This window comes from Bufo bufo, chromosome 4 (genome assembly GCF_905171765.1).
Source record: "Bufo bufo chromosome 4, aBufBuf1.1, whole genome shotgun sequence".
In the NCBI taxonomy this organism is placed as follows: domain Eukaryota; kingdom Metazoa; phylum Chordata; class Amphibia; order Anura; family Bufonidae; genus Bufo; species Bufo bufo.
The window spans coordinates 438309625-438886340 of record NC_053392.1 but is presented as its reverse complement, the minus strand read 5'-3'; positions in this window follow the sequence as shown (position 1 = coordinate 438886340).

The window sequence follows — 576716 nt, the reverse complement described above, 5'->3', positions numbered from 1 at the left end:
TGGCCAGGTAATGGCAATGCCACCTCCGCATTGTAATTGTGGGATTTATACGCCAATGTCCTCCTCTGCCTCCTCATTCTTCACCTTGTCCACAGCCTCCATTGTAGGAACAGTTCAGAATGGTCCTCCAGCATACCAAATATGCAGAGCACAGATGTTTCATGCTATTATCCACCTGGTAAGCCTGGGCACACCGGGGAGGAACTGGTCTGCGTCCTTCACCTAAAATCGAATCCTGGCTGTCTCCTCACCAACTGAAGATCAGAACCATAGTCACCGATAATGGGAAGAACATTCTGTCAGCACTGCATCAAGAAGTGTTGACCCATACACCCTGCATGGTGCATGTCTTTAATCTGGTTATAACACGGTTCCTGAAGTCTTCCACCAAACTGCAAGACATCTTGAAAATGGCCAGGAAATTGTGCATTCACTTTAGCCACTCTTACCATGCACAACATGCAATCCTAGACCTGCAATGGCAGAATGGTATTCCCCAATATTGCCTCGATTTCAACTAATATAAGACGAATATTCAATCGAATATTCGTGAAATATCGCGAAATAGAATATGGCACCTCCCGCTCATCACTACTCAGCTGCAGAAAATTTTTATCATTTAGTAATCAAACATTTTTTAATAGTTTTAGATATTCACAGAAATTGAAACAAATACCCGTTTAAAGATATTTTTGCATAGAAAATCAAGAGCATTTAATACTGTATAAATAAATAATATTTAACAAAACAGCAAAAGCAAATACTAGATGAATGGAATGATAGATAGATAGATAGATAGACAGCCAGACAGTTGGAAACAGTAGTTAGACAAATGTAATAAATGTATCCATGTTTTTCTTTTGTATATATTTATTTATTACTGTTTCTTGTAGCATTGAATTGTTGAGTAGGAGAAATAAAAATTAGTGTTGCATGGTCATGATACTTTACATAATCTGGAAGAAATATGCTATGAATATTTTTGTTGCTTTGGATAGGTATGCTATGTATAATCACAATTTATTAAACATAGTGTTCCTGACTAACTATGATGTACTGTACAAGCATTGTCTATATTACCAAGGGAAATTAGATGGGTAAATTATGAATAAGTTAAGTTTACTTGTGTCTCACATACACTGACTAATGAATATTGAAGACATACTGGAATTCTAGAGCCTTCCCTAGATTAATAAGAACCGATTCTGTGACTAAAATGTTAGATCAATGATTATTTTCAGTGTCTAACACTGGCAGCAGTGAGTGTAGTTCATCATTTTAGAGCATACAGATTAGGCAATGAATAATTGGAAGACTTACTTGTTATTGAAAAAGAACCCGCCTGCACTTTTATCATTCTTCTGAAATACAAAAAGCATTTGACCATAGTCTGTATGTTATGTGAGACAGTGACAGGCAGAGTGATTGATGGCAGATATTTTTCCCCCAGAAACCTGTCATATGCAGCTTTAGCTCCAGGGAATGCCTAGTATGTAGTAGAAAGCCCAAGCTTTCCTGTGGAGGCTTTGTAGAAAAGCCGGTATAGGGCTTGGAGTTTGGATTGGGGAAGAGTTGGGCGGGTTTCCAAGTCCGCAGTCGACTTCTGGTAAGGCCTCATGCACACGACCATATTTTGTTTCCGTGTCCGTTCCGTTTTTTTTGCGGATAGGATGCGGATCCATTCATTTCAATGGGTCCACAAAAAACGTGGACAGCACACCGTGTGCTGTCCGCATCAGTATGTCCCTTCCGTTGCTCCGCAAAAAAAAATAGTGCATGTCCTATTTTTTTCTAGTTTGCGGACAAGGATAGGCATTATTACAATGGATCCACAAAAAAAACGGATGCCATACGGAAAGTCATCAGTTTTTTTTGCGGATCTGCAATTTGCAGACCGCAAAACACATACGGTCGTGTGCATGTAGTCTAAGGGCTGTTTCACACGAGCGGATGCCGTGCATGACATCCGCTCCGTGAATGACAGCCAAGACCCGATGCGGACAGCAGAAGCACGGAGCATTAACATGATTGATAATGCTCCGTGCTTCTCTGTGATCTCTTTACTACAAAATCACAGTGACAACTTTATCTCACTGTGATTTCGTAGTAAAGAGATCACAGAGAGGCACGGAGCATTATCAATCATGTTAATGCTCCGTGCTTCTGCAGTCTGCATCGGGTCTTGGCTGTCATTCACGGAGCGGATGTCACGCACGGCATCCGCTCGTGTGAAACAGCCCTAAGTGTGCTAGCCTGCTGTCTCTGATTAGCTGCACCTGCAACACTTGCATAAAGAAAACCCGGGCAGAGAGTCTGGGCCCTGAGAGCTGGATTATATTGAAACTGATATGCTGGAACATGTGAGTAGCTTGCTGTGGTGAACTTCAGTGCTGACAGTACCGTATTTAGAACAGTTAGTAAAACACTGTCTAGGTAGTGCTCAGACGAGCAGGATTTGTTTTGTGTTTTTTCCTGAATTATAAAGGACCTTTGTTTTGCCGCTGAAACCACAATAAAGTGGAACTTTTGTTTGGACTTACTGTGTCTCTGTCACTGACTGTCAGCCAGCCGGCCAATCCTGCCTCTATCAGAGCTAATTCCCACATATGGTGGAGGCTGTGGGCACAGTCTTAAAGAGATATACACTGATTAAATGGTCTTTAACAGCTCCAAGCTGAAAACAGTTGCTAGGGGCAACCACACTATTAAAACTTCCTGCAGAGTGCTGCAAAGTGGATGTCCTGGGTAAAGGCCGCAACAGGACTACCAAAAGAGACTGTTAACATGGAGGAATTACTGAAATATTTGCTTCAGGCGAATGCCAGCCCCCAGCAGGCCGCTGACAACCAAATAATGGTCAGCACATCCCTGCAAGAAGCCAGTGCCACCCAGCGACAAGTACATGAGGAAGCCATGCGTGCCCAGGCAGAAACAAATGCCTTGCTAGTGGAATCCAAACGACTGGCCTTAGGCTGGTTTCACACGGGCATTGCGGGAAAAGGTGCGGGTGCATTGCAGTAACATGCACGATTTTTCTGCACGAGTGCAAAACATTGTAATGCGTTTTTCACTCGCGTGAGAAAAATCGCGCTCGTTTGGTACCCAAACCCGAACTTCTTCACAGAAGTTCGGGCTTGGGATCGGTGTTCTGTAGATTGTATTATTTTCCCTTATTACACGGTTATAAGTGAAAATAATAGCATTCTGAATACAAAATGCTAAGTAAAATAGGGCTGGAGGGGATAAAAATAAAATAAAAAAATTTAACTCACTTTAAACTGATAGGAATAGTACTACTTAACATACCACTCATATCGGGTAGCACAGTACACTGCACGGCGCACGCGCAGTGCCCCAAATTGGAAGTAAGAGGACCGACCAAGCATCTTTTTTCATCTCCCGGGTACGAAAATCTATTCCATACACGTCCCCTGATAGGGGACGTAACAGGGATTAAACTGATAGGAATAGGACTACTTAACATACCACTCATATCGGGAAGCACAGTACATTGCACGGCGCACGCGCCGTGCCCCAAATTGGAAGTAAGGCTACTTTCACACTAGCGTTCGGGGCTCCGCTTGTGAGTTCCGTTTGAAGGCTCTCACAAGCGGCCCCGAACGGATCCGTACTGCCCCAATGCATTCTGAGTGGATGCGGATCCGCTCAGAATGCATCAGTTTGGCACCGTTTGGCCTCCGCTCCGCTCAGCAGGCGGACACCCGAATGCAGCTTGCAGCGTTTTCGTGTTCGCCTGGCCGTGCGGAACCAAACGGATCCGTCCAGACTTACAATGCAAGTCAATGGGGACGGATCCGTTTGACGTTGACACAATATGGTGCAATTTCAAACGGATCCGTCCCCCATTGACTTTCAATGTAAAGTCAGGAGTCCCTATTAATATACCATCAGATCGGAGTTTTCTCCAATCCGATGGTATATTTTAACTTGAAGCGTCCCCATCACCATGGGAACGCCTCTATGTTAGAATATACCATCGGATTTGAGTTACATCGTGAAACTCAGATCCGACAGTATATTCTAAACACAGAAGCGTTCCCATGGTGATGGGGACGCTTCAAGTTAGAATATACTGAGAACTGTGTACATGACTGCCCCCTGCTGCCTGGCAGATGCTGCCAGGCAGCAGGGGGCAGACCCCCCCTCCTGTATTTAACTTATTGGTGGCCAGTGCGGGCCCCCCCTCCCTCCCCAGTATTAATTGTAACCAGTGCGGCCCCTCTCCCTCTATATTCATGGGTGGCAAGTACGGATTCCCAGTATTAAATATGACCAGTGCGGCCCCCCCCTTCCTCCCTCCCCAGTATTAAATATGACCAGTGCGGCCTCCCCCTCTCTCCCTCCCTCCCCAGTATTAAATATGACCAGTGCGGCCTCCCCCTCCCTCTATATTCATTGGTGGCCCGGCCAGTGCGGATTCCAAGTATTGTGACCAGTGCGGCCTCCCCTCTTCCCCCCCCCTAATTAAAATCACCCCCCCCCCCATCATTGGTGGCAGCGGAGAGTACCGATCGGAGTCCCAGTTTAAATCACTGGGGCTCCGATCGGTTACCATGGCAGCCAAGACGCTATTGCAGTCCTGGCTGCCGTGGTTACTTAGCAACAAATAGAAGCATTATACTTACCTGAAGAGCTGCGATCTCTGTGTCCGGCCGGGAGCTCCTGCCACTGGTAAGTGAAAGGTCGCAATGCGCCGCACAGACCTTTCACTTACCAGTAGGAGGAGCTCCCGGCCGGACACAGAGATAGCAGCTCTTCAGGTAAGTATAATGCTTCTATTTGTTGCTAAGTAACCATGGCAGCCAAGACTGCAATAGTGTCTTGGCTGCCATGGTAACCGATCAGAGCCCCAGCGATTTAAACTGGGACTCCGATCGGTACTCTCCGCTGCCACCAATGATGGGGGGGGTGATTTTAATTAGGGGGGGGGAGGGGAGGCCGCACTGGTCACAATACTTGGAATCCGCACTGGCCGGGCCACCAATGAATATAGAGGGAGGGGGAGGCCGCACTGGTCATATTTAATACTGGGGAGGGAGGGAGGGAGGGGGAGGCCGCACTGGTCATATTAAATACTGGGGAGGGAGGGAGGGGGAGGCCGCACTGGTCATATTTAATACTGGGGAGGGAGGGAGGGAGGGGGAGGCCAGTCTTGGCTGCCATGGTTACTTAGCAACAAATAGAAGTATTGTGACCAGTGCGGCCTCCCCTCTTCCCCCCCCCTAATTAAAATCACCCCCCCCCCATCATTGGTGGCAGCGGAGAGTACCGATCGGAGTCCCAGTTTAAATCACTGGGGCTCCGATCGGTTACCATGGCAGCCAAGACGCTATTGCAGTCCTGGCTGCCGTGGTTACTTAGCAACAAATAGAAGCATTATACTTACCTGAAGAGCTGCTATCTCTGTGTCCGGCCGGGAGCTCCTCCTACTGGTAAGTGAAAGGTCTGTGCGGCGCATTGCGACCTTTCACTTACCAGTGGCAGGAGCTCCCGGCCGGACACAGAGATCGCAGCTCTTCAGGTAAGTATAATGCTTCTATTTGTTGCTAAGTAACCACGGCAGCCAGGACTGCAATAGCGTCTTGGCTGCCATGGTAACCGATCGGAGCCCCAGTGATTTAAACTGGGACTCCGATCGGTACTCTCCGCTGCCACCAATGATGGGGGGGTGATTTTAATTAGGGGGGGGGAAGAAGGGAGGCCGCACTGGTCACAATACTTGGAATCCGCACTGGCCGGGCCACCAATGAATATAGAGGGAGGGGGAGGCCGCACTGGTCATATTTAATACTGGGGAGGGAGGGAGAGAGGGGGAGGCCGCACTGGTCATATTTAATACTGGGGAGGGAGGAAGGGGGAGGCCGCACTGGTCATATTTAATACTGGGAATCCGCACTTGCCACCCATGAATATAGAGGGAGAGGGGCCGCACTGGTTACAATTAATACTGGGGAGGGAGGGGGGGCCCGCACTGGCCACCAATAAGTTAAATACAGGAGGGGGGGTCTGCCCCCTGCTGCCTGGCAGCATCTGCCAGGCAGCAGGGGGCAGTCATGTACACAGTTCTCAGTATATTCTAACTTGAAGCGTCCCCATCACCATGGGAACGCTTCTGTGTTTAGAATATACTGTCGGATCTGAGTTTTCCAAAGTGAAAAATCAGATCTGAAATAAACAGTTATGCAAACGGATCCGTTCTGAACGGATGCAAGCGTTTGCATTATAGGAGCGGATCCGTCTGTGCAGACACCAGAAGGATCCGCTCCTAACGCAAGTGTTAAAGTAGCCTAAGAGGACCGACCAAGCATCTTTTTCGATCTCCCTGTTCCTAAAATCTATTCCATACACTGGAGTGTGCCCTGCGAAGAGTGCTGGATCAGGCCGTAGAAGAGCATGATGAGGAAGAGTTGTGGTCACAATCACCAACAGAAGCAGCCTTGTCGTCGTCGATTGCTGGACCTGCGGCAACGCAGAGAGAGGAGTCTGAAGAAGAGGAGTCAGAAGAGGAAGGTGGCTTTGAGGAGGTGGAAGACCAACCACAGCAGGCGTCCCAGGGGGCTTGTCACCTTTCGGGGACCCTTGGTGTTGTACGTGGCTGGGTGGAGAAAGAGACCTTCAATGACGTCAGTGAGGACAAGGAACGGGACATGGCTAGCTTGGTATCCAACCTTGCGCAAATGGGGAGTTTGCGGTTGTGCAAATGGACTGTTTAAAGTTGTTTGCGGTGCGTTAAACGGGGAGTTTGGTCTGTAAGAGTTTGGTCTGTCACAGTGAAGTGGGCGTAACCCTTACACTACCTGATTGATACAACATCATGCCTGATGTTTTAAAGCACGTTATTCCAAACAACTTAGGAATGTTAGGTGATTTATGCCCTTTATGGATTAAAACCCGACTCTGCGTCAACTATGTAATTTTCCATGGGAGTTTTGTCATGGATCCTCCTCCGGCATGCCACAGTCCAGGTGTTAGTCCCCTTGAAACAACTTTTCCATCACTATTGTGGCCAGAAAGAGTCCCTGTGGGATTTAAAATTCACCTGCCTATTGAAGTCTATGGCGGTTCGCCCGGTTCGCCCGTTCGCCAACATTTGCGGAAATTCACGTTTGCCGTTCACGAACGGAAAATTTTATGTTTGCGACATCTCTAGACATCACCCTTATACGCTGTGTAAAGCATACTTTTTAACTTGTTTTGGAACTTCTGCATCCTTTCCGACTTCCGGTAATTCGGTAACATTTCAGCCACTTTCTGCTTATACCGGGGGTCTAGAAGCGTGGCCACCCAGTACAGGTCGTTCTCATTCAGCCTTTTTATACGAGGGACCCTCAACGGGCATGACAGCATGAAAGACCCCATTTACACAAGGTTGGATGCCGAGCTACTCATGTCCCTTTCCTCGTCCTTACTGATCTCATTGAAGATCTGTTCTTCCTCCCAGCCACGTACAACACCACGGGTACCAGATAGGTGACAATGAGCACCCTGGGATGCCTGCTGTGGTTGGTCTTCCTCCTCCTCAAAGCCACATTACTCCTCTGACTCCTCTTCCTCAGACTCCTCTTCCAGCGTTGCCGCAGGTCCAGCAAGCGATGATGACAAGGCTGTTTCTGGTGGTGATGGTGACCACAACTCTTCCTCTTCCTCTTCACGCTCATCTACGGCCTGATCCAGCACTCTTCGCAGGGCACGCTCCAGGAAGAAAACAAATGGGATGATGTCGCTGATGGTGCCTTCGATGCGACTGACTAGGTTTGTCACCTCCTCAAAAGGACGCATGAGCCTACAGGCATTGCGAATGAGCGTCCAGTAATGTGGCAAAAAAATACCCAGCTCCGCAGAGGCTGTCCTAGCACCCCGGTCATACAAATACTCGTTGATGGCTTTTTCTTGTTGGAGAAGGCGGTCAAACATTAGGAGTGTTGTATTCCAACAAGTCGGGCTGTCGCAAATCAAGCGCCTCACTGGCATGTTGTTTCGCCGCTGAATATCGGAAAAGTGCGCCATGGCCGTGTAGGAACGCCTGAAATGGCCACACACCTTCCTGGCCTGCTTGAGGATGTCCTGTAAGCCTGGGTACTTATGCACAAAGCGTTGTACGATCAGATTCAACACATATGTCAACTTGCCCAAATTCAATGCCGCCAACAAATTGCTTCCGTTGTCACACACCACTTTGCCGATCTCTTGGTGCGGGGTCAGTCACTGATCCACCTGTGCGTTCAGGGCGGACAGGAGTGCTGGTCCGGTGTGACTCTCTGCTTTCAGGCAAGTCAACACCAAGACGGCGTGACACTGTCCTATCCGGGATGTGGAATAGCCCCTGGGGAGCTGGGGGGGTGCAGTTGATGTGGAGCAAGACGCAGCAGGAGAAGAGGACTCAGCCGAGGAGGTTAGTGAAGAGGATGGAGTAGGAGGAGTAGAGGAGGTCGCAGCAGGCCTGCTTGCAAGTCGTGGCGGTGTCACCAATTCCTCTTCAGAGCCACGCATTCCATGCTTGGCAGCCGTCAGCAGGTTTACCCAATGCGCAGTGTACGTGATATACCTGCCCTGACCGTGCTTTGCAGACCAGGTATCAGTGGTCAGATGGACCCTTGCCCCAACACTGTGTGCCAGACATGCCATGACTTACTTTTCCACAATAGAGTACAGATTGGGGTTTGCCTTTTGTGAAAAAAAAAAATTCGGCCGGGTACCTTCCACTGCGGTGTCCCAATAACTACGAATTTTTTGAAGGCCTCAGACTCCACCAGCTTGTATGGTAAAAGCTGGCGGGCTAAGAGTTCCGACAAGCCAGCTGTCAGACGCCGGGCAAGGAGGTGACTCTGTGACATTGGCTTCTTACGCTCAAACATTTCCTTGACAGACACCTGACTGTGGGCAGATGAGCAGGAACTGCTGAAGGTGAGAGGCGGAGTGGCGGGTGGTTGAGAGGGGGCAAGGAGGACAGCAGTGGTTGACGTGGCTGAAGATGCTGGATCAGGAGGAGGATGGTGGCTTTGAGTTTGTGTGCTGCTTGTACTCATCATGTGTTGATCCCATAGGCGTTTGTGATGTGAGATCATGTGCCTTCGCAAAGCAGTTGTACCTAGGTGGGTGTTGGACTTCCCACGACTCAGTTTCTTTTGGCACAGGTTGCAAATGGCATTGCTGGTATCAGAGGCAGACACACAAAAAAAAATGCCACACTGCTGAGCTTTGCAATGACGGCATTCTGGTGGTGGCAACAGCATGCGTTGATTGGCGTGCTGTCTGGCTGACCCTGGGTGCCAATACATGCTGTCTGACTGTGCCACTAGCTCCTTGCGACGACCTCCCCCTGCTTCCAACTCGTCCCCTCCTCCTCTCTGTCTCCCCATCTGAACTTTCCCCCTGTTCTTCTTCTCTTCGAGCGGGCACCCACGTGACATCCACGGACACATCATCATTATCAACCGCTTCACTTGTATCTTACAACTCAGCAAAGGAAGCAGCAGCGGGTACAACATCATCATCATCACACCGTACGTCCATGTGTGTAATGCTGCCTGAATGAGACATATCTCTGTTATCTATATCCTCTGGCAATAATGGTTGCGCATCACTCATTTATTTCAACTGATGTGTAAATAACTCCTCTGACAGATCAAGTGAAGCGGCTGTGGTGCTAGTGTTGGTGGTGGTGGCGGGCGGGCGAGTGGTAACTTGAGACGTGCCCGAAGCTGAGCTGGAGGAGGATGGTGCGTCAAGGTTTCGAGTGGAAGCTGTAGAAGATTGGGTGTCCTGTGTAAGCCAGTCAACTATGTCCTCTATGGCCTGTACGTGGCCTCTGAACACTGGCCATTATTCTAGGGCCAAAGGAAATCAGAGCACCACGACCACGATGGCCCCTTTGGGGTGGCCTGCCTCTGCCTGTAATTTTTTTTTTAGATTGGTGGTACTATGCGTGCAAGGTACTGTGACACCCTATATGAGTGGTGGGAAGTGGGCACAGTACAGTCTGTGGGCCTGACACTCACTGGCAGGCAACTGCAATTATAATACAGAGGAAAAATTAAATGACTTTTTTATGTGCAAGGTTCTGTGCCACCCTATATGAGTGGTGGGCAGTGGGCACAGTACAGTCTGTGGGCCTTACACTCACTGGCAGGCAACTGCAATTATATTACAGAGGAAAAATGTAATGACTTTTTTATCTGCAAGGTGCTGTGCCACCCTATATGAGTAGTAAGCAGTGGGCACAGTACACTCTGTGGGCCTGACACTCACTGGAAGGCAACTGCAATTATATTACAGAGGTCAAATTTAATGACTTTTTTATCTGCAAGGTGCTGTGCCACCCTATATGAGTGGCGGGCAGCGGGCACAGTACAGTCTGTGCGCCTGACACTCACTGGCAGGCAACTGCAATTATATTACAGAGGAAAAATTAAATGACTTTTTTATCTGCAAGGTGCTGTGCCACCCTATATGAGTGGTGGGCAGTGGGCACAGTACAGTCTGTGGGCCTGACACTCACTGGCAGGCAACTGCAATTATATTACAGAGGAAAATTTTTTATGACTTTTCTATCTGCAAGGTGCTGTGCCACCCTATATGAGTGGTGGGCAGTGGGCACAGTATAGTCAGTGGGCCTGACACTCACTGGCAGGCAACTGCAATTATATTACAGAGGAAAAATGAAATGACTTTTTTATCTGCAAGGTGCTGTGCCACCCTATATGAGTGGTGGGCAGTGGGCACAGTACAGTCTGTGGGCATGACACTCACTGGCAGGCAACTGCAATTATATTACAGAGAAAAAATGTAATGACTTTTTTATCTGCCAGGTACTGTGCCACCCGATATGAGTGGTGGGCACTGACAGTGGGCACAGTACAGTCAGTGGGCCTGACACACACTGGCAGGCAACTGCAATTATATTAAAGGGTAAACATTAAATTACTTTTTTATCTGCAAGGTACTGTGCCACCCGATATGAGTGGTGGGCACTGGCAGTGGGCACAGTACAGTCTGTGGGCCTTACACTCACTGGCAGGCAACTGCAATTATATTACAGAGGAAAAATGTAATGACTTTTTTATCTGCAAGGTGCTGTGCCACCCTATATGAGTAGTAAGCAGTGGGCACAGTACACTCTGTGGGCCTGACACTCACTGGAAGGCAACTGCAATTATATTACAGAGTCAAATTTAATGACTTTTTTATCTGCAAGGTGCTGTGCCACCCTATATGAGTGGCGGGCAGCGGGCACAGTACAGTCTGTGCGCCTGACACTCACTGGCAGGCAACTGCAATTATATTACAGAGGAAAAATTTAATGACTTTTTTATCTGCATGGTGCTGTGCCACCCTATATGAGTGGTGGGTAGTGGGCACAGTACAGTCTGTGGGTCTGACACTCACTGGCAGGCAGCTGCAATTATATTACAGAGGAAAAATTTTATGACTTTTTTATCTGCAAGGTGCTGTGCCACCCTATATGAGTGGTGGGCAGTGGGCACAGTATAGTCAGTGGGCCTGACACTCACTGGCAGGCAACTGCAATTATATTACAGAGGAAAAATGAAATGACTTTTTTATCTGCAAGGTGCTGTGCCACCCTATATGAGTGGTGGGCAGTGGGCACAGTACAGTCTGTGGGCATGACACTCACTGGCAGGCAACTGCAATTATATTACAGAGAAAAAATGTAATGACTTTTTTATCTGCCAGGTACTGTGCCACCCGATATGAGTGGTGGGCACTGACAGTGGGCACAGTACAGTCAGTGGGCCTGACACACACTGGCAGGCAACTGCAATTATATTAAAGGGTAAACATTAAATTACTTTTTTATCTGCAAGGTACTGTGCCACCCGATATGAGTGGTGGGCACTGGCAGTGTGCACAGTACAGTCTGTGGGCCTTACACTCACTGGCAGGCAACTGCAATTATATTACAGAGGAAAAATGTAATGACTTTTTTATCTGCAAGGTGCTGTGCCACCCTATATGAGTAGTGGGCAGTGGGCACAGTACACTCTGTGGGCCTGACACTCACTGGAAGGCAACTGCAATTATATTACAGAGTCAAATTTAATGACTTTTTTATCTGCAAGGTGCTGTGCCACCCTATATGAGTGGTGGGCAGTGGGCACAGTACAGTCTGTGGGCCTGACACTCACTGGCAGGCAACTGAAATTATATTACAGAGGAAAAATTAAATGACTTTTTTATCTGCAAGGTGCTGTGCCACCCTATATGAGTGGTGGGCAGTGGGCACAGTATAGTCTGTGGGCATGACACTTACTGGCAGGCAACTGCAATTATATTACAGAGAAAAAATTTAATGACTTTTTTATCTGCCAGGTACTGTGCCACCCGATATGAGTGGTGGGCACTGGCAGTGGGCACAGTACAGTCTGTGGGCCTGACACACACTGGCAGGCAACTGCAATTATATTAAAGGGTAAAAATTGAATGACTTTTTTATCTGCAAGATACTGTACCACCCCCTATGAGTGGTGTGCACACAGTACAGTCTGTGGGCCTGTGGCCTCTCACACACGGGCAGGCAACTGCAATATATATATATAGAAAAAAATATATAAAAGCAGACTGATGTACCAGCCCTAAAAAGGGATTTTTGGGATGCTGTCAGGACGCTGTCCTTACAGCAGATGAGTATTTGAGGACTGGAGTGGACACAGAACACTGGCCTAGCTAACGATTTCCTTATTAATTCAGCAGCAGCAGCAGCACTCTCCCTGCTCTAACTAACACTGCAGCTTCAGAATGAATCTAAGATGGATGCTGTCCTTGCTTTTTGATAGAAGGTGGGAGGGTATGCTGATTGGCTGGAATGTGTCGGCTGACTGTGAGGTACAGGGTCAAAGTTTACTCAATCATGATGTATAGGGGGCAGACCGAACCTCGCATATGTTCGCCCGCCGCGGCGAACGCGAACAAGCGATGTTCGCCGGGAACTGTTCACCGGCGAATAGTTCGGGACATCTCTAGTAATAGGGTGAATTGCTCCTTCCCACCAATGCCGCCATTCCTCGAACGCCAACTTAATGGCCAGCAATTCCCTATTTCCCACATCATAAATCCTTTCAGCAGTAGAGAGTTTTTTAGAGAAAAATGCACATGGGCGCCATTTACTAGGTGAAGGACCTTGCGACAAGATTGCTCCTACCCCTACCTCGGACGCGTCAACCTCAACAATAAATGTCTGAATCACGTCCGGTTGCATCAGAATAGGGGCCGAAGCAAAACATTCTTTCACAGCAGAAAAGGCCTGTATTGCTGCATCAGACCAGACAGAGATATATGCTCCCTTCCGAGTCATGTCTGTTAAAGGTTTAACCACCGATGAATAGTTCAAGATAAATTTACGGTAGTAGTTGGTAAACCCCAAAAACCGCATAAGCGCTTTCAGATTTTCGGGTCGATCCCAGTCCAACACAGCACGGACCTTCTCAGGATCTATACGAAAACCTGAGGATGAGAGCAGGTAACCCAGAAATTGCACTTCCTGTACAGCAAATACACACTTTTCCATCTTAGCATACAACTTATTCTCTCTTAGGATCTTTAACACCTGTCTCACATGATCCTGATGAGTCTCTATATCAGGCGAATAAATTAGTATGTCATCAAGGTATACAACGACAAACCTCTCCACCAGATGATGAAAGATATAATAAATGGACCGGCACTCCACAGTTGCTTTGCAAGTGATTCCTTTATTCGTCACCCATGTGACGCTCGTTTCGGCACAAGCATGTGCCTTTGTCAAACAACAGGTGATAATAGCTCATTCCCACAAGCAAGACAAACTATTTAAATAGGACAAACTTTTTAAATATCCCGCCCCCTAGTCACATGATCAGTCATGGAATGGAGGTTAAAGGCATCCTGCCCCCCACTCACACGACTGGTCACGTGATTATGACATCATATTACTACGTGACACAGTTACAATTCAAATTGGATACAAATGGAATACAAATCAAATGGAATACAAATCAAAATAGAGCAAGGCAGAGTATGTATCAAAACTTATACATTATTATAGAGCCGAATAATTAAGTCAGCAATCTATTATGAGAGCCAAAAAACACAACATATTACAATATATATATATTCAGTCACCATCCGTTCCGCAGATTAATTTTCAAATGAAGCTGTTCAATGTGTACTCTTTATTTAAACCCTTGGGGGCAAGTGTCTCGAGTCGGTGGATCCAATATGCTTCACGTTGGTGGAGCATCTGGATCCGATTCCCTCCACGTCGGGGTAAGGTCAATTCCTCTATAATTTGGAAACGCAATTGTGAGATGCAGTGATTTTTCTCAATAAAATGTTGGGGAACAGGCAACAAGGTATTTTCTTTCCTGATTGTTGATTTGTGTTTCCCCACTCGGTCTTTTAAGCGCATTGTGGTCTCTCCAACATAACACAACCCACATGGATATTTTAGTAGATAAATAACAAAGCTACTGTCACATGTGAAGTGACCCCGAACTGGAATTTGTTGTCCTGTATGTGGGTGTGATATGTTGGAGCCCTTAATAACGCTCGAACAGTGGACGCAGTTCAGACAGGGAAATGTTCCCTTCCTGACTGCAGAAAGAGTGAGCTGTCGTGAAGATGTCCTGTCACTGCCTATGTCGGCCCGGATAATCCTGTCTCTAATATTCTTGTTACGTTTGTAACATACCATTGGTAGTTCCCTAAATTCCTGGATCGTGGGGTATGCTCTCTGCAGGATGTTCCAGTGTTTATTAACCACTGCTTTTACTCTATCTATCCAGGGATGATATTTTACCACCAATGGTACTCTCTGTCCTTTCTCTCTCTCTTTTTTGTTGTTCTACAGGATTTTCCACCTTATTTCTTTGTTCCCATAACAGCTGGGAGGGATAGCCTCTATCTGTAAATTTTTGCGACATTTCCTGCATCCTAAGATTACGTGTGTCTGGATCCATTACAATTTTAGCCACTCTTTTAAATTGCGAATATGGTAGTGATTTTTTAACGGCTGGAGGGTGATTACTGTGGAATGATAGCAGGCTGTTTCTATCTGTTTCTTTGACATATAAGTCAGTTGTGATCCTGTTATTTGCTCCCCTGATCACCCATGTATCTAGAAAAGACACACGTTGTGAATCTTGGTGCAGGGTAAATTTTAATTCAGATCTTATGCTATTGATGTAGTCCATAAAGGACATAAGGGTCTCAGTGCCGCACCGCCATCCGCAAAAAATATCATCGATAAAACGTTTCCAAAATACACAATGATTTTGGTATAGTGTATTTGGGTAGATAAACTCTCTCTCAAAGTGTGCCATATAGCAATTTGCGTATGGCGGTGCGGCATTGGACCCCATCACGGTTCCGCACCGCTGCTGGAAAAATGTATCTTGAAATAAAAAGTAGTTACGTCGCAAAACTATAGAAAGCAGGGACAGAAAAAAATCCTTCTCAACCTCTGTATGTGTGCTTTCATCCAGTAATGCTTGAATGGCCTCTAGGCCTTTTTCATGAGTTATGCTAGTATATAAGCTGCACACATCCAGGGTGACCAGGATACAATCTTGTGACAGCTCAATCTCCCTAATTGTCTCTAAAAAATGTTGTGTGTCCCTAAGATATGACGGGGCCTTTTTTGTGAGTGGGGTCAACAATTTGTCAAGAAATATTGCAGGGGGAGAAAGTATTGAGTCCGTGGCTGCAACAATGGGGCGTCCAGGTGCTGCTCCAAGGATTTGTGCACCTTGGGTAGTGTATAAAATACGGGTGTCACAGGATGTTGGTTGATCAGAAATTCAGCTAACTTTTTATCAATGACATGCTTTTTTAAATTATTATCAACCAAATCCTGTAGCTCCCGTTTAATTGCCCAGACCGGATCCCCCTGCAATATTTCATAGACATTGTGGTCAGACAATTGTCCCAATATTTCCCTGACATAGTATTGTTTGTCTAATATGACAAGATGTCATTGACAAAGTGTTGAAAAAACGCAGAAGCATTGGTTAATCCGAAGGGCATGACCAGGTTTTCAAAATGACCCTCAGGGGTATTAAATGTGGTCTTCCACTCATCCCCCAACTTGATCCTTACCAGATTATATGCCCCCATCAGATCCAATTTAGAGAACACCTTGGCACCCACAATCTGACTAAACAAATCCAGAATCAAAGGAAGGGGGTAAGGATCATGGACGGTAATACGATTGAGCTCACGGAAGTCCAGGCATGGTCTCAGGGTACCATCTTTTTTCTTTACAAAGAAAAACCCAGCAGCCACTGGGCACTTGGATGGTCTAATATGTCCCTTTGCCAAACTCTCGCTAATATACTCTCGCATGGCCTCTCTTTCGGGTTACGAAAGATTATACAACCGAGATTTGGGCAATTTAGCTCCGGGAATAAGATTGACGGGACAGTCATACTCCCGGTGCGGAGGCAACTCCTGATTACCACTCTCAGAGAAAACATCAGAAAATTCTGAAATGAACGAGGGTACAGTTTTAGTGGTCACCATAGAGAATAAAGCATTAAGACAGTTGTCCATGCAAAAATCACTCCAATCGAGAATCTGTCTTCCTTGCCAGTCGTTGTTAGGGTTATGTTTGCTTAACCATGGTAAGCCCAACACCAACTGAGCAGGCAGACCCTCCAATACATAACAGGAGATAGATTCCTGATGCAAATCACCCACTCTTAAATGAATGTCATTCACTACCTGCGACAGACATTTTTGGGTGAGAGGTGCTGAGTCAATTGCAAAGACAGAAATACTTTTCTCTAATGCCTTAGTAGTCAACACATGAATGCGTACAAACTCTCCATCAATCAAGTTAACTCCTGCCCCACTGTCGATAAATGCTTTGATTTTCACAGTTTTGGACTCTAGAGCCACCTCGGCAGTCAGGAGAAAATGGGTACTACCAGTAAAAGACAAATGTAGGTTTTCTTGCTCCCCATCCACGCCACCAATAGTAATTTGAGGATTAAAAGTTTTTTTTCTTTTTGTTTACACCTTGATGCTGCAAGTACGGGCAAATGTTCATAAAATGTCCCTTCTTGCCACAATAAATGCAGACTCCTTTCACATGACCCAAGCTTTTTCCAGGAGTAGCTCCTCCTAACTGCATAGGCTCATCACAAGGCACAACTTCCAGTGTCTCTCCACCATAAGTGTCAAAGTAAGCAGTACCCTTATTGGACAGTACGTCCTGAAGGTGAGGACCCCTAGATCTCTCCCTCAGGCTTCTATCTAGACGTACAGCAAGGGACATAGCTGCCTCCAATGACACAGGATTTTCATGAAAGGCCAACGCGTCCTGCAGTCTCTCAGAGAGACCCTGACAGAATTGGCTGCGGAGAGCAGGATCGTTCCACTCAGTATCGGTAGCCCATCTCCTAAATTCAGAGCAATAGGTCTCCGCGGAACGATCTCCCTGCCGCAAACTCCGTAACTTGGTCTTGGCCTGAGAGATCCGATTCGGGTCATCGTAGATGAGAGCCAAGGCTCTGAAGAATTCATCTACCGACCGGAGGGACAGTAATCCGGTTGGCAGAGAAAAAGCCCAAGATTGGGCATCCTCTTTAAGCAATGAAATAATTATACCCACACGTTGACACTCATCCCCAGAAGAGTATGGACGCAGCTTAAAGTATAATTTACATGACTCCCTGAACCGGATGAAATTGTCACTACCCCCGGAAAACCTGTTCGGGAGAGCCACCTTCGGTTCAGGACAGGCCTGGGACCCACCACCGGAACCAGCAGCCTGTGGACTCTGAATCTGCAAGACTTGCGACAAGACAAGTTGCGCGGAGGTCTGCTACCTCCAAAGTCAGATTCTGCATCTGTTCGACCAGTGCAGACATAGTATCCATAGCAGATCAGAACAAAAATGGCGGTATGGGCTTGGGATAATGTCACGGATGTAGTAGGGGAGAACACCAAAAGCAATCAGGAAGGAAGGGGAAAGACACTAGGCCTCACCGCTAGGGAAGGAAAAGGGTCACCACCTATAAAACCCTGCTCCTGGTCCTAACTCCTATCCGTATGGGCACCTCTCGATGGTAGAGATACCCAGGAACCTAGAAAACCCTGGTGACCCTCAGATGCCCTAAAGATAATGACAGGGCAGAGACCACCTGTTCCTTCCCTGGTGAAGGAACCAGCATCTCACTGAGGCCTAGTAAACAACCCGGGGGGGGGGGGATACAAAACACGACAAGCGGAACACTTAACTTCAGAGGATGAAGGATGAACAGGACTTCAACACGAACCACACTCCAGCTCTTCCAAGACCAAATGAAGCTATCCCAAGCAAGGAGTGATGGGAAAAGTCAGACTAAATAGGGCGTGCTAGAGGTCACATGATCCACACCTGAACAGGAGGTGTGGACATACCAGCAAAACACAGACAAAGTGAAACCAAAAGAGGCTGTCAGATCACTAATGCATAGATAATCTTTCAGACCTTCTGGGACATGCCACAGCTGTGACAGACCCCTTCTTCCTCCCTAGTACTTTTTTCCCAACCACATGTGCACTAAAACTTTAGTAGATTAGTCCAATACTAACCTGAAAATTAGAGTTGAGCGAATCAACTTTGGATGAAACATCCGAAGTCGATTTGCATAATACTTTGTTTGAATACTGTACAGAGCGAACGCTCCGTACATTATTAGAATGTATTGGTTGGAACCGAACCCGAGTTCGGGAAATGTTTTTTTACTAATAGTTATTAATTTATGATAATTTATGAAATTATTATGCAAAGTCTCACGAGACTTCGCAAAGTAATAACCGGCTCATCTGAGCAATACATTCTAATACTGTATGGCGCGCTCGCTCTGTACAGTATTCAAATGAAGTATTATGCGAAACTTACATGGTGAGTGACACTTGCGCTGCCATGCTATTCTCTCTGCAGCTGATGTTTCCACCAGTATTGCCGCTGCCTGGTATTGTGGGTGAGTGTCCAGCCTGATCTCACCAATTGTGGATATCTACATGCTACACATTCCAATTGAATACCAGCGCTGGCACAGAGGGGGATAAGGAGTCCTACATATATACAGGACACTTGTTAACAAACCCCCAAATATATAATATCACTCTCTCTACCTGTATATGTGGACGATCATTAAGTAGTTTAGTCCTGATGTTCCAAGTAGCGCCAACAGTTCGTCCGGAGCGCTTCTGGCTCTACTCACACTTCGCGCGCAGCTCTGGCCGGCAGCTAGCGCACGTGTGGAGAAGCCTGCAGGGATGAGTCCAGGAGCGTCTTCGTGTGACGTCACAGCTTCGCTCTGGGTGCCTCCAAAGGACAATTTTTTCCAACGCGTTTCTGAACCTATGGGTTCCTTCGTCAGGGATGATTCATGTTTCAAATCCTATGGATTAAATAGGCTTCATGTTCCCAAGGTAACCCCTGCAGAGTTTACTCGGATTCTTAAGGACATTCTACTACTTAGTCTAGATCATCCTAACAGATTATTGTATGGGAGAGGTCTGTTAATTGTAGCTGGGTTATTTTACGTCATCCAAATGCAAATAGTTCAATTTCCTGGTTTAAGCCCTTTGGTGCTAGGCTATTTAGTCTGAAGATCCACTTGCTTTCACAGCGTGACATCTGTTTTATATAGTTCCCACCCCTCACATCCATTTTAACCAATTCAATGCCGCCAAAATGTGAGCCTGCAAAAGAACTGCCATGATATTCTGTATAGTGCTTGGACAGTGGGTGTCCATCAAATTTTTTGTTTATGTTGTTGATATGTTCGTTAATTCTAATCCTCATCTGGCGTTTGGTCCAACCCACATAAATTTTCTGTCAGGGGCATTTGATAAAATATATTACCCCCTTTGTATCACAGGTGATGTAATTTCTAATTGTATAAGTGGTTAGATCATCTCCTATCTGCAGAACAGGATTTTTCATGTACTGTTTGGCCACCCTGCAGTTTTTGAACATTTTACAGGGGAAGAAACCTGTCTTCATTCAGTTTTTATTTTTATTACCCGTTCCCTTGTTCTGAGAGGTTTTAACAGATGGAGCAACCAGATTAGCAAAATTTGGTGCTTTTCTGAAGATGAAGGTTGGTGCCCTCTGGATTTTTTCACCTATCAGTTTATCCTGTTTTGGGATATCATAGTGTTTTCTAATAATCCTTTTGAGGGCTCTATCTCCTTCTCTATATCTAGTTATAATCGGAACTTTGATCAATGTATTTTTATTGTTTACTTCCTCTCTCATTTATTTGTTGATGGGAAATCCTTTTCTTTATTTATTAGTTTATTTTTTAGTAATTCATTGCGATCTATCTTTTTTACTTCCTTCACAGTAGATTCTAGGTCAATCAATTTATAGCCTTTTTCAATTAAAATTCTAGTTAGCTCCGCTGCTTCTTCCTCAAAATGTGCCATGTTGCTCCAGTTTCTGTGGGTCCTGATATACTGGCTCCTGGGAATATTCGTTAGCCAGGTTGATAAATGGCAGCTTTCCAAGGGTATAAAACTATTACAATCTGTGGGTTTATGGAAGGTTTTTGTTTGTATTTGGCCATTCTCTAGGAAGATTGTTAGGTCTAAAAAGTTAATCTGTTGTTGGCTCCAGTTTTATGTAAAATGCAGATAAAAGTCTTTTTTTTTTAATTTATCTAAAAATTGTTTCATCCGGGATTCCCCTCCCTTCTAAATAAAACCCACATTGTCGATAAATATTTTCCAGAGGACTAGATCCTCACCGAGTTTGCCTGCAGGGTAGATGGTAGACTCCTCTCATCTCCCTACATACAGATTTGCGAAACTCGGTGCGAATTGAGTCCCCATTGTGGTCCCCCACATCTGGAGGTAAAACTCATTTTCGTACTTAAAATTATTGTGCGTTAAAATGAAAGTAATACATTGTCCTATGAAGTCCACCTGTTCGTCAGGTATGCTTCCATCCTTTCTTAAGAAGTATTCTGTTGCTTCCCTGCCTCTAGTGTATTCTATAATGGTATATAACGAGGTGACGTCCAAGGTGCCCGAGACGTAATTATCTTGCCATTCAATTTAATTTACTAATTGTAGAATATGCTTAGTATCCTTTATATATGCTGGTAATTCCTGTACATGTTTCTGCAGTAGAGTGTCAATATATTTAGATAGATTTGAGGTCAAGCCATCAATCATTGAAACTATAGGTCTTTCTTATAAAATTTATGTGGGTAGGACCAAACGCCAGATGAGGATTAGAATTAACGAACATGTCAACAACATAAACAAAAATTTGATGGACACTCACTGTCCAAGCACTATACAGAATATCATGGCAGTTCTTTTGCAGGCTCACAGTTTGGTGACATTGAAAGGGTTAAAATGGATGTGAGGGGTGGGAACTTTATAAAACAAAAGCTAGTGGATCTTCAGACTAAATAGCCTAGCACCAAAGGGCTTAAACCAGGAGATTGAACTATTTGCATTTGGATGACGTAAAATAACCCAGCTTCAATTAACAGACCTCTCCCATACAATAATCTGTTAGGATGATCTAGATTAAGTAGTAGAATGTCCTTAAGAATCCGAGTAAACTCTGCAGGGGTTACCATGGGAACAGAAAACCTATTTAATCCATAGGACTTGAAACATGAATCATCCCTGACGAAGGAACCAGTAGGTTCAGAAACGCGTTGGTTGGAAAATTGTCCTTTGGAGGCACCCAGAGCGAAGCTGTGATGTCACACGAAGACAATCCTGGACTCATCCCTGCAGGCTCCTCCACACGTGCGCTAGCTGCCGGCCGGAGCTGCGTGCGAAGTGTGAGTAGAGCCAGAAGCGCTCCTTAAGAACTGTTAGCGCTACTTGGAACATCAGGACTAAACTACTTAATGATAGTCCACATATACAGGTAGAGAGAGTGATACTATATATTTGGGGGTTTGTTAACAAGTGTCCTGTATATATGTAGGACTCCTTATCCCCCCCTGTGCCAGCGCCGGTATTCAATTAGAATGTGTAGCATGAAGTATTAAGCGAATCGACTTCAAATGTTTCATCTGAAGTCGATTCGCTCACCCCTACTGAAAATCTTTGGGTTCGTCTGATATCAAAAAAATTTAAAAGTTTGGACCGAACCTGGTTCAGTCCAAACTGGTTCACTCATACTTAATCTATATATAATCATGTACAGTAAGGCTACTTTCACACTGGCGTTTTGTCTTTCAGTTTGTGAGATCCGTTCAGGGCTCTCACAAGCGGTCCAAAACAGATCAGTTTGGCCCTAATGCATTTTGAATGGAAAATGATCCACTCAGAATGCATCAGTTTGCCTCAGTTTGCCTCTGTTCCGTCTCCATTCCGCTTTGGAGGCGGACACCAAAACAGTGCTTGCAGCGTTTTGGTGTCCGTCTGACGAAACTGAGCCAAACTGATCCGTTCTGACACACATTGTAAATCAATGGGGATTGATCCGTTTTCTATGACACAATAGAAAACGGATCCGTCCTTTATTGACTTTCAATGGTGTTAAAGACTGATCCGCCTTGGCTATGTTAAAGATAATACAAACGGATCTATTCTGAATGGATGCAGACGTTTGTATTATCTGAAACGGATCCGCACCAAACGCGAGTGTGAAAGTAGCCTTATCTGTGTATTTTAGTATTCTGCCTTTTGTGACTAATGCTGCAAAAATATTAAATTGCCTTATATTGACTAAATTCTAAAATGATGTAGCCATGTTTATCCCATTTCTTTTGTGCATTTAGCTAATAACATAGTAGAATAATTTAGCTAAATTTTCTCAAAGCCTTTTTAAAGCTATAAATATTTCACTAACATATTCCGTTTGTTTTCCCCCAATGCACGCAATTCTTAGATACTGGAGGCAGAAAATGCATTTTTAAATAGTCTGTTATCCAAGTTTTAGTACCAAAAGACTGCTCTGACAGTTGACAGTTTTGTAAGCAACTGATGGTATTAAAAAATAAACACATGGATTCATAACCATACTTTTGAAAAATAGAGCTGCTTTTGCACTTGAATTCTAATTGGAAGACAGAAATGTAATGAAAATAAAAAGATAACTGAAGTTGTCACTCATCAAGATTAGCTTGAGTTTTGTATACTGAAGTCTGAGCCTTATCATATAAAAATAAAGTTATTTCCACAGTAATTATGTTTATATTTTCAGCTTTTTTTTCTTTTTTTCCCAAAGGGCTGTGCAATGAAAATGACTGTTTTACACATTGAATAAAATACTGAGACAAAAGTGCATGCATCCAGAATTAATACAACCCTGAAATTATTCAGTTAAATAATTTTTAACTTTAATAAATTAAAGGCAATATCTTCTAAATTTGCACAAATACAAAGCAAAAGTGTTAACCCCTTCAGGACCATGCCATTTTTAACCTTGAGGAGGAGGCCATTTTTTGCAAATCTGACATATGTCACTTTATGTGGTGATAACTTTAGAACACTTTTACTTATCCAAGCCAATCTGAGATTGTTTTCTCGTCACATATTGTACTTCATGACAGTGGTAAATTTAAGTCAAAATATTTCATTTTTGTTTATAAAAAAAATACTAAATTTACCAAGAACTTTTGTAAATTACATTTTCTTTTTTGGGACATTAGAAGGCTTAGAAGTTTAGAAGCAAATCTTAAAATTTTATTAAAAATTTCCAAAGCCCAATATCTAAGGACCATTTCAGGTGTGAAGTCACTTTGTGGGGCTTACATAATAGAAACCACCCATAAATGGCCACATTTTAGAAACTACACCCCTCAAGGTATTCAAAACTGATTTTACAAACTTTGTTAACCCTTTAGGTGTTCCACAAGAATTAAAGGAAAATGCAGATGAAATTTCAGAATTTCACTTTTTTGGCAGATTTTCCATTTCAATCCATTTTTTCCCGCTAACAAAACTCAATATTTATCACCCTGATTCCGTAGTTTACAGAAACACCCCATTTGTGATAGTAAACTGCTGTACGGGCACACGGCAGGGTGCAGAAGGAAAGGAGTGCCATGTGGTTTTTGGAAGGCAGATTTCACTGGGATAATTTTAAGTTACCATGTCACATTTGAAGACCCCCTGATGCACCCCTAGAGTAGTAACTCCAAAAAAGTGACCCCATTTTGGAAACTACTAGATAAGGTGGCAGTTTTGTTGGTACTGTTTTAGGATACATATGATTTTTGGTTTCTCTATATTACACTTTTTGTGAGGTAAGGTAACAAAAAATAGCTGATTTGGCACCATTTTTTTTTTTTTTTTTTTACAATGTTCATCTGAAAGGTTAGATCATGTGCTATTTTTATACAGCGGAATGTTATGGACGCGACAATACCAAATATGACAAAATGATTTTTTTGTCTCTATATACTGAAATCCATAGTTTTTATTTATTTTTTGAGCGACTGTCTTATATAGGGTCTAATTTTTTGTGGGATGAGATGATGGTTTGATTGGTACTATCTTAGAGTGCATATGACTTTTTGATCGCTTGGTATTACACTTTTTGTTATGTAAGGTGACCAAAAATTGCTTTTTTGACACTTTTTTTTTACTGTGTTCACCTGAGGGGTTAGGTCATGTGATATTTTTATACAGCAGGTCGTTACAGATGTGGAAATACCTAATATGTAAACTTTTTTTATTTATTTAAGTTTTACACAATAAAATACATTTTGAAACAAAAAAATTATAATTTGTGTCTTCATATTCTGAGAGCAATAGTTTTTATTTATTTTTTGTGACATTGTCTTAGATAGGGTCTCATTTTTTGCATGATGAGATGACGGTTTAATAAGTACTATTTTAGGGTGCACATGACTTTTTGATCGCTTGGTATTCCACTTTTTGTGATGTAATGTGACAAAAAATTTATTTTTTGACATAATTTTTATTTAGCTTTTTTATGGTTTTTACCTGAGGGGTTAGGTCATGTGATATTTTAATGGACCTCATTGTTACAGACACAGCGATACCTAATATGTCTACTTTTTTTTTTTTTTTTCACTTTTAACACAATAAAAGTATTTTGTAAACAAATAAAATCACGTTTTAGTGTCTCCATATTCTGAGAGCCATAGTTTTTTTTATTGTTTGCCCGATTGTTTTATGTAGGGGGCTTATTTTTTGCGGGATAAGGTGATGGTTTGATTGGTACTATTTTGGGGGGCATATGTCTTTTTGATCGCTTAGTGTTGCACTTTTTGTGATGTAAGGTGACAAAAAAATGAATGTTTTAGCACAGTTTTTATTTTATTTTTTCAGGTAAGGGGGTGGATCATGTGATATTTTTATAGAGCTGGTTGGTACGGATATATGGCAATACCAAATATGTCTGGTTTTTATTTTTTTTCCTTTTTTTTTTACAATTTTATGTCCTTTATTTGGGGATTTTTTTATTATTTTTTATTATGAAAAACACTTAACTTTTTTAATTTTTATTTTTGTCCCACTATGGGGCTTCAACTTTTGGGGTCTGATCCCCTCTGCAATGTGTTACAATACAGGGCTGGATCTCACAGGCTTCCGTAGAAGGCAAGCCCCAATGCCTATGGAAGGCATCTGGCTGCCTTCTTTGCCATCGGGTCCCTGTCACTGCAGTGTGGGGACCCGATGGAGATGGAGAGGGCACCCGTACCCACCGCAAACCCTCTGCATGCAGCGGTCAGCTTTGACCACGACATACAAGGGGTTATTACATTGACATCGGTGTTTTCACCGATGGCGGTATATGCAGCACGGGCGCAGCTGTCAGTGACTGCCGGGTCCGTGCCACTGATCATGCAGGCGTAGCTCCTGCACCCACCCGATCAGCCCGCCATGCATGTACGGCGTTGGTCCTTAAGTCACGTCCACCAGCGTCCTTAAGGGGTTAAACAAAAGTATGGGCAAAACAAGATGCATCAAATTAATCAACTATGATGCAAAAGCTGTAACAGACAAACCCATAGGGTTTAACATGTTTTAATGCACGCTGACATTTCTTCAGAACTGCAAAAATTTTTTAGATGTTTGAATAAACTCTATTTAGAACAATTAGTTCTGCTATTCAAATTTATTGGTGTCAGACATTGCATATTTGATTCTTATTTTTCTCCTATAATTAGTAGAAGCGTTTTATGGAAGGAGATCATATAGTGAAGCAATTCTACAGATTTGGAATTGATACTGAATTTATTTTATTTAAATCTGATTCTGACAAACCTGAATTTCTTGAGATTGATTTTTGGTGAATCACAGAGAGAGGCCAGCTAAAATGAATAAAATCTCTCATGCCACTAGATGTAACTTCTGGACTTTGTAGACTAACCTCTAAACTATTATGATTTAACAGCAATATTACTTTCAGTGCAAATAAACATGTCCCAAAAGCTCTTTGTGTGGTTTCTGGAAAATTCATCTTTTAATTTGGTTCTTCTTCTGCTGTATTTGGTTCTTCTTTAAGCCTGTAAAACAAACCTAGAAAGCATGTGAGGCAATGCTCTCATTCATCAATTCAGTTTTTCTTTGAATGCCTTTATCAGACATACTTGACTCCATTTGAGGCATTGTTACGCAAATCTACCAGGTGCACAGAAGGTCCAATTTTGTCTATGAAGACATTATGACCCTTTCACTTTACTTCTGGAAATGGCTAAAACACAGAAACAGAAAATTCCTGCAAGAATTACTGAGTTTAGTAAAGAGTTGGGGTAAGAGGTCAGATGCTGCGTTCAATAGCATCTGTGGAGGTAGGCAGAGGTGGCTCCCTCTGCCTTCAGCTCGAGGCCCCCACAGTGAAATTGCTGTCTCTGATCAGTTACCATGACAGCCAGGGGCCTGCTGAAGTTTCCCAGGCCTGCAAACCTGGCAAAGTGGCAAAATCCAATTTGGTTAAATAGTTCTTTATTATGGTGTATGAGACAAGGAATCAAAATATCCTAGGTACTAGCCTCCTAAAAGGGCTAAAAGTTATGATGGGCATAGGTTCCAGAAATTACTACCAAAATCAGTCAACTTCTAAATAACATTTATTAAGGAAATTATATATCAGTATATATGTGGAGGTAAAGGCTGTGATGTTAATTCTTTAAATAACTAATAAACCGTTTAAATAGAGATAATAATAAACAATACGTCCACTCATTAAAGAGCGACTTCACCCAATGAATCTAACGTCGTGACAATATAGGGGTGGGGGTGGGAACTGTTTGATGTCCAGTGCCGTGAATGCGCATTGACCATTATCCCCTTCTTTTACAGGTACATGTGACGTCCGTTGAAGAGAAGGACCAATCACCTTTCTCCAAGGGCAACCTGCAACTTTTCCCAGATGTCATTCACCGATGACTTCACCAATCAAATCCTGTTGCCAGGTAAGAAATCAATAACTTTATTATACACCACATACACCTATACAATGAACGGAACCATGCCATCATGAGTTTCCTTCATTGTATACACACTTTCGGGCCCATACGTGATAGGCATAGGTTTCAGAAATTACTACCAAGACCAGTCAAATTCTGAATGACATTTATTAAGGATATTATATATCAGTATATACAGTCCTGATCAAAAGTTTAAGACCACTTGAAAAATGGCAAAAAATCATATTTTACATTGTTGGATCTTAACAAGGTTCGAAGTAGAGCTTCAACATGCAATAAGAAGTAATGAGAGTGAGACAAATAAATTTTTGAGCATTCAATTAATTGAAAATAACAATTAAACTGAAACAGGGTGTTTTTCAGCTGATCCAAATTTTAGGACCACATGCCTTTAAAAGGCCAAATCTGTGCAAAGATGTGGATTCATTGTCAATTTCTGTCAGGTAGTCACACGTTGTGATGGCAAAGGCAAAAAAACTCTCCCTTTTTGAACGTGGTTGGGTTGTTGAACTGCATAAGCAGGGTCTCTCACAGTGCGCCATCGCTGCTGAGGTGGGACGCAGTAAGACAGTCATTTGGAATTTCTTAAATGATCCTGAGGGTTATGGAACAAAAAAGTCAAGTGGAAGACCCAACAAAATTTCATCAGCACTGAGGCAGAGGATCCAATTGGCTGTCCGTCAAGACACTGGACGATCCTCGACCCAAATTAAGGCCCTCACTGGTGCTGAATGCAGCCCCATAACCATCAGACAGCATCTGAGACTGAAGGGCTTCAAAAACAAAAAAACGTCTTCAAAGACCTTGTCTCCTTGAACGCCACAGAACTGCTTGTTTGGATTTTGCAAGAGAGCACCAAACATAGGACATTCAAAGGTGGAAGAAAGTTTTATTCTCTGATGAGAAAAAATTTAACCTTGCTGGTCCTGATGGTTTCCAACGTACTGCCATGACAAGCAATCCAACCTAAGATGTTTTCTATGCGCCACAGTGGAGGGGGCACCATAATGCTCTCGGGTGCTCTTTCCTTCAGTGGAAACAATGGAGCTTCAGGAAGTGCAGTGGGCGTCAAACGGCTGCTGGCTATGTCCAGATGTTGCAGAGAGCATTCCTCATGACTGAGGGCCCTCGTCTGTGTGGTAACGACTGGGTTTTTCAACAGGACAATGCTACAGTGCACAATGCCCGCAGGACAAGGGACTTCTTCCAGGAGAATAACATCACTCTTTTGGCCCATCCTGCGTATTCCCCTGATCTAAATCCAATTGAGAACCTTTGGGGATGGATGGCGAAGGGAAGTTTACAAAAAGGACAACAGTTCCAGACAGTAGATGGCCTTCGTGCGGCCATCTTCACCACTTGAGAAATGTTCCCACTCACCTCATAGAAATGCTTGCATCAAGCATGCCGAAACAAATTTTTGAGGTGGATAAACAATAACGGCAGAGCTACTCATTACTGAGTTCATGTTTGGAAGTTGGATTTCTGTTTTGGGGGGATTTTTTTTTTGGAGGTGTGGTCCTAAACTTTTGATCAGCTGAAAAACAGACTGTTTCAGTTTATTCATTGTTTTCACTAAATTGAATGCTCAAAAAAATGTTTTGTCCCACTCCCATTTCTTCTTGTTGCATGTTGAAGCTCTACTTGGAACCTTGTTAAGATCCAGCCATGCTAAATATGATTTTTTGCCATTTTTCAAGTGGTCTAAAACTTTTTATCAGGACTGTAGTACATAGTGAACCACAACAACCAGGGGCAGAGTTGATACAGGACTGTATGTGGAGGTAAAGGTAAATTCTTTAAATAACTAATAAACCGTTTAGAGATAATAAATGAACAACATGTCAATCATATTTTGAAAACCACATTAAGAATATTGTTGCCTATGTCAGATGTATAACTGCCTCTAGTAAAACCTTCTAATTCCATGTGCCTGTTATGAAAAACCATTTAAATTGGCAAAACTTTTTTCATCTGACGATTTACTTTTTTCCTGATTTTATCCAAGAAGCGGAGATCATTGTAAGACCAGTTGAGTTTCGAATCATTCCGAGTATGTAATGACAGTATTAGGTAATAACGAGCGAATATTCCTAAAAGTATCTTTATAGTTATTAATCAACTCTCTGAGAATTGATACGTTCTAAGTCATTTTCACCAAAATGTAGAATAATGAGATTAGGTAAAGGTAAGTAGAAGCTAGGGAGTTACACAAATCCAAACATCTCTCAATTTTAAATCATTTTGTGAAGACCAATGAATATTATATTCATTTTAGACCAAGTCAATATAAATACTTGAGAGCTCATTTTATTTATTTATTTTTTTAAATAATCTTTATTGAGCAAGTCAATATCATACAAAAGAAAAAAGAAAGTGGAGAAAATGGACAAGTCTCCTCTACTCTAGGACATTTCAAAACATATTCCAGGTCTGTCAGATACATATTATAGAACATACTGTTATCCAAGAGGTTGTTCAACAGGAAGACAACAATTCAGAGAAAGCGGGTATATGTCATCACTTTTGGGTACATATCCAAGCCATAGCTCTTATTTGAGAGTCATAACTAAGCAAAACATTCGAAAATTACATCTGAGAATCATATCTGAAAATCGCATCTGAGAGCTACATCGGAGAGACACATCCGAGACGGGTCTTAGAAGAAGGAGCAGTTTTTTCTGTAGATTGGTATATGATAAGAAAATAGAAATAGTAGCAATGGAGGGGGAAATTTATAAGAAACATCCGCGTAGAAGCGAACTTTGGAAGATCCCTCCTCACCGGGTGGTCCGTCTAATAACCCCTAAAAGAGATCCATCGACTCCAGATTTTCAGAAATTTGAGGTGTGATCTCATTTCCCATGAGGATAACTCCTCTAGGCGGTATATTTGGTCGATTTTTTGGAACCATTGTTCCGTATTGGGGACATCCGCTGATAACCATAATAGGGGGACTAGTAATTTAGCAGCATTCACTAATTGTTTAAAGAGTGCCAGATTAGGTGGGGGGGGGGGATCTTGAGGAAAAAGATTCAGGAGGGCAACCTCTGGAGTTGGGACAATGTTAGAACTACAAATTTTATTGCAAGTTTGAAAAATCTTAACCCACAACTTAATAAAATCGGGCACGACCACCATATGTGAAGAAATGTACCTCTATGCTTTGAGCATCTCCAACATATGTCAGACGCTGAGGCTGAGTACAAACAAGTCTTGTCAGGGGTTTTATACCATCGTGTGATAATTTTGTAGTTATTCTCCTGAATTTTGACACATCTTGAGGCTTTATGAGGGGAGTTGTAGATGTTGATGGTGTCCTCGGGGGAGAAATTTACCTAGGTCTTTTTCCCACAGTCTAATAAAAGCTGGCGTTAGGGCAGTAGGAGGAGTCCTCAACCTATTGTACCACTGTGATATCGGTTTCTGTGGGGTATAATCTTGAGAAATCAAGTGCTCGAACCATGTACAGGGAGTAACAAATTTTGTATGTGGATGTTTTGAGACAAATAGCCCTCAGAAATGAAGTCCATTGAAGCTAGAACAGGTTATCTTCAGAAGATCGCTCATTGCTTTATAGAAATCAGTTGGCCCTCGTCGTAGAGATCTATCAATCTCCCTTAGCCTGACTAATCTCTGTAGGTAGGCTGTTTTGTAAGGCCTGGGGGGCAAAGTGAAATATGTCACTAATTCTAAGAATAGGAGATGGGAGTGGAGAACTTAGAGGCGAGGTCTGCAGGGCATTCCATGCCTGAAGGGTAGCCTTCATAATTGGGGTAATATTCGGATGGAGAGGAAGTGGAAACATTCGTCCTAGTAGCGCTGCTCTAAAAGGAAGCCCAAGTAAGGATTCTTCCATCGGGACCCACGATTTCTGTTTGGGGCAATCATCCAGTCCACCACTCTAGTGAGTAATACCGCTTTGCCATATAATTCGGGATCTAGTAATGATATACCTCCTCTCTCTCTTGGATATGACAAAAATTTATAGGATAACCTGGGCTTTTTTCCTTGTTCCATATGAAGGCTCGAAACATGTCCTAAGTTTAGAGTAGAATGTGGAGGGAACTGGGATAGGTAAGGTCTGTTGGAGGTAAGTAAGTTTAGGAATAATAAGGGAAAGCAGGATGTTTTTCCTCCCAGAACCATGAGAGTATAGGGACATCCAGGGAATTCAAATCCTCAGACAGTTTATTTTGGAGAGGAAATAGTTTAAGTTGAAAAGTTGGTTTGGATCAGTATTCATTTTTACCCCTAGAATGTTAGGAAAGGGGACGACCAATAAAAGGAGAACGTGCTTCTAGATGGTCCTTTAATGATTTTTTAAGGCCAGTGGAGATTATTAGTGATTTATTGTGATTCACCTTAAAATTGGAAAACGATCTATATGTTCCAAATGGCCATAGATCTTAGGGAGAGCTGTTTCAGGATTGCTTACAATTAAAAGCAAGTCATCCGCAAAGGCGGCAATTTTATGATGCTGGTCTCCTAGAGTTATTCCCTGGATGTCACCATCTAATCTAATGGTCCTGTAATAGAGGTTCTAAGGCGAGGACAAATGTCACAACCAGACAGTTGAGAAGCTCTGACAGGAGCTTTCCAGATCTCCTCCTTGAGTTTCTTTGTTTTGGTTAAGTTCCTCATCTCGTTAGTCTATCTCAGCTGTCATGCAGTTGGACTGATTGCTGCCCTTTAAGTTCCTCCCCAGAATGCAGTAGTGTGCGGCTTATACAACTTCCTGGAGTGTGTGTGCATGCATGCTGTTCCTAGTTCCCGTTCCCAGTCCACAGTCCCCAATCGTCTGCAAGATAAGTTCTGTTTATGTATTTATGATTTTCTGTTTTCTGGATCCAGGTGACTCTGACTCCCTCCGTGTCTGTGTAGGGAGCTGGTGGTCGTGTCCCCTCACTATTGTAAGGGTCGTCAGGTGTAAGATAGTCGAGGTTACGTGGATATGCGCCCATCCACCTTTGGGGTGGTCCGCATAGGGCTGAGCAAGAAGAGAGAGCAGCAGGTCTCTTGCAGGGGTCTCCCTTTTGTTCCTTAGTTGTGGATCCAGTGAGTCATTGTTTATATTGTATTGTCTTGTTTCCTGTACACCATCCGTGACATATAAGCCGCCAAAACCGTCTCAAGCATGGATCCGGTTTCACTTTTGGCTGAGCGCTCCAAGGGTCTTTCATTGGAGTAGCTGATCTCCGTAAGACTTTTTTCTCAGTTCAAGTGACCGGTTCAGCTTGCGTTCATGGAGTTTGTGCTGAGCCTAAGATCTCGCTCCCGGATACGTTCTCCGGGGTAGTGAGTATTTTGTGCTTTTTAGAGAGGCTTGCAAACTCCATTTTCGCCTTCTTTCCCCATTCCTCTGGTGATGAAGAACGAGGGTGGGATCATTATATCGCTGCTCAGGGGTAACGCTCAATCCTGGGCCTTTTCGCTGCCGGAGGGGGCACGGCCCCTCCGTTCAGTGGATGAATTCTTTTTAGCCCTGGGTCAGATATATGATGATCCGGATCATATTGCTCTGGCTGAGTCTAGACTACGTCTGTTATGCCAGGGTAAACAATCGCAGAGATATACTGTACAGAATTTCGGAGATGGGCAGCTGATACTGGTTGGAATGATGCTGCACTCCGAAATCAATTTTGCCATGGTCTTTCAGAGAGATTAAAAGATGCATTGCCTTTCATGAGAGACCTACCTCCTTGGATTCTGCTATGTCTCAGGCCGTTCGTATTGACAGGCGTCTTAGAGAGAGAGGAGAGATCTCTCCTTCCTGTCATACTCAGTCCGGGACAGTGCAGCGGTCTCTTTCTGTGCGCAGGGGTCTCAGTCGCTGTCAGCCCCTTCTGAGCAGGAGCCCATGCAGCTGGGGTTGATTGCCTCTGACCATAGAAGATTCAGCCCGCATGGGAGGGTTTGTTTTTGTGTGGAAGTATAAATCATTGGCAAATGTTTGTCCTCTAGGAGATTCAGGCAGTTTTCTGGGAGTAATAAAGAAAACAAAAAGGAAAAAATCTTTTAAAAATGTTCCGTCTGTTACTATTGGCAGGGTGAGGCGGAAATTGAAGGTTTTCCGTTTGCTTGTAGTTCCCGTTTTGTCCTCCTGCTAGGGTGGCGCTAGAGAGCAAAAGCATTTTTTGTGAGATTTTGTGGATAGTGGAGCAGCTGTCAATCTCATTGATAATCAATTTGCAATAACTCATGGTTTCCAGGTATGCACTTTGGGGAAAGGATATTCCTGTTTTTGCTATTGATTCCGCTCCACTTTCTCAGAAATCATTAAAGGGCATAGTTCACAATATCCGTTTAATTGTGAGTGATGCTCATGTTGAGGATGTGTCATGTTTCGTCCTTAGCGGTTTGCCTACTCCTCTAGTGTTGGGGCTACCCTGGCTCACTAAACATAACCCCACCATTGATTGGCAAGCGAGGCAAATAAATTGGTTGGAGTGACTTTTGCAGAGAGAATTGCCTCATGAAATCTGTTTCTGAGGTTTCTACTAAGACTGTACCACCTTTCCTCTCTGAATTTTCGGATGTCTTCTCTGAGAATGGAGTTCAGGATTTGCCCCCGCACAGGGAGTATGATTGCCCTATTAATCTCATCCCAGGCGCCAAGCTGCCTAAATCTCGTTTATACAATCTTTCCCAACCTGAGAGGGTCGCTATGCGTGCTTATATCTCAGAGAGTCTGAGAAGAGGACACATACGACCCTCGAAGTCACCTGTTGCCGCTGGTTTTTTCTTGTTAAGAAAAAAGATGGTTCTTTAAGACCTTGTCTGGATTTCAGGGAGCTGAACAGTATCACTATCGTGACCCTTATCCGCTTCCTCTGATCCCGGACCTGTTTAACCAGGTTGTTGGGGCTAAAGTATTTTCCAAATTAGACCTAAGAGGGGCATACAACCTGGTTCAGGGTCAGAGAAGGAGACGAATGGAAGACGGCTTTCAATACCCCTGAGGCCATTTTGAGAATTTGGTTATGCCTTTTGGTTTGATGAATGCCCAGCCGTTTTTCAGCATTTCGTGAACAGCATTTTTTATCATTAATGGGAAAATTTGTATTAGTGTATTTGGATGACATTTTGATTTTTTCTCCTGATTTCAAGACTCATAAGGAACATTTACGTCAGGTCTTGCTCATCCTGCGGGAGAATAAATTATACGCGAAACTGGAAAAATGTGTGTTTGCGGTTCCAGAAATTCAATTTCTGGGGTTTCTTCTCTCCGCTTCTGGTTTTTCGCATGGACCCCGAGAAGGTCCGCTCTGTGCTTGAGTGGGAGCTTCCTGAGAATCAGAAGCGCTGATGCGTTTTTTTGGGCTTTGCCAATTATTACAGGAAATTTATTTTGAATTATTCCTCTGTTGTTAAACCACTCACTGATATGACCAGAAAGGGGTAGATTTTTCTTCCTGGTCGGTAGAGGCCGCGTAAGGCCTTTTCTAATATCAAGGATAGTTTTGCTTCCGCTCCATCCTGGTACAACCTGATATTTCGTTACCCTTCATAGTTGAGGTTGATGCTTCTGAGGTAGGGTGGGTGCGGGTCTTGTCTCAGGGTTCCTCTCCTACCAAATGGCAACCGTGTGCCTTTTTCTCAAAGAAACTCTCCTCCGCAGAGAGAAATTATGATGTGGAGATAGGGAATTGTTGGCCATCAAGTTGGCTTTTGAAGAATGGCGCCATTGGCTAGAGGGAGCCAGACACCCTATTACTGTGTTTACTGACCATAAAAATCTGGCCTACTTGGAGTCAGCCAAGCGTCTGAACCCGAGAGACAGGCCAGATGGTCTTTGTTCTTTTCAAGGTTTTAATTTTGTTGTCACGTTCCGCCCTGGGGTTAAGAATGTGAAGGCAGATGCCCTGTCACGTTGTTTTCCGGGAGTGGGAATTTTGAAGACCCGGGTCCCATTTTGGCTGAAGGTGTGGTGGTCTCTGCTCTTTTTCCTGAATTGGAAGGCTGAGGTGCAGGCAGCCCAGTCAGAGGCTCCTGATCTTTGTCCTCCTGGGAGGTTGTTTGTGCCTCTCGCTTTGAGACACAAGATTTTTAAGGAACACACGAAACGGTCCCTTGCTGGGCACCCGGGGGTAAGAGCACACTGGATCTCATCGCTCGGAGATTCTGGTGGCCTGCGCTTCGTAGTCGTTGAGGGTTTTGTGGCAGCTTGCGAGACTTGCGCTCGTGCCAAAGTCCCTCATTCACGGCCATCAGGTCCTCTCCTCCCCTTACCCATTCCTTCCCGTCCTTGGACACAATCTGTCCAGGACTTCATAACGGACTTGCCTCGTTCTCTGGGAAGACTGTGATTCTGGTGGTGGGGGACCGTTTTAGCAAAATGGTGCATTTCATCCCTTTCCTGGTTTGCCCAATGCTAAGACGCTGGCGCAGGCATTTATTGACCACATTGTCAAATTGCATGGTATTCCTTCAGACATAGTCTCTGATAGGGGCACGCAGTTTGTTTCCAGATTCTGGAAGGCTTTCTGTTCTCGCTTGGGGGTTCGGTTGTCATTCTCTTCTGCTTTCCACCCGCAGTCGAATGGCCAGACAGAGCGCGTCAAATCAGAATCTGGAGACATATCTGTGCTGTTTTGTGGCGGAGAATCAGGAGGATTGGTGTTCTTTTTTGTCCCTTGCTGAGTTTGCTTTAAATAACCGTCGTCAGGAGTCCTCTGATAAGTCACCATTTTTTGGTGCATATGGGGTTTCATCCGCAGTTTGGGACTTTCTCAGGAGAGGGTCTTCTGGTTTACCTGATGAGGACAGATTCTCCTCGTCTTTGTCATCATCTATTTGGCAAAAGATTCAGATACTCTAAAGAGCAAGAGTGAGAGATATAAAGCGTGTGGCAGATAAGAGACGTGTGCCTGGTCCGGACTGAATGTTGGTGATCTGGTGTGGTTGTCTACCAGAATATCAAATGAAGGTTCCCTCTGGAAGTTGGGTCTAGGTTTATTGGGCCTTACAAGATCCTATCTGTCATCAATCCTGTTGCCTACCGTCTGGATCTTCCTCAGACTTGGAAGATCCATAATGTTTTTCATAAGTCCTTATTGAAACCTTATGTTCAACCTATTGTACCCTCGCCTTTGCCTCCTCCTCCGATTATGGTTGATGGAAATCTTGAATTTCAGATCTCTAGGATTGTGGATTCTCGTCTTGTCCGTTTTCCCTCCAGTACCTTGTTCATGGGAGGGTTATGGTCCTGAGTAGAGGATGTGGGTCCCAGTGACGGACATTAAGTGCCACTCGTCTCATCAGGGCTTTTCCATAGGTCCCAGCTTGAGAAGGTGGGCCCTGAGTGTCATCTCAGCTGTCATGCAGTTGGACTGATTGCTGCCCTTTAATTTCCTCCCCAGAATGCAGTAGTGTGCGGCTTATACAACTTCCTGGAGTGTGTGTGCATGCATGCTGTTCCTATGTTCCCAGTTCCCAGTCCACAGTCCCCAGTCGTCTGCAAGATAAGTTCTGTTTATGTATTTATGATTTTCTGTTTCTGGATCCAGGTGACCATGACTCCCTCCGTGTCTGTGTAGGGAGCCGGTGGTCGTCGCCCTCACTATTGTAGGGTCTCAGGTGTAAGATAGTCGAGGTACGTGGATATGCTCCCATCCACCTTTGGGGTAGTCGCATAGGCTGAGCATAAGGAGAGCGGCAGGGTCTCTTGCAGGGGTCTCCCTTTTGTTCCTTAGTTGTGGATCCAGTGAGTCGTTGTTTTTATTGTATTGTCTTGTTTCCTGTACCACCATCCGTGACAACAAATAGGAGCGGGGGATAAGGGACAACCTTGGCGGGTGCCATTGAGTATCTTAAAGGGGTCAGATAGGGTGTAATTTACCCGAACTGATGCTGAGGCATGATGATACATAGCTTCTATTGCATGTATAAAGGGGGAAGGGAAATTGCGAGACCGCAACACTGAATACATAAAGGACCAGTTGACCCTATCAAAAGCCTTCTCAGCGTCTGTGCTGAGAAGGACTAGGGGAGGCTTTTTTTCTGACAAAATGGATGATATTGAGATCCGGGCCGTATTAAGCTTTTCCATTCTCTTGTTTTACAAAACCCACACTGATCTCTGTGGATTAATGACGGGAAGAAGTCCTGCCAGTCTATTTGCAAGCATCTTGGCTAGAAGTTTTAAGTCTATATTAAGAAGGGAAATGGGTCTATAATTGGGGCATAATGAATGGTCTTTACCTTCTTTTGGGGGATTAGAGTAATGTGGGCTCTAGTCATATCAGCTGATAGGGGCATACCTAGTAATGAGGCATTGTAAACAGGTAGAAGTGTGGGATCAATATCTCATGAAAAGTCAAGTAGTAGGGAGTCCATCAGGACCTGGGCATTTCCCTCCTGGGGGAGTTTTTGATAGCTTCCAATAGTTCCTCCGAGAGAATGGGGATGCCAGAGAGTAACTTGCTTTGTTCTGAAAGAGAGGGAAGGGCTAATTTATCTAAAATACAAAGACAGGGGCGATGACGAATTTGTGTCACTCGAGGGGGAATTGTTGTGAGTTAAGGTTATAGAGGGATTCATAGTAATCTCTGAATAAGGAAGCTATTTTATTAGATTCAAAGGTTAATGCACCATCTGGGGTTTTTAATTTATGTACGTAGTTGTACATTTTTCTGCACTTGAGTCTGGACATCATAAAGCGGGAGGCCTTGTTTCCATGAGCAAATATTTTGTATTGAGAGTGTAGGTAAAACTTAGCAGAATTTATATTTAAAAGGTTCTTGAGAGAGGCCCTACATGAGGAAAGCTCCTGCAGTTGTGTCTCCAGCAAGGAGATTTTATGAGTAGAGTTGAGCGAACACCTGGATGTTCGGGTTCGAGAAGTTCGGCCGAACTTCCTGGAAATGTTCGGGTTCGGGATCCGAACCCGACCCGAACTTCGTCCCGAACCCCATTGAAGTCAATGGGGACCCGAACTTTTGGGCACTAAAAAGGCTGTAAAACAGCCCAGGAAAGAGCTAGAGGGCTGCAAAAGGCAGCAACATGTAGGTAAATCCCCTGCAAACAAATGTGGATAGGGAAATGAATTAAAATAAAAATAAAAAAAATAAGAATTAACCAATATCAATTGGACAGAGGTCCCATAGCAGAGAATCTAACTTCACGTCAGCAGAGAATCAGTCTCTTCATGCCATAGCAGAGAATCTGGCTTCATGTCAGCGCAGAATCAGTCTCATGTCATAGCAGAGAATCAGGCTTCACGTCACCCACCACTGGAACAGGCCACTGTCACACATTTAGGCCCCAGGCACCCAGACAGAGGAGAGAGGTCCCGTAACAGAGAATTCTGGCCTTATGTCAGCGCAGAATCAGTCTTCATGTCATAGCAGAGAATCAGGCATCACGTCACCCACCACTGGAAATGGCCACTGTCACACATTTAGGCCCAGGCACCCAGGCAGAGGAGAGAGGTCCCGTAACAGAGAATCTGGCCTTATGTCAGGACAGAATCTGTCTTCATGTCATAGCAGAGAATCAGGCTTCACGTTACCCACCCACTGTACAGGCCACTGTCACATATTTAGGCCCCGGCACCCAGGACAGAGGAGAGAGGTCCCGTAACAGAGAATCTGGCCTTATCTCAGCACAGAATCAGTCTTCATGTCATAGCAGAGAATCAGCATCACGTCACCCACCACTGGAACAGGCCACTGGTCACACTTTTAGGCCCAGGCACCCAGGCAGAGGAGAGAGAGGTCCCGTAACAGAGAATCTGGCCTTATGTCAGCACAGAATCTGGTCTTCTTGTCATAGCAGAGAATCAGGCTTCACGTCACCCACCACTGGAACAGGCCAACTGTCACATATTTAGGCCCCGGCACCCAGGACAGAGGAGAGAGGTCCCGTAACAGAGAATCTGGCCTTATGTCAGCACAGAATCAGTCTTCATGTCATAGCAGAGAATTAGGCATCACGTCACCCACCACTGGAACAGGTCACTGTCACCAAATTTAGGCCAGGCACCCAGGCAGAGGAGAGAGGTCCCGTAACAGAGAATCTGCCTTATGTCAGGCACAGAATCAGTCTTCATGTCATAGCAGAGAATCAGGCATCACGTCACCCACCACTGGAACAGGCCACTGTCACACATTTAGGCCCAGGCACCCAGGCAGAGGAGAGAGGTCCCGTAACAGAGAATCTGGCCTTATGTCAGCACAGAATCTGTCTTCATGTCATAGCAGAGAATCAGGCTTCACGTCACCCACCACTGGAACAGGCCACTGTCACACATTTAGGCCCCGGCACCCAGGCAAGGAGAGAGGTCCCGTAACAGAGAATCTGGCCTTATGTCAGCACAGAATCTGTCTTCATGTCATAGCAGAGAATCAGGCTTCACGTCACCCACCACTGGAACAGGCCACTGTCACATATTTAGTCCCCGGCACCCAGACAGAGGAGAGAGGTCGCGTAACAAGAGAATCTGGCCTTATGTCAGCACAGAATCTGTCTTCATGTCATAGCAGAGAATCAGGCTTCACGTCACCCACCACTGGAACAGGCCCTGTCACACATTTAGGCCCGGCACCAGGCAGAGGAGAGAGGTCCCGTAACAGAGAATCAGGCCTTATGCTCAGCACAGAATCTGTCTTCATGTCATAGCAGAGGAATCAGGCTTCACGTCACCCACCACTGGAACAGGCCACTGTCACATATTTAGTCCCGGCACCCAGACAGAGGAGAGAGGTCGCGTAACAGAGAATCTGGCCTTATGTCAGCACAGAATCTGTCTTATGTCATAGCAGAGATTCAGGCTTCACGTCACCCACCACTGAACAGGCCACTGTCACACATTTAGGCCCCGGCAACCAGGCAGAGGAGAGAGGTCCCGTAACAGAGAATCTGGCCTTATGTCAGCACAGATCTGTCTTCATGTCATAGCAGAGAATCAGGCTTCACGTCACCCACCACTGGAACAGGCCACTGTCACATATTTAGTCCCCGGCACCCAGACAGAGGGAGAGAGGTCGCGTAACAGAGAATCTGGCCTTATGTCAGCACAGAATCAGTCTTCATGTCATAGCAGAGAATCAGGCTTCACGTCACCCACCACTGGAACAGCCACTGTCACACATTTAGGCCCCGGCACCCAGGCAGAGGAGAGGTTCATTCAACTTTGGGTTGCCCCGCAATATAATGGTAAAATGAAAATAAAAATAGTATTGAATGAGGAAGTGCCCTGGAGTAGAATAAAATATTGTTAAGGGGAGGTAGTTAATATCTAATGTGCACAAGGGATGGACAGGTCCTGTGGGATCCAATCCTGGTTCATTTTTATGAACGTCAGCTTGTCCACATTGGCTGTAGACGGCGGGCTGCGATTGTCTGTAATGACGCCCCCTGCCGTGCTGAATACACGTTCAGACAAAACGCTGGCCGCCGGGCAGGCCAGCACCTCCAAGGCATAAAAGGCTAGCTCTGGCCACTGTGGACAATTTGGGAACCAGAAGTTGAATGTGGCCGTACCATCAGTCAGTACGTGGCAGGGTTGTGCACAGGTACTGTTCCACCATGTTAGTGAAATATTGCCTCCTGCTAACACGTTCCGTATCAGGTGGTGGTGCAGTTAGCTGTGGCGTTGTGACAAAACTTTTCCACATCTCTGCCATGCTAACCCTGCCCTCAGAGGAGCTGGCCGTGACACAGCTGCGTTGGCGACCTCTTGCTACTCCTCTGCCTTCGCCTTGGGCTTCCACTGGTTCCCCTGTGACATTTGGGAATGCTCTCAGTAGCGCGTCTACCAACGTGCGCTTGTACTCGCGCATCTTCCTATCACGCTCCAGTGTAGGAAGTAAGGTGGGCACATTGTCTTTGTACCGGGGATCCAGCAGGGTGGCAACCCAGTAGTCCGCACACGTTAAAATGTGGGCAACTCTGCTGTTGTTGCGCAGGCACTGCAGCATGTAGTCGCTCATGTGTGCCAGGCTGCCCAGAGGTAAGGACAAGCTGTCCTCTGTGGGAGGCGTATCGTCATCGTCCTGTGTTTCCCCCCCAGCCACGCACCAGTGATGGGCCGAGCTGCTTTGGGTGCCACCCCGCTGTGACATGCTTCATCCTCATCCTCCTCCACCTCCTCCTCATCCTCGTCCTCCTCATCTCCCAGTAGTGGGCCCTGTCCTGGCCAATTTGTACCTGGCCTCTGCTGTTGCAAAAAACCTCCCTCTGAGGTCACTTCAAAGAGACTGGCCTGAAAGTGCTCAAAATTACCCCTCTTCCTCCTCTTCCTCCTGGGCCACCTCCTCTTCCATCATCGCCCTAAGTGTTTTCTCAAGGAGACATAGAATTGGTATTGTAACGCTGATACGGCGTCATCGCCCACTGGCCATGTTGGTGGAGTACTCGAAACAGCGCAACAGGGCACACAGGTCTCGCATGGAGGCCCCAGTCATTGGTGGTAAAGTGGGTCTGATCCGCAGTGCGACTGACCCGTGCGTGCTGCAGCTGAAACTCCACTAAGGCCTGCTGCTAGCTCGCAGAGTCTGTCCAGCATATGCAAAGTGGTGTTCCACCTGGTGGGCACGTCTGCATATGAGGCGAGTGAGCGGGAAGGCCGAAGTTACGCTGTAGCGCAGACAGGCGAGCAGCGGCAGGGTGTGAAACGCTGGAAGCGCGAACCAGACGGCCCGCACTTTATGCAGCAGCTCTGACATGTCGGGGTAGTTGCGAATGAACTTCTGCACCACCAAATTCAGCACATGCGCCAGGCAAGGGATGTGCGTCAAACCGGCTAGTCCCAGTGCTGCAACGAGATTTCGCCCATTATCGCACACCACCAGCCGGGCTTGAGGCTCACCGGCAGCAACCACTCGTCGGTCTGTTGTTCTATACCCCCCCACAACTCCTGTGCGGTGTGGGGCCTGTCCCCCAAACATAAGAGTTCAGAACGGCCTGCTGACGTTTGCCCCGGGCTGTGCTGAAGTTGTGGTGGTGGAGGTGTGTGGCTGACTGGATGAGCAGGTGGAAGAAAGGAGGAGGAAAGCTGAGTAGGAGGAGGAGGAGACAGGAGGCAAAAGAATGTTGCCCTGCGATCCTTGGCGGCGAAGGACGTGCGCCAAACCAGCTCTCCGCCTGGGGCCCAGCCGCCACTACATTTACCCAGTGTGCAGTTAGGGAGATATAGCGTCCCTTGGCCGTGCTTACTGGTCTACGTATCTGTGGTTAGGTGGACCTTGCCACAGATGGCTTGCACAGTGCACACTTGATTTATCGGACACTTGGTTGTGCAGGGAAGGCACGGCTCTCTTGGAGAAGTTAGTGCGGCTGGGAACAACATACTGTGGACAGCAAACGCGACATGAGCTGTTTGAAGCTGTCTGTGTCCACCAGCCTAAATGACAGCATTTCATAGGCCAGTAGTTTAGAAATGCTGGCATTCAGGGCCAGGATCGAGGGTGGCTAGGTGGGAATTTACGCTTTCTCTCAAATGTTTGTGAGATGGAGAGCTGAACGCTGCCGTGTGACTCGGTTTGAGATGCTTGGTGACGCAGGTGGTGGTGTTGGTGGTACATCCCATGTTTGCTGGGCGGCAGGTGCCAACGTTCCTCCAGAGGCGGAGGAAGAGGCTGAGGCGGCGGCAGCAGCAGAAGAGGCCGAGGCGGCAGCAGCAGAAGAGGTAGCAGGGGGAGCCTGAGTGACTTCTTTGTTTTTAAGGTGTTTACTCCACTGCAGTTCATGCTTTGCATGCAGGTGCCTGGTCATGCAGGTTGTGCTAAGGTTCAGAATGTTAATGCCTCGCTTCAGGCTCTGATGGCACAGCGTGCAAACACTCGGTGTCTTGTCGTCAGCACATTGTTTGAAGAAGTGCCATGCCAGGGAACTCCTTGAAGCTGCCTTTGGGGTGCTCGTCCCAGATGGCGGCGGTCAGTAGCAGGCGGAGTCTCTTGGCGGTGGGTGTTCTGATTTCGCCCACTGCTCCCTCTTTTGCTACGCTGTTGGCTCGGTCTCACCACTGCCTCTTCCTCCGAACTCTGAAAGTCAGTGGCACGACCTTCATTCCATGTGGGGTCTAGGACCTCATCGTCCCCTGCATCGTCTTCCACCCAGTCTTGATCCCTGACCTCCTGTTCAGTCTGCACACTGCAGAAAGACGCAGCAGTTGGCACCTGTGTTTCGTCATCATCAGAGACGTGCTGAGGTTGTATTCCCATGTCCTTATCGTCAGGAAACATAAGTGGTTGTGCGTTAGTGCATTCTATCTCTTCCACCCCTGGGGAAGGGCTAGGTGGATGCCCTTGGGAAACCCTGGCAGCAGAGTCTTCAAACAGCATAAGAGACTGCTGCATAACTTGAGGCTCAGACAGTTTCCTGATATGCATGGGGGTGATGTGACAGACCGATGGGCTTGGTTTTCATGCGCCATCTGTGCGCTTTCTGCAGAAGACTGGGTGGGAGATAATGTGAACGTGCTGGATCCACTGTCGGCCACCCAATTGACTAATGCCTGTACCTGCTCAGGCCTTACCATCCTTAGAACGGCATTGGGCCCCACCAAATATCGCTGTAAATTCTGCTGGCAACTGGGACCTGAGGTAATTGGTTCACTAGGACGTGTGGCTGTGGCAGAACGGCCACGTCCTCTCCCAGCACCAGAGGGTCCACTAACACCACCACGACCATGTCCACATCCGCGTCCCTTATTAGATGTTTTCCTCATTGTTTCCGTTCACCACAATTTTTGAAAATGGCAAATTTGGGAATACTTTTTCAACCCAGAACAAAAACTGTGCTTTTAACGGTCACTACAAATAACTTGACCAGCTAAAACAGTACAGATTTGGTTGAATAGAAATGTGAGGCCTATTTTTTTTTGCCCTGTGTGACAGGTATACGTTTAATCACAGAATTAGACTTGTATCTGCACGGTAGCGTGTGTGTTAAGTTTTTCTGAATGACACTATCAGCACCTTGAATCTAAGATATCCTTTTTGGGATAGATTTCAAGTAGGCCTGATATATATAGCATAAACTACTTATTTTGAGAATTGCAAATTTTGGAATAGTTTTTCAACCCAGGACAAAAACTGTGCTTTTACGGTCACTACAAATAGATTGACCAGCTAAAACAGTACAGATTTGGTTGAATAGAAATGTGAGGCCTATTTTTTTTTGCCCTGTGTGACAGGTATACGTTTAATCACAGAATTAGACTTGTATCTGCACGGTAGCGTGTGTGTTAAGTTTTTCTGAATGACACTATCAGCACCTTGAATCTAAGATATCCTTTTTGGGATAGATTATAAGTAGGCCTGATATATAGCATAAACTACTATTTTGAGAATTGCAAATTTTGGAATAGTTTTTTAACCCAGGACAAAAAACTGTGTTTTTACGGCCACTACAAATAATTTGACCAGCTAAAACAGTACAGATTTGGTTGAATAGAAATGTCAGGTCTATTTTTTAGGCGCTGGGTGACAGGCTCAACTTGCCCCTGATGTAGTATATGGCCAAAAAAATAACCACACTATTGATGGTAAATACACTTGGGTAACACAGGCTCAGCTGCAACCAGATGTAGTATATGGCCAAAAAATAACCAGACTGTTGATGGTTAAATGCACTTCGGTGACACAGGCTCAGCCTGCAGCTGATGTAGGATATAGCACAAAATAACCACACTATAGATCGTTACATACACTTGGTGATAGCTAGTGCTGGCCACACCCACAAGCCACAAAATGGCCGGCGATCACCCCAGAAAAAAGTGATATAAAAACGCTCTGGGCAGCCTAAAAAAAGTGAGCAAATCGATATTAGCACTTCAATGATCCACAGCTGGAGATCGATCACAGAATGAAGTCTTTTGGAGGAGTTAATCTGCCTAATCTCGCCCTAAACGTCGCAGCTGCAACCTCTCCCTATGCTTGAATCAGCAGAGTGACGTGCAGCGCTACGTGACCCAAGCTTATATAGAGGCGGGGTCACATGCTGCACTGGCCAATCACAGCCATGCCAATAGTAGGCAAGACTGTGATGGCCTCTTGGGGCAAGTAGTATGACGCTTGTTGATTGGCTGCTTTGCAGCCTTTCAAAAAGCGCCAAGAAAGCGCCGAACACCGAACCCGAACCCGGACTTTTGCGAAAATGTTCGGGTTCGGGTCCGTGTCACGGACACCCCAAAATTCGGTACGAACCCGAAACTATACAGTTCGGGTTCGCTCATCCCTATTATGAGCCCTTTCTAAGAAGCTGCTGATTTTTTCATGAAGGGAATCTATCTGCTTTTGTCTTTCTTTTTTAAGATGAGTTCCTAGGCTGATACAATGGCCCCTTATGTATGCTTTGTGAGCATCCAAACTGTTTGTGGTGAGACCTCAGGGGTGCAGTTATTAATAAAATATTCTCCTAACAGGTGTTTCAGTTTAGATATGTTATCAGACGAGTTTGATAAGTTGTTCGTTAAACCTCCAATGGCAATTATGTCTATGATTAGGGGAGGCTTCATATGGAGATATATAGGGGCATGGTCAGATAGGATTATGGATCCTATTTCAGCCCTGGAACATAGCTGGAGATGTTCTTTGAAACAAATAAATAGTCTAATCGCTGATATGACTTGTGCATTGAAGAGTAAAAGGTATAATCTCTGGAATCAGGATGCATGGTGCGCCAGACATCAATCAGGTGGGCTTTGGTGAAAGAACGTAATAAAGAGCGAATGCCTTTTTGGGATTGAGCAGATTTTTGGGAGGAGGAGTCGATGAGGGGGTTTAGGACCAAATTTAAGTCCCCTCCTACCACCGTAACGCCACTTCTAAAAGTTTCTAATTTTAGTAGAGTTGATTTTAACCAAGTAATTTGGTGATCATTTGGGGCATATATATTCACAAAGGTGTAAAGATGTTGACCTATTTTGCCTTTAATCATTAAAAAACGACCCTCAGGATCACATAGTTGATCATCTAGGATAAAGGGAACCTTATTCTGGAAGCCTATACTAACTCCTCTAGAGTTTGAAGTAGGGGAACCACAGTGATGCCAAGTGGGATAGAATGAAAAGGATAGATTAGGAAAATGTTGTATCTTAAAATGTGTTTCCTGTAGGAAAACTATGTTTGCTCTATCTCTCCTCAACAGCCCAAAAACCTGGCTCCACTTAGAAGGTGAATTGCATCCCTTAACATTATAAGAGGCAATACTAATAGCCATCTTGGGGATAAAGAGGAGAGACAAAGTGCTGAATCAGATTAACATAGGAGTGTGTTACATTAATGATTTGATCCTTTGAGAGTCATAACTAAGCAAAACATCCGAAAATTACATCTGAGAATCATATCTGAAAATCGCATCTGAGAGCTATATTTAACCGTCTTAGTCCTGGTGATGAAATTACCCGTCTCGGATGGACATTCCCCTGAATATGTAGAGACCTGGAGATAAAACAATAAAATAAACAAAAAGTGAACAAAAGTAAAACAAGAGCAACCATAACAAAAGGGTCCTGTGGGACCTGACCAAATGGGGGGAAAAGACATTCGCCAATTATGGCCCCGGCCGTCTATTTTGGTTGTCATAGACGCCACAAGGTTAATATATGAAGTAATAAGGGTAAGTGGAATTGGGCAAGTTATACCCTGGACTCCCCTAGTATCGTAAATTGTCTGACGGTATTAGGAAAAAAGAGAGGAGAACATATATAAAAGAATGGCATGAGAGTCTAAGGAAATATTTGAATGGTGGGGGGGTGGAAGAATGAGGAATAGGATTAAAAGGCAGTAAAAGGAAACCTTGATCTGATGAGAATTTATAAAACTTGTGAATTCCTGGGAAAAGATAAATGGGATTTGAGTTGGGATCCCAAGGGGAATTTCTACGCAGGTGCTTTGTGATAAGCCAGAGGCCGCTGAATACATAATATAGCCCAAAGGCGCTGAATACATAATATAGCCCAAAGGCGCTGAGTACATAATATAGCCCAAAGGCGCTGAATACATATTATAGCCCAAAGGCGCTGAATACATAATATGGCTTACATGATGCCGGCTACTCAGTGACCCACCACGACAAAATATGAGTACTGAGACAATGTGCAGCCGGGACCATCACCAGGGACTGCTGAGTACCTCTCATAAATCATTGGATCCGAAAATATTTCATAGAAGGACAACAGCTTCTATAACATGGGCAAGAACCACATGGGCTACTGGGTATTTATGATGATTGGGCACTTATGAAGCCCATGAGGCATTACCCTGTCAGGTGTTTTAATGGATAAGAAGAGCCGTAATGAGCCTTGTTATAGGGAATGACCGACCTCCGCGGTCGTGGAGAGCTGGGTATTTAGTAAGACATACTGTAGCTTCAAGGTATAACTAACTTCCTGTCGCTGTGTAGTGTCAAGCATATTACATCGTCAGCGATACCTTGCGAAAATACACTTACGAAAAAATCGTGAGGCCAGATTTCAACAGACATTTCGCATCACAGCGACTAGGTATAGTTAGGTGACTAGTACAATCGAGTGGCCTCATGAGTTCCATCAGGCTGTACACTAACGGGCGGGAGGAGAATAAAACATGCCAACAGACACTTTCCTATCAAGCAACGGCTCACCACAACTCACGGGAAGACCATCACCCCCCACAACCTGATGTCACTTATGGTATAACGATCTATACAATTCCACCAATAACAGTTGCTGTAACATGGGACCGATAGTATGGCATTACGTAGCTAAGAATTACAATTGGTAATAGTCCCGTCATCAATAGCTGGTTATTAGGAAAAAAATTAGAGAGGGAGAGAGAAAAAGAACACGATTACAGACATACAAAAGGGAGTGAAAGGAGGGTATGATAAGGAGAGGATGGGAGAATTATACTCATCATATATGACATTAGATGAAGAGAAAGAGCAATTTTACTCCTCAGAAGACGTCTGTGGCTATGCGTCTTGGGGTGAGAGGCTGGCTCTTCTTCTTATCTCTTTGTCTCTGTGCCTTAGGGGTGTTCTTCATTTCAAATGGCACTATTCTGGGAAGGCCCGGCAACGATGATATATCTTGGATCGCCAAGGGGGAAATGTCCAGAAGTTTGAATGCAGAGCCTAAGTCCAGGTAAGACTTGATGTTAATCCTCTTGCCCTGATAAGAAAAAGATAATCCGAACGGAAATTGCCAACGATAGAGGATTTTATGGCTTCTGAGCCAATCTGTGAGGGGCTTGAGGGTTCTTCTTTTCTGGAGAGTCATAGGAGCCAAATCTTGATAGATGCTGATCGGGACTCCACTGTACATTGCTCCATTCGGCAAGCGCGCTTTAGCTAATATAGCTTCCTTATCTTGACAGTGAAGAAAACGACAGATAATGTCTCTAGGGGGTTCATTGCCTTTTGGTCTTGGACGTAAAGCCCGGTGAGCTCTCTCTAATACAATCGTAGCTGCGCGTTCTGGGCCCAGTAACCCCTCACAAATCTCCTTAACCACATCTGAAGGATCTTGGGGGGAGTCAATCTCTGGGACCCCTCTAAATCGTGAGTTATTTCTTCTCCCCCGATTTTCCTGATCTTCCAGCGCATTAAATGCTTCGTTAAGACGCGATTGGCATTTTTGCAGACTGATGGCAGTTGCTTCTTGGAAGTCTAGGATCACGGCCTGGTTGTTCTCTAGGATTTCAACCCTACCTCCCACATGTCTGATGTCTTGTCTGAGGAACGACATTTCACACACGAGCGGCTCCATTGCTCTTTGTAGTGCAGAGTCCAGGTATTTTCTGGATATCGGGAGATGCTTGCGGTGTTTAAGGTCTTCAACATCGCTGCTTTCTGCCTGGAGATCTGGTTCACTGTCCTCAGTCTCCTTGTTAGGCTCCGGCGCCATCTTAGCTTCCCGGGCTGCACAGATTGCCGCGGCTTTTTTAATGAACTTGTCCATGTCCCCACAGTTTGACGACTGTTTGTGGGAGAGGGATGGGTCCCCTGTTCTTTGCTGACCGATTTTGCCCATAATTTATGCCAAGCAGCTATCGTTAGCTCTTAAAAGGCCGGGTCTGAGCAGCAGAGCTCAAGCGCACACGTCCATTCAGGTCTGGCACTAGCTCCGCGCCCCCTGAGAAGCTCAATTTAATGTTCCATTAACAATGTGATTTCCTGCATCCAAATCTTGTGAATACCTGTAAGACAAATGAAACTATTCTAATAGCAATTCTGGTCTGATGTAGATCTTTATTGTGCCTTTTCATAGGTAAATACATTGATATCCAATTATTCTAGTCAAGATGGATGTTCATTGCCTTTAACCCCTTAAGGACACGGCCATTTTTTGCAAATCTGACCAGTGTCATTTTAAGTGGTGATAACTTTAAAACGCTTTGATTTATCAAGGCCATTCTAAGATAGTTTTTTCATCACATATTGTACTTCATGACACTGGTAAAATGAAGTAAAAAAAACAATCATTTTTATTTATAAAAAAATACCAAATTTACCAAAAATTTGTAAAAAATTGCAAATTTCCAAGTTTCAATTTCTCTACTTCTATAATACATAGTAATACCTCCAAAAATTATTACTTTACATTCCCTATATGTCTACTTCATGTTTGGATCATTTTGGGAATGATATTTTATTTTTTGGGGATATTACAAGGCTTAGAAGTTTAGAAGCAAATCTTGAAATTTTACAGAAATTTTCAAAAACCCAATTTTTAGGGACCAGTTCAGGTCTGAAGTCACTTTGCGAGGCTTACATAATAAAAACCACCTAAAAATGACCCCATTCTATAAACTACACCCCTTAAGGTATTCAAAACGGATTTTACAAACTTTGTTAACCCTTTAGGTGTTCCACAAGAATTAATGGAAAATAGACATACAATTTCAAAATGTAACTTTTTTGGCAGATTTTCCATTTTAATATTTTTTTTCCAGTTACAAAGCAAGGGTTAACAGCCAAACCAAACTCAATATTTATGGCCCTGATTCTGTAGTTTACAGAAACACCCTATATGTGGTCGTAAACCGCTGTACGGGCACACAGCAGGGCGCAGAAGGAAAGGAATGCCATACGGTTTTTGGAAGGCAGGTTTTGCTGGACTGTTTTTTTTTACACCATGTCCCATTTGAAGCCCCCCTGATACACCCCTAGAGTAGAAACTCCATAAAAGTGACCCCATCTAAGAAATTACACCACTCAAGGTATTCAAAACTGATTTTACAAACGTCGTTTACTCTTTAGGTGTTCCACAAGAGTTATTGGCAAATGGAGATGAAATTTTTGGGCAAATTTTCCATTTTATTTTTTATTTTTTTATATCACACTGCTTGAAGAACGTATTTAAAATAAAATAATAAAGTATTTATTAATATCTATTTAAAACGAGAAAAATCTGTACACCACTTTCATGAATTTCAGGCTCCAGACTGGAGTGATGTAGTCCAGGATGATAATAGACCCGCTACATAACACACAGTCTGGACTAAATCCTAATCCTGCTGGCACGTTTATGCCAATATCTGCTGGAGAAGGAATCAGGACACGGTTCTTGTATTTGAACCAGGCACAGGTGCGTTCGTCAGCAGTCCTACCTAGCATTTAACAGCAGAGCAGCTGATAGTGAATAGAGGCTGGAGGCCCTGTTGAGAATGGAGTCTGTATTATCTTCCAATCTCATGAACTATTGGTATGTGAAATGAATCACACGCCCTACCAGGGCATCCAACACAGCATCCACACAATGTTAAGTGTTTCTATAAATGCTCACTCAGCTGCCTAAGTCTGCCTACCCACTCATGCAATGTCGCACTGGGTCTAAGTATCACACATTCACACTATCAGGTCAGCTGGTGCGCTGCCTGACACTCAATAAGCACCCTGCCTACAGAGCCGTGTCCTGGATAGAGATCACCGGTGAAGTTGAAAAAATAAAGTTTTCCCCCCAAAAAAGTTTCAAGTAAAAATAAACCAAAACGTCATTTTCCCCAAATAATTTAAAAAAAATACATATTAGGTATCGCCGCGTCCGTAACGACCGGCTCTATAAACATATCACATGACCTCACCCCTCAGATGAACACCATAAAAAATAAAAACTGTGCTAAATAAACAATTTTTTTGTCACCTTACATCAAAAAAAGTACAACAGCAAGCGATCAAAAAGGCGTTTGCCCACAAAAATAGTACCAATCTAACCGTCACCTCATCCCGCAAAAAATGAGCCCCTACCTGAGACAATCGCCCAAAAAATAAAAAAAACTATGGCTCAGAATATGGAGACACTAAAACATCATTATTTTTTTTTTAAAAGCTGTTATTGTGTAAAACTTACATAAATAAAAAAAAAGTATACATATTTGGTATTGCCGCGTTCGTATCGACCGACTCTTTTAAAATATCACATGATCTAACCTCTCAGATTAACAACGTAAAAAATAAATAATAAAAACTGTGCTAAATAAACCATTTTTTGTCACCTTACATCACAAAAAATGTAATAGCAAGCGATAAAAAAGTCATATGCACCCCAAAATAGTGCTAATAAAACCATCATCTCATCCCGCAAAAAATGAGACCCTACCTAAGTTAATCGCCCAAAAACTGAAAAAACTATGGCTCTCAGAATATGGAGACACTAAAACATGATTTATTATATATTTCTTTTTAAATTTTCGTGTAAAACTTACATAAATAAAAAAAGTATACATATTAGGTATCACCGCATCCGTATCGACCAGCTCTATAAAAATATCACATGACCTAACCCCTCAGATGAACACCGTAAAAAAATTTAAATAAAAACTGTGCTAAATGAACCATTTTTTGTCACCTTACATCACAAAAAGTGTAATAGCAAGCGATCAAAAAGTCACACGCACCCCAAAATAGTGCCAATAAAACTGTCGTCTCATCCTGCAAAAATCATACCCTACCCAAGGTAATCGCCCAAAAACTGAAAAAATTATGGCTCTCAGACTATGTAAACACTAAAACATGATTTTTTTTGCTTCAAAAATGAAATCATTGTGTAAAACTTAGTAACATAGTAACTTAGTAACATAGTACATGAGGCTGAAAAAGACATTTGTCCATAAAAAAAGTATACATATTAGGTATTGCCGCATCCGTGACAACCTGGTCTATAAAAATATCACATGATCTAACCTGTCAGATGAATGTTGTAAATAACAAAAAATATAAATGGTGCCAAAACAGCTATTTCTTGTTTTCTTGCCTCACAAAAAGTGTAATATAGAGCAACCAAAAATCGTATGCACCCTAAACTAGTACCAACAATACTGCCACCCTATCCCGCAGTTTCTAAAATGGGGCCACTTTTTTGGAGTTTCTACTCTAGGGGTGCATCACGGGGGCTTCAAATGGGACATGGTGTCAAAAAAAACAGTCCAGCAAAATCTACCTTCCAAAAACCGCATGTCATTCCCTTCCTTCTGCGCCCTACCGTGTACCCGAACAGAGGTTTACGACCACATATGGGGTGTTTCTGTAAACTACAGAATCAGGGCCATAAATATAGAGTTTTGTTTGGCTGTTAACCCTTGCTTTGTTACTGGTAAAAATGGATTAAAATGGAAAATTTGCCCAAAAATTGAAATTCTGAAATTTCAGCTCCATTTGCCAATAACTCTTGTGGAACACCTAAAGGGTTAACGACGTTTGTAAAATGTATTTTGAATACAGTACCTTGACGGGTGTAGTTTCTTAGATGGGGTCACTTTTATGGAGTTTCTACTCTAGGGTTGCATCAGGGGGGCTTCAAATGGGACATGGTATCAAAAAAAAAACAGTCCAGCAAAACCTGCCTTCCAAAAACCGCATGGCATTCCTTCCCTTCTGCACCCTGCCGTGTGCCCGTACAGCGGTTTACGACCACATATGGGGTGTTTCTGTAAACTACAGAATCAGGGCCATAAATATTGAGTTTGGTTTGGCTGTTAACCCTTGCTTTTTAACATAAAAAAAAATAAATTAAAAGGAAAATCTGCCAAAAAAGTTACATTTTTAAAATGTATCTCTATTTTCCATTAATTCTTGTGGAACACCTAAAGGGTTAACAAAGTTTGTAAAATCAGTTTTGAATACCTTGAAGGGTGTAGTTTCTTAGATGGGGTCACTTTTATGGAGTTTCTACTCTAGGGGTGCATCAGGGGGCTTCAAATGGGACATGGTGTCAAAAAAAACAGTCAAGCAAAACCTGCCTTCCAAAAACCGTATGGCATTCCTTTTCATCTGCGCCCTGCCGTGAGCCCGTACAGCGGTTTACGACCACATATGGGGTGTTTCTGTAAACGGCAGAATCAGGGCCTTAAATATTGAGTTTGGTTTGGCTGTTAACACTTGCTTTGTAACTGGAAAAAAATTATTAAAATGGAAAATCTGCCTAAAAAGTTACATTTATAAATTGTATCTCTATTCCTATTTTCCATTAATTCTTGTGGAACACCTAAAGGGTTAACAAAGTTTGTAAAATTAGTTTTGAATACCTTGAGGGGTGTAGTTTATAGAATGGGTCATTTTGGGTGGTTTCTATTATGTAAGCCTCGCAAAGTGACTTCAGACCTTAACTGGTCCCTAAAAATTGGGTTTTTGAAAATTTCTTAAAAATTTCAAGATTTGCTTCTAAACTTCTAAGCCTTGTAACATCCCCAAAAAATTAAATATCATTCCCAAAATGATCCAAACATGAAATAGACATATGGGGAATTTAAAGTAATAACAATTTTTGGAGGTATTACTATGTATTATAGAAGTAGAGAAATTGAAACTTGAAAATTTGCAATTTTTAAAACAATTTGGGTAAATTTTATATTTTTTTATAAATAAAAATGATTTTTTTTTACTTCATTTTACCAGTGTCATGAAGTACAATATGTGATGAAAAATCAATCTCAGAATGGCCTGGATAAGTCAAAGCGTTTTAAAGTTATCAGCACTTAAAGTGACACTGGTCAGATTTGCAAAAAGTCCTTAAGGTGAAATAGGGCTGAGTCCTTAAGGGGTTAAGTACCAGTACATCAGGGCATACCGGTACGCCCTGTGTCCTGAACAGGTTAAGAGTAGAGTTGAGCGAACACCTGGATGTTCAGGTTCGAGAAGTTCGGCCGAACTTCCCGGAAATGTTCGGGTTCGGGATCCGAACCCGATCCGAACTTCGTCCCGAACGCCATTGAAGTCAATGGGGACCCGAACTTTTGGGCACTAAAAAGGCTGTAAAACAGCCCAGGAAAGAGCTAGAGGGCTGCAAAAGGCAGCAACATGTAGGTAAATCCCCTGCAAACAAATGTGGATAGGGAAATGAATTAAAATAAAAATTAAAAAAATAAAAATGAACCAATATCAATTGGACAGAGGTCCCATAGCAGAGAATCTAACTTCACGTCAGCAGAGAATCAGTCTCTTCATGCCATAGCAAAGAATCTGGCTTCATGTCAGCAGAGAATCAGTCTCTTCATGTCATAGCAGAGAATCAGGCTTCACGTCACCCACCACTGGAACAGGCCACTGTCACACATTTAGGCACCGGCACCCAGACAGAGGAGAGAGGTCCCGTAACAGAGAATCTGGCCTTATGTCAGCGCAGAATCTGTATTCATGTCATAGCAGAGAATCAGGCTTCACGTCACCCACCACTGGAACAGGCCACTGTCACACATTTAGGCCCCGGCACCCAGACAGAGGAGAGCGGTCCCGTAACAGAGAATCTGGCCTTATGTCAGCGCAGAATCTGTCTTCATGTCATAGCAGAGAATCAGGCTTCACGTCACCCACCACTGGAACAGGCCACTGTCACACATTTAGGCCCAGGCACCCAGGCAGAGGAGAGAGGTCCCGTAACAGAGAATCTGGCCTTATGTCAGCGCAGAATCTGTATTCATGTCATAGCAGAGAATCAGGCTTCACGTCACCCACCACTGGAACAGGCCACTGTCACACATTTAGACCCCGGCACCCAGACAGAGGAGAGGTTCATTCAACTTTGGGTTGACCCGCAATATAATGGTAAAATGAAATTAAAAATAGTATTGAATGAGGAAGTGCCCTGGAGTAGAATAATATATTGTTAAGGGGAGGTAGTTAATATCTAATGTGCACAAGGGATGGACAGGTCCTGTGGGATCCATGCCTGGTTCATTTTTATGAACGTCAGCTTGTCCACATTGGCTGTAGACAGGCGGCTGCGTTTGTCTGTAATGACGCCCCCTGCCATGCTGAATACACGTTCAGACAAAACGCTGGCCGCCGGGCAGGCCATCACCTCCAAGGCATAAAAGGCTAGCTCTGGCCACGTGGACAATTTGGAGACCCAGAAGTTGAATGGGGCCGAACCATCAGTCAGTACGTGGAGGGGTGTGCACAGGTACTGTTCCATCGTTAGTGAAATGTTGCCTCCTGCTAACACGTTCCGTATCAGGTGGTGGTGCACTTAGCTGTGGCGTGTTGACAAAACTTTTCCACATCTCTGCCATGCTAACCCTGCCCTCAGAGGAGCTGGGCGTGACACAGCTGCGTTGGCGACCTCTTGCTTCTCCTCTGCCTTCGCCTTGGGCTTCCACTGGTTCCCCTGTGACATTTGTGAATGCTCTCAGTAGCGCGTCTACCAACGTGCGCTTGTACTCGCACATCTTCCTATCACGCTCCAGTGCAGGAAGTAAGGTGGGCACATTGTCTTTGTACCGGGGATCCAGCAGGGTGGCAACCCAGTAGTCCGCACACGTTAAAATGTGGGCAACTCTGCTGTCGTTGCGCAGGCACTGCAGCATGTAGTCGCTCATGTGTGCCAGGCTGCCCAGAGTTAAGGACAAGCTGTCCTCTGTGGAAGGCGTATCGTCATCGTCCTGTGTTTCCCCCCAGCCACGCACCAGTGATGGGCCCGAGCTGCTTTGGGTGCCACCCCGCTGTGAACATGCTTCATCCTCATCCTCCTCCACCTCCTCCTGATCCTCGTTCTCCTCGTCCTCCAGTAGTGGGCCCTGTCTGGCCACATTTGTACCTGGCCTCTGGTGTTAAAAAAAACCTCCCTCTGAGTCACTTTGAAGAGACTGGCCTGAAAGTGCTAAAAATGACCCCTCTTCCTCCTCTTCCTCCTGGGCCACCCCCTCTTCCATCATCGCCCTAAGTGTTTTCTCAAGGAGACATAGAAGTGGTATTGTAACGCTGATAACGGCGTCATCGCCACTGGCCATGTTGGTGGAGTACTCGAAACAGCACAACAGGGCACACAGGTCTCGCATGGAGGCCCAGTCATTGGTGGTGAAGTGTGTCTGATCCGCAGTGCGACTGACCCGTGCGTGCTGCAGCTGAAACTCCACTATGGCCTGCTGCTGCTCGCACAGTCTGTCCAACATATGCAAGGTGGAGTTCCACCTGGTGGGTACGTCGCATATGAGGCGGTGAGCGGGAAGGCCGAAGTTACGCTGTGGCGCAGACAGGCGAGCAGCGGCAGGGTGTGAATGCCGGAAGAGCGAACAGACGGCCCGCACTTTATGCAGCAGCTCTGACATGTCGGGGTAGTTGCGAATGAACTTCTGCACCACCAAATTCAGCACATGCGCCAGGCAAGGGATGTGCGTCAAACCGGCTAGTCCCAGAGATGCAACGAGATTTCGCCCATTATCGCACACCACCAGGCCGGGCTTGAGGCTCACCGGCAGCAACCACTCGTCGGTCTGTTGTTCTATACCCCCCCACAACTCCTGTACGGTGTGGGGCCTGTCCCCCAAACATATGAGTTTCAGAACGGCCTGCTGACGTTTACCCCGGGCTGTGCTGAAGTTGGTGGTGAAGGTGTGTGGCTGACTGGATGAGCAGGTGGAAGAAGAGGAGGAGGAAGCTGAGTAGGAGGAGGAGGAGACAGGAGGCAAAGAATGTTGCCCTGCGATCCTTGGCGGCGGAAGGACTTGCGCCAAACAGCTCTCCGCCTGGGGCCCAGCCGCCACTACATTTACCCAGTGTGCAGTTAGGGAGATATAGCGTCCCTGGCCGTGCTTACTGGTCCACGTATCTGTGGTTAGGTGGACCTTGCCACAGATGGCGTTGCGCAGTGCACACTTGATTTTATCGGACACTTGTTTGTGCAGGGAAGGCACGGCTCTCTTGGAGAAGTAGTGGCGGCTGGGAACAACATACTGTGGGACAGCAAGCGACATGAGCTGTTTGAAGCTGTGTGTGTCCACCAGCCTAAATGACAGCATTTCATAGGCCAGTAGTTTAGAAATGCTGGCATTCAGGGCCAGGGATCGAGGGTGGCTAGGTGGGAATTTACGCTTTCTCTCAAATGTTTGTGAGATGGAGAGCTGAACGCTGCCGTGTGACATGGTTGAGATGCTTGGTGACGCAGGTGGTGGTGTTGGTGGTACATCCCATGTTTGCTGGGCGGCAGGTGCCAACGTTCCTCCAGAGGCAGAGGAAGAGGCCGAGGCAGCGGCAGCAGCAGCAGAAGAGGCCGAGGCGGCGGCAGCAGCAGAAGAGGCCGAGGCGGCAGCAGCAGAAGAGGCAGCAGGGGGAGCCTGAGTGACTTCCTTGTTTTTAAGGTATTTACTCCACTGCAGTTCATGCTTTGCATGCAGGTGCCTGGTCATGCAGGTTGTGCTAAGTTTCAGAACGTTAATGCCTCGCTTCAGGCTCTGATGGCACAGCGTGCAAACCACTCGGGTCTTGTCGTCAGCACATTGTTTGAAGAAGTGCCATGCCAGGGAACTCCTTGAAGCTGCCTTTGGGGTGCTCGGTCCCAGATGGCGGCGGTCAGTAGCAGGCGGAGTCTCTTGGCGGCGGGTGTTCTGATTTTGCCCACTGCTCCCTCTTTTGCTACGCTGTTGGCTCGGTCTCACCACTGCCTCTTCCTCCGAACTGTGAAAGTCAGTGGCACGACCTTCATTCCATGTGGGGTCTAGGACCTCATTGTCCCCTGAATCGTCTTCCACCCAGTCTTGACTCCTGACCTCCTGTTCAGTCTGCACATTGCAGAAAGACGCAGCAGTTGGCACCTGTGTTTCGTCATCATCAGAGACGTGCTGAGGTGGTATTCCCATGTCCTCATCATCAGGAAACATAAGTGGTTGTGCATTAGTGCATTCTATCTCTTCCACCCCTGGTGAAGAGCTATGTGGAAGCCCTTGGTAAACCCTGGCAGCAGAGTCTTCAAACAGCATAAGAGACTGCTGCATAACTTGAGGCTCAGACAGTTTCCCTGATATGCATGGGGGTGATGCGACAGACTGATGGGCTTGGTTTTCATGCGCCATCTGTGCGCTTTCTGCAGAAGACTGGGTGGGAGATAATGTGAACGTGCTGGATGCACTGTCGTCCACCCAATTGACTGATGCCTGTACCTGCTCAGGCCCTACCATCCTTAGAACGGCATTGGGCCCCACCAAATATGGCTGTAAATTCTGTCGGCTACTGGGACCTGAGATAGTTGGTACACTAGGACGTGTGGCTGTGGCAGAACGGCCACCTCCTCTCCCAGCACCAGAGGGTCCACTAACACCACCACGACCATGTCCACGTCCGCGTCCGCGTCCCTTATTAGATGTTTTTCTCATTGTTCCCGTTCACCACAATTTTGAGAATGGCAAATTTGGGAATAGTTTTTCAACCCAGAAAAAAAATAGGGCTTTTACGGTCGCTACAAATAACTTGACCAGCTAAAACAGTACAGATTTGCTTGAATAGAAATGTGAGACCTGTTTTTTTTTTTGCACTGTGTGACAGGTTAAGGTTTAATCTCAGAATCAGACTTCTATCTGCACGGTAGCGTGTGTCTTAGGTTTTTCTGAATGACACCATCAGTACCTTCAATGTAAGATATCCTTTTTGGGATAGATTTCAAGTAAATCGCATATTAATCGCGATAACAAGAATAATGACGAATATTCGATTTCGACGAATATAAAACGAATATTCTATCGAATATTCGCGAATTTCGTCGAAATCGAATATGGCACCTGCCGCTCATCACTGTTTTTTAATGAAGCAAAATATATATTATTTATGTATTCATTTAACGAGCTTTAGTTATTCCTTAGTGTAAGACAATCAGTAGGACATATATATATATATATATATATATATTACTTTATATTATATTGTTGTATGTTATAAAGGCAAAATGCATCCAGTATATTATATATATTTCTGATTAGGAGAATATTCGTCTCTAAAAGAGTGTCTGTAAAGATGTGTGTTTTGTAACAATTAATCACATTTTTGGTATGACAGAGGAGGTAGTGATATCTCTGTGAGAAAACAAGGCCCATTCATATCATTACGGTCCATAGATCAACAGTGTGAGAAACATTCAGAGCGATGCCTAGAGGTCTGTCTCTAATTCCTACAAGTGTCAGAATTAATCCCTATAGCTTTGAATTAAAGCTTCTAAAGTCAAATGTAAAGAATATGTTTTATTCACACTTACATAAGTTAACCCTTTATACTATGATGCAAATAGCTTATACAGCAGTGCCACCTAGGTATGAGTAGGTGACATTACAACAGTATCAAAAGTGCATTCTGGGTAAGGTTATGATGTCATATTTCTTATCAATAGTCACACCCATCCGTCAATGATTGGAAAGTTCCAAACTAGGAAGGTGTGTCTAACTGATAAGTTTGTGGTCATAAACCACACAAAGATAGAGATAAGGGGAGCTCTCTAGATGGGTCTGTCAAGATGAAAGCCATGGTGAGATGCGCTATGATGGACCACCCAGCTTTCCTGGGAGCAGAAGTGAGATTCCTACTAGGACTTGGTAAGAGACACAGAGAATGATATTTCATTTTATTAAGACTAATTTGATAGTGTGGGTGAAATGATACCATCTAGATTGGCAAATAAATAAATCAATTAATTAACTGATCATCTCCATATTGAGATGTAGTCTTAGGATATTGTGAGACTTCATTCTACCTGCAGAAGAATCAAGACTAATAATCTAGCAATCTAGCAAATCTATATGCATTAAATGATTGCTTTTATATATATATATATATATATATATATATATATATATATATGTACAGGGTGGGCCATTTATATGGATACAACTTAATAAAATGGGAATGGTTGGTGATATTAACTTCCTGTTTGTGGCACATTAGTATATGTGAGGGGGGAAACTTTTCAAGATGGGTGGTGACCATGGTGGCCATTTTGAAGTCAGCCATTTTGAATCCAACTTTTGTTTTTTCAATAGGAAGAGGGTCATTTGACACATTAAACTTATTGGGAATTTCACAAGCAAAACAATGGTGTGCTTGGTTTTAACGTAACTTTATTCTTTCATGAGTTATTTACAAGTTTCTGACCACTTACAAAATGTGTTCAATGTGCTGCCCATTGTGTTGGATTGTCAATGCAACCCTCTTCTCCCACTCTTCACACACTGATAGCAACACCGCAGGAGAAATGCTAGCACAGGCTTCCAGTATCAGTAGTTTCAGGTGCTGCACATCTCGTATAATCTGAAGGCAATCGTCTATGCTGTGAAGATACGAGATGTGCAGCACCTGAAACTACAGATACTGGAAGCCTGTGCTAGCATTTCTCCTGCGGTGTTGCTATCAGTGTGTGAAGAGTGGGAGAAGAGGGTTGCATTGAAAATCCAACACAATGGGCAGCACATTGAACACATTTTATAAGTGGTCAGAAACTTGTAAATAACTCATGAAAGAATAAAGTTACGTAAAAAAAACCAAGCACACCAATGTTTTTCTTGTGAAATTCTCAATAAGTTTGTCACATGACCCTCTTCCTATTGAAAAAACAAAAGTTGGATTCAAAATGCCCAACTTCAAAATGGCCGCCATGGTCACCACCCATCTTGAAAAGTTTCCCCCCTCACATATACTAATGTGCCACAAACAGGAAGTTAATATCACCAACCATTCCCATTTTATTAAGGTGTATCCATATAAATGGCCCACCCTGTATATTGATAGAACATTCTTCGCCAAGCTACAGTAAGTGATGGATTCCCACAGGAAAGACTTGTTTCAAGTCCTTCCCATTTAAGATATGATCTAGCAAAGATCCTAGATCCCTGTTATTTGTCTTAATAGTCTTACCAAAGTCATATATGTGAAAATAGTCTTCTAAGTTATATCCTTGAATGGATTTGCCCATTTTGGAAGTCATGTGATGAGTAGTTGGTTAGAAAGGGGCAGAATGTATTTAGCATTCCATATTGATATCTAGGATTAGACATGTCCATCCTGATATCATGAATTTTCTCTGAACAGAAGTAATACATATAACTTATGTTCCTATATTGATATCCTAACCTAATAATAGCTTGGTTATAATGTGACAAGTTATTTCCACTCAGATGTGTTGTTAAGCTTGTAATGCTTTATATTAACACTATATATATTCATTTGCATGTATCATTGTGTTTATTTACTTATTTAGGTTTATAATCTTTTAACCAATAAACCTGCATATTTTATAATACCTGTGTATTATTGTATAATGCAGAACTACATTTTATCATTAACATCATCTCACGTCAAAAGAACTTATTTATCTGAGGAAATAGTCGGACTCAGATGTGAATTGTATCGATTAGGTTGTCTACAATTCATCAGGTCATGATTTTAAGAATTTATAACAAATTTTATATTTTTCATGGTTAATTCTTTTATGACCATAATTAATCATTTTGAATTGAATTATTACCGCCCGACATCTTGAACCTATCCGGCTGCTCCTATTCTGAATGAATGGGCAGAAATATTATAGTCTTGATATCCTAACATATAGAGACTTTTCTTTAAAATTGCATTAAATTGAAATGTTATAAGAGGAGAATGGTCCCAGTGTAGGAATAAAGGACCATCCACCTTTGTCCTAATATACAACCAATTTTGCATTGCCACTATAGGGCATAAACAAGAGATATGGATTGGGTGTAAAGTTATCCAATGACCTTTTTGTAGTTGTTCAGTTTTGGACTTTCGTATGTAAAGATTCAAAACTTTATCATTGCAAACCAAATCGGAATTAATAATTGGTGATGTACTGTGCTTGTTCACAGCCGTGAATTCGCTGATCCGGAGAGCAGCGAAGAAGGCCAAAAGAAAAACAGACAGAAAAAGCTTAGTTTCTAGATCTGAAGAACATTTTAAAGGTAAAAGTCATATACCCGTATATACTCGAGTATAAGCCGACCCGAATATAAGCCGAGGCCCCTAATTTTACCCCCAAAAAATGGGAAAAATTATTGACTCGAGTATAAGACTAGGGTGGGAAATGCAGCTATAATGCAGAGTGTATGTGTATACACACTCTACATTATATACACACATCTGCAAGAGGGTGACTCAGATTGATGGGAGTCTGACTCTGACTCCCTGTATTTAATGCAGAGTGTGTGCATTATATACACACACACTCTGCATTAAATACAGGGAGTCAGACTCCCATCAACTGGGCATTTATTTCTTTATTTTTTTTTTTTTTATATTTATAAGGTTGTTTATTTTATTTTTTTTGTTCCCTCCTCCCTACTTCATACTTGGCCAGGGAGGGGGGCTGTCCAGGGGGAGGGGGGATGTCCAGGGGGAGAAGGGGCTGTCCAGGGGGAGGGGAGGCTGTGCAGGGGCCGGTACTTACTGCCGGTGTAAATCTCGCGGTCAGCTCCCAGTGTAAATCTCGCGGCCCCCGTGTCTCGCGAGATTTACACTGGGAGCTTAACAGAGGTGCCGCGCGGACGTGCTTGGAGCTGACCGGAGCAGCTGTAAAGGTAAGTAACAGCTTCTCCGGCCCCCAACATGTCATGGTCTGTATTATAACCCATCAGATGAACACCGTAATTTAAAAAAAAATGAAAACAGTGTAAAAAAAGCTATTTTTCGTCATCTTACATCACAAAAAGTGTAATAGCAAGCGATCAAAAAGTCATATGCACCCCAAAATAGTGCCAATCAAACCGTCATCTCATCCCGCAAAAAATAAGACCCTACCTAAGATAATCGCCCAAAAACTGAAAAAAACTATGTCTCTCAGACTATGGAGACACTAAGGCTATGTAATAACCTGCTCTATAAAAATATCACATGACCTAACCCCTCAGGTGAACACCGTAAATTTTTTTAAATAAAAACGGTGAAAAGAAAGGAATTTTTTGTCACCTTACATCACAAAAAGTGTAATAGCAAGCGATCAAAAAGTCATATGCACCCCAAAAGAGTGCCAATGAAACCGTCATCTCATCGCGCAAAAAATGAGACCCTACCTAAGATAATCGCCCAAAAAATAAAAAACTATAGCTCTCAGACTATGGAGACACTAAAACATGATAAGTGACTCCTTATTTGTGTTAGATATGAATTGATGTGATTGATTATAAATATTGTGCAGCGTCTGGGTGCCATGTTGACTATTATGACCGTTAATCTCACCCTTGTTACCAGGTCCAAATGTCGGTTGCTCGAGGGAAGGTAACGGCAGCTCTGGATCGCCTACTTCTTTAACCGGAGGTGAGTATCTTCTTTTCTTTTCTTGTTTTTTTCCTTTTTTTTCCGGAGGAGCAGGAGGAGAAAAGGTCCTTGGCTCCCAGCGATTCTGTTTTGAAAGTATGTTGCCCTTTGGGCTGTCACTGCACGTGCGCATGCCAGTGACGACGGTGAGATTGATCCTCTCTGGGCTCGCGCACGGGGCTGCACAGAAGACATGAGAAGACACTATGCAGGAAAAATATTTTTTATATTTTAATAGTTCTGGCGTGTTGATGCCTGTTATGTTTATTTGGTACCATTTTTGGGCAATGTACAACTTTTTGATCACTGTTATTAAAATCTTTGTTGGGTGGGACAAGGTGACTAAAAATGGCAAATTGTGTGTTTTTATAGCTTTTTTCCATTACGACGGTTAGTGTACTTTCACACTAGTGTTATTCTTTTCCAGTATTGAGTTCCATCACAGAGGCTCAATACCATTATTATTTTTTTTCCATTATGGCATACACTATGCCATAATGGAAAAAAAATTATAATAAAAACACTTGATTCGACATTTTTAAATCAACTTATTCCCACCCAAAAATTGAATAACAGTGATCAAAAAGTTGTATGTACCCCAAAAATGGTAACAATAAAAACTACAGTTCGTAGTACAAAAATAAGCCCTCATATAGCTCTGTAGACGGAAATATAAAAAAGTTATGGCTGTCAGAAAATAGCAATGCAAAGAAAATTTTGATTTTTTTCAAAGGTTTTTATTTTTTAAAAGCTAAAACAAAATAAAAACTATACAAATTTGGTATCACCATAATCATATTTACCCATGGAATAAGGATGTCATGTCATTTTTACCACACAGTGAACGTTATAATTAGTGATGAGCGGCAGGGGCAATATTCGAATTTGTGATATTTCGCTAATATTTTGGCGAATATTCGCCATATATTCCCGAATTCGAGAATTTGTTATCTCCAGTAGTTGATTTCTTGATTGCGGAAATTGGCAATTGAAAAATTTGCGATAAAAATTGGCTCTACAAAAATTTGCATTATGAAAATTCACACTATGAAAATTCGCAATCAACACTACTCCTAAAGTCAAAGATATTGCAGCCTTCTCATTGGCCCACAAGCTAGAAACAGGGAGGGATCATGTGTACTGATTTAAAAAAAAAATCGATTATTCAAAATTACGAATATATTCTAAATAAGTGCCGATATTCACGATAAAAATTTGCAATTCGAATTTTCGTGATCAACACTAGTTATAATATTCAAACTATTATTAAATATTTAGAAAGGCTCCACCAGCAAACTACTGGAGCTCAGCCTTTCAGTTACCAGCTGAAAGAAATGAATAAATCAATAATAAAATAGGCTGGCACACAGTATTTTTGCATATAAATTTATTAATGCACTAAATAAAACAAAATAAAACAAAACTAACTTGGTGTCGACATATCAGCATAAATACATAAATGTGTAAGATAGGTATATAAAGTGCGGAGCTCACGCACAAACCTAAACAGCTGGAGTACTCCAAAAACATAAGACCTTATGGCTAAAGCGTGGCTGCAAGAGTTGTTCAATTAGACCACTCAAATGTCTGTAACATTATATGCCGGTTTACCGGTTAGTTGGAACCGGAGAGGTTCAGAAAGCGTCCTTGCTGCAATCTCCTACAAAGGAAACTCTGTACTCAGGTGTCGTTTAGCAATAATAATTGCACCGCTTCCGATCAATGATGCTCCACTTACTTTTTCTTGCAGAGCAAACGTCCGACCCGTTCTCACAGCGACCCACGTGACCAGCTAGATAGTGGATTGCTGGTTAGTGACGTAGGCGCTTGGAGCCGTCGGGTTGACGGAAGTTGATGCAGCTGAGTTGGTAGTTGCTTGAACCTGTCGGATTAGCGGAAGTAGATACAGCAGAGTTTACTTGGTAATATTCGGCAAAGTTGAATATATCAACATAGGTTTAGTCCACCTTGTCAATAGTTAGCAGATGGAATCTTTTGAAGTGGTATAGGACTTCTTCCAATAATTGAAGAAAATTAAAAAGTTGAATTACCAAAAAGTCCTCTTCTTGCGCATTTATAAAAACCGCACCAAAAGCCAGGTCTTCGTTCACACTAGACGCGTTTCGGAACCAAGTTCCTTCCTCAGAAGATAATTGTAGAATGCTGAATGAGGACATAAGTCATGTCTTTTGGGTTTGATGTAAGATATGGATCGGATTGCGGACCATGCTATCTTCACAATCTCAATCTTCCCCCTATATGCTTTAGCTTAAAATACATGAATAATCAATATTAAACACCAGTACATTGTGACATACATCTTACAATGTCACATTATACAAATACATGTTAAAAATGAAAAACAAATTAAAATTAAAATGTATCACATGCTTTGCGGCTGCTGGAATGTCTGGAGTGTGGCAAAAGGGGGGAGAAGGGAAGGGATGCAGGAGGAGTCAATGCGCTGAAAAACGGCCCGGCATCGACTCCCCGTGTAAACCGACCCATCTCACCTATAGGAACCCAAAGATTTCAATCTCCGAATTGAGACCTAGAGGCATCAATGACCCAAACTCGAATATTTTCTTGGACTCCTGTCTGGACATTTTGGCCACAAAATCTCCTCCTCTCCAATCTTGTTTGACCGATTGTATGGCCACAAAACTCATTTTACTGGGGTTACCTGCATGGTGTAGTTTAAAATGTTTGGATAAAGGATGCGTTTCAGATTGTTTCTTGATATTGTTGATGTGTTCTGCTATTCTGGTCTTGAATGCCCTTTTTGTGCGGCCAATGTACTGCTTTGGGCATGGGCATTGAATAATGTAAATGACCTCTTTGCTATTGCATGACAAGATTTCTTTGATTTCCCATTTGAAATTGTTGGACGTTGATGTTATCTGTTTTATGTTTCTATCAAAGTGTGTCTGTCTACAATTTTGACAGCAACCACACCTGAAGAAACCTTTTAAATTAGACCATGGGGTTATCAATGATTTTGTTTGATTCTTCCTTATAGTAGGAGCCACTTGGAGTCCCAAATTAGGGGCCCGGGTGTAGACTATTGGAGGATGTGCCGGAAGTATAGAACCCAACATTTTATCATCCTTCAATAGATGCCAATGTTTATGAACGATAGTACTCACCATCTTGTAATCTTTGTTGTATGGTAAAATTATTTTGGCTGTAATATCTTGTTCTTGTGTAATAGTGGGTACTTCTTTAGGTTTAAAAAACGAGGCTCTATCCAATTGTCTCACCCTTTGAATTGAGTTCTCTAGTAACCTATTGGGATACTCTTTTAGCAAAAATTGTGCTTTCATATTTCGTGCCTCTGCCTCAAATTGCTCATTTGCTGTGCAGTTTCTTCTTAGGCGCCTAAATTGACTAAAAGGAACATTCAAGAGCCACCTTGGAAGGTGATAGCTTGTGTTCAGAATGAAGCTGTTTTTGGCCACATCTTTTTGATATGCACTACAGGCAAAAGTTTCCTGTTTCTTTTCAATATGCAAGTCCAGAAAATTTACTGTGTGTGGATCAATATTGGCTGTAAATTTCAAATTCAGCTTGTTGATGTTAATATTATTTATAAATATTATTTATATTATTATTATTATTATTATTATTATTAATATTAATATATATAATATTAAATCCTTGGCAGAATGTTTTTTTTTTTTTTTCAATTTTACCCCACAAATAATTTTTTCCTGCTTTCCAATGCAAAACACAGTAAATTTAATTGAGCCATCAAGAATTCTTGTCCCACAAAAGAAAGCCCTCATATGGCTGTGTTAATGGAAAATTTTAAAAGTTATGGCTATTGGCACGTGGGGTGGAAGAATCAAAAATGCAAAAACAAAAATAAGCCCAGTCCATAAGAGGTTATGAATGTCTTTTATGTTTTATAGCTGTTCACAGTTTTCTATGACTCTTATCCACAATCCATTTCCTAACACTTTGCAAATCTCTATCCTTATACAGTACTCCACATTCAAGTTATAAGTCTCTTTGCAATTCACAAAACTATTTCATGAACCTGTTCATATCATGATGCTCAATTTCTCTAACAATAACATTTGTGGTCACAGCTACGGAAGAGAGCTAGTGCCCTGAAGAACCGGGACCTAACTGAATGATGGTTTGCTACCATAACTAAATGGCTGGAGGGGTGCCCTTAGCCATGCCGTGGGTAGCCCTATAAGGGGGCATACCCTGAGGAATATGGAAAGAAAAGGGGAGGGAGGGTGGGGCACCAGAAACGCACGCAAGTAAGATGAGGGCGTGCCTCTGTTTTATAGGTGCCTGCGCCCCTACCACAAATGCAGGCTGACTTGTCAGCCTTATCTATTTGTGGTCACGGCTACGAAAGAGAGCTAGTACCCTGAAGAACCGGGACCTAACTGAATGATGGTTTGCTACCCTAACTAAATGGCTGGAGGGGTGCCCTTAGCCATGCCGTGGGTAGCCCTATAAGGGGGCATACCCTGAGGAATATGGAAAGAAAAGGGGAGGGAGGGTGGGGCACCGGAAACGCACGCAAGTAAGATGAGGGAGTGCCTCTGTTTTATAGGTGCCTGCGCCCCTCCCACAAATGCAGGCTGACTTGTCAGCCTTATCTATTTGTGGTCACGGCTACGAAAGAGAGCTAGTACCCTGAAGAACCGGGACCTAACTGAATGATGGTTTGCTACCCTAACTAAATGGCTGGAGGGGTGCCCTTAGCCATGCCGTGGGTAGGCCTATAAGGGGGCAAAAACAACCAAGTAGAGTAGAGAGTACCTTTATTGAAGCTGAACAACTCACAACGCCAAACTGCGAAAAGCCTTGGATATCTCGGCCTGGGGGTTCGGGATATAACGCGCAAAGCATGAGGAGCGCCAGCGGCCCATTTTACGAATATAACATGGCCGGGGACGTTATGCTTTGAAGCAGCGGATGCCGCCCCAATGCGGAAGGAGTGCCCTGAAATTGCCTTGGGGTCGAAGCCCAAACCAGAAGCCAGTATATGAATGTGTGAAATGAACTGGGAAGCCGTGATGGCCCTGACTTTAAACAGGAGCAAAGGACTGTCCGGGGCGGAGTCTCCCAAAACTGCCAGCAAACTCCTGAGGACTTGAACTGTGCACCATGCATTGAAAGCCTGAAAGTACTTCACCTCCACTGGTGGACCCACCTGAGAAGTTTTGGAAGTGAGGAGGGATAGGGAGAAATGGTAGCCGCGCCATACCAGCTGACCCCTGGTTAAACCTTTGGTCCTGGCCGAAACGCTGGTAAATTCACCGGGTCTTAAGAACCCGTATAAACTAAGGTACATGGCCGCCTTGATGACTGTGCTGGAATAGAGCCCAAAAGGAAGACCATCTAGGGAGGTGGAAAGCTTCCTAAAAAATTCCCCTGACACCGGCTGTCTGCTCGGGATGGCCCCTTCTCTACTCTTCTGAATGTCTCTGAGTGTCGCCCTAACTGCCTGGGACAAGAAAAACAACCGACAGAGACTTCTGCATCAGAGACTTTGCTGAAGAAATGAATGATTTTAATCCATTATTAGAGTTTGATAAATCGGAGGGGGTAGCCCCACTCGGTCTGCCTCTGGCAAGATCTGGAAAAAAGTATTGAAATTAAAACGAGACAAAGCATCTGCGGCGACATTACGTATGCCCTGAATGTGCCTGCATGACACATGGAAATTAAATTGCAGCGAGAGCCAAACCAGCCTGCGGACAAAAGACATGATCTGGGGTGACTGTGATCTGCCCTTAGCGATGATATCTACCACTGTCTGGTTGTCGGTGATGAACGCCACAGAAGAATTGGCCCATTGCCTGCCCCAGACTTGGGCCGCCGCCACAATTGGGTAAAACTCCAACAAGTGAGAAGATTTCAATGCGGCTCTGGCTGATGAAATCTCTGATGGCCAAGCGCCCGCAAACCACTGATTTCCACAGATTGCCGCGAAACCCCCGGAGGCGGCGGCGTCCGAGAAAATAAAGGTGGATGCTGGCCCCAGTTGCGGAACGAACATGGAGACTCCATTCCATTCGGCCAGAAAGTCCCTCCACATGGCCAGGTAGGGCATCTAAGGTAATGAGGCTGTCTTGCTCGGGAGCTGAGGGAAGTAGCTGCAGGAGCCTGGACATGAAGGCTCTACCTTGGGGCATGACTCTAGTGGCAAAATTTAGCATTCCTAGTAGGGACTGCAACTCTACCTTGACAGACGTCCTACTGCCCACCACCTTTGAGATAGCATCCTTGATCTTTGTGAGCTTCTCAGCTGGTAACCTGGCCTCCATTTTCTCTGTGTCCAAGATTATGCCCAGAAAGGTGATTACCGTCGTGGGGCCTTCTATTTTTGAGGGTGCCACCGGTACATTGAGTTTTGAAAAATGCTGGAGAAGAGCCTGGAGCTTGCTTGGCTTGCAATCTGGCCTTTCTATTAAAAGAAAATCATCCAGGTAATGGATGACCAGCGGACAGTCGCAGTGGTTGACCAAGATCCAGTGCAAAGCCTGCGCAAACTGGTCGAACAGCCAGGGGCTGCTTTTGGACCCGAAAGTCAGGCGATTTGCAAAGTAGTACTGGTCTTGCCACTTGATCCCATAGAACTTCCAAAGCTGCAGCTGAATGGGCAGCAACTTGAAAGCGTCAGCGATGTCCGCCTTGCCCAACCATGCCCCCCTGCCTACCTGAAGGATGAGTTGAATGGCCTCGTCTATGGAAGAATAGCACATGGAAAACTCCTCAGAGGGGACTAAGGAATTTAAGCTGGGTATGCTGGAGCCATGAGGTGCAGACAGGTCATAGATCAAACGTTTTTTATTGGCGAATTGTTTTGACACAATGCCTATAGGGTTGATTCTCCAGAGGTTAAACGGAACAACGGAAAATGGACCGATGAGGAACCCCTTCTCTAATTCAGACTTTATTAGAGTCTCCACCGGCTCAGGATCCCTGGTAGCTGACAGGAGGTTGGGACCCTCCCAAGTGGACTGTGGAAGAGCTATTAGACCTGTGTGAAAGCCTATAGCGAACCCAGAGACCAGAAATTAAAAAAACTGCGGGTTGTGGTGGCCCTGCAGAAGGGCTGCAGTAAATCCACGTTGACCGCGGTTAGTCAGGATGGCCTGGAGGACCTTTGAGGACAAGCCATTTGAGGGTGAGCCCTGAAACATACGGCACATACGTGAAGGGCCCTACATTTATTATAGTAACAGGCGTTCTGGTTGAAATTGTTACAGACCTGGCTGCTACCCAGGAAAACTATGGGACGCCCCAGCTTATCCGTGGTTGGGTCAGACCGTTGTTGAGACCCGGAGCTACTGGGAAGGGATCTGCCCTGGGACGTGGAGGGTCCTGCATTGGGGCATCAATCCGCGGAGTGGGCAATAGACTGGCAAGAGGCACACGCCGGGGCCTTGAGCCCTGCGAAGTGCCGGCAAAAAAGCTCCATGTCCATGGCAGCCCAGTTTGTGATGTGTTGGAATCGGACCAGAGCGGCGGCAGCTTTGGCCGAAAATGAGCGGTGGTAGTCGTAGAACGCCTGCCCACTGTACTTATGGCCCAAGTCTGTGACTCGGTAAAGGTAAGTGTCCAACTCCTCCCGCCTCTCAGGATGGACAGAGCAAAGGACATCCCTGAATAAACTGAATACCTGGACGAACTCAGTGATGGACAGCTTTTTGTTTAGATGGGGATCCCTGGCCTTAAGGACGATGGACACGTCGCCGCATGCGATTGTTTTGCTTTCTATTGTGTCATGAGTAGCTATTAGAATGGATGCTAGGTTGACGCCTTTACCCTCTAGGATATCTTTTTTGATGTTGCTGGGGATGAAATGCGAGGGAGCTACTTCAGGCGCGCTTAGGACCCTACCTGGGGGAACGGGCCCTGAAGTGGAGGCTACTGGCAAGGGTGAAGCGGACCGGCAAGATGCCAACCCCTGGTAGGATTCGACTGCCAGGAGCCTAGACTGCACGTCCGAGACTGAGGAGGCAATGTTGTTCATCATAGAATGCAGCTGAGTCAGAGATAGCTGGGGAGTAGACATGGAGACTTGCTCCAAGTCTGGGGCTGCCAGTTCAGCCATCAGCAGTCTATATAATTCTGCCTTTCGGGGGGAAGCAGGGTGTTGGATCCCTCTCCTGTTAAGTTCTGCAATTAACTTAGGAATTGTCCAACTCCTTAGAGATGAGGAGCTGGGCTGCTCGGATGCGGGGGTTTCTGGAATCGATAGGGCCTCATCGATGTTGGAAGTGTGCGACATACTGCAGCTGCGAGGTGAAAAACAGAAAATTTATAGCTGAGCTGGAGGTCCTGTATTTCGAAAGAGACACCCGAGCCGTGAATGGTGGTTGAAGAAGAACTAGTGAGTGGGCGAGTGCCTAGTGCTCTGAAAAACGGGCGCTACTGTGGAGGACCTGGCCAGACTAAAGCGTGAAATGGCGTAAGGAAGCTAAAAAGACGTGGCCGCAGACAGGGAGTTTAGAAAACAGAAGAAAATGAACATTAAACCTGAAATTGTACCGGAGAAAGAGAATATGGATTTGAGACTGAAAACATGATAGGCGACAGATATGGTAATCAACAACGTGAACCTGACACGTAACATGCAACAGAGATGGAAGATAATAAAAACGTGAAACCTTAAGTGTAACAGGCAACAGCAAAGAACGTAAGCCTGAAGCGTAATGGGCCACCAATAAGGTAAATAAAATGTGAGCCTGAAGCGTAATAGGCCTCAGATATGATGAATGATAAACGTAAGCCCGAACGTAACAGGCAATAGACATGGTTTTTTATAAACGTAAGCCCGAAGCGTAACTGGCAACAGATGGTAATTAAAAATGTAAGCCTGAAATGTATCAGGCAACAGACAAGGTATTTTATAAACGTAAGCCCGAAGCGTAACAGGCAACAGATGGTAATTAAAACGTAAGCCTGAAACGTAACAGGCAACAGACATGGTATTTTATAAACGTAAGCCCGAAGCGTAAAGGGCAACAGATGGTAATTAAAAACGTAAGCCTGAAATGTAACAGGCAACAGACATGGTATGTTATAAACGTAAGCCCGAACCGTACCAGGCAACAGATGGCAATTAAAACGTGAGCCTGAAACGTAACAGGCAACAGACATGGTATTTTATAAACGTAAGCCCGAAACGTAACAGGCAACAGATGGTAATTAACGTAAGCCTGAAACGTAACAGGCAACAACATGGTATTTACAGACGTGAGCGTGAACCGAAATAGGCAACAAACATGGTGATGCGAAACAAAGTGAGCCTGCAACGTGACAGGTAACAGACATGGTGACTGCAAAGGAAGCCTAAAGCGGCCGGCAATAGAAATGGTAGTTACCAACCCTGGGGAGGCCAACCGTGACTGGCAGCGACATTCTGACGTGGGACTGAGTGACGGGAATGAGTGTGTGGTGGGAAAAGAAATGTATTTACCGAATCGTCCGCAGATGTAGCAGAGTAGAATAGGCGGCGGTCGGCTCAGACGTAACTGTTTGAGAGAACCTCGGCTGACGGTATGTAGCTAGAACAGTAGAGCACCCAGGGTCTGCAAAATAATCAGTATCGTGAGGGGGGCACGTTAATGTCCAGAGACCGCGCCATTTATTTACCACCAATGACATAGGGATCCTGCTGTGTCCCTGCACTCTTATGGAATTGTCCTGTTATGCTATCAGGAACCCGTGTCTACAAACTAAAGCCCTGATGTATATGCCAAGCGCCAGCGGGACGTGGTGTGATAACTAGAGAGTTATTACAATTCAGACACCCGGCTGAAACCAGCAAGGGGCAGCTGATGGGACACGGTGCGCAGTGGTGCCATGTAACTGCTGCAGTGTGCTGATGTTTGTAATGGTGTCAGTAAAAATGCATTACAGTTTTATTTGAAAGTGGCACCCTTCCACGCTGCCAAGCCCGGCCGGCCCCGTGAAAGCAGCCCCCCGTCGCATCACTGGCTCCGCCCCCCCCCCGGAAGTGTTCAGGGCAAGAGATGGACCAGCATCGCAACGGGAGCTGGAAGGAAGCGCAGATCGGAGCTGAGAGAGGGAGCCGGGCCACGTGACAGCAGGCCGGGACGCCAACCCCGTTGCCGAGGAAACTAGGACGCCGCGCGGCAATCCTCCGGCTTGGCGCCCCACGTGACCCCTCTGCGCCGGAAGCAAAATCAACGGTGGAGCCCGGCCGGGAGTAGGTGGGTGACCGAGGGTACACTGAGGCCGTGGTAGGGGAACGAGGAGTTTGAGGTGGCGCGTACTTACCCGGCAGGTCAGATGAGGACGACGGTGGACGGGAGGGACCCCGACGGGCCCTACTTACCTGAGGAGTTGCACTGTTGCAAAGGGCGTGACGTTCGTGGCGGGAAACAGGCACCGGAAAACGCACGCAAGTAAGATGAGGGCGTGCCTCTGTTTTATAGGTGCCTGCGCCCCTCCCACAAATGCAGGCTGACTTGTCAGCCTTATCTATTTTATCCATCTCTAACTGATGGATAAAATGTCCAAAGTGAGTTCGAATCTATGATCTGAAGCGCTCTTTGCTCAACCCTAAGGTGGCGCTCCATGATGTGAGCGCAACTTCCACTTCATTACACTGTCTGCTGCATCGGAAGTACTCGCTCCATTCACTTGAAAGGAGCGAGTACTTGTAATTACAATTACAATTGCAATTACAATTACAAGGCAGATGTCGGACCCCTCGTATGAGAGAAACGAGGAAGGGAGGCGCCTCTTCCCTACCCCGCCGCAGCATCCATCTGTATTGCTGTCCTGAAGACGGCGATACAGATGAATATAGAGATGAGCGCTTCCACAATAAAAGTGCTCATCTCCTACTGCCCTACAGTTGGTGCACCCCTTGCGGTTTTCTTACAGGTGTGAATTGTGTTTGAGCAAGCCATGGATGTTTTAGCCACTATCACAATTTGGGGAAACATGAGTATATATTACATGAAGCACTATGAAATTGAAGATAATCACGGAAATGTGATGCACTATATCTGAGGGTATTGGATGGCTGCTACACTATGAATTGTCACAAGAGAATGAATTGTTTTTTATGGAGTTTTTATATGCACCAGTATGTAATTAACCGCTTGCCGTCGCGGTAACGCCGATAGGCGTCCGGACGGCAGCGCTCTCAGGTCTCAGTGACGCCTATTGGTGTCATCTCGTGAGACCTGAGATTTCCTGTGAACACGCGCTCACAGGAGTGTGCGTTCACAGGATTGCGCAGTTCACAAGTTGAACTACAGCCTGCCAGCGTTGATCATTGGCTGGCAGCCTGTAGATTTTTAAAATAACCAATCAAATAGGTATTTTGTAAATAGCGTCTGATATACCTGCTACCTGCTCCTCTGGTGGTCCCTTTTGCTTGGATCGACCACCAGAGGACACAGGCAGCTCTGTAAGTAGCACCAAAGACCACACACACATTACACCCCCCCTGTCACTTATTAACCCATTATTAACCCCTGATCACCCCATTTAGACTCCCTGATCACCCCCCTGTCACCCCCTGTCATTGATCACCCCCTTGTAAGGGTCCCTTATCACCGCCAGTTACTTAGCTACTTGTTAGGTAGTTAGCGCCCAGCCCACCGCACCGCAGTCACTGATTAGTCGCTGATTAGCATCATCGCTGTCGCTAATCAGCACTAGTACTATATACACTGCGTGCAGAATTATTAGGCAAATGAGTATTTTGACCACATCATCCTCTTTATGCATGTTGTCTTACTCCAAGCTGTATAGGCTCGAAAGCCTACTACCAATTAAGCATATTAGGTGATGTGCATCTCTGTAATGAGAAGGTGTGTGGTCTAATGACATCAACACCCTATATTAGGTGTGCATAATTATTAGGCAACTTCCTTTCCTTTGGCAAAAAGGGTCAAAAGAAGGACTTGACAGGCTCAGAAAAGTCAAAAATAGTGAGATATCTTGCAGAGGGATGCAGCACTCTTAAAATTGCAAAGCTTCTGAAGCGTGATCATCGAACAATCAAGCGTTTCATTCAAAATAGTCAACAGGGTCGCAAGAAGCGTGTGGAAAAACCAAGGCGCAAAATAACTGCCCATGAACTGAGAAAAGTCAAGCGTGCAGCTGCCAAGATGCCACTTGCCACCAGTTTGGCCATATTTCAGAGCTGCAACATCACTGGAGTGCCCAAAAGCACAAGGTGTGCAATACTCAGAGACATGGCCAAGGTAAGAAAGGCTGAAAGACGACCACCACTGAACAAGACACACAAGCTGAAACGTCAAGACTGGGCCAAGAAATATCTCAAGACTGATTTTTCTAAGGTTTTATGGACTGATGAAATGAGAGTGAGTCTTGATGGGCCAGATGGATGGGCCCGTGGCTGGATTGGTAAAGGGCAGAGAGCTCCAGTCCGACTCAGACGCCAGCAAGGTGGAGGTGGAGTACTGGTTTGGGCTGGTATCATCAAAGATGAGCTTGTGGGGCCTTTTCGGGTTGAGGATGGAGTCAAGCTCAACTCCCAGTCCTACTGCCAGTTTCTGGAAGACACCTTCTTCAAGCAGTTGTACAGGAAGAAGTCTGCATCCTTCAAGAAAAACATGATTTTCATGCAGGACAATGCTCCATCACACGCGCCCAAGTACTCCACAGCGTGGATGGCAAGAAAGGGTATAAAAGAAGAAAATCTAATGACATGGCCTCCTTGTTCACCTGATCTGAACCCCATTGAGAACCTGTGGTCCATCATCAAATGTGAGATTTACAAGGAGGGAAAACAGTACACCTCTCTGAACAGTGTCTGGGAGGCTGTGGTTGCTGCTGCACGCAATGTTGATGGTGAACAGATCAAAACACTGACAGAATCCATGGATGGCAGGCTTTTGAGTGTCCTTGCAAAGAAAGGTGGCTATATTGGTCACTGATTTGTTTTTGTTTTGTTTTTGAATGTCAGAAATGTATATTTGTGAATGTTGAGATGTTATATTGGTTTCACTGGTAAAAATAAATTATTGAAATGGGTATATATTTGTTTTTTGTTAAGTTGCGTAATAATTATGCACAGTAATAGTCACCTGTACACACAGATATCCCCCTAAAATAGCTAAAACTAAAAACAAACTAAAGACTACTTCCAAAAATATTCAGCTTTGATATTAATGAGTTTTTTGGGTTCATTGAGAACATGGTTGTTGTTCAATAATAAAATGAATCCTCAAAAATACAACTTGCCTAATTATTCTGCACTCCCTGTAGTATCTGTATGTGATCAAGACTGATCGCAATCAGATCTATATCAGTACATTAGGGTCACCTTAGGCTCTACAAGAAACGCAGTGTTCGCCCGATCGGGCCTGATCTTGTGCCCACACTTGCGTTCAGTCCGCCCCACCGCAGTGACAGAATTTTTTTTTTCTGATCACTGCAAAAACACCGTACGGCGCTATAAAGATCACTTTTGAGCTTTCTGGATCTTTATTAGTGATCGCTGCTTTACTTCGCAAGCACTCCTTTTTACTAGGCAGGTGTGCTCTTTTTCCTGGGTAGTCTCAGAGGAATATTCCCTAAATTTAGTTAGCCCAAAATGTCAAAAAAGGGGTATTCCGCTGAAGAGGCCTAAAGGATTCTAGCCCTGATGGATGAAAGCGATGGGGACGCCTCACCCGCTGAATCCAGTGGTTCAGAATATGAACCTGTAGACAGCAGTGGCACTCTAACCGCTAGTGAAGATGACGAGGTTGAGGTCCCTGCTATGGTCAGGCATACCCGACCCCATGTCAGTGTTCTGCATACCCCGCGTGATGAGCCTCATTTGCAGCAGAGTGGTGCTAGCGCTGATCTTTTTTATGGTGCGGCATACACCAACAGCACAGCACATCCTGAACCTTATACCAGCACTGCCGTATTCCCTGGTGAAGTGGCGAGCAACAGAAGGGCAGTTCAAGCTGGTACGGTGGCACGTGCAGTAACTCCCCCGTCGCAGCCACAACGTTCACAGGCCCTTAGTTTCCCAGAGGAGCTGTCAAACCCAAGTTGGCAATCCCCTGCTTCCGCCGCACCCGTATTGCCCCCTTTCACCACCCAGTCTGGAGTTCGCATGGAGACAGCTCATTTAGGATCAGCCCTTGAGTTTCTGAGCTGTTCTTCACCGCAGATCTCTATGACTTTGTTGTGGCAGAAACCAACCGCTACGCCACACGGTATATAACTGCCAATCCGGAAAGCTTCTATGCCTAGCCTTTCCGGTGGAAACCAGTCACAGTTTCCGAATTTAAAATATTTTTGGGCCTTATCCTCAGAATGGGTCTAACTAAAAAAAAATTATTGCGGTCCTATTGGTCTAAAGACCCAATACATTACATGCCCATGTTCTCTGCTGCTATGTCCAGGGCACGTTCCATCATGCGCTTTATTCATTTCACTGACAATAAAACCAAGTCCAAATCCAAGAGGCCACCCTGCTTATGACCGGCTCCACAAAATTCGGCCCCTCATAGACCGTTTGTCATCCAAGTTTGCAGATGTGTATACCCCCAATCAGAACTTCTGCATAGACGAGTCCCTTGTACATTTTACCGGGCGCCTTGGCATCAAGCAGTACATCCCCAGCATGGGGTCAAACTGTATAAGCTCTGTGAAAGGGCCACAGGCTATACATATCGTTTTAGGGTCTATGAGGGAAAAGACTCAAAACTGGAGCCGGTCGGATGCCCTAACTACCTGGGGAGCAGTGGCAAGATTGTCTGGGACTTACTCCACAAGGGGTACCACTTATACGTGGACAATTTTTACACAAGCGTGGCCCTCTTTCGGAACTTACATATAGTCGGAATTCAATGCTGTGGCACCGCGCGACCTAGTCGCCGGGGCTTCCCCCAACGGCTCGTTAATACCCGACTTGCATGAGGGGAGAGGGCTGCCTTGTGTGACCAAGAACTGCTCGCGGTGAAGTGGAGGGACAAGAGGGACGTTTACCTTCTGTCCACCATTCACGCAGACACGACAGTACAAATTGAAAGGGCAACTGGAGTCATTGAGAAACCCCTCTCTGTCCATGACTATAACCTTCACATGGGAGGGGTGGACTTCAATGACCAGATGTTGGCTCCCTATTTAGTGTCCCGTTGCACCAGACGCTGGTATAAGAAGGTGTCTGTTTATTTAATTCAATTGGCTGTCTATAATAGTTTTGTTCTCTACAGTAAGGCTGGGAGAACGGGATCCTTCCTAAAATTCCAGGAAGAGATCATTTCGGAACTCCTGTATTTAGGAGGGTCCTTGCCCCAAGTCCCTGATGTAGTTAGCCGGCTACATGACAGACACTTCCCGAGTGTCTATCCTGGTACCCCAACTCAGCGTTCCCCAAGAAAAAGATGTCGTGTCTGTAGCAGGGCTGGAATAAGGACACCACCTTTTTTTGTCCTGACTGTCCTGACCAGCCTGCCCTATGTATAGGGGAGTGTTTCCGCAAGTACCACACACAGGTACACTATTAGTGTAGGGATCGCGTGACACAGGACAGGCACACCGGGGTCTTAGGGCCCTTTTACACAGAGCTGCTAAAAAACTCTCCTTTCACCTAGGACAAAGTGCATAAAGTACTTCGCCACATCTCTGGGCGATTTGCGCTTTGCACATTGACCCATGGGGAAGGAGAGGTTTGTCCTCTAAAGGTAAAAAAAAAAAAAAAAAAATCACAGGTAAGCAAAAAAGTTAACGTTCTGTTTCAAATGTTATATAATTATGATGTTAATAAATTTATTGCGTTGCTGCCTGGTTTTTTTTTTTTGTTTTGTTTTTTTAGCTTCTAGGTGGACCAAGCGATCAACCAGCTGCAGCAATGATGTGCATTCTGACAGAAGCATTGCGCTTCTGTCAGATTACACAAAGTCGGTGTATGCGGCGCTGCAAGACGAGATTTCTCCTCTGCAATAAAAAAGATACGTTTGCCGAGGCTTATGAGCTGAGGGGCGGTGTTCATATGCTTTGGCAAACACTTTGTATAAAAAAAATAAAAAATTCTGGCAATGATTTATTCATCCACATCGATTGATGTGAATGGAGAAATCGGCTTTGCCAGGGCATGCGAGCTGAAGTGGGTTTGGATGTTGGGCGGAGCTCCTATGTCCTGGCAGACGCCTTTTCCCTCTTTTCTTTTTTTTTTTGCACATTTTTTGGCACAGATTTTTTCATCCACATTGATCGATGCGAATGAAGAAATCTGTGCCGTTCATTTTTTCTTTCAGCCCAGAGGCTAAACGGGAAAAAAAATCTCATTATCCGTATGCTCAATATAAGGAGAATAGCAGAAACTCCTAATGCTGGCCATACATATAATGATTGTGGAGACCCTCAAATGCCAGGGCAGTACAAACACTCCACAAATGACCCCATGTCATGCCCCACCCTGACTATGTGCGGAGGTCGGCCAGAATAGCAGCACGAGTTTAGTGTTTTGTTTTGGAGCCGTGCTGGATCCGCCTCCCATCAGGTGCACTGGGTGGTGTCATTAGTTTAAATAGCACTCCAGCCCAGTGCTCTGAGCAGATTATAGGAATCACTTTGGTCTTGGAAGCTAGGAAGGAAGGTTGGCTGTTCCAGCTCAGAAAGATAAGTGTGGTTTCTAGTTTGATTGTTTTGTGTCATCTCTCCCATCCAGGTTCTGTGCGAGCAGGCTGCTCCTATTTCCCCTCTTCACCATCTCAGGGAATTTAGGATGTTTCAGCCCAGGCACAGGGACAAATCATAGCACCCACCAAGGTCTGCATGTGGGCTGAGCAGTGCAGGGAGAGAGGTCAGGGATTAGCTAGGAGGTGACCCTTCCCCTGCCTCTCGCCTAGAGCCTGGTTGGTGGTTTATCTGTTAGTCTGAGTGCACGTCCGCCGTGACACCCAATTTTGGAAAGAAGACACCCCAAGGTATTCACTGAGGGGCATATTGAGTCCATGAAAGATTGAACTTTTTGTCACAAGTTAGCGGAAGGGAGACTTTGTGAGAAAAATAAATAAATAATCAATTTCCGCTAACTTGTGCCAAAAAAAAAATCTTCTATGAACTCGCCATGCCCCTCACGGAATACCTTGGGGTGTCTTCTTTCCAAAATGGGGTTACTTGTGGGGTATTTATACTGCCCTGGCATTTTAGGGGCCCTAAAGTGTGAGAAGAAGTTTGGAATCCAAATGTCTAAAAATGCCCTCCTAAAAGGTACTCATTGGAATTTGGGCCCCTTTGCGCACCTAGACTGCAAAACAGTGTCACACATGTGGTATCGCCGTACTCAGGAGAAGTAGGGCAATGTGTTTTGGGGTGTCTTTTCACACATACCCATCCTGTGTGTAAGAAATATATCTGTAAATGACAACTTTTTCAATTTTTTTATACAAAGTTGTCAATTTACAGAGATATTTCTCTCACCCAGCATGGGTATATGTAAAAATACACCCCAAAACACATTGCCCTACTTCTCCTGAGTACAGCGATACCACATGAGTGACAATTTTTTGCAGCCAAGATGCGCAAAGGGGCCCAAATTCCAATGAGTACTTTTAGGATTTCACAGGGCATTTTTACGCATTTGGATTCCAAACTACTTCTCACGCTTTAGGGGCCCTAAAATGCCAGGGCAGTATAAATACCCCACAAGTGACCCCATTTTAGCAAGAAGACACCCCAAGGTATTCCGTGAGGGGTATGGTGAGTTCATGTAAAATTTTATTTTTTGTCACAAGTTAGTGGAATATGAGACTTTGTAAGAAAAAAAATATATATCAATTTCTGCTAACTTGTGCCAAAAAAAAAAATCTTCTATGAACTGGCCATGCCTCTCACGGAATACCTTGGGGTGTCTTCTTTTCAAAAGGGGGTCACTTGTGGGGTATTTATACTGCCCTGGCATTTTAGGGGCCCTAAAGCGTGAGAAGAAGTCTGGAATCCAAATGCCTAAAAATGCCCTGTGAAATCCTAAAGGTACTCATTGGAATTTGGGCCCCTTTGCGCATCTTGGCTGCAAAAAAGTGTCACAATCACCGTACTCAGGAGAAGTAGGGCAATGTGTTTTGGGGTGTATTTTTACATATACCCATTTTGGGTGAGAGAAATATCTTTGTAAATTGACAACTTTGTATAAAATTTTTTAAAAAGTTGCAATTTACAGAGATATTTCTTACACACAGTATGGCTATATGTAAAAATACACCCCAAAACACATTGCCCTACTTCTTCTAAGTACGGCGATACTACATGTGTGACACTTGTTTGCAGCCTAGGTGCGCAAAGGGGCCCAAATTTCAATGAGTACCTTTAGGCTTTACAGGGTTGCTCACAATTTAGCCCCGCCCAAAATGGCAGAACAGTAAACACACCCCACAAATGACCCCATTTCGGAAAGTAGACACCCCAAGGTATTCACTGAGGGGCATAGTGAGTCCGTGGGAGATTTTTTATTTTTTTTGCCAGAAGTTAGCAGAAATGGAAACTTTATTATTATTTTTTTTCCTCAGAAAGTGTCATTTTCCGCTAACTTGTGAAAAAAAATTAAATCATATATGACATCACCATGCCCCTCCGCGAATACTTTGGGGTGTCTTCTTTCTAAAATGGGGTCATTTGGGGGGTATTTATACTATCCTGGCATTCTAGCACCTCAAGAAACATGACAGGTGCTCAGAAAGTCAGAGCTGCTTCAAAATGCGGAAATTCACATTTTTGTACCATAGTTTGTAAACGCTATAACTTTTGCGCAAACCGATAAATATACACTTATTGGATTTTTTTTTTTATCAAAGACATGTAGCACAATAAATTCTGACACAAACTTGTATAGAAATGTAATTATATTTGAACAATTTTACCAGAAAAAGTTACAAATACACTTTTTTTGAGAGAATTGCGGTCTACTTTGATTAATATAATAAAAACAAAAAATCGCAGCAGCAATCAAATACCACCAAAAGAAAGCTGTATTTGTGAGAAGAAAAACAGGTAAAATTTATTTGGGTGCCAAGTTGCATGACCAAGCAATAAACCGTTAAAGTTGTGAAGTGCCGATTTGTAAAAAAGGGCCTGGTCACTAGGGGGGTATAAACCTGTGGTCCTTAAGTGGTTAAACAGGAAATTAGCACAGATTACTTCCTGAAATGTTTCTATATATGCACAGTCACTTTATTGTGTGTTTCACTTGGCTTGATAATGGCTCTGTGAGAGAGCTGAAACGTTGCCTGTATCAACATGTGTTGAATAAATATTGTATTTTTTCACTTTTTATCCAAGGAGTGCTGCGTTACATTTATTTGGATTATATATATATATATATATATATATATATATATATATATATATATATATATATAATATATATATATATATATATATATATATAATTCATTTACACTGAGCAAAAATATAAATGCAACACTTTTGGTTTTGCCCCCATTTTGCATGAGCTGAACTCAAAGATCTGAAACATTTTCTACATACACAAAAGACCCATTACTTTTAAATATTAGTGAGCACTTATCCTTTGCCGAGATAATCCATTCAATCTCACAGGTGTGGCAAATCAAGGTGCTGATTAGACAGCATGAATATTGCACAGGTGTGTCTTAGACTGCTCACAATAAAAGGCCACTCTGAAATGTGCAGTTTGATCACACAGCACAATGCCACAGATGTCGCAACGTTTGAGGGAGAGTGCAATTGGCATGCTGACTGCAGGAATGTCTACCAGAGCTGTTGCCCATGCAATGAATGTTTATTTCTCTACCATAAGCCGTCTCCAAAGGAGTTTCAGAGAATTTGGCAGTACATCCAACCGGCCTCACAACCACAGACCACGTGTAACCACACCAGCCCCGGACCTCCACATCCAGCATGTTCACCTCCATGATTGTCTGAGACCAGCCACCTGGAGAGCTGCAGCAACAATCGGTTTGCATAACCAAATAATTTCTGCACAAACTGTCAGAAACCCTCTCAGGGAAGGTCATCTGCATGCTTGTTGTCCTCATCGGGGTCTGGACCTGATTGCAGTTCGTAGTCGTAACCAATTTGAGTCGGTAAATGCTCACATTCAATGGCATCTGGCACGTTGGAGAGGCGTTCTGTTCACGGATGAGTCCCGGTTTTCACTGTTCAGGGCAGATGGCAGACAGCGTGTGTGGCATCGTGTGGGTGAGCGGTTTGCTGACATCAACGTTGTGAATCGAGTGGCCCATGGTGGCGGTGGGGTTATGGTATGGGCAGGTATATGTTATGGACAACGAACACAGGTGCATTTTATTGAGGGCCTTTTGAATGCACAGAGATACCGTGACGAGATCCTGATGCTCATTGTTGTGCCATTCATCCACGACCATCTCCTCATGTTGTAGCATGATAATGCACGGCCCCATATTGCAAGGATCTGTACACAATTCCTGGAAACTGAAAACTTCCCAGTTCTTGCATGGCCAGCATACTCACCGGACATGTCACCCATTGAGCATGTTTGGGATGCTATGGATCGGCGTATACGACAGCGTGTTCCAGTTCCTGTGTGTTCTCCCCCCCAGTAAGGCAAAACTGTGCACATTTCAGAGTGTTCTTTAATTGTGGGCAGTCTAAGGCACACCTATGCAATATTCATGCTGTCTAATCAGCACCTTGATATGCCACACCTGTGAGGTGGGATGGATTATCTCGGCAAAGGATGAGTGCTCACTAACACAGATTTAGACAGATTTGAGAACAATATTTGAGAGTAATGGGTCTTTTGTGTATGTAGAAAATGTTTCAGATCTTTGAGTTCAGCTCATGCAAAATGGGAGCAAAAAGTGTTGCGTTTATATTTTTGCTCAGTGAACCATATATAAAAGTAGAGAACTTAAATGTGTTCATTTTTAATTGGGATGAGCAATGTTCGGGTTCGGACGAAGGTTCAAAGTTCAATTCGGGTACCCGAACTTGAGGCAAACTTGACCCTGAACCAGAACCCCATAGAAGTCAATGGGGACCCGAACTTTGGTGCTGTAAAATAGTCTTAGTAAGGGCTAGACGGCTTTAAAAGGAACCAAAATAAAGGTAAGGGCAGAACAATTGCCCTGCAAACAAATGTGGACAGGGAAATGACTAAAAATAACATAGAATACAAAAAAATAAAAAAGAATAATCTTGAACCAGGAGGAGGAGATCCAAGTGGAGTAGGAGGTTGAGGAGGCGGTGTAAGTGAAAAAGGTGGAGTAGGCAGAGGAGGTAGCCAACACTGTTTTTGTGTTTTTTTTATATTTTAATTTTATTTTTTTATATTTCATTTGGGAAGACCGCAAAACATTGTGGAATTTTAAACAGAATGAACAAACGGCGCTGGAGTATAACAATGGCTGGGTGTGGACGGTATACTTGTCTACTCAGCCCAAGGTAAGGACAAGTCCTGTGGGATCCATGTCTAATTTATTTTAATGAATGTAAGCGCGAATGCGCCTGTCCCTGATCACACCCCCTGCCATGCTAAACACATGTTCAGACAATACATTTGCCACAGGCCAGCACCTTCAAGGCGTAAAGTGCAAGCTCAGGCCATATGTCCAATTTAGAGACCAAGAAATTAATTGGGGAAGACCCATCAGTCAGTACGTGCAGATGTGTGGAAATGTACTTTTCCATCATGTTGCTGAAACGCTGTCTCCTGCTAAGACGGTCCGTATCAGATGGTGGTGCTGGATGTTGTGGTGTGCTGATGAAGGTTTTCCACATTTCAGCCATGTTAACCCTCTCTTCTGAGGTGCTGCTGGGCCCCCTTCTGCATCAGCGACTTACTCCTCCTCCTCCACCTTGTGTTTCCACTGAGCCCCTGCTGTCAGGTGACAGAAGTGAGGATGGCACCTTGTCCTTATAACAGGGATCCAGCAGGGTGGCCACCAAGTAATCAGCACTGGTAACAATCAGGGCAACTTGGTGGTCATTGCGCAGGCACTGTAGCATGTACTTGCTCATGCGTGCCACGCTGCCAAGAGGCAACGACAAGCTGTCCTCGGTGGGAGGTGTATGGTCTGTGTCCTCGGTATTCACCCATCCAAGCTCCAGTGATGCCCATGGTCTGATTTGGGTGCCACCCTGCTGTGAAAGCGGATCCTTCTCCTCATCATCATCATCATCCTCCAAAATTGTGCCCTGGCTGGACAGTTGTGGACCTGGCCGCTGTTGGTGCAGGAACCCACCCTCCGAGCCACCTGTGAACGACTAGCCTGATAACTGTGTGAATAATCTCTCTTCCACCTCCTCTTCCTCCTGTGCCACATCCTCATCCATCATCGCCCTAACTGTTTTTTCAAGGAGACGTGGAAGTGGGATACTAACACTGAGGAGGGCGTTATTGGCACTGGCCATGTTGGTAGAGTACTCAAAACAGTGCAATATGGCACACACGTCCCGCATGGAGGCCCACTCATTGGTGGTGAAGTGGTGCTGTTCACAGAGCAACTCACCCATGCGTGTAGCAAACTCTATTATCACCTGCTAATGCTCACACAGTCCCTCCAGCATGCACAAGCTGGAGTTCCACCTTGTGGGTATGTTGCATATGATGCGCCGAGCGGCAAGACAGAAGTTGCGCTGCAGCGCAGACAGGTGAGCAGCAGAAAGGTGAGAATGCCGAAAGTGTGCACAGACACCCTGCACTTTCTGCAGCAGCTCTAACATCTTGGGGTCATTTTTCAGGAACCTCTGCACCACCAAATTCAGCATATGCACCAGGCAAGAGATGTGTGTCAAACCGGCTAGGCCCATGCCCAGAGCTGCTATGAGATTTTGCCCGTTGTCGCACACTACCAGGCAGGGCTGCCGTTAGGGGGGGCAAACAGGGCAATTGCCCAGGGTCCCCTTTCCGAAAGGGGGCCCCTGCTGTTAGATACTTAAGTGGGCCGAGTGTGGGACTATTTTTTTGTATTTAATTCCTTTATTTTCCTCTTCCACATGCTCCCCAGTGTCTCTTTACCATGCTGCGTCGGTCCCTGTAAGAAGAGTCACCACTGCTGTTCCCCTCCCGCTCAGTCTCTCCGTCTCACCAGACGTCAGTGACAGCCCAGCATGCTGCATTATCCACAATCCTGAGTGATGCCACAGACCAGCATCAGGACGTTATGTGTGGGTGGAGATAACATAGCGCTGTCCCCATCCTTTGCCTGCACTTGCTCCAGGCTGGAGGCCTAAACTTCCTACCGGGATGACTGGGCCTTCTTCTGCATCTGACCCCCAGACTCTGACCTCAGCTCTTGGACTGCAGGGGGCTCCCAGGACCCACTTATCAAAGCACACGGCCTGTTCCTTCTCCATCTGGTAAGTCCATCGTGTAAAAGGCATGCAGCAGTAGGGGGGTGCAGGGCTGCTGGGGTCACACTCTCATTGTAACAACCCTGCACTGCCCTCAAGTACTGATGGTCACTGACCTGTGAGTTCCCACTGTCAGCAATTTGTTTCCCCTGTGGCTCTCCTGTGTGCTCCCTGTGCCACCTCCTGTGTTGCTCCCTGTGCCTGCTGTGTGCGCTCCCTGTGCCCCATGTGTGCGCTTCCTATGTCCGCTGTGAGCTCCCTTTGCCCCCTCTGTATGCTCCCTATGTGTGTGCCCGCTGTGTGTGCTTCCTGTGCCACGTGTGAGCTCCCTGTACCCCCTCTGTGTGCTCCCTGTGCCTGCTGTATGAGCTCCCTGTGCCCGCTGTGTGTGCTCTCTGTGTTTCTGCGTTCAATTACCGCATGGCTGTCTGGGCCATAGAGGGCTCTAGTTAAATGAAGACAGCATTGTTTAGGTGAAGAAAAAGGAGATAAGAGCAGCAGACAGAAGCAGGTTTACCGGACTTTTAGATTGTAGGAATGCAGCAGCCAAGCCAAAAGACCCCAGATCCAAGGCGGTCAAGATGAAGGCAATAGAAAATGTGAGCTACAGCAGCATCTCCAAACACAGAGCTTCTTTATTCAAACTTCCATGGTACGATGTACAAAAGTGGCAACGTTTCGGCTACATGTAGCCTTTGTCAAGCATAAAATACAAGTGGTGATTCCAACATATAAATAGTATAAAATATGCACACCCACAAAAGTTATTCCCCCAAACAACAGGCAAGAGTGATGTAACATACATAGTTGTGGCCAATCAGGAAAGAATCGCAATTCAATACCTATTTGACATAATGTGAATCCGCCCCTCTAGCTCACCTCTCCATAATCGCTACCACGTGAGCCTCGGCGTACCCACCAACTGACTGCGCATGTCCATAGACGTCATAGGTAGGCGACTGATCAAATCTCGCGACCTTAGCATTGATCCCGCCTTTGCCTAGAGGTAACGATGGAGATGAACAGGTGGCGCCAACAACCAATGGGAGACGCCCGCACAGACAACGTCATAGTCGACGTGCACGTCACGTGACCGAAGATGTGGGTCACATGACTACTGTTTGTATGTACATGGTTACCAATCAGGCTATGAAGTGCTGACAAACTATCACAGTCTAGGACATGCGCATCCATATGAGAGGGACAGTGAGGTATACAAAATGCTGGCCCAATAACATGGGGAGAGGAACGTACCACATTATAAAGAACAGTAATACTCGTCACCTAGATCGTATATTAAAGATGCTTCAATAGGAAATGGCTTAACAACAATTGTATAAAGATACAACAATCCTTATTGTAATAGCTCCGAGGGTGCATATAAACATGTGGATAAAAACACATCAAGACTAGTATCGGGTGGGTACCTAACTGATCCCAGCCACATTGAACTCCAAGTTGAGTCCATGTGGTTGCAGGGACCTAAGGGTATATATCCATTTAAGTTCTTTTTTCCTAAGAACAGCATCTCTGTCTCCACCTCTACGTAAAACAAACACCCACACTGTCTATCACTCTAAAGCGCAATTGGTTGACAGAGTGTCCCGCCTCCACAAAATGTTTGGCTACCGGTTTATCCAAGTTGGCTTTACAAATTGTGCTTTTGTGTTTATTGATACTGTGGCGAAACCAACCTCGCCACTGGGTTTTGGAGAGGCCTGTTTACCAGCCTCTTGCCTCAGGATTATGGCCCATACTAACTTTTAAACCCCTGAACCTATTCAAGTGAATTTTGGATAGGTTTGTCCCCAAGTTATACTGTTTAAATTGATGTAAGTTATATGTATGGCCAATGTAAACTCACAAAGTTGTAACAATTTATAATAAGTGTAACTTGTCAGCTTGGGAGGAATATGCTGGGTGTGTTTCTATTGTGCCATTGTCCCATTGTGTGTTTAAATGGTGATGTCTGTCCTGTTGTCTGCACATGTGTATTGGTGATTTCTCTTTGTCTTGAGAGATAATTGGATTACGCCTCGGGTGTCTCCAGGGCAGAGAGGAGGAAACCATGATGCATTGTGGGGATGTATTGTCTCTGTGTATCCTACAGTGCTGCATATCTGTACTATGTCACAAGTCTTCATTCTGGTCCCCTAGGGGCGTGTACACCAGATGGGCTTGGTTGTTTTATACCTCCCTGTGGGCGGACCTGTATTTGAAAAGACTGTAATAAAAACCAGGCTGGGTGTACCAGCACATCAGACCACTGCTTGACCCTCACACGGAGCCTTGTCTCGTTATTGGGGGGATCCGCTGTATGCTGTTAGAGACTGATTGCCAGGAGTGTTAGCTGATTCCTGTTCGTCTGCTAGCAGCTATTCGTGAGGTTCCAGTTTGGAGTGCTACTTTGTATCCAGTTCGGGAGGTTGGTGTTCTGCAGTAGCTGTGCCTGTCTCTCAGAAAGGGGCATATCGCCTAAACGGATTTTAACCCCTTGTCTGCTGACACGGTCCGTTACATTGGTGGCAAGCAGCGGGATCGTTCCTACAGCCAGAAGGACAGCTACAGGAGACACCATTTCTTTGGATTTTACAACTTAAGGGCAACGCATGTCTCAGTACAGCGACCCCAAAAGCACCAGGATGGAACCAGCAGTGGAGTACAGATACTCTGTGGAATAATTTGACCGTATGATGTGGTTGCGGCTGAACTTCTTCGGACCCAATCCAGCTGAGAAATACGTGAAGTTCGTGAGGAGTCTAGTGTTCAAGACCCTACTATACCGGGCAGAAGGTGACGGTCAGCTGCCACGTTGGGTGGACCTCCACCGGAAGTTACAGTTGCAGGACAGAGAGAGCTCAGTCTCCTCTCCCCAGCGGCAGAGTGTCCAGCAGGAAATTGGGAGCCCAGTCTCCATTCCCCAGCGGCAGTGTGAATTGCAGGGAATTGGGAGCCCAGTCTCCATTCCCCAGCGGCAGTGTGAAGTGCAGGGAGAGGAGAGCAGCATCCTCCCTCCCCAGCGGCAGGCTGAGTTACAGGGGGCAGAGGTAGTTGTTCCTGCCCCCCAGCAGCAGAGTGATATGCCGGGAAGGCAGTGTGAAGTGCAGGGAGAGGAGATCAGCGTCCTCCCTCCCCAGCGGCAGGCTGAGTTACAGGGGGCAGAGGTAGTTGTTCCTGCCCCCCAGCAGCAGAGTGATATGCCGGGAAGGCAGTGTGAAATGCAGGGAGAGGAGAGCAGCGTCCTCCCTCCCCAGCGGCAGGCTGAGTTACAGGGGGCAGAGGTAGTTGTTCCTGCCCCCCAGCAGCAGAGTGATTTTTTGGGAATTGGGAGCCCAGTCTCCATTCCCAGCGGCAGGCGGAGTTACAGGGGGCAGATACAGTCGGTCCTGTCCCCCAGCGGCAGAGTGTCCAGCAGGGAATAGAGAGCCCAGTCTCCTTTCCCCAGCAGCAGGACACTGTATTGGGAGCGGAGACGGTCGGTCGCCCTCCCCAGCGGCTGGAAGTATGTATGGGAGAGGAGCTCGTTACCCCCTCTCCCCAGCGGCAGCTTAACGCACCAGGGGGAGACAGTAAGCCCCACAACAGTGCAGATGGGACCGTGGTCTCTGCACTTACAGCACAGGGGGTAGAGACAGTCGGTCTCCCCCTCCAACAACCAGACTCTAAGCCAGGGAGCAACACAGAGACTGGGAGTACCAGCTTCCAACATAACCTTGGTGGACTCACTGGACAGAGACAGGCTACCAAATGCAACAGGTCCAGTATTGGGTTGTGGGTGGGCTGCCAGACTAACTCAGGTACCGACCGGCGTGAGGTCAGGTATCTGGTTAGTCTTCCCTGGGGGGGGGAGATGTGTGGCGAAACCAACCTCGCCACTGGGTTTTGGAGAGGCCTGTTTATCAGCCTCTTGCCTCAGGATTATGGCCCATACTAACTTTTAAACCCCTGAACCTATTCAAGTGAATTTTAAATAGGTTTGTCGCCAAGTTATACTGTTTAAATTGATGTAAGTTATATGTATGGCCAATGTAAACTCACAAAGTTGTAACAATTTATAATAAGTGTAACTTGTCAGCTTGGGAGGAATATGCTGGGTGTGTTTCTATTGTGCCATTGTCCCATTGTGTGTTTAAATGGTGATGTCTGTCCTGTTGTCTGCACATGTGTATTGGTGATTTCTCTTTGTCTTGAGAGATAATTGGATTACGCCTTGGGTGTCTCCAGGGCAGAGAGGAGGAAACCATGATGCATTGTGGGGATGTATTGTCTCTGTGTATCCTACAGTGCTGCATATCTGTCCTATGTCACAAGTCTTCATTCTGGTCCCCTAGGGGCATGTACACCAGATGGGCTTGGTTGTTTTATACCTCCCTGTGGGCGGACCTGTATTTGCAACAACTGTAATAAAAAACAGGCTGGGTGTGCCAGCACCTCAGACCACTGCTTGACCCTCAACACGGAGCCTTGTCTCGTTATTGGGGGGATCCGCTGTATGCTGTTAGAGACTGATTGCCAGGAGTGTAAGCTGATTCCTGTTCGTCTGCTAGCAGCTATTCGTGAGGTTCCAGTTTGGAGTGCTACTTTGTATCCGGTTCGGGAGTTGGTGTTCTGCAGTAGCTGTGCCGGTCTCTCAGAAAGGGGCTTATCGTCTGAACGGATTTTAACCCCTTGTCTGCTGAAACGGGCCGTTACAGATACTCTCACGAATCTCCATTGTAGTCTCACCCACATAGATGAGACTACAAGGGCATTATATAACATATACAACATCTCGGGATCTACAGGTGTAATAGCCATTAATCTTGTATTTCTTGCCGCTGTATGGGTGAAAGAAATGATCACCTTTAAGGATGTTACTACAGTTGCAACAAGACAAGGAAGGAAAGGTTCCATTCCTACGCGGGGCCAAAAATTTCTGTGCACCCAAACCGGAGCCTCCAACATCTGTTTTTCCCAACCTGTCACGCAAATTAGAGTTCCTCTTATACGCCATTAATGGAGGGGCACTAAATTCATCTATATCAGGCAAACCTCGTTGCAGTATATGCCACTCTTTTCTGAGAATGTGTGCAATGTCTCCACTATCCCGACCATACACAGACACAAAAGGAACTCTACTTGTGACCTTGGTTCTTGTTGATTTGAGGAGGGCAGAATCCCTGTCAACCAATGTGACTCTCTTTCTGGTCCTATCGAGGAGCTTCCTGGGATAGCCCCGTTCAGTGAATTTGTCACACATGGCGTCCACCCTTTGAGTAAAATTATCATCGTCGGATACAATTCTTCTGACTCTTAATAGTTGGCTCTAAGGCAAGGAGTCCAACATCCGACGTGGATGGTAACTGTCATGTGTGAGAAGGGTGTTCCTATCTGTAGACTTTTGAAAAAGGTCTGTTTTAATTTCACCCCCCACTACATAGACGCGCACATCCAAGAAGCTAAGTTCACTTTCAGAGGATGTGACAGTGAACTGTAACCCAGGGACACCTGAGTTCAGGTGTAGATGGAACTCATCAAGCTCGTTAGTTGTACCAGTCCAGATCATGAAGATGTCGTCGATGTAGCGCCACCAACATAGGACCTTCCCAAAAAATTGGGATTGGTATACCAACCTGTCCTCCACATCGGCCATGAAGATGTTGGCATAGGTGGGGGCTACATTGGACCCCATGGCCACACCCTGTACCACGTTGCTACTTTTGTACATCGTACCATGGAAGTTTGAATAAAGAAGCTCTGTGTTTGGAGATGCTGCTGTAGCTCACATTTTCTATAGCATTGTTTAGGTGGTCTGCCTTGATAATGGGGTGGGGGGGAGAGAGTGTTGGAGTATAGATTAAGAACCTGAGTCCAAATTAGCAGTGTTTTTTTGTTTGTTTTTTAGTACTTGGGGGGAGCAGACCAGGACTGCTAATAAAGGAATCTGTAAAGCTGTCACACATTGAGGAAGTATCACAGCCAGATGCCCCATAACAGTGTCATTCACAGATCCCCCATAAGTGTGTCCTCCACAGATCCCCATAACAGTGTGTCATCAACAGGTCCCCCATAACAGTGTGTCATCCACAGGTCCCCCATAACAGCGTGTCATCCACAGATCCCCCATAACAGTGTTATCCACAGGTCCCCCAAAACTGTGTGTCATTCACAGATCCTCCATAACAGTGTGCATGTGCAGCATTATCTCTATTAACTGCTATGGAATTGCCAGTGATCATCTATTTTCAGAACACTCATAACATAATGGAGGATGACCCTGCATGCACATTGTGCTCTCCCTTCACTTCAGAGGACTGGATGGGACAGCCTCTTTTTTCAGATTGTGGTTTTAGAAACTGCACCATGGAAAAATAGAAGTGCCCTGGCCATTCATTATGCGGGGTCCATGTCCAGAATTCTCATTGAAAATGGGAAGGAATGAAAATCCACGCCAAAACTGCATGTTTTATAAATTGTGTCAGAAAAAAAAAAACACATCCAAAAATAACCTGATGCAGATTCTGTATTAGGTTTTTTAAGCACAGAAAATACTCTCTGTGAACATGCCCAAAGAGGCTGCAGGATCAGTTATTTCCATTAGTGATTGTGAGCCAAAACCAGGACTGGAGGCTACACAAACATAAGGTATAATGCAGGGATGCTCAACCTGTGGCCCTCCAGCTGTTTTAAAACTACAACTCCCATCATGCCTGGTTGAAGGATGATAGCTGTAGTCTGTCCGGGCATTCTGGGAGTTGTAGTTTTGCAACATCTGGAGGGCCGCATGTTGGGCATCCCTGATAAAGATCTGTACCTGTTCTGTGTTTTTGACTCACACCTGGTTTTGGCTTACAATAACTGATGGAAATAACTGACCAGATAACTGAGGTGTGAACAAGACCTTACAGTGGAAAGGCTAAAGAGAGATGATGTGACATTCTACAATCAGCTGCTGTGGTTGCAACCGGTGTCTGTGCCTACAAGGTTCTGTCAGACTGCTAGTCCAATATTTCAGGAATTGGGACCCCACTTTAAATTCTGACCAGGGCCATACTTTGTCTAAAATCGGTCCTGCCACGAGGACAGGCTTGAGACTCATCGGTCTTTTCTTTGATGCCCGTCCACCGCTCCTGCGCAGTGTGGGTTTTTTCTCCCAAACACATGAGTTTCAGAACAGCCTGCTGTCATTTCCTCCTGGTTGTGCGGAAGTTAGTGGTGCAGGTGTTACGCTAACCAAATAAGGAGGTTGTAGAGGAGGATGAGGAGGTGGTAGAGGAGGAAGCAGAGTAGGAGGTAACAGGAGACACAGAGAAACATCCAGCAATAATTGGTGGCGGTAGGACATGCGCCAAACTAGTGTCTGCCTCAGGCCCAGCTGCCACTACATTAAACCAGTGGGCATTTAGGGAGATATAACATCCATGCCCATGCTTACTGGTCCACATATCAGTGGTTATGTGGACTATGCCACTGAAGGTGTTGCACAATGAAAAACATTTTTTTTTTCCACCACTTGTTCATGCAGGGCAGCGATGGCCTCCCTGTAAAAGTAGTGGCGGCTGGTAACCACATACTGTGGGACAACCACCGTTATTACGTTTTTGAAACTGTCTGTCTCTACCAGACAGAATGGCAGGAATTTGGAAATGCTGGCATTCAGGACCAGGGCTTGCGGCTGGGTGGGGGCGTACTTCCTCTTTCTCTCCAGGGTTTGGGGGATGGACAGCTGAACACTTCAATGGGACAGTGTGGAGATGCTTGGTGACACTGCTGGTGGTGTTGCTGTCACATCCTCTGTTTTCAGGGTGGCAGGTGCCACTGTTGCTCCAGAGGGGGAGGGGAAGAGACTGCAGCATAAGACGGAGTAAGAGGAGCCTCAGATCATAGTTTTTCAGGTGTCTAGTCTACTGCAGGCTCTTGCTTTGTATTTATATGCCTGGTCATGCAGGTAGTGCTCCGATTTAGAACATTTATGCTTCACTTCAGGCTCTGACTGCACAGGGTGCAAACCAAACATGTCTTATTGACAGTAGATTGATTGAAGAACTCCCACACCAGGGAACTCCTTTGAGATGGCTTTGGTATGCTCTGTCCCTCGTGGGCAGTAGCAGGTGTACTGGCTAGGGGCCAGCCGCTGTGATTTTGCACCCTGCTCCCTCTTTTGCTGTGCATCTGGCTGCACAGACAAGGCAGAATTGTGATGGCTTCCAAGTGACCACAGCTTAAAACCTTGTTGATTGTAGCCTTCCAACAAACTTTATTTAGCATCCAAACATGGACATCCACAGCAAATCCGTGTTTGGGTTTAGGTGCCCAGACCCCACGATCTTTGGTACTAATCCGAACATTCCAGTTCAGGTACGCCTATCCCTAATTGAACTTGAACTCGTGAGTTTTGTGTAGAAGACTGCTGCCTTACCAGGTGTGCTACAGAGCACACCATGACCAGCTGATGGAATTTTTGTAACTAAAATGTAGTATATACTGGGCTTTTTTTCTTGCGGAACGCACCGAGACGGCGTCCCGCCACCTTTTGACATCGCAGCCTGCGAAGTATCAGCGGGGAGGGACTGGGAGGAGGAGCTGGGGGCCGGTCCGTTCACTGTGCTCTGGCCCCGCAGCTCCAGTAGAGACTTATAAAATGTGTAATTAAATGAATAATGATTCATGCTGCCCCTCAGTAGTATAACTTTCAATATATTGTACTCACAGCCAGCTACTGTTATCGTAATGCAGGCCGGCCGGGCAGACGAGCGGCAGCGTCACTGACTGACGTCACGTGCCTGGGCCGCCTGCTTCATTCATAAAGTAGGCGGCACACGCACGTGACGTCAGTCAGTGACGCTGCCGCTCGTCTGCCCGGCCTGCCTGCATTACGATAACAGTAGCCGGCTGTGAGTACAATATATTGAAAGTTATACTACTGTGGGGCAGCATGAATCATTATTCATTTAATTACACATTTTATAACTGTACTGGAGCGGCAATGGGGGGTCTGTGGATGACACTGTTATGGGGTGGGGGGGTCTGTGGATGACACTGTTATGGGGTGGGGGGGTCTGTGGATGACACTGTTATGGGGTGGGGGGGGTCTGTGGATGGCACTGTTAAGGGGTGGGGGGGTCTGTGGATGGCACTGTTATGGGGTGGGGGGTCTATGGATGGCACTGTTATGGGGTGGGGGGGGTCTGTGGATGGCACTGTTATGGGGTGGGGGGATCTATGGATGGCACTGTTATGGGGTGGGGGGGTCTGTGGATGGCACTGTTATGGGGTGGGGGGTCTGTGGATGGCACTGTTATGGGGTGGGGGGTCTGTGGATGGCACTGTTATGGAGTGGGGGGGTCTGTGGATGGCACTGTTATGGGGTGGGGGGGTCTGTGGATGGCACTGTTATGGGGTGGGGGGGTCTGTGGATGGCACTGTTATGGGGTGGGGGGGTCTGTGGATGGCACTGTTATGGGGTGGGGGGTCTATGGATGGCACTGTTATGGGGTGGGGGGGGTCTGTGGATGGCACTGTTATGGGGTGGGTGGTTCTATGGATGGCACTGTTATGGGGTGGGGGGTCTGTGGATGGCACTGTTATGGGGTGGGGGGGTCTGTGGATGGCACTGTTATGGGGTGGGGGGTCTGTGGATGGCACTGTTATGGGGTGGGGGGGTCTGTGGATGGCACTGTTATGGGGTGGGGGGGTCTGTGGATGGCACTGTTATGGGGTGGGGGGGTCTGTGGATGGCACTGTTATGGGGTGGGGGGGTCTGTGGATGGCACTGTTATGGGGTGGGGGGGGGTCTGTGGATGGCACTGTTTTAGGATGGGGGGGTCTGTGGATGGCACTGTTATGGGGTGGAGGGGGGTCTGTGGATGGCACTGTTATGGGGTGGGGGGGTTTGTGGATGGCACTGTTATGGGGTGGTGGGGGTCTGTGGATGGCACTGTTATGGGGTGGGGGGGGTCTGTGGATGGCACTGTTTTAGGATGGGGGGGTCTGTGGATGGCACTGTTATGGGGTGGAGGGGGGTCTGTGGATGGCACTGTTATGGGGTGGGGGGGTTTGTGGATGGCACTGTTATGGGGTGGTGGGGGTCTGTGGATGGCACTGTTATGGGGTGGGGGGGTCTGTGGATGGCACTGTTATAGGATGGGGGGGTCTGTGGATGGCACTGGTTTAGGATGGGGTATCTGTGGATGCCATTCCCAGATCCTCCACCCCATAACAGTGCCATCCTCAGATCCCCCCATAACAGTGCCATCCCCAGATCCTCCATTAACAGTGCCATCCCCAGATCCCCCATTAACAGTGCCATCCCCATCTGGGGGGTTTCTTTGCTGGGCTGGACTTTTATAGCCCCCCCAAATTTTACTTGCGGTCCTAGGGTTGGGTAGAGGGGGCGGTCCTAGGGGTGGGTAGGGGGCAGTATTAGGGGTGGGTAGGGGGCGGTCCTAGGGGTGGGTAGGGGCGTGGCCAGGGGAGGGGGTGAGTTCCACCACCTTTTCTCTGAGAAAAAAAGCCCTGAGTATATATATATATATATAGATCCATAGAAAAGGTCAGGCAGCACTCCTAAATGAACAGCTGTAGCTGTGCAGGTGCCCGCGGTGGTCCCCCGATACAGGACAGGATAAACAACACAAAAAATCCGCAGCACTCCTTGAAGTAAAAAATGTGCAGTTTATTCACACATGTCAAAAAAGACAACGTTTCGGTTCTCTCACAGAACCTTTCTCAAGTCAAGTGAACATAAAGTGCATCTGTGCATATATAAATACATCTTCACATCGTGACCAATTAGTTCATCAACCAATGCAGTCATAGTGCACTCCCCTGCCAGGGTAAGCTACAATTCATATAATTAGCTCCATATAATTAACTCCACATGTTAACATACGCACCAGTTACTCTCAGTGCATATCAGTGATATTCTCAATAGTGATTGATCATCGTAAGTGTGCAAAGGTGCATACAAAAACAAACAGTGCAATTAAAAACCTGACTGTAATACCTTGCCGGGAATTTGTGCATTCCTCCTCACAAATTCCCGGCAAGGTATTACAGTCAGGTTTTTAATTGCACTGTTTGTTTTTGTATGCACCTTTGCACACTTACGATGATCAATCACTATTGAGAATATCACTGATATGCACTGAGAGTAACTGGTGCGTATGTTAACATGTGGAGTTAATTATATGGAGCTAATTATATGAATTGTAGCTTACCCTGGCAGGGGAGTGCACTATGACTGCATTGGTTGATGAACTAATTGGTCACGATGTGAAGATGTATTTATATATGCACAGATGCACTTTATGTTCACTTGACTTGAGAAAGGTTCTGTGAGAGAACCGAAACGTTGTCTTTTTTGACATGTGTGAATAAACTGCACATTTTTTACTTCAAGGAGTGCTGCAGATTTTTTGTGTTTTATATATATATATATAGAGTCTTTTTTAAGTTAGAATTTTTTTTTTTTTAAACAGCAGTGTACCCTGTTGTACATTGGTAAGGTGCTGGTTTTCCATACTCAAGAATTTGTGGGTTTGAATCCTGACACATTCCCAGAAGTCTACTCTATTTTGTAATATGATATAATGGAGCAAAATAATTATTGTTTTTTTTTTTTAAGAGAGATAGCTAAAATGTGTTTATTTTGACTTATTTTGCTTTGTTACATTTTTGTGATTATTAAATAAATTAGGCTTAGGCCGAATGCACACATAGATCATACGAGTGTATTAGTGTAGTGCAGCGGCGGCATGAAGCGCACGGCGTCATAGCAACCAATGACGCCGTGCGCTCCTGCTCTCAGCCAGATGCCAGGCTAGGATACCACGGACCGCTTACGGCCGTGTGCATTCGGCCTTATATTGTTATCCCAATGTCGTGCTATACAGAGATGTATTTGTAGGTACCAGTACATCGTACATTCATACTAATGAAGGTTTTTAGCTAGAGAAATTCTTCCATAGACAGCAGTGCACAATGTATTTTGTAGCACAACTGGTAAGTCTTCTGTCTCTCAAGCAGGAGGTTGGGAGTTTGAAATTCTTTGGTTACCATTTAAAAGTAGAGACAGGAAATATTTTAGATATACAGGGATATCCTCAAGCACAATAAGAATGCTAACAGTGTTTGGGGATACCCCCAAAGATGACTCTATATATGGAAATAGCCATATGTGGCGTCAGGCAGGGGACACCTAAGCAGAGCAGGAATGGATACCATGTTCTCAGTAAAAGAGAACATCCGCCTACCAGGAAAATTCCAGGTAAGGTACATTGGCAATCCACCCCTGAGTGTGTTTGTAGAAGGGAAGGGACATTCAATTGTGTCTTTGTCTTTAAGTTACAGAAAAAATACTTGCAATTTTGCTAGTACCGTTTAATAATCTGTGTACTAAGCCTGTGACTTTTTATTTAAAGGCCTTATAATAAAATGTCTGGTAAACAGAAGAGTGTAAACGAAAGATTCATGTCCGAGATTCAGAGTCTGGATAGTAGTGCAAACAGCTGTTGCAGCAGTCGGTAGTAATAGTAGGTCACAATTCTTCCTGGCCTCTGATTGTTGCCACATTATTATTGAGGAAAAAAGAGAATGAGATTGTGGACTGGATGGCACACTCAGTCACAGCAGGATGACACTTCTGAGTCAGACACCAGGGAGGAATGCTGGAGCTAGGGGTCAAAGCATTCCTCCTGCTCTTCATCCTTGCAACCCTGGAGAAGCCATTCAGTTCCATCATCACTGGCTTCACTGCCCCTTCCTTGTTTGGTGCCTTCTTATTGCCTAGGAAGATGCAACAAATCCACATATCCTCCCACTTCTCTGCTCTAATATTCATACCTTAGTTTTTATATACCCTGTTTCTTAAATATAGGCCTCCTAAGGGTCTCCTATGTATCTGTAAAGAGATTAGGGTGGGGGGCACACTGCAATGAAGGAGGAGTACAATGGCTGTTTGAACAACTATACTAACAAACACTGGCCACATGGCCCAAGAAAACCCCAATAAAATGGACATCCACTGAATATAAAAACAATACAAACATTTGTATTAGGCTATAAAAGACACAATGTGTATATAACAAAATAGATGACAAATTTAGACCACCTGAGTCATACAGAAAATTGAGATAAGTGATCATTTTAAAACGTAACTTTTATTAATCTATTCATTGAAAATTGGCCCCAAGATAAATAGATAACAACATAAAAGATACAACAAAAAAGAAGCAATACGGAAGGTCACCACACAAATAGTTGTGGCACTCGGTGACCAGAAGACACTGAGGTAACAAGAGGTGCTCAGCGGCACCAAAAAAGGTAACCAGGTGAAACCTGCAGACCTTAAAAAAGTGTCACCATCCCCCCAGTCTAATAACTGTACTAAGGAGGAATGGGAGGCCATTACTGCCCTTAAAAATGACCCTTCAATCACTGTGAAACCCTCCGATAAAGGGGGTAACACAGTGATCATGGATTCTGTTGACTATAGAGCTATGTGTGAGCAGATTCTACAGGATAAAAATAGTTATGAAATATTACTATCAAATCCGACCAAATCGTACCTGTTAGAACTCAGGGACATCCTTCAGGATGCGAGAATTAAAAAGCTAATATCCGCGGAGGAATTAGACTTTCTGTACCCTAAATACCCAGTAAATGCTACATTCTATAGCCTGCCGAAGGTCCACAAGGGGACGACCCCCCCTAAAAGGGAGGCCAATTGTCTCTGGGGTTGGATGTATCAGCTAGAATCTTGGGGTATACATACACAAAATCCTTATGCCCTTCGTAGTGTCCCTGCCATCATATGTCAGGGACACTATGGACCTGCTTAAGAGACTAGGCGGTGTAACCATCGAGGCTCAGGCCATCTTAGGAAGCATCGATGTTGAGGCTTTGTATTCGTCTATTCCACATGCAGCTGGACTTAAAGCAGTACGTCATTTCCTCAGCATGAGGGGATGTCAGTACTCTTTACATAACGATTTTGTTTTGAGACTTCTTGAGTACCTGCTCACGCATAACTTCATTCTTTTTGGTACAAAGCTTTACCACCAGCTCAGGGGCACGGCGATGGGTTGTTCTTGCGCACCGGCCTACGCTAATTTGCTCCTGGGCTGGTGGGAAGCAACCAGTGTTTTCTCTGATGAAATGTCGTCGATATAACGGGCCCACAAAGCTATATGCCCGGTACTCGACATTTTTGTCATCTGGAACGACACCAAATCATCTTTTTCAGGCTTTGTGGATGAGTTAAATAGCAGCAATATAGGACTGATATTTACACATGAGTCCGATCCAAATACTCTCCCCTTCCTTGACATCTCTATCTCCAGAAAGGGTACTGACGAATTGTCATTACCATTTTCAGGAAACCCACTTCCACCAACTCGGTCCTACATTGGAGCAGCAGTCACCCTACCCCACTATATAGGGGTATTCCATGCGGTCAGTACTTGCGCCTTAGGCGCAACTGCTCCGAGGTTCCGGAGTTCAGGAGGAAGGCGAATGATCTCAGGCCAAGGTTTCATAACAGGGGGTACCCAGACGATATACTTAAGCAAGCCTATCATAGGGCGGCCGATACAGCCCGCTCAGATCTTTTGATACCCAAAGTGAAAACAGTGGATGACCAAAAGATCCGGTTGTTAGCCACTTTTGATGGTAGTGCTGATCGCACGCGGGGGATCCTTAAGAAACATTGGCCTATTCTTCTAATGGATCCGGATATCAGGGATATAATACATGATTATCCCCAGATAACCTTCAGAAGAGGTAACAATCTCAAGGACCTCCTCGTACACAGCCATTTTTCCCCTGCTACCCGACAGGGCACTTGGCTTGACCGTAGGCCTACAGGCTGCTTTAGGTGCAGTGGTTGCATAGCTTGCAGTATCGTCCAAACAGGCAAAACCTTTTATAGTTCCAACCTGAAAAGAACATTCCCTATTAGGGACTTCATTAATTGTAGAACCCAGGGTGTAATTTACAAAATCACCTGTGACTGCAACATGGAGTATGTGGGCAAGACCAGACGCGAAATGCGCAGGCGACTGGGTGAACACCTGAGTGACATCACCAACAGAAGGGACACAGTTGTGTCCAGACATGTTCACGATTGTCACCAGGGAAATCCTAGATGCCTAAAGGCCATGGGAATAGAAAAAGTTGGGCGCCCAATCCACGGTGGGGACTGGGACCGTACTCTACTCCAGCGTGAATCCCGCTGGATTTATACATTGCGTACGGTCTCACCCATGGGCCTGAATGAGCAGCTTAACTTCTGCTGCTTCATCTAGATTGCCCATACTCGCGGGCATACTATAATAACTTGCCTGCTTGTGTATCTGTGTTTCTATCACCTTATTAATATATACATCAAATTATACCAGTTCTTTATTTTATCCCCTTTCCCCTCCCTTCCCCTTCACCTGTCCAGGTTTGGAATCAGCTACCATCTGTTATGTTCCACCTTTTCCATCCCTCTCCCTTCGTACAGGTGTCTCTGGATGGCCAGCATATTCATTCTACCTTGATTATCTTTTATGCCAGGACCCAGGGGTAGCGTCCCGATCGCCTAGCAACTGTCATGTCATCTCGCGATAATGGACGAGATCGGACGCGGTGACGTCACCATACTCATGAGCGTCCGCCCAGCGACCTCCCCTTCTTGCAATGCGATATACTTCCCCGTGCATGCGCGGATGTGACCCGCACCATCAGGTGATGTAGGAGTGTCTTAGCCAAGCCTCACTCTGAGGCCGGCGTTTCAAAAGGTGGCGGTACCCGCCGCTGCCTCAGGCTACATCAGTCCATGCGCCAGTATTTTGGTAGGAGGAGAGGGGTCCAGTATCAGGGGTCCTCTTCCTTTTCTACTGCTAGTCTGTCCACTTGAATCCATATCAGGATCGTGGACATACTACTTTGCTGTTTAGGGGACACGGCTGACACCGTTGCCAGTGTACCCGGCTCAGCTAAATAGCCCAAGCTCCCTTGTTTCCCCTGATGGGCTTTACACTCATCTTTGTAGCGAAACATGCGTGTAGGGACTAGGCAGGAGAGGGCTTTATAGTGCGCATCAATTCCAGGGTTAGGTTCCTGACTGTGCCTGGTCTCGGGTATCCATGATCAGGTCACCTAGGCCAGTGTAGGTCCCCTAGGGTATCACTAGGGCTAGATAGCCTAGCATCCCTAACCCTGTGTTTGGCAACTGCCTCTAGCAACGGTGTACGTTCATCATCTAACACCGGTGAGGCATTCACTGTACCAAGGAGCATCTCATCATAGCGGTAGGACCACCTGGTTACCTTTTTTGGTGGCGCTGAGCACCTCTTGTTACCTCAGTGTGTTCTGGTCACCGAGTGCCACAACTATTTGTGGGGTGACCTTCCATATTGCTTCTTTTTTGTTGTATCTTCTATGTTGTTATCTATTTATCTTTATTTTCAATTTTCTATGAATAGATTATTAAAAGTTAAGTTTTAAATTGATCACTTATCTAAATTTTCTACAAAAGACACAAACATTATTAAAAATTGTATGCAATATGATATAACAAGTGCTGGTACAAAATGAGACCAGGCATCTACCCAGCTTCCACCAAAAAAACACAAGTATAGACAAAATGTATGTAGTCCAAAAAAACAGCATAGTATGGTATACAGCAAACAGATGCTAACAATTGCACAATAAATACATGATCAATAATGATGTGGCATCTGCAGTGGCCCACTGACAGCGTCTGAGGGATCCCTTGCCCCTTAAGAGATTTCTACGAAATATGTCCCTCTTATAGAGCAAGTAAACGTGACGCCAGTTGTGGTTAAGCGATGAGGACACGTAGTCCCCTTTGTAGATGGTAAAGTTGGTACACAGGGTAGGATTGCCAGAGTGTTGTAGAGTGGCCTACAATCTCTGTAGATGTTGTATACACGTGTCACGGTGTTCCTACCTGGATATCCTTGGATCCCAGATGTGGTGTAGTCCAAAGCAAGTGCAAAAAGGGGTACAGATGTATCAGGGTTAACACACAAATTCAACTCAAATTTCTTAACTCATCGCGTTATCTTGAAACAAAAGCCACTAAAAAGCAATTAAAGGTGTTTGCTTAACACATTTAGTTTAGATAACACGTCTCATAAAGCATGTGTATAAGCCTACTACATCTGTAGCTGAACTTGGAGGATGAATAACTAGAATAAATGGAGTCCAGACTTGTAGTAACGTCGAACACAGCTTTACTTGGCATAAACGTTAATCCAAAAAGTTTCCAAACGGTATCTTGGTCATCAGTAGTGTTGAGTGTGAATATTCGAAAAGCAAATATTTATAGTGAATATCAGCATTTCGAGAATTCGCGAATATTTCAAATATAGTGCTATATATTCGTAATGATGAATATTCATTTTATTTTTTTAACACAGTACACATCAGGTGATCATCCCTCCCTTCTTCTAGCTTGTGGGCCAATGAGAAGGCTTTGTCACAGCTTAGCAACATCCCTAGCAACCAATAGAAAAGTTGCCTACCCCTTACTACACTGCTCAAAAAAATAAAGGGAACACAAAAATAACACATCCTAGATCTGAATTAATTAAATATTCTTCTGAAATACTTTGTTCTTTACATAGTTGAATGTGCTGACAACAAAATCACACAAAAAAAAAAAAATGGAAATCAAATTTTTTAACCCATGGAGGTCTGGATTTGGAGTCACACTAAAAATTTAAGTGGAAAAACACACTACAGGCTGATCCAACTTTGATGTAATGTCCTTAAAACAAGTCAAAATGAGGCTCAGTAGTGTGTGTGGCCTCCACGTGCCTGTATGACCTCCCTACAACGCCGGTGCATGCTCCTGATGAGGTGGCGGACGGTCTCCTGAGGGATCTCCTCCCAGACCTGGACTAAAGCATCTGCCAACTCCTGAACAGTCTGTGGTGCAACGTGACGTTGGTGGATAGAGCGAGACATGATGTCCCAGATGTGCTCAATTGGATTCAGGTCTGGGGAACGGGCGCGCCAGTCCATAGCATCAATGCCTTCATCTTGCAGGAACTGCTGACACACTCCAGCCACATGAGGTCTAGCATTGTCTTGCATTAGGAGGAACCCAGGGCCAACCGCACCAGCATAGGGTCTCACAAGGGGTCTGAGGATCTCATCTCGGTACCTAATGGCAGTCAGGCTACCTCTGGCGAGCACATGGAGGGCTGTGCGGCCCTCCAAAGAAATGCCACCCCACACCATTACTGACCCAATGTAACAGTACAGCCTGGATCGCAGCGGCTCCCTGTGACTCCGCCCACTTACCTCCGGGCCTTAAATAGAAGACAGGTGCTAAGCAGGGTGTTCCACTAATGGAGTGCGCACCCTGCTAGCTCCATTGCATCTGAGGACTCTGTCCACATATCCAGACCTGGATCCCTAACAACATTGTGAAGGACTGCCTACCTTCTTGCCACTGGCTTCCCCACTGCTGGCTTCCTAGCCAGGACCAACTAACCGCAAGTATATGCCTGTTACCTGCTCTGATTAAGGTCCTGGAACTCAGAGTGGGGTGGTTCCTGCTGGTGTGAGGCGATATTCCCAAACCAACTCTGAACTCAGGACATGCTATACAAACTCTGAACCTACTGCATATTATATACTAAACTGAGGACATGCTATACTAACTCTGAACCTGCTGCATATTATATACTAAACTGAGGACATGCTATACTAACTCTGAACCTGCTGCATATTATATACTAAACTGAGGACATGCTATACTAACTCTGAACCTGCTGCATATTATATACTAAACTGAGGACATGCTATACTAACTCTGAACTTGCTGCATTTTATATACTAAACTGAGGACATGCTATACTAACTCTGAACCTACTGCATATTATATACTAAAACTGAGGACATGCTATACTAACTCTGAACCTACTGCATATTATATACTAAAACTGAGGACATGCTATATACTAACCCTGAACCTATGGCATACTATAGACTAAACTGAGGGCATATTATATACTAACTCTGAACTGTGCACAAGCTTATACTAACTTGTGACTCCTGTAATACTGGGGGACCTTCCTTTCCAGCAGTAACTAATTAGATGGATAGCGGTAAATTATTTTGTTACCCCAAACTCTCCGCCCAAGACTGAGAGAGACGCCTGGGGTACATACTGAGTAACCGCGAATCCCACAGCCAAAAACAAGGGCGGTGGGATAATAGTGGATGTCTATTGCTTCCGCAGTTGAGATCCTAACTGATCAACTAGGTGCGTTACATATTAGTGGAACCTCACATGGATCCAGCGGAGGTTGCAGGTCACCTCGTCACCCTCACTAAGAGGGTGGAGACCCTCAACGTGACTGTACAACATCTCCAGCTAGAAAACCAGGCACTACGGCAACTTGTCACTCAGGGGCCAGGACACCCCCGTGATGGACCAGAACCCAAGGTCAGCCCACCTGAGATATTCTCGGGTGACCGAAGGCAGTTCAGGGATTTCCTGAACGCGTGCAAACTAATGTTTGAGCTGCAACTCCGTTACATCCTATCGGGTTCTACTCCCGGACGCTAAATACCGCCGAATTCAATTACCCCATAGGCGAAAAGGAACTCCTCGCCATAAAATGCTCCCTGGAAAATTGGAGGCATTTACTTGAAGGATCAATACACCCCATCACAATTTATACGGATCACCGTAATCTACAATACCTGAAAACCAATAAAACACTATCAGGCCGCCAAGTACGGTGGAGTTTTTTTTCCGACAGGTTTAACTTCCAAATTACATACCGACCAGGCTCAAAAAATAGGAAGGCCGACGCCTTGTCACGACTGGCTGAAATTCGCACCTCAGACACGGCCCCTACATGGATCATTCCACCGAAGAAACTCGTCCTTGCCACCATAACGTTGGAAACCCAGCTCAAGGATGCTCTAATTAATGACCATGCTAATATCCCCCCTGGTCTTTCGCAGAACCAACAGGGTCTCCTTTACAAGGACAGCCAACTGTATATACCACCCTCCCTCACCAATCAGGTGATCAAACTTTGCCATGATTTACCCCTCGCGGGACATCCCGGCATTGCTAAAACCACAACCCTGATACGCAGGAACTTCTGGTGGCCAAAGATGACCAAACAAATTGAGGAATACGTTTCCACGTGCGAGACCTGTGCCTCATGTAAAACTGACAGGAACCGACCTTATGGTCTCCTAATGAGTCTTCCCATCGCCAACAGACCCTGGGAATGGGTCTCGATGGATTTCATAGTTGAACTTCCCCTTTCCAGAGGAAACAACACCATCATGGTGGTAGTGGATTTGCTAACTAAGATGGCACACTTCGTACCCCTCAAGAAGTTACCCTCCTCCAAGGAAACGGCCGTGGTATTCCTGTCTAATATTATTAAGTTACATGGAATTCCTAGCCAGGTCATATCAGACAGGGGTTCGCAATTCGTATCCAAATTCTGGAGAGCACTTTGTTCCAGACTTCAAATCGACCACAGAATGTCTACCGCCTATCACCCCCAAACTAATGGGCAGACTGAAAGGGTGAATCAGTGTCTGGAACAGTTTCTCAGATGTCACTGCTCATTTCTCCAGGATGACTGGGAGGGCCTACTTCCTCTCGCTGAATTCGCCTATAATAATTCTACGAATTCCTCCACATTACATACTCCATTATTTGCTAATTACGGATTTCACCCTAGGTCTCTTCCTCAAACCAGCCTTCCCACAAACGTTCCAGCCACAGATGATTATCTGACCACTTTGCAAACTACCCTTAAGACGCTAAAAGACAACCTTCAACGGGCAAAGGAAAGACAGAAGTTTTACTACGACCGTCGTAGGAGAGAAAATCCTCCCTACCAGGTTGGAGACTCGGTTTGGTTATCAACAAGAAACCTTCGGTTGGGGGTACCTTCCAAGAAATTGGGAAGACAATTCCTGGGTCCTTTTCCGATAGATAGGATTATTAACCCCAACACGGTGAGACTCACCCTTCCTCCTCGATTACAGGTACATCCCACATTCCACGTGTCACTACTGAAGCCGTTTAGACCTAGGCCGTTTCCATCAAATGATCCTCGACCCTTGCCGCCGATAGAGGTCCAAGGAGAAGAAGAATTTGAAGTTGAGCAGCTCATTGATTCCAGAAGAAGACGGGGGAAGATCCAGTATCTCGTTAGATGGAAGGGGTATGGTCCCCAGGATGACTCTTGGGAAGATGTGCAAAACGTTCATGCTCCCAGACTCCAAAGATTGTTCCATAGAATATTTCCCAACCGACCCTCTCCAAGTGGGGTACCCCGGAGGGGTCTCTTAAGGGGGGGGTACTGTAACAGTACAGCCTGGATCGCAGCGGCTCCCTGTGACTCCGCCCACTTACCTCCGGGCCTTAAATAGAAGACAGGTGCTAAGCAGGGTGTTCCACTAATGGAGTGCGCACCCTGCTAGCTCCATTGCATCTGAGGACTATGTCCACATATCCAGACCTGGATCCCTAACAACATTGTGAAGGACTGCCTACCTTCTTGCCACTGGCTTCCCCACTGCTGGCTTCCTAGCCAGGACCAACTAACCGCAAGTATATGCCTGTTACCTTCTCTGATTAAGGTCCTGGAACTCAGAGTGGGGTGGTTCCTGCTGGTGTGAAGTGATATTCCCAAACCAACTCTGAACGCAGGACATGCTATACAAACTCTGAACCTACTGCATATTATATACTAAACTGAGGACATGCTATACTAACTCTGAACCTGCTGCATATTATATACTAAACTGAGGACATGCTATACTAACTCTGAACCTGCTGCATATTATATACTAAACTGAGGACATGCTATACTAACTCTGAACCTGCTGCATATTATATACTAAACTGAGGACATGCTATACTAACTCTGAACCTGCTGCATATTATATACTAAACTGAGGACATGCTATACTAACTCTGAACCTACTGCATATTATATACTAAAACTGAGGACATGCTATACTAACTCTGAACCTACTGCATATTATATACTAAAACTGAGGACATGCTATATACTAACCCTGAACCTATGGCATACTATAGACTAAACTGAGGGCATGCTATATACTAACTCTGAACTGTGCACAAGGTTATACTAACTTGTGACTCCTGTAATACTGGGGGACCTTCCTTTCCAGCAGTAACTAATTAGATGGATAGCGGTAAATGATTTTGTTACCCCAAACTCTCCGCCCAAGACTGAGAGAGACGCCTGGGGTACATACTGAGTAACCGCGAATCCCACAGCCAAAAACAAGGGCGGTGGGATAATAGTGGATGTCCATTGCTTCCGCAGTTGAGATCCTAACTGATCAACTAGGTGCGTTACACCCAATGCCAAACCGGTCATGCTGGAGGATGTTGCAGGCAGCAGAACGTTCTCCACGGCGTCTCCAGACTCTGTCACGTCTGTCACATGTGCTCAGTGTGAACCTGCTTTCATCTGTGAAGAGCACAGGGCGCCAGTGGCGAATTTGCCAATCTTGGTGTTCTCTGGCAAATGCCAAACGTCCTGCACGGTGTTGGGCTGTAAGCACAACCCCCACCTGTGGACGTCGGGCCCTCATATCACCCTCATGGAGTCTGTTTCTGAAGGTTTGAGCAGACACATGCCCATTTGTGGCCTCCTGGAGGTCATTTTACAGGTCTCTGGCATTGCTCTTCCTGTTCCTCCTTGCACAAAGGTGGAGGTAGCGGTCCTGCTGCTGGGTTGTTGCCCTCCTACGGCCTCCTCCACGTCTCCTGATGTACTGGCCTGTCTCCTGGTAGCGCCTCCATGCTCTGGACACTACGCTGACAGACACAGCAAACCTTCTTGCCACAGCTCGCATTGATGTGCCATTCTGGATAAGCTGCACTACCTGAGCCACTTGTGTGGGTTGTAGACTCAGTCTCATGCTACCACTAGAGTGAAAGCACCGCCAGCATTCAAAAGTGACCAAAACATCAGCCAGGAAGCATAGGAACTTAGAAGTGTCTGTGGTCACCACCTGCAGAACCACTCCTTTATTGGGGGTGTCTTGCTAATTGCCTATAATTTCCACCTGTTGTCTATCCCATTTGCACAACAGCATGTGAAATTGATTGTCACTCAGTGATGCTTCCTAAGTGGACAGTTTGATTTCACAGAAGTGTGATTGACTTGGAGTTACATTGTGTTGTTTAAGTGTTCCCTTTATTTTTTTGAGCATTGTATATAAGAACCTCCCCAGCAGCTATTTTCTAAACTTTATTGCAGTTATGAAAGATACAGCAGTGTCATTGCTGTGCTCTGTGCTTTGTTGTATTACATTAGACAGTTAACTTATATATATAATTCAGATAGTTAGGGGGAGATAGTCAGTGTAGGTTAGATTGATCTATAGTGTAGCTGATAGGTTCCAGTGCACGGTGTTAGGCAGTGTAATAGGTTCTGCTGTCCATACATACATGCTACAGACATAGTGCTGTGATGTCACAAGATGCACGTATTGTGAAAAAATATGCACATCATTGATTGCCGAAAAATGCCAAATATATTGGAGCACTCTATCTGCATATAAAGCTACCGTATTCTAATGTTCTGCCATGCCAACCATTTTCTCCAGTCTCAGGAAACTTATACCAGCTTGAAAAATGTAGCATAAGTGACCCACGCCGGTATTTTGCGCGCATTACACTTATAATACATTGCCGATTTTTGCAATACAAAATTTTATCTCAAATTCGCGAATATATGACGAATATTCTACAATATATTTGCAAAATATCGCTAGTCATTAGCAAGCATTGGCTTAACTTTGGCAGGCAAATACTTCTCTGCAACAATCTCAGCTCTTCTGCTGGAACTTGCTTAGCTGTAGTCTCTTACTTGATCTTTAGGCTGGGTTCAGACCTGAGCGTCTTTGATATGCGCGTATAACGCGCGTTTTTGACGCGCGTTTTTTGCAATAGTAAACGCGCGTTTGACGCGCGTTTGTGTGATTGACTGCAATGTCCTATGGCCACAAACGCGCGTCAAAACGCCCCAAAGAAGCTCAAGTACTTGTTTGAGCGTAGGGCGTTTTACAGCGCGTTTTTCAGCGCTGTAAAACGCTCAAGTGAGAACCAGGGCCACAGGGAAGCATTGGTTTTCATGTGTTGAGCGTTTTACAGCGCGTTTGAACGCGCTGTAAAACGCTCAAGTGTGAACCCAGCCTTAGGCTGGGTTCAGACCTGAGCGTATTTGATATGCGCGTTTAACGCGCGTTTTTGTTGCGCATTTTTATGCACGTTTTTTGCAATAGTAAACGCGCGTTTGACGCGCGTTTGTGTGATTGACTGCAGTGTCCTATGACCACAAACGCGCGTCAAAACGCCCCAAAGCAGCTCAAGAACTTGTTTGAGCGTAGGGCGTTTTTCAGCGCGTTCAAACGCGCTGTAAAACGCTCAAGTGAGAACCAGGGCCATAGGGAAGCATTGGTTTTCATGTGTTGAGCGTTTTACAGCGCGTTTGAACGCGCTGTAAAACGCTCAAGTGTGAACCCAGCCTTAGTCCTAGGAACTTTTTCCTGGCTTCAAGCTCTCTGAGGCTGGGTTCACACTTGAGCGTTTTACAGCGCGTTTTTCTGCGCTGTAAAACGCTCAACACATGAAAACCAATGCTTCCCTATGGCCCTGGTTCTCACTTGAGCGTTTTACAGCGCTGAAAAACGCGCTGTAAAACGCCCTACGCTCAAACAAGTACTTGAGCTTCTTTGGGGCGTTTTACAGCGCGTTTGTGGCCATAGGACATTGCAGTCAATCACACAAACGCGCGTCAAACGCGCGTTTACTATTCCAAAAAACGCGCATAAAAAACTCGCGTCAAACGCGCATATCAAAGACGCTCAGGTCTGAACCCAGCCTGAGGCTGGTTTCACACGGGCATTGCGGAAAAATGTGCGGGTGCGTTGCGGGAACACCCGCGATTTTTCCGCACGAGTGCAAAACATTGTAATGCGTTTTGCACTCGCGTGAGAAAAATCGTGCGTGTTTGGTACCCAAACCCGAACTTCTTCACAGAAGTTCGGGCTTGGGATCGGTGTTCTGTGGATTGTATTATTTTCCCTTGTAACATGGTTATAAGGGAAAATAATAGCATTCTGAATACAGAATGCAAAGTAAAATAGCACTGGAGGGGTTAAAAAAAATAATAATCATTTAACTCACCTTAATCAACTTGCTCGCGTAGCCCGGCATCTCCTTGTGTCTCCTTTGATGAAGGACCTGTGATGACGTCACTCCGGTCATCACAAGGTACGTCACATGATCTTTTACCATGGTGAATCACCATGGTAAAAGATCATGTGACGTACCATGTGATGACCGGAGTGACGTCATCACAGGTCCTTCATCAAAGGAGACACAAGGAGATGCCGGGCTACGCGAGCAAGTTGATTAAGGTGAGTTAAATGATTTTATTTATTTTTTTTAACCCCTCCAGTGCTATTTTACTTTGCATTCTGTATTCAGAATGCTATTATTTTCCCTTATAACCATGTTATAAGGGAAAATAATAATGATCGGGTCTCCATCCCGATCGTCTCCTAGCAACCGTGCGTGAAAATCGCACCGCATCCGCACTTGCTTGCGGATGCTTGCGATTTTCACGCAACCCCATTCACTTCTATGGGGCCTGCATTGCGTGAAAAACGCAGAATATAGAACATGCTGTGATTTTCACGCAACGCATAAGTGATGCGTGAAAATCACCGCTCATCTGAACAGCCCCATAGAAATGAATGGGTCCGGATTCAGTGCGGGTGCAATGCGTTCACCTCCCGCATTGCACCCGCGCGGAAAACTCGCCTGTGTGAACGCAGCCTTAGCTTGGGTTTAAGGCAATGCGAGCCCAGGAAGGGACAAGCAACCATGTAGAACTTGCAGGCCCATCAGAGCAGGCAGTGCTCTGCTGGCTGACACACAACCTTCCCTTTGGAAGGGTGGACTAGACACACCACCTCTCCCCAGAAGGGGTAGGCAGGAACTCAACTTTACTAGCTAAACTACTCCCTTTCTAGAAAAGGGCTGGAATGGAACTAGGAGGTTCCTCTAGAGGGAAACTAACATTGCCAATATTGCCGGCGTCTGCTGGTAGACCAGGCAATTACATGAACAAGACCAGTTTCATAAACATAAATATGCACAATATTCCGGGGTGACTCAAAATACATTCTGATGACATAAATTAGCACATAGAAGGCAGCAAGGTGCCAAAAGGAGTGGTAATGTCACTCCGGGACATTACACATCAAAAAATCTTATATCTGGACAAAGTTAAGCATACAAGGACTATCAAGGTATGCCTGGGTAAAGAGAACAATGCCCCATGCGTATCGCCGGTAGAGTCTCTCTTCCTCAGGGGTAAGTATCAGATGTGTCCCAAAAGGCTCTATATATACTTAGGTAATAAGTAGTAATTAGTAATACACAAGAGTCACCTATGTGCAATTTAAAGAGAATAAGAAGAGAGGTCTGTTGTGCCACTGGCGTCATAGATGGCTCACCTCGCTTGCGCCAGTGGTGAAACTAGAAGAATATGAAATAATGATGTGATTTAAAGATCACATGCCACACAGATGCGGTCCACAAACCAGAAAGTAGGTGCGCTTGTTCACAGACAAAAATCCTGCAATGCTTGTGGTGTGGAGTCAAACGCTTCACTGTCTGTGAAAGCGCATTGCTATCCACTACTCAGGCAATGGAATATATCAGCATAAGCGAAGATTTAAATAATGAAAGAGCGAATAACATGATTAAACATAAAGAAACAGTAAATTATTTAAATAAATAATAAATAATATTATTAATAATAAGTTAATAATAAAAAATTCTTATAGTCAAAATGAGAAAGTGATTAGTGATAGAAGTGAGAAAAAGAGTAAAGCTGCGTTATGATTGTGAACATGCTCAACACAAAAGGTTACAAATCAAAGTGGAAGAGTGTATTATGAAAAAGAGAAATAAAAATTAGTAACATAGTAACATAGTACATAAGGGCAAAAAAAGACATTTGTCCATCCAGTTCGGCCTGTCATCCTGCAAGTTGATCCAGAGGAAGGCAAAAAAAAAACCTGTGAGGTAGAAGCAAATTTTCCTCACTTTAGGGAAATAAAAAATTCCTTCCCGACTCCAATCAGGCAATCAGAATAACTCCCTGGATCAACGACCCCTCTCTAGTAGCTATATCCTGTAATATTATTACACTCCAGAAATACATCTAGGCCCCTCTTGAATTCCTTTATTGTACTCACCATCACCACCTCCTCAGGCAGAGAGTTCCATAGTCTCACTGCTCTTACCGTAAAGAATCCTTTTCTATGTTTGTGTACAAACCTTCTTTCCTCCAGACGCAGAGGATGTCCCCTCGTCACAGTCACAGTCCTGGGGATAAATAGATGATGGGATAGATCTCTGTACTGACCCCTGATATATTTATACATAGTAATTAGATCTCCCCTCAGTCGTCTTTTTTCTAACATGAATAACCCTAATTTTGATAATCTTTCAGGGTACTGTAGTTGCCCCATTCCAGTTATTACTTTAGTTGCCCTCCTCTGGACCCTCTCCAGCTCTGCTATGTCTGCCTTGTTCACTGGAGCCCAGAACTGTACACAGTACTCCATGTGTGGTCTGACTAATGATTTGTAAAGTAGTAGGAATATGTTCTCATCACGGGCATCTATGCCCCTTTTGATGCAACCTATTATCTTATTGGCCTTGGCAGCAGATGCCTGACACTGTTTTTTGCAGCTTAGTTTGCTGTTTCTTAAAATTCCTAGATCCTTTTCCATGTCAGTGTTACCGAGTGTTTTACCATTTAGTATGTACGGGTGACTTGCATTATTCCTTCCCATGTGCATAACTTTACATTTGTCAGTGTTAAACCTCATCTGCCACTTATCTGCCCAAGCCTGCAATCTATCCAGATCCCTCTGTAGTAGTATACTGTCCTCTTCAGTGTAAATTACTTTACACAGTTTAGTGTCATCTGCGAAAATTGATATTTTACTATGCAAGCCTTCTACAAGATCATTAATAAATATATTGAAGAGAATAGGGCCCAATACTGACCCCTGAGGTACTCCACTAGTGACAGTGACCCAATCTGAGTATGTACCGTTAATAACCACCCTCTGTTTTCTATCATTGAGCCAGTTACTTACCCACTTACAGACGTTTTCTCCCAGTCCGAGCATTCTCATTTTATATACTAACCTTTTATGTGGTACAGTGTCAAATGCTTTGGAGAAGTCCAGATACACGACATCCATTGATTCGCCACTGTCAAATCTAGAACTTACCTCCTCATAGAAACTGATTAAATTAGTTTGACATGACTGATCCCTCACGAAGCCATGCTGATATGGCGTTATTTGCTTATTTCCGTTAAGATGCTCTAACATAGCATCTCTCAGAAAACCTTCAAACAGTTTACCCACAACAGATGTTAAACTTACCAGCCTATAGTTTCCAGGCTCTGTTTTTGGACCCTTTTTGAATATTGGCACCACATTTGCCATGCGCCAATCCTGTGGGACATTCCCTGTCAGTATAGAATCTGCAAATATCAGAAATAAGGGTCTGGCTATGACATTACTTAATTCCCTTAGGATACGGGGGTGTATGCCATCCGGTCCTGGTGATTTGTCTATTTTAATCTTTTTAAGTCGCTGTTGTACTTCTTCCTGGGTCAGACAGGACACTTTTAATGGGGAATTTATTTCAACATTCAGCATTTCATCTGACAGTTTATTTTCCTCAGTGAATACATTGGAGAAAAAAATATTTAACAGCTTTGCTTTCTCCTCGTCGCTCTCTGCGACTTCCCCCTCATTACTCTTTAAAGGGCCGACACCTTCAGGTTTATACTTTTTAACATTTATATAATTGAAGAACATTTTAGGGTTAGTTTTACTCTCTTTGGCAATTAATCTTTCAGTCTCTAATTTGGCCGTTTTTATTTGTTTTTTACATGTTCTATTTTTTTCCTTATAGTTTTTCAGTGCTTCCGTGCTACCCTCCTGTTTTAGTGATTTATATGCTTTCTTTTTGTCATTTATTGCTTTCTTTACAGTTCTGTTTATCCACATTGGTTTCTTTTTGTTCCTTAACCTTTTATTCCCATACGGTATGTACCTCTCACAGTGTGATTTTAGGATGCTTTTAAAGATATCCCATTTTGTGGCTGTATTTCTATTTGTGAGGACTTTATCCCATTTAGTTAGGCCTATGGCCTCTCTTAGTTGGCTAAATTTTGCTTTTTAGAAGTTTGGTATTTTTGTTCCTCCCTGTAGAAACGCTCTTTTGAATGATAATTGGAAGGTTATTACTTTATGGTCACTATTTCCCAAGTGTCCCCCAACCTGCACGTCTGTTGTTCTGTCAGGTCTATTGGTTAATACTAAGTCCAGTATGGCCGTCCCTCTAGTCGGGTCCTGAATGAGTTGGGGGAGGTAATTGTCTTTGGTTATTCCCAAGAACCTGTTTCCTTTATGAGATATACAAGTTTCAGTTTCCCAGTCTATATCTGGGTAGTTGAAGTCCCCCATAATAACCACCTCATTATGATTTGCCGCCTTGTCTATCTCATTTAGTAGTAGATTTTCTGTGGACTCTGGTATATTAGGTGGTTTATAGTAAACTCCTATTAGTAATTTATTATTTTTTTTAGCTCCATGTATCTCTACCCACAGTGACTCCACATGTTCATGTCCCTCACTTATATCTTCACGGAGTGTGGGCTTTAGACAGGACTTTACATAAAGGCAGACCCCTCCCCCTCTCCGGTTTTGACGATCCTTTCTAAACAGACTGTAACCTTGTACATTAACTGTCCAGTCATAGCTATCATCCAACCATGTCTCAGTTATTCCCACTATGTCATAGTCCTCCTCACACATCACTAATTCCAGTTCACCAGTTTTATTAGTCAGGCTTCTGGCATTAGTATACATACATTTGAGAGGTTTATGTACATTTTTTACCCTACACCTTTCCTTCTGAACTGTTCTAGTCCCTCCTTCCATTCCTCCCCCAGTCCCACTACCTTGCCCCCGGTCTCTATCTGCACTATCTATAACGTAGTTACCCTCCCCCCAAGTCCCTAGTTTAAACACTCCTCCAACCTTCTAGCCATCTTCTTCCCCAACACAGCTGCCCCTTCCCCATTGAGGTGCAGCCCGTCCCTACGATAGAGCCTGTAGCCGATAGAGAAGTCGGCCCAGTTCTCCAGGAACCCAAACCCCTCCTTCCTACACCAGTTCTTGAGCCACTTGTTAATTTCCCTAATCTCCCGCTGCCTTTCTTGTGTGGCCCGTGGTACAGGTAGTATTTCGGAAAATACTACCATTGAGGTCCTTGCCCTAAGCTTTTGACCTAAATCCCTGAAATCATTTTTAAGGACTCTCCACCTACCCCTAACTTTGTCATTGGTTCCGATATGGACCATGACTGCTGGATCTTCTCCAGCCCCTCCCAGTAATCTGTCAACCCGATCCGCGATGTGTCGAACTCTAGCGCCAGGAAGACAGCACACTGTTCGGCGATCACAGTCTTTGTGTCACAATCACAATCTGTGTCACAATCTGTCAGATTTCCCTATCTGTTCCCCTAATAATTGAGGCTCCCACTACCAGCACCTGTCTGGCCTGCCCTGCTCTCCTGGTCCCCTGCTTACCGGAGCTGACATTCCCTTGACTGGCAGAGGAAGTGTCCGGCTGCGGCAGTGCCGTCCCTGGACTGATATCCCCCTCATCTGCCAAACGTGCAAACTTGTTGGGGTGTGTCAGATCAGGGCTAGCCTCCCTGGCACTCTTCCCTCTACCCCGCTTTCTAACTGTTACCCAGTTAGCTACCTCACTTTCCTCAGCCTCCTCTCTGTCACCCTCCCCCTCATCTACCCCAAAGAGTGCTTGCTCGGTGAGAAGCAAACTCTTTTGCAAATTGTCAATGCCTCTCAGTGTTGCAACTTGCCCATTTAGAGACTCGATTTGCGATTCCAAATGGGTAATTTGCTCACATCTTGAACAAAGATATACACCCTTGAACGGCTGTTCCAGGACTGCATACATCATGCAAGATGTGCACTGGACTGCGTTGTCAATTGTGCAACACATACTAAATGGGGATTACACCACAAAAGCAAAAAATACAATACAATGTAGTACTAAGAAACTGGCTAATTGCAGTCCCCCACTGAAGTCCCTGAATCTAAAGTCACTTAATCTTAAGTCACACACTTACGCAACCACACTTAATCAACCACGCGTTGCAGTCAAACTCGCATTATATATCTCCTTATATAAATATAAATGCAGCTCATTACACCAGCCTGGTTTGTTTTCCCACTGGATTCAAAAAGGCTGTGCTGCTCTCACTGCTGAGTTTTTATAGTCTCCTAATTAGACAGCCACACCCTAATTAGACAGCCACACCCTAATTGCTCACCTGTGCAACCCCTGGAGAAGGAAAAAAAAGTGTTATCACAGCACACAATACAGTCAAACACAGCCACTCATCAATGTCCACAAATAATTTAGCTCTCATATACTCCCTCACTTAATCTTAAGTCACACACTTACGCAACCACACTTAATCAACCACGCGTCGCGGTCAAACTCGCGTTATATATCTCCTTATATAAATATAAATGCAGCTCACTACACCAGCCTGGTTTGTTTTCCCTCTGGATTCAAAAAGTACTATCTCCTATGTATCGTTACCAGGAAAAGACGCTTACTTGTATACTAATGCAGGGCACATCGGGACTCTGAGAGCTTGGGACCCCTTGTGGACACGCCTCCCCTCTTCAATTGGCCCTGCATGACAGCACCTACTTCCCACCTCTGGCTCATCCCGATTTAATGAGCTGGAATGTGCGGTTGTGAAGCTGGTACCGCTCGTTCTGGCATTGAGTTAGATTAGTGAATTGTAGGGCCATCTCCTAGCTCCTGATGAGGTGTCTACAAAAGGGACACATGAAATGCATAGAGCAGGATAGGATACTATATCTTATAAGCGGTTATTCCTTGTCAATTTCTCCCATGCACTCAGGGCTGTGAGCACATATATGGCTTCCAGACCCTTTGAAACTACACATTGCTACAGGGTGCTGGGGATACTGACTTTGTAATGTATCTTAGAGTATTCAGGGATGACAGTGTATCCCTGATATACAGCTCCTGAGACTTTAAACTTTGAAAAGTTGTCACATTTTTATGCTTTAATAATTTCTCCCATATTTCAACTCTAATTTGACATTTTTAAAAATGAATCCTCCCTTGGATGTGGTCTCTCTTTCTCACGCTCCCTCTCTGGCCTGGAACCCTGATTCCCCGCCACCCGTGATCACCATGGTAGGCGCATAAAAGAACATTGAAAGTTGATAGAGCAGATATCAAATTTGATCGTAAACATCACGGGGACGTGCGACATGGTGGGGCAGTAAGTGTGCGCACACCTACACGAACTGACTGACAGGGGTCAGCCCCTGCAACTTTTGGGTCTCCAAATTGGGCACATGGCCTGAGCTTGCCCTTTACTCCTTGGAGGTGCTGGCCTGCCCTGCAGCCAGTGTATTGTCTGAACGTGTGTTTAGCATAACTGGAGGGGGTTATCACAGGTTATATTTCCCAATGTTTTGGGGTGTACCTTAATTTAAAAAAAAAACTTTAAAACCAAAAACCAGTGTAGGCTACCTCCTCCTCCACCGCAGCTTCCACCTACACCGCCACATCCACCACCTCCTCAACCTCCTACTCCATATGGACCTAGTCCTCCTAGATCAAGATTTTATTTATTTTTTTTACGTATTTTATGTTATTTAAGCACATTTTGACGCCATTTGCAGCCCTCTAGCCCTTTCCATGACATTTTTACAGCCATTTTAGTGCTCAAAAGTTTGGGTTTCCATTGACTTCAATAGGGTTCGGGTTCGGGTTCGGGGTCAAGTTCGGGTCAAGTTCGGGTCCCGAACTCAAACTTTTTTCCGAAGTTCGGCCGAACCCGTCGAACCCGAACATCCAGGTGTCCGCTCAACTCTAGTAAATGACAAGCTCAGGCCATGTGCCCAATTTGGAGACCCAGAAGTTGCAGGGGCTGACCCCTGTTAGTCAGTTCGTGTAGGCGTGTGCACACATCTTAAGATGCCCTGTTATTGGAATGATTAATAAAAAATTATAGGGAATGTCACTGTGGTATTTTTGATTTGTAAACTTTAGCCAGGAGAGGCCCTGCTGCCGCTTTGTTGACTCTAGCTAACTTCTGCCTGATCGCATGTCCCTGTGACGTCCACCATCCATTTGGATATCTTCTCTATCAACTTTCAATGTTCTTTTCTGAGCCTACCATGTTGATCACGGTTATCGGCGAATCAGGGTTCCGCGCCGGAGAGGGAGCATGAGAAAATTAGACCACATGCAAGGAAGGATTAATTGTTTCAAATTAAAAATGATAGAGCGGAAATATGGGACAAAGTATTAAAGCGTAAATGTGAGACAACTTTTTAAAGTTTAAGCATTGAATGAAAGGATGTGGCGCGCATCAATTTATGAAGAATTTCTTAAATTGTATTCCCTGTCAACTATGCAGAGCAGGGATTTCTATCCGGCAAAATTAAAAAAATGTCACCTGACAATGTAACAGACGATTTTTTTAAATTTATGTTCCTGTCACCTATGCAGAGGTTCCCCAGTGACATCCACCATCCATTTGGATATCTTCTCTATCAACTTTCAAAGTTCTTTTCTGAGCCTACCATGTTGATCACGGTTATCGGCGAATCAGGGTTCCATGCCAGAAAGGGAGCGTGAGAAAGAGAGACCACATACAAGGGAGATAAATGTATTAAAAAAAATTTGGATCGAAATATCAGAAATATGAGAAAAGTTATTGAGGCACAAATGTGGGACAAATTACTGAAGCGCAAATGTTTGAAAGGTTATTGAGGCGCAAATGTGGGACAAATTACTGAAGCGCAAATGTGGGAAAAGTTATTGAGGCGCAAATGTGGGACAAATTACTGAAGCTCAAGTGTTGGAAAAGTTATTGAGGCGCAAATGTGGGACAAATTCCTGAAGCGCAAATGTGGGAAAAGTTATTGAGGCACAAATGGGGGAAAAATTACTGAAGTGCAAATGTGGGACAAATTATTGAAGCGCAAATGTGGGACAACTTGTTAAAGTTTAAGCATTGAATGAAAGGAGGTGGCGCGCATCAATTAAAGAAGAATTTCTGAAATTTTATTCCTTGTCACCTATGCAGAGCAGGGGTTTATTCACATCCAAAATTGAAAAATGTTAACCCAAGAATGTAACAGAAAAATTACAGAAATTTATTAACCTGTCTCCTTGGTAGAGCAGGGGTCTATGAAAGAAAAAAATTGTTTATTGTCACCCAAAAATGTAAAAGAAACATTATTGAAATTTATTAAGCTGTCAACTAGGTAACGGAGGGTTATATTACACCCAAAAATTTGTGAACAGACAATTATTTTTATTTTTTTACCTGTCTACTAGGTATAGCAGTGGTACATCACACCCAAAAATTGGTGAAATTCACCCGAAAATGTAACTGACAAATTATATATATATATTTTTTACCTGTCTACTAGGTATAGCAGTGTTACATCACACCCAAAAATTGGTGAATTTCACCCAAAAATGTAACTGACAAATTACTATTTTTTTTTTTAACTGTCTACTAGGTATAGCAGTGGTACATCACACCCAAAAATTGGTGGATTTCACCCAAAAATGTAACTGACAATGTAGTGAAATGACATAAAATAAAATACGTCCAAATAAAAAAAAAAAAATTATTTATGAGGTGGAGTTCCATATGGAGTAGGAGTTTGAGGAGGCGGTGGACGTAGCGGTGTAGGTGGAAGCAGCGGTGGAGGAGGACAAGGTAGCCAACACTGGTTTTTGGTTTTAATTTAAAAAATCTTTTTTTATTAGTGTACACTCCAAAAGAGTGTGAAATATCCAAAATACAAGAATAAGCAATTGCGCTGCAGTATAACAATGGCTGGTTAGTGCCGGTATACATGTCTATTCTGCACAAGGTAAGGACAAGTCCTGTGGGATCCATGCCTGGTTCATTTTAATGAACGAGAGCTTGTCCACATTGGCTGTGGACAAGCGGCTGCGCTTGTCTGTGATGACGCCCCCTGCCGTGCTAAACACACGTTCAGATAATACACTGGCTGCAGGGAAGGCCAGCACCTTCAAGGCGTAAAGGGCAAGCTCAGGCCATGTGCCCAATTTGGAGACCCAGAAGTTGAAGGGGGCAGACCCGTCATTCAGTAAGTGTAGGCGTGTGCACACATACTGCTCCACCATGTTGGTGAAATGCTGCCTCCTGCTAAGATGTCAGAAAAAACAGAAGAAAGGAGCCAAAGCGCCAGGTACTAAATGTAATAAATCCTTTATTGGAATAAGACAAGTATAAAATACATATAAAAATGCGGGGGAACAAAAAGAGGGGGAAGCAGGGAGGAGAAAAAGAGCGTCACCCTGGGAGGACCACTCCGGTCTGGATAGTAAAGTATATGAGAGGTCAGCGGGATAACAATGTGAAGTAAATGAGTAAACTGCCCGCAGACAACTCTAATGTATAATAAATAGGTGGGTCAGAAAAAATGATGACAGAGTCCAACAACAAGCTGGATCTAGACGCCCGGCCATACAAAAATCAAATATACAAATGAATGAGTAAATGGATAAAGACCGGGAGAAGCAATAAAACAAGACCTCACCTCAGACAGACCAGGAGTGGACCGACCAGGATGGCGCTACCCCAACGCGCGTTTCGGCGTGCCTTCATCAGGGGGTAACGGCATCACTGCAGATCGGATGTTTTAAAATCTGTACCAGCCAATCCAAAATCAGCAGTTGCTGATCCCCAGGTGCATCTGATTATCGGCGCGCGATCATTCCGGTGTAACCACGTCCGGCCACCCCGCAGCCGGCGTCAGGTCAAAGACACGCCCACATCACGTGACTACATGACCGGGCGGAAATGACGTATGACGCACGGGCATGGGGCGCCGGAGGCGGCTCCAGATGATGCTCGCACACATCACACCGGGGGAGGAGCAATGGATGTCCGTCCACCAGAATCAAAATATCGGAACACCACAATTCATAGAGTATACGAAATGATAATGATAAAGAGGAGCATATGCATAATAGGCAATTGGATAAACACAACAGCAAAAAGACTAGACACAACAAGATATTGATGTAAACACAAACACATGTGTCTTATGTACATATTATCTAGTCCGTTGAGAGTACAATAATCATGATGATACAATGAAAAAATGATGAAAATAAAATAATATAAAATTAAATTAAATTAAACAAGAAAAATCAATAATGCCACAGACCAAACATAAATATATATAAATATCGGTAAATATGTGAATACATATATATACAAGAAATATATAAATATAATAATAATAAAACATATAGAAATATATACATAAATCAGCCCAAATTATGTGCATACATATGTAATAATATGGAGAAATACAAAAATAATAATAATGAACGGTCAGGGATGGTGAGCAGAAGATAATGGGAGTGAATGTGAGATGAAAGATGCATATTGAATATACCAATGCATAAAAATATACATAAAGGGGTATTGACATGATTGCAGGTGACACAAGTGAATCAATGACTACATGATAAATACAATATGAACAAAGAAAAATAAATCATAATCGCAAGGGTAAAGGGAACAAAACAAAAATATGTATATACATATGTGCACAAAATATGTGACAGATATCACCTAGCGTGTGAAAAAACAGACAAATTTATGTAGTAAATGTACATTTTGCATAAAGTGCTATGTGCAGAATGAAGTATCCAAAATGAAAGATGAATGATAATAAAGAATAAATGTGAAGCTAAATAAGTCGATGGTGAAATGCCATCGATTTAAAAAGGGGGGAGTGTAAAAAATGGGGGGAGTGTAAAAAATGTGAAAAATCTTCCTCCGAGAAATGTAATGATAATAATAATCATAATAATAATAAAAAGGAGAGGAAAACTAGTGCTGGGGAAAAGACACAATGGAAAGGGAAGGAGGGGGAAGGGAGGAGGGTGAGGGGGGGGGAGGGAAAGAAAGGGAAGTGGAGGGAGGGAAAAAAGGGGAGGGGGAAGGTAAAGAGGGGGAGGAGAGAAAGGAACCAGAAAAAAGGAAAAGGGGAGAATAGGGACAAAAAAGGAAAAAACACACATGTACAAAAAATAAATAAAAAAATTATAATAATAATATATAACAAAGTAGAATTAATTTACAATGAGCAAGATAGAACAAATGCACATTGTAAAAGGTCCCAATATATTGCCAAAGCATTGAGAGAGGAGCAGCATGAAGAAATCAGATGAATGAATCGAGAACAAAAAACAGTAAAATCGGCGTCCTATAAAATACTGGTGGAGTGCTGAAAAAGAATGAACAAAATAACAAAGGTCAGTACAAATTATGGTAATTACATATAAACTGTTAAAAGAAAAGATGGAAAAATGGAATCCACAGTTGTGGACCCAGCGACTACAAAAATGCAGAGAAACCCAGGTTATCATTGAAACCCCTGGGACGGAGTGTCCCCAGGGTCCATATCCAATGGCTCTCCCCTTGGGCCAGCCTCTTGGATGTGTTACCAGCACGCAAATTCCCCCGAACACAGTCAATACCCCTCACTTTAAGGAGCCTCGGATTGCATGAGTGAAAAGCCTTAAAATGTCTGGCAATGGGTTTTGTGGCTTCAACTTCCTCCAAATCCTGCGCCTTCAGAATGTCCCTCACATGCTCCCGCACACGGACCCTAAGCTCGCGTGTAGTCAATCCCACATAAATCATTGGGCATGGGCATAAGGCATAATATACCACCTGAGTGCTGGAGCACATGAGGGACTGGTTAATTCTGAAAGTCCTGGTGCCGGATGAATTAACAAAATCAAAAGAACGTTCCATGTTTGGACACGCGGCACATTTACCGCATGGTCTGAAGCCATTCCTGGGACCCCCCTGTCCAGGAAAAAGTTGGGGAGGAGCCGGCTGTAAATATCCTCTTACCAAATTATCACGCAGGGTATTAGCCCTGTGTGCCGTGACAAGGGGTCGTACAGGCAACAATTTCTCCAGGACTGGGTCCGTACGCAGAATGGGCCAATGCGTGGCCAAGCAATTCCTCATCACATCCCAATACGAATGATAAGTACTGATGAATCTTATTTTTCCGTCCGATTCTATCTCTTTTTTATCTTTTTTAGGGACCAACAATTGAGATTGGCACTTTTTTTTTGCCCGCCAATAAGCTTTTTTGATTGACCGGTGACTATATCCTCGCCTGAGGAACCGATCCTTCAAGTCACTTGCCTGTCTCTCAAACATCGCATCGTCGGAACATATCCGGCGAATGCGTAGAAATTGGCCCACCGGAATTGCAGAGATGGTGCTCTTGGGATGTAAAGAAGTTGCGTGTAGATACGCATTGACAGCTGTCTCTTTGCGAAAGACATCTGTCCTGAGTCGACCACCGGTATCTCTGAAAACTGATACATCCAGAAAGTCGACCCTATGTGTATGGTATGTATAGGTCAACTTAATATTTCTGGAATTAGTGTTCAGACGCCGGCTGCGGGGTGGCCGGACGTGGTTACACCGGAATGATCGCCCGCCGATAATCAGATGCACCTGGGGATCAGCAACTGCTGATTTTGGATTGGCTGGTACAGATTTTAAAACATCCGATCTGCAGTGATGGCGTTACCCCCTGACGAAGGCACGCCGATAAGCGCGTTGGGGTAGCGCCATCCTGGTCGGTCCACTCCTGGTCTGTCTGAGGTGAGGTCTTGTTTTATTGCTTCTCCCGGTCTTTATCCATTTACTCATTCATTTGTATATTTGATTTTTGTATGGCCAAGCATCTAGATCCAGCTTGTTGTTGGACTCTGTCATCATTTTTTCTGACCCACCTATTTATTATACATTAGAGTTGTCTGCGGGCAGTTTACTCATTTACTTCACATTGTTATCCCGCTGACCTCTCATATACTTTACTATCCAGACCGGAGTGGTCCTCCCAGGGTGACGCTCTATTTCTCCTCCCTGCTTCCCCCTCTTTTTGTTCCCCCGCATTTTTATATGTATTTTATACTTGTCTTATTCCAATAAAGGATTTATTACATTTAGTACCTGGCGCTTTGGCTTCTTTCTTCTGTTTTTTTCTGATATATGCACTCGGGAGCTGTTGCCGAGTTACTCTACAGGGGTGTGTTTGTGGGTATATCAGGCTGGGCATGGTCCCTTGCCTCTTCCCCTTTCTTCCTTGAGGCACCCCTCGGGTCGCCCCTTTGTTTTCTGTTCTCCTGCTAAGATGTTCCATATCAGCTGGTGGTGCTGGTTGTTGTGGCGTGCTGACAAAGCTTTTCCACATTTTGGCCATGCTAACCCTGCCTTTTGAGGTGCTGGCGGTGCCCCAGCTGCGTTGGCGACCTCTTCCTCTGCCTTCGCCTTGTGCTTCCACTGTGCACCGGCTGTTAGGTGGGAATGCCACCAGCAGCGCGTCTACCAGTGTGCACTTGTACTCGCGCATATTACGATCACACTCCAGTGACGGAATTAAGGACGGTACGTTGTCCTTGTAACGGGAATCCAGCAGCGTGGCCACCCAGTAATCAGCACAAGTTAGAATCTGGCCAACTCGGCGGTCATTGCAGAGAAATTGCAGTATGTAATCGCTCATGTGTACCAGGCTGGCCAGAAGCAACGAAAAGCTGTCCTCTGTGGGAGGTGTATCGTATGTGTTCTCTGTATCCCCCCAGCCACGCACCAGTGATGGCCATGAGCTGGTCTGGGTGCCATTCTGCTGTGAACATGGTTCCTTCTCCTCCATCTCCTCCTCCTCATCCTCCACCTCGTCATCCTCCAGAACTGTGCCCTGGCTGGACAATAGTGTACCTGGCGTTTGTGGGTGCAGGAACCCACCCTCGGAGCCACTTGTGAATGACTGTCCGGAAACCCTACGAAATGATCCCTCTTCCTCCTCCTCCTCCTGTGCACATCTTCTTCCATCATCGCCAGCAGCATTTTTTCAAGGAGGCATAGAAGTGGGATAGTTACGCTGATAACAGCGTTATCAGCACTGGCCATCTTGGTGGAGAACTCGAAACAGCGCAACAAGAAACACAAGTCTCGCATGGAGGCCCAGTCATTGTTGGTGAAGTGGTGCTGTTCCGCAGAGCGACTCACCTGTGCATGCTGCAGCTGAAACTCCACTATCGCCTGCTGCTGCTCGCACAGTTTGGCCAGCATGTGCAAGGTGGAGTTCCACCTTGTGGGCACGTCGCATATGAGGCGGTGAGCGGGAAGGCCGAAGTTACGCTGCAGCGCTGACAGGCGAGCAGCAGCAGTGTAAGAATGCCGAAAGCGTGCAACGACGGCCAGCACTTTATGCAGCAGCTCTCACACATCAGGGTAATTTTTAAGGAATCTCTGCACCACCAAATTCAGCACATGCGCCAGGCAAGGGATGTGCGTCAAACCGGCTAGTCCCACAGCTGTTACAAGATTTCACCCATTATCGCACACCACCATGCCGAGCTTGAGGCTCACTGGCACCAACCACTCATCGGTCTGTTGTTCAAGGCCTGTCCACAGCTCCTGCGCGGTGTGGGGTTTGTCCCCCAAAAAGATAAGTTTTAAAACTGCCTGCTGTCGTTTACCCCTGGCTGTGCTGAATTTGGTGGTGAAGGTGTTACGCTGACCGGATAAGGAGCCGGTAGAGGATGAGGAAGTGGAGTAGGAGGGGGAAGCAACAGGAGGCAAACTGAAGCGCCCTGCAATCCTCGGTGGTGGAAAGACATGCGCCAAACTGCTATTGGCCTCAGGCCCAACCGCCACTGCATTTATCCAGTGTGCTGTTATGGAGATATAACGTCCCTGACCATGCTTACTGGTCCACCTATCCGTAGTGAGGTGCACCTTGCCACAGATGGCGTTGCGTAGTGCACACCTGATTTTGTCCCCTACTTGGTTGTGCAGGGAAGGGATATCTCACCTGGAAAAGTAGTGGCGGCTGGGCACGACGTACTGTTGGACAGCCACTGCCATAAGGCCTTTGAAATGCTGTCATTCCGTCTGGTGGAGACGGATAGTTTTAAAGGTCAGTAATTTAGAAATGCTGGCATTCAGGGCTAGGGATCGCAGGTGCATTGGGGGGTACTTCCTCTTCCTTGCCAGTGTTTGGGAGATGGAGAGCTGAATGCTTCCGTGGGACATTGTGGAGATGCTTGGTGACCCAGGTGGTGGTGTTGCTGGCAGATCCTCTGTTTGCGGGGTGGCAGGTGGCACTGTCACTCCAGAGGTGGATGAAGAGGCCGAGACTGCAGTAAAAGAGGAAGCAGGAGGAGCCAGTGACCTTTCTTGGTTTTTGAGGTGTCTACTCCACTGCAGCTCGTGCTTAGCACTTAAATGCCTGGTTATGCAGGTTGTGCTCAGGTTAAGAACATTTATGCCTCGCTTCAGGCTCTGATTGCACAGCGTGCAAACTACTCGTGTCTTGTTGTCAGCACATAGTCTGAAGAATTGCCACGCCAGGGAACTCCTTGGAGCTGGCTTTGGTGTGCTCGGTCCCTTGCTGCGGTGGGCAGTAGCTACTGTCTAGAGGACTGCAGCTTTGCTTTTGCACCCTGCTCCCTCTCTTGCTGTGCTGGTGGCTCTGTGCGACCACCACCTCCACCTCCGAACTACATAGGTCACTCGCATGACCTTGATTCCATGTGGGGTCGAGGACCTTATCGTCCTCCATATCATCTTCCAACCAGTCTTCACCCCTGCCCTCCTTGTCGGTCGGCACACTTTCCAAAGCCCCAGCAGTTGGCACCTGTGTTTCGTCATCATCCGAGACGTGCTGCGATGGTCCTCCCATGTACCCATATTGAAACATAACTGGTTGGGCATCGGTGCACTCAATCTCTTCCACTTCTCGGGCAGGGATAGGTGGATGGCCCTGGGAAACCCTGCTAACAGAGTCATCAAAAAGCAGAAGAGACTGCTGCATGACTTGGGGCTCAGACTGCTTGGCTGATTTACAAGGGGGTGAGGTGAAAGACTGATGGACATGGGCTGCAGGTGCCAACTCTGATCTTTCAGCAGGAGATTGGGTGGGAGACAATGTGAAGGAACTGTAGGCACTGTCAGCAACCCAATCTACTATCGCCTGTACTTGTTCAGGCCTCACCATTCATAGTGCCGCATTAGGCCGGACCAAATACCGCTGCAGGTTCTGTCGCCTACTCGCACCTGTGGAACGGGTTTCAATTGTGCGTGTAGCTGGCACAGATCGACCAAGTCCTCTCCCTGCACCAGGAGCTTCACCAGCAGCACCACGACCTGGGTCACGACACTTATTTGACGCTCTCCTCATATTTCTCAAAGTTAGGATCTTGCCCTAAATAGGTGTTTAATTAATAGCATAATATAACCACAGTATATAAAGGGTGTATCTCACACTCCCTGATCCAGACTAGGCCGCAATTAAATATTTGTGGCCAAAATGGGTGTTTGTTTAATAACTGAATAGAACTATGTAACAGCTGTATCTCACAATGACATTTGCAGCAAAGGCTGCAAGATAAACTTTTTTGCACAAAACGGGTGTTTGTTTAATAACTGAATATGACAGCAGTATATAACCTTTGAATTTCACACGTGCTAATGGTGCAAGGCCAGAAAAATTGTGTATTTTGCCCAAAAAAGGGTGTTTTATTAATAGAAGAATATAACCAAAGTATATAAAGGGTGTATTTCAAATAACTGAATAGAACCACAGTATGTAAAGGCTGTATCTCACACGTACTGATCCAGACTAGGCCGCAATTAAAGATTTGTGCCCAAAATGTTTGTTTAATAACTGAATATGACAGCAGTATATAACACTTGAATTTCACACTGACAGATGCAGCAAAGGCTGTAAAATTGGGTATTTTGGCAAAAAAGTGTGTTTTTAGAAACCCAGAAAATTATGGCTGTATTTCTAGCTTAAATTGCACACTGACTAATCCAGATGTTGTATATTGCCAAAACATTTTTTTATTTTCTTGTAACAGAATATGAAAGCTGTATATAATAAACTTGAATTTCACACGTGCAGATCTGTAAAATAGTGGATTTTGCCACATGCACACGACAGTATTTTTTCACGGTCTGCAAAACGGGGTTCCGTTGGTCCGTGATCCGTGACCGTTTTTTCGTCCGTGGGTCTTCCTAGATTTTTGGAGGATCCACGGACATGAAAAAAAAGTCGTTTTGGTGTCCGCCTGGCCGTGCGGAGCCAAACGGATCCATCCTGACTTACAATGCAAGTCAATGTGGACGGATCCGTTTGACGTTGACACAATATGGTGCAATTGCAAACGGATCCGTCCCCCATTGACTTTCAATGTAAAGTCAGGAGTTAATATACCATAGGATCAGAGTTTTCTCCAATCCGATGGTATATTTTAACTTGAAGCGTCCCCATCACCATGGGAACGCCTCTATGTTAGAATATACCATCGGATTTGAGTTAGATCGTGAAACTCATAGCCGACAGTATATTCTAACACAGAGGCGTTCCCATAGTGATGGGGACGCTTCAAGTTAGAATATCCTACGAACTGTGTGCATGACTGCCCCCTGCTGCCTGGCAGCACCCGATCTTTTACAGGGGGCTGTGATCCACACAATTAACCCCTCAGGTGCCGCACCTAAAGGGTTAATTGTGCGTATCATAGCCCCCTGTAAGAGATCAGGTGCTGCCAGGCAGGAGGGGGCAGACCCCCTCCCTCCCCAATATTATATTCATTGGTGGCCAGTGCGGCCTCCCCTCCCCCCCCCCCCCCAGTTAAAATCACGTTCCGAATCCCCCATCATTGGTGGCCAGTGCGGCCTCACATCTCCCCCCCCTTGTTAAAATCACGTTCCGAATCCCCCATCATTGGTGGCCAGTGCGGCCTCACATCTCCCCCCCCTAGTTAAAATCACGTTCCGAATCCCCCATCATTGGTGGCCAGTGCGGCCTCACATCTCCCCTCCCCCCCTAGTTAAAATCACGTTCCCCCATCATTGGTGGCAGTGGAGAGTTCCGATCGGAGTCCCAGTTTAATCGCTGTGCACCACAGGATGTCCTGCTTCCCATCCATGATGACTGGGAACTCGTCATGTTTTCCCCGACGAAGAGACCAGGGGCTGGTAGTTATGGTTTGAATCTTGATGAACTTTGCGACTCTACCGGGCTTCAAGCAATCTTAAAGCTTTGTCTTCTCATTTTCTGTAGCTTCTAGAGTCAAAAAACAGTTGTCCACTGCCCCCATGCCCCCATAAAGGCCTTTCCGGTGCAAGTTAACCACAGATAAGTCATTACAAGGACTGCCGCCAATTATCAGATCGAATTGTCCTCATTCTTCAATCTGTTTCCTGGTTATATTCTGTATGTCGTCCACATATACAATCTGCCCTGGATGGCGTACCCGTCCTATCATGATGGCGTCCTCCCACACCTCTGGTGCCATATATTTTTTTAACGTTGATTCTAAGCTTTTTGAGAACCAGTAATCCTGTCTGTCCTTTACAATACAACCGGCACACTCCTGAACAGGGGAGGGCTGGCAGCCTTAGTCCTGGGAGGCAAATCCAGTCAAGTGGCCCATTTTAGCCCTGCCCATTATTAAAAGCCCCCCCTACATATAATAGGCCACTCCCAACAAACACTGTACAGCTGAAATTCTATTGTTGAGGCCTGTCTCTACACATCATACGAAGATGGGAGACCTGTCCTGGCTGCACTGCCTGCTTCACATTATACAATAAACAGCAGGCTACAGCCAGGAAGCTCCTCCCTCCCCAGATCCTGTTCAAGGCTTTTGGTTCCCCCCACCATCTGCCACCCACCCGTGGCCTGCTGCCCCCTTTCGCCGCCCTCACCCAGCTCTGAATCCTCCTTCTGCAAATGGCAGGAAGAGGGGCCGGAGCATCTCCTCTCCTACATAGCAACACATACCTCTTACATCCAGTGATGTCACCTTTGTTTTAGGCGTTCTCTTTCTTTATCTTCTCCATTCAGACCAGACCGCCATGATGTTTTTTCTGCCATCTCCCGTCTCTGTAGAGATTGAGAAACAGACATTAGTGTCCCACATTTCCATCATCTTCACATTTTCTGAACACCCTTTCCTGCCACCCCCAATACTATACTGCAGAAACAGTCCCCCTGGAAATACTACTACCACACAGATAGTGCCCCCAATACTGTGCCCGCTGTGCCCCCAATACTTTACTGCAGAAACAGTCCCCCTGGAAATACTGCTACCACACATTGATAGTGCCCCAATACTGTGCCCGCTATGCCCCCAATACTATACTGCAGAAACAGTCCCCCTGGAAATACTACTACCACACAGATAGTGCCCCCTTAAACAATTATTGGCACACAGTGCTCTAAAAAATAACTGCGCCCAGACACTAATAGTATAAAGATAATGTCCCCCAAAAATAATTGTGCTAAGCTGATACTATGCCCCCAAAGTAACAGTGCTCCCCAAAATCCCACCAATAGAAATAATTCTCTGCCAGAGCACACTTAGTAGTAATAATGCCCCTATAGTGCCCTAGTAATCATTTTCCTCATAGCCCACCAGTAGTAGTAAAGCTCCCCATAATACCCCTTAGTAGTACTGATTCTCCCTATAATATGACAGTACATGAAATACCCCCGCTTAGTGCTCGCAGTTGAGCTATTGTCCCCATAATGTATGCCAGTATAAAATACCCCTATATAGTGCCCCAGTAAATGCCCTCATAGTGCTCCTCTCCCCCTTCCCCATAGTGTCCCGCATAATATGCCAGGAAAAAAATGCCCCTTCTTAGTGCCCCCAGCAGATGCCCCTATAGTGCTCCTCCCCCCCACAATGTGCCAGTAAAAAATGCCCCTTCTTAGTGCCACCATATGCCCCAATAGTTCTCCACTCCCCCATAGTGCCCCCAAATATGCCCCATAGTGCCGCTCTCCCCTATAGTGACTCCCATAATGTGCCAGTAAAAAATGCCCCCTTAGTGCCACCAAATGCCATAGTGCCCTCCATAATGTGCCAATACAAAAGGCCCCTTTAGAGCCCCCACTTCCCCATAGTGCCCCCAAATAATGCCCCTATAGTAACACCAGATGCCCCATAGTGCCGCTCTCCCCTATAGTGCCCCCCATAATGTGCCAATAATAAAAAAAAAGCCCCTTTAGAGCCCCCAGGTACCCCCATAGTGCTCCTCTCCCCCATGGTGCCCCCCATAATGTGCCAATAAGAAATGCCCCCATAGTGCCCCCCCTATAGTGCCAGCTCCTCCCATAGTGCCAACCCCCCCATAGTGTCAGCCCCCCGTAGTGCCAGCTCCCCCATAGTGCCAGCTCCCCCATAGTGCCAGCTCCCCCCATAGTGCCATCTCCCCCCATAGTGCCAGCCCCCCCCAAAGTGCTAGCCCCCCATAGTGCCAGCTCCCCTATAGTGCCAGCCCCCCCATAGTGTCAGCCCCCCCATAGTGCAAGCCCCCTTATAGTGCCATCCCCCCCATAGTGCCAGCTCCCCCATAGCCATAGTGCCAGCTCCCTCATAGCCATAGTGCCAGCGGCCCCCCATAGTGCCAGCTCCCCCCATAGTGCCAGCTCCCCCATAGCCATAGTGCCAGCTCCCTCATAGCCATAGTGACAGCTCCCCCCGCAAAGAAAAAAAAACAAAACACTAATACTTACCTCCATCAGCAGCGATGCAGGCCTCTTCCGGCCTGTGTCCCTGCTGTGTGCTGCCCGGCTCAGGCGGCGCGATGATAATGACGTCATCGCGCTGCCTGAGCCGGCCTCTGATAGGCTGCAGGCATTAGTGCCTGCAGCCTATCAGAAGAACAGGGGAGGGACACGCCTCTCCCTCCCCTTCCCCACAGCACAGCCATCTGTATCGCTGTCCTGAGGACGGCGATACAGATAAATATGGAGATGAGCGCTTCCACAATGGAAGTGCTCATCTCCTACTGCCCGCCGCCACTGCTGCCCGCCGCCTGTGGTGATCAGCGGTGCGGCCCTGAGGAATAAAAAATAAATAAAAATCTTTGTTAAAGACGGGTGGCCCAGCGGCCATTTTTTAGGGCGGCCTGGGGGGCAAATTGCCTCCCTGCCCCCGGCCCAGCCCGCCCCTGCTCCTGAAATACTCTGTGCTGCTGGGGACCCTGCTCTTTCTACCTTGTAACTCTTATCTTCAGCAAGATCAGCACACTCCTCTCCTGAAATACTCTGCACTGCTAAGGAATTGCCCCCCAATATTGTTTCAACTCTATACATGACCAAAACATACGCAAGTGATCCGCCCCAGATAAATCACACCGTGGACAATTAGAAGTATCCCTTAAACCACATTTATTAAGCCATAAACGTGTGATAAAAACACAGAAATATAGTGGCAATACTGGAGGAGCTGCTCAACCCCTAACACTGTAGCGTGTTTTTCATTGGGGGAGCAGCCCCACCGCATGTGGACCGCAGCAAACGACTATCCCCAGCAAAAAATGCATACGGTGGAGGATGTCGGCGCGGTCCACATGCACCACAAGGACATCCTACACAAAACGGAGCATTGTGCGGATGTAAATACAGTATTGCCACTATATTTCTGTGTTTTTGTCTTGTTTTATATGTAGTGTATGTGCCTTTACCTGGCACTCAAACACTCTTTTGCACCTGGTGACCTCCATCACAGGGTCTGATATGGGTGTGGCTTGAGGCCTGGCTTTGTTCACATTGCACTAGTTGTCCTGCTAGGCGTTTGTGTGGAAGCCTGGCTGTGAGCTGGATTACATCACCTTCAGACCCTGTTCACACCATAGTTAGCGTAGTGGTAGGACCCTTTGCCATGCTGAGTGACCGTGACGTGGTGCATGAAGGGCTCCGATATTTTCCTGACAGGAATATATTGGCAAAAGTCTCAGCTTTTAATATCTGCATTTATGACTAGCCAGTATAGTCAGTGGCATATCCGTGTGGTGCATTTTTTTCTGCCATAAACGTGTGATATACTGTAGATTCGGTGCAAAATATTAAATTGAACCAAAACGTGATTAAAATTATAAGAAACTAAACTTAAATTCACCAATATATTATCCCAATCTTCAAGGAAAATTCCTAAACAATCAATTTGCCAAGCCTTTTGTCCCGGAGAACGTGTATTATTAAAAAGTGTTTTAAGCAACACTTTATAAAGTTGAGAAATTTTTACATTCTGTCCCATATTCCCTATAAATGAATAGACGAAGCGGGGAGATCAAGAAAATGATTACACGGGGCATGGGGGAGGAGGGGTCAAACATGGAGGCAGAGAAGGACACGAAGCAACATACACTGCTCAAAAAAATAAAGGGAACACTTAAACAACACAATGTAACTCCAAGTCAATCACACTTCTGTGAAATCAAACTGTCCACAGGAAGCAACACTGAGTGACAATCAATTTCACATGCTGTTGTGCAAATGGAATAGACAACAGGTGGAAATTATAGGCAATTAGCAAGACACCCCCAATAAAGAAGTGGTTCTGCAGGTGGTAATCACAGACCACTTTTCAGTTCCTATGCTTCCTGGCTGATGTTTTGGTCACTTTTGAATGCTGGCGGTGCTTTCACTCTAGTGGTAGCATGAGACGGAGTCTACAACCCACACAAGTGGCTCAGGTAGTGCAGCTTATCCAGGATGGCACATCAATGCGAGCTGTGGCAAGAAGGTTTGCTGTGTCTGTCAGCGTAGTTTCCAGAGCATGGAGGCGCTACCAGGAGACAGGCCAGTACATCAGGAGACGTGGAGGAGGCCGTAGGAGGGCAACAACCCAGCAGCAGGACCGCTACCTCCGCCTTTGTGCAAGGAGGAACAGGAGGAGCACTGCCAGAGCCCTGCAAAATGACCTCCAGACGGCCACAAATGTGCATGTGTCTGCTCAAACGGTCAGAAACAGACTCCATGAGGGTGAAATGAGGGCCCGACGTCCACAGGTGGGGGTTGTGCTTACAGCCCAACACCGTGCAGGACGTTTGGCATTTGCCAGAGAACACCAAGATTGGCAAATTCGCCACTGGCGCCCTGTGCTCTTCACAGATGAAAGCAGGTTCACACTGAGCACGTGACAGATGTGACAGAGTCTGGAGACGCCGTGGAGAACGTTCTGCTGCCTGCAACATCCTCCAGCATGACCGGTTTGGCATTGGGTCAGTAATGGTGTGGGGTGGCATTTCTTTGGAGGGCCGCACAGCCCTCCATGTGCTCGCCAGAGGTAGCCTCACTGCCATTAGGTACCGAGATGAGATCCTCAGACCCCTTGTGAGACCATATGCTGGTGCGGTTGGCCCTGGGTTCCTCCTAATGCAAGACAATGCTAGACATTATGTGGCTGGAGTGTGTCAGCAGTTCCTGCAAGACGAAGGGATTGATGCTATGGACTGGCCCGCCCGTTTCCCAGACCTGAATCCAATTGAGCACATCTGGGACATTATGTCTCGCTCTATCCACCAACGTCACGTTGCACCACAGACTGTCCAGGAGTTGGCAGATGCTTTAGTCCAGGTCTGGGAGGAGATCCCTCAGGAGACCGTCCACCACCTCATCAAGAGCATGCACAGGCGTTGTAGGGAGGTCATACAGGCACGTGGAGGCCACACACACTACTGAGCCTCATTTTGTAAGGACATTACATCAAAGTTGGATCAGCCTGTAGTGTGTTTTTCCACTTTAATTTTGAGTGGGACTCCAAATCCAGACCTCCATGGGTTAAAAAATTTGATTTCCATTTTTTATTTTTGTGTGATTTTGTTGTCAGCACATTCAACTATGTAAAGAACAAAGTATTTCAGAAGAATATTTAATTAATTCAGATCTAGGATGTGTTATTTTTGTGTTCCCTTTATTTTTTTGAGCAGTGTATATTCAATACTTCAAACTTCAGGTCCCAACCAACAGCGAAGATCCAAGGAGGGGTGCGGCAGGAAGCAGCGGAGACCGAAAAATCAGAAGGAGGGTGACCTCCCCATCTGCGAGTGAGGCAGCAAGCAGACACCGCCAGACAAGGCGGACAAACACAGGGGATCCGCCGAGAGTCCGGTCTAGCAGAACGCAAAGGGCCCAGAGGTGGGGGCGTCCCGCGTTTCAGATAGAGAGGCTCGTGTTTTGCATAGTGCGGCGGGATAGAACGGTTGGAGGAAGGAGCGACATAGCAAACCTACGTTATCACGTCTTTACTCCCTCTGACGAAAGGGCTTCATCATCGAGAGAATAGGTTGGCAGCTTGCCCGTGAGGCAGCCCGGGGTAGACCACCTACTTCGGAGGAGCCTACCTGCCCGGAAAGTAGCGGTGCACGGGTTCAAGGAGGCAGTGGCGGTAGCAGTCAGTCAGTGCGTAGTGTTGGGGGTAAAATCACCTACATGGCATTGTGGCAGTTTTTTGTTAAGCCGCCGGAGGAAGTGAACATGGCCATATGTAGAATCTGTGGGCAGAAGGTGAAGCGTGGCCAGGGTGCCAATGTTGGCACCACTGCCTAGCGTCAACATATGCAGCATCACCATAAAGTGGCCTGGGAGTACCGTGGCTCCGATGTGGTAGTTCAGCTTGCAGCAGCAACCGCTGCATCACCCAGCGGCACGCAGGCGATTTTAGGCAGTCAAGGCTCCACCACCTCAGCCGAAGGGAGCTGTCTGTCCTTCCCATCATCTGCTGGTCCTGATGCTCCTGCTCCTCGTCCTCCTACTCCTTGTCACTCATTCCGTCAGCAATCGATCACCAAAGTGATTGCCAAGAGACAACAGTAGGCAGTCCCTCCCTTTCCAAGTGGTGGACTCTGCACCTTTCAGAGAACCGATAGCTTGTGCCGAGCCGAGGTGGAGAGTCCCAAGCCATCATTTATTTGCCAAACAGGCAGTACAAGCCCTGCACACGCATGTAGAACAGAAGGTGGGCCAGTCCTTGAGCCTGTCGGTGTCTGCTAAAGTGCACGGCCAGGGGCAATATATTTCCTTTACAGCCCACTGGGTGAATGTGGTTCCTGCACAGCCACACCAGCAACTTGGCCAGGTGATGCCGCTTCTGCCTCCACGTTGTCACGCCGTTGGTCCTGCCTCCTCATCCTCCGCCGTGTTCTCAGCCTCCACTGCAGGGACAATTCACAGTGCCCCTCTAGCAGGGGTGTAACTAGAAGTGACTGGGCCCCACAGCAAATATTTGTAAGGGCCCCCCAGCGCGCTTCGCACCTCCCTCCTCCTGTGTAAACCCCACTCCTTTGGCACAGTGTAGCGGTATACTGTATATTGTGTGGCACAGTGGATGCTATATGTGTATAACATAAACATATTTCATATGAAAACTTACAGTTACTTGACCCTTGGGGATCTCGGACACCACTTCAACACTTGGCCAGGGGCTCGGCGGAGCTGATGTTGTGCTTTATCCTAATGAGAAAGATTTCATAATAAGGATTTGGAGAAGGGGCAGAGGGATAGCAGAGCAGGGAGAGGCTGGTGCTGCTACTAGGGGGTCATACCATGGGGGAGTAATAAAGCCCACTATAATGCCCCCCCCCCCCAGTAGTAATAATTCTCCTTATAATGTGACAGTGTAAAAATACCCCCTTGTAATGCCCCCAGTTGAGCTAATGTCCCCATAGTGCCCCCATAATGTCCCAGTATATAATACCCCTATATAGTGCCCCCAGTAAATTCCCCCATAGTGCTCCTCTCCCCCCTTCCTGCTAGTGCCCCCCATAATGTACCAGTATAAAATGCCCCATATATAGTGCCCCAGTAGATGCCCCTTAGTGTCCGGCCTCTGATAGGCTGCCGACCTAGTGTCCCCCATAATGCCCCCCAATAATGTGCCAGTAAGTGTCCCCATAGATGCCCCCCCATAATGTGCCAGTATCAAGTGCCTCTCTCCTCCCCCCCACATGTCCCAGTATCATAGTACCATCTCCCCTCCAATGTACCAGTATCAAGTGCCTCTCTCCTTCTCACCCCCCATGTGCCAGTATCATAGTGCCAAACCCCCCCCATGTGCCAGTATCAAGTGCCTCTCTCTCCCCCCCCCCATGTCACAGTATCATAGTGCCATCTCCCCCCCAAAAAAGTGGCAGTATCAAGTGCCTCCCCCCCATGTGCCAGTATCATAGTGCCAAACCCACCCATGTGCCAGTATCAAGTGCCAACCCCCCCACATGCCAGTATCAAGTGCCTCTCTCCTCCCCCCATGTCCCAGTATCATAGTGCCATCCCCCCACCCCTATGTGCCAGTATCAAGTGCCTCTCTTCTTCCCACCCCCCATGTGCCTGTATCATAGTGCCAAACCCAACCATGTGCCAGTATCAAGTGCCTCTCTCTTCCCCCCCACGTCCCAGTATCATAGTGCCAACCCCCCCCCCCAAAAAAAGTGCCAGTATCAAGTGCCTCTCTCCCCCCATGTGCCAGTATCATAGTGCCAAACCCACCCATGTGCCAGTATCAAGTGCCAACCCCCCCACATGCGAGTATCAAGTGCCTCTCTCCTCCCCCCCATATCCCAGTATCATAGTGCCATCTCCCCCCCCACAAAAAAAGTGCCAGTATCAAGTGCCTCTCTCCCTCCCCCCCATGTGCCAGTATCAGGTGCCAACCCCTCTCCCCCCTCCATGTGCCAGTATCAGGTGCCTCTCTCCCCCCCATGTGCAAGTATCAGGTGCCAACCCCCCTCCCCCAGGTGCCAGTATCAGGTGCCTCTCCCCCCCATGTGCCAGTATCAGGTGCCAACCCCCCCTCCCCCCCAGGTGTCAGTATCAAGTGCCTCTCTCTTCCCCCCATGTCCCAGTATCATAGTGCCATCTCCCCCACAAAAAAGTGCCAGTATCAAGTGCCTCTCTCCCTCCCCTTCATGTGCCAGTATCAGGTGCCTCTCCCTTCCCCCATATGCCAGTATCAGGTGCCAACCCCCCCCCAGGTGCCAGTATCAGGTGCCACTATCAGGTGCCAACCCCCCTCCCCCATGTGCCAGTATCAAGTGCCTCCCGCTCCCACCATGGCAGTAACAGTCGGGTATTAAAAAAAAATTATAAACACTTCTACTTACCTCCATGTCAGCGATGCAGCCTCTTCCTGTGTCCCGCCCTGTATGTCCATATATGGAGTCAGTGCTTGTATTTCAGAAAAGTTTCTGCTGGGATTCAAACCCGCGACCTTCTGAATCAGCACTTAACCACAAGACCATAAAAGCTGCCTTGCTGCTGACTGAAAAAATATGAGACTTCTACTGTTATAGCTGGCTAAGTGTACATCTATACACATGACAGCTGCTCATATATAGAGATATAGCAGAGCTGAGTGTGCTGGGACAGCTGTCATATAGAGATATAGCAGTGATGGGTGTGTTGGGGCAGCTGTCATGTGTATAGATGTACACTTAGCCAGCTATAACAGTAGAAGTCTCATATTTTTTTCAATCAGTTCTAATGCAGCCTTTATGGCTGTGTGGGTAAAAGCTTTGCCACTGATACATTGGAGGTTGTGGGTTCGAATCCCAGACACATCAGGAGACTTTAGGAGACAGTAAGATTAGATCACATTAGCGAGGGGGCATGGTCAGCCGCTGCTGCTGTGAAGGGGCCCTGAACATTAAGACATCAATATTTAACTAACTTGAAAATAAACTGTCACACACGCTGCTGGGGCACCGGGCCCCCTTGGCAGCCCGGGCCCCGAAGCAGCTGCTTCCCTGGTAGTTACGCCACTGCCCTTTAGCATACCACATGTGCAGGGCACAGCAGTGTCACTCTGTTCTGCACCTCGTTTGCTCCACAGACAGGATCCATTTTTTTATGCTGCTGCCACCTTCAGACTCTGTCATTGGGCCACTCTGTGGTCTCCTCATGCTGCCACCACCTTCACACTCTATCATTGTGCCCCTCTGTGGCCTCCTGATGCTGCCGCCACCTACAGACTTTGTAATCGGGTCACTCTGTGGTCTCCTCGTGCTGCTTCCACCTCACCACTATTTCATAGGGCCACTCTGTGGACTTCTTATGCTGTTCCCACCCTCCCCACTTCATGACTGGGCCACTATTTAACCTTTTTGGCTTGGCTGACATCATAATTTATTTTACCCTTCTTCTGATTTGTAAGGCCTGTATGGTCCCATAAGAATTGGCTTATGATTTGGTAGCCAAAAGCAGCCATTTTTTAATCTGATTCGTCGGAAATAAATTCAGATCGAACCACTTTTTTTTTTTTAATTCGGTGAACCAGCTGAATCGAATTTTTTCTTAAATTCGCTCATCTCATGTTATTGCTACATCCAGTAATGCCAGAACTATTAAAATATAAAAGTATTTAACCTGCATGGTGAGCACTGTAATGAAAAAAAATCAAAACAACTGAATTGACATATATTGGTCACATCAACCCCCCCCCCAAAAAAAATGAAAAATGTGATTGAATAGTTTTACATACCCCAAAATTGTACATTTATAAACATTTTAAGGTCGTAATATGGCAAAACAAAGCAATTTCTTTGTTTCAAAGATTTATTTTAGGTAGTAAAACAAAGAAAAAATATACAATTTGGTAGTGTTGTAATCATACTGACCTGTAAAACAAAAGTGGCACGTTAGTGTTGCTGACAAAGGTATCATGTCAGTTTTGGTGCAATTGTATTTTTTTCAGTTTCACACCACACTAATGAATTTTCCCACACAATGATACGATAGTGTCATTAAAAAATGCAATTTGTCCTGCAAAAAACATGTATGTATAATTACGTGAAAGCAGATATAAAAAGTAAAAAAGCAACAAAAAAAATGTGACATAATAATAATTATTAATAAAATGTGACATGGCAATAAAAGATATATAAAAATCGATGTTACCAAAAGATGAATACATGTAATTTGTCATGTTAATAAATTAAGGAAATCCTTTATTAAGACCAGCATTTTAGATGGCGATCTTATTAAAACCCCTGCGCTGGCGGTGCATCACCGAAGATATGCGGAGGCACCGGCCTCTACATAACTTCGGCGCATCTAGCGCCGCTTCTAGACATAGGCCAGCTTCCGAGATGTCTTACATTTAGATAAATTTCTATGCCTATACCAGGCATAGGAAATGATGAATGAGATGGGCCTACCTGCCAGTCCCCTTCCCCACCAACGCCATGCCCACTTTTTTAGACCTGGCTTGAGTGGAAAAAGTTGCAGATTGCACCTGAAAATTGCCTGATATAGGCATATTTCAGGTTAATAAATGACCCCCTAATAGCCTATATATTTATACTACTGTGAATATATAGAATAAACATTTTTGTATGAAATTGAATAGAATCAGTCCACCTTAGGTGTACAAAAGATTATGCAGACTATTGTATGAAAACTGTATTGAAGTGTGAGGAATTTCTTTGCTGACCCAAAGAATGGAGTGTGGCGGTGCAGCCATTTAACTGAATGACCCCCAAATCACAAAAAAGTCTAACACAGTCATTACTATCAGACTTAGGCCCCCTGCACATGAACGTGTGCACAATGCACAAACACAGTCCGTGGGACAGCCACAGCGGATCGCTGACCCATTCACTTGAATGGGTCCGCGATCCGGCCATTCCGCAAAAAGATAGGACATGTTCTATCTTTTTTGCGGAACGGAAGTACGAGCCGAAACCCCACGGAAGCATTCCATAGTGCTTCCGTAGGGTTCCGTCCTGTGCTTCCGTTCCGTACCATTCCGCATCTCCGGATTTGCGGACCCATTCAAGTGAATGGGTCCGCATCCGTGATGCGGAATGCTCACGGAACGGCACCTGTGTATTGTGGATCCGCAAATGCGGTCCGCAATACGGCAACGGGAAGCACACGTTCGTGTGCAGGGGGCCTTACCAAAATAGTCAAGAGCTGGCTCAGTTATTTTCAGATTTCTCATAGTGGTGAATGGAGGGGTGGTCACATATGCACAGTGTGCTCTCCGTTTGCTGTGGGTCCCCGTTTTTTATATATGTCATAAATATATATTTTTATATATGTCATAAATGTCCAGATGAGCAACCCCTTTAATAATATACCCAGGAATCATTTCAGCAAATGAAGGGTTAAGAGTTCATGAAGAAGACAGACAGATAGACAGACAGATAGTTTAATGAGATATTTAAAATATACTGTATGATAAAATCTGACTCTATGACCAAAAAACTGTCACACTCAATCTTTTATATTGTCCTCGTTATCTGCAGCTAATCAGTGCAAATGCAAGTCATAAAACATGAGGTACATTTATAGTTCTACTTAAATTAGCATCTGACATTTGGCACAATCCAAATATAAAATGAGTTATAGCTGACATATTATCTAATAATTACTTTTTGCACTCTACCTCTTTTAGTTATTTTCCATTTGTAAAATTTACTGCAGAGAAAACTCATATTGACCTGTGATACCAAATGAAAAAATTATTTCTTTCAATTACACATTACAGAGATGGGAGTATGTGACTGTCTTTTCATAGCCAAATTTTGCCCTTAATAGACAGAGCTTTTTTATGGAGACCATATAATTTCTGGGCCACACGAGGTTTTGAAAGTGATTAATACACAGATGTATTATATATTTATGCCCATGGGCTTAGTGTAGCCATAACAGCTGTTACAGGGTCCAGAGACTGAGTGAACGTAGTGTGGTACGAGAATCTTGTTCTGTTTTGAGGGAAAAACAAGCTGGTGAATTCCTGCTATCTAATTCTACTATATACTGTGTGTTCGCTTTTGAGTTAAAGATTGTATATATGACTCTATTATACATGCTAACTGCTGAAAAAGTACAAATGTATGTGCTAGGGTTTCCATTACTGCAGTTTCTTTTATGAACCATTAGTGGAAACACTCTCATTCATTATGCACCATTTCTTCACTGTAGTACACTCACAGGGAGATCCGAAGTTTGGTGAGTCTGTTAATCCTTTAATTGGCTATTGTTATTTACACTTATACACAGGATTGTGGACAACTGTATAAAACAATATATTGGTGGTATAATCAGTTTCACTATGTCTCAATTGTGTTGATTGTTTATTGTTTAATATTCTGTATCTACACTGCAACACTTTGTTTTATTATTTTTCTATGCCTGTTAATCCCTTCAGTACCGAGTACCTTTTTATCTTAAATCCCTTTTGCAAATCTGACATGTGTCACTTTATATGGTAATAACTTTGGAATGCTTTCATCATCCAAGCCATTCTGAGAATGTTTTCTCCTAATTTGCAATTTTCAAAATTTTAATGGCTATGTCTTTAACCTCTTAGTGACCACCCATACGCCTTTTTACGGCGGTCACTAAGGGGCCTTAGGCTGGGCCGCCGCATTTTTACGGCGACCCAGTCTAAGCGCTGCACGGCTCCCCCATGCAGCGGGGAGCGCGGACCCGGCTCTCACATGAGAGCCAGGGCCCTGCTCTAACAGCCCGGACCGGCAGGAGTGCCGATCCGGGCTGTTTAACCCTTTACATGCCGGGCTCAATGGTGCCCGCTGCATGTAAAGTGGTGACAGAGGAAGCGGACTCCCTCTGTCTCCCATCAGCACCCCGAAAATGCGATCGCGGGGTGCTGATGTGTTCGGAAGCTTACCTTGCTTCCGATCAGGGCCCCGAGCCTGTCTTCTGTTACCTCCAGCAGGCTGTGCCTCTCTGGCGCAGCCTGCTGGTCTATGTTTGAATAGCATTGCTATTGAAATGTAATGTATTATAGAGATAATGCATTACATTTTAAAAGCAATCAAAATACTGTATATTATAGTTCCCTTGTGGGACTATTAAGTAGTAAAAAAAAATAGAAAAAAAATACACATTTATTAAATAAAGAAAATTCCATAAAATAATAAATATATGCTTTTTTTTTCATTGAAAATACGCTTTTCAATGAAAAAAATTGCAAAAAGAAAATATACCCCATATGTTTGGTATTGCCGCGTCCGTAACGACCCAGACTACATAAATATTACATAAATTATCCCCTATGGTGAACGCCGTAAAAAATTCAATAAAAAAAAGACAGAATTTCTAATTTATACTTAGTTTCCACCGAAAAAAACGTAATAACAAGTGATCAAAAAGCGGCATTTACTCCAAAATGATACCAATGAAAAATACAAGTCGTCCCTCAAAAATAAAGCCCTCACACAAAAATAAAAAAGTTATGGGTCTTGTGAAGTGGCAATGCAAAATTATTATTTTGGTTAATAAAAGTAGAACGTCAAAAAAATTATAAGTATTTATTATCACTGTAATCGTACTGACCCAGAGAATAAAGATATTATGTTATTTGTACCGAAAAATGGACGCCGTAAAATTTATAATGTAAAAACGCAGTGGCAGTATTGTTTTTTTTTCCCATTTCCCTCCCAGAAAGAGTTAATAAAAGTTAATCAGAAAGTTGTGTGTACCACAAAATGGCGCCATTAAAAACTACAACTTGTCCCGTAAAAAACAACCCCTCATAAAGCTATATAGACGAAAAAATAAAAAAGTTATAGCTCTTGGAACGAGACCATGAAAAAAGGAAGAAAAACGCTTGGTCATAAAGGCCCAAACAGTCTTGGTTACGAAGGGGTTAAGAAGGCTAGTGATACCTCATAAAAAAGTTACTTATTAATATTCCCCATATACCTACTGTATGTTGGCATAGTTTCATAAATGTAATTTTATTTTTTCAAGACATTACAAAGCTTAGAATTTTAGAAGCAATATTTAAAATTTTCAGGAAAATGTCCAAAAAAAAACAACACTTTTTAAAGAACCAGTTCAGTTGTGAAGTGACCTTGTGGGGATTATATAATTGAAACCACCCATAAATGACCCCACTTTAGAAACGACACCCCTCAATTTATTCAAAACAGACTTTACAAACTTTGTTAACCCTTTAGATGTTCCGCAAGAATTAAAGAAAAAAGAAATTGAAATTTCCAAATTTTACTTTTTTTTTGCAGATTTTACATTTTAATCCACTAATCCACCCTGATTCTGCAGTTTAGAGAAGCACCACATTTGTGGTTGTAAGAGCACCATATGGTTTTTGGAGGACACATTTTGCTGGAATAGTTTTTGGGTGCTATGCTGCATTTGAAGACACCATCAGGTACTCTTACAATTGAAGCCCCCAAAATATGACCCCATTTTAGGACTTACACACCCCAAGGAATTTTTCAAGAGGTGCACTGAGTATTTTGGCCCAAGAGGCATTTCATAGAACTTAGAAACACTTGGTCATAACAAAGAAATATTACATATTCCAAGAAAATGTCACTTTAGCTCCACATTTTTCATTTTAACAAGGGGTAACAGAGGAAAATACACCACACAATTTATTACTCATTTTGTCTTGTATGCATCAACACCACATATGTGGTCATCAACTGCTGTGTGGGTACACAGCAAAACTCAGAAGGGAAGGCACACCATATAGCTTTTGGAGAACAGATTTCACTAGAATAATTTTCAGGTGCCATGTCGCATTTGAAGACATTCTTAGGTAGAAGTGACCACATTTTGAAAACGACACCCCCAAGGAATTTTTCAAGAGTTGTAGTGAGCATCTTGGCCAAACAGATATTTCATTGAATTTGGAAACACTTGGCTGTAAAAATGAAAAACATTTTCAAGAAAATTTCGCTTTAGGCACAAATTTTTCATTTTCACAAGGGGTAACAGGAGGAAAGGCACCCTAGAATTTGTTATCCATTTTTTCCTGAATACGGAAACACCCCATATGTGGTCATAAACTGATGTATGGTCAAACAGCAAGGATTGGAAGGGAAGGAGCACCATATGACTTTTGGAGGGCAGATTTCACTGGAATCATTTTCAGGTGTCATGTCACATTTGAAGACACCCTGAATTATCCCTACAGTGGAATACCCCAAGAAGTGACCCCATTTTGAAAACTACATCCCCCAAGTGATTTTTTTTTTTTTCAAGTGTTGCAGTGAGCATCTTGGCCAAACAGGTGTTTCACAGAATTTGGAAACACTTGGCTGTAAAAATAAATAAATCTATATATAATCCCAAATTTTTCATTTTCAGAAGAAGTATCAAGATGTAATGTACCCAATAATTTGTTACCTATTTTCTCCTGAATATGACAACACCCCATGTGGTCGTAAAGTGCAGTATGGGCTCACCACAGGGCCCAGAGGAGAAATAGCACCATGTGCATTTGAGGTCTAGATTGGTGATTTATACAGCACTGGACAACAGCTGCAGAGGCTCTGAGGTGAAATATAAAGACTACACCCCCAAGATGTGATCCCATTTTAGAAACCATATCAAGTCAGAGAATTTACTAAGGGGGCATTTTGACCCCACATTTTTTTATATTTTTTTTTTAAATCAATTCACAGCAGATGCTGCAAAGTGAAAATGGCAATTTCTAAACAGATATGCCATTTCAGTGCGCAATATGTTGTGCACATTATGTGCCAGTGTGAAAAATGAGCCCTCTTATTATTATTCTGGCCTTCCTGTTCATATAAACACCCTACATGTGGCCCTGATCTTTTGCCTGGACATACCACAGGGCTCAGGAGTAAAAGAGCACCATGTGTTAGGAGGCGCATTCTGGTGATTTACGCATCTTGTGCTGACAACTGTAGAGTATCTGGAGTAAAATAAATGGAAACCCTAGAAGTGATAAAGTGGAAACTGCACCCCTCAAGGTATTTATTAAGGCGTGGATTGAGCATTTTGACCCCACAGGTGTTTTGTAGAAATGAATGAGCAGGGGACTGTTTAACCACCTCAGCCCCTATAGCTTAAACACCCTTAATGACCAGGCCACTTTTTACACTTCTGACCTACACTACTTTGACCGTTTATTGCTCGGTCATGCAACTTACTACCCAAATTAATTTTACCTCCTTTTCTTCTCACTAATAGAGCTTTCATTTGGTGGTATTTCATTGCTGCTGACATTTTTACTTTTTTTGTTATTAATCGAAATTTAAAGATTTTTTTGCAAAAAATTTCCGCTTTTTGAAGCAGCTCTGACTTTCTGAGCACCTGTCATGTTTCCTGAGGTTCTACAATGCCCAGACAGTACAAACACCCCACAAATGACCCCATTTCGGAAAGTAGACACCCTAAGGTATTCGCTGATGGGCATAGTGAGTTCATAGAACTTTTTATTTTTTGTCACAAGTTAGTGGAAAATTATGATTTTTTTTTTTTCTTACAAAGTCTCATATTCCACTAACTTGTGACAAAAAATAAAAACTTCTATGAACTCACTATGCCCATCAGCAAATACCTTGGGGTGTCTTCTTTCCAAAATGGGGTCACTTGTGGGGTAGTTATACTGCCCTGGCATTCTAGGGGCCCAAATGTGTGGTAAGTAGTTTGAAACCAAAATCTGTAAAAAATGGCCGGTGAAATCCGAACGGTGCTCTTTGGAATATGGGCCCCTTTGCCCACCTAGGCTGAAAAAAAGTGTCACACATCTGGTATCTCCGTACTCAGGAGAAGTTGGGCAATGTGTTTTGGGGTGTCATTTTACATATACCCATGCTGGGTGAGATAAATATCTTGGTCAAATGCCAACTTTGTATAAAAAAATGGGAAAAGTTGTCTTTTGCCAAGATATTTCTCTCACCCAGCATGGGTATATGTAAAATGACACCCCAAAACACATTGCCCAACTTCTCCTGAGTACGGAGATACCAGATGTGCGACACTTTTTTGCAGCCTAGGTGGGCAAAGGGGCCCACATTCCAAAGAGCACCTTGCGGATTTCACCGGTCATTTTTTACACATTTTAATTTCAAACTTCTTACCACACATTTGGGCCCCTAGAATGCCAGGGCAGTATAACTACCCCACAAGTGACCCCATTTTGGAAAGAAGACACCCCAAGGTATTCCGTGAGGGGCATGGCGAGTTCCTAGAATTTTTTATTTTTTGTCACAAGTTAGCGGAAAATGATGATTTATTTTTTTTTCTTACAAAGTCTCATATTCCACTAACTTGTGACAAAAAATAAAAACTTCCATGAACTCACTATGCCCATCAGCGAATACCTTGGGGTGTCTTCTTTCCAAAATGGGGTCACTTGTGGGGTAGTTATACTGCCCTGGCATTCTAGGGGCCCAAATGTGTGGTAAGTAGTTTGAAATCAAAATGTGTCAAAAATGGCCGGAGAAATCCGAAAGGTGCTCTTTGGAATGTGGGCCCCTTTGCCCACCAAGGCCACACATGTCACACATGTGGTATCTCCATACTCAGGAGAAGTTGGGCAATGTGTTTTGGGGTGTCATTCTACATATACCCATGCTGGGTGAGAGAAATATCTTGGTCAAATGCCAACTTTGTATAAAAAAATGGGAAAAGTTGTCTTTTGCCAAGATATTTCTCTCACCCAGCATGGGTATATGTAAAATGACACCCCAAAACACATTGCCCAACTTCTCCTGAGTACGGAGATACCAGATGTGTGACACTTTTTTGCAGCCTAGGTGGGCAAAGGGGTCCACATTCCAAAGAGAAGTATAACTACCCCACAAGTGACCCCATTTTGGAAAGAAGACACCCTAAGGTATTTTTTGATGGGCATAGTGAGTTCATGGAATTTTTTATTTTTTGTCACAAGTTAGTGGAATATGAGACTTTGTAAGAAAAAAAAAATAAATCATCATTTTACACTAACTTGTGACAAAAAATAAAAAATTCTAGGAAATCGCCATGCCCCTCACGGAATACCTTGGGTGTCTTCTTTCCAAAATGGGGTCACTTGTGGGGTAGTTATACTGCCCTGGCATTCTAGGGGTCCAAATGTGTGGTAAGTAGTTTGAAATCAAAATCTGTAAAAAATGGCCGGTGAAATCCGAAAGGTGCTCTTTGGAATGTGGCCCCCTTTGCCCACCTAGGCTGCAATAAAAGTGTCACACATGTGGTATCTCCGTACTCAGGAGATGTTGGGCAATGTGTTTTGGGGTGTCATTTTACATATACCCATGCTGGGTGAGAGAAATATCTCGGCAAAAGACAACTTTTCCCATTTTTTTTATACAAAGTTGGCATTTGACCAAGATATTTCTCTCACCCAGCATGGGTATATGTAAAATGACACCTCAAAACACATTCCCCAACTTCTCCTGAGTACGGCAATACCACATGTGTGACACTTTTTTGCAGCCTAGATGCGCAAAGGTGCCCAAATTCCTTTTAGGAGGGCATTTTTAGACATTTTGATACCAGACTTCTTCTCACGCTTTGGGGCCCCTAAAATGCCAGGGTAGTATAAATACCCCACATGTGACCCCATTTTGGAAAGAAGACACCCCAAGGTATTCAATGAGGGGCATGGCGAGTTCATAGAAGAAAAAAAAAATTTGGCACAAGTTAGCGGAAATAGATTTTTTGGGTTTTTTTCTCACAAAGTCTCCCTTTCCGCTAACTTGAGACAAAAATTTCAATCTTTCATGGACTCAATATGCCCCTCAGCAAATACCTTGGGGTGTCTTCTTTCCAAAATGTTGTTATTTGTGGGGTGTTTGTACTGCCCTGGCATTTGATGGTCTCCGCAATCATTACATGTATGGCCAGCATTAGGAGTTTCTGCTATTCTCCTTATATTGAGCATACGGGTAATGAGATTTTTTTTTTTCGTTCAGCCTCTGGGCTGAAAGAAAAAAATGAACGGCACAGATTTCTTCATTCGCATCGATCAATGTGGATGAAAAAATCTCTGCCAAAAAAAGAAAAAGGAGGGGAAAGGCGTCTGCCAGGACATAGGAGCTCCGCCCAACATCCATGCCCACTTAGCTCGTATGCCCTGGCAAACCAGATTTATCCATTCACATCAATCGATGTGGATGAATAAATCATTGCCGGGATTTTTTATTTTTTTTATATATACAAAGTGTTTGCCAAAGCATATGAACACCGCCACCTTCTCAGCTCATATGCGTCAGCAAACGTATCTTTTACTGCAGAGGAGAAATCTCGTCTTGCAGCGCCGCATACACCGACTTGTGTGTAATCTGACAGCAGCGCAATGCTTCTGTCAGAATGCACATCAGTGCTGCAGCTGGTTCATCGGTTGGTCCACCTGGAAGGTAAAGAAAACAAAAGAAAAAAGAAAAAAACAGGCCACAACACAGTACATTTTATTAACTTTATAATAACTTTTGAACAGAACATATAAACTTTTTTTTAACTTTTTGAACTGAAGTTAACTTTTTTGCTTACCTTTTTTTTTTTTTCTAACCTTTTATAGGACAAACCTCTCCTTCCCCATGGGACAATGTGCAAAGCGCAAATCGCCCAAAGATGTGGCGAAGTACATTATGCACTTTATCCCAGGTGAAAGGAGAGGTTTGCAGTAGCTGTGAGTGTAAGGGCCCTAATAGCCCTGTGTGCCTGTCCTGTGAGATGCAATCCCTATGCTAAGTGTACCTGTGTGTGGTACTTCCGGAAACACTCTCCAAAGCATAGGGCAGGGTGGTCAGGACAGTCAGAACAGAAATAGCGGGTGTCACGCCTTATTCCACTCCTGCTACAGACACAACATCTTTTTCGGGGTGACGGTTGGGTTGAGGTACCAGGAACGACACTGGGGAAATGTCGCTCGTGTAAACGGCTAAATACACTGGTGGATGGGGCCACGGAACCTTCTGGATACAGGAGGTTCTCGATGATCTCTTCCTGAAATTTGAGGAAGGATCGTGTTCTCCCAGCCTTACTGTAGAGAACAAAACTATTGTACAGAGCCAATTGAATTAAATATACAGACACCTTCTTATACCAGCGTCTGGTGCGTCGGGAAACTAAATACGGAGACAACATCTGGTCATTGAAGTCCACCCCTCCCATGAGCAAATTATAGTCGTGGACACAGAGGGGCTTTTCAATGACACGGGTTGCCCGCTCAATTTGGATTGTCGTGTCTGCGTGAATGGAGGAGAGCATGTAAACGTCACGCTTGTCTCTCCATTTCACCACGAGCAGTTCTTCGTTACACAAGGCAGCCCTCTCCCCCCTTGCAAGACGGGTGGTAACAAGCCGTTGGGGGAAGCCCACGTGACTAGTTCACGCGGTGCCACAGGCGCCAATCTGTTCTAGAAACAAATGCCTAAAGAGGTCCACACTTGTGTAGAAATTGTCCACGTAAAGATGGTACCCCTTGTCAAATAAGGGTGACACCAAGTCCCAGACTGTCTTCCCACTGCTCCCCAGGTAGTCAGGGCAACCGACCGGCTCCAGGGTCTGATCTTTTCCCTCATAGATCCAAAATTTGTGGGTATAGCTTGTGGCCCTTTCACAGAGCTTATACAATTTGACCCCATACCGGGCACGCTTGCTTGGGATGTATTGTTTGAAGCCAAGGCGCCCGGTAAAATGTATTAGGGACTCGTCTACGCAGATGTTTTGCTCTGGGGTATACAAATCTGCAAATTTCTGGTTGAAGTGGTCTATGAGGGGCCGAATTTTGTGGAGCCGGTCAAAAGCTGGGTGGCCTCTGGGACGGGAGGTGGTGTTGTCGCTAAAATGCAGGAAACGCAGGATGGCCTCAAATCGTGCCCTGGACATAGCAGCAGAGAACATGGGCATGTGATGAATCGGGTTCGTGGACCAATATGACCGCAATTCATGCTTTTTAGTTAGACCCATGTTGAGGAGAAGGCCCAGAAAAATTTTAATTTCGGAAACTTGGACTGGTTTCCACCGGAAAGGCTGGGCATAATAGCTTCCCGGGTTGGCGGATATAAATTGTGTGGCATACCGGTTTGTCTCTGCCACGACTAAGTCCAAGAGCTCCGCAGTCAAGAACAGCTCAAAAAATCCCAGGGCCGAACCGATCTGAGCTGTCTCAACCCGAACTCCAGACTGGGCGGTGAAAGGGGGAACTACAGGTGCGGCTGAAGTTGGTGACTGCCAATCAGGATTTGCCAGCACCTCAGGGACTCTAGGGGCTCTACGGGCCTGCCTGTGCGGTGGCTGCGACGGGGTAACTACTGCACGTGCCACCGTACCAGCTTCAACTGCCCTTCTGGTGCTCTCCACTTCACCATGTTGTACGGCAGTGCTGGTACTAGGTCCAGGATGGGCTGCGCTGCTGGTGTATGCCTCACCACGTGATCCGACAGCGCCAGCCCCACTCTGCTGCTCTTGAAGCGGATCCTACGTAACCTGTGGTCTAGCGACACGGGGCCGGGTACGCCTGGTGCTATCAGGGACCTCCACCTCCTCGTCCGAACTTTGGGTCAGAGTGCCACTGCTTTCTACAGGTTCATATTCTGACCCGCTAGATTCGTCAGATAAGGGTTCCCATTCCTCATCCGACTGGGTCAGAATCCTGTAGGCCTCTTCAGAAGAATACCCCCTGTTTGACATTTGGACTACTAAATTTAGCGGTATTCCCTGAGACTACCCAAGAAAAAAAGCAAGCCTGTCTTACAAAGGGGAGGCTAGCGAAGTACCGGAGGCCGCTGCGGTTGATAAAAAATATCAAAACTGATTTTTTTTTATCGCCACAGCGCTTGGAAAGTGATTGTGCAGTGATCAAAAAAATAAATATTTTTTGTCACTGCGGCGGGGCGGGTGTGGGTGAACGCACGTGTGGGCGACTGATCAGGCCTGATCGGGCAAACACTGCGTTTTGGGTGGAGGGCGAACTAAGGTGACACTAATACAATTATAGATCTGACTGTGATCAGTTTTGATCACTTACAGATACTATAAAAGTACAAATGCTGATTAGCGATACGCTAAACAGCGAATAAGTGACTGCGGTGCGGTGGGCTGGGCGCTAAACAATCGCTAAACTACCTAACCAAGGGGCCTAAACTATCCTAAAACCTAACAGTCAATACCAGTGAAAAAAAAAAGTGACAGTTTACACTGATCTCTTTTTTCCTTTCACTAGGTGATTGACAGGGGCGATCAAGGGGTGATCAAGGGGTTAATTCGGGTGATGGGGGTGATCTGGGGCTAAGGTGTAGTGTTGGTGGGTACTCACAGTGATCTCTGCTCCTCTGCTGGAACCAACTGACGAAAAGGACCAGCAGAGGAGCAGACAAGCCATTTAACACATCATATTTACTAATATGATGTGTTATCTGGCTTGTGATTTGTTTTTTTGAAAATCGCCAACCTGCCAGCCAATGATCGTGGCTGGCAGGCTGGTGACGAACTTGTCCTCTAACTTTTGCCGGCCCGCGATGCGCATGCGCGGGACGGCTTTGAGCGAAATCTCGCGTCTCGCGAGATGACGCGTATATGCGTGACTCTGCGCAGCACTGCCGCCTCCGGAACGCGATCCTGCGTTAGGCGGTCCGGAGGCGGTTAAAATTAAAATTGCAGGTTTTCTACAGATATGGCATTTCAGTGCTCAATATATTGTGCTTAGCACATGCCATCTGAGACACAACATGCCCTTTAAATTGTTAGACGAGTTCCACTAGATGCTGAAATGCCAAAAAATGTGGATGTAAATTGCTGTTTACGCTGAAGGGTTCAGAAGGGAACGACCGCCATTTGGCTTTTATAGCCCAGATTGTGATGGATTCATTTATGGGTGCCATGTTGCTACTAAACAGCCTCTAGGGGTAACAGTACAGCCATTTTATGATAATCATATGTTTATAAGAAGGGTTGAGCGAACCCGAACTGTAAAGTTCGGGTTTGTACTGAACTTTAGGATTTTTGGACCCCGGACCCGAACACGAACATTTCCGTAAAAGTTCAGGTTCGGGTTCGGTGTTCGGCGCTTTCTTGGCGCTTTTTGAAAGGCTGCAGAGCAGCCAATCAACAAGCGGTTAACTGTCTGACCTTAGAAGCCATCACAGCCATGCCTACTAATGGCATGACTGTGATTGGCCAGAGCAGCATGTGACCCAGGCTCTATATAAGCTTGAATCACGTAGCGCTGCACGTCACTCTGCTGTTACAAGTGTAGGGAGAGGATGCTGCTGGACTTGTGATTTCAGGGAGAGAATAGGAGAGAATCTAACTCAGTGATCTACAGAGAAATAGTTGTGTGGGTGCAGGGAACAATCGTTTTACCCTGCCCTGAGCCCATTAACCATTTTATGCAAGCTCAATTAAGAAAGACTCCCAGCAGCTGTGTCTTGATGCAGATAAACTGTTTATTCCATAAATAGAAATGGTCCTACAACCAGGACGCGTTTCGGCAATGTGCTTTCATCAACAGGTATATCCAAGTGTGATAAGAGCAAGATATATATACAAAAGGTACTGCTCACAGGGACGGAAGGCCCATCTCACAAGGGGAGTGGCCACAAAGGGATGCAAAACATCAATATGAATCAGCATACTACAATAGCAAACAAACAAAAAGCACTATGATGGAAAAACTATCTTACATGTTGTAGTCTAATCCCATGGTAGATAATTAAATAGTTGACGCCTGAAAAAAAAAGAAACAATAAATCAAATAAAAAAATGCTGCAGGTCCGTGGAGTGTTGTGGGGTAGATTACACTTTCAAAGAATGTACATAAAGATTCGGACCGCGTATCATAAATAAACGGTATAAAACAGATTATTTTTTCTTCCTCCCTTCACAAAGTTACCAAGGTCTGCAGATCTCCTAGTGATGGATATCCTGCAACTTACAAAGAAAAGCAATAGGGTAGATCCGTAGGTTTAAACTGCCCTGTGGTGCACAGATTGTACTTACACGGCACTCCACCAATATCGAGCGTATCACAGATTTCCTCTGTAAACTGGTTGGTTCTCCGCAGGGAAGATGCACGCTCACATGCTGTTACACAGGGCTCAACCACGGACTTGATTACAGCATACACCTGGTGAGTCTGCTGGGATTCCCAAATTCTTTTGGTTCAAAGTTTTAAACATGCACTTTAAAATCGCATTAAATTCCCAGCGTCTTTTTCCTTGCCCGACCCAGGGGCACATGTTAAAAATGCATAACCTCATATTCCCTATTCAGGCCTCTTGGGTGCAATGTATCCAAGATATGGATCCAGAAGGCCTCTCTCCGTAGGAGGATTTTCTTGATATCAACCTCCCTACGTGGTCTAATCCCCTGTTATGGAATGTCTACATTTATCAAAGTTACTTGCTATAGGTAACAACAAGTTTTTTGTCCTGATGGTTGACTTATGTTTATTAATTCTATCGCTTACTGCCTGCATTGTCTCTCCAATGTATAGCAGACCACAAGGGCATTTAATGAGATAGATAACATTGGAAGATTCGCATGTAAAGAAACCCTTTACTTCAAATGAACGTCCAGTATGTGGATGATAGAATGTAGAGCCCTTTATGATGTGCAAACATTGGAGACAATGCAGGCAGGGAAACGTGCCTTTACGTGGTGTTGACAGTACAATCTGGCGTTATATACATTTGGTGCCTCCTATATATGCATTGACCAGCATGTCCCTATAACTAGGGTTCTTTCTATTGCAGATCAAAGGTGGACTTTTAAACTCCATAACCTCTGGATAGGCCTTACCCAGCAGGTGCCAATGTTTCCTGACAATATTGTCAATCTGTCTGTTAAAAGGATGAAATTTGTGTATAAACGCTACCCTTTTATTAGGGTTGATTGTCACAACAGATTGGTCAACACCACTACTAGCTAGTATGTTTAAGGGATATTGTTCCTTAAATCTAGTAGTTATTTCCTCAAGCCTCTGGTTCTGTATAGATGGATCCGAAACAATCAGTTTCACCCGCTGATATTGAGATTTAGGTATAGATTTCTTTAAAGAGGGGGGATGTGCACTCGTATAGTGTAGAATGCTATTTCTATCTGTCTCCTTCCTGTAAAGGTCAGTGGATAGCTGACCCTCTTGGTTTTTTATAACCATCGTATCCAAATGACATGGTGAACTGTAGACGCCACTTGAAAAAATACAAAGTCGTTCTTATTGGACACACCCCATTTTCTGAGGATGATTAATGATTTGGGTCATGTTCCTGGAGATAGCCTCCTAGTGACTATCGACGTTGTTAGTTTATACACGTCGATTGGCCACAGGGAGGGCATTCAGTCAGTCTCCATGATCTTAGAAACCAGTGAATACTCACCATCCATACGTGATTTCTTTGTACAGCTGTTCTCCAGAAACGTGGGACCGCGATGGGGTCGAACGTGGCCCCGCCCTATGCAAATATATTCATGGCTGCATTTGAAGAAACATGTGTTTGCACAAATGATTAATACAGAAACAATGTCCTCATTTGGAAAAGATTTATCGATGATATTTTTTGCATATGGGCGAGGCCACGTGAGTAGAGATGTCCTGAACTATTCGCCGGCGAACAGTTCCCGGCGAACATCGCTTGTTTGCGTTCGCTACGGCGGGCGAACATATGCGATGTTCGGTCCGCCCCCTATACGTCATCATTGAGCAAACTATGACCCTGTACCTCACAGTCAGCAGACACATTCCAGCCAATCAGCAGCATACTGCAAGTAACTTAGAAAGGAGAGGTCTCGGAAGCAATGGAGATCCTTTTAAAAGCTTCTTCTTTATTTGTCATACAAACAGCAGACACAGCCACTTGGTACACGGAATGCAAAACGTTGACGCGTTTCGGGTACTAGACCCTTAGTCGTAACGGTGCTTCATAGTGTGACCCCACAATTTATAGGAGTATAGTGTCCAACCCTCCAAATTTTGAGAGGCAGGGCACCAACTCCATTGGATGTCCCACTATGCGTCACACCCTTCTTACAACCTGCTAATCACATATTGAATGAGTTGCACACTGTGTGGGAACGTTCACTCCAGATTAACCCTTAGGGAACCAAATCCCATATTCCAAACACATACAAGGAAAGGACAGAAACCGCACAGTGTGAACAGCATACTCCATATAACAACTTGTAAAAACATACATTACAAAAATTACAAAACCAATATGGCCCTATACATTGCCGTGGGTTGCAGATCTGGAAGATTACATATATATTCAATTTTTGATTATTATATATTGATATATGCGCAAGAAATGAAAACAGTCGTTTTTGGTGATTTGATTCACATTGTTAGTGAATAGACATCAGTTGATTATATGCATGGTGTGTGATACACGGCGTGCGGGAACCCCACCAGAATTTCACCCTTGGGAACCGTGGTCACGGCAGGTGACCACGGTGGAGGCAGGAAAAGGGAAGTAACCGCACGATGTGAACCATGCACTGCATATAGACAATCAAAACATAAATATAAATATATAAATTAGCATAAAACATATAGATAACAAAAAACCGGCGTGACCACATAGCTCTCCAGTGAAAACATGTTGGAGGAATTACATAAATTGCATAGCAGAAAATTACTGCAATGATGACAATGGTCATCCTTTTGGGCCTGGATTGGTCTGGTACGGCAGATACATCGATGACCTGCTCATGGTATGGGCGGGCGATGTGTCTGCCGTCCCGGACCTCCAGGTCTATCTTAATGGTAATGATTACAACTTGCGCTTCACGTGTACTGTGGATGAGTCCCATATCAATTTTCTGGATTTGACACTCCACGGTAGTCCAGGGGAGGTGGTGCACACCCGAACTTATAGAAAAGATATAGCTGGAAACTCGATCCTGAATGCTAGGAGTCATCATCCCTTGCATACCATCAGGGCGATTCCCGTGGGGGAATATATACGGACTGCAAGAATTTGCAGTTCACCAGAGTTACTAGAAGAGGAATTCAGCAGGGTAGATAAAAGGCTAAAGGCCCGAAATTATCCTGACTGGATGATTCAAAGAGGCAGAGGTATTGCACTGCATAAAAATAGACGGGAAATGCTTTTTGGAAAAGCGAAGGACTGCAGGGAATCCAACACATCTGCGGGGAGTGGGAGGGCACATGGAGACAGGGACCAGGACAACACCCCTACTTTATCTCTAACATACAGTAGGGAATTTAATAAAATCAGCGCTACAATCAAGCGATGCCTCCCCATCTTATATGACGATGAGATCCTATATAATGCTCTGAAATCAGGCTGTAGAATTGTTCCTAGGAGGGCTACTACGTTGTCCTGCTCACTGTCTCCATCCCTCTTCACTTCCAACAGTAAGGGAGCCAACATTAAATCCAGCTGGCTCAAGTACAGGGGTTTCTCCAGATGTGGGGGCAACCCATGTAAAAGCTGTAACTATGTGATTCCCTTGCAGTCCTTTGACAAATCTGACCATTCCTTCAGTTTTCCCATCCAAAGTTACATTAACTGTAACACTGATGGGGTGGTCTATATTATACGGTGCACTGACTGTGATCTGATGTATGTCGGGGGTACGATTCGCAAATTTAAGAACCGACTCCTGGAGCATCTGAATTACATCCACAACCCGAATGACCTGAACATCTCCAATGCAGCGAGACATTTTATACAAATGCATGCTCGCCAGGTCAAAACATTGAAAGCTTTTGCAATAGAGAGGGTCTTTGCACCTAGGAGGGGAGGAGACCACCGTAAAAAACTTCACCTACGAGAAGCTTTCTGGATTTTCAGACTCAATACCAGTGTTCCAAATGGTTTGAATCTGAAAAAAGAACTAATGTATGTGTATCAGTAAGTGGAGCAGATATCAAGATCAGAATGACCATTGTCATCATTGCAGTAATTTTCTGCTATGCAATTTATGTAATTCCTCCAACATGTTTTCACTGGAGAGCTATGTGGTCACGCCGGTTTTTTGTTATCTATATGTTTTATGCTCATTTTTATATTTATATTTATGTTTTGATTGTCTATATGCAGTGCATGGTTCACATCGTGCGGTTACTTCCCTTTTCCTGCCTCCACCTGGGAGGCCGTGACCACGGTTCCCAAGGGTGAAATTCAGGTGGGGTTCCCGCACGCCGTGTATCACACACCATGCATATAATCAACTGATGTCTATTCACTAACAATGTGAATCAAATCACCAAAAACGACTGTTTTCATTTCTTGCGCATATATCAATATATAATAATCAAAAATAGAATATATATGTAATTTTCCAGATCTGCAACCCACGGCAATGTATAGGGCCATATTGGTTTTGTAATTTTTGTAATGTATGTTTTTACAAGTTGTTATATGGAGTATGCTGTTCACACTGTGCGGTTTCTGTCCTTTCCTTGTATGTGTTTGGAATATGGGATTTGGTTCCCTAAGGGTCAATCTGGAGTGAACGTTCCCACACAGTGTGCAACTCATTCAATATGTGATTAGCAGGTTGTAAGAAGGGTGTGACGCATAGTGGGACATCCAATGGAGTTGGTGCCCTGCCTCTCAAAATTTGGAGGGTTGGACACTATACTCCTATAAATTGTGGGATCACACTATGAAGCACCGTTACGACTAAGGGTCTAGTACCCGAAACGCGTCAACGTTTTGCATTCCGTGTACCAAGTGGCTGTGTCTGCTGTTTGTATGACAAATAAAGAAGAAGCTTTTAAAAGGATCTCCATTGCTTCCGAGACCTCTCCTTTCTAAGTTACTTGCAGCCTGCAGTGGGGACACACCCCTAAGGTTTCTGGAGTCGGGACTATTCTATGACCGGGAAGGTGAGCTGGATAAAGTCTTTTTTGCATTTTACCAAGTGGTGTTTCCGTGCGGTACCCCCGGTTCCCGATGAGATAATATTACCTTTGGCTCTTCACCTGAATATTTATTCTGCGGACTGCCACTGAGTGGTACACGGACACACCTGTCCAATTATGGCCTTTCTTACCTTGCCGGATCGTCAGTCAAAAGCAGACTCAGTTTTCTCAGCTGAAGATTTGGCTGGTTCCAGTGATTTGGATTTAAAAAGCAAAATGAATAATCTGGAACGGCTTTTGGGCCAGGAAACTCGCGTTTGGTGGGATTGCACCACACTTACCAAATACATGGAAAAGAGTATGATCCCACGTGGACTGCGGATCAAGAAGATACCTACTACAGTCTTTTCGGAGGACTTTGTATGTGAATGGAATAATATCCTGTCTGACTTGTCACTGAAATTAATGAAGCTCATTATTGATTCTGAGAATGATAAATTGATTGGTCTACAGCGGGACATTCAACTTTGCAGAGAATCGTTGGCAAAGTTTAGCACAAATACAGATTACATATCCATGGAGGAACAAATGAAGGTTTCCATTAATAAGTTAGAGGACACTATCATGGAGTACAAACATGTAAAATACCAGCGTGACCTGCATGATTATACAAGTAACCAGGTTTATGAATGGGGGAGACGGGATAACATTTATTCCACGCCGAAGTCAATCCTTAAAAGTCGCAAGAAAGCGAAATTGCATAAAAGAGTATCTAGAGTTAGCTTTTCCTCCGACACAGAGATGTCTGATTATTCTCATACAGCCGGGATGTTGGAGCTGGGGTCTGGTGCTTCCGCCCTGCCTCTCTCACCTGAAGAGGGGGGAAATAAAGCCTCCTATTATAAAAAATCTAAATCATAGAAGGACAGGAGAGATGCGTCCAATATCTCAAAAAACGCAGAACCAGGGCCGGACGGAGGCACCAGACAGCAGTATCCAAGATCCACCCGGCTTCAGACAAAACAGAAGTAAGTAGTGATCAGTTAAATGTTGTGAATTTATCTAGCATTATGTTGAGTAAAGATCAAGAATATGTACTGTCCCTTGGCCTAAATTTTGTGCCTTCTGCACACTTTGATATGTTTTCTACCCTGTTGGACATCAATAAATTTGTGCGCAATATCACGGTATCTCAGCATTTCCATGATATCCCGGCTCCCCCTGACCCCCCGCCGAATCAGCCACAGACCCATTATGAAAATGTCTATAAAGATTTACTGTTCAAGGAACAAGTGTCTCTGTGCTGCTTGGCGGGGCTTCAGGAGGAGCAGGGAATCGTGGAGGTAGCCCAATCTGGGACAAAATTTCATACCCGTAATGCCAGATTTTACCCTGTGATGTCGCGCACTGGTAGCATGGATGTATTCCAGGAGGTGCTGGAGAAGGAGCTGGGCAGAATTCAAAAAGAGAGCAAGGACGCCAGAAGTCCTGAAAATCTTACCCACTCCCAAATTCAGGCCCTCCAGGAATTACATCAGTGCGACAAAATCATCATCAAAATGGCGGACAAGGGGGGGGGGGGCGGTGGTCATCATGGATAAGGAGGTATATGGCAGCCAAATGCGGGATATGCTGGCTGACGCATCCACGTACAGGAGACTAGAGAGAGACCCATTGAAGGAATATAAAGATGGCTACATGTCACTAATACAGAAAGGTAGAGATATGGGTATTTTCAATGAAACGGAATATAGATACCTGTGCGTGGATGCGCCTGTCACCCCTATTATGCATGCTCTGCCCAAAATCCATAAGGGTGTCCACCTCCGCCCCATAGTCTCTGGTATGGGATCCCTCACCGAGCGCCTGGGTAGTTGGCTGGACAACATTCTCCAGCCACTAGTCAGGCGCACACCGGGGTTCCTAAAGGATACGGCGGACGTCTTGCGAGCCATGTTTAGTTTCAAATGGGAAAGTAATTTCAAATGGATTGCGGCAGACATTATTGCACTGTATCCCTCTATCCCCCACGGGGTCGCCCTGCTGACCATGGAATATCACCTCCATAGGCACACGGGATTTAGTTCCAGCTATATAGATTATGCTTGTGAGGTCACTGCTTATTTATTGACCCACAATTATTTTATGTTTGATGGTGTGCATTACTTGCAGACCCGTGGAGTGTCAATGGGGGCCAAGTTCTCGCCGTCATTGGCGAATTTGACTATGGCCTACTGGGAAGAAAAATTCATTTACATCCTGGATAATCCTTTTGGGCCTGGATTGGTCTGGTACGGCAGATACATCGATGACCTGCTTATGGTATGGGCGGGCGATGCGTCTGCCGTCCCGGACCTCCAGGTCTATCTTAATGGTAATGATTACAACTTGCGCTTCACGTGTACTGTTGATGAGTCCCATATAAATTTTCTGGATTTGACACTCCACGGTAGTCCAGGGGAGGTGGTGCACACCCGAACTTATAGAAAAGATATAGCTGGAAACTCGATCCTGAATGCTAGGAGTCATCATCCCTTGCATACCATCAGGGCGATTCCCGTGGGGGAATATATACTGACTGCAAGAAATTGCAGTTCACCAGAGTTACTAGAAGAGGAATTCAGCAGGGTAGATAAAAGGCTAAAGGCCCGAAATTATCCTGACTGGATGATTCAAAGAGGCAGAGGTATTGCACTGCATAAAAATAGACAGGAAATGCTTTTTGGAAAAGCGAAGGACAGCAGGGAATCCAACACATCTGCGGGGAGTGGGAGGGCACATGGAGACAGGGACCAGGACAACACCCCTACTTTATCTCTAACATACAGTAGGGAATTTAATAAAATCAGCGCTACAATCAAGCGATGCCTCCCCATCTTATATGACGATGAGATCCTATATAATGCTCTGAAATCAGGCTGTAGAATTGTTCCTAGGATGGCTACTACGTTGTCCTGCTCACTGTCTCCATCCCTCTTCACTTCCAACAGTAAGGGAGCCAACATTAAATCCAGCTGGCTCAAGTACAGGGGTTTCTCCAGATGTGGGGGCAACCCATGTAAAAGCTGTAACTATGTGATTCCCTTGCAGTCCTTTGACAAATCTGACCATTCCTTCAGTTTTCCCATCCAAAGTTACATTAACTGTAACACTGATGGGGTGGTCTATATTATACGGTGCACTGACTGTGATCTGATGTATGTCGGGGGTACGATTCGCAAATTTAAGAACCGACTCCTGGAGCATCTGAATTACATCCACAACCCGAATGCCCTGAACATCTCCAATGCAGCGAGACATTTTATACAAATGCATGCTCGCCAGGTCAAAACATTGAAAGCTTTTGCAATAGAGAGGGTCTTTGCACCTAGGAGGGGAGGAGACCACCGTAAAAAACTTCGCCTACGAGAAGCTTTCTGGATTTTCAGACTCAATACCAGAGTTCCAAATGGTTTGAATCTGAAAAAAGAACTAATGTATGTGTATCAGTGAGTGGAGCAGATATCAAGATCAGAATGACCATTGTCATCATTGCAGTAATTTTCTGCTATGCAATTTATGTAATTCCTCCAACATGTTTTCACTGGAGAGCTATGTGGTCACGCCGGTTTTTTGTTATCTATATGTTTTATGCTCATTTTTATATTTATATTTATGTTTTGATTGTCTATATGCAGTGCATGGTTCACATCGTGCGGTTACTTCCCTTTTCCTGCCTCCACCTGGGAGGCCGTGACCACGGTTCCCAAGGGTGAAATTCAGGTGGGGTTCCCGCACGCCGTGTATCACACACCATGCATATAATCAACTGATGTCTATTCACTAACAATGTGAATCAAATCACCAAAAACGACTGTTTTCATTTCTTGCGCATATATCAATATATAATAATCAAAAATTGAATATATATGTAATCTTCCAGATCTGCAACCCACGGCAATGTATAGGGCCATATTGGTTTTGTAATTTTTGTAATGTATGTTTTTACAAGTTGTTATATGGAGTATGCTGTTCACACTGTGTGGTTTCTGTCCTTTCCTTGTATGTGTTTGGAATATGGGATTTGGTTCCCTAAGGGTTAATCTGGAGTGAACGTTCCCACACAGTGTGCAACTCATTCAATATGTGATTAGCAGGTTGTAAGAAGGGTGTGACGCATAGTGGGACATCCAATGGAGTTGGTGCCCTGCCTCTCAAAATTTGGAGGGTTGGACACTATACTCCTATAAATTGTGGGGTCACACTATGAAGCACCGTTACGACTAAGGGTCTAGTACTCGAAACGCGTCAACGGTTTGCATTCCATGTACCAAGTGGCTGTGTCTGCTGTTTGTATGACAAATAAAGAAGAAGCTTTTAAAAGGATCTCTATTGCTTCCAAGTCCTCTCCTTTCTAGGTTACTTGCAGCCTGCAGTGGGGACACACCCCTAAGGTTTCTGGAGTCGGGACTATTCTATGACCGGGAAGGTGAGCTGGATAAAGTCTTTTTTGCAATCAGCAGCATACCCTCCCTCCCAGACCCTCCCACCTCCTATCAAAAAGCAAGGACAGCATCTATCTTAGATTCATTCGGAAGCTGCAGTGTTAGTGAGAGGAGGGACAGTGCAGCTGCTGCTGATTTAATAGGGAAACGATAGCTAGGCCAAAGTATTCAGTGTCCACTCCAGTCCTCAAAGACTCATTTGATCTGCTGTAAGGACAGCCTCCTGACAGCACCCCAAAAAGCCCTTTTTAGGGCTAGTACATCAGTCAGCTTTTTTTTTTTCTCTGTAATCTAATTGCAGTTGCCTGCCAGCATGTGTGTCAGGCCCACAGCGTGTATTGTGCCCACTACTGCCAGTGCCCAGTGCCACCACTCATATCTGGTGTCACAGTAGCTTGCATTTAAAAAAAATATATATAATTTCCACTGTAATCGAATCGCAGTTGCCTGCAAGCGTGTGTGTCAGGCCTACAGCGTGTACTGTGCCCACTACTGCCAGTGCCCAGTGCCACCACTCATATCTGGTGTCACAGTAGCTTGCATTTAAAAAAAATATATATATAAATTTTCACTGTAATCTAATCGCAGTTGCCTGCAAGCGTGTGTGTCAGGCCTACAGCGTGTACTGTACCCACTACTGCCAGTGCCACCACTAATATCTGGTGTCACAGTAGCTTGCATTTAAAAAAATATATATATATATAAATTTTCACTGTTCTCTAATCGCAGTTGCCTGCAAGCGTGTGTGTCAGGCCTACAGCGTGTACTATACCCACTACTGCCAGTGCCCAGTGCCACAACTCATATCTGGTGTCACAGTAGCTTGCATTTAAAAAATAAAAATAACATTTTCACTGTAATCTAATCACAGTTGCCTGCAAGCGTGTGTGTCAGGTCTACAGCGTGTACTATGCCCACTATTGCCAGTGCCCAGTGCCACCACTCATATCTGGCGTCACAGTAGCTTGCATTTAAAAGAAAGTGCAGCTGCTGCTGATGATTTAATAGGGAAATCGATAGCTAGGCCAGTGTATTTAGTGTCCACTCCAGTCCTCAAAGACTCATCTGATCTGCTGTAAGGACAGCATCCTGACCGCACCCCAAAAAGCCCTTTTTAGGGCTTGTACATCAGTCAGCTTTTTTTTTTTCTCCGTAATCTAATTGCAGTTGCCTGCAAGCGTGTGTGTCAGGTCTACAGCGTGTACTATGCCCACTATTGCCAGTGCCCAGTGCCACCATTCATATCTGGTGTCACAGTAGCTTGCATTAAAAAAAATAATAATAATAATTTTCACTGTAATCTAATTGCAGTTGCCTGCAAGCGTGTGTGTCAGGCCTACAGCGTGTACTGTGCCCACTACTGCTAGTGCCCAGTGCCACCACTCATATCTGGTGTCACAATAGCTTGCATTTTAAAAAAATCAAATTGTTTTTCACTGTAATATAATTGCAGTTGCCTACAGGCGTGTGTGTCAGGCCTACAGCGTGTACTGTGCCCACTACTGCCAGTGCCCAGTGCTACCACCCATATCTGGTGTCACAGTAGCTTGCATTTAAAAAATATATATTTTTTTTCACTGTAATCTAATTGCAGTTGCCTGCAAGTGTGTGTGTCAGGCCTACAGCGTGTACTGTGCCCACTATTGCCAGTGCCACCACTCATATCTGGTGTCACAGTAGCTTGCATTTAAAAAACAACAACAATTTTTTCACTGTTCTCTAATCGCAGTTGCCTACAAGCGTGTGTGTAAGGCCTACAGCGTTGTCACGGCCATGGCTATTGCCGTGACTCCTTACCGCATGCGGTTGCCTGCGGTTTAGTTTGTGTGTTCAACCACAGGTGAGGGTCGCTGTGTGTGGCCTCACTTGTGGTTGCCGCGGGCAACTAGTTGTGTTCTGTAATTGTCAGCAGAGCAGCCTGAGCGGTGCTAGGCAGCTTGCTGCTTTGGCATGCGGTCTCACCTGACTTCCTTTCTGTTAGGTGTGTGTGTGTATGTATACACTTTGTATGTCTGGTGTGCACTAGGTTATGTTAGGTGTGCACTCTGACACTTCCCTTCACTGTGACTGCCCGTGGCAACGTTGGGTTGTATTATGTACATGTGGTGGCAGTGTCCCGGCCTTCGGGCTGACTCCCAGGACACGCTTGCCACCCATGTCGTTGCCTGCGGCAACAGCCACAGTGTGTTTGTTGTTTAGACACTTCCCCTTTAAGTTATGTTTTCCCTTCTGTGGTTTTGGAAGGGTTAACTCCCTTTCTGTGTGTGTGAGTCACGGGGTGTGTCTGATTGTTGGGTGTGGCCTCTTGGCCCTATAAAGCCTCAGTTGTAGGCAGTAGCCTCCTGGTTGCTTACCAACTACCAGTGGGGGCCAACCGTCTGGTCATAAGCTAAATATATGTCCTTTGGTGTCTGGAAGATGTGTTTGGTTTTATGTTTCTTTATTGCACCTGTGGTCCTGGGTTCCCGTGTGTTGTGTGTTTGTGTGCTGAGTCCTGCTGTCTGTGGGCAGTACATCCACATGGGTTCCAGGCTTGGTTGTCTGTGGTAGGTCTCTGCTATGTTTGTGGCAAGTACCTGCCATTGCCATTGGTTGCATTTGTTTCCCCTTGCTTGCAGCTTGGCCAGTGAGACTCCTGTTCCTCCGTATCCAGAAGGAACAGGATGTCTTACTCAGACTCCTAGCCCAGGGACCGGGCTCCGAGGTTCCTGCGCATGGGTCCTCCTACCTTCAAGGTCGGCCCATGCAGGTAGGAGTTAGGGTCAGGTTAGGGACGCTGTAGGAGGTGAACTGCTCCCTAATCCTGTTTGTCCTGGTCAAGCAGCGACCACCATCCTTCGGCACACGGCTGAGGGTTTCCCCCATCCTCAGCCGTGACTAGCGTGTACTGTGCCCACTACTGAAAACGCCCAGTTGCACCACTCATATCTGGTGTCACAGTAGCTTGCATTTAAAAAAATAAAACAAATTTTTCACAGTAATATAATTGCAGATGCCTGCAAGCGTGTGTGTCAGGCCTACAGCGTGTACTGTGCCCACTACTGCCAGTGCCCAGTGTCACCACTAATATCTGGTGTCACAGTAGCTTGCATTTAACCCCTTAAGGACTTAGGACGTACCGGTACGGCATGTTTGTCGAGTCCTTAAGGACCCATGACGTACCGGTACGTCATAAGTTTAAAAGGAGATTGCGGCGCTGCTGGGGTTAATCCGCACAGGATGCCGGCTGAAATCATTCAGCCGGCATCCTGTCACAACACCCCCCCCCGTATCGGCGATCGCAGCAAACCGCAGGTCAATTTAGACCTGTGGTTTGCTGCGCTTTTGGCTGATTCTGATCCCCGCGGTCCCTGACCGCGGGGATCAAACTTCAAAATGCCGTATATACATTTTTTTCCACCCCTGAATGGTTTTATGGCGGCGGATGGTGCAGGGGGGGCGGTGCGGCAGGCGGGATTGCGATCCCCCGCCCGCCTCCCCTTAAATAATCGTTGGTGTACAGTGGTATACCAGAGTGTCAGCACATTGCTGACACCCTGGTATAAACGGCTGACATCGGTGATGCGATGTCAGCCGTTTAACCCTTTCCAAACAGCGGTCCGTACGGACCGCTGTATGGAAAAAGTTAACAGTAAGAGGGAGCTCCCTCCCTCTCCCATCGGGGGGCTGCTGTGCCTTTGCAGTCCCCCGATGGAGAGGGAGAGAGCCCCCAGACAGCCCCCCGACAGCCCCGTCCTTACCCTTCCCCTTCCCCGTCTGCGAAGTTCTGCAAACTACTGAGCAGACGGGGAAGGTTCCCATGGCAACAGGATGCCGTCTCAGGCGTCCTGCTGTCCATGGTGCTGAACAGATCTGTGCTAAAGGCAGAGATCTGTTCAGAAAAAGTGTAAGTCTGTATTATACAGACATCAGACCCCCTGGATCTTCAAGAACCAAGTGGGTCTGGGTCAAAAAAAAAGTGAAAAAAAAGTAAAAATCAAAAAACACATTTATCACTGATTAAAAATGAAAAAAAGAAAATTCCCTACACATGTTTGGTATCGCCGCGTCCATAACGACCTGATCTATAAAACGGTCATGTTACTTTACCCGAACGGTGAACGCCATAAAAAAAAAAAACTATGATGAAATTTAAATTTTGCCCACCTTACTTCCCAAAAAAGGTAATAAAAGTGATCAAAAAAGTTGCATATACGCCAAAATTGTAACAATCAAACCGTCATCTCATCCCGCAAAAATCATACCCTACCCAAGATAATCGCCAAAAAACTATGGCTCGCAGACTATGGAGACACTAAAACATGATTTTTTTTGTTTAAAACTTTCATTGTGTAAAACTTACATAATCAAAAAAAAGTATACATATTAGGTATCGCCCCGTCCGTATCGACCGGCTCTATAAAAATATCACATGATTTAACCCCTCAGGTGACCACCGTAAAAAAAAAAAAAGTGTAAAAAAAAGACATTTTTTGTCATCTTACGTCACAAAAAGTGTAATAGCAAGCGATCAAAAAGTCATATGCACCCCAAAATAGTGCCAATAAAACAGCCATCTCATCCCGCAAAAAATGAGACCCTACGTAAGATAATCGCCCAACAACTGAAAAAACTATGGCTCTTAGGCCTCTTTCACACTACAGTATGTCCATTTCAGTGTTTTGCGTTCCGTTTTTCACGGATCCGTTGTCCCGTTTTTGGGTTCCGTTGTGTCTCCGTTTCTGTTCCGTTTTTCCGTTCCGTTTTTCCGTATGCCATATACAGTATACAGTAATTACATAGAGAAAATTGGGCGGGGCATAACATTTTCAATAGATGGTTCAGCAAAAAACGGAACGGAAACGGAAGACATACGGATGCATTTCTGTATGTGTTCAGTTTTTTTTGCGGACCCATTGACTTGCATTGAGCCACGGACCGTGATTTGCGGACAAACATAGGACATGTTCTATCTTTTCACGGCACGGAAAAACGGAAATACGGAAACGGAATGCATACGGAACACATTCCGTTTTTTTGCGGACCCATTGAAATGAATGGTTCCGTATACGGACCGTATACGGACCGCAAAAAACGGACCGCAAAACGGAAAAAAAAAACGGTAGTGTGAAAGAGGCCTTAGGCTATGGAGACACTAAAACTTTTTTTGTTTTAAAAATGAAATCATTGTGTAAAACTTACATAAATAAAAAAAATTGTATACATATTAGGTATCGCTGCGTCCGTGACAACCTGCTCTATAAAATTACCACATGATCTAACCTTTCAGATGAATGTTGTAAATAGCAAAAAAAAAACGGTGCCAAAAAAGCTATTTCTTGATACCTTGCCGCACAAAAAGTGTAATATAGAGCAACCAAAAATCATATGTACCTGTCACGGCCATGGCTATGACCGTGACTCCTGAACCGCATGCGGTTGTCAGCGGTTTTCTTTGGTGTTCAATCACAGGTGAGGGCTGTGGTATTTGACTCACCTGTGGTTGCCGCTGGCAACAGTGTGCATGTGGCAGCGTAGCAGGCTGAGCTGTGCCATTGCAGCTCGCTACGTTGTGCATGCGGTTTTGTGTTATGTGTGTATGTGTGCACTTCCTTTTTATGTTATTGTGTGCACATCTCCTTTAAGTGGTGTTTTCCCTTCCCTGGTGTTGGAAGGGTTAATCTCCTTCCTAGTGTGTGTGTGCACTGGGTGTGTCCGACTGTGGGGTGTGGCTTCTTGGCCTATAAAGCCTCACTGCTTTTGCAGGCCTGCAGGTTGCTTCAGCCATGCTTAGCTGAGAGCAGCCTCATGTCTTTATTACCTGCCAGTAAGAGCCACCCCTGTGGTCATAACCATAATGTCGCTTTAAGTTATTTCTAGTTATGTGTGATGTCCGTGTGATGTTTTATATGTGATTCTGTGCAGCTATGGATCTGGGTCCCTGTGTGGGGATGCGTTTGTGATCTGCACCCTGCTAACACAGGGATCCAGTCAGCAAGGCTGTGGCAGGTAGGTGGAACTCTTTGTTCACCTGCCATATCCATAGAGCTGTTTATGTCTCCCCTTTTCCTGCAGCTTGGCCGTTGAGACTCCTGCTCCTCCGTGTCTAGGAGGAGTGGGCTTGTCTTACTCAGCTCCTAGGTGAGGGTCATCTTGAGGGCTAGCAGGGACTTTTAGGTTCCGGAGCATGGGCCCTCCTACCATCAAGGTTGGCTCATGTAGCTAGGAGCCAGGGTCAGGTTAGGGATGCGTTTAGGAGGTGACCTGCTCCCTAATCCTGTCTTCATGGCCAAGCAGCCGTAATATCACCGGGCTCCACACGGCTGAGGATTTCCCCCATCCTCAGCCGTGACAGTACCCTAAACTAGTACCAACAAAACTGCCACCCTATCCCGTAGTTTCTAAAATGGGATCACTTTTTTGGAGTTTCTACTCTAGGGGTGCATCAGGGGGGGCTTCAAATGGGACATGGTGTCAAAAAAACCAGTCCAGCAAAATCTGCCTTCCAAAAACCATATGGCATTCCTTTCCTTCTGCGCCCCGCCGTGTGCCCGTACAGCAGTTTACGACCACATATGGGGTGTTTCTGTAAACTACAGAATCCGGGCAATAAATATTGAGTTTTGTTTGGCTGTTAACCCTTGCTTTGTTACTTGAAAAAAAATATTAAAATGGAAAATCTGCCAAAAAAGTGAAATTTTGAAATTGTATCTCTATTTCCATTAAATCTTGTGCAACACCTAAAGGGTTAACAAAGTTTGTAAAATCAGTTTTGAATACCTTGAGGGGTGTGGTTTCTTAGATGGGGTCACTTTCATGGAGTTTCTACTCTAGGGGTGCATCAGGGGGGCTTCAAATGGGACATGGTTTAAATAAACCAGTCCAGCAAAATCTGCCTTCCAAAAACCAAACGGCACACCTTTCACTCTGCGCCCCGTTGTGTGGCCGTACAGCAGTTTACGGCCACATATGGGGTGTTTCTGTAAATGGCAGAGTCAGGGCAATAAAGATACAGTCTTGTTTGGCTGTTAACCCTTGCTTTGTTAGTGGAAAAAATGGGTTAAAATGGAAAATTAGGCAAAAAAATGAAATTCTCAAATTTCATACCCATTTGCCAATAACTCTTGTGCAACACCTAAAGGGTGAACGAAGTTTGTAAAATCAGTTTTGAATACCTTGAGGGGTGTAGTTTCTAGAATGGGGTCATTTTTGGGTGGTTTCTATTATGTAAGCCTCGCAAAGTGACTTCAGAGCTGTAGATTTGCTTCTATACTTCTAAGCCTTGTAACATCCCCAAAAAATAAAATATCATTCCCAAAATAATTCAAACATGAAGTAGACATATGGGGAATGTAAAGTCATCACAATTTTGGGGGGTATTACTATGTATTACAGGAGTAGAGAAACTGAAACTTTGAAATTTGCAAATTTTTCCAAATTTTTGGTAAATAATTTTTTTTTACTTCATTTTACCAGTGTCATGAAGTACAATATGTGACGAAAAAACAAACTCAGAATGGCCTGGATAAGTCAAAGCGTTTTAAAGTTATTACCACTTAAAGTGACACTGGTCAGATTTGCAAAAAATGGCCAAGTCCTTAAGGTGAAATAGGGCTGAGTCGTTAAGGGGTTAAAATAAAATAAATGTTTTCACATTAATCTAATTGCAGTTGCCTGCAAGCGTGTGTGTCAGGCCTACAGCGTGTACTGTGCCCACTACTGCCAGTGCCCAGTGACACCACTCATATCTGGTGTCACAGTAGCTTGTATTTAAGAAAATAAAACAAATTTTTCATTGTAATATAATTGCAGTTGCCTGCAAGAGTGTGTGTCAGGCCTAAAGCGTGTACTGTGCCCACTACTGCTAGTGCCCAGTTGCACCACTCATATCTGGTGTCACAGTAGCTTGCATTTAAAAAAAATATATATATATTTTTCACTGTAATATAATTGCAGTTGCCTGCAAGCGTGTGTGTCAGGCCTACAGCGTGTACTGTGCCCACTACTGCCAGTGCCCAGTTGCACCACTCTTATCTGGTGTCACAGTAGCTTGCACGCATAGTACAACTAATCGGGAAAAAAATGACAGGCAGAGGCAGGCCACCCCGCAGGGGCCATCGTGGTTGTGGTTCTGTGATTTCCTTTGGCCCTAGAATAATGCCCAGTGTTTAGAGGCCACGTACCCTGAACTCGAAAAGTTCTGAGGACATAGTTGACTGGCTTACACAGGACACCCAATCTTCTACAGCTTCCACTCGGAACCTTGACGCACCATCCTCCTCCAGCTCAGCTTCAGGCACCTCTCAAGTTACCACTCGCCCGCCTGCCGCCACCACCAACACTAGCACCACAGCTGCTTCACTTGATCTGTCAGAGGAGTTATTTACACATCAGTTGGAAGAAATGAGTGATGCGCAACCATTATTGCCAGAGGATGTAGATAACAGGGATATGTCTCACTCAGGCAGCATTACACACATGGACGTACAGTATGATGATGATGATGTTGTACCCGATGCTTCTTCCTTTGCTGAGTTGTCAGATACAAGTGAAGCGTTCGATGATGACGATGTGTCCGTGGATGTCACGTGGGTGCCCGCTCCAAGAGAAGAAGAACAGAGGGAAAGTTCAGATGGGGAGAAAGAGAGGAGTAGGAGATGAGTTGGAAGCAGGGGGAGGTCATCGCAAGGAGCTAGTGGCACAGTCAGACAGCATGTATCGGCACCCGGGGTCAGCCAGACAGCACGCCAATCAACGCATTCTGTTGCCACCACCAGAAATCCGTCATTGCAAAGCTCAGCAGTGTGGCATTTTTTGTGTGTGTCTGCCTCTGATAACAGCGATGCCATTTGCAACCTGTGCCAAAAGAAACTGAGTCGTGGGAAGTCCAACACCCACAACACAGCACCTAACTGGTTTGTGAAGGCACATGATCTCAAATCACAAACGCCTATGGGATCAACACATGATGAGTACAAGCAGCACACAAACTCAAAGCCGCCATCCTCCTCCTGGTCCAGCATCTGAAGCCACGTCAACCACTGCTGTCCTCCTTGCCCCCTCTCAACCATCCGCCACTCAGCCTCTCACCTTCAGCAGTTCCTGCTCATCTGCCCACAGTCAGGTGTCTGTTAGTGATGTCGCGAACATAAAATTTTCCGTTCGCGAACGCCAAACGTGAATTTCTGCAAATGTTCGCGAACGGGCGAACCGCCATAGACTTCAATAGGCAGGCAAATTTTAAAACCCACAGTGACTCTTTCTAGCCACAGTAGTGATGGAAAAGTTGTTTCAAGGGGACTAACACCTGGACTGTGGCATGCCGGAGGGGGATCCATGGTAAAACTCCCATGGAAAATTACATAGTTGACGCAGAGTTAGATTTTAATCCATAAAGTGCATAAATCACCTAACAATCCAATTTTTTTTTGAACAACGTGGTTTAAAACATCCAGTGTGTGTATACGATCAGGTATGATGTTGTATCGATCAGGTAGTGTAAGGGTTACGCCCGCTTCACAGACATTGACAGACCAAACTCCCCTTTTAATGCACCGCAAACAGTCCATTTGCCCAACCGCAAACTCCCCATTTGTTCAAGGTTGGATACCAAGCTAGCCATGTCCCGTTGATGTCATTGAAGGTTTCTTCCTCCACCCAGTCACGTACAACACCAAGGGTCCCCGTAAGGTGAATTTAATTGATTTTTCGAACGGGGAGATGGTTAAAAAAAACGCTGGCTCTCTCCCCTTTGTTTGAATCCACGGTCACTGCGTCTGCACCGTGCAATTTACTGCCCCACCGGATATGAGTGGTATTTTCTGTAGTACTATTCTCATCACTTTAATCCCTGTTACATCCTATATCAGGGTGGGATTGCCTTCTGTGAAAAAAATTTAGGCCGGGTACCTTTGACTGCCTTCACAGTGACAGACCAAACTCTGATACACCAAAATGAATTGATTTTAGGAACCGGGAGATGGAAAAAGCAGCTTGGTCGGTCCTCTTACTCAGTCCCAAGTTGGGGCACTGCGCGTTCACGGAGCAATGTGCTGTGACACCCTATATGAGTGGTGTCTTAACTAGTACTATTCCTATCAGTTTAATCCCTGTTACGTCCCCTATCCGGGGACGTGTGTCAAATTGATTAACCATTGTCGAATTAACGAACCATTAGGACATCCTGGAATAATTTAGTTCTGAGCTTTGTACTTGCTTTGTATTGGAATTGATGGGGATTTTTTTAATTAACTGCATTATTTCTAATAAACTATTAAGAGACTTTATTATGATTTTTTTATTTTATGTATTAAAAACCCACCCATACAACTTAAAAAAAATATATAAAAAAATGTTTTTTCTATGAAAAATTATCCAGCCGATCGCTTTTGGTCTGATCATAATGAAGCAACGGCCTTATCATCTGGGGTGTGGCAACATTGCCAACACACTCATAGAGGTGATGATCGCTTCATTGTGATATGCAAGCCCCTTCACCACAACAAGGTAACGATCACGAAGGGGAATAGACACTTGTATGTGCCTTTTTTTTTTGTATTTGCAGCCACAGTGCAGTACCAGAGGCCAGAAAAATTTGGCATGTACACATGCCTGAAAAATAATGTTATTGTTGCAGCCGCTGTTGTAGCAGCGGCCGGAAAAATTTATGTTTTCAAGGCAGAAAGGTGACTAAAACATTGCGGCTTGAACCCTAGTTGGTGGCGAAGAATTCACGAAAGTCATCCGGTATGCAGACATTAAATACAGCAGCGTGGGGACCATTTTGAGGCCAAGGCATGTCTTCAGGCCCTTTGTTAGTCAAACGTATCCCCCACTGTCAGTCCCTTCGGGATCCATGCCTCATTCATCTTAATGAAGGTGAGGTAATCAACACTTTTTTGACCGAGGTAAATTCTTTTGTCAGTGACAATGCCTCCTGCTGCACTGAAGGTCCTTTCTGACAGGACACTTGAAGCGGGGCAGGCCAGAAATTCTATCGCAAACTGGGATAGCTCAGGCCACAGGTCAAGCCTGCACACCCAGTAGTCAAGGGGTTCATCACTCTTCAGAGTGTCGATATCTGCAGTTAAGGCGAGGTAGTCTTCTACCTGTCGAGTCATTCTCTAAGGCTAGATCCTGAAGGGCTGTGGCGATGTGTAGGACTGAAAAAGCTATGCATGTCCTACATCAACAACACATCTGTAAAGCGTCGTGGTAGGAGGAGGATTACTTTCACCTCTTCCCCTGTTAGATTCCTGTTGTGCTGTGACATCCCCCTTATAAGCTGTGTAAAGCATATTTTTTAGTTTTTTTTTGAACTGCTGCATCCTTTCTGACTTTCGGTAAGTTGGTAACATTTCCGCCACTTTCTGCTTATACCGAGGGTCTAGTAGCGGGCCACCCAGTACAGGTCGTTCTCCTTCATCCTTTTTATACGAGGGTCCCTCAACAGACATGACAGCATGAAAGACCCCATTTGCACAAGGTTGGATGCCGAGCTACTCATTTCCCGTTCCTCGTCCTCACTGATGTCATTGACGGTCTGTTATTCACCCCAGCCACGTACAACACTACGGGTCCCAGATGACAACAACGAGCACCCTGGGATGGCTGCTGTGGTTGGTCTTCCTCCTCCTCGTCAAAGCCACATTCCTCCTCTGACTCCTCTTCCTCACACTCCTCTTCCAGCGTTGCCGCAGGTCCAGCAAGCGATGATGACAAGGCTGTTTCTGGTGGTGATGGTGACCACAACTCTTCCACATCTACAGCCTGATCCAGCACTCTTCGCAGGGCACGCTCCAGGAAGAAAACAAATGGGATGAGGTCGCTGATGGTGCCTTCGGTGCGACTGACTAGGTTTGTCACCTCCTCAAAAGGACGCATGAGCCTACAGGCATTGCGCATGAGCGTCCAGTAACGTGGCAAAAAAATTCCCAGCTCCGCAGAGGCTGTCCTAGCACCCCGGTCATACAAATACTCGTTGACGGCTTTTTCTTGTTGGAGCAGGCGGTCGAACATTAGGAGTGTTGAATTCCAACGTGTCGGGCTGTCGCAAATCAAGCGCCTCACTGGCATGTTGTTTCGGCGCTGAATGTCTGAAAAGTGTGCCATGGCCGTGTAGGAACGCCTGAAATGGCCACACACCTTCCTGGCCTGCTTGAGGACGTCCTGTAAGCCTGGGTACTTAGACACAAAGCGTTGTACGATGAGATTCAACACGTGTGCCATGCACGGCACATGTGACAACTTGCCCAAATTCAATGCCGCCAACAAATTGCTTCCATTGTCACACACCACTTTGCCGATCTCCAGTTGGTGCGGGGTCAGCCACTGATCCACCTGTACGTTCAGGGCGGACAGGAGTGCTGGTCCGGTGTGGCTCTCTGCTTTCAGGCAAGTCAACCCCAAGACAGCGTGACACTGTCGTATCCGGCATGTGGAATAGCCCCTGGGGAGCTGGGGGGATTCAGTTGATGTGCAGCCAGACGCCGCAGCAGAAGAGGACTCAGTCGAGGAGGTTATGGAAGAGGAGGGAGTAGGAGGAGTAGAGGAGGTGGCAGTAGGCCTGCCTGCAAGTCGTGGCGGTGTCACCAACTCCGCTGCAGAGCCACGCATTCCATGCTTGTCAGCCGTCAGCAGGTTGACCCAATGCGCAGTGTAGGTGATATACCTGCCCTGACCGTGCTTTGAAGACCAGGTATCAGTGGTCAGATGGATCCTTGCCCCAACACTGTATGCCAGAGATGCCATGACTTCCTTTTCAATCACTGAGTAGAGGTTTGGGATTGCCTTTTTTTTTTTTTTAATTCGTCCGGGTACCTTCCACTGCGGTGTCCCAATAGCGACAAATTTTTTGAAGGCCTCAGACTCCACCAGCTGATATGGTAAAAGCTGGCGGGCTAAGAGTTCCGTCAAGCCTGCTGTCAGACGCCGGGCAAGGGGGTGACTCTGGGACATTGGCTTCCTGCGCTCAAACATTTCCTTTACAGACACTCGACTGTGGGCAGATGAGATGGAACTGCTGAAGGTAAGAGGCGGAGTGGCGGGTGGTTGAGAGGGGGCAAGGAGGACAGCAGTGGTTGACGTGGCTGAAGATGCTGGACCAGGAGGAGGATGGTGGCTTTGAGGTTGTGTGCTGCTTCTACTCGTCATCATGTGTTGATCCCATAGACGTTTGTAATGTGCGATCAAGTGCCTTTGCAAAGCAGTTGTACCTAGGTGGGTGTTGGATTTCCCACGACTCAGTTTCTTTTGGCACAGGTTGCAAATGGCATCGCTGTTGTCAGAGGCAGACACACAAAAAAATGCCACACTGCTGAGCTTTGCAATGACGGCATTCTGGTGGTGGCAGCAGCATGTGTTGATTGGCGTGCTGTCTGGCTGACCCCGGGTGCCGATACATGCTGTCTGACTGTGCCACTAGCTCCTTGCGACGACCTCCCCCTGCTTCCAACTCGTCTCCTCCTTCTCTCTGTCTCCCCTTCTGAACTTTCCCCCTCTTCTTCTTCTCTTCGAGCAGGCACCCACGTGGCATCCACGGACACATCGTCATCATCAACCGCTTCACTTGTATCTGACACCTCAGCAAAGGAAGCAGCAGCGGGTACAACATCATCATCATCATCATCATCATCATCATCACACTGTACGTCCATGTGTGTAATGCTGCCTGACTGAGACATATCCCTGTTATCTACATCCCCTGGCAATAATGGTTGCGCATCACTAATTTCATCCAACTGATGTGTAAATAACTCCTCTGAGGGATCAAGTGAAGCCGCTGTGGTGGCTGTGGTGGTAGTGGTGGTGGCGGGCGGGAGAGTGGTGACCAAAGCTGAGCTGGAGGAGGATGGTGCGTCAAGGTTCTTAGCGGAAGCTGTTGAAGATTGGGTGTCCTGTGTAAGCCAGTCAACTATTTTCTCAGAATTGTTTGGGCTCAGGGTACGTGGCCTCTGAACACTGGGCATTATTCCAGGGCCAATGGAAATCACAGCACCACGAACACGACGGCCCCTGCGGCGTGGCCTGCCTCTGCCTGTCATTTTTTATTAGATAAGTGTTACTATGCGTGCAAGGTACTGTGCCACTCTATATAAGTGGTGGGCAGTGGGCACAGTACAGTCTGTGTGGGCCTGGCTGACACACACGGGCTTGCTGATGTGATTAGATCACAGTTAAATTTTAAATAGAATTTTTTTTTCTGAAAGGTATTAGGGCGAATGACACCCTGTAACGGTATGAGTGCAGGCAGAACCAGCCACTAGCCAGTGGACACAATACAGTATGTGTGGGGGCCTGGCACACACGTGCTTGCTGATGTGATTAGATCACAGTTAAATTTTAAATAGAATTTTTTTTTCTGAAAGGTATTTGGGTGAATGACACCCTGTAACGTTATGAGTGCAGGCAGAACCAGCCACTAACCAGTGGACACAATACAGTATGTGTGGGGGCCTGACACACAAGGGCTTGCAAATGTGATTAGATCACAGAAAAATATTAAATATAATTTTTTTTTTATCTGCAATGGATTTTCTGTCACACCCTGTATGAATGGTGTGCACTGTGCACACAGTGCTGTCTATGACTGAGCCTGCAGCCTCTCACACGGACAGCCAGGCAACTGCAATATATATATATATATATATATAAAAATAAAAAAAAAGCACACTGATGTACCGGCCCTGAAAAGGGCTTTTTGGGGTGCTGTCAAGACGCTGTCCTTACAGCAGATGAGTCTGTGGACACAGAACAATGCCCTAGCTAACGCTTTCCCTATTGAATCAGCAGCAGCTACACTCTCCCTCCTCTCTCTGTGAAAGCAAATTCCGAATGAATCTAAAATGGATGCTGTCCTGGAGGTGGGAGGGTCTGGGAGGAAGGGTCTGCTGCTGATTGGCTGGAATGTGTCTGCTGACTGTGAGGTATAGGGTCAAAGTTTACTCAATGATGATGTATAGGGGGCGGACCGAACATCGCATATGTTCGCCCGCAGCGGCGAACGCGAACAAGCTATGTTCGCCGGGAACTATTCGCCGGCGAACTATTCGGGCCATCTCTAGTGTCTGTCAAGGAAATGTTTGAGCGTAAGATGCCAATGTCACAGAGTCACCCCCTTGCCCGGCGTCTGACAGCTGGCTTGTAGGAACTCATAGCCCTCCAGCTTTTACCATACAAGCTGGTGGAGTCTGAGACCTTTCAAAAATTTGTAGTTATTGGGACACCGCAGTGGAAGGTACCCGGCCGAAATTTCTTTTCACAAAAGGCAATCCCCAACCTGTATTCTATTGTGGAAAAGGAAGTCATGGCATGTCTGGCACACAGTGTTGGGGCAAGGGTCCATCTGACCACTGATACCTGGTCTTCAAAGCACGGTCAGGGCAGTTATATCACGTACACTACGCATTGGGTACACCTGCTGACGGCTGCCAAGCATGGAATGCGTGGCTCTGCAGAGGAGTTGGTGACACCGCCACGACTGCCGCCACCTCCTCTACTCCTACTCCATCCTCTTCGCTAACCTCCTCGGCTGAGTCCTCTTCTGCTGCTGCATCTTGCTCCACATCAACTGCACCCCCTTCCCCAGCTCACCAGGGGCTATTCCACATCCCGGATACGACAGTGTCACGCCGTCTTGGGGTTGACTTACCTGAAAGCAGAGAGTCACACCGGACCAGCACTCCTGTCCGCCCTGAACGCACAGGTGGATCAGTGGTTGACTCCGCACCAACTGGAGATCGGCAAAGTGGTGTGTGACAACGGAAGCAATTTGTTGGCGGCATTGAATTTGGCAAGTTGACACATGTGCCGTGAATGGCACATATGTTGAATCTGATCGTACAACGCTTTGTGCATAAGTACCCAGGCTTACAGGACGTCCTCAAGCAGGCCAGGAAGGTGTGTGGCCATTTCAGGCTTTCCTACACGGCCATGGCACACTTTTCAGATATTCAGCGGCGAAACAACATGCCAGTGAGGCGCTTGATTTACGATAGCCCAACATGTTGGAATTCAACACTCCTAATGTTCGACCGCCTGCTCCAACAAGAAAAAGCCGTCAACGAGTATTTGTATGACCGGGGTGCTAGGACAGCCTCTGCAGAGCTGGGTATTTTTTTCCATGTTACTGGACGATCATGCGCAATGCTTGTAGGCTCATGCGTCCTTTTGAGGAGGTGACAAAGCTAGTCAGTCGCACCAAAGGCACCATCAGCGACATCATCTTATTTGTTTTCTTCCTGGAGCGTGCCCTGCGAAGAGTGCTGGATCAGGCTGTAGATGAGCGTGAAGAGGAAGAGGAAGAGTTGTGGTCACCATCACCACCAGAAACAGCCTTATCAGCATCGCTTGCTGGACCTGCGGCAACGCTGGAAGAGGAGTCTGAGGAAGAGGAGTCAGAGGAGCAATGTGATTTTGAGGAGGAGGAAGACCAACCACAGCAGGCATCCCAGGGTTCTCGTTGTCACCTATCTGGTACCCGTGGTGTTGTACGTGGCTGGGGGGAAGAACAGACCTTCAATGACATCAGTGAGAACGAGGAACGGGACATGAGTAGCTCGGCATCCAACCTTGTGCAAATGGGGTCTTTCATGCTGTCATGCCTGTTGAGGGACCCTCGTATAAAAAGGCTGAAGGAGAACGGCCTGTACTGGGTGGCCACGCTACTAGACCCCCGGTATAAGCAGAAAGTGGCTGAAATGTTACCGAATTTCCGGAAATCAGAAAGGATGCAGCAGTTCCAAAACAAGTTAAAAAGTATGCGTTACTCAGCGTATAAGGGTGATGTCACAGCACAACGGGAATCTAACAGGGGAAGAGATGAAAGTAATCCACCTCCTACCATGACCACGCCGACAAGGACAGGACGCTTTACAGACGTGTTGTTGATGGAGGACATGCAGAGCTTTTTAAGTCCTACGCATCGCCACAGCCCTTCGGGGTCCACCCTCAGAGAACGACTCGACCGACAGGTAGCAGACTACCTCGCCTTAACTGCAGATATCGACACTCTGAGGAGCGATGAACCCCTTGACTACTGGGTGTGCAGGCTTGACCTGTGGCCTGAGCTATCCCAATTTGCGATAGAACTTCTGCCCTGCCCCGCTTCAAGTGTCCTGTCAGAAAGGACCTTCAGCGCAGCAGGAGGTATTGTCACTGAGAAGTGAAGTCGCCTAGGTCAAAAAAGTCTAGATTACCTCACCTTTATTAAGATGAGTGAGGCATGGATCCCGAAGGGACTGACAGTGGGGGATGCATTTGACTAAAAAAGGCCTGATGAGATGCCTTGGGCTATAAAATGGTCCACACGCTGCTGTATTTAATCTCTGCATGCCGGATGACTTGCGTGACTTCTCCGCCACCAACTAGGGTTCAAGCCGCAATGTTTTAGTGCACTTTCTGCCTGGAAAACATAAATTTTTCCGGCCACTGCTACAGCAGCGGCTGCAACAATACCTAATTTTTCAGGCATGTGTACATGCCTAATTTTTCTGGCCTCTGGTGCTGCACTGTGGCTGCAAAAACAAAACAACAAAAAAAGGCACATACATGTGTCAATTCCCCTTCGTGATCGTTACCCTGTTGTGGTGAAGGGGCTTGCGTATCACAATGAATCGATCAACTCTATGAGAGTGTTGGCAATGGCAATGTTGGCACACCCCAAATGAGATAAGGTCTTGCTTCATTGTGAACAGACCAAAAGCGATCGGCTGGATAATTTTGCATAGAAAAAACATTAATTTTCTTTGTGATCATCTAAGGTGATCATTAAAGTCTACTAGGCCAACAATGGGCCCACACTGCAGAATCATTGTTTTCTGGGTCACTTAACTGTCGCTGAACTACCTCAGCACAACCATAGGCTTTGAAAAACCGCCATCGACTGCAATCTCCCAAACGTGCGCACGAGCACAGTCATCACTACACCAAGATTGACGCATAGAGGAATAAAATTTATGTCATGAGTGTGTCAACTATTGACAACTCTTTGCGGTTGTCTAAACTCTATTCCATACACGTCCCCTGATAGGGGGCGTAACAGGGATTAAACTGATAGGAACAGTACTACCTAACATACCACTCATATCTGGTAGCACAGTAAATTGCACGGCGCACGCGCCGTGCCCAAAGTTGGAAGAGGACCAACCAAGCATCTTTTTCCATCTCCCGGTTTCTAAATTCTATTCCATACACGTCCCCTGATAGGGGACGTAGCAGAGATTAAACTGATAGGAATAGTACTACTTAACATACCACTCATATCTGGTAGCACAGTAAAATGCACGGCGCACGCGCAGTGCCCCAAATTGGAAGTAAGAGGACCGACCAAGCATCTTTTTCCATCTCCCGGTTCCTAAAATCTATTCCTAACACCGGCCCCTGATAGGGGACGTAACAGGGATTAATCTGATAGGAATAGTACTACTTAACATACCACTCATATCGGGTAGCACAGTACATTACACGGCGCACGTGCAGTGCCCCAAATTGGAAGTAGGAGGAACGACCAAGCATCTTTTTCCATCTCCCGGTTCCTAAAATCTATTCCATACACCACACCGGCTCCTGATAGGGAACAAAACAGAGATTAAACTGGTAAGAACAGATTTTTTTAATTAAAAAAAAAAAAAGACAGCCTCTGCGGAGCTGGGTATTTTTTGGCTGCGTTACTGAACGCTCATGCACAATGGCTGTAGGCTCATGCCTCCTTTTGCGGAGGTGACAAACCTGGTCGGTCAAACCCAAGGCAAAATCATCGACCTCATCCCATATGCGTTTTTTCTGGAGCGTGCCCTGCGAAGAGTGCTGAATCAGGTCGTAGATGAGCATGAAGAGGAAGAGTTGTGGTCACCATCACCACCAGAAGCAGCCTTGTAGTCGTCGATTGCTGGACCTGCGGCAACGCAGAGAGAGGAGTCTGAAGAAGAGGAGTCAGAGGAGGAAGGTGGCTTTGAGGAGGTGGAAGACCAACCACAGCAGGCGTCCCAGGGTGCTTGTTGTCACCTTTCGGGGACCCTTGGTGTTGTACATGGCTGTTTGGAGGAAGAGACCTTCAATGATGTCAGTGAGGACAAGGAACGGGACATGGCTAGCTTGATATCCTACCTTGTGCAAATGGGGAGTTTGCGGTTGTGCAAATGGACTGTTTGCGCTTGTTTGCGGTGCGTTAAACGGGGAGTTTGGTCTGTCATAGTTTGGTCTGTCACTGTGAAGCGGGTGTAACCCTTACACTACCTGATCGATACAACATCATATCTGATCGTATACACACACTGGATGTTTTAATGCACGTTATTCCAAACAATTTAGGAATGTTAGGTGATTTATGCCCTTTATGGATTAAAACCCGACTCTGCGTCAACTACGTAATTTTCCATGGGAGTTTTGCCATGGATCCCCCTCCGGCATGCCACAGTCCAGGTTTTAGTCCCCTTGAAACAATTTTTCCATCACTATTGTGGCCAGAAAGAGTCCCTGTGGGTTTTAAAATTCGCCTGCCTATTGAAGTCTATGGCGGTTCGCCCGGTTCGCCCGTTCGCAAACATTTGCAGAAATTCACGTTCGCCATTCGCGAATGGAAAATTTTATGTTCGCGACATCTCTCCATTTGTTTTCTTCCTGGAGCGTGCCCTGCGAAGAGTGCTGGATCAGGCCGTAGATGAGCATGAAGATGAAGTTTGATCTGTCACTGTGAAGCGGGCGTAACCCTTACACTACCTGATCGATACAACATCATACCTGATGTTTTAAAGCACGTTATTCCAAACAATTTAGGAATGTTAGGTGATTTATGCCCTTTATGGATTAAAACCCGAATCTGCGTCAACTACGTAATTTTCCATGGGAGTTTTGCCATAGATCCCCCTCCGTCATGCCACAGTCAGGTGTTAGTACCCTTAAAACAACTTTTCCATCACTATTGTGGGTCACTGTGGGTTTTAAAATTCGCCTGCCTATTGAAGTCTATGGCGGTTCACCCGTTCCCGAACATTTGCGGAAATTCGCGTTCGCCGTTCGCGAACGGAAAATTTTATGTTCGCGACATCTCTACACGTGAGACCCTGCTGATGTTCATTGATAATTTAAACACAGGTTGTGACGGTCTACAGTTCACCATGTCATGTGACAGGGACATGGTCAGCTTTTTGGATACGATGGTTATAAAAAACCAAGAGGGTCAGCTATCCACTGACCTTTACAGGAAGGAGACAGATAGAAATAGCATTCTACACTATAGGAGTGCACATCCCCCCTCTTTAAAGAAATCTATACCTAAATCTCAATATCAGCGGGTGAAACGGATTGTTTCGGATCCACCTATGCAGAACCAGAGGCTTGAGGAAATAACTACTAGATTTAAGGAACAAGGATATCCCTTAAACATACTAGCTAGTAGTGGTGTTGACCAATCTGTTGTGACAATCAACCCTAATAAAAGGGACACCGCCAGGGTAGCGTTTATACACAAATTTCATCCTTTTAACAGACAGATTGACAATATTGTCAGGAAACATTGGCACCTGTTGGGTAAGGCCTATCCAGAGGTTATGGAGTTTAAAAGTCCACCTTTGATCTGCAATAGAAAGAAACCTAGTTATAGGGACATGCTGGTCAATGCATATATAGGAGGCACCAAATGTATATAACGCCAGATTGTACTGTCAACACCACGTAAAGGCACGTTTCCCTGCCTGCATTGTCTCCAATGTTTGCACATCATAAAGGGCTCTACATTCTATCATCCACATACTGGACGTTCATTTGAAGTAAAGGGTTTCTTTACATGCGAATCTTCCAATGTTATCTATCTCATTAAATGCCTTTGTGGTCTGCTATACATTGGAGAGACAATGCAGGCAGTAAGAGATAGAATTAATAAACGTAAGTCAACCATCAGGACCAAAAACTTGTTGTTACCTATAGCAAGTAACTTTGATAAATGTAGACATTCCATAGCCCAGCTGAAGTTCCAGGTTTTGGAACAGGTGATTAGACCACGTAGGGGATGTGATATCAAGAAAATCCTCCTACGGAGAGAAGCCTTCTGGATCCATACGTTGGATACATTGCACCCAAGAGGCCTGAATAGGGAACATAAGGTTATGCATTTGTAACATGTATTATTTTTTATTGATTATAATTGATTTATTGTTTCTTTTTTTTTCAGGCGTCAACTATTTAATTATCTACCATGGGATTAGACTACAACATGTATAATAGTTTTTCCATCATATTGCTTTTTGTTTGTTTGCTATTGTAGTTTGCTGATTCATATTGATGTTTTGCATCCCTTTGTGGCCACTCCCCTTGTGGGATGGGCCTTCCGTCCCTGTGGGCGGTACCTTTTGTATATATATCTTGCTCTTATCACACTTGGATATACCTGTTAATGAAGGCACATTGCCAAAACGTGTCCTCGCTGTAGGACCATTTCAATTTATGGAATAAACTGTTTATCTGCATCAAGACACAGCTGCTGGGAGTCTTCTTAATTGATTATTGTGGAGTGGGCTCTTCTCCCGGGCAGCGTGCACCTGAGCGAGTGCTGGCTTCTTCATACTTATCATTTTATGCAAGCATTTTATGCAAGCTGGCGGCCATTTTATGCAAGCTCAGTGCACCAGCACTGCATCTGAGCTTTTGGGACATTGCAAATCACAATTTTTTTGGCAAACTACAACATCTGGATTAGTCAGTGTGCAATTTCAGGTAGAAATACACCCATCATTTTCTGGGCTTTGAAAAACACACAATTTCTTTCAAAAAACTGTATTTTCCACATCTGCAAGTGTTAAATTCAAGTTTAATATATACAACTTTCATATTCTGTTAGCAAAAAAACACCTTTTTGGCAATCTACAACATCTTGATTAGTCAGTGTGCAATTTAAGATAGAAATACACCCATCATTTTCTGGGTTTTGAAAAACACACTTTTTTTTTTCAAAAAACAGTATTTTCCAGATCTGCAGGTGTTAAATTCAAGTTTAATATATACAGCTTTCATATTATGTTACCAAAAAAACACTTTTTTGGCAATCTACAACATCTGGATTAGTCAGTGTGCAATTTCAGGTAGAAATACACCCATCATTTTCTGGGTTTTGAAAAACACACTTTTTCTTTCAAAAAACAGTATTTTCCAGATCTGCAGGTGTTAAATTCAAGTTTAATATATACAGCTTTCATATTCTGTTACCAAAAAAACACTTTTTTGGCAATCTACAACATCTGGATTAGTCAGTGTGCAATTTAAGCTAGAAGTACACCCATCATTTTCTGGGCTTTGAAAAACACACTTTCTTTATCAAAAAACAGTATTTTCCAGATCTGCAAGTGTTAAATTCAAGTTTAATAATATATACAGCTTTCAGAATTTCTGTTACCAAAAAAAACACCTTTTTGGCAATCTACAACATCTTGATTAGTCAGTGTGCAATTTAAGATAGAAATACACCCATAATTTTCTGGGCTTTGAAAAACACACTTTTTTTTCAAAAAACTGTATTTTCCAGATCTGCAAGTGTTAAATTCAAGTTTACTATATACAGCTTTCAGAATTTCTGTTACCAAAAAAAACACCTTTTTGGCAATTTACAACATCTTGATTAGTCAGTGTGCAATTTAAGCTAGAAATACACCCATCATTTTCTGGACTTTGAAAAACACACTTTTTTTTTCTCAAAAAACAATATTTTCCAGATCTGCAAGTGTTAAATTCAAGTTTAATATATACAGCTTTCAGAATTTCTGTTAACAAAAAAAAACCTTTTTTTGCAATCTACAACATTGTCAGTGTGCAATTTAAGCTAGAAATACACCTATCATTTTCTGGGGTTTGAAAAACACACTTGTTTGACAAAAAACTATTTTCATGCCTTGCAGCATCAGCACGTGTGAAATTACAGGCTTATATACTGCTGTCAAATTCAGTTTGGGCACAAAAAATTTAGTTGGCAGCCTTTGATGCAGATGTTATTGTGAGATACACCCTTAATACATTTGGATTACATTGAGAGATTTTAAATACCGCCATTTGGTGCACCAATATTGAATTCAGGCCTACACTGGTTCAGGCCCTGTAAGATACTCCCTCTACATACAGGGGTTTGATTCAGGGATTTGAAATACAGCCATTTGAAATACAGCCATTTTGGGCAAAGAAATATTTACTTCAGGCCTACACTGGTTCAGACCGTGTGAGATACCCCCTCTACATACAGGGGTTTAATACAGGGATTTAAATTACAGCCATTTTGGGCAAAAAAATATTTACTTCAGGCCTACACTGGTTCAGACCGTTTGAGATACCCTCTCTACATATAGGGGTTTGATGCAGGCATTTGAAATGCAGCCATTTGAAATACAGCCATTTTGTTCAAAGAAATATTTAATTTAGGCCTACACTGGTTCAGGCCCTGTGAGATACTCCCTCTACATACAGGGGTTTGATTCGGGGATTTGAAATACAGCCATTTTGTGCAAAGAAAATAATAATTTAGGCCTACACTGGTTCAGACCGTGTGAGATACCCCCTCTACATACAGGGGTTTGATTCAGGGATTTGAAATACAGCCATTTGAAATACAGCCATTTAGTGCAAAGAAAATAATAATTTAGGCCTACACTGGTTCAGGCCCTGTGAGATACTCCCTCTACATATAGGGGTTTGATTCAGGGATTTGAAATACAGCCATTTTGTGCAAATTGATATTTACTTCAGGCCTATACTGGTTCAGACTGTGTGAGATACCCCCTCTACATACAGGGGTTTGAGTCAGGGATTTGAAATGCAGCATTTTGAAATACAGCCATTTTAGGCAAAGAAATATTTACTTCAGGCCTACACTGGTTCAGACCGAGTGAGATTCCCCCTCTACATACAGGGGTTTGATTTAGGGATTTGAAATACAGCCATTTGAATTACAGCCATTTTGGGCAAAGAAATATTTAATTCAGGCCTACACTGGTTCAGACCGTGTGAGATACACCCTTTACATACTGTCGTTCTATTCTACTATTAATTAAACACCCATTTAGGGCAAGATCCTAAATTCGAAAAAGTGCGTCAAATAAGGGACGTGGCCCAAGTCGTGGTGCTGCTGGTGGAGCTCCTGTTGCAGGGAGAGGATGTGGTCAATATGTGCTAGCTACACGCACAAGTGAAACCCCTTCCTCAGGTGCAAGTAGGCGACAAAACCTGCAGCCGTTTTTGGTCGGGCCTAATACTGCTCTACGAATGGTGAGGCCTGAACAAGTACAGGCGTTAGTATATTGGGTTGCTGACAGTGGATCCAGTTCCTTCACATTGCGAGTGAACGATGTAGTTCGGAGGAAGAGGCGGAGGTCGCACAGAGCCACCAGCACAGCAGAAGAGGGAGCAGGGTGCAAAAGCGGAGCGGCCGTTTTTATAGACAGTACGCCTCCTACTGCCCACTGCAGCAAGAGACCGAGCACACCAAAGCCAGCTCCAAGGAGTTCCCTGGCGTGGCAGTTCTTCAGACAATGTGCTGACGACAAGACACGAGTGGTTTGCACGCTGTGCAATCAGAGCCTGAAGTGAGGCATAAACGTTCTCAACCTGAGCACAACCTGCATGATCAGGCATTTAAGTGCAAAGCACGAGCTGCAGTGGAGTAGACACCTCAAAAACCAAGAAAGGTCTCTGGCTCCTCCTGCTTCCTCTTCTGCTGCAGTCTCGGCCTCTTCATCCACCTCTGGAGTGACAGTGCCACCTGCCACCCCGCAAACAGAGGATCTGCCAGCAACACCAACACCTGTGTCACCAAGCATCTCCACAATGTCCCACGGAAGCGTTCAGCTCTCCATCTCCCAAACGCTGGAGAGAAAGAGGAAGTACCCCCCTTTGAAATGCTTTCATTCCGTCTGGTGGAGACGGATAGTTTTAAAGGCCTTATGGTGGTGGCTGTCCCACAGTACGTCGTGCCCAGCCGCCACTACTTTTCAAGGCGAGCCATCCCTTCCCTTCACAACCAAGTAGGGGACAAAATCAGGTGTGCACTGCGCAACGCCATCTGTGGCAAGGTGCACCTGACTACGGATACGTGGACCAGTAAACACGGTCAGGGCCGTTATAACTCCATAACAGCACACTGGGTAAATGCAGTGGTGGTGGCAGAGCCTGAGGCGGATAGCAGTTTGGCGCATGTCCTTCCACCACCGAGGATTGCAGGGCGCTTCACTTTTACCTCCTGTTGCTTCCTACTCTGCTTCCTCATCCTCTACCAGTACCTCATCTGGTCAGCGTAACACCTTCACCACCAACTTCAGCACAGCCAGGGGTAACGACAACAGGCAGTTTTAAAACGTATCTGTTTGGGGGACAAACTCCACACCACGCAGGAGCTGTGGACGGGCCTTGAACAACAGACCGATGAGTGGTTTGTGGCAGTCAGCCTCAAGCCCGGCCTGGTGGTGCGTGATAATGGGCGAAATCTCGTAGCAGCTCTGGGACTAGCCGGTTTGACGCACATCCCTTGCCTGGCGCATGTGCTGAATTTGGTGGTGCAGAGATCCCTTAAAAATTACCCCGATATGTCAGAGCTGCTGCATAAAGTGTGGGCCGTCTGTGCGTCTTTCGGCGTTCTAACCCTGCTGCTGTTCGCCTGTCAGCACTGCAGCGTAACTCCGGCCTTCCCGCTCACCGCCTCATATGCGACGTGCCCACAAGTTGGAACTCCACCTTGCACATGCTGGCCAGACTGTGCGAGCAGCAGCAGGCGATAGTGGAGTTTCAGCTGCAACACGCATGGGTGAGTCGCTCCGCGGAACAGCACCACTTCACCACCAATGACTGGGACTCCATGCGAGACCTGTGTTTCTTGTTGCGCTGTTTCGAGTACTCCACCAACATGGCTAGTGCCGATAACGCCGTGCTCAGCGTTACTATCCCACTTCTATGCCTCCTTGAAAAAATGCTCCTGGCGATGATGGAAGAGGATGTGGCATAGGAGGAGGAAGAGGAAAAGGGATAATTTCTTAGGGTTTCCGGCCAGTCATTCCAAAAGTGGCTCCGAGGGTGGGTTCCTGCACCCACAAACCCAAGGTACACAATTGTCCTGCCAGGGCACAGTTCTGGAGGATGAGAAGGTGGAGGATGAGGAGGAGGAGATGGAGGAGGAAGAACCTTGTTCACAGCAGGGTGGCACCCAGACCAGCTCATGGCCATCACTGGTGCGTGGATGGGGGGATACAGAGGACACAGACGATGCACCTCCCACAGAGTCCAGCTTTTCATTGTCTCTGGACAGCCTGGCACACATGAGCGATTACATGCTGCAGTGTCTCCGCAACGACCGCCGAGTTGCCCACATTCTAACTTGTGCTGGTTACTGGGTGGCCACGCTGCTGCATGTGGAAAAGCTTTGTCAGCATGCCACAACAACAAGCACCACCAGCTGATATGGAACGTCTTAGCGGGAGGCAGCATTTCACCAACATGGTGGAGCAGTATGTGTGCACACGCCTACACGTACTGAATGACGGGTCTGCCCCCTTCAACTTCTGGGTCTCCAAATTGGGCACATGGCCTGACCTTGCCCTTTACGCCTGCAGCCAGTGTATTATCTGAACGTGTGTTTAGCACGGCAGGGGGCGTCATCACAGACAAGCGCAGCCACCTGTCCACAGCCAATGTGGACAAGCTCACGTTCATTAAAATGAACCAGGCATGGATCCCTCAGGACTTGTCTGTACCTTGTGCAGAATAGACATGTATACCGGCACTAAGCAGCCATTATTATACTGCAGTGCAATAGCTCATGTTTGTATTTTGGATATTTCACACTCTTTTGGAGTGTACCTTAAATTGACAAAATTAAATTAAAACCAAAAACCTGTGTTGGCTATCTCGTCCTCCTCCACCGCCGCTTCCACCTACTCCGCTACGTCCACCGCCTCCTCAAACTCCTACTCCATATGGAACTCCACCTCATAAATTTTTTTTTTTTTTTGTACGTGTTTTATTTTATATCATTTCACTACTTTGTCATTAACATTTTCGGGTGAAATTCACCAATTTATGGGTGTATAGTACCACTGCTATACCTAGTATGCTGGTTAAAAATAAAATAAAAATGTCATTAACATTTTCGGGTGAAATTCACCAATCTTTTGTTGTAAAGTACCACTGCTATACCTAATAGACAGGTAAAAAATAAAATAAAAAAATTGGCAGTTACATTTGCAACGAGCAGGACACTGGGTCAGTGGGTCAGTTTATATGTATATAAGTTTGTGACGCCAGTTGCAGCTTGCGCAGGTACAGTAGCAGGGCCCTTTAAGATGTTATGAGCACACGTACTAGGTAAGGAATGCCAGAGGGGGAATATTGTCTCTGTATAGTGTCAACGGTGTCTCCTACCTTGGTACTGCTGGACTCCTGTATCCTGGCTCACATGCAACAAAATGAGTGCTGTTAGTAGGAGTAATGATGGAATTCCACACAGATAATAGGGTCCAACTTGTCTTTACTTGGTAGTATGATATGCAGCTTTTGATCCATACAAGTTACAGCTTCAGTCTAGGGTCCCAGCAGGTTTTGGCAATATGTGGCAGGAATTTACATATATTCTGCATCTAGTACATACGCCTATCAGAGTCTGGCAGGTATCTATCTTCTGCTCTGTCTGTGGTCTGCTTGGTTTGGGCCTGACTAGCTGTGGAGGTACTTATCTGCTCCTTGTCTTGGGATCTGTACTTACAGGACTGCTCGCAGGGTATGATGGTGGCTTCCTGGAGATCTGATAGTTCTGTAGATGGCTGCTTTCTTTGGTCACCAGCTGAAGTCAGGGACTCAGGCTGGGAAGGTTGATCTTGGGCCTCAGCAGAGGCTTGGATCCCTGGTTGGGGTCCCTGTTTCTGGGAGCTCCTACTCACACAGCCTACCCCAACAGGGGGTGGCTGGTACACTGCCTAGAACTTTCTTTCCTCTTCCTGAAGTAGGATGTGGGAACATTCCACTCCTCCTCAGAAAGGGGGGAGCTAGCCTGGAATGGACTATTCCAGTCTAGATCTATTAACTAGCTATGGTCTACTTACATATTGCTGCCAACTGCTGGTGCACATTGAGAATTACAGCAAATTACATGAAAAGTCACAGTAAGTCCATATAATACAAATGCAATGTCAGATTACACAAGATGTTAACACATTTACACTTTAACATCATATAGCAGGGTGACAGAGTTTTAGTGACATACTCTGGGATGTTACACATTTTCTGGTGAAATTCAGCAATTTTTTGGTGTGATGTACCACTGCTATACCTATTAGACCGGTAAAAAAAAAAAAACATTTGTCAGTTATATTTTATGGTCAAATTCATCAATTTTTGGGTGTAATATACCCCTCCTCTACCTAGTTGACAGCTTAATAAATTTCAATCATTTTTATTTTACATTTTCCGGTGACAATAAACAATTGTTTTCTGTCATAGACTCCTGCTCTACCAAGTAGACAGGTTAATTAATTTCTGTAATTTTTCTGTTACATTCTTGGGTTGACATTATACAATTTTAGACGTGAATAAACCCCTGCTCTGCATAGGTGACAGGGAATAACATTTCTGAAATGCTTCTTTAATTGATGCGCGCCACCTCCTTTCATTCAATGCTTAAACAAGTTGTACCACATTTAAGCTTCAATACTTTGTCCCACATTTCCAGTATACTCTTTTGGACAACATTTGCGCCTCAATAGCTTTTCCCACAATTCCGCTTGACTCTTTTGGCCCACATTTGGGCTTCTGTAATTTATCCCACATTTGCGCCTCAAAAGCTTTTCCCACATTTCTTCTCGATCCTAAATTTTGTTTGTAAATTTATCTCCCTTAAATTTGGTCTATTTTCCTCACGTTCCCTCTCCGGCCTGGAACCCTGATTCCCCGCCACCCGTAATCACCATGGTAGGCGCATAAAAGAACATCAAAAGTTGATAGAGCAGATATCAAATTGGATCATGAACATCACGGGGACGTGCGACATGGTGGGGCAGTAAATATGCACACGCCTACACAAACTAACTGACAGGGGTCAGCCCCTGTAACTTCTGGGTCTCCAAATTGGACACATAGCCTGAGCTTTCCCTTAATGCCTTGGAGGTGCTGGCCTGCCCTGCAGCCGATGTATTGTCTGAACGTGTGTTTAGCACGACTGGAGGGTTATATTTCCCAATGTTCTGGGGTGTACCCTAATTTAAAAAAATTCAAATACATTTTAAAACAAAAAGCAGTGTAGGCTATCTCCTCCTCCTCCACCGCCACTTCCACCTACACCGCCACATCCACCGCCTCCTCAACCTCCTACTCCATATGGACCTGGTCCTCCTAGATCAAGATAATTTTTTTTTATTTTTACGTATTTTATGTTATTTAAAGTCATTTCCCTATCCACATTTGTTTGCAGAGCACTTGCCATGCTCTTAACCACATTTTGACAACATTTGCAGCCCTCTAGCCCTTTCCATGACATTTTTACAGCCATTTTAGTGCTCAAAGTTCGGGTCCCCATTGACTTCAATGCGGTTCAATGCACTTTTTTCCAAAGTTCGGCCGAACCCGTCGAACCCAAACATCCAGGTGTCCGCTCAACTCTATTTACAAGCCATTTTCTGACAACCATATGTTTAGATTTCTTTTGATGGAGCTGTGTGAGAATTTTCTTTTTTGTGGAATGATTTGCCATTATAATTGGTTCTATTTTGGGGTAGATATGATATTTTGGTCACTTTTTATTTTGCTTTTTGGGAAGCAGGAAAAACAGCTTTTTGAAATGTATTATTGTGGCATGCACCTTTCGGGAATAATTACACGTTATATTTATTCTGCTGGTCAGTACAATTACAGAGATACCAATTTTATATAGTTTTTTTAATGTTTTACTGCTTTTATACAAAGCATTTATAAAAAGCATTTTTATTTTTTATTACTTTAATTTAATTTTTTTAATTATGTAAAACACTTTTTTTCAATTTTATCCTTTTTTTTTTTTTTCCCAATAAGGGACTCTTGGGTGTCTGATCCCCTGTACAAAGCATTACAATTAGGGATGAGAGGATCACTGGATAGAGATGTGCCAAATAGTTTGCCGGCGAATAGTTCCCAGCGAGCATAGCTTGTTCGCGTTTGCCGAGGCGGGCGAACATATGCAATGTTCGGTCTGCCCCCTATACATCATCATTGAGCAAACTTTGACCCTGTACCTCACAGTCAGCAGACACATTCCAGCCAATCAGCAGCAGACCCTCCCTCCCAGACCCTCCCACCTCCTGGACAGCATCCATTTTAGATTCATTCGGAAGCTGCATTCTTAGTGAGAGGAGGGACAGTGCTGCTGCTTAGTGAGAGGAGGGAAAGCGGTAGCTAGACAGTGTTCTGTGTCCACATACTCATCTGCTGTAAGAACAGCGTCCTGACAGCACCCCAAAAAGCCCTTTTTAGGGCTGGTATATCAGTCTGCTTTTTTTTATTTATATATATATATATATATATATATTGCTGTTGCCTGCCCCTGTGTGAGAGGCTGCAGGCTCACAGATAGTACTGTGTGCACACCATTCATACAGGGTGTCACAGACAGTACCTTGCAGATAAAAAAAAGTCCATTTATTATTTCTCTGTGATATAATCGCAGTTGCAAGCCAGTGAGTGTCTGGCCAACAGACGGTACTGTGGCCACTGGCTAGCCTACCACTCATACCGTTACAGGGTGTCACTCACAATACCTTGCAGATAAAAAAAAAGTCAATTTATTATTTCTCTGTGATATAATCGCAGTTGCAAGCCAGTGAGTGTCTGGCCCACAGACTGTACTGTGGCCACTGGCTAGGCCACCACTCATACCGTTACAGGGTGTCACTCACAATACCTTGCAGATAAAAAAAAGTCAATTTATTATTTCTCTGTGATATAATCGCAGTTGCAAGCCAGTGAGAGGCTGCAGGCTCACAGACAGTACTGTGACCACTGGCTAGGCCACCACTCCTGCCTTTACAGGGTGTCACTCACAATACCTTGCAGATAAAAAAAAGTCCATTTATTATTTCTCTGTGATATAATCGCAGTTGCAAGCCAGTGAGAGGCTGCAGGCTCACAGACAGTACTGTGTGCACACCATTCATACAGGGTGTCACAGACAGTACCTTGTGTAACATCCCAGAGTATGTCACTAAAACTCTTTCACCCTGCTTCATGATGTTAGGTGTACATGTGTATTTCCATCTAATGTAATATAACCGTGCATTACCAATGTATGTGCCTGTATTCTATATATTTGCTGTAATTCTCAATGTACACCAGCAGGTGGCAGCAATATGTAGGCAGACCATAGCTAGTTAATAGACCTAGACTGGAATAGACCATTCCAGGCTAGCTTCCCCCTATCTGAGGAGGAGTGGAATCTTCCCACATCCTACTTCAGGGGAGGAAGGAAAGTTCTAGGCAGAGTGTGAGCCACCCCCTGTTGGGGTAGGCTGTGTGAGTAGGAGCTCCCAGAAACAGGGACCCCAACCAAGGATCCAAGCCTCTGCTGAGGCCCAAGATCAACCTTCCCAGCCTGAGTCCCTTACCTCAGCTGGTAGACCAAGGAAGCAGCCATCTACAGAACTATCAGATCTCCAGGAAGCCACCATCATCCCCTGCGAGCAGTCCTGTAAGTAAAGATCCCAAGACAAAGAGAAGATAAGTACCTCTTCAGCTAATCAGGCCCAAACCAAGCAGACCTCAGATAGAGCAGAAGATAGATACCTGCCAGATTCTAATAGGCGTATGATCAGATGCAGAATACTTATAAATTCCAGCCACATATTGACAATACCTGCTGGGACCCTAAAATAAAGCTGTACATTGTATGGATCAAAGCTGCATATCATATCACTAAGTAAAGACAAGTTGGACCATATTATCTGTGTGGATTTCCATCATTCCTCAACTACTCCTATTAACAGCACTCATGTGAGCCGGGATACAGGAGTCTAGCCGTACCACAGGTAGGAGACACCGTTGACACTATACAGAGACAATATCCCCCCTCTGGCATTTCTCACCTGGAACGTGAGCCTATACCATCTTAAAGGGCCCTGCGACAGTACCTGAGAAAGCTGCAACTGGCGTCCCGAACTTATACACATATATACTGACCCACTGCATAGCTGACCCACTGTACCGGTGTCCTGCTCAATGCACTTGCAGATAAAAAAAAGTCCATTTATTATTTCTCTGTGATATAATCGCAGTTGCAAGCAAGTGAGTGTCTGGCCAACAGACGGTACTGTGGCCACTGGCTAGCCTACCACTCATACCGTTACAGGGTGTCACTCACAATACCTTGCAGATAAAAAAAAGTCCATTTATTATTTCTCTGTGATATAATCGCAGTTGCAAGCCAGTGAGTGTCTGGCCAACAGACGGTACTGTGGCCACTGGCTAGCCTACCACTCATACCGTTACAGGGTGTCACTCACAATACCTTGCAGATAAAAAAAAAGTCAATTTATTATTTCTCTGTGATATAATCGCAGTTGCAAGCCAGTGAGTGTCTGGCCCACAGACTGTACTGTGGCCACTGGCTAGGCCACCACTCATACCGTTACAGGGTGTCACTCACAATACCTTGCAGATAAAAAAAAGTCAATTTATTATTTCTCTGTGATATAATCGCAGTTGCAAGCCAGTGAGAGGCTGCAGGCTCACAGACAGTACTGTGACCACTGGCTAGGCCACCACTCCTGCCTTTACAGGGTGTCACTCACAATACCTTGCAGATAAAAAAAAGTCCATTTATTATTTCTCTGTGATATAATCGCAGTTGCAAGCCAGTGAGAGGCTGCAGGCTCACAGACAGTACTGTGTGCACACCATTCATACAGGGTGTCACAGACAGTACCTTGTGTAACATCCCAGAGTATGTCACTAAAACTCTTTCACCCTGCTTCATGATGTTAGGTGTACATGTGTATTTCCATCTAATGTAATATAACCGTGCATTACCAATGTATGTGCCTGTATTCTATATATTTGCTGTAATTCTCAATGTACACCAGCAGGTGGCAGCAATATGTAGGCAGACCATAGCTAGTTAATAGACCTAGACTGGAATAGACCATTCCAGGCTAGCTTCCCCCTATCTGAGGAGGAGTGGAATCTTCCCACATCCTACTTCAGGGGAGGAAGGAAAGTTCTAGGCAGAGTGTGAGCCACCCCCTGTTGGGGTAGGCTGTGTGAGTAGGAGCTCCCAGAAACAGGGACCCCAACCAAGGATCCAAGCCTCTGCTGAGGCCCAAGATCAACCTTCCCAGCCTGAGTCCCTTACCTCAGCTGGTAGACCAAGGAAGCAGCCATCTACAGAACTATCAGATCTCCAGGAAGCCACCATCATCCCCTGCGAGCAGTCCTGTAAGTAAAGATCCCAAGACAAAGAGAAGATAAGTACCTCTTCAGCTAATCAGGCCCAAACCAAGCAGACCTCAGATAGAGCAGAAGATAGATACCTGCCAGATTCTAATAGGCGTATGATCAGATGCAGAATACTTATAAATTCCAGCCACATATTGACAATACCTGCTGGGACCCTAAAATAAAGCTGTACATTGTATGGATCAAAGCTGCATATCATATCACTAAGTAAAGACAAGTTGGACCATATTATCTGTGTGGATTTCCATCATTCCTCAACTACTCCTATTAACAGCACTCATGTGAGCCGGGATACAGGAGTCTAGCCGTACCACAGGTAGGAGACACCGTTGACACTATACAGAGACAATATCCCCCCTCTGGCATTTCTCACCTGGAACGTGAGCCTATACCATCTTAAAGGGCCCTGCGACAGTACCTGAGAAAGCTGCAACTGGCGTCCCGAACTTATACACATATATACTGACCCACTGCATAGCTGACCCACTGTACCGGTGTCCTGCTCAATGCACTTGCAGATAAAAAAAAGTCCATTTATTATTTCTCTGTGATATAATCGCAGTTGCAAGCAAGTGAGTGTCTGGCCCACAGACTGTACTGTGGCCACTGGCTAGGCCACCACTCATACCGTTACAGGGTGTCACTCACAATACCTTGCAGATAAAAAAAAGTCAATTTATTATTTCTCTGTGATATAATCACAGTTGCAAGCCAGTGAGATTCTGCAGGCTCACAGACAGTACTGTGTGTACACCATTCAGATAGGGTGTCACAGACAGAACCTTGCAGATATAAAAAAGTCAATTTATTATTTCTCTGTGATATAATCGCAGTTGCAAGCCAGTGAGTGTCTGGCCCACAGACTGTACTGTGGCCACTGGCTAGGCCACCACTTATACCATTACAGGGTGTCACTCACAATACCTTGCAGATAAAAAAAAGTCAATTTATTATTTCTCTGTGATATAATCGCAGTTGCAAGCCAGTGAGAGGCTGCAGGCTCACAGACAGTATTGTGTGCACACCATTCATACAGGGTGTCACAGACAGTACCTTGCAGATTAAAAAAAGAAAGTCCATTTATTATTTCTCTGTGATATAATCGCAGTTGCGAGCCAGTGAGTGTCTGGCCCACAAACTGTACTGTGGCCACTGGCTAGCCTACCACTCATACCGTTACAGGGTGTCACTCACAAAACCTTGCAGATAAAAAAAAGTCCATTTATTATTTCTCTTTGATATAATCGCAGTTGCAAGCCAGTGAGTGTCTGGCCAACAGACGGTACTGTGGCCACTGGCTAGGCCACCACTCATACCGTTACAGGGTGTCACTCACAAAACCTTGCAGATAAAATAAAGTCCATTTATTATTTCTCTGTGATATAATCGCAGTTGCAAGCCAGTGAGTGTCTGGCCCACAGACTGTACTGTGGCCACTGGCTAGGCCACCACTCATACCGTTACAGGGTGTCACAATACCTTGCAGATAAAAAAAAGTCCATTTATTATTTCTCTGTGATATAATCGCAGTTGCAAGCCAGTGAGTGTCTGGCCCACAGACTGTACTGTGGCCACTGGCTAGGCCACCACTCATATCGTTACAGGGTGTCACTCACAATACCTTGCAGATAAAAAAACGTCCATTTATTATTTCTCTGTGATATAATCGCAGTTGCAAGCCAGTGAGTGTCTAGCCCACAGACTGTACTGTGGCCACTGGCTAGGCCACCACTCATACCGTTACAGGGTGTCACTCACAATACCTTGCAGATAAAAAAACGTCCATTTATTATTTCTCTGTGATATAATCGCAGTTGCAAGCCAGTGAGTGTCTAGCCCACAGACTGTACTGTGGCCACTGGCTAGGCCACCACTCATACCGTTACAGGGTGTCACTCACAATACCTTGCAAGCCAGTGTGTGTCAGGCCCACACAGACTGTACTGTGCCCACTGCCCACAACTTATATAGTGTGGCACAGTACCTTGCACGCATAGTACCACTTATCTAAAAAAAAGTGACAGGCAGAGGCAGGCCACCCCGAAGGGGCCGTCGTGGTGCTGTGATTTCCACTGGCCCTAGAATAATGCCCAGTGTTCAGAGGCCACGTACCCTGAACCCAAAAAATTCTGAGAAAATAGTTGACTGGCTTACACAGGACATCCAATCTTCAACAGCTTCCTCTAAGAACCTTGACGCACCATCCTCCTCCAGCTCAGCTTCGGTCACCTGCTCTCAAGTTACCACTCTCCCGCCCGCCGCCACCACCACCACTACCACCACAGCCGCTTCACTTGATCCGTCAGAGGAGTTATTTACACATCAGTTGGATGAAATTAGTGATGCGCAACCATTATTGCCAGAGGATGTAGATAACAGGTATATGTCTCAGTCAGGCAGCATTACACACATGGACGTACAGTGTGATGATGATGATAATGTTGTACCCGCTGCTGCTTCCTTTGCTGAGGTGTCAGATACAAGTGAAGTGGTTGATGATGGCGATGTGTCCGTGGATGCCACGTGGGTGCCTGCTCGAAGAGAAGAAGAAGAGGGGGAAAGTTCAGAAGGGGAGACAGAGAGAAGGAGGAGACGAGTTGGAAGCAGGGGGAGGTCGTCGCAAGGAGCTAGTGGCACAGTCAGACAGCATGTATCGGCACCCGGGGTCAGCCAACAACCACTTAGGTACAACTACTTTGCGAAGGCACATGATCGCACATCACAAACGCCTATGGGATCAACACATGAGTAAAAGCAGCACACAAACTCAAAGTTACCATCCTCCTCCTGGTCCAGCATCTTCAGCCATGTCAACCACTGCTGTCCTCCTTGCCCCCTCTCAACCATTCGCCACTCCCCCTCTCACCTTCCGCAGTTCCTGCTCATCTGCCAACAGTCAGGTGTCTGTCAAGGACATGTTTGAGCGTAAGAAGCCAATGTCACAAAGTCACCCCCTTGCCCGGCGTCTGAGAGCTGGCTTGACGAAACTCTTAGCCCACCAGCTTTTACCATACAAGCTGGTGGAGTCTGAGGACTTCAAAAAATTTGGCGCTATTAGGACACCACAGTGGAAGGTACCCGGACGAATATTTTTTTCAAAAAAGGCAATCCCAAACCTCTACTCAGTTATTGAAAAGGAATTCATGGTATCTCTGGCATACAGTGTTGGGGCAAGGTTCCATCTGACCAATGATACCTGGTCTTCAAAGCACGGTCAGGGCAGGTATATCACCTACACTGTGCATTGGGTCAACCTGCTGACGGCTGGAATGCGTGGCTCTGCAGCGGAGTTGGTGACACCGCCACGACTTGCAGGCAGGCCTACTGCCACCTCCTCTACTCCTCCTACTCCATCCTCTTCCATAACCTCGTCGGCTGAGTCCTCTTCTGCTGCGGCGTCTGGCTGCACATCAACTGAATCCCCCCAGCTCCCCAGGGGCTATTCCACTTCCCGGATACGACAGTGTCACGCTGTCTTGGGGTTGACTTGCCTTAAAGCAGAGAGCCACACCAGACCAGCACTCCTGTCCGCCCTGAACGCACAGGTGGATCAGTGGCTGACCCCGCACCAACTGGAGATCGGCAAAGTGGTGTGTAACAATGGAAGCAATTTGTTGGCGGCATTGAATTTGGGCAAGTTGTCACATGTGCCGTGCATGGCACATGTGTTGAATCTCATCGTACAACGCTTTGTGTCTAAGTACCCAGGCTTACAGGACGTCCTCAAGCATGTGTGTCCATTTCAGGCGTTCCTACACGGCCATGGCTCACTTTTCAGATATCCAGCGGCGAAACAACATACCAGTGAGGCGCTTGATTTGCGACAGCCCGACACGTTGGAATTCAACACTCCTACTGTTCGACCGCCTGCTCCAACAAGAAAAAGCCGTCAACAAATATTTGTATGACCGGAGTGCTAGGACAGCCTCTGCGGAGCTGGGAATTTTTTTGCCACGTTACTGGACGCTTATGCGCAATGCCTGTAGGCTCATGCATCCTTTTGAGGAGGTGACAAACCTAGTCAGTCGCACCGAAGGCACCTCATCCCATTTGTTTTCTTCCTGGAACGTGCCCTGCGAAGAGTGCTGGATCAGGCTGTAGATGAGCGTGAAGAGGAAGAGTAAGAGTTGTGGCCACCATCACCACCAGAAACAGCCTTGTCATCATCGTTTGCCGGACCTGCGGCAACGCTGGAAGAGGAGTTTGAGGAAGAGGAGTCAGAGGAGGAATGTGGCTTTGAGGAGGAGGAAGACCAACCACAGCACGTATCCCAGGGTGCTCTTTGTTGTCACCTATCTGGTACCCGTGGTGTTGTACGTGGCTGGGGGGAAGAACAGACCGTCAATGACATCAGTGAGGACGAGGAACGGGAAATGAGTAGCTCAGCATCCAACCTTGTGCAAATGGGGTCTTTCATGCTGTCATGTCTGTTGAGGGACCCACGTATAAAAAGGATGAAGGAGAACGACCTGTACTGGGTGGCCACGCTACTAGACCTCCGGTATAAGCAGAAAGTGGCGGAAATGTTACCAAATTGCCGAAAGTCGGAAAGGATGCAGCAGTTCAAAACCAAACTAAAAAATATGCGTCACACAGCTTATAAGGGGGATGTCACAGCACAACAGGAATCTAACAGGGGAACAGGTGAAAGTCATCCTCCTCCTCCCTTGACCACGCCAGCAAGGACAGGACGCTTTACAGACGTGTTGTTGATGGAGGACATGCGGAGCTTTTTCAGTCCTACACATCGCCACAGCCCTTTGGGATCCAGCCTTAGAGAACGACTCGACCGACAGGTAGCATACTACCTCGCCTTAGGCCTCTTTCACACTTGCGTTGTCCGGATCCGGCGTGTACTCCACTTGCCGGAATTACACTCCGGATCCGGAAAAACGCAAGTGTACTGAAAGCATTTGAAGACGGAACCGTCTTCCAAATGCTTTCAGTGTTACTATGGCACCCAGGACGCTATTAAAGTCCTGGTTGCCATAGTAGGAGCGGGGAGCGGGGGAGCAGTATACTTACAGTCCGTGCGGCTCCCCGGGCGCTCCAGAATGACGTCAGAGCGCCCCATGCGCATGGATGACGTGATCCATGCGATCACGTGATCCATGCGCTTGGGGCGCCCTGACGTCACTCTGGAGCGCCCGGGGAGCCGCACGGACGGTAAGTACACTGCTCCCCCGCTCCCCGCTACACTTACCATGGCTGTCAGGACTTTAGCGTCCCGGCAGCCATGGTAACCACTCTGAAAAAGCTAAATGTCGGCTCCGGCAATGCGCCGAAACGACGTTTAGCTTAAGGCCGGATCCGGATCAATGCCTTCCAATGGGCATTAATTCCGGATCCGGCCTTGCGGCAAGTGTTCCGGATTTTTGGCCGGAGCAAAAAGCGCAGCATGCTGCGGTATTTTCTCCGGCCAACAAACGTTCCGTACCGGAACTGAAGACATCCTGATGCATCCTGAACGGATTACTCTCCATTCAGAATGCATTAGGATAATCCTGATCAGGATTCTTCCGGCATAGAGCCCCGACGACGGAACTCTATGCCGGAAGACAATAACGCAGGTGTGAAAGAGCCCTAAACTGCAGATATCGACACTCTGAGGAGCGATGAACCCCTTGACTACTGGGTGTGCGGCTTGACCTGTGGCCTGAGCTATCCCAGTTTGCGATAGATCTTCTGGCCTGCCCCGCTTCAAGGGTCCTGTCAGAAAGGACCTTCAGTGCAGCAGGAGGCATTGTCACTGACAAAAGAAGTCGCCTCGGTCAAAAAAGTGTTGATTACCTCACCTTCATTAAGTTGAATGAGGCATGGATCCCGAAGGAACTGACAGTGGGGGATACGTTTGACTAACAAAAGGCCTGATGACATGCCTTGGCCTCAAAATGGTCCCCACGCTGCTGTATTTAATGTCTGCATACCGGATGACTTTCGTGAATTCTCCGCCACCAACTAGGGTTCAAGCCGCAATGTTTTAGTCACCTTTCTGCCTGGAAAACATACATTTTTCCGGCCGCTGCTACAACAGCGGCTGCAACAATACCATTGTTTTTCAGGCATGTGTACATGCTTAATTTTTCTTGCCTCTGGTGCTGCACTGTGGCTGCAAAAACAAAACAAAAAAAATGCACATACATTTGTCAATTCCCCTTCGTGATCGTTACCTTTTCGTGGTGAAGGGGCTTGTATATCACAATGAAGCGATCATCACCTCTATGAGTGTGTTGGCAATGTTGCCACACCCCAGATGATAAGGCCGTTGCTTCATTATGATCAGACCAAAAGCGATCGGCTGGATAATTTTTCATAGAAAAAACATTAATTTTCTTTTTTTTTCTTTTTTTATTTTCAAGTTGTATGGGTTTTTAATACATAAAATAAAAAAATCATAATAAAGTCTCTTAATAGTTTATTAGAAATAATGCAGACAATTAAAAAAATCACCATCAATTCCAATACAAAGCAAGTACAGAGCTCAGAACTAAATTATTTCAGGATGTCTTAATGGTTTGTTAATTCGACAATGGTTAATCAATTCGACACACGTCCCCGGATAGGGGACGTAACAGGGATTAAAGTGATAGGAATAGTACTAGTTAAGACACCACTCATATAGGGTGTCACAGCACATTGCTTCGTGCATGTGCAGTGCCCCAACTTGGGAGTAAGAGGACCGACCAAGCTGCTTTTTCCATCTCCCGGTTCCTAAAATCAATTCAGTTTGGAGTATCAGAGTTTGGTCTGTCACTGTGAAGGCAGTCGAAGGTACCCGGCCTAAATTTTTTTTTCACAAAAGGCAATCCCTGATATGGGACGTAAGAGGGATAAAACTGATAGGAATAGTACTAGTTAAGACACCACTCATATAGGGTGACAGCACATTGCTTGTGCACGCGCAGTGCCCCAACTTGGGAGTAAGAGGACCGACCAAGCTGCTTTTTCCATCTCCCGGTTCCTAAAATCAATTCAGTTTGGTGTATCAGAGTTTGGTCTGTCACTGTGAAGGCAGTCGAAGGTACCCGGCCTAAATTTTTTTTTCACAAAAGGCAATTTCTGATATGGGACGTAACAGGGATAAAACTGATAGGAATAGTACTAGTTAAGACACCACTCATATAGGGTGTCACAGCACATTGCTCTGTGCACGCGCAGTGACCCAACTTGGGAGTAAGAGGACCGACCAAGCTGCTTTTTTCATCTCCCGGTTCCTAAAATCAATTCAGTTAGGTGTATCAGAGTTTGGTCTGTCACTGTGAAGGCAGTCGAAGGTACCCGGCCTAAATTTTTTCTTCACAAAAGGCAATCCCTGATATGGGACGTAACAGGGATTAAACTGATGAGAAGAGAACTACAGAAAATACCACTCATATCGGGTGTGACAGTAAATTGCACGGCGCAGACGCAGTGACTGTGGATTCAAACAAAGGGGAGGGAGCCAGCATTTTTTTAACCATCTCCCCGTTCGAAAAATCAATTCAATAAATGGACCCCAGATTGGGGACGTAACAGGGATTAAACTGATGAGAAGAGAACTACAGAAAATACCACTCATATCGGGTGTGACAGTAAATTGCATGGCGCAGACACAGTGACCGTGGATTCAAACAAAGGGGAGGGAGCCAGCGTTTTTTTAACCATCTCCCCATTCGAAAAATCAATTCAATTCACCTTTCGGGGACCCTTGGTGTTGTACGTGGCTGGGTGGAGGAAGAAACCTTCAATGACGTCAACGGGATATGGCTAGCTTGGTATCCAACCTTGGGCAAATGGACTGTTTGCGGTTATTTGCGGTGCATTAAAAGGGGAGTTTGGTCTGTCAATGTCTGTGAAGCGGGCGTAACCCTTACACTACCTGATCGATACAACATCATACCTGATCGTATACACACACAGGATGTTTTAAACCACATTGTTCAAAAAAATTTAGGATTGTTAGGTGATTTATGCCCTTTATGGATTAAAACCCAACTCTGCGTCAACTATGTAATTTTCCATAGGAGTTTTGCCATGGATCCCCCTCCGGCATGCCACAGTCCAGGTGTTAGTCCCCTTGAAACAACTTTTCCATCACTACTGTGGCTAGAAAGAGTCCCTGTGGGTTTTAAAATTCACCTGCCTATTGAAGTCTATGGCGGTTCGCCCGTTCACGAACATTTGCAAAAATTCACGTTCGCCATTCGCGAACGGAAAAATTTATATTCGTGACATCTCTACCGCTGGATGTCCAGGTTCAAGAGGTTCGGCCGACTTTCATTTCAAAGTTCGATTCGGGTTCTGAACTTGACCCGAACAATGTACCCCATTGAAGTCAATGGGGACCCAAACTTTGGGGTACTAAAATGGCTGTAAAAAAGTCATAGAAAGGGCTGAAGGGCGGCAAAAAGTTCCAAAGTGGGCGTAAGAGCAGTACAATTGCCCTGCAAACAAATGTTGGTAGGGAGGGAGGTCCAAGTGGAGTAGGAAGTTGTGGAGGCTGTTGACGTGGCGGTGTAGTTGGAAGTGGCAGGAGAGGTGGAGGAAGAAGCCAACACAACTTCAATTTTCATTTTTTTTATGTGTCTGTCAATTCTGTGTGTAACCTTTAGCCATTTTTGGGGGTGTGGTGGGTATATTTCTCTTCACTGCCAATATAAGACATAATAATCTTGAGCCAGTAGGTGGAGGTCTGAGTAAAGGAGGAGGGGGATGTGGAGGTGGAAGAAGGGGGGGAGGAAGCCAACACTGTTTCTTTTTTTTTTTTTTCGTGTGCCTGTCAATTCTGTGTCAGGTTGCTACGGGCCACGGCATGACAGTTTGGTGTTTGTATGTTCTGGCCTTCAGGATTACAACTGGGTAAAACATTTCATCTCAGTTTTAGATCTCATAAGTCCCCTATAAAAATTACAATAATTTTTCTCCTACTACAGAAACATGGATGCCAAAGGGGTGTTCTAAATTTTTAAAAATTGCTGGAGTATCACAGACACACTCCACAGAAGAATTTCCTCTCCTACAACAGTTAGACGGATGAAGTTTAGTTTTTTTTCTAATTTTTTAACGTTTTCATGACTTTCACAGACACTGCACAGAAGAATTTCCTCTCCTACAACAGTTAGATGGATAAAGGGGGTGTTCCTAATTTTTATTTTTTTTATTCATGACTTTCACAGACACACTCCACAGAATAATTTCCTCTCCAACTACAGTTAGATGGATGAAGGGGTGTTCCTATTATTATTTTTTTATTCATGACCTTCACACAAGACTGTACAGAAGAATTTTATCTCCCACATTAGTTGGATAGATGCAAAATAGGTTTTCTTATTACAATTCTTACTTTTTTTTGGGGGGGGGGGAGAGGGGGTTGGTAACTGTTGACCACCAAACATTGGGACATGGGAAGGAGCTGCAGTATAACAATGGCTGGGTGCTGCTGATATACTTCTCTACTCTGCCAATATAAGACATAATAATCTTGAGGCTGGAGGTGGAGGTCCCAGTGGAAGAGGAGCCGGAAGTGGTGGTGCAGGCAGAAGAGGCGGATGTGGCAGTGCAGATGGAAGAGGTCACCATCTTTTTTTTTTTGGTTTGTGGCTGCCCCAAAACATTGGAAAATATCAATGAGAATGCACAAACTGTACTGGAGTACAACAATGGCTAATTGCACCTGGTATATTTCTCTACTCTGCCAATATAAGACATAATAATCTTGAGCCTGGAGGCGGAGGTCCCAGTGGTTAGGTGCGGCCGGTATACCTCTCTACTCTTGCCATGGTACGGACAAGTCCTGTAAGATCCATGCCGTGCTCCTGCATGGTGTGGGGTCTCTCCCCCAAACTTATGAGTTTCAGAACAGCCTGCTGTCGTTTCCCCCTGGCTGTGCTGAAGTTGGTGGTGCAAGTGTTCCTCTATCATGATGAAGAGGCGGCAGAGGAGGAATTGGTGGAGGAAGCGGAGTAGGAGGCAACAGGAGGCACCGATAAATTTCCAGTAATCCTAGGTGGCGATAGGACATGCACCAAACTGCAGTCCGCCTCAGGCCCAGCCACCACTACATTTACCCAGTGGGCAGTTAGGGAGATATAACGTTCCTGCCCGTACTTACTGGTCCACGTGTCGTTTGTTGGCCACTTGTTTGTGCAGGGCAGGGATGGCCCACCTGGAAAAGTAGTGGCGGCTGAGAACTACGTACTGTCGGACAGCTGCCGTCATGACATTTTTACAACTCTCCATCTCCACCTGTCACGATGGGGAGTGGGGGAAACTCCCCACCGTATGATAATGGGTATGCCAGGAAGCAGCTAGGCCAGGGAGCCGGGATCAGGGAGCAGGTCACCTCCTAAAGCGTCCCTAATCCTCGCCCTAGCTCCTCACCGTATGAGCAGACCTGGATGGTAGGACGGCTCATACCCAGTATACCTAGGACCCTGAGTCGCCCTGAGAATCCCTCACATAGAAGCAGGGGAGAGACGACCTGTTCTTCCAAGACACGTAAGAACAGGAGTCTCAACCGGCCTAGTAGCAAGAGGAGGAAGCCAAGTGTAACGGCAGGTAAGTATCCAGTGATAACCACTGAACCAAGAACCAAGGAGGGCATGGTAACTTACCTGCCGCAGGTGCTGGAGGCACAACAAAAGACCACACCAAGGTAAACTTCAACCCATACAAACGTACTTCAATCCAAACACCAAACGAATGCAGTACATACTGACACACAGGAACCAGCACTTCAGCAACAGCTCACAGACTTGACTTTTGGTTCACCCCTCCGGAAAACCATGAGACTCCCTTCCGGAGGCCACAACAGACAAACATGGGGAACATCTAGCATCCATGCCAGACAGAATACACCAAACACTGACCAGTCACGGACCAACCGGACCAACAACTAGACATACAAGAACCCCAGAACATATACCCACACCAAACATAACAACAGGTAAGGTAGGGAAAATGGAGGAGACATAAGGGAAGACAATTTATGTCCAACAAGGTTGCACTCAAGCACTGGGCAGGTTCACCCAGGAAAGGAGCAGAGCTCCATCACCAAACAAGGCTCGAAGCCTGGAAGCCACAGTTAATATAAACCTCGTGGCCACACCCAGGACACAGCTAAGGCTATGTGTACACGACGACATTTGTCGCGCGACTGGATTTTCTGCGCAGCATGTTGCATGTTGTGGTGCGACACCATAGACTGCCATTATAAAAATTGTCGCGCGACATTAGTGCAACAAAATGTCGCGCGACAAATGTCGTCGTGTGACAAATGTCGTCGTGTAGACATAGCCTTAATCCCCACCACCTAGATAATTAACCCCTCCTGCACCAGACAGGGAAGGCCCAAGGAGAAATGAGGAGGCACCTACATGCTGTAACCACAACAGGTTGCCGCTGGCAACAGCATGCATGGCAACCGTGTCACGGCGCACACCAAAGGCCAGCAATTTTGAAATGATGGAATTCAGGGCCAGGGCTCGCCCCCTCTTTCTCTCCAGTGTTTGGGACAGTGTGGTGATGCTCAGTGACGGCGGTGGTGGTGTTGCTTCCGCATCCTTTGTTTGCAGGGTGGCAGGTGCCACTGTTGCTCCAGAGGGGAGGAAGATGCCAATACCACTTCAAAAGAGGGAGCAGGAGGAGCCTCTGATCTTTGGTTGGTGGTTCTTCAGGTGTCTACTCCACTGCAGCTCGTGCTTTGCTGTTAGATGCCGGATCAGGCAAGTGGTGCTCAGGTTTCATCAGCACACTGCCTGAAAACTGCCATGCCAGGGAACTCCTTTGCACTAGCTAGTGTTTGGCAGTAGCAGGCGTACTGGCTGAGGGACGGCTGCTCTGCTTTTGCACCCTGCTCCCTCTTTTGCTGTTTGGCTGGCGCTACGTGACCCCCACCTCTAGGACCTCATCATCCTCCACATTATCTTACACCCACTCCTCACCCCTGCCCTCCTGGCTGGTCTGCACACTGCAGAAAGCCCCAGCAGTTGACACCTGTGTTTCGTCATTGTCATCAGAGACATGCTGCAGTGGTTCTCCCACATCCTCATCCTCAAACATAAGTGGTTGGGCATTAGTGCACTCAATCTCTGTCACTTCTGGGGCAGGGCTAGGTGGATGATCCATGAACACCCTACCAGCAGAGTCATCAAAAAGCATACGTGACTGCTTCTTGACTTGGGGATCAGACTGCTTGGCTGATGTGCAAGGGGTTGAGGTGGAAGATGGATGCCTGTGCGCCGCTGGTGCCAACTATGTGCTTTTAGCAGTGGACCAGTTGGAAGACAATGTGAAGTAACTGGAGGTACTCTCAACAATCTAATCTACTACCGTCTCTACTTGTTCTGGCCTCACCATTCTTAGAGCGGTATTCAGGCCTACAAAATGATGCAGAATGTCCTGTCACCTGTGTGCACCAGAGTAAGGTGTTTCATTTGGATACGTACCTGCCACCGATCGCCATGTCCTCTGCCTGCAGCAGGAGCACCATCACCACCAACACCAGCAGCACCATGACCATGTCCCTTAGTTGATGCTCTCCTCATTTTATTACACTCACCCACAAAATTGGCTAACAGACGAACAATTGTATATCCTTGCCACGAATGCAAAAGAGGTGTTTAGCACAAAAAAATATGTACGGTAGGTCTCACCAACCCAATAAACAGGCTGATTAACTATTATGTATATCCCTGTGACTGTGGCAAGTACAGTTTTTTAAACACAAAAATAGGTGGGTCTCACCAACCCAATTAACTGGCTGGTTCACTATTATATATCCCTGTGATGGTGGCAACTACACAGTTTATTCAAAAAAAAAAAAAAAAGTAGGTCTCACCGACCCAATTAACAGGCTGATTAACTATTATATTTCTCTGTGATGGTGGCATGTACAGTTTTTCTTTTTTTAACAAAAAAAATTGGTAGGTCTCACCAACCCAATTAACTCGCTGAGTAAATATTATATATTCCTGTGACGGTGGCAAGTACAGTTTTAAAAAACTGAGTAATTATTATATTTTTTTGTGACGGTGGCAAGTACCGTTTTTTTTAAACAGAGAAATAGGTAGGTCTCAACAACCCAATTAACCCGCTGAGTAACTCTTATATATCCCTGTGATGGTGGCAAGTAGAGATGGCCCGAATAGTTCGCCGGCGAATAGTTCCCGGCGAACATAGCTTGTTCGCGTTCGCTGCAGCGGGCGAACATATGCGATGTTCGGTCCGCCCCCTATACATCATCATTGAGTAAACTTTGACCCTGTACCTCACAGTCAGCAGACACATTCCAGCCAATCAGCAGCAGACCCTCCCTCCCAGACCCTCCCACCTCCTGGACAGCATCCATTTTAGATTCATTCGGAATCTTCATTCTCAGTGAGAGGAGGGACAGTGCTGCTGCTGCTGATTCAATAGGGAAAGCGTTAGCTAGGGCAGTGTTCTGTGTCCACAGACTCATCTGCTGTAAGGACAGCGTCCTGACAGCACCCCAAAAAGCCCTTTTCAGGGCTGGTACATCAGTCTGCTTTTTTTTATTTTATTTTATATATACATATATTGCAGTTGCCTGCCCGTGTGTGAGAGGCTGCAGGCTCAGTCACAGACAGTACTGTGTGCACACCATTCATACAGGGTGTGACAGAAAATACCTCGCAGATAAAAAAAAATTATATTTAATATTTTTCTGTGATCTAATCCCATTTGCAAGCCCGTGTGTGTCAGACCCACACAGACTGTATTGTGGCCACTGGCTAGTGGCTAGACCTCCACTTATACCGTTACAGGGTGTCACTCACTCACAAATACCTTGCAGATAAATAAAAATTCTATTTAATATTTTTCTGTGATATAATCACAGTTGCAAGCCCGTGTGTGTCAGGCCCACACAGACTATATTGTGGCCACTGGCTAGTGGCTAGACTTCCACTTATACTGTTACAGGGTGTCACTCACTCACAAATACCTCGCAGATAAATAAAATTCTATTTAATATTTTTCTGTGATATAATCACAGTTGCAAGCCCGTGTGTGTCAGGCCCACACAGACTGTATTGTGGCCACTGGCTAGTGGCTAGACTTCCACTTATACTGTTACAGGGTGTCACTCACTCACAAATACCTCGCAGATAAATAAAAATTCTATTTAACCGCTTTACGTCCGCCCATAGGATATAAACGTCCTATGGGTGAACGTCTATTTCTGAAAGCACGTTTTAGAACGTCCTTTCAGAAATCGTGCAGCTGCTGATCGGGTTGCCCGCTGTCAGTGACAGCAGGGCAACCCTAAGACAAGGCAGGGACAGTGCCCAGGTGTCCCTGCCTTCCGGATCGCTGCAGACACAGCGCTCACTGAGCGCTGTGTATACAGAGCAGGAAGCGCTATGCGCTTCCTGTTCCGGCCCGGCGGTCATGTGACCGCCGTGACCGGAGAGTGCAGGGGCTGTGTGAGGTCTTTCAGAGACCTCGATCAGCCCTGCTCTGAGGCTGTACAGCGCTGGATTGCTGCTGTACAGCCTCTCTAGGGGTGTATTTGTCCTGTAACTGGGGCTACTATGTCAGCCCCAGTTACAGGAGAAATCAACAGTGGAAAAAAAAAAAAGTGAAGCAAATGTCCCCCAGAGGTCTTGTATGACCTTATGGGGGACGAAAAGTGTAAAATAAAAAAAATTAAAATAAAAGGTTGAAAATAAAAAAATAAAAAAAGTTTCACATGTAAAAAAAAAAAGTCCCCAAGTAAGGAATGAAAAAAAAAAGTTAAAAATAGAAAAAATAAAAAAAGTATACATATTAGGTATTGCCGCGTCCGGAAAAACCAGCTCTATAAAAATATCACATGACCTAACCCCTCGGGTGAACACCGTAAAAAAAAAAAAAAAAAAAAAAAAAAACTGTGTCAAAACAAGCTATTTTTGTCACCTTGCATCACAAAAGATGCAACACCAAGTGATCAAAAACGTGTATGTCCCACAAAATAGTACCAATAAAACCGTCACCCCATCCCGCAAAAAATGAGCCCCTACATAAGAAAATCTCTCAAAAAATAAAAAAACTATAGCTCTCAGAACATGGACACATTAAAACATAATTTTTTTGTTTCAAAAATGCTATTATTGTGTAAAACTTTAATAAATGAGAAAAAGTATACATATTAGGTATCGCCACGTCCGTAACAATCTGCTCTATAAAAATGTCACTTGACTGAACCCCTCAGGTGAACGCTGTAAAAATAAATAATAGAAACTGTGATAAAACAACCAATTTTTTGGTCACCTTGCCCCATAAAGTGTTATAATGAATGATCAAAAAATCATATGTACCCAAAAATAGTACTAATAAAACTGGCACCTTATCCCCTAGTTTCCAAAATGGGGTCACTTCTTGGGAGTTTCTACTGTAAGGGTGCATCAGGGGGCTTCAAATGGGACATGGCATCGAAAAACCATGTGGAGTTCCTTTTCTTCTGCGCCCCCTGCCGTGTGCCCATACAGCAGTTTATGACCACATGTGGGGTGTTTCTGTAAACCGCAGAATCTGGGTAATAAATATTGAGTTTTGTTTGGCTGTTAACCATCGATGTGTTAAAGAAAAAAATTGATTAAAATGGAAAATCTGCCAAAAATGTGAAATTTAAAAATTTGATCTCCATTTTCCTTTAATTCTTGTGGAACGCCTAAAGGGTTAACAAAGTTTGTAAAATCGGTTTTGAATACCTTGAGGGGTGTAGTTTCTACAATGGGGTCATTTATGAAAGGTATCCACTATGTAGGCCCCACAAAGTGACTTCAGACCTGAACTGGTCCTTAAAAAGTGGGTTTTGGCAATTTTCTTAAAAATTTGAAGAATTGCTTCTAAACTTCTAAGCCTTCTAACGTCCTAAAAAAATAAAATGACATTTCCAAAATGATGCCAACATAAAGTAGACATATGGGGAATTTTAAATAATAAATATTTTATGAGGTATCACTTTCTGTTTTAAAAGCAGAGAAATAGAAATTTAGAAAATTGCGAATTTTTCAAATTTTTGGGTAAATTTGGGATTTTTTCATAAATAAAGGTGAAATATTTTGACTCAAATTTATAACTATCATGAAGTACAATGTGTCACGAGAAAACAATCTCTGAATGACTTGGATAAATAAAGGCGTTCCAAAGTTATTACCACATAAAGTGAGATATGTCAGTTTTGCAAAATTTGGCCTGGTCAGGAAGGGGGCAAATGGCCCAGATGGCAGGTGGTTAATATTTTTCTGTGATATAATCACAGTTGCAAGCCCGTGTGTGTCAGGCCCACACAGACTGTATTGTGGCCACTGGCTAGTGGCTAGACTTCCACTTATACTGTTACAGGGTGTCACTCACTCACAAATACCTCGCAGATAAATAAAAATTCTATTTAATATTTTTCTGTGATATAATCACAGTTGCAAGCCCGTGTGTGTCAGGCCCACACAGACTGTATTGTGGCCACTGGCTAGTGGCTAGACCTCCACTTATACCGTTACAGGGTGTCACTCACTCACAAATACCTCGCAGATAAATAAAAATTCTATTTAATATTTTTCTGTGATATAATCACAGTTGCAAGCCCTTGTGTGTCAGGCCCACACAGACTGTATTGTGGCCACTGGCTAGTGGCTAGACCTCCACTTATACCGTTACAGGGTGTCACTCACTCACAAATACCTCGTAGATAAATAAAAATTCTATTTAATATTTTTCTGTGATATAATAACAGTTGCAAGCCCGTGTGTGTCAGGCCCACACAGACTGTACTGTGCCCACTGCCCATTACTTATATAGGGTGGCACAGTACCTTGCACGCATAGTAACACTTATCTAATAAAAAAAGACAGGCAGAGGCAGGCCACGCCGCAGGCTCCGTCGTGTTCGTGGTGCTGTGATTTCCACTGGCCCTGGAATAATGCCCAGTGTTCAGAGGCCACGTACCCTGAACCCCAAAAATTCGGAGAAAAAAGTTGACTGGCTTACACAGGACACCCAATCTTCAACAGCTTCCGCTAAGAACCTTGACGCACCATCCTCTTCCAGCTCAGCTTTGGTCACCTGCTCTCAAGTTACCACTCTCCCGCACGCCACCACCACCACCACTACCACCACAGCCACCACAGCCACTTCACTTGATCCCTCAGAGGAGTTATTTACACATCATTTGGATGAAATTAGTGATGCACAACCATTATTGCCAGAGGATGGAGATAACAGGGCTATGTCTCAGTCAGGCAGCATTACACACATGGACGTACAGTGTGATGATGATGATGATATTGTACCCGCTGCTGCTTCCTTTGCTGAGGTGTCAGATACAAGTGAAGTGGTTGATAATGACGATGTGTCTGTGGATGCCACGTGGGTGCCTGCTCGAAGAGAAGAAGAAGAGGGGGAAAGTTCAGAAGGGGAGACAGAGAGAAGGAGGATATTAGTTGGAAGCAGGGGGAGGTCGTAGCAAGGAGCTAGTGGCACAGTCAGACAGCATGTATCGGCACCCGGGGTCAGCCAGACAGCACGCCAATCAACACATGCTGCTGCCACCACCAGAATGCCGTCATTGCAAAGCTCAGCAGTGTGGCATTTTTTTTGTGTGTCTGCCTCTGACAACAGCGATGCCATTTGCAACCTGTGCCAAAAGAAACTGAGTTGTGGGAAATCCAACACCCACCTAGGTACAACTGCTTTGCGAACGCACATCACAAACGCCTATGGGATCAACACATGATGACGAGTAGAAGCAGCACACAACCTCAAAGCCACCATCCTCCTCCTGGTCCAGCATCTTCAGCCATGTCAACCACTGCTGTCCTCCTTGCCCCCTCTCAACCACCCGCCACTCCGCCTCTCACCTTCAGCAGTTCCATCTCATCTGCCCACAGTCAAGTGTCTGTAAAGGAAATGTTTGAGTGCAGGAAGCCATTGTCCCAGAGTCACCCCCTTGCCCGGCGTCTGACAGCAGGCTTGACGGAACTCTTAGCCCGCCAGCTTTTACCATACCAGCTGGTGGAGTCTGAGGCCTTCAAAAAATTTGTCGCTATTGGGACACCACAGTGGAAGGTACCCGGACGAATTTTTCTTTCAAAAAAAGCAATCCCAAACCTCTACTCAGTGATTGAAAAGTCATGGCATTTCTGGCATACAGTGTTGGGGCAAGGGTCCATCTGACCACTGATACCTGGTCTTCAAAGCACGGTCAGGGCAGGTATATCACCTACACTGCGCATTGGGTCAACCTGCTGACGGCTGACAAGCATGGAATGCGTGGCTCTGCAGCGGAGTTGGTGACACCGCCACGACTTGCAGGCAGGCCTACTGCCACCTCCTCTACTCCTCCTACTCCATCCTCTTCCATAATCTCCTCGGCTGAGTCCTCTTCTGCTGCGGCGTCTGGCTGCACATCAACTGAATCCCCCCAGCTCTCCAGGGGCTATTCCACATCCCGGATACGACAGTGTCACGCTGTCTTGGGGTTGACTTGCCTGAAAGCAGAGAGCCACACCAGACCAGCACTCCTGTCCGCCCTGAACACACAGGTGGATCAGTGGCTGACCCCGCACCAACTGGAGATCGGCAAAGTGGTGTGTAACAATGGAAGCAATTTGTTGGCGGCATTGAATTTGGGCAAGTTGTCACATGTGCCGTGCATGGCACACGTGTTGAATCTCATCGTACAACGCTTTGTGTCTAAGTACCCAGACTTACAGGACATCCTCAAGCAGGCCAGGAAGGTGTGTGGCCATTTCAGGCGTTCCTACACGGCCATGGCACACTTTTCAGACATTCAGCGCCGAAACAACATGCCAGTCAGGCGCTTGATTTGCGACAGCCCGACACGTTGGACTTCAACACTCCTACTGTTCGACCGCCTGCTCCAACAAGAAAAAGCCGTCAACGAGTATTTGTATGACCGGGGTGCTAGGACAGCCTCTGCGGAGCTGGGAATTTTTTTGCCACGTTACTGGACGCTCATGCGCAATGCCTGTAGGCTCATGCGTCCTTTTGAGGAGGTGACAAACCTAGTCAGTCGCACCGAAGGCACCATCAGCGACCTCATCCCATTTGTTTTCTTCCTGGAGCGTGCCCTGCGAAGAGTGCTGGATCAGGCTGTAGATGAGCGTGAAGAGGAAGAGTTGTGGTCACCATCACCACCAGAAACAGCCTTGTCATCATCGCTTGCTGGCCCTGCGGCAACGCTGGAAGAGGAGTGTGAGGAAGAGGAGTCAGAGGAGGAATGTGGCTTTGACGAGGAGGAAGACCAACCACAGCAGGCATCCCAGGGTGCTCGTTGTTGTCACCTATCTGGGAGTCGTGGTGTTGTACGTGGCTGGGGTGAAGAACAGACTGTCAATGACATCAGTGAGGACGAGGAACGGGAAATGAGTAGCTCGGCATCCAACCTTGTGCAAATGGGATCTTTCATGCTGTCATGTCTGTTGAGGGACCCTCGTATAAAAAGGATGAATGAGAATGACCTGTACTGGGTGGCCACGCTACTAGACCCCCGGTATAAGCAGAAAGTGGTGGAAATGTTACCAACTTACCGAAAGTCAGAAAGGATGCAGCAGTTCAAAACAAAACTTAAAAATATGCTTTACACAGCTTATAAGGGGGATGTCACAGCACAACGGGAATCTAACAGGGGAAGAGGTGAAAGTAATCCTCCTCCTACCACGACCACGGCGGCAAGGACAGGACGCTTTACAGATGTGTTGTTGATGGAGGACATGCGGAGCTTTTTCTGTCCTACACATCGCCACAGCCCTTCGGGATCCAGCCTTAGAGAACGACTCGACCGACAGGTAGCAGACTACCTTGCCTTAACTGCAGATATCGACACTCTGAGGAGCGATGAACCCCTTGACTACTGGGTGTGCAGGCTTGACCTGTGGCCTGAGCTATCCCAGTTTGCGATAGAACTTCTGGCCTGCCCCGCTTCAAGTGTCCTTTCAGAAACGACCTTCAGTGCAGCAGGAGGCATTGTCACTGACAAAAGAAGTCACCTCGGTCAAAAAAGTGTTGATTACCTCACCTTCATTAAGATGAATGAGGCATGGATCCCGAAGGGACTGACAGTGGGGATACGTTTGACTAACAAAGGGCCTGATGACATGCCTTGGCCTCAAAATGGTCCCCACGCTGCTGTATTTAATGTCTGCATACCGGATGACTTTCGTGAATTCTCCGCCACCAACTAGGGTTCAAGCCGCAATGTTTTAGTCACCTTTCTGCCTTGAAAACATAAATTTTTCCGGCCGCTGCTACAACAGCGGCTGCAACAATAACATTATTTTTCAGGCAAGTGTACATGCCAAATTTTTCTGGCCTCTGGTGCTGCACTGTGGCTGCAAAAACAAAAACAAAAAAAGGCACATACAAGTGTCAATTCCCCTTCGTGATCATTACCTTGTTGTGGTGAAGGGGCTTGCGTATCACAATGAAGCGATCATCACCTCTATGAGTGTGTTGGCAATGTTGCCACACCCCAGATGATAAGGCCGTTGCTTCATTATGATCAGACCAAAAGCGATCGGCTGGATAATTTTTCATAGAAAAAACATACATTTTTTTATATATTTTTTTTAAGTTGTATGGGTGGGTTTTTAATACATAAAATAAAAAAATAATAATAAAGTCTCTTAATAGTTTATTAGAAATAATGCAGACAATTTAAAAAATCCCCATCAATTCCAATACAAAGCAAGTACAAAGCTCAGAACTATATTATTCCAGGATGTCGTAATGGTTTGTTAATTCGACAATGGTTAATCAATTCGACACACGTCCCCAGATAGGGGACGTAACAGGGATTAAACTGATAGGAATAGTACTAGTTAAGACACCACTCATTTAGGGTGTCACAGCACATTGCTCCGTGCACGCGCAGTGACCCAACTTGGGAGTAAGAGGACCGACCAAGCTGCTTTTTCCATCTCCCGGTTCCTAAAATCAATTCATTTTGGTGTATCAGAGTTTGGTCTGTCACTGTGAAGGGAGTCGAAGGTACCCGGCCTAAATTTTTTTTCACAAAAGGCAATCCCACCCTGATATGGGACGTAACAGGGATTAAACTGATGAGAATAGTACTACAGAAAATACCACTCATATCGGGTGTGACAGTAAATTGCACAGCGCAGACGCAGTGACCGTGGCGTGGATTCAAACAAAGAAGAGGGAGCCAGCATTTTTTTAACCATCTCCCTGTTCGAAAAATCTATTTAATAATTTGACCCCAGATTGGGGACGTAACAGGGATTAAACTGATGAGAATAATACTACAGAAAATACCACTCATATCCGGTGGGGCAGTAAATTGCACGGCGCAGACGCAGTGACCGTTGCGTGAATTCAAACAAAGGGGAGGGAGCCAGCATTTATTTAACCATCTCCCCGTTCAAAAAATCTATTTAATAAATTGACCCCAGATTGGGGACGTAACAGGGATTAAACTGATGAGAAGAGAGAACTACAGAAAATACCACTCATATCGGGTGGGGCAGTAAATTGCACGGCGCAGACGCAGTTGCCGTGGCATAAATTCAAACAAAGGGGAGGGAGCCAGCATTTTTTTAACAATCTCCCCGTTCGAAAAATCTATTTAATAAATTGACCCCAGATTGGGGACGTAACAGGGATTAAACTGATGAGAAGTAAGAACTACAGAAAATACCACTCATATCGGGTGGGGCAGTAAATTGCACGGTGCAGACGCAGTGACCGTGGAGTGGATTCAAACAAAGGGGAGGGAGCCAGGATTTTTTTAACCATCTCCCCATTCGAAAAATCTATTTAATAAATTGACCCCAGATTGGGAACGTAACAGGGATTAAACTGATGAGAAGAGAGAACTACAGAAAATACCACTCATATCGGGTGGGGCAGTAAATTGCACGGCACAGACGCAGTGACCGTGGATTCAAACAAAGGGGAGGGAGCCAGCGTTTTTTTTAACCATCTCCCCGTTCGAAAAATCTATTCAATTCACCTTTCGGGGACCCTTGGTGTTGTACGTTGCTGGGTGGAGGAAGAAACCTTCAATGACATCAACGGGACATGGCTAGCTTGGTATCCAACCTTGAACAAATGGGGAATTTGCGGTTGGGCAAATGGACTGTTTGCGGTTGTTTGCGGTGCATTAAAAGGGGAGTTTGGTCTGTCAATGTCTGTGAAGCGGGCGTAACCCTTACACTACCTGATCGTTACAACATCATACCTGATCGTATACACACACTGGATGTTTTAAACCACGTTGTTCAAAAGAAAAATGGATTGTTAGGTGATTTATGCCCTTTATGGATTAAAATCCAACTCTGCGTCAACTACATAATTTTCCATGGGAGTTTTGCCATGGATACCCCTCCGGCATGCCACAGTCCAGGTGTTAGTCCCCTTGAAACAACTTTTCCATCACTACTGTGGCTAGAAAGAGTCCCTGTGGGTTTTAAAATTCGCCTGCCTATTGAAGTCTATGGCGGTTTGCCTGATTCGCCCGTTCGCGAACATTTGCAGAAATTCGCGTTAGGCGTTCGCAAACGGAAAATTTTATGTTCGCGACATCACTACTGGCAAGTACAGTTTAAAAAAAGGAATAACTATTATATATCCCTGTGAGAGTGGCAAGTACAGTGTTTATTCACCAAAAAAATAGGTAGGTCTCTCCGACCCAATTAAAAGGTTGAATAACTATTATATTTCTCTGTGACGGTGGCAAGTACAGTTTTTTTCACCCCAAAAAATAGGTCGGTCTCACTGACCCAAATAACCAGCCCGTGTATTGCGGTCCCGCTGTTTGCGGGCAGGGCAACGGCTGTGTGCATGAGCCCTAACTAGTATATTTCTCTGTCCCTGGTGCAAATGAGTAGGATTGCACTGAAAAAATGCCAACAGGTCACCCTCAGACTGAACAGCCCGATTAAGTATGGTATTTCTGTCTCACTGGTGCAAAGGAGCTGTATTGCACCAATCAGTAATGTCTACAGGTCACCAGGACACTTTTAAAAAATAATAAAGGCCTAACACTCTCCCTGCCTGCAGCAGCAGTGTCCTGTCCCTACACTAGTTAGAGCAGAATGACGGCACACCATGTGATCCTGTATTTATGCATGCCTGGTCACATGATGTGCCGGCCAATCACAGCCATGCCAATACTAGGCATGACTGTGATGGCTTCCAAGTGCCCACAGCTTAAATGCTTGTTGATCGGCAGGTTTGGCACACGGACACCCAAATGTCCGGTATGGTCCCGAACGTGGCAGTCCGGGTTCGCTCATCACTATTTGGGAGCCAAAAGCAGGTGCAGGTCAAAAACACAAAACAGTTGCAAATCTTTTCATTATACCTTATTTCTGTGTAGGATCCATTTCTGGTTTTGGCTCACAATCAGTGGTGGAAATCGCTGATCAAACTCTATCTGTGTAAGGTCCCTTGCAGATGAGCGAGTCCGCAGCACAGCTCCCGGCCTGACCTCCCAGCACTGATGGGGATCACATAGCATTATATTGATTTATGATGCTATGTAACTCTTACAGTCCTGGAATGTATTAGATGATGCCAGCATTACGTCAGTGTTATCCAATATATTCCAAAACTGTACGGTTTACATAGCATCATAAATCAACATAATGCTATGTGAACTCCGTCAGTGCTGGGAGTTCAGGCCGGGAGCTGCGCTGCAGACTCGCAGCCTGACAAAATGCTCGTCTGCAAGGGGGTTAAAAGTTCCTCACACAGCGGCCTTTGGTTGGGTGACAGGTGTGACGGCCAAGATTACCATGTGACGTCATTAAAGGTCCTTTATCTATAATTAATGCTCACCACAGGTCCTATTCAGTAAAGGGGACAGAAGGAGATGCCGGGCCGCGATCAATTGGACTAAGGTGAGTTAAATGATTTTTATTTATTTTTTTAAACCCTCCAGCGCTGTTTTACTATGCATTCTGTATTCAGAATGCTATTATTTTCCCTTATAACCATGTTATAAGGGAAAATAATACAATCTACAGAACACCGATCCCAAGCCCGAACTTCTGTGAAGAAGTTCGGGTTTGGGTACCAAACAAGTGCGATTTTTCTCATGCGAGTGCAAAATGCATTACAATGTTTTGCACTCGCGCGGAAAAATCACGAGTGTTCCCGCAACGCCCGTGTGAAAGGGACCTAAGAGCCAGTGACTTCACGACTAGTATCAATGGCCTGGGCGCGGCTAGGCTCTGTTCACTTGAATGGAGCTTAGCCGCACCCAGGACAGTTGATCCAAGTTTTTACGTTACTGTGCCTGCGGTAAACAGTGAGAAGATCGCCGCGACCTTCTCAAACAGCTGATCATAGGGGTCCTGGGTGTCGGACACCCGCTGATCAGAAGTAAATGACGTTTACAGAATGGGCTCGCTACACTTTACAATACAAGACTATATTTATACTGAAGAAAGACGTCGTCTTAAGGCAGACCCTTTTGCAACTGTTTTCAACCGATTGAAAATTACTCAATTGCACAGTAATAAAGAACAACTCAGTTCGGGGACAGGTGAAGCAAACCCTAATCCCTGCAGTACAACTGTGACAACAACAACCTGTACTGTATCATATGCGGCTTGTTCCACCATTATGACCACAACTACTTCAACAGCGAATTATACCTCAACCAGAAGTAGGCTAACGTCTTCTGGACAAATATTACACAGTCTGGTTGATCCTGTTCTTCTGCCACCCCCAAAAAAATTAAAACTCATCACATTTCAAAAATTATGGGGACAACAGGCAGCACTGGGTCAAACAACAGCCAGTGTACCAAGACAAATTCATTAGCACAAACTCTACAAAACCAGGCTTCCTCTTCCAACACTTTAAAATTTTGTCTCAAAAAACCGCCTCCATATGTTTTCATTAAAAAAGTGGATAAAGGGATAAACACGGACCACTTTATAAATAAAAAAAACTTTGTGGTTAATACAGACCACCATAGAAACAAGAAAAATATTCAAACACAGACATTGATCCAAAAAAAACACTGCAAAGTTCAGTGTAATTTGGCACCAGTGATTGACCATGAAGCTACAGTTTCAATTATAGAGCCTGAAAACTGGCCTTGGGAAGCATCATCGCATTTGAAAGAAGATGATGATCGCAGGACATCGTCGAAATTTTCAAGAAAGCAGTATACCGAGAAGGAGATTGATTTCAGAGATAGAGAAGACATTCCTAATTTTTACACCGGTGACAATAAAATCGCTACTTCTACACCTTTTAAAAGATAAAAAGTGTAATTCTCAACCTTACTGTTTTTTGAAGGAACATGATTACACATATTTTTCTGGGTTAGATGAAGGATCATCTGATTGTGTACCACAAAATGAGCAAGGTATTCCATTATCACCAATAGAGCAAAGCATTTGCCCCTTATCAACTGTCCCTGACAGCAATGGCGTACCAGACAGTGTAGACACTTATTTTGATCCCTCGTTTTTTTCATTTGAGAACACGGGGGCCACACTTACAGATCCCAGTGATGACAACTTTCATATTTCCAAATGCAATGATGATCCTGATGACAGTGTATTTAACTCTTCTGAAGATGAAATTGAAAATAAAAACAATTTTGTGGATTTAAACACGGATTGCTCAAATCATGCCATAGAGGAAAAATTTGTCGTATTCGAATGTGAATTACGCAAATTATTAAAGATGGTGAAGTGTCAGTCAAAAAAAAATTGTCAAAGCAACCTTGTGGGGTTCAAGAAGCGTTATACTGGCAGTATGATTTCTGTAGAAGTAAAATGTTCTAATGGACATGAAATAAAACTTTGGAATTCACAACCGAAACATAAAAAGCAACCATTGGGGAACGTTTTAATAGCATCTGCTGTCCTTTTAAGTGGACTGAGCTTTCAGAAGACTAGACTATTCTTTGATATTTTGAAGCTTCAATGTATTGGCCAAACGACATTTTTCAAAAATCAAAGGAAATATTTGTTTCCTGCAATTGATATACAATGGAAAAAAGAACAAACTGCAGTCCTAGAGGAGTTGAAAAATAAAAAATTGTGTTTGATAGGGGATGGGCAGTGTGATTCGCCAGGGTATTCTGCTAAATACTGCATCTATACCCTGATGGATTATGAATCAAAGAAAATAGTTTTTTTTTCTGTAGAACAGATTGTTCCTCCACTCACGGCAGTGTCTCTTGAAAAATTTGCATTTGAAAAAAATGTGGAGTATTTGATTAACAGTGGAGTTGATATCAACATAATTGCCACTGATAGGCACATTTCAATTCGTAAAATGATGCGAGACAAATATAAATCAATTAAGCACCAATTTGATGTGTGGCACATGGCAAAGTCTATTGGAAGTAAGGTGCTGGCTGCCTCCAAAAAAAAGGAAAGTACAATTTTGGCAAATTGGATACAACCAATTAAAAACCACCTATGGTGGTGTTCGCGAACCTGCGATGGGGATGGAGAGCAACTAGTAACAAAATGGAAATCATTACTGCACCATGTCGTGAATGTACATGAGTGGTGTAGTCCCGACTTCTACAACTCATGTCTACATCCTCCAATAGTCCCACCAAGTGACGAAGATACAAAATGGCTTTTCCCAAAATCTCCTACCTTTAATACCCTTCAGGCCATTGTTGAGAACAAAAACTTTATTCGGGACATAAAACAACTGAACTACTTTTGTCACACTGGTGAACTTGAAACTTACCATAGTGTATGCCTCAAGTACCGACCCAAGCGCATTCATTTTTTTTATGATGGGATGTTGGCACGTTCACAACTGGCAGCCTTAGATCACAATCACAATGTTAAAAGATCTCTTGCAGTGATAAAAAAATCTGTAAGTACAGGTGACCCAGTTGGCACCAATCGACATCGACTTGAGTTTTCAAAGGCAAGAAAATCGTGGGTCATTAAAGCTCTATATGCGCCAACAAGTCAAGAATTTATGAGCAAAATAAATGAAGAAGTGATGAGAATAGTTCGTGAAGAAACTGTCCCAACATGGAGGTCAGCTAGACTGGACCTCCCAGCAAATATTGCATCCGTGTCTAAACCAAACAAAAAAGAAATGGTAAGGCAACATGAAACTCGATTTTAAATTTCGTTCATGGCGTTCTGAATTTTTTTTATTCTACTATTGAAGAATTTATTTGTTTCTCCAGTATTAATGTTACTGTTTACCTTATCAAATTGACAGAAATGTTTGGCAATATTAAAGTTAAACTACAGTGTACTTTATTAGTAATCTTTACATTTCATTTGCAAAATGAAATAATTCAATCACAGCCATAACTTTAAAATCTTTATTTTGTAAGTTTATCAAAAAAAGTAAAAAAAAAGACAACAGGGAATAAAAATGGTTTTGTATTTATTTACTGTGAACCTGTCATGCTGATACTCCAATTTTAGAACTCTTAGAAATTTTGATGAATTTGCAGGTCACCAGTTGCGTAATCTGAGTACCATCTGAATCGGGTATAGTTCCCCTCGTGGTCTGGGTACAATTCTCTTATCTTAGACACCACACAAGAAGGCACAGGAATGCGGTGACCCTTTCCAAGAAACCCTTAAACTTGGTTGGTAAACTTGCGATAGCATGCCCATCTCAGACACCTTGAATAAATAAGAAAATAATTATTGTCTTATACTGATTGACATGTTTACACTTATATATGGCTGAACCACAAAGGAGGCAGTTAAAGGGGCTTGTAGTATTGATGACCTATCATCAGGATAGGTCATCAATTTCAGATCAGCGAGTGTACAACACCTGTCAACCCCAACGATCAGCTGTATGAAGGGAAGGCGCACACAGTGTGCACGTGCCATATCCTGTCTCTCTTCCTGCCCGCTGCTGCTATGTCTATAGCAAATCAGCAGTAGAAAGGAAGAAAGAATGGAGACGGCATGTGTGTGGTATTTATCCTATAATCAATACAACATTTTGTCTTACCTGTTTTCAATTCTTTCAAATTCTTGTTGGGTCATTCGGGTGCTGGCTTGAAGAATCTCAATTAAAAAATCTCTCGAATGAATCCTACTTTGAAATCCTTCATGCTGTATTACACAGCGTAGACCTTCTCTCATACAATCCATTGATCTAAATTCATGGCAGCAAATGTGTCACGGGGTTCCGAAGGTACACTCGGTCCCCCGTTGCCCGCAGACCTGTTGCTTAGCTTTTGGAATGAGGTTCTGTGTTTGACCTCATTCCCAGGGCGGCTTTACTATTACTAGCTGGGTGGCTCCCTGCTCCTAGTCTGCCTTGAGCGCCGAGCTGATCACTCTGTGCTCGACTGGTTGGTCTGTCGGTCATGTGACGCTGGCCACGTCACATGACCCTCACTCCCCACTATAAATACAGGCAGCCTGCTGGCTACAGGTTGCCTGTTAATTTCTAGGTTCCTGGCTATTTGTTGGACTGCTGAATACTTACCTGATCCTGTTCCCTGACCATCCTTTTGCCTGCTCCTCCTGTACTGCGCATCCGTCCTGGTATTGTGACCTCGGCTCCCACCTGACTACTCTCTTAGGACTCCTCTTGTACTTCTCTGCTCTCCTGGTATTTTACCCCGGCTTCTCCTGACCATTCTTTGCTTAATCCTTTGTACTGCATAGCTCTCTTGGTTCTGACCCGGTCCGTTCATGTTCCGTATTTTGTCTTGTCTGTCTTCCCTGCACATATCCTAAGTTAGGGACTGTCGTCCAGTTGTCCCCTGTCATCAGGACTCGTGAGGCAAGTAGGCAGGGCCAGGGGTGAGGGTGGAGCGCAGTGGTCACTATCCTTTCCCCTGTGTGTGTGTGGACGTGACCGTTACAAAATGCTTTCCTCTAAGGAACTCATTTGCTTGCAATTTCCACACTGACACCACTGGGTTCCCTTTAATCTCCGTTCAGTGTCTTCAAGTTGGCGTGGTTCTTCGTCTGGACTCCACTGAGGGTCATTCATAAAGCACCAAGGGTTTAGGCGGTTTTCCTCGGATACCATACTTTTTAGTCTATCCAGGAGATCTTGGAAACCCTAAAGAATAATACAGAGAGAATAGATAAAACGGAAAAGGGCATCTTTAGTCAAATCTATGCTTATGAAACATGGATGACATCTTGCTTGTCCTCTGTTCAATGAAAGGCCTCTGTGTTATTCCACATTTCACATGTGGCTGAATTTATGAGAAAAGTAATATTTCATAAATTTTATAATGACCATCTATAAACAAAAGGTGCACAAGAAATTCATATCGGTAGGCAACTTCCCTCTTCAATTAGACCCAGTGTTGCTATACAACTTTGGGGGTCAAGTAATTTGTTGATATAGATGAGTCTTCAGATGTTACTCTAACGATAAAAGTGTTTATACAGGTAGATTGACACATATTACTTAAAAAAAAATAATGGCACATATGAACCAGGCAATAAGGCTGCTTTCAAATCAGCGTTCGCCTTTCCTTTCTTCTGCTCCTCGAATGCTGCTCCTCTGCTCCAACAGATGGATTCAGCACATAACTGAGCCAAATAGAGCCTACAGAGCCCTCAGACTGTAATGGTATCCGTTAGGTTTCTGTTCAGGCCAATATTTTTTAAGTGGAGACAAAAGTCCAGAATGCACTACGTTTGTCTCAACTATAAAAAAAACTTACCTTGAACTGAAACCTAATGGGATACCATTACAGTCTGTGGGGTCTGTAGGCTCTATTTGCCTCAGTTATGTGCTAATCCATCTGTTCTTGTGCTCCATTCGAGGAGCAGAAGAAAGGAAAGGCGAACGCTGATTTGAAAGCAGCCGAAGGGCTTGTTCATATCACCGTTATGCATTCAGTTTTGGCTTTACGTTATAACAAAGGTTATAATGGAAAATAATACATAAGACGGAAATCAAAACGTAAACCTTTAGATTTATTTTGTTTCGATCCATCAACATAGAATACTATGGGCAGCATAAGAAATCCGTCTGGTTTCCTGTGGACAGGACTTTGTTTTCCGTTCTGCATAACGGAAAACAGACGGATTCGTTATGCTTACCCGGATCAAAACGGAATGTCTAGTAAGGCTTACATATTGCATTCTGTCTGGATATTACGTTATAAACAGAAACTATAACTGAATCCCATAACGCAAGTGCGAACTCTCCCTAACACAGATGCCTCCAGCTGCAAAGAGCAAATGCAACAGGTCAGCCAGTTTCATAAGCAAAATTTTCATGACTCAAGACATTATGCATTCTTTTAAAAACTGATGACTTGTCTTCTTGATAGATCATCAGCATCTTATCGGCAATGCTCCAACACCCGGGACCCCAGCTGACCAGCAGTGTGAGAAGACAGTGGTGCTCCAAGAGCGATGCTAACTTCTCGCTGTTTCCCTCAGGCCCAGTGACGTCACGACTAGTATCACTGCCTTGGGCAGGGCTAAGGTCTGTTCACTTGAATGGACCCCCAGACGAAGGTACGCCGAAACGCGCGTTGGGGTTGGCGCCATCCTGGAGGAGACTCTGTATGGGTAAATGTCCCTTTTCTCATCATGTATGATTCATTATATGCATGATCATGTTTTTTGTACATTTTTCTTAGGATAGGGACTCCGTTCATTGTATGTCTCCTCCAGTGATGTTGCTTTTATCTCCTGCACTGACTTTTTTAATCATGTATGTTGTATAATGTGATTTTGTAATAAAGGACATAATTCAGTACCAGCGGTCTGGCATTTTCTATGTAGGTTGTCTATTTATATGTATTGCCATAGGCTAGTTTAGCACTTTAATGTGTATTCAATTGATGGTTGCGGTATCTATTTTGGTAGTATCACTGGCTTGGGCAGGGCTAAGGTCTGTTCACTTGAATGGAGCTAAGCCCCGCCCAGGCCAGTGATACTAGTCGTGGCATCACTGGGCCTGCGGTAAACAGTTAAAAGGCCGCGGCGCTGCAAGAGCGCCGCTGCCTTCTCAAACAGCTGATCAGCTGGGGTCCCGGGTGTTGGACCCTCGCTAATTACATGCTGATGATCTATCCAGAGGACAAGTCCTCAGTTGAAAATAACTTCAGAACACCTTTGATAACTAATAAAATGCTCACAGTAGAAGGAGGAATATTCGTAGTATTTGTTTCACTAACGGCCATGTCTTCTTCATCCGGTTCTTCTTGAGAGGAAGTACCTGGCTAAAAAAAGTATAGAATAATAATTCTCTCAAAATTGATCTTTATCAAACAAATAAAGGATAAAAAAAATTGTAAGTACCTCAATTATTGGAATGTAATCAGAGTCCGAATCAAAATATATTTCTTCCTCAAACTCATCTTGCGTTAGACTGATAACAAAATTACAAATAAAATAAAAAAGTTATTGGGGGACTTTAATCATTTTTCATAGCTACTTTGGAAATAAAAAGCTGGAATCTGATTGGCTGCTATTGGCTACTAAACCAGTTCTGGATTAAGTGAATGGACTAGGCTGGCACTCTGTATGTGTGGAGTAATATGGATAAATACAATAAAATGAAAATAAAATCAATATAAAGTGATCACACAATTTAATTCAAATAACAATAATAAAATCACCAAAAATACATGGCTAAAAATGAACGCTGCGCAGCAAGATAAGACACTGCAATGACAATCATAAAATAATCATAGAAAATGTTCCCATAAAAAGTCTTTAAAATCGATGGTATTTGATAATATTCCTATATATATGGGTCTAATGATAGAAAAAATGAATGAAAAAATGCAGATAATGTGTCCTTCCTTTCAGCTGCTGTATGGAGAGGAATGCCGCATTAGGTGTGCGGTAATAGATTGTATCTATAGTTTGAAAAGGACTTTTAAAAGAAACAGGTTCCCAAAGCGACTTGATACATTGTCTCTAGTCCAATTTGATGTACAGGTGAAATGCTGTATGCTCTAAGGTAACAGTAAGTCTTACCTTTGCCCAGATGGTATTTAAAGTAAGTGTAGATGCCGCATACCTGATTATGCACGGTCTTGTATTTGTATGTGGGCACAAACGCTGGAGTAGCGTGGTCTATGGCGTGCTCCTGGCTTGGTCCGCAGCAGAGTATCGTAGAGACTGATGACCGGACTGTTCGTATCCCAGGACGCCGCCTCTCACGTGATCTCTGACGTGTCTCTAGTCCGTGACTATGTCCGGGTATCACGAGAACTATGCTCGGCGGTTTCTGTGTAGAAAGATTTACGTGCTGGAGCGCTCCAATTTTTAAGAAAAGATCACAGACTTTGTGTCATCTGAATCATCTGTAGAAAAGGCCTTTAGGTGAAGTGGGAGCTATCAGCTGGTTACGCCAAACGCGTTTCGGGGACCTCTTCCCCTTCTTCAGTGGCAGCTGATCTCCCAATCCTAAGTTAGCTTTATATAGGTCCATCAGAGAAATCCAAAACCTGGCCTGGATTTAAAATTTCCAAATAACCAGTTGTTTGTGGGGAATTTTTGTATGCGGTTTCAATGCGTTATTTCCACTCCTTTTGCGTTTTTCTAATATAACATACATAATATTTGATCTAGTTCACCCAATGAAAAAGAAATAAATATTGCAGCTCATATGTTTTAATAAAATTGCACAAATAGTGACTAAAACAATAAATATATATAATGATAAAACTTCATATTAAAATATAAATAAATAAAACATATTTGTAGATACATTTATTCGATGCAATGCATAGTAAAAAGATATTCTGTGATGGTAGAAAGTGTTGCTGGATGGTAAAATGTTGTGTGGTGAAAAAGGGGATGCATGTCCGATTCCAAAAGAGAGACTCAGTGCTGGTAAACAGCCTAACATGAGGCTCTCTGTCGAAAACCGGACATGCAGCCCATGTCTTATAGAAAACCAAAAATTTCTAGGTCAGCATTTAAGCCCATCGGAATCAGGCTCCCAAAGTCAAAAATCATTCGTGATTCGGCCCTGGACATCTTGTCTATATGTTTGCCTCCTCGCCAGTGTGTATCAATTTTTTGCAATGCCATGAAAAACATGCCTTTTGGGTCTTTGTTGTGAACTTCTTTAAAGTGTTTTGATAATGAATGTTTCATGTATCCATTCCTAATATTGCGTAAATGTTCGCTTATTCTTATTTTCAGGCACCGTTTTGTCCTACCAATGTACTGTTTTCCACAGGGACATTGGATAAGATAAACTACACTGGAGGTATCACAGCTAAGGAAACTCTTGATGGTCAAAGAGAAATTATTTTGGGATGATTTAATTTCAATAGTTCTTTTCGGAAATTTTGTTATTTTGCATCCTTGGCATTTGCCACATCTATAGAATCCCTTGAGGCTCATCCAATTTCCAATAAACGAAGGTTTTTTAGGATTAGATTTTATTGAAGGTGCAATTTTCAAACCTAAGTTTTGTGCTCGTGTGTAAGTGATCTGTGCTTTTGTCGGTAATAGCGGACCGATTATCTTATCTTGTGTTAATAAGTGCCAGTATTTGTTAATAATTCGTTCAATATTTTTATGTTGAGTAGAAAAAGGTAGTATGATCCTAAAGTCTGTTTGTTTATGGCTTTTTATATTATTCTCCTCTGAGTCTTTGGAATCTTTTTTAAAAAAGGTTTCTCTAGATATTTTATTAACCTTCAGGGATGCTGTTTCCAAAATATGTGTAGGATATTTTTTCTCTATGAATTTATTTTTTAATGATTCGGCTTCTTTCTGATATTGTGATTCTTCAGTACAATTTCTTTTTAAACGGCGGAATTGTCCAAAGGGAACATTTATCAGCCATTGGGGCAGGTGGCAACTTGAATATAATATGTAACCGTTTTTCGCGGTTGTTTTCTGAAAAGTACGACATATATATTTGCTTTCCTTTTTAGTTATATTTAAGTCTAGAAATTCGGTTTCGAGTTGATTTATATTTGCTGTAAAGTTCAAATTATAGATATTATTATTTAATTCTGAAATAAAGGAGTGTAGGCTAGTTTCGTTACCTCTCCAGATCAAGATGACGTCATCAATATATCTACGCCAGAGCACCAGGTTGCCCCCTATATTGGGATCAATGAATAGATCTTCCCAATATGCCAAAAATAAATTTGCATAGCTGGGGGCGAACCTGGTGCCCATGGCGGTCCCCATGATCTGGAGATAATAATTATCTTCAAAGAAGAAATAATTATGTTCTAATATATGTCTTACTCTTTCCGTAATAAAATCTAATTGTTCCTGTTTAAAATTTTCTTTTTCTAATTGAACTTTAAGGGCATGAATGCCTTGATCATGGTTGATCACTGTATATAATGATTTTATATCTAAGGTGGCTAAAATCCAATCATCTTCGACTTTTAATTTCTCCAATATTTCAATAACTTCTGTTGTATCCTTCAGGTATGATTTTGTTTTTTTAACTAGCGGTTGCAGCCATGAGTCTATATATTTTGAAAGATTTGCAGTTAGAGATCCTATGCCAGATATTATGGGACGACCTGGTGGACATGTGGCGTTCTTATGAACTTTTGGTAGGCAATATAATACCGGAAGTCTACCAGGTGTTCCCATAATGAAGTTAAATTCTGTCTTATTCAGGATTTCTGAATATAATCCTTTCGTGCTATATTCTAACAATTTTTCTTTAAACAGAACAGTTGGGTCTCCCTTGAGTATCTTGTAGGTGTCTGTGTCGGATAGATGTCTTAAGCATTCTCTATTATAATCTTGGGTATTCAGGATCACTATAGCGCCCCCCTTATCTGCAGGGCGTATGGTGATTTCTTTTTTATCCTGAAATTCCCTTATTGCCAAAATTTCTTTCTTTGATAGATTATTGTTATATATTTGTTTTTCTTTTAGCTTCCTTAAGTCCATCTCAACGCATTTTTGAAATCCTGCCATTTCTGGACCTATTTCGTTTCTAGGAAATTTTTTGGACTTATTTTTAAGATTGGTATGTGGGAATTTTTCGATTGTCTGTATTTGTGGAACTAGAGGGTTTTTTAAAAAATATTTTTTTAGACAAATGTTTTTTATAAATTTTTGTATACCAATGTAGGTATCGAATTTGTTCAATTTCGCAGATGGGGCAAATTTCAGCCCTTTGTTTAAAAGTGAAATTTGTGTTTGTGTGAGATCTACATCACTTAAATTCATGATGTTATCATTGTTATCTAGTAGTCTCTCCTGTAGTCTTTGTGTCTTCTTCCGTCCTCTACGTGTTTTCTTTGGTCTCTTTGATCCAAATGATGTTGTTGGTGTATCGGTGTTGTGAACTGTTGTTCTGCGTATCTCGGTGCTCGAGAGTGTCTTTGTTGGTGATAATTCTCTAAGTGTGGGTTGTGATGTCTCAGGTTGTAAGAGTGTTTTGGTGGTGGAGGGGGAGTTTTCTTGTGTGTCGGAGATACTGATCTTTTGTGTCTTATTCGTGTTGAATGGTGAGGTGGAGTCCGGTCTAAAAAAGCTTGTTCTGCGAAATTTTCAAATCGATTTCTCACTGGTATATTATATCTTTGTCTTTCAATGGGAATTGTTTCTGCAGTGCTTTCAATATCTGTTATTATCTCATTTGGTTTTGTTTTAGATTCTTGCGTATCGAATTTTCTTAATTTTTTACTTTTTTTGTATATAATATCTTGTTCAGTTTTATCTAAACTCCTACAAATTTTGTCTTGCCAACTATTATATAGTTCATCTTTTACCAGATGTTCCATATTCCCTTTTATTTGGTTGATTTTTTCAGCTATTGTGGCTAAAATTTGTGTTCTGCGTTTGATTATTAATTCGATTAATCCCCGTGATTGTATATTTAAAAAATTATCCCATTCTTGATTAAATTCTTCATTCCATAAGTCTTGAGCTGGTATTTTTGTTAGTTGTAAACCTTTTGGTATTGTATTTTGGCTCAAATACTGCTTTAGGGATTTGATCTCCCAATACTGTCTCAATTGTTTTAACAGTAAAGTCTCTAGTTCTCTAAAAATCTCAGATGTGGATTTTTCTCTAGTTGGTGGTGAACTAAAATCATCCAAAACATCAAATATAAATGTATCCACTTTCTTAATTTTATGCTCCATATGATTCCACACATCCTTATTTGCGGTTGGAGGGGCTAAATTCCAAATAGGGTGAACCAAAATGGACTAAATAGAAGTAAATAACAGGAATAGCTCACTCCTAAGCAATCAGGACCAGGTGCTCTAAGCCAAAAACTGTATCACCCATACAGGAGAAAATTGGATTAAGTGAATGGACTAGGCTGGCACTCTGTATGTGTGGAGTAATATGGATAAATACAATAAAATGAAAATAAAATCAATATAAAGTGATCACACAATTTAATTCAAATAACAATAATAAAATCACCAAAAATACATGGCTAAAAATGAACGCTGCGCGGCAAGATAAGACACTGCAATGACAATCATAAAATAATCATAGAAAATGTTCCCATAAAAAGTCTTTAAAATCGATGGTATTTGATAATATTCCTATATATATGGGTCTAATGATAGAAAAAATGAATGAAAAAATGCAGATAATGTGTCCTTCCTTTCAGCTGCTGTATGGAGAGGAATGCCGCATTAGGTGTGCGGTAATAGATTGTATCTATATTTTGAAAAGGACTTTTAAAAGAAACAGGTTCCCAAAGCGACTTGATACATTGTCTCTAGTCCAATTTGATGTACAGGTGAAATGCTGTATGCTCTAAGGTAACAGTAAGTCTTACCTTTGCCCAGATGGTATTTAAAGTAAGTGTAGATGCCGCATACCTGATTATGCACGGTCTTGTATTTGTATGTGGGCACAAACGCTGGAGTAGCGTGGTCTATGGCGTGCTCCTGGCTTGGTCCGCAGCAGAGTATCGTAGAGACTGATGACCGGACTGTTCGTATCCCAGGACGCCGCCTCTCACGTGATCTCTGACGTGTCTCTAGTCCGTGACTATGTCCGGGTATCACGAGAACTATGCTCGGCGGTTTCTGTGTAGAAAGATTTACGTGCTGGAGCGCTCCAATTTTTAAGAAAAGATCACAGACTTTGTGTCATCTGAATCATCTGTAGAAAAGGCCTTTAGGTGAAGTGGGAGCTATCAGCTGGTTACGCCAAACGCGTTTCGGGGACCTCTTCCCCTTCTTCAGTGGCAGCTGATCTCCCAATCCTAAGTTAGCTTTATATAGGTCCATCAGAGAAATCCAAAACCTGGCCTGGATTTAAAATTTCCAAATAACCAGTTGTTTGTGGGGAATTTTTGTATGCGGTTTCAATGCGTTATTTCCACTCCTTTTGCGTTTTTCTAATATAACATACATAATATTTGATCTAGTTCACCCAATGAAAAAGAAATAAATATTGCAGCTCATATGTTTTAATAAAATTGCACAAATAGTGACTAAAACAATAAATATATATAATGATAAAACTTCATATTAAAATATAAATAAATAAAACATATTTGTAGATACATTTATTCGATGCAATGCATAGTAAAAAGATATTCTGTGATGGTAGAAAGTGTTGCTGGATGGTACCATCCAGCAACACTTTCTACCATCACAGAATATCTTTTTACTATGCATTGCATCGAATAAATGTATCTACAAATATGTTTTATTTATTTATATTTTAATATGAAGTTTTATCATTATATATATTTATTGTTTTAGTCACTATTTGTGCAATTTTATTAAAACATATGAGCTGCAATATTTATTTCTTTTTCATTGGGTGAACTAGATCAAATATTATGTATGTTATATTAGAAAAACTCAAAAGGAGTGGAAATAACGCATTGAAACCGCATACAAAAATTCCCCACAAACAACTGGTTATTTGGAAATTTTAAATCCAGGCCAGGTTTTGGATTTCTCTGATGGACCTATATAAAGCTAATTTAGGATTGGGAGATCAACTGCCACTGAAGAAGGGGAAGAGGTCCCCGAAACGCGTTTGGCGTAACCAGCTGATAGCTCCCACTTCACCTAAAGGCCTTTTCTACAGATGATTCAGATGACACAAAGTCTGTGATCTTTTCTTAAAAATTGGAGCGCTCCAGCACGTAAATCTTTCTACACAGAAACCGCCGAGCATAGTTCTCGTGATACCCGGACATAGTCACGGACTAGAGACACGTCAGAGATCACGTGAGAGGCGGCGTCCTGGGATACGAACAGTCCGGTCATCAGTCTCTACGATACTCTGCTGCGGACCAAGCCAGGAGCACGCCATAGACCACGCTACTCCAGCGTTTGTGCCCACATACAAATACAAGACCGTGCATAATCAGGTATGCGGCATCTACACTTACTTTAAATACCATCTGGGCAAAGGTAAGACTTACTGTTACCTTAGAGCATACAGCATTTCACCTGTACATCAAATTGGACTAGAGACAATGTATCAAGTCGCTTTGGGAACCTGTTTCTTTTAAAAGTCCTTTTCAAAATATAGATACAATCTATTACCGCACACCTAATGCGGCATTCCTCTCCATACAGCAGCTGAAAGGAAGGACACATTATCTGCATTTTTTCATTCATTTTTTCTATCATTAGACCCATATATATAGGAATATTATCAAATACCATCGATTTTAAAGACTTTTTATGGGAACATTTTCTATGATTATTTTATGATTGTCATTGCAGTGTCTTATCTTGCCGCGCAGCGTTCATTTTTAGCCATGTATTTTTGGTGATTTTATTATTGTTATTTGAATTAAATTGTGTGATCACTTTATATTGATTTTATTTTCATTTTATTGTATTTATCCATATTACTCCACACATACAGAGTGCCAGCCTAGTCCATTCACTTAATCCAATTTTCTCCTGTATGGGTGATACAGTTTTTGGCTTAGAGCACCTGGTCCTGATTGCTTAGGAGTGAGCTATTCCTGTTATTTACTTCTATTTAGTCCATTTTGGTTCACCCTATTTGGAATTTAGCCCCTCCAACCGCAAATATGGATGTGTGGAATCATATGAAGCATAAAATTAAGAAAGTGGATACATTTATATTTGATGTTTTGGATGATTTTAGTTCACCACCAACTAGAGAAAAATCCACATCTGAGATTTTTAGAGAACTAGAGACTTTACTGTTAAAACAATTGAGACAGTATTGGGAGATCAAATCCCTAAAGCAGTATTTGAGCCAAAATACAATACCAAAAGGTTTACAACTAACAAAAATACCAGCTCAAGACTTATGGAATGAAGAATTTAATCAAGAATGGGATAATTTTTTAAATATACAATCACGGGGATTAATCGAATTAATAATCAAACGCAGAACACAAATTTTAGCCACAATAGCTGAAAAAATCAACCAAATAAAAGGGAATATGGAACATCTGGTAAAAGATGAACTATATAATAGTTGGCAAGACAAAATTTGTAGGAGTTTAAATAAAAATGAACAAGATATTATATACAAAAAAAGTAAAAAATTAAGAAAATTCGATACGCAAGAATCTAAAACAAAACCAAATGAGATAATAACAGATATTGAAAGCACTGCAGAAACAATTCCCATTGAAAGACAAAGATATAATATACCAGTGAGAAATCGATTTGAAAATTTCGCAGAACAAGCTTTTTTAGACCGGACTCCACCTCACCATTCAACACGAATAAGACACAAAAGATCAGTATCTCCGACACACAAGAAAACTCCCCCTCCACCACCAAAACACTCTTACAACCTGAGACATCACAACCCACACTTAGAGAATTATCACCAACAAAGACACTCTCGAGCACCGAGATACGCAGAACAACAGTTCACAACACCGATACACCAACAACATCATTTGGATCAAAGAGACCAAAGAAAACACGTAGAGGACGGAAGAAGACACAAAGACTACAGGAGAGACTACTAGATAACAATGATAACATCATGAATTTAAGTGATGTAGATCTCACACAAACACAAATTTCACTTTTAAACAAAGGGCTGAAATTTGCCCCATCTGCGAAATTGAACAAATTCGATACCTACATTGGTATACAAAAATTTATAAAAAACATTTGTCTAAAAAAATATTTTTTAAAAAACCCTCTAGTTCCACAAATACAGACAATCGAAAAATTCCCACATACCAATCTTAAAAATAAGTCCAAAAAATTTCCTAGAAACGAAATAGGTCCAGAAATGGCAGGATTTCAAAAATGCGTTGAGATGGACTTAAGGAAGCTAAAAGAAAAACAAATATATAACAATAATCTATCAAAGAAAGAAATTTTGGCAATAAGGGAATTTCAGGATAAAAAAGAAATCACCATACGCCCTGCAGATAAGGGGGGCGCTATAGTGATCCTGAATACCCAAGATTATAATAGAGAATGCTTAAGACATCTATCCGACACAGACACCTACAAGATACTCAAGGGAGACCCAACTGTTCTGTTTAAAGAAAAATTGTTAGAATATAGCACGAAAGGATTATATTCAGAAATCCTGAATAAGACAGAATTTAACTTCATTATGGGAACACCTGGTAGACTTCCGGTATTATATTGCCTACCAAAAGTTCATAAGAACGCCACATGTCCACCAGGTCGTCCCATAATATCTGGCATAGGATCTCTAACTGCAAATCTTTCAAAATATATAGACTCATGGCTGCAACCGCTAGTTAAAAAAACAAAATCATACCTGAAGGATACAACAGAAGTTATTGAAATATTGGAGAAATTAAAAGTCGAAGATGATTGGATTTTAGCCACCTTAGATATAAAATCATTATATACAGTGATCAACCATGATCAAGGCATTCATGCCCTTAAAGTTCAATTAGAAAAAGAAAATTTTAAACAGGAACAATTAGATTTTATTACGGAAGGAGTAAGACATATATTAGAACATAATTATTTCTTCTTTGAAGATAATTATTATCTCCAGATCATGGGGACCGCCATGGGCACCAGGTTCGCCCCCAGCTATGCAAATTTATTTTTGGCATATTGGGAAGATCTATTCATTGAACCCAATATAGGGGGCAACCTGGTGCTCTGGCGTAGATATATTGATGACGTCATCTTGATCTGGAGAGGTAACGAAACTAGCCTACACTCCTTTATTTCAGAATTAAATAATAATATCTATAATTTGAACTTTACAGCAAATATAAATCAACTCGAAACCGAATTTCTAGACTTAAATATAACTAAAAAGGAAAGCAAATATATATGTCGTACTTTTCAGAAAACAACCGCGAAAAACGGTTACATATTATATTCAAGTTGCCACCTGCCCCAATGGCTGATAAATGTTCCCTTTGGACAATTCCGCCGTTTAAAAAGAAATTGTACTGAAGAATCACAATATCAGAAAGAAGCCGAATCATTAAAAAATAAATTCATAGAGAAAAAATATCCTACACATATTTTGGAAACAGCATCCCTGAAGGTTAATAAAATATCTAGAGAAACCTTTTTTAAAAAAGATTCCAAAGACTCAGAGGAGAATAATATAAAAAGCCATAAACAAACAGACTTTAGGATCATACTACCTTTTTCTACTCAACATAAAAATATTGAACGAATTATTAACAAATACTGGCACTTATTAACACAAGATAAGATAATCGGTCCGCTATTACCGACAAAAGCACAGATTACTTACACACGAGCACAAAACTTAGGTTTGAAAATTGCACCTTCAATAAAATCTAATCCTAAAAAACCTTCGTTTATTGGAAATTGGATGAGCCTCAAGGGATTCTATAGATGTGGCAAATGCCAAGGATGCAAAATAACAAAATTTCCGAAAAGAACTATTGAAATTAAATCATCCCAAAATAATTTCTCTTTGACCATCAAGAGTTTCCTTAGCTGTGATACCTCCAGTGTAGTTTATCTTATCCAATGTCCCTGTGGAAAACAGTACATTGGTAGGACAAAACGGTGCCTGAAAATAAGAATAAGCGAACATTTACGCAATATTAGGAATGGATACATGAAACATTCATTATCAAAACACTTTAAAGAAGTTCACAACAAAGACCCAAAAGGCATGTTTTTCATGGCATTGCAAAAAATTGATACACACTGGCGAGGAGGCAAACATATAGACAAGATGTCCAGGGCCGAATCACGAATGATTTTTGACTTTGGGAGCCTGATTCCGATGGGCTTAAATGCTGACCTAGAAATTTTTGGTTTTCTATAAGACATGGGCTGCATGTCCGGTTTTCGACAGAGAGCCTCATGTTAGGCTGTTTACCAGCACTGAGTCTCTCTTTTGGAATCGGACATGCATCCCCTTTTTCACCACACAACATTTTACCATCCAGCAACACTTTCTACCATCACAGAATATCTTTTTACTATGCATTGCATCGAATAAATGTATCTACAAATATGTTTTATTTATTTATATTTTAATATGAAGTTTTATCATTATATATATTTATTGTTTTAGTCACTATTTGTGCAATTTTATTAAAACATATGAGCTGCAATATTTATTTCTTTTTCATTGGGTGAACTAGATCAAATATTATGTATGTTATATTAGAAAAACGCAAAAGGAGTGGAAATAACGCATTGAAACCGCATACAAAAATTCCCCACAAACAACTGGTTATTTGGAAATTTTAAATCCAGGCCAGGTTTTGGATTTCTCTGATGGACCTATATAAAGCTAACTTAGGATTGGGAGATCAGCTGCCACTGAAGAAGGGGAAGAGGTCCCCGAAACGCGTTTGGCGTAACCAGCTGATAGCTCCCACTTCACCTAAAGGCCTTTTCTAAAGATGATTCAGATGACACAAAGTCTGTGATCTTTTCTTAAAAATTGGAGCGCTCCAGCACGTAAATCTTTCTACACAGAAACCGCCGAGCATAGTTCTCGTGATACCCGGACATAGTCACGGACTAGAGACACGTCAGAGATCACGTGAGAGGCGGCGTCCTGGGATACGAACAGTCCGGTCATCAGTCTCTACGATACTCTGCTGCGGACCAAGCCAGGAGCACGCCATAGACCACGCTACTCCAGCGTTTGTGCCCACATACAAATACAAGACCGTGCATAATCAGGTATGCGGCATCTACACTTACTTTAAATACCATCTGGGCAAAGGTAAGACTTACTGTTACCTTAGAGCATACAGCATTTCACCTGTACATCAAATTGGACTAGAGACAATGTATCAAGTCGCTTTGGGAACCTGTTTCTTTTAAAAGTCCTTTTCAAAATATAGATACAATCTATTACCGCACACCTAATGCGGCATTCCTCTCCATACAGCAGCTGAAAGGAAGGACACATTATCTGCATTTTTTCATTCATTTTTTCTATCATTAGACCCATATATATAGGAATATTATCAAATACCATCGATTTTAAAGACTTTTTATGGGAACATTTTCTATGATTATTTTATGATTGTCATTGCAGTGTCTTATCTTGCCGCGCAGCGTTCATTTTTAGCCATGTATTTTTGGTGATTTTATTATTGTTATTTGAATTAAATTGTGTGATCACTTTATATTGATTTTATTTTCATTTTATTGTATTTATCCATATTACTCCACACATACAGAGTGCCAGCCTAGTCCATTCACTTAATCCAATTTTCTCCTGTATGGGTGATACAGTTTTTGGCTTAGAGCACCTGGTCCTGATTGCTTAGGAGTGAGCTATTCCTGTTATTTACTACTAAACCAGTTCTACCTTATACCTATTTGAAAAATATCCCCTTTTTTTTAACATAAATAATTTGCTCAATTTTGGATTATTTAGTACAATAACATCCGTGTTGAGTATATATGGTTGACAAGTTTGATCCATGATGTCATCGTTACCATCCCTGCAGGTTCATAAGCATGTGTATCTTATATGTGTGAGGGTCCCTCTCTTTTGTCACCAAGCACAGTGCCGTACATTGTGAAAACTATGATGAAATTGCCCAATTTACAACGGATAGCAACAATGAATATGTGTGCAGGAAGCCGATCACACACATCATATACCCAACGATCAAGCTCAGCACACGAGTCTTTATGAGATATGTACTGCCAACGTTGAAAGTAATAAGTGAACATAATAATAAATATAGCCCGGCAGTGCAGGGATTACTACAATAATATACACTGTATATATATACATACACTGACCTAAAGAATTATTAGGAACACCATACTAATATGGTGTTGGACCCCCTTTTGCCTTCAGAACTGCCTTAATTCTACGTGGCATTGATTCAACAAGGTGCTGATAGCATTCTTTAGAAATGTTGGCCAATATTGATAGGATAGCATCTTGCAGTTGATGGAGATTTGAGGGATGCACATCCAGGGCACGAAGCTCACGTTCCACCACATCCCAAAGATGCTCTATTGGGTTGAGATCTGGTGACTGTGGGGGCCATTTTAGTACAGTGAACTCATTGTCATGTTCAAGAAACCAATTTGAAATGATTCGAGCTTTGTGACATGGTGCATTATCCTGCTGGAAGTAGCCATCAGAGGATGGATACATGTTCTCATTCTGTTTACGCGAAATTCGGACTCTACCATTTGAATGTCTCAACAGAAATCGAGACTCATCAGACCAGGCAACATTTTTCCAGTCTTCAACAGTCCAATTTTGGTGAGCTCGTGCAAATTGTAGCCTCTTTTTCCTATTTGTAGTGGAGATGAGTGGTACCCGGTGGGGTCTTCTGCTGTTGTAGCTCATCCGCCTCAAGGTTGTGCGTGTTGTGGCTTCACAAATGCTTTGCTACCTCGGTTGTAACGAGTGGTTATTTCAGTCAACGTTGCTCTTCTATCAGCTTGAATCAGTCGGCCCATTCTCCTCTGACCTCTAGCATCCACAAGGCATTTTTGCCCACAGGACTGTCGCATACTGGATGTTTTTCCCTTTTCACACCATTCTTTGTAAACCCTAGAAATGGTTGTGCGTGAAAATCCCAGTAACTGAGCAGATTGTGAAATACTCAGACCGGCCCGTCTGGCACCAACAACCATGCCACGCTCAAAATTGCTTAAATCACCTTTCTTTCTCATTCTGACATTCAGTTTGGAGTTCAGGACATTGTCTTGACCAGGAGCACCCCCCTAAATGCATTGAAGCAACTGCCATGTGATTGGTTGACTAGATAATTGCATTAATGAGAAATAGAACAGGTGTTCCTAATAATTCTTTAGGTGAGTGTATATATATATATATATATATAGAACAAAGAAGTAGGACTGCACTCCAAGATAGTGATAAAATCAGCAAGTGGTTTATTCACCCATAATATGGCAAGTCTTGCGACGTTTCGGCTCACAAGAGCCTTCCTCAAGCATGGTAACAGTGAAAGTGAGAGCATTATAAAGGCATTTACAAAGTGTCCAACCCATAAGGGTGTGGTTACAATCAATTACAATTGCAAACATACGATGCATAGCAATACAAATAAAGTGCATGTGCATAAAGTGAGCAGTGGTATACAATTCATGACTAAGGGATGCCATCCCTACAAAGTGTATTAAAATGTATGTGATACTTCATCTAAGCTAAAATCACAATTATATAGGTGATAATATGATGAAGGTGGATCACAGAAGTCAAACCGTAGGAAGCAATGGGGCCCGCACATACCATGGCGCTCTTTGTGCATCTCCAGGTCCTCATTGCGCATGACCACACTGACATCATCCGATGCATCACAGTGTAAAGGTCAAGCGCTCGCGCTCTGCCTGGGTCGACATGAGAGCGCCATTTTACATAAGGGAAATACACCTAAAGGTTACGTACAGGTTATCTATTTAACTGTTGTCCACACGGAACAATCATATCTCCGACCGCTGCAGGGATCTCCTACATATATCAGCAAATGGACAGGGGTCCCGTCCAAATGGGCGGGACACCTGACCAAGGCGCCACTACAAGCACAATTGCCAAAAAAATAGCAGTCGTAGAGGGATGATCCCTCGATCGTACCAACAACCTTATCTTGTTAAAATATAATGACATATCTGGAGTAACGCATTAATAAAAGAACGCTGATGTCCACCTCGGGTCGCATAGCTTCCAAAGGGTCTGATTCTAGGATCCACATCCAATTTAGTGAAAATATAAAATCCTAAAAAGCAGAGAAAAAATATTTTAGTTTCAAAATAGATCTTTTTCATAATTGTAGATAAATCTTTCACGGTTATCAAGCACCAATATACAAAAATGAGAAAGACAAAGCGCAAACATGCCAAGGGACCGGGGGTCAGCCACAGATCCTAGGTCTCTCACCTGAACTCAATATTGAGACCCCTGGGATGCAGGCTATCCAGATCATATATCCAGCGTAACTCTCTTTTCTTCAAGAGTGTCAGGCGATCACCACCTCTTCTAGGAAGCCTGACCTGATCAATGATCCAGCATCTTAGATCACGCTCGGAGTGTCCGAGGGATCCAAAATGTCTGGACACTGGTAGGTCAGTACGTTTCTTCCTTATTGAATTCCTGTGGTTATTCAACCTTACTTTCAATTCTGTGGAAGTTTCCCCGACATATAATAGGTTACAGGGACAAGCCAACACATAAACTACATATGACGAGGAACAGTTTAGATGGAACTTTATCGGATACTCTTTGTTGGTAAGCGGGTGTGTGAAAGATCTAGTTTTACATATATATCGACAATTGACACAACCGAGACACGGATAACATCCAAGTCCCGGCTGTGTCAATGTCCGCTGTATGCTGGTTTTCTTTGGACCTGCATCCGCTCTGACCAAGTGGTCTTTAAGATTTTTGTTTTTACGGTACGATAAAAGGGGCGGAAGCTTAAACTCTGGTACATCTTTAATAGACCTGCTGAGGATACTCCAGTTGTCCTTCAGGATACGTCCTATCTCCATACTACATCCAGAATAAGTGGACATAAATGGTATCCTCTGAGTTTTTTTAGAGGTGGTATGTGTTATTTCAGTATTTATATGTAGGATTTTGTTCTTATGTGCATCTAATAATCTGCGAGGATAACCCCGCTCCCTAAACTTATCTGACATCGTATCCAGTGTAGTCTCCAACTCAATGTGGTCTGAAACAATGCGTTTCGTACGGAGGAACTGCGAATGGGGGAGGTGTTTAACCAGGCTGCGTGGATGATTGCTTTCATAACGTAGGATAGTATTTCTATCTGTCGATTTGACATATAAGCCTGTGCCAACCATACCATCAACTAGCTTGACGTTCGTGTCTAGAAATGACAATTGCGTTTTAGAGTATGATATAGTATACTGAAGATCAGGATCTATATCATTCAAATATGTGTGAAACTCCCTCAATTGTAGTTCAGTGCCCGACCACAGGAGGAAGACATCATCTATGTACCGCCACCATCTAACAACATGTTGAAAGTGGTGGGATACATAGATAAAGTCCTCCTCCATGTGGCGCATATAGATATTTGCGTACGTTGGGGCCACATTGGACCCCATCGCAACGCCGCGTTTCTGATTAAAGAAGATATCTTGAAACAAGAAATAAGAAAAAACTCAGAGGATACCATTTATGTCCACTTATTCTGGATGTAGTATGGAGATAGGACGTATCCTGAAGGACAACTGGAGTATCCTCAGCAGGTCTATTAAAGATGTACCAGAGTTTAAGCTTCCGCCCCTTTTATCGTACCGTAAAAACAAAAATCTTAAAGACCACTTGGTCAGAGCGGATGCAGGTCCAAAGAAAACCAGCATACAGCGGACATTGACACAGCCGGGACTTGGATGTTATCAGTGTCTCGGTTGTGTCAATTGTCGATATATATGTAAAACTAGATCTTTCACACACCCGCTTACCAACAAAGAGTATCCGATAAAGTTCCATCTAAACTGTTCCTCGTCATATGTAGTTTATGTGTTGGCTTGTCCCTGTAACCTATTATATGTCGGGGAAACTTCCACAGAATTGAAAGTAAGGTTGAATAACCACAGGAATTCAATAAGGAAGAAACGTACTGACCTACCAGTGTCCAGACATTTTGGATCCCTCGGACACTCCGAGCGTGATCTAAGATGCTGGATCATTGATCAGGTCAGGCTTCCTAGAAGAGGTGGTGATCGCCTGACACTCTTGAAGAAAAGAGAGTTACGCTGGATATATGATCTGGATAGCCTGCATCCCAGGGGTCTCAATATTGAGTTCAGGTGAGAGACCTAGGATCTGTGGCTGACCCCCGGTCCCTTGGCATGTTTGCGCTTTGTCTTTCTCATTTTTGTATATTGGTGCTTGATAACCGTGAAAGATTTATCTACAATTATGAAAAAGATCTATTTTGAAACTAAAATATTTTTTCTCTGCTTTTTAGGATTTTATATTTTCACTAAATTGGATGTGGATCCTAGAATCAGACCCTTTGGAAGCTATGCGACCCGAGGTGGACATCAGCGTTCTTTTATTAATGCGTTACTCCAGATATGTCATTATATTTTAACAAGATAAGGTTGTTGGTACGATCGAGGGATCATCCCTCTACGACTGCTATTTTTTTGGCAATTGTGCTTGTAGTGGCGCCTTGGTCAGGTGTCCCGCCCATTTGGACGGGACCCCTGTCCATTTGCTGATATATGTAGGAGATCCCTGCAGCGGTCGGAGATATGATTGTTCCGTGTGGACAACAGTTAAATAGATAACCTGTACGTAACCTTTAGGTGTATTTCCCTTATGTAAAATGGCGCTCTCATGTCGACCCAGGCAGAGCGCGAGCGCTTGACCTTTACACTGTGATGCATCGGATGATGTCAGTGTGGTCATGCGCAATGAGGACCTGGAGACGCACAAAGAGCGCCATGGTATGTGCGGGCCCCATTGCTTCCTACGGTTTGACTTCTGTGATCCACCTTCATCATATTATCACCTATATAATTGTGATTTTAGCTTAGATGAAGTATCACATACATTTTAATACACTTTGTAGGGATGGCATCCCTTAGTCATGAATTGTATACCACTGCTCACTTTATGCACATGCACTTTATTTGTATTGCTATGCATCGTATGTTTGCAATTGTAATTGATTGTAACCACACCCTTATGGGTTGGACACTTTGTAAATGCCTTTATAATGCTCTCACTTTCACTGTTACCATGCTTGAGGAAGGCTCTTGTGAGCCGAAACGTCGCAAGACTTGCCATATTATGGGTGAATAAACCACTTGCTGATTTTATCACTATCTTGGAGTGCAGTCCTACTTCTTTGTTCTCTATACCATTGGGGATTGCCGTTACCCTACGTTGGACCTTGCACCCACATGCTGGCTGGTGCTCCCACTGGACTTTTTCTTCTCTACAATATCGGCATTGTGAGTGAGCACACCCGGAGAATTTACCATGTCAAACACGGAAACACCCAATGGCGGCACCTATACTGCTGAGGAGGTCGACCGCATCATGCGGGGGATTGAGGGCGATGCCTCATTTCTACAGGCTCCAACTGCCAAGGAACTCAAACGCAAGTATGTCGCGTTATCTAGGCGACTTATAGCAATGAAATTGCATATGGCCACATTGGGACAGTACTATAAAGATAAAAGAATCCCGAGGGGAATGCGTTCAAATTTACGCCCAAATCTGTTTCCGAATAATGATCTGTTTTGTAAACGTTTTGAAACACTATCAAACAGATATTCGCTTGATTATATTTTATTAAACATTGAGTTTCTTCAAACAGAAGTCGCTTCACTCTCTGATGATCTGGTGGAGGTTGAACGGACATTATGTTTACAAATGCCTGCTGATGACCTCGCACTATATAAAGAGGAAGTCAAAAATCAGCTTAATAAGTTTCAGATGGAACTGGAGGAGGGGAAAAGAAACAAATGGTCACGTGATGCAGATGATTACAAGCGAGGTGACATTTATACATGGCAAACTGATCAGCCGTCTACGAGTTTTAATCGTGACAATAAGTCAAGGAGAAGGTTTACACAACTCCCTATAGATGAAGATAAAGCTTTTTTAGGGGTGGACTCGGACATAAAGAAAAGAAAAGATCCAGAACCAGGAGAGGAGGTCGCCGGTACAGAAGACAAGGGAAAACAACGTTACAACAGAACCAGACAACAATCAACAAAGACGCCATCACAGAGAAAGAGACAATAGTCTTTAATTTATCATCAGTCGAATTAACAGATGCCCAGCTAAGTGTTTTATCCAAGGGGCTTTCTTTTTGCCCGAGCACTAAGGTAAACTGGTTTGATCTAGAGATGGATTTGAATGATTTTTTTCGTTTGATTAAATTGAAAGTGTTCTTTAAGGGACGTTTTGCAAATACACAAATATGCTCCAGCGAATTCTCACTCAAAGGATTGAATTTAACTAACAAAAGTGCTTTTTTTCCTAATATAGATGAACCTGCGGTTGAGGCCTACATCTCTGCAGTTCAGAGAGATGTCAGAATGCTGAAATCCACATCAGGGGATGAGGCACGATTATGCAATCCTAATCTGACCACTGCAGAGATTGAGGCCCTTTCCGAACTCAAGAACAACCCCCTATTAACCATTAAGCCAGCTGATAAGGGCGGCGGGGTAGTTGTTCTTGACACATACAAATACATCAGAGAAATTGAACGACAATTGAATGATATAAATGTATATAGTGTATTGCAGAGCGATCCGAAATTTCGCATTATGAACATAATCAACAAGAGTCTTTCCGATGCGGTGGCCGGGGGTATCATAGATGAGGGATTGAGGGAGTATTTGACGGTGGGATCCCCCATCACTCCTGTAATATATGTACTACCTAAAGTCCACAAAAGTCTTGTGGACCCCCCCGGTCGCCCCATCGTATCTGGTTCTGACTCTGTTTTCAGTAGAATATCCATCTTTCTTGATAGGATATTGAGGGATTTTTCAATGGCCGGAAAGTCTTACATTAAAGACACAGGCGATTTTCTACAACAACTGAGGTCAGTTGAAGCTGGCGACCTGCACGGTGTCACTCTCGTGTCCTTTGACGTTGTTTCCTTATACACGTCAATAGGGCATGAGAAGGGCATCTCTGCAGTCAATAAATACTTGGATGGTTCACCCATAACACAGAATGCAAAATGTTTTATAAATACCCTATTGAGATTGGTTCTTGAAAACAATTATTTCTTGTTTCAAGATATCTTCTTTAATCAGAAACGCGGCGTTGCGATGGGGTCCAATGTGGCCCCAACGTACGCAAATATCTATATGCGCCACATGGAGGAGGACTTTATCTATGTATCCCACCACTTTCAACATGTTGTTAGATGGTGGCGGTACATAGATGATGTCTTCCTCCTGTGGTCGGGCACTGAACTACAATTGAGGGAGTTTCACACATATTTGAATGATATAGATCCTGATCTTCAGTATACTATATCATACTCTAAAACGCAATTGTCATTTCTAGACACGAACGTCAAGCTAGTTGATGGTATGGTTGGCACAGGCTTATATGTCAAATCGACAGATAGAAATACTATCCTACGTTATGAAAGCAATCATCCACGCAGCCTGGTTAAACACCTCCCCCATTCGCAGTTCCTCCGTACGAAACGCATTGTTTCAGACCACATTGAGTTGGAGACTACACTGGATACGATGTCAGATAAGTTTAGGGAGCGGGGTTATCCTCGCAGATTATTAGATGCACATAAGAACAAAATCCTACATATAAATACTGAAATAACACATACCACCTCTAAAAAAACTCAGAGGATACCATTTATGTCCACTTATTCTGGATGTAGTATGGAGATAGGACGTATCCTGAAGGACAACTGGAGTATCCTCAGCAGGTCTATTAAAGATGTACCAGAGTTTAAGCTTCCGCCCCTTTTATCGTACCGTAAAAACAAAAATCTTAAAGACCACTTGGTCAGAGCGGATGCAGGTCCAAAGAAAACCAGCATACAGCGGACATTGACACAGCCGGGACTTGGATGTTATCCGTGTCTCGGTTGTGTCAATTGTCGATATATATGTAAAACTAGATCTTTCACACACCCGCTTACCAACAAAGAGTATCCGATAAAGTTCCATCTAAACTGTTCCTCGTCATATGTAGTTTATGTGTTGGCTTGTCCCTGTAACCTATTATATGTCGGGGAAACTTCCACAGAATTGAAAGTAAGGTTGAATAACCACAGGAATTCAATAAGGAAGAAACGTACTGACCTACCAGTGTCCAGACATTTTGGATCCCTCGGACACTCCGAGCGTGATCTAAGATGCTGGATCATTGATCAGGTCAGGCTTCCTAGAAGAGGTGGTGATCGCCTGACACTCTTGAAGAAAAGAGAGTTACGCTGGATATATGATCTGGATAGCCTGCATCCCAGGGGTCTCAATATTGAGTTCAGGTGAGAGACCTAGGATCTGTGGCTGACCCCCGGTCCCTTGGCATGTTTGCGCTTTGTCTTTCTCATTTTTGTATATTGGTGCTTGATAACCGTGAAAGATTTATCTACAATTATGAAAAAGATCTATTTTGAAACTAAAATATTTTTTCTCTGCTTTTTAGGATTTTATATTTTCACTAAATTGGATGTGGATCCTAGAATCAGACCCTTTGGAAGCTATGCGACCCGAGGTGGACATCAGCGTTCTTTTATTAATGCGTTACTCCAGATATGTCATTATATTTTAACAAGATAAGGTTGTTGGTACGATCGAGGGATCATCCCTCTACGACTGCTATTTTTTTGGCAATTGTGCTTGTAGTGGCGCCTTGGTCAGGTGTCCCGCCCATTTGGACGGGACCCCTGTCCATTTGCTGATATATGTAGGAGATCCCTGCAGCGGTCGGAGATATGATTGTTCCGTGTGGACAACAGTTAAATAGATAACCTGTACGTAACCTTTAGGTGTATTTCCCTTATGTAAAATGGCGCTCTCATGTCGACCCAGGCAGAGCGCGAGCGCTTGACCTTTACACTGTGATGCATCGGATGATGTCAGTGTGGTCATGCGCAATGAGGACCTGGAGACGCACAAAGAGCGCCATGGTATGTGCGGGCCCCATTGCTTCCTACGGTTTGACTTCTGTGATCCACCTTCATCATATTATCACCTATATAATTGTGATTTTAGCTTAGATGAAGTATCACATACATTTTAATACACTTTGTAGGGATGGCATCCCTTAGTCATGAATTGTATACCACTGCTCACTTTATGCACATGCACTTTATTTGTATTGCTATGCATCGTATGTTTGCAATTGTAATTGATTGTAACCACACCCTTATGGGTTGGACACTTTGTAAATGCCTTTATAATGCTCTCACTTTCACTGTTACCATGCTTGAGGAAGGCTCTTGTGAGCCGAAACGTCGCAAGACTTGCCATATTATGGGTGAATAAACCACTTGCTGATTTTATCACTATCTTGGAGTGCAGTCCTACTTCTTTGTTCTCTATACCATTGGGGATTGCCGTTACCCTACGTTGGACCTTGCACCCACATGCTGGCTGGTGCTCCCACTGGACTTTTTCTTCTCTATATATATATATATATATATCAGCTGTACAGGGGTTACTACATCTATATACACCGGTAGTGCAGGGGTTACTACATTTATATACAGTGTATATATATATATATATATATATATATATATATAGCAGCAGTGCAGGGGTTAATACATCTATATACAATGGCAGTGCAGGGATTACTACAATAATATACACTGTATATATATACAGTACAGACCAAAAGTTTGGACACACCTTCTCATTCAAAGTGTTTTCTTTATTTTCATGACTATGAAAATTGTAGATTCAAACTGAAGGCATCAAAACTATAAATGAACACATGTGGAATTATATACATAACAAACAAGTGTGAAACAACTGAAAATATGTCATATTCTAGGTTCTTCAAAGTAGCCACCTTTTGCTTTGATTACTGCTTTGCACACTCTTGGCATTCTCTTGATGAGCTTCAAGAGGTAGTCCCCTGAAATGGTTTTCACTTCACAGGTGTGCCCTGTCAGGTTTAATAAGTGGGATTTCTTGCCTTATAAATGGGGTTGGGACCATCAGTTGCGTTGAGGAGAAGTCAGGTGGATACACAGTTGATAGTCCTACTGAATAGACTGTTAGAATTTGTATTATGGCAAGAAAAAAGCAGCTAAGTAAAGAAAACGAGTGGCCATCATTACTTTAAGAAATGAAGGTCAGTCAGTCAGCCGAAAAATTGGGAAAACTTTGAAAGTAAGGGCTATTTGACCATGAAGGAGAGTGATAGGGTGCTGCGCCAGATGACCTGGCCTCCACAGTCACCGGACCTGAACCCAATCGAAATGGTTTGGGGTGAGCTGGACCGCAGAGTGAAGGCAAAAGGGCCAACAAGTGCTAAGCATCTCTGGGAACTCCTTTAAGACTGTTGGAAGACCATTTCAGGGGACTACCTCTTGAAGCTCATCAAGAGAATGCCAAGAGTGTGCAAAGCAGTAATCAAAGCAAAAGGTGGCTACTTTGAAGAACCTAGAATATGACATATTTTCAGTTGTTTCACACTTGTTTGTTATGTATATAATTCCACATGTGTTAATTCATAGTTTTGATGCCTTCATAGTCATGAAAATAAAGAAAACTCTTTGAATGAGAAGGTGTGTCCAAACTTTTGGTCTATACTGTATATATATATATATATATATATATATATATATCAGCAGTACAGGGGTTACTACATCTATATAAACCGGTAGTGCAGGGGTTACTACATTTATATACAGTGTATATATATATAGCAGCAGTGCAGGGGTTAATGCATCTATATACAATGGCAGTGCAGGGATTAATACAATTATATACAATGTGAGTGTGTGTATATATATATATATACCGGGCTTTTTTTCTCAGAGAAAAGGTGGTGGAACTCACCCCCCCTCGGCTGGCCACGCCCCTACCCACCCCTAGGACCGCCCCCCCTACCCACCCCTAGGACCACCCCCCCTACCCACCCCTAGGACCACCCCCAGGACCACCCCTTTAGAGAACAGGGATGCAAGTAAAATTTGGGGGGGCTATAAAAGTCCAGCCCAGCAAAGAAACCCCCCAGATGGGGATGGCACTGTTATGGGGTGGAGGATCTGGGGATGGCACTGTTATGGGGGATCTGTGGATGGCATACACAGATCCCCCATCCTATAACAGTGCCATCCACAGACCCCCCCCCATCCTATAACAGTGCCATCCACAGACCCCCACCCCATAACAGTGCCATCCACAGACCCCCCTCCACCCCATAACAGTGCCATCCACAGACCCCCCCACCCCATAACAGTGCCATCCATAGACCCCCCTCCACCCCATAACAGTGCCATCCACAGACCCCCCTCCACCCCATAACAGTGCCATCCACAGACCCCCCCACCCCATAACAGTGCCATCCACAGACCCCCCCATCCTATAACAGTGCCATCCACAGACCCCCCCCCCACACCATAACAGTGCCATCCACAGACCCCCCCCACCCCATAACAGTGCCATCCACAGACCCCCCTCCACCCCATAACAGTGCCATCCACAGACCCCCCTCCACCCCATAACAGTGCCATCCACAGACCCCCCCATCCTATAACAGTGCCATCCACAGAACCCCCCACCCCATAACAGTGCCATCCACAGACCCCCCTCCACCCCATAACAGTGCCATCCACAGACCCCCCCATCCTATAACAGTGCCATCCACAGACCCCCCCCACCCCATAACAGTGCCATCCACAGAACCCCCATTGCCGCTCCAGTAGAGACTTATAAAATGTGTAATTAAATTAATTATGATTCATGCTGGCCCCTCTGTAGTATAACTTTCAATATATTGTACTCACAGGGCTACTGTTATCGTAATGCAGGCCGGCCGGGCAGACGAGCGGCAGCGTCACTGACTGACGTCACGTGCCTGCGCCACCTACTTTATAAATGAAGTAGGCGGCGCAGGCACGTGACGTCAGTCAGTGACGCTGCCGCTCGTCTGCCCAGCCAGCCTGCATTACGATAACAGTAGCCCTGTGAGTACAATATATTGAAAGTTATACTACAGAGGGGGCAGCATGAATCATTATTAATTTAATTACACATTTTATAAGTCTCTACTGGAGCTGCGGGGCCAGAGCACAGTGAACGTACCGGCCCCCAGCTCCTCCTCCCAGTCCCTCCCCGCTGATACATCGCAGGCTGCGATGTCAAAAGGTGGCGGAACGCCGTTCCGGTGCGTTCCGCCAGAAAAAAAGCCCTGTATATATACCCCCACAGTGTGGCGGTTACTACATATATATTGACCGGTGGTGCAGGGGTTAGGCCTCTTTCACACTTGCGTTGTCCGGATCCGTCGTGTACTCCATTTGCCGGAGGTGCCCGCCGGATCCGTAACACCGCAAGTGAACTGAAAGCATTTGAAGACGGATCAGTCTTCAAAATGCGTTCAGTGTTACTATGGCAGCCAGGACGCTATTAAAGTCCTGGTTGCCATAGTAGTAGTGGGGAGCGGGGGAGCAGTATACTTACCGTCCGTGCGGCTCCCGGGGCGCTCCAGAATGACGTCAGGGCGCCCTATGCGCATGGATGACGTGATCCATGCAATCACGTCATCCATGCGCGTGGGGCGCCCTGACGTCACTCTGAAGCGCCCCGGGAGCCGCACGGACGGTAAGTATACTGCTCCCCCGCTCCCCACTACTACCATGGCAAACAGGACTTTAGTGTCCTGGCAGCCATGGTAACCATTCAGAAAAAGCTAAACGTCGGATCCGGTAATGCGCCGAAACGACGTTTAGCTTAAGGCCGGATCCGGATTAATGCCTTTCAATGGGCATTAATTCCAGATCCGGCCTTGCGGCAAGTGTTCAGGATTTTTGAACGGAGCAAAAAGCGCAGCATGCTGCGGTATTTTCTCCGGCCAAAAAACGTTCCGTTCCGGAACTGAAGACATCCTGATGCATCCTGAACGGATTTATCTCCATTCAGAATGCATGGGGATAATCCTGATCAGGATTCTTCCGGCATAGAGCCCCAACGACGGAACTCTATGCCGGAACAGAACAACGCAAGTGTGAAAGAGCCCTTACTACAATTATATACAGTGTATATAATATATAGCAGCAGTGCAGGGGTTAATGCATCTATATACACCAGCAGTGCAGGGATTACTACAATTATATACAGTGTGCGTGTATATATACCCCCACAGTGTGGCGGTTACTACATATATATAGACCGGTAGTGCAGGGGTTACTACAATTATATACAGTGTATATAATATATAGCAGCAGTGCAGGTGTTAATGCATCTATATACAACGGCAGTGCAGAGGTTACTACAATTATATACAGTGTGTATATATATATATATATATATATATATATATATATATATATATACCCGCAGTGTGGCGGTTACTACATATATATACACTGGCAGTGCAGGGGTTACTATATACATAACCCCTGCAAGGATGGTTTATGGATATGTTATAACCCCTGCACAGCCAGTTTATGTACTGTATTTGTTGTAACCCTTGCACTGCTGGGCTATATACACTGCTCCAAAAAATAAAGGGAACACTTAAACAACACAATGTAACTCCAAGTCAATCACACTTCTGTGAAATCAAACTGTCCACTTAGGAAGCAACACTGAGTGACAATCAATTTCACATGCTGTTGTGCAAATGGGATAGACAACAGGTGGAAATTATAGCCAATTAGCAAGACACCCCCAATAAAGGAGTGGTTCTGCAAGTGGTGAAAACAGACCACTTCGCAGTTCCTATGTTTCCTGGCTGATGTTTTGGTCACTTTTGAATGCTGGCGGTGCTTTCACTCTAGTGGTAGCAAGAGACGGAGTCTACAACCCACACAAGTGGCTCAGGTAGTGCAGCTTATCCAGGATGGCACATCAATGCGAGCTGTGGCAAGAAGGTTTGCTGTGTCTGTCAGCGTAGTGTCCAGAGCATGGAGGCGCTACCAGGAGACAGGCCAGTACATCAAGAGACGTGGAGGAGGCTGTAGGAGGGCAACAACCCAGCAGCAGGACCGCTACCTCCGCCTTTGTGCAAGGAGGAACAGGAGGAGCACTGCCAGAGCCCTGCAAAATGACATCCAGCAGGCCACAAATGTGCATGTGTCTGCTCAAACAGTCAGAAACAGAATCCATGAGGGTGATATGAGGGCCCGACGTCCACAGGAGGGGGTTGGGCTTACAGCCCAACACCGTGCAGGACGTTTGGCATTTGCCAGAGAACACCAAGATTGGCAAATTCGCCACTGGCGCCCTGTGCTCTTCACAGATGAAAGCAGGTTCACAGTGAGCACATGTGACAGACGTGACAGAGTCTGGTGACGCTGTGGAGAACGTTCTGCTGCCTGCAACATCCTCCAGCATGACCGGTTTGGCATTGGGTCAGTAATGGTGTGAGGTGGCATTTCTTTGGAGGGCCGCACAGCCCTCCATGTGCTCGCCAGAGGTAGCCTGACTGCCATTAGGTACCGAGATGAGATCCTCAGACCCCTTGTGAGACCATATGCTGGTGCGGTTGGCCCTGGGTTCCTCCTAATGCAAGACAATGCTAAACCTCATGTGGCTGGAGTGTGTCAGCAGTTCCTGCAAGACGAAGGCATTGATGCTATGGACTGGCCTGCCCGTTCCCCAGACCTGAATCCAATTGAGCACATCTGGGACATCATGTCTCGCTCTATCCACCAACGTCACGTTGCACCACAGACTGTCCAGGAGTTGGCAGATGCTTTAGTCCAGGTCTGGGAGGAGATCCCTCAGGAGACCGTCTGCCACCTCATCAGGAGCATGCACAGGCGTTGTAGGGAGGTCATACAGGCACGTGGAGGCCACACACACTACTGAGCCTCATTTTGACTTGTTTTAAGGACATTACATCAAAGTTGGATCAGCCTGTAGTGTGTTTTTCCACTTTAATTTTGAGTGTGACTCCAAATCCAGACCTCCATGGGTTGAAAAATTTGATTTAAATGTGTTAATTTTTGTGTGATTTTGTTGTCAGCACATTCAACTATGTAAAGAACAAAGTATTTCAGAAGAATATTTAATTAACTCAGATCTAGGATGTGTTATTTTTGTGTTCCCTTTATTTTTTTGAGCAGTGTATATAGTAGACACTCCCCAAATAGTGGATATTTGTAATAACCCCTGCACTACCACAGTCCAAGTCCTGCAAGTCCACAGACTATCAGGGTGTCAGCTCTCTATCTTTGAAAGAAGTTGGATTAAAAAATAAACTGTGTTTTAATACCATGATGGAGGGGAGACACACAGAGCTGCTAGAGGTTTCTGACACGGCACAGGCACACTCTGTTTCAAGAAGCAGGAGTGGGCGGAGTCCACTTTCTCTGAAGCTGTGTGGGAGGAAACAGGAAGAAACAGCCCCGGGCTGATTTGCAGAGGGTGCAGTGGCAGAGGCTTTACTAACAGGAAAGGTGTAGTGGGCGTTTACAAACTGGCTTGAACTGGAGGCGCACAGAATTATGGGAATTGTTTTGGTCTAGCTAATCCACTCCCACTACCAGGAACCTCAGGGATGTAAACAACAGGAGTTACTGGGAGCATGAAGTATGAATTGCAGAAGCAAAATTGCCTGACAGTTACAAGGTTAGAATCCATAGCAGATTGTATGATATTTAGATGATGTTTTAAGATTTTTTTAGATTCCCACAGAACCCCTTTAAAGCTATATACACTTTGGGGGAGCATTCCATAACTTCACAGTTTGGATAGTACAACAATGCTTTCAAACTGTGAAATCTGTGCATTAACAGATGCATGCCCTTGTAGTTAGACTCACATGTGCAAACCTAAATGCAGCAAGCAGTGTCTTTGAAGCATGATGGGATATGTAATTTTAATTAGAGATGAGCAAATTTTTAGAAAGTTCAATTCAGCTGCTTCGCCAAGTTTTACAAAACAATTTGCTTTTTGACGAATTACTTTGTCATGAAGCGCATTTTTCTGTAAGTAGCGGGTGCAATGACAGGGAGCTGCGATAGCACTGCCCCCCGTCATTGTACTCCTCAGATGCAGCGTTCATACATGATCGCAGCATCTGAGTGTAAAAACTGTGTAAAATTAACATAAAAAAAATTACATCAAACTTACCGCCTCTATTTGCTCGTGACGGGCCAGCTGCCGCCATCTTGCTTGAGGATCTGGAGCGAAATCTCGCACGGCGCGAGATGACGCCATCACACCGGCCGGCATGGTGACGTTATATGTCACCATGCACTGGATTTCGGCCGAGATCTTCAATCAAGATGGTGGCTGACGGCCCGTCGCGAGCAAATGGAGGAGCAAAGTATGAATTTTTTTGTTTATTACACTATTTCAGGTTAAATCGATTCGCAATCGCTAAAACGAAGCACGAGGAAATTCAGCTTCGAGGCAAATTGAATTTATCCTCATTAATGAAGTTTTAATGAAGCACTGTCAACTGCACCTCACACTTGTTAACGGGGAATAGTTATTTATTTTTTTATTTTTTTAATTCTTTATTGTTTTCTTAGACAGATGTATAAATTTCGTAACGTACAGTTTGCAAATAATAAATAATAAAAAGTGATTATACACAAGATTGATACAATTAACCCCATTACCCGCCCACCCCCCCTAATTCACTGTTGCGAGGTCCGACCATACCTTTGTTGATACTTTTATTTCAGTTACCAATACTACAAATGACCGGGGATTAAGGGGCGGAGATCCTACTGTACCTATTCTAGCTACGCTTTAATTTTCTTGCTATTCTACCATAGACATTGATAGTGTGCATCAGGGCCAGCCACTCGGAAAAACTAGGGCTATTATTAATGCCCCAATATTTGACTATCAGGGCCTTTGCGGCCGTAAAACCCTCCAAGCAAATTCGTATCTGGTGAGACGTTAAATCACTAGGGGAGAAGAAACACAGTATTGCCTGCATAAAGCAACGGTCCAGTTGGACATTGTGTCTTCTAGATAGTCCCTCATAGATACAGGACCAAAAACGACTTATTTCTGGGCACTTCCATAGTATGTGACTCAGATCGGCATTTTCTGCCGAACACTTCCAACACTCATCCTTTTTTTCTTTATATATTTTGGCGAGGAAGGCGGGGGAGTAGTATAGGCGATGTACAATCTTGAACTGGATCAGTCTATATTTCTGGGAGATCGATACTTTTTTTTATATTTTTGTATACTATATCCCAATCCAAGATACTCCCATCGCCTAGTTCGGCTTCCCAGCTTCCCTCGCTTTTAAATGTTATTATTTTACAGAGAGAGTCCCGAAGTCTGTGATATATTTGGGAAAGTGTGAGTTGTGTATCCTTAAATTTAAAACAATAATCCAAAAAGGAGTTTGCCCTAATAGTCAAAAGGCATTTATCCTGAGTGCTCATAAATGTGTGACTGATTTGTGCATATCTATACCTATCTAAAAAAGTGGCAGTTGTGCCTTTTATTAATTTATCTAAGGGGATAATATTGCCATGTGATGAAATGTGAGTTAAACGATTGATACCGCGTGAATTCCAATATTTGTAATCTGCAATTAACATAAATTCATTTAAATTATGATTGTGCCAAAGTGGAGTAAAGTGAGTGGGATATGTTACGCCTAGTATCTTTTTAATTTTATTCCAGACCATTTAACGTATCACTAATTAGACACTGTTTTTTCCTTTTCCCCGGGTGACCGGTCTCCAAAATAGAAAAAATATCACCATACGGCCCCTGAAAGTCCTTTGACAGGATACTTAACAACAGGGCAGGTTGGTGATCCCCCCCCCCCGTCCCACCCACCACATTATCTGAGCTGCAATATAATATCCCTGAAGGAAGGGGAGGGAGAGACCACCATCTCGCTCAGAGAGCAAAATATATTTTTGTTTGATCCTAACCCTACCCCTCCCCCAGATTAACTCATTCAGCAGTCTCTCCAACAGACCAAAGAATGAGTCGTCGATCCATATCGGACACGCAGTCAGAGGGTATAGAGCGATGGGGAGGATCACCATCCTGACTAATGCGATCCTTTCCGCCTGTGACAGAGGCACCTTCTGCCAAGTGCGGATCTTCTCCCTCACCTTGTTGATCATAGGGGTAATTTTTAAATGATTGTATCTAGTCAAATCCGCGCTAATTCTAATACCCAGATATCGAATAGTGTCTGTGGGTTCAAGTGACCTAATACCTAGAGGGCCATCAGGAGGTGATTGAAACAAGGGGGAGAAGTTCAGACTTATCCCAGGTTACTTTATATCCCGATAGTGAGCCATATTCTTCCAAGATGTTCATAACAGAAAGAACTGCCTTCCATCCTTGTTTCAAAAAGACTATAATATCGTCCAAATAAAGACTAATTTTATCTTCCTCTTCTCTCCCTCCGAAGCCAATAATCTTATTAGACTGTCGGATTCTGCATGCGAGGGGCTCTAAGGCCAGGGCGAAGATCAGAGATGAAAGAGGGCAGCCCTGCCGAGTGCCTCGCTGTAAGGGGAACTGTTCGGAATCAATCCCGTTAATCTTAACGCTAGCGGTAGATCCATAATAGAGCAATTGCACCCATTTAATAAAGTGTTCACCCAGGTTCATTCTGTCCATAGTTCCCCACAGAAAGGACCACTCCACCCTGTCAAAAGCCTTCTCAGCATCCAAGGACAGGATGGAGCGGTCTTCCCCGTCCCCAATATAAATGTTAAGGAAGGCTCTACGGATGTTAGATTGTATGTTTCGTTTTGGAATAAACCCCGTCTGATCCGGATGGATCAGACAGTGAATAACTCCCCTCAACCTATTAGCAAGCAATTTGGCTAATATCTTGTAGTCGGTATTGAGTAATGAGATTGGGCGATACGACCCAATTTCAGTCTTATCTTTATCCTTTTTCAAAATCAGAGAAATGGAAGCCTCCCTCAAAGAAGGAGGGAGTAGACCACTCCTCCAAGATTCATTAAGTATTTGAAGAAGGAAGTGCAGTATAACTTTGCGATATGCTCTATAAAGTTAGAAGGGCAGGCCGTCTCTGCCTGGAGCCGTATTGCCTTTTATGCTATTGACGGCAATCTCCAGCTCATCGAGAGTAATTGGTGAATTTAATCTGGAACAGTCTTGATCGTAGAGGCGAGGGAGCACCACCCTGTCTAAAAAGAGAGATAGGGCTCCATCACCCTCCCCGAGGTCCGACTGATATAGTTTTGTAAAATGTTCTATAAAATCTGATTTAATATTTAAATGATTGTTAGTTAATGCGCTGGAGGGCAGTTTAATTTGCTTTATTGGGGTTTGACTCTTTTGGTTAGCAATTACAGATGCCAGCATTTTACCTGTTTTACCTTTTTCAAAAAAGGCTTGCTGACCCGCAAAGAAGGACTTATGTTGCGCTTTTTCATATAGATCCCCAACCCTCGCAACCAGTTCCTTTTCAGTATTAGCATATTCTGCCTTTTTTCTGCTAATCCTCATACAGTATAACCCTCGTATCATAGCCTTCAGGGAATCCCACACATAATGTACATGTGTAGATCCGTAGTTTAGTGCCCAAAACTCTGAGATGTCATTTCCGACCCTTTCTTGTTCACCAACCACATGGATCCACTTTGGGTTTAACCTAAAAGGTTTTCTACCGTCTGAAGGCACGGAGTCAACTGTCGACAACAATATTGGGGTGTGGTCAGAGATACCATGGTGGCTCGTATTTCATTTTTTGGATCCTTTCCAGGAATTCTGAACTCGCCAAGGATAGTTCTATTCTAGACATATACAAACTAAGAAGACAGGTTGGCATTAGCAGGAGGTGCTTCAAACCCACATGCAGTTGTGCATATATATAGGGGAGCAAATCCTGCACTTGTGGCCCGTTGCTAATGGCAATCCCCAGCAAAATGCATACAATGGAGGATGCCCGCGGCGAACCACAAGTACCACAATAGACATCCTACACAAGGTAACAAGTGCGGATGTAATAATTAATATAACAATATAACAAAACAATAACAAACACAGGTGCACTCTGCAGAATCACTAAATCCTCAAACTGATTTTAAAATTGAGAGATTAGTCAACATGTCCTACGGTGTAGAACATGTCTAAGCCCGGACACCACGACAAGGTTTCTCAAGTAGCCCGGGACCCTACACTCTCCTACCTGAGCCGTATGGGCGATACCAGGAGCCAGTGGGCAAATTACAGGAGCATAAGGCCGACTCACAAACAACTCACCAGTTACCTCCAGCATGTGGCCATGCTTGCAATGGGAGGAGGGAGGAGTCTGTGAGTCCCACTCAAGACTTGCTGATATGTCCCAGGCCTCACAGGTGCACCTAAATGTGGCCTGTAGATGGAAAACAGGCACATTTAAATAGGAGTTTATACACCTCCAGAAATCTATATATACAAACTAAGAAGACAGGTTGGCATTAGCAGGAGGTGCTTCAAACCCACATGCAGTTGTGCATATATATAGGGGAGCAAATCCTGCACTTGTGGCCCGTTGCTAATGGCAATCCCCAGCAAAATGCATACAATGGAGGATGCCCGCGGCGAACCACAAGTACCACAATAGACATCCTACACAAGGTAACAAGTGCGGATGTAATAATTAATATAACAATATAAAAAAACAATAACAAACACAGGTGCACTCTGCAGAATCACTAAATCCTCAAACTGATTTTAAAATTGAGAGAATAGTCAACATGTCCTACGGTGTAGAACATGTCTAAGCCCGGACACCACGACAAGGTTTCTCAAGTAGCCCGGGACCCTATTATGTCCCAGGCCTCACAGGTGCACCTAAATGTGGCCTGTAGATGGAAAACAGGCACATTTAAATAGGAGTTTATACACCTCCAGAAATCTATATATACAAACTAAGAAGACAGGTTGGCATTAGCAGGAGGTGCTTCAAACCCACATGCAGTTGTGCATATATATAGGGGAGCAAATCTAAAAACGGGTGAGTTGTTTGTGAGTCGGCCTTATGCTCCTGTAATTTGCCCACTGGCTCCTGGTATTGCCCATACGGCTCAGGTAGGAGAGTGTAGGGTCCCGGGCTACTTGAGAAACCTTGTCGTGGTGTCCGGGCTTAGACATGTTCTACACCGTAGGACATGTTGACTAATCTCTCAATTTTAAAATCAGTTTGAGGATTTAGTGATTCTGCAGAGTGCACCTGTGTTTGTTATTGTTTTGTTATATTGCTATTCTAGACATAGCCTTGCAAGGTCTGCTAAAACAGGAGAAGGCGATTTTTTTTCCATACAAATACTGCCACACATCCATGAGGCCCATCTCCTGGCAGATCCTGCTAAGGATCGTGGGCTGAGCATTAAGTCTCCCCCCTCCACTAAGCGCAGATACTCTATCCTTATTGTCCATAACTGCATTGAAGTCTCCCAGCACTAATATAGGACACACATCCCTCTTACATACATATTCCGCGAGCTTCCTCAAAACTTCAGACGAGAAGGGAGGTGGGATATATACAAACGCAAGTACGCATACCAGTCCCATCCATCGGCCATATAAAAATACAAATCTTCCCTCCTTGTCAATCCATTGATCATATGGATCATAATCTACATTTCTATGGATGTAGACACTTACTTCACACGCATAGGCCGAGTAGTGGGAGTGGTACTCATACTGCGACCAAGGTTTTCACATATAATACAGTTTTTCAGCAGTTAAATGCGTCTCAAGTAAACCCACAATGGCAGGTAAATGTTTAGAGATAATATCATAGACCACCCTCCGTTTAAACTTGTCCGCCAGTCCGCGGACATTCCATGTCAAAATACGTGGCATTTATCCAATAATAGTGGATGGTCAAGATTATACGCTCCCTTCCCCGGTTCTACATCGGGTCCCGCAACAGTGAAAAACCCCCCTCACCCCCCCTTCCCATGGTGCATGAGGTAATAAGGTCCCATGCTCCTCTTACACATCACCTAGGCCTCCTCCCCCCACACACCCCCCTCTCCCAGCCACTTCGAACATTTTCTTTCAAACTATGTATACTGTGAAAAAAAAACTAAAAAGTGAAATAGAAATAAAACAAATGAAAAATAAAAAGTAGTTAGACACAAGAGAAGCCAGACGACTAAGATTCTCATAACCCCCTGGCATACAGCCAGACAGAGGCTTCCTCGGTGCTGGGGAAGAAAATGACTGAGTCCTTATATACTATTCTTAGTTTAACCGGGTACATCATCGAGTATTTAACGTTGGCGTTAATAAGACGTTTCTTAATATCCCCGAATTGCCTTCTTTTAAATTGAGTAGAGAAGGAGTAGTCAGGGTAAATCGAGATTTTATTTCCATTATACACAAGATCACCAAGTTCTCTTTTTCGCCTCAATACTTTATCCCGATCACTGGTACACTAAATTTTAGCAAGGAAACTGTGTGGGGGACCGCCAACAGGCGGTTTCTTATTAGGGACTCTGTGTGCCCGTTCCACCATAAACCGTGATGAAAAGAATTCTGGGCCCAAATAGTCCATCAGCCATTTCTTAATGAATCCCCCTGGGTCGTCTTTTTCTGATCCTTCAGGAAAACCTATTAACCGGATATTTCCTCTGCGCAATCTATCCTCTAAATCAGTTAATTTTTCCCTAAGGGCCTTGTGTTCTAAATCAATCCTCTCAATTTTCTTGCCCAGTGAGGAAACTTCATTTTTAGTGTCGATTAGGGATAATTCCGTTTCATGGGCCCTGGAGCGAACTTTATCCATATCATCCCTAATAAGAGAGATGTCAGATTGCATTGAAGACATGGTAGTTGTCAGTGTTCCTAAGACTTGATTAGTGATTTTGAAAGTCTCCAAGATATCTCCCAATTTTTGCTCAATTGTTTCCATACGCATATGTATCCGGTTATCCATAGCCTCCTTTCCGCTATTGTCGGTGGGCTGTAAAGTATTTCTGGGCCCTTCCTTCTCCTCTGGGCGGGCGAGGGGTTTAAGTGTGCCTCTTGTTTTTGTGGGGGAGGATCTTAAATACCTCCATATGTTAGGTTTAGGGCTTTTATTTTCTGAGCCTTTAGGAGACGTATTGCCCAGAGATTTCCTATTTTGTGTTTTGGGGGCCATATTCCAGCTTTTAGCTGACAAAATGATCAATCACATGGGAGGATAACCCCCAAATACAGTTCTACGTGAAACGTAAAAATCCCCCCTAGACCCACGGGTCATTCAGGGTGACACTTAACACATATATAGGTGGTCCCTTCCACCTAAGTCGAGGAAGTTTCAGAATGCATGCAAGCAATTTCTTTATAGTACCAATTATTAAAAAATATTCAGCTTGTTAATATTGTTAGTAAGCTAGCCAGTGTACCCCGCAAATGATGGCATATTTGGCCTAAAGTTCAGTTAGTAGCAATATTAATGTTAATGGTACAGTTAAACAGGTGGCTTCACCAAACTTGCCCGTCCTGGAGTCAGTCGGTCGATAAATCAGAATTAGCAGAGCGGTTCCAGATCGCAAGAGATCAATGTAGTTCCCTTCACCAAGGTATCTGTGGCCTGCTGCTTACAAAGGCTGCACAGGGGTTGCCCGGCTTGCGTCCCGATCATATAGAGCGGCAGAGTAGCGTCGGCATTCCCAAAGGCTGCACATCGTCTGCATGTGACGCACCGGATTGAAGTTCCCTTGGAGGTTCATGCGCCGCATGGGCTGCCTGCGATGCCCTCTCACACCCAACAGTACACCCCGTCCAACGCCACGGATCCCCCTCAGCTTGTCCCGGTCGTCGGGCAAAGATAACTTCAAGAGCCGGTCCGGGAGCGCCACTAGACGGTACCTATGTTCGAATCGCACCGCGCACCTTCCGGAACCACCATGGAGCAATCAGTCAGCAAGGGGAAGAGGGAGCGGCTCAAGGTAGCGGGGGGCCGGAGCCCGCAGCACGTCCTACGTCATGCTGCACGTCGTTAATGGGGAATAGTTAATATTTTGCTTTATGCTATCTCCATGAGATTATATATGAAAGACACATAAAAACACATTAGAATGAATTGAATTGGACAAAGATAAATTTTAGCCTTCATCTAAGATTAAAATGTGCAAAAATCTTTTACATGATAAAAGCTGTCTTCTGACATGTAACTAAAATTGCAGTTCAGCAAATATGCTTTTCATCAGCTCTCATAGAACTCAACTTAAATCAATTATCTTTTTATAGCAACATATAACTTTCTAAGGCTACTTTCACACTAGCGTTTTTCTTTTCCGGCGCTGAGTTCCGTCCTAGGGGCTCAAATCCGGAAAAGAACTGATCAGTTTTATCCCCATGCATTCTGAATGGAGAGTCAGTCCTTCAGGATGCATCAGGATGTCTTCAGTTCAGTCTTTTTGACTGATCAGGCTTTTCAGAAAAACGTAGCATGCAGTATTTTTACCTCCGGCCAAAAAGCCTGAACACTTTGACTGAACGCCGGATCAGGCCTTTTTCCCATTGACTTGCATTAACGCCGGATCTGGCACTGTGTGTTCAGTCAAAACGGATCCGGCTTTTGCATGTTAAACCCGAAAAATGTGAAAAAAAAGTTAAAGTCCATAAATGGCGGATCCGTTTTTTCCAATGCATTTTTTCATTGTGATCAAAATCCTGATCAGGATTCAAATGTAATCCGTTTTCACACGTTTTTCCGGATCCGACGGGCAGTTCAGGTGTCGGAATTGAACGCCGGATTAAAACAACGCTAGTGTGAAAGTAGCCTAAGATGCTGTAAACATCATTCACTAGGAATGAATGACAGCACTCTACAAATTTAAAAACTGTGATTAAAATCAAGTACTCTTTTAAGGTACTTAAGGCCTATATTGTAAAATACCAACAGTTGTCAGTGATTTGTGAAGTGATTAGAGCTTTGTGCAATTTAAAATTCACCAATTTTTACAGCTCAGTGAGTTCTGAATTAGAATTTCATCCAAGCTCTCATGTGCATGGTTGTTATATTATGAGGATAAATGATGTGATCTTCACAAAGTAATGCTTATTCAACACCAATTCAGGATGATGATGAACATACTACATAATAAACTGTTTCAAGGCAGCAGTTAAAATGCTAGTAGGTAGTGCATCCTATAATCTATCATTAGAGATGAGTCAATTTCTCGAAATTTGTTACGGATTCAACTCTATCGATTTGGTCGTCAGATGTTTTTGGTTCTAATAAATAAGACCCAAAAAGAAACTGCCCTAAAAAGTGGTGTATGACATTCTAAGCACAGTATCCAACCAATTTCCCGCTCTTTCATACCAAGAAAGCATTAGCAATGTTGAAGTAAGAGGAACATATATGACCATGCATGGGTAAAAAGATGGTAACCAGTTGTAACAAATACCTTGTTTAAAAAATACTGGCCTTGTCAGATTTTTTATGCTTTTTAAAAACAGTCCAAAAATAATCCCTTTTTGGGAGCAGATACACATAACTGCTGGTGTTTATACGTGTACACAAACAGTGGTATCTTAAGTAGTGATGAGCAGCAGAGGCTATATTCGAATTCGCGATATTTCACAAATATTTTGTCGAATATTCGTCATATATTCATGAATTTCGAGAATTCAAGATTATTTTATTGAATGCGAAAAATCGCATAATGAGAATTCGTAACGCGAAATAGAGGCGTGGGTCCCTTTGGTTACATTTTTCAAGCTGCTAGAAGTTTCATGAGTTACTCCTGAGACTGGAGAAAATGGTTGACACGGCAGAACATTACAATAGCTTTATATGCAGATAGAGTCAAGTGCTCCAATATATTTGCGATTGCGCTAATCGGCAGTGATTAGAATATTTTTCGCACTACGTGCAACTTCACATTTTAGCAGGTCTGACTACAGATTACTGATTGGTGCACTAAGTATTGTTGTGACATTGCTTCCTTCTCATTGGCCCACAAGCAAGAAGCAGAGAGGAATCATGTGTTCAAATGGAAAAAAATGCAGAATGTACGATATAACGAATATATAGCACTATATTCTAAATATTCGAATATTCCTGCTCAACACTAATCTTAAGAAGAAGTGGCTTTTTAACAAGTGGTCCAAAATTAACTTTATTTGTGGACATATGCCTACTGGTGCTTATAGACATGGTATCAGCAGAAGCACGTGTGGTTAAAAATGGTCCCTTTTTAACTTTCTTTTTATTTCATTTGACAAATATGCACAAACAAAATAAGTCAGACTAGCCAGTTGCTGTCCCTTTCAGACATCAGAATGCATGATCTCAATCATTAGTTGCATAAATTGACATACCCAAAACTAAGGCCTATTGCACACGGACGTTTTTTTTCCCCGTTTACTGGACGTTTTTTGCGTTCCGTATACGGTCCGTATACGGAACCATTCATTTCAATGGGTCCGCAAAAAAAACGGAATGTACTCCGTATGCATTCCGTTTCCGTATTTCCGTTTTTCCGTTCCGTTTTAACATGGAACATGTCCTATTATTGCCCGCAAATCACAGTCCGTGGCTCCATTCAAGTCAATGGGTCCGCAAAAAAACGGAACACATACGGAAATGCATCCGTATGTCTTCCGTTTCCGTTCCGTTTTTTGCTGAACCATCTATTGAAAATGTTATGCCCAGCCCAATTTCATCTATGTAATTACTGTATACTGTATATGCCATACGGAAAAACGGAACGGAAATACGGAACAGAAACGGAAACACAACGGAAACAAAAAACGGAACAACGGATCCGTGAAAAACGGATCGCAAAACACTGAAAAAGCCATACGGTCGTGTGCAATAGGCCTAATACAGAAAAAAAACAAAAAACAGACCTCCCCAACCCAATATCCTTCCTGCCACCCACTCCTATTGGTCCATGCGCTGCCCATCCTGCCATCCCCTTTAACCTGTTGGGGACATATGACATACCGGTACATCATGATTTCCTGGTACTTAAGGACACATGACATACTGGGTGCCTGCTGAAATCAATTGGTACAAAATAGTACCAATCTAACCGTCACCTCATCCCGCCAAAAATTAGCCCCTACCTAAGACAATGGCCCAAAAAAAATAAAAAATATGGCTCAGAATATGGAGACACTAAAACATAATTTTTTTTTGTTTTAAAAAAAGCTGTTATTGTGTAAAACTTAAGTAAATAAAAAAAGTATACATATTAGGTATCGCCGCGTCCGTAATAACCTGCTCTATAAAAATATCACATGACCTAACCCCTCAGGTGAATAGCGTAAAAAAGTAAACGGTGTAAAAAAAACATTATTTGTCACCTTACATGACAAATAATAAGTCATATGCACCCCAAAATAGTGCCAATCAAACCATCATCTCATCCCGCAAAAATCATACCCTACCCAAGATAATCGCCCAAAAACTGAAAAAACTATGGCGCTCAGACTATGGAGACACTAAAACATGATTTTTTGTTTGTTTACTTAAATAAAATAAAAAAGTATACATATTAGGTATAGCCGAGTCCGTAATAACCTGCTCTATAAAAATATCACATGACCTAACCACTCAGGTGAATACTGTAAAAAAATAAAAAATAAAAACGGTGTAAAAAGAGCCATTTTTTGTCACGTTACATCACAAAAAGTGTAATAGCAAGCGATCAATAAGTCATACGCACCCCAAAATAGTGCCAATCAAACAGTCATCTCGTCCCGAAAAAAATTTGCCCCTACACAAAACAGTCGCCCAAAAAATTAATAAAACTATGGCTTTTAGAATGTGGAGACACTAAAGAATCATTTAAAAAAAAATAATGCTTTGTTATGTAAAACTGAAACAATCATATTTGGTATTGTCGCGTCCGTGACAACCTTCTCTATAAAAATACCACATGATCTAACCTGTCAGATGAATGTTGTAAACAGTGATGTCAGTTCGCAGTGTTCGCCAACGAACGGTGCCAAAAGAGCTATTTCTTGTTACCTTGCCTCACAAAAAGTGTAATATAGAGCAACCAAAAATCATATGTACCCTAAAATAGTACCAACAAAACTGCCACCCTATCCCGTAGTTGGGGACATGGTGTAAAAAAACCAGTCCAGCAAAATCTGCCTTCCAAAAACTGTATGGCATTCCTTTCCTTCTGCGCCCTGCCGTGTGCCCGTACAGCAATTTACGACCACATATGGGGTGTTTCTATAAACTACAGAATCAGAGCCATAAATATTGTGTTTTTTTTTGGCTGTTAACCTTTGCTTTGTAACTGGGAAAAAAAATTAAAATGGAAAATCTGCCAAAAAAGTGAAATGTTGAAATTTTGTCTCAATGTTCCATTTATTCTTGTGGAACACCAAAAGGGTTAACAAAATTTATAAAATCAGTTTTGTATACCTTGAGGGATGTAGTTTCTAAAATGGGGTCACTTTTTTGGAGTTTCTACTCTAGGGGTGCATCAGGGGGGCTTCAAATGGGACATGGTGTCAAAAAACCAGTCCAGCAAAATCTGCCTTCCAAAAACCGTATGGCATTCTTTTCCTTCTGTGCCCTGCCGTGTGCCCGTACAGCAGTTTGCAACCACATATGGGGTGTTTCTGTAAACTACAGAATCAGGGCCATAAATATTGAGTTTTGTTTGGCTGTTAACCCTTGCTTTGTAACTGGAAAAAAAAATATAAAAATGGAAAATCTGCCAAAAAAAGTGAAATCTTGAAATGTTATCTCAATTTTCCATTAATTTTCCACAAAGGGTTAACAAAGTTTTTAAAATCAGTTTTGAATACCTTGAGGGTGTAGTTTCTAGAATGAGGTCATTTTTGGGTTGTTTATATTATGTAAGCCTCACAAAGTGACTTCAGATCTGAACTGGTCCTTAAAAAGTGGGTTAAACAGATTTGCTTCTAAACTTCTAAACCTTGTAACATCCCCAAAAAATAAAATGTCATTCCCAAAATGATCCAAACATGAAGTAGACATATGGGGAATGTAAAGTAATAACTATTTTTGTAGGTATTACTATGTATTATAGAAGTAGAGAAATTGAAACTTTGAAATTTGCTAATTTTTCTAAATCTTTGGTAAATTTGGTATTTTTTTATAAATTAAAAATTATTATTTTTTTACTCCATGTTACCAGTGTCATGAAGTACAATATGTGATGGAAAAAAAATCTCAGAATAGCCTGGATAAGTCAAAGCGTTTTAAAGTTATCACCACATAAAGTGACACTGGTCAGATTTGTAAAAAATGGCCTGGTCCTTAAGGTGAAAATGAGCCCGGTCCTTAAGGGGTTCAAGATTTTTTTTCTTCTTTTAGCCCTAAAGACCATTAAAAATCGCCTCTAACGGATATTAACAGTTAGCTCCATTCCCATTACTGAACTCTCAGCGCCTCCAAACTACCACTAATGTCAGCTTTTAAGTACCATTCTGCAAATTTAAATGGCGTTACTAATAATTCAATATCTTCCCTGGTGTGATAAGCTAAGATAATTTTTTTCCATTTTCGGAAGAAGGGAACTGTTTTAGTGACCTTATGCTGCAAAGCATCTGTTCTGTCATGATGCATATGCAGTATAGAACCAGTTGGTTCCTAACTTCATTCATCAAGGGAAGTTCAAACTGCAAACAATACTGTGGAAGATTCTGCTTAGCAACCAAAAAGTGCCGCCACCACAATAAGAGGAGCTGAATAAAGGGACCAGAATAAGGAGCTGAATAAAACAACAATACCTGGGAAAGCAGAGGTAATGTAACATTCCACGTGTCTTCAATGTACGATAGAACATCATGCCAAAAGGTAGATATCCTTGGGCACTGAGAGATACAATGGAAGAGATCTGCTGCCGAAAAAGAGCATTTAGGACATGCCACCAATCTATCCAGAGCTGCTGGATGTGGTGGAATATGAAAGGCAAATACTGCCCGATGTATAAATTGGAAATCTGATTCAAGCCATTGTTCATTAGTGACCACTTTCCTGACTCTAATAAGCCACTCAGAGATCTTTTTCAGCAAGACAGCATCCTTCAGGATCTTGCTTCAGGACTTGAAGGCTGTGAGTGAAGTAGCCTCCAATATGTGAGACCAAAGGCCCCTGTATAGTATTGTAATGGAGCGCTTCAACGGGCCACATGAGACTGGTCCATCAAATGGAACCTACAATAAACTTTGATCTGAACATATGGTAGGTGACTATACATAGGGATCTGATATTTTTGGTGTAGCTCAGCCAAAGAGAGCCAGTGGTATTCCTCTAAATGTCACAGATCTTTCAGAGTAGCTATAACTTCCTCCTTCCATTTAGTGAACAGCCAGTTGGTATCACCCTGGGAGAACCCCGGATTATGTCACAATTGCAGATGCTTAGAGATCTGAAAAGTTAACTTAAATCTGCAAAAGATTTCCTTCCATGCAGCTATGGTATATATTAAAAGTAGAAATTTCTTAATGTTAAGACGTTTCAGCACATGGACATACCTTCACCCTATAACAGAACCCGATCTGGCAGCTATTTTACATTCTATGTTTTGCCAGTGTAGGGAGAGGTTGCTTTGTGGAACATGGACAGGCTTTTAGGGACACCAAACGCTAGCTAATAGGGCCACAAAAGTCTTTTTAAGGAGTGGTATAGGTGTGCTATCGATAAGTGTGATATACTGAGGGGTGTGATATACTTATAATATACTTTCTAACATAGAAAGTATATTATAGTGCATTTGTATTGTGCAGCAGATGTGTGTGGTTCTGCTATGATACCGCAGCTATATTGAGGGAAAAGCACTATTGGAACAACCATTTGCAACGGGTGTGATATACCTGTTGCCCCCCCAAAAAACTGATTAAGGGGTGTGATATAGATGCTTCCACAAAATACTGATTGACGGCTACGATATACCTGATAGCCCAAATAAACAGGGTGGTGTGATATAACTGCTTCCTCAAAATAATGATTAAGGGGGTTTGATATACCAACTTCCACAAAATACTGATTAAGGGCTACAATATATAAACCTAAAAAGTCGTTCGACAAACAACAATTGAATGCCCAGTATATTAAAAAGGTATATTTTATTTCATAATAGTAAATAGTACATAATAATAGAAATATAAAGAATAACAAAAAAAGTGATGGATTTTAGAGAGTCAGCGGAAAAACTCCGGATGCCGCAGTCCCCCGGGCCTGTGTCTCTATGACCCACCACAAGATGGAACACATGTAGGGCATGTATTGGATACACAATGTGGTGATAGGACAGAAAAGTAGGGAATATAAATATACACCCAATGCGGTAATCTAGTCTGTAATCATCACCTAGATGCGTGGCTGCAGGATGAGACGTATGGATCCTAATATGTCACAGATGTAAACATGGACAAAAAATAGTATATAATAAATTGCGGAATGACCCTATATGATATTTTGTGTCATGAATTTGTTTTTCATTTATTTATGGAACATATATTAACTATGTGGTGGGAATATTGTAAGATTTTGGCAAGTTATGAGGTGAGTGGTGTATGTTGTCCCCCACCACGCGAAGAATGATGTATGGTATTGATATGGATATGGATAATAATGATTGATGTATGGTTTGATATGAATAACAAATGATGTATACTGTTAGGCACATCTCCGATGTGTATTGTATCTATATATCTAACTGTACACTGGCTGAGGTACTGCCTATTTATGATATCCACTTTTGTATTTGCATTTATAGTTATTCAAGTGTATTGTTTTATATGATCATGTCTCTCTCCGGACAATGAGAGCAATATATATATATGTACTCAGATGCATTTGAGTCGTCATGTGATACCCCCTATGTAGTCTTAGTCCTTTTTTCTGACCTTATTTTGTTCTGTATGGCTGATACAACGCTGTGCCTTGATGCGCTGTGCGCCGGGTCACGTGGGGACGCCGCTACGTTTCCTTGGGAGGCGGGCTGGAACGCATGGCTTGCGTTCCACCCCTCCTCCTGATGAATGCGGCGCTGCCATGTTTGACTCGGCGTGCATCATCGGGCAATAGCGTTCAATAGTAGGTACCAGCTGCTGCATTTTTTTTTATATCACGCCTGAGGCTACATGGGGGGTATAAATAGGAGCTTATGGCCACACTCACATTACCTCTTGACGAAGCTGAGGCGAAACGCGCGTCGGGGTCCTTTGCCTGTCCTGTGCCTGCTGTCTCTGCCCTCCACCATGTCTCAGGGTATGTTGTGATTTGTGATTTTTCATCTTACACTTCAGGTTGAGTCCCTCTGCTTACAGCTTTTTAGTTGATCTGATTTATGGGGTCTCATTCATTTTGAGTACCCTATATGGGCAATTTATTATATACTTATATTTTTTGTCCATGTTTACATCTGTGACATATTAGGATCCATACGTCTCATCCTGCAGCCACGCATCTAGGTGATGATTACAGACTAGATTACCGCATTGGGTGTATATTTATATTCCCTACTTTTCTGTCCTATCACCACATTGTGTATCCAATACATGCCCTACATGTGTTCCATCTTGTGGTGGGTCATAGAGACACAGGCCCGGGGGACTGCGGCATCCGGAGTTTTTACGCTGACTCTCTAAAATCCATCACTTTTTTTGTTATTCTTTATATTTCTATTATTATGTATGGGTGTTTTGCCCTCGACTATGAACATATAGATGAGGCCTTTTTCCTGTTTGGTTCTAAGAGCTACAATATGCCTACTTTCACAATATACTGATTAAGGGGTTCAATATATCTGTTTCCACCAAATATTGTTTGAGGCCTGCAATATACCTGCTTCCACAAAATACTGATTAAGGGGTTCGATATACCTGTTTCCATCAAATATTAATTGAGGCCTAAGATATACCTGCTTCCACAAAATACTGATTAAGGGGTTTGATATATCTGCTTCCATCAAATATGGATTGAGGCCTATGATATACCTGCTTCCACAAAATACTGATTAAGGTTTTTTTTATACCTTTTTCCACCAAATATTGATTGAGGGCTACGATATACCTGCTTCCATCAAATATTAATTAAGGCCTAAGATATACCTGCTTCCACAAAATACTGATTAAGGGGATTGATATACCTGCTTCCACCAAATATTGATTGAGGCCTGCGAGATACCAGCTTTCACAAAATACTGATTGAGATCCACGATATACCAGCTTCCAGAAAATGCTGATTAAGGAGTTTGATATACCTGCTTTCACCAAATATTGATTGAGGCGTCCGATATACCTGCTTCTACAAAATACTGATAAAGGGGTTTGATATACGGATGTAGCAGGGTTAACACACATGCTTTATGAGACATGTTATCTAAACTAAATGCAACTAAATGCGTTAAGCAATTGCTTTTTAATGGCTCATGTTTCAAGATAACACGATGAGTTAAGAAATTTGAGTTAAGAGTGTGTGTGTTACCCGTGCTACACCTGTACCTGTTTCAATCAAATATTGATTGAGGGATACGATATACCTGCTTCCACAAAATATTGATTAAGGGAATTGATATACCTGCTTCCACTAAATATTGATTGAGGTTTGCGAGATAACTACTTCCTCAAAATACTGATTAAGGGGTTTGATATACCTACTTCAACAAAATATTGATTAAGGGGTTTTATATACCTACTTTCACGAAATATTGATTGAGGCCTACGATATACCTGCTTCCACAAAATACTGATTAATAGGTTTGATATACCTGTTTACACAAAATACTGATTGAGGGCTTCGATATACCTGCTTCCAAAAAATACTGATTAAGAGGGTTCAATATACATGTTTCCACCAAATATTGATTGAGGCCTGCAATATACCTGCTTCAACAAAATACTGAATAAGGGGTTTAATATACCTGCTTCCACAAAATACTGATTGAGGGCTGTGATCTACCTGCTTCCAGAAAATACTGATTAAGGGATTTGATATTCCTTTTTCCACCTAATATTGATTGAGGGCTGCAATATGCCTGCTTCCACAAAATATTGATTAAGGGGATTAATATACCTGCTTCCACAAAATATTTATTGAGGCCTGCGATATACTTGCTTCCACAAAATACTGATTAAGGCCTCATGCACACGACCGTATTTTTTTGCGGTCCGCAAAACGGGGTTCCGTTTTCCCGTGATCCGTGACCGTTTTTTCGTCCGTGGGTCTTCCTTGATTTTTGGAGGATCCACGGACATGAAAAAAAAGTCGTTTTGGTGTCCGCCTGGCCGTGCGGAGCCAAACGGATCCGTCCTGAATTACAATGCAAGTCAATGGGGACGGATCCGTTCGACGTTGACACAATATGGTGCCATTTCAAATGGATCCGTCCCCATTGACTTTCAATGTAAAGTCTGGAGTCCCTTTTATACCATCGGATCAGAGTTTTCTCCAATCCGATGGTATATTTTAACTTGAAGCGTCCCCATCACCATGGGAACGCCTCTATGTTAGAATATACTGTCGGATTAGATCGTGAAACCTCATTTCTGACAGTATATTATAACACAGAGGCGTTCCCATGGTGATGGGGACGCTTCTAGTTAGAATATACTACAAACTGTGTACATGACTGCCCCCTGCTGCCTAGCAGCATCCGATCTCTTACAGGGGGCCGTGATCAGCACAATTAACCCCTCAGGTGCCGCACCTGAAGGGGTTAATTGTACTATCATATCCCCCTGTAAGAGATCAGGGCTGCCAGGCAGCAGGGGGCAGACCCCCCCCCCCTCCCCAGTTTGAATATCATTGGTGGCCAGTGCGGCCCCCCCCCTTCCTCCCTCTATTGTAATAATTCGTTGGTGGCACAGTGTGCGCCCCCCCCCTTCCTCCCTCTATTGTAATAAATCGTTGGTGGCACAGTGTGCGCCCCCCATCGGCCCCCCCTCCCTCTATAGCATTAACAACATTGGTGGCCAGTGTGCGGCCTCCCATCTCCCCCCGCCCCCCCCCGATCATTGGTGGCAGCGGGTTACTAGCAATAGTACAATAGTAAAAGATTCATACTTACCTGGGAGCTGCGATGTCTGTGTCCGGCCGGGAGCTCCTCCTACTGGTAAGTGACAGTTCATTTAGCAATGCGCCGCACAGACCTGTCACTTACCAGTAGGTGGAGCTCCCGGCCGGACACGAACATCGCAGCAGCAGCCAGCAGCAGGTAAGTATGAATCTTCTACTATTGTACTATTGCTAAGTAACCATGGCAACCAGGACTGTAGTAGCGTCCTGGTTGCCATGGTTACCGATCGGAGCCCCAGCGATTAAACTGGGACTCCGATCGGAACTCCGCTGCCACCAATGATGGGGGGGGGGGAGATGGGAGGCCGCACACTGGCCACCAATGTTGTTAATGCTATAGAGGGAGGGGGGGTCGATGGGGGGCGCACACTGTGCCACCAACGAATTATTACAATAGAGGGAGGGAGGGGGGGCGCACACTGTGCCACCAACAAATTATTACAATAGAGGGAGGGGGGGCCGCACTGGCCACCAACCTATTATTACAATAGAGGGGGGGGGGGCTGCACTGGCCACCAATGATATTCAAACTGGGGAGGGGGGGGGGGTCTGCCCCCTGCTGCCTGGCAGCCCTGATCTCTTACAGGGGGATATGATAGTACAATTAACCCTTTCAGGAGCCGCACCTGAAGGGGTTAATTGTGCTGATCACGGCCCCCTGTAAGAGATCGGGTGCTGCCAGGCAGCAGGGGGTAGTCTTGTACACAGTTTGTAGTGTATTCTAACTAGAAGCGTCCCCATCACCATGGGAACGCTTCTGTGTTAGAATATACTGTCGGATCTAAGTTTTCACGAAGTGAAAACTTAAATCTGAAAAAGCTTTTATGCAGACGGATCTTTGGATCCGTCTGTATGAAAGTAACCTACGGCCACGGATCACGGACACGGATGCCAATCTTGTGTGCATCCGTGTTCTTTCACGGACCCATTGACTTGAATGGGTCCGTGAACCGTTGTCCGTCAAAAAAATAGGACAGGTCATATTTTTTGGACGGACAGGATACACGGATCACGGTCTCGGCTGCAAAACGGTGCATTTTCCGATTTTTCCACGGACCCATTGAAAGTCAATGGATCCGCGAAAAAAAACGGAAAACGGCACAACGGCCACAGATGCACACAACGGTCGTGTGCATGAGGCCTAAGGGGTTTGATATATCTGCTTCCACAAAATATTGATTAAGGGGATTGATATTCCTGCTTTTACCAAATATTGATTGAGGCCTGCGAGATAACTGCTTTCACAAAATATTAATTGAGAGCTACGATATACCTGCTTCCACAAAATACTGATTTAGGGGTTTGATATACTTCCTTCCACCAAATATTGATTGAGGCCTGCAATATACCTGCTTCCACAAAATACTGATTAACCTCCCTGGTGGTATGATTATATCAGGAATTTTGTACCAAAAGTGGTACAATTTTTTGCATAAATATGTTATGGGCACAAATGACAGTAAAATGGCAGGCAAGGGGCACTGTACGGTCATCAAATGTCAGATCTGAGGTTATACAGTGTAATCCTCTCAGATTACAATGTATAACCTCTATTATGTGTGTTTATCACTTTTTATGTTTATATTTATTTGAATTTCCTGCCCAGTTCCGCTCCCATGCGCAGCTGCTGCTCGCAGGGAACGGAACCAGGAAGTCAAATGCCAGCCGGTGTTCTGCCAGATCTCTATGCCTTGCGAAAAGTCTATACCGGAAGTGACGCGGCTGCACAGGAATCAGCTGGAGGAGGGTGTGCGCGGCGCTGCGCAAGCGCACATCCACTGGCTTAGGAAAGAATCGTTGCAGCACCGCGATAGAAGTACTTTGTGCACCGCGCGTGCGCACTTAAGGGTATAGAGATTTTGCAGCGCAAAATGTTGCATCAGATCTCCCTACCCCTGAGTGCGCACGCGCGCACAAATCATCAGATCAAATCAGGATTACAACAGAGGATGTTGCCGACTGATATTCCATATATGGACAGATCCGTATGGATTTTTGTAGCTAGTGGCTCCATTATAAGGGGGAAGGTCAAAGGTGGCAAAAGACAAAGCAGATACCCTCGTTAGACTCAGATATGTGCCCCCTCACATATTGTTATTCTTGGCAGCAGTCCCTTTAACTGCCTGCTGCCAGCCGATGTGCCAGTACAGCACATTACATCACTCTGTTGATGATGGAGAGATGTTATGTGCAGATAGCCAGACATTGGACTTTAGGCTGAACAGTCCAGTTTCCTGTCTCTCAGTCCTCCTGGGCTGTGTATTGCAGCGAGTGCTCTGTGCGGCAGCACTATCCTCCAGCTGATTCCTCTGCGGCCGCGTCACTTCCAATGCGGCCGCGTCACTTCCGGTATAGACTTTTCGCAAGGTATGGATATCTGGCAGAACACAAGCGGAGGACATCGCCGGATCGCCAGCAGAAGGTGAAGGGACTCTGCAATGTTACCCCGAGCTTGACTCTGGGTTACTGCTCCTGGCAGCAAAAATTAACCCCGAGTCACGCTCGGGAATACCGCCAGGGAGGTTAAGAATAGATTTCAGCGGAGTGGTTACGAAATAGTCCCGAAAAATAGTGGGTCCCACTGGAACAACACTTAATGGGCAGACACCTACGGTCTCTACTTTTGGGAAGCCAAAATCCGACCTTCACTCCTCCCACCTAATACCCAATTTTACGAGCCACACTGAATGCTTGGAAATGGTCACTTTCTACACACTGCTCAATCCCTTTTCCCTCTCCTCTCCTACAGGTCAGTGATGTGATTAAAACGATCTCCCCTTATAGGTTGACTTCTACCCCAAGAGAGTTAAGGAGCTCATCTACCCCCATTATCTCTTTCCTGGGAAGCACTGGAGATATTACTAGTGCTTGCGACATGATAGAGATTCTAAAACCCCAGCCTAGTGGTTTAACCCTAATCACGTATCTTAGATTGTTCATGTCCCGCAATACAGGTGAGGGTGAACTCCTTCGCCCTTTGGTCTGGCTTGAAGCTTTGATTACCGATCCGAAACCGCCTAAAAAGCTTATATCGCAAATATACAACAGACTGAGATCAACTCCCTTAATAGTTAAACCAGCCTTCATCCGACATTGGGAAAAATATTTGGACAGAGACCTCCCCCTCTTCATGCTCCCAAAACTTTTTCTTTCTGCCCTTAAGTCATCTAGATGTGTTAGGATTCAGGAAAATAGCTAAAAACTCTTATCTAGATGGTACATAACCCCAGAGAAATCTTGCCTCATCTCTAAGGGCTCGTCGGATGTTTGCTGGAGGTGCCAGGGTGACAGAGGTTCCTTTTTCCACATCTGGTGGGACTGCCCCAAAATATATGAATGGTGGAGAATAGAGTTGAGCGGACACCTGGATGTTCGGGTTCGACGGGTTCGGCCGAACTTCGGAAAAAAGTTCGAGTTCGGAACCCGAACCCCATTGAAGTCAATGGGGAACCAAACTTTTGAGCACTAAAATGGCTGTAAAAATGTCATGGAAAGGGCTAGAGGGCTGCAAATAGCGTCAAATGTGGTTAAGACCATGACAAGTGCTCTGCAAACAAATGTGGATAGGAAAATGACTTTAAATAACATTAAATACGAAAAATAAAAATAATAATCTTGATCTAGGAGGACCAGGTCCATATGGAGTAGGTGGTTGAGGAGGCGGTGGATGTGACGGTGTAGGTGGAAGCGGCGGTAGAGGAGGAGGTAGCCTACACTGCTTTTTGGTTTTAAATTTTATTTTTAAAATTAGGGTACACCCCAAAACATTGGGAAATATAACCTATGATAACCCCCTCCAGTCATGCTAAACACACGTTCAGACAATACACTGGCTGCAGGGCAGGTCAGCACCTCCAAGGGGTAAAGGGCAAGCTCAGGCCATGTGCCCAATTTGGAGACCCAGAAGTTGCAGGTGCTGACCCCTGTCAGTCAGTTCGTGTAGGTGTGTGCACACTTATTGCCCCACCATGTCGCACGTCCCCGTGATGTTCACGATCCAATTTGATATCTGCTCTATAAACTTTCGATGTTCTTTTATGCGCCTACCATGGTGATCACGGGTGGCAGGGAATCAGGGTTCCAGGCCAGAGAGGGAGCGTGAGAAAGAGAGACCACATCCAAGGGAGGATTTATTTTTTCAAATTTAAAATTAGAGTTGAAATTTGGGAGAAATTATTAAAGCATAAAAGTGTGACAACTTTTCAAAGTTTAAGCATTGAATAAAAGGATGTGGTGCGCATTAATTACTGAATAATTTATTAAATTTTATTCCCTGTCACCTATGCATAGCGGGTGTTTATTCACGTCTAAAATTGTATAATGTCAACCCAAGAATGTAACAGAAAAATTATTGAAATTTATTAAGCTGTCAACTACAGTAGGTAGAGGAGGGGTATATTACACCCAAAAATTTGTGAATTTCACCAAAAATGGAACTGACAATTATTATAATTTTTTCGGGATACTAGGTATAGAAGTGGTACATCACACCCAAAAATTTGTTTATTTCGCCAGAAAATGTAACTGACAATTTTTTTTTTAACCTGTCTACTAGGTATAGCAGTGGTATTATACACCCAAAAATTTGTTAATTTCACCCGAAAAAGTAAATGACAATTTTTATTTTTATTGTTTAACCTGTCTACTAGGTATAGCAGTGGTACTATACACCCAAAAATGTGTTAATTTCACCATAAAATGTAACTGCCATTTTTTTTTTTTTTTTTACCGTTCCACTAGGTATAGCAGTGGTACTATACACACCAAAATTTGTGAATTTCACCCTAAAATGTAAATGACAATTTATTTTAATTTTTTACCAGTCTACTAGGTATAGCAGTGGAACTATACACCCAAAAATTGGTTAATGTAACCCGAAAAAGTAAATGACAATTTTTTTTTTGTTTAACCTGTCTACTAAGTATAGCAGTGGTACTATACACCCAAAAATTTGTTCATTTCACCATAAAATGTAACTGAAAATTTATTTTAATTTTTTAACCGGTCTACTAGCTATAGCAGTGGTACTATACACCCAAAAATTGGTGAATTTTACCCGAAAATGTAAATGACAAAGTAGTGAAATGATATAATATAAAACACGCACAAAAATAAAAAATTGAATTGTTGAGGTGGAGTTCAATATGGAGTAGAAGTTTGAGGAGGCGGTGGATGTAGCGGAGTAGGTGGAAGCGGCAGTGGAGGAGCACGAGATAGCCAACACAGGTTTTTGGTTTTAATTTAATTAGTTAAAAGAATCCAATGAGTCACAGACCGTGTCACCGAGTCCCTGCCAGGCTTCCTGCTCTGCGGCTCCCTGTAAGTCCGTCCGGGGGAAGGGGGGGGCATTATTAGCATAGCATGTAGTGGAGCTGTGCGTGTACAGGGTGCATGTAGCAGAGCAGGAAGTCTGGGGTGACAGTCTCTGACTCATTCGATTCGTTTTAACTAATAAACTCTCAGACGATTCTCTGAGTCCCTGCAATAACTATAATTACATCACAGTCTGCTCTAATGCATTCACTGCAGCAGAGCTGTGTTTGCCAGGAGCGAGTCCCTCTAAAAGTGATAGTGTCTGTCTTCTATGGCCCTGGTCCTTCCCTTCCTGCCTGCAAGCTGCACATTGATCTCTAAAAGCAGGCATTAGGGCAAGAAGAAATATACATTACTGTATGATGGCCACAATACTATTATACTGAGGAGGGGGGGCTTCAAAAATTGTTGTCCTGACTCCTTACAGTAGCGTCTCCTTGTGGCTGCCCCCATACTGTATAACGTCTCCTTGTGGCTGCCCCCATACAGTATAACGTCTCATTGTGGCTGCCCCCATACAGTACAACGTCTCCTTGTGACTGCCCCCATACAGTGTAACGTCTCCTTGTGGCTGCCCCCCATACAGTATAATATCTCCTTGTGGCTGCCCGCATACAGTATAACGTCTCCTTATGGCTGCCCCCCATACAGTATAACGGCTCCTTGTGTCTGCCCCCATACAGTATAATATCTCCTTGTGGCTGCCCCCATACAGTATAACGTCTCCTTGTGGCTGCCCCCATACAGTATAACGTCTCCTTGTGGCTGCCCCCATACAGTATAACGTCTCCTTGTGGCTGCCCCCATACAGTATAACGTCTCCTTGTGGCTGCCCCCATACAGTATAACGTCTCCTTGTGGCTGCCCCCCATACAGTATAATGTCTCCTTGTGGCTGCCCCCATACAGTATAATGTCTCCTTGTGGCTGCCCCCATACAGTATAATTTCTCCTTGTGGCTGCCCCCATACAGTGTAACGTCTCCTTGTGGCTGCCCCCATACAGTGTAACGTCTCCTTGTGGCTGCCCCCATACAGTGTAACGTCTCCTTGTGGCTGCCCCGTACAGTGTAACGTCTCCTTGTGGCTGCCCCCATACAGTATAATGTCTCCTTGTGGCTGCCCCCATACAGTGTAACGTCTCCTTGTGGCTGCACCGTACAGTGTAACGTCTCCTTGTGGCTGCCCCCATACAGTATAACGTCTCCTTGTGGCTGCCCCCATACAGTATAACGTCTCCTTGTGGCTGCCCCCATACAGTATAACGTCTTCTTGTGGCTGCCCCCATACAGTATAACGTCTCCTTGTGGCTGCCCCCATACAGTATAACGTCTTCTTGTGGCTGCCCCCATACAGTATAACGTCTCTTTGTGGCTGCCCCATACAGTATAATGTCTCCTTGTGACTGCCCCCATACAGTATAACGTCTCTTTGTGGCTGCCCCATACAGTATAATGTCTCCTTGGAATGTTATAGTTCTGTTTTTGGGCCTTTTGGTTGGTCAGTGGTCAGAAAATACATGTGTGTGTATTTTATTGTTAAAATTAGTATCGGTAATTGGTATCGGTGAGTACTTAAATAAAAGTATCGGTACTCGTACTCAGTCTTAAAAAAATGGTATCGGGACATCCCTACAAAACATCTTTAGTTCATTCAGGTTTGATGGCTTCCGAGCATAGACAGCTTTTTTCAAGTCACACCACAGATTTTCAATTATATTCAGGTCTGGAGACTGAGATGGCCATTCCAGAACGTTGTACTTGTTCCTCTGCATAAATGCCTTAGTGGATTTTGAGCAGTGTTTAGGGTCGTTGTCTTGTTGAAAGATCCAGCCCCAGCGCATCTTCAGCTTTGTCACTGATTCCTGGACATTGGTCTCCAGAATCTGCTGATACTGAGTGGAATCCATGCGTCCCTCAACTTTGACAAGATTCCCAGTCCCTGCACTGGCCACACAGCCCCACAGCATGATGGAACCACCACCATATTTTACTGTAGGTAGCAGGTGTTTTTCTTGGAATGCTGTGTTCTTTTACCTCCATGCATAACGCCCCTTGTTATGGCCAAATAACTCAATTTTCGTTTCATCAGTCCACAGCACCTTATTCCAAAATGAAGCTGGCTTGTCCAAAAATGCTTTAGCCCACCTCAAGAGGCACTTTTTGTGCTGTGGGTGGAGAAAAGGCTTCCTCTGCATCACTCTCGCATACAGCATCTCCTTGTGTAAAGTGCGCCGAATGGTTGAACGATGCACAGTGACTCCATCTGCAGCAAGATGATGTTGTAGGTCTTTGGTGCTGGTCTGTGGGTTTACTCTGACTGTTCTCACCATTCGTCGCTTCTGTTTATCCAAGATTTTTCTTGGTCTGCCACTTCGAGCCTTAACTTGAACTGAGCCTGTGGTCTTCCGTTTCCTCAATATGTTACTAACTGTGGAAACAAACAGCTGAAATCTCTGAGACAGCTTTCTGTATCCTTCCCCTAAACCATGATGGTGAACAATCTTTGTCTTCAGGTCATGAGAGTTGTTTTGAGACCCCCATGTTGCTACTCTTCAGAGAAAACTAAAAGAGGAGGGAAACTTACAATTGACCCCCTTAAATACTCTTTCTCATGATTGGATTCACCTGTGTATGTAGGTCAGGGGTCACTGAGCTTACCAAGCCAATTTGAGTTCCAATAATTAGTTCTAAAGGTTTTGGAAACAATAAAATGACAACAGTGCCCAAATTTATGCACCTGCCTAATTTTGTTTAAACAATTATAGCACACTTTCTGTAAATCCAATAAACTTAATTTCACTTCTCAAATATCACTGTGTGTGTCTCCTATATGATATATTTAACTGACATTTTTTATCGTAACAACCAACGATTTATACAGGAAAATCATGACGATTAACAAGGTTGCCCAAACTTTCGCATCCCACTGTATCTTTGCACAAAATGGCTGTATTTCAAATGGCTGTATTTCAAATCACATATCAAATCCCTGTATGTAGAGGGAGTATCTCACACAGTCTGAACAACTGTAGGCCTGAAGTAAATATATCTTTGCACAAGATTGCTGTATTTCAAATAGCTGAATTTTAAATGCCTGATTAAAACCCCTGTATGTAGAGGGGGTATCTCACAGGGCCTGAACCACTGTAGGCCTGAAGTAAATATATCTTTGCACAAAATGGCTGTATTTCAAATGGCTGTATTTCAAATCACATATCAAACTCCTGTATGTAGAGGGGGTATCTCACACGGTCTGAACCACTGTAGGCTTGAAGTAAATATATCTTTGCACAAAATGGCTGTATTTCAAATGCCTGATTCAAACCCCTGTATGTAGAGGGGGTATCTCACAGGGCCTGAACCACTGTAGGCCTGTAGTAAATATATCTTTGCACAAAATGGCTGTATTTCAAATGGATGAATTTTAAATGCCTGATTCAAACCCCTGTATGTAGAGGGGGTATCTCACAGGGCCTGAACCACTGTAGGCCTGAAGTAAATATATCTTTGCACAAAATGGCAGTATTTCAAATGCCTGATTCAAACCCCTGTATGTAGAGGGTGTATCTCACACGGTCTGAACCACTGTAGCCTTGAAGTAAATATATCTTTGCACAAAATGGCTGTATTTCAAATGGCTGAATTTTAAATGCCTATTTCAAACCCCTGTCTGTAGATAGGGTATCTCACAGGGCCTGAACCACTGTAGGCCTGAAGTAAATATTTCTTTGCCCAAAATGGCTGTATTTCAAATGCCTAATTCAAACCCCTGTATGTAGAGGGGGTATCTCACAGGGCCTGAACCACTGTAGGCCTGAAGTAAAAATACCTTTGCACAAAATGGCTGTATTTCAAATGGCTGTATTTCAAATGCCTGATACAAACCCCTGTAACACTGCTAATCCACCTTCTTTTACTGGGAGCTGAAGAACTTCTCTTCTTAACCTGGGAGTATCGCCTTTCCAAACAAATTCACCCATTAAACTATCCAACAACCTAAATAAAATTTTAGGCAACCACACTGGGGCATTTTGTACCACATACAGTATTTTTGGGAGAAAAATCATTTTTATTAAATTCACCCGGCCTTGAATTGACATTGGCAATTTTTTCCAGATGTGTATTTTGGTTCTAAGTTCTTTTATTAAAGGGAGTACATTTAGTTTTTCATAATCTAGTATATTTTTAGAAATCTGTATGCCTAAATATTTAAAACTCTCGTGATGCCCAAGCACATGCACCCTTGAGGCGTTCGGTGATACCCCTTTCCCTAATAACATCATATGAGATTTCCCCCAATTTATCTTTAAACCCGAAAAAAAAAAAAACTTGTCTATTATATCTATTACTCTATTAAACTCATCCCCGGTATTGTACAAAAACAATAAGATGTCGTCGGCATACATTATTAATTTCTCATTTCCGTCCCTATATTGAAACCCCTTACACTCCCCACTAGGGATGAGCGAACCCGAACTGTATAGTTCGGGTTCGTACCGAATTTTGGGGTGTCCGTGACACGGACCCGAACTTGAACATTTTCGTAAAAGCCCGGGTTCGGGTTCGGTGTTCGGCGCTTTCTTGGCGCTTTTTGAAAGGCTGCAAAGCAGCCAATCAACAAGCGTCATACTACTTGCCCCAAGAGGCCATCACAGCCTTGCCTACTATTGGCATGGCTGTGATTGGCCAGTGCAGCATGTGACCCAGCCTCTATATAAGCTTGGGTCACGTAGCGCTGCACGTCACTCTGCTGATTCAAGCATAGGGAGAGGTTGCTGCTGCGACGTTAGGGCGAGATTAGGCAGATTAACTCCTCCAAAAGACTTAATTCAGTGATCGATCTCCAGCTGTGGATCATTGAAGTGCTAATATTGAATCGCTCACTTTTTTTTAGGCTGCCCAGAGGGTTTTTATATCACTTTTTTCTGGGGTGATCGGCGGCCATTTTGTGGCTTGTGGTGCGCCAGCACAAGCTACCACCAAGTGCATTTAACCATCAATAGTGTGGTTATTTTTTGCTATATCCTACATCAGCTGCAGGCTGAGCCTGTGTCACCCAAGTGCATTTAACCATCAACAGTGTGGTTATTTTTTGGCCATTTACTACATCAGGTGCAGGCTGAGCCTGTGTCACTCAAGTGCATTTAACCATCAACAGTGTGGTTATTTTTTGGCCATATACTACATCAGGTGCAGGCTGAGCCTGTGTCACCCAAGTGCATTTAACCATCAACAGTGTGGTTATTTTTTGGCCATATACTACATCAGGTGCAGGCTGAGCCTGTGTCACCCAAGTGCATTTAACCATGAATAGTGTGGTTATTTTTTGGCCATATACTACATCAGGGGCAAGTTGAGCCTGTCACCCAGTGCCTAAAAAATAGACCTGACATTTATATTCCTCCAAATCAGTACTGTTTTAGCTGGTCAAGTTATTTGTAGTGACCGTAAAAGCACAGTTTTTGTTCTGGGTTGAAAAACTATTCCCAAATTTGCCATTCTCAAAATTAGTAGTTTCTGCTATATCAGGCCTACTTTAAATCTATCCCAAAAAGGATATCTTAGATTCAAGGTGCTGATAGTGTCATTCTGAAAAACTTAACACACACGCTACCGTGCAGATACAGGTCTAATTCTGTGATTAAAGGTATATCTGTCACACAGCGCGAAAAAAATAGGCCTCACATATTCAACCAAATCTGTACTGTTTTAGCTGGTCAAATTATTTGTAGTGACCGTAAAAGCACAGTTTTTGTTCTGGGTTGAAAAAGTATTCCCAAATTTGCCATTTTCAAAATTGTGGTGAACGGGAACAATGAGGAAAACATCTAATAAGGGACGCGGACGCGGACGTGGACATGGTCGTGGTGGTGTTAGTGGACCCTCTGGTGCTGGGAGAGGACGTGGCCGTTCTGCCACAGCCACACGTCCTAGTGTACCAACTACCTCAGGTCCCAGTAGCCGCCAGAATTTACAGCGATATTTGGTGGGGCCCAATGCCGTTCTAAGGATGGTAAGGCCTGAGCAGGTACAGGCATTAGTCAATTGGGTGGCCGACAGTGCATCCAGCACGTTCACATTATCTCCCACCCAGTCTTCTGCAGAAAGAGCACAGATGGCGCATGAAAACCAAGCCTATCAGTCTGTCACATCACCCCCATGCATATCAGGGAAACTGTCTGAGCCTTAAGTTATGCAGCAGTCTCTTATGCTGTTTGAAGACTCTGCTGCCAGGGTTTCCCAAGGGCATCCACCTAGCCCTTTCCCAGGGGTGAAAGAGATAGAATGCACAAACGCACAACCACTTATGTTTCCTGATGATGAGGACATGGGAATACCACCTCAGCACGTCTCTGATGATGACGAAACACAGGTGCCAACTGCTGCGTCTTTCTGCAGTGTGCAGACTGAACAGGAGGTCAGGGATCAAGACTGGGTGGAAGACGATGCAGGGGACGATGAGGTCCTAGACCCCACATGGAATGAAGGTCGTGCCACTGACTTTCACAGTTCAGAGGAAGAGGCAGTGGTGAAACCGAGCCAACAGCGTAGCAAAAGAGGGAGCAGTGGGCAAAATCAGAACACCCGCCGCCAAGAGACTCCGCCTGCTACTGACCGCCGCCATCTGGGACCGAGCACCCCAAAGGCAGCTTCAAGGAGTTCCCTGGCATGGCACTTCTTTAAACAATGTGCTGACGACAAGACCCGAGTGGTTTGCACGCTGTGCCATCAGAGCCTGAAGCGAGGCATTAACGTTCTGAACCTTAGCACAACCTGCATGACCAGGCACCTGCATGCAAAGCATGAACTGCAGTGGAGTAAACACCTTAAAAACAAAGAAGTCACTCAGGCTCCCCTGCTACCTCTTCTGCTGCTGCCGCCTCGGCCCCTTCTGCTGCTGCCACCGCCTCTGCCTCTTCCTCCGCCTTTGGAGGAACGTTGGCCCCTGCCGCCCAGCAAACATGGGATGTACAACCAACACCACCACCTGCGTCACCAAGCATCTCAACGATGTCACACGGCAGCGTTCAGCTCTCCATCTCACAAACATTTGAGAGAAAGCGTAAATTCCCACCTAGCCACCCTCGATCCCTGGCCCTGAATGCCAGCATTTCTAAACTACTGGCCTATGAAATGCTGTCATTTAGGCTGGTGGACACAGACAGCTTCAAACAGCTCATGTCGCTTGCTGTCCCACAGTATGTTGCTCCCAGCCGCCACTACTTCTCCAAGAGAGCCATGCCTTCCCTGCACAACCAAGTGTCCAATAAAATCAAGTGTGCACTGCGCAACGCCATCTGTGGCAAGGTCCACCTAACCACAGATACGTGGACCAGTAAGCACGGCCAGGGACGCTATATCTCCCTAACTGCACACTGGGTAAATGTAGTGGCGGCTGGGCCCCAGGCGGAGAGCTGTTTGGCGCACGTCCTTCCGCTGCCAAGGATCGCAGGGCAACATTCTTTGCCTCCTGTCTCCTCCTACTCAGCTTCCTCCTCCTCTTCTTCCACCTGCTCATCCAGTCAGCCACACACCTTCACCACCAACTTCAGCACAGCCCGGGGTAAACGTCAGCAGGCCGTTCTGAAACTCATATGTTTGGGGGACAGGCCCCACACCGCACAGGAGTTGTGGCGGGGTATAGAACAACAGACCGACGAGTGGTTGCTGCCGGTGAGCCTCAAGCCCGGCCTGGTGGTGTGCGATAATGGGCGAAATCTCGTTGCAGCTCTGGGACTAGCCGGTTTGACGCACATCCCTTGCCTGGTGCATGTGCTGAATTTGGTGGTGCAGAAGTTCATTCGCAACTACCCCGACATGTCAGAGCTGCTGCATAAAGTGCGGGCCGTCTGTTCGCGCTTCCGGCGTTCACACCCTGCTGCTGCACGCCTGTCTGCGCTACAGCGTAACTTCTGCCTTCCCGCTCACCGCCTCATATGCGATGTGCCCACCAGGTGGAACTCCACCTTGCACATGCTGGACAGACTGTGCGAGCAGCAGCAGGCCATAGTGGAGTTTCAGCTGCAGCACGCACGGGTCAGTCACACTGCGGAACTGCACCACTTCACCACCAATGACTTGGCCTCCATGCGAGACCTGTGTGCCCTGTTGCGCTGTTTCGAGTACTCCACCAACATGGCCAGTGGCGATGATGCCGTTATCAGCGTTACAATACCACTTCTATGTCTCCTTGAGAAAACACTTAGGCCGATGATGGAAGAGAAGGTGGCCCAGGAGGAAGAGGGGTCATTTTTAGCACTTTCAGGCCAGTCTCTTCGAAGTGACTCAGAGGGAGGTTTTTTGCAACAGCAGAGGCCAGGTACAAATGTGGCCAGACAGGGCCCACTACTGGAGGACGAGGATGAGGAGGAGGTGGAGGAGGATGAGGATGAAGCATGTTCACAGTGGGGTGGCATCCAAAGCAGCTCGGGCCCATCACTGGTGCGTGGCTGGGGGGAAACACAGGACGATGACGATACGCCTCCCACAGAGGACAGCTTGTCCTTACTTCTGGGCAGCCTGGCACACATGAGCCACTACATGCTGCAGTGCCTGCGCAATGACAGCAGAGTTGCCCACATTTTAACGTGTACGGACTACTGGGTTGCCACCCTGCTGGATCCCCGGTACAAAGACAATGTGCCCACCTTACTTCCTACACTGGAGCGTGATAGGAAGATGCGCGAGTACAAGCGCACGTTGCTAGACACGCTACTGAGAGCATTCCCAAATGTCACAGGGGAACCAGTGGAAGCCCAAGGCGAAGGCAAAGGAGGAGCAAGAGGTCGCCAACGCAGCTGTGTCATGACCAGCTCCTCTGAGGGCAGGGTTAGCATGGCAGAGATGTGGAAAAGTTTTGTCACCACACCACAGCTAACTGCACCACCACCTGATACGGAACGTGTTAGCAGGAGGCAACATTTCACTAACATGGTGGAACAGTACCTGTGCACACCCCTCCACGTACTGACTGATGGTTCGGCCTCATTCAAATTCTGGGTCTCCAAATTGTCCACGTGGCCAGAGCTAGCCTTTTATGCCTTGGAGGTGCTGGCCTGCCCGGCGGCCAGCGTTTTGTCTGAACGTGTATTCAGCACGGCAGGGGGCGTCATTACAGACAAACGCAGCCGCCTGTCTACAGCCAATGTGGACAAGCTGACGTTCATAAAAATGAACCAGGCATGGATCCCACAGGACCTGTCCATCCCTTGTGCAGATTAGACATTAACTACCTCCCCTTAACAATATTTTATTGTACTCCAGGGCACTTCCTCATTCAATCCTATTTTTATTTTCATTTTACCATTATATTGCAGGGCAACCCAAAGTTGAATGAACCTCTCCTCTGTCTGGGTGCCGGGGCCTAAATGTGTGACAGTGGCCTGTTCCAGTGGTGGGTTACGTGAAGCCTGATTCTCTGCTATGACATGAAGACTGATTCTGTGCTGACATGAAGCCAGATTCTCTGTTTCGCGACCTCTCTCCTCTGCCTGGGTGCCTGGGCCTAAATATGTGACAGTGGCCTGTTCCAGTGGTGGGTGACGTGAAGCCTGATTCTCTGCTATGACATGAAGACTGATTCTGTGCTGACATGAAGCCAGATTCTCTGTTACGGGACCTCTCTCCTCTGTCTGGGTGCCGGGGCCTAAATATGTGACAGTGGCCTGTTCCAGTGGTGGGTGACGTGAAGCCTGATTCTCTGCTATGACATAAAGACTGATTCTGTGCTGACATGAAGCCAGATTCTCTGTTACGGGACCTCTCTCCTCTGTCTGGGTGCCGGGGCCTAAATATGTGACAGTGGCCTGTTCCAGTGGTGGGTGACGTGAAGCCTGATTCTCTGCTATGACATGAAGACTGATTCTGTGCTGACATGAAGCCAGATTCTCTGTTACATGACCTCTCTCCTCTGTCTGGGTGCTGGGGCCTAAATATGTGACAGTGGCCTGTTCCAGTGGTGGGTGACGTGAAGCCTGATTCTCTGCTATGACATGAAGACTGATTCTGTGCTGACATGAAACCAGATTCTCTGTTACGGGACCTCTCTCCTCTGTCTGGGTGCCGTGGCCTAAATATATGACAGTGGCCTGTTCCAGTGGTGGGTGACGTGAAGCCTGATTCTCTGCTATGACATGAAGACTGATTCTGTGCTGACATGAAGCCAGATTCTCTGCTATGGCATGAAGAGACTGATTCTCTGCTGACATGAAGCCAGATTCTCTGCTATGGCATGAAGAGACTGATTCTCTGCTGACGTGAAGCCCGATTCTCTGCTATGAGACCTCTGTCCAATTGATATTGGTTAATTTTTTTTTATTTTATTTTTTTATTTTAATTCATTTCCCTATCCACATTTGTTTGCAGGGGATTTACCTACATGTTGCTGCCTTTTGCAGCCCTCTAGCTCTTTCCTGGGCTGTTCTACAGCCTTTTTAGTGCCGAAAAGTTCGGGTCCCTATTGACTTCAATGGGGTTCGGGTTCGGGTTCGGGACGAAGTTCGGCCGAACTTCTCGAACCCGAACATCCAGGTGTTCGCTCAACTATACTCCCCACTATTTCTTATCATACATGCTAAGGGTTCTATTGCTATGGCGAATAATAATGGGGAGAGAGAGCATCCCTGCCTTGTGCCCCTATAAAGGACAAAAGACAGGGACAAACTCCCATCCACCATCACCCGGGACATTGGTCTAGAATATATTAGTCGGATCCATCCTATAAATCCCTCCCCTATACCGAACCTTTTTAAAACTGCCCATAAATATTCCCATTCGATACAATCAAACGCCTTTTGCGCATCCAATGAGAGTATAGCTTTTTCACCAACCTCTGTTTTGTTAGCTTCAATATTAAGGTAGAGTCTCCTGATATTTGAGTATATTGTTCTTCCGGGTATAAAACCTGTCTGATCTTCTTGAATTATACCTTTAATCACTTTAGAGAGCCTACCTGCCAAGACCTTGGCCAAAATCTTAACGTCCGTATTCAGCAAGGATATTGGTCTATTTGAGGCGGGATCTAGTTGATCTTTACCCTTTTTTGGAATCAACGTAATAATTGCCTCTTTCATTGACTCTGGTAGATCGCCTATTTTTTGGGCCTCACACAATGTTGTACTTAATTCTGGTATTAAAACCTGCTAAAAGCTCTTATATATTTCGAAGGGGAGTCCATCGCTCCCCGGTGATTTTACTGGTTTAACCTGACCCAAAACCTCTAATATTTCTGAGCTGGATATTTCTTTATCCAAATAAACCTTTTGTGCTTTGGTTATCTCTGAAAACGCAATATGATCTAAGAAATAATCAAGGTCTTTTTTTGTGTATTGCACCCTAGACTTGTAAAGTTCCTCAAAATAATCCCCGAAGACCTTTTTAATTCCATCCGGTGAGCTAATTATTTTGCCTCTATTATCCCTAACCCCTATCCATGATTTCCCTCTCTGATTTTTCACTATACCTGCTAGAATTTTTCCAACCTTTTCTCCCTCTGATGCTAGCTGAAACCCTTGGAAAAATAGTTCCTTCCTTGTTTTATCCATATAGTGTATTTTTTTACTTTCGTGTTCCTCCTCTTATTTCTTCTTATTATTCCCAGTGGGATTCATTATACATTTTAATCTTGCCTCTTCTAACTTCTTTTCCAATAGTTCCCCTTTTCCTTTAGTGATTCTTTTACAGTGATTCACCTTTTTAAACAAGCATCCTCTTAAATATGCCTTAGCGGTGTCCCATACTATACTTCTATTGGCAGAACCATTATTCTCCTCAAAAAAGTTTTTTTTAACTCCAGCGCTATACTCTCTTTATCAGGGATAAGCGATAACCAATGGGGATTAAATTTGAACAATGGCGGATGTTGCTTCTTATTCAGGTCCAAATCCATTACCACAGCACTGTGATCGGATAAGACCATAAAGTAAATATTTAGGCCTGAAGTAAATATATCTTTGTGCAAAATGGCTGTATTTCAAATGGCTGTACTTCAAATGCCTGATTCAAAACCTTGTATGTAGAGGAGGTATCTCACACGGTCTGAACCACTGTAGGCCTGATGTATACATATCTTTGCACAAAATGGCTGTATTTCAAATGGCTATATTTCAAATACCTGATTCAAACCCCTGTATGTAGAGGGGGTATCTCACAGGGCCTAAACCACTGTAGGCCTGAAGTAAATATTTCTTTGCCCAAAATGGCTGTATTTCAAATGCCTGATTCAAACCCATAAATGTAGAGGGGGTATCTCACAGGGCCTGAAACACTGTAGGTCTGAAGTAAAAATATCTTTGCACAAAATAGCTGTATTTCAAATGGCTGTATTTCAAATACGTGATAGAAAACACTGTATGTAGAGGGGGTATCTCACACGGTCTGAACCACTGTAGGCCTGAAGTAAATATATCTTTGCACAAAATGGCTGTATTTCAAATGGCTGTATTTTATATGCCTGATTCAAGCCCCTGTATGTAGAGGGGGTATCTCACACGGTCTGAACCACTGTAGGCCTGAAGTAAATAAATCTTTGCACAAAATGGCTGGATTTTAAATGGCTGGATTTCAAATCCCTGATTCAAACCCCTGTATGTAGATAGGGTATCTCACAGGGCCTAAAACACTGTAGGCCTAAAGTAAATATATCTTTGCACAAAATGGCTGTATTTCAAATGGTTTTATTTCAAATGCCTGATTAAAACCCCTGTATGTAGAGGGGGTATCTCACAGGGCCTGAACCACTGTAGGCCTGAAGTATACATATCTTTGCACAAAATGGCTGTATTTCAAATGCCTGTTTTTCAAATGCCTTATTCAAACCCCTGAATGTAGAGGGAGTATCTCACACGGTCTAAACCACTGTAGGCCTGAAGTAAAAATATCTTTGCACAAAATGGCTTTATTTCAAATGGCTGTATTTCAAATACCCCCTCTACATACAGGGGTTTGAATCAGCCATTTGAAATACAGCCATTTTGTGAAAATATATTTTTACTTCAGACCTACAGTGGTTCAGGCCCTGTGATATACCTGCTCTACATACAGGGGTTTGAATCAGGAATCTCACAGGGCCTGAACCACTGTAGGTCTGAAGTAAAAATATCTTTGCACAAAATGGCTGTATTTCAAATGCCTGATACAAACCCCTGTATTTAGAGAAGGTATCTCACAGGGCCTGAACGACTCTAGGCCTGAAGTAAATATATCTTTGCACAAAATGGCTGTATTTCGAATCCCTGAATCAAACCACTGTATGTAGAGGGAGTTTCTCAGACTGTCTGAACCACTGTAGGCCTGAAGTAAATATATCTTTGCACAAAATGGCTGTATTTCAAATGCCTGATTAGAACCCCTGTATGTAGAGGGTGTATCTCACACGGTCTGAACTACTGTAGGCCTGAAGTAAATATATCTTTGCACAAAATGGCTGTATTTCAAATCGCTGAATTTTAAATGCCTGATTCAAACCCCTGTATGTAGATATGGTATCTCACAGGGCCTGAACCACTGTAGGCCTGAAGTAAATATTTATTTGCCCAAAATGGCTGTATTTCAAATGGCTGTTTTTCAAATGCCTTATTCAAACCCCTGTATGTAGATAGAGTATCTCATAGGGTCTAAACCACTGTAGGCCTGAAGTAAAAATATCTTTGCACAAAATGGCTGTATTTCAAATGGCTGTAGTTCAAATGCAGCGTACTCAAGTTGTGTGTAGTAGGTGTTTCTGGGTGATGTAGTGCAATATACACTAACCTGGTACAGCTGACTCTCTGCAAGGGCAGGTATAGGTAAAGATAGTTCGTGACTAGTGTTGAGCGAACAGTTCGAGCATAGTTCGGGTCCGTACCGAATTTTGGGGTGTTCGTGACACGGACCCGAACCCGAACTTTTTCGTAAAAGTTCGGGTTCGTCATTCGGCATGTATTTTGGCACATTTTGAAAGGCTGCAAAGCAGCCAATCAACATGCATCATACTACTTGCCCTAAGATGCCATCGCAGCCATGCCTACTATTGGCAAGGCTGTGATTGGCCAAGTGCAGCATGTGACTCAGCCTCTTTATAAGCTTGTGCGCACGTCGGGACGTGCTCACTCCCGATGTGAATAGAACAGGGATAGACACAGCTGATGCTAGGGCGAGAATAGGCAGGGATAATTGAATAACTGGAAGCAAATTTCTCTCCTCCACCTGTGATTCATCTGAACAACTGCAGCTGAGCTGCTTTTTTGATAGGGATTGGCTATTTTTAGAGTGGCCAGAGTGATTTTTCCATCCACATGTTCCTGGGCTGACCGCCGGCCGCCATTTTGCGACTTGTAGTGCTGCAGCAGAAGCTGCCACAGTGTGCATTCCAAAGCTCCAAACAAGTCAGACATCTACACCTGGGATTCAGACCAATAGCGATTTAGCAGCACAGTCCAAGGCTATTTTTTTTAAAGGTTGTGCAGACCATTTTGTGGCACATGTTACTGGGCTGATAGGCGGCGGCCATCTTGGGACTAGTGCTGCAGCACAATCTCTCCCAACGTCCATTAATCACTTGTAATAGTGGTCTGTGCCATAGAAATCCTACATCAGGGACTTGGGTGTGCTTGTGTCACCCCTACTAATACCAGTCCACCTGTAATCCATACAGTGAAAAGCCATAAAGTATTCCAGTGAGGGAATTTTTTTTTTATTTAAAAAAGGCCAAGTTAGTTTATCTGGCGTTCAATATACTAGATACAGTTAGGCCTGCGTTTCATACATCTGGAATTAGTAAACTAATGTGCTGGGGTTGGGAAAACATATATGTACCCATACTAGAATCTGTCAAAGAAAGCGGTACTCACATATAACAGTCATTCCATCTGTAATCCATACAGTCAAAAGACTGAAAGTATTCCAGTGAGGGAATTTTTTTTATTTAAAAAAGGCCAAGTTAGTTTATCTGGCGTTCAATATACTAGATACAGTTAGGCCTGCGTTTCATACATCTGGAATTAGCAAACTAATGTGCTGGGGTTGGGAAAACATATATGTACCCATACTAGAATCTGTCAAAGAAAGCGGTACTCACATATAACAGTCATTCCATCTGTAATCCATACAATCAAAAGACTGAAAGTATTCCAGTGAGGGGATTTTTTTTATTTAAAAAAGGCCAAGTTAGTTTATCTGGCGTTCAATATACTAGATACAGTTAGGCCTGCGTTTCATACATCTGGAATTAGCAAACTAATGTGCTGGGGTTGGGAAAACATATATGTACCCATACTAGAATCTGTCAAAGAAAGCGGTACTCACATATAACAGTCATTCCATCTGTAATCCATACAGTCAAAAGACTGAAAGTATTCCAGTGAGGGGATTTTGCTTATAAAAAATAATATATTTCATTGTGGTGCGAGTTGAATCGCAACAATGAAGAAAAATACTATTAAGGGACGAGGACGCGGTCGTGGTGGTGTCCGTGGAGCCTCTGTTGCTGGTAGAGGACGTGGCCGTTCGGCCCCAGGCGCACACAGTAGGGAACGAACTCCCTCAACTAGCCGGCAGAATGTACCGCAATATCTCGTGGGGCCCAATGACGCTCTTAGGATGGTAAGGCCTGAGCAGGTACAGGCATTAATCGATTGGGTGGCCGACAGTGCTTCCAGAACGTTCACCACATGGTCTTCCACCCAGTCTTCTGCGGAAAGCGCACAGGTGGCACCTGAAAACCAAGCCCATCAGTCTGTCACATCACCCCCAAGCATATCAGGGAAACGGTCTGAGCCACAAGTTATGCAGCAGTCTCTTCTTCTGTTTGAAGACTCTGCTTCCAGGGTTTCCCAGGGGCGTCCACCTAGCCCTTCCCCAGTGGAGGAAGACATACCATGCACTGACGCACAACCACTTATGTCTCCAGATGAAGAGGACATGGGAATACCACCACAGCAGAGTCACCGACTCTCTGATGATGACGAAACACAGGTGCCCACTGCCGCGTCTTTTTGCAGTGTGCAGACTGAACAGGAGGAGGTCAGGGAGGGAGACTGGGTGGAAGACGATGCAGAGGACGATGAGGTCTTAGACCCCACATGGACTGAAGGTCGTGGCGATGACTTTCACAGTTCAGAGGAAGAGGTAGTGGTGAGACCGAGACAACAGCGAAGCCAAAGAGGGAGCAGGGGGCCAAAGCAGACGAGCCGCCGCCCCCAGAGTTCGCCTGCTACTGGACATCGCCAACAGGGACCCAGCCCCACAAAGGCAGCTTCAAAGAGTTCCCTGGCATGGCACTTCTTTAAACAATGTCCTACCGACAAGACCCGAGTGACTTGCACGCTCTGCCATCAGAGCCTGAGGCGAGGCATTAACGTTCTGAACCTCAGCACAACCTGCATGACCAGGCATCTACATGCAAAGCATGAACTGCAGTGGGGTACACACCTTAAAAACCAGGCACTCGCTGAGGCTCCCCCTGCTCCCTCTACCGCTGCTGCCTCGGCTTCCGCCTCGAGAGGAATGTTGCCACCTGCCGAGCAGCAAACAGAGGATGTGCCACCGACACCACCACCACCGCCACCGTCAACTAGCGTCTCCACTATATCACACAGCAGCGTTCAGCTCTCAATATCTCAAACCTTAGAGAGGAAGCGCAAATTCCCCCCGAGTCACCCTCGAGCCCTTGGCCTGAACGCCAGCATTTCTAAACTGCTGGCCTTTGAAATGCTGTCATTCCGGCTGGTGGACACAGACAGCTTCAAACAGCTGATGGCCATGGCTGTCCCGCAGTATGTGGTTCCCAGCCGCCAATACTTCTCCAAGACAGCCGTGCCTTCCCTGCACATGCAAGTGTCCGATAAAATCAAGTGTGCACTGCGCAACGCCATTTGTGGCAAGGTCCACCTAACCACAGATACGTGGACCAGTAAGCACGGCCAGGGACGCTATATCTCACTAACTGCACACTGGATGAATGTAGTGGCGGCTGGGCCCCCGGCGGACAGTTCCCTGGCGCACGTCCTTCCGCGACCTAGGATCGCAGGGCATCATTCTCTGCCTCCTGTAGCCTCCTCCTCCTACTCGGCTTCCTCCTCCACTGCTTCCACCAGCTCATCCGGTCAGCCACACACCTTCACCACCAACTTCGGCACAGCCCGGGGTAAACGTCAGCAGGCCATTCTGAAACTCATATGTTTGGGGGACAGGCCCCACAGCGCAAAGGAGTTGTGGCGGGGTATTGAACAACAGACCGACGAGTGGTTTCTGCCGGTGGGCCTCAAGCCAGGCCTGGTGGTATGCGATAATGGGCGAAATCTCGTGGCAGCTCTGGGACTAGCCGGTTTGACGCACATCCCTTGCCTGGCGCATGTGCTGAACTTGGTGGTGCAGAGGTTCATTCACCACTACCCCAACATGTCAGAGCTGCTGCATAAAGTGCGGGCCGTCTGTGCGCGCTTCCGCCGTTCACATCCTGCCGCTGCTCGCCTGTCTGCGCTACAGCGGAACTTCGGCCTTCCCGCTCACCGCCTCATATGCGACGTGCCCACCCGGTGGAACTCCACCTTGCACATGCTGGAGAGACTGTGCGAGCAGCAGCAGGCCATAGTGGAGTTTCAGCTGCAGCACGCTCGCGTCAGTCGTACTGCCGAACAGCACCACTTCACCACCAATGATTGGGCCTCCATGCGAGACCTGTGTGCCCTGCTGCGCTGTTTCGAGTACTCCACCAACATGGCCAGTGGCGATGACACTGTTATCAGCGTTACAATACCACTTCTATGTCTCCTTGAGAAAACACTTAGGGCAATGATGTTAGAGGAGGTGGCCCAGGTGGAGGAGGAGGAGGAGGATGAGGGCTCGTTTCTAACACTTTCGGGCCAGTCTGTTCGAAGTGGCTCAGAGGGAGGTTTGTTTAAGCAGCAGAGGACAGGTTCACAAGTCGCCAGCCAAGGCACTGTACTGGAGGACGAGGAGGATGAGGAGGAGGAGGTGGAGGGGGACGAGGATGACGCAAGTTCACAGCGGGGTGGCAGCCCAGGCCCATCACTGGTGCGTGGCTGGGGGGATACGGTGGACGATGACGATACGCCTCCCACAGAGGACAGCTTGTCCTTACCCATGGGTAGCCTGGCCCACATGAGCGAATATATGCTCCAATGCCTGCGCAACGACAGCAGAGTTGCCCACGTTTTAACGTGTGCAGACTACTGGGTGGCCACCCTGCTGGATCCCCGGTATAAAGACAATGTGCCCACTTTAATTCCTGAACTGGAGCGCGACCGTAAGATGCGCGAGTACAAGCGCACGCTGATAGAGGCGCTCTTGAGAGCATTCCCACATGTCACAGGGGAACAGGTGGAAGGTGAAGGCAGAGGAGTGGCAAGAGGTCGCCAACGCAGCTGTGTCACGGCCAGCTCATCTGAGGGCAGGGTTAGCATGGCAGAAATGTGGAAAAGTTTTGTCTCCACGCCACAGCTATCTGCACCGACACCTGATACGGAACGTGTTAGCAGGAGGCAGCATTTCACTAACATGGTTGAACAGTATGTCTGCACACCCCTCCACATCCTGACGGATGGTTCGGCCCCATTCAACTACTGGGTTTCGAAATTGTCCACGTGGCCAGAGTTAGCATGTTATGCCTTGGAGGTGCTTTCCTGCCCGGCGGCCAGCGTTTTATCTGAACGCGTATTCAGCACGGCAGGGGGCGTCATTACTGACAAGCGCAGCCGCCTGTCCACAGCCAACGTGGACAAGCTGACCTTCATAAAGATGAACCAGGCATGGATCCCACAGGACCTGTCCCTCCCTTGTGCAGAGTAGTCCTTATTAACTGCCTAAAACATGTCTTGTTGTGCTACGGGCCACTTCTTTATTTGATACAAATTTTATGAAACCCACAGTTGAATGAAACTCTTCTCTGTCTGGGCGCCGGGGCCTAACCAGATGAAAGTGGCCGGTTAAACTAACGGGTGACATGAAGCCATAACCTCTGCCATGCTACCTCTGTCTTCTGTCTGGGTGCTGAGGCCTAAGTCAAATAAAGCGGTCTTCTGCTGTGCTGGGGGATATGAAGCTAATCTCTGACCTCTCTCCTCTGTCTGGGTCCAAAGGCCTAAATCACTGAAAGAGGCCTTCTCCTGTGGTGTGTGATATGATGCCAGAATATGTGCTGTGGGGCCTCTCTCCTCTTCCTGGGTGCAGGGGTCAAATAAACTAAATTGTGGCCTACTCCTGTGGTGGTTGATATGATGCCTGATTCTCTGATGTGGAACCTCTCTCCTCTGTTTGGGTGAAGGGGTCAAAGTAACTAAATGGTGGCTTCTCCTGTGGTGGCTGATATGATGCCAGAATATGTGCTGTGGTGCCTCTCTCCTCTTCCTGGGTGCAGGGGTCAAAGTAACTAAATGGTGGCTTCTCCTGTGGTGGCTGATATGATGCCAGAATATGTGCTGTGGGGCCTCTCTCCTCTTCCTGGGTGCAGGGGTCAAAGTAACTCAATGGTGGCTTCTCCTGTGGTGGCTGATATGATGCCAGAATATGTGCTGTGGTGCCTCTCTCCTCTGTCTGGGTCCAAAGGCCTAAATCACTGAAAGAGGCCTTCTCCTGTGGTGTGTGATATGATGCCTGAATATGTGCTGTGGTGCCTCTCTCCTCTTCCTGGGTGCGGGGGTCAAAGTAACTCAATGGTGGCTTCTCCTGTGGTGGCTGATATGATGCCAGAATATGTGCTGTGGTGCCTCTCTCCTCTTCCTGGGTGCGGGGGTCAAAGTAACTCAATGGTGGCTTCTCCTGTGGTGGCTGATATGATGCCAGAATATGTGCTGTGGGGCCTCTCTCCTCTTCCTGGGTGCAGGGGTCAAAGTAACTCAATGGTGGCTTCTCCTGTGGTGGTTAGTATGATGCCAGAATATGTGCTGTGGGGCCTCTCTCCTCTTCCTGGGTGCAGGGGGCAAAGTAACTCAATGGTGGCTTCTCCTGTGGTGGCTGATATGATGCCAGAATATGTGCTGTGGTGCCTCTCTCCTCTTCCTGGGTGCGGGGGTCAAAGTAACTCAATGGTGGCTTCTCCTGTGGTGGCTGATATGATGCCACATTATGTGCTGTGGGGCCTCTCTCCTCTTCCTGGGTGCAGGGGTCAAAGTAACTCAATGGTGGCTTCTCCTGTGCTGATTGATATAAAGCTGATGGTTGTGCCATCTGACATGGTTGCCAGGGTCTGATTCAATGGGGGCCTACTCCTGTGGTGGGTGATCTAAATGCCTGATTCTCTGCTGTGAAACCTCTCTCCTCCGTCTGGGTGTAGGGGTCAAAGTCTTTCAAAGTCGCCTTCTCCTGTGCTGATTGATATGAAGCTGATGGTTGTGCCATCTGACATGGTTGCCGGGGTCCCATTAAATTGTGGCCTACTCCTGTGGTGGTTGATATGATGCCTGATTCTCTGATGTGGAACCTCTCTCCTCTGTTTGGGTGAAGGGGTCAAAGTAACTAAATGGTGGCTTCTCCTGTGGTGGCTGATATGATGCCAGAATATGTGCTGTGGGGCCTCTCTCCTCTTCCTGGGTGCAGGGGTCAAAGTAACTCAATGGTGGCTTCTCCTGTGGTGGCTGATATGATGCCAGAATATGTGCTGTGGTGCCTCTCTCCTCTTCCTGGGTGCAGGGGTCAAAGTAACTCAATGGTGGCTTCTCCTGTGGTGGCTGATATGATGCCAGAATATGTGCTGTGGTGCCTCTCTCCTCTTCCTGGGTGCGGGGGTCAAAGTAACTCAATGGTGGCTTCTCCTGTGGTGGCTGATATGATGCCTGATTCTCTGCTGTGAAACCTCTCTCCTCCATCTGGGTGTAGGGGTCAAAGTCTTTTAAAGTCGCCTTCTCCTGTGCTGATTGATATAAAGCTGATGGTTGTGCCATCTGACATGGTTGCCAGGGTCTGATTCAATGGGGGCCTACTCCTGTGGTGGGTGATCTAAATGCCTGATTCTCTGCTGTGAAACCTCTCTCCTCCGTCTGGGTGTAGGGGTCAAAGTCTTTCAAAGTCGCCTTCTCCTGTGCTGATTGATATGAAGCTGATGGTTGTGCCATCTGACATGGTTGCCGGGGTCCCATTAAATTGGGGCCTACTCCTGTGGTGGGTGATCTAAATGCCTGATTCTCTGCTTTGAAACCTCTCTCCTCCGTCCGGGTGTAGGGGTCAAAGTCTGTCAAAGTCGCCTTCTCCTGTGCTGATTGATATAAAGCTTATGCTTGTGCCATCTGACATGGTTGCCGGGGTCTGATTCAATGGTGGCCTACTCCTGTGGTGGGTGATCTAAATGCCTGATTCTCTGCTGTGTAACCTCTCTCCTCCGTCTGGGTGTAGGGGTCAAAGTAACTAAATGGTGGCCTACTCCTGTGGTGGGTGATATGATGCCTGGTTCTCTGCTGTGGGACCTCTCTCCTTTGTCTGGGTGCTGTGGTCAAAATAATAGTAAGTGACCTTCTCCATTGGTGGGTGACTTGAAGCCTGATTCTGTGCTATGGGACCTCACTCCAATTAATATTGTTTAATTTTTATTTATTTTATGTTAACTCATCATTTCCCTATCTACATTTGTTTGCAGGGGATTTAACTACATTTTGCTGCCTTTTGCAGCCCTCTAGCCCTTTCCGGGTGTGTTTTACAGCCTTTTTAGTGCCCAAAAGTTCGGGTCCCCATTGACTTCTATGGGGTTCGGGTTCGGGATGAAGTTCGGGTCGAGTTCGGATCCCGAACCCGAACATTTTTCGAAAGTTCGGCCGAACTCGTCGAACCCGAACATCCAGGTGTTCGCTCAACTCTATTCGTGACGCCAGTGCCAAGTAAACGGTGGCACGCCGTTTGCAGATGCAGGAATAAATTGAGGAAACGTAGCATTAAAACAGAACTCCAACTTTAGTAGTTTTTCAAGCAGAGACAATAATGGAAATGCAGTTCCTTAGCATACAGTCGATTTTGCAATTCGGTCGATGCAGGCAATTCAGTTATAGCAGGGTAATTACAGAGTGTTAAACACAGGACTTGCAGCACAGGAGCTTGCACTCTAATTCTGTCTGATCCTGGAATACAGCAATTCTTCACCAAGGCCCATTAACCTAATTCTGGCTTTATATCCTTGGCTATGGCTTCCATAAGTACCTCCTCTGTCTTTCTGAGTACCTCTGGCTTTACTGATCTTTGCCTCTGTCTCTCTCAGCTGCTGGAAACTTCCTCAGGTTCTTGATCTAACATATTCCTGTTTCTGCATATGGGAATTCAGGAGGGAATCTTCTCCTGGACAGCAGGCTTCAGGCCTGGACTTGTCTCAGACATTGTCTAATCTCCAACTGTAGATTACAGACACTAGACTCCGTCTGCCTTGCACTTCCCTGACTGGGCCTTATATAAACTAGGGCTCCCTAGCTCCCTCTATGGACTAGAAGCTGGAATGACACCCCTAGCAGGCCTGTACATGCAAGTTTCAGTAACAGGAAAATACATACATTACATGACATTTTATAAAACTGACATATAACAACTTCCCCATAATTAGGAGGGACGACAGCACACCAAGTGACACTTTGGTAGTGACGGGTATTACAGTCCCCGTACACTACACAAATGCCTGATACAAACCACTGTATGTAGAGGGGGTATCTCACACGGTCTGAACCACTGTAGGCCTGAAGTAAATATATCTGCACAAAATGGCTGTATTTCAAATGGCTGTATTTTATATGCTTGATTCAAGCCCCTGTATGTAGAGGGGGTATCTCACACGGTCTGAACCACTGTAGGCCTGAAGTAAATATATCTTTGCACAAAATGACTGGATTTTAAATGGCTGGATTTCAAATGCATAATTCAAACGCCTGTATGTAGACGGGGTATCTCACAGGGCCTGCACCACTGTAGGCCTGAAGTAAATATATCTTTGCACAAATTTGCTGTATTTCAAATCCCTGAATCAAACCCCTGTATGTAGAGGGATTATCTCACACGGTCTGAACCACTGTAGGCCTGAAGTAAATATATCTTTGCACAAAATGGCTGTATTTCAAATGGATGTATTTCAAATGCCTGATTCAAACCCCTGTATGTAGAGGGGGTATCTCACACGGTCTGAACCACTGTAGGCCTGAAGTAAATATATCTTTGCACAAAATGGCTGTATTTCAAATGGCTATATTTCAAATCACATATCAAACCCCTGTATGTAGAGGGAGTATCTCACACGGTCTGAACCACTGTAGGCCTGAAGTAAATACACTGCTCAAAAAAATAAAGGGAACACAAAAATAACACATCCTAGATCTGAGTTAATTAAATATTCTTCTGAAATACTTTGTTCTTTACATAGTTGAATGTGCTGACAACAAAATCACACAAAAATAAAAAAATGGAAATCAAATTTTTCAACCCACGGAGGTCTAGATTTGGAGTCACACTCAAAATTAAAGTGGAAAAACACACTACAGGCTGATCCAAATTTGATGTAATGTCCTTAAAACAAGTCAAAATGAGGCTCAGTAGTGTGTGTGGCCTCCACGTGCCTGTATGACCTCCCTACAACGCCTGTGCATGCTCCTGATGAGGTGGCGGACGGTCTCCTGAGGGATCTCCTCCCAGACCTGGACTAAAGCATCTGCCAACTCCTGGACAGTCTGTGGTGCAACGTGACGTTGGTGGATAGAGCGAGACATGATGTCCTAGATGTGGTCAATTGGATTCAGGTCTGGGGAACGGGCGGGCCAGTCCATAGCATCAATGCCTTCGTCTTGCAGGAACTGCTGACACACTCCAGCCATATGAGGTCTAGCATTGTCTTGCATTACGAGGAACCCAGGGCCAACCGCACCAGCATATGGTCTCACAAGGGGTCTGAGGATCTCATCTCGGTACCTAATGGCAGTCAGGCTACCTCTGGCGAGCACATGGAGGGCTGTGCAGCCCTCCAAAGAAATGCCACCCCACACCATTACTGACCAAATGCCAAACCGGTCATGCTGGAGGATGTTGCAGGCACCAGAACGTTCTCCACGGCGTCTCCAGACTCTGTCACGTCTGTCACATGTGCTCAGTGTGAACCTGCTTTCAACTGTGAAGAGCACAGGGCGCCAGTGGCGAATTTGCCAATCTTGGTGTTCTCTGGCAAATGCCAAACGTCCTGCACGGTGTTGGGCTGTAAGCACAACCCCCACCTGTGGACGTCGGGCCCTCATATCACCCTCATGGAGTCTGTTTCTGACCGTTTGAGCAGACACATGCACATTTTTGGCCTGCTGGAGGTCATTTTGCAGGGCTCTGGCAGTGCTCCTCCTGTTCCTCCTTGCACAAAGGCGGAGGTAGCGGTCCTGCTGCTGGGTTGTTGCCATCCTCCGGCCTCCTCCACATCTCCTGATGTACTGGCCTGTCTCCTGGTAGCGCCTCCATGCTCTGGACACTACGCTGACAGACACAGCAAACCTTCTTGCCACAGCTCGCATTGATGTGCTATCCTGGATAAGCTGACCTACCTGAGCCACTTGTGTGTGTTGTAGACTCCGTCTCATGCTACCACTAGAGTGAAAGCACCGCCAGCATTCAAAAGTGACCAAAACATCAGCCAGGAAGCATAGGAACTGAGAAGTAGTCTGTGATCACCACCTGCAGAACCACTCCTTTATTGGGGGTGTCTTGCTAATTGCCTATAATTTTCACCTGTTGTCTATCCCATTTGCACAACAGCATGTGAAATTGATTGTCACTCAGTTTTGCTTCCTAAGTGGACAGTTTGATTTCACAGAAGTGTGATTGACTTGGAGTTTCATTGTGTTGTTTAAGTGTTCCCTTTATTTTTTTGAGCAGTGTATATCTTTGCACAAAATGGCTGTATTTCAATTGGCTGTATTTCAAATGCCTGATTCAAACCCTAGTATGTAGAGGGGGTATCTCACAGGGCCTGAACCACTGTAGGCCTAAAGTAAATATATCTTTGCACAAAATGGCTGTATTTCAAATGGCTGAATTTTAAATGCCTGATTCAAACCCTAGTATGTAGAGGGGGTATCTCACAGGGCCTGAACCACTGTAGGCCTAAAGTAAATATATCTTTGCACAAAATGGCTGTATTTCAAATGGCTGAATTTTAAATGCCTGATTCAAACCCCTGTATGTAGATAGGGTATCTCACAGGGCCTAAACCACTGTAGGCCTGAAGTAAAAATATCTTTGCACAAAATGGCTGTATTTCAAATGGCTGTATTTCAAATGCCTGATTCAAACCCATATATGTAGAGGGGGTATCTCACAGGGCCTGAACCACTGTAGGCCTGAAGTAAAAATATCTTTGCACAAAATGGCTGTATTTCAAATGCCTGATACAAACCCCTGTATGTAGAGGGGGTATCTCACAGGGCCTGAACCACTGTAGGTCTGAAGTAAATAGATCTTTGCGCAAAATGGCTGTACTTCAAATGCCTGATTTAAACCCCTGTATGTAGAGGGGGTATCTCACACGGTCTGAACCACTGTAGGCCTGAAGTAAATATATCTTTGCACAAAATGGCTGTATTTCAAATGGCTGTATTTCAAATCACATATCAAACCCCTGTATGTAGAGGGAGTATCTCACAAGGTCTGAACCACTGTAGGCCTGAAGTAAATATATCTTTGCACAAAATGGCTGTATTTCAAATGGCTGTATTTCAAATGCCTGATTCAAACCCTAGTATGTAGAGGGAGTATCTCACAGGGCCTGAAATACTGTAGGCCTAAAGTAAATATATCTGTGCACAAAATGGCTGTATTTCAAATGGCTGAATTTTAAATGCCTGATTCAAACCCCTGTATGTAGATGGGGTATCTCACAGGGCCTGAACCACTGTAGGCCTGAAGTAAATATATCTTTGCACAAAATGGCTGTATTTAAAATGCCTGATTCAAACCCTGTGTGTAGAGGGAGTATCTCACACGGTCTAAACCACTGTAGGCCTGAAGTAAAAATAGCTTTGCACAAAATGGCTGTATTTCAAATGGCTGTATTTCAAATACCTGATTCAAACCCATATATGTAGAGGGGGTATCTCACAGGGCCTGAACCACTGTAGGCCTGAAGTAAAAATATCTTTGCACAAAATGGCTTTATTTCAAATGCCTGATACAAACCCCTGTATGTAGAGGGGTTATCTCACAGGGCCTGAACCACTGTAGGTCTGAAGTAAATAGATCTTTGCGCAAAATGGCTGTACTTCAAATGCCTTATTTAAACCCCTGTATGTAGAGGGGGTATCTCACACGGTCTGAACCACTGTAGGCCTGAAGTAAATATATCTTTGCACAAAATGGCTGTATTTCAAATGGCTATATTTCAAATCACATATCAAACCCCTGTATGTAGAGGGAGTATATCACACGGTCTGAACCACTGTAGGCCTGAAGTAAATATATCTTTGCACAAAATGGCTGTATTTCAAATGGCTGATTCAAACCCTAGTATGTAGATAGGGTATCTCACAGGGCCTAAACCACTGTAGGCCTGAAGTAAATATTTCTTTGCCCAAAATGGCTGTATTTCAAATGGCTGTATTTCAAATGCCTGACTCAAACCCTGTATGTAGAGGGAGTATCTCACACGGTCTAAACCACTGTAGGCCTGAAGTAAAAATATCTTTGCACAAAATGGCTGTATTTCAAATGGTTGTATTTCAAATGCCTGATTAAAACCCATATATGTAGAGGGGGTATCTCACAGGGCCTGAACCACTGTAGGCCTGAAGTAAAAATATCTTTGCACAAATTGGCTGTATTTCAAATGCCAGATACAAACCCCTGTATGTAGAGTGGGTATATCACAGGGCCTTAACTAGTGTAGGCCTAAAGTAAATATATCTTTGCACAAAATGGCTGTATTTCAAATGGCTGTATTTCAAATGCATGATTCAAACCCCTGTATGTAGATAGGGTATCTCACAGGGCCTAAACCACTGTAGGCCTGAAGTAAATATTTCGTTGCCCAAAGTAGCTGTATTTCAAATGCCTGATTCAAACCCCTGTATGTAGAGGGGGTATCTCACAGGGCCTGAACCACTGTAGGCCTGAAGTAAATATATCTTTGCGCAAAATGGCTGTATTTCAAACGGCTGTATTTCAAATGCCTGATACAAACCCCTGTATGTAGAGGGGGTATCTCACAGGGCCTGAACCACTGTAGGTCTGAAGAAAATAGATCTTTGCGCAAAATTGCTGTATTTCAAATGGCTGTATTTCAAATGCCTGATTTAAACCCCTGTATGTAGAGGGGGTATCTCACACAGTCTGAACCACTGTAGGCCTGAAGTAAATATATCTTTGCACAAAATAGCTGTATTTCAAATGGCTGTATTTCAAATCACATATCAAACCCCTGTATGTAGAGGGAGTATCTCACACGGTCTGAACCACTGTAGGCCTGAAGTAAATATTTCTTTGCCCAAAATGGCTGTATTTCAAATGCCTGATTCAAACCCCTGTATGTAGATGGGGTATCTCACAGGGCCTGAACCACTGTAGGCCTGAAGTAAATATATCTTTGCGCAAAATGGCTGTATTTCAAATGGCTGTATTTCAAATGCCTGATTCAAACCCTGTATGTAGAGGGAATATCTCACACGGTCTGAACCACTGTTGTCCTGAATTAAATATATCTTTGCACAAAATGGCTGTATTTCAAATGGCTGTATTTCAAATGCCTGATTCAAACCCCTGTATGTAGAGGGGGTATCTCACAGGGCCTGAACCACTGTAGGCCTAAAGTAAAAATATCTTTGCGCAAAATGGCTGTATTTCAAACGGCTGTATTTCAAATGCCTGATACAAACCCCTGTATGTAGAGGGGGTATCTCACAGGGCCTGAACCACTGTAGGTCTGAAGAAAATAGATCTTTGCGCAAAATTGCTGTATTTCAAATGGCTGTATTTCAAATGCCTGATTTAAACCCCTGTATGTAGAGGGGGTATCTCACACAGTCTGAACCACTGTAGGCCTGAAGTAAATATATCTTTGCACAAAATGGCTGTATTTCAAATGGCTATATTTCAAATGCCTGATTCAAACCCTGTATGTAGAGGGAATATCTCACACGGTCTGAACCACTGTTGTCCTGAATTAAATATATCTTTGCACAAAATGGCTGTATTTCAAATGGCTGTATTTCAAATGCCTGATTCAAACCCCTGTATGTAAAAGGGGTATCTCACAGGGCCTAAACCACTGTAGGTCTGATGAAAATATATCTTTGCACAAAAAGGCTGTATTTCAAATGCCTGATTCAAACCCCTGTATGTAGAGGGTGTATCTCACACGGTCTGAACCACTGTAGGCCTGAAGTAAATATATCTTTGCACAAAATGGCTGTATTTCAAATGGTTTTATTTCAAATGCCTGATTAAAACCCCTTTATGTAGAGTGGGTATCTCACAGGGCCTGAACCACTGTAGGCCTGAAGTAAATATATCTTTGCGCAAAATGGCTGTATTTCAAATGCCTGATTCAAGCCCCTGTATGTAGAGTGGGTATCTCACAGGGTCTGAACCACTGTAGGCCTAAAGTAAATATATCTTTGCACAAAATGGCTGTATTTCAAATGGTTTTATTTCAAATGCCTGAATAAAACCCCTGTATGTAGAGTGGGTATCTCACAGGGCCTGAACCACTGTAGGCCTGAAGTAAATATATCTTTGCGCAAAATGGCTGTATTTCAAATGCCTGATTCAAGCCCCTGTATGTAGAGTGGGTATCTCACAGGGCCTGAACCACTGTAAGCCTGAAGTAAATATATCTTTGCGCAAAATGGCTGTATTTCAAATGGCTGTATTTCAAATGCCTGATTCAAACCCCTGTATGTAGAGGGGGTATCTCACAGGGCCTGAACCACTGTAGGCCTGAAGTAAATATATCTTTGCGCAAAATGGCTGTATTTCAAATGGCTGTATTTCAAATGCCTGATTCAAACCCATGTATGTAGAGGGGGTATCTCGCACGGTCTCAACCACTGTAGGCCTGATGTATGCATATCTTTGCACAAAATGGCTGTATTTCAAATGGCTGTTTTTCAAATGCCTTATTCAAACCCCTGTATGTAGAGTGAGTATCTCATACGGTTTAAACCACTGTAGGCCTGAAGAAAAAATATCTTTGCACAAAATGGCTGTATTTCAAATGGCTGTATTTCAAATACCTGATTCAAACCCCTGTATGTAGAGGGGGTATCTCACAGGGCCTCAACCACTGTAGGTCTGAAGTAAAAATATCTTTGCACAAAATGCCTGTATTTCAAATGGCTGTATTTCAAATCCCTGAATCAAACCCCTGTATGTAGAGGGATTATCTCAGACGGTCTGAACCACTCTAGGCTGGAAGTAAATATATCTTTGCACAAAATGGCTGTATTTCAAATGGCTGTATTTCAAATCCCTGATTCAAACCCCTGTATGTAGAGGGGGTATCTCACACGGTCTGAACCACTGTAGGCCTGAAGTAAATATATCTTTGCACAAAATGGCTGTATTTCAAATGGCTGTATTTCAAATGCCTGATTCAAACCCATATATGTAGAGGGGGTATCTCACAAAGCCTGAACCACTGTAGGTCTGAAGTAAATAGATCTTTGCGCAAAATGTCTGTATTTCAAATGGCTGTATTTCAAATGCCTGATTCAAACCCCTGTATGTAGAGGGGGTATCTCGCACGGTCTCAACCACTGTAGGCCTGATGTATACATATCTTTGCACAAAATGGCTGTATTTAAAATGGCTGTTTTTCAAATGACTTATTCAAACCCCTGTATGTAGAGGGGGTATCTCACAGGGCCTCAACCACTGTAGGTCTGAAGTAAAAATATCTTTGCACAAAATGGCTGTATTTCAAATGGCTGTATTTCAAATGCCTGATACAAACCCCTGTATGTAGAGGGGGTATCTCACAGGGCCTGAACCACTGTAGGCCTGAAGTAAATATATCTTTGCACAAAATGCCTGTATTTCAAATAGCTGTATTTCAAATCCCTGAATCAAACCCCTGTATGTATATGGATTATCTCAGACGGTCTGAACCACTCTAGGCCTAAAGTAAATATATCTTTGCACAAAATGGCTGTATTTCAAATAACTGTATTTCAAATCCCTGATTCAAACCCCTGTATGTAGAGGGGGTATCTCACACGGTCTGAACCACTGTAGGCCTGAAGTAAATATATCTTTGCACAAAATGGCTGGATTTCAAATGGCTATATTTCAAATCACATATCAAACCCCTGTATGTAGAGGGAGTATCTCACACGGTCTGAACCACTGTAGGCCTGAAGTAAATATACCTTTGCACAAAATGGCTTTATTTCAAATGGCTGTATTCCAAATGCCTGATTCAAACCCTAGTATGTAGAGCGGGTATCTCACAGGGCCTAAACCACTGTAAGGTCTGAAGAAAATATATCTTTGCACAAAATGGCTGTATTTCAAATGCCTGATTCAAACCCCTGTATGTAGAGGGGGTATATCACAGGGCCTGAACTAGTGTAGGCCTAAAGTAAATATATCTTTGCACAAAATGGCTGTATTTCAAATGGCTGTATTTCAAATGCCTGATTCAAACCCATATATGTAGAGGGGGTATCTCACAGGGCCTGAACCACTGTAGGCCTGAAGTAAAAATATCTTTGCACAAAATGGCTGTATTTCAAATGCCTGATACAAACCCCTGTATGTAGAGGGGGTATCTCACAAAGCCTGAACCACTGTAGGTCTGAAGTAAATAGATCTTTGCGCAAAATGGCTGTATTTCAAATGGCTGTATTTCAAATGGCTGTATTTCAAATGCCTGATTCAAACCCCTGTATGTAGAGGGGGTATCTCGCACGGTCTCAACCACTGTAGGCCTGATGTATACATATCTTTGCACAAAATAGCTGTATTTCAAATGGCTGTATTTCAAATCCCTGAATCAAACCCCTGTATGTAGAGGGATTATCTCAGACGGTCTGAACCACTCTAGGCCTAAAGTAAATATATCTTTGCACAAAATGGCTGTATTTCAAATAACTGTATTTCAAATCCCTGATTCAAACCCCTGTATGTAGAAGGGGTATCTCACACGGTCTGAACCACTGTAGGCCTGATGTAAATATACCTTCGCACAAAATGGCTTTATTTCAAATGGCTATATTTCAAATCACATATCAAACCCCTGTATGTAGAGGGAGTATCTCACACGGTCTGAACCACTGTAGGCCTGAAGTAAATATACCTTTGCACAAAATGGCTTTATTTCAAATGGCTGTATTCCAAATGCCTGATTCAAACCCTAGTATGTAGAGCGGGTATCTCACAGGGCCTAAACCACTGTAAGGTCTGAAGAAAATATATCTTTGCACAAAATGGCTGTATTTCAAATGTCTGATTCAAACCCCTGTATGTAGAGGGGGTATATCACAGGGCCTGAACTAGTGTAGGCCTAAAGTAAATATATCTTTGCACAAAATGGCTGTATTTCAAATGGTTTTATTTTAAATGCCTGATTAAACCCCTGTATGTAGAGGGGGTATATCACAGGGCCTGAACTAGTGTAGGCCTAAAGTAAATATATCTTTGCACAATATGGCTGTATTTCAAATGGCTGTATTTCAAATGCCTGATTCAAACCCCTGTATGTAGAGTGGTATCTCACAGGGCCTGAACCACTGTAGGTCTGAAGTAAAAATATCTTTGCACAAAATGGCTGTATTTCAAATGGCTGTATTTCAAATGCCTGATATAAACCCCTGTATGTAGAGGGGGTATCTCACAGGGCCTGAACCACTGTAGGCCTGAAGTAAATATATCTTTGCGCAAAAATGGCTGTATTTCAAATGGCTGTATTTTAAATGCCTGATTTAAACCACTGTATGTAGAGTGGGTATCTCACAGGGCCTGAACCACTGTAGGTCTGAAGTAAAAATATCTTTGCAGAAAATGGTTGTATTTCAAATGGCTGTATTTCAAATGCCTGATACAAACCCCTGTATGTAGAGGGGGTATCTCACAGGGCCTGAACCACTGTAGGCCTGAAGTAAATATATCTTTGCGTAAAATGGCTGTATTTCAAATGGCTGTATTTCAAATGCCTGATTCAAACCCCTGTATGTAGAGGTGGTATTTTACACGGTCTCATCCACTGTAGGCCTGATGTATACATATCTTTGCACAAAATGGCTGTATTTCAAATGGCTGTTTTTCAAATGCCTTATATAAACCCCTGTATGTAGAGTGAGTATCTCATACGGTCTAAACCACTGTAGGCCTGAAGTAAAAATATCTTTGCACAAAATGGCTGTATTTCAAATGGCTGTATTTCAAATACCTGATTCAAACCCCTGTATGTAGAGGGGGTATCTCACAGGGCCGGAACGACTGTAGGCCCGAAGTAAATATATCTTTGCACACAATGGCTGTATTTCAAATGGCTGTATTTCAAATACCTGATTTAAACCACTCTATGTAGAGGGAGTTTCTCACATGGTCTGAACCACTGTAGGCCTGAAGTAAATATATCTTAGCACAAAATGGCTTTATTTCAAATGGCTGTATTTTATATGCCTGATTCAAGCCCCTGTATGTAGAGGGGGTATCTCATAGGGCCTCAACCACTGTAGGTCTGAAGTAAAAATATTAGAGATGGGAATCTTGCTGGATTCGTGGACTCGAATCCCGACGTAATTTGCCTGAAACTAATCCGGTGGGAGGGACTGGGAGGCGGAGCTGGGGGCCGGTGCGTTCACTGTGCTCCGGCTTCTCCGCTCCAGTAGTTATAAAATGTGTAATTGTGATTAATAATCATGCTGCCCCCTCTGTCTGTAGTATTACATGATTCAATAAATCTTACTTACAGGGCTAGTACTGCTATCCTAACAGGCCGGCCGGGCAGACGAGCGGCAGCCTCACTGACTGACGTCACCTGCCTGAGCCGCCTGCTCTATGAATGAAGCAGGCTGCTCAGGCAGGTGACGTCAGTCAGTGACTCTGCCGCTCGTCTGCCCGGCCGGCCTGTTAGGATAGCAGTACTAGCCCTGTAAGTAAGATTTATTGAATCATGTAATACTACAGACAGAGGTGGCAGCATGATTATTAATCACAATTACACATTTTATAACTACTGGAGCGGCAATGGGGGGGGGGTCTGTGGATGACACTGTTATGGGGTGGGGGGTCTGTGGATGGCACTGTTATGGGGTGGGGGGATCTGTGAATGCCAGGGGGAGAGGTGAGAGGCACTATGATACTACTGGCACATTGGGGGGAGGCACTATGATACGGGCACATTATGGGGGGAGATGGCACTATGATACGGGCACATTATGGGGGGAGATGGCACTATGATACGGGCACATTATGGGGGGAGATGGCACTATGATACGGGCACATTATGGGGGGAGATGGCACTATGATACGGGCACATTATGGCGGGAGATGGCACTATGATACGGGCACATTATGGGGGGGGAGGTGGCACTATGATACGGGCACATTATGGGGGGGAGGTGGCACTATGATACGGGCACATTATGGGGGGAGGTGGCACTATGATGCGGGCACATTGGGGGGGGAGATGGCACTATGATACCGGCACATGGAGGGGGGGCATCTATGGGGACACTTACTGGCACATTATTGGGTGGCACTGTGGGGCCACTTCTTATTGGCACATTATTGGGGGCACTATGAATTGATCTACTGAGGCCACAAAGAAGTGGTATTTTATATGGGGGGGCTCTGTGTGGTACTAGTATTATCAGGGGTATTATCTGTTTCTGCAGTATAGTATTGGGGAGCACAGCGGAATAGTATTGGGGGTGTTAGGATGATTTGTCCAGAAGATGGGAGGATGATGGAAAAGTAGAAAACTAAGATTTTTTTTTTTTGTCAAGCTGCAGAGACGAAAAATGGTGTCTGGTCTGAAAGGAGAAGATGAGGATTGAGAACATCTACAAGAGACGTCACTGGATGTAAGAGGTATGAGGCTGTATTACCCTGTATGTTCTGTAGTGATAGGAGCAGGGGTCATCGCGGTCATATAGGGTGCGACCGTGACTGGGAGGTGGAGGTTCAGACAAACTGACGCGGTCTGACTTTGTTTCTTAAACCGTGCGTTCACACAATTATGTACAGGATTCGTAGGATTCGAGATTCGAAAGATTTGATATATTCAAGAACCTTTTCGGATTCGGATTCGAAAAAAATTGGATTCGTCACACCTCTAAAAAATATCTTTGCACAAAATGGCTGTATTTCAAATGGTTGTATTTCAAATGCCTGATACAAACCCCTGTATGTAGAGGGGGTATCTCACAGGGCCTGAACCACTGTAGGCCTGAAGTAAATATATCTTTGCACAAAATGGCTGTATTTCAAATGGCTGTATTTCAAATCTCTGAATCAAACCCCTGTATGTAGAGGGATTATCTCACACGGTCTGAACCACTGTAGGCCTGAAGTAAATATATCTTTGCACAAAATGGCTGTATTTCAAATGGCTATATTTCAAATCACATATCAAACCCCTGTATGTAGAGGGGGTATCTCACATGGTCTGAACCACTGTAGGCCTGAAGTAAATATATCTTTGCACAAAATGGCTGTATTTCAAATGGCTGTATTTCAAATGCCTGATTCAAACCCTAGTATGTGGAGGGGGTATTTCACAGGGCCTGAACCACTGTAGGCCTAAAGTAAATATATCTTTGCACAAAATGGCTGTATTTCAAATGGCTGAATTTTAAATGCCTGATTCAAACCCCTGTATGTAAAAGGGGTATCTCACAGGGCCTAAACCACTGTAGGTCTGAAGAAAATATATCTTTGCACAAAATGGCTGTATTTCAAATGCCTGATTCAAACCCCTGTATGTAGAGGGTGTATCTCACACGGTCTGAACCACTGTAGGCCTGAATTAAATATATCTTTGCACAAAATGGCTGTATTTCAAATGGTTTTATTTCAAATGCCTGATTAAAACCCCTGTATGTAGAGGAGGTATATCACAGGGCCTGAATTAGTGTAGGCCTAAAGTAAATATATCTTTGTACAAAATGGCTGTATTTCAAATGGCTGTATTTCAAATGCCTGATTCAAACCCCTGTATGTAGAGTGGGTATCTCACAGGGCCTGAACCACTGTAGGTCTGAAGTAAAAATATCTTTGCAGAAAATGGCTGTATTTCAAATGCCTGATACAAACCCCTGTATGTAGAGGGGGTATCTCACAGGGCCTGAACCACTGTAGGCCTGAATTAAATATATCTTTGCACAAAATGGCTGTATTTCAAATGGCTATATTTCAAATGCCTGATTCAAACCCCTGTATGTAGAGGGGGTATTTTACACGGTCTCAACCACTGTAGGCCTGATGTATACATATCTTTGCACAAAATTGCTGTATTTCAAATGCCTGTTTTTCAAATGCCTTATTCAAACCCCTGTATGTAGAGGGAGTATCTCACACGGTCTAAACCACTGTAGGCCTGAAGTAAAAATATCTTTGCACAAAATGGCTGTATTTCAAATACTTGTTTCAAACCCCTGCATGTAGAGGGGGTATCTCACAGGGCCTGAACCACTGTAGGTCTGAAGTAAAAATATCTTTGCACAAAATGGCTGTATTTCAAATGCCTGATCCAAACCCCTGTATTTAGAGGGGGTATCTCACAGGGCCTGAACGACTGTAGGTCTGAAGTAAATATATCTTTGCACAAAATGGCTGTATTTCAAATGGCTATATTTCAAATCACATATCAAACCCCTGTATGTAGAGGGAGTATCTCACACGGTCTGAACCACTGTAGGCCTGAAGTAAATATATCTTTGCACAAAATGGCTGTATTTCAAATGCCTGATTCAAACCCCTGTATGTAGAGGGGGTATCTCACAGGGCCTGAACGACTCTAGGCCCGAAGTAAATATATCTTTGCACAAAATGGCTGTATTTCAAATGGCTGTATTTCGAATCCCTGAATCAAACCACTGTATGTAGAGGGAGTTTCTCACACGGTCTGAACCACTGTAGGCCTGAAGTAAATATATCTTTGCACAAAATGGCTGTATTTCAAATCGCTGAATTTTAAATGCCTGATTCAAACCCCTGTATGTAGATAAGGTATCTCACAGGGCCTGAACCACTGTAGGCCTGAAGTAAATATTTATTTGCACAAAATGGCTGTATTTCAAATGGCTTTATTTCAAATGCCTGATTAAAACCCCTGTATGTAGAGGGGGTATATCACAGGGCCTGAACTACTGTAGGCCTAAAGTAAATATATCTCTAATGACCGGCGACACGCACAGGGAGGGAAAAGGGAAAGCCCTGATCAAGGGAGAGGGAAAGGTGGTGACCCCTGACTCACCTTGCGGCTGGCACCTTACTGCCCTGACGTCCCTAGACGGGTTCCTCACCCGTGCGGCGATCACGTGCCTAAACCCTGGCTTTCCCTAAAATGAGCCCTAGATAGTGAACTGGCCGGTGGGATCACTAGTCCGCACCACTGACACTAAGAGGGAAACGCCAGGGAGAGGACAGACAATACAGACAAACACATACACCCAGGTGGGCGACCACAGCAGACCACAAAGGTCCAACAGGGATCCGGAGGGTAGCGTTCTGGACCGACAACCAGAGAACGCAGCAACACAGCTCCAGAGGGTCAGAATAGATGTCCAGGCAGGAAGCTCTATATCTGGCAACCAGAGAAGTGTGAGAGGGGAATATAAGGAGGTTGGGAGTGCTGGACAAGGAACAGCTGAGAAAAAGGAGCTACAGATCCCTGAGTGAGCCAAAAGGGTTTGCAAAGCAAACCCAGAAAGCTACCATAAGGAAACAGCCCTATCTTACATAGAGCGCGCAGCCAACCGCTGCGACTTCCTGACCCCGGCTATAACGGAGTCAGGCATGGTTCTAGACACCCTCGTGACAATATCTTTGCACAAAATGGCTGTATTTCAAATGGCTGTATTTCAAATGCCCGATTCAAATCCCTGTATGTAGAGGGGGTATCTCACATGGCCTGAACCACTGTAGGCCTGAAGTAAATATATCTTTGAACAAAATGGCTGTATTTCAAATGCCTGATTCAAACCCCTGTATGGAGAGGGGGTATCTCACACGGTCTGAACCACTGTAGGCCTGAAGTAAATATATCTTAGCCCAAAATGGCAGTATTTCAAATGGCTGTATTTCACATGCTTGATTCAAACCCCTGTATGTAAAGTGGGTATCTCACAGGGCCTGATCCACTGTAGGCCTGAAGTAAATATATCTTTGCACAAAATGGCTGCATTTCAAATGGCTGTATTTCAGAACCCTGAATCAAACCCCTGTATGTAGAGGGAGTATCTCACACGATCTACACCACTGTAGGCCTGAAGTAAATACATCTTTGCACAAAATGGCTGTATTTTAAATGGCTGTAGTTCAAATGCCTGAATCAAACCCCTGTATGTACAGGGAATATCTCACAGGGCCGTTCTGAACCACTGTAGGCCTGAAGTAAATATATATTTGCACAAAATGGCTGTATTTCTTATGCCTGATTCAAACCCTTGTATGTACAGTAGTGGCCAAAAGTTTTGAGAATGACACAAATATTAGTTTTTACATAGTTTGCTGCTAAACTGCTTTTAGATCTTTGTTTCAGTTGTTTGTGATGTAGTGAAATATAATTACACGCACTTCATACGTTTCAAAGGCTTTTATCGACAATTACATGACATTTATGAAAAGAGTCGGTATTTGCAGTGTTGGCCCTTCTTTTCAGGACCTCTGCAATTTGACTGGGCATGCTCTCAATCAACTTCTGCGCCAATTCCTGACTGATAGCAACCCATTCATCAATCACTTCTTGGAGTTTGTCAGAATTAGTGGGTTTTTGTTTGTCCACCCGCCTCTTGAGGATTGACCACAAGTTCTCAATGGGATTAAGATCTGGGGAGTTTCCAGGCCATGGACCCAAAATGTCAACGTTTTGGTCCCCGAGCCACTTAGTTATCACTTTTGCCTTATGGAACGGTGCTCCATCGTGCTGGAAAATGCATTGTTCTTCACCAAATTGTTGTTGGATTGTTTGAACAAGTTGCTGTTGGAGGGTGTTTTGGTACCATTCTTTATTCATGGCTGTGTTTTTCGGCAAAATTGTGAGTGAGCCCACTCCCTTGGATGAGAAGCAACCCCACACATGAATGGTCTCAGGATGCTTTACTGTTGTCATGACACAGGACTGATGGTAGCGCTCACCTTTTCTTCTCCGGACAAGCCTTTTTCCAGATGCCCCAAACAATCGGAAAGAGGCTTCATCGGAGAATATGACTTTGCCCCAGTCCTCAGCAGTCCATTCACCATACTTTCTGCAGAAGATCAATCTGTCCCTGATGTTTCTTTTGGAGAGAAGTGGCTTCTTTGCTGCCCTTCTTGACACCAGGCCATCTTCCAAAAGTCTTCGCCTCACTGTGCGTGCAGATGCGCTCACACCTGCCTGCTGCCATTCATGAGCAAGCTCTGCACTGGTGGCACTCCGATCCCGCAGCTGAATCCTCTTTAGGAGACGATCCTGGCGCTTGCTGGACTTTCTTGGACGCCCTGAAGCCTTCTTAACAAGAATTGAACCTCTTTCCTTGAAGTTCTTGATGATCCTATAAATAGTTGATTGAGGTGCAATCTTAGTAGCCACAATATCCTTGCCTGTGAAGCCATTTTTATGCAACGCAATGATGGCTGCACGTGTTTCTTTGCAGGTCACCATGGTTAACAATGGAAGAACAATGATTTCAAGCATCACCCTCCTCTTAACATGTCAAATCTGCCATTTTAACCCAATCAGCCTGACATAATGATCTCCAGCCTTGTGCTCGTCAACATTCTCACCTGAGTTAACAAGACGATTACTGAAATGATCTTAGCAGGTCCTTTAATGACAGCAATGAAATGCAGTGGAAAGGTTTTTTTGGGATTAAGTTAATTTTAATGGCAAAGAAGGACTATGCAATTCATCTGATCACTCTTCATAACATTATGGAGTATATGCAAATTGCTATTATAAAAACCTAAGCAGCAACTTTTCCAATTTCCAATATTTATCTAATTCCCAAAACTTTTGGCCACGACTGTAGAGCGGGTATCTCACACGGCCTGAACCAGTGTAGACCTGAATTCAATATTTTTGCACTAAATTGCGGTATTTAAAATCTCTGAATGTAACCCAAATGCATAAAAGGGTGTATCTCACAATGACATCTGCATCATAGGCTGTATATAAGCCTGTACTTTCACACGTGCTGATTCTGTAAGGCCTGAAAATAGTGTTTTTTTGTCAAAAAAGTGTGTTTTTTAATTCCCAGAAAATGATGGGTGTATTTCTAGCTTAAATTGCACAATGACTAATCAAGATGTTGTAGATTGCCAAAAAAGTCTATTTTTGGTAACAGAATATGAAAACTGTATATATTAAACTTGAATATAACACTTGCAGATCTGGAAAATACTGTTTTTTGAAAACAATTGTGTGTTTTTAAAACCCCAGAAAATGATGGGTGTATTTCTAGTTTAAATTGCACACTGACTAATACAGATGTTGTCGATTGCCAAAAAAGTCTTTCTTTGGTAACAGAATATGAAAGCTGTATATATTAAACTTGAATTTAACACTTGCAGATCTGGAAAATACTTTTTTTTTTTTTTTTTTTTAATTGTGTGTTTTTAAAATCCCAGAAAATGCTGGGTGTATTTCTACCTTAAATTGCACACTGACTAATCCAGATGTTGTAGTTTGCAAAAAAAAATTGTGATTTGCAATGTCCCAAAAGCTCAGATGCAGTGCACTGAGCTTGCATAAAATGGCCGCCACCCACCTAACTAACAGAATTATAAAAGTTTTTTTTTTTTTTGGTCAATGGCTTTAGGGCCGAGTAAAATGATTGTGCCCTGCACCCACACAACTATTTCTAGGTAGATCACTGAGTTAGATTCTCTCCTATTCTCTCCCTGAAATCACAAGTCCAGCAGCATCCTCTCCCTACACGTGCAGCGCTACGTGACTCAAGCTTATTTAGGGCCTGGGTCACATGCTGCTCTGGCCAATCACAGCCATGCCATTTGTAGGCATGGCTGTGATGGCCTCTTGGGGCAAGTGGTATGATGCTTGTTGATTGGCTGCTGTGCAGCCTTTCAAAAAGGGCCAAGAAAGCGCCGAACACCGAACCCAAACTTTTACGGAAATGTTCGGGTCCGGGATCCAAAAAACCTAAAGTTCGGTACGAACCCGAACTTTACAGTTCGGGTTCGCTCAACCCTACCCTTTACCCCTTGGAGGTGCTGGCCTTCCCTGCTGCCAGTGTATTGTCTGAACGTGTGTTTAGCACGACTGCAGGGGGTTATCACAGGTTATATTTCCCAATGTTTTGGGTGTACCCTAATTTAAATAAATAAAAATAATTTTAAAACCAAAAAGCAGTGTAGGATACCTCCTCCTCCGCTGCCGCTTCCACATACAACGCCACATCCACTGCCTCCTCAACCTGCTACTCCATATGGACCTTGTCCTCCTAGATCAATATTATAATGTTTTATTTTTATATATTTTGTTATTTGAGGTGTCCGCTCAACTCTAGTCACTATCAGTGAAGCAAGCCATCATTAGGCTGAAAAAAACAAAACAAACCCATCAGAGAGATAGCAAAAACATTAGACGTGGCCATAACAACTGTTTGGAACATTTTTTAAAAGAAGGAACGCACCGGTGAGCTCAGCAACGCCAAAAGATCCGGAAGACCACGGAAAACAACTGTGGTGAATGACCGAAGGATTCTTTCCCTGGTGAAGAAAACACCCTTCACAACAGTTGGCCAGATCAAGAACACTCTCCAGGAGGTAGGTGTATGTGTGTCAAAGTCAACAATCAAGAGAAGACTTCTCCAGAGTGAATACAGAGGGTTCACCACAAGATGTAAACCATTGGTGAGCCTCAAAAACAGGAAGGCCAGATAAGAGTTTGCCAAACGATATCTAAAAAAGCCTTCACAGTTCTGGAACAACATGCTATGGACAGATGAGACCAAGATCAACTTGTACCAGAGTGATAGGAAGAGAAGAGTATGGAGAAGGAAAGAAACTGTTCATGATCCTAAGCATACCACCTCATCAGTGAAGCATGGTGGTGGTAGTGTCGTGGGCATGTATGACTGCCAATGGAACTGGTTCTCTTGTGTTTATTGATGATGTGACTGCTGACAAAAGCAGCAGGATGAATCCTGAAGTGTTTTGGGCAATATTATCTGCGCATATATTTAGCCAAATGCTTCAGAAATCATTGGGCGGCGTTTCACAGTGCAGATGGACAATGACCCAAAGCATACTGCAAAAGCAACCAAAGAATTTTTAAAGGGAAAGAAGTGGATTGTTATGCAATGGCCAAGTCAATCACCTGACCTGAATCTGATTGAGCATGCATTTCACTTGCTGAAGACAAAACTGAAGGGAAAATGCCCCAAGAACAAGCAGGAACTGAAGACAGTTGCAATAGAGGCCTGGCAGAGCATCACCAGGGTTGAAACCCAGCGTCTGGTGATGTCTATGCGTTCCAGACTTCAGGCTGTAATTGACTGCAAAGGATTTGCAACCAAGTATTAAAAAGTGAAAGTTTAATTTATGATTATTATTCTGTCCCATTACTTTTGGCCCCTTAACAAGTGGGCGGCACATATGCAAACTGTTGTAATTCCTACACCGTTCACCTGAATACCCTCAAATAAAATCTGACAGTCTGCAGTTAAAGCACATCTTGTTCGTTTCATTTCCAATCCATTGTTGTGGTGGTGTATAGAGCCAAAAATTTTAGAATTGTGTCGATGTCCCAATATTTATGGACCTGACTCTATATATGTGTATATATTATATATATATTCGTAATTTCGAATATTCTAGATTTTTTTTCCATCAGTAACCTCCTTTCTTGCTTGTGGGCCAAAGAGAGGGTTGCAATGTCTATGTCTGAGCTTAGCAACATCCCTAGAAACCAATAGAAAAGTTGCCTACCCCTTACTATATAAGAACCTCCCCAGCAGCCCTTGTATGCAGTATTTTGCAGATCTGAGAGAGACAGCAGTGTTATTGCTGTGCTCTCTGTTTTCCTGTGTCATTACATTACAGTTAGTTAGCTTATATATATAATATAGATAGTTAGTGGGAGATAGTCAGTGTAGGTTAGATAGTGATATAGTGTAGCTGCTGTCCATACATTCATGCTACATACATAGTGCTGTGATGTCACAAGTTCACAACAATACTTAGTGCAGCAATTACTAATAAGTAGTCAGACCTGTTAAAATATGAAGTTGCGCCAAAATATTAGCATCATTAGTGCCGATTTCGCAATCGCGAATATATTGGAGCACTCTATCTGCATATAAAGCTATTTTAATGTTCTGCCGTGCCAACCATTTTCTCCAGTCTCTGGAAACTTCTAGCAGCTTGTAAAATGTAGCTATAGTGACCCACGCCTGTATTACATTGCCGATATTTTCGCGATCAAGAAAATAATCTCGAATTCACGGATATATGGCGAATATTCTACAAAGTATTTGCGAAATGTTGAAAATTATCCCTTTTAATTAACACTACAGCGTGGATGTGGGAGTGGTAGGCATAACTGTGGTCCCATAGCCTGGTTCTTGTGGCCAAGCCCTTATATAGAGAAGGATTGTTCCGTGTATTAGCTCGTGACTGGATGTTGAAGGAGTTTATTTGTGCCTGAGTTAAGGCTCTTTATGTTTTATTTTGAAAGTGTGAATAGAACACTGTTTTGGATTTTACCTCTTGTGTCACTGCATTGCTACCACCTGCCGAGCAAACCCCCTGTCTCTTTCTCTTTCTCCTCTCTCTCTCTTTATATATATTTTGATTTATTTGTTAAAAGTGATTTTTCTCCACCTATGACATTTCCAGTGATAGAACTATTTGTTGAGACGGTATTGAAAGATGTAAATACATTAAAATCTAGAAATGAGGGGACATTTCGTCATCCTAATATGACTCGGCCAAAGTGGCAGGAGAGTTAATCAGTGATCACAGCTTCACCATAAAACCTGCTGACAAAGGAGGTGCGGTTGTGGTCATGGATACCTCAAAGTATATTGAGGAAGCCTATAGATATAGATATATAAGTTAGCCTTTCGGATTCAACCTTGGCATAAACGTCAACCAACAGTTGGTGAGTCAAGTCACCAAAGGCTAGTAGCCAGTTTTTAATGCCAGGATCACTGCTGCGAAGCATAATCATGGAGGCATAAAAGTCCATGCACGATAAAGTCTTATCCTGTGATGGTGACTAGAGTTGAGCGGACACCTAGATGTTCGGGTTCAACGGGTTCGGCCGAACTTCACAAAAAAGTTGTGAACCCGAACCCCATTGAAAGCAATGGGGACCCAAACTTTTTTTTTTTTTTTTTATAAATTCTTTATTTTTCATTTTCATAAAGTTAAACATATATGCATTGATGTGACATAAGAAAAAGATGTATTTATGGTACATATTATGTAGTTGTATCTCAGTCATCAATACATGTTATTCTAGTACATACATGGGTCCAAATAATTGTCAAAAATTGGCCCCCCACAACACTCTAGTACGTGAGTAAGAGCGTAAATATTTTTCTTTTCAGAGTATCTAGGATGCCTCCTATTAAAACCCTGCTTGAGGAGTAAAGTAATATGTAAAATAGTTCAGAGAGGTGAAGAAGAGAAGAGTAAGAGATTAAGGTAAAAGTGAGGAGTAGAGGGAAAGAGTGTGAGGTGAAGGGGGAGGGGGGGGGGGAATATCGCAGATTCAGGTCCTAAAGTTGAAGTAAGAGCCAGTCAGGGCTCATGGTTCAGGGCTCACCCCCGCCAGAGATCTCCAAGGACTCCATAGTTTTGCAAATTTATCGTGTGTCCTTTCAATCCAGCTAGACATTTCCTCAAACCTACAGATTTGAGTCACTTTGGCTATCATTTCCTGTATGGAAGGGGGATTGACATCTAGCCAATGTAGGGGGATCAATGCTTTTGCATGGGGACCCAAACTTTTGAGCACTAAAATGGCTGTAAAAATGTCATGGAAAGGGCTAGAGGGCTGCAAATGGCATCAAAATGTGGTTAAGAGCATGGCAAGTGCTCTGCAAACAAATGCGGATAGGGAAATGACTTTACATAACATAAAATACGTAAAAATAAAAAAATAATAATCTTCATCTACGAGGACGAGGTCCATATGTAGTAGGAGGTTGAGGAGGCGGTAGATGTGGCGGTGTAGGTGGAAGCGGCGGTGGAGGAGGAGGTAGCCTACACTGCTTTTTGGTTTTAAATGTATTTTTATTTTTTTAAATTACGGTGCACCCCAAAACATTGAAGAATTATAACCTGTGATAACCCCCTCCAGTCATGCTAAGCACACGTTCAGATAATACACTGGCTGCAGGGCAGGCCAGCACCTCCAAGGGGTAAAGGGCAAGCTCAGGCCATGTGCCCAATTTAGAGACCCAGATGTTAAAGGGGCTGACCCCTGTCAGTCAGTTCATGTAGGCGTGTGCACACTTACTGCCTCACCATGTCGAATGTCCCCGTGATGTTCACAATCCAATTTGATATCTGCTCTATCAACTTTCGATGTTCTTTTATGCGCCTACCATGGTGATCACGGGTGGCGGGGAATCAGGGTTTCAGGCCGGAGAGGGAGCGTGAGAAAGAGAGACCACATCCAAGGGAGGATTCATTTTTTCAAATTTAAAATTATAGAGCGGAATTATGGGACAAATTATTAAAGCGTAAAAGTGGGACAACTTTTTAAAGTTTAAGAATTGAATGAAAGGATGTGGCGCGCATTAATTAATGAAGAATTTATTAAATTGTATTCCCTGTCAACTATGCAGAGCAGGGGTTTCTATCCGGCAAAATTTGAAAAATGTCACCTGACAATGTAATTGAGGATTTTTTTAAATTTATGTTCCTATTTATGTTCCTAGAGGTGCCCTAGTGACATCCACCATCAATTTCGATATCTTCTCTATCAACTTTCAATGTTCTTTTCTGAGCCTACCATGTTGATCACAGTTATGAGCGAATCAGGGTCTCACGCCGGAGAGGGAGCGTGATAAAAAGAGACCAAATTTAAGGGAGATAAATTTATAAAAAAATTTGGGATCGAGCGAAAATATGGGAAAAGCTGTTAAAGCGCAAATGTGGGACAAATTACAGAAGCCCAAATGTGGGCCAAAAGAGTAAAGCGGAAATGTGGGACAAAGTATTGTAGCGCAAATGTGGTACAACTTGTTAAAGTTTAAGCATTGAATCAAAGGATGTGGCGCGCATCAATTAAAGAAGAATTTCTGAAATTTTATTCCCTGTCACCTATGCAGAGCAGGGGTTTATAAATGTCTAAAATTGTATAGTGTCAACTCAAGAATGTAACAGAAAAATTACAGAAATTTATTAACGTGTCTACTTGGTAGAGCATGGGTCTATGACAGAAAAAAATGTTTATTGTCACACAAAAATGTAAAAAAAAAATATTGAAATTTATTAAGCTGTCAACTAGGTAGAAGAGGGGTATATTACACCCAAAAATTTGTAAATTTCAACCAAATATGTAACAGACACATTTTTTTTTTTTACCTGTCTACTCGGTATAGCAGTGATACTTCACACCCAAAAATTGGTGAATTTCACCAGAAAATGTAACTGACAAAGTAGTGAAATGACATAAAATAAAATACGTACAAATAAAAAAAGAAAATTTGATTTATGAGGTGGAGTTCCATATGGAGTAGGAGTTTGAGGAGGCGGTGGACGTAGCGGTGTAGGTGGATGCGGCGGTGGAGGAAGACGAGGTAGCCAACACAGGTTTTTGGTTTTAATTAAATTTTTTATATACAACATACAAGAATGAGCAATTGCGCTGCAGTATAACAATGTTTGGTTATTGCCGGTATACATTTCTATTCTGCACAAGATACAGACAAGTCCTGTGGGATCAATGCCTGGTTCATTTTAATGAATGTGAGCTTGTCCACATTGGCTGTGGACAGGCGGCTGCGCTTGTCTGTGATGACGCCTTCTGCCATGCTAAACACACGTTCAGATAACACACTGGCTGCAGGGAAGGCCAGCACCTCCAAGGCGTAAAGGGCAAGCTCAAAGCTCAGGCCATGTGTCCAATTAGGAGACCCAGAAGTTGAAGGGGGCAGACCCGTGATTCAGTATGTGTAGGCGTGTGCACACATACTGCTCCACCATGTTGGTGAAATGCTGCGTCCTGCTAAGACGTTCCATATCAGCTGGTGGTGCTGGTTGTTGTGGCATGCTGACAAAGCATTTCCACAAATTTTGGCCATGCTAACCCTGCCTTCTGAGGTGCTGGCGGTGCCCCAGCTGCGTTGGTGACCTCTTCCTCTGCCTTCGCCTTGTGCTTCCACTGTGCCCCCGCTGTCAGGTGGGAATGCCACCAGCAGCGCGTCTACCAGCGTGCGCTTGTACTCGCGCATATTACGATCAAACTCCAGTGAAGGAATTAAGGATGGTACGTTGTCCTTGTAACGGGGATCCTGCAGCGTGGCCACCCAGTAATCAGCACAAGTTAGAATGTGGTCAACTCGGCGGTCATTGCGGAGACACTGCAGCATGTAATCGCTCATGTGTGCCAGGCTGCCCAGAGGCAATGAAAAGCTGTCCTCTGTGGGAGGTGTATCGTCTGTGTCCTCTGTATAGCCCCAGCCACGCACCAGTGATGGCCATGAGCTGATCTGGGTTCCACCCTGCTGTGAACATGGTTCCTCGTCCTCCATCTCCTCATCCTCCACCTCGTCATCCTCCAGAACTGTGCCCTGGCTGGACAATAGTGTACCTGGCGTTTGTGGGTGCAGGAACCCACCCTCGGAGCCACTTGTGAATGACTGTCCGAAAAGCATACGAAATGATCCCTCTTCCTCCTCCTCCTCCTACTGTGCCACATCCTCTTCCATCATTGCCAGCAGCGGTTTTTCAAGGAGGCATAGAAATGGGATAGTTACGCTGAGAACGGCGTTATCGGTGTCACGGAACCATGAACCAGACGTACAACAAGAGATAAGTGAAAATAAGAAGGCTTTATTGAAAATAAAGCTGTAAAGCAAAAGTCCAAACGGATGGTGAAACCGAGCAGAGTCTTTGCGAAGCCAGAGGTCAGGAACCAGAAGGGTAGTCAGACGAAGCCAGGATCAGGAACCAGCAGGGTAGTCAGACGAAGCCAGGATCAGGAACCAGCAGGGTAGTCAAACGAAGCCAGGATCAGGAACCAGCAGGGTAGTCAGACGAAGCCAGGATCAGGAACCAGAAGCAGCAGCAGTCTTAGAAGCATGTGAACACAAGAGGACCAAGCAAGGAACTGAAGCCACAGACCTCCTATATATATATGAGCTAGGCATCCAGCTCCTCCCAGGGGAAGGAGGAGCCGCAGGGTGGAAGGCTACAAGAAACCCAGAAACCAAGATGGCCGCAAGCACATGTCAAACGAAGGAGAGCAGCAAGCAGGTAAGACCATGACAGTACCTCCCCCTCAAGGGCCCCTCCTCCGCGGAGCACAAAACGGTTTCAGAGGGAAGCGTGCGTGGAAGGCTCGGAGCAAGGCAGGAGCATGGACATCTGCGGAGGGAACCCATGAACGCTCCTCTGGACCATAACCATGCCAATGGACCAAAAACTGCAACCGACCGCGGACCAGGCGTGAGTCCAGGATATTGCTCACCTCATATTCCTCACGATTGCCCACTTGGACCGGACGAGGCCGAGGAACCGAGGAAGTGAAACGATTACACACCAGTGGCTTCAACAGGGAGACATGAAACACGTTGGAGATCCGCATGCCAGGAGGAAGCGCAAGGGCATAGGCTACCGGGTTTACCCTGCGAAGCACTCGGAAGGGACCAACAAAGCGAGGCGCCAGCTTGGGAGTGGGCACTCGAAGGTTGAGGTTGCGGGTGGACAACCATACACGGTCTCCGACCTGGTAGGAAGGAGCAGGCGCTCGTCTGCGATCAGCCTGGAGTCTCTGGCGCTGCGCAGAGACCTCAAGGGACTTCTGGATCTGTACCCAAGAAGCACGTAGGACGGAAAGGTGATCCTCCACAGCCGGAATATCCTGGGGAGAGAATACCTCCGGTAACACGGCAGGTTGGAACCCATAATTGGCCATGAAGGGAGACGTCCCAGAGGAAGAGTTCACCGCCGTGTTCCTGGCAAACTCAGCCCAAGGCAGGAGGTCAAACCAATTGTCTTGGTGATCGGAAACATAGCAACGAAGGAATTTCTCCAAGGCCTGATTGGATCGTCCTGCGGCCCCATTGGACTGAGGGTGGTAGGCCGAGGAGAAGGAGAGATGAATCCCCAACTGGGAGCAAAAGGCGCGCCAGAACCTGGACACAAACTGACTCCCCCGATCCGACACAATCTCCTTAGGCAAACCGTGCAACCGGAAGACCTCCCTGGCAAAAATCGTGGCCAACTCTTGTGCAGAGGGTAACTTCTTGAGAGGAACACAGTGGCACATTTTGGAAAACCGATCCACAATCATGAGAATGACCGTATGGCCTCGGGATGCAGGGAGGTCCACAATGAAATCCATCCCCAGGTGTGACCATGGGCGCTCCCCGGTGGCTATGGGTTGCAGAAGGCCCAACGGAAGGTGCCGAGGGGACTTACTCTGGGCACAAACGGAGCATGCCGCTACATATGCGGCGATGTCGGAACGTAGGGAAGGCCACCAGAACAGACGTGAAACAGCCCAGGACAGCTGATTCTTTCCAGGATGCCCCGTGGTCTTGGAGTTATGGTAGGTTCGCAACAACCGAGTGCGCAACTCCTCAGGCACAAAACATCTGCCGTTGGGTCTCCCAGAGGGAGCACCAGATTGAGCCGCCAAAATCTGCTCACCCAGGGGAGAGGTCAGGCTGGTGCGAATGGCGGCCAGGATCTGATTCGGAGGTATGACCGAAGTCGGAATCGACTCCTCCCTGGACAGCTCGGAGTACTGCCGTGATAAGGCATCCGCCCTGATGTTCTTGGAACCGGGTAGGTAGGAGACCACGTAATTAAAACGTGACAAGAACAGAGCCCATCTGGCCTGACGTGGTGTCAATCTCTTGGCCTCAGAAAGGTAGGTCAGATTCTTGTGGTCCGTCAGGATGAGAACCGGAACCACCGAACCCTCGATCAAGTGCCTCCATTCTTTAAGGGCCTGCACGATGGCCAATAACTCCCTGTCACCAATCTGATAGTTGCACTCCGCGGAAGACAGTTTCCGGGAGTAAAACCCACAAGGAAGCAGAGGACCCTCTGGTGTTCTACGCTGAGACAGAAGGGCGCCTACTCCCGTCTCAGACGCGTCCACCTCGAGGACAAAGGGCAACCCAGGGTTGGGATGCGACAGAATCGGAGCCGACACAAAGGCGGACTTTAGGGCCTCAAAAGCTCGGATGGCCTCGAGCGGCCAGACCTGGGAATTACTGCCCTTCCTGGTCAGATCCGTGAGAGGCTTGGCCAGCATGGAAAAGTCCCTGATGAACTTCCGATAATAATTGGCGAAGCCCAAAAAGCGCTGCAGGGAACGAAGACCACTGGGCTGGGGCCACTGTAAGACAGCCGAAACCTTCTCAGGATCCATGGAGAACCCCTCAGCGGAAATGATGTAACCTAAGAAGGTTACCTGGGATCGGTGAAATTCGCATTTCTCAAGCTTACTGAACAGCTTGTTCTCTCGTAACCGTTGCAACACTCGTCTGACATCCAGAATGTGGGCCTCCATGGATTCAGAATATACCAAGATGTCATCCAAATAGACTACCACACACTGCTGCAACAGGTCACGGAAAACATTGTTGATGAATTCCTGAAAGACTGCGGGCGCATTGCACAACCCAAAGGGCATAACCAAGGATTCGTAATGACCGGTCCTGGTGTTAAACGCGGTCTTCCACTCATCGCCCGCCTTGATCCTTACCAGGTTATATGCCGCCCTCAGGTCGAGTTTGGTAAAGACCGTGGCCCCTTTAAGGCGATCGAACAGCTCGGGAATCAAGGGTATCGGGTAAGCGTTCTTGATCGTGATGCGATTGAGACCCCTGTAATCGATGCAAGGCCTCAACTCACCGCCCTTCTTTTTCACAAAGAAAAATCCAGCCCCTGCCGGGGACGAAGATTTGCGAATGTGTCCGCGTGAAAGCGCCTCCCTCACGTACTCCTCCATGGCCTCATTCTCCGCTACCGACAGTGGATAGACTTTGCCACGAGGAGGAACGGCACCAGATTGTAACTCTATGGCACAATCGTATGGGCGGTGCGGAGGTAGGGCAACCGCGCGCACCTTATCGACTACATCCCGGTACTCCTCGTATTCAGGAGGCAACAGAGAGTCCGAGGAAGTACACAGCAACTCTACAGACCCATGGATGCAACTAGCCCCACACTGCGGTGACCACGAGAGGATCTCGACCGATCTCCAATCGAAAGTCGGATTATGCTTCTGGAGCCAGGGGTACCCCAAGACCACCGAGTAGTGTGGAGACGAAATAACCTGGAGGCAGACCGACTCTCTGTGAACGGCACCAATGGCTATCCCCACTGGAAGGGTCTCATGAGTCACGTGTGGCGGCAGAAGGGGTCTGCCGTCTATCGCCTCAAGAGCCAGTGGGGAACCTCGAGCCTGCAGAGGAATGGAATTGGCGGCAGCGAACACACCATCAATGAACAAACCACCAGCACCAGAGTCCACCAACGCCTGGGTCGTCACCGAGCCCCCGACCCAGGAGAGGACAACAGTGATCAGTGGTTTGTCAACACGGGAAACCGGGGACGAGGAGACTCCACCCAAGATCTGCCCCCGACAGGATCTCAGGGTACGAGCGTTTCCCGGACGGTTCGGACATGCCAACCGAAAATGCCCACCGAGACCACAGTACATGCATCGGCCCTCGCGTCTCCGGAGTGCCCTCTCCCCCTCGGACAGGCGAGCAAACCCCAGCTGCATGGGTTCACCCCCAGACAAGTCATCCCCAGGAGGCGTGGGAGGAGAGGGAGGCACGGGTGGGACAGCAAACGTAGGCACCAATCTGTTAGAAGACCTCCGCAGGTTCTCCTTAAAGGAAGGTCTCTCCCTGAGTCTGGTGTCAATCAAAATCAGTAAAGAAATAAGAGACTCGAGCTCAACTGGTAGGTCCTTAGCTGCAACCTCATCCTTCAAGGCATCCGAGAGACCATGAGAGAAAGCAGCGACCAGAGCCTCATTATTCCAGCCCACCTCTGCTGCCAGGGTACGAAACTCAATGGCGTATTCAGCTACGGATCGTGAACCCTGTCTGATGGACATAAGGAGCTTCGCAGCAGAGGCAGCACGAGCCGGCACATCGAATACCTTCCGAAGAGAAGCAACAAAACCGGAAAACTCGGCAACCACCGGATTGTTGTTCTCCCATAAAGGGCTGGCCCAGGCCAAGGCCTTGTCCGAGAGCAGCGAGATCAAGAAGCCCACCTTTGATCTCTCAGTAGGAAAGGCATGTGGCAGCAACTCGAAATAAATGCCCACCTGGTTAAGGAAACCTCGGCACTGAGTTGGCTCTCCCCCAAAGCGCTGTGGAAGAGGGGCAGAACCGGTCATACCCCGAAACACCGCAGGCGCAACAACAGGTGTCGGGGTAGACTCTGGCGCAACAACCGGAGCGGCAGTAGGAGCGAGCCCAGGAGCGACAACCGACCCATCGGCAACGGGAGCGAAATGAGCCGTGCGTTCAAGCAGGGTTTGCAACGCCACAGCGAACTGACCCAACAGGTGATCCTGCTGATCAAGTCTGGCAACCAGCGTGGGTAGCGAGGATGGCCCTGTACCATCAGAATTCATGGCTTGGTCCTAATGTCACGGAACCATGAACCAGACGTACAACAAGAGATAAGTGAAAATAAGAAGGCTTTATTGAAAATAAAGCTGTAAAGCAAAAGTCCAAACGGATGGTGAAACCGAGCAGAGTCTTTGCGAAGCCAGAGGTCAGGAACCAGAAGGGTAGTCAGACGAAGCCAGGATCAGGAACCAGCAGGGTAGTCAGACGAAGCCAGGATCAGGAACCAGCAGGGTAGTCAAACGAAGCCAGGATCAGGAACCAGCAGGGTAGTCAGACGAAGCCAGGATCAGGAACCAGAAGCAGCAGCAGTCTTAGAAGCATGTGAACACAAGAGGACCAAGCAAGGAACTGAAGCCACAGACCTCCTATATATATATGAGCTAGGCATCCAGCTCCTCCCAGGGGAAGGAGGAGCCGCAGGGTGGAAGGCTACAAGAAACCCAGAAACCAAGATGGCCGCCAGCACATGTCAAACGAAGGAGAGCAGCAAGCAGGTAAGACCATGACAATCGGCACTGGCCATGTTGGTGGATTACTCGAAACAGCGCAACAAGGAACACAGGTCTCACATGGAGGCCCAGTCATTGGTGGTGAAGTGATGCTGTTCCACCGAGCGACTCACCTGTGCGTGCTGCAGCTGAAACTCCACTATCGCCTGCTGCGGCTCACACAGTCTGGCCAGCATGTGCAAGGTGGAGTTCCACCTTGTGGGCACGACGCATATGAGGCGGTGAGTGGGAAGGTCGAAGTTACGCTGCAGCGCTGACAGGCAAGCAGCAGCAGGGTGAGAACGCAGAAAGCGTGCACAGACGGCCCGCACTTTATGCAGCAGATCTGTCATATCGGGGTAATTTTTAAGGAATCTCTGCACCACCAAATTCAGCACATGCGCCAGGCAATGAATGTGTGTCAAACGGCTAGTCCCAGAGCTGCTACGAGATTTCGCCCATTATCGCACACCACCAGGCCGGGCTTGAGGCTCACTGACACCAACCACTCATCGGTCTGTTGTTCAAGGCCCGTCCAAAGCTCCTGTGTGGTGTGGGGTTTGTCCCCCAAAACAGATAAGTTTTAAAACTGCCTGCTGTCGTTTACCCCTGGCTGTGCTGAAGTTGGTGGTGAAGGTGTTACGCTGACCGGATGAGGAGCTGGTAGAGGATGAGGAAGCAGAGTAGGAGGAGGAAGCAACAGGAGGCAAACTGAAGCGCCCTGCAATCCTCGGTGGTGGAAGGACATGCGCCAAACTGCTATCGGCCTCAGGTCCAGCCGCCACTGCCTTTACCCAGTGTGCTGTTATGGAGATATAACGTCCCTGACCGTGCTTACTGGTCCACGTATCCGTAGTGAGGTGCACCTTGCCACAGATACCGTTGCGCAGTGCACACCTGATTTTGTCCCCTACTTGGTTGTGCAGGGAAGAAATGGCTCAACTGGAAAAGTAGTGGCGGCTGGGCACGATGTACTGTGGGACAGCCAGTGCCATAAGGCCTTTAAAACTATCCGTCTCCACCTGACAGAATGACAGCATTTCAAAGGCCAGTAATTTAGAAATGCTGGCATTCTGGGCTAGGAATCGCGGTTGGGTATGGGGGTACTTGCTCTTCCTCTCCAGTTTTTGGGAGATAGAGAGCTGAACGCTGCCGTGGGACATTGTGGAGATGCTTGGTGACCCAGGTGGTGGTGTTGCTGGAAGATCCTCTGTTTACGGGGTGGCAGTTGGCACTGTCACTCCAGAGGTGGATGAAGAGGCCGAGACTGCAGCAGAAGAGGAAGCAGGAGGAGCCAGAGTCCTTTCTTGGTTTTTGAGGTGTCTACTCCACTGCAGCTCGTGCTTAGCACTTAAATGCCTGGTTATGCAGGTTGTGCTCAGGTTGAGAACATTTATGCCTCGCTTCAGGCTCTGATTGCACAGCGTGCAAACCACTCGTATCTTGTCGTCAGCACATTGTCTGAAGAACTGCCACGCCAGGGAACTCCTTCGAGCTGGCTTTGGTGTGCTCAGTCCCTTGCTGCGGTGGGCAGTAGCAGGCATACTGTCTAGAGGACGGACGCTCCGCTTTTGCACCCTGCTCCCTCTTCTGCTGTGCTGGTGGCTCTGTGCGACCACCACCTCTTCCTCTGGACTACATAGGTCACTCGCATAACCTTGATTCCATGTGGGGTCGAGGACCTCATCCTCCTCCACATCATCTTCCACCCAGTCTTCACCCCTGCCCTCCTTGTCGGTCTGCACACTGCAGAAAGCCCCAACAGTTGGCACCTGTGTTTCGTCATCATCCGAGACGTGCTGCGATGGTCCTCCCATGTACTCATCTTGAAAGATAAGTGGTTGGGCATCGGTGCACTCAATCTCTTCCTCTTCTGGGGCAGGGCTAGGTGGATGGCCCTGGGAAACCCTGCTAACAGAGTCCTCAAAAAGCAGAAGAGTCTGCTGCATGACTTGGGGCTCAGACTGCTTGGCTGATTTGCAAGGGGGTAAGGGCTGCAGGTGCCAACTCTGATCTTTTAGCAGGAGACTGGGTAGGAGAACATGTGAAGGAACTGGAGCCACTGTCAGAAACCCAATCTAATATCGCCTTTACTTGTTCAGGGCTCACCATTCGTAGAGTTTCATTAGGCCCGACCAAATAATGCTGCAGGTTCTGTCGCCTACTCGCACCTGAGGAACGGGTTTCACTTGTGCGTGTAGCTGGCACAGATCGACCACATCCTCTCCCTGCAACAGGAGCTCCACCAGCAGCACCACGACCTGAGCCACGTCCCTTATTTAGGATCTTGCCCTAAATGGGTGTTTAATTAATAGTAGAATAGAATGACAGTATGTACAGGATGTATCTCACACACCCTGAACCAGACTATGCCGCAATTAAAGATTTGTGCACAAAATGGCTGTATTTCAAATATCTGAATATAACCCAAATATATAAAAGGTGTATCTCACAATGACATATGCAGCAAAGGCTGCCAATTTTTTTCTTTTGCCAAAACGGGTGTTAGTTTAATAACTGAATATGACAGCAGTATATAACCCTGGAACGTCTTGATGCTGCAAGGCCTGAAAAATTGTGTATTTTGCACAAAAAAAGGTGTTTTATTAATAAAAGAATAAAACCTCCTGTATATAAACGGTGTATCCGTCACGGATGGTTTTGCAGAAAACTGGAAGTCACAAATAAACATAAGACTGACTTGATCCCAAACTAAGGAACATATGGGTAAGCCCTATAAAAGCCATAGAGCTCTCCCTTATTGCTCAGCCCATGCAAAGATCTCTATGAAAGATAATTGCATGACCTCGTGCCTCGACTATATGACACCTGAAAGCCCTACAATAGTGAGTGGACACGACCACCGGCTCCCTGCACCCAATACGGAGGGAGTCAGGGTCATCTAGAATCAAGCCAGCAGAAAAACACAAATAAAGGAAGAGACTTATCTGAGGAACCAGCAGTTGCAGCTTCTAGCAGAGAGCACAATCCAGGAAGTAGTATAAACCACAAAGTGAGGCAGTATGGGAGGGGATATCAAGAGAGGCAATCAGTGTGAATAGATGACAGCTGGGAGAAGGAAACGAGATGACAAAGTGAAACCAAAACAAAAGAACATCATGCAGGAGGTACAGAAAAACGTCTGTCAGAGCTTCTTAGAGATCTGGCGGTGACAGTACCCCTCCCTCTACGAGTGGACTCCAGACACTCAGGGCCCACCTTCTCAGGATGGGACCCACATCCTCTCCTCAGGACCATAACCCTCCCAATGAACGAGATACTGGAGAGAACCGCAGAAAAAGCGGGAATCCACAATCCTAGAGACCTGAAATTCAAGATTACCATCAACCACAAATGGAGGAGGAGGCAAAGAGGAGGGTGCAGTGGTTGGACATAAGGTTTTAATAGGGACTTGTGAAAAACATTATGGATCTTCCAAGTCTGAGGAAGATCAAGACGGAAGGCAACGGGATTGATGACGGACAAGATTTTGTAAGGCCCAATAAACCTAGGACCCAACTTCCAGGAGGGAACCTTCAGTTTGATATTTTTAGTAGACAACCACACCAAATCACCCACATTCAGGTCCGGACCAGGCACACGTCTCTTATCCGCCACACGCTTATATCTCTCACTCATGCTCTTTAGATTACCCTGAATCTTTTGCCAAATAGATGACAAAGACGAGGAAAATCTCTCCTCATCAGGTAAACCAGAAGACCCCTCTCCAGAGAATGTCCCAAACTGCGGATGAAACCCATATGCACCAAAAAATTGTGACTTATCCGAGGACTCCTGGCGACGGTTATTTAAAGCAATTTAGCAAGGGACAAAAAAAACCACCAATCCTCCTGATTCTCTGCCACAAAACAGCGCAGATATGTCTCCAGATTCTGATTGACGCGTTCTGTCTGGCCATTCGAATGCAGGTGAAAAGCAGAAGAGAACGACAACCGAACCCCCAAGTGAGAACAGAAAGCCTTCCAGAATCTGGAAACAAACTGCGTGCCCCTATCAGAGACTATGTCTGAAGGAATGCCATGCAATTTGACAATGTGATCAACAAATGCCTGCGCCAGCATTTTAGCATTGGGTAACCCAGGAAAGGGAATGAAATACGCCATTTTGCTAAAACGGTCCACCACCACCAGAATCACAGTCTTCCCCGAGGAACGAGGCAGGTCCGTAATAAAGTCCATGGACAGATGCGTCCAAGGACAGGAAGGGATGGGTAACAGAAGGAGAGGACCTGATGGCCGTGAATGAGGGACCTTGGCACGAGCGCAGGTCTCGCAGGCTGCCGCAAAACCCTCAACCGTCTTACGAAGAGCCGGCCACCAGAATCTCCGAGCAATGAGATCCAATGTGGCTCTACTCCCCGGGTGCCCAGCAAGGACAGTATCGTGGTGCTCCTTAAAAACCTTGTGTTGTAAAGCAAGAGGCAAAAACAATCTCCCAGGAGGACAAAGATCAGGAGCCTCTGCCTGGGCTGCCTGAACCTCTGCTTCCAATTCAGGATAAAGAGCAGAGACGACCACCCCTTCAGCCAAAATGGGACCCGGGTCTTCAAAGTTCCCCCCTCCCGGAAAACAACATGACAGGGCATCAGCCTTCACATTTTTAACCCCAGGGCGGAACGTGACAACAAAATTAAACCTAGAAAAGAATAAAGACCATCTGGCCTGTCTCGGGTTCAGACGCTTGGCTGACTCCAAGTAGGCCAGATTCTTATGGTCGGTAAAAACGGTAATAGGGTGACTGGCTCCCTCTAGCCAATGGCACCATTCCTCAAAAGATAATTTGATGGCCAACAACTCCCTATCTCCCACATCGTAATTTCTCTCTGCGGAGGAGAGTTTCTTTGAGAAAAAGGCACACGGATGCCATTTGGCAGGAGAGGGACCCTGAGACAAGTCCGCACCCACACCCACCTCAGAAGCGTCCACCTCCACAATGAAAGGCAGAGAGACATCGGGTTGTACCAAGATAGGAGCGGAAGCACAACTCTCTTTGATATTAGAAAAGGCCTTAAGCCTCTCGAACTATAGAATAAAACATGTGACAACTTTTTATTTTCCCCCACAATGTTTGACCCCTAGTTTTTGTCTCCCTTTCCTCTCCCCTCCCCCCCCACCCTTTCTTTTCCTTTCACCATTTTATAAATCAGCTTTGAACTGATATATATATTGATATTTCTGTCAAATAAATACTTTGTTTAATATGCTTTCTTAAAATTAGGAAATGTTATTCCTGTGATGACTCAACAGGTTATAATATATGCTAACTTCCATGTATAATGGTGATGTTATCTCATTTTATATTTTTTGTTAAACTTGTATTATTTTGCTATTATATTTGTTAATAAAACAAAAATTTACAAGAAAAGGCCTTAAGCGCATCCACCGACCAGGAGGAAAATTCGACCCCCTTTTTAGTCATATCAGTAAGTGGCTTAACAACAGAGGAATAATTAAAAATGAACTTCCTGTAATAATTGGCAAAGCCCAAAAACCTCATCAGCGCCTTCTGATTCTCAGGAAGCTCCCAATCAAGCACAGCGCGGACCTTCTCAGGGTCCATGCGAAAACCAGAAGCGGAGAGAAGAAAACCCAGAAATTGAATTTATGGAACCGCAAACATACATTTTTCCAGTTTAGCATACAATTTATTCTCCCGCAGAATCAGCAAGACCTGACGTAGGTCGTCCCTATGAGTTTTGAAATCAGGAGAAAAAATCTAAATGTCATCCAGATACACCACTACAAATTTCCCCATTTAAATGACAGAAAATGATGTTCACAAAATGTCGGAAGACGGCTGAAGCATTCATCAAACCAAAGGGCATAACCAAATTCTCAAAATGGCCCTCAGGGGTATTGAAGGCCATCTTCGATTCGTCTCCTTCCCTGACCCTGACCAGGTTGTATGCCCCTCTTAAATCCAACTTAGAAAAAACTTTTGCCTCAACAATCTGGTTAAACAGGTCTGGGATAAGGATAAGGATCACGAATTGTGATACATACAGTTCAGCTCCCTGAAATCCAGACATGGTCTTAAAGAACCATCTTTTTTCTTAACAAAAAAAAACCCAGCGGCAACAGGTAACTTCGAGGGTCGGATGTGTCCCTTTCTCAGGCTCTCAGAGATATAAGTACGCATAGCGACCCTTTCAGGTTGGGAGAGATTGTATAAACATGATTTAGGCAGCTTGGCGCCTGGGATGAGATTAATAGCGCAATCGTACTCCCGGTGAGGAGGGAGCTCTTGAACACTACTCTCTGAAAACACATCCGAAAATTCAGAGAGAAAAGATAGTACAGTCTTGGTAGAAACCTCTGAGAGAGACGCCGTCAGGCAATTCTCTCTGCAAAAGTCACTCCAACCATTTATTTGCCTTGCTTGCCAGTCAATGGTGGGGTTATGTTTAGTGAGCCAGGGTAGCTCCAACACTAGAGGAGTAGGTAATCCGCCCAGGACGAAACATGACACATCCTCAACATGAGCATCATCCACAGTCAAACGGATATTGTGAACTATGCCCTTTAACGATTTTTGAGAAAGTGGAGCGGAATCGATAGCAAAAACAGGTATAGCTTTTGACAGCTGCTCCACTATCTACAAAAATCTCACAAACAATGTCCTTGCTATCTAGCGCCACCCTGGCAGGTAGGACAAAACGGGAACTACAAGCAAACAGAAAACCTTCAATTTCCGTATCAACCTTGCCAATAGTAACAGATAGAAAGTTTTTACAGGATTTTTTTCTTTTTGTTTCTTTATTACCCTCAAAAAAACTCCCTGAATACACTAGAGGGGCAAACATTTGCCAAATGATTTATACCTCCACAACAGAAACAAACCCTCCTCTGAGAGCTGAATCTTCTACTATCTGAGGCAAGCAAACCCAGCTGCATGGGCTCCTGCTCAGAGGGGATTGAGAGAGACTGAGGCCCCTGCGCACTGAATGAGACCTCCCCACTGTCCTTGGACTGGATATGACAGGAAGGAGTGATCTCTCCTCTCTCTCTAAGACGCCTGTCAATACGAAGAGCTCGAGACATGGCAGACTCCAACGAGGCAGGTCTCTCATGAAAGGCAAATGCATCTTTCAATCCCTCCGAGAGACCATGGCAAAACTGACTTCGGAGTGCAGCATCATTCCAACCAGTATCAGCTGCCCATCTCCGAAATTCTGAATAGTATATCTCTGCGGACTGTTTACCCTGGCATAAAAGACGCAGTTTAGATTCAGCCAGAGCAATATGATCCGGATCATCATATATCTGACCGAGGGCTACAAAAAATTCATCCACCGATCGGAGGGGCCGAGCCCCCACCGGCAGTGAAAAGGCCCAAGACTGAGCGTTATCCCTGAGCAGCGAGATGATGATCCCCACCCTCTTCTCCTCATTACCAGAGGAATGGGGAAGTAGGCGAAAATTTAGTTTGCAAGCCTCTCTAAAACGAACAAAATTCTCACTACCCCCAGAGAACGTATCTGGAAGCCAGATCTTAGGCTCAGAACAAACTCCATGAACGCAAGCAGAACCGGTCACCTGAAACTGAGATGCAGTTTTACGGAGATCTGCTACCTCCAATGAAAGACCCTGCATGCGGTCCGTCAAGGCTGAAACCGGATCCATGCTTAAAACGGTTTTGGTGGTTTATAATGTCACGGATGGTGTTGCAGAAAACTGGAAGTCACAAATAAACATAAGACTGACTTGATTCCAAATTAAGGAACATATGGGTAAGCCCTATAAAAGCCATAGAGCTCTCCCTTACTGCTCAGCCCATGCAAAGATCTCTATGATAGATAATTGCATGCCCTCGTGCCTCGACTATATGACACCTGAAAGCCCTACAATAGTGAGTGGACACGACCACCGGCTCCCTGCACCCAATATGGAGGGAGTCAGGGTCACCTAGAATCAAGCCAGCAGAAAAACACAAATAAAGGAAGAGACTTATCTGAGGAACCAGCAGTTGCAGCTTCTAGCAGAGAGCACAATCCAGGAAGTATATAAAGGGAGGCAATCAGTGTGAACAGATGACAGCTGGGAGAAGGAAACGAGATGACAAAGTGAAACCAAAACAAAAGAACATCATGCAGGAGGTACAGAAGAACGTCTGTCAGATCTTCTTAGAGATCTGGCGGTGACAGTTTCTCACATGCCCTGACCCACACTAGGCCGCAATTAAAGATTTGTGCACAAAATGGCTGTATGTCAAATATCTGAATATAACCCCTGTATATAAAGGGTGTATTTCACATGCCCTGACCCACACTAGGACGCTATTAATGATTTATCCCCAAAATGGCTGTATTTCAAATAACTTAATATAATCCCTGTATATATAGGGTGTATCTCACACGCCCTGACCCACACTAGGCCGCAATTAAAGATTTGTGCCCAAAATGGCTGTATTTCAAATAGCTGAATATAACCCCAGAATATAAAAGGTGTATCTCAAAAGGCCTGACCCAGATTAGGCTGAAATTAAAGATTTGGGCACTAAATGGCTGTATTTCAAATACCTGAATAGAACCCCTGTATTTAAAGGGTGTATCTCAAACGCCCTGACTCACACTAGGCCGCAATTAAAGATTTGTGCACAAAATGGCTGTATTTCAAATATCTGAATATAACCCCTGAATATAAAAGGTGTATCTCACAAGCCCTGACCCAGATTAGGCTGCAATTAAAGATTTGTGCACTAAATGGCTGTATTTTAAATACCTGAATAGAAACCCTGTATTTAAAGGGTGTATCTCACACGCCCAGACCCACACTAGGCCGCAATTAAAGATTTGTGCACAAAATGGCTGCATTTCAAATATCTGAATATAACCCAAATATATAAAGGGTGCATCTCACAATGACATCTACTTGGCAAATCGTTTTGTACAAAATTATTTGAGCCCGTCTGCCGAGCGTCAAGGCGATCTCTGTTAGACGGGTTCCTACGCTAAATTCTACCTGTTAGGTGCCATGACGGCTACCATACACTTCAGAGAGTGTAGGTTCCACATACCTGCATTGAATACTACCTGTTAGGTGCCATGACGGCTACCATACACTTCAGGTAGTGCAGGTTACACAGCAGGCCCACTCCACGACACCACCGGCGCCAAACGGCTACCAAGGATTGCAGTGAGAGTCCACAAACTATCTCACTCCTGGTGCCATGGCTTCAGTGAGTGAGGGGGAGCAGGCCTGACTATGTACTAACACTAATTAAAATCAGCCTATAGGGCAGACAGGATGGTCAGGAGTGCATGACTGAGGAGGCAGCCACACCTCCAGTACAAACTGCAAAGAAAAGCCAAAAAAGGGGGTCAGTCAGCACATACCAAACCGCAGTAGCACATTGCTATGGCAGGGAACAACATTAAAAGACAGAAACATGCAATGCGACAATAAACTGCAATATAGAGTACAAAATTGCGTAATAATAACAAGTGCTACACTATAAGTGCGAGATACTTGGCAAATCGTTTTGTACAAAATTATTTGAGCCGGTCTGCCGAGCGTCAAGGCGATCTCTGTTAGACGGGTTCCTACGCTAAATTCTACCTGTTAGGTGCCATGACGGCTACCATACACTTCAGGGAGTGTAGGTTCCACGTACCTGCATTGAATACTACCTGTTAGGTGCCATGACGGCTACCATACACTTCAGGGAGTGCAGGTTACACAGCAGGCCCACTCCACGACACCACCGGACTCTCACTGCAATCCTTGGTAGCCGTTTGGCGCCAGTGGTGTCGTGGAGTGGGCCTGCTGTGTAACCTGCACTCCATGAAGTGTATGGTAGCCGTCATGGCACCTAACAGGTAGTATTCAATGCAGGTACGTGGAACCTACACTACCTGAAGTGTATGGTAGCCGTCATGGCACCTAACAGGTAGAATTTAGCGTAGGAATTTAACAGAGATCGCCTTGACGCTCGGCAGACGGGCTCAAATAATTTTGTACAAAACGATTTGCCAAGTATCTCGCACTTATAGTGTAGCACTTGTTATTATTACGCAATTTTGTACTCTATATTGCAGTTTATTGTCGCATTGCATGTGTCACGGCCATGGCTATGACCGTGACTCCTGAACCGCATGCGGTTGTCAGCGGTTCTCTTTGGTGTTCAATCACAGGTGAGGGCTGTGGTATTTGCCTCACCTGTGGTTGCCGCTGGCAACAGTGTGTATGGGCAGCGTAGCAGTCGGAGCTGTGCCATTGCAGCTTGCTACGTTGTGCATGCGGTTTTGTGTGATGTGTGTATGTGTGCACTTGCTTTTTATGTTATTGTGTGCATGTCTCCTTTAAGTTGATGTCTTCCCTTCCCTGGTGCTGGAAGGGTTAACTCCCTTCCCAGTGTGTGTGATGTCACTGGGTGTGTCTGACTGTTGGGTGTGGCCTCTTAGGCCTATATAGCCTTGGTGTTTGGCAGGGCTCAGTAGGTTGCTCCATCATGCTTGCTGATAGCAACCTCCTGTGTTCACCAACTGCCTGTGAGAGCCACCCTTGTGGTTCATAAACCATATGTCACATTTTAGTTTTGTTAAGTTTATGTGTGATGTCTATTTGATGTTTTCCTGTTCTATCTTGTGTTAGTGCAGCTTATGGATCTGGATTCCTGTTTGCACAGGGATCCAGTCAGCAGGGCTGTGGCAGGTAGGTGGAACTCGGATAGTTCACCTGCCATATCCGTAAGTTTGTTTGTGTTCCCCTTTTTCCTGCAGCTTGGCCAGTGAGACCCTTGTTCCTCCGTGTCCAGTAGGAACAGGCCGTCTTACCTTGACTCCTAGTCCAGGGACCGGTCGGAGGGTGAGTTAGGGATCCGAGGTTCCGGAGCATGGGTCCTCCTACCTTCAAGGTCGGCCCATGCAGCTAGGAGTTAGGGTCAGGTTAGGGACGCTTTAGGAGGTGACCTGCTCCCTAATCCTGTTGTCCCTGGCCGAGCAGCCAAAACATCAACTGACATCGCACGGCTGAGGATTTCCCCCATCCTCAGCCGTGACAGTATGAACCACAGAGGCTTCCCGCGTGGCACTTCCCTCGAAAGAGGGTAAAGCATGCACCGCTATCTGCGGATGGGGTGTATGCGCGTTCTCCGGAGGGAGAGCGTTATGGGGCTCACCATTTACGGCGCGGTGAGTGGCATTCCCCGCCATTCCTCGCTCACCGTTGTCCGTGTTGGTGTCCCCTTTTGTTTGTCTTTCCCCTCCCCCCCCCTCCCATTGTTTTTTATGCCTCCCCAACTTTCCCCTTTTGTTGTTGGGAGGGGCTTTGAGGGGTGGGAGTAGCTTCCCTCGAAAGAGGGTAAAGCATGCACCGCTATCTGCGGATGGGGTGTATGCGCGTTCTCCGGAGGGAGAGCGTTATGGGGCTCACCATTTACGGCGCGGTGAGTGGCATTCCCCGCTCACCGTTGTCCGTGTTGGTGTCCCCTTTTGTTTGTCTTTCCCCTCCCCCCCTCCCATTGTTTTTTATGCCTCACCAACTTTCCCCTTTTGTTGTTGGGAGGGGCTTTGAGGGGTGGGAGTAGCTTCCCTCGAAAGAGGGTGTAGCATGTACCGCCGTCTGTGAAGGGGTACATGCGCGCTCTTCGGAGGGAGAGCGTTCCGGGGGTTTCGCCTCTGATGGCGCGGTGAGTGGCGTTTCCCTGCCATCCCTTCACCGTTGCCTCGTGTGGCGTCCCCCTGATTTTACTACACGTGGTGTGTGTCTGGTATGCGGTATGCATACCTTCGAAAGAGGGTGCAGCATGCAGTGCCATACCCTTGTGGTCTGCATGCGCGTTCTCCGGAGGGAGAGCGTTCCTGGGGGTTCTCCGTTAACGGCACGGTTGGTGGCTTATTCCCCGCCACCTTACCGTCCGTGTTGGGGATCCCTCGTCCCTCTCCATGTTCCCATCTCTGGTCGTCTGCTGGCAGCACCCCGTAAGTGGTCCGGCTGCGTGCTGGTTAGGAGTGTCTGCTGGCAGCGACTGGAGTGGGGACGTGAGTGGAGAGTCCCCTCGTTCACTCTCTGTGGTTCTCCTCCCTGTGTCACTGGTGCGGGCTGCAGGCCTCGTCGGACTGGCTGTGTTGTGTGCTGGGAGAGGATGCAGCTGACAGTGACATTTTGGGAACCGTGTCTGAGAGTGGACGTCCCCTTCTCCCATCCCCTTGTGTGAGTCCCTCACGTTTTTTTTTTTTATTGGTGGGGGGGCTTTGAGGGGTGGGAGTGTCACGGCCATGGCTATGACCGTGACTCCTGAACCGCATGCGGTTGTCAGCGGTTCTCTTTGGTGTTCAATCACAGGTGAGGGCTGTGGTATTTGCCTCACCTGTGGTTGCCGCTGGCAACAGTGTGTATGGGCAGCGTAGCAGTCGGAGCTGTGCCATTGCAGCTTGCTACGTTGTGCATGCGGTTTTGTGTGATGTGTGTATGTGTGCACTTGCTTTTTATGTTATTGTGTGCACGTCTCCTTTAAGTTGATGTCTTCCCTTCCCTGGTGCTGGAAGGGTTAACTCCCTTCCCAGTGTGTGTGATGTCACTGGGTGTGTCTGACTGTTGGGTGTGGCCTCTTAGGCCTATATAGCCTTGGTGTTTGGCAGGGCTCAGTAGGTTGCTCCAGCATGCTTGCTGATAGCAACCTCCTGTGTTCACCAACTGCCTGTGAGAGCCACCCTTGTGGTTCATAAACCATATGTCACATTTTAGTTTTGTTAAGTTTATGTGTGATGTCTATTTGATGTTTTCCTGTTCTATCTTGTGTTAGTGCAGCTTATGGATCTGGATTCCTGTTTGCACAGGGATCCAGTCAGCAGGGCTGTGGCAGGTAGGTGGAACTCGAAAAGTTCACCTGCCATATCCGTAAGTTTGTTTGTGTTCCCCTTTTTCCTGCAGCTTGGCCAGTGAGACCCCTGTTCCTCCGTGTCCAGTAGGAACAGGCCGTCTTACCTTGACTCCTAGTCCAGGGACCGGTCGGAGGGTGAGTTAGGGATCCGAGGTTCCGGAGCATGGGTCCTCCTACCTTCAAGGTCGGCCCATGCAGCTAGGAGTTAGGGTCAGGTTAGGGACGCTTTAGGAGGTGACCTGCTCCCTAATCCTGTTGTCCCTGGCCGAGCAGCCAAAACATCAACTGACATCGCACGGCTGAGGATTTCCCCCATCCTCAGCCGTGACAGCATGTTTCTGTCTCACAATGACATCTGCAGCAAAGGCTGCCAAATTTATTTATTTTTTTGCCAAAACAGGTGTTAGTTTAATAACTGAATATGACAGCAGTATATAACCCTGGAACTTCAAAAGTCTTGATGCTGCAAGGCCTGAAAAATTGTGTATTTTGCACAAAAAAAGGTGTTTTATTAATAAAAGAATAAAACCCCTGTATATACAGGGTGCATCTCACACGCCCTGACCCACTAGGCCGCAATTAAAGATTTGTGCACTAAATGGCTGCATTTCAAATACCTGAATAGAACCCCTGTATTTAAAGGGTGTATCTCACACTAGGCCGCAATTAAAGATTTGTGCACAAAATGGCTGTATTTCAAATATCTGAATATAACCCCTGCATATAAAGGGTGTATCTCAAACGCCCTGACCGACACTAGGCCGCAATTAAATATTTGTGCACAAAATGGCTGTATTTCAAATATCTGTATATAACCCCTGAATATAAAAGGTGTATCTCACAAGGCCTGACCCAGATTAGGCTGCAATTAAAGATTTGGGCACTAAATGGCTGTATTTCAAATACCTGAATGGAACCCCTGTATTTAAAGGGTGTATCTCAAACGCCCTGACCCACACTAGGCCGCAATTAAAGATTTGTGCACAAAATGGCTGTATTTCAAATATCTGAATATAACCCCTGAATATAAATGGTGTATCTAGCAAGGCCTGACTCAGATTAGGCTGCAATTAAAGATTTGTGCACTAAATGGCTGTATTTCAAATACCTGAATAGAACCCCTGTATTTAAAGGGTGTAACTTACACGCCCAGACCCACACTAGGCCGCAATTAAAGATTTGCGCACAAAATGGCTGTATTTGAAATATCAGAATATAACCCCAAGATATAAAGGCTGTATCTCACACGCCCTGACACACACTAGGCCGTAATTAAAGATTTTTGCGCTAAATGGCTGTATTTCAAATACCTGAATGGAACCCCTGTATTTACAGGGTGTATCTCACAAGCCCTGACCCAGTTTAGGCCGCAATTAAAGATTTGTGCACTAAATGGCTGTATTTGAAATACCTGAATAGAACCCCTGTATATGAAGGGTGTATCTCACACGCCCAAACACACACTAGGCCGCAATTACAGATTTGTGCACAAAATGGCTGTATTTCAAATATCTGAATATAACCCAAATATATAATGGGTGTATCTCACAATGACATCTGCAGCAAAGTCTGCCAAATATTTTTTTTTTGCCCAAACGGGTGTTTGTTTAATAACTGAATATGACAGCAGTATATAACCCTGGAATTTCAAATGTCTTGATGCTGCAAGGGCACAACAATTGTGTATTTTGGCCACAAAAGGGTGTTTTTTTTTAATAGAAGAATATAAGCCTTGTATATACAGGGTGTATCTCACAAGCCCTGACCCACACTAGGCCGCAATTAAATATTTGTGCACAAAATGGCTGTATTTCAAATATCTGAATATAACCTAAATATATAAAGGGTGTATCTCAAATGGGTGTTAGTTTAATAACTGAATATGACAGCAGTATATAACCCTGGAATTTCAAATGTCTTGATGCTGCAAGGCCTGAAAAATTGTGTATTTTGCACAAAAAAGGTGTTTTATTAATAAAAGAATAAAACCCCTGTATATAAAGGGAGTTTATCCCATGCCCTGATCCAGACTAGGCCTCAATTAAATTAGTTTGCCCAAAATAGCTGTATTTCAAATACCTGAATAGAACCCCTGTATATAAAGGGTGTATCTCACAATGACATCTGTAGCAAAGGCTGCCAAATAGACTTTTTTTTGCCAAAACGGGTATTTTTTTAATAACTGAATATGACAGCAGTATATAACCCTGGAATTTCAAACGTCTTGATGTTGCAAGGGCGGAAAAATTGTGTATTTTGCCCAAAATGGCTGTATTTCAAATAACTGTATATAACCCCTGTATATAAATAGTGTACCTCACACGCCCTGAACCAGACTAGGCCTCTATTAAATTTGTTTGCCCAAAATGGCTGTATTTCAAATACCTGAATAGAACCCCTGTATATAAAGGGTGTATCTCACAATGACATCTGCAGCAAAGGCTGCCAAATAGACTTTTTTTGCCCAAACGGGTGTTTTTTTAATAACTTAATATGACAGAAGTATATAACCCTGGATTTTCACAAGTGCTGATGCTGCAAGGGCTGTAAAATTGTGTATTTTGAGAAAAAAGTGTGTTTTTAAAAACCCAGAAAATTCTGGCTGTATTTCTCACTTAAATTGCACACTGACTAATCCAGATGTTGTATATTGCCCAAAAAGTTTTTTTTTTTTACTAACAGAATATGAAAGCTGTACATAACGGTTGAATTTCACACGTCCAGATGCAGCTAGGGATGTAAAATAGTGTATTTTGGCAAAAAAGTGTGTTTTTAAAAACCCAGAAAATTATGGCTGTATTTCTAGCTTAAATTGCACACAGACTAATCCTGCAAATGTACCAGATGTTGTATATTGCCAAAAAGGGTGATTCTTTACAACCAGATTATTTGTGCTTTTTTTCAAGCTTTGATTTCAATGTCACAAAATCTCCGATGCAGTGCTGGTGCACTGAGCTTGCATAAAATGCCCGCCGCTGCCCACCTAACTGACTTATAAAAGTTATTTTTTTTAGGTCACTGGGCTCAGGGCAGGATAAAAAGATTGTGCCCTGCACCCACACAACAAAATGTATGTAGATCGCTGAGTTAGATTCACGTTTTGAACAAAGATTCTCTCCTATTCTCTCTCTGAAATCACCAGACGCATCCTCTCCCTACACTAGTAACAGCAGAGTGACGTGCAGCGCTACGTGACTCCAGCTTATATAGAGGCTGGGTCACATGCAACACTGGCCAATTACAGCCATGCCATTAGTAGGTATGGCTGTGATGGCTTCTAAGGGCACACAGTTAAATGCTTGTTGATTGGCTGCTCTGCAGCCTTTCAAAAAGTTCTGAGAAATCGCCGAACACCGAACCCAAACTTTTACTGAAATGTTCGGGTCCGGGGTCCAAAAATCCTAAAGTTTGGTACAAACCTGAACTTTACAGTTCAGGTTCGCTCAACCCTAATTGTGACCCATTTATTATCTGATGAATGTAAAAGTGATAGCCATCCTAGCCATTCCAGAAAACCATTGGATACTGTAGGGCATCATAGGACCTGTGAAATTCATTTATCCTTTGTAACACATAGTCTCTCTCGTGAAGGATACTATCCCGCCTATCAGAATTGTCCGTAATCATGATTATGGCAACTTCGTTAATAGTAGATGCATTGAATGTTCCAGGATGTTGGCCTCGCGGTGCTTTGTCAGCTTGAATGACCAATTTGTATGCGGGTGATCGCATTCTTTCAATGGCAGCCTTAAACAATCTTACATATGGATTGTGCTGGTGCAACAAAATTGTTTGCAACATACGGACTATATGTGGCTTAGTGAGGGGATTGTTTCTGTGACGGGTATTTACTTCTGCAGAGCTGTCACCCATGAAAAAAACCTGAAGACATAAAGGCATAGCTTCTAAATTGTCTTCATTAAATGATGACAAAAATGATCCAATTGTGTGATAGACTTGCCCCTGGTCTTCCACATCCAAATGAGGTAATCTGGAAGGCATTGTTTTATACACGGATATGTTTGAAAAACACGGCAGAGTGAGGAGAGTTTCAAGTTTCAAGCAAAGTTATAAGTTCTTCTGGTGGATCAGGTAAATCGGGTATTCTGACCTTTCCTCCAGAGAAGCACATACCTTTGTACTTAAATGCACTGCAGTGTTTGCATTGTTTATTCATTTGGCCAATCTGAAGCAACCCAGCATGATCATATTGAGATTGAATTATAATGGAAAGCAGCATAACGCATATCAGTCCAGGCAGAAGCATGTTGATTAGAATATCGCACATGGTCATCCTGAAGACGGGCATGGGTCTGCTGGGGAGTTTCAGCAGCTTGTTGCAGATTATGACGTAGCTTGTCATCCTGGAGATGGCCTTGGGTCTGCTGGGGAGTTCCAGCAGCTCGCTGTTCTCTGTGACATGCCTTGTCAGATTGGAGACGGGCTTGGGTCTGCTGGGCAGTTTCAGCAGCTCGCTGTTGTCTGTAACATGCCTTGGCAGATTGTAGACGGTCATGGGTCTGCTGGGGAGTTTCAGCAGCTCGCTGTTGTCTGTAACATGCCTTGGCAGATTGGAGACGGTCATGGGTCTGCTGGGGAGTTTCAGCAGCTCGCTGTTGTCTGTGACATGCCTTGTCATATTGGAGACAGGCTTGGGTCTGCTCAGGAGTTTTAGCAGCTCGCTGTTGTCTGTGACATACCTTGGCAGATTGGAGATGGGCTTGGGTCTGCTCAGGAGTTTCAGCAGCTCGCTGTTGTTTGTGACATGGCTTGTCATATCGGAGACGGACTTGGGTCTGCTCAGGAGTTTTAGCAGCTTTCTGTTGTCTTTGACATACCTTGGCAGATTGGAGACAGGCTTTGGTCTGCTGAGAGTTTTCATTAGCTCGAGCAGCAGCCATGCGTTTTGCAGCAGGAGTCTTGCGTCCAACTGCAGTTGTTCTTTTTGGAGGCATGAGTAGTTTTTTTAACGTTTCAATTTATAAGAATGCTGACATCCAGTGTAGGTACAGTCTATTTATGGCTGTGTTACTATGAAGACTTGAATTAAATGTGAACTTATATTGGCTGATACACGTCATATGACTTAATATTTAAGGACCTGCGACCTGCTCAAACCTGTGATCAGTTGGTATGGCAACCTGGAGTAGGACCTGCAAGCTTCTATTGGCTGATAAGGAACATGTGACCGTGTGTATGGCAGTTGGGATATACAGTAAGTGAAAGACTTGCAGGCTTCTATTGGCTAATGCAGGTCATTTTTTGGGACTATCTCAGGAACGGCATGTCCTAGAGAGCTGAGACCTGGTAACAGTGACCTCCACAGTACCCACTCCTTTAATAACTGACCTCCACAGTGCCCACCCCTTTAATCACAGTGACCTCCACAATGCCCGCCCCTTTAATAACAGTGACCTCTACAGAGCCCACTCCTTTAATAACAGTGACCTACACAGTGTCCGCCCCTTTAACAGTAACCTCCAGAATGCCCTCCCCTTTAACAGTGACCTCCACAGCACCTGCCCCATTAACAGTGACCTCCACAGTGCCCGCTTTTTTAACAGTGATCTCCACAGTGTTCACCCCTTTAACAGCGATCTCCACAGTGCCCACCCCTTTAATAACAGTGACCTCCACAGTGCCTGCCCCTTTAATAATACTGACCACCACAGTGCCCACCTCTTTAATAACAGTGCCCGGCCCTTTAACAGTGACCCCCACAGTGCCTACCCCTTTAATAACAGTGACCTCCACAGTGCCCGCCCCTTTAATAACAGTGACCTCCACTGTGCTCGCCCCTTTAATAACATTGACCTCCACTGTGCCCGCCCCTTTAATAACAGTGACCTCCACAGTGCCTGCCCCTTTAACAGTGATCTCCACAGCGCCTATCCATTTAATAATGGCCCCTGCCCCCCATGCATTTAGCAGTGTAGTTGTTCCGTCATACGTCAAATGACTGAATATTTAAGGACCTGCGAACTGCTAAAACCTATGATCAGTTGTTATGGCAACCTGGAGTAGGACCTGCGAGCTTCTATTGGCTAATAAGGGTCTTGTGACCGTGTAAATGGCAGTTCGGATTTAAGTGAAAGGCTTGCTGGCTTCTATTGGCTAATGCAGGTAATTTTTTGGGAAAATCTCAGGAACGGTATGTCTAGAGAGCTGATAGCCAGTATAAAACCATCCCGGACACCTGATGTACCTGTGTGCCAAATTTGGTAAAGATCTGTCCAGTCGTTTGGTCGCGCATGAAGAACATCTAGACAGACAGAAACTCATTTTTATATGGATAAGAGACTAGCAGAAGGACCCGGCTTTGCACGGGTATATTTCGTCTATTTCATTTCATGTTTCCGTGTGTCGTAAAAATATATCAACAGTTTCACTCATAACAGTGACCTCTACAGTTCCCGCCCCTTTAACAGTGACCTTCACAGTGTCTGCCCCTTCAACAGTGACCTCCACAGTGCCCACCCCTTTAACAGTGAACTCCACAGTGCCCGCCCCTTTAACAGTGACCACCGCAGTACCTGCCCCTTTAACAGTGACCTCCACAAAGCCCACCCCTTTAACATTGACCACCACTTTAAGAGTGATCTCCAGAGTTCCTGCCCCTTTAACATTGACCTCCACAGTGCCCGCCCCTCCAACAGTGACTATCACAGTGCCCGTCACTTTAACAGTGACCTCCACAATACCCACCCCCTTAACAGTGACCTCCACAGTACCTGCCCCTTTTACAGGGATCTCCACAGTGCCCGCCCCTTTAACATTGCCCACCCCTATAACAGTGACCTCCACAGTGCCCGCCCCTTCAACATTGACCACCCCTTTAACAATGACCTCCATAGTACCCACCCCTTTAACATTGACCACCCCTTCACAGTGCCGCCCCTTTAACAGTGACTTCCACAGTGCCCACTCCTTTAACAGTGCCCTCCGCAGTGCCCGCCCCTTTAACAGTGACCACCCCTTTAACAGTGACCTTCACAGTGCCCGCCCCTTTACAGTGATTTCCACAGTGCCGACTCCTTTAACAGTGCCCTCCACATGGCCCGCCCCTTTAACAGTGACCTCCACAGTGCCCACCCCTTTAACATTGACTACCCCTTTAACAGTAACCTCTAAGGTGCCCGCCTCTCTAACAGCGACTACCACAGGGCCCGTCCCTTTAACAGTGACCTCCACAGTACCTGCCCCTTTTACAGTGATCTCCACAGTGCCCGCCCCTTTAACATTGACCACCCCTTTAACAGTGACCTCCACAGTGCCCGCTCCTTTAACATTGACCACCACTTTAACAGTGACCTTCATAGTGGCCACCCTTTTCACAGTAACCTTTACAGTGCCCGCCCCTTTAACAGTGACTTCCACAGTGCCCACCCCTTTAACAGTGACCTGCACGATGCCCACCCCTTTAACATTGACCACCCCTTTAACAGTGACCTTCATGGTCACCGCCCCTTTAACAGTAACCTCCACAGTAAACGCCTCTTTAACCTTGACTTCTACACTGCCCACCCCTTTAACAGTGACCTCCACAGTGCCCGCCCCTTTAACAGTGAACTCCACAGCGCTCGTCCATTTAATAGTGGCCCCTGGCCCCCAAGCATGTAGCAGTGTAGTTGTGCCATCATACATCTTATGACTGAATATTTAAGGACCTGCGAACTGTTAAAACCTGTGATCGGTTGTTATGGCAACCTGGAGTAGGACCTGTGAGCTTCTATTGGCTAATAAGGGTCTTGTGACCGTGTAAATGGCAGTTCGGAATTAAGTGAAGGCTTGCTGGCCTCTATTGGCTAATGCAGGTCATTTGGGGGGAATATCTCAGGAACGGTACGCCCTAGAGAGCTGAGACCCGGTCTAAAACCTTTCCGGACACCTGATGTACCTGTGTGCCAAATTTGGTAAAGATCTGTCCAGTCGTTTGGTCGCGCATAAAGAATGTCTAGACAGACAGACAGAAACTCATTGTTGTATATAAGAGAGACTAGCAGAAGGACCCGGCTTCGCACGGCTATATTTTATCTATTTCATTTTATGTTTCCGTGTGTTGTAAAAATATATCAACAGTTTCCCCCATAACAGTGACTTCCACAGTGCCCGCCTTTTTAACATTGACCACCCCTTTGACAGTGACCTTCATAGTGGCTACCCCTTTAACAGTGACATTCACAGTGCCTGCCCCTTTAAAAGTTAACTCCATAGCACCCGTCCGTTTAATAGTGGCCCCTGCCCCCCATGCATGTAGCAGTGTAGTTGTGCCGTCATACATCATATGACTGAATATTTAAGGACCTGCGAACTGCTAAAACCTGTGATCAGTTGTTTTGGCAACCTGGAATAGGACCTGCAAGCTTTTATTGGCTAATAAGGGACATGTGACCGTGTAAATGGCAGTTCGTATTTAAGTGAAGGCTTGCTGGCTTCTATTGGCTAATGCAGGTCATATTTTGGGAATATCTCAGGAACGGTACGTCCTATAGCGCTGAGATCTTATTTTATTTTATGTTTCCGTGTGTTGTAAAAAGATATCAACAGTTTCCCTTATATAAGTGACCTCTGAAAAACCCGCCCCTTTGAAAATGACCTCCACAGTGCCCACCCCTATAACATTGCCCGCCCCTTTAACAGTGACCTTCATAGTGGCTGTCCCTTTAACAGTGACTTCTACAGAGCCCACCCCTTTAACAGTGACTTCTACAGTGCCCACCCCTTCAACAGCGACCTCCACAGTGCCCGCCTCTTAAACATTGACCACCCCTTTAACAGTGACCTTCATAGTGGCCGCCCCTTTAACAGTGACCTTTAAAATACCCGCTCCTTTAACAGTAACCTCCACAGTGCCCGCCCCTTTAACAGTGACCTCCACATTGCCCGTCCCTTTAATAGTAACCGGCCTTTTAAGGCCCCTTTCACAAGGGTGAGCTTTTCACGCGGGTGCAATGCATGAGGTGAACGCATTGCACCTGCAATGAATCCAGACCCATTAATTTCTATGGGGTTGTGCACATGAGCGGTGATTTTCACGCATAACTTGTGCGTTGCATGAAAATCGCAGCATGCTCTATATTGTGCGATTTTCACGCAATGCAGGCCCCATAGAAGTGAATGTGGATGTGTGAAAATCGTAAGCTTCCGCAAGCAAGTGCGGATGCGGTGCGATTTTCACGCATGGTTGCTAAGGAGACGAATGGGATGGGGACCGACGAATGGGATGGGGACCCAATCTTTATTATTTTCCCTTATAACATGGTTATAAGGGAAAATAATAGCATTCTTAATACAGAATGCTAAATAATTAGGGATGGAGGGGTTAAAAGATTATAAACAAATTTAACTCACTCCATTCACTTGGTCGCGTAGCGGATCTCCTCTTCTTTCTTCAGGACCTGGGTAAAGGACCTTTGATGACGTCACTGCGCTCATCACATGGTCCATCACCATGGTGATGAACCATGTGATGAGCGCAGTGACGTCATCAAAGGTCCTTTACCCAGGTCCTGAAGAAAGAAGAAAGAAGAGTAGATCCGCTACGCAACCAAGTGGATGGGATTAGTTAAATTTCTTTATTATTTTTAACCCCTCAATGGACATTTTACTAAGCATTCTGTATTAAGAATGCTATTATTTTCCCTTATAACCATGTTATAAGGGAAAATAATACAATCTACACAACACCTAACCCAAACCCAAACTTCTGTGAAGAAGTCCGGGTTCGGGTCTGGGTACCAAACATGCCCATTTTTCTCACGCGTGTGCAAAACGCATTAAAACACTGAACTCGCGGGGAAAACTTGTGCATTTTCCCACAATGCACCCGCATCTTTTCCCGCACGTCACCCGCAATGCCCATGTGATCTCAGCCTTACAGTGACCTCTACAGTGCTCGCCTCTTTAACAGTGACCTCCACAGTGCCCGCCCCTTTAGCAGTGACCTCCACAGTGCCCGCCCCTTTAACAGTGACCTCCACAGTGCCCGCCCCTTTAACAGGTAACTTCACAGCATCCTAGAGAGCTGAGAACTGGTCTAAAACCTATCCGGATACCTGATGTACCTGTGTGCCAAATTTTGTGAAGATCGGTCCAGTCGTTTCGTCACGCATAAAGAACGTCTAGACGCCTAGACAGACAGACAAACAGAAACTAATATATATATATATATATATATATATATATAGAGAGAGAGAGATGAAACAAGGACAGCACTCCAAGTAAAAAAGTGGTATTTAATCCATGCAGATGCATGGATTAAATACCACTTTTTTACTTGGAGTGCTTAGATTAGACATGAACTGGGCCTTGAAGTGGTCAAAAAGACCTTAGTATACGCAGGCATGTCAGGATGTTATATTGAATCTACTTCATATCATCCTGACATGCAATTACTGCACTTTTGGCGACCATTTTTATATGCAAATGAGGGGTACGGCGATGGGGTCGAGCAAAGCGTACGCCAATATGGAGGTCGCCTTTCTCGAGGAGATGTATGTCTATGTAAGTAGTAAGGGGGTATATGTTTCGTCAAACTGCAAAGTGACAGGTACCTCGCCCCCTTTTATACAGGGAGTGCAGAATTATTAGGCAAGTTGTATTTTTGAGGATTAATTTTATTATTGAACAACATCCATGTTCTCAATGAACCCAAAAAACTCATTAATATCAAAGCTGAATATTTTTGGAAGTAGTTTTTAGTTTGTTTTTAGTTTTAGCTATTTTAGGGGGATATCTGTGTGTACAGGTGACTATTACTGTGCATAATTATTAGGCAACTTAACAAAAAACAAATATATACCCATTTCAATTATTTATTTTTACCAGTGAAACCAATATAACATCTCAACATTCACAAATATACATTTCTGACATTCAAAAACAAAACAAAAACAAATCAGTGACCAATATAGCCACCTTTCTTTGCAAGGACACTCAAAAGCCTGCCATCCATGGATTCTGTCAGTGTTTTGATCTGTTCACCATCAACATTGCGTGCAGCAGCAACCACAGCCTCACAGACACTGTTCAGAGAGGTGTACTGTTTTCCCTCCTTGTAAATCTCACATTTGATGATGGACCACAGGTTCTCAATGGGGTTCAGATCAGGTGAACAAGGAGGCCATGTCATTAGATTTTCTTCTTTTATACCCTTTCTTGCCAGCCACGCTGTGGAGTACTTGGACGCGTGTGATGGAGCATTGTCCTGCATGAAAATCATGTTTTTCTTGAAGGATGCAGACTTCTTCCTGTACCACTGCTTGAAGAAGGTGTCTTCCAGAAACTGGCAGTAGGACTGGGAGTTGAGCTTGACTCCATCCTCAACCCGAAAAGGCCCCACAAGCTCATCTTTGATGATACCAGCCCAAACCACTACTCCACCTCCACCTTGCTGGCGTCTGAGTCGGACTGGAGCTCTCTGCCCTTTACCAATCCAGCCACGGGCCCATCCATCTGGCCCATCAAGACTCACTCTCATTTCATCAGTCCATAAAACCTTAGAAAAATCAGTCTTGAGATATTTCTTGGCCCAGTCTTGACGTTTCAGCTTGTGTGTCTTGTTCAGTGGTGGTCGTCTTTCAGCCTTTCTTACCTTGGCCATGTCTCTGAGTATTGCACACCTTGTGCTTTTGGGCACTCCAGTGATGTTGCAGCTCTGAAATATGGCCAAACTGGTGGCAAGTGGCATCTTGGCAGCTGCACGCTTGACTTTTCTCAGTTCATGGGCAGTTATTTTGCGCCTTGGTTTTTCCACACGCTTCTTGCGACCCTGTTGACTATTTTGAATGAAACGCTTGATTGTTCGATGATCACGCTTCAGAAGCTTTGCAATTTTAAGAGTGCTGCATCCCTCTGCAAGATATCTCACTATTTTTTACTTTTCTGACCCTGTCAAGTCCTTCTTTTGACCCATTTTGCCAAAGGAAAGGAAGTTGCCTAATAATTATGCACACCTGATATAGGGTGTTGATGTCATTAGACCACACCCCTTCTCATTACAGAGATGCACATCACCTAATATGCTTAATTGGTAGTAGGCTTTCGAGCCTATGCAGCTTGGAGTAAGACAACATGCATAAAGAGGATGATGTGGTCAAAATACTCATTTGCCTAATAATTCTGCACGCAGTGTACAGATACCCCCACCCCTTTTATATTGCTTGATATTAAATTTATATTTCCTGATATTAAATTTATAGTGCGTGATATTAAATTTATAGTGCTTGATATTATATTTATATTGATTCTTACTACATTTGTATTCGACCATTAATAATTTATCACTTCTCAGATACCTGACATCTTAATACAGATGGTGACATCCTCACAGACATTCTTCTCAGATTACTGCTAATGCCCGGCAGTTTACAAATGAAGACAAAAGCCTACTGTAAGCAGGATGTTGAGGTTTTGAGAGATTCCTGACAGCTTACTAGAGATGGTGACATCTAATGTCCAGCAGTTTACAAATGAAATTATGACATCTTACTACAGATTTTGAAATCTAATGTCCGGCAGTTTACAAATAAAAACAAAAGCTCATCTGTTTAAAGCATGGCTTTATACTGCAAAGGTTATGACATCTTACTACAGATGGTGACATCTAATGTCCAGCAGTTTCCAAATGAAGACAAAAGCACACGGCTTTTGATATAAAAGCCACCCACTTTGATATGAATTTATATCAAATTATACAGGTTGATAAGTTTCATTTTGATAAAATCCAATTTAATAACACGCCTAGTTTCATAAACTTCATTTTTATAAAAATCCTTTTTTAAAAAATCCTATTTTGATAAAATCTTTTTGATAAGCCCATTTATAACATTTTGATAAGCTTTTGATATAAAATTAAGATTCGGACATAAAAAAGGCCTATAATGAACATATAAATTCTTATAAAACATAATCTAACTATTTGAGAGACATCAACTAATGAATATGCTAATAGTTGCCACATGGTGTGGTTTACAACAGGACCCGCCTATATAAACAGGACACAGTCTGTGCAGGGCTAGCACAGATATACGTATGCAAAGACAGGCATAGGTCACCAAGACATTAAACACCTCAAAAGGTAAGCACCATTTGTCTGTTATGCTTTTAAATCTTTCACTATTTATTGAATATGACTTATGTTATCTGTATCTATGTAACTGTGCTTATTTATAGGGCGTAATGCGTCACTAACGAAATGTCTTTTCTTTTACAGCATACAAATGTTGCAATATTTTAACTAACAATATACAATTTGTTTATATGGATTCTTGGCAAAATTTATGGGGAGACGACATTATCCCCGATGCGCAGCTGCTTATAACGGCCAACGATTTTTATGAGTCGTACATGAGCGGTGGTGGGGCACAACTGCTTTCAGACGAGGCGCACAGTATGGCGATAGCCCATACTGACATTTTAAACGAACCTGATTACAATCCGACGACTCATTGCCTGATCGGTAAGTATAACCATCATATAGTTTTAGCACTAGTTATATTTCATACACCTTTATTACAGACAATCAAATCCGAGACATTTTAAGAATTGTGAACGGAAACGTTGATACTGAAAATACAGAACATTTAAACATTGCAGTTACTAGCAACAACAATTCTGACGATCTAAAGGAGAACGATGCGGCGCGAGTTATCGATCTCACAACCCCAGGGCGACCTGAAATGAAACACGTGTTCTGGCTAGCTGGGTCGTCTAAGGCTCGATCGACGTCTTTGATGCTGTCGGTTTTAAACATTATCTATATTTCTAATTCACTTTTTTAAAACGCAGCACTGAAAAGAAAAGTGTATACAATTGACGACATCGCGACACTCGCCGATGATTCCCTACAAAAGCGTTGCAAGCGGGGCAAAGAGCGTAAGGACCAAAACGCATTGTTTCTGTAATATATTTAAACATTGTCTATAAGTCTAATACTTTTTTTAAATGCAGCGCTGAAAAGAAAAATGGCCACGACCGGTGTCTCCAAAGCGGCATCAAAGAAATCTAACACAATGGGTAAGGCTCCCTCTACATCCGATCAAACAACAATGTCTATAACTTTTAAGGGTGTATAAACAATGCTGTTTAATCAAACCTTGTAATTTAAAGTTTTTCAGATGCCTTGTAGTGACGCAAGTGTCAACAGAACTGCTTCATTCCCAGAACCACCAGAGCCGTGTACCAGCGCCTGCGACCGTTGGCGGTCTGAAAATCCAGCAATGCCGATTATCTGCTCTCCTGATGCCCGTAAGTTAATTTTACGTGGCGCTCTGCTTTAATTAGCACGCTTGAAGTTCTTAATACTTACATCTTGCTGCTTGTCTTTAAATTTTTAATAAAAGTCGTAATGACATATCTATCTATCTATCTTTCGCGGTGAGCTGTTTTAATTAGCGCGCTTGAAATTCTTAATACTTAAATCTTAATGTTTGTCTTTAAATTTCAGCCAAAAGAAAAGAAAACACCAAATCCCGCGTTGTTAAAGAGAGACGACGATCAACCATAAAACATCAGGAACTTGTTACACCGATAGCTGGAATTCTAACAACGCTGCAGCCGGTTCTGCAGAGTGGTGAGCCAACTAGCGTGATAAATGATATTACAGCTTTATGCGACATAACACCAATACCCAATACGCAAGATGTAATACCTTGTAAAAAGCGCATCACATTTGATACGCCAGACACATGCAGCAACGTACAACAGATAAGCGAACCCCAACAGCGATACGCGCCTCTTGTCCATTTCTGTTATTGTCGGGGCGGAGAGACGTACGACGCGTTGAGGGATATTGCGAAATGTAACGACAAAATGGCACGCGTGGCGATGTATTTAAAAGGTTACGTTAAAGACTCTACGTCTCTAGCGTATAACAGTCCCAACAAAATTACTGCGGGGCAAATACACGCTACGTGTAACAAATACACACGACTGATTACTCATCTTTACGCTCTTGAAAAAGAGCTGCTAGACAGAGACTGACTAGTGATGACTGGTGGAGGTGGACAACCTTTTAAAAGCGCTAAAACAACTGTTAGTGCTAGGGTTAGAAAGTTAAAACAGGCTATAAAAATCAGTTTTTCAGTTAAACGTTCTAAAATAGCTAGAGAAAAAAGGCGTCGCCGGCGTACCAATGCGACGCCGGCACGTCCGAACAAAATAGCTATCAAATAAAGACAGGAATGTCGTAACAAGACTGGTGCGTCGGCTCATCTGAACGCTTTACAGAGTAACGGGGAGTGCATAGCCGGTAATACACTTAAACTAGTTGTCATCATTGTCAGGTGTCGACGTGGTGGGACCAGAAGGCGTTTGGGCGGTATCGCGTATAGTCGGATTATTGATCGTAAAAAACAACATTTATACGATTTTAATAATTACGATAATTACGTCTGCCTGGCCGCTAGTGTTTACGCTATTTTGGAGGGTGGTGCTTTGAGCAACGTCGCATTGTTAGAGAAAGCTCGACAACTGCATAGAGACTTACAAATACCTGAGGGGCATTTGGTGTCTTTTACTGACGTTCCTGAATTTGAAAAAAAATTAAACATCACAATTAAAATTTTGTACCACAATAGGGGTCAGTGGCGTTATTATCACACAGCCTGCACAGTTAATTTTGTTGCAGATATATAGACTGCGGCGATGATCACAAATGTAACAGTTTAAAATGCAGCCATACAACCCCAAAAAAATGACTGACGAGTATATCTTTTACGATTTTGAATGCATGCAAGAAACAGGCTTGCATATACCCAATTTCATTTACGCAACCACACTATACGGCCCAAACTCCTGGCATTTTAGCGGGAAATCCTGTACTTGTGACTTTGTGCGATTTTTTGCTGACGGTAAGTTTTTGGGGTACACGTTCATAGCTCACAATGCAGGATGCTACGACGCTTATTTTGTTTTACAGGAGTTGATTAATGAAAAATTTTAAATTGATATTATAAATCAAGGCGATCGGTTAAAGTGCGTTACCCTGAATGACTTTGAAATTAGATTCATAGACTCGCTGAATTTCATGCCTATGAAGCTCAGCAAGATGCCCGAGGCTATGGGTTTTTCAGGCGCCAAGGGTCACTTCCCGCATTTTTTCAACACGGCAGAAAATCAAAACTACATAGGCGTCCTACCGGCCGCTAGGTATTACGGCGTTGATTACATGATGCCGGTGAGAAAAAAGAATTCACGGATTGGTACGAGAAACCTAAAACCTTTCATTTTCAGGCAGCGTTAAAAGCCTACTGTAAGCAGGATGTTGGGGTTTTGAGAAAGGCTTGTGAGTGTTACAGGGACACGATTATGGCCATGACGGAACAAAAAGTTCTGCAATACATTAAACGTGAAAAGAAATACAGAACGGACACTAAATGTATTGATCTGCTCCAACTTATCACATTGGCATCCGTGTGCAAGGCTATCTACCGGTATAAAATTAGTACCCAAAAATACCATAGCGATTGTCCCTGCAGATAATTACCACAAGACCCAGAAATGATTTTCAACACCCGCTATACAGTGGCTCATGTACATTGAACATGCTGAAGGCATTTCTATACAACACACGTTAAAGGGCGGTGAAAAAAAGGTTGGTAAATATTTTTTGGACGGGTATGCGTTTGTTAACGGTAAACACACCACTTTTGAATTTCAGGGCTGTTTTTATCACGGGTGTCCTGTGTGCTATAACGAGCATGAAAGCAACGAGCTTACTAAATCAATCTACAGGCAGCTGTACCAATCTTTCCTAGTCAGGAAAAGCCGACTACAGAGACATGGATTTACGGTCCGCGTCCTGTGGGAACACGAGTGGCGGGAAATGATTGCAAACGATTCGGGGGTCAAAGACTTTCTGATTAAAATGAAATTCCCGACTCCTATGGAACCTTGTGACGCGCTTTACGGCGGTCGCACTAACGCCATTAACCTCTTAAGGACATAGGGCGTACAGGTACGCCCTTGTGCCCTAGTACTTAAGGACACAGGGCGTACATGTACGCCCTGTGTATTTTCGATCACTGCCGTGCGGCTGGCAGTGATCGGAACCCGGTGCCTGCTCAAATCATTGAGCAGGCACCTAGGCTAAATGCGCGGGGTGGTCCCGTGACCCCCCCATGTCGGCGATCGCGGCAAACCGCAGGTCAATTCAGACCTGCGGTTTGCTGCGATTTCTGCATTTTCTGATCCCCGCGGTCCCTGACCGCGAGGATCAGAAACTTTATATGCCTAAAATATAGTTTTATTTACCCCCCCCCTGCACCCCCGAATGATTTTATGGTGGCGGGAGGTGCAGGGGGAGGGTTGCGGGCGGTGGGGGCGGTGCGGGAGGCGGGCGGTGCGGCAGGCGGGATCGCGATCCCCCGCCCGTCTCCCCTTGTATAATCGTTGGCTTCTAGTGGGTATACCAGGGTGCCAGCACATTGCTGGCACCCTGGTATAAACGGCTGACATCTGCGATGCGATGTCAGCCGTTTAACCCTTTCCATACAGCGGTCCGTACGGACCGCTGTATGGAAAAGGTTAACAGCGCAGGGAGCTCCCTCCCTCTCCCATCGGGGGGCTGCTGTGCCTTTGCAGCCCCCCGATGGGAGAGGGAGAGAGCCCCCAGAGAGCCCCCCTCAGCCCTGTGCTTACCCTTCCCCGTCTGCGAAGTTCTGAGCAGACGGGGAAGGTTCCCATGGCAACAGGACGCCTCTCAGGCGTCCTGCTGTCCATGGTGCTGAACAGATCTGTGCTAAAAGCATAGATCTGTTCAGTGTAAGTAAAATACAGTCCAGTACAATATTTATTGTACTGTACTGTATTATACAGACATCAGACCCACTGGATCTTCAAGAACCAAGTGGGTCTGGGTCAAAAAAAAGTGAATAAAAGTGAAAAAAAAGTAAAAATCAAAAAACACATTTATCACCGATTAAAAATGAAAAAAATAAAATTCCCTACACATGTTTGGTATCGCCGCGTCCGTAACGACCTGATCTATAAAACGGTCATGTTACTTTACCCGAACGGTGAACGCCATAAAAATAAAAAATAAAAAACTATGATGAAATTGAAATTTTGCCCACCTTACTTCCCAAAAAAGGTAATAAAAGTGATCAAAAAAGTCGCATGTACGCCAAAATTGTAACAATCAAACCGTCATCTCATCCCGCAAAAATCATACCCTACCCAAGATAATCGCCCAAAAACTGAAAAAACTATGGCTCTTAGACTATGGAAACACTAAAACATGATTTTTTTTTGTTTCAAAAATGAAATCATTGTGTAAAACTTACATAAATAAAAAAAAAGTATACATATTAGGTATCGCCGCGTCCGTATCGACCGGCTCTATAAAAATATCACATGATCTAACCCCTCAGATGACCACAGTAAAAAATAAAAATAAAAACGGTGTAAAAAAAGCCATTTTTTGTCATCTTACGTCACAAAAAGTGTAATAGCAAGCAATCAAAAAGTCATATGCACCCCAAAATAGATGCCAATCAAACCGTCATCTCATCCCGCAAAAAATAAGACCCTACTTAAGATAATCTCCCAAAAACTGAAAAAACTATGGCTCTTAGACTATGGAGACACTAAAACATTTTTTTTGTTTTAAAAATGAAATCATTGTGTAAAACTTACATAAATAAAAAAATTGTATACATATTAGGTATTGCCGCGTCCGTGACAACCTGCCCTATAAAATTACCACATGATCTAACCTGTCAGATGAATGTTGTAAATAACAAAAAAAAAAAACGGTGCCAAAAAAGCTATTTCTTGTTACCTTGCCGCACAAAAAGTGTACTATAGAGCAACCAAAAATCATATGTACCCTAAACTAGTACCAACAAAACTGCCAACCTATCCCGTAGTTTCTAAAATGGGGTCACTTTTTTGGAGTTTCTACTCTAGGGGTGCATCAGGGGGGCTTCAAATGGGACATGGTGTAAAAAAAACAGTCCAGCAAAATCTGCCTTCCAAAAACCGTATGGCATTCCTTTCCTTCTGCGCCCTGCCGTGTGCCCGTACAGCAGTTTACGACCACATATGGGGTGTTTCTGTAAACTACAGAATTAGGGCCATAAATAATGAGTTTTGTTTGGCTGTTAACCCTTGCTTTGTAACTGGAAAAAAAATATTAAAATGGAAAATCTGCCAAAAAATTGAAATTTAGAAATTGTATCTCTATTTTCCATTAAATCTTGTGCAACACCTAAAGGGTTAACAAAGTTTGTAAAATCAGTTTTGAATACCTTGAGGGGTGTAGTTTCTTAGATGGGGTCACTTTTATGGAGTTTATAATCTAGGGGTGCATCAGGGGGGCTTCAAATGGGACATGGTGTCAAAAAAACAGTCCAGCAAAATCAGCCCTCCAAAAACCAAACGGCGCACCTTTCACTCTACGCCCTACTGTGTGGCCGTACAGTAATTTACGGCCACATATGGGGTGTTTCTGTAAACAGCAGAGTCAGGGCAATAAAGATACAGTCTTGTTTGGCTGTTAACCCTTGCTTTGTTAGTGGAAAAAATGGGTTAAAATTGAAAATTTGGCAAAAAAATGAAATTCTCAAATTTCATCGCCATTTGCCAATAACTCTTGTGCAACACCTAAAGGGTTAACGACGTATGTAAAATCAGTTTTGAATACCTTGAGGGATGTAGTTTCTTAGATGGGGTCACTTTTAGGGAGTTTCTACTCTAGGGGTGCATCAGGGGGCTTCAAATGGGACATGGTGTAAATAAACCAGTCCATAAAAATCAGCCTTCCAAAAACCATACGGCGCACCTTTCACTCTACGCCCCGCTGTGTGGCCGTACAGTAGTTTACGTCCACATATTGGGTGTTTCTGTAAACGGCAGAGTCAGGGCAATAAAGTTACAGTCTTGTTTGGCTGTTAACCCTTGCTTTGTTAGTGGAAAAAATGGGTTAAAATGAAAAATTAGACCAAAAAAAATGAAATTCTCAAATTTCCTCCCCATTTGCCAATAACTCTTGTGCAACACCTAAAGGGTTAACAACGTATGCAAAATCAGTTTTGAATACCTTGAGGGGTGTAGTTTCTTAGATGGGGTCATTTTTGGGTGGTTTCTATTATGTAAGCCTCGCAAAGTGACTTGAGACCTGAACTGGTCCCTAAAAATTGAGTTTTTGTAAATTTCTGAAAAATTTCAAGATTTGCTTCTAAACTTCCAAGCCTTATAACATCCCCAAAAAATAAAATATCATTCCCAAAACAATTCAAACATGAAGTAGACATATGGGGAATGTAAAGTCATCACAATTTTGGGGGGTATTACTATGTATTACAGAAGTAGAGAAACTGAAACTTTGAAATTTGCAAATTTTTCAAAATTTTTGTTAAATTAGGTATTTATTGGTGCAAAAAAAAAAAATTTTTTGACTTCATTTTACCAGTGTCATGAAGTACAATATGTGACGAAAAAACAATCTCAGAACGGCCTGGATAAGTCAAAGCGTTTTAAAGTTATCAGCACTTAAAGGGACTCTGGTCAGATTTGCAAAAAATGGCCTGGTCCTAAGGTGTAAAAAGGCTGTGTCCTTAAGGGGTTAAACTTTATCACAAGGTGCAGTCCGATGAAACAGTGCATTATTACGATTTCACCAGTCTGTACCCTTTTGTTAATAAAACTAAGACTTACCCTGTAGGACACCCAAAAATCATTTATGATCATGTTGGTTACATCAGAAAATACTTTGGCATTGCCAAAGTTAAAGTGTACCCGCCCAGAGATTTATTTTTTCCGATCCTGCCTGTAAAGCCTCGAACTGTCAGAAAGACATTTGCAGCCACACAGACGACGAGCGTTCCCTGACCGGTACATGGTGCACCATAGAACTAGTTTTAGCTGTTGAAAAAGGGTACAGGATCGCCGAGATCTACGAGGTCTGATATTTTCCGAACACAACAGACGATCTGTTCGCCCTGTACATCAAATTACACCTCAGAGATAAACAGGAGGCTTCTGGTTATCCCAGTTGGTGTAAAACGGATTCTGAAAAAATGGCTTACATAGAGGCATTTAAAAAAAAGAAGAGGTCACCTTGCGATCTGATAAGATAGCTGTAAACCCAGCAAAAAGACAAATTTCAAAACTGTTCCTAAACTCTTTGTGGGGTAAGTTTGGACAGCGTTCTAACTTGTCACGTACCAGCATAGTCACGGACCCAGACAAACTTTTCAAATTAGCTTTTGTGCCGTACTACGACCTCTCCGAGGTTAATTTCATCGATGACGATACGGCCGTAGTCAATTGCCGCTATGTAAAGGAACGCTACACCCACAACAAAAACACAAAAATTTTTATAGCCTGTTTTACAACCTTCTATGCCAGACTCGAATTATACAAGCTCCTAGACAGACTGCAGGAACGTTGTCTTTATCACGACACAGACTTCATCATATTCGTGAGTAAGGGGTCTGAATGGACTCCACCCTTGGTGATTTTCTCGGTGAACTAACTAGTGAAATATTGTAGGTTAAGGGTATAAAACTCAACGTTGCTAACACACGTCTTGTTAATTTTGACAGTTTAAAAGACCTTGTGTTGGATTACTCACACAACACCGACCCCGAGACGCAGAAAACAATAGGTATTGAGCAAGACGGCATTTTCAGAAATAGGAAGCGCTTGACCATAGAGACAAGACCGTTACGTAAAACGCAAAAGTGCGTCTACACAAAGAGACAGCTGAAGGCTGACTTTACAACTGTGCCTTTTGGCTATTAAACATGAATGCGCAATTTCAACACCCTTTTTCATGTATTCTAGCAGGACCCTCAAATTCCGGAAAGAGTTTTTTTGTTAAAAAGTTATTAATACACTTGGATACGTTAATGTCGCACAAACCTGATAATGTCATTTGGTTTTACGCGTGTTGGCAGAAATTGTATGATGAACTAACCCGTTTGTTTACAAATATCAGGTTTATCGAGGGGGTCCCGCAAAATTTTACAGACGCTGATCTATTTCCAACGGACAAGGTAAATTTGGCTGTTGTTGATGATCTTATGGAGGTGGCTTTTGAAAATCTTGAAATACAAAACGCATTCACCAAATACGTACACCACAGAAATTTGAGCATTATGTATCTCGTTCAAAATGTTTTTTGTTAGGGTAAGAAAAGCCGAACCATAAATTTAAACACTAAAAACATGGTCCATTTTAAGAACCCTCGTGATAAATTACAGGTTATTACGTTGGCTTGGCAGATGTACCCCGGTAAAAGACATTTCTTTTTAGAAGCTTTTGAAGATGCTACACACAAGCCTTACGGCTATTTACTTGTAGATTTAAGATCTGACATACCCGTTCCCACCAGATCTGCCGGTGGCTTATGTGTGCAAAAAGAAGCTCTAAAATGAGGTATCTCACATCTTTACGGTTATTTTTGTTAGCGTCGCTGGTGCTGTAAAGATGTCGAACAGGATCCGACGTAATTGGGATCTTTTAAAAGCATTATTCAAAACAAATCTAAAGGCCCGAAAATCAATATTACGTAACGCCAGTAATAATTTAATATCGGCTATTGGCGAGATCGCTCTCAATATCCTTAAAGGAAAGATCCCTCTTAACCCCTTAGGGACCCATGACATATCGGTACGGCATGGTTCCCGAGTCCTTAAGGACCCATGACGTACCGGTACGTCATGGGTTTAAACCGCGATTGAGGCACGGCGGGGGTTAATCGGAACAGGATGCCCGCTGAAATCATTCAGCGGGCATCCTGTCACAATGCCGGGGGGGTCACGTGACCCCCCCGTATCGGCGATCGCCGCAAACCGCAGGCCAAAATAAAGTTTTCCCCCAAAAAAGTTTCAAGTAAAAATAAACAAAAATGTCATTTTCCCAAAATAAAGTAAAAAAAAAATTGGTAAAAAATAGGAAAAATAAAAAGTATACATATTAGGTATCGCCGCGTCCGTATCGACCGGCTCTATAAACATATCACATGACCTAACCTCTCAGATGAACACCGTAAAAAATAAAAACTGTGCTAAATAAACCATTTTTTTTGTCACCTTACATCACAAAAAGTACAACAGCAAGCGATCAAAACGGCGTTTGCCCACCAAAATAGTACCAATCTAACTGTCACCTCATCCCACAAAAAAGGAGACCCTACCTGAGACAATCGCCCAAAAAATAAAAAAAACTATGGCTCAGAATATGGAGACACTAAAACATCATTTTTTTTGTTTGAAAAAAGCTGTTATTGTGCAAAACTTACATTAATAAAAAAGTATACATATTTGGTATTGCCGCGTTCATATCGACCGGCTCTATAAAAATATCACATGACCTAACCTCTCAGATGAACACCGTAAAAAAATCTAAATAAAAACTGTGCTAAATAAACAATTTTTTGTCACCTTACATCACAAATAGTGTAATAGCAAGCGATCAAAAAGTCATATGCACCCCAAAATAGTGCCAATAAAACCGTCATCTCATCCCGCAAAAAATGAGACCCTACGTAAGATAATCGCCTAAAAACTGAAAAAACTATTGCTCTCAGACTATGGAAACACTAAAACATGATTTTTTTTTGTTTCAAAAATTATATTATTGTGTAAATCTTACATAAATAAAAAAAGTATACATATTAGGTATCGCCGCGTCCGTATCGACCGCCTCTATAAAAATATCACATGACCTAACCCCTCAGATGAACACCGTAAAAAACGTAAAATAAAAACGGTGCAAAATAAACAATTTTTTGTCACCTTACATCACAAAAAGTGTAATAGCAAGCGATCAAAAAGTCACACGCACCCCAAAATAGTGCCAATAAAACCGTCATCTCATCCTTCAAAAATCATACCCTACCCAAGGTAATTGCCCAAAAACTGAAAAAATTATGGCTTTCAGACTATGGAAACACTAAAACATTATTTATTTTTTAAATAGAAAAGGAATACACCGGCTCACCCTCTCTCTATATGGAAAAGGTGCTCACCCCCAGGTCCCACCCTCAGGACCGGTAGAGAAATGAAAATATAGCAAAAGTGGGGGGGCACACTCAAAAGGGAACAACACAGCGGTGATAGTGCTAGTACACTTTATTATATTAAAATATTAAGAACATACCCCTAAAAATCATATAAAATACATACACCACATATACAAAATCAGCGTATGACCCACACTCAGTCTCTGCGCCAAAGCGTCAGATAATCGCAATAGAACCGCGTGCGACAAAATGTTGTAATAATATCACCAGTTCTATAATCGACTATCGGTGGATAGATAGGCCAGCAATATTGTGCTGCTTGAATGTGAAAGTCCAATACTGTCCAGTGCACTGATGTAGCAAAGCACAAGTTCAATTCACACTTCAAAACACTTGCGGTATAGCGCCCACAATGGTGGGTTAGATCTCACTTGCCTCCACACAATAAGCAGTGCTCAGAATCGAGCCCGGTCTTACCCGTCTTCACTGCCTCATCCGCAGCGTAGATCCAGGCGGCCGCTCACCACACAGCGTCTCAGGTGGTGTGCTCGGCCTGTACGTGGCGTCCCACGTGACCTGGTTGCCTTGGGGACCGGATATGCGCTCGTATGACGTAAATGTTGAGCGACTGCTTTCGAATCCGTACAGGATACTCTGTTTGCTTTTCTTTTTATGTTGCCAGCTTCTTCTTTCTTTAGACGAATCCACGCTCACTCTAAACCACCAAGTGGCCACTTTAGGGGTATGTTCTTAAAATTTTAATATAATAAAGTGTACTAGCACTATCACCGCTGTGTTGTTCCCTTTTGAGTGTGCCCCCCCCACTTTTGCTATATTATCTTTTTTTGCTGCAAAAATGAAATCATTGTGTAAAACTTACATAAATAAAAAAAAGTATACATATTAGGTATCGCCGCGTCCATGACAACCTGGTATATAAAAATACCACATGATATAACCTGTCAGATGAATAACAAAAAATAAAAACGGTGCCAAAACAGCTATTTCTTGTTACCTTGCCTCACAAAAAGTGAAATATAGAGCAACCAAAAATCATATGTACCCTAAACTAGTACCAACAAAACTTCCAACCTATCCCGTAGTTTCTAAAATGGGGTCACTTTTTAGGAGTTTGTACTCTAGGGGTGCATCAGGGGGGCTTCAAATGGGACATAGTGTCAAAAAAAACCAGTCCAGCAAAATCTGCCTTCCAAAAACCGTATTTCATTCCTTTCCTTCTGTGCCCTGCCGTGTGCCCGTACAGCAGTTTACGACCACATATGGGGTGTTTCTGTAAACTACAGAATCAGGGCCATAAATATTCAGTTTTGTTTGTCTATTAACCCTTGCTTTGTTACTGGAAAAAATGGATTAAAATAGAAAATTTGCCCAAAAATTTTAATTCTGAAATTTCATCTGCATTTGCCAATAACTCTTGTGGAACACCTTAAGAGTTAACGACGTTTGAAAAATCAGTTTTGAATACCTTGAGGGGTGTAGTTTCTTAGATGGGGTCACTTTTATGGAGTTTCTACTCTAGGGGTGCATCAGGGGGGCTTCAAATGGGACATGGTGTCAAAAAAAACAGTCCAGCAAAACCTGCCTTCCAAAAACCGTATGGCATTCCTTTCCTTCTGCGCCCTGCCGTGTGCCCGTACAGTAGTTTACGACCACATATGGGGTGTTTCTGTAAACTACAGAATCAGGGCCATAAATATTGAGTTTAGTTTGGCTGTTAACCCTTGCTTTGTAACTGGAAAAAAATTATTAAAATGGAAAATCTGCCAAAAAAGTGAAATTATTAAATTGTATATCTATTTTCCATTAATTCTTGTGGAACACCTAAAGGGTTAACAAATTTTGTAAAATCAGTTTTGAATACCTTGAGGGGTGTAGTTTATAGAATGGGGTCATTTTTTTGTGGTTTCTATTATGTAAGTCTCGCAAAGTGACTTCAGACCTGAACTGGTCCCTAAAAATTGGGTTTTTGAAAATTTCTGAAAAATTTCAAGATTTGCTTCTAAACTTCTAAGCCTTGTAACATCCCCAAAAAATAAAATATCATTCCCAAAATGATCCAAACATGAAGTAGACATATGGGGAATGTAAAGTAATAAATATTTTTGGAGGTATTACTATGTATTATAGAAGTAGAGAAATTGAAATTTGGAAATTTGCAATTTTTTACAAATTTTTGGTAAATTTGGTATTTTTTTATAAATAAAAATGATTTTTTTTTTGCTTCATTTTACCAGTGTCATGAAGTACAATATGTGACGAAAAAACAATCTCAGAATGGCCTGGATAAGTCAAAGCGTTTTAAAGTTATCAGCACTTAAAGTGACACTGGTCAGATTTGCAAAAAATGGCCAAGTCCTTAAGGTGAAACAGGGCTAAGTCCTTAAGGGGTTAAAGAGCGGCAAAAAAATATATTGAAAAAATGGCGTAGGGCTATAAAGAAATTAAGCAATAAAAAGTGCTCCATTAAAGGAAAGAAGCGCATTGTGAACCAGAGCGGCAGTTTTATAGGTGCTTTGCTCGGCTTTGCAATACCTTTAATCACTAGCCTGATAGCTAATATAGCCGGTGGTTCATAATGCAGTATGCTGAGAAAATGTTCCTGGTTTCCAAAAATGAATCGGACAGGCTTAAAAAAACATCAGTAGATGCAACAGTTATACGCCAAACCGCCATATGACGATTAGATGATGAGATTAGCAAAATACTACACAGAAATGACCTTTCAGATGATGAAAAAATGAAGAGATACATAGCAGTGTTACAGAGGTACTTAATGCTCAACAAACAGTCCGGTAAAGAAATGTCGACTTTAACCCTGATTACACAGCCGCAACCCGATCAACAACAATTGTCAAATGCCGCCTCAATCAGCACAGATACTAAAGAGATACTTGACAATATTAATACACGTTATAGAAAAAATGCAGAACTATTGTTATGTAAACTGTACCGCTCAGGTAATAAGACGTACTGGAACGCTATGGGTGAATTCATTTACAAAGAACAAACTGTACCCGGATCCAACATTATTGACCTGATTCGAACAGCTACCCAAAGTCACGGCTTGCCTAAGATTAAACCTCACGGTTGGGACTATTTTATGGAGACTATCGCACAGCTGAATGCCCCGTCAACTGTTATCGGTAATACAAGAACAAGATAACTTTTCGATAATTTGAAAAAGCGGTCGCTGAGTGAGCCCTTTGATGAGGGTTGAAGCCCTTTTACACCACCGGTGTTATTAACATCGCCTACTGTGTCGACGCGGGGCTCATTACTACCTAAAAAGAGGCTACCGCCTTTGTTGCAAACGGCTTGGTTAACGTTGTAAACTTTCTTACTTTGTCGATTGTATATAAACTTTCTTTGTATTAAACATCTTATAATGTTTTTATTTGTTTTACATACATTTTTACTTTGCATGCATATAAAACTGGCCACCAATGAGTTAAATACAAGGGAGGGAGGGGGGCCACACTGGCCACCAATGAGTTAAATACAGGGGAGGGAGGGGGGGTCTGCCCCCTGCTGCCTGGCAGCACCTGCCAGGCAGCAGGGGGCAGTCATGTACACAGTTCTTTTAGTATATTCTAACTTGAAGCGTCTCCATCACCATGGGAACGCCTCTGTGTTAGAATATACTGTCGGATCTGAGTTTTCACGAAAAAACTGTTATGCAGATGGATCCGTTCTGAACGGATGCAAGCGTTTGCATTATAGGAGCAGATCCGTCTGTACAGACACCAGACGGATCCGCTCCGAACGCAAGTGTGAAAGCCTTATAATGTTTTATTTACTATACAAAAACTGTTTTAAATAAAATGTAGTCCATTTTTCTTTTTACAATAAATATAATATCTTGATTATTTAAAATTGTATAAACAGTTAGGTCGCGTCTTTGAGTAGACGCGGCTTAAAACGCTGCTAAAATGACGGCAAATGCCGAAATATTGAGGAAACAGTACTACACGCCAAAAGCTGTCAGCTCTTATGGGGGTGTGGAATCCTTATTCAGAGAAGACCGGAAATTTGGAATAAGAAAAGACTCTGTAAAAAACTGGTTGAGCAACGAGGATACTTACACATTGTACAAACCTGTTAGAAAATCATTTACAAGAAACAAGGTTATGGTGTCTGATCTAGATGATCAATGGCAGGCAGATCTTGTGTCGATGATGGATTTTTCTAAAGAAAGTAATGGTGCAAAATACCTGCTGACGGTCGTTGATATTCTATCTAAATATACTTGGGTGTCGGGCCTTTCAAATAAGTCCGGCGCTACAGTGGCTTCTGCTTTTGATCAGATATTTAAGTTAAGCGGATGAACCCCCAGAAAGCTCCAGACTGATCGGGGCCGTGAGTTTATAAACAAACCTATAAAATACATCATTGTGAAACCTATAAAATACATCATTTTTTAACTACAAATGCTGTTAAGGCATCGTTGGTCGAACGTTTTAATAGAACGCTGAAAACTAAAATGTGCCGCTATCTTAGAGAACAAAACACGTACAGGTACATCGACAAGTTACAAGACCTGGTGTATAGTTATAACCACACATACCACAGAACTATAAGGCGTCGACCCGTCGATGTGACAAAAGAGAACTCTTTAGCCGTTTGGAAAAATATCTACGGATATTACGCTACTATTAAAAAAGTTAAACCGGTATTAAATATAGGTGATCACGTCAGAATTGTGCGCTATAAGGGGGCTTCCACAAAGGGGTATGAACAAACCTATACGGACGAGATATTTAAAATTTACGCTGTAAACACTAGGGGCCTCAGACCCCTTTATAAGTTGAAAGACCTGTCCGACGAGTTCATTGAAGGTTCGTTCTACCCGGAGGAAGTCCAAAAAGTAACCCTCGACAAGCTACGGGTTTACAGGATAGAAAGAATACTGAAAAAGAAGAAAGTTCGGGGTAAAACATTGTGTAAACTATAGAGGACGGATCGTTTTTTATCACGCTACCCTGCAATGCATCCGCCAAACTTTTTCCCGAAAACAGCATCACCAATTACACCACTAAGTTAGCAAAAGCGGTCCATCTTTGCGGTCCTTACAAAGTGGCTTTAGTGGAGATTCAGTATCCACATACGTGGGAAACCTTTGGCCCCGGAGATGGTGTGTTCTACATAGTGCATCGCGATGAGCCGATCCGCAAGCTTTTTGTTAAATCGGATTATGCACAATCTCATCAAAGCCCTTAATAGCAAACTTGAATCTATAAAAAATACCACCCGATCAACTGCGCCTGAGATACGACGATATTGACAGAGCCATTTATGCAATTAATTCACCATTATACAAGTTCATGCCTTGTGTGAAGTTGGGGAATATTTTGCGGCTGCCGGGGTATTCGCAAGCTCCGTTGCTCAAGAATGTAGACACCGAGCACATCGCTCTCCGCTACAAAGGACCCGGCTTACCTGTTTTAGAACATCCTGCTGGTGTTATAAAGGGGATTGCTCTAGTTTCATCAAAAGAGAAAAAAAATTATCCTGATATTAACCCTTTAAGGACACATGACGTACCGGTACGGCATGTTTCCCGAGTCCTTAAAGACACGTGACGTACTGGTACGTCATGTGTTGTTCCGATCACTGCCGCCCGGTGGGCGGTGATCGGAACAAGGTGCCTACTCAAATCATTGAGCAGGCACCTCGGCTAAATGCGCGGGGGGGTCCCGTGCCCCCCCGTGTCGGCGATCGCAGCAAACCGCAGGTCAATTCAGACCTGCGGTTTGCTGCGCTTTCTGCAGTTTCTGATCCCCGCGGTCCCTGACCGCAGGGATCAGAAACTTTAACATGCCCAAAATATAGATTTTCACCCCCCCCTCCCTGCACCCCTGAGTGATTTTATGCCGGCGGGTGGTGCAGGGGGGGGTTGCGGGCGGTGCGGGAGGCGGGATCGCGATCCCCCGCCCGCCTCCTCTTGAATAATCATTGGTGTACAGTGGTTATACCAGAGTGTCAGCACATTGCTGACACTCTGGTATAAACGGCTGACATCTGTGCTGTGATGTCAGCCGTTTAACCCTTTCTATACCGCGGTCCATACGGACCACGGTATGGAAGAGCAGAGGTTAACAGTCCGGAGCTCCCTCCCTCTCCCATCTGGTGGCTGCTGTGCCTTTGCAGCTCCCAGACAGGATGGGGTCACAGAGGGAGGGAGCCCCCCTCCTTACCCTGCCCCATCTGCTCAGTTGTGGCCCCAACGGGGAAGGTTCCCATGGCAAAAGGACACCTTCTCAGGCATCCTGCTGTCCATGGAGCTGAACAGGTCTGTGCTAAAGGCATAGATCTGTTCAGACAAAGTGTAAGTAAAATACAGTACAATACACTATATAGTGTACTGTACTCTATTATACAGACATCAGACCCAGTGGATCTTCAAGAAAGAAGTGGGTCTGGGTCAAAAAAAAGTAAAAAAAAAAAAAAGTGAAAAAAGTAAAGTAAAATTATTATTTTTTAACACTGATTAAAAAATAAAAAAATAAAATACACTACACATATTAGGTATCGCCGCGTCCATAATGACCTGATCTCTAAAACGGTCATGGTACTTTCCCTGCACGGTGAACGCCATAAAAATAAAAAAAATAAAAACTATGAGGAAATTGAAATTTTGCCCACCTTACTTCCCAAAAAAGGTAATAAAAGTGATCAAAAAAGCATGTACACCAAAATATTACTAATCAAACCGTCATCTCATCCCGCAAAAATCATACCCTACCCAAGATAATAGCCCAAAAACTGAAAAAACTATGGCTCTTAGACTATGGAAACACTAAAACATGATTTTTTTTTGTTTCAAAAATGAAATCATTGTGTAAAACTTCATAAATAAATAAAAAAGTATACATATTAGGTATCGCCGCGTCCGTATCGACCGGCTCTATAAAAATATCACATGACCTAACCCCTCAGATGACCACCGTAAAAAAATAAAAATAAAAACGGTGTAAAAAAAACAATTTTTTTGTCATCTTATGTCACAAAAAGTGTAATACATATTAGGTGTCGCCGCGTCTGTAACAATCTGCTCTATAAAATTACCACATGATCTAACCTGTCAGATGAATGTTGTAAATAACAAAAAAAAAACGATGCCAAAAAAGCAATTTCTTGTTACCTTGCATCACAAAAAGTGTAATATAGAGCAACCAAAAATCATATGTACCCTAAACTAGTACCAACAAAACTGCCACCCTATCCCGTAGTTTCTAAAATGGGGTCACTTTTTTGGAGTTTCTACTCTAGGGGTGCATCAGGGGGGCTTCAAATGGGACATGGTGTAAAAAAAAAAAAGTCCAGCAAAATCTGCCTTCCAAAAACCGTATGGCATTCCTTTCCTTCTGTGCCCTGCCGTGTACCCGTACAGCGGTTTACGACCACATATGGGGTGTTTCTGTAAACTACAGAATCAGGGCCATAAATAATGAGTTTTTTTTGGCTGCTAACCCTTGCTTTGTAAGTGGAAAAAAATATTAAAATGGAAAATCTGCCAAAAAAGTGAAATTTTTTAATTGCATCTCTATTTTCCATTAAATCTTGTGCAACACCTAAAGGGTTAACAAAGTTTGTAAAATCAGTTTTGAATACCTTGAGGGGTGTAGTTTCTTAGACGGGGTCACTTTTATGGAGTTTCTACTCTAGGGGTGCATCAGGGGGGCTTCAAATGGGACATGGTGTCAAAAAACCAGTCCAGCAAAATCTGGCTATCAAAAACCATACGGCGCACCTTTCCCTCTACGCCCTACTGTGTGCCCGTACAGTAGTTTACGGCCACATATCGGGTGTTTCTGCAAACGACAGAATCGGGGCAATAAATATAGCATTTTGTTTGGCTGTTAACCCTTGCTTTGTTACTGCAAAAAATGGTTTAAAATGGAAAATTTGCCAAAAAATCTCATTTCTGAAATTTTTTCACCATTTGCCATTAACTCTTGTGGAACACCTAAAGGGTTAACGACGTTTGTAAAATCTGTTTTGAATACCTTGAGGGGTGTAGTTTCTAGAATGGGGTCTTTTTTGGGTGGTCTATTATGTGAGCCTCACAAAGTGACTTCAGACCTGAACTGGTCCCTAAAAAGTGGGTTTTTGAAAATTTATGAAAAATTTTAAGATTTGCTTCTAAACTTCTAAGCCTTGTAACATCCCTCAAAAATAAAATATTATTCCCAAATTAATCCAAACATGAAGTAGACATATGGGGAATGTAAAGTAATAACTATTTTTGTAGGTATTACTATGTATTATAGAAGTAGAGAAATTGAAACTTGGAAATTTGCTATTTTTTACAAATTTTTGGTAAATTTGGTATTTTTTTATAAATAAAAATCAATTTTTTTGACTTTATTTTACCAGTGTCATGAAGTACAATATGTGACGAAAAAACAATCTCAGAATGGCCTGGATAAGTCAAAGTGTTTTAAAGTTATCACCACTTAAAGTGACACCGGTCAGATTTGCAAAAAATGGCCTGGTCCTTAAGGTGAAATAAGGCTGTGTCCCTAAGGGGTTAAAGCCGGTTTTTATACAATGTTTGTTTGTACAACTTGTTGGCAATAGTTACGTACAACTTTTAAGAACTGTCGAGTTAGGCGGTAAAAATTGTGAGATAGTCACGCAAAAGTATCATCGGCCGGACTATATACCTGTTTGTAAACATTATTTTGACACGGTTACAATATCGATACTCACGGATCAGTCTAGACCTGTTAAATTCAAATACGGTAAGACTATTGTGCGATTACACTTTAGACCGCGCTCTATGACTACACACTAAAATGTTGTCCCAGAGAGTGTACATTGACCAGGACACGTATATATGCATTATTACATAACGCAAGCCGGTCATGGTTTGGACGGATTTCACGGTACAGAATTCATGCATGGTTCTGGCCTTGCCGGGTTATTTTGGGGTCTGTTCCGGCGTGTCGTTCCCTTATTTAAGAAAGGCGTGGAGCTTGTAAAGCCGCATGTGAAAACGCTAAAGACGTTGTCACTACGGCGTCGACAGCCTTTATGGATCGTATAAATAGGGCTACACAAGGCCAGGAGGGCTCTGATGTCGTACAAATTCGTAAAAAAAATGCGTAAAAGAAAACGTGAACGCGCTGCCATTGTCTTACCAACTTTTATGAATAAAGTATCACAACCTAAGAGACGTCGCCGCCAGAAAACAAGAAGTCGTTCACCGAGCGACATCTACTAGTCAGACGCTATGATATTCGTGTATTACGCCTCTGCCGAGTACGCCAAATCAGAGTTGGACATCTTTCAAATACCGCCTACACAAACAAGCATTGAAAAATCGCTTTATGTAGAGGTGCAACTAATCGCTGACAATGCACCTTTGAAATTCTACATCACGGGCAGCACTGAATATTATTACGACCTTAATAACACATTGTTACACGTCGTTTGCAGAATCGTTAGTCCTGATAACACACCCATACCAGAAGGATCCTGCGTTGCGCTTATTAACTACCCTATAGCAAGTCTTTTTAATCAACTGGATATAACGCTCTGCGATACGTTGATTTTAAGAAGCGACAATCTTTATACGTATAGAGTGTATATAGAGGCCCTAATAAATTATAATTCACAAACTTTGGCGTCCCAATTTACAGCCGGTTTATTCTATAAAGACACAGCAGGACATCATGATGACCGGGTTCTCGACGGGCGTAATGGCGGTTTCAGCAAGAGAGCACAGTATTCTGCACGCTCTAGAAGTGTGGAATTAATGGGCCCCATTTACGCCGATATATTTATTTTTATTTTTTTTATATATTTTTTTATTTAATCCAATAAAGTTCCTAAAAGAACAATAGTAGTACATTTAACAGTTACATAATAAAAAACAAAACAAAAAAACATCAGGTATCAACCAAGAGGAAGTAAGCGTGCTTAATACAATTGCACCGATAAAATGTAGTAGGGTATTCATTCCCCTACCACTAAAACATCCCCTACATGGAGATACTTAACCTATCCAATACATTACAGTAAATGCACACCACTTATATTACTTTAAACCTTATTTTCCCCCTCCCCCCCATCCCACCCCTCCCAAACCCATATCCCCCCACCCTATATCCACCGGGAAGATTGGGGGGGGGAGGACAAAAAACTAATAAGAAAAAATAATAATATATATATATACACATATATATATATATATATATATATATATACACACATATATATATATACATATATATATATATATATACACACACATCCATATCTATTTGTTTATATGTTTTGACCACTGAGCCCAAATTTTCTCATGTCTATAACCTATGTTGCTCTTAATATACCCTACTCTTTCTATTATACAATTGGAGTTCATCAAATTTTCCCATTCTTTTATTGTTTGTACCTCAGGGCGCATCCATTTTCTTGCTATCAGTAAGCGAGCTATAAAACATGATTTGTATAACATAATTTCATTCTCCTTTGATAGCACATGGGAAGTTTCACCCAAAATACATACAAAAGCCGTCCATTGGATTTTGATACTAAAAATATCCCCGATTAATTCAATCAAACTGCACCAGAATGGTTGAATCTTTGGGCACCTCCACCACATATGGATAATATCCGCTTTATCATTCATACATCTAGGACATAATCCGGCCGTTTTAGCTGAAACTTTCTTGAGCCATTTTGGTGTTATATATAAACGGTGTAATATCATAAACTGAGTTACCTTATGAAAGGGGTTCCTCAGATATGTTTTAAAACACCCGAATTTCCCCCACTGATCGTCTGTTATTATCCCTATATCATTCTCCCATTTTAGTTTACTATTACAAATAAATCCCTCACTTCTAGTTTCTCGTATCTTTTTATACAAGCTTGACACCAATTTGTGCTTACCTTTCCAGCCTAATATATAATTCATCACCTCGTGTGATTTTATCACTATATCTTCCTTTTATCTGAATATATCTAAAATAACTTTGTCTATCTTCCCTTACATTCATTAATAATGTGTCCCTATCCTTCAGTGTTTCATTTTGAAAATATTGTGAAATATACCATAAACCCTTATCAGTCCAGTATTTGGCCTCTTTCAAAAAGGTAGCATTACCTAACCTCCTATTATACCATAATGGTGTGACTTTAATCTGCCCCTCTAAATTCAGTGATTTTTTGACTTTACTCCATACCTTCACCAATGATTTTACCAATGGGATTTTATATAGGTGCGTACTTTCCAGTTGTCCTGATTCGAGTAATGTAAATATATCTTGTAAGCCACCCTCACTCTTATATACCAAATGGCTCAGAAAGTCCACCTGTGTCCAATTCATCATTGTTGCAATATTAGCTACCATATAGTACAATCTGATATCTGGGACCTCTAGTCCTCCTTGTTCGTACTATCTTGTAAGCCAATACATCTTTTTCCTTACCCTTTTGTTTGACCAGATTAATACATTGAATAATTTCTCTATGTCATGAAAAACCGATTCCCCCAGGTAAATGGGACTGTTTCTAATGACGCAGAGCAACTGGGTTAACAGTATCATTTTAATTAGTCCAATTTGGTCTGCTTTGTTTATTGGTAGTTTATTCTAGACTTTAATCCTCTCCTTCATCTTATCAAGTAATGGTTTAATGTTCAGTGCTATAAATTTATTAGGGTCCTTAGATATTTCCAGGCCTAAGTATTTGAAGCTGTCTTGGGGGCTAAGAATCTTTAATTTTGCCTCTGAGATCACATTCTTGTCATTCAGAGGGAGCAGAGTCGATTTATCCCAGTTAATTAGAATACCCGATTGTCTACCAAACTCCTCCACCAGCGACATGACATGTTGCAGATCCTGATTTGTATCATCCAGGAAGTGTCACGGCCATGGTTTTGGCCGTGACTCCTTGGGAGCCGCATACTGTTGCCCGCGGTTTTGGGTTGTAGTGTCAACCACAGCTTGAGGCATAAGGTTGTTGGCTTCAAGTGCGGTTGCCGCGGACAACAGCTATGTGTGCGGTTCCCTCAGAGTTGTGTGTGCCTTTGTAAGCACTTTTGTATGTCTGTGTGCACTTTGTTTATGTTTGGTGTGCACTGACATTTTCCCTGCACTGTGGCTGTCCGTGGCAACGTTTGGTGGTATGATGTACATGTGGTGGCAGTGTCCCGGCCTTTGGGCTGACTCCCAGGACACGCTTGCCACCCATGTCGTTGCCTGCGGCAACAGTCACAGTGTGTTTGTTGTTTGGACACTTCCCCTTTAAGTTATGTTTTCCCTTCTGTGGTTTTGGAAGGGTTAACTCCCTTTCAGTGTGTGTGAGTCACGGGGTGTGTCTGATTGTTGGGTGTGGCCTCTTGGCCCTATATAGCCTCAGTTGTAGGCAGTAGCCAGAGAGGGTGTTTCAGCTATGCTAGCTGTAGACATCCTCCTGGTTACTTACCAACTAGAGAGCAGGAAAAAATACAACCTTAACCACCGGAAAAAAGGAAGAAGGTGTCCGGCGCCACGCACCCCTAAATGTATAGTAGTAGCTGATGGAAGCTGTTATATTGTAAATGGAACTCGCTAATAATAAATAAAATAGAGAACAACCATGCAGATAAAGATGTATACAGAAAAGTAAATAAACATAAAGGTGCAGGATACACACCCTAGATGGAGGGCCTTATAATGATTCCTCCGTGAAATTGCTTCATATAGCAATAAGCTCAGCAATATAATCAAACTTACTTCACCAGGGAGGAATCCAATAGGATAAAGCTCAAGACACCCATTGGATATTCCCCCCTCGCCTGGATCGTAAGTAGAATGGTAGGATGAAGCAGCAGGTCCACACTGGGATCTTCTTGTAACTTCCTTTATTCAAAATACAGGCAATAGGTGAGCTCAACGCGTTTCGGGGTCTATTAAACACCCCTTCCTCAGGAGCAGCAGTGTATAGACTATTACAATTGCTGTCTATATATATAGGGATAGACATGGCAGACAAACAAATCCACGCTTGCAAGAAAACATCACTTCCGGTTCCTATGTGGACCGGAAGTAGTGATGCGCTCCACGGTGGAACGCATTATGCAGATGGACAAATAATAATAAACAAACAGGACAGATGTATACCTAATATAATAAGGGATTAGAAGGAGGTAGGAGAGTGTCTTTCCAAAGGGAGAATCAGATCTATTTGTGGCTGCTCTCCGTCCCCACTTCCGGTTTCGGACAAAACCGGAAGTGCCCGTGCGTTCCACAGTGGAACGCACCCGATAATGTTGTTCAATGGGCTGTCTTATGGGGCGATATAATAGGAATTATGTTCATGCTGTCTGCAATATTAATTTAGGGACTGGTTGACAACGTCTTAATGATTTTATAGCCATATTATATAAGGGATAATCGTATTTTTATTATTATTATTATTATTATTATTATTATAAGAGGGAAGGGAGAAAAAGGGAGGGGCTTAGGATCATGTAGTATATAAGGGGCTGTACATAATTGAAGATGGAAATAATTATATGGTTAGAATAGAAGCTAAACTATTCTTAATTTCTAAAACATATAAAGGATAGGACAAATTTATATATAAAAGGAGACAAATTTTAGAAGTCTATATAAAAATAAAAAATATATATATATATAAAAAATTATAAAATTCCATAGAAAATGTCACTAAAAGACCGCATTCCAAGAGAGGCACATTACACATACATATATATATATATATATATATATATATATATATATACATATATATACACACATCCATAAAACATACATATATATATACACAAACATGCACATACAAATATACAGCTGGCAGCCTGCTTTATCCCTCTCTCTTACATCATTTTGCTCAATCTTTCACAGCACAAAATATATATAAAAACTCTTTTCCCTCCAATCTTCGTCCGACCTCTGGCGCCCTTCTGTGCCCTTCATTCATGATCCTCTTATTGATACATTTTCAGAAGAGGTAATCTGTTTGATTGACACACTCTAATTTGTTTTTTGTTTTTCTCATCTGTACTACTTACCAACTGCCAGTGGGGGCCAACCTTCTGGTCATAAGCTAAATATATGTCCTTTGGTGTCTGGAAGATGTGTTTGGTTTTATGTTTCTTTATTGCACCTGTGGTCCTGGGTTCCTGTGTGTTTGTGTGCTGAGTCCTGCTGTCTGTGGGCAGTACATCCACATGGGTTCCAGGCTTGGTTGTCTGTGGTAGGTCTCTGCTATGTTTGTGGCAAGTACCTGCCATTGCCATAGGTTGCATTTGTTTCCCCTTGCTTGCAGCTTGGCCAGTGAGACTCCTGTTCCTCCATATCCAGAAGGAACAGGATGTCTTACTCTGACTCCTAGCCCAGGGACCGGTCGGAGGGTAAGTTAGGGCTCCGAGGTTCCTGCGCATGGGTCCTCCTACCTTCAAGGTCGGCCCATGCAGGTAGGAGTTAGGGTCAGGTTAGGGACGCTGTAGGAGGTGACCTGCTCCCTAATCCTGTTTGTCCTGGTCAAGCAGCGACCAGCATCAGTCGGCACACGGCTGAGGGTTTCCCCCATCCTCAGCCGTGACAGGAAGAAGAGCAGATCATCTGCATATAGAGAGATTTTGTCCTCACTCCCCCTTAGTCCAAAGCCCCGCAGATCCACGTCCTGCCTGACCTTTATAGCCAGGTTTTCTATTATCAGGGCAAAAACCAAGGGGGAGAGAGGACAACCCTGTCTCACCCCTCGTTCTATACGGAAGCTATCAGATAATATACCATTAACTGATATTCTGGCTTTGGAGTCTTTATATATAATCTTCATCCAGTCTATAAATCCTGGGCCAATACCAAATTTTGTCATAGCTTCCCATACAAAGTTCCAGTTCACAGAGTCAAATGCTTTATGCGCATCTAATGATAGAATAGAGCACAATTCTTTATTATTCTCTGTAAACTGGATATTTGCAAAGACCCTAAGCAAGCCCATTGTTGTAGACCTATCCGTAATGAATCCGTTTTGGTCCACATGGATCAGCTGTACTATGACCTTCCTCAACCTTTTCGCCAAAATCCTAGCCAGAATTTTACAGTCATTATTCATAAGTAAAATTGGGCGATACGATATGGGATCCAATCGGTCCTTATCTTTTTTGGGTATTAAAATAATCGTCGCGTCTCCTATAGACTCTGGGAGGGATCCTGTACCTTTTGAGTATTCAAATACTTCCATAAGTCTATTTGCCCAGAATTCTTTATCTCTTTTATATAATTCATTTGGAATACCGTCCGGGCCTGATGTTTTACCAAGTGGTGCTTCATTTATTGCTACTAATATCTCGTTTATGGATATAGGGCGGTCTAATGTTGTCTGTTGATCATCATTGAGTTTTGGGGTTCTTATTTCTCGCACATATTTTATCATCTCTTCTCCATGTAACTGGGTTTTTACTGAGTACAATTCTTTATAAAAGGTCTTGAATATATCCCGTATTTTTTCCTGATCATTATATAGTAGGCCATCTTTTCCTCTAATTGCGGTGATATTCTCAACCGCCTCCATGTTCTTAATTATTTTGGCTAGGACTTTACCCGGTTTATTTAATCAACCAAAGTTAATACTGAACGGTTTAGATCTAAAGATAAAATTGAACAGAAACAAAGACACTTTCTGCCTTATGTCGGCCGAGGCGCCCCATTTTAAAGTCCAAATACAGCACGCTTCCCTGTTTGTCAAAAGAGTACAAGTATCGCCAGCTGTAACAATCGTCACAGTCGCGCTCTGTTAACAGCTAACGCAAAGTACTCGATCGATCGGGCGTCGCTTAAAGTGTATAGCGTACCCGCCGGTACTTGCATATCTAACCACGAGAATCTTTTTCTCGGAAACCTACCAAAAACAGTAATACTAGCATTTGTGGATAATGAATCATTTTCCGGGAGTTACCAAAGAAATCCTTTGTTCTTCAACCACTATAATGTGAATTATGCAGCCTTATATTTGGATGGTCAACAGATACCGGCAAAACCTTTTCAACCTAACTTCCAAGATGAATCAGCTGTTCGTGAATATATGGCCCTAGTACATATTTCGGGGAAACACAAGGCCGACAACGCTTTATCCGTGGATCGGCACGAGTTTTTGAACGGTTACACTTTGTTTGCTTTTGATTTATCGCCAGATCAAGAGTGCGGCGGTCATTTCTCTCTAGTAAAAACTGGCAATCTGAGAGCTGAAATTAGATTTGTTGAACCGATTGCGAACACAATTAACATGATTGTATATTCAGTTCATGAAAATATTATTGAAATAAATAATCGGCGGGAGGTATTATATGATTTTTAATAAACATGAATAATTATGAAATTGCCTGTGTTATTAAAGCTGATATTAACAGCAGGCGCATATTTAAAGGTGTATTTCCGTGCGATTTATTACCGGGGGGTAAAATCATTGACAGGCCCGCGGCATACATTGTAAATACGGATAATTCGTATCAGCGGGGCAAGCATTGGATTTTAATTGTATTATACCCGAATTATGTATCTATTTTTTTTTTTGATAGTTATGGTTTATCACCCGCAAATGAAATATTTCCTGGCGACTTTATGCAGTTTTTATATAAAAATTCTAAGACTATAAGGTATAAAAACAGACAAATACAAGACGCCGTTAGTACGGTCTGCGGCCATTACTGTATCTATATCTTACAATGTCTCGCTAAAGGAATGTCTTTTGAAAATGTGCTAAAAATGTTCACTAACGATTTTAGAAAAAATGACCGTATTGTGCGTTCATTTGTAACAAAATGCATGAAATGCTTATGTATACGATGCTGTAATTACAATAAAACATGTCTGTCCCTACAGGACTGTTGTAAATAAGGAAAATTAATAAAGCTTTTTAAAACGAATTAAATTTGTCATCGTTTGATTTTTAATTCTATTATTATATTAAATTAATATCACGCAATATAAATTTAATATCAAGCAATATAAATTTTTATATCAAGCACTATAAATTTTATATCAAGCACTATAAATTTTATATCAAGCAATATAAATTTTATATCAAGCAATATAAAAGGGGCGGGATATCTGTATAAAACGGGGCGTGGTACCTGTCACTTTGCAGTTTGACGAGACATATACCCCCTTACTACTTATGTATCCCACCACTTCAAGCATGTTTTGAGGTGGTTGCTAATACATCGACTTCTTTCTTATTTGGACTAGTACAGAAGAGAATTTACAAAAAAAAAATTCCTTCTTGAATACTGTGGATGAAGATATTAAATTTACAATCCAGTACTCAACTGAGGAAATACAGTTTTTGGATACTAACATTACATTTAGAAGTAACAGTTGAAACTGATGTCCATGTCAAACCAACGGATAAAAATGCAACACTATGGTTTGATGGTGCCCATCCTAGGGCAATGGTTAAATCATTACAATTCAGCCAATTCCTTTGTGCCAAATGTATCGTGAGTAATCAACAGCAATTAAACCATACACTGAATAGGATGAGAGAATCCTTCAGTGATCGTGGTTATCCAAATGCAGTTCTTAATACACATTTATGCAAAATTAGGGATACCGACAGAATGCAACTCTTGAATAATAAGAAAAATAACATACAGACAGCCAATAGAATTCCTCTGGTAACTACTTATACGGAAAATGGTCATCATGTAAGAAACATTGTGAATAAACATTGGTCTATTATTAAAAGCAGATTTGACAAAATAGAGGAATTTAAATCTCTTCCTCTGATGTCATATAGGAGACCTGCGAATTTGAAGGATAAATTAGTACATGCGTATATTGGTCCACAAAAAAAGACTGGACAGAGCTTTTTATGTAGACCGAAAATGGGTTGCTATGCCTGTTTAAACTGTATCAATTGCTGATATATTAACAAAGGGGGTACATTTACAAATCCTACTACAATGAAAAAGTACAGAATTAATCATTATTTGACTTATGACTCAACATATGAACATATGTGATTTAAATGTTTTGGTGTCCATGCCAACTATTATATGTTGGTGAAACTACTCTAGACTTCAAAACACGTTTAAATCAACATAGATATACCATAAGAAAAAAACTCATGGATTTAACTGTATAAAAAAAAAAAATCAGAACAGGGTCATAGTGAAAGTGATATAAAGTGCATGTTCATAGCCCATGTTTCCATATTTCGCAAAGGAGGCAAAAGAGCATTAACTCTAAAAAGACGGTAAATTCAATAGATTGTCAAATTACAAACACTTAGACCATATGGATTAAATGTGGATTTCAAACCTTGGATTTGTATATGATCCCTTTTTCTCTGCAGACATGTATTCAGACAGTTTTGATTCTATTGTGTTTAACTTGGTGCAATCAATATTAGAAACCAGAAAATGAGGTTATCACTGTTTTATAATACTCCTATTCTTTTTCTCGCTCTTGCAGAAAGAAAACGACTGTGAAAACCAAAAATGTAAAACGAGCATTGACCCTAGAATTGATGAATGATGAAAATGATGAAAACTTACACTATGTTTTATTTCAAGAAGGGATCAATTACTGTACCTGAGTGTTTCCTTTTATAGTACTTTTTGGGTAATAATTCTCTTATGATTGGAGGATTAAATGAGTTTTATGGAATCATTATGAACATTACATAATATATATACTATACTTTGCTAGTGTTTTTTATTTTATGTGATATGAGAGGGGCCTGGGTATTATACATATCACTTGGGTGTCTGACTTTGGGCAGACACACTTGAGTTTGGTGTTACCTGTGGGGATCTTGTTCCACTAGGGATAATTCTGCAGTCGAACTTGGTTCCTTACATAAACCCCTCCTTCAAGTAAACACTATTTTACTAATGCACACAAATTGTTGACATGGTAACGTTGTTAGCCATGGCTGTATTCGATGTCTGGTCTCCAGATACGAAGCAGCCTGAGCTTCCCTCCGACGCCTCTCACCTACATTGAAAAGTGTGGCGAAATGTGGAGGAATCCCGAGTACACTTTTGCAGCCACTATAGACGGTAGTCATATGAATCTATATCTCATGTTCCTGTCCTCCTTAACCACCTCCGGACCGCCGAACGCAGCGACGCGTCCTGGAGGTGGTTGATTCATTCCTCCTGGACGCATATACGCGTCCTCTCGCGAGACGCGAGATTTCCTGTGAACGCGCGCACACAGGCGCGGGCGTTCACAGGATCGGAAGGTAAGCGAGTGGATCTCCAGCCTGCCAGCGGCGATCGTTCGCTGGCAGGCTGGAGATCCGATTTTTTTAACCCCTAACAGGTATATTAGATGCTGTTTTGATAACAGCGTCTAATATACCTGCTACCTGGTCCTCTGGTGGTCCCTTTTGCTTGGATCGACCACCAGAGGACACAGGCAGCTCAGTAATATGTAGCACCAAACACCACTACACTACACCCCCCCCTGTCACTTATTAACCCCTGATCACCCCTGATCACCCCATATAGACTCCCTGATCACCCCCCTGTCATTGATCACCCCCTTGTAAGGCTCCATTCAGACGTCCGTATGATTTTTACGGATCCACTGATACATGGATCGGATCCGCAAAACACATACGGACATCTGAATGGAGCCTTACAGGGGGGTGATCAATGACGGGGGTGATCACCCCATATAGACTCCCTGATCACCCCCCTGTCATTGATCACCCCCCTGTCATTGATCACCCCCCTGTAAGGCTCCATTCAGACGTCCGTATGATTTTTACGGATCCACTGATACATGGATCGGATCCGCAAAACACATACGGACATCTGAATGGAGCCTTACAGGGGGGTGATCAATGATGAGGGTGATCACCCCATATAGACTCCCTGATCACCCCCCTGTCATTGATCACCCCCCTGTCATTGATCACCCCCCTGTAAGGCTCCATTCAAACGTCCGTATGTTTTTTACGGATCCACGGATACATGGATCGGATCCGCAAAACACATACGGACATCTGAATGGAGCCTTATAGGGGGTGATCAATGACAGGGGGTGATCACCCCATATAGACTCCCTGATCACCCCCCTGTAATTGATCACCCCCCTGTAAGGCTCCATTCAAACGTCCATATGTTTTTTACGGATCCACGGATACATGGATCGGATCCGCAAAACACATACGGACATCTGAATGGAGCCTTATGGGGGGGTGATCAATGACAGGGGGGTGATCACCCCATATAGACCCCCCTGTCATTGATCACCCCCCTGTCATTGATCACCCCCCTATCATTGATCACCCCCCTGTAAGGCTCCATTCAGACGTCCGTATGATTTTTACGGATCCACTGATACATGGATCGGATCCGCAAAACACATACGGACGTCTGAATGGAGCCTTACAGGGGGGTGATCAATGACAGGGGGTGATCACCCCATATAGACTCCCTGATTACCCCCCTGTCATTGATCACCCCCCTGTCATTGATCACCCCCCTGACATTGCTCACCCCCCTGTAAGGCTGCATTCAGATGTCCGTATGTTTTTTACGGATCCACGGATACATGGATCGGATCCGCAAAACACATACGGACATCTGAATGGAGCCTTATAGGGGGGTGATTAATGACAGGGGGTGATCACCCCATATAGACTCCCTGATCACCCCCCTGTCATTGATCACCCCCTTGTCATTGATCACCCCCTGTAAGGCTGCATTCAGATGTCCGTATGTTTTTTACAGATCCACGGATACATGGATCGGATCCGCAAAACACATACGGATGTCTGAATGGAGCCTTACAGGGGGGTGATCAATGACAGGGGGGTGATCACCCCATATAGACTCCCTGATAACCCCCCTGTCATTGATCACCCCCCTGTAAGGCTCCATTCAGACATTTTTTTGGCCCAAGTTAGCGGAAATTATTTTTTTTTTTCTTACAAAGTCTCATATTCCACTAACTTGTGTCAAAAAATTAAATCTCACATGAACTCACCATACCCCTCACGGAATCCAAATGCGTAAAATTTTTTAGACATTTATATTCCAGACTTCTTCTCACGCTTTAGGGCCACTAGAATGCCAGGGCAGTATAGATACCCCACATGTGACCCCATTTCGGAAAGAAGACACCCCAAGGTATTCCGTGAGGGGCATATTGAGTCCATGAAAGATTGACATTTTTGTCTCAAGTTAGCGGAAAGGGAGACTTTGTGAGAAAAATAAAATAAAAAATCTATTTCCGCTAACTTGTGCCAAAAAAAATTAATTTCTATGAACTCCCATGCCCCTCATTGAATATCTTGGGGTGTCTTCTTTCCAAAATGGGGTCACATGTGCGGTATTTATACTGCCCTGGCATTTTAGGGGCCCTAAAGCGTGAGAAGAAGTCTGGGATCCAAATGTCTAAAAATGCCCTCATAAAAGGAATGTGGGCCCCTTTGCGCATCTAGGCTGCAAAAAAGTGTCACACATCTGGTATCGCCGTACTCAAGAGAAGTTGGGCAATGTGTTTTGGGGTGTCATTTTACATATTCCCATGCTGGGTGAGATAAATATCTTGGTCAAATGCCAACTTTGTATAAAAAATGGGAAAAGTTGTCTTTTGCCGAGATATTTCTCTCACCCAGCATGAGTATATGTAAAAAGACACCCCAAAACACATTGCCCAACTTCACCTGAATACGGCGATACCACATGTGTGACACTTTTTTGCAGCCTAGGTGGGCAAAGGGGCCCAAATTCCAAAGAGCACCTTTAGGATTTCACAGGTCATTTACCTACTTACCACACATTAGGGTCCCTAGAATGCCAGGGCAGTATAACTACCCCACAAGTGACCCCATTTTGGAAAGAAGACACCCCAAGGTATTCCGTGAGGGGCATGGCGAGTTCCTAGAATTTTTAATTTTTTGTCACAAGTTAGCGGAAAATGATGATTTTATTATTTTTTTTTCTTACAAAGTCTCATATTCCACTAACTTGTGCCAAAAAATAAAAACTTCCATGAACTCACTATGCCCATCACGAAATACCTTGGGGTGTCTTCTTTCCAAAATGGGGTCACTTGTGGGGTAGTTATACTGCCCTGGCATTTTAGGGGCCCGAATGCGTGAGAAGTAGTTTGAAATCAAAATCTGTAAAAAATGGCCGGTGAAATCCGAAAGGTGCTCTTTGGAATGTGGGCCCCTTTGCCCACCTAGGCTGCAAAAAAGTGTCACACATCTGGTATCACCGTACTCAGGAGAAGTTGGGCAATGTGTTTTGGGGTGTCATTTTACATATACCCATGCTGGGTGAGAGAAATATCTTGGCAAAAGACAATTTTTCCAATTTTTTTATACAAAGTTGGCATTTGACCGAGATATTTATGTAAAATGACACCCCAAAACACATTGCCCAACTTCTCCTGAGTACGGTGATACCAGATGTGTGACACTTTTTTGCAGCCTAGGTGGGCAAAGGGGCCCACATTCCAAAGAGCACCTTTCGGATTTCACCGGCCATTTTTTACTGATTTTGATTTCAAACTACTTCTCACGCATTCGGGCCCCTAAAATGCCAGGGCAGTATAACTACCCCACAAGTGTCACAAGTTAGTGGAATATGAGACTTTGTAAGAAAAAAAAAAATTAAAAATAAATCAGCATTTTCCGCTAACTTGTGACAAAAAATAAAAAGTTCTATGAACTCACTATGCCCATCAGCGAATACCTTAGGGTGTCTACTTTCCGAAATGGGGTCATTTGTGGGGTTTTTCTACTGTCTGGGCATTGTAGAACCTCAGGAAAAATGACAGGTGCTCAGAAAGTCAGAGCTGCTTCAAAAAGCGGAAATTCACATTTTTGTACCATAGTTTGTAAACGCTATAACTTTTACCCAAACATTTTTTTTTTATCAAAGACATGTAGAACAATAAATTTAGAGAAAAATTTATATATGGATGTCGTTTTTTTTTGCAAAATTTTACAACTGAAAGTGAAAAATGGCATTTTTTTGCAAAAAAATCGTTAAATTTCGATTAATAAAAAAAAAATGTCAGCAGCAAGGAAATACCACCAAATGAAAGCTCTATTAGTGAGAAGAAAAGGAGGTAAAATTCATTTGGGTGGTAAGTTGCATGACCGAGCAATAAACGGTGAAAGTAGTGTAGGTCACAAGTGTAAAAAGAGGCCTGGTCATTAAGGGTGTTTAAGCTAGGGGGGCTGAGGTGGTTAATCAATACAATTATCTGATTATATTTATTCATAAGAGTTTGAAACACACAGTAATTGATATAATCATGTGATCTGTATTGCGATCACAGGATCCCGGTTACCCTGGCTATCCGTGCGTTCCAGTAAGTGTCTCACATGAGATGTGATCATGTGATCATAACGTCAGAATCATGTGGGCGATCATGAGATATGATCATGTGATCGGGACATCAGAATCACGTGTGCATTCTGTCTAATAATGCACAATACGCTCTACTATTGAGAAGAAACTGCTATGTACCCTGCACATGTGCAGTGCGTTTGCCATGACGCCGAGGATATCCTGATACTTGTCATGAATTGTCCAAAAAGCTCAGAGAGACTAGTATGTTACTGTGGATGTCTGAGCAAAATATATGCATTCTCCGGGGGATACTCATTACACAGAGTACCTAATATGTTTAGTACTTGTGCAGAGTATTGTAGGCAGGGCAACATTTCCCTTTTGGGAAATATATTCAAACTAGCTTTCCTAAGCCTATCTGATGCCAGCAGATGTACTGTAAGATGCGCTAATATTTATATATATTTCCCTCTGAGGAGCATTAACTGGTTTACGATGCTCCTCATCTCTGCTCAACACCCTCCATAAGGAGAAATAGTACTCCAACCAAGGCCTCTCAGGCAGCCAAGTAAATTTTCTTTGCTCAGCTCTGTTAAAGGGTAGTTATCCAGAGAGAGCTAGGTCCCTAGTATAAGACCGTTTTCCTTTCCTTTTAGAATGGAGACTAGCTTGTATGTCTCCTTTGCATCAAAGCATTATCTGTGGATGCAAACACATCAATAAAAATCTGATTATGAAAAAGCAATGATTGAACAGTTTGAGGCTACCACCAAAAACTCCCAAATGATGCTGATTCATGTGTTGGAGAGACAAAGGGGAGAATTTATAAGGCCATTCATGCTAGAACTCTGGATTCAAATATCTGCCAATAGGGACTTTGCGACTTTTTAGGGTCCCTTACACAAAACATTTTTGAAATACAATTTCAATTAATTAATTAATTATAATCATATCACATCACATTACAATCATGTCACGTTCCCAACTTTGAGTTTTTTTTAAGACAATTTTTATTTTATTTTTTTTACATCGGCACTTGGACAAGTCTAAGACAATATATACTTCAGGTCAGGTACACAACTTTGATACCTGTAGTTTTGGAAAGAAAATTTTCGATAATATTTGTAGAAAAATAATTGCACTTGGATAGAGTTAAAAAAAATAATGGCAGGGACTCTGATGACAAATAACCACATTACCACTTCCACTACCCGAGCTTGCCCTACACTAGGCCAGACACAGCCTTTCTGCACCAACAGACCAGTACAACAGGTAAGGTACACTATTCTGTGCTACATAGAATTTGTAATAACATTTTCAACAGTTGTTTTGGAAAAAAGGTGCAATTGGACAGTCTGCGGCCAAACTATATGCTGTCTGTGATGCTGGAAAATATGGTTATTTGTACATTTATTAATGTTAGAAAAAAAAACAGTTTTTAGCAATAAAATACTAGCCTAATTGGATGTCACCTGGCTACGACCAAAGTACATACTGATATTGATGCAGTAAAATATGATTAACTGTGCACTTATAAATGGTAAAAAAAAATGCTACACATTTTTGAGAATGAAATACAAACCTAATTGGGTGTTCCCTGGCAGAGAACACACTATGCAATGGTATTGACATACTATAATGCACTAAATTGTTAACTTATAAATGGTAGAAAAATTGCAATAGGTTTTTGGGAATAAAATATAGGCCTAATTGGACATCCCCTGTTTGAGAACACACTATATACTGCTAATGATACACTAAAAAATAAGATTATTTGTGCACTTTAATATGGTAGATAAATTGCAACAGTTTGTTGGGGAATAAAATAAAGGCCTGATTATATGTCCTTTGGCTGAGAACTCAGTATACATTGGTATTGACACACTAAAATTTGCTAAACTTCACACATAAAAAGTAGAAAAATTGCAGCTGGATTTCTCCTCTCTTAGAACACACTATACAGTGGTATTGATAAACAAAAATATACTAAATAGTGCACTTATAAATGGTACAAAAATTGCAACAGCTTTTTGGGAAAAAATACAGGCTTAATTGGATGTCCTCCAGTTTAGAAAACTATACACTGCCATTAATGCAAGCTGGATTTCTCCTCTCTTAGAACACACTATACAGTGGTATTGATAAACAAAAATATACAAAATAGTGCACTTATAAATGGTACAAAAATTGCTACAGATTTTTGGGAATAAAAAGCAAGCCTAACTGGATGTCCTCCTGTTGAAAGTACACTAGACACTGGTATTGACACTCTTAATACAGTAGCAAACTTAAAAATGGTAGAAACATTGTAACAGGGTTTAGGAAATAAAATGCAGGTCTAATTGGACGTTCTCTGGCTGAATACACACTATACAGTACAATGCTATTAATAGACTAAAATAAGATTATTTGTGCATTTATAGAAGGTAGAAAAATTGCAACAGGTTTTGGGAATAAAATACAGGCCTAATTGGACTTCCCAGGCTGCGACCAAAGTATACACTGGTATACACGCAATAAAATACGCTTAAATACACTTAAAGGGAACTTGTCACCTCAAAAATGCATCTACAACCGTCAGCAGTACCTCGTAGTAGCCCGCAGCCTGTTAATAATCATATGTTTCATCCTGTTGTCCGATGCTGCGTAAGTTCAAAAAACTCGGTTTTATTCTCCATCAGCGCTATAGTGCCGGCCAGCTTGAAGTCAAGAGGGCAGCGACCTCCTTGCTTCAAGTCAAGGTAACCACGCCCCCTAACCGTCCCCTCTTGCCTGAGAGTGACAGCCTGCAGTGCGGCCGCGGTTCCCCAAGTCTCGTGCATGCGCATTGCGCCACTGAAAACCGGCTAACAGAGGCAGCAGGAGATGGGATAGTGCATTACTACAGAGCGCACCGCACATGCGTGAGACTTGGGGAATTGCACTGCAGGCTGTCACTCTCAGGCAAGAGGGGACGGTTAGGGGGCGTGGTTACCTTGACTTGAAGCAAGGAGGCCGCTGCCCCCTTGAGTTCAAGCTGGATGGCACTATAGAGCTGATGGAGAATAAAACTGTGTTTTTTGAACTTACACAGCATTGGACTACAGGATGAAATAAATGATTATTAACAGGTTGCGGGCTACTATGAGGTACTGCTGGCAGGTATAGATGCATTTTTGAAGTGACAGGTTCCCTTTAACTGTGCACTTATAAAAGGTAAAAAAAAATGCAACATGTTTTTGAGAATAACATACAAACCTAATTGGATGTTCCCTGGCAGAGAACACACTATGCACTGCTATTGATGCACTAAAATAAGACTTGCAAATTTATATGCAATAGAAAAATTACAATAGGTTTTTGGGAAAAATACAGCCCTAATTGGACATCCCCTGGCTAAGAACACTGTATACACTAGTATTTGCACCCTAAAATGTGTTAAATTGTGCATATATAAAAGGTAAAAAAAAGTTTTAGTTTTTTATTTTAAGAATAAAATACAGGCCTAATTGGACGCCCCGTAGCTGAGAACACACTATACACTGCTATCAATGCACTAAAATAAAAATATTTGTGCAGTTACTGGAACGTTCCCTGGCTACAACCAAAGTACGCACTGGTATTGATCCACTATACACTGGTATTGTTGCAGTAAAATATGCTTAACTGCACACTTACAGGCTCAATTAGACTTCTACTGGCTGTGATACACTGGTATTGACAGACTACAATACACTTAATTGCATACTTTTATATGGTAGTAAAATTGCAACAGGTTTTTGGAAAGAAAAAAAATGCTATTGCACAATGTAGGCATTGAAATATATGCTGCTGGTGATGATGGGAAATATGCATATAAAATACTTAAGAACTTCAAAAGCTGGTTCATGTACAACCAAAAAGAATACATTCTTTAAATGATATCTGTGCAGTGCAACACATGAAGTTAAGAATGGCTCCAGCTGCCCTATAAGCTACACAGTATAGTAACTGGCCCGATGCTAATCCTAATGATAAAACCTGTCTTTCTACTTAACAATTCAATCTACCTAACTAAATATATTCTCTTCACAATCACGACACTGTCCCTCTACATTGCATGTGTCTCTAAATGGAAGACATGTTAAGACATGGCAGACATGTCCTATTACTATCACATCAGTCATTGAGCTTCCTCATGGTTGGCTGTCAGACTGACTACAAAAGCATTGTGAGCAAACCACCAGCCGGGCCCCTTCCAGGGTCATGTGAACTCCCATCTTCATCCTCCCTGCCCTGTTGAAATCACTTGTGTACTGAATTTCAAATGTAAAATGGCAGGTGCTGTTTTGTGCTTTTTGTCCAAAATAAATCAACAAAACTTCGAATTTGTTTAGAAGAAGAATTTTCTTGTGAAATTCACGACAAATTTGATTAATACTGAATCGATTCAAACATCTCTAATATATATAGTTTATGCGGGTAGATACATACAGTACAGTAGTACTCTAAGTGGCAAGGAGAGTATAAACATGCTAATCCTGTGCATTTGTGACAGAGCAATTACTTTTTTGTTGTTGCTATTATTGAATCTATATATGTAGTACATATGATGTTCTAACTGTATGCAAAGGTACTAAAAGCTGAAAATGGCTTTTTAAGCACCTACAACCAGAAATCAAGAATTATTTCACCCAAATATCTGTCTGGTTCAAGGCATCAATAAGTCCTTTACAGTCTAATTATGGTGTCATATGGCTTTTTATTCTTTGCACATCCCACAATGGCTTTTCTAAAAGGAATATTCACACAAAAGGCATCTCAAGACAGGAGAAATACTTGTCTATACCATCTTACAGCAGACATTGATTAAATTCCCTTTTTTCTTATAAATTCAAAAAGAAACAGACTGCATATAAAACTAAAATAGAACTACTGTAGCAATACAAGAAAAGGATTTTTCAAGTAATTCTCCTTGAAACCGTAACAAAGGAATATTTCCTGGGGATTAAATGGTGTATCAGGTAATCAGAAAAACTCTTTTAAGGTATTTCATCAAGGAAAGGAATAAAAAAGGGCACTCCAACTGGGTGGAAAAAACTTTCAACCTACAAAAAAGGAGGAAAGTGTGGGAAACCTAGCAATATTTGGTACATGCTTGGATTCACACAGTATAGCATGTTATAAAGTTTTACTCAAAGTTGAAAACTTTGGGGAATTTAATCAATAATGTATTAGCCATACAGTATATAAATGCAGATAAGCACTATTTTATATTAACAGTACAACAATATATTTTTCAAAGATGAAACTACCACACTCAATATTGTAATATGTACAGTACAGACCAAAGGTTTGGACACACCTTCTCATTCAAAGATTTTTCTTTATTTTCATGACTATGAAGGCATCAAAACTATGAATTAACACATGTGGAATTATATACATAACAAACAAGTGTGAAGCAACTGAAAATATGTCATATTCTAGGTTCTTCAAAGTAGCCACCTTTTGCTTTGATTACTGCTTTGCACACTCTTGGCATTCTCTTGATGAGCTTCAAGAGGTAGTCCCCTGAAATGGTCTTCCAACAGTCTTGAATGTGAACACTGCCCTAGTGTCTTTTAATGCTTCACTTTAATAAAGATATTGAACCAATAGACAAAGAGATAGTTACAACTTTACTTGAGTTACAGGGTCGTGACACGAATGCACCATCAGATAGTATTCATGAACAAGATTTACAAAGGGTATTAAGTCCACCTATACTCCACCCTTGTCAGCTGGCAGTAGCTTAGATTTATTTCAAAGACAAGTCATTAAAGATATCAAAGCTTTACCATTCCCTAAAGTGTCATCCAATCTCACTAAAGGGAAAAAAATCGGCTTCGAAGATGTCCGACATTATAGTGAAACCAGCTGACAAGGGTGGAAAGATAGTAGTTCTGGATAAGAATCAATACACGAGAGAAGCTGAACGACAGCTTAGAGATAGGAATATATGCTCTCCCTTAAAAATCGATCCTACTTTTAAGCTTCAATAATCTCTACGTTCATTGTTTGGTATTACAGGCCCAAAATCCATAAATCATTGGTAGACCCGCCAGGGCATCCGATAGTTGCAGGTATCGGATCTCTTACCGAACCACTATCACAGTATTTAGACTGGCTATTGTGCCCATTATTACAAGGCGTTCCCTCGTTTTTAGAGGATACCAATGATTTCCTGGAAGCATTGAAAGATACTGTATGGCAGAAAGGTCATTTATTAGCAACAATTGACGACGAGAGTAGGGTTGAGCGAACCCGAACTTTAGGATTTTTGGACCCCGGACCCGAACCCGAACATTTTAGTAAAAGTTCGGGTTCGGTGTTCGGCGGTTTCTTGGTGCTTTTTGAAAGGCTGCAGAGCAGCCAATCAACAAGCGTTTAACTGTCTGACCTTAGAAGTCATCACAGCCATGACTACTAATGGCAGGGCTGTGATTGGCCAGTGCAGCATGTGACCCAGCCTCTATATAAGCTGGAGTCACGTAGCGCTGCACGTCACTCTGCTGTTACTAGTGTGGGAGAGGATGCTGCTGGTGATTTCAGGGAGAGAATAGGAGAGAATCTTTGTTCAGAACTTGAATCTAACTCAGCGATCTACATACATTTAGTTGTGTAGGTGCAGGGCACAATCTTTTATCCGTCTGTCAGTTAGGTAGGCGGCGGTGGCAATATTCGAATTTGCGATATTTCGCAAATATTTGAGCGAATATTAGCCATATATTCGAGAATTCGCGAATTCATGATCTCCAGGCATTATTTTCTTGATTGCGAAAATTTGCCTAAAATATTCGCATAAAAATTTGCATGAACTGGTATTTAAAAAAATCAAATATTCGCGATTACGAATATATTTTGCGGTATTCTAAATATTTGCAAATTCTCGAAGTGCCGATATTCGCGATTAAAATTCGCAATTCGAATATTCGTGATCAACACTAACCAACACTGCATCTGAGCTTTTGTGACATTGAAATCCAAGCTTGAAAAACTGCACTAATAATCTGGTCTTAAAAAAATCACCCTTTTTTGGCAATATACAACATCTGGTGCATTTGCAGAATTAGTCAGTGTGCATTTTAAGCCAGAAATACCGCCATAATTTTTTGGGTTTTTAAAAACACACTTTTTCACCCAAATACCCAATTTTACAGCCCTTGCAACATCAGCACATGTGAAATTCAAGGGTTATATATAGATTTCATACTCTTTTAGTAAAAAAACACACTTTTTTTTGGATATATCTAACATCTGGATTAGTCAGTGTGCAATTTAAGCTAGAAATACAGCAATAATTTTCTGGGTTTTTAAAAACACCCTTTTTTTGTTGCCAAAATCCACTATTTTACAGATTTGCACGTGTGAAATTCAAGTTTAATATATACAGCTTTCATATTCTGTTACAAAAAAAACACACTTTTTTGGCAATATACAACATCTGGATTAGTCAGTGTGCAATTAAAGCTAGAAATACAGCAATCATTTTCTGGGTTTTTAAAAACACCCTTTTTTTTTGCCAAAATCCACTATTTTACAGATCTGCACGTGTGAAATTCAAGTTTAATATATACAGCTTTCATATTCTGTTACTAAAAAAACACACTTTTTTGGCAATATACAACATCTGGATTAGGGCTCATTCAGACGGCCGTATGCTGTCCGCAAAAATACTGAATGCTATCCGTTTTTTTGCGGATCCGCAAAAAAAATTAAACATGTCCTATACTTGTCCGTGAAAATCAGGACATGGCCCCATTGAAGTCTATGGGTCCGCAAAAATACTGAATGCTATCCGTTTTTTTGCAGATCCGTTTTTTTGCGGATCCGCAAAAAAACGGATAGCATTCAGTATTTTTGCGGACAGCATACGGCCGTCTGAATGAGCCCTTAGTCAGTGTGCAATTAAAGCTAGAAATACAGCAATAATTTTCTGGGATTTTAAAAACACCCTTTTTTGGCAAAATCCACTATTTTACAGCACTTGCAGCATCAGCCCATGTCAAATTCAAGGGTTATATACAGCTTTCATATTCAGTTAGTAAAAAAAAAATTTTTGGGGCAATATCCAACATCTGGATTAGTCAGTGTGCAATTTCAGCTAGAAATACAGCCATAATTTTCTGTTTTTTTTTAAAACACACTTTTTTGCCAAAATACCCAATTTTACAGCCCTTGCTGCATCAGCACGTGTGAAATTCAAGGGTTATATACTGCTGTCATATTCAGTTATTAAACAAACACCAATTTGGGGAAAAAAAGTTTATTTTGCAGCCTTTGCTGCATATGTCATTGTGAGATACCGCCTTTACATACTGTCTTTCTATTCAGTTATTTGAATGACAGCCATTTTGGGCACAAATCTTTAATTACGGCCTAGTGTGGGTCAGGGCGTAGGGGATACACCCTTTATGTACTGGGGTTATATTCTTCTATTAATAAAACACCCTTTTTTGGGCAAAATACAGTATTTTTTTGGCCTTGCACCATCAGCACGTGTGAAATTCACGGGTTATATACTGTTGTCATATTCAGTTATTAACCACCTCCGGACCGCTGTACGCACAGACGCGTCCTGGAGGTGGTTGATTCATTCCGAGTGGACGCGCCAGTAAGAAAGTGGATCTCCAGCCTGCCAGCGGCGATCGTTCGCTGGCAGGCTGGAGATGTGATTTTTTTAACCCCTAACAGGTATATTAGACGCTGTTATGATAACAGCGTCTAATATACCTGCTACCTGGTCCTCTGGTGGTCCCCTTTGTTTGGATCGACCACCAGAGGACACAGGTAGCTCAGTAATATGTTGCACCAAGCACCACACTACACTACACCCCCCCCGTCACTTATTAACCCCTTATTCACCCTTGATCACCCCTGATCACCCCATATAGACTCCCTGATCACCCCCCTGTCATTGATTACCCCCCTGTCATTGATCACACCCCTGTAAAGCTCCATTCAGACGTCCGCATGATTTTTACGGATCCACTGATAGATGGATCGGATCCGCAAAACGCACACGGACGTCTGAATGGAGCCTTACAGGGGCATGATCAATGACTGTGGTGATCACCCCATATAGACTCCCTGATCACCCCCCTGTCATTGATTACCCCCCTGTCATTGATCACCCCCCTGTAAAGCTCCATTCAGACGTCCGCATGATTTTTACGGATCCACTGATAGATGGATCGGATCCGCAAAACGCACACGGACGTCTGAATGGAGCCTTACAGGGGCATGATCAATGACTGTGGTGATCACCCCATATAGACTCCCTGATCACCCCCCTGTCATTGATTACCCCCCTGTCATTGATCACCCCCCTGTAAAGCTCCATTAAGATGTCCGCATGATTTTTACGGATCCACTGATAGATGGATCGGATCCGCAAAACGCACACGGACGTCTGAATGGAGCCTTACAGGGAAATGATCAATGACTGTGGTGATCACCCCATATAGACTCCCTGATCACCCCCCTGTCATTGATTACCCCCCTGTCATTGATCACCCCCCTGTAAAGCTCCATTCAGACGTCCGCATGATTTTTACGGATCCACTGATAGATGGATCGGATCCGCAAAACGCACACGGACGTCTGAATGGAGCCTTACAGGGGCATGATCAATGACTGTGGTGATCACCCCATATAGACTCCCTGATCACCCCCCTGTCATTGATTACCCCCCTGTCATTGATCACCCCCCTGTAAAGCTCCATTCAGATGTCCGCATGATTTTTACGGATCCACTGATAGATGGAAAGAAAGAAGACACCCCCAGGTATTCCGTGAGGGGCATATTGAGTCCATGAAAGATTGAAATTTTTGTCCCAAGTTAGCGGAAAGAGAGACTTTGTGAGAAAAAAATAAATAAAATCAATTTCCGCTAACTTGTGCCAAAAAAAAAAAATTTCTATGAACTCGCCATGCCCCTCATTGAATACCTTGGGGTGTCTTCTTTCCAAAATGGGGTCACATGTGGGGTATTTATACTGCCCTGGCATTCTAGGGGCCCTAAAGCGTGAGAAGAAGTCTGGGATCCAAATGTCTAAAAATGCCCTCATAAAAGGAATGTGGGCCCCTTTGCGCATTTAGGCTGCAAAAAAGTGTCACACATCTGGTATCGCCGTACTCAGGAGAAGTTGGGGAATGTGTTTTGGGGTGTCATTTTACATATACCCATGCTGGGTGAGAGAAATATCTTGGCAAAAGACAACTTTTCCCATTTTTTTATACAAAGTTGGCATTTGACCAAGATATTTATCTCACCCAGCATGGGTATATGTAAAATGACACCCCAAAACACATTCCCCAACTTCTCCCGAGTACGGAGATGCCACATGTGTGACACTTTTTTGCAGCCTAGGTGGGCAAAGGGGCCCACATTCCAAAGAGCACCTTTCGGATTTCACAGGTCATTTACCTACTTACCACACATTAGGGCCCCTGGAAAATGCCAGGGCAATATAACTACCCCACAAGTGACCCCATTTTGGAAAGAAGACACCCCAAGGTATTCCGTAAGGGGCATGGCGAGTTCCTAGAATTTTTTATTTTTTGTCACAAGTTAGTGGAAAATGATGATTTTTTATTTATTTATTTTTTTCTTACAAAGTCTCATATTCCACTAACTTGTGACAAAAAATAAAACTTCCATGAACTCACTATGCCCATCAGCGAATACCTTGGGGTGTCTTATTTCCAAAATGGGGTCACTTGTGGGGTAGTTATACTGCCCTGGCATTCTAGGAACCCAAATGTGTGGTAAGGAGTTTGAAATCAAATTCTGTAAAAAATGACCAGTGAAATCCGAAAGGTGCTCTTTGGAATATGGGCCCCTTTGCCCACCTAGGCTGCAAAAAAGTGTCACACATCTGGTATCTCTGTATTCAGGAGAAGTTGAGGAATGTGTTTTGGGGTGTCTTTTTACATATACCCATGCTGGTAAGATAAATATCTTGGTCAAATGCCAACTTTGTATAAAAAAATGGGAAAAGTTGTCTCCTTACCACACATTTGGGACAAAAAATAAAAAGTTCTATGAACTCACTATGCCCATCAGCGAATACCTTAGGGTGTCTACTTTCCGAAATGGGGTCATTTGTGGGGTGTTTGTACTGTCTGGGCATTGTAGAACCTCAGGAAACATGACAGGTGCTCAGAAAGTCAGAGCTGCTTCAAAAAGCGGAAATTCACATTTTTGTACCATAGTTTGTAAACGCTATAACTTTTACCCAAACCATTTTTTTTTTACCCAAACATTTTTTTTTATCAAAGACATGTAGAACAATAAATTTAGAGCAAAATTTATATATGGATCTCGTTTTTTTTGCAAAATTTTACAACTGAAAGTGAAAAATGTCATTTTTTTGCAAAAAAATCGTTAAATTTCGATTAATAACAAAAAAAGTTAAAATGTCAGCAGCAATGAAATACCACCAAATGAAAGCTCTATTAGTGAGAAGAAAAGGAGGTAAAATTCATTTGGGTGGTAAGTTGCATGACCGATCAATAAACGGTGAAAGTAGTGTAGGTCAGAAGTGTAAAAAGTGGCCTGGTCTTTCAGGGTGTTTAAGCACTGGGGGCTGAGGTGGTTAAACAAACACCCATTTTGGGCACAAATCTTTCGTTTCAATAGTTTTTTATTGTGTTTAGCAAAAAAATAAAATAAAACATACAAACATAAAACATACAAAATGCATCGGGCGAACCCGACGATTAAACAACAATTAGTAAAGGAACATTCTTCTATATGAAGAATATAATGTGTATTACAAGTAATAGAGATGCCTGCTGACAGCATAAATCATTATGTTGGGATATGTGGCTACCTATGTCTTAAATTCAAACCAATGGCAAAGTGTCCACAGAATTGGATCCGTCTGCTCTCAAATGTGGGTTGGTGTAAGATCAAAACATTGATATGGTATCGGAGATTCTAAATTGTATACTAAATTTGGATCTTAAATCTGGATACTAAATGGGGAACACGCCCATAACTTCCAATTTTGAAGGAACTTATCATATCCTCCTCCCCCATAGCTATAATCCTCTCATATGAATAAGTAATATTAAGTGCGGCTGTCAATTCAGAGATGTCTGGCAGGTCTGGGGTCTTCCACCTTCGCAACAATAATAATTTTGCTGTCACACAAAAGATACAGATTATGGCCCTCATATGGACTGGAAGATTGTTTACTCCTATCAATAACAGGACCAATTGCGGTGTCCATGTCACCCCACAAGGCATAATTCTGGCCAGTAGTTCCCTACATTGAGACCAGTACAATTGAATCGATGGGCATTGCCATAGAATATGGAACAGGGATCCTCTACTTCCGCAACCTCTCCAACATCGGTCAGATACTGAGTCATACATAAGTGCCAGTTTATCTGGCGTGTAGTACCACCGCAATATAGTTTTGGTTGCTGATTCTGCATGGGATACACACCTCAAATATTTATGTAACATCCTGAGGGCCTGCATCCATTCCGTTTCAGAAATAGACAGATTCATGTCCTTTTCCCACACCACCATCAAGTGTGACTGTTTAAAGGACCCTGAGTGGAGAACAGAATTATAAAGGGGTTTCAAACCTTTCTTATTGCTTGTGAGATACAGTTTTGCTAATCTGTCCATTTTTACTCCGGGTGGCTGTAGGTCCTGTAACAGATGGCGAATCTGGAGATATTTGAAAAAATCCTGACCAGGGATAGAAAAATTCTCACTTATCCATTGGAATTACTGCAGTACACCATGTGTTAGCACGTCCCCCACCCTGTATATGCCAGCCGATGCCCACTTTGACAGATCAGTTTGTGGGAGTAGCGTCCGTAGCAGAGAAAAGGGTAAGGAGGCAATCGTGGGGGGAGTGTCTGCATCTGCTAAAACGTGATAAGTGGACCACGCTTTCAGCGATGCCAACACTGCCGGGCCTAAGTTCTTGGGAGCAGGGATCTTCTAAAAAGGCAAGCTCAACAACCCCTCCAAAGAGTAAGTGGCAGCTTGAGAGGCTTCCAACTGAACCCAGGGCAGATCTTTGGCAGCCTGAGTCCATCCCCTCAACATGGAAACCAAGGAGGATATATAGTACAATTTTAAATCTGGCAACGCTAGGCCACCCATGCGGCACTCCCTGGTCATAATGTCTCGGTGTTTCCGGTCCCATATGTATTTAGAGAGGAGTGAGTGTGCTTGGGAGAAAAACTTTTCTGGGAGAGTTATAGGCAGGGTGCGGTACAGATAGAGAAACCTAGGAAGTATGAACATTTTAAATGTAGCAATCTTGCCCATCCACGAGGTGTCAAATTTGGCAAAATCTGAGAGTTCCCTTTCTATAGAACGGAGCAGGGCTTCATAGTTATGAGTGTATAGTAGGCTCTGAGAAGATGACATATTGACAACTAGGTATTTAATGCTATCCGACCGCCAGTCAAAGTTCCATGCGCTTCGAAGATTTACCACTTGATGCTCTGACATGTGAATGGGTAATGCTTGCGTCTTTGAGGAGTTTAGATGGTAATATGAGAGGTCACCATAAATGGAGATCTGAGCCATAACCTCCTTTAAGGAATCTATGGGGTTGGTTAGGGTCAAGCATACTTCGTCTGCATATAAGGATATGACATGGGAACTGCCACCAATATCAACCCCTGCTATACGAGAGTCCTGTCTGATCGCCTGGGCTAATGGTTCCATGGCAATTATGAAGATAAGGGGGGAGAGAGGGCATCCCTGTCGGGTTCCATTCGTAAGCTCAAACACTTCAGACACAGCTCCGTTTACGAATGTTCTGGCTGTGGGGTTACTGTAAAGTGCCCTAACGGCGGTAAGTATATTCCCTGTAAGACCCATCTTTTCAAGCACCGAAAAGGCAAAAGTCCAACGGAGCCTATCAAAGGCCTTTTCCGCATCTAGTGCTAGGGCCAGTGTGGGGATTCTATTCTTCTGAACATGGTGTAGTATACCTAGGAGGCGTCTTCTATTATAGTAAGTTTGCCGGGATGGAACAAATCCAGCCTGGTCTACATGTATAATAGAGGGGAGAATTTTTGCTAGACGGGTGGCCAAAAGTTTTGCATACATTTTTACATCCTGGTTTAACAGGGAAATAGGCCTGAAATTTTGGGGCCTGTCTGGTTCCTTACCTGGTTTGGGGAGTGTGATTATCAGGGCCTGTAAATTTTCGACTGGAAAAGAGCCTTGGGACATAGCTGATTGGCAAAATTACGTTAGGTAAGGGCTAATGACCGGTCTAAATTGCTTATAATAATGGCTGGCAAAGCCATCAGGGTCAGGTGCTTTATCCTTTGGAAGAGATGCTATCACTGCTTCTACCTCTTTTATTTCAATTGGGGAATTGAGAACTAAAAGCTGGGAACTATTCAGTGAGGGTAGTTGTAGGGATTGGAGATAAAGGCTAATCCGTTCATTAAGCTCACTTGGTGCAGGAAGGGTGTTATATAAATTGTACAGGTCTGCATAGTATGCCATGAAACCATTAGCTATATCTACGGGGGAGTAGACTTTCTCCTGAGAGTGACGGTGGAGTATATGTGGGATTCTACTCTTGATATGCCGGGATTTAAATCGCGACGCTAGTAACTTACCCGCCTTATTATCTTGTGAATAATAGGTCGCTTTTGATTTGTGATACATTTTCTCATAAGAGGAGAGCATATACCCTCTCAGCTCCTATCTGAGGCGCCTGATCTCCTCAGCTAAAAGCGGAGTAGGGCCTGCCTTGTTGTTTGCTTCCACCAGTTTTAATTGGGATAAAATATCAGACATTCTAGCTTCCATCCGTTTTTTTCTTATTGCCCCTTGTTGTATAAAGGACCCTCTAATACAAGTTTTGTGGGCATTCCACAAGGTCACCGGATCTGTGTGTGAAGAGTTATTATGCTAAAAGAAATCCAGTACATGTGCCTCTATTTTTGATCTATATTGGGTATCAGACAGTAAGAATGGGCTGCTTCTCCACAAGTATGTTTGGGGGGAACTGGTTGTTTCTGAGATGGACAAGGTGATAGCAGCATGATCAGACCACAAGATAGTTTCTAGGGAGGAGGCTTGGGCGTGGGGGAGAAGTGCTCTATCCACGAGAAACATGTAAATTCTGGAATACACATTATAAACTCCAGAATGAAATGTGTAGTCTCTAGCAGATGCATGGTGGATACGCCAAACATCATACAGCTCCTCCTTCCAGAGAGTATCAGCGAGGGACTGGGTGGGCCTTGATGGGGATGAAGAGGTGTCAACTAATGGGTGAGAAGTCAAATTAAAATCCCCACAAACCACTAATTTTCCATGTTGTTTCTTTTTGACCAGCCTTAGTACTTTGTGGAGGAAGTGCAATTGGCCCTGGTTAGGCGCATATACAGACACTATCGTAAATAGAACATTGTTCAGGGTACAAACCAATATGACATATCGCCCCAAGGGGTCCACATGATCAGCTATATGAGTAAATGCTACCGTGTTTTTTACTGCTATCATGATCCCCCTGGATTTAGAATGAAAGTGTGATTGAAATATGTGAGTAAACTGCGGATGCCTTAAAGAGGACCTTTCACCTATTCTTACTCTATGAACTAAGTATACAGCCATGTGGAGCGGCGCCCGGGGATCTCACTGCACTTACTATTATCCCCAGGCGCCGCTCCGTTCTCCTGCTATGCCCTCCGGTATCTCCGTTCCCTAAGTTATGGTAGGCGGAGTCTGCCCTAGCGCTGGCCAATCGCATTGCAGAGCTCACAGCCTGGGAGAAAATAACCTCACAGGCTGTGAGCTCTGCGCTGCGATTGGCCAGCGCTAGGGCAGACTCCGCCTACCATAACTTAGGGACTGGTATCTCCGCCTACTATAACTTAGTGAGCGGAGATACCGGAGGGCATAGCGGCAGAACGGAGCGGCGCCTGGGGATAATAGTAAGTGCAGTGAGATCCCCGGGCGCCGCTCCACATGGCTGTATACTTAGTTCATAGGGTAAGAATAGGTGAAAGGTCCTCTTTAACCTAAAAGCATCCACTTGAAGCAGATGCGTTTCCTGTATACTCTTGACATCACATTTCAACACCTTTGACTCTTTCCACATATGAACTCTATGCATAGGACTATTTAAACCATTGGCGTTCAGACTAGCAAAGGTTATTACCATTATATATCAGAATAAACAGCATTTTCTTTCTCATAGGCAATAAAGGAAACACCAGACACAGAACGTCTCCCAGCAAGGACGTCTGTGTCTCCTGGACATAGGGAGCACAGGTGAATACAGGCATTATATGATCTATTAAGGATTGTAGCCCCCATAACTGTAGGAGACAAGGCAACAGTATTAAACCAGCATACAACATGGTGAACCTAAAAGAGGCTCAATACAAAAGAAAAAGGGCAGATGTCCCGTCTGTAACCTAGGAAAATAAAAAATTGGTTAGGGTGACAGAACCCTTACTATCGTACAGCACCTGAAAGGCAAAGTATACTCGCCCTGATCAAAATTGATATTCAGCGAACTCTTGACCAGTCTTTTCAGACTCTAGCAGGGACCCGATGAGGTGCTTCTTCCATGGTGGAAACCGGAATGTGCCAACTCTGCAGGAGCGCCAAACCCTCCTCCATAGATTTGATGGCATGAATGGTCCCATCCTGATGAACCAGCAAACGTACAGGAAAGCCCCAACGATACGGGATATCCGCGCTCCTAAGTAGAGTTGAGCGAACACCTGGATGTTCGGGTTTGAGAAGTTCGGCCGAACTTCCCGAAAATGTTCGGGTTCGGGATCCGAACCCGACCCGAACTTCGTCCCTAACCCGAACCCCATTGAAGTCAATGGGGACCCGAACTTTTGGGCACTAAAAAGGCTGTATAACAGCCCAGGAAAGAGATAGAGGGCTGCAAAAGGCAGCAACATGTAGGTAAATCCCCTGCAAACAAATGTGGATAGGGAAATGAATTAAAATAAAAATTAAAAAAATAAAAATGACCCAATATCAATTGGACAGAGGTCCCATAGCAGAGAATCTGGCTTCACGTCAGCAGAGAATCAGTCTCTTCATGCCATAGCAAAGAATCTGGCTTCATGTCAGCAGAGAATCAGTCTCTTCATGCCATAGCAGAGAATCTGGCTTCATGTCACCCACCACTGGAACAGGCTACTGTCACATATTTAGGCCCCGGCACCCAGACAGAGGAGAGAGGTCCCGTAACAGAGAATCTGGCCTTATGTCAGCACAGAATCTGTCTTCATGTCATAGCAGAGAATCAGGCTACACGTCACCCACCACTGGAACAGGCCACTGTCACACATTTAGGCCCAGGCACCCAGGCAGAGGAGAGAGGTCCCGTAACAGAGAATCTGGCCTTATGTCAGCACAGAATCTGTCTTCATGTCATAGCAGAGAATCAGGCTTCACGTCGCCCACCACTGGAACAGGCCACTGTCATATATTTAGGCCCAGGAACCCAGGCAGAGGAGAGAGGTCCGGTAACAGAGAATCTGGCATTATGTCAGCACAGAATCTGTCTTCATGTCATAGCAGAGAATCAGGCTTCACGTCACCCACCACTGGAACAGGCCACTGTCACACATTTAGGCCCAGGAACCCAGGCAGAGGAGAGAGGTCCCGTAACAGAGAATCTGGCCTTATGTCAGCACAGAATCTGTCTTCATGTCATAGCAGAGAATCAGGCTTCACGTCACCCACCACTGGAACAGGCCACTGTCACACATTTAGGCCCAGGCACCCAGGAAGAGGAGAGAGGTCCCGTAACAGAGAATCTGGCCTTATGTCAGCACAGAATCTGTCTTCATGTCATAGCAGAGAATCAGGCTTTACGTCACCAACCACTGGAACAGGCCACTGTCACACATTTAGGCCCAGGCACCCAGGCAGAGGAAAGAGGTCCCGTAACAGAGAATCTGGCCTTATGTCAGCGCAGAATCAGTCTTCATGTCATAGCAGAGAATCAGGCTTCACGTCACCCACCACTGGAACAGGCCACTGTCACACATTTAGGCCCAGGCACCCAGGCAGAGGAGAGAGGTCCCGTAACAGAGAATCTGGCCTTATGTCAGCACAGAATCTGTCTTCATGTCATAGCAGAGAATCAGGCTTCACGTCACCCACCACTGGAACAGGCCACTGTCACATATTTAGGCCCAGGAACCCAGGCAGAGGAGAGAGGTCCCGTAACACAGAATCTGGCATTATGTCAGCACAGAATCTGTCTTCATGTCATAGCAGAGAATCAGGCTTCACGTCACCCACCACTGGAACAGGCCACTGTCACACATTTAGGCCCAGGAACCCAGGCAGAGGAGAGAGGTCCCGTAACAGAGAATCTGGCCTTATGTCAGCACAGAATCTGTCTTCATGTCATAGCAGAGAATCAGGCTTCACGTCACCCACCACTGGAACAGGCCACTGTCACACATTTAGGCCCAGGCACCCAGGAAGAGGAGAGAGGTCCCGTAACACAGAATCTGGCCTTATGTCAGCACAGAATCTGTCTTCATGTCATAGCAGAGAATCAGGCTTCACGTCACCCACCACTGGAACAGGCCACTGTCACACATTTAGGCCCAGGCACCCAGGCAGAGGAGAGAGGTCCCGTAACAGAGAATCTGGCCTTATGTCAGCACAGAATCTGTCTTCATGTCATAGCAGAGAATCAGGCTTCACGTCACCCACCACTGGAACAGGCCACTGTCACACATTTAGGCCCAGGCACCCAGGCAGAGGAGAGAGGTCCCGTAACAGAGAATCTGGCCTTATGTCAGCGCAGAATCAGTCTTCATGTCATAGCAGAGAATCAGGCTTCACGTCACCCACCACTGGAACAGGCCACTGTCACACATTTAGGCCCAGGAACCCAGGCAGAGGAGAGAGGTCCCGTAACAGAGAATCTGGCATTATGTCAGCACAGAATCTGTCTTCATGTCATAGCAGAGAATCAGGCTTCACGTCACCCACCACTGGAACAGGCCACTGTCACATATTTAGGCCCAGGAACCCAGGCAGAGGAGAGAGGTCCCATAACAGAGAATCTAGCATTATGTCAGCACAGAATCTGTCTTCATGTCATAGCAGAGAATCAGGCTTCACGTCACCCACCACTGGAACAGGCCACTGTCACACATTTAGGCCCAGGAACCCAGGCAGAGGAGAGAGGTCCCGTAACAGAGAATCTGGCCTTATGTCAGCACAGAATCTGTCTTCATGTCATAGCAGAGAATCAGGCTTCATGTCACCCACCACTGGAACAGGCCACTGTCACACATTTAGGCCCAGGCACCCAGGAAGAGGAGAGAGGTCCCGTAACAGAGAATCTGGCCTTATGTCAGCACAGAATCTGTCTTCATGTCATAGCAGAGAATCAGGCTTCACGTCACCCACCACTGGAACAGGCCACTGTCACACATTTAGGCCCAGGCACCCAGGCAGAGGAGAGAGGTCCCGTAACAGAGAATCTGGCCTTATGTCAGCGCAGAATCAGTCTTCATGTCATAGCAGAGAATCAGGCTTTACGTCACCCACCACTGGAACAGGCCACTGTCACACATTTAGGCCCAGGCACCCAGGCAGAGGAGAGAGGTCCCGTAACAGAGAATCTGGCCTTATATCAGCACAGAATCTGTCTTCATGTCATAGCAGAGAATCAGGCTTCACGTCACCCACCACTGGAACAGGCCACTGTCACATATTTAGGCCCCGGCACCCAGACAGAGGAGAGAGGTCCCGTAACAGAGAATCTGGCCTTATGTCAGCACAGAATCTGTCTTCATGTCATAGCAGAGAATCAGGCTTCACGTCACCCACCACTGGAACAGGCCACTGTCACACATTTAGGCCCAGGCACCCAGGCAGAGGAGAGAGGTCCCGTAACAGAGAATCTGGCCTTATGTCAGTGCAGAATCAGTCTTCATGTCATAGCAGAGAATCAGGCTTCACGTCACCCACCACTGGAACAGGCCACTGTCACACATTTAGGCCCAGGAACCCAGGCAGAGGAGAGAGGTCCCGTAACAGAGAATCTGGCATTATGTCAGCACAGAATCTGTCTTCATGTCATAGCAGAGAATCAGGCTTCGCGTCACCCACCACTGGAACAGGCCACTGTCACACATTTAGGCCCAGGAACCCAGGCAGAGGAGAGAGGTCCCGTAACAGAGAATCTGGCCTTATGTCAGCACAGAATCTGTCTTCATGTCATAGCAGAGAATCAGGCTTCACGTCACCCACCACTGGAACAGGCCACTGTCACACATTTAGGCCCAGGCACCCAGGAAGAGGAGAGAGGTCCCGTAACAGAGAATCTGGCCTTATGTCAGCACAGAATCTGTCTTCATGTCATAGCAGAGAATCAGGCTTCACGTCACCCACCACTGGAACAGGCCACTGTCACACATTTAGGCCCAGGCACCCAGGCAGAGGAGAGAGGTCCCGTAACAGAGAATCTGGCCTTATGTCAGCGCAGAATCAGTCTTCATGTCATAGCAGAGAATCAGGCTTCACGTCACCCACCACTGGAACAGGCCACTGTCACACATTTAGGCCCAGGCAGAGGAGAGAGGTCCCGTAACAGAGAATCTGGCCTTATGTCAGCACAGAATCTGTCTTCATGTCATAGCAGAGAATCAGGCTTCACGTCACCCACCACTGGAACAGGCCACTGTCACATATTTAAGCCCCGGCACCCAGACAGAGGAGAGAGGTCCCGTAACAGAGAATCTGGTCTTATGTCAGCACAGAATCTGTCTTCATGTCATAGCAGAGAATCAGGCTTCACGTCACCCACCACTGGAACAGGCCACTGTCACACATTTAGGCCCAGGCCCCCAGGCAGAGGAGAGAGGTCCCGTAACAGAGAATCTGGCCTTATGTCAGCACAGAATCTGTCTTCATGTCATAGCAGAGAATCAGGCTTCACGTCACCCACCACTGGAACAGGCCACTGTCACACATTTAGGCCCAGGCACCCAGGCAGAGGAGAGAGGTCCCGTAACAGAGAATCTGGCCTTATGTCAGCACAGAATCTGTCTTCATGTCATAGCAGAGAATCAGGCTTTACGTCACCCACCACTGGAACAGGCCACTGTCACATACTTAGGCCCCGGCACCCAGGCAGAGTAGAGAGGTCCCGTAACAGAGAATCTGGCCTTATGTCAGCACAGAATCAGTCTTCATGTCATAGCAGAGAATCAGGCTTCACGTCACCCACCACTAGAAGAGGCCACTGTCACACATTTAGGCCCAGGCACCCAGGCAGAGGAGAGAGGTCCCGTAACAGAGAATCTGGCCTTATGTCAGCGCAGAATCAGTCTTCATGTCATAGCAGAGAATCAGGCTTCACGTCACCCACCACTGGAACAGGCCACTGTCACATATTTAGGCCCCGGCACCCAGGCAGAGGAGAGAGGTCCCGTAACAGAAAATCTGGCCTTATGTCAGCACAGAATCTGTCTTCATGTCATAGCAGAGAATCAGGCTTCACGTCACCCACCACTGGAACAGGCCACTGTCACACATTTAGGCCCAGGCACCCAGGCAGAGGAGAGAGGTCCCGTAACAGAGAATCTGGCCTTATGTCAGCACAGAATCTGTCTTCATGTCATAGAAGAGAATCAGGCTTCACGTCACCCACCACTGGAACAGGCCACTGTCACACATTTAGGCCCAGGCACCCAGGCAGAGGAGAGAGGTCCCGTAACAGAGAATCTGGCCTTATGTCAGTGCAGAATTAGTCTTCATGTCATAGCAGAGAATCAGGCTTCACGTCACCCACCACTGGAACAGGCCACTGTCACACATTTAGGCCCCGGCACCCAGACAGAGGAGAGGTTCATTCAACTTTGGGTTGCCCCGCAATATAATGGTAAAATGAAATTAAAAATAGTATTGAATGAGGAAGTGCCCTGGAGTAGAATAATATATTGTTAAGGGGAGGTAGTTAATATCTAATCTGCACAAGGGATAGACAGGTCCTGTGCGATCCATGCCTGGTTCATTTTTATGAACGTCAGCTTGTCCACATTGGCTGTAGACAGGCGGCTGCGTTTGTCTGTAATGACGCCCCCTGCCGTGCTGAATACACGTTCAGACAAAACGCTGGCCGCCGGGCAGGCCAGCACCTCCAAGGCATAAAAGGCTAGCTCTGGCCACGTGGACAATTTGGAGACCCAGAAGTTGAATGGGGCCGAACCATCAGTCAGTACGTGGAGGGGTGTGCACCGGTACTGTTCCACCATGTTAGTGAAATGTTTCCTCCTGCTAACACGTTCCGTATCAGGTGGTGGTGCAGTTAGCTGTGGCGTGGTGACAAAACTTTTCCACATCTCTGCCATGCTAACCCTGCCCTCAGAGGAGCTGGCCGTGACACAGCTGCGTTGGCGACCTCGTGCTCCTCCTCTGCCTTCGCCTTGGGCTTCCACTGGTTCCCCTATGACATTTGGGAATGCTCTCAGTAGCGCATCTACCAACGTGCGCTTGTACTCGCGCATCTTCCTATCACGCTCCAGTGTAGGAAGTAAGGTGGGCACATTGTCTTTGTACCGGGGATCCAGCAGGGTGGCAACCCAGTAGTCCTCACACGTTAAAATGTGGGCAACTCTGCTGTCGTTTCGCAGGCACTGCAGCATGTATTCGCTCATGTGTGCCAGGCTGCCCAGAGGTAAGGACAAGCTGTCCTCTGTGGGAGGCGTATCGTCATCGTCCTGTGTTTCCCCCCAGCCACGCACCAGTGATGGGCCCGAGCTGCTTTGGGTGCCACCCCGCTGTGAACATGCTTCATCCTCATCCTCCTCCACCTCCAGTCATTGGTGGTGAAGTGTGTCTGATCCGCAGTGCGACTGACCCGTGCGTGCTGCAGCTGAAACTCCACTATGGCCTGCTGCTGCTCGCACAGTCTGTCCAGCATATGCAAGGTGGAGTTCCACCTGGTGGGTACGTCGCATATGAGGCGGTGAGCGGGAAGGCCGAAGTTACGCTGTAGCGCAGACAGGCGAGCAGCGGCAGGGTGTGAACGCCGGAAGCGCGAACACACGGCCCGCACTTTATGCAGCAGCTCTGACATGTCGGGGTAGTTGCGAATGAACTTCTGCACCACCAAATTCAGCACATGCGCCAGGCAAGGGATGTGCGTCAAACCGGCTAGTCCCAGAGCTGCAACGAGATTTCGCCCATTATCGCACACCACCAGGCCGGGCTTGAGGCTCACCGGCAAAAACCACTCGTTGGTCTGTTGTTCTATACCCCGCCACAACTCCTGTGCGGTGTGGGGCCTGTCCCCCAAACATATGAGTTTCAGAACAGCCTGCTGACGTTTACCCCGGGCTGTGCTGAAGTTGGTGGTGAAGGTGTGTGGCTGACTGGATGAGCAGGTGGAAGAAGAGGAGGAGGAAGCTGAGTAGGAGGAGGAGGAGACAGGAGGCAAAGAATGTTGCCCTGCGATCCTTGGCGGCGGAAGGACGTGCGCCAAACAGCTCTCCGCCTGGGGCCCAGCCGCCACTACATTTACCCAGTGTGCAGTTAGGGAGATATAGCGTCCCTGGCCGTGCTTACTGGTCCACGTATCTGTGGTTAGGTGGACCTTGCCACAGATGGCGTTGCGCAGTGCACACTTGATTTTATCGGACACTTGTTTGTGCAGGGAAGGCACGGCTCTCTTGGAGAAGTAGTGGCGGCTGGGAACAACATACTGTGGGACAGCAAGTGACATGAGCTGTTTGAAGCTGTGTGTGTCCACCAGCCTAAATGACAGCATTTCATAGGCCAGTAGTTTAGAAATGCTGGCATTCAGGGCCAGGGATCGAGGGTGGCTAGGTGGGAATTTACGCTTTCTCTCAAATGTTTGTGAGATGGAGAGCTGAACGCTGCCGTGTGACATGGTTGAGATGCTTGGTGACGCAGGTGGTGGTGTTGGTGGTACATCCCATGTTTGCTGGGCGGCAGGTGCCAACGTTCCTCCAGAGGAAGAGGCCGAGGCGGCGGCAGCAGCCGCAGAAGAGGCCGAGGCGGCGGCAGCAGCAGAAGAGGCCGAGGCGGCAGCAGCAGAAGAGGTAGCAGGGGGAGCCTGAGTGACTTCCTTGTTTTTAAGGTGTTTACTCCACTGCAGTTCATGCTTTGCATACAGGTGCCTGGTCATGCAGGTTGTGCTAAGGTTCAGAACGTTAATGCCTCGCTTCAGGCTCTGATGGCACAGTGTGCAAACCACTCGGGTCTTGTCGTCAGCACATTGTTTGAAGAAGTGCCATGCCAGGGAACTCCTTGAAGCTGCCTTTGGGGTGCTCGGTCCCAGATTTCCCAAATTCTGCTGGCTACTGGGACCTGAGGTAGTTGGTTCACTAGGACGTGTGGCTGTGGCAGAAAGGCCACGTCCTCTCCCAGCACCAGAGGGTCCACTAACACCACCACGACCATGTCCACGTCCGCGTCCCTTATAAGATGTTTTCCTCATTGTTCCCGTTCACCACAATTTTGAGAATGGCAAATTTGGGAATATTTTTTCAACCTAGAACAAAAAGTGTGCTTTTACGGTCACTACAAATAACTTGACCAGCTAAAACAGTACAGATTTGGTTGAATAGAAATGTCAGGTCTATTTTTTAGGCGCTGGGTGACAGGCTTAACTTGCCCCTGATGTAGTATATGGCCAAAAAATAACCACACTATTGATGGTTAAATGCACTTGGGTGACACAGGCTCAGCCTGCACCAGATGTAGTATATGGCCAAAAAATAACCAGACTGTTGATGGTTAAATGCACTTCGGTGACACAGGCTCAGCCTGCAGCTGATGTAGTATATGGCCAAAAAATAACCAGACTGTTGATGGTTAAATGCACTTGGGTGACACAGGCTCAGCCTGCAGCTGATGTAGGATATAGCACAAAATAACCACACTATATGATGGTTAAATACACTTGGTGATAGCTTGTGCTGGCGCACCACAAGTCACAAAATGGCCGCCGATCACCCCAGAAAAAAGTGATCTAAAAACGCTCTGGGCAGCCTCAAAAAAGTGAGTAAGTCGATTTTAGCACTTCAATGATGGACAGCTGCAGATCGATCACAGAATGAAGTCTTTTGGAGGAGTTAATCTGCCTAATCTCGCCCTAACGTCGCAGCTGCAACCTCTCCCTATGCTTGAATCAGCAGAGTGACGTGCAGTGCTACGTGACCCAAGCTTATATAGAGGCTGGGTCACATGCTGCACTGGCCAATCACAGCCATGCCAATAGTAGGCAAGGCTGTGATGGCCTCTTGGGGCAAGTAGTATGACGCTTGTTGATTGGCTGCTTTGCAGCCTTTCAAAAAGCGCCAAGAAAGCGCCGAACACCAAACCCGAACCCAGGCTTTTACAAAAATGTTCGGGTCCGGGTCCGTGTCACGGACACCCCAAAATTCGGTACGAACCCGAACTATACAGTTCGGGTTCACTCATCCCTACTCCTAAGGGCCGACGTAATGGGCAAGAAGGCTCTTCTTAGTCGCAACGTGGCAGCGGACAGGTCGGCGAACAGGAGAACTTTGTGGAAAGGTGCAGGTAGGCCTCCATTTTTCCTTGCAAATGCCAGCAGTTGCTCTTTGACCTTAAAAAAATGCACCCTGGCTAACACATCTCGAGGCACTGATTCTTCGAGGTGTCGCGGCCGAGGTACACGATGCGCTCTGTCAATCTCCAGATCTCTGTCCGGACAATCCGGTAATACCGCTTTTAGAAGAGACCTCACATAATCAGGGATGTCTCTGGGAGACACCGATTCCGGGATTCCTCTCAATTTTATGTTATTGCGCCGACTCCTATCTTCTAGGTCGGCCATCTTGGCCTTGATGCTTTCAACCTCCGCTTCTAGCTCTGTGTGAGCGTCAATGAGTGCATTATGCGAAACTGCAAAGTCCCCAAACTTATTTTCTAGATGGTCCGTCCGGGCCCCTAGGTCATCAATGTCAGATCGCAGTGGAGCTATAATGGACTTTATGTCCAGCAGCATGGACCGCCGCTGTAGTATAAGCATGTCTCTCATCGCTGTGTCAGTGAGAGCTGTATTGGACACCGTTAACGCTTGCAGCGCTGTCTCCCCATCTTCCACTGGGGTTTCATGAAGGAGCTTAGCAGTCTCCTTTGAGGGTGTAATAGCAACTCCCAAGTGGGTCTGTGGCAGAGAAATGTCCTGCTGAAAGGTGGGGGAAGCGGGAGGGAGCTTCCTCAATGCGCCGCATGACAAGGGGTTGCGGCCCACCTGGCCAAGTGTGTCAGCCAGGCCCAGGGAGTTCTCCGGTTCACTGCTAGCGATTGTGCCGCCGCCCCACAGATCCGGCTGGGAATGAAGCGCTGAATCCGATAAAGATCTTCGTAAGCTTATGGACGGGGAGTTCAGCGGCAGGGCTGCATTTGCCGCGCGCTTACCAGGGGAGGTCGTTTCCCTGCCGGCGCCATCTTGGATTTCTCCGCCGTCTCTGGAGAAGTAGAATTTGGTGAGTTTGGGCTGTTTGGCCGTTTTCTTTCTGCGCCCTATCATCTCTGGCAAGGTTCCCCTCACTAATCAAGTGTAGCAGGGTATCGCTGTGCTTAAATTCATCGCTGTATTCGGTGCTAGTACGGGAGCTCAGGCTCTATGCACCCATCCGCCTAGGCAGCCAGACCATGCCCCCGGGCACAAATCTGTCATTGCGGCCTAGTCTGGATAAGGGTGTGTGAGAAACAGCCTTTGCATAGTGTGGTTCTATTCAGTTATTTGAAATACAGCCATTTTGGGCACAAATCTTTAATTGCGGCTTAGTGTGGGTCAGGGCGTGTGAGACACCCTTTATATACTGGGGTTATATTCTTCTATTAATAAAACACCCTTTTTTGGGCAAAATACACTATTTTTCTGGCCTTGCACCATCAGCACGTGTGAAATTCAAGGGTTATATACTGCTGTCATATTCAGTTATTAAACAAACACCCGTTTTGCGCCAAAAAGTTTATTTTGCAGCCTTTCCTGCATATGTCATTGTGAGATACAGCCTTTACATAGTGTGGTTCTATTCAGTTATTAAACAAACACCCATTTTGGACACAAATCTTTAATTGCGGACTAGTCTGGATCAGGGCGTGTGAGATACAACCTTTATATACTGTGGTTAAAACACCCTTTTTGGGCAAAAAACACAATTTTGCAGCCCTTGCCGCATCAGCACGTGTCAAATTCAAGGGTTATATACTGCTGTCATATTCAGTTATTAAACAAAAACCCGTTTTGGCAAAAAAGTTAATTTTGCAGCCTTTGCTGCATATGTCATTGTGACATACACACTTTAGATACTGTGATTCTATTCAGGTATTTGAAATACAGCCATTTTTGGCAAACACATTTAATTGAGGCCTAGTCTGGATCAGGGCGTATGAGATACAACCCTGTACATACTGTCGTTCTATTCTGCTATTAATTAAACACCCATTTAGGGCAAGATCCTAAATTTGAGAAATATGAGGAAAGCGTCAAATAAGGGACGTGGCCCAGGTCGTAGTGCTGCTGGTGGAGCTCCTGTTGCAGGGAGAGGACGTGGTCGATCTGTGCCAGCTACACGCACAAGTGAAACCCCTTCCTCAGGTGCGAGTAGGCGACAGAACCTGCAGCGGTATTTGGTCGGGCCTAATGCGGCTCTACGAATGGTGAGACCTGAACAAGTACAGGCGATAGTAGATTGGGTTGCTGACAGTGCCTCCAGTTCCTTCACATTGTCTCCCAGTCCCCTGCTGAAAGATCAGAGTTGGCACCTGCAGCCCATGTCCATCAGTCTTTCACCTCACCCTCTTGCAAATCAGCCAAGCAGTCTGAGCTCCAAGTCATGAATCAGTCTCTTCTGCTTTTTGATTACTCTGTTAGCAGGGTTTCCCAGGGCCATCCACCTATCCCTGCACCAGAAGTGGAAGAGATTGATTGGACCGATGCCCAACCACTTTTCTTTCAAGATGAGTACATGGGAGGACCATTGCAGCACGTCTCGGATGATGACGAAACACAGGTGCCAACTGCTGGGGCTTTCGAAAGTGTGCAGACTGACAAGGAGGGCAGGGGTGAAGACTGGGTGAAAGATGATGTGGAGGACGATGAGGTCCTCGACCCCTCATGAAATCAAGGTCATGTGAGTGACCTATGTAGTTTGGAGGAAGAGGCGGTGGTCGCACAGAGCCACCAGCACAGCAGAAGAGGGAGCAGGGTGCAAAACGCTGCTGGCGATGATGGAAAAGGATGTGGCACAGGAGGATGGAGGAGGAGGAGGAAGAGGGATCATTTTGTAGGGTTTCCGGCCAGTCATTCACAAGTGGCTCCGAGGGTGGGTTCCTGCACCCACAAACGCCAGGTACACAATTATCCAGCCAGGGCACAGTTCTGGAGGATGACGAAGTGGAGGATGAGGAGGAGGAGATGGAGGAGGAACCATGTTCACAGCAGGGTGGCACCCAGACCAGCTCATGGACATCACTAGTGCGTGGCTGGGGGGATACAGAGGACACAGATGATACACCTCCCACAGAGGACAGCTTTTCGTTGCCTCTGGGCAGCCTGGCACACATGAGCGATTACATGCTTCAGTGTCTCCGCAACGACCTCCGAGTTGCCCACATTCTAACTTGTGATGATTACTGGGTGGCCACGCTGCTCTGGATCCCCGTTACAAGGACAACATACCGTGCTTAATTCCCTCACTGGAGCGTGATCGGAAGATGCGCGAGTACAAGAGCATGCTGGTAGCATTCCCATCTGACAGCGGGGGCACAGTGGAAGCACAAGGCGAAGGCAGAGGACGAGGAAGAGGTCGCCTACGCAGCTGGGGCACCGCCAGCACCTCAGAAGGCAGGGTTAGCATGGCCGAAATGTGGGAAAGCTTTGTCAGCACGCCACAACAACCAGCACCACCAGCTGATATGGAACGTCTTAGCAGGAGGCAGCATTTCCCCAACATGGTGGAGCAGTATGTGTGCACACGCCTAAACGTACTGAATGACGGGTCTGCCCCCTTCAACTTCTGGGTCTCCAAATTGGGCACATGGCCGGAGCTTGCCATTTACACCTTGGAGGTGCTGGCCTGCCCTGCAGCCAGTGTATTATCTGAACGTGTGTTTAGCACGGCAGGGGGCGTCATCACAGACAAGCGCAGCCCCCTGTCCACAGCCAATGTGGACAAGCTCACGTTCATTAAAATGAACCAGGGATGGATCCCACAGGACTTGTCCGTACCTTGTGCAGAATAAACATGTATACCGGCCTTAACCAGCCATTGTTATACTGCAGCGCAATTGGTCATTCTTGTATTTTGGATATTTCACTCTCTTTTGGAGTGTACCCTAATAAAAAAATTTTTTTTATTAAAACCAAAAAACAGTGTTGGCTACCTCGTCCTCCTCCACTGCCGCTTCCACCTACACCACTACATCCACCGCCTCCTCAAACTCCTACTCCATATGGAACTCCACCTCATAAATCAATATTTTTTTTATTTATAAAATGTTTATTTTATTTTATGTCATTTCACTACTTTGTCAGTTACATTTTCGGGTGAAATTCACAAATTTTTGGGTGTGATATACCACTGCTATACCTAGTAGACAGGTAAAAAATTTTTTTTTACAATTTCAGAAATTCTTCTTTAATTGATGCACGCCACCTCCTTTCATTCATGTCCCACATTTGCGCTTTAATAATTTGTCCCACATTTGCGCCTCAATTACTTTTCCCATATTTCCGCTCGATCCAAAAATTTATCTTCCTTGGTTGTGGTCTCTCTTTCTCATGCTCCCTTTCCGGTGTGGAACACTGATTCGCCGATAGCCGTGATCAACATGGTAGGCTCAGGAAAGAACATCAAAAGTTAATAGAGAAGATATCCAAATGGATGGTGGATGTCACTGGGGCACCTCTGCATAGGTGACAGCAACATAAATTTAAAAAAATCGTCTGTTACATTGTCAGGTGACATTTTTCTAATTTTGCCGGATAGAAACCCCTGCTCTGCATAGGTGACAGGGAATAAAATTTAAGAAATTCTTCATTAATTGATGCGCGCCACATCCTTTTATTCAATGCTTAAACTTTAAAAAGTTGTCCCACTTTTACGCTTTTATAATTTATCCCATATTTTCACTCTATCATTTTTAATTTGAAACAATTAACCTCCCTTGGATGTAACCTCTCTTTCTCATGCTCCCTCTCTGGCGTGGAACGCTGATTCGCCAATAACCGTGATCAACATGGTAGGCTCAGAAATGAACATCGAAAGATAGATAGATAGATTGATAGAGGAGATATCCAAATGGATGGTGGATGGGGGCGGAGCCTAGCAGCAGAGCCGGATGCACGCACCCGTGTGAGCTCTGCAGAGGATCGTCGGTGTGCAGGCATATTAGCAACATTCTAAAGCCCCAACATGGGTAAAATTACCAGAGATAAGGCTAAGGAGACCCCTGGGACCGGCAAATCACTACCAGGGCAAGGAGATTCTGACTGATTTGTGAGGAAAGCGGGCCCCCAGAGCGTGAGGCGAGCTGACAAGATGTCGCCGAGAGCGGAGACACCAGAGGCCTCTGACTTCGATGAGGGGGACGTCAGTGAAGCGGCAGCTCCCGCTGTAAAAGAGGACTTGCCTGTCTCTAGGGCCTTCATGAGACAACTTTTAGTGGAGGCACTGGATCCACTGGTCCTGGAGCTTAAGGAATTTAAACGAGATCTCAAGCAACAAAGTGACCGGGTGGAGGTGCTGGAAACTGCACAAGCATCCATTGTGGTCTTTAACACTGCGATCTCCCATAATATGGATCATGCACAGGCACACCTGAACTCTCTGTACAGCCATATTGAGGATCAGGACAACCGGGGCAGGCGGAATAACCTGAGACTCAGAGGATTCCCGGAGTCCATACAGGCAGACGCCATTATACCCACGCTGACCGACTTTTTCAAAAGTTTAATACAGGAGGGCGAAAACTTGGACTTCACAATGGAGAGAGCTCACAGAGCCCTGCGACCACCGCCAGGCCCAACTGAGCCCCCAAGAGATATAGTGTGTAAACTAAACAGCTTCCAAGCTAAAGAAAGTGTACTTAAAGCAGCCAGATCTACGCCGCATGTCTCTTTCGCAGGCTCCAATATCCTGATATACCAGGACCTCTCACCGCTGACCCTGAGAAAAAGGAAAGCGCTCAAACCATTATTAGACATCTTGAGAGACCGCAAGATAACCTACCGATGGCTGTATCCCTTTGGTCTGCTGATAAATTTCCCAGATAGGAAGATTACAGTCAGATCACCAGCAGACCTCAGAAGAATCTATGAAAAGCTGGACATTGCGGACCTGCAGATAGAGGATTGGAACCCAGTTCAAGAACTTACTCACCTTCCTGCTTTGCCACTGATTATCCCCTGGACACCTGTGAGTTTGGGGCGATCACAGCGCCAGAGGAGAAGACTGGAGAAACAATGCTCCTGCAGTCCTACACTTGAAAAAGACTGAGTATATACTGCATAAGCCTAAGGTTTAATACTATATGTGCCTTATGTTATCTCTATTTTTCACATTGGTTAGATACCTACCATTTAACCCTTTGTTGACCCTGTGTTGCATTAGCTGCCTGCCCACCCCTCTAGATCCTCTAGGTGGCAGCCTACGCCCACGATTCTCATAACCACTCATGAGAACCACCAGTTGTTCCTTACAGGAGCTATGTTGTTGTTTTTATTAGCTATAATTTACACTAAGATGCTATCAACCGCACTTATGAAGATTGCTCACGTTATAGAGATTGCTATAATAGTCACTAGCTGTGCGATTTTTCAGATGCCAGAACTGTTCAGTTTAGTTATTTGCGACAGGGATGATTTTGGATTTTGTATGCTGAGTATACCTTCTTACTTTATTAGCAGAGACATGGAAATCCTAGAATGTGAATGGCTGTAGTCACGGTGTGCTCCTTTAATGTGCGGGGGATGAACGCGCCTACCAAAAGGGGTCAGATCTGTGCGCTAAAGAAGAAGCAAAAGGTAGACATTTTACTTCTAGAGGAAACCCACTTCAGGGCGAATCAGGTGCCCAGGCTTAACCACATGACCTATAATTAGAGGCGTAGCTATAGGGGGTGCAGAGGTAGCAGTCGCTACCGGGCCCAGGAGCCTGAGGGGCCCAAAAGACCCTTGTGCCGCATAAGAAGACACCGGTATTATAGAAAATGCATGCAGGTCAAGTTACACCTCTGGCTGGAGGGAAGGGGTTAGGTCAAGAATTTGGCACGGGGGGTTTGGGGTGCCGTTTAAATTTTTGCGTCAGGTAGCACGAAGGCCACAAAGAACTGAGGAAAGGGGGCCCCCAAGCTGAACTCTTGCACCAGGGCCCATATGCCTTCAGCTACGCCCCTGCCTATAATCAGTGGTTTCATAGCACTTCACTGAATTCTGCTTCTAAAGGGGTTAGCATAGCAATCCATAGGCATGTCCCCCTTGAGGTGCGTTCATCCCTTGTTGACACTGAGAGCAGGTATATCTTCGTTAAGGGGGTGATAGGACAGCAAGTATATACATTTGGAAGCATATATGTACCGAATACGGCACAGGCGGCCTGGTTAGGGGATACACTGGCACTGCTCCAGGGGTTTGCAGAAAGCCCAATAATTTTGGGAGGTCATCGATTTCACGTGTAGCGTTGAGGTCTATCAGGAGGAACATTACCAACATAGGACTAGTTGATAGTTGGAGGGCCCTTCACCCGAGACAAAAAGACTATACTTATTACTCACCGGCGCACAAATCCTACCAAAGGTTGGATTATGTCTTTGTGTCTACCTCACTGCAGCCTTACTGTACTAAGACATCGATCGGTTCCATATTGTTGTCGGATCATGGACCAGTTTTCATGAGCTTCCAATTGCCTAATGTCCCAAAAAAAGAAATGATTTGGAGACTCAATGAAACTCTCCTGCACACTCCGCAACATTTGGAGAGAATAAAGGTGAAGATTGAAGAGTATTTTGCTCTCAATGAATCCCCAGAAATATCCCCTGGAACGGTCTGGGAAGCGCAAAAGGCAGTGGTGAGGGGACACTTTATCTCCCTGGGCTCATACCTCAAAAAGCGTAGAGAGGCAGACATAATTGAACTACAAAGCCAGATATTTAGGTCGGAAACCCTGCATAAAAAAAGACAGACACCTGAAGCACTAAATCAGCTTGATCTTCTTCGATCACAAATGAAAAATTTGCTGAACACTAAGTCGGCAAAGCTATTTTTGTCCGCCAAGTTTAAATACTATGCCCACGGTGACAAGGCCTCTAAATTTATGCTGTCCCAACTGAAAAAATGGAAAGCCCACTCCTATATTCAAAAAATACAGCCCTCACCGGCACAAACGGTTTATCAAACTGAACAAATAGCGACATGTTTTACAGAATATTATACTCAGCTATATAATCTAAACCAAGAGATATCCCCCTCTGAATGTCAAGCTAAACTCTCAGACATGACGCAGTGGCTTTCAAAACTTGAGCTGCCCAAGCTAACGAGTAAGCAATCACAATCACTGTTAAAATTGCTGAACTGAGGAAAGCCCTTAAAGACTCCCCCCTCCATAAAAGCCCAGGCCCAGACGGACTACCGATGAAATACTACGAGTCCTTTCAAACATCCCTTTTGCCTAGATTCCTACTTGTTTGCAATTCACTATGGGAAGGTAGACCCCTGCATCCACATGCTTGCAGCCCAAATAACAATTATCCCCAAGGAAGGGAAAGACCCCTCATTGTGTGCTAGTTAGACCGATATCCTTGCTCAATACAGACCTGAAACTGCTAGCTAAGATGCTGGCCTCTCGCCTCCAGTCGCTCTTACCCCAGTTGATCCATATGGAGCAAGTGGGCTTTGTCGGAGGACGTGAGGGGAGAATGAACATAAGTCGCCTGATCAATATTATACACCATGCCCACTCTACATCCACTCCATTAGTTCTTCTCGGCACGGATGCTGAGAAGGCTTTTGATAGAGTGGATTGGTCTTTTATGTGTGCAGCGCTGAAAGTCTTTGGCATACCTGATAGCTTTATTGAAGTGGTAATGGCTATGTACAGTAACCCAAGTGCTAGAGTCCTAGTAAATAACACACTTTCCACCCCTTTCACAATTAGCAATGGCACCAGGCAGGGCTGTCCCCTATCCCCGCTCCTTTTCATCCTGTCAGTAGAGCCATTATTACAGGCTGTACAGCAGGATCAAAAGATTCAGGGAATGACCATAAAAGGGAAAACCCATTCACTTGCTGCATTCGCAGACGATCTCCTCCTCATTATCACGAACCCCATAGAAGCCTTCCCAGCGATTCATACTTTGCTGGAGTACTTTGGATCCCTCTCTAACTTTAAGGTCAACCTCACCAAGTCACAAGTCTGAAACGTATCGCTAGACACGCAAACACAAACCCTCTTAGAACTAAACACTTCCTTCACATGGTCCAACAGCAGCATCCCCTTCCTGGGCGTGAATATCACCTCCCACTACTTAAAATTGTATGCAGAAAATTTAAAAAATATACAGCGCAATATTAAAGATCTTATGACATCATGGGATTTACCGTTTACCTCCTGGTTCGGCCGCAGAACCTTAATTAAATCGATGGTCCTCCCGAAGGTATTGTACTATCTGCAAGCACTGCCAATCTGTATACCTAGAGCATTCTTTCTACAGCTGAAAGGGATACTGACGCGCTTCTTCTGGAGTAGTGCCAGGCCTAGACTGCCTTATAGCCAAGTGATTAAACCCCAGAAGCTGGGTGGTTTAGGAGTACCAGACTTTCTTCTTTATTATAAATCAATTCAGGGCCTAAGGGTCTTCGTCCCGAACCCGAACCCGAACCCCATTGAAGTCAATGGGGACCCGAACTTTTCGGCACTAAAAAGGCTGTAAAACAGCCCAGGAAAAAGCTAGAGGGCTGCAAAAGGCAGCAACATGTAGGTAAATCCCCTGCAAACAAATGTGGATAGGAAAATGAATTAAAATTAAAAAAATAAAAATTAACCAATATCAATTGGACAGAGGTCCCATAGCAGAGAATCTGGCTTCACGTCAGCAGAGAATCAGTCTCTTCATGCCATAGCAAAGAATCTGGCTTCAAGTCAGCAGAGAATCAGTCTCTTCATGCCATAGCAGAGAATCTGGCTTCATGTCAGCGCAGAATCAGTCTTCATGTCATAGCAGAGAATCAGGCTTCACGTCACCCACCACTGGAACAGGCCACTGTCACATATTTAGGCCCCGGTACCCAGACAGAGGAGAGAGGTCCCGTAACTGAGAATCTGGCCTTATGTCAGCGCAGAATCAGTCTTCATGTCATAGCAGAGAATCAGGCTTCACGTCACCCACCACTGGAACAGGCCACTGTCACACATTTAGGCCCAGGCACCCAGACAGAGGAGAGAGGTCCCGTAACAGAGAATCTGGCCTTATGTCAGCACAGAATCAGTCTTCATGTCATAGCAGAGAATCAGGCTTCACGTCACCCACCACTGGAACAGGCCACTGTCACATATTAAGGCCCCGGCACCCAGACAGAGGAGAGAGGTCCCGTAACAGAGAATCTGGACTTATGTCAGCGCAGAATCAGTCTTCATGTCATAGCAGAGAATCAGGCTTCACGTCACCCACCACTGGAACAGGCCACTGTCACATATTTAGGCCCCGGCACCCAGGCAGAGGAGAGAGGTCCCGTAACAGAGAATCTGGCCTTATGTCAGCACAGAATCTGTCTTCATGTCATAGCAGAGAATCAGGCTTCATTTCACCCACCACTGGAACAGGCCACTGTCACATATTTAGGCCCCGGCACCCAGACAGAGGAGAGAGGTCCCGTAACAGAGAATCTGGCCTTATGTCAGCACAGAATCTGTCTTCATGTCATAGCAGAGAATCAGGCTTCACGTCACCCACCACTGGAACAGGCCACTGTCACATATTTAGGCCCCGGCACCCAGACAGAGGAGAGAGGTCCCGTAACAGAGAATCTGGCCTTATGTCAGCACAGAATCTGTCTTCATGTCATAGCAGAGAATCAGGCTTCACGTCACCCACCACTGGAACAGGCCACTGTCATACATTTAGGCCCAGGCACCCAGGCAGAGGAGAGAGGTCCCGTAACAGAGAATCTGGCCTTATGTCAGCACAGAATCTGTCTTTATGTCATAGCAGAGAATCAGGCTTCACGTCACCCACCACTGGAACAGGCCACTGTCACATATTTAGGCCCCGGCACCCAGACAGAGGAGAGAGGTCCCGTAACAGAGAATCTGGCCTTATGTCAGCACAGAATCTGTCTTCATGTCATAGCAGAGAATCAGGCTTCACGTCACCCACCACTGGAACAGGCCACTGTCACACATTTAGGCCCCGGCACCCAGGCAGAGGAGAGAGGTCCCGTAACAGAGAATCTGGCCTTATGTCAGCGCAGAATCAGTCTTCATGTCATAGCAGAGAATCAGGCTTCACGTCACCCACCACTGGAACAGGCCACTGTCACATATTTAGGCCCAGGCACCCAGGCAGAGGAGAGAGGTCCCGTAACAGAGAATCTGGCCTTATGTCAGCACAGAATCAGTCTTCATGTCATAGCAGAGAATCAGGCTTCACGTCACCCACCACTGTAACAGGCCACTGTCACGGATTTAGGCCCCGGCACTCAGACAGAGGAGAGAGGTCCCGTAACAGAGAATCTGACCTTATGTCAGCGCAGAATCAGTCTTCATGTCATAGCAGAGAATCAGGCTTCACGTCACCCACCACTAGAACAGGCCACTGTCACATATTTAGGCCCAGGCACCCAGGCAGAGGAGAGAGGTCCCGTAACAGAGAATCTGGCCTTATGTCAGCACAGAATTTGTCTTCATGTCATAGCAGAGAATCAGGCTTCACGTCACCCACCACTGGAACAGGCCACTGTCACACATTTAGGCCCCGGCACCCAGGCAGAGGAGAGAGGTCCCGTAACAGAGAATCTGGCCTTATGTCAGCGCAGAATCAGTCTTCATGTCATAGCAGAGAATCAGGCTTCACGTCACCCACCACTGGAACAGGCCACTGTCACATATTTAGGCCCAGGCACCCAGGCAGAGGAGAGAGGTCCCGTAACAGAGAATCTGGCCTTATGTCAGCACAGAATCAGTCTTCATGTCATAGCAGAGAATCAGGCTTCACGTCACCCACCACTGGAACAGGCCACTGTCACGGATTTAGGCCCCGGCACCCAGACAGAGGAGAGAGGTCCCGTAACAGAGAATCTGACCTTATGTCAGCGCAGAATCAGTCTTCATGTCATAGCAGAGAATCAGGCTTCACGTCACCCACCACTGGAACAGGCCACTGTCACATATTTAGGCCCAGGCACCCAGGCAGAGGAGAGAGGTCCCGTAACAGAGAATCTGGCCTTATGTCAGCACAGAATCTGTCTTCATGTCATAGCAGAGAATCAGGCTTCACGTCACCCACCACTGGAACAGGCCACTGTCACATATTTAGGCCCCGGCACCCAGACAGAGGAGAGAGGTCCTGTAACAGAGAATCTGGCCTTATGTCAGCACAGAATCTGTCTTCATGTCATAGCAGAGAATCAGGCTTCACGTCACCCACCACTGGAACAGGCCACTGTTACATATTTAGGCCCCGGCACCCAGACAGAGGAGAGAGGTCCCGTAACAGAGAATCTGGCCTTATGTCAGCACAGAATCTGTCTTCATGTCATAGCAGAGAATCAGGCTTCACGTCACCCACCACTGGAACAGGCCACTGTCACACATTTAGGCCCCGGCACCCAGGCAGAGGAGAGGTTCATTCAACTTTGGGTTGCCCCGCAATAAAATGGTAAAATGAAAATAAAAATAGTATTGAATGAGGAAGTGCCCTGGAGTAGAATAAAATATTGTTAAGGGGAGGTAGTTAATATCTAATCTGCACAAGGGATGGACAGGTCCTGTGGGATCTATGCCTGGTTCATTTTTATGAACGTCAGCTTGTCCACATTGGCTGTAGACAGGCGGCTGCGTTTGTCTGTAATGACGCCCCCTGCCGTGCTGAATACACGTTCAGACAAAACGCTGGCCGCCGGGCAGGCCAGCACCTCCAAGGCATAAAAGGCTAGCTCTGGCCACGTGGACAATTTGGAGACCCAGAAGTTGAATGGGGCCGAACCATCAGTCAGTACGTGGAGGGGTGTGCACAGGTACTGTTCCACCATGTTAGTGAAATGTTGCCTCCTGCTAACACGTTCCGTATCAGGTGGTGGTGCAGTTAGCTGTGGCGTGGTGACAAAACTTTTCCACATCTCTGCCATGCTAACCCTGCCCTCAGAGGAGCTGGCCGTGACACAGCTGCGTTGGCGACCTCTTGCTCCTCCTCTGCCTTCGCCTTGGGCTTCCACTGGTTCCCCTGTGACATTTGGGAATGCTCTCAGTAGCGCGTCTACCAACGTGCGCTTGTACTCGCGCATCTTCCTATCATGCTCCAGTGTAGGAAGTAAGGTGGGCACATTGTCTTTGTACCGGGGATCCAGCAGGGTGGCAACCCAGTAGTCCGCACACGTTAAAATGTGGGCAACTCTGCTGTCGTTGCGCAGGCACTGCAGCATGTAGTCGCTCATGTGTGCCAGGCTGCCCAGAGGTAAGGACAAGCTGTCCTCTGTGGGAGGCGTATCGTCATCGTCCTGTGTTTCCCCCCAGCCACGCACCAGTGATGGGCGTGAGCTGCTTTGGGTGCCACCCCGCTGTGAACATGCTTCATCCTCATCCTCCTCCACCTCCTCCTCATCCTCGTCCTCCAGTAGTGGGCCCTGTCTGGCCACATTTGTACCTGGCCTCTGCTGTTGCAAAAAACCTCCCTCTGAGTCACTTCGAAGAGACTGGCCTGAAAGTGGGCCACCTCCTGGGCCACCTCCTCTTCCATCATCGCCCTAAGTGTTTTCTCAAGGAGACATAGAAGTGGTATTGTAACGCTGATAACGGCGTCATCGCCACTGGCCATGTTGGTGGAGTACTTGAAACAGCGCAACAGGGCACACAGGTCTCGCATGGAGGCCCAGTCATTGGTGGTGAAGTGGGTCTGATCCGCAGTGCGACTGACCCGTGCGTGCTGCAGCTGAAACTCCACTATGGCCTGCTGCTGCTCGCACAGTCTGTCCAGCATGTGCAAGGTGGAGTTCCACCTGGTGGGCACGTCGCATATGAGGCGGTGAGCGGGAAGGCCGAAGTTACGCTGTAGCGCAGACAGGCGAGCAGCGGCAGGGTGTGAACGCCGGAAGCGCGAACAGACGGCCCGCACTTTATGCAGCAGCTCTGACATGTCAGGGTAGTTGCGAATGAACTTCTGCACCACCAAATTCAGCACATGCGCCAGGCAAGGGATGTGCGTCAAACCGGCTAGTCCCAGAGCTGCAACGAGATTTCGCCCATTATCGCACACCACCAGGCCGGGCTTGAGGCTCACCGGCAGCAACCACTCGTCGGTCTGTTGTTCTATACCCCGCCACAACTCCTGTGCGGTGTGGGGCCTGTCCCCCAAACATATGAGTTTCAGAACGGCCTGCTGACGTTTACCCCGGGCTGTGCTGAAGTTGGTGGTGAAGGTGTGTGGCTGACTGGATGAGCAGGTGGAAGAAGAGGAGGAGGAAGCTGAGTAGGAGGAGGAGACAGGAGACAGGAGGCAAAGAATGTTGCCCTGCGATCCTTGGCGGCGGAAGGACGTGCGCCAAACAGCTCTCTGCCTGGGGCCCAGCCGCCACTACATTTACCCAGTGTGCAGTTAGGGAGATATAGCGTCCCTGGCCGTGCTTACTGGTCCACGTATCTGTGGTTAGGTGGACCTTGCCACAGATGGCGTTGCGCAGTGCACACTTGATTTTATCGGACACTTGGTTGTGCAGGGAAGGCACGGCTCTCTTGGAGAAGTAGTGCGACATGAGCTGTTTGAAGCTGTGTGTGTCCACCAGCCTAAATGACAGCATTTCATAGGCCAGTAGTTTAGAAATGCTGGCATTCAGGGCCAGGGATCGAGGGTGGCTAGGTGGGAATTTACGCTTTCTCTCAAATGTTTGTGAGATGGAGAGCTGAACGCTGCCGTGTGACATGGTTGAGATGCTTGGTGACGCAGGTGGTTGTGTTGGTGGTACATCCCATGTTTGCTGGGCACAGGTGCCAACGTTCCTCCAGAGGCGGAGGAAGAGGAAGAGGCCGAGGCGGCGGCAGAAGCAGAAGAGGCCGAGGCGGCGGCAGCAGCAGAAGAGGTAGCAGGGGGAGCCTGAGTGAGTTCCTTGTTTTTAAGGTGTTTACTCCACTGCAGTTCATGCTTTGCATGCAGGTGTCTGGTCATGCAGGTTGTGCTAAGGTTCAGAACGTTAATGCCTCGCTTCAGGCTCTGATGGCACAGCGTGCAAACCACTCGGGTCTTGTCGTCAGCACATTGTTTGAAGAAGTGCCATGCCAGGGAACTCCTTGAAGCTGCCTTTGGGGTGCTCGGTCCCAGATGGCGGCGGTCAGTAGCAGGCGGAGTCTCTTGGCGGCGGGTGTTCTGATTTTGCCCACTGCTCCCTCTTTTGCTACGCTGTTGGCTCGGTCTCACCACTGCCTCTTCCTCCAAACTCTGAAAGTCAGTGGCACGACCTTAATTCCATGTGGGGTCTTGGACCTCATTGTCCCCTGCATCGTCTTCCACCCAGTCTTGATCCATGACCTCCTGTTCAGTCTGCACACTGCAGAAAGACGCAGCAGTTGGCACCTGTGTTTCGTCATCATCAGAGACGTGCTGAGGTGGTATTCCCATGTCCTCATCATCAGGAAAAATAAGTGGTTGTGCGTTAGTGCATTCTATCTCTTCCACCCCTGGGGAAGGGCTAGGTGGATGCCCTTGGGAAACCCTGGCAGCAGAGTCTTCAAACAGCATAAGAGACTGCTGCATAACTTGAGGCTCAGACAGTTTCCCTCATATGCATGGGGGTGATGTGACAGACCGATAGGCTTGGTTTTCATGCGCCATCTGTGCGCTTTCTGCAGAAGACTGGGTGGGAGATAATGTGAATGTGCTGGATCCACTGTCGGCCACCCAATTGACTAATGCCTGTACCTGCTCAGGCCTTACCATCCTTAGAACGGCATTGGGACCCACCAAATATCGCTGTAAATTCTGCTGGCTACTGGGACCTGAGGTAGTTGGTTCACTAGGACGTGTGGCTGTGGCAGAACGGCAACGTCCTCTCCCAGCACCAGAGGGTCCACTAACACCACCACGACCATGTCCACGTCCGCGTCCCTTATTAGATGTTTTCCTCATTGTTCCCGTTCACCACAATTTTGAGAATGGCAAATTTGGGAATAGTTTTTCACCCAGAACAAAAAGTGTGCTTTTACGGTCGCTACAAAATACTTGACCAGCTAAAACAGTACAGATTTGGTTGAATAGAAATGTGTGGCCTGTTTTTTTTGCGCTGTGTGACAGGTATAGGTTTAATCACAGAATTCGACTTGTATCTGCACGGTAGCGTGTGTGTTAAGTTTTTCTGAATGACACTATCAGCACCTTCAATGTAAGATATCCTTTTTGGGATAGATTTCAAGTAGGCCTCATATAGCAGAAACTAGTTATTTTGAGAATGGCAAATTTGGGAATAGTTTTTCAACCAAGAACAAAAAGTGTGCTTTTACGGTCACTACAAATAACTTGACCAGCTAAAACAGTACAGATTTGGTTGAATAGAAATGTGAGGCCTGTTTTTTTTTTGCGCTGTGTGACAGGTATAGGTTTAATCACAGAATTAGACTTGTATCTGCACGGTAGCGTGTGTGTTAAGTTTTTCTGAATGACACTATCAGCACCTTCAATGTAAGATATCCTTTTTGGGATAGATTTCAAGTAGGCCTCATATAGCAGAAACTAGTTATTTTGAGAATAGAAACATAGAAACATAGAAACATAGAATGTGTCGGCAGATAAGAACCATTTGGCCCATCTAGTCTGCCCAATATATCTGAATCCTATTAATAGTCCCTGGCCCTATCTTATATGAAGGATAGCCTTATGCCTATCCCATGCATGCTTAAACTCCTTCACTGTATTTGCAGCTACCACTTCTGCAGGAAGGCTATTCCATGCATCCACTACTCTCTCAGTAAAGTAATACTTCCTTATATTACTTTTCAACCCATGCCCCTCTAATTTAAAACTGTGTCCTCTTGTGGTAATTTTTCTTCTTTTAAATATGCTCTCCTCCTTTACCGAGTTGATTCCCTTTATGTATTTAAAAGTTTCTATCATATCCCCTCTGTCTCTTCTTTCTTCCAAGCTATACATATTAAGGTCCTTTAACCTTTCCCGGTAAGTTTTATCCTGCAATCCATGTACTAGTTTAGTAGCTCTTCTCTGAACTCTCTCTAGAGTATCTATATCCTTCTGGAGATATGGCCTCCAGTACTGCGCACAATACTCCAAGTGAGGTCTCACCAGTGTTCTGTACAGCGGCATAAGCACTTCACTCTTTCTACTGCTTATACCTCTCCCTATACATACAAGCATTCTGCTGGCATTTCGTGCTGCCCTATTACATTGTCTTCCCACCTTTAAGTCTTCTGAAATAATTACTCCTAAATCCCTTTCCTCAGATACTGAGGTCAGGACTGTGTCAAATATTCTATATTCTGCCCTTGGGTTTTTACTCCCCAGGTGCATTATCTTGCACTTATCCACATTAAATTTCAGTTGCCAGAGTTCTGACCATTCTTCTAGTTTTCCTAAATCCTTTTCCATTTGGCGTTTCCCTCCAGGAACATCAACCCTGTTACATATCTTTGTGTCATCAGCAAAAAGACAAACCTTACCATCGAGGCCTTTTGCAATATCACTTATGAAGATATTAAACAAAATTGGTCCCAGTACAGATCCCTGTGGAACCCCACTGGTAACATGACCTTGTTTTGAATGATCTCCATTGACTACAACCCTCTGCTGTCTGTCACTCAGCCACTGCCTAATCCACTCAACAATATGGGAGTCCATGCTCAATGACTGCAGTTTATTGATAAGTCTTCTATGTGGGACAGTGTCAAAAGCCTTACTAAAATCTAGATATGCGATGTCTACTGCACCTCCACCGTCTATTATTTTAGTCACCCAGTCAAAAAAATCTATAAGATTTGTTTGTCATGATCTCCCTGAAGTAAACCCATGTTGTTTTTCATCTTGCAATCCATGGGATTTTAGATGTTCCACAATCCTATCCTTTAATAGGGTTTCCATTAATTTGCCTGCTATTGATGTCAGACTCACTGGTCTATAGTTGCTCGATTCCTCCCTACTACCTTTCTTGTGAATGGGCACGACATTTGCCAATTTCCAATCTTCCGGGACGACTCCTGTTACTAATGATTGGTTAAATAAATCTGTTAACGGTTTTGCCAGCTCACCACTAAGCTCTTTTAATAATTTTGGGTGTATCTCATCAGGCCCCTGTGACTTATTTGTCTTCACTTTAGACAGCAAACTTAGAACATCTTCCTCTGTAAAGACACATGCATCAAACGATTTATTAGTCATCCTTTCTAGTGGAGGTCCTTCTCCTTCTTTTTCTTTTGGCAAATTTGGGAATAGTTTTTCAACCCAGAACAAAAAGTGTGCTTTTACGGTCACTACAAATAACTTGACCAGCTAAAACAGTACAGATTTGGTTGAATAGAAATGTGAGGCCTGTTTTTTTTTGCGCTGTGTGACAGGTATAGGTTTAATCACAGAATTCGACTTGTATCTGCACGGTAGCATGTATGTTAAGTTTTTCTGAATGACACTCAGCACCTTGAATGTAAGATATCCTTTTTGGGATAGATTTCAAGTAGGCCTCATATAGCAGAAACTAGTTATTTTGAGAATGGCAAATTTGGGAATAGTTTTTCAACCAAGAACAAAAAGTGTGCTTTTACGGTCACTACAAATAACTTGACCAGCTAAAACAGTACAAATTTGGTTGAATAGAAATGTCAGGTCTATTTTTTAGGCGCTGGGTGAAAGGCTCAACTTGCCCCTGATGTAGTATATGGCCAAAAAATAACCACACTATTGATGGTTAAATGCACTTGGGTGACACAGGCTCAGCCTGCACCCGATGTAGTATATGGCCAAAAAATAACCAGACTGTTGATGGTTAAATGCACTTCGGTGACACAGGCTCAGCCTGCAGCTGATGTAGTATATGGCCAAAAAATAACCAGACTGTTGATGGTTAAATGCACTTCGGTGACACAGGCTCAGCCTGCAGCTGATGTAGTATATGGCCAAAAAATAACCAGACTGTTGATGGTTAAATGCACTTCGGTGACACAGGCTCAGCCTGCAGCTGATGTAGTATATGGCCAAAAAATAACCAGACTGTTGATGGTTAAATGCACTTCGGTGACACAGGCTCAGCCTGCAGCTGATGTAGGATATAGCAAAAAATAACCACACTATTGATGGTTAAATACACTTGGTGATAGCTTGTGCTGGCGCACCACAAGCCACAAAATGGCCGCCTATCACCCCAGAAAAAAGTGATCTAAAAACGCTCTGGGCAGCCTCAAAAAAGTGAGCAAGTCGATATTAGCATTTCAATGATCCACAGCTGCAGATCGATCACAGAATGAAGTCTTTTGGAGGAGTTAATCTGCCTAATCTCGCCCTAACGTCGCAGCAGCAACCTCTCCCTATGCTTGAATCAGCAGAGTGACGTGCAGCGCTACGTGACCCAAGCTTATATAGAGGCTGGGTCACATGCTGCACTGGCCAATCACAGCCATGCCAATAGTAGGCAAGGCTGTGATGGCCTCTTGGGGCAAGTAGTATGACGCTTGTTGATTGGCTGCTTTGCAGCCTTTCAAAAAGCGCCAAGAAAGCGCCGAACACCGAACCCGAACACAGACTTTTACGAAAATGTTTGGGTTCGGGTCCGTGTCACGGACACCCCAAAATTTGGTACGAACCCGAACTATACAGTTCGGGTTCGCTCATCCCTATCAGTTACATTTTATGGTGAAATTAACCAATATTTGGGTGTATAGTACCACTGCTATACCTAGTGGAACGGTAAAAAAATAAAAATAATTGTCAGTTACATTTTCTGGAGAATCAAACAAATTTTTGGGTGTATAGTACCACTGCTATACCTAGTAGACAGGTTAAAAAAATAATAATTCAGTTATATATTCTGGTAAAATTCACCAACTTTTGGGTGTGATATTACCTAGTAGACTGGGGGAAAAAAATTGTCAGTTACATTTTTTGGTGAAATTCACCAATTTTTGGGTGTAATATAATATAATATACCCCGCCTCTACCTAGTTGACAGCTTAATAAATTTCAATAATTTTTCTGTTACATTCTTGGGTTGACATTATACAATTTTAGACGTGAATAAACACCTGCTATGCATAGGTGACAGTAATTAATGCTCACCACATCCTTTCATTCAATGCTTAAACTTTGAAAAGTTGTCACACTTTTATGCTTTAATAATTTCTCCCATATTTCAACTCTAATTTTAAATTTGAAAAAATGAATTCTCCCTTGGATGTGGTCTCTCTTTCTCACGCTCCCTCTCTGGCCTGAAACCCTGATTCCCCGCCACCCGTGATCACCATGGTAGGCGCATAAAAGAACATCGAAAGTTGATAGAGCAGATATCAAATTGGATCGTGAACATCACGGGGACGTGCGACATGGTGGGGCAGTAAGTGTGCACACGCCTACGTGAACTGACTGACAGGGGTCAGCCCCTGCAACTTCTGGGTTTCCAAATTGGGCACATGGCCTGAGCTTGCCCTTTACCCCTTGGAGGTGCTGGCCTGCCCTGCAGCCAGTGTATTGTCTGAACGTGTGTTTAGCATGACTGGAGGGGGTTATCACAGGTTATATTTCCCAATGTTTTGGGGTGTACTCTAATTTTAAAAATAATAAATTTAAAACCAAAAACCAGTGTAGGCTACCTCCTCCGCCGCTTCCACCTACACCGACACATCCACTGCTTCTTCAGCCTCCTACTCCATTTGGACCTGGTCCTCCTAGATCAAGATTATAATTTTTTATTTTTACGTATTTAATGTTATTTAAAGTCATTTCCCTATCCATATACTTTGCAGAGCACTTGCCATGCTCTTATCCACATTTTGACGCTATTTGCATCCCTCTAGCCCTTTCCATGACTTTTTTACAGCCATTTTAGTGCTCAAAAGTTCGGGTCCCCATTGACTTCAATTGGGTTCGGGTTCGGGGTCAAGTTCGGGTCCCGAACTCGAACTTTTTTCCAAAGTTCGGCCGAACCCGTCGAACCCGAACATCCAGGTTTCTGCTCAACTCTAGTTAGTCTTAGAAGTATGAAAGCAAATCTTGAAATTTTTCAGAAAATTTTCAAAACCCACTTTTTAAGGACCAGTTGAGATCTGAAGTCACTTTGTGAGGCTTACATAATAGAAACCACCCAAAAATGACCCCATTTTAGAAACTACACCCCTCAAGGTATACAAAACTGATTTTACAAACTTTCTTAACCCTTTAGGTGTTCCACAAGAATTGATGGAAAATGGAGATGAAATTTCAGAATTTCACTTTTTTGGCAGATTTGACATTTTAATCCATTTTTCCCAGTAGCAAAGCAAGGGTTAACAGACAAATAAAACTTAATATTTATTACCCTGATTCTGAGGTTTACAGAAACACCCCACATGTGATCGTAAACTGCTGTACGGGCACACGGCAGGGTGCAGAAGGAAAGGAACGCCATATGGTTTTTGGAAGGCAAATTTAGCTGAACTGGTTTTTAGATGCCATGTCCCATTTGAAGCCTCCCTGATGCACCCCTACAGTAGAAACTCAAAAAAGTGACCACATTTTGGAAACTACGGGATAAGGTGCCAGTTTTATTGGTACTATTTTGGGGTACATATGATTTTTTATTGCTCTATATTACGTTTTTTGTGAGGCAAGGTAACAAAAAAATTTATGTTTTGGCACCGTTTTTATTTTTTATTTTTACAGCGTTTAACCGAGGGATTAGGTCATGTGACTTTTTTATTGAGCAGATCGTTACGCACGTGGCAATACCTAATATGTATACTTTTTTAGTTTTTTTCACTTTAGCACAATAATAGCAGTTTTGAAGCAAAAAATAATCATATTTCAGTGTCTCATAGTCTGAGAGCGATAGCTTTTTTATTTTTTGACCGATTCTCTCAGGTAGGGTCTCATTTTTTTTCGGGATGAGGTGATGGTCTGATTGATACTATTTTGGGGGGCATACGCCCTTTTGATCACTTGCTGTTGCAATTTTTGTGATGTAATGTGACAAAAATTGCTTTTTTTTTACACAGTTGATACTATTTTGGGGGGCATACGCCCTTTTGATCACTTGCTGTTGCAATTTTTGTGATGTAATGTGACAAAAATTGCTTTTTTTTTACACAGTTTTTTTTTTTTTTTTTACGGTGTTCACCTGAGTGGTTAGGTCATGTGATATTTTTATAGAGCTGTTTGTTACAGATGTGGCGATACCTAATATGTATCCTTTTTTTTTTCACTTTAGCACAATAATAGCAGTTTTGACACAAAAAAAAATGATGTTTTAGTGTCTCCATGTTCTGAGAGCTATATGGGGCTCATTTTTTGCGGGATTAGGTGACGGTTTTATTGATACCCTTTTGGGGGGCATACGCCTTTTTGATCGCTTGGTTTTGCACTTTTTGTGATGTAAGGTGACAAAAATAGCTTTTTTTTTACACAGTTTTTATTTTTATTTTTTTATGGCGTTTATCGGACAGGGTTGATCATGTAATATATTTATAGAGCCGGTCATTACGGACGCGGCAATACCTAATATGTGTGGGTTTTGTTTGATTTTAGTTTTTTATTATAAAATAAGTGGAAAGGTGCGTGTTTTTTCTTTTTTACTTTATTAATTTTATTACCTTATTAATTTTATTAAAAACACTTTTTTTTTACTTTTTTTGCTTTACTTTATTTATGACATTCACTTTTGGGGGTCTGATCCCCTCTGCAATGCATTACAATACATCTGTATTTCTAATGCATTGCCTGTTAGTGCCTGAGGCTGGATCTCCTTGGCTCCCATAGAAGGCAGTTCCCAATGCCATGCAAGGCATTGGGCAGCCTCTGCACAGCATCAGGCTGCCTTGTGTCGCATCAGGTCCCCGCCACAGCAGCGGGGAGACTCGATGCTCTCCCTCACCCGACACAAACCTCTTCTATGTCGCGGTCAGCGCGAACCGTGGCATAGAAGGGGTTAATCCGCCGTCATCGGTTTTTACAGCGATGCCGGCGGATACAGCAGGGGCCCGGCTACCACGGGCTGCCGGGCCCCTGCAGTGATCGCGCAGCAACCGCTCCGGTGCCCGCGTGATCACTATGACGTACTATTACGTCAAATTGCGGGAACTCAGTGGTTCCCATGACGTAACAGTATGTCAAAGGTCGGGAAGGGGTTAATCTATTTCATTTAATGTTTGTGTGTGTCGTTAAAAGATATCAACACTATCCACTCTAACAGTGACATCTACAGCACCCCGCCCCCAAAACAGTGACCTCCACAGCCCCCCACCCCTTAACACTGACCATCCCACAGTGCCCCATCCCTTAAAATTGGACCTCCACAGGGGCCCTCCCCCTTTACAGTGGCCTTTACTGGATCGGGGGCGTGTCCTATTGAACAGATCACTCTAAGACAGCAGCACTGTGCTGTCTGAGTGTGAGCTGCAGGGAGAAAGTCACCCTCCCTCCTACCTCTGCAGCTGACAGAAGTTGATTTTTACCTTCATTTTTTCAATCCCCGTCGGCTCAGGAGTGGGAGGGGGCGTGGCCTAGTGGGTCCTGAGGCGGGGTTTTAAGTCTTTTGAGGGTGGACACATTGTGGCAGGGGGCGTGTCTGGCTCCTTCCTGCAAGAGTGACGCCCCTCTGGGCACCTTACTGGCTCATTTGCATATCAAATAAACTGGATTTTCAGAGGATAAAAACATCTATTGCTGGAACAAAGGCACATCTTGAAATAAGGTACTAAGTGCTATTAGGCCATGGCTTTATTTCAATAGATTATCCTGGTGACAGATTTCCTTTAAACTTATCTACAGCAGTGAAAATAAATGGCTGGGTTGTTATGGAAACCTGGAGTAAAACTGTGTATGTGGAGGCTGGAGGACCTGCGAGCTTCTATTGGCTGATAAGGGTCATGTGACCAAGCTTCTATTGGCTAATGCATTTTTGGAAATATCTCAGGAACGGTACGTCCGAGAGAGCTGAGACCTGTTCTAAAACCTTCCCGGACACCGGATGTACCTGTGTGCAAAATTTTGTGATTGCGACGGTGCAGATTCCTTTAGCGGACATACACACACACACATACGCTCAGGTTTATATATTAGATGAAGATGTATATATAATATATCAATTCGGGGAGGGGAACTGTGATATTTAAAGGGAAACTTGAAGTCACACTGAAGACACAACAAACACCACAATCGGAAGGCACCCAAAATCAGAAATATTCAAGAAAGAAATATAAAAATCAAAAGATACAAAAAACAAAGCCTGTATTTAACCCACGTGGTGCCAAGATATTAAGTTCAGAAATCCAGTATGCCTCTCTTTGTTTCAACCGTGCAGTTCAATTTCCTCTGCGTCTCGCCGGTACTACTTGTTCTAAGATTTGAAATTTTTGTTGGTTGACCTGGTGTTGAGTAGAAATAAAGTGGTGTGGAATGGGTAGTTCGGTTTTTTGACAGCGAATATCTGATTTGTGTTTAGAGATGCGGTCCGGCACACATTGGGTGGTTTCCCCCATGTATGCAAGGCCGCAAGGGCAGCGTATTAGATAAACCACGTAGGAGGATGCACATGTGTAAAAGCCTTTTGGGTGATAAACTTTGCCTGAATGTGTGTGAATAATTCTTTTACCTCTAATCACATTTGTGCATTGTGCGCAATGGAGGCAAGGATAGGTACCAGTTTTAATTGGTGCTAAAGTAGACTGTTTAATAGATGGTTTCACGGGGCCAATATCGGCCTTGACTAATCTATCCTTAAGGTTTTGCAACACATTCTGATTGGGTTTTGAAATTCCGGAATATCCTATGACTGTTTGAGGACGGATCAATGTTTGTGTATTATGGACTGAATTCTAGGCATAATAGGATGGTAGGTTACAACCAGTGGGAGATGTGGTGACGATGAAGAAGTATTCAAATTATATGATAGACGTGAAGGAAGAGACTGTTCATGTTGAACCTTACATTTCTCAGTGTTGAACCTCATCTGCCACTTCTCTGCCCAAGACTCCAATGGACGTAAAAAAATCAAACATGTCCTATCTTGTCTGTGTTCAATGACCAACAGCCCTCATACAATTGAAAGGGACCATTTTTAACATTCGTTTCTCAGAAAGTCATCAGTGAAAAAACATCCGTTAAAAAAAGGACAATTTATCCATTTATAGCTGCCTTTTTTTTTAACTTTTGTGTGAATGTAGCCTAAGACAATAATTTGGCCCCAAATTTCCCATTAAGCCTTTATTAACATTTTCATGCCGCATATAATTTTCATGAAGTATAGTTTTAAAATTGATAAGTTGGGCACCTTTACCAATAATAGTCTTATTTGTGTTAAATAAGTCAGTTTGTCCGGTCAGTACTGTAACTATAGTATATTTATAGTATACTGTCTATGGGCAGGGCCGGCATTGGGGGGGCAAACTGGGCAATTGCCCTGGGCCCCCGTCACCAAAGGGGCCCCCTTCCAGTGGTCTTCCTCCAATCTTTAGAGAATACAATGTACTGTATGTATATTCTTATGTATGACTGTTTATCTCTTATATATATAAAAATAAGTTTGTGTCTGTCTGTCTAGACGTCCATCTGTCTGTCTGTCTGGACGTTCTTTATGCGCGACCAAACGACTGGACCGATCTTTAGCACTCTAGCACGTACTGTTCCTGAGATATTCCAAAAATATGACCTGCATTTGCCAATAGAAGCCAGCAAGCCTTTCACTTATATTCAAACTGCCATTTACACGGTCACATGTCCCTTATTAGACAATAGAAGCTCGCAGGTCCTACTCCAGGTTGCCATAACAACTGATCAGAGGTTTTAGCAGTTCGGAGGTCCTTAAATATTCAGTCATATGACGTATGATGGCACAACTACACTGCTACATGCATGGGGGCAGGGGCCACTATTAAACGGACGGGCGCTATAGAGTTAACTGTTAAAGGGGCGGGCACTGTGGAGGTCACTGTTAAAGGGGCGGGCACTGTGGAAGTCACTGTTAAAAGGGTGGGCACTGTGAAGGTCACTGTTAAAGGCGTGGTCAATGTTAAAAAGGCAGGCACTGTGGAAGTCACTGGTAAAGGAGCAGCCACTATGAAGGTCACTGTTAAAGGGGTTGTCCGAGTTATGAAAAAAAATATATATAGCACTGAAAATCTGATGGGCAGAAATATATAACTAAGCTAAGCAAGTTTTATGCAAAAATATATATTTTTTTCTCATTTCCCTGGTTCTTTTCTGGCCCCTGTTTACATGCAATAATTACAACCTCTGCCCCTCCCCCTGCACTGCTTAGGGAGTGAATACAAGGGCAGCCCTGAGTGCTGGGAGAATCAACAGCAACTTGTAAGTGTAGAACTACTAGTCCCTCCTGTATAATGACACTGCTAATACACACTTCCCCCTACCTATTTGTGCAATGCTCTCTCTAGTCTGTCAGCTCCTGTGCCCACAATTGTCACTGCCTGAAGGGGTTAAGAATCCTAGGAGAGAGCAGACAGCCCGACAGTGAAGGGGGGCGTGGCCAGCACAGTGACGTCTCATTTACAGGCTTGTAAACAAACTTTATCAGACCAGGGAGAGAAGCTGACATCACAGGTCATGTGACCCTCGGTCAAATCTGATAAACCAGGAACTGCAGATAAAGTGAGTTAATTGTAAAGTTGTTATATTTGCCTAGTTAGGAACATAGAAAGAACAAAATATAACTCGGACAACCCCTTTAAAGGGGCGAGCACTGTGGAGGTCACTGATAAAGGGGGGGCACTGTGGAGGTCACTGGTAAAGGGTCAGGCACTGCGGAGGTCACTGTTAAAGGGGCGTGCACTGGGAGAGTCACTGTTATAAGGGCGGGAACTGTGAAGGTCACTGTTAAAAGGGAGGCCACTATGAAGCTCACTGTTAAAGGGGTGATCAATGTTAAAGGGGCGGGCACTGTGGAGGTCACTGTTAAAGGGGTGGTTAATGTTAAAGGGGAAGGCACTGTGGAGGTCACTGTTAAAGGGGCAGGTACTGTGGAGGTCACGGTTAAAGGGGCGAGCACTGTGGAAATCACCGTTAAAGGGGCAGGCCATGTGGCGGTCACTGTTAAAGGGGCGGGAACTGTGGCATTCACTGTTAAAGGGGCAGCCACTATGAAGGTCACTATTGAAAGGGGTGGTCAATGTTAAAGGGGCGGGCACTGTGGAGTTCAGTGTTAAAGGGGCAGGTACTGTGCAGGTCACTGTTAAAGGGGCGGGCACTGTAAAGGTCGCTGTTAAATGGGCGGGCCATATGGAGGTCACTGTTAAAGGAGTGGGCACTATAAAAAAGACAGGCAATGTGGAGGTCACTGTTAAAGGGACGGTCACTGTTAAAGGGGCGGGCACTGTGAAGGTTACTGTTAAAGGGGCAGGCACTGTGGAGGTCACTGTTAAAGGGGTGGGCACTGTGGAAGTCACTGTTAAAGAGGCAGGCACTGTGAAGGTTACTGTTAAAGGGGTGGCCACTATGAAAGTCACTGTTAAAGGGGTGGTCAATGTTAAATGGGCGGGCATTGTGGAGGCTGTATAACTACTGGGGACACTATAAATATGGATAAATACTACTGGAGGTACCACAAACGTCCTTATTAATACTATAGAGAGCCTTATTACTGCTGAGTGCACTATGGTGGTCGTTATTAATAGGCACAATATGGTGGGCACTCTCACTAACAGGGGCACTCTTGGGGAGCGGTATCATTATTGGGGGCATTTTAGGGGGCACTATTGCTAATAAGGGCACACTGAGAAATATTTATTGCTATTGGTAGGACTTTTATATGACTATGGAGGGACTAACCTGTATGGCAATATAATTTTTGCAGTATAGTATTTGGGGGGCACAGCAGGCACAGTACTGGGGGCATCAGCAGGATAATATTGTTGGGGCAGCAGGGTAGGAGGATGAAGATAATAGAAAAATTTGGAATCTAAGATGTCTGTTTGGTAAACTCTGAAGAGACAAGATGCTGCTGAAAGAAGTCGTCATGGGCCAAGGGGAGAAGATGAGGAAAAAAAGATGCTACATCAGAGGAGATGTCGCCTGTGAAGCACTGGATGTAATAGATATGTGGTGCTGTATTCTGTATGTTTGATAGTGTCCATGCAGCCAGTAAAATATAATGTATGTTTAGTCCTAGGGTGTGTGTGTGGGGGAGGCAGGGCGGATACTTTGACAATATGGCACATATGCATTGGGGCTTGGGCCCCAGATCTTTTGAGACCCTAGCAACGCCCTGCCCGCCTCACTAGCTGAAAACTTGGCAAGGCCTCATGCACATGACCGTATCTGTTTGCAGTCCACAAAAGACGGATCCTGGCCTCAAGCATGCCACCTGTTTTTTCCAGTCTAGAGAAAAGAACATCCTTGACTGTGTCAAAAAAGCAATTTTTTGTCACCTTACATCACAAAAAGTGTAATATCAAGCGATCAAAAAGTCATATGCACCCTAAAATAGTACCAATCAAAACGTTATCTCATACCGAAAAAAAATTAGCCCCTACATAAGACAGTCGCAAAAAAAAAAATATATGGATTTCAGAATATGAAGACACAAAAAAAAAATTTCTTTCAAAAATGCTTGATTATGTAAAAATGAAACAAACAACCAAAATAAGTTGTCATATTTGGTATTGTCGCGTCCGAAGTAACCTGCTCTATAGAAATACATGATCTAACCCGTCAGATGAACATTGTAAATAACAAAATATAAAAATGGTGCCAAAACAGCTATTTTTTGTAACCTTTAGAGTTGAGCAAACACCTGGATGTTCGGGTTCGAGAAGTTCGACCGAACTTCTCGGAAATGTTCGGATTCGGGATCCGAACCCGACCCGAACTTCGTCCCGAACCCCATTGAAGTCAATGGGGACCCGAACTTTTCGGCACTAAAAAGGCTGTAAAACAGCCCAGGAAAGGGCTAGAGGGCTGCAAAAGGCAGCAAAATGTAGTTAAATCCCCTGCAAACAAATGTGGATAGGGAAATGAATTAAAATAAAAATAAAATAAATAAAAATTAACCAATATCAATTGGAGAGAGGTCCCATAGCAGAGAATCAGGCTTCATGTCAGCAGAGAATCAGTCTTCATGTCATAGCAGAGAATCAGGCTTCACGTCACCCAAAACTGGAACAGTCCATTGTCAGATATTTAGGCCCAGGCACCCAGGCAGAGGAGAGAGGTCCCATAACATAGAATCTGGCTTCATGTCAGCAGAGATTCAGTCTTCATGTCATAGCACATTATCAGGCTTCATGTCATAGCAGAGAATCAGGCTTCACGTCACCCACCACTGGAACAGTCCATTGTCAGATATTTAGGCCCAGGCACCCAGGCAGAAGAAAGAGGTCCCATAGCAGAGAATCTGGCTTCATGTCAGCGGAGAATCAGTCTTCATGTCATAGCAGAGAATCAGGCTTCATGTCACCCACCACTGGAACAGGCCACTGTCAGATATTTTTAGGCCCCGGCACCCAGACAGAGGAGAGAGGTCCCATAACAGAGATTCAGGCTTCATGTCAGCAGAGAATCAGTCTTCATGTCATAGCAGAGAATCAGGCTTCATGTCACCCACCACTGGAACAGGCCACTGTCAGATATTTTTAGGCCCCGGCACCCAGACAGAGGAGAGAGGTCCCATAACAGAGATTCAGGCTTCATGTCAGCAGAGAATCAGTCTTCATGTCATAGCAGAGAATCAGGCTTCATGTCACCCACCACTGGAACAGGCCACTGTCAGATATTTTTAGGCCCCGGCACCCAGACAGAGGAGAGAGGTCCCATAACAGAGATTCAGGCTTCATGTCAGCAGAGAATCAGTCTTCATGTCATAGCAGAGAATCAGGCTTCATGTCACCCACCACTGGAACAGGCCACTGTCATATATTTTTAGGCCCCGGCACCCAGACAGAGGAGAGAGGTCCCATAACAGAGATTCAGGCTTCATGTCAGCAGAGAATCAGTCTTCATGTCATAGCAGAGAATCAGGCTTCATGTCACCCACCACTGGAACAGGCCACTGTCAGATATTTTTAGGCCCCGGCACCCAGACAGAGGAGAGAGGTCCCATAACAGAGATTCAGGCTTCATGTCAGCAGAGAATCAGTCTTCATGTCATAGCAGAGAATCAGGCTTCATGTCACCCACCACTGGAACAGGCCACTGTCAGATATTTTTAGGCCCCGGCACCCAGACAGAGGAGAGAGGTCCCATAACAGAGATTCAGGCTTCATGTCAGCAGAGAATCAGTCTTCATGTCATAGCAGAGAATCAGGCTTCATGTCACCCACCACTGGAACAGGCCACTGTCATATATTTTTAGGCCCCGACACCCAGACAGAGGAGAGAGGTCCCATAACAGAGATTCAGGCTTCATGTCAGCAGAGAATCAGTCTTCATGTCATAGCAGAGAATCAGGCTTCATGTCACCCACCACTGGAACAGGCCACTGTCAGATATTTTTAGGCCCCGGCGCCCAGACAGAGGAGAGAGGTCCCATAACAGAGATTCAGGCTTCATGTTAGCAGAGAATCAGTCTTCATGTCATAGCAGAGAATCAGGCTTCATGTCACCCACCATGGGATCCATGCCTGGTTCATTTTTATGAACGTCAGCTTGTCCACATTGGCTGTAGACAGGCGGCTGCGTTTGTCTGTAATGACGCCCCCTGCCGTGCTGAATACACGTTCAGACAAAACGCTGGCCGCCGGGCAGGCCAGCACCTCCAAGGCATAAAAGGCTAGCTCTGGCCACGTGGACAATTTGGAGACCCAGAAGTTGAATGGGGCCGAACCATCAGTCAGTACGTGGAGGGGTGTGCACAGGTGCTGTTCCACCATGTTAGTGAAATGTTGCCTACTGCTAACACGTTCTGTATCAGGTGGTGGTGCAGTTAGCTGTGGCGTGGTGACAAAACTTTTTCACATCTCTGCCATGCTAACCCTGCCCTCAGTGGAGCTGGCCGTGACACAGCTGCATTGGCGACCTCTTGCTCCTCCTCTGCCTTCGCCTTGGGCTTCCACTTGTTCCCCTGTGACATTTGGGAATGCTCTCAGTAGCGCTTCTACCAACATGCACTTGTACTCGCGCATCTTCCTATCACGCTCCAGTGCAGGAAGTAAGGTGTGAATATTGTCTTTGTACCGTTGATCCAGCAGGGTGGCAACCCAGTAGTCCGCACACGTTAAAATGTGGGCAACTCTGCTGTCGTTGCGCAAGCACTGCAGCATGTAGTCGCTCATGTGTGCCAGGCTGCCCAGAGGTAAGGACAAGCTGTCCTCTGTGGGAGGCGTATCGTCATCGTCCTGCGTTTCCCCCCAGCCACGCACCAGTGATGGGCCCGAGCTGCGTTGGGTGCCACCCCGCTGTGAACATGCTTCATCCTCATCCTCCTCCACCTCCTCCTCATCCTCGTCCTCCTCGTCCTCCAGTATTGGGCCCTGTCTGGCCACATTTGTACCTGACCTCTGCTGTCGCAAAAAACCTCCCTCTGAGTCACTTCGAAGAGACTGGCCTGAAAGTGCTAAAAATGACCCCTCTTCCTCCTCCTCCGCCTCTTCCTGGGCCACCTCCTCTTCCATCATCGCCCTAAGTGTTTTCTCAAGGAGACATAGAAGAGGTATTGTAACGCTGATAACGGCGTCATCGCCACTGGCCATGTTGGTGGAGTACTCGAAACAGCGCAACAGGGCACACAGGTCTCGCATGGAGGCCCAGTCATTGGTGGTGAAGTGGTGCTGTTCCGCAGTGCGACTGACCCGTGCGTGCTGCAGCTGAAACTCCACTATGGCCTGCTGCTGCTCGCACAGTCTGTCCAGCATGTGCAAGGTGGAGTTCCACCTGGTTGGCACATCGCATATGAGGCGGTGAGCGGGAAGGCAGAAGTTACGCTGTAGCGCAGACAGGCGAGCAGCGGCAGGATGTGAACGCCGGAAGCGCGAACAGACGGCCCGCACTTTATGCAGCAGCTCTGACATGTCGGGGTAGTTGCGAATGAACTTCTGCACAACCAAATTCAGCACATGCGCCAGGCAAGGGATGTGCGTCAAACCGGCTAGTCCCAGAGCTGCATCGAGATTTCGCCCATTATCGCACACCACCAGGCCGGGCTTGAGGCTCACCGGCAGCAACCACTCGTCGGTCTGTTGTTCTATACCCCGCCACAACTCCTGTGCGTTGTGGGGCCTGTCCCCCAAACATATGAGTTTCAGAATAGCCTGCTGACGTTTACACCGGGCTGTGCTGAAGTTGGTGGTGAAGGTGTGTGGCTGACTGGATGAGCAGGTGGAAGAAGAGGAGGAGGAAGCTGAGTAGGAGGAGGAGGAGACAGGAGGCAAAGAATGTTGCCCTGCGATCCTTGGCGGCGGAAGGACGTGCGCCAAACAGCTCTCCGCCTGGGGCCCAGCCGCCACTTCATTTACCCAGTGTGCAGTTAGGGAGATATAGCGTCCCTGGCCGTGCTTACTGGTCCACGTATCTGTGGTTAGGTGGACCTTGCCACAGATGGCGTTGCGCAGTGCACACTTGATTTTATCGGATACTTGGTTGTGCAGGGAAGGCACGGCTCTCTTGGAGAAGTAGTGGCGGCTGGGAACAACATACTGTGGGACAGCAAGCGACATGAGCTGTTTGAAGCTGTGTGTGTCCACCAGCCTAAATGACAGCATTTCATAGGCCAGTAGTTTAGAAATGCTGGCATTCAGGGCCAGGGATCGAGGGTGGCTAGGTGGGAATTTACGCTTTCTCTCAAATGTTTGTGAGATGGAAAGCTGAACGCTGCCGTGTGACATGGTTGAGATGCTTGGTGACGCAGGTGGTGGTGTTGGTGGTACATCCCATGTTTGCTGGGCGGCAGGTGCCAACGTTCCTCCAGAGGCGGAGGAAGAGGCCGAGGCGGCAGCAGCAGAAGAGGCGGAGGCAGAAGAGGTAGCAGGGGGAGCCTGAGTGACTTCCTTGTTTTTAAGGTGTTTACTCCACTGCAGTTCATGCTTTGCATGCAGATGCCTGGTCATGCAGGTTGTGCTAAGGTTCAGAACGTTAATGCCTCGCTTTAGGCTCTGATGGCACAGCATGCAAACCACTCGGGTCTTGTCGTCAGCACATTGTTTGAAGAAGTGCCATGCCAGGGAACTCCTTGAAGCTGCCTTTGGGGTGCTCGGTCCCAGATGGCGGCGGTCAGTAGCAGACGGAGTCTCTTGGCAGCGGGTGTTCTGCTTTTGCCCACTGCTCCCTCTTTTGCTACGCTGTTGGCTCGGTCTCACCACTGCCTCTTCCTCCGAACTGTGAAAGTCAGTGGCACAACCTTCATTCCATGTGGGGTCTAGGACCTCATCGTCCCCTGCATCGTCTTCCACCCAGTCTTGATCCCTGACCTCCTGTTCAGTCTGCACACTGCAGAAAGACGCAGCAGTTGGCACCTGTTTTTCGTCATCATCAGAGACGTGCTGAGGTGGTATTCCCATGTCCTCATCATCAGGAAAATAAGTGGTTGTGCGTTAGTGCATTCTATCTCTTCCACCCCTGGGGAAGGGCTAGGTGGATGCCCTTGGGAAAGCCTGCCAGCAGAGTCTTCAAACAGCATAAGAGACTGCTGCATAACTTGAGGCTCAGACAGTTTCCCTGATATGCATGGGGGTGATGTGACAGACTGATGGGCTTGGTTTTCATGCGCCATCTGTGCGCTTTCTGCAGAAGACTGGGTGGGAGATAATGTAAACGTGCTGGATCCACTGTCGGCCACCCAATTGACTAATGCCTGTACCTGCTCAGGCCTTACCATCCTTAGAACGGCATTGGGCCTCACAAAATATCGCTGTAAATTCTGCTGGCTACTGGGACCTGAGGTAGTTGGTACACTAGGACGTGTGGCTGTGGCAGAACGGCCATGTCCTCTCCCAGCACCAGAGGATCCACTAACACCACCACGACCATGTCCGCGTCCCTTACTAGATGTTTTCCTCATTGTTACCGTTCACCACAATAAGAAAAATATTATTTGGCCCAATGTATTGAATTCAAATTCAGGCCTTTTTTTTACAGACACCTAACACTATCTGGCTATCTATTTAGGTACCGTATTACACTAATACAAGCAGTAATGACAGATTTAGCTGAATATAAATTTGAGGCCTATTATTTAGGCGCTGGGTGACAGGTATTCGTTTATGGACAGAATTAGACTTGGATCTGCACAGTAGCGTGTGTGTTAAGTTATTGAGAATTACCCTATCAGCACCTTGAATCTAATATACCCTTTTAGGGATAGATTTAAATTAGGCCTGAGACAGCAGAAACCACTAATTTAGAGAATTGCAAAATTGGGAATTGTATTTCAACCCAGAACAAAAACTGTGCTTTGACGGACACTAAATAACTTGACCAGCTAAAGCAATAATGACAGATTTGGATGAATATAAATTTGAGGCCTATTTTTTAGGCGCTGGGTGACAGGTATACGTTTACGGACAGAATTAGACTTGGATCTGCACAGTAGCGTGTGTGTGAAGTTATTGAGAATTACCCTATCAGCACCTTGAATCTAATATACCCTTTTAGGGATAGATTGAAAGTAGGTCTGATACAGCAGAAACCACTAATTTAGAGAATTGCAAAATTGGGAATTGTATTTCAACCCAGAACAAAAACTGTGCTTTGACGGACACTAAATAACTTGACCAGCTAAAGCAATAATGACAGATTTGGATGAATATAAATTTGAGGCCTATTTTTTAGGCGCTGGGTGACAGGTATACGTTTACGGACAGAATTAGACTTGGATCTGCACAGTAGCGTGTGTGTGAAGTTATTGAGAATTACCCTATCATCACCTTGAATCTAATATACCCTTTTAGGGATAGATTGAAAGTAGGTCTGATACAGCAGAAACCACTAATTTAGAGAATTGCAAAATTGGGAATTTTATTTCAACCCAGAACAAAAACTGTGCTTTGACGGACACTAAATAACTTGACCAGCTAAAGCAATAATTACAGATTTGGATGAATATAAATTTGAGGCCTATTTTTTAGGCGCTGTGTGACAGGTATACGTTTACACACAGAATTAGACTTGGAATTGCACTGTAGCGTGTGTGTGAAGTTATTGAGAATAACTTAGTGACAGGCTCAGCTTGACCCTGATGTAGGATATAGCCAAAAAATAACCACACTATTGATGGTTAAATGCACTTGGTGACAGGCTCAGCTTGCCCCTGATGTAGTATATGGCCAAAAAATAACCACACTATTGATGGTTAAATGCACTTGGGTGACAGGCTCAGCTTGCCCCTGATGTAGTATATGGCCAAAAAATAACCACACTATTGATGGTTAAATGCACTTGTGACAGGCTCAGCTTGCCCCTGATGTAGTATATGGCCAAAAAATAACCACACTATTGATGGTTAAATGCACTTGATGACAGCTTGACCCTGATGTAGGATATAGCCAAAAAATAACCACACTATTGATGGTTAAATGCACTTGATGACAGCTTGACCCTGATGTAGGATATAGCCAAAAAATAACCACACTATTGATGGTTAAATGCACTTAGTGACAGGCTCAGCTTGCCCCTGATGTAGTATATGGCCAAAAAATAACCACACTATTGATGGTTAAATGCACTTGATGACAGCTTGACCCTGATGTAGGATATAGCCAAAAAAATAACCACACTATTGATGGTTAAATGCACTTCGTGACAGGCTCAGCTTGCCCCTGATGTAGTATATGGCCAAAAAATAACCACACTATTGATGGTTAAATGCACTTGATGACAGCTTGACCCTGATGTAGGATATAGCCAAAAAATAACCACACTATTGATGGTTAAATGCACTTGGGTGACAGGCTCAGCTTGCCCCTGATGTAGTATATGGCCAAAAAATAACCACACTATTGATAGTTAAATGCACTTGTGACAGGCTCAGCTTGCCCCTGATGTAGTATATGGCCAAAAAATAACCACACTATTGATGGTTAAATGCACTTGGGTGACAGGCTCAGCTTGCCCCTGATGTAGTATATGGCCAAAAAATAACCACACTATTGATGGTTAAATGCACTTGATGACAGCTTGACCCTGATGTACGATATAGCCAAAAAATAACCACACTATTGATGGTTAAATGTACTTGGTGGCAGCTTGTGCTGGCGCACCACAAAACACAAAATGGCCGCCGATCAACCCAGAAAAAAGTGAATGAAAAACGCTCTGGGCAGCCCAAAAACAGTGAGCAATTGAATAGCAGCAGTTCAATGATCCACAGCTGTACATCGATCACTGAATGAAGTCTTTTGGAGGAGTTAATCACTGCCTAATCTGGCCCTAACAGAAGCTGCAACCTCTCCCTACACTGATCAGAGCAGAGTGACGTGCGGCGCTACGTGACTCCAGCTTAAATAGATGCTGGGTCACATGCTGCACTGGCCAATCACAGCCATGCCAATAGTAGGCATGGCTGTGATGGCCTCTTGGGGCAAGTAGTATGACGCTTGTTGATTGGCTGCTTTGCAGCCTTTCAAAAAGCGCCAAGAAAGCGCCGAACACCGAACCCGAACCCGGACTTTTACGAAAATGTTTGGGTTCGGGTCCGTGTCACGGACACCCCAAAATTCGGTACGAACCCGAACTATACAGTTCGGGTTCGCTCATCCCTAGTTACCTTGCCTCACAAAAAGTGTAATATAGAGCAGCCAAAAATCATATGTAAAATGGTACCAACAAAACTGCCACCTTATCCCGTAGTTTCCAAAATGGGGTCATTTTTTGGAGCTTCTACTCTAGGGGTGCATCAGGGGGTCTTCAAATGTGACATGGCAACTAAAAATTATTCCAGAGAAATCTGCCTTCCAAAAACCAAATGGCATTCCTTTCCTTGCGTGTGCCCATACAGCAGTTTACGACCACATATGGGGTGTTTCTGTAAACTACAGAATCAGGGTAATAAATAGTTAATAAATGAGTTTTGTTTGGCTGTTAACCCTTGCTTGGTTACTGGAAAAAAAAATTGATTAAAATGGAAAATCTGCCAAAAAAGTGAAATTCTGAAATTTCATCTCCATTTTCCTTTAATTCTTGTGGAACACCTAAAGGGTTAAGAAAGTTTGTAAAATCAGTTTTGAATACCTTAAGGGGTATAGTTTCTAAAATAGGGCCATTTATGGGTGGTTTCTATTATGTAAGCCTCACAAAGTAACTTCAGACCTGAACTGGTCCTTAAAAAGTGGGTTTTGGAAATTTTCTGAAAAATGTCAAGATTTGCTTCTAAACTTCTAAGCCTTCTAACGTCCCAAAAAAAGAAAATGTCATTTATAAAATGATCCAAACATGAAGTAGACATATGGGAAATGTAAAGTAATAACTATTTTAGGAGGTATCACTATCTGTTTTAACCACCTCAGCCCCCATGGCTTAAACACCCTGAAAGACCAGGCCACTTTTTACACTTCTGACCTACACTACTTTCACCATTTATTGCTCGGTCATGCAACTTACCACCCAAATGAATTTTACCTCCTTTTCTTCTCACTAATAGAGCTTTCATTTGGTGGTATTTCATTTCTGCTGACATTTTTACTTTTTTTGTTATTAATCGAAATTTTACGATTTTTTTGCAAAAAAATGACATTTTTCACTTTCAGTTGTAAAATTTTGCAAAAAAAACGAGATCCATATATAAATTTTGCTCTAAATTTATTGTTCTACATGTCTTTGATAAAAAAAAATGTTTGGGTAAAAAAAAAATGGTTTGGGTAAAAGTTATAGCGTTTACAAACTATGGTACAAAAATGTGAATTTCCGCTTTTTGAAGCAGCTCTGACTTTCTGAGCACCTGTCATGTTTCCTGAGGTTCTACAATGGCCAGACAGTACAAACACCTCACAAATGACCCCATTTCGGAAAGTAGACACCCTAAGGTATTCGCTGATGGGCATAGTGAGTTCATGGAACTTTTTATTTTTTGTCACAAGTTAGCGGAAAATGATGATTTTTTTTTTCTTTTTCTTACAAAGTCTCATATTCCACTAACTTGTGACAAAAAATAAAAGCTTCCATGAACTCACTATGCCCATCAGCGAATACCTTGGGAGGTCTTCTTTCCAAAATGGGGTCACTTGTGGGGTAGTTATACTGCCCTGGCATTCTAGGGGCCCAAATGTGTGGTAAGGAGTTTGAAATCAAATTCTGTAAAAAATGGCTGGTGAAATCCGAAAGGTGCTCTTTGGAATGTGGGCCCCTTTGCCCACCTAGGCTGCAAAAAAGTGTCACACATGTGGTATCTCCGTATTCAGGAGAAGTTGGGGAATGTGTTTTGGGGTGTCATTTTACATATACCCATGCTGGGTGAGAGAAATATCTTGGCAAAAGACAACTTTGTATAAAAAGATTGTAAAACACATTCCCCAACTTCTCCTGAATACGGAGATACCAGATGTGTGACACTTTTTTACAGCCTAGGTGGGCAAAGGGGCCCACATTCCAAAGAGCACCTTTCGGATTTCACTGGTCATTTTTTACAGAATTTGATTTCAAACTCCTTACCACACATTTGGGCCCCTAGAATGCCAGGGCAGTATAACTACCCCACAAGTGACCCCATTTTGGAAAGAAGACACCCCAAGGTATTCGCTGATGGGCATAGTGAGTTCATGGAAGTTTTTATTTTTTGTCACAAGTTAGTGGAATATGAGACCTTGTAAGAAAAAAAAATAAAAAAAAAAAATCATAATTTTCCACTAACTTGTGACAAAAAATAAAAACTTCCATGAACTCACTATGCCCAAGTTAGTGGAATATGAGACCTTGTAAGAAAAAAAAAAAAAAAAAAATCATAATTTTCCACTAACTTGTGACAAAAAATAAAAACTTCCATGAACTCACTATGCCCAAGTTAGTGGAATATGAGACCTTGTAAGAAAAAAAAAAAAAAAAAAAATCATAATTTTCCACTAACTTGTGACAAAAAATAAAAAATTCGAGGAACTCGCCATGCCCCTCACGGAATACCTTGGGGTGTCTTCTTTCCAAAATGGGGTCACTTGTGGGGTAGTTATACTGCCCTGGCATTTTCCAGGGGCCCTAATGTGTGGTAAGTAGGTAAATGACCTGTGAAATCCTAAAGGGGCTCTTTGGAATGTGGGCCCCTTTGCCCACCTAGGCTGCAAAAAAGTGTCACACATGTGGTATCGCCGTATTCAGGAGAAGTTGGGGAATGTGTTTTGGGGTGTCATTTTACATATACCCATGCTGGGTGAGAGAAATATCTTGGCAAAAGACAACTTTTCCCATTTTTTTATACAAAGTTGGCATTTGACCAAGATATTTCTCTCACCCAGCATGGGTATATGTAAAATGACACCCCAAAACACATTGCCCAACTTCTCCTGAGTACGGCGATACCAGATGTGTGACACTTTTTTGCAGCCTAGATGCGCAAAGGTGCCCAAATTCCTTTTAGGAGGGCATTTTTAGATATTTGGATACCAGACTTCTTCTCACGCTTTGGGGCCCCTAGAATGCCAGGGCAGTATAAATACCCCACATGTGACCCCATTTTGGAAAGAAGACACCCCAAGGTATTCAATGAGGGGCATGGCGAGTTCATAGAAATTTTTTTTTTTTGGCACAAGTTAGCGGAAATTGATATTTTTTTATTTTTTTCTCACAAAGTCTCCCTTTCCGCTAACTTGGGACAAAAATTTCAATCTTTCATGGACTCAATATGCCCCTCACGGAATACCTGGGGGTGTCTTCTTTCCGAAATGGGGTCACATGTGGGGTATTTATACTGCCCTGGCATTCTAGGGGCCCTAAAGCGTGAGAAGAAGTCTGGAATATAAATGTCTAAAAAATTTTACGCATTTGGATTCCGTGAGGGGTATGGTGAGTTCATGTGAGATTTTATTTTTTGACACAAGTTAGTGGAATATGAGACTTTGTAAGAAAAAAAAATAATAATTCCACTAACTTGGGCCAAAAAAATGTCTGAATGGAGCCTTACAGAGGGGTGATCAATGACAGGGGGGTGATCAATGACAGGGGGGTGATCAATGACAGGGGGGTGATCAGAGAGTCTATATGGGGTGATCACCCCCCTGTCATTGATCACCCCCCTGTAAGGCTCCATTCAGATGTCCGTATGTGTTTTGCGGATCCGATCCATGTATCCGTGGATCCGTAAAAATCATACGGACATCTGAATGCAGCCTGACAGGGGGGTGATCAATGACAGGGGGGGGTGATCAATGACAGGGGGGTGATCAGGGAGTCTATATGGGGTGATCACCCCCCCTGGAAGGCTCCAGGGACACGCCTGTATGTGTTTTGCGAATCCGATCCATCTATCAGTGGATCCGTAAAAATCATGCGGACGTCTGAATGGAGCTTTACAGGGGGTTGATCAATGACAGGGGTGTAATCAATGACAGGGGGGTGATCAAGGAGTCTATATGGGGTGATCACCACAGTCATTGATCACGCCCCTGTAAGGCTCCATTCAGACGTCCGTATGCATTTTGCGGATCCGATCCATCTATCAGTGGATCCGTAAAAATCATGCGGACATCTGAATGGAGCTTTACAGGGGGTTGATCAATGACAGGGGGGTAATCAATGACAGGGGGGTGATCAGGGAGTCTATATGGGGTGATCACCACAGTCATTGATCACGCCCCTGTAAGGCTCCATTCAGACGTCCGTATGCGTTTTGCGGATCCGATCCATCTATCAGTGGATCCGTAAAAATCATGCGGACATCTGAATGGAGCTTTACAGGGGGTTGATCAATGACAGGGGGGTAATCAATGACAGGGGGGTGATCAGGGAGTCTATATGGGGTGATCACCTCAGTCATTGATCACGCCCCTGTAAGGCTCCATTCAGACGTCCGTATGCGTTTTGCGGATCCGATCCATCTATCAGTGGATCCGTAAAAATCATGCGGACATCTGAATGGAGCTTTACAGGGGGTTGATCAATGACAGGCGTGTAATCAATGACAGGGGGGTGATCAGGGAGTCTATATGGGGTGATCAGGGGTGATCAATGGTGATCAAGGGTGAATAAGGGGTTAATAAGTGTTAGGGGGGGTGTAGTGTAGTGGTGCTTGGTGCAACATATTACTAAGCTACCTGTGTCCTCTGGTGGTCGATCCAAACAAAGGGGACCAATAGAGGACCAGGTAGCAGGTATATTAGACGCTGTTATCAAAACAGCGTCTAATATACCTGTTAGGGGTTAAAAAAAACACATCTCCAGCCTGCCAGCGAACGATCACCGCTGGCAGGCTGGAGATCCACTCTCTTACCTTCCGTTCCTGTGAGCGCGCGCGCTCACACAGGCGCGCGCGTTCACAGGAAATCTCGCGTCTCGCGAGATGACGCGTATATGCGTGACTGTGCGCAGCGCTGCCACCTCCGGAACGCGAATCTGCGTTAGGCGGTCCGGAGGTGGTTAAAAGCAGTGAAGTTGAAATTTTGACAATTGTGAATTTTTCCAAATTTTTGGTCATGAAGTACAATATGTGACGAGAAAACAATCTCAGAATGGCCTGGATAAGTAAAAGCGTTTTAAAGTTATCACCACATAAAGTGACACATGTCAGACTTGCAAAAAATGGCCTGGTCCTTAAGGTGAAAAATGGGGTGGAGGGTATACAATAGACAATTTTATTTTCCACCACCTCAACCTCTACCAGGTACTGATGCTCCCCCCATGCCCTTTGTGTTGGTTGGTGATGAGGCGTTTCAGATGTGTGGCAATCCAGCCGCGGATTAAACCGGAACAAATGAGTATTTAACTACTGCCTGACTAGGGCTCGAAGAATGGTTGAATGCACATTTGGCATTCTGGTAGCTAAATGGTGGATTTTCACCAAACCAATTCAACTGAAAATAGAAACTGTTGGTGAGGTAGTAAAGGCATGTGTTGTGTTACACAACTACCTCCTCATAAAAGAACCGCTAAATGTCCAGGAGATTCCTGAAGACAGCGAGTTGACCAGTATTGAAAGTTTTGGACCGCGGACCACTGTAGCAATTTCCAGGATAAGAGACTCATTTGCTGAATATTTCTGCTCCGATGCAGGAAGAGTGGACTGGCAGGACCAAATGATTTCAATTATTTTTGGGGTTTTTTTCATGAAAAATTAAGTCAAATTGAATATATTCTTGATTGCGTGGTTATGTTGGGGGGTTGATACAGTAGTGTATATTGTTTTTCAAAACCTGTTTTGTAAAATTAGTTTGTTTCATAAACTTTTTTTAAACCATACATTGAGTCTTGTTGCATATATTGATCTCCCCACACTGGAGGAGCGACAAATACCTGTGTTGCTCTTCCAGCGTTGTGATATTATGTCAAGCCTCTATTCTACATGCTACTGCTTGTCAACATACTCTCCCCGCGCTGGAGGAGCGACAAATACTTGTGTTGCTCCACCAGAGCTGGTAGATTATGTCAGGCCTCTATTCTACACATTACTGCTTGTCAACATAGTCTCCCCATGCTGGAGGAGCGACAAATACTTGTGTCGCTCTGCCAGCGCTGTGATATTATGTCAGGCCTCTCTTCTACACACTACTGCTTGTCAACATAGTCTTCCCACGCTGGAGGAGCGACAAATACTTGTGTCGATCTGCCAGCGCTGGGAGATTATGTCAGGTCTCTATTCTACACACTACTGCTTGTCAACATAATCTCCCCACGCTGGATGAGCGACAAATACTTGTGTCACTCTGCCAGCGCTGGGAGAATATGTCAGGCCTCTATTCTACACACTACTGCTTGTCAACACAATCGCCCCATGCTGGAGGAGCGACAAATACTTGTGTCGCTCTGCCAGCGCTGGGAAATTATGTCAGGCCTCTCTTCTACACACTACTGCTTGTCAACATAATCTCCCCACGCTGGAGGAGAGACAAATACTTGTGTCGCTCTGCCAGCACTGGGAGATTATTATGTCAGGCCTATCTTCTACACACTACTACTTGTCAACATAATGTCACGAGGGTGTCAAGACCCACGTCTGACTCTGTTATACCCGGGGTCAGGAAGTCGCAGCGGGTGGCTGCGTGCTCTATGTATAAAGATAGTGCTGTTTCGTAATGGTAGCTTTCTGGGTTTGCCTTGCAACCCTTTTTGGCTCACTCAGGGATCCGTAGCTTCTTCTCCTCAGCTGTTTCTTGTCCAGCACTTCTAACCTCCTTATATTCCCCTCTCTCACTTCTCTGGTTGCCAGATATAGAGCTTCCTGCCTGGACTTCTATACTGACCCACTGGAGCTGTGTAGCTGTGTTTCCTGGTTGTTGTTCCAGAACGTTACCCTCCGGATCCCTGTTGGGCCTTGGTGGTCTGCTGTTGTCGCCCAACTGGGATTATATGTTTGTCTGTATTGTCTGTCCTCTCCTTGGTGTTTTCCTCTTAGGCTACTTTCACACTAGCGTTGTTTTAATCCGGCGTTCAATTCCGACACCGGAACTGCCCGCCGGATCCGGAAAAACGTGTGAAAACGGATTACATTTGAATCCTGATCAGGATTTTGATCACAATGAAAAAATGCATTGGAAAAAACGGATCCGCCATTTATGGACTTTAACTTTTTTTTCACATTTTTCGGGTTTAACATGCAAAAGCCGGATCCGTTTTGACTGAACACACAGTGCCAGATCCGGCGTTAATGCAAGTCAATGGGAAAAAGGCCTGATCCGGCGTTCAGTCAAAGTGTTCAGGCTTTTTGGCCGGAGGTAAAAATACTGCATGCTACGTTTTTCTGAAAAGCCTGATCAGTCAAAAAGACTGAACTGGAGACATCCTGATGCATCCTGAAGGACTGACTCTCCATTCAGAATGCATGGGGATAAAACTGATCAGTTCTTTTCCGGATTTGAGCCCCTAGGACGGAACTCAGCGCCGGAAAAGAAAAACGCTAGTGTGAAAGTAGCCTAAGTGTCAGTGGTGCGGACTAGTGATCCCACCGCCGCGTTCACTACACAGGGCTCATCTTAGGGAAAGCCAGGGTTTAGGCACGTGATCGGTCAACTTCTTTCCCTCTCCCTTGGACAGGGCCTTCCCATTTCCCTCCCTTTGCGTGACGCCAGTCATTACATTATATCTGGCCCTTATTTTGTGTAGGTAAAAAAAAAAAAAAAATGTTTTCTTTCTACCTACTTTGAATCCAGTATGGAGGGGTGGAGCTAGCGCCAAAACAGAGCGGACATGTGAAGCGCTGCTCTCCTGCAGATATACCCCAAAAGCCTGGATTTACTGCTTCACTGATAGCCAGAATGGTCAAGATAGGTGACCAAAAGCCTTCTGCCCAAGCAGGTCAAGCTCGTTCCGCCAGTCAACCTGGCGATATGGATCGGTTTATTAGAAAAGCAGCGGCTGCTGCTGTGAATAGAGAGCCCAAGATGGCGCCCGGCACTCCTAGGAGCGGCAACAGCAGAGCAGCCAGAGAAGCGGCCGAATCTGATGGGGTAAGAGATGATTCTCCTGACCCCGATAGCCTCCCCATATCCCGCTCCTATCTTAAAGAAGCCTTACTAGACGCCCTGGGCCCCATCAGCATGGATTTAGCCTCCATTAAGGAGGACGTCCGCCACATAGGCAGAAGAGTGGAGGGCCTAGAAGAAAATCAAGCGGTCATCATCAGTCACCAATCGGATGCAGCAAATAGCCTCATGATATGCCAGAACCACCTTAACTCCCTATATGCAGCCGTTGAGGATCAGGAAAACAGAGGGAGGAGGAACAAGCTGCGATTTCGTGGGATCCCTGAGTCTGTGTCCCCAGTTGATGTGTCACACACAGTCATCCAAATTTGCCTGCAAATCCTGGGCCCAGACTCGGTCCATGAAGTGGTCATAGAGAGAGCCCACAGAGCCCTGCGCCCCAAGCCACAAGCCTCTGAGCCTCCCCGAGACGTCATTTGCAAATTTTTGCACTTTCCTGTCATGGAGGCCATCTTATCCGGAGCCAGGCAAGCCGAACCTCTGAGGTGGGAAAACAATCATATATCAGTCTTTCAAGACCTATCACAGTCTACCTTGAAGAAGCGTCGTTCCCTGAAGCCACTAACGGAATGGCTCCGTCAACATAACACCATATACAGATGGACCTTTCCATTTGGTCTGTCTTTTGCATATGAAGGACGACGGGTCAACATCTCCTCCTATGGGGACTTACAAAAGGTCTATGCCCATTTGAAAATTCCTCCTCTGGAAATAGAAAATTGGGAGATGGTCCAGAGCCTCCCACCTTTAACCTCACTACCTGCGATATCTTCCTGGGAGACCTTGCGCACCCCAAGATCGCATAAGACCAAGAAGAACTATCCTGCTTCTACTCCTAAGAGACTCTCTCTGCCAGATAAATGATTACCTGCCCTCCCCCCTATTATCTAGCTATCCAGTAGTATTGGCCCTCTAAGGGTATTATCTACATAATTACATGACGTTTAGTCTAATTCCCCCCCTGACGTCAATGTCTCTGTTAAAATTACTGTATTTTGTTCTATTATGCGTTAACAGTAATCTCAGGTTTGGGCTTGATCTCAAGATTATGTTGTGTTTTTTGTTATTTGTTCTCAATTTTTTATTTTCTGACAGGTACTCCTTCTCTAACCACAGGATAGCCCGGTGCAGCCTTGTAGATGCAAGATTTCAGAATGCTGCTGCATACTCATGGTCTTCTTTCCTCTTCAAACAGGTCTTTTTTGTTTTATTTGCTGGTCCTTGGTCCCTCGCCTTGACAGGCAGCACCCTTATTGGGGGAACCAGGTTGGCGTCCTTTAATCTCTCCCTTGCCTCGCTTTATAAATGATGATGTCGGACGTCCACCTGATTTCCTACAATGTCAAGGGTCTGAGATCCCCCTCTAAGAGATGTAGAATATTCTCACTATTGAAAAAAGCTAATGGCTCTATTATTTTCCTCCAGGAGACCCATTTTAAACACGGCCATTATCCCAATCTCTCCTATGCCAAATATCCCACTTGGTTCCATTGTGGGGCTAGTGGTGCTGCCTCGAGGGGTGTGAGCATAGGATTCCGTAAAAACTTTCCTTTCACCCTCCTTTCACAAATTTTGGACCCAGAAGGTAGATACCTTATCCTGAAGGGCACAATTGGGCAGCAAACCGTCACTCTGGTGAATGTCTACGCCCCAAACTCAGGCCAGGTGGAGTGGCTTCTCTCCCTCCTTAACCTAATAGAGGATCATGTAGAAGGCTCTTTAATCTTGGGAGGGGATTTTAACCTTACCCTAAATCCACTTCTGGTTTCCTCTTCAAAAAAGTCCTCAATCTCTCATAAAAGCCTTATATCCCTCCAAGTCAAAATATTTAATTTGGGCCTGGTAGACGTCTGGAGGTGTTTACACCCAGACGAATTAGACTTCTCCTTTTATTCGGCAGCAAATGACACCTACACCAGGATTGATTATATCTTCCTACCTAAAGAAAAACTGCAATTATGCAAGCTAGCCAAGATTGGTGACATTACATTATCTGACCATGCCCCAATCTCATGTGAACTGCATCTTTTATCCTCCCCTCCTAGATCCCCAGTCTGGCGATTTAATGAATCGCTACTTAGCAATACCTCTCATAAAAACCAGATAGCCTCCCACCTTGAAGAGTACTTCTCTATTAATAACACCCCAGATATATCCCCCCAAACGTTATGGGATGCCCACAAGCCCTATATCAGGGGCAAACTCATAAGCCTCTGCTCATTCCTCAAAAAAGAAGCAGAGAAAAAATTGAATCTCCTTCTGTCTCAGATCCACACTATTGAGAAGAAACACAAACAATCTCACCTTGCCTTGCACCTATCGGAACTCCTTTCTCTAAGGACTGAACTTAAGAATCTCCTGAATGAACGCTCTGCTAAATACTTCTTATCTTCCCAGCAGAAGTTTTACGCTCATGGCGACAAAGCTTCTAAGTACATGATGAGGAGGATTAAACAGAGGAGAGAGTCCCGATTTGTCCAATGCATTAAAACCCCCCAGGGCTCGTCCTTGTTTAAATCTGAGGAAATCGCAGACCAATTTAAACTCTATTATGAGTCACTATATAATCTCCCCTCCCAGGAGCTAAAATACTCCCCTGAGGAGAAAATACCCCGTATCAACCACTTTTTGGGATCTCTCACTCTCCCAACCCTAACCCCCTCCCAGAAAGAGTCTCTCACTAGGCCCTTCTCGACGCAGGAATTAGAATCAGCCATAAAATCTACCCCCAATGGGAAATGCCCAGGTCCGGATGGCCTCCCGATTCCATACGATTCCGCTTTTCAGAGCATTCTGACCCCCTTCCTTCTCCCAATCTACAATTCCTCTCTGGAGGGTAAGCCAGTATCCTCCGACATGACTAGGGCCACCATAACTATAATCCCTAAGGACGGGAAGGACCCCTCCTCCTGTTCCAACTATCGTCCCATTTCTCTACTTAATGTGGATTTAAAGCTTTTAGCCAAAATGCTCGCCCTTCGTTTGAACAACTACCTTCCCTTACTGATCTATCCGGACCAGATTGGTTTTGTTAAGGGCCGAGAGGGCAAGGACAATACTGCCAAGGTCCTGAATTCCCTTTCCTACGCCTCTTACAGATCCTCACTCTTAATCTTGATCGGCACGGACGCCGAGAAGGCTTTTGACAGGGTGGACTGGTCATATATCCGTCTCACTCTGCAAAAATTTCAATTCCCAGACTCTTTTGTCAACTCAGTCTTCTCGATGTATACCCACTCCTCGGCGTCCGTGTCGGTCAATGGAATCCTCTCATCTAACTTCCCAATTAGCAATGGGACTAGACAGGGATGCCCTCTTTCCCCTCTTATCTTTGTCCTTATTATGGAAACACTTCTGCAGGCTTTGAGGCAGGAGAGAGACATCCGAGGCCTTCATGTAGGGGGACTGGAGTTTAAGTTGGCTGCCTTCGCGGACGACCTCCTGATTATCACTACTAACCCCTTGAAATCCATGCCCATAATTCTCTCGCTTTTGAGCAGATTTGGGTACATATCCAACTTTAAAGTTAACCCCACTAAATCCCAGGTGATACACATGGGTCTGCCCCGCGCGACTCTCTCCTCCCTCAAAGCTTCCACCCCCTTTAACTGGAATACCCAGCAATTAACATACTTGGGTGTTAAACTTAGCCCCTTTTTAACCGACCTTTATGCCTTAAATTTTAAACCCTTATTATCTTCCATTACTGCCCAATTAGACTCACTTGACTTCCCCTTTTTATCTTGGTTTGGGAGAAAAAACCTTCTAATGTCCCTCATTATGCCACGGCTTACATACCTAATGCAGACTCTCCCTATAGAATTACCCAGGTCATTCTTTACTCTCCTGAACAAACTAATACGTAAGTTTATTTGGCAAGGCAAGGCTCCCCGTATCTCCTTATATACCCTTCCCAAACCAAAAAAAGCTGGAGGAATAGGGTTGCCTGACCCTGAAATATACATGAGATCTATTCTCCTCTGTAGGATGGTGGATTGGATTAGATCCCCCCCCTCAAAAACATGGGTTACACTGGAAAACTCATACCTAACCACTCCTTTAAGGGCCCTTTTGTTATCAGGAAAACCTCTCCCTGGTCTGCGCTCTATTCCTAATACTGTGATTAGGAATACTTTGAAAACCTGGAACTGGTTTATAGCTAATAAAAGCTTCATGTTCCTCCCCTCCCCCTTACTACTTATTAAAGACATAATCTCCCTTGCTCCGAAAGAACTTAGAAATAGCTTTCCCCCCTCCCTGCACACCTCTGACTCCCCTATAGAGACACTGGTAGACACAGAGGGGACCTTGCTACCTGACCAAAAGTTATGTGACCTCCTAAAAATTAAGCTCAGCAACACCATCACACTGAGCTTTTTGAAAGCAGAAACTCTCTCTTTACTCAAAAGCACTCCGACCCATACTGAACTCTCCTGGTTTGAAAAACTCTTAAATACTAAGCTATACCCTCCCAAGACTATCTCCACAATATATAGGAATCTAAAAAACCCAGTTTCTGATCCCAAGCCAGCTATAGTAGGCCTATGGGAGAGAGATCTACAACGCTCCCTATCAGAAGCTGAAATTTCCTCCATGCTGATCTCCCCACATAAAATCTCTAGATGTACCCGAGCCCAAGAAAATAGCTATAAGATTTTATCACGCTGGTATAAAACCCCAGACAAAACCTGCCTATACAGCAGGGACTATTCAGATCTCTGTTGGAGATGTCAATCAGAGAGGGGTTCTTATTTCCACATGTGGTGGTCTTGTGGTGTAGTCAGGGGATGGTGGGAAGAGATACTGAGGACCATCAACAAAATATGCCAGACTAATATTTCCTGTTCCCCGGAAATAACCCTTCTCTCTCTGGGAGTCCAGAAAATCCCTAAATATAAAGCCTCTCTCTTCTTACTTATGTTAAGCGCAGCTAGACTACTTCTCCCAAAACTATGACTTACACAAGATACTCCCAGCCACGAGAGTTGGTTTGCTAAGATAGACCAAATATACAGAATGGAGGAAATCTCCCATTGGGAACTGAGAACAAGATCTGTTTTTCTAAAAATCTGGAACCCGTGGAAAGAATTCTGACATTTCCCATAATGTTTCTCAAATAAGTATATGATATATCTTACCATGGAATTGCCTCCCCTTACCTCCCCTTGTCCCCCTGTCTATTCTTCTTACCTCCCCTTTCACCCCCCCCCCCTCCTCTTGATCACTATGTCGACCGACTTATACGTTCTGTGCTGTTTCTTCAATATCTGACCCACCACTACTACTGTAGTAGTATACAGATCACATCGTCTCCACTTCACTGAATTCTCTTAAAACCATTTTGTGCATGAGATATACACTCACCTAAAGAATTATTAGGAACACCTGTTCTATTTCTCATTAATGCAATTATCTAGTCAACCAATCACATGGCAGTTGCTTCAATGCATTTAGGGGTGTGGTCCTGGTCAAGACAATCTCCTGAACTCCAAACTGAATGTCAGAATGGGAAAGAAAGGTGATTTAAGCAATTTTGAGCGTGGCATGGTTGTTGGTGCCAGACGGGCCGGTCTGAGTATTTCACAATCTGCTCAGTTACTGGCATTTTCACGCACAACCATTTCTAGGGTTTACAAAGAATGATGTGAAAAGGGAAAAACATCCAGTATGCGGCAGTCCTGTGGGCGAAAATGCCTTGTTGATGCTAGAGGTCAGAGGAGAATGGGCCGACTGATTCAAGCTGATAGAAGAGCAACTTTGACTGAAATAACCACTCATTACAACCGAGGTATGCAGCAAAGCATTTGTGAAGCCACAACACGCACAACCTTATGGCGGATGGGCCACAACAGCAGAAGACCCCACCGGGTACCACTCATCTCCACTACAAATAGGAAAAAGAGGCTACAATTTGCACGAGCTCACCAAAATTGGACTGTTGAAGACTGGAAAAATGTTGCCTGGTCTGAAGAGTCTCGATTTCTGTTGAGACATTCAAATGGTAGAGTCCGAATTTGGCGTAAACAGAATGAGAAAATGTATCCATCATGCCTTGTTACCACTGTGCAGGCTGGTGTTGGTGGTGTAATGATGTGGGGGATGTTTTCTGGGCACACTTTAGGCCCCTTAGTGCCAATTGGGCATCGTTTAAATGCCATGGGCTACCTGAGCATTGTTTCTGACCATGTCCATCCCTTCATGACCACCATGTACCCATCCTCTGATGGCTACTTCCAGCAGGATAATGCACCATGTCACAAAGCTCGAATCATTTCAAATTGGTTTCTTGAACATGACAATGAGTTCACTGTACTAAAATGGCCCCCACAGTCGCCAGATCTCAACCCAATAGAGCATCTTTGGGATGTGGTGGAACGGGAGCTTCGTGCCCTGGATGTGCATCCCTCAAATCTCCATCAACTGCAAGATGCTATCCTATCAATATGGGCCAACATTTCTAAAGAATGCTATCAGCACCTTGTTGAATCAATGCCACGTAGAATTAAGGCAGTTTTGAAGGCAAAAGGGGGTCCAACACTGTATTAGTATGGTGTTCCTAATAATTCTTTAGGTAAGTGTATGTACCTGTATTGTTTCATGTTATATGTTCTTTCTACATGTATGTTTTTTATGAAAATAAAAATTATTAATATAAAAAAAAAGAATCCAGTATGGATCCAATTGCTGCTTTGTCAAAGCAACTTCAAGGCCTGTCTTTGGAGGTGGCAGGATTGAAGGCGTCGATCCTCCAGCAACAGCAGCAATTGCAACAGACCGCAAGCCCAGCGGTTGCTACAGGTAACCAGGTTGTTGCGGAACCCAAGGTTGCTCTTCCTGACAGATTTTCTGGGGGAAGGGACAAATTTCTGATGTTCCGTGAGGCCTGTAAATTATATTTTAAACTGCGCCCTTACTCCTCTGGTAATGAAGAACAGCGGGTGGGGGTTGTTATTTCCCTGCTGCAGGGGGACCCGCAATCCTAGGCGTTCTCTTTACCCACTGATTCCCAGGCTCTCCGGTCAGTGGATGAATTTTTTGGGCCCTTGGGTCTCATATATGACGACCCTGACCGAGTCGCACTGGCTGAATCAAAATTACGGAGACTCCTACAGGGAGAGCGGCCAGTAGAGGAGTATTGCGCAGAGTTCCGTAGGTGGGCTACGGATACCCAGTGGAACGACCCGGCTCTCAGGAGTCAGTTCTGCTCTGGGTTATCCGAAAGGATTAAGAATGCGCTTGCGCTGTATGAGACTCCCTTTTCCCTTAATGCGGTGATGTCCCTTTATATCAGAATAGATAGACGTCTTAGGGACAGATTGAAAAATCCAGAGCAATTGGTAACCCCTCTCAAGCAGCAGTTAGTCTGTACGGACTTAGACGAGCCTATGCAGCTAGGAGGAACTACTCGTCAGGTCCATCCTCCTGAGGCTCGCCGTAGGCGTGGGGTTTGTTTTTTCTGTGGGGAGAGGGGTCATTTTATTAATGTCTGTCCTTCCTTCCTCAAAAACAAAAGACCGTCGGAAAACTACTAACCCCAGTAGGATGTCAGCCGGGGGGTATACGTTTCCTCCATACGAACATCGCAATTTGTGTTGCCAGCGGTTGTTGTTTTTGGCGTTAAGATGGAGACTATTTCTTTTTTTCTAGACAGTGGAGCAGGAGTAAATTTGATAGATGCCCATTTTGCCCACACTATGGGTTTGTCTCTCTGTACGCTACAGAGACCTATTCCCATATTCGCTATTGATTCTGCTCCTCTGTCTCAGAGAAACCTCACTCATATTGTCCATAACTAACACCTTCAGGTAGGGGACCACCATAACGAGTAGCTTTCATGTTATGTTCTGGAGGGGCTTCCCACTCCAGTGGTGTTGGGTCTTCCCTGGTTGGTAGCGCACAATCCAGTGGTGGATTGGCAGGCCAGGGAGATATTGGAGTGGAGTGAGCAGTGCAGAGAAAATTGCTTAAATAGCAATTGCTTAGTCGCCTCCATAGCTACCCTACCCACATTTGTTTCGGACTTTGAGGACGTTTTTTCTGAAAAGGGTTGTCAGAAGTTACCACCTCACCGTCCTTATGATTGCCCGGTTAACCTGATTCCCGGCGCAAAATTACCCAAGACCAGGTTATATAATCTTTCGGGTCCAGAGAGACAAGCCATGAAAGATTATATCTCCGAGAGCTTGGCTAAGGGACACATCAGACCCTCTTCTTCACCCGTAGCTGCAGGGTTTTTCTTCATTAAAAAGAAAGATGGGGGCCTGCATCCTTGCCTAGATTTTCGCGAATTAAACCGGATAACCATCTGAGACCCATACCCTCTTCCTCTCATTCCTGACCTGTTTAATCAGATTGCGGGTGCTAGGTGGTTCTCCAAACTTGATCTTAGGGGGGCCTACAATCTGATTCGTATCAAGGAAGGGGATGAGTGGAAGACAGCTTTTAACACCCCTGATGGGCATTATGAAAATCTAGTCATGCCTTTCGGTCTGACCAATGCTCCTGCTGTCTTCCAACATTTCGTTAATGACATTTTTAGTCATCTTATCGGCAGGTTTGTGGTGATATACCTAGATGATATTTTAATTTATTCGTCGGATCTGAAAACACATGAGGTGCATGTCAGACAGGTACTGCAGGTCCTACGGACGAATAAATTATATGCTAAAATTGAAAAGTGTGTTTTCGCCGTTCAGGAAATACAGTTCCTAGGTTATTTATTATCTGCTTCAGGTTTCCGTATGGATCCTAGGAAGGTCCAGGCAATTTTAGATTGGGATCTTCCTGAGAACCTCAAAGCACTGCAACGGTTCTTGGGTTTCGCAAATTTCTATAGAAAATTCATTAAAAATTATTCAGTGATTGTAAAACCCCTTACTGACATAACTAGGAAGGGGACTGATTTTTCTAAATGGTCTGACGCTGCTAAAATTGCTTTTTCCTCTCTAAAAGAGAGGTTTACCTCGGCACCTGTACTAATCCAACCGGATGTCTCCCAGCCTTTTATTGATGAAGTAGATGCGTCAGAGGTGGGAGTGGGGGCTGTGCTGTCTCAGGGTCCGTCTCCTGGCAAATGGCGTCCTTGTGCTTTCTTTTCTAAAAAACTATCTGCAGCAGAGAAGAACTATGATATTGGCAATAGGGAACTATTAGCTATTAAACTAGCGTTTGAAGAATGGCGTCACTTTTTAGAGGGGGCAATCCACCCCGTCACTGTGATTACGGACCACAAAAACCTTCTGTAACTCGAATCAGCTAAGCGTCTCACCCCTAGACAAGCTAGGTGGTCGCTATTTTTTACCAGGTTTAACTTTGTTATTACCTATCGTCCTGGGGCAAAAAATACCAAGGCAGATGCATTATCTCGTTGTTTCCATGGAGGGGGTAATGTGAGTGATCCGGTACCCATTCTAGAAAAGAGGAGTGGTTGTCTCTGTGGTACACTCTGTTCTGGAGGGGAAGGTGTTAGAGGCCCAGGGGGACGCCCCGGTCTCTTGCCCCTCAGAGAAATTGTTTGTACCGTTGAACCTGTGTCTTGAATTATTAAAGGAACATCATAATTCGGCACTTGCTGGGCACCCGGGTAGTAAAGCAACCTTGGAGCTATTGTCTCGTCATTTTTGGTGGCCAAGGTTGCGTCAGGATGTAATGGATTTTGTGTCTTCTTTTTCTACTTGTGCGCGCGCGAAAGTCTCTCATACATGTCCTGCAGGGTCTTTATTGCCACTTGTCATTCCCAATAGGCCATGGACACATCTGTCAATGGATTTTATCACTGACTTACCTTTGTCTGCGGGTAAAACAGTTATCTTGGTAGTAGTGGACAGGTTTAGAAAAATGGTACACTTCATTGCGTTACCCGCACTACCTAATGCTAAGACTCTTGCTCAGGTATTCATCAGTGAAATCATGAAGCTTCACGGGGTCCCTTCCGATGTTGTTTCGGATCGGGGAACCCAGTTTATTTCTAAATTTTGGAAAGCTTTTTGTTCCCGTTTGGGGGTACACTTGTCCTTTTCCTCAGCTTTCCATCCTCAGTCGAATGGACAGACTGAGCGTACCAACCAAAACCTTGAGACATATCTAAGATGTTTTGTGTCTGAAAACCAAGAGGTGTGGTCATCATATTTACCGTTAGCCGAGTTTGCCATAAATAATCGCCGTCAGGAATCTACTGGCAAGTCACCATTTCTTGGTGCATATGGTTTTCATCCCCAATTCTGTACTTTCAAAGAGGGGGGGTCTTCTGGGGTTCCCGAAGAGGAACGGTTTTCGTCGTCTCTTTCATCTGTATGGCAGAAAGTGCAAGCTAATTTGAAAAATATGGGAGGTAAATATAAATGCATTGCTGATAAAAAACGGTCGCCAGGTCCGGACCTAGGAGTGAATGACTATGTGTGGTTATCTACTAGGAATGTTAAGTTAAAGGTTCCCTCTTGGAAACTGGGTCCTAGGTTTATTGGTCCTTACAAAATAGTAGCCATCATTAACCCCGTGGCTTTTCGCCTGGAGCTACCTCAGACTTTTAAAATTCATAACGTCTTCCATAAATCGTTACTCAAAAAGTATGTTCCAACTCTAGAACCATCACCGCTGCCACCCCCTCCTGTTATTGTGGATGGTAATCTAGAGTTTCAAATATACAAAATTGTTGATTCTCGTCGGGTCCACCGTTCTCTTCAATATATGGTGCATTGGAGGAGTTACGGTCCCGAGGAAAGAATGTGGGTTCCAGCGTCTGAGGTAAACGCCGACAGGTTAGTTTGGGTTTTTCATGCATCTCATCCTGAGAGACCTAGTCCTGAGTGTCCGGAGGCCCTTTGTGGAAGGGGGGGTACTGTCACGAGGGTGTCAAGAGCCACGTCTGACTCCGTTATACCCGGGGTCAGGAAGTCACAGCAGGTGGCTGCGTGCTCTATGTATAAAGATAGTGCTGTTTCGTAATGGTAGCTTTCTGGGCTTGCCTTGCAACCCTTTTTGGCTCACTCAGGGATCCGTAGCTTCTTCTCCTCAGCTGTTTCTTGTCCAGCACTTCTAACCTCCTTATATTCCCCTCTCTCACTTCTCTGGTTGCCAGATATAGAGCTTCCTGCCTGGACTTCTATACTGACCCACTGGAGCTGTGTAGCTGTGTTCCCTGGTTGTTGTTCCAGAACGTTACCCTCCGGATCCCTGTTGGGCCTTGGTGGTCTGCTGTTGTCGCCCACCTGTGATTATATGTTTGTCTGTATTGTCTGTCCTCTCCTTGGTGTTTTCCTCTTAGTGTCAGTGGTGCGGACTAGTGATCCCACCGCCCCGTTCACTACACAGGGCTCATCTTAGGGAAAGCCAGGGTTAAGGCACGTGATCGGCGTACGGGTGAGGAACCCACCTAGGGACGTCAGGGCAGTCAGGTGCCAGCCGCAAGGTGAGTCAGGGGTCAACTTCTTTCCCTCTCCCTTGGACAGGGCCTTCCCATTTCCCTCCCTTTGCGTGACGCCAGTCATTACATTATATCTGGCCCTTATTTTGTGTAGGTAAAAAAATAATAATAAATGTTTTCTTTCTACCTACTTTGAATCCAGTATGGAGGGGTGGAGCTAGCGCCAAAACAGAGCGGACATGTGAAGCGCTGCTCTCCTGCAGATATACCCCAAAAGCCTGGATTTACTGCTTCACTGATAGCCAGAATGGTCAAGATAGGTGACCAAAAGCCTTCTGCCCAAGCAGGTCAAGCTCGTTCCGCCAGTCAACCTGGTGATATGGATCGGTTTATTAGAAAAGCAGCGGCTGCTGCTGTGAATAGAGAGCCCAAGATGGCGCCCGGCACTCCTAGGAGCGGCAACAGCAGAGCAGCCAGAGAAGCGGCCGAATCTGATGGGGTAAGAGATGATTCTCCTGACCCCGATAGCCTCCCCATATCCCGCTCCTATCTTAAAGAAGCCTTACTAGACGCCCTGGGCCCCATCAGCATGGATTTAGCCTCCATTAAGGAGGACGTCCGCCACATAGGCAGAAGAGTGGAGGGCCTAGAAGAAAATCAAGCGGTCATCATCAGTCACCAATCGGATGCAGCAAATAGCCTCATGATATGCCAGAACCACCTTAACTCCCTATATGCAGCCGTTGAGGATCAGGAAAACAGAGGGAGGAGGAACAAGCTGCGATTTCGTGGGATCCCTGAGTCTGTGTCCCCAGTTGATGTGTCACACACAGTCATCCAAATTTGCCTGCAAATCCTGGGCCCAGACTCGGTCCATGAAGTGGTCATAGAGAGAGCCCACAGAGCCCTGCGCCCCAAGCCACAAGCCTCTGAGCCTCCCCGAGACGTCATTTGCAAATTTTTGCACTTTCCTGTCAAGGAGGCCATCTTATCCGGAGCCAGGCAAGCCGAACCTCTGAGGTGGGAAAACAACCATATATCAGTCTTTCAAGACCTATCACAGTCTACCTTGAAGAAGCGTCGTTCCCTGAAGCCACTAACGGAATGGCTCCGTCAACATAACACCATATACAGATGGACCTTTCCATTTGGTCTGTCTTTTGCATATGAAGGACGACAGGTCAACATCTCCTCCTATGGGGACTTAGAAAAGGTCTATGTTCATTTGAAAATTCCTCCTCTGGAAATAGAAAATTGGGAGATGGTCCAGAGCCTCCCACCTTTAACCTCACTACCTGCGATATCTTCCTGGGAGACCTTGCGCACCCCAAGATCGTATAAGACCAAGAAGAACTATCCTGCTTCTACTCCTAAGAGACTCTCTCTGCCAGATAAATGATTACCTGCCCTCCCCCCTATTATCTAGCTATCCAGTAGTATTGGCCCTCTAAGGGTATTATCTACATAATTACATGACGTTTAGTCTAATTCCCCCCCTGACGTCAATGTCTCTGTTAAAATTACTGTATTTTGTTCTATTATGCGTTAACAGTAATCTCAGGTTTGGGCTTGATCTCAAGCTTATGTTGTGTTTTTTGTTATTTGTTCTCAATTTTTTATTTTCTGACAGGTACTCCTTCTCTAACCACAGGATAGCCCGGTGCTGCCTTGTAGATGCAAGATTTCAGAATGCTGCTGCATACTCATGGTCTTCTTTCCTCTTCAAACAGGTCTTTTTTGTTTTATTTGCTGGTCCTTGGTCCCTCGCCTTGACAGGCAGCACCCTTATTGGGGGAACCAGGTTGGCGTCCTTTAATCTCTCCCTTGCCTCGCTTTATAAATGATGATGTCGGACGTCCACCTGATTTCCTACAATGTCAAGGGTCTGAGATCCCCCTCTAAGAGATGTAGAATATTCTCACTATTGAAAAAAGCTAATGGCTCTATTATTTTCCTCCAGGAGACCCATTTTAAACACGGCCATTATCCCAATCTCTCCTATGCCAAATATCCCACTTGGTTCCATTGTGGGGCTAGTGGTGCTGCCTCGAGGGGTGTGAGCATAGGATTCCGTAAAAACTTTCCTTTCACCCTCCTTTCACAAATTTTGGACCCAGAAGGTAGATACCTTATCCTGAAGGGCACAATTGGGCAGCAAACCGTCACTCTGGTGAATGTCTACGCCCCAAACTCAGGCCAGGTGGAGTGGCTTCTCTCCCTCCTTAACCTAATAGAGGATCATGTAGAAGGCTCTTTAATCTTGGGAGGGGATTTTAACCTTACCCTAAATCCACTTCTGGTTTCCTCTTCAAAAAAGTCCTCATTCTCTCATAAAAGCCTTAGATCCCTCCAAGTCCAAATATTTAATTTGGGCCTGGTAGACGTCTGGAGGTGTTTACACCCAGACGAATTAGACTTCTCCTTTTATTCGGCAGCAAATGACACCTACACCAGGATTGATTATATCTTCCTACCTAAAGAAAAACTGCAATTATGCAAGCTAGCCAAGATTGGTGACATTACATTATCTGACCATGCCCCAATCTCATGTGAACTGCATCTTTTATCCTCCCCTCCTAGATCCCCAGTCTGGCGATTTAATGAATCGCTACTTAGCAATACCTCTCATAAAAACCAGATAGCCTCCCACCTTGAAGAGTACTTCTCTATTAATAACACCCCAGATATATCCCCCCAAACGTTATAGGATGCCCACAAGCCCTATATCAGGGGCAAACTCATAAGCCTCTGCTCATTCCTCAAAAAAGAAGCAGAGAAAAAATTGAATCTCCTTCTGTCTCAGATCCACACTATTGAGAAGAAACACAAACAATCTCACCTTGCCTTGCACCTATCGGAACTCCTTTCTCTAAGGACTGAACTTAAGAATCTCCTGAATGAACGCTCTGCTAAATACTTCTTATCTTCCCAGCAGAAGTTTTACGCTCATGGCGACAAAGCTTCTAAGTACATGATGAGGAGGATTAAACAGAGGAGAGAGTCCCGATTTGTCCAATGCATTAAAACCCCCCAGGGCTCGTCCTTGTTTAAATCTGAGGAAATCGCAGACCAATTTAAACTCTATTATGAGTCACTATATAATCTCCCCTCCCAGGAGCTAAAATACTCCCCTGAGGAGAAAATACCCCGTATCAACCACTTTTTGGGATCTCTCACTCTCCCAACCCTAACCCCCTCCCAGAAAGAGTCTCTCACTAGGCCCTTCTCGACGCAGGAATTAGAATCAGCCATAAAATCTACCCCCAATGGGAAATGCCCAGGTCCGGATGGCCTCCCGATTCCATACGATTCCGCTTTTCAGAGCATTCTGACCCCCTTCCTTCTCCCAATCTACAATTCCTCTCTGGAGGGTAAGCCAGTATCCTCCGACATGACTAGGGCCACCATCACTATAATCCCTAAGGACGGGAAGGACCCCTCCTCCTGTTCCAACTATCGTCCCATTTCTCTACTTAATGTGGATTTAAAGCTTTTAGCCAAAATGCTCGCCCTTCGTTTGAACAACTACCTTCCCTTACTGATCTATCCGGACCAGATTGGTTTTGTTAAGGGCCGAGAGGGCAAGGACAATACTGCCAAGGTCCTGAATTCCCTTTCCTACGCCTCTTACAGATCCTCACTCTTAATCTTGATCGGCACGGACGCCGAGAAGGCTTTTGACAGGGTGGACTGGTCATATATCCGTCTCACTCTGCAAAAATTTCAATTCCCAGACTCTTTTGTCAACTCAGTCTTCTCGATGTATACCCACTCCTCGGCGTCCGTGTCGGTCAATGGAATCCTCTCATCTAACTTCCCAATTAGCAATGGGACTAGACAGGGATGCCCTCTTTCCCCTCTTATCTTTGTCCTTATTATGGAAACACTTCTGCAGGCTTTGAGGCAGGAGAGAGACATCCGAGGCCTTCGTGTAGGGGGACTGGAGTTTAAGTTGGCTGCCTTCGCGGACGACCTCCTGATTATCACTACTAACCCCTTGAAATCCATGCCCATAATTCTCTTGCTTTTGAGCAGATTTGGGTACATATCCAACTTTAAAGTTAACCCCACTAAATCCCAGGTGATACACATGGGTCTGCCCCGCGCGACTCTCTCCTCCCTCAAAGCTTCCACCCCTTTTAACTGGAATACCCAGCAATTAACATACTTGGGTGTTAAACTTAGCCCCTTTTTAACCGACCTTTATGCCTTAAATTTTAAACCCTTATTATCTTCCATTACTGCCCAATTAGACTCACTTGACTTCCCCTTTTTATCTTGGTTTGGGAGAAAAAACCTTCTAATGTCCCTCATTATGCCACGGCTTACATACCTAATGCAGACTCTCCCTATAGAATTACCCAGGTCATTCTTTACTCTCCTGAACAAACTAATACGTAAGTTTATTTGGCAAGGCAAGGCTCCCCTTATCTCCTTATATACCCTTTCCAAACCAAAAAAAGCTGGAGGAATAGGGTTGCTTGACCCTGAAATATACATGAGATCTATTCTCCTCTGTAGGATGGTGGATTGGATTAGACCCCCCCCCTCCAAAACATGGGTTACACTGGAAAACTCATACCTAACCACTCCTTTAAGGGCCCTTTTGTTATCAGGAAAACCTCTCCCTGGTCTGCGCTCTATTCCTAATACTGTGATTAGGAATACTTTGAAAACCTGGAACTGGTTTATAGCTAATAAAAGCTTCATGTCCCTCCCCTCCCCCTTACTACTTATTAAAGACATAATCTCCCTTGCTCCGAAAGAACTTAGAGATAGCTTTCCCCTCTCCCTGCACACCTCTGACTCCCCTATAGAGACACTGGTAGACACAGAGGGGACCTTGCTACCTGACCAAAAGTTATGTGACCTCCTAAAGTTGGAGATGTCAATCAGAGAGGGGTTCTTATTTCCACATGTGGTGGTCTTGTGGTGTAGTCAGGGGATGGTGGGAAGAGATACTGAGGACTATCAACAAAATATGCCAGACTAATATTTCCTGTTCCCCGGAAATAACCCTTCTCTCTCTGGGAGTCCAGAAAATCCCTAAATATAAAGCCTCTCTCTTCTTACTTATGTTAAGCGCAGCTAGACTACTTCTCCCAAAACTATGGCTTACACAAGATACTCCCAGCCACGAGAGTTGGTTTGCTAAGATAGACCAAATATACAGAATGGAGGAAATCTCCCATTGGGAACTGAGAACAAGATCTGTTTTTCTAAAAATCTGGAACCCGTGGAAAGAATTCTGACATTTCCCATAATGTTTCTCAAATAAGTATATGATATATCTTACCATGGAATTGCCTCCCCTTACCTCCCCTTGTCCCCCTGTCTATTCTTCTTACCTCCCCTTTCACCCCCCCCTCCTCTTGATCACTATGTCGACCGACTTATACATTCTGTGCTGTTTCTTCAATATCTGACCCACCAGTACTACTGTAGTAGTATACAGATCACATCGTCTCCACTTCACTGAATTCTCTTAAAACCATTTTGTGCATGAGATATACACTCACCTAAAGAATTATTAGGAACACCTGTTCTATTTCTCATTAATGCAATTATCTAGTCAACCAATCACATGGCAGTTGCTTCAATGCATTTAGGGGTGTGGTCCTGGTCAAGACAATCTCCTGAACTCCAAACTGAATGTCAGAATGGGAAAGAAAGGTGATTTAAGCAATTTTGAGCGTGGCATGGTTGTTGGTGCCAGACGGGCCGGTCTGAGTATTTCACAATCTGCTCAGTTACTGGCATTTTCACGCACAACCATTTCTAGGGTTTACAAAGAATGATGTGAAAAGGGAAAAACATCCAGTATGCGGCAGTCCTGTGGGCGAAAATGCCTTGTTGATGCTAGAGGTCAGAGGAGAATGGGCCGACTGATTCAAGCTGATAGAAGAGCAACTTTGACTGAAATAACCACTCGTTACAACCGAGGTATGCAGCAAAGCATTTGTGAAGCCACAACACGCACAACCTTATGGCGGATGGGCCACAACAGCAGAAGACCCCACCGGGTACCACTCATCTCCACTACCAATAGGAAAAAGAGGCTACAATTTGCACGAGCTCACCAAAATTGGACTGTTGAAGACTGGAAAAATGTTGCCTGGTCTGATGAGTCTCGATTTCTGTTGAGACATTCAAATGGTAGAGTCCGAATTTGGCGTAAACAGAATGAGAAAATGTATCCATCATGCCTTGTTACCACTGTGCAGGCTGGTGTTGGTGGTGTAATGATGTGGGGGATGTTTTCTGGGCACACTTTAGGCCCCTTAGTGCCAATTGGGCATCGTTTAAATGCCATGGGCTACCTGAGCATTGTTTCTGACCATGTCCATCCCTTCATGACCACCATGTACCCATCCTCTGATGGCTACTTCCAGCAGGATAATGCACCATGTCACAAAGCTCGAATCATTTCAAATTGGTTTCTTGAACATGACAATGAGTTCACTGTACTAAAATGGCCCCCACAGTCGCCAGATCTCAACCCAATAGAGCATCTTTGAGATGTGGTGGAACGGGAGCTTCGTGCCCTGGATGTGCATCCCTCAAATCTCCATCAACTGCAAGATGCTATCCTATCAATATGGGCCAACATTTCTAAAGAATGCTATCAGCACCTTGTTGAATCAATGCCACGTAGAATTAAGGCAGTTCTGAAGGCAAAAGGGGGTCCAACACTGTATTAGTATGGTGTTCCTAATAATTTTTTAGGTGAGTGTATGTACCTGTATTGTTTCATGTTATATGTTCTTTCTACATGTATGTTTTTTATGAAAATAAAAATTATTAATATAAAAAAAAAGAATCCAGTATGGATCCAATTGCTGCTTTGTCAAAGCAACTTCAAGGCCTGTCTTTGGAGGTGGCAGGATTGAAGGCGTCGATCCTCCAGCAACAGCAGCAATTGCAACAGACCGCAAGCCCAGCGGTTGCTACAGGTAACCAGGTTGTTGCGGAACCCAAGGTTGCTCTTCCTGACAGATTTTCTGGGGGAAGGGACAAATTTCTGATGTTCCGTGAGGCCTGTAAATTATATTTTAAACTGCGCCCTTACTCCTCTGGTAATGAAGAACAGCGGGTGGGGGTTGTTATTTCCCTGCTGCAGGGAGACCCGCAATCCTAAGCGTTCTCTTTACCCACTGATTCCCAGGCTCTCCGGTCAGTGGATGAATTTTATGGGCCCTTGGGTCTCATATATGACGACCCTGACCGAGTCGCACTGGCTGAATCAAAATTACGGAGACTCCTACAGGGAGAGCGGCCAGTAGAGGAGTATTGCGCAGAGTTCCGTAGGTGGGCTACGGATACCCAGTGGAACGACCCGGCTCTCAGGAGTCAGTTCTGCTCTGGGTTATCCGAAAGGATTAAGAATGCGCTTGCGCTGTATGAGACTCCCTTTTCCCTTGATGCGGTGATGTCCCTTTATATCAGAATAGATAGACGTCTTAGGGACAGATTGAAAAATCCAGAGCAATTGGTAACCCCTCTCAAGCAGCAGTTAGTCTGTACGGACTTAGACGAGCCTATGCAGCTAGGAGGAACTACTCGTCAGGTCCATCCTCCTGAGGCTCGCCGTAGGCGTGGGGTTTGTTTTTTCTGTGGGGAGAGGGGTCATTTTATTAATGTCTGTCCTTCCTTCCTCAAAAACAAAAGACCGTCGGAAAACTACTAACCCCAGTAGGATGTCAGCCGGGGGGTATACGTTTCCTCCATACGAACATTGCAATTTGTGTTGCCAGCGGTTGTTGTTTTTGGCGTTAAGATGGAGACTATTTCTTTTTTTCTAGACAGTGGAGCAGGAGTAAATTTGATAGATGCCCATTTTGCCCACACTATGGGTTTGTCTCTCTGTACGCTACAGAGACCTATTCGCATATTCGCTATTGATTCTGCTCCTCTGTCTCAGAGAAACCTCACTCACATTGTCCATAACTTACACCTTCAGGTAGGGGACCACCATAACGAGTAGCTTTCATGTTATGTTCTGGAGGGGCTTCCCACTCCAGTGGTGTTGGGTCTTCCCTGGTTGGTAGCGCACAATCCAGTGGTGGATTGGCAGGCCAGGGAGATATTGGAGTGGAGTGAGCAGTGCAGAGAAAATTGCTTAAATAGCAATTGCTTAGTCGCCTCCATAGCTACCCTACCCACATTTGTTTCGGACTTTGAGGACGTTTTTTCTGAAAAGGGTTGTCAGAAGTTACCACCTCACCGTCCTTATGATTGCCAGGTTAACCTGATTCCCGGTGCAAAATTACCCAAGACCAGGTTATATAATCTTTCGGGTCCAGAGAGACAAGCCATGAAAGATTATATCTCCGAGAGCTTGGCTAAGGGACACATCAGACCCTCTTCTTCACCCGTGGCTGCAGGGTTTTTCTTCGTTAAAAAGAAAGATGGGGGCCTGCATCCTTGCCTAGATTTTCGCGAATTAAACCGGATAACCATCTGAGACCCATACCCTCTTCCTCTCATTCCTGACCTGTTTAATCAGATTGCGGGTGCTAGGTGGTTCTCCAAACTTGATCTTAGGGGGGCCTACAATCTGATTCGTATCAAGGAAGGGGATGAGTGGAAGACAGCTTTTAACACCCCTGAGGGGCATTATGAAAATCTAGTCATGCCTTTCGGTCTGACCAATGCTCCTGCTGTCTTCCAACATTTCGTTAATGACATTTTTAGTCATCTTATCGGCAGGTTTGTGGTGATATACCTAGATGATATTTTAATTTATTCGTCGGATCTGAAAACACATGAGGTGCATGTCAGACAGGTACTGCAGGTCCTACGGACGAATAAATTATATGCTAAAATTGAAAAGTGTGTTTTCGCCGTTCAGGAAATACAGTTCCTAGGTTATTTATTATCTGCTTCAGGTTTCCGTATGGATCCTAGGAAGGTCCAGGCAATTTTAGATTGGGATCTTCCTGAGAACCTCAAAGCACTGCAACGGTTCTTGGGTTTCGCAAATTTCTATAGAAAATTCATTAAAAATTATTCGGTGATTGTAAAACCCCTTACTGACATGACTAGGAAGGGGACTGATTTTTCTAAATGGTCTGACGCTGCTAAAATTGCTTTTTCCTCTCTAAAAGAGAGGTTTACCTCGGCACCTGTACTAATCCAACCGGATGTCTCCCAGCCTTTTATTGATGAAGTAGATGCGTCAGAGGTGGGAGTGGGGGCTGTGCTGTCTCAGGGTCCGTCTCCTGGCAAATGGCGTCCTTGTGCTTTCTTTTCTAAAAAACTATCTGCAGCAGAGAAGAACTATGATATTGGCAATAGGGAACTATTAGCTATTAAACTAGCGTTTGAAGAATGGCGTCACTTTTTAGAGGGGGCAATCCACCCCGTCACTGTGATTACGGACCACAAAAACCTTCTGTAACTCGAATCAGCTAAGCGTCTCACCCCTAGACAAGCTAGGTGGTCGCTATTTTTTACCAGGTTTAACTTTGTTATTACCTATCGTCCTGGGGCAAAAAATACCAAGGCAGATGCATTATCTCGTTGTTTCCCTGGAGGGGGTAATGTGAGTGATCCGGTACCCATTCTAGAAAAGAGGAGTGGTTGTCTCTGTGGTACACTCTGTTCTGGAGGGGAAGGTGTTAGAGGCCCAGGGGGACGCCCCTCAGAGAAATTGTTTGTACCGTTGAACCTGCGTCTTGAATTATTAAAGGAACATCATAATTAGGCACTTGCTGGGCTTCGGGTAGTAAAGCAACCTTGGAGCTTTTGTCTCGTCATTTTTGGTGGCCAAGGTTGCGTCAGGATGTAATAGATTTTGTGTCTTCTTTTTCTACTTGTGCGCGCGCGAAAGTCTCTCATACATGTCCTGCAGGGTCTTTATTGCCACTTGTCATTCCCAATAGGCCATGGACACATCTGTCAATGGATTTTATCACTGACTTACCTTTGTCTGCGGGTAAAACAGTTATCTTGGTAGTAGTGGACAGGTTTAGAAAAATGGTACACTTCATTGCGTTACCCGCACTACCTAATGCTAAGACTCTTGCTCAGGTATTCATCAGTGAAATCATGAAGCTTCACGGGGTCCCTTCCGATGTTGTTTCGGATCGGGGAACCCAGTTTATTTCTAAATTTTGGAAAGCTTTTTGTTCCCGTTTGGGGGTACACTTGTCCTTTTCCTCAGCTTTCCATCCTCAGTCGAATGGACAGACTGAGCGTACCAACCAAAACCTTGAGACATATCTAAGATGTTTTGTGTCTGAAAACCAAGAGGTGTGGTCATCATATTTACCGTTAGCCGAGTTTGCCATAAATAATCGCCGTCAGGAATCTACTGGCAAGTCATTATTTCTTGGTGCATATGGTTTTCATCCCCAATTCTGTACTTTCAAAGAGGGGGGGTCTTCTGGGGTTCCCGAAGAGGAACGGTTTTCGTCGTCTCTTTCATCTGTATGGCAGAAAGTGCAAGCTAATTTGAAAAATATGGGAGGTAAATATAAATGCATTGCTGATAAAAAACGGTCGCCAGGTCCGGACCTAGGAGTGAATGACTATGTGTGGTTATCTACTAGGATTGTTAAGTTAAAGGTTCCCTCTTGGAAACTGGGTCCTAGGTTTATTGGTCCTTACAAAATAGTAGCCATCATTAACCCAGTGGCTTTTCGCCTGGAGCTACCTCAGACTTATAAAATTCATAACGTCTTCCATAAATCGTTACTCAAAAAGTATGTTCCACCTCTAGAACCATCACCGCTGCCACCCCCTCCTGTTATTGTGGATGGTAATCTAGAGTTTCAAATATCCAAAATTGTTGATTCTCGTCGGGTCCACCGTTCTCTTCAATATATGGTGCATTGGAGGGGTTACGGTCCCGAGGAAAGAATGTGGGTTCCAGCGTCTGAGGTAAACGCCGACAGGTTAGTTTGGGTTTTTCATGCATCTCATCCTGAGAGACCTAGTCCTGAGTGTCCGGAGGCCCCTTGTGGAAGGGGGGGTACTGTCACGAGGGTGTCAAGAGCCACGTCTGACTCCGTTATACCCGGGGTCAGGAAGTCACAGCGGGTGGCTGTGTGCTCTATGTATAAAGATAGTGCTGTTTCGTAATGGTAGCTTTCTGGGCTTGCCTTGCAACCCTTTTTGGCTCACTCAGGGATCCGTAGCTTCTTCTCCTCAGCTGTTTCTTGTCCAGCACTTCTAACCTCCTTATATTCCCCTCTCTCACTTCTCTGGTTGCCAGATATAGAGCTTCCTGCCTGGACTTCTATACTGACCCACTGGAGCTGTGTAGCTGTGTTCCCTGGTTGTTGTTCTAGAACGCTACCCTCCGGATCCCTGTTGGGCCTTGGTGGTCTGCTGTTGTCGCCCACCTGGGATTATATGTTTGTCTGTATTGTCTGTCCTCTCCTTGGTGTTTTCCTCTTAGTGTCAGTGGTGCGGACTAGTGATCCCACCGCCCCGTTCACTACACAGGGCTCATCTTAGGGAAAGCCAGGGTTTAGGCACGTGATCGGCGTACGGGTGAGGAACCCACCTAGGGACGTCAGGGCAGTCAGGTGCCAGCCGCAAGGTGAGTCAGGGGTCACCATCTTTCCCTCTCCCTATGGACAGGGCCTTCCCATTTCCCTCCCTTTGCGTGACGCCGGTCATTACACATAATCTCCCCACACTGGAGGAGCGTCAAATACTTGTGTCGCTCTGCCAGCACTGGGAGATTATTATGTCAGGCCTATCTTCTACACTCTACTACTTGTCAACATAATCTCCCCACGCTGGAGGAGTGACAAATACTTGTGTCGCTCTGCCAGCGCTAGAAGATTATGTCAGGCCTCTATTCTACACACTACGGCTTGTCAACATAATCTCCCCACGCTGGTGGAGTGACAAATATAAAAAACAAATAGATTTTAAAAAACTAATAAAATTTATTAAGAATAAATAATATTTTTAAGAAAATAAATATATGCAAAAACATAAAATGTTTGAAAACGTATTTAAAGTTGCCAATAAAAAGGCCTGGGGAAATAGAAGAGTGGGGGGTGGCTCGCAGTGCTCAGTTTGGTACCCCTCTGTCCTGTTCTTCTGCCACTGTGGACAAATCAAGTGCTTGTTGGGGGAAGTGCAACAGAGGGAGTATTTAAAGTTGAGGATTGGGCAGGAGAAGGAGTTTCCCGAGCTAGGGTAGAAGGAGTGGTGAAAAAAGTTGGAGGATAGTAATGAGGAGGAGAGGGAGAAAAATGGTGAGAAAATAGCACTGGGGTTTAGGACTGGGATGGAGTAAGGGAAGTGGGATGGGGCGGCTGGGAAGGGGGATGGGGAGGCTGGGAAGGGGGATGGGGAGGCTGGGAAGGGGGTGGGGAGGTTGGGAAGGGGGATATGTGTGGGATGGGGGATGCGTGTAAGATGGGGGATAGGTGTGGGATGGGGATGGGTGTGTGATGGGGGATAGGGCTGGGGTGGAGGATAGGGCTAGGGCAGGAGATAGGGCTGTGGGAAGGGATGTGGTGTGGTGTTGCACTTGCCACAAGATGCAGTCCACTTGTCTTCTGGCCTCAAACAGTTGGTTGGGCGTTAACTGTTCCATCACAGGCAGTAACGATATCAAATAGTGATGAACCAGACTCATTTGCGATATCAACACCACCCCCTCCTGAAGACGCCGCAAATTATCCTCCAAAGTGGCAAATTTGTGAATCCCAGCAAGGACTCGTAAACGAGCCTTGTAAGATCCTCGTAGTCCACCTGATGGCTCCTACCTGTCCTCTGGCGACACATGAGGGCCTCGAATAGAGGGCCTAATCAGGCCATCGTTGCGTCGCCAAAGGGCACAGCTAGGGAAACATTGAATTCCTGATCAGTTGCTTGAGCTGGACGAGACGGACCCGCGGTGGCCGGCTCATCAGGGACCGCCTCCTAGGGAACTTCGGGCGCCCGAGTACTGCCTGATGTTCTGTAAAGCAAAGGAAAAAAAACACAATTATCAATTGTATTTCAGTGGAGAACATCTGGATAGAGGTCAGCAAAGTGACTTCTGATGCTACATAGGAAGTTGCATTGCTAAAAAATGTCATACAAATAGTGTAATTAGATAGAGTCCATACATTCTATTAGTGTACAGAGAAGTTTCTATGTACAGTATAAATTTTGTTTTGTGAAAGCAATTTCAGATATATAATCTGAAGAACGCTCCGCTCATCTCTACTTCGCAAAATACTATGTGGATCTCCAAGACAGAGTGCCAAATGACAGTCTGCCTGGGCCATACAAATAGATTGCATAACATAATTCAGAATCTCTATAAACATAATATCTTACCTTCGCAGCTCTAGGGTTTTTCTTAGGAACCCCAAGGCAGCAGTATAGCGATATGCCCGCCTTGAGGTTCCTCCAGAACCACTCGGGCGCCAAAGTTCCTCGTTAAAGTCTTTCTTGTAGCGGTCCCTGATGGACTGCCACCGATCCATGATTGTCGACCTGGAACAAAATAAATAAAGAAAGGTTAGTGTTTAACCCCTTAGGTTTTTTCGTTTTTGCGTTTTCATTTTTCTTCCCTATTTTCCCTGAGCCATAACTTTTTTATATTTCCGATCACATAGCTGTATGAGAGCTTATTTTTTGAGGGACAAGTTGTAATTTCTAATGCCACCATTAATTATGGCATAAAATGTAGTGGCAGGTGGAAAAAAAATGTCAAATGGGGTGGAATTAGATAAAAAAAAAATCCTCTGCCATTTTGCGGGTTTTGTTCCCATTGTGTTTCGTTTACATCAAAACTGACCCATGCCCTTCATTCCCTTGGTCAGTATTATTACAACGATAACCCATATATATAGGTTTTTATGTCTAAATAGTGTAAAAAAAAATTAAACTTTGAGAATTTTTTTTTTGTACATCACCATATTCTGACCCCCATAATTTTTTTATACTTAAGTCTACTGAGCTGTTTAGGGGCTCAATTTTTTGCAGAACAATCCGTACTTTTTATTGAAATAATTTTGGAGTGTGTTTGACTTTTTGATCACATTTTATTACATTTTTTGGGTAAGAGAAGCAATGAAAAAATTGCAAATCAGCCATTATGACCCTTTTTTCTGTTACGCCATTCGCCATATTGGATTTTTTTTTTGTATAGGCAATTTCGGTCATGGTGATACCCATGATGTTTATATTTATTGTTATTTAGGTATTTATTTTTTTAATTATACGGAAAGCGAGGTGATTTAAACTTTTATATGTCTTTATTTTTTATCTATCTTTAACATTTTTTTTTTTTTTTTATCATTTGCCGGCTTATATATGAGCTTATTAATTATGTTTTAGAATTTTTAATTTTGCTCTTTCAGGGATTTTTTTAAATTGCCATTGAAAGTCAATTTTGCTAATTTCTTATCCTGGCCTGCCACCTGGTGGCCAAAATAAGAATTGCAGCATGAACACTTTCAGCCTTATCAGCAAGGCTGAAAGTGTTCAGTGCAAGTACCGATGCCCAATTTGGCCACACATAGCATTTGTAGCAAGCCGCTTCCGGGTATTTGCGCATTTAGATGCCGTGACCTCACTTGGTCACGGCATCTAAAGCATTTAATTACCGCGATCGGCATTAATGCCAGTCACGGTAATTAGCCGCAGGTCTCTGCTGTATGAAACAGCAGAGATCTGCTGGCCATGACGCCCGCTGCACATGCGAGCGGGCACCATGTTCGCACAACGCTCCAGCGCCATACATGTACGGCGCTGGTAGCGAAAGGGTTAAAATACATGATTTGTTGACATCAAAAATGGTTTACTATTTAATTGATCTAGCCACAACAACAATAAAAATAAATTTGTTGTTAAACTATCGGTGGCAGTGACCCACATCAACTAGACTGTAAACCACTTCTGAGCAATAAAACATACGTGTATGCTATCTACAAATGAAATACTGTATACTTACGGCACTGATCCCGTTGCCTGTCTCCCAGGTCCTCCCAATTTGGCACAATTGCCTCACATATCTCATGCCAGAGGAGCCTGGTTGCTTGGTCTGTGTGGCGGCGGTCAGTGTGGTCCCACAACGGTGGGCGCTCCTCCACCATCTGGATGAGGAGGTCATTGTCGATAAAAAAAACTGCCAACGTCCTCCTCATCCATTCTGGTGGAGACTCGGGAACCCTAAAAAAAAAATTTAAAATATAACAAAATGTTTGAAACTTTTTAAATTACAAAGACTTTGATTGAAAATACTCACACGACCCCCACGTGCTCCGCAACTTCCTCTGGCAGACCTCTCTGAGATGGGCTGTGATGGCTGTAAAATACAATTTTTATTTATTTATTTAAGAACATGCAATAACTAGTGATGAGCAGCATAGGCAATATTCAAATTTGTGATATTTCACAAATTTTCAGCCACATATTCACCATAAGTTCGCAAATTTGAGATTGCAAAAATCAGTAACATAATATGTGCATATTGCACATGCAATTTTATTACCTGTAACATATAATAAACAGACAATTACATAACAGCTGTCTACTAAAAGCCAGGTAGATGCTAACCAATCACCTATCCATAAGACAGGCACAGTCAGCATACCTTAAAATGGCAGCCTTGTGCATTATGAGACATTCAAATCCAGCTCTCATCTGACTGAGAGCCAGTAAGCCTCAAAGTTGCTTGATTTAAGTTGGATGGCTTAGGGGGACCTGTGCACCTAGATCAATATCATTAGGGTGACAAAAATTGAAAATTTATTTTTTAAATGCCAGCTAACTCTTCTCTCGCTGCTTAGGAGGGCTGCATAAAAATTGTCAGTTTTCTAATTGTCCTAATATTATACTCAATAACCTTTCTATACTGTTTTGTCATGTAAGCTCATTTCCATAAACTTGAATATGCAGGTAGTATAAGTACATAGTGGATGCTAGGAGTAGCAGTACCTAGGTACTGCTACACCTAGCATCCACTATGTACTTATACTACCTACAGTCCCTATGTGCTTTTGCATAGGGACTGCAGGTAGTATAAGTACATAGTGGATGCTAGGAGTAGTAGTCCTAGGTACTGCTACTCCTAGAATCCACTATGTACTTATACTACGTGCAGTCCCTATGCAAAAGTGTAATCTGATTGGTTGCTGTGGGCAACTAAGCCAGTTCTACTTTACATCAGTTTGATAAATCTCCCCCACAGACTTTTTGTCAAGAAAAAAATAAAAAGCCACAACTGGCCAAACAGGGGCGTGAACTCTTGACTCTCAGATCAGAGTCAAATACCAACTGCTCCCCGCTCAGATTACTATTTCTCCTACTCTCTTCTATCGGCAGCCATGGATAATGCAATGTGTGGCCAAGAAACAACTCTACACGACCAGCAATCTGCTGATGCGAAAAATGAACTCCCAGCTAGCCAAGTAGCTGATGGGATTCTGCTGCCTTTAGGGAACTGATGGCATGTTAGCCAGCATTATTTCTCCAAAAAAGCCATCCCTGTCTTGTAAACGTATGTGGTGGAGAACATGGGCCACTCCTTGCAATTCTCGCTGTGCAACAAGGTGCGCTCCGCAGTTGACACCTGGAACAGTTGTTATGGGCAGGAACAGTACATATATTTCAGGTCCCACTGGGTCAATGTATTTCATGGTGAGGAAGCACCGCAGCAAAAAGGCCAGGTCTTACTGACACCTTTACGTTTTTTGTCAATCTGGTTTCCACACCAGCCACTTATCCACCTCCTCCATGGACATCCTCTTGTCCCCAACAGCAACAAGTCAGAACGTCGTTCCCACTCCCCTTCCCTCCTATCATGTGAGTAAAGTGAAGTGTTTCCACACCATGTAAAAGCTAATCAGCCTGGGCAAGAGTAGCCACAAAGCTGATCACTTGCTAAAGTTCATCAAGCAGCAATCATCCCACTAGCTGTCTTCCCACCAACTCCAACTAGACAAGGTGGTCAGCAACAATGGCCGGAACTTTGTGGCCACTCTGCATTTGAGGGAAATAACACGTGCCCTGCATGGAGATCATGATCAAATTAGTTGTGTAACGCTTTTTGAAAACATACAGTGGCTTGCAGAAGGTGCTGGCAAAGTCTAGGAGACTGTCCTCACATTTCTGCCATTCTTAGGTGGCAAGGAACGCCTTCCTGAACTTGCAACAGAATGGCCTGCCATTACAGCGCTTAATCTGTGACATTCGAACTCACTGGCAGTGATGGCCAGTTCGCAGTGTTCGCCGACGAACACATGCGATCTGCCATCTTTGTTCCCAAGCCCGGCGATGCAGAGGTAAGTCCTTACCTGTGCCTGCGCCGCGAGCCGCTCTGAAACACATGTGGTCACCGGGAGCAGGCAGTTCCCAGAATGTTCTATACAACAATACCAGATCATACTTAACCAATCTGCAAATAGTTACTGCTAACTGAATACTGCAAATTGCGACCAAATTCAGCAAGTAGAACTATTAGTTAGATCTCATATATACCTCTCAGAGAGATCATAAATGCTTAAATAACTTAAATTGAGATTACAGATACTCAAGAGAGAAATATATCCACCATTTTATGTTGAATGACAAGATTGAACAGTTGAACCACCATCTTATGAATCTTTATGTAACACGTGTTTGTACATGGACTATCTGCTGCAGAGGCGGCAGTGTTATATGAAGAAAAGTTGAAGTTAATAAAGAGGTTATTTCGACATTTGGTGTGCTCTTTAAACCTACTGTTTCCATAGAATGGCGCTAGAGGAATTACAAAGTAATAGACAGTCTGGTTAGACTAAAAGTCAGAGATATCAAAATTCTTCTAATGCCACAGAGCAAAAGGCACTTCATAGTACTACGCCTGCCACAGTGGAACTATTACCCTCAGAGGGCAAAGTGATAGCGCTCCTCAACGCGCACAGTTAAGAGCGCATTAGAGCAGCGGAGAACCAGCATATACCGCCGCGCAGCAACTGTTCCCTGAGTGAGCAAACAAAAACACCTCAGCGGAGCTGCCATAGAGGCCATAGAACATGTGCATTAGTCAAACTGCAGCCAACTCTTAAAGTGGCAGAACGGCAAAGGCAAAATAGTCAGAGAATGAGCTCCAACCCTCCTGCGATCCCTAGAGAGAGAAAGAGACGCATGGTGGGAGCCAGAGCTAGAGTGCCCGCACCGCTATCTGCGAAGAGACCACGTACTGCAGCCAGGTAGTTTCCCGCCAGTAGGCTCATGGTCTGCAGCAGCGTATCCAAACCAGTGCATCGCAAGTCAGCACAAAGAATTGCAAGTCTGCACAGAGCATCGCAAGTCATCGCCAAGCATCGCATCATATCAAGAAAAGACCTCCCTTAAGATTGACATTTGTTCCTGCTCTTCAGAATAAGGTCAGAGCTTTGCTTTTATCCTATTATTTCTTGTCATTGCATATAGGCTTTGGCATAAAGAGACATTTTTTTGTGTTCAGAAATAAGAGACTTTAAAGTAAAAACAAAGGACAGTTTGTAGTATATGGACTCTAAAGTATTTAAAGTGAAAGTCATTTATTTCTGCATTTTATCAGTATTGCATTTAAAGTGAAAGTCATTTATTTCTGCATTTGTCAGTATAGCATTTAAAGTGAAAGGCATTTTATTATTTGTATTGATTGTGATAGCATTGAAAGTAAAATGTCTGAGCCTAGTATTACCATGCCACTGTTAGAGGATGCAGAGCAAGGGAACCTATCTGAGGTAGAAGAGTCTTATATAGCATTAGTCTTGCCTCAAACAAATATACCACATCAAAAAACCGCTTTGCAGTAAATATATGTAAGGGAAGAATAAATCAATATACACTAGAACACCATCCCAATTAAAATATACCTTTTATTATTCGTCTACTAAAATCTGGCCTACAGCCGGACTACATACACTCACCTAAAGAATTATTAGGAACACCTGTTCTATTTCTCATTAATACAATTATCTAGTCAACCAATCACATGGCAGTTGCTTCAATGCATTTAGGGGTGTGGTCCTGGTCAAGACAATCTCCTGAACTCCAAACTGAATGTCAGAATGGGAAAGAAAGGTGATTTAAGCAATTTTGAGCGTGGCATGGTTGTTGGTGCCAGACGGGCCGGTCTGAGTATTTCACAATCTGCTCAGTTACTGGGATTTTCACGCACAACCATTTCTAGGGTTTACAAAGAATGGTGTGAAAAGGGAAAAACATCCAGTATGCGGCAGTCCTGTGGGCAAAAATGCCTTGTGGATGCTAGAGGTCAGAGGAGAATGGGCCGACTGATTCAAGCTGATAGAAGAGCAACGTTGACTGAAATAACCACTCGTTACAACCGAGGTATGCAGCAAAGCATTTGTGAAGCCACAACATGCACAACCTTGAGGCGGATGGGCTACAACAGCAGAAGACCCCACCGGGTACCACTCATCTCCACTACAAATAGGAAAAAGAGGCTACAATTTGCACGAGCTCACCAAAATTGGACTGTTGAAGACTGGAAAAATGTTGCCTGGTCTGATGAGTCTCGATTTCTGTTGAGGCATTCAAATGGTAGAGTCCGAATTTGGCGTAAACAGAATGAGAACATGTATCCATCCTCTGATGGCTACTTCCAGCCGGATAATGCACCATGTCACAAAGCTCGAATCATTTCAAATTGGTTTCTTGAACATGACAATGAGTTCACTGTACTAAAATGGCCCCCACAGTCACCAGATCTCAACCCAATAGAGCATCTTTGGGATGTGGTGGAACAGGAGCTTCGTGCCCTGGATGTGCATCCCTCAAATCTCCATCAACTGCAAGATGCTATCCTATCAATATGGGCCAACATTTCTAAAGAATGCTATCAGCACCTTGTTGAATCAATGCCACGTAGAATTAAGGCAGTTCTGAAGGCAAAAGGGGGTCCAACACCGTATTAGCATGGTGTTCCTAATAATTCTTCAGGTGAGTGTATAACAGGAGAGTCAGGAAAGACACATATACAATACATATTATGTCATCATGCATAGAGTCAAGAGGTATGATGGTAGTAATTCATCGGACATGAACCAAAATCCCTTATTACAAAGGTTCTACCCGTTGAGACACTTTTGAAGGTTTTTGATGTAATGATAAATGGACATGCTATGCATCCACTGCATTTAAATGTTCCCAACGGTCTTCTATCCAACCAGGTTCCAGAGGTTTTTGGTGTTGTATAGAGACTATGTACTAGGAGATCCCTTAACGATTTTCCCCTCCTGAAGGTAATCCCTGGTTTAGATGGGAGTACATCCACGAGGTCCCTATCTGTTCGAAGGATATCCCAATGTCTTCTCAAAATTTTGAAAATTCTCTCATGAGAATCATCAAAAGTCCCTATAACCCTTATGATCTTATCCTGTACTTTGCCCTTTTTTTGGGGGTCCAGAAAATGTATCATAAGTCAGGGAATGTCTAAAGGCCTTCTTTAATGTCTCATCCGAGTAGCCTCTGTTTAAGAACCTATCCCTTAAGTCATTTGATTGTGCTATAAATGTAGAGGTATCAGTGTAATTCCTTCTGATGCGGATGTACTGGCCTTTCGGAATGCCTCTTTTGACTGTGTTTGGATGGAAACTGCCCCAATGTAAAAGGCTATTGGTAGCCGTTGGCTTCCTAAATGTTTCGGTAAACAACATTCCATCCCTCTTAGAGATTTTGAAATCTAGGAATGAGATCTCCCTGTTACTAATTTCACAGGTAAATCTCAAACCAATGGGGTTGTTATTCAGCGATGTGACAAATGATTTAAAAGCCACCTCTGGACCATCCCACAGTAGAAAGATATCATCAATATACCTTCCCTAAAAGGTAATGTGGGTGGTCCAGGGTTCCTCCACATCGCTGAATACAAGTTGGTCCTCCCACCAGGCCAGGAGCAGATTTGCGTAAGTTGGTGCGCAAGGGCTACCCATCGCGGTGCCCCTGAGCTGGTGGTAGAACACGTTCTTAAACAAGAAAAAGTTTGTGTTAATACAAATCTGAGAATGGAAATCATAAAGGAATTGTGGGCCCTAAACTGAATACCCCTAGTCATCAGAAAAGACTCAACTGCCCTAACACCCCATTCATGAGGTATACTGCTGTAGAGGGCCTCAACATCAATAGAGGCCAAAAAGGTATTTTCCTCCACAGCAGTATCCTGAATGCGCAGGAGGAGATCAGTCATATCCCTTATATACGAGGGCAATGCTGAGACAAACAGTCTCAAAACCTGGTCAATATAGATGCTTGTGTTCTGAGTGAAGGAGTCAACCCCAGATACTATTGGTCTCCCTTTCAACGGATCCACCCCCTTATGGATTTTCGGGAGTGCGTAGAAAGTTGGTATCTGAGGATTTTTCGGAGTCATGAACTTAAGCTCTTCTGACGAAATCAATTTATCCTCAAATGCTGTCAGGAGGATCTGATCCAATTCTTCTATAAATAAATTGGAGGGATCGCCCCATAATCGACCATAACATCCAGCATCATTGAGAAGTCACAATGATGCTGTTGTTTTTTTGTAGTCCAATTAGGGCCTCTCTTTCTTGTTTGGTAAGGTTAGACCGCGATTCTCTCTGTGGTCTAATCTTCTCCAGATCCTAAGTGACCAGTCTGGAAAAAATGTTGATTGCTGCGTTTTCTTGAGGGGGGGCATTTTCTTACTTTTGGGACGCAATTCGGTGAGAGGACCCAGACCATCTTGTTGGGTAGGTCCATCATTGATGGAGAGGAGGAGTCTAGTATCCATAAGACAATCCAGCGGGATGCCTAATTTCGTACATTCCTCCCTATCGTTGTTTTTATAAATTTTGTGCCAACGTAATTTGCGTGTAAAAAGACTTAAATCCTTGACCCAAGAAAATATGTTGAAATTTACCGTTGGTACAAAGGACAGGCCCTTTGATAAGATCTCCAATTCACATTCTGTCAGCACCTTATCTGTGAGGTTGATGATACACTTCTCATTCATTTGCGTCTTTCCTCTTTCTGTGTTGGCTCTCTGTCCCTCAGGTGGTAGGGGGGGCCAGCTTGATCATCCCCTCCCTTCCCTAAAAAACTCGTAGATGCCCCCCCACCCCCAGCAGCAACACATGGTTCCAAGGAAGATGAGGTATATCCCCGGCCACTTCTCTGCCATCCTCTTCTTCCTCTCGGTCGAGAATTTCTTCTACCACATCCTCTATAGGGTAATTTGGCCCTGTTATATCTCTCTGTATAAGAGGAGTCAATATTAGGGATGAGCGAACCCGAACTGTATAGTTCGGGTTCGTACCGAATTTTGGGGTGTACTTGACACAGACCCGAACCCGAACATTTTCGTAAAAGTCTGGGTTCGAGTTCGGTGTTCGGTGCAAAGCAGCCAATCAACAAGCATCATACTACTTGCCCCAAGAGGCCATCACAGCCTACTATTGGCATGGCTGTGATTGGCCAGTGCAGCATGTGACCCAGCCTCTATATAAGCTTGGGTCACGTAGCGCTGCACGTCACTCTGCTGATACAAGTGTAGGGAGAGGTTGCAGCTGCGTCGTTAGGGCGAGATTAGGCAGTGATTAACTCCTCCAAAAGACTTCATTCAGTGATCGATCTACAGCTGTGGATCATTGAACTGCTGCTATTCAATTGCTCACTGTTTTAAGATTGCCCAGAGCGTTTTTCAGTCACTTTTTTCTGGGGTGATCGGCGGCCATTTTGTGGCTTGTGGTGCGCCAGCACAAGCTGCCACAAAGTACATTTAACCATCAATAGTGTGGTTATTTTTTGCTATATCCTACATCAGGGTCAAGCTGTCATCAAGTGCATTTAACCATCAATAGTGTGGTTATTTTTTGGCCATATACTACATCAGGGGCAAGCTGAGCCTGTCACCCAAGTGCATTTAACCATCAATAGTGTGGTTATTTTTTGCTATATCCTACATCAGGGTCAAGCTGTCATCAAGTGCATTTAACCATCAATAGTGTGGTTATTTTTTGGCCATATACTACATCAGGGGCAAGCTGAGCCTGTCACCCAAGTGCATTTAACCATCAATAGTGTGGTTATTTTTTGCTATATTCTACATCAGGGTAAAGCTGTCATCAAGTGCATTTAACCATCAATAGTGTGGTTATTTTTTGGCCATATACTACATCAGGGGCAAGCTGAGCCTGTCACCCAAGTGCATTTAACCATCAATAGTGTGGTTATTTTTTGGCTATAGCCTACATCAGGGTCAAGCTGTCATCAAGTGCATTTAACCATCAATAGTGCGGTTATTTTTTGGCCATATACTACATCAGGGGCAAGTTCAGCCTGTCACCCAGCGCCTAAAAAATAGGCCTCACATTTATATTCATCCAAATCTGTCATTACTGTTTTAGCTGGTCAAGTTATTTAGTGTCCGTCAAAGCACAGTTTTTGTTCTGGGTTGAAATACAATTCCCAATTTTCCAATTCTCAAAAATAGTGGTTTCTGCTGTATCAGGCCTACTTTAAATCTATCCCTAAAAGGGTATATTAGATTCAAGGTGCTGATAGGGTAATTCTCAAGAACTTCACACACACGCTACAGTGCAGATCCAAGTCTAATTCTGTGATTAAACGTATACCTGTCACCCAGCGCCTAAAAAATAGGCCTCACATTTATATTCATCCAAATCTGTCATTACTGTTTTAGCTGGTCAAGTTATTTAGTGTCCGTCAAAGCACAGTTTTTGTTCTGGGTTGAAATAAAATTCCCAATAATAGTCCTCAAATTTATATTCAGCTAAATCTGTCATTACTGGTGTGCCTGTATTAGTGTAATACGGTACCTAAATAGATAGCCAGATAGTGTTATGTGTCTGTAAAAAAAGGCCTGAATTTGAATTCAATACATTGGCCCGAAATAATATTTTTCTTATTGTGGTGAACGATAACAATGAGGAAAACATCTAGTAAGGGACGCGGACGCGGACATGGTCGTGGTGGTGTTAGTGGACCCTCTGGTGCGGGGAGAGGACGTGGCCGTTCTGCCACAGCCACACGTCCTAGTGTACCAACTACCTCACACTGGGTAAATGTAGTGGCGGCTGGGCCCCAGGCGGAGAGCTGTTTGGCGCACGTCCTTCCGCCGCCAAGGATCGCAGGGCAACATTCTTTGCCTCCTGTCTCCTCCTCCTCTTACTCAGCTTCCTCCTCCTCTTCTTCCACCTGCTCATCCAGTCAGCCACACACCTTCACCACCAACTTCAGCACAGCCCGGGGTAAACGTCCGCAGGCCATTCTGAAACTCATATGTTTGGGGGACAGGCCCCACACCGCACAGGAGTTGTGGCGGGGTATAGAACAACAGACCGACGAGTGGTTGCTGCCGGTGAGCCTCAAGCCCGGCCTGGTGGTGTGCGATAATGGGCGAAATCTCGTTGCAGCTCTGGGACTAGCCGGTTTGACGCACATCCCTTGCCTGGCGCATGTGCTGAATTTGGTGGTGCAGAAGTTCATTCGCAACTACCCCGACATGTCAGAGCTGCTGCATAAAGTGCGGGCAGTCTGTTCGCGCTTCCGGCGTTCACATCCTGCCGCTGCTCGCCTGTCTGCGCTACAGCGGAACTTCGGCCTTCCCGCTCACCGTCTCATATGCGACGTGCCCATCAGGTGGAACTCCACCTTGCACATGTTGGACAGACTGTGCGAGCAGCAGCAGGCCATAGTGGAGTTTCAGCTGCAGCACGCATGGGTCAGTCGCACTGCGGAACAGCACCACTTCACCACCAATGACTGGGCCTCCATGCGAGACCTGTGTGCCCTGTTGCGCTGTTTCGAGTACTCCACCAACATGGCCAGTGGCGATGACGCCGTTATCAGCGTTACAATACCACTTCTATGTCTCCTTGAGAAAACACTTAGGGCGATGATGGAAGAGGAGGTGGCCCAGGAGGAGGAGGAGGAAGAGGGGTGATTTTTAGCACTTTCAGGCCAGTCTCTTCGAAGTGACTCAGAGGAAGGTTTTTTGCAACACCAGAGGCCAGGTACAAATGTGGCCAGACAGGGCCCACTACTGGAGGACGAGGAGGACGAGGATGAGGAGGAGGTGGAGGAGGATGAGGATGAAGCATGTTCACAGCGGGGTGGCACCCAACGCAGCTCGGGCCCATCACTGGGGCGTGGCTCGGGGGAAACGCAGGACAAGGACGATACGCCTCCCACAGAGGACAGCTTGTCCTTACCTCTGGGCAGCCTGGCACACATGAGCGACTACATGCTGCAGTGCCTGCGCAACGACAGCAGAGTTGCCCACATTTTAACGTGTGCGGACTACTGGGTTGCCACCCTGCTGGATCCACGGTACTAAAACAATGTGCACACCTTACTTCATGCACTGGAGCGTGATAGTAAGATGCGTGAGTACAAGCGCACGTTGGTAGACGCGCTACTGAGAGAATTCCCAAATGTCACAGGGGAACAAGTGGAAGCCCAAGGCGAAGGCAGAGGAGGAGCAAGAGGTCGCCAACGCAGCTGTGTCACGGCCAGCTCCTCTGAGGGCAGGGTTAGCATGGCAGAGATGTGGAAAAGTTTTGTCACCACGCCACAGCTAACTGCACCACCACCTGATACGGAACGTGTTAGCAGGAGGCAACATTTCAATAACATGGTGGAACAGTACCTGTGCACACCCCTCCACGTACTGACTGATGGTTCAGCCCCATTCAACTTCTGGGTCTCCAAATTGTCCACGTGGCCAGAGCTAGCCTTTTATGCCTTGGAGGTGCTGGCCTGCCCGGCGGCCAGCGTTTTGTCTGAACGTGTATTCAGCACGGCAGGGGGCGTCATTACAGACAAACGCAGCCGCCTGTCTACAGCCAATGTGGACAAGCTGACGTTCATAAAAATGAACCAGGCATGGATCCCACAGGACCTGTCCATCCCTTGTGCAGATTAGACATTAACTACCTCCCCTTAACCATATATTATTGTACTCCAGGGCACTTCCTCATTCAATCCTATTTTTATTTTCATTCTACCATTATATTGCGGGGCAACCCAAAGTTGAATGAACCTCTCCTCTGTCTGGGTGCCGGTGCCTAAAAATATCCGACAGTGGCCTGTTCCAGTGGTGGGTGACATGAAGCCTGATTCTCTGCTATGATATGAAGACTGATTCTCTGCTGACATGAAGCCTGAATCTCTGTTATGGGACCTCTCTCCTCTGTCTGGGTGCCGGGGCCTAAAAATATCTGACAGTGGCCTGTTCCAGTGGTGGGTGACGTGAAGCCTGATTCTCTGCTATGATATGAAGACTGATTCTCTGCTAACATGAAGCCTGAATCTCTGTTATGGGACCTCTCTCCTCTTCCTGGGTGCCGGGGCCTAAATATGTGAAAATGGACTGTTCCAGTGGTGGGTGACGTGAAGCCTGATTCTCTGCTATGACATGAAGACTGATTCTCTGCTGACATGAAGCCTGAATCTCTGTTATGGGACCTCTCTCATCTGCCTGGGTGCCTGGGCCTAAATATGTAACAATGGACTGTTCCAGTGGTGGGTGACGTGAAGCCTGATTCTCTGCTATGACATGCAGACTGATTCTCTGCTGACATGTAGCCTGAATCTCTGTTATGGGACCTCTCTCCTCTGTCTGGGTGCCGGGGCCTAAAAATATCTGACAGTGGCCTGTTCCAGTGGTGGGTGACATGAAGCCTGATTCTCTGCTATGATATGAAGACTGATTCTCTGCTGACATGAAGCCTGAATCTCTGTTATGGGACCTCTCTCCTCTGTCTGGGTGCCAAGCCTAAAAATACCTGACAGTGGCCTGTTCCAGTGGTGGGTGACATGAAGCCTGAATCTCTGCTATGACATGAAGACTGATTCTCTGCTAACATGAAGCCTGAATCTCTGTTATGGGACCTCTCTCCCCTTCCTGGGTGCCTGGGCCTAAATATGTGACAATGGACTGTTCCAGTGGTGGGTGAAGTGAAGCCTGATTCTCTGCTATGACATGAAGACTGATTCTCTGCTGACATGAAGCCTGAATCTCTGTTATGGGACCTCTCTCACCTGCCTGGGTGCCTGGTCCTAAATATGTAACAATGGACTGTTCCATTGGTGGGTGACGTGAAGCCTGATTCTCTGCTATGACATGCAGACTGATTCTCTGCTGACATGAAGCCTGAATCTCTGTTATGGGACCTCTCTCCTCTGTCTGGGTGCCGGGGCCTAAAAATATCTGACAGTGGCCTGTTCCAGTGGTGGGTAACATGAAGCCTGATTCTCTGCTATGATATGAAGACTGATTCTCTGCTGACATGATGACTGAATCTCTGTTATGGGACCTCTCTCCTCTGTCTGGGTGCCGGGGCCTAAAAATATCTGACAGTGGCCTGTTCCAGTGGTGGGTGACATGAAGCCTGATTCTCTGCTATGATATGAAGACTGATTCTCTGCTGACATGAAGCCTGAATCTCTGTTATGGGACCTCTCTCCTCTGTCTGGGTGCCGGGGCCTAAAAATATCTGACAGTGGCCTGTTCCAGTGGTGGGTGACATGAAGCCTGATTCTCTGCTATGACATGAAGACTGATTCTCTGCTGACATGAAGCCTGAATCTCTGTTATGGGACCTCTCTCCTCTGCCTGGGTGCCTGGGCCTAAATATGTGACAATGGACTGTTCCAGTGGTGGGTGACGTTAAGCCTGATTCTCTGCTATGATATGAAGACTGATTCTCTGCTGACATGAAGCCTGAATCTCTGTTATGGGACCTCTCTCCTCTGCCTGGGTGCCTGGGCCTAAATATGTGACAATGGACTGTTCCAGTGGTGGGTGACGTGAAGCCTGATTCTCTGCTATGACATGAAGACTGATTCTCTGCTGACATGAAGCCTGAATCTCTTTTATGGGACCTCTCTCCTCTGTCTGGGTGCCGGGGCCTAAAAATATCTGACAGTGGCCTGTTCCAGTGGTGGGTGACGTGAAAACTGATTCTCTGCTATGACATGAAGACTGATTCTCTGCTGACATGAAGCCTGAACCTCTGTTATGGGACCTCTCTCCTCTGCCTGGGTGCCTGGGCCTAAATATGTAACAATGGACTGTTACAGTGGTGGGTGACGTGAAGCCTGATTCTCTGCTATGACATGAAGACTGATTCTCTGCTGACATGAAGCCTGAATCTCTGTTATGGGACCTCTCTCCTCTGTCTGGGTTTCGGGGCCTAAAAATATCTGACAGTGGCATGTTCCAGTGGTGGGTGACGTGAAGCCTGATTCTCTGCTATGATATGAAGACTGATTCTCTGCTGACATAAAGCCTGAATCTCTGTTATGGGACCTCTCTCCTCTGCCTGGGTGCCTGGGCCTAAACATGTGACAATGGACTGTTCCAGTGGTGGGTGACGTGAAGCCTGATTCTCTGCTATGATATGAAGACTGATTCTCTGCTGACATGAAGCCTGAATCTCTGTTATGGGACCTCTCTCATCTGCCTCGGTGCCTGGGCCTAAATATGTAACAATGGACTGTTCCAGTGGTGGGTGACGTGAAGCCTGATTCTCTGCTATGACATGCAGACTGATTCTCTGCTGACATGTAGCCTGAATCTCTGTTATGGGACCTCTCTCCTCTGTCTGGGTGCCGGGGCCTAAAAATATCTGACAGTGGCCTGTTCCAGTGGTGGGTGACATGAAGCCTGATTCTCTGCTATGATATGAAGACTGATTCTCTGCTGACATGAAGCCTGAATCTCTGTTATGGGACCTCTCTCCTCTGTCTGGGTGCCGGGGCCTAAAAATACCTGACAGTGGCCTGTTCCAGTGGTGGGTGACATGAAGCCTGAATCTCTGCTATGACATGAAGACTGATTCTCTGCTAACATGAAGCCTGAATCTCTGTTATGGGACCTCTCTCCTCTTCCTGGGTGCCTGGGCCTAAATATGTGACAATGGACTGTTCCAGTGGTGGGTGACGTGAAGCCTGATTCTCTGCTATGACATGAAGACTGATTCTCTGCTGACATGAAGCCTGAATCTCTGTTATGGGACCTCTCTCATCTGCCTGGGTGCCTGGTCCTACATATGTAACAATGGACTGTTCTATTGGTGGGTGACGTGAAGCCTGATTCTCTGCTATGACATGCAGACTGATTCTCTGCTGACATGAAGCCTGAATCTCTGTTATGGGACCTCTCTCCTCTGTCTGGGTGCCGGGGCCTAAAAATATCTGACAGTGGCCTGTTCCAGTGGTGGGTGACGTGAAGCCTGATTCTCTGCTATGACATGAAGACTGATTCTCTGCTGACATGAAGCCTGAATCTCTGTTATGGGACCTCTCTCATCTGCCTGGGTGCCTGGGCCTAAATATGTAACAATGGACTGTTCCAGTGGTGGGTGACGTGAAGCCTGATTCTCTGCTATGACATTAAAACTGATTCTCTGCTGACATGAAGCCTGAATCTCTGTTATGGGACCTCTCTCCTCTGTCTGGGTGCCGGGGCCTAAAAATATCTGACAGTGGCCTGTTCCAGTGGTGGGTAACATGAAGCCTGATTCTCTGCTATGATATGAAGACTGATTCTCTGCTGACATGATGACTGAATCTCTGTTATGGGACCTCTCTCCTCTGTCTGGGTGCCGGGGCCTAAAAATATCTGACAGTGGCCTGTTCCAGTGGTGGGTGACATGAAGCCTGATTCTCTGCTATGATATGAAGACTGATTCTCTGCTGACATGAAGCCTGAATCTCTGTTATGGGACCTCTCTCCTCTGTCTGGGTGCCGGGGCCTAAAAATATCTGACAGTGGCCTGTTCCAGTGGTGGGTGACATAAAGCCTGATTCTCTGCTATGATATGAAGACTGATTCTCTGCTGACATGAAGCCTGAATCTCTGTTATGGGGCCTCTCTCCTCTGTCTGGGTGCCTGGGCCAAAAAATATCTGACAGTGGCCTGTTCCAGTGGTGGGTGACATGAAGCCTGATTCTTAACTATGACATGAAGACTGATTCTCTGCTGACATGAAGCCTGAATCTCTGTTATGGGACCTCTCTCCTCTGCCTGGGTGCCTGGGCCTAAATATGTGACAATGGACTGTTCCAGTGGTGGGTGACGTTAAGCCTGATTCTCTGCTATGATATGAAGACTGATTCTCTGCTGACATGAAGCCTGAATCTATGTTATGGGACCTCTCTCCTCTGCCTGGGTGCCTGGGCCTAAATATGTGACAATGGACTGTTCCAGTGGTGGGTGACGTGAAGCCTGATTCTCTGCTATGACATGAAGACTGATTCTCTGCTGACATGAAGCCTGAATCTCTTTTATGGGACCTCTCTCCTCTGTCTGGGTGCCGGGGCCTAAAAATATCTGACAGTGGCCTGTTCCAGTGGTGGGTGACGTGAAAACTGATTCTCTGCTATGACATGAAGACTGATTCTCTGCTGACATGAAGCCTGAACCTCTGTTATGGGACCTCTCTCCTCTGCCTGGGTGCCTGGGCCTAAATATGTAACAATGGACTGTTACAGTGGTGGGTGACGTGAAGCCTGATTCTCTGCTATGACATGAAGACTGATTCTCTGCTGACATAAAGCCTGAATCTCTGTTATGGGACCTCTCTTCTCTGCCTGGGTGCCTGGGCCTAAATATGTGACAATGGACTGTTCCAGTGGTGGGTGACGTGAAGCCTGATTCTCTGCTGACATGAAGCCTGAATCTCTGTTATGGGACCTCTCTTCTCTGCCTGGGTGCCTGGGCCTAAATATGTGACAATGGACTGTTCCAGTGGTGGGTGACGTGAAGCCTGATTCTCTGCTGACATGAAGCCTGAATCTCTGTTATGGGACCTCTCTCCTCTGTCTGGGTGCCGGGGCCTAAAAATATCTGACAGTGGCCTGTTCCAGTGGTGGGTGACGTGAAGCCTGAATCTCTGCTATGATATGAAGACTGATTCTCTGCTGACATGAAGCCTGAATCTCTGTTATGGGACATCTCTCCTCTCCCTGGGTGCCTGGGCCTAAATATGTGACAATGGACTGTTCCAGTGGTGGGTGACGTGAAGCCTGATTCTCTGCTATGACATGAAGACTAATTCTCTGCTGACATGAAGCCTGAATCTCTGTTATGGGACCTCTCTCCTCTGTCTGGGTGCCGGGGCCTAAAAATATCTGACAGTGGCCTGTTCCAGTGGTGGGTGACATGAAGCCTGATTCTCTGCTATGATATGAAGACTGATACTCTGCTGACATGAAGCCTGAATCTCTGTTATGGGACCTCTTTCCTCTGTCTGGGTGCCGGGGTCTAAAAATATCTGACAGCGGCCTGTTCCAGTGGTGGGTGACATGAAGCCTGATTCTCTGCTATGACATGAAGACTGATTCTCTGCTGACATGAAGCCTGAATCTCTGTTATGGGACCTCTCTCCTCTGCCTGGGTGCCTGGGCCTAAATATGTGACAATGGACTGTTCCAGTGGTGGGTGACGTGAAGCCTGATTCTCTGCTATGACATGAAGACTGATTATCTGCTGACATGTAGCCTGAATCTCTGTTATGGGACCTCTCTCCTCTGTCTGGGTGCCGGGGCCTAAAAATATCTGACAGTGGCCTGTTCCAGTGGTGGGTCAGAGACAGGATAAGGAAAAAAGAGAGGGTTAGTCACTGGGCCTTCAAAACGATGGTCCAGGGTTAACTGCGCAGGGCGCCAAAGGTAGGACAGAATGAGTATCTTTTAATTTCCGTGTACGGTAAAAGTGGTGGGGCAGATAAGGGCAGGCAGCCAAATGGTCTCAACCCACCTAAAGGACTCTCGGTGGGTGATTTGAAGATTGGGAGTGGGGTAGCGTGGAGACGCTAAAAAACGACCACGGGAGCGGCGCCAAAATCCCTAATATCTAAATTTGTGGGGGTATATAACCCATAAAAGATAGCACTTATTATGTCGCTAATTGAGATAAAAGTATTATGTCGCTAATTAAGATAAAAACATATGGTTAGGACAATTATAAATTGACAAGTATAAAATTGAAATATAAAATCAAAATTTAAGTGACTCACTTCACCCAGGAGGGTAATGTGGGATAAAGCTCAAGACACCCACACTACACCTCCTGCGCCTGGATCGCCAGTAGAGTCTTAGAAATGGACAAAGACCACTCTCGAGTCCTTGTTCTTTCTTTTATTCTTTTTATTCCAAGAGCCAGGGTTGGGGGAAGGAGCAGCTCAACGCGTTTCGGGGCCTCTTAATGGGTCCCCTTCATCAGGAGCATAGACATTCAATGTACAGTAAGATGGGGTTTAAATAGCATGTGGAATAACCAAAAAGACCGCCAAAAACGGCATCAAATTGTGTCACTTCCGGTTTCTGCATGCGTTCCACTGTGGAACGCATCGGAAGTGACGACCTCTACATCTCAAAAGAATTGGTTTGATAGGTAAAATCGATCTAAAGTACAGATACATTCAATATACAATATACAATAAGATGGGGTTTAAATGGTATGTGAAAAAGCCAAGAAGACCGCCAGGAACGGCATCAAATTGTGTCACTCCCGGTTTCTGCATGCGTTCCACTGTGGAACGCATCGGAAGTGACGACCTCTACATTTCAAAAGCATTGGTTCGATAGGTAAAATCAATCTAAAATACAGTGGGGCCATTTAAAAAACATATGGGGTTAGTAGGGGTAACCTACACCCTCCTTTGAATGTGAAAGATAGTGTGTGTCCCCCTTTCTTCACTGCGCCATGGTGGAACGCAAACCGGACTTCCGGTATATTCCACCGTGGAGCGCACCGGAAACGGAAGTCCCGGGTGCTACTATGGGTCTGTGCAAAGTCTTATGTAATGTTCGTGGTGGAACGCATACCCGACTTCCGGTGTGTCCCATCGTGGAACGCACCAGAACCGGAACCGCGCCTCCAGACGGGGGTGTGTATGTTATATCGTCAAGGGGTTTGAAAACAAAACAAAAAGAGAAAGAAAAACAAAGGGGGGGGGGGTCCTTACGAATAGATTCATACTGAGTCTCGGGATATTAATACATATAGGTTTTTGCACAATGGTGTCAATTAGTGTGGGTGGAGTCATTTTATCCATTGTCATGTGATTGGGGTTTGGGGGAAGGGTTCTAATAAGGGGCGATATTTTAGATAATACAAGGGGGACTGCAGCAGGTATCAATAGTAATCCAACAGGTGATAGTGGAAAGATCTTGATTAATTGACAGCGGTGATATTGATGATAAATATATACATTGATCAATGGATCATATCTAGAAACAACTCATATATATATATATAACTTGTAAAAAATATGTATCATAAAAAATATATATAACTAAATAAGAAAATAATATATATATATATATATATATATATAAACATAATATATATATAAAAATAAATAGTATTAAAAATAAAAATAAAAATAAAAGTAATATTAAAAATAAAAAATAATAAAATTAAAAATAAAAAATAAAAATAAAATTAAAAATAAAAAAAATATATATATATATAAAAGAAATTTTTTATTTTTATTTTTGATAAAAAATATCTGTATAGATAGATACATAGATATCATGTTTTAAATGCGTATACGGATAGGGACGTATGGATGATGCTGTGATTGTATCATAGGTGAAAAATACAGGGTTGGGATAGTGGTACTCTTTTAATAGTTAGAATATTCTAGACATTCATTCAAACCAAAAGGGGATAGGGTGTTTAGTGTAAATATCCAGAACATTTCCTTCCGGCATAACTGTTGGTATGATGAGGTGATGGTTTCTAGGGGTGTGACTGTGAGACCGATTATGGATCCCTCATGCCTTTCGGAGAAATGTCGTGATACGCTGTGTGTTAGGACTTTACGTTTAATGTTGGACCTGTGCTCACACATTCTTTCTCTGAGAGTTTGTGTGGTCCTACCGACGTATTTTGAACCGCAGGGACATTTTAGGAGATAGATGACGTTTCTGGTTCCGCAGTTTAAATCTTGTTTTATAGTCCAGGGACCCGAGGGACCCCCTGTTTCGATGGTCTTAGTGCCGTGTGCAATCATTGCGCAGCATTTGCACTTTTTACTGCCACATTTAAAACATCCTTTTTTCATGGGTAGTGGAACGATTGTATTCGTAGGGGCTTTGAGTTTGGGACAGGATGGGGCAATGATGTTTTTGATGGTTTGTGCCCTTCTAAAAGTTATGGACGGCAATTGGGGTAGTATATTTTTGAGGATGGGATCTTTCAGCAGGATATTCCAGTGCTTCATTACTACTTTTCTGATGTTTTGGTGGTCTCTGTTGTATCTGGTGATAAGGTTGTATTGGTATCTTTTCTCGTCCGTAGTTTTTGGGAGTGGTGGTTTCAACGCTTCTTTTTGATCTATTTTTAGGATCCTCTGGGTCGACGCCTTGATTAGACTTTTGGGGTAGCCTTTTTCCAGAAAACGATCTTTAAGAATTCCTAGTTGTGTTTTGAGGGTCTTTTCGTTGGAACAGTTTCTCCGTACTCTTTTCATTTGCCCGTAAGGTATATTTTTCTTCCATTTGGTGTGGTGGCAGCTGGAGTATTCTAAGTAGCTGTTGGCGTCTACTTTTTTAAAATGAGTGCTGGTGGTAATCTTGTTGTTGATGATTTCGATCTGTAAATCTAAAAATGTTGAGCTCTTGGAGTCGGATTCATATGTAAATTGGAGGCCCCAGTCGTTCTGATTTAACATCGATATGAATGGAGTTATGTCCTCAGCGTTGCCCCCCCAGATGAAGATAATGTCATCGATATATCGGCGGTAAAAAAGCACATCCTTATGGGATTGGAGACCTAGAGACTCTTCAAAAAGGCCTACGAACAAGTTTGCGTAAGAGGGTGCGAATTTCGTACCCATAGCGGTACCCCTTGTTTGTATGTAAAAGGTATCGTTAAAGGTGAAAAAATTGTGTTCTAGAATGAATTGTATTGCGTTTAGAATGAATTCCTTCTGAGGGGAGGACATTTCTTGGTCCCGTTCCAGATAATGTTTGACTGCACGTAATCCTAAATCATGCCGGATGTTGCTGTAGAGGGATGCCACGTCAAGTGTGACCCAAAAGTAGTGATCCTTCCAAACTATATTGCTGAGGGTGTTAATCAGGTCTGCGGAATCTCTTAGGTGGGAAGGGAGTTTCTGTACATATTTCTGTAGGAACGTGTCGACATACGCTGAGAGGTTAGATGTAAGTGAGTTTATGCCGGAAATGATTGGTCTACCGGGTGGGTTGGTGAGGGTTTTGTGGATTTTGGGTAGGAAGTAGAAGCGAGCAGTGGTGGGGTGATTGGGCGTGAGGAATGTTTTTTCTTTTTTGTTAAGGGTGTTTTGGTTATAACCAGAATCTATAAGTTCTATCAATGTTTTTTTGAAGATGGCCGTTGGGTCATCTATAAGGACTTTATAGTATGTTTGGTCGGACAGGATTCTAGTGGATTCCTGTATATAGTAGGCGAGGTCCATGATTACGACCCCACCTCCTTTGTCTGCATTTTTTATTACGATGTTTTTGTTTTTCTTAAGATCTGTCAAAGCTCTTTTTTCTCGATTATTGAGATTATTTGGAGTGTCAGAGATTCGGGCTTCTTTCAGGGTTTTTAAGTCGTCTAAAACTATATTAAGAAAGCTCTCTAGATGGGGGCCTCTGCTTTGTAGTGGATAAAAGGAAGATTTGTTCTTTAGACCTGATGGGATGGGGGTATGTGTTTTATCTTCATTTTGGGCAGATGGTACTATTTCTTGAGTGGTGGGCAGGGACCGGACACTGGAAATGATGTTATTAATATTGTTCGTGTCGACTCCTGGAAGTGGGTTTTCTTTTTCTCCTGAGATAATTTCTTTTATGGCAAAATGTCTTTTGAGTGTTAATTTTCGTATCCATTGGTTTATGTCGACAAATAATTCGAAGGGATCGGATGTGTTTGTGGGACAAAAAGAAAGTCCTTTACTGAGCACACTAAATTCATCTGTTTTGAGTTTGTATTTTGATAAGTTGAATATTCCTTTGGTGTCTTGTGGTGTGTCATTTTTTGCGTTTTCTTCTAGTGTGATGGGGACTGAGGTATCGGGTCTGCGGTTGTGTTCGTTGGTGTAATGAGTGGTTTGAGTTTTCTCTTTTTTGGAGTGTTTGGTTCTTCCCCCTCTACATCCCCTGAATCGTTTTTTACCCTTTTTCGGGATGGAGGAACGGGACTGAAAAAATGAGTAATCTTGAGGTTTTGGGGATTGAGGGTGGGCGTGAAGGGGATCGGGCCTGTTGGAGTGAAGAAGGGGCTCAGGACTTGTAGGCTGGAGATTATCTGTCTGGCCGGAGGGGTGAGGTTGTTTGTTGTAGGTGAGATTCTCCCTAAAAAAGGGCTTTCGGAGAGATTGGAGGGTAGTGCTAAAAAAAGTTCAGATTGTGTGGTAGATACTGAGTGTGTTGAAATGTTGGATCCTGTAAGGATGGGGGATGTATGGGATTTATTCGGGGAGGAAGGGGATTGGTTCGGAGAGGAGATGGATTGTGTTGGACTGGGGCTAGAGCACACTAATTTTGTTTGTTGCTTCGGTGGAGTGGGGCTTTTGTTGTGCAGGACAGTGGGATGAGGGGGACTCCTAACTGCTGTGGAGACTAATGTGGTGTCTCCCCTATTGGGTGGGCCAATGTGTTTCGGCCCACAGGGGGGATCTTGTGTCTGTACGGTACCCCAATGTGTCTTTGGGGGGATTACTATTCTGGCTGTTGTTTCGTGGGCTCGGACGGGTTTGGGGTAGGGCGTACGGTTTTTTTGGGATCTTAATATTCCCTGTGTCTTGCTGTTGTAAAAAACTCTGTTCTGCGACCTGGATTGTGTTGAAGTGGGTCTGTGTTGGAGGTCCAGATGGGTAGGTCTAGTATACGAAAAATTGGAATTGGTGTGTGCGTTATTAGAAGGGGGGGGGAAAAGAGTGTTTTCTTTCCCAGGACCTGGTCTTATTAAGGTCATAGTCTCTGATGTCCCTTAAAAGTTTGTTACATTTTCTAAGTGCCTCGTTATATTCAAAGCGTCTGAGAGGATCCCAAAGGGGATTTCTCTCATCGGCCTCGTATTTCGATTTTTTAAGAAACCATGTATTAAGTTTTTGCCCCAGGTGCATACATGTGGCTTTTCTTTTAGCGATTAAAAGCCTCATGAATTGTTGTGAACACTTATCACTTGTACTAAGCCAATTTCTAACAAATTCGGGGTCGTTCGTAAATGATGGTTTTACGGATAGTCTCAGGCCACGGGGGATAATCCCCAAGTATTCATAAATAAAAAGAAAGTACCAGTCAATTTCGTTCTTTACAAAGTTCTTGATGGTGTCCAATACGTCAAAGTCCTCTTCATCGGTATTTTCTTTCCAATTGTCAGGTGTTGAGTAGGGTAGTTCTCTAATGGACTGCCAAGTTCCACTGATTGTGTTGGGAGGAGGTAGTCTAAGTTCCGTGGTGGTGGGTAATCTTCTGATTTCCTTCAGGATTCTCGTCATAATACCGTGTATATCCCTATTTAGGTATGCCGAACCTATGTCAGCCACTGCTCCTCTGGTCGGTCGTTGGTCACCCATCGGCCGAACAAATGAAGGTCAGAGACAGGATAAGGAAAAAAGAGAGGGTTAGTCACTGGGCCTTCAAAACGATGGTCCAGGGTTAACTGCGCAGGGCGCCAAAGGTAGGACAGAATGAGTATCTTTTAATTTCCGTGTACGGTAAAAGTGGTGGGGCAGATAAGGGCAGGCAGCCAAATGGTCTCAACCCACCTAAAGGACTCTCGGTGGGTGATTTGAAGATTGGGAGTGGGGTAGCGTGGAGACGCTAAAAAAGGACCACGGGAGCGGCGCCAAAATCCCTAATATCTAAATTTGTGGGGGTATATAACCCATAAAAGATAGCACTTATTATGTCGCTAATTGAGATAAAAGTATTATGTCGCTAATTAAGATAAAAACATATGGTTAGGACAATTATAAATTGACAAGTATAAAATTGAAATATAAAATCAAAATTTAAGTGACTCACTTCACCCAGGAGGGTAATGTGGGATAAAGCTCAAGACACCCACACTACACCTCCTGCGCCTGGATCGCCAGTAGAGTCTTAGAAATGGACAAAGACCACTCTCGAGTCCTTGTTCTTTCTTTTATTCTTTTTATTCCAAGAGCCAGGGTTGGGGGAAGGAGCAGCTCAACGCGTTTCGGGGCCTCTTAATGGGTCCTCTTAATTACCACCAGCACTCATTTTAAAAAAGTAGACGCCAACAGCTACTTAGAATACTCCAGCTGCCACCACACCAAATGGAAGAAAAATATACCTTACGGGCAAATGAAAAGAGTACGGAGAAACTGTTCCAACGAAAAGACCCTCAAAACACAACTAGGAATTCTTAAAGATCGTTTTCTGGAAAAAGGCTACCCCAAAAGTCTAATCAAGGCGTCGACCCAGAGGATCCTAAAAATAGATCAAAAAGAAGCGTTGAAACCACCACTCCCAAAAACTACGGACGAGAAAAGATACCAATACAACCTTATCACCAGATACAACAGAGACCACCAAAACATCAGAAAAGTAGTAATGAAGCACTGGAATATCCTGCTGAAAGATCCCATCCTCAAAAATATACTACCCCAATTGCCGTCCATAACTTTTAGAAGGGCACAAACCATCAAAAACATCATTGCCCCATCCTGTCCCAAACTCAAAGCCCCTACGAATACAATCGTTCCACTACCCATGAAAAAAGGATGTTTTAAATGTGGCAGTAAAAAGTGCAAATGCTGCGCAATGATTGCACACGTCACTAAGACCATCGAAACAGGGGGTCCCTCGGGTCCCTGGACTATAAAACAAGATTTAAACTGCGGAACCAGAAACGTCATCTATCTCCTAAAATGTCCCTGCGGTTCAAAATACGTCGGTAGGACCACACAAACTCTCAGAGAAAGAATGTGTGAGCACAGGTCCAACATTAAACGTAAAGTCCTAACACACAGCGTATCACGACATTTCTCCGAAAGGCATGAGGGATCCATAATCGGTCTCACAGTCACACCCCTAGAAACCATCACCTCATCATACCAACAGTTATGCCGGAAGGAAATGTTCTGGATATTTACACTAAACACCCTATCCCCTTTCGGTTTGAATGAATGTCTAGAATATTCTAACTATTAAAAGAGTACCACTATCCCAACCCTGTATTTTTCACCTATGATACAATCACAGCATCATCCATACGTCCCTATCCGTATACGCATTTAAAACATGATATCTATGTATCTATCTATACAGATATTTTTTATCAAAAATAAAAATAAAAAATTTCTTTTATATATATATATATTTTTTTTATTTTTAATTTTATTTTTATTTTTTATTTTTAATTTTATTATTTTTTATTTTTAATATTACTTTTATTTTTATTTTTATTTTTAATACTATTTATTTTTATATATATATTATGTTTATATATATATATATATATTATTTTCTTATTTAGTTATATATATTTTTTATGATACATATTTTTTACAAGTTATATATATATATATGAGTTGTTTCTAGATATGATCCATTGATCAATGTATATATTTATCATCAATATCACCGCTGTCAATTAATCAAGATCTTTCCACTATCACCTGTTGGATTACTATTGATACCTGCTGCAGTCCCCCTTGTATTATCTAAAATATCGCCCCTTATTAGAACCCTTCCCCCAAACCCCAATCACATGACAATGGATAAAATGACTCCACCCACACTAATTGACACCATTGTGCAAAAACCTATATGTATTAATATCCCGAGACTCAGTATGAATCTATTCGTAAGGACCCCCCCCCCCCCCCTTTGTTTTTCTTTCTCTTTTTGTTTTGTTTTCAAACCCCTTGACGATATAACATACACACCCCCGTCTGGAGGCGCGGTTCCGGTTCTGGTGCGTTCCACGATGGGACACACCGGAAGTCGGGTATGCGTTCCACCACGAACATTACATAAGACTTTGCACAGACCCATAGTAGCACCCGGGACTTCCGTTTCCGGTGCGCTCCACGGTGGAATATACCGGAAGTCCGGTTTGCGTTCCACCATGGCGCAGTGAAGAAAGGGGGACACACACTATCTTTCACATTCAAAGGAGGGTGTAGGTTACCCCTACTAACCCCATATGTTTTTTAAATGGCCCCACTGTATTTTAGATTGATTTTACCTATCGAACCAATGCTTTTGAAATGTAGAGGTCGTCACTTCCGATGCGTTCCACAGTGGAACGCATGCAGAAACCGGAAGTGACACAATTTGATGCCGTTCCTGGCGGTCTTCTTGGCTTTTTCACATACCATTTAAACCCCATCTTATTGTATATTGTATATTGAATGTATCTGTACTTTAGATCGATTTTACCTATCAAACCAATTCTTTTGAGATGTAGAGGTCGTCACTTCCGATGCGTTCCACAGTGGAACGCATGCAGAAACCGGAAGTGACACAATTTGATGCCGTTTTTGGCGGTCTTTTTGGTTATTCCACATGCTATTTAAACCCCATCTTACTGTACATTGAATGTCTATGCTCCTGATGAAGGGGACCCATTAAGAGGCCCCGAAACGCGTTGAGCTGCTCCTTCCCCCAACCCTGGCTCTTGGAATAAAAAGAATAAAAGAAAGAACAAGGACTCGAGAGTGGTCTTTGTCCATTTCTAAGACTCTACTGGCGATCCAGGCGCAGGAGGTGTAGTGTGGGTGTCTTGAGCTTTATCCCACATTACCCTCCTGGGTGAAGTGAGTCACTTAAATTTTGATTTTATTTTCAATTTTATACTTGTCAATTTATAATTGTCCTAACCATATGTTTTTATCTTAATTAGCGACATAATACTTTTATCTCAATTAGCGACATAATAAGTGCTATCTTTTATGGGTTATATACCCCCACAAATTTAGATATTAGGGATTTTGGCGCCGCTCCCGTGGTCCTTTTTTAGCGTCTCCACGCTACCCCACTCCCAATCTTCAAATCACCCACCGAGAGTCCTTTAGGTGGGTTGAGACCATTTGGCTGCCTGCCCTTATCTGCCCCACCACTTTTACCGTACACGGAAATTAAAAGATACTCATTCTGTCCTACCTTTGGCGCCCTGCGCAGTTAACCCTGGACCATCGTTTTGAAGGCCCAGTGACTAACCCTCTCTTTTTTCCTTATCCTGTCTCTGACCTTCATTTGTTCGGCCGATGGGTGACCAACGACCGACCAGAGGAGCAGTGGCTGACATAGGTTCGGCATACCTAAATAGGGATATACACGGTATTATGACGAGAATCCTGAAGGAAATCAGAAGATTACCCACCACCACGGAACTTAGACTACCTCCTCCCAACACAATCAGTGGAACTTGGCAGTCCATTAGAGAACTACCCTACTCAACACCTGACAATTGGAAAGAAAATACCGATGAAGAGGACTTTGACGTATTGGACACCATCAAGAACTTTGTAAAGAACGAAATTGACTGGTACTTTCTTTTTATTTATGAATACTTGGGGATTATCCCCCGTGGCCTGAGACTATCCGTAAAACCATCATTTACGAACGACCCCGAATTTGTTAGAAATTGGCTTAGTACAAGTGATAAGTGTTCACAACAATTCATGAGGCTTTTAATCGCTAAAAGAAAAGCCACATGTATGCACCTGGGGCAAAAACTTAATACATGGTTTCTTAAAAAATCGAAATACGAGGCCGATGAGAGAAATCCCCTTTGGGATCCTCTCAGACGCTTTGAATATAACGAGGCACTTAGAAAATGTAACAAACTTTTAAGGGACATCAGAGACTATGACCTTAATAAGACCAGGTCCTGGGAAAGAAAACACTCTTTTCCCCCCCCCTTCTAATAACGCACACACCAATTCCAATTTTTCGTATACTAGACCTACCCATCTGGACCTCCAACACAGACCCACTTCAACACAATCCAGGTCGCAGAACAGAGTTTTTTACAACAGCAAGACACAGGGAATATTAAGATCCCAAAAAAAACCGTACGCCCTACCCCAAACCCGTCCGAGCCCACGAAACAACAGCCAGAATAGTAATCCCCCCAAAGACACATTGGGGTACCGTACAGACACAAGATCCCCCCTGTGGGCCGAAACACATTGGCCCACCCAATAGGGGAGACACCACATTAGTCTCCACAGCAGTTAGGAGTCCCCCTCATCCCACTGTCCTGCACAACAAAAGCCCCACTCCACCGAAGCAACAAACAAAATTAGTGTGCTCTAGCCCCAGTCCAACACAATCCATCTCCTCTCCGAACCAATCCCCTTCCTCCCCGAATAAATCCCATACATCCCCCATCCTTACAGGATCCAACATTTCAACACACTCAGTATCTACCACACAATCTGAACTTTTTTTAGCACTACCCTCCAATCTCTCCGAAAGCCCTTTTTTAGGGAGAATCTCACCTACAACAAACAACCTCACCCCTCCGGCCAGACAGATAATCTCCAGCCTACAAGTCCTGAGCCCCTTCTTCACTCCAACAGGCCCGATCCCCTTCACGCCCACCCTCAATCCCCAAAACCTCAAGATTACTCATTTTTTCAGTCCCGTTCCTCCATCCCGAAAAAGGGTAAAAAACGATTCAGGGGATGTAGAGGGGGAAGAACCAAACACTCCAAAAAAGAGAAAACTCAAACCACTCATTACACCAACGAACACAACCGCAGACCCGATACCTCAGTCCCCATCACACTAGAAGAAAACGCAAAAAATGACACACCACAAGACACCAAAGGAATATTCAACTTATCAAAATACAAACTCAAAACAGATGAATTTAGTGTGCTCAGTAAAGGACTTTCTTTTTGTCCCACAAACACATCCGATCCCTTCGAATTATTTGTCGACATAAACCAATGGATACGAAAATTAACACTCAAAAGACATTTTGCCATAAAAGAAATTATCTCAGGAGAAAAAGAAAACCCACTTCCAGGAGTCGACACGAACAATATTAATAACATCATTTCCAGTGTCCGGTCCCTGCCCACCACTCAAGAAATAGTACCATCTGCCCAAAATGAAGATAAAACACATACCCCCATCCCATCAGGTCTAAAGAACAAATCTTCCTTTTATCCACTACAAAGCAGAGGCCCCCATCTAGAGAGCTTTCTTAATATAGTTTTAGACGACTTAAAAACCCTGAAAGAAGCCCGAATCTCTGACACTCCAAATAATCTCAATAATCGAGAAAAAAGAGCTTTGACAGATCTTAAGAAAAACAAAAACATCGTAATAAAAAATGCAGACAAAGGAGGTGGGGTCGTAATCATGGACCTCGCCTACTATATACAGGAATCCACTAGAATCCTGTCCGACCAAACATACTATAAAGTCCTTATAGATGACCCAACGGCCATCTTCAAAAAAACATTGATAGAACTTATAGATTCTGGTTATAACCAAAACACCCTTAACAAAAAAGAAAAAACATTCCTCACGCCCAATCACCCCACCACTGCTCGCTTCTACTTCCTACCCAAAATCCACAAAACCCTCACCAACCCACCCGGTAGACCAATCATTTCCGGCATAAACTCACTTACATCTAACCTCTCAGCGTATGTCGACACGTTCCTACAGAAATATGTACAGAAACTCCCTTCCCACCTAAGAGATTCCGCAGACCTGATTAACACCCTCAGCAATATAGTTTGGAAGGATCACTACTTTTGGGTCACACTTGACGTGGCATCCCTCTACAGCAACATCCGGCATGATTTAGGATTACGTGCAGTCAAACATTATCTGGAACGGGACCAAGAAATGTCCTCCCCTCAGAAGGAATTCATTCTAAACGCAATACAATTCATTCTAGAACACAATTTTTTCACCTTTAACGATACCTTTTACATACAAACAAGGGGTACCGCTATGGGTACGAAATTCGCACCCTCTTACGCAAACTTGTTCGTAGGCCTTTTTGAAGAGTCTCTAGGTCTCCAATCCCATAAGGATGTGCTTTTTTACCGCCGATATATCGATGACATTATCTTCATCTGGGGGGGCAACGCTGAGGACATAACTCCATTCATATCGATGTTAAATCAGAACGACTGGGGCCTCCAATTTACATATGAATCCGACTCCAAGAGCTCAACATTTTTAGATTTACAGATCGAAATCATCAACAACAAGATTACCACCAGCACTCATTTTAAAAAAGTAGACGCCAACAGCTACTTAGAATACTCCAGCTGCCACCACACCAAATGGAAGAAAAATATACCTTACGGGCAAATGAAAAGAGTACGGAGAAACTGTTCCAACGAAAAGACCCTCAAAACACAACTAGGAATTCTTAAAGATCGTTTTCTGGAAAAAGGCTACCCCAAAAGTCTAATCAAGGCGTCGACCCAGAGGATCCTAAAAATAGATCAAAAAGAAGCGTTGAAACCACCACTCCCAAAAACTACGGACGAGAAAAGATACCAATACAACCTTATCACCAGATACAACAGAGACCACCAAAACATCAGAAAAGTAGTAATGAAGCACTGGAATATCCTGCTGAAAGATCCCATCCTCAAAAATATACTACCCCAATTGCCGTCCATAACTTTTAGAAGGGCACAAACCATCAAAAACATCATTGCCCCATCCTGTCCCAAACTCAAAGCCCCTACGAATACAATCGTTCCACTACCCATGAAAAAAGGATGTTTTAAATGTGGCAGTAAAAAGTGCAAATGCTGCGCAATGATTGCACACGGCACTAAGACCATCGAAACAGGGGGTCCCTCGGGTCCCTGGACTATAAAACAAGATTTAAACTGCGGAACCAGAAACGTCATCTATCTCCTAAAATGTCCCTGCGGTTCAAAATACGTCGGTAGGACCACACAAACTCTCAGAGAAAGAATGTGTGAGCACAGGTCCAACATTAAACGTAAAGTCCTAACACACAGCGTATCACGACATTTCTCCGAAAGGCATGAGGGATCCATAATCGGTCTCACAGTCACACCCCTAGAAACCATCACCTCATCATACCAACAGTTATGCCGGAAGGAAATGTTCTGGATATTTACACTAAACACCCTATCCCCTTTCGGTTTGAATGAATGTCTAGAATATTCTAACTATTAAAAGAGTACCACTATCCCAACCCTGTATTTTTCACCTATGATACAATCACAGCATCATCCATACGTCCCTATCCGTATACGCATTTAAAACATGATATCTATGTATCTATCTATACAGATATTTTTTATCAAAAATAAAAATAAAAAATTTCTTTTATATATATATATATTTTTTTTATTTTTAATTTTATTTTTATTTTTTATTTTTAATTTTATTATTTTTTATTTTTAATATTACTTTTATTTTTATTTTTATTTTTAATACTATTTATTTTTATATATATATTATGTTTATATATATATATATATATATTATTTTCTTATTTAGTTATATATATTTTTTATGATACATATTTTTTACAAGTTATATATATATATATGAGTTGTTTCTAGATATGATCCATTGATCAATGTATATATTTATCATCAATATCACCGCTGTCAATTAATCAAGATCTTTCCACTATCACCTGTTGGATTACTATTGATACCTGCTGCAGTCCCCCTTGTATTATCTAAAATATCGCCCCTTATTAGAACCCTTCCCCCAAACCCCAATCACATGACAATGGATAAAATGACTCCACCCACACTAATTGACACCATTGTGCAAAAACCTATATGTATTAATATCCCGAGACTCAGTATGAATCTATTCGTAAGGACCCCCCCCCCCCCCTTTGTTTTTCTTTCTCTTTTTGTTTTGTTTTCAAACCCCTTGACGATATAACATACACACCCCCGTCTGGAGGCGCGGTTCCGGTTCTGGTGCGTTCCACGATGGGACACACCGGAAGTCGGGTATGCGTTCCACCACGAACATTACATAAGACTTTGCACAGACCCATAGTAGCACCCGGGACTTCCGTTTCCGGTGCGCTCCACGGTGGAATATACCGGAAGTCCGGTTTGCGTTCCACCATGGCGCAGTGAAGAAAGGGGGACACACACTATCTTTCACATTCAAAGGAGGGTGTAGGTTACCCCTACTAACCCCATATGTTTTTTAAATGGCCCCACTGTATTTTAGATTGATTTTACCTATCGAACCAATGCTTTTGAAATGTAGAGGTCGTCACTTCCGATGCGTTCCACAGTGGAACGCATGCAGAAACCGGAAGTGACACAATTTGATGCCGTTCCTGGCGGTCTTTTTGGCTTTTTCACATACCATTTAAACCCCATCTTATTGTATATTGTATATTGAATGTATCTGTACTTTAGATCGATTTTACCTATCAAACCAATTCTTTTGAGATGTAGAGGTCGTCACTTCCGATGCGTTCCACAGTGGAACGCATGCAGAAACCGGAAGTGACACAATTTGATGCCGTTTTTGGCGGTCTTTTTGGTTATTCCACATGCTATTTAAACCCCATCTTACTGTACATTGAATGTCTATGCTCCTGATGAAGGGGACCCATTAAGAGGCCCCGAAACGCGTTGAGCTGCTCCTTCCCCCAACCCTGGCTCTTGGAATAAAAAGAATAAAAGAAAGAACAAGGACTCGAGAGTGGTCTTTGTCCATTTCTAAGACTCTACTGGCGATCCAGGCGCAGGAGGTGTAGTGTGGGTGTCTTGAGCTTTATCCCACATTACCCTCCTGGGTGAAGTGAGTCACTTAAATTTTGATTTTATATTTCAATTTTATACTTGTCAATTTATAATTGTCCTAACCATATGTTTTTATCTTAATTAGCGACATAATACTTTTATCTCAATTAGCGACATAATAAGTGCTATCTTTTATGGGTTATATACCCCCACAAATTTAGATATTAGGGATTTTGGCGCCGCTCCCGTGGTCCTTTTTTAGCGTCTCCACGCTACCCCACTCCCAATCACCAGTGGTGGGTGACATGAAGCCTGATTCTCTGCTATGATATGAAGACTGATTCTCTGCTGACATGAAGCCTGAATCTCTGTTATGGGACCTCTCTCCTCTGTCTGGGTGCCGGGGCCTAAAAATACCTGACAGTGGCCTGTTCCAGTGGTGGGTGACATGAAGCCTGAATCTCTGCTATGACATGAAGACTGATTCTCTGCTAACATGAAGCCTGAATCTCTGTTATGGGACCTCTCTCCTCTTCCTGGGTGCCTGGGCCTAAATATGTGACAATGGACTGTTCCAGTGGTGGGTGACGTGAAGCCTGATTCTCTGCTATGACATGAAGACTGATTCTCTGCTGACATGAAGCCTGAATCTCTGTTATGGGACCTCTCTCATCTGCCTGGGTGCCTGGTCCTACATATGTAACAATGGACTGTTCCATTGGTGGGTGACGTGAAGCCTGATTCTCTGCTATGACATGCAGACTGATTCTCTGCTGACATGAAGCCTGAATCTCTGTTATGGGACCTCTCTCCTCTGTCTGGGTGCCGGGGCCTAAAAATATCTGACAGTGGCCTGTTCCAGTGGTGGGTGACGTGAAGCCTGATTCTCTGCTATGACATGAAGACTGATTCTCTGCTGACATGAAGCCTGAATCTCTGTTATGGGACCTCTCTCATCTGCCTGGGTGCCTAGGCCTAAATATGTAACAATGGACTGTTCCAGTGGTGGGTGACGTGAAGCCTGATTCTCTGCTATGACATTAAAACTGATTCTCTGCTGACATGAAGCCTGAATCTCTGTTATGGGACCTCTCTCCTCTGTCTGGGTGCCGGGGCCTAAAAATATCTGACAGTGGCCTGTTCCAGTGGTGGGTAACATGAAGCCTGATTCTCTGCTATGATATGAAGACTGATTCTCTGCTGACATGATGACTGAATCTCTGTTATGGGACCTCTCTCCTCTGTCTGGGTGCCGGGGCCTAAAAATATCTGACAGTGGCCTGTTCCAGTGGTGGGTGACATAAAGCCTGATTCTCTGCTATGATATGAAGACTGATTCTCTGCTGACATGAAGCCTGAATCTCTGTTATGGGGCCTCTCTCCTCTGTCTGGGTGCCTGGGCCAAAAAATATCTGACAGTGGCCTGTTCCAGTGGTGGGTGACATGAAGCCTGATTCTCTGCTATGACATGAAGACTGATTCTCTGCTGACATGAAGCCTGAATCTCTGTTATGGGACCTCTCTCCTCTGCCTGGGTGCCTGGGCCTAAATATGTGACAATGGACTGTTCCAGTGGTGGGTGACGTTAAGCCTGATTCTCTGCTATGATATGAAGACTGATTCTCTGCTGACATGAAGCCTGAATCTATGTTATGGGACCTCTCTCCTCTGCCTGGGTGCCTGGGCCTAAATATGTGACAATGGACTGTTCCAGTGGTGGGTGACGTGAAGCCTGATTCTCTGCTATGACATGAAGACTGATTCTCTGCTGACATGAAGCCTGAATCTCTTTTATGGGACCTCTCTCCTCTGTCTGGGTGCCGGGGCCTAAAAATATCTGACAGTGGCCTGTTCCAGTGGTGGGTGACGTGAAAACTGATTCTCTGCTATGACATGAAGACTGATTCTCTGCTGACATGAAGCCTGAACCTCTGTTATGGGACCTCTCTCCTCTGCCTGGGTGCCTGGGCCTAAATATGTAACAATGGACTGTTACAGTGGTGGGTGACGTGAAGCCTGATTCTCTGCTATGACATGAAGACTGATTCTCTGCTGACATAAAGCCTGAATCTCTGTTATGGGACCTCTCTTCTCTGCCTGGGTGCCTGGGCCTAAATATGTGACAATGGACTGTTCCAGTGGTGGGTGACGTGAAGCCTGATTCTCTGCTGACATGAAGCCTGAATCTCTGTTATGGGACCTCTCTTCTCTGCCTGGGTGCCTGGGCCTAAATATGTGACAATGGACTGTTCCAGTGGTGGGTGACGTGAAGCCTGATTCTCTGCTGACATGAAGCCTGAATCTCTGTTATGGGACCTCTCTCCTCTGTCTGGGTGCCGGGGCCTAAAAATATCTGACAGTGGCCTGTTCCAGTGGTGGGTGACATAAAGCCTGATTCTCTGCTATGATATGAAGACTGATTCTCTGCTGACATGAAGCCTGAATCTCTGTTATGGGGCCTCTCTCCTCTGTCTGGGTGCCTGGGCCAAAAAATATCTGACAGTGGCCTGTTCCAGTGGTGGGTGACATGAAGCCTGATTCTCTGCTATGACATGAAGACTGATACTCTGCTGACATGAAGCCTGAATCTCTGTTATGGGACCTCTCTCCTCTGTCTGGGTGCCGGGGCCTAAAAATATCTGACAGTGGCCTGTTCCAGTGGTGGGTGACGTGAAGCCTGATTCTCTGCTATGACATGAAGACTGATTCTCTGCTGACATGAAGCCTGAATCTCTGTTATGGGACCTCTCTCATCTGCCTGGGTGCCTGGGCCTAAATATGTAACAATGGACTGTTCCAGTGGTGGGTGACGTGAAGCCTGATTCTCTGCTATGACATTAAAACTGATTCTCTGCTGACATGAAGCCTGAATCTCTGTTATGGGACCTCTCTCCTCTGTCTGGGTGCCGGGGCCTAAAAATATCTGACAGTGGCCTGTTCCAGTGGTGGGTGACGTGAAGCCTGATTCTCTGCTATGACATGAAGACTGATTCTCTGCTGACATGAAGCCTGAATCTCTGTTATGGGACCTCTCTCATCTGCCTGGGTGCCTGGGCCTAAATATGTAACAATGGACTGTTACAGTGGTGGGTGACGTGAAGCCTGATTCTCTGCTATGACATTAAAACTGATTCTCTGCTGACATGAAGCCTGAATCTCTGTTATGGGACCTCTCTCCTCTGTCTGGGTGACGGGGCCTAAAAATATCTGACAGTGGCCTGTTCCAGTGGTGGGTAACATGAAGCCTGATTCTCTGCTATGATATGAAGACTGATTCTCTGCTGACATGATGACTGAATCTCTGTTATGGGACCTCTCTCCTCTGTCTGGGTGCCGGGGCCTAAAAATATCTGACAGTGGCCTGTTCCAGTGGTGGGTGACATAAAGCCTGATTCTCTGCTATGATATGAAGACTGATTCTCTGCTGACATGAAGCCTGAATCTCTGTTATGGGGCCTCTCTCCTCTGTCTGGGTGCCTGGGCCAAAAAATATCTGACAGTGGCCTGTTCCAGTGGTGGGTGACATGAAGCCTGATTCTCTGCTATGACATAAAGACTGATTCTCTGCTGACATGAAGCCTGAATCTCTGTTATGGGACCTCTCTCCTCTGTCTGGGTGCCGGGGCCTAAAAATATCTGACAGTGGCCTGTTCCAGTGGTGGGTGACATAAAGCCTGATTCTCTGCTATGATATGAAGACTGATTCTCTGCTAACATGAAGCCTGAATCTCTGTTATGGGACCTCTCTCCTCTTCCTGGGTGCCTGGGCCTAAATATGTGACAATGGACTGTTCCAGTGGTGGGTGACGTGAAGCCTGATTCTCTGCTATGACATGAAGACTGATTCTCTGCTGACATGAAGCCTGAATCTCTGTTATGGGACCTCTCTCATCTGCCTGGGTGCCTGGTCCTACATATGTAACAATGGACTGTTCCATTGGTGGGTGACGTGAAGCCTGATTCTCTGCTATGACATGCAGACTGATTCTCTGCTGACATGAAGCCTGAATCTCTGTTATGGGACCTCTCTCCTCTGTCTGGGTGCCGGGGCCTAAAAATATCTGACAGTGGCCTGTTCCAGTGGTGGGTGACGTGAAGCCTGATTCTCTGCTATGACATGAAGACTGATTCTCTGCTGACATGAAGCCTGAATCTCTGTTATGGGACCTCTCTCATCTGCCTGGGTGCCTGGGCCTAAATATGTAACAATGGACTGTTCCAGTGGTGGGTGACGTGAAGCCTGATTCTCTGCTATGACATTAAAACTGATTCTCTGCTGACATGAAGCCTGAATCTCTGTTATGGGACCTCTCTCCTCTGTCTGGGTGCCGGGGCCTAAAAATATCTGACAGTGGCCTGTTCCAGTGGTGGGTAACATGAAGCCTGATTCTCTGCTATGATATGAAGACTGATTCTCTGCTGACATGATGACTGAATCTCTGTTATGGGACCTCTCTCCTCTGTCTGGGTGCCGGGGCCTAAAAATATCTGACAGTGGCCTGTTCCAGTGGTGGGTGACATAAAGCCTGATTCTCTGCTATGATATGAAGACTGATTCTCTGCTGACATGAAGCCTGAATCTCTGTTATGGGGCCTCTCTCCTCTGTCTGGGTGCCTGGGCCAAAAAATATCTGACAGTGGCCTGTTCCAGTGGTGGGTGACATGAAGCCTGATTCTCTGCTATGACATGAAGACTGATTCTCTGCTGACATGAAGCCTGAATCTCTGTTATGGGACCTCTCTCCTCTGCCTGGGTGCCTGGGCCTAAATATGTGACAATGGACTGTTCCAGTGGTGGGTGACGTTAAGCCTGATTCTCTGCTATGATATGAAGACTGATTCTCTGCTGACATGAAGCCTGAATCTATGTTATGGGACCTCTCTCCTCTGCCTGGGTGCCTGGGCCTAAATATGTGACAATGGACTGTTCCAGTGGTGGGTGACGTGAAGCCTGATTCTCTGCTATGACATGAAGACTGATTCTCTGCTGACATGAAGCCTGAATCTCTTTTATGGGACCTCTCTCCTCTGTCTGGGTGCCGGGGCCTAAAAATATCTGACAGTGGCCTGTTCCAGTGGTGGGTGACGTGAAAACTGATTCTCTGCTATGACATGAAGACTGATTCTCTGCTGACATGAAGCCTGAACCTCTGTTATGGGACCTCTCTCCTCTGCCTGGGTGCCTGGGCCTAAATATGTAACAATGGACTGTTACAGTGGTGGGTGACGTGAAGCCTGATTCTCTGCTATGACATGAAGACTGATTCTCTGCTGACATAAAGCCTGAATCTCTGTTATGGGACCTCTCTTCTCTGCCTGGGTGCCTGGGCCTAAATATGTGACAATGGACTGTTCCAGTGGTGGGTGACGTGAAGCCTGATTCTCTGCTGACATGAAGCCTGAATCTCTGTTATGGGACCTCTCTTCTCTGCCTGGGTGCCTGGGCCTAAATATGTGACAATGGACTGTTCCAGTGGTGGGTGACGTGAAGCCTGATTCTCTGCTGACATGAAGCCTGAATCTCTGTTATGGGACCTCTCTCCTCTGTCTGGGTGCCGGGGCCTAAAAATATCTGACAGTGGCCTGTTCCAGTGGTGGGTGACGTGAAGCCTGATTCTCTGCTATGATATGAAGACTGATTCTCTGCTGACATGAAGCCTGAATCTCTGTTATGGGACATCTCTCCTCTGCCTGGGTGCCTGGGCCTAAATATGTGACAATGGACTGTTCCAGTGGTGGGTGACGTGAAGCCTGATTCTCTGCTATGACATGAAGACTAATTCTCTGCTGACATGAAGCCTGAATCTCTGTTATGGGACCTCTCTCCTCTGTCTGGGTGCCGGGGCCTAAAAATATCTGACAGTGGCCTGTTCCAGTGGTGGGTGACATGAAGCCTGATTCTCTGCTATGATATGAAGACTGATACTCTGCTGACATGAAGCCTGAATCTCTGTTATGGGACCTCTTTCCTCTGTCTGGGTGCCGGGGTCTAAAAATATCTGACAGCGGCCTGTTCCAGTGGTGGGTGACATGAAGCCTGATTCTCTGCTATGACATGAAGACTGATTCTCTGCTGACATGAAGCCTGAATCTCTGTTATGGGACCTCTCTCCTCTGCCTGGGTGCCTGGGCCTAAATATGTGACAATGGACTGTTCCAGTGGTGGGTGACGTGAAGCCTGATTCTCTGCTATGACATGAAGACTGATTATCTGCTGACATGAAGCCTGAATCTCTGTTATGGGACCTCTCTCCTCTGCCTGGGCCTAAATATGTGACAATGGACTGTTCCAGTGGTGGGTGACGTGAAGCCTTATTCTCTGCTATGACATGAAGACTGATTCTCTGCTGACATGAAGCCTGAATCTCTGTTATGGGACCTCTCTCATCTGCCTGGGTGCCTGGTCCTAAATATGTAACAATGGACTGTTCCATTGGTGGGTGACGTGAAGCCTGATTCTCTGCTATGACATGCAGACTGATTCTCTGCTGACATGAAGCCTGAATCTCTGTTATGGGACCTCTCTCCTGTGTCTGGGTGCCGGGGCCTAAAAATATCTGACAGTGGCCTGTTCCAGTGGTGGGTGACGTGAAGCCTGATTCTCTGCTATGACATGAAGACTGATTCTCTGCTGACATGAAGCCTGAATCTCTGTTATGGGACCTCTCTCATCTGCCTGGGTGCCTGGGCCTAAATATGTAACAATGGACTGTTCCAGTGGTGGGTGACGTGAAGCCTGATTCTCTGCTATGACATGAAGACTGATTCTCTGCTGACATGAAGCCTGAATCTCTGTTATGGGACCTCTCTCCTCTGTCTGGGTGCCGGGGCCTAAAAATATCTGACAGTGGCCTGTTCCAGTGGTGGGTAACATGAAGCCTGATTCTCTGCTATGATATGAAGACTGATTCTCTGCTGACATGATGACTGAATCTCTGTTATGGGACCTCTCTCCTCTGTCTGGGTGCCGGGGCCTAAAAATATCTGACAGTGGCCTGTTCCAGTGGTGGGTGACATGAAGCCTGATTCTCTGCTATGATATGAAGACTGATTCTCTGCTGACATGAAGCCTGAATCTCTGTTATGGGACCTCTCTCCTCTGTCTGGGTGCCGGGGCCTAAAAATATCTGACAGTGGCCTGTTCCAGTGGTGGGTGACATGAAGCCTGATTCTCTGCTATGATATGAAGACTGATTCTCTGCTGACATGAAGCCTGAATCTCTGTTATGGGACCTCTCTCCTCTGTCTGGGTGCCTGGGCCAAAAAATATCTGACAGTGGCCTGTTCCAGTGGTGGGTGACATGAAGCCTGATTCTCTGCTATGACATGAAGACTGATTCTCTGCTGACATGAAGCCTGAATCTCTGTTATGGGACCTCTCTCCTCTGCCTGGGCCTAAATATGTGACAATGGACTGTTCCAGTGGTGGGTGACGTGAAGCCTTATTCTCTGCTATGACATGAAGACTGATTCTCTGCTGACATGAAGCCTGAATCTCTGTTATGGGACCTCTCTCATCTGCCTGGGTGCCTGGTCCTAAATATGTAACAATGGACTGTTCCATTGGTGGGTGACGTGAAGCCTGATTCTCTGCTATGACATGCAGACTGATTTTATGCTGACATGAAGCCTGAATCTCTGTTATGGGACCTCTCTCCTCTGTCTGGGTGCCGGGGCCTAAAAATATCTGACAGTGGCCTGTTCCAGTGGTGGGTGACGTGAAGCCTGATTCTCTGCTATGACATGAAGACTGATTCTCTGCTGACATGAAGCCTGAATCTCTGTTATGGGACCTCTCTCATCTGCCTGGGTTCCTGGGCCTAAATATGTAACAATGGACTGTTCCAGTGGTGGGTGACGTGAAGCCTGATTCTCTGCTATGACATGAAGACTGATTCTCTGCTGACATGAAGCCTGAATCTCTGTTATGGGACCTCTCTCCTCTGTCTGGGTGCCGGGGCCTAAAAATATCTGACAGTGGCCTGTTCCAGTGGTGGGTAACATGAAGCCTGATTCTCTGCTATGATATGAAGACTGATTCTCTGCTGACATGATGACTGAATCTCTGTTATGGGACCTCTCTCCTCTGTCTGGGTGCCGGGGCCTAAAAATATCTGACAGTGGCCTGTTCCAGTGGTGGGTGACATGAAGCCTGATTCTCTGCTATGATATGAAGACTGATTCTCTGCTGACATGAAGCCTGAATCTCTGTTATGGGACCTCTCTCCTCTGTCTGGGTGCCGGGGCCTAAAAATATCTGACAGTGGCCTGTTCCAGTGGTGGGTGACATGAAGCCTGATTCTCTGCTATGATATGAAGACTGATTCTCTGCTGACATGAAGCCTGAATCTCTGTTATGGGACCTCTCTCCTCTGTCTGGGTGCCTGGGCCAAAAAATATCTGACAGTGGCCTGTTCCAGTGGTGGGTGACATGAAGCCTGATTCTCTGCTATGACATGAAGACTGATTCTCTGCTGACATGAAGCCTGAATCTCTGTTATGGGACCTCTCTCCTCTGCCTGGGTGCCTGGGCCTAAATATGTGACAATGGACTGTTCCAGTGGTGGGTGACGTTAAGCCTGATTCTCTGCTATGATATGAAGACTGATTCTCTGCTGACATGAAGCCTGAATCTCTGTTATGGGACCTCTCTCCTCTGCCTGGGTGCCTGGGCCTAAATATGTGACAATGGACTGTTCCAGTGGTGGGTGACGTGAAGCCTGATTCTCTGCTATGACATGAAGACTGATTCTCTGCTGACATGAAGCCTGAATCTCTGTTATGGGACCTCTCTCATCTGCCTGGGTGCCTGGGCCTAAATATGTAACAATGGACTGTTCCAGTGGTGGGTGACGTGAAGCCTGATTCTCTGCTATGACATGAAGACTGATTCTCTGCTGACATCAAGCCTGAATCTCTGTTATGGGACCTCTCTCCTCTGTCTGGGTGCCGGGGCCTAAAAATATCTGACAGTGGCCTGTTCCAGTGGTGGGTAACATGAAGCCTGATTCTCTGCTATGATATGAAGACTGATTCTCTGCTGACATGATGACTGAATCTCTGTTATGGGACCTCTCTCCTCTGTCTGGGTGCCGGGGCCTAAAAATTTCTGACAGTGGCCTGTTCCAGTGGTGGGTGACATGAAGCCTGATTCTCTGCTATGATATGAAGACTGATTCTCTGCTGACATGAAGCCTGAATCTCTGTTATGGGACCTCTCTCCTCTGTCTGGGTGCCTGGGCCAAAAAATATCTGACAGTGGCCTGTTCCAGTGGTGGGTGACATGAAGCCTGATTCTCTGTTATGACATGAAGACTGATTCTCTGCTGACATGAAGCCTGAATCTCTGTTATGGGACCTCTCTCCTCTGCCTGGGTGCCTGGGCCTAAATATGTGACAATGGACTGTTCCAGTGGTGGGTGACGTGAAGCCTGATTCTCTGCTATGACATGAAGACTGATTCTCTGCTGACATGAAGCCTGAATCTCTTTTATGGGACCTCTCTCCTCTGTCTGGGTGCCGGGGCCTAAAAATATCTGACAGTGGCCTGTTCCAGTGGTGGGTGACGTGAAAACTGATTCTCTGCTATGACATGAAGACTGATTCTCTGCTGACATGAAGCCTGAACCTCTGTTATGGGACCTCTCTCCTCTGCCTGGGTGCCTGGGCCTAAATATGTAACAATGGACTGTTACAGTGGTGGGTGACGTGAAGCCTGATTCTCTGCTATGACATGAAGACTGATTCTCTGCTGACATGAAGCCTGAATCTCTGTTATGGGACCTCTCTCCTCTGTCTGGGTGCCGGGGCCTAAAAATATCTGACAGTGGCCTGTTCCAGTGGTGGGTGACGTGAAGCCTGATTCTCTGCTATGATATGAAGACTGATTCTCTGCTGACATGAAGCCTGAATCTCTGTTATGGGACCTCTCTCCTCTGCCTGGGTGCCTGGGCCTAAATATGTGACAATGGACTGTTCCAGTGGTGGGTGACGTGAAGCCTGATTCTCTGCTGACATGAAGCCTGAATCTCTGTTATGGGACCTCTCTCCTCTGTCTGGGTGCCGGGGCCTAAAAATATCTGACAGTGGCCTGTTCCAGTGGTGGGTGACGTGAAGCCTGATTCTCTGCTATGATATGAAGACTGATTCTCTGCTGACATGAAGCCTGAATCTCTGTTATGGGACCTCTCTCCTCTGCCTGGGTGCCTGGGCCTAAATATGTGACAATGGACTGTTCCAGTGGTGGGTGACGTGAAGCCTTATTCTCTGCTATGACATGAAGACTAATTCTCTGCTGACATGAAGCCTGAATCTCTGTTATGGGACCTCTCTCCTCTGTCTGGGTGCCGGGGCCTAAAAATATCTGACAGTGGCCTGTTCCAGTGGTGGGTGACATGAAGCCTGATTCTCTGCTATGATATGAAGACTGATACTCTGCTGACATGAAGCCTGAATCTCTGTTATGGGACCTCTTTCCTCTGTCTGGGTGCCGGGGTCTTAAAATATCTGACAGCGGCCTGTTCCAATGGTGGGTGACATGAAGCCTGATTCTCTGCTATGACATGAAGACTGATTCTCTGCTGACATGAAGCCTGAATCTCTGTTATGGGACCTCTCTCCTCTGCCTGGGTGCCTGGGCCTAAATATGTGACAATGGACTGTTCCAGTGGTGGGTGACGTGAAGCCTGATTCTCTGCTATGACATGAAGACTGATTATCTGCTGACATGAAGCCTGAATCTCTGTTATGGGACCTCTCTCCTCTGCCTGGGCCTAAATATGTGACAATGGACTGTTCCAGTGGTGGGTGACGTGAAGCCTTATTCTCTGCTATGACATGAAGTCTGATTCTCTGCTGACATGAAGCCTGAATCTCTGTTATGGGACCTCTCTCCTCTGCCTGGGCCTAAATATGTGACAATGGACTGTTCCAGTGGTGGGTGACGTGAAGCCTGATTCTCTGCTATGACATGAAGACTGATTCTCTGCTAACATGAAGCCTGAATCTCTTTTATGGGACCTCTCTCCTCTGTCTGGGTGCCGGGGCCTAAAAATATCTGACAGTAGCCTGTTCCAGTGGTGGGTGACATGAAGCCTGATTCTCTGCTATGACATGAAGACTGATTCTCTGCTGACATGAAGCCTGAATCTCTGTTATGGGACCTCTCTCCTCTGCCTGGGTGCCTGGGCCTAAATATGTGACAATGGACTGTTCCAGTGGTGGGTGACGTGAAGCCTGATTCTCTGCTATGACATGAAGACTGATTCTCCGCTGACATGAAGCCATATTCTCTGCTATGGGACCTCTCTCCTCTGCCTGGGTGCCTGGGCCTAAATATGTGACAATGGACTGTTCCAGTGGTGGGTGACGTGAAGCCTGATTCTCTGCTATGACATGAAGACTTATTCTCTGCTGACATGAAGCCAGATTCTCTGCTATGGGACCTCTCTCCTCTGCCTGGGTGCCTGGGCCTAAATATGTGACAATGGACTGTTCCAGTGGTGGGTGACGTGAAGCCTGATTCTCTGCTATGACATGAAGACTGATTCTCTGCTGACATGAAGCCAGATTCTCTGCTATGGGACCTCTCTCCAATTGATATTTGTTAATTTTTATTTATTTTATTTTTATTTTTATTCATTTCCCTATCCACATTTGTTTGCAGGGGATTTAACTACATTTTGCTGCCTTTTGCAGCCCTCTAGCCCTTTCCTGGGCTGTTTTACAGCCTTTTTAGTGCCGAAAAGTTTGGGTCCCCATTGACTTCAATGGGGTTCGGGTTCAGGACGAAGTTCGGGTCGGGTTCCGATCCCGAATCCGAACATTTCCGGGAAGTTCGGCCGAACTTCTCGAACATCCAGGTGTTCGCTCAACTCTAGTCAATATCAGTACTTGAATCCTCTATACTCTTAGTCTCTGATTTATCTTTCAGAAAATCAAAGGCCTGTTTTTCTCTAAAGGTGTTCAGATCAGTGATAAACTGTCTATGTTTCCTCTCTTTGAGTTGTGTTTGTAAATTCTCGACCGAGGTTTGGAGAGTGGCTTCCCTCCTATTGAAATCCGGATCCCCCTTCAACGTCAGAGCTAATTCTATCTGTTTGTTTAGTTTAGTACAGGTGTTATTCAAGATTTCAAACAAATATAGCCCAAGCAGATGAACTAAGACGTTCTTCACGTGCCAGAAAACCGACCTCAAAGATGTTGGAAAATTTGGAGCAAGAAGCAGCACTGAAAGGAAAAAAGTTCGCCAGAATGTATGATAAGTGGAAATTATACATTAAAGACATTAGTTAAAATCTAAAGCAAGAAAGTATAAAAGGGAACTTGAGTGATATGTTAGAGACTTTAGAAGAATCTAAATCAGAGCTTATGGCAGCATATGTCAACCTGCGGTCGTTTACGACACCTTTGCAGGATATTGTAAGGAAAATGGACACATGTACTGCAGTCACTAAAGATTTAGTAAAGCTCATGAGAGAACCTTCATATGCAGCTAATTATGATGAAGTTAGAGCAAGAAGTAGAATAAATGAACTTTTTATGAGAGACTATGCTAGGTTCTTAGGGGGAACCACAATTTCAAAAGTGACTTCCTTCGCTAGCAGAAGTGCCACCCATATATCAGAGTCCTCAAATACTTCAGCCTAAAGAAAGGAATTAGCTGAACAACTTGCTGTCAAGAGAGCATAAATTGAAATGGAAGCTGCCATCAGGGAATAGCACTGTCAAATGGAAGCTTAATTAAAAAGTCTGGAAAGGCAAAAAGAAGTTAAGATCATAGAAGCCAGACTCAGAGTACACGAAGAAGATATGAATCAGAGTAGTCATAGGCTCAAATCTGTACTAAGTGAAGAAGCAGACTCCTACTTTCCTACATACTCCCAGGAGAATTGAAGGAAATCTCCAGCACTTAGTGAGGAAATAAGCTATTATCCTTCCATCCCTGCTCAGAAAGACAAAGAGAGGCCTAGTCCAGTGTTAGAGGGTAAATCGACACACCTTTTTCCTATCTCTACCGGAAAAGAAGAAGAAAGGGACTAACCTAATTCAGAGATAAGTGCGAAAATAGAACCGGATGATTCTATTACTAAATGCCACAGCAATGTAGGTAATAGGAAAATCCAGCTCACCCGCTTTTAGAATCCAAGTGATCCACCCTTGGTGCACGGAGATATAGTTGAGACCTCGATGGTTGAAAAGATGAAAAAATTCCAGCACCTGTAAACTTTGAGTGATGGTTTCTTTATTTCCAGTAGTGGGTAATAAAACGTCAATGGCATAAATCTTCACACATCCAGTTAAAGTCAATGCTTTTCGAACAAATAAATGTTCTTACTCATGAATGGCGTGCTACCTGCAATGCTCCACTTCCTTATGAACTTTGTGATTCACCATCCCCCGAGTGGGTGGTTAAGTTCAGGTCATCTTTATGCCACGGCAATGCTCATTAGAATGTTACAACCATTGTCCCAGCAAGACCACAGAGAACAGTCCTAACTAGACTTCCCGTTCCGTAACCTACTGTATTTTCGGGAGACGTACTGAAGTTCATAGAGTGGAAGGCAAGTTTTGAAAAGATCATTGAGCATCATTGCTTCAGTCCAGTCGACAAGTTATTCTACCTTCAGAGATATGTTGGTGGGGAAGCAAAGAAAGTTCTTGAAGGTAACTTCTATAGAAAAGACAAAGAAGCCTACAAGCAACCTTGGCAAAAATTTAATGCAAGATCGGGTCATCCTTTCTTTATTCAAAGAGCTTTTAGAGAGAAATTGAATAACTGGCCTAAAATAGGTACTAAAGAACACTTCAGACTCCAAGAGTATGGTGACTTCCTGCAAGCATTCAACAATGCCATCCCACATGTTCAAGGTCTAGAAGAACTGAACGACTATCTAGAAAACTACAGGATGCTAGGCAAGCTGCCTGAAGAAGTGGCTTCTAGATGGAATCCCTATGTGACTGAACAGATATATCTAGGCAAGAACTTCCCAAGTTTAAAGAGTTCTCTGAGTTTGTCAGTAAGGAAGCACAGATAGCATGTAATCCAGTAACATCAGCTTACGTCTTAAAATCCTTAGAAGAAAAGCTTGCAAGAGAGATAAGACGTGCAAGAGCAACTAGCTTTGCAACCAACACAGCAGCTAAAGGTCCAGATACCTACGAGAGCAAGTTCAAAGTCACTACTGGGATCAGTAGAGAGACAGAACCGACAAATCTTCAGACTAACTTCAAGTGTATGTTCTGTGAAGAGAAACGACAATTGAAGGAGAAGAAAAGAAGAAATTTGTACTTGATAACCAACTGTGTTTCGGTTGTCTAGTAAGAAAAAGTAAGAAAAAGGCCACATGCAGCATTTGCAAAGGACGCCATCCTACACCACTACATGAAGAATGTCCAAAGAAAGATAAATCCTCAATACCTAAAGATACTGAGGAAGGAAACAAAGTATCAGTATTCTCTTGCAGAGTGAGAGAAGGAGAAAGCAACGGCACATCAATGGTTGTACCAGTTTGTATTTCAAATCCTAAAAGGAGGAACAAGAAGGTATACGCCTATGCGCTACTGGATGCCCAGAGTGACATCACCTTCATTGATCAAGAAATCTGCAAGAAATTACAAGTGGCTACAGAACCAGTGAAGCTCAAACTCACCACAATGATAGGGAGAGACACATTAGTGAACAATCAAAGGGTCAAAGGACTGAGAGTTAAAGGACATTATTCAAACTTCACATTAGATCTACCTCTGGCTTATACAAAAGATGATATACCTCTAGATCGAGATCGCATACCTACCTGTGAAACAGCCAATAAATGGGAGCACCTATCTGTCCTATCTCATTAAATGTCCCCGTTTGGTGTTGGACTGTTGATAGGCTACGATTGTCCCGAAGCCTTGGTACCACGAAAGGTAATCATAGGAGGAAGGGGTGAACCCTACGATGTTCAAACTGATCTAGAATGGTGTGTTGTTGGAGGAAAACAGCAGATCGCAAACTTAAGACAGGTGACAGGATTGTGTCATCGAATATCTGTCCAAGAGTTACCAACTGTGAGTCCTGCAAAAGTAATCAAGATCCTTGAATCCGACTTTGCAGTCATAAGTAGAGTTGAGCGGACACCTGGATGTTCGGGTTCGACGAGTTCGGCCAAACTTGAAAAAAAAGTTCGTGTTCGGGACCCGAACTTGACCCGAACTTCATTGAAGTCAATGGGGACCCGAACTTTTGGGCACTAAAATGGCTCTAAAATAGTCCGGGAAAGGGCTAGAGGGCTGCAAAAGGCATCAAAATGTGTTTAAGAGCATGTCAACTGTGGATAGGGAAATTACTTAAAATAACATAAAATACAGAAAAATAAAAAATAACAATCTGGATCTAGGACTAGGAGTAGGAGGTTGAGGAGGCGGTGGATGGGTGGATGTGGCAGTGTAGGTTGACGTGGCGGTGTAGGTGGAAGCGGCGGTGAAGGAGGAATAGGTAGCCAACACTGATTTGTGTTTTTTTATTTATTTTTGTATCCCCCCAAAAATTGGGACATATAACAAAATAAAACAAAGAATAAGTGCACTTGAGTACAAGAATGGATGGTTGAGGCTGGTATAAATGTCTATTCTGCACAAAGTACTGACAAGTCCTGTGGGATCCATGCCTGGTTCATTTTAATAAACGTAAGCTTGTCCACATTGGCTGAGGCACAGCAGGGGTTCATTCAAGGCAAAAGTGGGTTCTTGTCACCCAGCAATAGAACAGAGGATTTTGAGAGATTTAGGCCCCTGTCACCAAGGCACAGTAGGGGTTCATTCATGGCAAAAGGTGGTTCATGTCACCCAGCAATAGAACAGAGGATTTTAAGAGATTTAGGCCCCTGTCACCCAGGCACAACAGGGGTTCATTCACGGCAAAAGTGGCTTCTTGTCACCCAACAATAGATCAAAAGATTTTGAGAGATTTAGGCCCCTGTCACCCAGGCATAGTAGAGGTTCATTCACGGCAAAAGGTGGTTTATGTCACCCAGCAATAGAACAGACGATTTTGAGAGATTTAGGCCCCTGTCACCCAGGCACAGCAGGGGTTCATTCAGGGCAAAAGTGGGTTCTTGTCACCCAGCAATAGAACAGAGGATTTTGAGAGATTTAGGCCCCTGTCACCCAGGCACAGTAGGGGTTCATTCACGGCAAAAGGTGGTTCATGTCACCCAGCAATAGAACAGAGGATTTTGAGAGATTTAGGCCCCTGTCACCCAGGCACAACAGGGGTTCATTCACGGCAAAAGGGGGTTCATGTCACCCAGCAATAGAACAAAGGATTTTGAGAGATTTAGGCCCCTGTCACCCAGGCACAGTAGAGGTTCATTCACGGCAAAAGGTGGTTTATGTCACCCAGCAATAGAACAGACGATTTTGAGAGATTTAGGCCCCTGTCACCCAGGCACAGCAGGGGTTCATTCACGGCAAAAGTGGGTTCTTGTCACCCAGCAATAGAACAGAGGATTTTGAGAGATTTAGGCCCCTGTCACCCAGGCACAGTAGGGGTTCATTCACGGCAAAAGGTGGTTCATGTCACCCAGCAATAGAACAGAGGATTTTGAGAGATTTAGGCCCCTGTCACCCAGGCACAGCAGGGGTTCATTCACGGCAAAAGTGGGTGCTTGTCACCCAGCAATTGAATAGAGGATTTTGAGAGATTTAGGCCCCTGTCACCCAGGCACAGCAGGGGTTCATTCACGGCAAAAGTGGGTTCTTGTCACCCAGCAATAAAACAGAGGATTTTGAGAGATTTAGGCCCCTGTCACCCAGGCACAGCAGGGGTTCATTCACGGCAAAAGGGGGTTCTTGTCACCCAGCAATAGAACAGAGGATTTTGAGAGATTTAGGCCCCTGTCACCCAGGCACAGTAAGGGTTCATTTACGGCAAAAGGTGGTTCATGTCACCCAGCAATAGATCAGACGATTTTGAGAGATTTAGACCCCTGTCACCCAGGCACAGCAGGGGTTCATTCACGGCAAAAGTGGGTTCTTGTCACCCAGCAATAGAACAGACGATTTTGAGAGATTTAGGCCCCTGTCACCCAGGCACAGCAAGGGTTCATTCACGGCAAAAGGTGGTTCATGTCACCCAGCAATAGAACAGACGATTTTGAGAGATTTCGGCCCCTGTCACCCAGGCACAGTAGGGGTTCATTCACGGCAAAAGGGGATTCATGTCACCCAGCAATAGAACAGACGATTTTGAGAGATATAGGCCCCTGTCACCCAGGCACAGCAGGAGTTCATTCACGGCAAAAGTGGGTTCTTGTCACCCAGCAATAGAACAGAGGATTTTGAGAGATTTAGGCCCCTGTCACCCAGGCACAGTAGGGGTTCATTCACGGCAAAAGGTGGTTCATGTCACCCAGCAATAGAACAGAGGATTTTGAGAGATTTAGGCCCCTGTCACCCAGGCACAGCAGGGGTTCATTCACGGCAAAAGTGGGTGCTTGTCACCCAGCAATTGAATAGAGGATTTTGAGAGATTTAGGCCCCTGTCACCCAGGCACAGCAGGGGTTCATTCACGGCAAAAGTGGGTTCTTGTCACCCAGCAATAAAACAGAGGATTTTGAGAGATTTAGGCCCCTGTCACCCAGGCACAGCAGGGGTTCATTCACGGCAAAAGGGGGTTCTTGTCACCCAGCAATAGAACAGAGGATTTTGAGAGATTTAGGCCACTGTCACCCAGGCACAGTAAGGGTTCATTTACGGCAAAAGGTGGTTCATGTCACCCAGCAATAGATCAGACGATTTTGAGAGATTTAGACCCCTGTCACCCAGGGACAGCAGGGGTTCATTCACGGCAAAAGTGGGTTCTTGTCACCCAGCAATAGAACAGACGATTTTGAGAGATTTAGGCCCCTGTCACCCAGGCACAGCAAGGGTTCATTCACGGCAAAAGGTGGTTCATGTCACCCAGCAATAGAACAGACGATTTTGAGAGATTTCGGCCCCTGTCACCCAGGCACAGTAGGGGTTCATTCACGGCAAAAGGGGATTCATGTCACCCAGCAATAGAACAGACGATTTTGAGAGATATAGGCCCCTGTCACCCAGGTACAGCAGGGGTTCATTTATGGCAAAAGGGGGTTCATGTCACCCAGCAATAGAACAGAGGATTTTAAGAGATTTTGGCCCCTTTGTCACCCAGGCACAGCAGGGGTTCATTCACGGCAAAAGGGGGTTCATGTCACCCAGCAATAGAACAGACGATTTTGAGAGATGTAGGCCCCTGTCACCCAGGCACAGTAGGGGTTCATTCACGGCAAAAGGTGATTCATGTCACCCAGCAATAGAACAGACGATTTGGAGAGATATAGGCCCCTGTCACCCAGGCACAGCAGGGGTTCATTCACGGCAAAAGGTGGTTCATGTCACCCAGCAATAGAAGAAAGGATTTTGAGAGATTTAGGCCCCTGTCACCCAGGCACAGCAGGGGTTCATTCACGGCAAAAGGGGGTTCATGTCACCCAGCAATAGAACAAAGGATTTTGAGAGATTTAGGCCCCTGTTACCCAGGCACAGCAGGGGTTCATTCACGGCAAAAGTGGGTTCTTGTCACCCAGCAATAGAACAGAGGATTTTGAGAGATTTAGACCCCTGTCACCCAGGCACAGCAGGGGTTCATTCACGGCAAAAGGTGGTTCATGTCACCCAGCAATAGAACAGACGATTTTGAGAGATGTAGGCCCCTGTCACCCAGGCACAGTAGGGGTTCATTCACGGCAAAAGGTGATTCATGTCACCCAGCAATAGAACAGACGATTTGGAGAGATATAGGCCCCTGTCACCCAGGCACAGCAGGGGTTCATTCACGGCAAAAGGTGGTTCATGTCACCCAGCAATAGAAGAAAGGATTTTGAGAGATTTAGGCCCCTGTCACCCAGGCACAGTAGGGGTTCATTCACGGCAAAAGGTGGTTCATGTCACCCAGCAATAGAACAGAGGATTTTGAGAGATTTAGGCCCCTGTCACCCAGGCACAGCAGGGGTTCATTCACGGCAAAAGTGGGTGCTTGTCACCCAGCAATTGAATAGAGGATTTTGAGAGATTTAGGCCCCTGTCACCCAGGCACAGCAGGGGTTCATTCACGGCAAAAGTGGGTTCTTGTCACCCAGCAATAAAACAGAGGATTTTGAGAGATTTAGGCCCCTGTCACCCAGGCACAGCAGGGGTTCATTCACGGCAAAAGGGGGTTCTTGTCACCCAGCAATAGAACAGAGGATTTTGAGAGATTTAGGCCCCTGTCACCCAGGCACAGTAAGGGTTCATTTACGGCAAAAGGTGGTTCATGTCACCCAGCAATAGATCAGACGATTTTGAGAGATTTAGACCCCTGTCACCCAGGCACAGCAGGGGTTCATTCACGGCAAAAGTGGGTTCTTGTCACCCAGCAATAGAACAGACGATTTTGAGAGATTTAGGCCCCTGTCACCCAGGCACAGCAAGGGTTCATTCACGGCAAAAGGTGGTTCATGTCACCCAGCAATAGAACAGACGATTTTGAGAGATTTCGGCCCCTGTCACCCAGGCACAGTAGGGGTTCATTCACGGCAAAAGGGGATTCATGTCACCCAGCAATAGAACAGACGATTTTGAGAGATATAGGCCCCTGTCACCCAGGTACAGCAGGGGTTCATTTATGGCAAAAGGGGGTTCATGTCACCCAGCAATAGAACAGAGGATTTTAAGAGATTTTGGCCCCTTTGTCACCCAGGCACAGCAGGGGTTCATTCACGGCAAAAGGGGGTTCATGTCACCCAGCAATATAACAAAGGATTTTGAGAGATTTAGGCCCCTGTCACCCAGGCACAGCAGGGGTTCATTCACGGCAAAAGTGGGTTCTTGTCACCCAGCAATAGAACAGAGGATTTTGAGAGATTTAGACCCCTGTCACCCAGGCACAGTAGGGGTTCATTCACGGCAAAAGGTGATTCATGTCACCCAGCAATAGAACAGACGATTTGGAGAGATATAGGCCCCTGTCACCCAGGCACAGCAGGGGTTCATTCACGGCAAAAGGTGGTTCATGTCACCCAGCAATAGAAGAAAGGATTTTGAGAGATTTAGGCCCCTGTCACCCAGGCACAGCAGGGGTTCATTCACGGCAAAAGGGGGTTCATGTCACCCAGCAATAGAACAAAGGATTTTGAGAGATTTAGGCCCCTGTCACCCAGGCACAGCAGGGGTTCATTCACGGCAAAAGTGGGTGCTTGTCACCCAGCAATAAAACAGAGGATTTTGAGAGATTTAGGCCCCTGTCACCCAGGCACAGCAGGGGTTCATTCACGGCAAAAGGGGGTTCTTGTCACCCAGCAATAGAACAGAGGATTTTGAGAGATTTAGGCCCCTGTCACCCAGGCACAGTAAGGGTTCATTTACGGCAAAAGGTGGTTCATGTCACCCAGCAATAGATCAGTCGATTTTGAGAGATTTAGACCCCTGTCACCCAGGCACAGCAGGGGTTCATTCACGGCAAAAGTGGGTTCTTGTCACCCAGCAATAGAACAGACGATTTTGAGAGATTTAGGCCCCTGTCACCCAGGCACAGCAAGGGTTCATTCACGGCAAAAGGTGGTTCATGTCACCCAGCAATAGAACAGACGATTTTGAGAGATTTCGGCCCCTGTCACCCAGGCACAGTAGGGGTTCATTCACGGCAAAAGTGGGTGCTTGTCACCTAGCAACTGAATAGAGGATTTTGAGAGATTTAGGCCCCTGTCACCCAGGCACAGCAGGGGTTCATTCACGGCAAAAGTGGGTGCTTGTCACCTAGCAACTGAATAGAGGATTTTGAGAGATTTAGGCCCCTGTCACCCAGGCACAGCAGGGGTTCATTCACGGCAAAAGTGGGTTCTTGTCACCCAGCAATAAAACAGAGGATTTTGAGAGATTTAGGCCCCTGTCACCCAGGCACAGCAGGGGTTCATTCACGGCAAAAGGGGGTTCTTGTCACCCAGCAATAGAACAGAGGATTTTGAGAGATTTAGGCCCCTGTCACCCAGGCACAGTAGGGGTTTATTCACGGCAAAAGGTGGTTCATGTCACCCAGCAATAGAACAGAGGATTTTGAGAGATTTAGGCCCCTGTCACCCAGGCACAGCAGGGGTTCATTCACGGCAAAAGTGGGTGCTTGTCACCCAGCAATTGAATAGAGGATTTTGAGAGATTTAGGCCCCTGTCACCCAGGCACAGCAGGGGTTCATTCACGGCAAAAGTGGGTGCTTGTCACCCAGCAATAAAACAGAGGATTTTGAGAGATTTAGGCCCCTGTCACCCAGGCACAGCAGGGGTTCATTCACGGCAAAAGGGGGTTCTTGTCACCCAGCAATAGAACAGAGGATTTTGAGAGATTTAGGCCCCTGTCACCCAGGCACAGTAAGGGTTCATTTACGGCAAAAGGTGGTTCATGTCACCCAGCAATAGATCAGACGATTTTGAGAGATTTAGACCCCTGTCACCCAGGCACAGCAGGGGTTCATTCACGGCAAAAGTGGGTTCTTGTCACCCAGCAATAGAACAGACGATTTTGAGAGATTTAGGCCCCTGTCACCCAGGCACAGCAAGGGTTCATTCACGGCAAAAGGTGGTTCATGTCACCCAGCAATAGAACAGACGATTTTGAGAGATTTCGGCCCCTGTCACCCAGGCACAGTAGGGGTTCATTCACGGCAAAAGGGGATTCATGTCACCCAGCAATAGAACAGACGATTTTGAGAGATATAGGCCCCTGTCACCCAGGCACAGCAGGAGTTCATTCACGGCAAAAGTGGGTTCTTGTCACCCAGCAATAGAACAGAGGATTTTGAGAGATTTAGGCCCCTGTCACCCAGGCACAGTAGGGGTTCATTCACGGCAAAAGGTGGTTCATGTCACCCAGCAATAGAACAGAGGATTTTGAGAGATTTAGGCCCCTGTCACCCAGGCACAGCAGGGGTTCATTCACGGCAAAAGTGGGTGCTTGTCACCCAGCAATTGAATAGAGGATTTTGAGAGATTTAGGCCCCTGTCACCCAGGCACAGCAGGGGTTCATTCACGGCAAAAGTGGGTTCTTGTCACCCAGCAATAGAACAGAGGATTTTGAGAGATTTAGGCCCCTGTCACCCAGGCACAGCAGGGGTTCATTCACGGCAAAAGGGGGTTCTTGTCACCCAGCAATAGAACAGAGGATTTTGAGAGATTTAGGCCCCTGTCACCCAGGCACAGTAAGGGTTCATTTACGGCAAAAGGTGGTTCATGTCACCCAGCAATAGATCAGACGATTTTGAGAGATTTAGACCCCTGTCACCCAGGCACAGCAGGGGTTCATTCACGGCAAAAGTGGGTTCTTGTCACCCAGCAATAGAACAGACGATTTTGAGAGATTTAGGCCCCTGTCACCCAGGCACAGCAAGGGTTCATTCACGGCAAAAGGTGGTTCATGTCACCCAGCAATAGAACAGACGATTTTGAGAGATTTCGGCCCCTGTCACCCAGGCACAGTAGGGGTTCATTCACGGCAAAAGGGGATTCATGTCACCCAGCAATAGAACAGACGATTTTGAGAGATATAGGCCCCTGTCACCCAGGTACAGCAGGGGTTCATTTATGGCAAAAGGGGGTTCATGTCACCCAGCAATAGAACAGAGGATTTTAAGAGATTTTGGCCCCTTTGTCACCCAGGCACAGCAGGGGTTCATTCACGGCAAAAGGGGGTTCATGTCACCCAGCAATATAACAAAGGATTTTGAGAGATTTAGGCCCCTGTCACCCAGGCACAGCAGGGGTTCATTCACGGCAAAAGTGGGTTCTTGTCACCCAGCAATAGAACAGAGGATTTTGAGAGATTTAGACCCCTGTCACCCAGGCACAGCAGGGGTTCATTCACGGCAAAAGGTGGTTCATGTCACCCAGCAATAGAACAGACGATTTTGAGAGATGTAGGCCCCTGTCACCCAGGCACAGTAGGGGTTCATTCACGGCAAAAGGTGATTCATGTCACCCAGCAATAGAACAGACGATTTGGAGAGATATAGGCCCCTGTCACCCAGGCACAGCAGGGGTTCATTCACGGCAAAAGGTGGTTCATGTCACCCAGCAATAGATGAAAGGATTTTGAGAGATTTAGGCCCCTGTCACCCAGGCACAGCAGGGATTCATTCACGGCAAAAGGGGGTTCATGTCACCCAGCAATAGAACAAAGGATTTTGAGAGATTTAGGCCCCTGTCACCCAGGCACAGCAGGGGTTCATTCACGGCAAAAGTGGGTTCTTGTCACCCAGCAATAGAACAGAGGATTTTGAGAGATTTAGACCCCTGTCACCCAGGCACAGCAGGGGTTCATTCACGGCAAAAGGTGGTTCATGTCACCCAGCAATAGAACAGACGATTTTGAGAGATGTAGGCCCCTGTCACCCAGGCACAGTAGGGGTTCATTCACGGCAAAAGGTGATTCATGTCACCCAGCAATAGAACAGACGATTTGGAGAGATATAGGCCCCTGTCACCCAGGCACAGCAGGGGTTCATTCACGGCAAAAGGTGGTTCATGTCACCCAGCAATAGAAGAAAGGATTTTGAGAGATTTAGGCCCCTGTCACCCAGGCACAGTAGGGGTTCATTCACGGCAAAAAGTGGTTCATGTCACCCAGCAATAGAACAGAGGATTTTGAGAGATTTAGGCCCCTGTCACCCAGGCACAGCAGGGGTTCATTCACGGCAAAAGTGGGTGCTTGTCACCCAGCAATTGAATAGAGGATTTTGAGAGATTTAGGCCCCTGTCACCCAGGCACAGCAGGGGTTCATTCACGGCAAAAGTGGGTTCTTGTCACCCAGCAATAAAACAGAGGATTTTGAAAGATTTAGGCCCCTGTCACCCAGGCACAGCAGGGGTTCATTCACGGCAAAAGGGGGTTCTTGTCACCCAGCAATAGAACAGAGGATTTTGAGAGATTTAGGCCCCTGTCACCCAGGCACAGTAAGGGTTCATTTACGGCAAAAGGTGGTTCATGTCACCCAGCAATAGATCAGACGATTTTGAGAGATTTAGACCCCTGTCACCCAGGCACAGCAGGGGTTCATTCACGGCAAAAGGTGGTTCATGTCACCCAGCAATAGAACAGACGATTTTGAGAGATGTAGGCCCCTGTCACCCAGGCACAGTAGGGGTTCATTCACGGCAAAAGGTGATTCATGTCACCCAGCAATAGAACAGACGATTTGGAGAGATATAGGCCCCTGTCACCCAGGCACAGCAGGGGTTCATTCACGGCAAAAGGTGGTTCATGTCACCCAGCAATAGAAGAAAGGATTTTGAGAGATTTAGGCCCCTGTCACCCAGGCACAGTAGGGGTTCATTCACGGCAAAAAGTGGTTCATGTCACCCAGCAATAGAACAGAGGATTTTGAGAGATTTAGGCCCCTGTCACCCAGGCACAGCAGGGGTTCATTCACGGCAAAAGTGGGTGCTTGTCACCCAGCAATTGAATAGAGGATTTTGAGAGATTTAGGCCCCTGTCACCCAGGCACAGCAGGGGTTCATTCACGGCAAAAGTGGGTTCTTGTCACCCAGCAATAAAACAGAGGATTTTGAAAGATTTAGGCCCCTGTCACCCAGGCACAGCAGGGGTTCATTCACGGCAAAAGGGGGTTCTTGTCACCCAGCAATAGAACAGAGGATTTTGAGAGATTTAGGCCCCTGTCACCCAGGCACAGTAAGGGTTCATTTACGGCAAAAGGTGGTTCATGTCACCCAGCAATAGATCAGACGATTTTGAGAGATTTAGACCCCTGTCTCCCAGGCACAGCAGGGGTTCATTCACGGCAAAAGTGGGTTCTTGTCACCCAGCAATAGAACAGACGATTTTGAGAGATTTCGGCCCCTGTCACCCAGGCACAGTAGGGGTTCATTCACGGCAAAAGGGGATTCATGTCACCCAGCAATAGAACAGACGATTTTGAGAGATATAGGCCCCTGTCACCCAGGTACAGCAGGGGTTTATTTATGGCAAAAGGGGGTTCATGTCACCCAGCAATAGAACAGAGGATTTTAAGAGATTTTGGCCCCTTTGTCACCCAGGCACAGCAGGGGTTCATTCACGGCAAAAGGGGGTTCATGTCACCCAGCAATATAACAAAGGATTTTGAGAGATTTAGGCCCCTGTCACCCAGGCACAGCAGGGGTTCATTCACGGCAAAAGGTGGTTCATGTCACCCAGCAATAGAACAGACGATTTTGAGAAATGTAGGCCCCTGTCACCCAGGCACAGTAGGGGTTCATTCACGGCAAAAGGTGATTCATGTCACCCAGCAATAGAACAGACGATTTGGAGAGATATAGGCCCCTGTCACCCAGGCACAGCAGGGGTTCATTCACGGCAAAAGGTGGTTCATGTCACCCAGCAATAGAAGAAAGGATTTTGAGAGATTTAGGCCCCTGTCACCCAGGCACAGCAGGGGTTCATTCACGGCAAAAGGGGGTTCATGTCACCCAGCAATAGAACAAAGGATTTTGAGAGATTTAGGCCCCTGTCACCCAGGCACAGCAGGGGTTCATTCACGGCAAAAGTGGGTTCTTGTCACCCAGCAATAGAACTGAGGATTTTGAGAGATTTAGACCCCTGTCACCCAGGCACAGCAGGGGTTCATTCACGGCAAAAGGTGGTTCATGTCACCCAGCAATAGAACAGACGATTTTGAGAGATGTAGGCCCCTGTCACCCAGGCACAGTAGGGGTTCATTCACGGCAAAAGGTGATTCATGTCACCCAGCAATAGAACAGACGATTTGGAGAGATATAGGCCCCTGTCACCCAGGCACAGCAGGGGTTCATTCACGGCAAAAGGTGGTTCATGTCACCCAGCAATAGAAGAAAGGATTTTGAGAGATTTAGGCCCCTGTCACCCAGGCACAGCAGGGGTTCATTCACGGCAAAAGGGGGTTCATGTCACCCAGCAATAGAACAAAGGATTTTGAGAGATTTAGGCCCCTGTCACCCACCCACAGCAGGGGTTCATTCACGGCAAAAGTGGGTTCTTGTCACCCAGCAATAAAACAAAGGATTTTGAGAGATTTAACAAACATGAGTCCGTACCCAGGTTATTTCTTATTAATCACAGAGGCTCTCATGCGGTGGAGTCCATCTCTGGGCACATTACTTTTAAAAGAATAAGAATCTCAGAGGCTCAGGTTCTTTTGAGTCTGTCTCCGGGCACGGTTCCTTAGTATGAAGTTGCACAATAAAAGGACAGCAAAGACAAGTGCTGTAAGATCCCTGATCAACCTGAAAAGGGGGTGAAGGGTTAAAGGTGCAACTAAAGGGACAGGCACAACTTGGCGTGGGGTAGCAAAAGCAGGCAGGAGATCCTGGAAACAAACGTGGCCTTGCTGACTTTGTTATTTCAGTGGTCAACACCTACCACTGAGCCGTGGACAAACTGGCAGCCGCAACAAAGGACCAGAAACATAGGACTCCTGTCCTGGAAGGGTTAACATCAAACTTCTGCAGTGAAACAAATCAAAGGCCTAGCAGGCTGATTACAGTGGCATATCATATCCACTTGGCTCCGCTGGCAGGTATCGTCTATAGTATTCTTCTACAGGAGGGTGTGCCCACATAACTGTATCAGGGGGCAGCTGTAGGGTAAAGGGGCCCCTAATAGATATTGGCCCATTAGGCCTAGGGGTGAACCCTCTGGTGGACCGTGCCGGTCCTTGCATGATCACTGCAGGGTGTAACGTGCTTGGCACCGCCGCAGCAAGCGGTCCGGTGCTCTGGGTGCAGCAGTTTACGGCAATCGCGGGTCCGGTCTGGGGCACTGACGGAGCGGTGGCAACAGAAGGCGGTCTACGGGTGGTGACAGGCACCCTTACCTCATCCTTCCTTGGCGGTGTCTGGATCCTGGCAGTGTATCTCTTGCGCAACTCCCGCAACTTCTCCTCCAGCCGGACGATCTGCTCACCGATGCTCTCTGTGTCGGAGTCGCTGTCCTCTGCTGGCGCCGCCGGCGCAGGTACAGTCACCGATGGCGCGGACTCGGCCTCTGCAGGTTCGGGCGATGCGTCTGGTCTCCGACCCATCCGGATGTTCTTAAAGGTAGCACTAAGTCCTTTTAACTGTTCCAGCTCTGATATGGTCTTCTCCCGACGAGGCAGCTCGGGGGAAGGATAGGGGCTCACCCATTTCTCCAACACGGTTGGCTGCCAGAAGACATTAGGCCCAATGAAGGAGCTCCGCTCCTGGAAGGCGTGATGGGCCGGCTCTGGAGAGCGTTCAGGTTCCCGCTCGCAGCCAGTCCTTCTTCTGCCTGCCGGTCCTCAGGAGCTCGCTTGGGACGGGTCACAGCAGTCGCATAAGGGCCTCGCAGGCTCTCGGCAGGGGTGTACTCCACTTCCTCTCCCTCGCGGAGGCTGTGCTGGTACGAAGGGAGGTAGTCTCTTTTGACAGACCTTCGATTCACATAGAGGTCTCTGCCAGTTAGATAGTCCTGTATGAACCCGTAGCCACGGGATTTGTCAAATGCCAGCACCACTCCCTTTCTCCTTTCCAGGCGGGGTTGGGTGTACGTATGCTTCTCATGTATTGTCTTAGTTAGTTCCTCATAGATGATTTTGGTCTTTGTATTCCGCTTTATAGCGGCCTCTCGGATCTCCGCCATCAGGGAGGACCATTTGAAAGATGGTTGGAAAAAGTCTCTCCACGAGCCATAGTAGGGCTCGGGTTCTTTCTCCCTTGGGCGGCAGGCGGGTTGCTCCGGTCCCGGAGAGTAGGCCGGTGGAGCCTCCTCTGGCTCTACACCAACATCAGACATCTTTGCAATTTCAGGTGCGGACGCTGCAGTAACACTCTGCTCACTATCCAACATGCTCGATCCTTCCGAGGAGAGCGATAGGGTCACATCAATTAAAGTAGCCAGCTCCTCCCATCGCACTGGGAGGCCGCCCCCCAGGTATTCCAGTATATGGAAGGCGGTGTCCATTCTGGCAGACATGCAAATGTCCAGATAAGCAGTGGCGCCTGACCTTGAACTCCTTCCCGCTCTTTTCTCAGAAAGGTGCCAATTTTTCCCGCCTTTTCGGGATGAAGATGACGCGGCAGCTATTTCAGCAAGCCCGGCAGCCATCTTTGGCAAGAAACGCTGTCTGTTCACTGACAGCAAGCAGGATTGTAAAAAGTCCACAAAACCACACTCCAATGCGGCGATTTTCTTCCTCTGGGTAGCGCAACACTGCACAGCGCTTTTTTAGAGGTTTTTGGTACACTTTGGGTATGATTTTCAGTCCAAAAAGTCCACTTGAATAAAACAGGCAAATTGTCACTTTGGTCACAGGGCAACTGTATAAGGCACAAAGTTCACGCTTCTTGCACTAGAAAGCGTGCGTATCCTGTTCGTGACGCCAAAAGAGAGGTGCAGCATACTCAAGTTGTGTGTAAAGGTGTTCCTGGGTGTAGTAGTGCAATAGACACTAACCTGAGACGGCTGACTCTCTGCATAGGCAGGTGATGGTAGAAATTGTTCGTGACGCCAGTGCCAATTAAACGGTGGCACGCCGTTTGCGGATAGCAGGAATAAATGAGGAACACCGTGAGGTTAAAGCAGAACTCCAACTTTAGTAGGTTTCATAGAGACAATAATGGAATCGCAGTTCCTTGGCATACAGTCGATTTTGCAATACGGTTGATGCAGGCAATACAGAATGAGCAAGGTGATTACCGAGTGTTAAACACAGGACTTGCAGTACAGGAGCTTGCACTCTATCTCTGACTGATCCTGGAATATAGCAAATCTTCTCCAAGGCCCAATAACCTAGCTCTGGCTTTATATCCTTGGTTTTAGCTTTATAAAGTACCTCCTCTGTTATCTTGAGTACCTCTTGCTTCTCTGAGCTGCCCCTGTCTCTCTCCCAGCTTCCTCAGATTCCAGAAACTTCTGAGCTCTCCACTAGACTGACTTTTACTTCCTTGACTGGGCCTTATATAAACTAGGGCTCTCTAGCTCCCTCTAGATACTAAGAACTGGAATGACACCCCTAGCAGGCCTGTACATGCAAGTTTCACAGCAACAGGGAAATACATAGCATTACATTACATGACATTTTATAAAACTGACATACACCAACTTCCCCATAAGTAAGGGGGGACGACAGCACACCAAATGACACTTTGGTAGTGACGGGTATTACAGTTCCCGTACACTACACTTCACAAACAGGTAGACTCCAGATGGCGGCAGGAAATAAACAGGCAAGATACTTGGAGGAACACAATGATGATTGCTTTACAGTGCAACCCTGCTCTATCCCCTTCAGCTATTCTAGCTGGCTGGATGCCAAGGCCCGGATGCCTAAATGCTGGCTTTTATCCTTGGTATATCGGTTCTTTCTCCAATATCGGCACTTGCTGTATTCTATATAACCTCTGTCCATCATGGTACTTATCTGACCTGGTATTGTCCTGACTTGACTGGAGGGTAACTGCTGGTTTTCTCCCAGGAGGTGCTATCCTGCTACTGGGGCGTCTTCAGAGCTAACTAAGGCTCTCTTGATCCACAGGTAGGCTAGGATCCCTCTGCTAGCCCCCTGGTAACAACTAACAGCCTGGGCTGTCTAGCTGCATGTCAGGAGAAGGCCCACAGCTTATCACTAGCTGGTGCCTTACCACTTGTCTCTGCAGACTCCTGACTCTGACCCCTAACTCCTGTCTGGGCCTGAATACTTATACCAGGGCTACTCTAGCTCCCTCTAGTGTCTAGGATGACTAACGACAGAGACTAGGCCTGATACTTCATAATACAGGGAAAAACATTACATATAAAAAACAATACTTTACAATTTACATAAAATGCACAATAAGAGATAACATCCCTGTCCCTAGTGAGGAGAAGTAACGCACACCCCAATTGACCCTCGTATAGTGCCCACGCTTAGCTAGTGGGGACACTACACATGTCACCCAGCAATAGAACAGACGATTTGGAGAGATATAGGCCCCTGTCACCCAGGCACAGCAGGGGTTCATTCACGGCAAAAGGTGGTTCATGTCACCCAGCAATAGAAGAAAGGATTTTGAGAGATTTAGGCCCCTGTCACCCAGGCACAGCAGGGGTTCATTCACGGCAAAAGGGGGTTCATGTCACCCAGCAATAGAACAAAGGATTTTGAGAGATTTAGGCCCCTGTCACCCAGGCACAGCAGGGGTTCATTCACGGCAAAAGTGGGTTCTTGTCACCCAGCAATTGAACAGAGGATTTTGAGAGATTTAGGCCCCTGTCACCCAGGCACAGCAGGGGTTCATTCACGGCAAAAGTGGGTTCTTGTCACTCAGCAATAAAACTGAGGATTTTGAGAGATTTAGGCCCCTGTCACCCAGGCACAGCAGGGGTTCATTCACGGCAAAAGGGGGTTCTTGTCACCCAGCAATAGAACAGAGGATTTTGAGAGATTTAGACCCCTGTCACCCAGGCACAGTAGGGGTTCATTCACGGCAAAAGGTGATTCATGTCACCCAGCAATAGAACAGACGATTTGGAGAGATATAGGCCCCTGTCACCCAGGCACAGCAAGGGTTCATTCACGGCAAAAGTGGGTTAATGTCACCCAGCAATAGAAGAAAGGATTTTAAGAGATTTAGGCCCCTGTCACCCAGGCACAGCAGGGGTTCATTCACGGCAAAAGGGGGTTTATGTCACCCAGCAATAGAACAAAGGATTTTGAGAGATTTAGGCCCCTGTCACCCAGGCACAGCAGGGGTTCATTCACGGCAAAAGTGGGTTCTTGTCACCCAGCAATTGAACAGAGGATTTTGAGAGATTTAGGCCCCTGTCACCCAGGCACAGCAGGGGTTCATTCACGGCAAAAGTGGGTTCTTGTCACCCAGCAATAAAACAGAGGATTTTGAGAGATTTAGGCCTTTGTCACCCAGGCACAGCAGGGGTTCATTCACGGCAAAAGGGGGTTCTTGTCACCCAGCCAGGGCCGCTGATAGAAATCATGGGGCCCCGTACAGCATACATGACGGGGCCCCCTTCAGCTCCACCCCCTGATCCCTCCTTCAGCCACACCCCTGGCCCCGCCCTTGGCCCCTCCCCAGACGCCGCCTTGAAACAACATGCAGATTTGTCTACAAGTGATATTTATGGCGCTGGGGGGTCGTCTGTGAATGGCGCTGTTATGGAGGGGATCTGTGAATGGCACTGTTATGGAGGGGATCTGTGAATGGCACTGTTATGGAGGGGATCTGTGAATGGCACTTTTATGGAGGGGATCTGTGGATGGCACTGTTATGGAGGGGATCTGTGGATGGCACTGTTATGGAGGGGATCTGTGGATGGCACTGTTATGGAGGGGATCTGTGGATGGCACTGTTATGGAGGGGATCTGTGGATGGCACTGTTATGGAGGGGATCTGTGGATGGCACTGTTATGGAGGGGATCTGTGGATGGCACTGTTATGGAGGGGATCTGTGGATGGCACTGTTATGGAGGGGATCTGTGGATGGCACTGTTATGGAGGGGATCTGTGGATGGCACTGTTATGGAGGGGATCTGTGGATGGCACTGTTATGGGGGGATCTGTGGATGGCACTGTTATAGAGGGGGATCTGTGGATGACACATACCGTATATAGCATCTTATGCTATGTGTCATCCACAGATACCCCTCCATAACAGTGCCATTCACAGATACCCTCCATAACAGTGCCATCCACAGATCCCCCCCATAACAGTCATCCACAGATCCCCCCATAACAGTGTCATCCACAGATCCCCCCATAACAGTGTCATCCACAGATCCCCCCCATAACAGTGTCATCCACAGATCCCCCTCCATAATGGTGCCATCCACAGATCCCCCCCATAAGTGTCATCCACAGACCCCCCGGCCCCCCCATAAGTGTCATCCACATGACAGACCCCCCCCCATAACAGTGCCATCCACGGATCCCCCGCCCTCCCTATAACAGTGCCGTCATGACGTCATCCATATAGATCCCCCCCCGCCACTCACAGTAGTATACATTAATAAATCGGTGCAGCCGTGCAGGCTGCAGACAGTAACTTTAATTTTAGCACAGGCACAGCGCTCATCTCTTTACTAAAATACTACCTTACATTCAGCTCCTGCCTCCTCCCTCCACCCTCCAGTAACAAGTGCGGGCGGCAGCGCTCACTCACTGACGTCACGCGCCTGCGCCGCCTAGTGGGAGGAGCAGGCGTGTGACGTCAGTGAGTGAGCGCCGCCCCCACACTGCCTGCTGTTACTGGAGCCAGCCCACTGACAGCAAAAAAATTAAAATGGCTCGGGAGTAGGGTTGCCACCTTTTCTTCAAGCCAAACCCGAACAGAAGGGAGGGAGGGCCCCCTTCCAGGCCCCGCCTCCAGCCACGCCCATGTCCCGCCTCCAACCATGTCCCGTCTCCACCCTTGGTCGCTGTCGCACCGCGATCGTTACGCCCCTGATCCCACGCCTGCGCCGTCCCGTTTAGTATTCGGCGCAGGAGCGGGATTTACGGGACGAAGAGGAGAACTCGGACGTCAATCAACTGGACATGGGCGTGCCACTGCCAAAGGGTGAATAGACGGAGCCTCTAGGTGCTGCAGGAACGCCCTCATAGCACCTAGAGGCTCATTAGCATATGATAAGTCTTTATTTTAAGAGAACGGCGGCAGCGGCCGGGAGGGAGTTATGTACTGCTGACATCAGCACATCGCTAATGTCAGTCAGCTACATAACATAACGTTTTTTCTGATGATTGACAGATTCAGAAACCTGTTTAAAGGGCTTCTGTCACCCCACTAAACTCTTTTTATTTTATTTTTTCGGCTTCTTATAATCCCTATACTGCGATATATGAATACATAATGTTATTAGTCATTTTGGTTCAGTAGATAATGAATAAAACAGATTTTTATAATATGTAAATTACCTCTCTACCAGCAGGCAGGGCGGTTACTTGCTGGTAGCATCCGCATCCTCCTATCATAATGACGCCCCCTCCTCATGTTGATTGACAGGGCCAGCGAACGCGATCGTCCTCTGGCTGGCCCTGTCTGCTATCAAGTTATTGCGCCTGCGCCGTAGCGGTCTTCAGTCGGCACAGGCGCACTGAGAGGAGGACGCTCGCTCGGCCGCTCCTTCCTCAGTGCGCCTACACAAATGACGTCACATCTACACCCGGCGCAGGCGCACTGAGGAAGGAGCGGCCGAGCGAGCGTCCTCCTCTCAGTGCGCCTGTGCCGACTGAAGACCGCTACGGCGCAGGCGCAATAACTTGATAGCAGACAGGGCCAGCCAGAGGACGATCGCGTTCGCTGGCCCTGTCAATCAACATGAGGAGGGGGCGTCATTATGATAGGAGGATGCGGATGCTACCAGCAAGTAACCGCCCTGCCTGCTGGTAGACAGGTAATTTACATATTATAAAAATCAGTTTTATTCATTATCTACTGAACCAAAATGACTAATAACATTATGTATTCATATATCGCAGTATAGGGATTATAAGAAGCCAAAAAAAAAGAGTTTAGTGGGGTGACAGAAGCCCACACTGTTACATACAATTACACAATTCAAATGTTTTATATTTCTACCTTTTTAGAAGTGAGTGACAGACTAGGACAGGTGTCAGGACTCAGGAGTCAGGACTGTCTTGGTCAGGTTGTCTGCAGGCAGGGCACAGTGGGCACTACATGGGCAGGCTGCTGGAGCTGGACTGGAGAGGAGAAGAAGAATGATTTCTCCCACAGAGCTCCCTCTGCCTCTCTCTCTGATGTCATCACTTCCTTATCAGAGAGAGGGAGGGAGGGACTAGGAGGCAGGGGAGGAGCGAGGGGAGGAGCCTGAACAGTGAGTGAACACAGCGCTGCCTGGCATCACTGTACTGTAGTGTGTAGACTGGAGGAGGGAGGAGGGAGGAGGGGAGGCTCGGGAGCGCTGCGCTCAGCTGATCACCCGGAGTGACAGCTTAAATATGCGATCGGAGTCTCGGTCGGACCACACTGCAGTTTGAATGAATAATCCTGTGCCCGGGTCTAAGAAAGGCTTGTACCCGGGCACAGGATTACAAACCCGGACTGTCCGGGTGAATCCCGGACGGGTGGCAACCCTACGAGTCGGGAGTCGGCAGCCCGGGCCCCCCTGCCAGCCGGGCCCGGTACAACTGGGCCAGCTGTACTGGCCTATCAGCGGCCCTGCACCCAGCAATAGAACAGAGGATTTTGAGAGATTTAGGCCCCTGTCACCCAGGCACAGTAAGGGTTCATTTACGGCAAAAGGTGGTTCATGTCACCCAGCAATAGATCAGACGATTTTGAGAGATTTAGGCCCCTGTCACCCAGGCACAGCAGGGGTTCATTCACGGCAAAAGTGGGTTCTTGTCACCCAGCAATAGAACAGACAATTTTGAGAGATTTAGGCCCCTGTCACCCAGGTACAGTAGGGGTTCATTCACGGCAAAAGGTGATTCATGTCACCCAGCAAGAGAACAGACGATTTGGAGAGATATAGTCCCTGTCACCCAGGCACAGTAGAGGTTCATTCACGGCAAAAGGTGGTTTATGTCACCCAGCAAAAGAACAAAGGATTTTGAGAGATTTAGGCCCCTGTCACCCAGGCACAGCAGGGGTTCATTCACGGCAAAAGGGGGTTCTTGTCACCCAGCAATAGAACCGAGGATTTTGAGAGATTTAGGCCCCTGTCACCCAGGCACAGTAAGGGTTCATTTACGGCAAAAGTGGTTCATGTCACCCAGCAATAGATCAGATGATTTTGAGAGATTTAGGCCCCTGTCACCCAGGCACAGCAGGGGTTCATTCACGGCAAAAGTGGGTTCTTGTCACCCAGCAATAGAACAGACGATTTTGAGAGATTTAGGCCCCTGTCACCCAGGCACAGCAAGGGTTCATTCACGGCAAAAGGTGGTTCATGTCACCCAGCAATAGAACAGACGATTTTGAGAGATTTAGGCCCCTGTCACCCAGGCACAGTAGGGGTTCATTCACGGCAAAAAAGGTGATTCATGTCACCCAGCAATAGAACAGACGATTTTGAGAGATATAGGCCCCTGTCACCCAGGCACAGTAGAGGTTCATTCACAGCAAAAGGAGGTTCATGTCACCCAGCAATAAAACAGACGATTTTGAGAGATTTAGGCCCCTGTCACCCAGGCACAGCAGGGGTTCATTCACGGCAAAAGGGGGTTCTTGTCACCCAGCAATAGAACAGACGATTTTGAGAGATTTAGGCCCCTGTTAACCAGGCACAGTAGGGGTTCATTCACGGCAAAAGGTGATTCATGTCACCCAGCAATAGAACAGATGATTTTGTTAGCGCAATTCATGCGCTTCTCCTTCTTCTTTGTGTGGTGCCAAATTAATTAGAAGAATAAGTATGTGTACACCATACTGCTTTATAATGAGACCAGACACACTAGGTGGTTTCATGAAAGCATCTTCTCATCTTCCCTGAGCCATGGTAGAAGAGACCCTTTATTCACAGTACATTGACTTAAATAGCAGACATGACATCACAAAAGGGGTGTTCCTTAAGAAGAGACTATTCGCTCCTTAACCTGATAGGAGTGGTTTAGGTTGATTTGAAAACTGTAATGTAATCCCCTCTTCCCCCTCCCTTATTGATATGGTTTGCAGCCATCTAGTGGACAGAAATGTGTACTACAGAATGTTCGCATTATATATGCATAGAATAATAAATCCATCTCTCACAATTTTGAGAGATTTAGGCCCATGTCACCCAGGCACAGCAGGGGTTTGTATACGCCAAAAATGGTAAAATGTCACCCGACAATTGAAAATAAGAATTTTTTCAATTAAGGGCACTAAAATTGGCACTTTTTTGCATTAAAATGGCTCTAAAATAGTCCTTGAAAAGGCTAGAGGATTGTAAAAGGCAGTAAAATGTGATTAAGAGCATGGCAACTGCTCTGCAAACAAATGTGGATAGGGAAATAACTTAAAATAAAATAAAATAACTAAAAATTACAAATTATTAACCTGCAACTCAGAGAAGGAGGTGGATATCGAGTCAGAGGTTGAGGAGGCGGTGAATGTGGTGTTATAGGTGGAGGCAGCAATGGAGGAGGACGAGGTAGCCAACAATGTTTTATTTTTTATTTTTTATTGGGGTAGGTAGCCCCCAAAATATTGGGACAAATAAAAAAAAAGAAAACAAAGAATCATTGCACTTGAATTGAGTACAAGAATGTATGTTTGATGGTGGTATAAATGTCTATTCTGCGCAAGGTACAGACAAGTCCAAGCCTGGTTCATTTTAATGAACGTGAGCTTGTCCACGTTGGCTGTGGACAGGCGGCTGCGCTTGTCTGTGATGATGCCCCTGCCGTGCTAAACACACGTTCAGATAATACACTGGCTGCAGGGCAGGCCAGCGCCTCCAAGGCGTAAAGGGCAAGCTCAGGCCATGTGCCCAATTTGGAGACCCAGAAGTTGAAGTGGGCAGACCCGTCATTCAGTACGTGTAGGCATGTGCACACATACTGCTCCACCATGTTGGTGAAATGCTGCCTCCTGCTAAGACGTTCCATATCAGCTGGTTGTTGTGGCGTGCTGACAGAGCTTTTCCACATTTCGGCCATGCTAACCCTGCCTTCTGAGGTGCTGGCAGTGCCCCAGCTGCGTTGGCGACCTCTTTCTTGTCCTCTGCCTTCGCCTTGTGCTTCCACTGTGCCCCCTCTTTCAGGTGGGAATGCCACCAGCAGCGCATCTACCAGCGTGCGCTTGTACTCGCGCATCTTACGATCACGCTCCAGTGACGGAATTAAGGACGGTACGTTGTCCTTGTAACAGGGATCCAACAGCGTGGCCACCCAGTAATCAGCACAAGTTAGAATGTGGGCAACTCGGCGGTTGTTGCGGAGACACTGCAGCATGTAATCGCTCATGTGTGCCAGGCTGCCCAGAGGCAACGAAAAGCTGTCCTCTGTGGGAGGTGTATCATCTGTGTCCTCTGTATCCCCCCATCCACGCACCAGTGATGGCCATGAGCTGGTCTGGGTGCCACCCTGCTGTGAACACGGTTCCTTCTCCTGCATCTCCTTCTCCTCATCCTCCAGATCTGTGCCCTGGCTGGACAATTGTGTACCTTGGGTTTGTGGGTGCAGGAACCCACCCTCGGAGCCACTTGGGAATGACTGGCCGGAAACCCTACGAAATGATCCCTCTTCCTCCTCCTCCTGTGCCACATCCTCTTCCATCATCGCCAGGAGCGTTTTTTCAAGGAGGCATAGAAGTGGGATAGTAACGCTGAGAATGGCGTTATCGGCACTGGCCATGTTGGTGGATAACTCGAAACAGCGCAACAAGGAACACAGGTCTCGCATGGAGGCCCAGTCATTGGAGGTGAAGTGGTGCTGTTCCGCCGAGCAACTCACCCGTGCATTCTGCAGCTGAAACTCCACTATGGCCTGCTGCTGCTCGCATAGTCTGGCCAGCATGTGCAAGGGGGAGTTCCACCTTGTGGGCACGTCACATATGAGGCGGTGAGCAGGAAGGCCGAAGTTATGCTGCAGCGCTGACAGGCGAGCAGCAGCAGGGTGAGAATGCCGAAAGCGCGCACAAACGACCCACACTTTATGCAGCAGCTCTGACATGTCGGGGTAATTTTTAAGGAATTTCTGCACCACCAAATTCAGCACATGCGCCAGGCAAGGGGTGTGCGTCAAACCGGCTAGTTCCAGAGCTGCTACGATATTTTGCCCATTAACGCACACCACCAGGCCGGGCTTGAGGCTGACTGGCACAAACCACTCATCGGTCTGTTGTTCAAGGCCTGTCCACAGCTCCTGCGCGGTGTGGGGTTTGTCCCCAAACAGATAAGTTTTAAAAATGCCTGCTGTCATTTACCCCTGGCTGTGCTGAAGTTGGTGGTGAAGTTGTTACGCTGACCGGATGAGGAGCTGGTAGAGAATGAGGAAGTGGAGTAGGAGGAGGAAGCAACAGTAGGCAAACTGAAGCGCCCTGCAATCCTCGGTGGTGGAAGGACATGCGCCATACTGCTATCCGCTTCAGGCCCAGCCGCCACTGCATTTACCAAGTGTGCTGTTATGGAGATATAACGGCCCTGACCGTGCTTACTGGTCCACGTATCCGTAGTCAGGTGCACCTTGCCACATATGGCGTTGCGCAGTGCACACCTGATTTTGTCCCCTACTTGGTTGTGAAGGGAAGGGATGGCTCGCCTTGAAAAGTAGTGGTGGCTGGGCACGACGTACTGTGGGACAGCCACCGCCATAAGGCCTTTAAAACTATCCGTCTCCACCAGACGGAATGACAGCATTTCAAAGGCAAGTAATTTAGAAATGCTGGCATTCAGGGCTAGGGATCGCGGGTGGGTAGGGGGGTACTTCCTTTTCCTCACCAGCGTTTGGGATATGAAGAGCTGAACGCTTCGGTGTGACATTGTGGAGATGCTTGGTGACCCAGGTGTTGGTGTTGCTGGCAGATCCTCTGTTCGTGGGGTGCCAGGTGGCACTGTCACTCCAGAGGTGGATGAAGAGGCCGCGACTGCAGCAGAAGAGGGAGCAGGAGGAGCCAGAGACCTTTCTTGTTTTTTGAGGTGTCCACTCCACTGCAGCTCGTGCTTTGCACTTAAATGCCTGGTCATGCAGGTTGTGCTCAGGTTGAGAACGTTTATGCCTCGCTTCAGGCTCTGATTGCACAGCGTGCAAACCACTCGTGTCTTGTCGTCAGCACATTGTCTGAAGAACTGCCACGCCAGGGAACTCCTTGGAGCTGGCTTTGGTGTGCTCGGTCGCTTGCTGCGGTGGGCAGTAGGAGGCGTACTGTCTAGAGGACGGCCTCTCTGCTTTTGCACCCTGCTCCCTCTTCTGCTGTGCTGGTGGCTCTGTGCGACCACCGCCTCTTCCTCCGAACTACATCGGTCACTCGCATGACCTTGATTCCATGTGGGGTCGAGGACCTTATCGTCCTCCACATCATCTTTTACCCAGTCTTCACCCCTGACTTCCTTGTCGGTCTGCACACTTTCGAAAGCCCCAGCAGTTGGCACCTGTGTTTCGTCATCATCCGAGACGTGCTGCGATGGTCATCCCATGTACTCATTTTGAAAAATTTGTGGTTGGGCACCGGTGCACTCAATCTCTTCCACTTCTGGGGCAGAGCTAAGTGGATGGCCCTGTTAAACCGTGCTAACAGAGTCATCAAAATGCAGAAGAGACTGCTGCATGACTTGGGGCTCAGACTGCTTGGCTGATTTGCAAGGGGGTGAGGTGAAAGACTGATGGACATCGGCTGCAGGTGCCAACTGTGGTCTTTCAGCAGGAGTCTGGGTGAGAGACAATGTGAAGGAACTGGATCCACTGTCAGCAACCCAATCTACTATTGCCTGTACTTGTTCAGGCCTCACCATTCGTAGAGCAACATTAGGCCCGACCAAATACCGCTGCAGGTTTTGTCGCCTACTCGCACCTGAGGAAGGGGTTTCACTTTTGCTTGTAGCTGGCACAGATCGACCACGTCCTCTCCCTACAACAGGAGCTCCACCAGCAGCACCACAATCTGGGCCACGTCCCTTATTTGACGCTCTCCTCATATTTTTTGAATTTAGGATCTTGCCCTAAATGGGTGTTTAATTAATAGTAAAAAAGAACGACAGTATGTAAAGGGTGTATCTCACACGGCCTGAACCAGTGTAGGCCTGAAGTAAATATATCTTTGCACAAAAAGGCTGTATTTCAAATGTTTGTATTTCAAATGCCTGATTCAAACCCCTGTATGTAGGGTGGTATCTCACACGGTCTTAACCTGTGTAGGCCTGAAGTAAATATAGCTTTGCACAAAAAGGCTGTATTTCAAATGGCTGTATTTCAAATGCCAAATTCAAACCCCTGTATGTATAGAGGGGATCTCACACGCCTTGAATCAGTGTAGGCCTGAAGTAAATATATCTTTGCACAAAAAAGCTGTATTTCAAATGGTTGTATTTCAAATGCCTGATTCAAACCCCTGTATGTAGGGGGGTATCTGAAACGGTCTGAACCTTTGTAAGCCTGAAGTAAATATATCTTTGCACAAAAAGGCTGTATTTCAAATGCCTAATTCAAACCCCTGTATGTAGGGGGGTATCTCACACGGTCTGAACCTGTGTAAGCCTGAAGTAAATATATTTTTGCACAAAAAGGCTGTATTTCAAATGGCTGTATTTCAAATACCTAATTCAAACCCCTGTATGTAGAGGTGGTATCTCACAGGGCCTGAACCTCTGTAGGCCTAAATTCAATATTGGTGCACCAAATGGCGGTATTTAAAATCTCTGAATGTAACCCAAATGTATTAAGGGTGTATCTCACAATGACATCTGCAGCAAAGGCTGCCAACCAAATTTTTGGAGCCCAAACGACTGTTTGTTTAACAACTGAATTTGACAGCAGTATATAAGCCTGTAATTTCACACGTGCTGATGCTGCAAGGCCTGAAAATAGTGTTTTTTGTCAAATAAAAGTGTGTTTTTCAAACCCCAGAAAATTATGGGTGTATTTCTAGCTTAAATTGCGCACTTACTAATACAGATGTTGTAGATTGCCCAAAAAGTCTTTTTTTGCTAACAGAATATGAATGCTGTATATATTTAACTTGAATTTAACACTTGCAGATCTGGCAAATACAGTTTTTTGAAGAAAAAAAAGTGTGTTTTTCAAACCCCAGAAAATGATGGGTGTATTTCTAGCTTAATTTGCACACTGACTAATACAGATGTTGTAGATTGCCCAAAAAGTTTTTTTTTTGCTAACAGAATATGAATGCTGTATATATTAAACTTGAATTTAACACTTGCAGATCTGGCAAATACTGTTTTTTTTTTTTTTTAAAGTGTGTTTTTCAAACCCCAGAAAATGATGGGTGTATTTCTAGCTTAAATTGCACACTGACTAATCCAGATGTTGTAGTTTGCCCCAAAAAAATGGTGATTTGCAATGTCCAAAAAGCTCAGATGCAGTGCTGGTGCACTGAGCATGCATAAAATGGCCGCCGCCGCCACCCACCTAACTAACAGAATTCTAAAAGTTAGTATTTTTGGTCAATGAGCTCAGGGCAGGGAAAAAACTATAGTGCCCTGCACCAAAACAACTATTTGTCTTTAGATCGCTGAGTTAGATTCTCTCCTATGCTCTCCCTGAAATCACAAGTCCAGCAGCATCCTCTCCCTACACTTGTAACAGCAGAGTGACGTGCAGCGCTACGTGACCCAAGCTTATATAGAGTCACATGCTGCTCTGGCCAATCACAGTCATGCCATTAGTATGCATGGCTGTGATGGCCTCTTGGGGCAAGTAGTATGACGCTTGTTGATTGGCGCCGAACACCGAACCAGAACTTTTACGAAAATGTTTGGGTTCGGGTCTGGGGTCCAAAAAGAACCTAAAAGGCTTCCAACCACCCATTGTACAAGCTTAATCTTGTTCTGCAGGATGGTGTACTGAATGTGGGAGGGAGACTGGAAAATGCATCGTTAGTGATGGACGAACATCGGCCGGGACGGTTCGCAAACGCGATCAAATGTTCGCGAACCGCAAGTTCGCGGCGGGCTTTATTCACTTTAATGGCAGGCAAACCTGAAAAACCTTCAGCTCATATTTTCAGTCACTAAATACTTAGTAGAAGTGCACAAATAGTCCCACAACATAGACAGTGACATGCTAGAGGGCGATCAATGACAAAAAATAAAATAAAAATGTATCTTAATCAGGGGACATTTTTATTCATCTTAAAGGAAAATATCTCTGAAATGTGCCCTGTTGGAGCCTAGAAAAAAAAAATTTTAGGCCACGGGAGTATGGGCCTTAAAAATAAGGCATTCACCTGACATAAAAGAAATTCTGATTATGTGGCTCGAGGTACATTACGCGGTTAATGGATAAACATTTTACTTTAGGCCACTGGACTACAGGCCCCAAACATTAGGCATTCACCGGACAGAAAAGATCAAATGATTATGTGGCCGGAGGTACGGTATATTACACAGTCAATGGATATCAATTTTACTGCAGACCAGTACAAATACAGGTCAAATACATACGTTTAAAAGAGCTAAAAATATAAAATTGGATTAAAAACATGGCTAACGAAATCCCCCCTCTTGAAAAAATCCCTAATGATAATAGTTGAAATTCAATAACACGTGGTCATCACTGGTGTTGAATTCCTCCGATGCCCCAATTCATTCACCGTACAGAAAAGAACAAGTAAGTATGTGGCTGGAGGTAGATTACACGGTCATTGGATATCAATTTTACAGCAGGCCAGTGGACTACAGACCCCAAAAATTATTAATTCACCGGACAGAAAAGAACAAGTATGTGAACAGCATGATTAAGTATGGTATTTCTGTCTCACTGGTGCAAAGGAGCTGTATTGCACTGATCAATAATGCCAATAGGTCCCCAGCACACATTTAAGAAATAATAAATGCCTAACACTCTCCCTGCTTGCAGCAGCACCCAGTCCCTACACTAGTTAGAGCAAAATGGCGGCGCACCATATGATTTAGCATCTATGCATGTATGGTCACATGGTGTGCCGGCCAATCACAGCCATGCCAATACTAGGAATGACTGTGATGGCTTTCAAGTGCCCACAGCTTAAAGACTTGTTCAACAAGCTTTATTTAAACTACGAACAACAAACTCGGACACGGACATTGACGCCAAAATCCGTGTTAGGGTTCGGTACAAGAACACCAAAATGTCTGGTATGGTCCCGAATGTGGCGGTTCAGGTTCGCTCATCACTATCACTGACCAAATCCATGAAACGTGAACTAGGCCTCATTAATGTAATGGCAACGGTGTGGAAGAAAAACATACATTACATAATTTAGCAGTTATTCAGCAAATTTTATCCCATGAAATAAAAATAAATATATATTTTTTTTTTATGAATTATGAAACCTAACGACAGTTTTTTCATAGAAACAAATATAAATGAGATGGAGGTCAATGAGAAACCATTTTATAAAAAAAATGCAAGAAGAGGACCCAAAGTGGCTCTGTAGCAAGTCATAAAACAAAGTATAATCACTAGGGTTGAGTGAACCCGAACTGTAAAATTCGGATTCGTACCGAACTTTGGGATTTTTGGAACACGAATCCGAACATTTCAGTAAAAGTTCGGGTTTGGTGTTCTGCTATTTCTTAGCGCTTTTTGAAAGGCTGCAGAGCAGCCAATCAAAAAGTGTTTAACTGTGTGACCTTAGAAGCCATCACAGCCATGCCTACTAATGGCATGGCTGTGATTGGCCGGTGCAGCATGGGACCCAGCCTCTATATAAGCTGGAGTGATGTAGCGCTGCACGTCACTCTGCTGTGCTTAGTGTAGGGAGAGGATGATGCTGCTGCTGTTAGGGAGAGAATAGGACAGAATCTGTTATCAGAACTCCAATTGAACTAAGCGATCTACATAGATTTAGTTGTGTGGGTGCAGTGCACAATCTTTTTACCCTGCCCTGAGCCCAGTGACAGAGAAAAATAACTTTTATCCGTCTGTCAGTTAGGTGGGCGGCGGCGGCCATTTCCTGCAAGCTCAGTGCACCAGCACTGCATCTGTGCTTTTGTGACATTCAAATCCAAGCTTGAAATACAGCAATAATAATCTGGTTTAAAAAAAAACACCCTTTTTTGGCAATATCCAACATCTGGTGCCTTTGCACAATTAGTCAGTGTGCAATTTAAGCTATAAATACAGCTATAATTTTCAGAGTTTTTAAAAACACCCTTTTTGCACAAAATACACTATTTTACAGCCCTTGCAGCATCTGCACGTGTGAAATTCAAGCGTTATACACAGCTTTCATATTCTTTTAGTAAAAAAACACCCTTTTTTTGCAAAATACTTAATATTGCAGCCCTTGCTGCATCTATGATTGTTAAAAACAAGTTTGAAATACTTCAATAATTTTCTGGATTAGTCAGTGTGCAATTTAAGATAGAAATACAACTATAATTTTCTGGGTTTTAAAAAACACCCTTTTTGTGCAAAATAAACAATTTTACAGCCCTTGCTGCATCTGCACATGTGAAATTCAAGCGTTATATACTGCTGTCATATTCTGTTATTAAAAAAACACCCATTTTGGACAAAAAACTTAATTTTGCAGCCTTTGCTGCATATGTCATTGTGAGATACACCCTTTAGATACTGTGATTCTATTCTGCTATTAATAAAACACCCATTTTGGCAAAAAAATCTTTAATTGCGGTCTAGTCTGGATCTGTACTTGTGAGTTACACACTTTAGATACTGTGGTTCTATTTTGCTATTAATAAAACACAAATTTTGGGCAAAAATCTTTAATTGCGGCCTAGTTTGCATCTGTAAGTGTGAGATACACCCTTTACATACTGTAGTTCTATTCTGCCATTAATAAAACAACCAATTTGTGCAAAAATCTTTAATTGCGGCCTAGTCTGCATCTGTACGTGTGAGATACACACTTTAGATACTGTGGTTCTATTCTGTTATTTCCAAAACAGCCATTTTGGGCAAAAAACTTAAATTGCGGCCTAGTCTTGATCTGTACACACTTTACATAATTCATTTGCAGCACTTTCAGAGTGCAAGAGCAACATGGAGGATGGCTCAGGCACAGTGGGTGAGGAACAATCATCTCCCATGCCTAAAGTATGCAAGACCGCAGCCAAAGACAAAAAGGATAAGGTGATAACTGATAGTAAGCAGCTTTTGGTGGGCGTTTCTATCATAATAGGTGTTTGAGGAAAATGGTGTTGTGAGATGTCTCCCTGGTGCTACCGCTAGCAGGGATAGACGACGTATCCTTAATATTGTTAGGCAAGCAAAGCAGGAAAGGGAGGTGGATGTTATTGTCCATCTTAGGACAAATTATCTGGCTTGCAATAAGGTTTCAAGGGTGAAGGAAGCTTTTCACACACTTGGAAATGATATACGAGCCCCCTGTTAAAAGAGATCTGGGCAGGGTTATTCACAATGTTAACTCTGTTGATGTCAAAAACAGACGATTTAGAGAATCGTTCAAGGAGGAACAACCTCCAGTTGTGGGCGTCCCCGAGAAGGCAGAAGGTCCTGATCCAGTATCCTTTTTTGAAGATTGGATTACAACTAAATTTGGCAAGGACTCGCTATCCAGGATGTTTGCTATTGAAAGGGCGCACAGAGTGCCGTTCTGCGCTCCACCACCAGGGGCCCCACGTCGCCCAGTTTTAATGAAGTTGTTACACTTCAGGGACAGGGACACTATACTTAAGAAAGCAAGAGATCATCCTGAGCTACTGATCAATGGAAGTAAAATTGCGATTTATCCAGAGTTCTCCGCAGAGGTCCAACGGAAGAGAGTCAAGTTCCTGGATGTGAGACGACGCCTCCGGAATCTACAAATCCATGTTGTATCCAGCCAAGCTCCGTGTAGTGGCGCACGGAGAAGTCTGCTTCTTTGACACACCCCTGGAGGCGGCGCAGTGGATTGACACTAACGAACCTTCGCTGAAGAATTCGGCATCTGTGGGATGTGTCCTGTCTATCCCGGAGCTAGATCACGTGAGATATGACGGATATACTAAGGGACACGTTTAATATGTTTTGCATATTAATGCTTTGCGTATAGGTCGTTCCTCATTCCTGTCTACTGTTCTTATGACCCTTTGTTTATGTTATTTGTGCTCTATATGTAGGGTCCTTAGATCCATGTGTTACTCTGGTGACGAGTTGCGGGTGTCACCTGAAGATATTTAAATATGTTTATGTACTTTGATTAGATACAATACACTGCAGATTCACTTGCATGTGAGCAGGTCAGCATTGGCAACCCGATTTATGTTTGCATTCTCCCACGGGTTTCCCTGCGGCAGTTATCCCGCCATATATATGGCCGACCGTAGGGAAATTTTTTTGCCCGTTTTGTTGGGTTTTTTAGGGCAGGGAGCCTATTCTTGCCGTTAGCTGTTTTGTTTTTGGGTTAGTTTTTGGGGCTGGGAATGGGTGGGTTGAGCGATGGAGCGGGGTCCGAGTACTTCTGCGGTATGCAAGGAGTATGGAGGTAACATATGTGACTGCTGTGGTGTGTGCTTGGCTTTTAAATATACTAGGTGGTACTATGGCGAATAGTCTTAAGATAATAGGGTGGAATGTTAGGGGTTTAGGTGAGTCGACTAAACCTACTCCGATGTTTATTGCGCTACAACACTTTCATCCTGCTATATTCTGTCTGTCAGAGACTCATTTATCTACTAACACTACCTCGGTCTTACAAAGGTCGTGGATTGGTCACACATTTCATTCCATGTGTAACATCCTGAAGTATGTCACTAAACTTCTGTATCCCTGCTACAATAATGTCAGGTGTATATGTGTATTTCCATCTAGTGTAATCTAACTGTGCATTGCCATGATATGTATTTCCATGCCTGCTTCATATTATTGCTGTAATTTTCCATGTACACCAGCAGGTGGCAGCAATGTGTTTAGTTCAGTTTAGTATAGCTAGACTGGAATAGTTAATTCCAGTGTTTAGCTCCCCCTCTTCTAGGAGCAGAAGTGGGCTGGTCCCATGCCCTGCAGCAAGGGAGGGAAGAAACCAGTTAGATCCAGTGTGTACCAGCCCCCTCCTTGGGGAAGGCTGTGTTAGCTGGAGCTCCCAGACACAGGGATTCCAACCTAGGATCCAGACCTCGGCTGAGGGCCCAGGATCCCTCTTCCCAGCCTGAATTATCTACCTCAGTGCTGGTGGACAAGCAAGCAGCCACCTCCAGATCTACAGATCTCCAGGAAGCCATTCCCTGCAAGCAGAACTGTGAGCGTTTAATCCAAAGACCAGGAGAAGCCAAATTCCTCCTTCAGCTAGTCAGGCCCACACCAAGCAGACCACGGACAGAGCAGAAGATAGATACCTGCCAGATCTACTAGGCATATGAATAGAAGCAGAATAGATATTGATTCCTGCCACATATTGCCAATACCTGCTGGGACCCAAAGGACTATTGCTGTAACTTGTATGGATTTATGCTGCACCCATTAAGTAAAGACGAGTTGGATTATATTTCCTGTCTGGATTACATTCATTCCTCAATTACTCCTACTAACAGCACTCAATTTATTGCATGTGAGCCAGGATACAGGAGTCCAGCCGTACCAAGGTAGGAGACACCGTTGACACAATACCTACTACACAGAGACATTATCCCCCTCTGGCATTCCTCACTTGGTACGTGAGCTATAACATCTTAAAGCGCCCTGCTACAGTACCTGCGCAAGCTGCAATTGGCGTCACAAACTAAGAACTATTAATATTGCGCCAGTGTGCATCTGCCCCAATCCGGCTTACTGCACATGTTCTCTTCACATTCTAGGGGTGAAAGTGTTCTTGTGCATAAATCTCTGCCATTTATGTGTCATTCGTCTCACATAGACGATAATGGAAGGTATGTTTGTCTCCACTGTACCTATTATCATTGGTCTTTTATATTAGTAGCAGTGTACATCCCCCCTCCCTATAGCAGTGAGGTAATAAAGGAAATTATGAGATATGTTGAGGATTTACCCCAATGCCCTATGCTGATAGTAGGAGACTTTAATACTTGCCCTTCTGTAACATTGGATAGAGGAGGGATGTCGGGAGCAAGTAGGGACTCAAATTTTGCCAGTGTATTGCGGGAACTGGATCTACATGACATTTGGCGGGTGAGGAATCCGAATTTGCGTCAGTTCTCATGTTTCTCTAGTTCTCACCATTCGCTGTCCCAGATTGATTTAGCTAAAGGTTCGCCAGATGGGTTGTCGCTTGTGGCGGAAATCAAATATTTACCTAGAAGTCTTTCCGACCATTCCCCGATTTTTGTAGAATTGCATTTAGGCACTAGGCATCTCCCTGGGATTGGTACATGGAAACTTAATCCGTTTTGGTTACAGCTGGTAGATGGGGAGAATGGCATGGTGGAGGAATTGAAGGAGTTCTTTGTGCAAAATGTTGGGTCGGCGGCTATGGGTGTGGTGTGGGATACTTGCAAAGCGTACGCTAGAGGTCTCTACATTCAGAAAATTAAACAACATAAAACTAAATCTCGGGAAGCCCAGGGAAAACTGCAAGCTTTAGTAGTAGAGGCGGAGGAAAGGTTTGTAAATACACCTGATAGGGCAAGTGAGGACTCTCTTATAGCAGCTCAGGCGGGGTTGAAGTAGCATATATTGCAAACGGCAGATAACAGCAGTTTATTTAAAAACAAAAGTACTTTGAGGCAGGGGAAAGTTCGGGTAAGCTACTAGCAAGGGTTTTTAGAGCCCAGGAGGGACCGTCCAAAATCTTGTCTATTCAGAAGACAGATGGTTCTCTTGCCACGACGGATGAGGAGATTCTGTCAGTATTCCATGCCTATTATGAATCCCTGTATAGGACTAAATTAAAGGTGGATTCTACCAATATAGCTAATTATCTTACAGAGATTGAGATTCCGCGACTGTCAGCGGCAAGTGTGGCATGTCTAGAGGCCCCTTTAACACTCAATGAGCTGGAATTGGCGTTACAAGCATTTCCCAATGAGAAAGCTCCGGGGATAGATGGACTACTGATAGAGTTTTTTAAAAAGGTATAGTAGTGTCTTAATGCCTCATTTAATGTCAGTTTTTAATGATTCCCTTCAATCAGGAAACCTTCCTGCTTCTATGAAAGAGGCTATCATAGTGGTCCTGCCCAAACCTGGTAAAGATCCCAGATCTCCTGACTCGTACAGACCAATTTCACTGTTGACCTCTGATATTAAGATTCTGACGAAAGTTTTAGCGAATCATCTACAGTCCATCATCTCCACTATTATTCATAGTGATCAGGCGGGTTTCATGCCTGACAAATCCACTTCGGTAAATCTCAGATGACTTTTTCCTAATACTCAGAGAAGAGTTGAGTCTGTCGGAGGTCGAGCCATCCTTTCATTGGACGCGGCTAAGGCCTTTGATAGCGTTGAATGGAGTTATCTTTGGGAGGTGTTGCGAGTCATGGGGTTTGGGAAGACCTTTATTTCCTGGGTTCAGTTGTTATACAACGGCCCCACGGCTAGGATACGGGCTAATGGGGGAACTTTGGAGTCGTTCAGATCGGGAAGAGGAACCCGTCAGGGATGCCCATTATCCCCCCTTCTGTTTGCTATCGCAATTGAGCCGCTTGCCTGCTTGTTGCGCTCATCTGATAAGATCGTAGGATTTCCCTGTGGGACCTGGGAGGAGAGGGTGTCCCTATATGCTGATGACATGTTAATATGTTTGGGTAATGTGGAACAGTCCTTAGGTCCTGTCATGGCACTTATACGGGAGTTTGGAGATAGGTCTGGTCTCCGTATCAACTGGGACAAATCCATTCTCCTACCGTTAGATGAATCTGCTATGACTCTCTTCCCAAAATCTAGCCCATTGTAAATTGCGCATCAGGTCAAGTATTTGGGGATAATAGTTACAGCAAACCCTAACAGTTATATTAAACTTAATATAGAGCCGCTTTTGATCACAATGTTGGATAAGATTAAAGCTTGGTGCAAGTTGCCGCTATCTAAAATTGGGAGGAGTAATCTTCTTAAAATTATTCTCATGCCCAAACTCATGTATCTCTTGCATAATTCCCCAGTATGGATTCCTCGCAGGATATTTATAAAAATCGATAGGTTATTTAGGGATCTGATTTGGCGCCATAAAAAAGCACGGATTAGACTAGACACTCTGCAGAGAGGGAAAGAGGAGGGTGGGCTCTCAGTACCGAATGCATGACTCTACTACATTTCGGCCCAATTGCAACAGCTGAGGGGATGGGGGAGGAATCCAGGGGACGTTGCCTCAGCCAGACTGGTGGCACACATTATTGGTCACAATTCTCCGGTGGCTTTATTGGAAAATAGTGGAATTGTTGGCAAGCTGACAGGGCATCCCAAACTTTTCATGATGTACAAGGTTTGGCAGAAATGTCGGGCGCTGTTATCAGTAAAAGGGTTTACGCAGTTTTCCCCTATATGGAAAAATCCGCACCTTCCTGAACTATTCCAATTAGATGGCTTTTCACCCTGGGAGCGCAAAGGAGTGAGGTATTTATGTCAACTACAGAGTGCTGGTGTCTTTAAGTCCTTTGAACAGTTAAGAAACTAATTTGGTCTCCCACACACGGTCTTTTATAAATTTCTGCCACTACGGCATGCCTTTCAGACACAGGCTAAATCCTTATCATTGAAATGTACTATGGTTCCGTTGTTTCAGCAACTTCTTACAAACAGTTCCTCGAGTGGTCTGATATCATCTACCTACAGGAACTTGTATGTGAAATCACTGAAACAAGACGTTTTAGCAGTTAAATCTAAATGGGAAAGTGAGGTAGGGCCGCTCTCAGAAGAGCAGTGGAAAGCGCTTTTAGCGCTCACTCTGCAATTGTCAGTCTGTGAGGGGCAGCGTATGTCCCAGCTGTTTTTAATACACCGGGTGTATAGGACTCCAGAGTTTTTATGCCGGATAGGTGTTCGGGAGGGTACGGATTGTCCTAGATGTGGAATAAGCCCTGCATCCCTGTTACACATGTTCTGGGATTGTGCAGAGCTCCGGAGCTTCTGGACCGCGGTTTGGCCTCAATAAAAGAAGCATTTAATATTACGGTTCCGCCTGGACCGAGAACATGTATAGTCGGGATATTAGACATCAAAAATCGCCATCATCGTCTGGGAGTACAGCGTCTGTTATTTCAAGCTAGGAAATTGATAGCCAGATATTGGCTTAGACCTCAATCTCCGACTAGGGGATAATTTCTCAATAGGATGTCAGATATACTACACTTAGAAAAAGGTGTATATGTTAAAAGACAATGTGTAATGAAGTTTAACAAAATATGGGAAAATTGGGAGAAATTTAGGATACAGTGCCCGGACTAGCTTCCTTTCTTAATTGGGCTATGTGGTAGGTAGAAGCAAAGTTCTTGTTTGTTTGTGCTTTCTTTCTCCTTTATTCTGTCTAGTTTTGGATGTATGCTGTCTAAAGGTGTTTAGTACGATATAGGATGGGAGTGTACTGGCATGTCAAACAGATAGGAGAAGTACACCAATGGCTATTCTTTTGAAATATTAATAAGGTAACAGATTTTGGAGATCGGACCCGTTCCATCGCTCGGGTAGTGAGGGGGGGGGGATTGGGCTTTAGTTGGGTAGGGAGGGATGGTCTTTTGTCTATAAACTATATTGGATGGGAAATTTAGTTTGTACAAGGTATACTGTATAACTATAGTACTTGATCTCATATATGTCTTCTACTATGCTTGATTGTAATGACCGACGACACGCACAGGGAGGAAAACAGGGAAAGCCCTGCCCAAGGGAGAGGGAAAGGTGGTGACCCCTAACTCACCTTGCGGCTGGCACCTGACTCCCCTGACGTCCCTAGACGGGTTCCTCACCCGTGCGGCGATCGCGTGCCTAAACCCTGGCTTTCCCTAATATGAGCCCTGGATAGTGAAAAGGCCGGTGGGATCGCTAGTCCACACCACTATCACTAAGAGGGAAACACCAGGGAGAGAACAGACAAAACATACAAACACATACACCCAGGTGGGCGACCACAATAAACCAAAAAGGTCCAACAGGGATCTGGAGGGTAGCGTACTGGACCAACTACCAGCGAACGCAGCAACACAGCTCCAGAAGGTCAGAATAGATGTCCAGGCAGGAAGCTCTATCTCTGGCAACCAGAGAAGTGTGAGAGAGAAATATAAGGAGGTCTGGGAGTGCTGGACAAGGAACAGCTGAGGAGAAGGAGCTACGGATCCCTGAGTGAGCCAAAAGGGTTTGCTAAGCAAACCCAGAAAGCTACCATAAGGAAAACAGCCCTATCTTAAATAGAGCGTGCAGCCAACCGCTGCGACTTCCTGACCCCGGGTATAACGGAGTCAGGCGTGGTCCTCGACACCCTCGTGACATTGATGATACATAGTGTACTCATGGAATTAACTATATGACCGATCATGTAATGCTTTGGTACTACTTTTATTAACTGTTACATGTATACTGTGCAGACTATTTTCTTTATCTGTATTTTTTGAGATTTTCAAAAAAAGTCAAAAAGCAAATGATATATGGGAGATTGCATCAACTGTTTCATTCTCTGCAGTTTTGCCTGTGCATAACCTTCAGCATGACAGGAAGATGCGCATTAAGGAATTCAATGTATGGCTTGGTGAATGGTGTCTGAACCAAGGGTTTGGCTTTGTGTCTCATGTTTGCCCTCGTTGGAATGGAAAAGTACTGTACAAGATGGTTTGCATCTTTCGTTCAAGGGAACGAATGTCCTCAGTGAACAGTTCAAAGTATTTACTAAGGAGCATTTAAACTAGGAAAGAGAGGCAAAAGGGTGATAATCCAGCAGTCCGACTGCCCCCCGGAACAATGCCAGAAGATGCCAGTAGCACATAGCTTAAGAAATGAGAAGCTCAGAGTCTTGTCTACAAATGCTCGCAGTTTAGGGAATAAGATCAATGAACTTAAGTCTATAATGGCATCTGAGAATATAGATTTAGTGGCTGTTAGTGAGACAGGGTTCAATGGGAGTAATGACTGGGATATAACAATATTAGGGTTCTCTCTATATAGGAAAGACAGAGAAGGCAAGAAAGGGGAGGGGTGGCCCTGTATGTGAAAGATAGCATAAAATCTATTTTAATACAAGTTAGCGAGACCAATTTAGAGTCAGTTTGGGTTACCTTGCAGCTTGATAATCATAAGATAACTCGTGTAGGTGTGATATATAGACCACCTAGCGAAGTCAAAGAATTAGATGATCTACTAGTTGAGGAAATAGCTAAAATGACATTGAAAGAGGAAGTTATCATTATGGGAGACTTTAATCTTCCTGATGTAAACTGGAAAACCAAAATAGCTAGTTCTGCCAGGAGTACAGATATTCAAAATTCCCTACTGGGATTATCTCTACAGCAAGTAGTTGAGGAGCCAACCCGGAAGGAGGCCATTTTAGATTTAGTATTCACAAATTGGGAATTTGGTATCTGATATTACTGTAGGGGAAAGCTTGGGATCTAGTGATCACCAGTCAGTGTGGTTTACTATAAGTACAGTGACTGAGTCATGTAGTGTACGGGAACTGTAATACCCGTCACTACCAAAGGTCACTTGGTGTGCTGTCGTCCCTCCTAATTATGGGGAAGTTGTTATATGTCAGTTTTATAAAATGTCATGTAATGTATGTATTTTCCTGTTACTGTGAAACTTGCATGTACAGGCCTGCAGGGGTGTCATTCCAGCTTCTAGTCGCTAGAGGGAGCTAGGGAGCCCTAGTTTATATAAGGCCAGACAGGGAAGTGCAAGGCAGACGGAGTCTAGTATCTGTAATCTACAGTTGGAGATTAGACAATGTCCGAGACAAGTCCAGGCCTGAAGCCTGTTGTTCAGGAGAAGATTCCCTCCTGAATTC